Genomic DNA, 574,975 nt, shown 5'->3' with positions numbered 1-574,975 from the left:
GAGGTATATGTGCCCAGTATATGTAGCCAGGGGGTATATATGCCCAGTCCATGTAGCCAGGGGGTATATATGCCCAGTATATTTAGCCAGGGGTATATATGCCCAGTATATGTAGCCAGGGGGTATATATGCCCAGTCCATGTAGCCAGGGGGTATATATGCCCAGTATATGTAGCCAGGGGTATATATGCCCAGTATATGTAGCCAGGGGTATATATGCCCAGAGTAGGTAGCCAGGGGTATATATGCCCAGTATATGTAGCCAGGGGGTATATATGCCCAGTCCATGTAGCCAGGGGGTATATATGCCCAGTCCATGTAGCCAGGGGGTATATATGCCCAGTATATGTAGCCAGGGGTATATATGCCCAGTATATGTAGCCAGGGGGTATATATGCCCAGTCCATGTAGCCAGGGGGTATATATGCCCAGTCCATGTAGCCAGGGGGTATATATGCCCAGTATATATAGCCAGGGGGTATATATATGCCCAGTATATGTAGCCAGGGGGTATATATGCCCAGTAGATGTAGCCAGGGGGTATATATGCCCAGTAGATGTAGCCAGGGGGTATATATGCCCAGTAGATGTAGCCAGGGGGTATATATGCCCAGTAGATGTAGCCAGGGATATATATGCCCAGTAGATGTAGCCAGGGGTATATATGCCCAGTAGATGTAGCCAGGGGGTATATATGCCCAGTATATGTAGCCAGGGGGTATATATTCCCAGTATATGTAGCCAGGGGGTATATATGCCCAGTAGATGTAGCCAGGGGTATATATGCCCAGTAGATGTAGCCAGGGGTATATATGCCCAGTAGATGTAGCCAGGGGTATATATGCCCAGTAGATGTAGCCAGGGGGTATATATGCCCAGTAGATGTAGCCAGGGGGTATATATGCCCAGTAGATGTAGCCAGGGGTATATATGCCCAGTAGATGTAGCCAGGGGTATATATGCCCAGTAGATGTAGCCAGGGGTATATATGCCCAGTAGATGTAGCCAGGGGTATATATGCCCAGTAGATGTAGCCAGGGGTATATATGCCCAGTAGATGTAGCCAGGGGTATATATGCCCAGTAGATGTAGCCAGGGGTATATATGCCCAGTAGATGTAGCCAGGGGGTATATATGCCCAGTAGATGTAGCCAGGGGTATATATGCCCAGTAGATGTAGCCAGGGGTATATATGCCCAGTAGATGTAGCCAGGGGTATAAGTGCCCAGTAGATGTAGCCAGGGGTATATGTGCCCAGTAGATGTAGCCAGGGGTATATATGCCCAGTAGATGTAGCCAGGGGTATATATGCCCAGTAGATGTAGCCAGGGGGTATATATGCCCAGTAGATGTAGCCAGGGGTATATATGCCCAGTAGATGTAGCCAGGGGTATATGTGCCCAGTAGATGTAGCCAGGGGTATATGTGCCCAGTAGATGTAGCCAGGGGTATATGTGCCCAGTAGATGTAGCCAGGGGTATATATGCCCAGTAGATGTAGCCAGGGGTATATATGCCCAGTAGATGTAGCCAGGGGGTATATATGCCCAGTAGATGTAGCCGGGGGTATATATGCCCAGAGTAGGTAGCCAGGTGTCCCCCTCCCTGCCTCCCCAGCAGGAGGGGAGCAGCGCAGAGAAGAGGGAGAGCTGCTCTCTCTCCCTCGCTGTCCCCTCCATTAATGTCCGGGTGCTGGCAGCGGCGGCGGGCGGAACTTACCTCCGTCTCGTCGCAGCGCGGATGGATCTGCCGCTACTCTGGTCTAGTCCAGACCAGAGCAGCGGCTGCGGGATCCGAACTTCCGGCCGGCGCTGGAGCGAGACGGAGGTGAGTCCCGCCCGCTGCGCCAGCGCACCCGGACAATAACGGAGGGGACAGCGATGGAGGGAGGGAGAGCCCTAAGGTGAGAGAAGGGGGGGAGATGGCCCCCTTCTCCACCGTCCGCATAGCTCTCCCTCTTCTCTTCTCTGCGCTGCTCCCCTCCGCAGAAAAAAAAAAAAAAAATCAGCTCAGCTGGGCGCCCTTAGGGACCCGGCGCCCGGGGGCACTTGACCTACCCCGACCCCCCCTAGCTCCGCGCCTGGTCCCCAGACACTTGCCTTACCACTGCGGTTCACATGTGTGGCAGCTTGATTGCATGAGTGTGTCAGCCAGTTGCCCGCCCCTTTCTTCCTGGTGCTCTTCTAGGCCATGGCCTTTGTGGCCTTGTCTAAAATCTGGCCATGGCCCCGTCCTCACCTCTAGTTACGCCCCTGCCACACACCTAATCACAACACGTGCCACCTTAGAATTATGACTAGATCGTGATTGGTAAAAAAAAATTTACTCTGATCACACACAGGTAGTGATAAGAAGATTCTAGCAGCAAACGGGTTGGGTAGCGATAGTTAGATTTAAGTGCCAGGCAGATAGTGCTTAGCAGATTCTTGTGACAGTAAGGTAGGTAGTGGGTGACAAGCAGTAATAGATACTGGCATTAGCAGTAGGATTAGCCATACTATGCCAGGGAAAAAACACATATATAAGTAGATAAATACTTGATCTACTTACATAACGTAACACATGTATTGCACTGTCCACGTTTTGATTTCCGTGAATCTTATAAATTAAATTACGAGAATTCTGTTCCTGGTGGGAACCATGTATTTTGCCCACAGATTGTGGCTAAATACTGATGTCATTCCTCCCTGAACTTTTTTTTTTCCTCCCCCAGTCACCTCAGCTTTCCTTGTAAACACAAGTGAGCAGGGGATCAGGTTTCAGATAAGCATCTAGGAAGGGAAATAAAGGAAAGAGAAGGAATGTATTATAGATAAAAAAGAACCCCCAGCATGCAACTGTTTGGCACTGACTATTAAAGGGCCAGTACTCCTTAAGTATGTGATAACTCCAAATCATAACAGCAGAAAAAGTTTTGAATGCAGGATTAGCATCTTTATCACTTAATACACTCAGACCAGTTGCTGTTGAAATTTGATTTTTATGGTGACTCTCCCGCTTTAACAAGTTGTAGATAGTGGGTGACAGACAAGTAGTGGGTGCATGGATGGTCGGAAATGCCGATTTTTGACCCCGATGGAATTCCACATTCTGACTGAAGTGTCTTTCTGATTTCAGCTTGCTATTTTATTTATTTTTTTTGTAAATAAAGTTAGATAATAAAGTCTCTCTATTTTGCGGATGCATCCAATTATGCACAATCCGCAATTCCGATTGCCAACCGTGGTAAACTTCCAAGTTCTCCTATTGGCCTAATAATTCTGAGTGTTGTAATTGGCCTAAAATGTTTGGTACTTTTGATTTTAGTACTCGGAATCAGTGCTGCTCGGATACCCCTTTTCAAAATCCGGATCCGATTCGGATCCGGATACCCCAATATCCGATCTGGGTCGGATATCCGAGTTCAAAATTTTCTGATCCGAATCTGAATCGGATATCCGACCCTAGTATCCGGGATACCCGGGCAAATTCAGATATCCGGATAGAAAAACCGGAAGTGGCCTTTAAAGAGAATCTGTATTGTTAAAATCGCACAAAAGTAAACATACCAGTGCGTTAAGGGACATCTCCTATTACCCTCTGTCACAATTTCGCCGCTCCTCGCCGCATTAAAAGTGGTTAAAAACAGTTTTAAAAAGTTTGTTTATAAACAAACAAAATGGCCACCAAAACAGGAAGTAGGTTGATGTACAGTATGTCCACACATAGAAAATACATCCATACACAAGCAGGCTGTATACAGCCTTCCTTTTGAATCTCAAGAGATCATTTGTGTGTTTCTTTCCCCCTGCAGCTATCTTCCACTGAAGTGTCAGGCTGTTTCTTCCTGCAGAGTGCAGACAGCTGTGCCTGTATGTAATTCCTCAGTATGTGAAAGCCCAGCCAGCTCAGAGGAGGATTTATCCAGCTTGTAAAAGATAATAGAGCAGAGAGAAGCTGCACTAATCTAAATAACACACAGGCAGTGTGCAGAGAGGGGCCTGGAGGGGGAGATGCATCACAGAACCACAACACTGAAGAACTTGGCAGCCTTCCAGACACAGGCTGACAAGTCTGACAAGAGAGAGATAAGTTGATTTATTACAGAGATGGTGATAGTAGAACATGCTGCAGTAAGCCAGAACACATTAGAATAGCTTTTGGAACTTGTAGGATGATAAAAAACAGGATGCAATTTTTGTTACGGAGTCTCTTTAAATTGCTTTAAAAAACGCTTTTTAGGGTATAGGAGGCATGTAGCATCATTTTTTTGTAAAGGGGAACACTAATTGATGATGTGGGGACTTAAAATCCCCCCCCCCCAAAAAAAAATGTCTGTCAATTAACATTAGGCCTAGGTTCCAGACAGCGGTCGTGCAGCCCACATTGTGTCCAAAGTCCAACCGCACACAACTGGGAGATGACAGTTTTCAGCCAAGACACCTCCAAAAAATGACGCAGCAATTGTGTTTTTGGTTAAAGAGACTCTGAAGCGAGAATAAATCTCGCTTCAGAGCTCAAAGTTAGCAGGGGCACGTGTGCCCCTGCTAAACCGCCGCTATCGCGCAGCTAAACAGGGGGCCATTCACCCCCAAACCCCCCACTGCAACACTTGGTTGCAGACTTGGTCGCTCCTGGAGGCAGGGCTAACCGCCGCAGCCCTGCCTCCAGTCGCGCAGTCGCGTCTATCAGCGGCGCATCGCCACCTCTCCCCCGCCCCTCTCAGTGAAGGCAGTCTGAGAGGGGCGGGGGAGAGGCGGAGATACGCGCTGACAGACGCACGTGGGGCAGGGCTGCGGCGGTTAGCCCTGCCCCAACCAGGAAGCGCTCCCCCGCTGCACCGAGGGGATTTGGGGGATCAGGGACCCCCGTTAAGCCGCGGGATAGCGGCGGTTTAGCAGGGGCACACATGCCCCTGCTATCTATGAGGTCTGAAGCGAGATTTATTCTCGCTTCAGACTCTCTTTAAATATAGGTGGTATCAGTGGCCTGTGGCACCCTGGCGGTTGGTGCTGCACAGGCAGCAGGAGCAGGGCAATGCAGCAGCAGAAGGTGTAATGTCTGCCAGGAGCATGCCGGACGTGGCACTTGGCAGGTGTCACGTGGCACTTTGCACCAGCTCTTAGACATACCCCATGCCACACTTTTAACCACACTCCAACCACTTCCTTTGCCGTGCATATATTACATAGAAATCAGAATCAAAATATGTAAATGTATTATTCAAACTACACTGGTCCTTTTTATCATTATATTTCTTATTTTCAAATGTTAAAATGAAAAAAGACTGAAAAACTATGAATTTAAATGATGGGAATAAAGTTTAGAGTCAGCTAAACAGATTTTTCAGTAGAAGAATACCTATATCAACATAGATCTGTACATGAATCCTGAAAGAGGGACAAATGAGGAGGAAAGAGGGACAGAGGGATTGGGTACCCAAAGAGGGACTGTCCCTCCAAAAGAGGGACAGTTGGGAGCTATGAATAACATGATCTGTTACAATGCAGAGATGTGTACATGTCCATGCATTTATATAGGCAGTGCATACACATGCATCCAGAGCTGCTCAAATCCGGATCCGGGAGATACCCGGATAGTTGCTATCTGGATATCTCCCTGTTTCCTGGGCGGGGGTGTCAATCTTACCTGTCTGTCGTCTTTGGCTGTCACTCTGCGCCTTCCACGATGCGCTCCACGTGCGTCACGTGATTACAGACACTTCCTCCTTCAACCCGGAAGGAGGAAGTGTTTGTAATCACGTGACCGCCGCTTGGACCGCATCGTGGGAGGCGCCGAGGGACGGACCGAAGAAGACGTCAGACAGGTAAGATTGACTCCCCCGCACAGGTAACCGGGAGATATCCGGATAGCAATTATCCGGATGTTTCCCGGATCCGGATTTGAGCAGCTCTGCATGCATCAATGCAGCACGCAAACTGTGAACACAGCCTGAGGCACGCAGGCCCACACAACCGCCCACAAGACTGAATGATGTGCCAGTCAGCCGCGCCCCCTCAGCAGAGACGAGCAGTGCTGAGCGAGGGGAGACGCGGCTGACTGGGACATCATTCAGTCATGTGGATGGTCATGTAGGCCCGCCCACATGACATAGAGCAGAGCACTCTGAGCGAGGACGGCCACGGACAGGACTGTAAACCTGCGCAGCCGCACTAGCGGCGGGCGAGTTGCGCAGGCTCTGGAATTTGAAAGCGGCGATTGTCATCGCCGTCAAATAAGTCGACCCTGGGGAGGTTCGGGGCCTGCCATAGAGAATGGATTTAGATAACAGAGCGCCAGACAGTAAAAAGGAAGACACTGAAGGTCTGCTATGAGAAATCCATTGGCAATGAGGTACATAACTTTTTTTTTTTCTTTTCGCATCGAAAGTCCTTTAAAGGGACCCAGAGATGAAGCACCCTCATGTATTGACAGTAAACACCTACCCTGCTCTCCGTTTCTTCCTTCTCTGCTAAATCTGCCTGTTATCAGCTCTGATAAGAATCCCCGACTGAGCATTCAGTCTAGCTTTGCCCCGAATTATTATAGGCGAGTCGGTCTTCTGTGATGTCTTCTCAAGCCCAAGCCCGCCCCCTCCTGGCTCTGCTTTCCTGCTACGAGGATACATAGCAGGTAATCAGAGCCACAAGGGGGCAGACTTGGGCTTGAAAAGACATCACAGAAGACTGACTCAGCTATAACATTCCGGGGCAAAGCTAGAGTGAATCCTCAGTCGGGGATTCTTATCAGAGCTGATGATAACAGGCAGATTTAGCAGAGAATAATAAAGAGCAGAGTAGGCGTTTACTGTCATGTTCCCATTGATATATATGGTAAAATACATGAGGGTGCTCCGTCTCTGGTTCTCTTTAAATTAACATAATTTTCCTAAAGTATCTGTGCAGAGTAACAGCACATGCGTCTCACAGCTCAGCCAGCAGAGGGCAGCACTATACTGTCTACCAGCAGCAGCTAGCATAGGATTTGTTTCCACCAGTGCCAAATTCAGCACAGAATCTGCAGCGTTTTTCCCGCAGGTGAGCGAGGCAAGGAGAAGATGCCTTCTTTTTCAGTGGCTTCGCCGGTGGGAATCTGGATGGCATGCTGCAGATCTCTGCGGCACGCACACGAATCCCTATAGCCATGCATGGCACTGCTTCAGGCTGCATCTTCGCAACATGATGGAAGCTGTGGCCGAATCGGAAACAGAAACCGGCCTTAAAGGGAACCTAAACTGAGAAGGATATAGATTTTTCCTGGTACTTATCCGTTAGCCGGGCGCATCCGGCAGGTGGCGCTAATTACTATTCCCCCTCCAGGCCGACATGGATAGTAGGGAAAGATTTAACTCTGGTGGAGTTTTGTCGCCACCTAGAGGATGCGCCCGGCTAACGGACCTTTTTTCCTTTTAAAATAATACCAGTTGCCTGACTCTCCTGCTGATCCTGTGTCTCTAATACTTTTGGCCACAGCCCCTGAACAGGCATGCAGAGCAGGTGCTCTGACTGAAGTCAGACTGGATTAGCTGCATGCTTGTTTCAGGGTGTGATTCAGCCACTACTGCAGCCAAAGAGATCAGCAGGACTGCCAGGCAACATGTATTGTTTAACAGGAAACATCCATATCCCTCTCAGTTAAGGTTTAAAGGAGCAGTCTAGCTATTAAAAGTCCATATTCATTCCGCTGTAACAGCTGCACTCTCTCTGAAAAATATTAACGTTATCTGTGGCCAGCGCTCTCACTACCTGTGTCCTCCATAACCTGCGTCTTGTAAAAATTTGAACCATTTTACCTGGCTGTATTCATATTTCATTGTTCTTGAATTAGATACTGTTATCTACAGTTTGAATGCATATTTGAAGCTGAATAGCAGGACAAAGTGCTTTGTTTAACCATTTCAGTGATGTTCTGCTAGAATTTTTTTCTGGGATAGTAGCATTCAAGCTGTGAGGAATCTTTTAAAACAAAATAAAAATTAGGGATGGGACGACGAATCCGGCGAATCCACGAATCCCTCAAATATTGGGAAATATTCGAGATTCGTGGATTTGAATCCCGACGCCATTTTTCACTTTCCGAATCCGCCGAATCCCGACGCTGCATCGCCGCTCATCCGCCACTCTCCCCGCTCGCACTCATCCTCCCCCGACCTCCTCCGACCCCCCCGCCCCTCCTCCGCTCACCCCCCATCCACCCCCCCCCCCCGCATAGTTAGCATCAACTCACCTGAGCGGAGCGCAGAGCGGCAGACCTCTCGCTGACTTCCTGGTTCCCCTAGTGACCGGCTCTTACAATGACATCATCAGTAAAAGCCGGTCCGGCCACTAGAGGGAACAGAGAAGTAACGAAGAGCTCTGCCGCTCTACGCTCCACGGAAAGGTGAGTAGCTACTTATGCAGGGCAGAGCGGAGGAGGCACGGGGGACGGAGGGGGCCATGGGGGGGTTGGCGGTGATTGGAGGAGGCACGGGGGAGGGAAGGAGGGCGGGGGGGGGGGGGTTGGCTGGCGGTGAGCGGAGGAGGCATGGGGGGGCTACCTACATGAAGGCCCCTATACTTACCTACAGGCCCCCATACCTACCTACCTACCTAAAGGCCCCTATACCTACCTACCCATCTACCTACCTACAGGCCCCTATACCTACCTACCTACCTACCTACCTAAAGGCCCCTATACCTACCTACCTAAAGGCCCGTATACCTACCTACCCATCTACCTACCTACAGGCCCCTATACCTACCCACCTACCTACCTGCAGGCCGCTATACCTACCTACCCACCTACCTACCTAAAGGCCCCTATACCTACCTACCTACCTAAAGGCCCCTATACCTACCTACCTACATACCTACCTATACTTAAGGCCCTATACCCTGCTACCTATACTGAAGGTCCCTTTACCTACCTACCTAAAGGCCCCTATACCTACCTACCTAAAGGCCCCTTTACCTACCTACCTACCTACCTACCTATACTTAAGGCCCTATACCCTATATACCTATACTGAAGGTCCCTTTACCTACGTACCTACCTATACTAAAGGCACATGTACCTTACTACCTATACTGAAGGCCCCTATACCTAGCTACCTACCTATACTGAAGGCACATATACCCTGCTACCTACACTGAAGGCCCCTATACCTAGTTACCTACCAATACTGAAGGCCCATATGCCCTGCTACCTAAACTGAAGGCCCATATACCCTGCTACCTAAACTGAAGGCCCATATACCGTGCTACCTATACTGAAGGCCCATATACCCTGCTACCTATACTGAAGGCCCATATACCCTGCTACCTATACTTAGGGCTCTATACCTTGCTACCTATACTGAAGGCCCATATGCCCTGCTACCTAAACTGAAGGCCCATATACCCTGCTACCTAAACTGAAGGCCCATATGCCCTGCTACCTAAACTGAAGGCCCATATACCCTGCTACCTATACTGAAGGCCCATATACCCTGCTACCTATACTGAAGGCCCATATACCCTGCTACCTATACTGAAGGCCCATATACCCTGCTACCTATACTGAAGGCCCATACACCCTGCTACCTATACTTAGGGCTCTATACCATGCTACCTATACTGAAGGCCCCTATACCTTGCTACCTATACTGAAAGCTACCCATATTGAAGGCACCCATACCTAGCTAGCTATACTGAAGGCACATTTACCTCGCTACCTATGCCTGGGTACCTATACTGCAACTATACAACGGATTGCACAATTCTTATGTGCAGGATTCGTTAGATTCGGGATTCGAAAGGTTCGAGATATTCGAGAACCTTTTTAGATTCGGATCCGGATTCGGATTCGAAGAAATTGTGGATTCGTCCCATCCCTAATAAAAATGCTGACTTTCAGACCACTTTAAGTTTATTTACTTGAAATAAATGGACTTTTGCAAGACATTATCATTTTTCTTGGTTCACCTTTAGATCTGGGTTATGAAACCAAAAATAAATTTCAAGATGTAAGATACAGCTAACAGATCTGCATGCACAACTAGCTGCTGTGTTTACATATAATAATTCCTAATGTGTTGTGGGACAGTGGACACAGAGGAATACAGTAAGGCCTTGTCACACTACATCCAGTTTTTCATGTTTTTCTGCAATGCAGAAACACTGGGTCTGACTGCATGAGAAAATCGACGGCATCATCCACAGCATTCTAATGTTTTTATTCATGTTTAACCATTTCAGCCCGCGGGGATTTTTCACCTTATGCATCAGAGCAAATTTCACCTCCCATTCATTCGCTAATAACTTTATCATTACTTATCACAATTTATTGATCTATATCTTGTTTTTTCCGCCACTAATTAGGCTTTCTTTGTGTGGTACATTTTGCTAAGAATTATTTTTTAATAAATGCATTTTAACAGGATTAATAAGAAAAAAATGGAAAAAATTCATTATTTTTCAGTTTTCGGCCATTACAGCTTCAAAATAATCCACGCTACCATAATTGAAACCTATGTATTTTATTTGCCCGTTTGTCTCGGTTATGACACCATTTAAATTTTGTCCCTATCACAATGTATGGCGCCAATATTTTATTTGGAAATAAAGGTGCGTTTTTTCCCTTTTGCATCCATCACTATTTACAAGCTTATAATTTAAAAAATGTTCGTAGTATACCCCCTTTAAATGCATATTTAAAAAGTTCAGACCCTTAGGTAACTAACTATGTCTTTTTTTTATTTATTTTTTTATTGTAATTTTTTTTCCATAAAATTTTTTATTTGGGTAATATTTTGGTGTGGGAAATAAACACTTAATTTTTAATGTTATTATATGTGTAAATTGTAATGTAAAAAATATGTAGATGTAGTTTTACTATTTGGCCACAAGATGGCCACCTTGAGTTTTTTTTTCCTCCTTGTGCTTCTCGCTAAGCGGAAGCACAAGGGGGACGCGGAAAATTTTACGTGCAGAAAGACTGAAGTCTCTAGTAAGAGCACTTCGGTTTTTCTGCTGGGGACACGGATCGGTGACAGTTCACTGATCCCAGGGCTACCGGGGGACAGCGCGGGGGCGCGCCCACGATCGCGCGCCGAATCGCGGCACCGCAGCAGAGCAGCCGCCCGGATGTGAGCTTCACGTCCAGGCGGCAGAAATGGTTAAAGTGAACCTAAAGCCGATTAAAAAAAATGAGATTAACTCACCTGGGGCCTCCCTCAGCCCCCTGCAGCCGATCGGTGCCCTCGATGTCCCAGGACCCGCCGGTGAGCACTTCCGGTTTCGCCGTCACCGGCCGACAGGCATGGGAACGCGAGTGATTGTTCGCGTTCCCAGCCTGTATATCGCCCCCTATGCTGCTATTGCGGCCAGGAGGCCGCAATAGCAGCATAGGGGATGATATACAGGCTGGGAACGCGAACAATCACTCGCGTTCCCATGCCTGTCGGCCGGTGACGGCGAGTGACGGCGAGACCGGAAGTGCTCGCCGGCGGGTCCTGGGACATCGGAGCGGAGCTGCGAGGGCACCGATCGGCTGCAGGGGGCTGAGGGAGGCCCCAGGTGAGTTAATCTCATTTTTTTTATCGGCTTTAGGTTCACTTTATAGGACACTTGACGTGAGAGGGATATAGAGGCTGCCATATTTATTTCCTTTCAAACAATACCAGTTGCCTGGCAGTCCTGCTGATCTTTCATGCATCAGTAGTGTCTGAATCACACCTGCAAATGCAGTCAAAGTTAAAGGGTAACTGAAGTCAAAAGGTTATGGCTGCCATATTTATTTAGTTTTAAACCATGCACATTGCCTGGCTGTTCTGCTGATCCTCTGTCTCTGATACTTTTATTTATAGTCCCCGAACAAACATGCAGATCATGTGCTCTGACAACAATCTGTCAAGATGCATGCTTGTTTCAGGTGTGTGATTCAGACACAACTGATGCCCAAAAGATTAGCAGGACTGTCAGGCAACTGGTATTGCTGAAATTGAAATTAATATGGAAGCCTCCATATCCCTCTCACTTCGGTTTTCCTTGATCTGCACTCTCTGTAGTTATTGTTTGCTAAAAGCATATATACGGTAGCATCTTATATTTTCTCCCTCAAGACACAACAGTATAATCTTGTTATAGTGAACTCCGATAAACTAAACATTCGGGTATAGTAAACTGAGGCCTCTTTCACAGTAGGACGCTGCGTTTTGATGTGACGTTAAATTCACAACGCAAATTGCACCACAACCAAAAAAAGTTGCAACGCAACTTAATGTCCCGTCATCGTCGCATACAGTAGAACATACAGGCAATAAAAGTATGCTTCCAAGTCATTACTGAGCATGTGCAAACAGTCCAACGCAGCTAATAACGTGTATAACGCACAGCATGCAGCACTTTCTAATAATCCTACACGTTACACACAAACGCAAAGTGTGCACTGTGATTGTCGCACAGACTTACTAATGCTGTTAGTCTGCGTTGGAACATTTTCTAACGTGCAACTTTAACGCAGGTGTCCAGGTCCCGGCCAAGCACCATTATAAGTCTATGGGAGCAACGCCTGGTATATTAAACCCGGATATAATAGAAATTCTGTTATAGTAAGCCTTTTTTTGGCAGTAGCGGTATTCTGTATTCGGCTATAGTGGAAAGTGGGCGGGCACATGCATCATACATTAGTTGGAGACCCTGCGCTGCGGTCGGGCTGGCAGTCACTATCAGTCACTATCTGCACACTTCTCTGGGCTTCTGTGGATTACCTCAAAAGCACCAGCCAGTGATACCTATGCCTCCTGTGTAAGCTGCTGTCTGATTACTGAGGGGATTGCCTGACATCTGTGACTTGCTTGTGCATGGCTGCAACACTACAGCATCATCCAGGCTGCACAGGCATGTGGACAGAGGAGCACACTATTGGCACTGTATCTGCGTTAGCCAGTGAGACCTATGCTTCCTGTGCAAGCTGCTGCATGATTATTGCATGCAAATCCCTGCATATTAAACCTCCTGAGCGGTATGGACGAGCTCAGCTCGTCCATTACCGCCGGAGGGTGCCGCTCAGGCCCTGCTGGGCCGATTTTTATCAAATAAAAAGCAGCACACGCAGCCGGCACTTTGCCAGCCGCGTGTGCTACCTGATCGCCGCCGATCTAGCGGCGAAAGAGGGTCCCCCCAGCCGCCCGAGCCCTGCGCAGCCGGACCAATCAGTTCCGGCCAGCGCTAAGGGCTGGATCGGAGGCGGCTGACGTCAGGACGTCGGCTGACGTCCATGACGTCACTCCGCTCGTCGCCATGGCGACGAGGCAAGCAAAACAAGAAAGGCCGCTCATTGCAGCCTTCCTTGTTAAATCTGATCGCCTGAGGCGATCGGAATTACGCTTCAGGAGCGCCCTCTAGTGGGCTTTCATGCAGCCAACTTTCATTTGGCTGCATGAAATAGTTTTTTTTTTATTTAAAAAAAAACCTCCCGCAGCCGCCCTGGCGATCTTAATAGAACGCCAGGGAGGTTAAGCACTGTGCATTGTGATCTAGCTATTTGTGCTCGTTTGCTGAAGCATTGAAAAGAAAAAAATTCTCCCAAGTATTGACTGAATTAAAATACCGTAGTATGGAATTCTTTATGTGCTGGAGTATGACAATTTCTGACATAGTAAACTTTTAAATATAGTCAACTACTTTCCCAGTGCCTTGGAGTTTACTGTAAAGGGATTGTACTGTATTAAAATGTTATTAAATGTTCTCAGTCAGTGGCGTCGCTAGGGGGTTTGATCCGGGGCACTGCCCCCAAACCTGTTGCCATGGTGCTCTGGATCCTCCCCTTGGGCCGTTTCAGCCAGTTTGAGCTGCAGGAGGGGGCACGCTGGGTGGAGTCGGCGGGGGGAGCGGGCACGGGTAATTACAAACTCACCTTTCTCTGCGATCCCTCCAGCTTCTTTCTATTTCCTCCCCCTTCGTCCATTGTTGTTTACAGCGCCTCCTGTGATGACGTAACTGCATGTCATCACAGGAGGCGCTGTTACCAATCGATGGACGCCAGGGGAGCAAGTAGCAAGAAGCTGGAGGGATCGCATACTGGGGGCACCTACCTATCTAACCTATACTGGGGGCACCTACCTATCTAACCTATACTGGGGGCACCTACCTATCTAACCTATACTGGGGGCAACTACCTATCTAACCTGTACTGGGGCACCTACCTATCTAACCTATACTTGTGGCAATTATAAGAGCTACCCTACATTGGAGGCAACTGTGCCTGGCTACCTATACTGGGGGAGACTTATACCTGGCTCGGGGGGGGGGGGGGGGGGAGAGGGGAAGATTTTAAACCCTCGCCCTGGGTGCAATTTAGTCTAGAAACTGCCCTGCCCTCCCCCCGCAGTGTGCCAGCTTCCAGTACCTGCTGCCTCTGCACTCAGACCTCAGATCGGAAGCGGCCAGACACAGACGTACGCTACCTGCGAACACGGAGCACGCAAGCCCAGCATAACCGCCAGAGTTCAGCACACAGACCACCTTGCCGAAGACAGAATCCAGGTGAGGGGATTATTTATGTCCATGAACAATTGGCAGCCACGTATGACCACGCCTACTTTCACGTGACATGACCGCGCACATTTTTCGCTATGGCGCGCGCCACACATTCATTCCTCTTGGTGCCCAGGGGTGCCCCAGGTCTCCCAGGAACCTAGCAACGCCCCTGCATGTTTTCATAATATCTCGTTTGAACTATTGTTAATATAGTACTCAACCTCCTGAGCGGTATGCCTGACACTGTGTCGGACTTGCCGCTCAAGAGGTTTTACTGGCCTCAGGAGTCTCTCCCTCTAAAACGAATAGGTTATCCGGCTGTATAAGATCATAGCTAGCACTAGGCTAGTTAGTATATGTGGTCGGCACCCCTCGATTGCCCGCGATCCCCCTGATCAGTCCGCTTATACTTTACCCAGCAACGCTCCAGCGATCACAGCCTCCCGCACAGCTCCGGTCTTCTCTATGGGGAGGATCGGGTCTGCGCATGACGTCATGTACGATCCTCCCCACAAAAAAGACCGGAGCTGTGCTGGGAGGCTGCAACGATCGCTGGATCCTAGCTGGGTGATGTGGGTAATCGGGAAGAGCACCCCTAGTGACAGCCAAACATGCACCCCTGTAATATTTATATCACATGCAGCAGCAGTGGGGGATGGGTCCGATACTTTGATCTGAAGGTTGGTGCTGTGTCTGATTTTATCCGGCAACAGCGCCATCTACTGGCAGACCCTTTTCCCACGTTGCATTATGTGTAACGTTGGATCTTTGGAAGAAAAGGCCAGTGTAAGACATAGTCCATCCAACATAGGATTGGAAAAAGTTTCAACAAGAACAGTTGCAGCCACAATAAATATGCTGTGAACAAGTGGCCTGGTTCACATTAGCGTCCCTGTCCGGATTCGCCTGATCGGATCTGGATCGTATACTGTACAAACGGAACGTACGTTCCGCATAGCAATGCAAAGTCTATGCGGACGTTCACACGCGTATGTTCCGTACAGAACGGAGCCAGATCGGATCCGGACTCCGGACACTTTTCCAACATGCGCTATTTTTCGGGTCCGGATCATCCGGCCGACGCATCCGGACCGGAGCCTGACTGCACCATCCGGAAATAGAAACCAATGGGGAACGGAAAGCACAGAACACACAGGATACAAACACCTGACGTTCTACCCCACATCCTATTCGTATTCTAGCGGCCATTTCGGATGGGGACACATGGGCAGCAGTGGAGCAGCAGTGACACACACGCTGGAGCTGTTTGGCAGTATGTCGGAGGTGGAGGTGAGGCCTAAACAGCGGAGGACCTGATTGTACAGGTGCTCCTTCTGCTGACCCCCAACAATTTTTAAAGTAATTTCACTGTTTTTACCACACGGATCCGGATGGCAGCCTGATACATTCCTGATGCAAACGGACCGGATCCGGAATGGAACCGTACAGTTCCGATCCGGATGAGGTCCTGATCCGATCCGGATCCGGTCCGTTTGCATGCCAAAACGCAAGTGTGAATGGGGCAGGATAAAAGGTTCTAAAAGGCTTAAAAATCCCTCAGGAGGTGGTGGTGGACTCGCCTCCCCGAAGTAGAAAAGATACCGTCAGTTTTATGACAACAGGTTTATTAATATACTCCAAAACAAACAGTGCAACGCGTTTCACGGGTATGTTCCCGCTTCCTCAGGCAATAAATAGATAGGAGTACACAGTATAGCCTCAAGGTCACGAATAGCTTGAGACTATACAGTGTACTCCTATCTGCTTATTGCCTGAGGAAGTGAGAACATACCCGTGAAACGCGTTGCACTGTTTGTTTTGGAGTATATTAATAAACCTGTTGTCATAAAACTGACGGTATCTTGTCTGCTTCGGGGAGGCGAGTCCACCACCACCTCCTGAGGGATGTTAAGCCTTTTAGAACCTTTTATCCTGCTGGCGCCTCTGTTCACTCTTACATTATCAATATCCACCCCTGGTGGAGGGGTGTTGCCCCTTATTTCCTTATCTACAGTGAGCGATTTTTAATCCTGAGTGAGGACAAGTCTAATCTCCTCACCTGCCTGTACAATGGTTACCTAGGAGGTAACCCACGTTTGTGAGTATATACATTATATACTTTTCATTTCCAACCCCTTGTTTTGCTTACTACACTATATTGGGCTCTCGGTATTTCTTTTGTCTTTATCATCACACTATACAGTATTTAATGACTAATAGCACTTCTAGTTTATTAGGAGGCTTCTACTCCACTGCAAATAAGAAAAATACATGCTTTAAAGCGGAGCTGAACTCCAAACTTCCTCTCTGCTCTAAAAGATAAGCAATAGCATAATAACCTTTACAGAAAAACATTTCTTTCTTATAGCTACAAATACAGATATAAATCCTGCAATAAATCTGCAGTGTGTTTACTTCCTGCTTTCACGGAAGCAGACAGGGTTAACTTCCAAATTAGCTGCTCTGCTGGGGAAGCCAGCTGACACAGCTAAGGGATCAAATCACAGTTGTAATTAGACACAGATGAGGGGGACTTAAGGTGCGTACACACATGCGACTATAGTCGTTTGAAACGATCGTTCCCCGATCCTTTCAAATGACGATCGTTTGAAAAAAAGCAGCCAACGACCATTAAGTCTAACGACGGACGAGCTAGATCGTTCAAAACGAATGATCTAGCTTGGCGGATTTTTCCCAACGACGATCGTTTGCAAAAGTAGTACATCGTTGGAAACGGTCGTTCGTACTAGGCTTGACATGCGCATTTCACTATTTCTCCATGAAACTTTTCATTTTTATGCGCAAGCGCAATAGTTGCTTTACGTGATGTAACGTTCCTTCTAACGATCAGATCGTTACACACCTTTTAAAACTAACTTTACTTAGGTCGTTCTTTCATCAATTAAAAGTTCGTTCGTCGTTGACAACGAACGATCGTTGTCGCATGTGTGTACGTAGCTTAACCTCCCTGCCGTTATAAAAAATTGCTGCGCACGGCAGGGAGGGTGTTTTTTGGCATTATTTTTTTTTTTTATAGCATGTAGCTAGCCTAGCGCTAGCTACATGCTTCCCCCCTCCCTGCGGCGTCCCCCCGAATGCGCCGATCGCCGCCGGCGCATTTACCCATCCGGAAATCCCGTTCTGAACGGGATTTCCAGGAGGGCTTCCCCCGTCGCCATGGCGACGGGCGCGATGACGTCACCAACGTCATCGACGTCGTGACGTCAGAGGGAGTCCCGAACCACCCCTCGACGCTGCCTGGCACTGATTGGCCAGGCAGCGCACGGGTCTCGGGGGGGGCACCCTCTGGTGCGGCGGGTTGCGGCGAATCGGCGCGGAGCGGCGGCGATCGTAAGTTACACGCAGCTAGCAAAGTGCTAGCTGCGTGTAACAAAAAAAAAAATTATGCAAATCGGACCAGCAGGGCCTGAGGAATCCTCCGCGGCAGGTTACCCCGAGCTGAGCTCGGGATAACCGGCAGGGAGGTTAAGACAGGCTACACTCTAAATACATACAGGGTGCATTTTCTATATGTTTTCCTTTTGTCCTGTGCAAGAGTTCAGGTCCACTTTAACAATCTCAGTTGAGAAGATAGGTTTTCATTATTTAGGAAAAAGTGGCATGTTTTCTCCAGTTCTTAGCACAGAATTTTTTTCAACAATATTATGTAATGCCCAGACATGTTTCACTGTAGTCTCCTGTCTCTCCTATTGCTGCCAAATAAACACTGCCATTGTTTTAATCCCCGGGTATTTAATAAAGATTCTTTACTTCTCTAAATGATTCATCTTTTGAACCTACGTCTGAAGTCTTAGTCCTTTGGCCGGTGCACACATAGCAGAAACGCTAGCGTAGCGTGAAACGCTGCATTTTATTCAGCAATGTTAGTGTATGGGACGCAGAGGATGCTGCGTTGCACTTGCGATTTACAGTATGCGTTTCGCCAACGCTGGTAGTGTTGCATATTATGCAGGCTGGCAGCCAAAATAATGAAAGTGTATGGTGACGCATATGCATAGCGTTTTACATGCGTTTTACATGCGTTTTTTGTTTTTAAATGTTGATGTATTTCCGCCTCCTCTTTACTTCCTGGTTATTTTGGATAAAGGGCAGGAAAAAAAACGCATTCAATACGTATACAAAACGCAAATGTGTTTTCAATTAGTGGGCCGCAAACCCACCAAAACACACCAAAAACGCAAAGAAACGCAGTAAAATCGCACCTGCGATTCACAAATGCAAAACGCAAAACACAATAAAAACACAATTTAAAAACACCAACGCACCCCCATAAGACACACCTTTTTCATGATATGTCATGTGTGAACCCAGCCTTTGACATCAGGCAGTGATTGTGCTGTATGCGCTTTGATTATTTTTGAAGCACATGCGTTTTAACAAACACAAGAGCACAACATAGCAGTGGTAGTTTCATGCAGCACTTACTCTGTGGGAGCGCATTATTCCCCCTCAGAATCTGCATTCTCACAGTAAAAATACACCTGAGCACATGATAATTGCATGAACCTATCCTCCATATACCCTTTGTGATGGCAGCAGGGGCATGACTATCGCCCCCAGCAATGGGAGCAGGTCTGGTCCGCCCATGATACCAAGTGAGGCGACTTCCTCAGGCGGCAGAAGTCTGGGGACAGCGCAGAAACAGGAATTAGAGAGAGTGCCTGGCCAACCTATACTGGGGGCAATTGTACCTGGCCAACCTATACCAGGGGCAACTGTACTTGGCTAACCTATACTGGGGGCAACTGTACCTAGCTACCAATACTGGGGGCACCTATACCTGGCTACCTACCTGTACTGAGGGTCCTTTTTGGGGGGCTCACCGCAACTATAACATGCGGTGCAAATTGTTGGGTGCTGTGTGATCATTCCAATTTCGGTGAGGGGGGAGGGGCGCATAGTCACAAGTTTGCCCCAGGCAGCAAAAATTCAAGAACCAGCCCTGAATGGGAGCGATCGCAGGGTAGGGTTGCCAGGTCGGCTGATGGAGAAAACCGGACAGGGGGTGGAGTTAGGGGCGGAGTCAGAAGCGTACTTTTATGTAGAGTGGGGCTAAGCAATGGGCTTTTTAAAAAATGTTTTTTACAGTATTTATATCGCACTGACATCTTCTGCAGCACATTACAGAGTACATAGCCATGTCACTAACTGTCCTCACCAGTACATGCACATAAGAGACCACTTTTCACCAGTAAATGCACATAATAAGAGACCGCTTTTCACCAGTAAATGCACATAATAAGAGACAGCTTTTCACCAGTAAATGCACATAAGAGACAGCTTTTCACCACTAAATGCACATAAGAGACATCTTTTCACCACTAAATGCACATAAGAGACATCTTTTCACCACTAAATGCACATAAGAGACATCTTTTCACCACTAAATGCACATAAGAGACATCTTTTCACCAGTAAATGCACATAAGAGACAGCTTTTCACCAGTAAATGCACATAAGAGACAGCTTTTCACCAGTAAATGCACATAATAAGAGACAGCTTTTCACCAGTAACTGCACATAATGACAAACAGCCAGTTGTCCCCAGTATATGTAGCCAGGGATATATGTGCCCAGTATATGTAGCCAGAGGTATATGTCCCCAGTATATGTAGGCAGGGGAATATGTCCCCAGTATATATAGCCAGCGGTATATGGGCTCAGTATATGTAGCCAGGGTGTATATGGGCCCAGTATATGTAGTCAGGGGGTATATATGCCCAGTATATGTAGCCAGGGTGTATATGGGCCCAGTATATGTAGTCAGGGGGTATATATGCCCAGTATATGTAGCCAGGGTGTATATGGGCCCAGTATATGTAGCCAGGGTGTATATGGGCCCAGTATATTTAGCCAGGGTGTATATGGGCCCAGTATATGTAGCCAGGGTGTATATGGGCCCAGTATATGTAGCCAGGGTGTATATGGGCCCAGTATATGTAGCCAGGGTGTATATGGGCCCAGTATATGTAGCCAGGGTGTATATGGGCCCAGTATATGTAGGCAGGTGTGCCCCCCCCAGGAGGGAAGCAGTCAGCGCAGAGAAGAGGGAGAGCGGTGAAGAAGGGGGCCATCTCCCCCCCTTCGCTCACCTTAGGGTCCTCTCCCTCCCTCGCTGTCTCCTCCGATCGGTGTGTGCGGTGGCTGGCAGAGGGGCGGAACTTACCTTCCGTGTCTCCTCCGTCTGGTGACTGGTCTCGTCGCAGGCGCCGCGCGGGATGAGTTGCCACTACTCTGGTCTGATGCAGACCAGAGCAGCGGCTGCGGCACCAGAACTTCCGGCCGGCGCATGGAGCGACACGGAAGGTAAGTCCCGCCCGCTGCCAAGCGCCACCGCCAGTCAGCCGCACACAGATCGGAGGAGACAGCGAGGGACGAAAAGCATCTAAGGTGAGAGAAGGGGGGGAGATGGCCCCCTTCTCCGCCGCTGCCCACCGCTTTCCCTCCACTGCGCTGCTCTCCTCCTGCTACAGGCGGCTGTCAATACTGACAGCCGCCGGAAAAGGCATAAAACCGGACATCTTAATTGTCCGGTTTAGCATGCCTTTTTGCACCGGACACAGCGGCCAAAAACCGGACTGTCCGGTCTAAAACCGGACACCTGGCAACCCTATCGCAGGGGGACCCATGGGGGGAGGAGCCTAGGGGGGCAGTGGCTCTGAGGCTGACCAGGGTCGTTTATTAGGGCCAGAGGGGAAGCGCAGCAGAGGAGGGGGAGCAGCAGGCACACACAGCCGCTGGGAGGGGGGGGGGGGGGGCACAACTCTCCCCCTCCCTCACCTCTGGCCCCCCTTCAGCGCTCCCCCTGCAGAAATTAAAGCAGTGACCAGGCAGGGAACACACCTGACTCACCTCTTCCAGGTTCCAGGTGAGCTCCTGCCTTCTCTGTTGCAGTGCTGCTCACTCTACTTCCTGATAAGCAGAAAGTTTCCATCCAAAGTTTCGCAGGGGGGCCCAGTGACATCTGGTTACTCCCCTGGACAAAAAATATTCCAATTTCTGCGTTCAAATATTGATTCTCTGATTGACCAAATACTTCTGAGTCTTATGATTGGCCTAAAATTTCCACGTTTTGGTAATGTGATATTCCACCGAATTCCGATTTCTGCCTTTCCGATCGGAAACTCAGAGATTGGAATTCTGCAGAATTCAAACCTCATTCCTAGCAGCGAGCTGGGAGTTCTCCAAACAGTGCTCTATTGCTAACGTAGCAATTTCAGCTTGCTGATAGTTTTGAAAAAAGATAATTTTTTGAACAACATTAAGTTACAAAAAGACTTGCGTATCACCCGTCTATATTTAGTCTTTTTTTTTTTAACCGAAAGTGGGATTTCCACATAAACAAGGTATAAATAGCACAATTTTGTTGCTACGTGTAGGCAGTGTGCTGTGTGTGATTCCTGCCGGTGTCATTGTATTATTATTACGATATGTTCCCCGTAGGGCAGCCCCTAGCTGCTGTATACACACTGCTGGTTACTGTTTTATACAACATCTGCAGTGGATTTGCCTATGACTCATTCCCCACAACACACAAAAAAAATCCCTCAGTCTCCTCTCTGCCAAAAAGGGCCCTGCGCTCTCCTTGAGGAAGGCCCAGAAACGGAAACGGCTCAGGGAAAGTATGAGTGCGCCAATGCGTGACGCCCGCAGCCCGGCTTCCCTTGCCCAGACTTAGGCAGTGTTTTTTGGTGTTACTAGGCTGGTTGTCATGGAGACCGGATACAGTGACTCATGGATTGAGGGAAGCCATTTTGTCAACTACCTCTTTTATCAGTCGAATAAGATTTAATGATTAAGCCACAATCAGGAAACGGGCTCTTTGCTGTCTCGATAAAACAATACAGCCTTTGTCGTGCCCACGGCCTAGCAACGCGTGATTGTGTGATGTATCCAACAACACTGGGCCCCGTTTATTGGAGTGCGGACAACCTTTGTCACCCAAGTTAATTGTTTCTAATCATTTCGGACAGCTTTCCACAGTGTGCTCAGGTGTAAGGCGAGATCTACACACTGGTCATTGGCGATCAGATGAGTGGAAAACCATGCTATTGTTGTTTTTATCTCTGGCCTGCTCCTGATGATAGTGCCAGTTAAGTTCTATTGTACTTACCTTAAGCCTCTTCCAGCCCCTGTAGCCTTACTGGTTTCCCAGTTTCCTCCCGGCTCCCCCATTGTGCCCCTTCAAACGTTTGCCTACTGGACCAATCACGTGCTACTTCACAGAGGTGCCTGGCTCTTCTACTGACCACATATGCTATTGCTCCATTGTTATTGCCTGATGAAGCAGGATCAAACCTGCGAAACGTGTTGCTTTGTTCCCCGAAGTATGTAAATAAACTTGTATTTGACAAACACATTGGCAATTTTTGTATCTGATTGGAGGAGGTAAGTCCACCACTGCCTCCTCATGTTTTAAACTTTTTAGATTCTTTTATCTTTTTGGCGCCTCTGTATCCATACTAAACGTACTACTGTGCATGCTTGGCCCAGGCCGTGCGCCTCCCCAATCATGACAGGGAGCGATGTGCAGAAAGTCCCCAACCATGGGAGCGCGATCAAGGAGGTGCAAAGCCACGCATGCGCAGAAGCCTGCAAAGGGCGATCTTGTGGAGGGGTGCAATGGAGTGGACTGTGAGGAAAGCAGGAGACCTTGAGGCCCCTTGCACACTGCGTCAAACGACGTTACTCTTCCCTGACGCAAGGCCCATGCAAGTGTATGGAGACTTGCACACTTCATGCGATGTAATATGGTGCGCCAGAGGTATCCTAAACACTGCAATGCTGATGCAAAGGCTGCAGCGTATTACAACACAGATTATGCAGTAATGCAAGTCAATGGGCGACACAGGCAGTGTGCACGACAGAAGCATGGTGCAACACGCCGCGCATGCGCAGAACGACAGGAATCCCATGCCCAGCAGGGGGCAGTTCACTAGCCAGGGGGCGGGCCTATGCATATGACACCGTAGTGCAGGGTCATATGAAGTAAAACCAGCCATAAGGCTACGGGAGGCTGGAACTTGGAAGATCCCACAAGAAAGGTTCACTTTAAACTAAAAATAACAAAATTTTGCTTTCTTAAAGCAGAAAGTATTTGCGATCATTCAGGTTGGAGTGAGCTTGAGATGTCTCCCAGTGCATCACTGCTGAATATATGCAAATTAGCCATTGTTACCCTTAGAAGATAAACACACCTCCAGAACCGCTGGAATGCAATGATGTGTCAGCTTGTAATTTGTACAGAGCCATAATAATCCAACATGCATACAGACTATTTCGGATTGTTTGGTCCTCATCAGTGCATGGCATGGATTAATTTGGCTCTATGGAGTAGGGCTTGTAACACCGAGAGGAACATTGTTGCTTCTAAGGGCAACAATTGTTAATTTGCATATATTCAGCAGTGATGCACTGGGAGACATCTCAAGCTCACTCCAACCCGAATTATCGCAAATTCTTTCTGTTTTAAGAAAGCAAACTTTTGTTATCCTCAGTATTTTAGTAAGGGGGCTTTTAGGACCATTGTAGCCCCTCACACACTCCAGTGAGTTCTGGTTCACCATGAGCTTGCTGGTTAGTCTGTACCATACTTTAAACTACTTTCATTACTTAGAGCATGATGAAAGAGAATCTCCCATAATGCAGTGCGTCCACTTGGGGGCGGCTCTCCAGTGGGTCTGGTGGAGGGTAATATGGTGACATCATCACATTACGAAGGGCGTGTCTGAGGTCAGGTTTGAGAAACTATGATAAAAAAAATCTTGTAGGTGACAGGAATGCTTGTAGTTCCAGCAGGGCCGAGGCATAGGCTGGAGAGGCTCCAGCCTCAGGGCGCAGTGTAAGAGGGGGCGCAGAATTCATTCAGCTGTCATTCCTAATTGTGTTTGAAGCAGAAAGAAATAAGAAAAGGGAATACATGGCAGTGACTGCAAGCCAGATAACTAGATATTAAGGTGTTGGAGAGGTTGTGGGCCCTGTGGCGCCTCTTAGTCTAATAGCAATCAGTGTGTGACGGCTGGGGGGTGGGATGGATGGAGGGGCGCACTTTGGTGTCTCAGCCTTGGGTGCTGGAGGACCTTGTCCCGGCTCTGAGTTCCAGCACTACACAGGGAAGCAGTCTATGCAAATCCACAGCAAGTGAGACCGGTATTTAAATACTAATGACATTCACATTGCCAAGGTAAATTTGGATTTTTGCCTCGAGCACTGCTTTGAATATGTGTAACACAGCAGCAGCTAGTTTTCACAACCAGGACATTAAAGGGATACTGTAGGAGGGTTGGGGGAAAATGAGTTGAAGTTACCCGGGGCTTCTAATGGTCCCTCGCAGACATCCTGTGTTAGTGCAGCCACTCCCCAATGCTCCGGCCCCGCCTCCGGTTCACTTCTGGAATTTCTGACTTTAAAGTCTGAAAACCACTGCGCCTGCGCAGCCGTGTCCTCGCTCCCGCTGATGTCACCAGGAGCGTACTGCGCAGGCACAGACCATACTGGTGATGTCAGTGGGAGCGAGGACACGGCAATGCAGGCGCAGTGGTTTTCAGACTTGAAAGTCTGAAATTCCAAAAGTGAACTGGAGGCGGGGCCGGAGCATCGGTGAGTGGCTGCGCGGGCACAGGATGTCTGCGGGGGACCATTAAAAGCCCCGGGTAAGTTCAACTCATTTTCCCCCGACCCCCCTACAGTATCCCTTTAAGGCCCCATTCACACTTGCAAAACGGTAGCGCTTTTGCTAGCATTTTGCTCTGGTGATTTTTGGCGATTAACGCGAAAAAAAATCGCGATTAGCGCTTCTATAGCACTAAACGCGATTGCCGGGAAATCGCCTGAAAATGGTGCAGGATACAAATTTGCATTTGCCAATTTGCGTTAATCACCGGCGATTAATGCAAATCGCCCAAGTGAGAACGGTCCATAAGGTATTATGGCACTAGCGCTTTAAAAAGCGCCAGCACTTAAGTGTTTTGTCGAAATCGCCGGCAAAACGCTCGGATGTGAATGGGGCCTCATTGTTCGAAATATCTGGAGTATTTCACAGAATACGCAGGTGCACAATGAGTTTACATCTTATATACTGTATGTCCTTGCATGTCAGATCTGCTTTGATAACACAACATATGTCCTTAATTTTACATTAACAATGCCTGCTACAGATATCCAATTTTGATTTGCCAATCAATGACCAATCTTAAAGGATACCAGAGCTAGACAATTAAAATAATTTGTTCTCCTCCATCCCCCACCTCTATACCAAGATCCTCCACCATAGCTCGGTCCAGGTCGCCGGAGTCTGGCGGTAGTGCGCAGCCACGAGCGGCCAGGTGCGCTCTGCACATGTGCACAACGGCACAATGATGTCATAGTGCCGTCGTGTACATGTGCTTGCGCCTGCGCACTACTACCCGACACCGGCGACCTGGACTGAGCTATGGTGGAGGATCTTGGTATAGAGGAGGGGGACGGAGGAGAACAATTATTTAATTGTTCAGCTCTGGTATCCTTTAAAATTGGTAATTTATTGGAAACGATTGGTCATGCACATTAACGGACGGATTCTTGTTAACCAATTCAATCATATTAATGGAGTCAGATCTGTTAATCGGATCAATCTCATCAATCTGATTGGATCATTTAATGAGAATTTGGGCGTACGTATGTATACGCCGCCGGTGAGCTGGGCACAGGGGGAGCCGATTGACGGCTCACACTGCTACTGCTTAAGTCCCCGGCAGCATAAAATACTATTCCGCCTCCGAGTCACAACTCGGAGGGAGATGCAATTGAATTACCCTTACGCGCCCCGCGCAGTGTAACATTACTGCTATGGTGGCTCCCAGTTTTGACGCTGAGCGCCGTGCCCCGGAACCACCTACTTCGCAATTTGGGCAATAAAGGTCACGACCGATCATTTCCGATTGATTACGGTACCGATTGGAAACAATTGACCGTGAAATTGTATCGTTAACGGCCACCTTAGGGCAATCGAATGGCAGAGTTTGTGGTTGACAGGAAATCTCTGCAAGTGTCATTTAGTAGGATGGTGCCGCCCGCTCAGGAGAACATGCATGGGATGGGATCCCCCCGACGCGTACGTTAAAAAGGGGCGCTGGGAAAAAAGGGCGCCGGGTTTTTAACGATAAGCATTGATAACGTTTAAAAATGTATTGTACTGTATTTCGTTTAAAATTAATGTTTTATAAAGTTATAAATCATTAAATAATGTGCATTAAATCGGCAATTGTAAAAACGTTAATCTTTCGTTTAAATAGTGAAACGTATAATAACGTTTAAAAAAAAAATTACTAAGTAACCCTCCCTGTACCTACCCCTAACCCCTAGACCCCCCTGTTGATGCCTAAACCTAAGACCCCCCCTGTTAGTGCCTAAGTAACCCTCCCTGTACCTACCCCTAACCCCTAGACCCCCCTGTTAGTGCCTAAACCTAAGACCCCCCTGTTGGTGCCTAAACCTAAGACCCCCCTTTTGGTGCCTAAACCTAAGACCCCCTGTTGGTGCCTAAACCTAAGACCCCCCTGTTGGTGCCTAAACCTAAGACCCCCCTGTTGGTGCCTAAACCTAAGACCCCCCTGTTAGTTTTTTCGTTTAAAAATAATGTAAAAAAAAAAAAAAAAAAAAAAAAAAAAGTACTGTTTTTCGTTTAAAAATAATGTTTAAAAAAAATATTGTACTGTTTTTCGTTTAAAAATAAAATTTAAAAATGTATAAATCATTTAATAATGTGTAATCATGAGAAACAGTAATAAAACATTAAGTCTCCGGGCGCCGCTTTTAAAACGTTATTTTTCTCCGGCGCCCTTTTTTCCTATCGGGCGCCCATTAAACGATATTTATTATAGGAGTGAATGGCGGCGCCCGATTTGTCCACTAGCCTCAGGCGCCCGAATTTACTGTTCCCCCCCCCGACCGCCTGTTGCCGAATGATTGCACCTGGTGCCATTGGCGTAAGGATCACCATAGCAACTGCAATGAGGCCCCTAGTGAAGGGTGGCCCAGTGGCAATGGCCGGCAGCGATAATGGGGTCCTTTTAGTGAAAGCCCTGAGGGGCAGAGTAATGCAAGCAGAGAAAAGGAGAGAAGTTATCTACATCCTAGGTTCTCAACGTGTGGTACGCGTACCCAGGGGGAACTTCTGATGATTCCAGGGGGTACTCGGGCTTGATATGCTTAACCAAGAATAACAAACGTAGAGTTTTAGAAAATTATAAATCTTATCTACACAAAGCCAAATTAGTATTTTAGCTAATTAAGGGCTCTTTCACAGTGCGACATTAAAGTCGCACGTTACAACATGTAACGCACAATAACTTACAGCAATGAAAAATCAATGGGCTGTTCTCAGTGCAGACGTTGCATTGGTGTCTAACGCTGCACGTTAAATGAAAGTACTGCATGCTGTGCGTTATACACGTTTTTAGCTGCGTTAGTCTGTTTGCACATGCTCAGTAATGTTTTTTTTTTTTTTTCTTAACGCATGTGCTGTTTTCGTTCTATCACTGTGAGACGAAAACGGCGCACCAAACGCAGTGCTAAATAACGTCCAAGTTATAGTCTTTCAATGCGTTGCATTAGGGGCATTAGTTGCATGCGATGCATGAGGGGCACGTTATGCGACCTTAACGTCGCATCAAACGCAACGTCTTACTGTGTAAGAGGCCTAAAAGCAATAGTAAATGCTTGGAAATTGTGTAGAATCAATTATCATGTATTACGATTAAATATATATTTGTCAAGGAGTACATGTGATAATGTTTTCTATGCTAAGGGGTACTTGATGAGTACCGGGTTTCAAAAGAGGTGCATACCAATAAAATGTTGAGAAACACTGATCTACACTGGGGGCTACATGATACTGGGGGCCCCTCTGGCTACCTATACTGGGGACTATTACTGGAAGACCCTATGACTACTCATACTGGGGAGCTACCTAATACGGGGGCCCCTCTGGCTACCTGTACTGGGGGACTATTACTGGAAGACCCTCTGACTACTCATACTGGGAAGCTACCTAATACGGGGGCCCCTCTGGCTACCTGTACTGGGGGACTATTACTGGAAGACCCTCTGACTAGTCATACTGGGGAGCTACCTAATACTGGGGGCCCCTCTGGCTACCTATACTGGGGGACTATTACTGGAAGACCCTCTGACTAGTCATACTGGGGAGCTACCTAATACTGGGGGCCCCTCTGGCTACCTGTACTGGGGGACTATTACTGGAAGACCCTCTGACTAGTCATACTGGGGAGCTACCTAATACTGGGGGCCCCTCTGGCTACCTGTACTGGGGGACTATTACTGGAAGACCCTCTGACTAGTCATACTGGGGAGCTACCTAATACTGGGGGCCCCTCTGGCTACCTGTACTGGGGGACTATTACTGGAAGACCCTCTGACTAGTCATACTGGGGAGCTACCTAATACTGGGGGCCCCTCTGGCTACCTGTACTGGGGGACTATTACTGGAAGACCCTCTGACTAGTCATACTGGGGAGCTACCTAATACTGGGGGCCCCTCTGGCTACCTGTACTGGGGGACTATTACTGGAAGACCCTCTGACTAGCCATACTGGATAGCTACCTAATACTGGGGGCCCCTCTGGCTACCTGTACTGGGGGACTATTACTGGAAGACCCTCTGACTAGTCATACTGGGGAGCTACCTAATACTGGGGGCCCCTCTGGCTACCTGTACTGGGGGACTATTACTGGAAGACCCTATGACTACTCATCCTGGGGAGCTGCCAAATACTGGGGGTACCTTTGGCAGCCTTTAGTGGGGAGCACTTCTGGCTACCTATACTGGGCGGTACTCATGGCTACCAATACTGGGGGGGTTGCCTTATTCTGGGGGGCACCTCTGGTTACCTAAAGCTGGTGTGTGTAGGAGGGGGGAGGGCACAAAGGTGTCATCTTTTTGTGAAGGGCCCCAATCAATATTTTGCTATGGGGCCCCATGGTTTCAGGATACACCCCTGCCTGGGGCCTCCAGGGGAGCAGCTGATAGGTGACGAGCGCACCGATGTCCTCTTCCCGTGTGAACGCAGCCTTTGAGCGAATCCACATTTTAGCCGCACGTGCGGCCTGTCGTCACTACAGACAGGTGGAGAACCTCAGAACGAACAATCCGTCTACTTTTTTTTCTTCTGCATTTTCCATACATGAAGACACAGATTGCGATCGCAGCACTGAACCGGCCGCACAAGTCGCTGGACTGCGGCCAAACGCAGAGCAGGAAGTTTACGTTTGTGTATATTGTGAGTGTGGAGACACCATAACAGTCACTCTGTGTTCAGAGATAGAGCTGCTGATCTTCCGCACTGACAAAAGCAATATGTGACACTTTCACTGGCAAGTCAGGCTTCATTTTAAGTACTTACTCACGGTTTTTCAAACGCCTGCCACACTCTATATAGATGTTTTCCTGACATTTGCAAGTCAGCCAGCAGTAGTCATGAGATGGTAAAGCCAGGCGTGTAGCCACAATCGCACAATCCACCGTGGAGAACGCCACCATGGCATAGCTCCAAACTGTCCCTCTTTTGTAGGGACAGGCCCTCTTTGGGAAATCTGTTCCCCTGTCCCTCTTTCTCCCTAATTTGTCCCTCTTTCAGGACTGATGTACATATCCATGTGAATATGGATTTTTCTCCTGAAAAATGTGTTTAAGTACGTGCTGCATTTGGTGCAGTATATCTACGTCCCACAGGACTTCAGCTGAAGTATCAGGGACGTAGATATGCGTCTATTGCAGCCGCTCATTGTCGCCTGTTAGAGGGGAGATCAATGAATGGGAACTGCGTTCCCATTCAGTAATCTAAGTTCGAGTGTCAATGATCGTCGACCTCAATGAGATCCCTGGGTCATTGTATCTTCCGGAGTAGCACGTGAATGCATTACTTCCTATTCACGTACTTATAGTATGCGAATAGGAAATAATGTGCGAGGACAGCTTGTGGCCAAATAGTAAAATTACACCTAAATAAATTTGAAAATGAACCAGGATAGAAAGGACCAATGTGAATGAATTATGGAACCACATATTTTTTTCATGAAATCTTTATAGTATGCGTAACTAGGGGTGTGTCGGGGGTGTAATTAAGTGTCCCTTTTCCTGATCTTAAAGTTAGGAGGTATGCCATGACCTGAACATATATACACAGTGAGGGGTTGTTGCGACTAGTGTTTTAACACAGTGAGCGTTGCAGTGTGATTCTTCTTCCCCCCCCCCCCCCCCCCCCCGCATTGCACCACAACACCAAAAGATTAATTCTCATGACCCTGTGGCAGAGACGGGGTGATATGCATGCTTCCCCTCCATCCCCCCCCAGTGCACGCGCTTCGCTGCTAGTTGCCGGCCTTCGCCCATTGACGTACACCTATGCATGGAGTGTCAGATTCACAACAAATAAACAAAATGGGGCTCTAAATGAACAAATAGTAGTCTTTTAATTCTTCATATCAAAGGAGGTCTTCACAGTTGCGGACACACAGGTAAACACAGTTTCCAGAACTCCAAATCACAACCAAAACGACTGCCTGACACGTGTTTCACGATCAAAGATCGCTTCTTCAGAGGCATACAGTATACATGTACATCACATATGGATCCTCGTATATCCCAAAGACCGCAATCTGCAAAAGTATGAAGACCATTGTTTGTTGTGAATCTGGCATTTGATTAGGGGTGGAACTACACTGTTGGGTTTTATCTGAAACGTGTGTTGTATATGTATCGAGTGTGCCTTCCTTAGTTACACACTTTGCTTACATAGCAACGTGGGTAACTTTGTCTGCGGGCGGTCCTGTGAAGTATCGCTACCGTGATACTTCACTCGCGGCCGCTACTCTGTTAATTTACATAGTTCACAAGACCACCCGCAGTTAAAGTTAGGCGCGTTGCTATGTAAGCAAAGTGCGTAACTAAGGGAAGGCACACTCTTTACGTAGCAGCGAGCGCTGCTATGTAAGGCAGGCAAATCGGGTGATCGGTCCGTTCAGACTGCACGCGTTTCCAGCCGCGTTTTGGAAACGCGTGCAGGAGGCCGACACGCGCGACATCAGACAGTGCATAGAGTGCACTGTCTGATGTTCACACTGCATGCGTTCCGGACCAGTGCGGTCCGGGAACGCATGCTGCACGCAGATTTAGCAAAAACACGCGGCTGTCCCATTCACTTTTTCAGTGATGGGATAATTTGGGGGCGCTGTCAATCATGGCCGCTGCAGCGGCCCGACATGCTGACCCCTGCTGTCCCACTTCCTCCTGGCCTGATGCTTCCGTGTACAGCGGCGTCCATGCGTGCCTTCCACGAAGTCTTATCTGTCAGAGTGCTGCCTCGCTCATCTTGAAATGCCCTTTTTGAGTAACTGGCAGTCTTGGTCAGACCCATATGCTGTCCCCCGCACCAGCGGGTTCGATCGCTGTTCCTCCCGGCTTCTGCCACCATATGTTCCTATCAGGCGCCGGTTACCAGTTACTCAAAATGGGCATTTCAAGACGAGCGAGGCAGCACTCTGACAGATGAGACTTCGTGGAAGGCACGCATGGATGCCGCTGTACACGGAAGCATCAGGCCAGGAGGAAGTGGGACAGCAGGAGTCAGCATGTCGGGCCGCTGCAGCGGCCATGATTGACAGCGCCCCCAAATGATTGGCTGGCATCTAAAGAAAGAATATGGAAGTGGAGGCCACGTGAAGACTACCTTTAAAGTGAGTGACACGCTGACGACCGATGTTTATGTGTGGGCCCGCTGGTTCAAATAGTTACATTCTGACCATAAGACGCACACACTTTTTCCCCCCACTTTTGAGGGAGAAAAAGTGCGCCTTATGGTCCGGAAAATTCGGTATGCATGCTGCAATTTTTCATGTTTGGCAGTGTAACTGCCTGACTGTGCCGCCCTTTGCTTCCTGGTGCACTAGGCTATGGTCTTTGTGGTCTTGTCTCAAATCCAGCCCCATGCTTCAACCGCTGGCAATCAACTGCTCGCAACTGCACACTGTGACTGTGCACTGCCCAGCAAGCTTCTCTCAATGCTGGTTCGGGGGGGTGGGGGGGTTGAGGAATGTTATTTGTAAATTGCCTGTTGAGTGCACCAACGCCACCAGCGTTCATCTTACATCTTATGCTGCTCCAATGCGAGTCTATGCCAATGCTGTATGACGTTAGTTAGGGTAGGCTGGAGTCGGGACACTGCGGCTCGGGTCGACGCGTATGTTTCACAAATCTTTACTCACCTGTCACCCCCACATTTGGGTTCTTCGTTGCCGCTGCCTCCACCGCTCAGTCCACTGCGCGGATATACAGAGCCCTGGCAGAAGCATCAGGCTATAATTGTTTTTCAAGAGACCAATGGGAATCTTCCCTCGCCAGGGAGGTTTTTCATTGGTTCACTGATTGGTGGACCCTGAACAAGCATGCAGCAGATCAGGTGTTTCTGACATTATGTCAGAGCTGACAAGATTAGCTGTATGCTTGTTTCTGGTGCGATTCAGACACCACTGTAGCCAAATAGATCAGCAGGGCTGCCAGGCTACTGGTATTGTTTAAAAGGTAATAAATATGGCAACCTCCATATTCTTCTGACTTCAGCAATCCTTTAAAGGAAACCTGAAATATCTTTTTTTTTTTTAAAGAGTTTAATTTACCTGGGGCTTCTGCCAGCCCCCTGCAGCCGCCCTGTGCCCGTCATCACGGGACAATCCTCAAGTCCCCCGCCGCGGCTAAGTTCCTTTCTCGCTGACTTGCAAGTCAACGGCCACTGCGCCTGCGCAGGTTTCCTTTAAAAAGAAACTTTAACCAAGGATTGAACTGCATCCCAATTGATACCCCTTTCCCATAAGAAATTATTATTTAGTATTTATATAGCGCCAACATCTTCCGCAGTGCTGTACAGAGTACATAGTCATATCACTAACTGTCCCTTGGAGGGGCTCACAATCTAATCCCTACCATAGTAATATGTCTATGTACTGTACTGGAGTTCCCGGGGTATACCCATGCAGACAGAACATACAAACTCCATGCAGATAGTGCCCTGGCTGGGATTTGAACTGGGGACCCAGTGCTGCAAGGCGAGGGTGCTAACCACTACCCCACCATGCTTCCCATACATGTTTACCTTTTCTTGAATAGATCTTCAGGGGTCTGTATGGCTGATATTGTGGTGAAACCCCTCCCACAGTGTGATGTCATGACCATGGTCCTGACAGTTTGCTGTCTGTGAACCCTGCTGCATTGTGGGAAATAACCGCTTTTTCCAACTGCCAAGCAATAGTTTTGTGCATAGAACTCTCCAGATCGCCTGGCAGAACTAAATGTCACCACCAGTGATACATTTCAGAATGTAAATCGTGGAGAGGAAAGATTTTACAATGGGCAAACACTGACTAAATAATCTATAAATTAGTATTTTAAACAATAAGCAATTTTATTCATTGTGATTTTCACTACAGTTACAACTGTGACCAAGAATTGAACTTCATCCCAATCAGTAGCTGATACCCCCTTTCCCATGAGAAATCTTTTCCTTTTCACAAACGGATAATCAGGGGGCGCTGTATGGCTGATTTTGTGGTGATAAACCCCTCCCACGGGAGACTGTGAGGACCGTGGTACTCCTGGTAGTTTCCTGTCTGTGAACCTCATTGCATTGTGGGAAATAACAGCTGTTTACAACTGTTTCCAACTGCCAAAAAAACATGCAGCAGCTACTTCCAGTGACATCACCTGCCAGCAGTAAAAACGTCACTATGCGATAGATGTCAGAATGTAAATCAGGGAGAGGAAAGATTTTACAATGAGCAAACACTAACTAATATCATTTATACATAATTATTGTAAAAATGAAGCACTTTTTTTTATTACATTATTTTCACTGGAGTTCCTCTTTAACCCAAATGGCCAGCTGGGTGCCCGATTGCCAACAGGGCCGGCGCTACCATAGAGGCAAAGGAGGCAGCTGCCCCAGGTCCCCAGAGCTTGTAGGGGGCCCCCAGTGGCTACAAGAGGAAAAAAACATTTTTCAAATCGGCCTTATAGTTTTTGAGAAAATCGATTTTAAAGTTTCAAAGGAAAAAAAATACACATTTAAAAACCTGCCGACTTTAATGGTTAATAGCAAATCCACCTTAAATGCTAGAAACCCTATGTTAAAAACCGATATGTTAAGGAGATCATTAGGAATAAGAGGAAAAAACAATTTTTCAAAAAGACCTTATAGTTTTTGAGAAAATCAATTTTAAAGTTTCGAAGGAAAAAAGTATACTTTTAAATGCGGTAAAGGTCACTTTTAGTAGCAAACCTAACGGTAGTGTAATTTTACATGCACCAAACGAAAGCGCAATAAATTTCCTGACGGGGTTTCCAGGGGTCCATACGCAGCCGCAGCGCTTTGGCCAGGGATCGCTATACAGCCGCAATATGGCTGTATGAAGATCTCTGGCATTTTTTCCTATTTTCCCAATTTTTTTTTTATGTTTAGAGTGTGGGAATTTTTTTAAAAAAAAAAATGATGTGGGGTCCCCCCTCCTGAAACTTTTTAACCCCTTGCCCCCCATGCAGGCTGAGATAGCCAGAATGTGGAGCTCCGACCGATTGGGACCTTACACCCTGACTATACCAGCTGCGAAAAAGGTCCCCTAATGCCGATTTTTGTTCCGGGGTATATGTTGGGGGGGGGGGGGGGCAGGTTTACTTTGCCCTGGGGCCCCATTGTTGCTTAAACCGGCCCTGATTGACAATGTTTAACATAGGTGTCTATTAGCCGCCTGCCGATCGTGGTGCCAATGGTGGCACTCGGGGAGGATTCCTATTGGTCTTTAGCAAACCCATGGGAGCCTGATGCTTCTGATGGTGCTCCTGGATATGTATTCTGGCGTACGTTCCATGAATGTGACGGTGACAGGTACTGAGCAGGTAGCTTTGCAAAAACGTAACTGAAAAACTGATGCTTTTAAATGGAGATTGGAAGCATTTTTCCAGGATCACTGTGCGCACATCGACAGGAAAGGGCGGTAATGCGTGACTGGTCTACACAGCAGTCACATGACACAGACGATGATAACCGGTGAGTGCTGCGCTGAGATTTATCGTGTATGTTGTACATGTGTGTGCCATGCGGACACCTCCACTACAAGGGAAGCCCTGTCTGTAACCACAGGCCCAAAATATCTCAGGGCTTCCCTTCCTGGTAACTAAGGAAACACATTACAAATAAACACAGCCTGCTGCTGTGAAACGTAGAACTCAGCCCAGGGGCTCCGCCGTGCTGTCCTGGAGCTCTCAAGTGTCCAATGAGGTCACATTCTTTCCAGAAAAACTAGTACAGCTTGTCATGCTGGTCCTGACACCTCGGCTCATCCCAGCCAACTCTGCCGGGAGCTGCTACTACTGTTTCCACCTTCCAAAGTAAAGGGCCACTCCGCCCAAACGCCATGCCTCAATGCTTGGCCAATACTGGAGAGTAGTATGCCATGCCGCACTGCTTGGCCAATGCAAGAGAGAAACCACCTGACCAGCCCTTATCTCTCGGGGACACTGAGGGGTTAAGCACCACTGGGGAAGGGGGGGGGGGTGTAGGGGGTGTAAGGGTTATACACCACTGGGGGTGGTTAAGGGTTAAGCACCACTGGGAGGGGTTGGAGGGGGTGAAGAGTTAGGCATTGGTTGAGGGACGTTCTTTGTGAGAGTAGGGTTAGGTTATAGTAAAATATTGGTAATGTCTACCGACATTTTACTATCAGAGTTAAGTAAGTAGTGGAACATGGGTAGCGATATTCTTCTAACGCCTTTATTACATGTACGCCCGTTCCCTGCCTCATGAATGTACTCGTGGCCATGTTTCCGAATCCTGCCAAAGCTCTTCAGAAACCGCCGCCTGCATTGACGTGGCCCGCCCCTAGCTTGGCAACCACCAATTAGATCCTGGCTGCCGAGCTGGGGGCGGGCTGCGGCAACTCAGATGGGGGTGGCCAGAGCCTCGGCAGAATTTTGAAAATAACCTACCACAGTCACATCCCTAAGGGGGGGGGGGGGGGGGGGGGCAAAGCGATCTGACTGAATTGTGGACGATTAGGTAATTAACTTAAGTGTACCTGAGATGGGAATAAAAAAAGGAAAAAATTTACCTGGGAGCTTCCTCCAGGCTGATCCCTCCCTCATCCTCCTACTCCCCCGCCCGGTTCGTCTGCAACTGGCCCCGGATAATCCTCCAGTCAAGGCCAGTCAGCGCTGGAGGACTTTCTGGGGCCAGTTGCAACTGAACCAGGAGGCCTGGAGGGGGCTGGAGGAAGCCCCGGGTATGTTTATTTTTTTTCCTGCCCCATCTCAGGTTTACTTTAAAGGGAACCTGAAGTGAAAGGTATATGGAGGCTGCCATATTTATTTCCTTTTCATCCTGAGACCCCCTCAATCCTGCATCAGCAAAGTGTACCTGAGATGAGGTGATTTTAAAAAAATTATATGTATCTGGGGCTTCCTCCAGCCCCCTCCAGGTTGATCGCTCCCCTGCTGTCCTTCCAGCCCGCCTGGAACCGCAAATTTGCCCGCACATTACTCTGGTCTGGGGTGTGCTGCACCTTTGTCGTGCTCGGGAGCGTTCTGCGCCTGGCGGCAAACTTTTGAGCAGGTGCTGAACACTCACGGGTGCGGAAAGGGGGAGGTTGCTCACCGCCAGACTGCGCATACATCGGCTGGCCCTGACTGAAGGACTTTCTGAGGCAAATTGCAGGGGATCCAGGTGGGGTGGGAGGACGGTGAGGGAGCTATCAGTCTGGAAGGGGTTGGAGAAAGCCCCAGGTACCGTATGTTTCCTTTTTTTTAAATCCCCCATCTCAGGTACACCTTTTTACCACTCTTTAAAGGATACCTGAAGTGACATGTGACATGATGAGATAGACATGTGTATGTACAGTGCCTAGCACACAAATAACTATGCTTTGTTCCTTTCTTTCTTTCTCTGTCTGAAGGAGTTAAATATCAGGTATGTAAGTGGCTGACTCAGTCCTGACTCAGACAGGAAGTTACTACAGTGTGACCCTCACTGATAAGAAATTCCCCTTTTTATCTCTTTTTTTGCTCTCAGAAGCCATTGTCTGCTAGGAAAGTGTTTTATAGTTGGAATTTCTTATCAGTGAGGGTCACACTGTAGTCACTTCCTATCTGATGCTACGTACACACATGCGACAACGATCGTTCGTTATGAACGACGAACGAACTTTTAATTGAAGAAAGAACGACCTAAGTAAAGTTAGTTTTAAAAGGTGTGTAACGATCTGATCGTTAAAACGAACGTTACATCACATAAAGCAACTATTGCGCTTGCGCATAAAAATGAAAAAGTTCCATGGAGAAATAGTGCAATGCGCATGTCAAGCCTAGTACGAACGACCGTTTCCAACAATGTGCTACTTTTGCAAACGATCGTCGTTGGGAAAAAAAACGCCAAGCTAGATAGTTCGTTTTGAACGATCTAGCTCGTCCGTCGTTAGACTTAATAGTCGTTAGCTGCTTTTTTTCAAACGATCGTCGTTTGAAATGATCGGGGAACGATCGTTTCAAACTACTATAGTCGCATGTGTGTACGCACCTTTAGTCAGGACTGAGTCAGCCACTTACATACCTGATATTTAACTCTGTCAGACAGAGAAAGAAAAAAAGGAACACAGCATAGTTATTTGTGTGCTAGGCACTGTACATACACATCTATCTCATCATGTCACATGTCACTTTGGGTATCCTTTAATAATCACATTTTTAACTTACATAGTTTAACATATGTGTTGTCATGCGATTTCGTATGTGTTGGATCCACAACACACATGGAATTATGGAAGATTCCTTCCCCTGCGCTGCACATCAGTCGTGTTAAAGCTCGCTGCAACGCATTCACTGTACACCAGCCCATATTCCCCCCGAGCTCATCACATCTGGATAGTGGTGCTTAGCAGACGCTGCCCCTCCCTCCCTTGTTACTGGAAATGCTGCGCTCGTGGCTCTCTGCCTCCTCTTGGACTCAGTTCCACGTCTTGGCAGCCAGTGTGGAAAATGAGGCCGTTAAAAACGTTTGCAGATTTGGGGCAGAAAGCAGATTTGAAAGGAGCCGAAGAGGTGGAGGGGGCGGAGAGAGGCTCACCACAAAAAGGGGGGTGGGCAGGCTGTACCCTAAAACAAAATTGTAGGGGAGGCGAGGGCGGAGGCTGGTGGGATTAGCAGATGCTGACATGGAATATCTTCCAGGAACTTTGACGGCGGAGCTATTTTATGTAGATTCCTTGTTTTCTGAGTGCCAAAACTTTTCCCTTAAATCTGTTTTTTTTTTCCAGTACTAGAACGCCTGTAATGTACAGCACAGCTGTGTATATATGTGTGAAAGAGATCTGATTAAAGTAGAACGCCAGTCAAAACCATTTTAATACATTTTGGAGAGAGCTGTAATATCTATCTGGATTTTATCGCTGTTTGTGCTGCTGTTGCTTACTCCACTTCCCTGCCTCTGTGACAACTGACATGAAGACAGAAGCTGGATACAGGAAGTGATGACAAGTCTCTGCAGCAACAGGAAGTGATGACAAGTTTCTGCAGCAACAGGAAGTGATGACAAGTCTCTGCAGCAAAAGGAAGTGAGGATAAGTCTCTGCAGCAACAGGAAGTGTGGACAAGTCACCGAAGCAACAGGAAGTGTGGACAAGTCACCGAAGCAACAGGAAGTGAGGACACGTCACCACAGCAACATGAGGCGAGGACAAGTCTCCGCAGGAAGTAAGAACAAGTCTTCACAGCAACATAATAGACAGAGGTGCCAAGCTATTATTGGACCCCAAGCTGTGTGATACGCCAGTTGTTTATTGCCTGATGAAGCGGGATTGTGCCGTGAAATGCGTAGCAGTTTTTGTCTAGGAGTATTTGAATAAATTATCACTACCTCAAGTGACAGCATCATGTCTGTTTTTGTGGGGCTGGTCCACCACCGCCACCTGAACGTTTTAAACTTTTTAGCATATTTTATCCTTTTGGCGCCTCTGTATATCAAGTTATCCACCCCAGGTGGAAGGGTGGTACACCCTCTTTTCTCCTATCTACAGAGAGCGACATCTTAGCCCTGAGTGGGGACAGGCCTAATCTCCCCACCTCCTTACCCAGTGGTTGCCTTAGGGGTAACCCAGGTTTGTAAGTATATTACTTATGATTCATTTTTCATTCCTGTTCCAATACATACTACACTATATTGGGCTCTCGGTTTTCTGCTTTACATTCTCCACAGCAACAGGAAGTGAGGACACATCACTGCAGCAGCAGGAAGCGAGGACAAGTCTCTCCAGAAACAGGAAGTGTGGATAAATCTCTGCTGCAACAGGAAGTGAGGACGAGTCTCTGCAGCAGCAGGAACTGAGGACAAGTCTCGGCAGCAACAGGAAGTGAGGATAAGTCTCTGCTGCAACAGGAAGTGAGGACGAGTCTCTACAGAAACAGGAAATGAGAGCAAGTCTCTGCAGCAACAGGAAGTGAGGACAAATGCTATGGTAACACCATAGCTCCCAACTGTCCCTCTTTTGGAGGGACAGTCCCTCTTTGGGAGCCCTGTCCCTCTTTCCTCCTCATTTGTCCCTCTTTCAGGACTTTGTCCCTCTTTCTATGTAAATATATATATTTATCTACAAAAAAATGTGTTTGACTAAACTGTATTCCAATACTTTAAATTGATATATTACTAATTTTAAAATGTTAATATGAAGGAAAATGAATCAGGATAGAAAGGATCCGTATGGTTTGAATTATAAAACAACATTTTTCTTATGAAATCTTTATGGTATGCGTGACTGGGGGTGTGGTGGGCGTGATCAGAGGTGTGGCAGGGGCGTGGCTTAAGTGCCCCTCTTTCTCATCTCAAAAAGGTGGGAGGTATGGTAACACACCTTACGCCGTGCGTTGCTATGGTTAGCCCGGTAACATGTTAGGGTTAACGGCAACGGTTGGTACTCCCCCTGCGCTAGTAACAGCAAAATTGCCACAGACTGACAGATTAATGCTTCCGCCCGGACAGATGAGATGCTACTCTGCCGAAGACACTGCAGGGGCCCCCAGGAAGCAACGGTTAGGTTTATGGGGGGCGACCTGGGGGGGGGGGGTATTGCATGAAAAAGGGGTCCTTAGTGCCGCTTTAGGGAAAGGGGGTGGTCATCTGTTTGGGGGGAGGGGGGGCTCCCAGGTTAATTTTGCCCAGAGGACCCATTGTAGCTAGAACTGGCCTGCCTAAGGTCTGATATAATGAATACCGATTGCTTGCCTGATCTACAGCAAGTTACTTAGTATCCGAGTGCCTTGAGGAAGTTGCGGGGGATGCCACAGTCATCCAGTCTGACCTCCAATCGCTGAAAAAGTAATGAAGTAATGAGCGATGCAGGAGATGTCGCATTCTGGCTGATCCTGTATGTGTATTTAATATAGTTTCCATGGCACTGACTGAAGAGACAAGTGGAAATGTCATTTTTATTTATATTAAACAGCAAAACAAAACAATGGTCCATCAATTATGTGTTATATGACTTTACTAATGGAAGCTGAGATTCCTTCCCTTTCAGACATTATCGCGCAATGTTCTCTACTGAAAAAGCAAAGCTTTTGTTATGCCACATGGACATAGTAAAATACGGTGGAATTAAACTTTTTTACGAGCCGCTTCGCCCTCCCCTCCTCCAGCGAGGGAGGATTCTGGGAGAAGAGGGGGGTAGCGTGTTTTAAATTTGGCCATGCCTGCCTGTGGTTTGAATGAGTCACCCGTCAATGATCACACATATTATTAACTCATTCTTGGACGCACCCTGCAGCAGAAACTCAGCCCCAAACCACGTGAGAAGCCCAAATATAGAGTACATTATGTGTGTTGCACCGTCAGTAATGGCTCATAGTAAAGTGTCACTAACACTATTTTTCCATTAACAGGATTGTGGAAGAGAATGCAGAGGGGGCAGCCAGGAGGGAGATGGGCAGAGCAATGTTCTGCAGGTCTCTAGAGAGGCCAGTAATGGGATAATCTGCAGAATATATACAATATGTATCTGTCAGTAGGGGGAGGGGCAGAGCAATGTTCTGCAGGTCTCTAGAGAGGCCGGTAATGGGATAATCTGCAGAATATATACAATATGTATCTGTCAGGAGGGGAGGGGCAGAGCAATGTTCTGCAGATCTCTAGAGAGGCCAGTAATGGGATAATCTGCAGAATATATACAATATGTATCTGTCAGGAGGTGAGATGGGGCAGAGCAATGTTCTGCAGATCTCTAGAGAGGCCAGTAATGGGATAATCTGCAGAATATATACAATATGTATCTGTCAGGAGGGGGGGGGGGGGGCAGAGCAATGTTCTGCAGATCTCCAGAGAGGCCAGTAATGGGATAATCTGCAGAATATATACAATATGTATCTGTCAGGATGGGGAGGGACAGAGCAATGTTCTGCAGATCTCTAGAGAGGCCAGTAATGGGATAATCTGCAGAATATATACAATATGTATCTGTCAGGAGGGGGAGGGGCAGAGCAATGTTCTGCAGATCTCTAGAGAGGCCAGTAATGGGATAATCTGCAGAATATATACAATATGTATCTGTCAGGAGGGAGATGGGGCAGAGCAATGTTCTGCAAATCTCTAGAGAGGCCAGTAATGGGATAATCTGCAGGATATATACAATATGTATCTGTCAGGAGGGGGAGGGGCAGAGCAATGTTCTGCAGATCTCTAGAGAGGCCAGTAATGGGATAATCTGCAGAATATATACAATATGTATCTGTCAGGATGGGGAGGGACAGAGCAATGTTCTGCAGATCTCTAGGGAGGCCAGTAATGGGATAATCTGCAGAATATATACAATATGTATCTGTCAGGAGGAGATGGGGCAGAGCAATGTTCTGCAGATATCTAGAGAGGCCAGTAATGGGATAATCTGCAGGATATATACAATATGTATCTGTCAGGAGGGGAGGGGCAGAGCAATGTTCTGCAGATCTCTAGAGAGGCCAGTAATGGGATAATCTGCAGAATATATATAATATGTATCTGTCAGGAGGTAGATGGACAGAGCGATGTTCTGCAGATCTCTAGAGAGGCCAGTAATGGGATAATCTGCAGAATATATACAATATGTATCTGTCAGGAGGGGGATGGACAGAGCAATGTTCTGCAGATCTCTAGAGAGGCCAGTAATGGGATAATCTGCAGGATATATACAATATGTATCTGTCAGGAGGGAGATGGGCAGAGCAATGTTCTGCAGATATCTAGAGAGGCCAGTAATGGGATAATCTGCAGAATATATACAATATGTATCTGTCAGGCTGTGGATGGGGCAGAGCAATGTTCTGCAGATCTAGGGTTGCCAGGTCGGCTGATGGAGAAAACCGGACAGGGGGTGGAGTTAGGGGTGGAGTTAGGGGCGGAGTCAGAAGCGCACTTTTATGTAGAGTGGGGCTAAGCAATGGGCTTTTTTTCTTAAAAAAATTTATAGTATTTATATCGCACTGACATCTTCTGCAGCACATTACAGAGTACATAGCCATGTCACTAACTGTCCTCACCAGTAGTACTGGTCCAGTGCACATAAGAGACAGTTTTTCACCAGTAACTGCACATAAGAGACAGCTTTTCACCAGTAAATGCACATTATAAGAGACACCTTTTCGCCAGTAAATGCACATAATAAGAGACAGCTTTTCCCCAGTAAATGCACAAGAGACAGCTTTTCCCCAGTAAATGCACAAGAGACAGCTTTTCACCAGTAAATGCACATAATAAGAGACAGCTTTTCACCAGTAAATGCACATAATAAGAGACAGCTTTTCACCAGTAAATGCACAAAAGAGACAGCTTTTCACCAGTAAATGCACAAAAGAGACAGCTTTTCACCACTAAATGCACATAATGACAAACAGCCAGTGTTCCCAGTATATGTAGCCAGGGATATATGTGCCCAGTATATGTAGCCAGGGGGTATATATGTCCCAGTATATGTAGGCAGGGGTGTAAATGTCCCAGTATACGTAGGCAGGGGTATATATGTCCCAGTATATGTAGCCAGTGGGTATATGTGCCCAGAATAGGTAGCCAGGGGGTATATGTGCCCAGAATAGGTAGCCAGGGGGTATATGTGCCCAGAATAGGTAGCCAGGGGCTATATGTGCCCAGAATAGGTAGCCAGGGGCTATATGTGCCCGGAATAGGTAGCCAGGGGCTATATGTGCCCGGAATAGGTAGCCAGGGGCTATATGTGCCCGGAATAGGTAGCCAGGGGGTATATGTGCCCGGAATAGGTAGCCAGGGGGTATATGTGCCCGGAATAGGTAGCCAGGGGGTATATGTGCCCGGAATAGGTAGCCAGGGGGTATATGTGCCCGGAATAGGTAGCCAGGGGCTATATGTGCCCAGAATAGGTAGCCAGGGGCTATATGTGCCCAGAATAGGTAGCCAGGGGCTATATGTGCCCAGAATAGGTAGCCAGGGGGTATATGTGACCGGAATAGGTAGCCAGGGGCTATATGTGCCCAGAATAGGTTGCCAGGGGCGGGGGGAAGGGGGGCAATCTCCCCCCCCCTTCTTCCCTCACCTTAGGGTGCTGTCTCTCTCCCCCGCTGTCTCCTCCAATATTGATGTGCAGGCTGGCGGGTGGCTGCGGGCGGAACTTACCTCTGTGTCGCAGGCGCCGGAAGTTCGGGTCCCGCAGCCGCTGAGTTTCGACTCAAAAAAGATCCGGATCAAAGATCCGAATCATTCATGAGCCGGACAACACTATTCAGACTGATAGTGTTGTCCGGCTCATGAATGAGATTCTCAACGGCTGCGGGACCCGAACTTCCGGCGCTGGAGCGACACAGAGGTAAGTTCCGCCTGCAGCCACTCGCCAGCCTGCACATCATCCTGGAGGAGACAGTGGGGGAGAGAGAGCACCCTAAGGTGAGGGAAGGGGGGGGGGAAAGATTGCCCCCCTTCTCCACCGCTGCTCCCAGCTCTCTCTCTGCTGCGCTGTTCTCCTCCTGCGCTGCGGGGGGGGGGGGGGCTCTAATACCGGACAACTTAATTGTCCGGTTTAGCATGTTTTTTTACACTGGACACAGCGCACAAAAACCGGACTGTCCGGTGTAAAACCGGACACCTGGCAACCCTATGCAGATCTCTAGAGAGGCCAGTGATGGGATAATCTGCAGGATATATACAATATGTATCTGTCAGGAGGTAGATGGACAGAGCAATGTTCTGCAGATCTCTAGAGAGGCCAGTAATGGGATAATCTGCAGAATATATACAATATGTATCTGTCAGGAGGGGGTGGGCAGAGCAATGTTCTGCAGATCTCTAGAGAGGCCAGTAATGGGATAATCTGCAGAATATTATTATTATTATTATTATTTAGTATTTATATAGCGCTGACATATTACGCAGCGCTGTACAGTGTATATATATATATATATATATATATATATATATATATATATATATCTTGTCACTAACTGTCCCTCAAAGGAGCTCACAATCTAATCCCTACCATTGCCATATGTCTATATTATGTAGTGTAAGTACTGTAGTCTAGGGCCAATTTTAGGGGGAGCCAATTAACTTATCTGTATGTTTTTGGAATGTGGGAGGAAACCGGAGTGCCCGGAGGAAACCCACGCAGACACGGAGAGAACATACAAACTCTTTGCAGATAGTGCCCTGGCTGGGATTCGAACCAGGGACCCAGCGCTGCAAGGTGAGAGAGCTAACCACTACACCACGTGCTGCCCAATACAATATGTATCTGTCAGGAGGGAGACTGGGCAGAGCAATGTTCTGCAGATCTCTAGAGAGGCCAGTGATGGGATAATCTGCAGAATATATACAATATGTATCTGTCAGGAGGGGGGGGGGCAGAGCAATGTTCTGCAGATCTCTAGAGAGGCCAGTAATGGGATAATCTGCAGAATATATACAATATGTATCTGTCAGGATGGGGAGGGACAGAGCAATGTTCTGCAGATCTCTAGAGAGGCCAGTAATGGGATAATCTGCAGAATATATACAATATGTATCTGACAGGAGGGGGATGGGGCAGAGCAATGTTCTGCAGATCTCTAGAGAGGCCAGTAATGGGATAATCTGCAGAATATATACAATATGTATCTGCCAGGAGGGAGATGGGGCAGAGCAATGTTCTGCAGATCTCTAGAAAGGTAAGTAATGGGATAATCTGCAGAATAGTGAATTACATTTAGCCCATGCATACATCGTTACTGCAGATCTGGACTAATTGGCAGACTGGCTGTGCTCTGCAGAGCTGATTAATTCCAGGTGCTGTCAGGTTAGTTAGCGTTGCTTTTCCATGTAGCTTGGCGCACACATAACATAGCATGAAAATCTGCAGGTGCGTTTTGCTGGGGTTTTTGTTTGCGTTTTCTAATGCGTTTTACGTTTCGCAGATGCGATTTTATAGCGCTTGTTTGCCTTTGTGTTTCACAGCTGCAAATTGCAGGTGCGTTTATGCTTTTTATTAGCGATTTGGTACGTTTGCAGTGCGCTAATTGAAACTGCAATTGCGTTTTGTATGGGTTTTTTTCTGCGTTTTATGCAACCAGGAAGTAAAGAGGAAGTGGAAATACATCATTACAATTTACATACCAAAAAAAGCATTAAAAAAAGCATCAAAAACGCAATAAATCACCATAGACTTTCAATATGTGCGTTTTACCTGCGCTTTGGAAAATTATGCAACGAAACCAGCGTTTTAAAAACGCATACTGTAAATCGCAGGTCTCTGCGTTTTTTTTCTGCGTCTCATTGACTGACATTGCTGCATAAACCGCAGCGCTTTTCGCAATGCTAGCGTTTGTGCTATGTATGCACCCGGCCTGTGTGTAGGCAGTAGATGGAGCAGTGTTCTGCACTGCTGGAGGGAGATCTGCAGTAGATTGTGTTTCCCCCATACATGGGATATGATATTCCTGAGGTTTGTAGTACGTCACTAGCTGGGGGATGCCTCTGGGAAGCTGCAGCCACACAGGGAGAGCTTTGTATATACTGAATGCTGGGTGTGTCCCGTCTGTAGCATTTGTTCCTCATAAATGTCATTCAATAACTTTCATTACTGATCTGCTTCTCCAAACATCTCCGAACATCTGCACACACTGCCAGACACAACATGTACAGAAGGAGTGACATCACTGCTCTCCATATACATTATATATTATACAGGAGTGACATCACTGCTCTCCATATACACTATATATTATACCGGAGTGACATCACTGCTCTCCATATACACTATATATTTGTGAAAATCTGCTCAGCTGCCTGTGCAGACAGGCAGCGTTTTTGACCACTGTTCACGTCTGCATTCTGCAGGTCTCTTTAAGAGAGACCTTCTGTCAGTTTTGCAGCTTGTGTTGCTGAGGGATTTGCATACATTAGTCATGCAAATCCGTTACCTGCCTTCTTTTGATGACTGGCACTATAAAAGCATGCTGCTCCCAGAATGCTTTGCTGGACATTTCCCTTCCATGGTCTGTTCCTAATGGACACTGCTGGAGTGTCAGCCATTGCTATCTAGTATAGTTAATTCCTGGGGGTTGCTTTAGGCTCCCCTTCTAGCCCAGTCAGGTTGTATTATCTGTTTTGCCTGTTCCGTCTGTCTTGTGTTTGGATCGCACAAGCCCTAGCGTTAATGGCTGTGGATCCTTCTGATTGAGTCTGGAGTGTAGGTTGGAACAGCGGTTGTTTCTGCCTACCTCATCTGTTCTGTCTGCCGTGTGTTTGGATCGCACTCGCCCTAGCGCTAGTGCTGGGGATCCTTCTGTTCTGTCTCCTGGGATCGCGCTAGCCACTTTTCGCTAGCGCTGGGGATCCTTCTGTTCTGTTACTCTGTCTCCTGGGATCGCGCTAGCTACTTTTCGCTAGCGCTGGGGATCCTTCTGTTCTGTCTTCTGGGATCGCGCTAGCCACTTTTCGCTAGCGCTGGGGATCCTTCTGTCGCTTGTCCCTGTTTTCGTGTGTCTGTCTTGTCTGCTGCGCTTGCTGGAGGCTCGGTGAGGTAACCGTTAAGCAATCGCTCGCGTCCTCTGTTTCATGTTTGTCTGTTAATGGTTAGTTAGGCGTGCTTGTCTCTATTGTGCTTATCACGTGGAGACCGCACATAACCGCGTGCACTGTTGCGAATGAGTGCGGTGTTCACGGTTAGCTAGCGTTTGTTGTTTTCCGTATTTCCTTATTGTATTATTTGCTGTGCCTTTGCTACTCTCGTGCTCCGCCTTGCTGTACCTTGTGTCACGTCTGGCGATCGCACCTCTCGCGATCGCGTTCCTGCTTCTTATCTGCTGTGGTGTGTGCACAGTCGCGGGTTGGTGACTAATTTTATGCACACACACACAATCTGTCTCTGTGCTCACTCTCAATCGCTTCTCTTGCGATTGCGTTTCTTCCCTTTGTACAATTCCTGTCTGGCGTGTGTGGTAGGGCAGAGGAGCTGTTTTTTCTGGAACGGGGGATCCCATTCACACCTGACTAGGTCTGAGCATTCATACTGAACCATGTTAGGGGAAGTTGTGACAACAACATGAGGAATCATATTAATTTTACTCTTGAAACTGCATAGTTTGGGAATTTTCCCCATAGCAAGATCATAGATGGAGGAGGATCTTAAAGTAGTACTGAGAGAAGAAGATCTGTTTTTACATGACAAGGGATCACACAAATCATTGACAAAACTGACACACTCACGCCGATCACAATCACCAGGAACATCTGAGAAACCGGCATCAGATCGCACAGATTTAACCTCTAAACAAACGGGAGAAACTCCATCAGAATTCACGCAGGTGTCCACAGTCGAGGCACACCCATTCATTTCAGGTCGCACAGTGTCCAAACTCACTTGCTTTACCCCAGAAAGACAGGAATAATCATGTGACAATGGTGTCTATTGGAAATAATTGGTTGGTGTGTGTGCAATTCATCCAAAATAGTCTGCCACACATAAATCACCAGATCCACATCACACTCATCACATTCATCAGAATCGATCAAAAGGTACATGGAGTCGAGACAATCATTCAGGTCATCCGCGCTCTTTGCGATATAAAAATCGCAAAAGGCTTTCCAATCGAAATCAAACTCTTCCAACAAGGCCCCAATCTCCCATGAGGCAAATGGCGGTTCAAACAACCCAGTATCTAGGTAATCTCCATATGGGTTGGGGTCAGGAACGAGGACAGACTTTTTAACTGCTTTAATGTAGTGTGCGATCCTACCTATAATAGGATCCACATATGCCTTTGCCTCAGGCAATGACATCTGAAACAAATCGAAGGTTCCCTCTGCCCTGGGAATTTTGGTTGGGCTGGACATTCTGTAACGATTGCGGAATCGTCTCCGTGGTCAGCGCACCAGACGTGCGCTGACGCGGCGGATTTCCTCCACAAGCGTATAATTGAGGACACCCAGGCTAGGTGCTATGCACCTGCAGAGGGAAATTCCTGTCGGCAGGTGGAGCTGTGGAGTGCAGAGGAACAGCTCCTCTGCCCTACCACACACGCCAGACTGGAATTGTACGAAGGGAAGAAACGCAATCACAAGAGAAGCGATTGAGAGTGAGCACAGAGACAGATTGTGTGTGTGCATAAAATTAGTCGCCAACTCGCGACTGTGCACACACCACAGCAGATAAGAAGCAGGAACGCGATCGCGAGAGGTGCGATCGCCAGACGTGACACAAGGTACAGCAAGGCGGAGCACGAGAGTAGCAAAGGCACAGCAAATAATACAATAAGGAAATACGGAAAATAACAAACGCTAGCTAACCGCGAACACCGCACTCATTCGCAACAGTGCACGCGGTTATGCGCGGTCTCCACGTGATAAGCACAATAGAGACAAGCACGCCTAACTAACCATTAACAGACAAACATGAAACAGAGGACGCGAGCGCTTGCTTAACGGTTACCTCACTGAGCCTCCAGCAAGCGCAGCAGACAAGACAGACACACGAAAACAGGGACAAGCGACAGAAGGATCCCCAGCACTAGCGCGATCCCAGAAGACAGAACAGAAGGATCCCCAGCGCTAGCGAAAAGTAGCTAGCGCGATCCCAGGAGACAGAGTAACAGAACAGAAGGATCCCCAGCGCTAGCGAAAAGTGGCTAGCGCGATCCCAGGAGACAGAACAGAAGGATCCCCAGCACTAGCGCTAGGGCGAGTGCGATCCAAACACACGGCAGACAGAACAGATGAGGTAGGCAGAAACAACCGCTGTTCCAACCTACACTCCAGACTCAATCAGAAGGATCCACAGCCATTAACGCTAGGGCTTGTGCGATCCAAACGCAAGACAGACGGAACAGGCAAAACAGATAATACAACCTGACTGGGCTAGAAGGGGAGCCTAAAGCAACCCCCAGGAATTAACTATACTAGATAGCAATGGCTGACACTCCAGCAGTGTCCATCAGGAACAGACCATGGAAGGGAAATGTCCAGCAAAGCATTCTGGGAGCAGAATGCTTTTATAGTGCCAGTCATCAAAAGAAGGCAGGTAACGGATTTGCATGACTAATGTATGCAAATTCCTCAGCAACACAAGCTGCAAAACTGACAGAAGGTCTCTCTTAAAGAGACCTGCAGAATGCAGACGTGAACAGTGGTCAAAAACGCTGCCTGTCTGCACAGGCAGCTGAGCAGATTTTCACAATATTATACAGGAGTGACATCACTGCTACCCATATACACTATATATTATACAGGAGTGACATCACTGCTCTCCATATACACTATATATTATACAGGAGTGACATCACTGCTCTCCATATACACTGTATATTATACAGGAGTGACATCACTGCTCTCCATATACACTATATATTATACAGGAGTGACATCACTGCTCTCCATATACACTATATATTATACAGGAGTGACATCACTGCTCTCCATATACACTGTATATTATACAGGAGTGACATCACTGCTCTCCATATACACTGTATATTATACAGGAGTGACATCACTGCTCTCCATATACACTATATATTATACAGGAGTGACATCACTGCTCTCCAGATACACTATATATTATACAAGAGTGACATCACTGCTCTACTGATATATATTACCGGAGTGACATAATTGCCCTTCAGATATGTTATATTTTACAGCAGTGACATCACAGCACTCTCCAGATATGTTATATTTTACAGGAGTGACATCACTGCTCCCCAGATAGGATATATTTTACAGGAGTGACATCTCTGATCTCCAAATATGATATGCTTGGAAGAACAAAGAGAAATCGGGAGCCCAATATGGTGTAGTATTGTTAAGTTGGTTGTGGTTTAAAGCAAAATATTTAGATATACTCACAAACATGGGTTACCCATAGGCAACCGCTTCAAGTGCAGGTGGGGAGTATTAGAACCTGACCCCACTCAGGTTTTTAAGATGTCGCGCTCTGTAGATAGGAAACGGGGTAGCACCCCTCCACCGAGGGTGGAATCAAGATTTCAGCAAGGCTTGGTGTACAGAGGCGCCAGAGTAGAATACAAATGTTTAAAAACTGTCTAAAAGAGGGGGATGTTCAGGTGGACTTACCTCCCTCAAAAATATAAAACTCAATTGAGTCACAATATATCAATACAATTTTTTTTATTTAACTCCACTTAGTGCAATGCGTTTCGCAGGTGTGGTCCCGCTTCATCAGGCAAACAGGAGTATAACTCAATGGGTCTAAATTTAGACCCATTGGGCTCTATTCACAAAACTTCTCAAACATGACTTATTTCACCTATTTGATAAAAATAACCTTTCAGCACATTTACAAGCAAAACAATCACTCAAAGTAAGCTGTCCCTGATTAACTTCATTTCAATATTACTTTTCTTACCTTAATTATATTATAATTTTGCTCTTTGGAAGCTTAAAAAAGTAACATAGATAAGGTGAAAACAGAGAAAAACAGGTGAAAAAGCTTTGTGAATAGAGCTGTAACGATTGCGGAATTATTTCCGTGGTCAGCGCACAGGACGCGTGCTGACACTATGGAAATCCTCCGCAAGCGTGTAAATTGAGAGAACCCAGCTGTGGTGCTATGCACCTGTAGAGGGAGGTTCCCACCGGCAGATGGTGCTGTGGAGTGCAGACGAACACAGCCTCTGCACTGCCACAGACGCCAGATGGGAATTGTACGAGTTGAAGCAATGCAGGGCAAGATCACCCTTAAAGAGAGAGAGAACACAGAGGCAGAATGTATGTGTGTCCACCAATCTAGTCGCCACCCAGCGACGGTGAACACACAACAATGGAAATGAAGTGGGAACGCAATCGCAAGAGTGGCGATTGCCAACAGTGACACAAGACCGAGCAGGACAGAGCACGAGAGTAGTAAGAAGGCACAACCAGTAACAGCAATAAGAACAACAAGGAAAATAACAAACGCTAACTAAACGCGAACACCGCACTAACAGCAAACGCGTTTAAGCATGATCACCGCGCGTTAGGCGCCCAGTGATAAGCGTGCCACCCTAACTAACCAAAGAAACACAAACACGAAATAGAGAACGCGAACGCTTGCTAAACGGTTACCTCACCAAGCCTACAGCAAGCATTCGTACCAGACAAGACAGACAGATGGGGCTACCAGTAGCAACCACTGCTCTGGCTAGCACCCCTAAGACAGAACACAGAAGGAACCACTGCTGCTACCGCTAGAGCGGATGCAATCCAGACAGATGGATCAGCCAGTAGCAACCGCAGCTCTGGCCTGCACTCCCAGACAGACAGAACGATTCCCTGTCTAACGCCGCTGGCGACAAGACAATCGAGACAGAGAGACAGAACAAGGTAATACAGAATACAACCTGACTGCACTAGAAGGGATGCCTAGTGCAGTCCCCAGGAATTACTCTAAGATAATCTTTAGCAAACAAGCAAGGCTGATTCTCCAGGAGAGTTTAGCAGGAACAAACCTTCATGACCAGCAAAGGATTCTGGGAGAACAAGGCATTTATACTGCAAGCCTTCAAAGGAGCCAGGTAGGCAATTTGCATGACAAGTGTATGCAAATTCCTCAGCAGAGCAACTCTGAAACTTGCAAAGAAAAGACAGGTCTCTTTTCCAGAGACCTGCAGCCCTCAGACTTAAAGAGAACCCGAGGTGGGTTTGAAGAATATTATCTGCATACAGAGGCTGGATCTGCCTATACAGCCCAGCCTCTGTTGCTATCCCAACCCCCCCTAAGGTCCCCCTGCACTCTGCAATCCCTCATAAATCACAGCCACGCTGCTGACAAACAGCTTGTCAGAGCTGGCTGTGTTTATCTCTATAGTGTCAGTCTGCTGCTCTCCCCGCCTCCTGCAGAACTCCAGTCCCCGCCTGCATCCCTTCCCTCCCTGCTGATTGGAGGGAAGGGATGGGGGCAGGGACCGGAGCTATGCAGGAGGCGGGGGAGCAGCTGAGACTGACACTACAGATGTAAACACAGCCTCACAGCACGGCTGTGATTTATGAGGGATTGCAGAGTGCAGAGGGACCTTAGTGGGGTTTGGGATAGCAACAGAGGCTGGGCTGTATAGGCAGATACAGCCTCTGTATGCAGATAACATTCTTTAAACACACCTCGGGTTCTCTTTAAAGAATGGACAAACAGCTGTCTGCCCGTGCAGACAGCTGAGCAGATCATTACAAGAGCCCATTGAGTTATACTCCTGTTTGCCTCCTGTTTGCCTGCTGAAGCAGGACCACACCTACGAAACGCATTACACTAAGTGGAGTTAAATAAAACATTTTTGTATTGATCTATTGTGACTCAATTGAGTTTTATATTTTTGAGGGAGGTAAGTCCACCTGAACATCCCCCTCTTTTAGACAGTTTTTAAACGTTTTTATTCTACCCTGGCGCCTCTGTACACCAAGCCTTGCTGAAATCCAGATTTGATATATTTTACAGGAGTGACATTTCTGATCTCCAGATTAGAGATGTCGCGAACCTCCGATTTTCGGTTCGCGAACCTCTGCGAAAGGTTCGGTTCGCGAAAAAGTTTGCGAACCGCAATAGACTTCAATGGGGATGCGAACTTTGAAAATTTGAAAAAATTCTATTGGCTGTAAAAATGATAGAAAACATGTTTCAAGGGGTCTAATACCTGGAGACCCTCCACCCTCCAACCTATGGTCTCATCTGCCAGGGAATTATACTATTTCAAAAACCAGTTTACATACCATAGCTGGGAATCGAACCCAGGTCTCACTGTGTGGTGGGCAAGCACCCTAACCGCTGTACCACAACAGTACTAACTAAAGCTGGCCTAGCATTTACTATTTATGCTCAATGCAATAGAAACATTAGGTTGCTTAAAGGGAACCTTAACTGAGAGTGATATGGATGTTTCCTGTAAACAATACCAGTTGCCTGGCAGTCCAGCTGATCTCTGTGACTGCAATAGTGGCTGAATCACACCCTGAAGCAAGCATGCAGCTAATCCACTCTGACTTCAGTCAGAGCACCTGATCTTCATGCTTGTTCAGGGGCTGTGGCTAAAAGTATTAGAGACACAGGATCAGCAGGCGATTCAGGCAACTGGTATTATTTTAAAAGGAAAAATCCATATCCTTCACCGTTTAGGTTCCCTTTAAGGATTTGCAGCATAAAAGCCAACTCACATTGGCTGGGATTTGAACCCGGGTCTCACTGTGTGGTGGGCAAGCACCCTAACCGCTGTACCACAACAGTACTAACTGAAGCTGGCCTAGCATTTACCATTTATGCTCAATACAAGAGAAAAAGTAGACAAGACAAATAACATTTATATCACGCTTTTCTCCTGGCGGACTCAAAGCACCAGAGCTGCAGCCACTAGGGCATGCTCTATAGGCAGTAGCAGTGTTAGGAAAACTTGCCTAAGGTCTCCTACTGAATAGGTGCTGGCTTACTGTCTACTTTTTCTCTTGTATTGAGCATAAATGGTAAATGCTAGGCCAGCTTCAGTTAGTACTGTTGTGGTACAGCGGTTAGGGTGCTTGCCCACCACACAGTGAGACCTGGGTTCAATTCCCAGCCAATGTGAGTTGGCTTTTATGCTACAAATCCTTAAAGGGAACCTAATGGTGAACCAGAACTCATTAGAGTGTGTAAGGGGCTACAATGGACCAAAAAGATCCCTTACTAAAATGCTATGGAAAACAAAAATATGCTATCTTAAAACAGAAAGTATTTGCAATAATTCAGGTTGGAGTGACCTCGAGATGTCTCCCACGATGCACCACTGCTGAAATATACAAATTACCCACTGTTGTCCCTGTGAGTTAAGTCCTAGGCCCAGTGCACACCGAGCGGTTTTGGATGCGATCCGCCGGCCGCATCTGCCTGTAAAAACGCTTGGCTAATGTATTTCAATGGGATGGTGCACACCGGCGGTTTGAGGTTTGTAGTGAACCGCAAACGCGCCTCCTGCTGCACGTTTGCGGTTTGCAGAAGCGTTTGTGCCTCAATGTAAAGTATAGGAAAAGCGCAAACCGCTCTGAAAAACGCTACATCAGAGCGGTTTGCCAGGCGTTCTTGTTACAGAAGCTGTTCAGTAACAGCTTTACTGGAACAATATGTCTAATCTGCTACCAGGGGCGTAACTAAGACCCACCGGGCCCCCCTGCAGAAATGTTGTAACATTAAAAAGCTGACACATTATTGCATTCCAGCTGATCTGGAGGTGTAGCTTAAATGGAACCTAAACTGAGAAGGATATGGATTTTTCCTTTTAGGGCTGGAACCCACAGGAGCGCTTTTGGCAGCGTTTTGGCAGCACTGCGATACGCTAGCACTTTGCCAAAACGCTGGGCTAATGTTAATGGATGGGGCAACTTCCACAGGAGCGTTTTCGTTTCCCAGAAGCGCAAACGCAGGACGTGCAGCATTTTGGGAGCGTTAGCGTTTCAATGTAAAGTATTGAAACGCTAGCGGAAACACTCAGCAAAACCTAAACTGAGCGGTTTTGCTAGCGTTTCGCGGTTCAGCACACTGTAACAAAATGAAAAATAATTCACAGGACCAATCAGGATAAAAGCACAAAACGCTACACAACCGCTGAGCAAAAAAACACAATGTTGCAAAACGCGACCGAAAACGCGCATGAATCCGCTTGCAAACCGCTCAGACAAAACGCTGATTTCAGTGGGTTCCAGGCCTTAAACAATACCAGTTGCCTGGCTGCCCTGCTGATCTCTTTGGCTGCAGTAGTGGCTGAATCACACACCTGAAACAAGCATGTAGCTAATCCAGTCTGACTTCAGTTAGAGCACCTGCTATGCATGCTTGTTCAGGGGCTGTGGCTAAATGTATTAGAGTCAGAGGATCAGCAAGACTGCCAGGCAACTGGTATTATAAAAGGAAAAATCCATATCCTTCTCAGTTTAGGTTCCCTTTAAAACCCCCAGAGTTACAGAGTATCTGATTAGCAGGAAGTAGCGTGGGTATACTGGCTATGCAGAGGAGATCAGTGGCAAGTGATCTGCGATTGAGGAGGGAGGGAGAAGTTGGGCCGCCCTTCCCGCAGCTTAGTCTCAGTGTGGCCGTGGTTCCCTTCTCCATCACCTATGGGGGTGGGGGCACCTATACCTAGCTAACATATACTGGTTTCACCTATACCTAGCTACCTATACCGAAAGCACCTATACCTACCTATAATGAAGGCACCTATCCCTAACTACCTATACTGAAAGCACCTATACCTACCTATAATGAAGGCACCTATACCTAACTACCTATACCGAAAGCACCTATACCTACCTATAATGAAGGCACCTATCCCTAACTACCTATACTGAAAGCACCTATACCTACCTATAATGAAGGCACCTATACCTAACTACCTATACCGAAAGCACCTATACCTACCTATAATGAAGGCACCTATCCCTAACTACCTATACTGAAAGCACCTATACCTACCTATAATGAAGGCAGCTATACCTAGCTACCTATACCAAAAGCACCTATACCTACCTATAATGAGGGCACCTATCCCTAACTACCTATACCGAAAGCACCTATACCTAACTATAATGAAGGCACCTATCCCTAACTACCTATACTGAAAGCACCTATACCTACCTATAATGAAGGCACCTATGCCTAACTACCTATACTGAAAGCACCTATACCTACCTATAATGAAGGCACCTATACCTAACTACCTATACTGAAAGCACCTATACCTACCTATAATGAAGGCACCTATACCTAACTACCTATACTGAAAGCACCTATACCTACCTATAATGAAGGCACCTATACCTACCTAGCTACCTATCAGGGCTGCCATAAGAAATTCTGGGGCCCCTCACACATCATCAGGCCTGGGCCCCCCCCCCTCCCTGAGCCCACCCACTGGTTGCTGTGCCCGCCCACTAGCCACCCCACCTCCGTGTCCATGCGCGAAGTGCGCTGCTGTGAAAAATGTGCACAGGTCTGACATTGAAGAAAGCAGAATGCACAGCGTGATGCGGCAAAAAGTGACCATGACATGTTGTGGGTGGAGCCAAATACTAGCAAAATACAGGTAGTCCCTGGTTAACAAATGAGATAGGGACTTGTAGGTCCGTTCTTTTCCTTTATCCGTTCTCTCTTGTCCCCCTCTTTTCTTCCTGTGCCTCTTTTGTCCCCCTCTGTCTCACCTCAGTTTGTGCCTCTTTTGTGTCCCTCTGTGTGACCTCATGTTCCCGTCTCATCTCTTTTCTCCCTGTGCCTCTTTTTTCCCCCCTGTGTTACCTCTTGTCCCTTCTGTCTCAGCTCGTCCCCCTGCCCTAGCCAGGTATAGGTGCCTCCAGTATAGGTATCCAGGCATAGTTGTCCCCAGTATAGGTAGCCAGGTATAGGTTCCCCCAGTATAGGTATCCAGGCATAGTTGTCCCCAGTATAGGTAGCCAGGTATAGGTGCCCCCAGTATAGGTAGCCGGGTATAGGTTCCCCCAGTAAATGTAGCCAGCTATAGGTGGTGCCCCAGTATAGGTAGCCTGGTGCAGATGCCCCCAGTATAGGTAGTCTGGTATAGCTGGTGCTCCAGTATAGGCCAGCAAGATACAGGTGCCCCATTATAGGAATTCAACTATAGGTGGTGCCCAGTATAGGTAGCCTGGTATAGTTGCTCCCAGTATAGTAGCCTGGTATGGGTGGTGCACCAGTATAGGTTAGCCAGGTACAGGTGCCCCCAGTATAGGTAGCAAGCTGTAGGAGCCCCAGTATAAGTAGCCAAGTATAGGTGGTGCCCCAGTATAGGTAGCCAGGTACAGGTGGTGCCCTCAGTAAAGGTAGCCAAGTAAAGGTGGTGCCCCAGTATAGGTAGCCAGGTATAGGTGGTGCCCTAGTATAGGTAGCTAAATATAGGTGATTCCAGCCCCAGTATAGGTAGCCAGGTATAGGGGTTGGCCCAGTATAGGTAGCCTGTAGCCAGATATAGGTGGTGCTCCAGTATAGAAAGTCCACTGTAGCGGGCTCACTCATCTGCTCCCCATGTTACATAGTTACATAGTTACATAGTTATTTTGGTTGAAAAAAGACATACGTCCATCGAGTTCAACCAGTATAAAGTACAACACCAGCCTGCTCCCTCACATATCCCTGTTGATCCAGAGGAAGGCGAAAAAACCCTTACAAGGCATGGTCCAATTAGCCCCAAAAGGGAAAAATTCCTTCCCGACTCCAGATGGCAATCAGATAAAATCCCTGGATCAACATCCTTAGGCATTACCTAGTAATTGTAGCCATGGATGTCTTTCAACGCAAGGAAAGCATCTAAGCCCCCTTTAAATGCAGGTATAGAGTTTGCCATAACGACTTCCTGTGGCAATGCATTCCACATCTTAATCACTCTTACTGTAAAGAACCCTTTCCTAAATAAATGGCTAAAACATTTTTCCTCCATGCGCAGATCATGTCCTCTAGTCCTTTGAGAAGGCCTAGGGACAAAAAGCTCATCCGCCAAGGTATTATATTGCCCTCTGATGTATTTATACATGTTAATTAGATCCCCTCTAAGGCGTCTTTTCTCTAGACTAAATAAACCCAGTTTATCTAACCTTTCTCGATAAGTGAGACCTTCCATCCCACGCATCAATTTTGTTGCTCGTCTCTGCACCTGCTCTAAAACTGCAATATCTTTTTTGTAATGTGGTGCCCAGAACTGAATTCCATATTCCAGATGTGGCCTTACTAGAGAGTTAAACAGGGGCAATATTATGCTAGCATCTCGAGTTTTTATTTCCCTTTTAATGCATCCCAAAATTTTGTTAGCTTTAGCTGCAGCTGCTTGGCATTGAGTACGATTATTTAACTTGTTGTCAATGAGTACTCCTAAGTCCTTCTCCAAGTTTGATGTCCCCAACTGTATCCCATTTATTTTGTATGGTGCTAGACCATTAGTACGTCCAAAATGCATGACCTTACATTTGTCAACATTGAATTTCATCTGCCATGTATGTGCCCATATAGCCATCCTATCCAGATCCTGTTGCAATATGACACTATCTTCCTGAGAGTTAATGATTCTGCACAATTTTGTATCATCTGCAAAAATAGCAACATTGCTCACTACTGCATCTACTAGGTCATTAATAAATAAATTGAAGAGCACTGGACCCAGAACAGACCCCTGTGGGACCCCACTGCTAACAGTCTCCCATTTTGAGTATGATCCATTGACCACAACTCTTTGTTTTCTGTCCATTAGCCAGTTCCCTATCCATGAACACAGACTCTTCCCCAGTCCTTGCATCCTCAACTTTTGCACCAGACTTTTGTGGGGAACAGTGTCGAAGGCCTTTGCAAAGTCCAAGTATATCACATCTACAGCATTCCCAATATCCATATTAGCATTCACTACCTCATAAAAGCTGAGCATGTTAGTCAAACAGGACCTGTCTTTAGTAAACCCATGTTGATGCTGAGAAATAAGATTATTTTCTACTATGAAGTCATGTATAGTATCTCTTAGTAACCCCTCAAATAGTTTGCATACAACTGATGTTAAACTTACAGGTCTATAATTTCCTGGATCAGATTTTTTGCCCTTCTTAAATAATGGGAAAACGTGGGCTGTACGCCAATCCACTGGGACTCTGCCAGTTGCAAGAGAGTCACAAAAGATAAGATAAAGGGGTTTATCTATAACTGAACTTAATTCCCTTAGGACCCGAGGATGCATGCCATCCGGGCCAGGTGCCTTGTCTATTTTTAATTTATTTAGTCTTGCCTTCACTTCTTCCTGCGTTAAGTATTTAATATTACAGTTAGAAGATTGAGACTCTTCCGCCTCTGTAGTTTGCAACAGTGCTGTTTCTTTTGTGAAGACAGAAGCAAAGAAAGCATTTAATAACTCTGCCTTACCTTGGTCATCCACCATTGAGTTCCCATCCTCATCCTTTAGGAGTCCTATACAGTCAACCTTTCTTTTTTTAGAGTTAATGTACTTGTAAAACTTTTTTGGGTTAGATTTGATATCCTTAGCGATTTGTTTTTCAGCTTCAATCTTTGCCTGCCTAATTTCTTTTTTACAATTTTTATTGCACTCCTTATAATTGCTTAGTGCAGCCTCTGTCCCCTCCTGTTTTAAGACCTTATAGGCATTCTTTTTCCTCTTCATTTTATCTTTAACCTTTCTATTCATCCATAGAGGCCTTTTTTTATTCCTAGACATTTTGTTTCCATATGGGATATACATACTACAGTATTGATTGAGTATAAGTTTAAAAGCTTGCCATTTCCCTTCAGTGTCTTCCCCTTGTAGTACATTATCCCAGTTCACCAAACTTAGTGCCTGCCTAATTTGAGTGAACTTTGCTTTTCTAAAGTTCATAGTTTTAGTGGTCCCGCTGCCCCGTGGCCTATCAGTCACCAGCTCAAACGTTATCATGTTGTGATCACTATTTCCCAAATGTTCTTGAACCTGCACATTTGATACATTATCTGGTCTATTAGAAATGATCAGATCCAGTAACGCATTCCCCCTAGTTGGTTCAGTTACCATTTGAGTCAAGTAATTGTCCTGTAGTGCTGCCAGAAATCTGCTGCTTTTACCAGAATGGGTAGCCTCAATACTCCAGTCAATGTCTGGAAAGTTGAAGTCGCCCATAATTATGACCTCATTTTTACCTGCAGCTTTTTCAATCTGCTGTAGTAATCGCAGTTCTGCAGCTTCATTAATAAGAGGTGGCCTGTAGCATACCCCAATAAGCAATTGGCAACTTTTATTTCCACCATGAATATTTACCCAAACGGACTCCACATCTTCGCAATCTTCCTCCATCTCATCGTTGAGGACAGCTGTAAGAGGATTCTTAACAAAGAGACAAACCCCTCCACCTTTTTTCCCTGTTCTATCCCTCCTAAACACATTGTATCCTTTTAAATTAGCTATCCAGTCATGGCTTTCATCCATCCATGTCTCGGTTATTCCCACAATGTCATAGCCTTTGTCATTCAGAATGAACTCTAGTTCGTCTATTTTATTTGCAAGGCTCCGAGCATTGGTTACCATGCACTTTATATTTTTACCACCACATTTACCAATTTTGTTTACATGAAATTGGCTACTTGAATTTTTACCAACCTCCTTAATCTTTACACTGTCCCCACCCCCCTCTCCACCCTCCATAATGATAGGTTCCCACTGTCTTTTTACCTCATCTTGTCTATGTATTGAGACTTTATCCTCCCGCCTCCCCCCAGATCCTAGTTTAAAATCTCCTCCAACCGTTTAGCCATCTTCTCCCCCAATGCAGCTGCACCCTCCCCATTAAGGTGCAGCCCATCCCTGCTGTAGAACCTGTAGCCGACTGCAAAGTCTGCCCAGTTCTCCAGGAACCCAAACCCTTCCTTCCTACACCAATTTCTCAGCCACTTATTTAACTCCCTAAGCACCCTCTGTCTCTCAGATGTAGCACGTGGCACTGGCAGTATTTCAGAAAACACCACCTTGGAGGTCCTTGCTTTAAGTTTATGTTCAAGCGCTGATGTCACTCTTCTCTCAGTGCTGGAACGCGGTGTGCTGGCTAGTGAGCCACAGGCCCACAGCCAGCACATGGGGCCCTTCCAGCTCTTTGGGGGGGGGGGGGGACCTGGACTCAGAAGTCCTGGGCCCCTCACTGCAGTGCCAGTTGTCCTCCCCGATGGCTGCCCTGTACTGAAGGCATGTATACCTGGCTACCTATTCTGAAGGCACCTATACCTAGCTACCTATACTGAAGGCATCTATACCTAGCTACTTATAATGAAGGCAACTATACCTACCTACCTATACTGAAGGCACCTATACCTAGCTACCTATACTAATGGCACCTATACCTAGCTACCTATACTGAAGGCATCTATACCTAACTACCTATACTAATGGCACCTATACCTAGCTACCTATACTGAAGGCATCTATACCTAACTACCTATAATGTAGGCAACTATACCTACCTACCTATACTAAAGGCACCTATACCTAGCTACCTATACTGAAGGCATCTATACCTTGCTACCTATACTGAAGGCATCTATACCTAGCTACCTATAATGAAGGCATCTATACCTAGCTACCTATAATGAAGGCATCTATACCTAGCTACCTATACTGAAGGAACCTATACCTAGCTACCTATAATGAATGCACCTATACCTAGCTACCTATACTGAAGGCACCTATACTTAGCTACCTATACTAAAGGCACTTATACCTACCTACCTATACTGAAGGCCCCTATACCTACCTACCTATACTGAAGGCATCTATACCTACCTATACTGAAGGCAACTATACCTAGCTACCTATACTGAAGGCATCTATACCTAGCTACCTATAATGAAGGCACCTATACCTAGCTACCTATACTGAAGGCACCTATACCTAGCTACCTATACTGAAGGCACCTATACCTAGCTACCTATACTGAAGGCACCTATACCTACCTACCTATACTGAAGGCACCTCTACCTACCTACCTACCTATACCGAAGGCACCTGTACCTAGCTACCTATAATGAAGGCACCTATACCTAGCTACCTATAAGACACCTATACATAGCTACCTATAAGGAAGGCACCTATACCTAGCTACCTATACTGAAGGCACCTATACCTAGCTACCTATAAGGAAGGCACCTATACCTAGCTACCTATACTGAAGGCACCTACACCTAGCTACCTATACAGTCTTCGGCAGGATACTAGATGAACAATAAGTCCCAGCAGCCAGTCTAAAGATTCCACAATCCACGTTTTTATCCAGTACAGCAGATGAACTATAAGTCTCAGTGGAGTTACAGTCCCAAAGAGACTGTATGCTTTTAATAAATGTTAAGTTTAATTATATGTTGTTTATTTGCTTTTCTGAGCTCTCTTAAGACACCCTCACTACTTCTTGTTTTTCAAGTTACAGTCCTCAGCAGGATATTGGATGCACAACAAGTCCCAGCAATCCCGGTAGCAAGCTTCCTGGCCTACACACAGGCCCAGATTTATATTACAGGAGCATATAGGCAGGGTTACTCTCACTGTGATTCAAATGAGGCTTAACTGGCGTAGGTATGCGGTGGGGATACAAGAGGTTATTTACTTATAATTCCCTGTCCACCCTGCGTTCCACACCGCTTGCATGCGTCCTATTGGTCGCGTTGCAAGCCTCACCACGGCGCACTTCCTCCTTCCGGCTTGAAGGAGGAAGTGCACCGGTGTTAGGCTTGCAACGCGACCAATAGGACACATGCAAGCTGTTTGGAACGCAGGGCGGACAGGGAATTATGGGTAAATAACCCCTTATATCCCTGCTGCACACCTGCACCAATTAAGCCTCATTTGAATCACGGGTAATCACTCCTGATTACTTGTGAGAGCAACCCTGAGGCTGGAGCCTCTTTCGTCTCTGCCGCGGCCCGCCCCCTTCTACACTGTGCTCTGAGGCTGGAGCCTCTTTCGTCTCTGCCGCGGCCCGCCCCCTTCTACACTGTGCCCCGAGGCTGGAGCCTCTCTCGCCTCTGCCTTGACCCGCCCCCTACTACAATGCGCCCTGAGGCTGGAGCCTCTCTCGCCTCTGCCTCGGCCCACCCCCTCTTACACTGCACCCTGAGGCTGAAGCCTCTCTCGCCTCTGCCTCGGCCCGCCCCCTCCTACACTGCGCCCTAAGGCTGGAGCCTCTCTCGCCTCTACCTCGGCCCGCCCCCTCCTACACTGTGCCCTGAGGCTGGAGCCTCTCTCGCCTCTGCCTCGGCCTGTCCCCTCCTACACTGTGCCCTGAGGCTGGAGCCTCTCTCGCCTCTGCCTCGGCCTGTCCCCTCCTACACTGTGCCCTGAGGCTGGAGCCTCTCTCGCCTCTGCCTCGGCCTGTCCCCTCCTACACTGTGCCCTGAGGCTGGAGCCTCTCTCGCCTCTACCTCGGCCCGCCCCCTCCTACACTGTGCCCTGAGGCTGGAGCCTCTCTCGCCTCTGCCTCGGCCTGTCCCCTCCTACACTGTGCCCCAGGGCCGGGCCGAGGCATAGGCTGGAGAGGCTCCAGCCTCAGGGCGCCGTGTAGAGGGGGCGCAGAATTCATTCAGCTGTCATTCCTAATTGTGTTTGAAGCAGAAAAAAATAAGAAAAGGGGATACATGGCAGTGACTGCAAGCCAGATAACTAGATATTCAGCTGTTGGGGAGGTTGTGGGCCCTGTGGCGCCTCTTAGTCTAATTGCAATCAGTGTTTGATGGCTGGGGTGGCAGGGATGGAGGGGCACACTTTGGTGTCTCAGCCTTGGGTGCTAGAGGACCTTGTCCCGGCTCTGCTGTGCCCTGAGGCTGGAGCCTCTCTCGCCTCTGCCTTGGCCCCCTACCTCCTACACTGTGCCCTAAGGCTGGAGCCTCTCTCGCCTCTGCCTCAGCCCTGCTTCCAGGATCACCTAAGCAGTGGGCAGACAGCGCAAAAAATCATGATAAAAAGCTGGAGTTTGTGCAAGTGATGGTAAATGGCGGCAAACGACGGTAATAGCGCTGTCCATTAACCTCCTTGCCGGTTATCCCGAGCTCAGCTCGGGGTAACCTGCGCAGGAGAATATCTCAGGCCCCGCTGGGCCGATTTGCATAATTTTTTTTTGTTACAAGCAGCTAGCACTTTGCTAGCTGCTTGTAACTTCTGATCGCCGCCGCTCGCCGCTGATCCATCGCAATCCGCCGCGCCGAGTCGCTCCCCCCCGCCCCAGAGCCCTGCGCTGCCTGGCCAATCAGTGCCAGGCAGCGTTGAGGGGCGGATCGGGATTCCCTCTGACGTCCATGACGTCGGTGACGTCATCCCGCCCCGTCGCCATGGCGACCGGGGAAGCCCTGCAGGAAATCCCGTTCTCAACGGGATTCCCTGCATACTCTGATCGCCGAAGGCGATCGGAGTGGGTGGGGGGATGCCGCCGCTTAGCGGCTATCGTGTAGCGAGCCCTGGGCTCGCTACATGATTTAAAAAAAAAAAAAAAAAAAAAATGTGCGGCGCTGCCTCCTTGCCGGATTTTTTAGACCGGCAAGGAGGTTAATATGAATAGACAGCACTTAAGCGATGTACACCGTATGGACTGTATGAACTGCCCCTAAGACAAGGGCCCATATGCAATTCACTTTTTCTCCTGAGTTTTCTCCTAAGAGATAATTTTTCATCTTTTATTTAAAATAATTTTTTAGCACTTTGCATTGGAAAAAGTACCAAAAAGTATGGGGAACAGAACTATCAGAATTATTCTGAGCATCTGTTTGCTTGCTGGTGGTTTAGAAGGCATTTTATTAACAAGTTTGAAAATATCACCGAGGAGAAAACTAAAGAGAAAAAGTTACTTGCATTTGGGCCAAGGACTCTAAACACACAAGTTTATCTGCCAAAGACTGATTAAATTAGCCGGAAGTTTTGGCCTCAATTCACTAAGATCATGCTGGAGATAATAAGGCAAGAGAAAACTTACCTCCACACAGTGAGAGAGTTATCTTATCTCTTCATTCCTTAACCACCCTGGCGTTCTATTGAGATCGCCAGGGCGGCTGCGGGAGGGTTTTTTTTTAATACAAAAAAAACTATTTCATGCAGCCAACTGAAAGTTGGCTGCATGAAAGCCCACTAGAGGGCGCTCCGGAGGCGTTCTTCCGATCGCCTCCGGCGCCCAGAATAAACAAGGAAGGCCGCAATGAGCGGCCTTCCTTGTTTTGCTTAGATCGTCGCCATAGCGACGAGCGGAGTGACGTCATGGACGTCAGCCGACGTCCTGACGTCAGCCGCCTCCGATCCAGCCCTTAGCGCTGGCCGGAACTTTTTGTTCCGGCTACGCTGGGCTCAGGTGGCTGGGGGGACCCTCTTTCGCCGCTGCTCGCGGCGGATCGCCGCAGAGCGGCGGCGATCAGGCAGCACACGCGGCTGGCAAAGTGCCGGCTGCGTGTGCTGCTCTTTATTTGAAGCAAATCGGCCCAGCAGGGCCTGAGCGGCAGCCTCCGGCGGTGATGGACGAGCTGAGCTCATCCATACCGCCAGGCTGGTTACCTCCTCTGTAGTTAATTTACCTCCTCTGTAGTTAATTTACCTCCTCTGTAGTTAATTTACCTCCTCTGTAGTTATTTTCACACACCGTTAATAAACAGCCTGTCTTTAACTCTCGAGTTATTTTAAGGATTGAAGAGTTAACTTAAAGACAGAAGAGTTAACTTTAGGTTTGCCTGAGGTAAAATGTTTCCAGAATACTACATGCCTTATCACCATGGTGATAACTCTAGAAGAGTTATTAAAGACAGGAGATAAGCTTAGTGAATTGAGGCCAATGTCTCAGAGTGGTTGAGGCCTGGAACCCACTAGAGCTCTTTCAGTGTTTAGGAAGCGCTTTAAATCGCTAGCGATTTCTCCAAACGCTCTGCCAATGTAAATAAATGTGACAAATTCCACAGTAGCGATTGCGATTAGCAAATTTGCAATCGCAGGACATGCAGCATTTTGGGAGCATTTGCGATTCAATGTAAAGTACTGAAGCGCTGGCAAATCGCTCATGAATCGCTACACATAGCAAATACTGCAAACTGTAAAATAAATTAAAAGGACCAATCAGAATTAAAATCGTTAATCGCAAATCGCTATCACAATCACTGGCAAAAAGCTTACACTTTTTAAAATCGCTACCAAAATCGCCAGAAAACGCTCATGAAATCGCTTACAAAACTCTAATTACAAATGCTAAAGATTTGCAATTTGTAGTGGGTTCCAGGCCTGAGTCAGAGTCCTGACCTTAGTCCTATAGAAATGTTGTGAATTGGGTAGGGTTTTTTTTTTTTACCATTTATAAAGAAGTATCATGCATGGAATCTAAGGGCCTGTTTCCACTTGAGCCGCACGCGACTGCGAGATGCGCGGCGGCACTTCCAGGTCTGCGGCTACGCAGACAAATCCTATCAGCGCTGGGATTCCCAGCCTCCCGCACTATTTCGTGTGGCAATGTCGGCCAAATCGCTTGCACCAGCAATTTGGCAGACATTGCCATCTGAAATAGTGCGATTCGGCTGGCGGCGCCATTGTACCCTATGGTAGAGTTTACCCGTGCGATTTGGCTGCGGGGAAACTCTGATCCAGGATCCGGCGCGCAAACCGCGCCAGTGGAAACGGGCCCAAACTGGCCAGTTTTAAGATGTTTGAACAAGAGATCACATTTCAGGTAATATCTGTAAAGAATTACCCAGAATTTCCGAGGGATCACAAACTTGCCAGCAGAGCTGCTTGTTACACTTTGCTACTTACCGCTGTCCAGATATATTATTTCTGTATTGAAGCAGACAAACAATTGCTGAGCTGAGCAGAAAGGTGACTTCCGGGTTTGGCTCCGTCTAGACGCCCTCGAGCCCAGAAATAGAGGCAGAGATCCGGTTACAGCGAGCACTGTCCGGACATGTCCACTCTGAACCGCACATGTCATGGCTGTCCTCTATCAATGGGGACTGACATAGGCCAAAGCACAAGTACTGAGAATCACACAGGACATACAGGACAAGAGAAGTGTTACTGTGCAGCCTCCATACATACAGAATAAGAGCAGATACTGAGAATTACACCCAGCATACAGGACATGAGAAGTGTTACTGTGCAGTGTCCATACATACAGAATAAGAGCAGATACTGAGAATTACACCCAGCATACAGGACAAGAGAAGTGTTACTGTGCAGTGTTCATACATACAGAATAAGAGCAGATACTGAGAATTACACCCAGCATACAGGACATGAGAAGTGTTACTGTGCAGTGTCCATACATACAGAATAAGAGCAGATACTGAGAATTACACCCAGCATACAGGACAAGAGAAGTGTTACTGTGCAGTGTTCATACATACAGAATAAGAGCAGATACTGAGAATTACACCCAGCATACAGGACATGAGAAGTGTTACTGTGCAGCCTCCATACGTACAGAATAAGAGCAGATACTGAGAATTACACCCATCATACAAGACAAGAGAAGTGTTACTGTGCAGTGTCCATACATACAGAATAAGAGCAGATACTGAGAATTACACCCAGCATACAGGACAAGAGAAGTGTTACTGTGCAGTGTCCATACATACAGAATAAGAGCAGATACTGAGAATTACACCCAGCATACAGGACATGAGAAGTGTTACTGTGCAGTGTCCATACATACAGAATAAGAGCAGATACTGAGAATTACACCCAGCATACAGGACAAGAGAAGTGTTACTGTGCAGTGTTCATACATACAGAATAAGAGCAGATACTGAGAATTACACCCAGCATACAGGACAAGAGAAGTGTTACTGTGCAGTGTTCATACATACAGAATAAGAGCAGATACTGAGAATTACACCCAGCATACAGGACATGAGAAGTGTTACTGTGCAGCCTCCATACGTACAGAATAAGAGCAGATACTGAGAATTACACCCATCATACAAGACAAGAGAAGTGTTACTGTGCAGTGTCCATACATACAGAATAAGAGCAGATACTGAGAATTACACCCAGCATACAGAACATGAGAAGTGTTACTGTGCAGTGTCCATAAATACAGAATAAGAGCAGATACTGAGAATTACACCCAGCATACAGGACATGAGAAGTGTTACTGTGCAGTGTCCATACATACAGAATAAGAGCAGATACTGAGAATTACACCCAGTATACAGGACAAGAGACGTGTTACTGTGCAGTGTCCAAACATACAGAATAAGAGCAGATACTGAGAATTACACCCAGCATACAGGACAAGAGAAGTGTTACTATGCAGCCTCCATACATACAGAATAAGAGGAGATACTGAGAATTACACCCAGCATACAGGACAAGAGAAGTGTTACTATGCAGCCTCCATACATACAGAATAAGAGGAGATACTGAGAATTACACCCGGCATACAGGGCAAGAGAAGTGTTACTGTGCAGTGCCCATACATACAGAATAAGAGCACATATTGAGAATTACACCCAGCATACAGGACAAGAGAAGTGTTACTGTGCAGTGTCCATACATACAGAGTAAGAGCAGATACAGATAATTACACCCGGCATACAGGGCAAGAGAAGTGCTACTGTGCAGCGTCCATACATACAGAATAAGAGCAGAAACCTGAAGGCTGTATTCACAGTGGGACGTTATTGTCCTGCTCTATAAGGTAATTATAACGCAGGATAACGCACTGTAATGTTAAGTCTATGCGACATTCACAGTGTGACATTAATGTCGCGTTGTAAATGTTGCGTTATGGTAACTCGCTGCTTGCAGTGCGTCACCTCTAAACACAGACATTAAACAGATACAGAGAGGCATACTTTTCATTGCCTGTATGCTCCACTGTATCTACTGTATGCCATGGGAACGCATTGTTAATGTGTTACCATCTTTTGTTTGCGTTGCATTGTAATGCTGTGTTGTGACTTTAACGTTGCATTACAGTGCAACGTCCCACTGTGAATATGCCCAAAATGTATCAATCGAAAACAAACGAAAAAAAAAAACTTAACATTTTTTTGGTGGTAGCAGGCAAGCCACATAAAAGTGGTGCCACATATTATCCATGAGTTGTGTTGCATACAGTGAAGCATACAGTCAAGGAAAAGTGTGCTTCACCACACTGTTAACGCACGCTGGCAGTATGCGGTAAACGCCCTTCAAGCAGGGCGTTTGGGATACTGCACTCATACTTCACAGAAACAGTTGCACTATGAACATCACATTGTTTTTGCATTGCAATTCAACGTTCTGCGTTACAATATGGCTGTTCGGGTGCTTCGCAAGTCTCTGCTTAGAATGTGGCCTTTAGGCTGCTTACACACCAAGACGTTACAGGCGCACGTTAGTGCGCCTGTAACGCTCCCTCAACGCACAGCAATGTAACACAAGTGGGCTGTTCACACTGCCCACGTTGCGTTACATGTAACGCTGCACGTTGTCCGGAAGGTGCAGCATGCTACGGCGTTAGAGCGGCTATAGCCGCGTTAGACTGTTTGCACATGCGCAGTGGGGGGCGGAGAGGAGGCGGGGAAAGCCAGCTACAGTAGCCGCGCACATGGCTACTTAATATTCACTGCACTGGCGGCAGCTGATTGGCCGGCGGGACCACGTGATGCGGAGTGTCTCGCTCCGCATCACGTGGTCCCGCCGGCCAATCAGCGCCACTCTGGGAGACCTTATAGGGATAGAGCCGCCTAACGCGGCTCACTCTACCGTCCTCTCCCGCACCACCATGCGTTGTGTTAGGTGCACGTTATGCGACCTTAACGTGGCACGTAACGCAACGTCTTGGTGTGCAAGTAGCCTAAAACTTGTCTGTGTTTCTGGCTAAAGGCTCATACACACATCAGACTATAGTCTTTGGAAAATGAAAGATCACAGACCAATCTTACCACCCTTCATGTAGTATGAGAGCCATACTCTACACAGTCTTTTCTATGGAGCTGAACTCCCCATCAGAAAAAAAATCTTTGCAAGATGCTGCACACACAGATGCTGTACAGACACAAAAGATCAGTATCTGCAAAAGATCTGTTCCTGCCAAAAATCCATTCCTGCAAATTGCAATGATAGTCTATGAGATCTGCAGATCATCATACACACATGATTTAACTGACATTCATCTGCAGATCAGATCCACCAGGATGGATTTTCAGATCTGCAGATGATTGCTTAATCGGCAGATGAATGTCAGTTAAATCGTGTGTATGATGATCTGCAGATCTCTTAAGCTACGTACAGACATGCGATAACGATCGTTCGTAAGCAACGACGAACGATCAATTAAGGAGAGAAATGAAAAGGTCGTTAGTAAAGAGGTGTTGAAAGTGGGAAACGATCAGATCGTTTCCGAACGAACGATGCGGAAGTGACGAAGGTATGATACAGCGCATCTAGTATGCTAAACGTTATTCAGATCAATGAACCCGGAACGAACGTCATTGTTAATGGCCAGTAGGAAAGAGGAAGTTGCGTACATATATATATATATATATATATATATATATATATATATATATATATATATATATATATACACACACAGGGAGAGAGAGATATAGATAGATATATCTCTATCTATGTCAACATATATCTATATATCTCTATACATCTATCTACATCTATATATATATATATATATATATATATATCTATATACATCTCTCTGTCTCTCTCTCTCTGTCTGCGCATGTACGGTACTTAACGAACGATCGTTTTTGTAACGATCAGCATACACACGTACTTTTGCTAACGATCGTCGTTACAAAAAATCCGCCAGGACGGATTTCCAGTTTGCAACGACTTCAGTCGCTGATCGTTACCCTTAACGATCGTTAGCGGTTATTTTGTAACGATCGTCGTTATAAACGATCGTTAGTCGTTCGTTACCAACGACTTTAGTCGCATGTCTGTATGCCCCTATAGACTATCATTGCAATTTGCAGGAATGGATTTTTGGCAGGAACTGATCTTTTGCAGATACTGATCTGTTGCATGTGTACAGCATCTTTGTGTGCAGCATCTTGCAAAGATTTTTTTCTGATGTGGAGTTCAGCTTCATAGAAAAGACTGTTTAGAGGATGGCTCTCATAGTACATGGAAGGGGGTAAGATTGGTCTGTGATCTTTCATTTTCCAAAGACTATAGTCTGATGTGTGTATGCACCTTAGGGATGATCAATGAGGGCTCGTTTCCACTAGTGCGGCGTGCGTCTCGTAGACGCACGCCGGCACTGAGCGGGTGGGCGGGATCGCAGGCGATTCCCATCAGCCGTGCCATGCACGGCTATGGGAATCGCAGCCTCCGCCGCGAATTCTGTGGGGGTTTCCGGCCGAATCGCTACTGCAAGCGATTCGGCCGGCGGCGCCGTTGTCCCCTATGGCAGAGTTTCCCCGCGCGATTTGCCTGCGGGGAAACTCTGCGGATTCGCGGCCGTTTCCGCGAGAGTGGAAACGGGCCCTGAGATGCAAATATTTACAAGCTCATGCAGGATCATATAAATGTGTATGCAAATTTATGTAGCTTGAAAATGGACCAATGAATTTAAACCTTGGTGAGACTTGATTGGTCTATTTTCAAGCTACATAAATGTGCATACACATTTACATTAACCCTGCATGAACTGGGAAATATTTGCCTGTCATTGATCATCCCTTTTTCTGGCTGGTTAGCTTTGGCCATGATTTGTACTCTTTTCTCACCTTTGCCTCTCCCTCTCTCCGGGGAATACAATCCATAGTTATGTTCTGCTGCGGAGATTTGTCTGTGTTGGAAGTGCTGATGAGTGCTGCATTTTGTGCTGCGGTGATTATAGACACCACACTCTGGTATATTCAGCGTAACGACTATTGTTTTTCAATTTGTTTGGGTCAAAAACACGAATAATAAACTGTAGCTGAACAAAACATGCCAATAAGCTAATTGCTTTCACCTAAAACTGACTGTAAAGCAATCCTGGAGTCTTGGAAGAAAAATAAAGAAAGGGATAGATATTTACCTTGGCAATGGGAAGCGTCTGGATAGTCCAGACCAGGGGTCCCCAAACCCAAGGGCCGGGACAACATACTTCAGACTGCTGGGGGGCCGGAACATACATGAAATGATGTTGAAAAACATTACATTGAATCTAGGTATTGATTTCCCCAATCATGCCCGGAGGAGAACTCCCAGCAGCAGTTATTCAGTCCTGCGACGCCCGAAGAATGTGTTTGTGCACCAGATAGTGAAGCATACCCAGGTGACAACCTTCCGTCCAGTTGGATAGCAGTGTCACCTGATGCAGAATTGGATTGGAAGCCAGCGAATGACTGCTCACTGGCCTCTACAATATGTGGATGGGAGGTTCCAGCACTGCTATTCTATATGCGGGCCGCAATATATAAAGGTGCAGTGGGCCGCATCTATAAGTTATACATTTTGTGTTTGGGGGCCAGTGAAAAAGCCTCGGCGGGCGTCATTCAGCCCATGGGCCGTAGTTTGAGGATCACTGGTTCAGACGTTCGTTCCTGTGCCTTGGGTCTCTTAGGGCCCTTTCACACGGGCAGCTGACGAGCGGTGAATTCACTGCCTGTCAGCTCAACTGTAAGGCCTAGTGCACACCGGAGCGTTTCCGCTGCGGTTTGCGATCTGCTTGCGGGTGCGGATTCGCTAGGGTAATGTATTTCAATGGGCTGGTGCACACCAGAGCGGGAGGCATTTTGCAGAAACGCATACTCCCAGGCTGCTGCAGATTTGGATTGCGGATGCGTTTCTGCCTCAATGTTAAGTATAGGAAAACCGCAAACCGCTCTGAAAAACGGCACTTCAGAGCGGTTTGCCAGGCGGTTTTTGTTACAGAAGCTGTTCAGTAACAGCTTTACTGTAACAATACATGAAATCTACTATACCAAAACCGCTACACAAAACCGCAAAACGCTAGCTGAAACGCTGCAGAAAAATAAGAAAAAGCGTTTCAAAATCTGCTAGCATTTTGCGGATCTGCTAGCGGTTTTTGGTGTGCACTAGGCCTTAGTCATGATCTGTGCCTACTGCATGGATTATGCAGCAAAGCAAGTCTATGGCAATGCATGGTGATGTGGTAAGTGGGCACACTCACAGGAAAGACACTCGTTCATTAGACTGTGACTATGGCAGGGTTAGACTGTGAGCTCCTCTGAGGACAGTCAGTGACATGACTATGTACTCTGTAATGTGCTGCAGAAGATGTCACTGCTATATAAATACATAATAATAGTATGGTAGGACATTAGACTATGACTATGGTAGGATTAGATTGTGAGCTTCTCTAAGGACAGTTAGTGACATGACTATGTACTCTGTAAAGTACTGCAGAAGATGTCAGTGCTATATACATACATAATAATAACATGGTAGGACATTAGACTATGACTATGGTAGGATTAGATTGTGAGCTCCTCTGAGGACAGTCAGTGACATGACTATGTGCTCCGTAATGTGCTGCAGAAGATGTCAGTGCTATATACATACATAATAATAACATGGTAGGACATTAGACTATGACTATGGTAGGATTAGATTGTGAGCTCCTCTGGGGACAGTCAGTGACATGACTATGTGCTCTGTAATGTGCTGCAGAAGATGTCAGTGCTATATAAATACATAATAATACTATGGCAGGACATTACACTATGGGCCTGATTCACAAAGCGGTGCTAACAGTTAGCACGCTGCTGAAAAGCCCTTTATCACGCCTAAACTCAGTTTAGGCATGATAAGTTTAGGTGTGATAAGTTTAGGCATGATAAGTTTAGGTGTGATAAGTTTAGGCGTGATAAGTTTAAGCACCAACTGGGTTAGCACCGCAGTGCACAGCTGATCAAAAGTTTTGCGCTAGCAAAGTCTGGTGCACTTCGCATAGAGTTTAATAGCGCTGCTTTGCGTGCGGGACTTTGCACGCGATCTAAACTTATCTAAACTTAGCATGCCTAAACTTATCATGCCTAAACTTATCACACCTAAACTTATCACGCCTAAACTGACTTTTCACCAGCGTGGTGCAATGGTTATCACGCCTAAAGTCTCTAACTGGGTTAGCACCGCTTTGTGAATCGAGTCCAATGACTATTTTAGGATTAGATTTTGAGCTCCTCTGAGGACAGTCAGTGGCATGACTATGTACAGTACTCTGCAAAGTGCTGCAGGAGACGTCAGTGCTATATACATACTTAATAATATGGTAGGACATTAAACTATGGTAGGGATTAGATTGTGAGCTCCTCTAAGGACGGTCAGTGACATGACTATGTACCCTCTAAAGTGCTGCAGAAGATGTTTGTGCTGTTACTGTATAAATACATAATAATAATATGGAAGAACAACTATGACTATGGTAGGGAGTAGATTGTGAGCTCCTCTGAGAATAGTCAATGAAATGACTAGGTACGCTGTAAAGTGCTGCAGAAGATGTCAGTGCTATATAAATACATAATAATATGGTAGGGCATTAGACCATGGGTTTTGGTATAAGTAAAGCTTATTGCTTTTTCTCTGCTGTAATTACTGGAATTATCCACTTGGTGATAGAAGCAGTTCTAGCCCAATTTCTACCTCTTGTTGGGTTCACCTTTTGCTATGTTTTGATGCCATTCCTCCTGGCCTCTAGGGGGCAGCATAGGTCTCAGGGACGTTTTTACTTGAGGCACGCCCAAGCTGCACAGTAAGTTGGTACTTCCTGTTACATTGCAGGCTGGTAAGTAGTCATGGAGGGGAGATGCTTCTGCCACTTTGTATCAGCTTGTGTTTTCTGCAGTGGGGGGAATGAGGGAAAGCCATGTATATAATGTGACATAGGCCTGTCCAGTCACTGACCTGCCTCAGTCTCTTCCAGACATACAGCAGCATGTGGGAAGGGCCAGGCAGTCTACTAGTACATATTTATTGCTTTGTTATGTAATGGTGTGTGGTATGCAGTTCTAACGTTTGTCCTTCATTATGCATTATTTTGTATTTATATGTGTTTTTGGAATGTGTGAGGAAACAAATATGCCCAAAGGAAACCCACACAGACACAGGGAGAACATTGACCCCTTTTTACACTTGGCCACTTTATTTGAGTTGCATTACCCTTTCTGCACGCAGGGTAGCAACAGCAAAGGAAGCTTATAGGCCAGTGATGGCTAACCTTGGCACTCCAGCTGTGACAAAACTACAAATCCCATCATGCAACTGCCTCCCCGAGCTATGCTTAGAGCTGTCAGAGTATTGCATTGCCTCATGGGACTTGTAGTTCTACCACAGCTGGAGTGCCAAGGTTAGCCATCACTGTTATAGGCCTTGTATGCTAACTGCGTCTCGCTGGAAGTGTGCGTTTCAGCACCGATTCGCTGCAAAGTCAACCGCACGTTACCATTGGACTTTAGCATCGGTTGAATTCACGTAAGTCAATGGCCGACGCAGAAACTATGTTGGGGATGCTGCGCCCTTGTGTGCAACGATGCAAATACGATAGCGGAACTGGGAATCCCAGTGGCGTACTTCCTGTCTAGTGGGGGTATCTCACTTGGCGAGGGGTGGCACTATGCAAATGACCCTGTTAACACACTGCTGCAGGGTCACATGAATCTATTTTTTTTGCAATGTGAGGGGGCGGAGCTTTGCACCGCAACTCTGGCCAAGACGGCTACAAACTCCATGCAGATAATGCACTTGCTAAGGTTTAATCTGGGGATCCAGTGCTGCCAGGCCAGAGTGGGAGCCACTATGCCACCATGCTGCTCATGTTATCTGCTTGTATTTTTTTGCAGCACTGTGTATTTTACACCACTGAAGAGGTTAGCACTACTGTATAGTTAATTCAGTGTTCTCCCCAGGCTCTTTTAGCCGGGTGCTCCACCCGGCTAATTTTGTTGAGCACCCGGCTGTCATTGGCTCACCTCCTCCTATTCTGTAAGTTGAGTTGCTTCAGCCCTGCATTCCCCCCTCTGATGCCACCCGGCTACCTTTTCATGCCACCCAGCTGCAAAAAATTTCTACGGAGAACACTTTAATTATAAGTAATTCCTGGAGTTTTGGCAGCTCTATAGTTTCCTCTGGAAGCAGGTGATGAAGTTTAGTAAGATGGGCCTCAGTGCCTATTATGCAGCACAGGCCTAGATTCAGATTATTTCATTGGCATGAAATCTCTCCGGAATCGGACGCGTTCGCCACCTCGCCGCTGTCTTCTTAGTGTATAAATGTGCCCCCTGTGTGTGCGTTTATACATTACCTGTCCCATGTCACAGTGCCCAACCGTCCTCCGAATCCGCCGCTCTTCCATTAGTGCTATACACGCTGCATGCTATGATGTCTCGCATGCATCGCGTGCTATGCGCCGGCGGCGTGTATACCGCTAATGGAAGGGCAGCAGATTTAGAAGACGGATGCCACTGCGATACAGGACAGGTAATGTTGAAACGCACACACAGGGGGCGTATTTATACACTAGGGAACAGCGCTAAGGATTTTGATGCTCGTGCCGATAATGCTCGCCGCTACGCACATGGTTGACCACAACAGACCGACATCTTGCAGTACGTCCTATAGATACATGCCAATTTAGGGCCACATGCAACCAATTTTGGCCCGACACTGGTCGCAACGTCGACTGTGCATACACTTTGCAGCACTGATTTTTATCCGATTCAATAATTATTGAATCTGATGGTCGACCAGCTGCTAATTCGAGAGATGTATGGACAACTTTAGTGATTAAGTGACTATTTGATTAATGACGGTAATCTTATGTGCCTGAATTATATTAGCTCCATGCAAAGACTTGGTTCAGCCCCTACTAATTCTGCTTCTTGAGGAGCAAAAAAACGCCAAACTGTCAAAAAATATTTACTGTACATCCTCTCAGGGCTTGTGTGTGTGTGTGTGTGTGTAGGTAGGTAGGTAGGTAGGTAGGTAGGTAGGTGTGTGTGTGTGTGTGTGTGTGTGTGTGTGTGTGTGTGTGTGTGTGTGTGTGTGTGTGTGTGTGTACAGGTTTCCTACAAAGATCCAATCCTTAATGCCTGGTACACACCTTGCAATTTCACATCAGATTGACGGTCGAATCAATAATTTCTGGCAGGTCCGATCAGATTTCCGATCGTTTTTCTGATTGGTTTTGTACAAAAGTGATTGAAAAATCAAACAAAAAAAGATCGCAAATCAGATCCGACCTGCTCGGAAATTATCCATTTGACGGGAAATTACATTGTGTGTACCAGGCATTTGAGCGACTGTTGTAATATGTGTGTATGGACTTTTATTCTGGGGAGTAAAAGTATACTTTATAACCTGAAGTAAGAGGTATACGGAGGCTGCCATATTTGTTTTCTTTTTAACAATACCAGTTGCCTGGCTGCCCTGCTGATCTCTTTGGCTGCAGTAGTGGCTGAATCACACGCCTGAAACAAGCATGCAGCTAATCCAGTCTGACTTCGGTCAAAAACATCTGATCTGCAGGCTTGTTCCGGGTCTTTGGCTAAATGTATCACAGGCTCAGCAGGACAGCCAGGCAATGTACATTGTTTAAAAGGAAAGAAATATGGCAGCCTTCATATCTCTCATTTCCGGTGTGATTTGAATTTGCGAAGAAGTAAATAAAGCTGCATATTTTGAATCATTTCAGAGCAGTGGGAAGGTCCGTAGCAGTAAATAGACGTTGTAAAAAGAAACATGCCTGCCAGATCTTTGTGAGGTATGTTGAAATGCCTGGAATTTTTATAATGCCTGTGTGTGAACGCTGTGACCATAACAGAAGGGCCCGTTCACTCACAGGCAAGATAAAAATACCCGATATTTTACCTTGTTAATAGATCGGCATTTCAGAACGCCTCACGCAGATCTCACAGACATTTTGAGGCATTTTTTTTTCCTTTTGCTCTTAGGCCTCTTTCACAGTGGGACGTTGCGTTTGATGCGACGTTAAAGTCGCACAACGTGCCCCTAACGCAGCGCATTTAGGTTATGAAATTGTTATTTTGCACTGCGTTGTGTCTCTTGGTGCGCCGTTTTCGCTGCATACTGATAGAACGAAAACGGCGCATGCGTTTTACATTTAAAAAAAAAAAAAGAAAAAAACTTACTGAGCATGTGCAACACACATAACGCAGCAAATGTATTGCTAAACGCACAGCATGCAGCACCTTCTAAATATTGCTACACGTTACACACAATGCAACGTGTGCACTGTGAATGTCGCACAGACTTTGTATTGCTGTGCGTTTCTCTGCGTTATAATTTTTTATAACGTGCAACTTTAACGTCCCGCTGTGAAAGAGGCCTTATGGGGTTCCTTACCTGGGCTGTGGAGTCGGAGGTTTCATAAACTGAGGAGTCGGATGATTTTTGTAGCGGCTCAACGGTCCTGCACCTTAGGACCCATTCATATTGGAGATCGCCAAAAGCTAGCAAAATCTCTAGCGTTTTGTGATTTTTGAGCAATCGTGATTTACTTTTATGAACATTGCCATCGCGATCGCTGAAACAGCGCTGTATGCACCACGTTTTCAGTAAGGTTTTGTTCACATTATAAATCGCCTGCGCTGTCGCAAGTGCTGAATGATTTATTGAGATTTTTTAAAAGAGCTTTTCCCTTGGCTTTTTCTCAGTGATTTTATTTTTCTCTTTCACCCAGAAATAAATAAATACAATGGACTCAATTCACTAAGATCATGCTGGAGATAATAAGGCAAGAGAAAACTTACCTCCACACAGTAAGAGAGTTATCTTATCTCTTCATTCCTTACGTTACCTCCTCTGTAGTTAATTTACCTCCTCTGTAGTTAATTTACCTCCTCTGTAGTTAATTTACCTCCTCTGTAGTTAATTTACCTCCTCTGTAGTTAATTTACCTCCTCTGTAGTTAATTTACCTCCTCTGTAGTTAATTTACCTCCTCTGTAGTTAATTTACCTCCTCTGTAGTTAATTTACCTCCTCTGTAGTTAATTTACCTCCTCTGTAGTTAATTTACCTCCTCTGTAGTTATTTTCACACACAGTTAATGAACAGCCTTTAAAGAGACACTGAAGCGAAAAAAAAATTGATATTATGATTTGTATGTGTAGTACAGCTAAGAAATAAAACATTAAGATCAGATACATAAGTCTAATTGTTTCTAGTACAGGAAGAGTTAAGAAACTTCAGTTGTTATCTCTATGCAAAAAAGCCATTGAGCTCCACGACTTTGAAAGTCCTGGAGAGGGCTATCTTCTGACTTTTATTATCTCAACTGTTAGTGAAGAATTCTCTTTTTCTCTGCCAGAGGAGAGGTCAGCTCTGAAAGAATCATTTTGAATGCTGAGTGTTGTGTAATGTGCACATAATATAGAATAATGCAATGTTAGAAAAAACACTATATACCTGAAAATAAAAATATGAGAATATTTTCTTTGCTGCTAATCTTCTAGTAATTATTCATAGTACACAACCAATTCATTATATCATATTTTTTTTTCGCTTTAGTGTCTCTTTAACTCTGGAGTTATTTTAAGGATTAAAGAGTTAACTTAAAGACAGAAGAGTTAACTTTAGGTTTGCCTGAGGTAAAATGTTTCCTGAATACTACATGCCTTATCACCGTGGTAACAACTCTAGAAGAGTTATTAAAGACAGGAGATAAGCTTAGTGAATTGAGGCCAATGTATTTATGCATAGAAGCACTTGGGAAATGGCTATACTAAGCGCTTTTTCAAGCTCTTTGCGATTTCCCTACATCTGCCATTGAGCCAAAGCGCTCAGAAAAAGGTACACGTAGTGTGTTTGCGATTTTATTAAAATCGAAACGCACGCATGTGAACACTGTCATAGGGAATCTTTGCACAAGCGGTTTTGGGGTGATTTCTAAAATCGCCAGAGCTTAAAAAAAACCCACAAACGCTCATATTGCTGCAGGGAGATCACTGCCATATACTTTAAATTACACTGCCGATTTTACCAAACGCTAGCGATCGGTGGTAAACGCCCACAAATCGCCCCAGTGTGAATGGACCCTTACTGCTGTGAAATGCTGCCAAATGTCTCACCGTGCAGCATGTTGTTATTGCCTCATTTGTGAACAGGTGTATAATGGATCATTTTTAATACTAAAGTGCAAATAGTTTGTGTGACCCTGCTATATGTGGTATATATATATATATATATATATATTTTTTAATTTTTTAAAAATTTTTTAGCAAGCTGTGCATGGCATCAGCAGCAGTGCAGCCATGCACATTGCAGTAGTGCAGTGATCATCAACTGCTATAGTAGCTGCTATGGGTCCCATAGCCAAGGGGGGCTTGGCCGGCAATAAAGGGGGGTCCTCTGCGAGCCTCATGGTGACCTGCGGAGGGGCCCATGAGGTGCAGAGTAAAGATCCATCCCCACAATGCAATTTTTTTGTATTCCAAGCATGCCTAGTAACCGTCACAACAGCCTGTCAAGAGTGACCTCTGAGGGGACCTGTCCTAAGGAAATAATAATGTAATATCCAACATGGTGCTCAGACATGCAGGATTTCACCCATTAGATAATGTCACCTTTGCTCTGTCTGCCTGGATCACCGATGATTGGTCCGCTGGCACAGCTCCGCCCACTGTCCTGAAGTTATGTATTGGTAGTGTTGCATTTTGACTGCATGCATCATTGGTGATTGCAACATCAGCTTTCTATCTGTAATATTCGGGGTGGAGTGGCCCTTTAACTCTGGCTGCTTTTGGGAAGTAGCGGGTGTGGCAGGCATTTCCTGTGAATAATTTGGGCTTTCGCCATTTGCATGAATTAATAATCAGGTGACAGTTTCCCTAGTTACGGAGTTGTTATTGTATATACATTTATCTGCTCTGACGAGGAACAATCCTCGATATGACAGAAGGGGGACGGCAGAACCTTCGCTGAGGGGGAGAGCGAGACTCTGTGGTTAGGTCTGGGGAATCTTGTGACATTTATAGTTGTAATTCACAGAAATGATGAATGAGAAGCCAGGAATAAGCATGCTGAGTAGGAATCGTGTTTATTTAGCACTGACATCTTCTGCAGCACTTTACAGAGCACATAGTCATGTCACTGACTGTCCTCAGAGGAGCTCACACTCTAATCCCACCATAGTCATAGTCTGATGCCCTACCATCTCATTATGTATTTATATAGCACTGACATCCCCTGCAGCACTGTACAGAGTACATAGTCATGTCACTGACTCCTCAGAGGAGCTCACAATCTAATCCTGTCAGTCTAATGTCCTACCATATTATTATGTATTTACATAGCACTAACTTCTTCTGCAGCACTTTACAGAGTACATAGTCATGTCACTGACTGTCCTCAGAGGAACTCGGTCTATTCCCTACTATAGTCATAGTCTAATGTCCCACCATATTATTATGTTTTTATATAGTGCTGACATCTTCTGCAGCACTTTACAGAGTACATAGTCATGTCACCGACTGTCCTCAGAGGAGCTCACAATCTAATCCTACTATAGTCCTAGTCTAATATTATGTATTTATATAGCACTAACTTCTTCTGCAGCACTTTACAGAGTACATAGTCATGCTACTGACTGTCCTCAGAGGAGCTCCCCCTCTAATCCCTACCATGGTCATAGTCTAATGTCCTACCATATTATTATCATTATTATTATTATGTATTTATATAGTGCTGACATCTTCTGAGTACATAGTCATGTCAATTACTGTCCTCAGAGGAGCTTACAATCTAATCCCTATGACTAATGCCCTCCCATATTATTACTATGTAGTTATATAGCAATGACATCTTCTTTATCAATACGTTTCCTTTGCTGGCTTTGTGGGAACGATCTTGCGCGCAGCCTGTGAGCTGCCTGTGGATAGCTGTATACATGTTGCCAGCAATATCTGTGCAGTAGGAATACTTCATTATCCTGTACAGAAGGCACAGTGGACATTACGTCTTCATGCAGTGGGTAGATTTCGGTGTCTCTGATAAACATGTAGTGTCAGTTCCGGTGTCCTGCGATGCTGTGTGGGCGAAATTTTTTTTGTGACAAACTATCAATCCCGTGATTTTGCAACCTGTGGGTATGTTCTCATGATTAATTTACATGATCATTTTTTGCGATGTGCGGCAGTGGCAACCATCATGACCGCATTGCGGATGATTGCTCCGATCAGTGTATACCCTCCACAAAGTATTGCAATTGAGTTGCACCCGTCATGTGCCGTTGTGTGCTCCCATGGTAGGAGGATCGGGTAACAATTGCTTGTTGCGTCACTTTCTGTTCCCCTATCCATCTTCTGCTGGTCTACTGCTCTGCTCTACTTACCCGGGGCTTCCTCCAGCCCCTTGCAGCTGACATGTCCCTCCCACAAGCTCATCCGCCGGTCGGGGTCCCCACCAGTGCAGAGGCTGACCTGCTCTAGTGCGCCTATGAGAGCGCCGCTGTCAGTCAAGTCCACGTCAGGGGTGTACTGCTCAGGACATGTCAGCTGCAAGGGGCTGGAGGGAGCTGGGTAAGTAGGACTGGGGGGCGGGTTTGCCTGATGAATCCTTTAACTGCCTAAAGACCACCTCACGCCAATTGGCGTGAACGCGGCGGCTCCCCCATGACCGCGTAATGCCAATTGGCGTTAAGTCCTGGGGGCGGAGTTTGCAGGTGATCCCCGCTTGAATGACGGAACTCCATCAGTCTGCCGCTAACAGACTATCTATTTACATTGTACAGTGCTGCGATCTACAGCAGCGCTGTACTGGGAACAGCCATGACGCTCGGCTGTCCCCTGGATAGGTTTAGAAAGCGATCGGCTCTCATACACTGAAGTCTATGAGTGCCGATCGATGTGATTGGTTGCTGGGGGGGGGAGGGGGATATAAAAATAAATGTATGAATTTAATCAAAATTACATTAATAAAAAAACAAAACAAAGCAGCGATCAGAGCCCACCAACAGATACTCTGTTGGTGGGCAGAAAAGGGGGCGGTGTTCTCCCCAGGCTCTTTTAGCCGGGTGCTCCACCCGGCTAGATTTGGTGACCACCCGGCTGTCATCGGCTCACCTTCTCACCTCCTCCTATGCTGTAAGCAGAGTTGCCCTGCATTTTCATCTCGCCCCACCCGGCTGCTATTTCATGCCACCCAGCTGGAAAAAAATTCTGGGGAGAACACTGGGGGGGGGGGGGGGGGGGGGTCATTAGTGTGCTTAGTTGGATGGCTCTGCAGCTAGCATTTAAAGCTGCAGAGCACTAAACTGTAAAAAATAGCCTGGTCACTAGGGGGGTGTAAGCCTGTGGTCCTCAAGTGGTTAAAGAGGAGCTGTTGTAAGAGTAACATAATTAATAAAATTGCTTATTTTTACAATATTCATTTATAGATGATTTAGTCAGTGTTTGCCCATTGTAAGATCTTTCTCCCTGATTTACATTCTCAAATGTATCACTAGTGGTGACATCTTTAGGTCTGCCAGGTGATCTGTACGGAATGTTCGTTACTGAGAGTTCTATGCACAGAGGGACATGCTGCTTATTTGGCAGTTGGAAAAAGCCGTTACTTCCCACAATGCAACAAGGTTTACAGACAGGAAACTATCAGGACCGTGGTCATGACATCACACTGTGGGAGGGGTTTCACCACAATATCAGCCACACAGACCCCCGTGATGATCTATTAGAGAAAATGTAAAGATTTCTCTTGTAAAAGGGGGTATCGGCTACTGATTGGGATGGAGTTCAATCTTTAGTTACAGTTCCTCTTTAAACTACTGACACGCAGGGGAGTTGCTACGATCCAAAGAGATCTGGGGCACTTATGGGCACTGCAGCCGGGAAGTGGGTGTGGCCATGCACCAGGATGTGGGTGTGGTCATGGGTGGAGCCAAATTGACATGATCTTAAAGGGAAGGTTCAGGGAGGGGATTAAAATAATATAAAAATAAATTTCCACTTACCTGGGGCTTCCTCCAGCCCGTGGCAGGCAGGAGGTGCCCTCGCCGCCGCTCCGCAGGCTCCCGGTGGTCTCCGGTGCCTGACCCGACCTGGCCAGGCCGGCTGCCAGGTCGGGCTCTTCTGCGCTCCATTTCCTGGGACTTCTGCGTCCCACGCCGGCGCGCTGACGTCATCGGACGTCCGCCGGGCTGTACTGCGCATGCGCAGAACTACTGCGCATGCGCAGTACAGCCCCGGCGGACGTCCGATGACGTCAGCGCGCCGGCGTGGGACGCAGAAGTCCCAGGAAATGGAGCGCAGAAGAGCCCGACCTGGCAGCCGGCCTGGCCAGGTCGGTTCGGGCACCGGAGACCACCGGGAGCCTGCGGAGTGGCGGCGAGGGCACCTCCTGCCTGCCACGGGCTGGAGGAAGCCCCAGGTAAGTGGAAATGTATTTTTATTTTTTTAATCCCCTCCCTGAACCTTCCCTTTAACAGTAAGTAGGCCTGCCTAGCAAAATGTTGAGTGAAGCTCCCTCTCCAGTAATAATAATTTTAAAAAATGCAGCATATCAGATAAATAGGCAGTTCCACCTAAACATAACTAGGCAGTTACCTGGTTTCTGTGCTGGCTGGTCTGACTTTTTGCTGGGCGGGCTGGCTGGCATGCTGCCAACCCCCCTACAGCAGGGGTCTCAAACTCGCGGGCCATTTGCGGCCCTCGATACAATATTTTGTGGCCCTCGCCGGCAAAAGCTTCCTTATAGTTCGCTTCAGTGCTCCCAAGTAATCCGCCGCATCCCCACTGCTAAACGAGGGCTGCAGAGCCCCCAAATCGCCCGGGGGGCAATCCGCTGGCATTTCCTGGAAGGGGCAGAGCTTTCAGCTTCAGCTCTGCCCCTCCTGACGTCAATCGCCGCACGGATCGCCGCCCCTCTCTGTGAAGATAGAGTGAGAGGGGCGGGCAGAGGCGGCGATGCGCCGCGATTGGGAAATTCCTTATGCGGCCCAGACTCATCCTGACTTTGCCTCCTGCGGCCCCCAGGTAAATTGAGTTTGAGACCCCTGCCCTACAGCATTCCCTGACCTTCTAGTGGGCCCCCTCCCATGCGCCTACCATTCTGGCGCCACAACTCCCAGCATGCCCCATAGAAGAACCACAGCTCCCTGTATGCCCCCATAAAGGCATCACACTGCCCAGCATGGCACCACAGCACCCAGCATATCACCGATTGATGCACCACAGCTCCCAGCATGCCCGCCATTGAGGCACCACAGCTGACTGCCTGGGGGACATCCGGGGCACCCCAGAATAGATCCAGGGCACGGGCCACTGATCTCTGGGGCTAGCAACGCCCCTGCTGACACAAATGTGTACTATTGATAGTTGGCTCACAGCCATCATCCCCTCACCCCACCCCATAGCACAGAACAGTCTTCTTGGTGGTCGCGGAGTGGCCTGTCTGTGTAGCATACCATAAATAGCATATCCTAGCGTACGCTGAAGTCATATTAATGTAATTATTTATCTTTCTTCTCTAAGCAAAGCGGCCACTAAGCCTTTTATCCCTACTCATTGCCTCCAAAACAAATCACCATACTCGGGCGGTGCTAATTTTGTTCCAGTTACACTGCTGTATCCTTGCATTGATTGTTTAGAATAGTATCACTTTTTTGTGCCATTCCTGTTGTGTCTTCAGTCAGTTTTATGTTCTATTGTCATCAATTCACACTGTGGGTGCTTTTTCAGTGTTTTACGTTCCAATTCTGATTGTCTGCGGATTGCAAATCGCTAGGTAATGGAAAACTAGTAGAGATTCGGATGCATTATATGAAAAACTTCAGCTGGCAGTTTTTTTTTTCTTTTCCTTGCACGCAATTCAAGGACATTGATTTCAATAGGCTGCGTTTCTGCTGGCAGGGGCAGTTCTGCGGAATGTTTGATGGCACAGGGGTCAGAGGTGGCACAGATAGGAACACTGGAGACACAGGGGTCAAAGGGGACACGGAGCACAAAAAAGGTACAGGGGGCATGGGTGGAACAGAGGAGGGCATAGTGGTAGCACAGAAGGAATGAGACACTGGGGGGGGGGGGGGCACAGAGGCAGAGGGGACAGTGGTGGCCCAGAGAGGAACACAGTTAAGGCACAGGTTGCACATAGGGGGACACTGCAGGAACTAATAGAAGATGTTAAATGGCTCAAAGAAAAGACATAGTGTAGGCACAGAGGGTTAGACATGGCACAGAGAACACTGCAAGCGATTGGGGGGGGGGGGGGGGGACACGGAGCGCAGAGAGGGTACAGGAAGCATGGGTGGAACAGAGGAGGGCATAGTGGTAGCACAGAAGGAGACACTGCTGGGGGGGGGGGCATGGAGGCACATGGGACAGTGGTGGACCAGAGAGGGACACAGGACACAGAGGTCAGAGGGGAGCACAGAGCACAGGGGGCATAGATGACACAGAGGAGGACATAGAGGCACAGAGGGTCAGGCATGGCACAGAGGAGAACACTGCAAGCGATGGGGGGTTAGTGCACAGAGGACAGTGGTGGCCCAGAGAGGAACACACTTAGGGCACAGGGGTCAGAGGGGGGCACAGGGGGCATAGATGATACAGAGGAGGACATAGTGCAGGCACAGAGGGTCAGACATGGCACAGAGAACACTACAAGCGATTGGGGAGGGGGGGGGGGGGAAGTGCACAGAGTACACAGGGGACAGCGGTGGCCCAGAGAGGAACACAGTTGAGGCACAGGGGTCAGAGGTGGCACAGAGTGGGACACTGCAGGCATGGGAGCCCTGGAGTGAGAGATGGCACAGAGGGCGGACGCAGGTGACAGGTGGCACAGACGGGTACGCTGTTAAAGCAGTGCAGGAGATTTGGGCGCAGCCGGCGCCACCATAGGCCATAATAGGAATTACGGCTATAGCAGCGCACAGGGAGTAATTTGGGCGCCGTCAAAAGACTGAGCTCAAATTACTTTTAAAACACTGTCATTCGTCCGCCAGCAATAGCTGGAAGCTAAATTACAGCATTCTCCACTATCCACGTAATAAACGCAGCATTGACTTGTGCAGGAGCAGGTTGAGCTGTATATCGGCTTTATCCTGCGCTCAAATCTCCTGGCAGCAGATTCATAGGCATGCGACACTGGAGGCTCAGGATGGCGCAGAGCAGGCTCAGGACATGGAGGTAGCACAGTGCTTTGACCACCTGTAGTTAGTTAATTCTACGCCATTTTAAGCAAATCTGAAGCGAAAATTAACTTCTGATATAACAATTGTATGAGTAGTAGGGATAATAAATGGAACATTAGTAGCAAAGATGAGTCTCATATTTTTTATTTTCAATTACATAGCTTTATTTATAACATTGCATCAGTTGCAGTTTAGCATTCGCACTCTGTATTTTAAGCTATTAAACACAGCAGAGATAACGACCTTTTGGACTTTCCTGCACTAAAACCTTATAACAAGCTTTCTCTCAGTTTCTTGGCTGTTTAAAGGGAAAACGAGATTAACTCACCTGGGGCTTCCCTCAGCCCCCAGCAGCCGATCGGTGCCCTCGCAGCCCTGCTCTGACGCTCCAGGACCCGCCGGCGAACACTTCCGGTTTGGCCGTCATCGGCCGACAGGCATGGGAACGCGAGTGATTCTCCGCGTTCCCAGCAATAATATCGCCCCCTATGCTGCTATTGCGGCCAGCTGGCCGCAATAGCAACATAGGGGGCGATATACAGGCTGGGAACGAGAAGAATCACTCGCGTTCCCATGCCTGCACCGATCGGCTGCTGGGGGCTGAGGGAAGCCCCAGGTGAGTAAATCACATTTTTTATCGTTGACTTAAGTTTCCCTTTAAGCTCCTCAGAAAACAGGACTGAGTTGTATCAAGTTGGTGGAATAGCTCAGAGAAGCTCTCTTGCATAGATAACGCAGGTTTTTTTTTTTTTTTTTTTTTTTTTTTTTTCCCCCACTCTTCCTGTACTAGAAAACAATATAAGACTATTTTCTTTGCTACTAATGTTCTGTTTCTTAAGTGTACTACACATACGATTCATTATCGCATAAGTTTATTTACGTTTTAGATTCCTTTTAATACCTTTAAAGCGGACCCAAACTAAACATTTTTTTTAATTCAAAATATTTAGTTGCAGCACTCTGACACATACAAAGATAAATAAACACTACTTCAAGCCTATGAGCATTTCAGTGCATGCTTTTCACCCTTCTCTTTTAATAACTAGGGTTATACAGGTGGCAGCCAATAGCAATTCCTCCATTGCCAGACACCACCTACTCCACCAGTTTGCCGGATTCTGTCCCGGCAATATGAAAGAAAGGGAGGGGTTCCTCCAATGTAAAATATTTTATATTTGTCATCATGCAGCCGAAAAAAGGCTGCTATTTATTATTATAATTTACAAAATAGATTTTATTTCTGAAATCTTGTATTTTTAATTTGGGTCCACTTTAATAATTATCCATGGACTCTCCACAAGCAGATTGAAGTAAATTGTGGAATGATGGATGGAGAAATGGCTGTCATATGGACATGTTGGCTTCAGCGCAGTCACACCTGTAACAAGCATGCAGCTAGTGGAGTGACGACACCATTCTGCATTCTTTATCTGGGTTAGAAGCACAGGATGAATACTACAGTCCCAGTGGTGAAGTGGATAGCACGTCCAAGGTTCAAATCTGGGCAAGTTGCATGGAGTTTGTATGTTCTCATGTGCGTGGGTTTCCTCCAGACACTCCGTTTTCTTCCTACATTCAAGAAACACACTGATAAATTACAAAGGTTGTATCAGAATTGGCTTTGCACCATGATAAGGACTATGATGGGGTTTAGATTGTGAGCTCCTCTGAGGACAGTCAGTGACATGACTATGTACTCTGTAAAGTGCTGCAGAAGATGTCAGTACATTATTATTTTTATTTTATGTATTTTTATATAGCACTGACATCTTCTGCAGCACTTTACAGAGTACATAGCCACGTCACTGACTGTCCTCAGAGAAGCTCACAATCTAATCCTACCATAGTCATAGTCTGATGTCCTACCATATTATTATTATGTATTTATATAGCACTGACATCTTCTGCAGCACATTACACAGTACATAGTCATGTCACTGACTGTCCTCAGAGAAGCTCACAGTCTTATCCTTGCCATAGTCCTAGTCTAATGTCCCTACCATATTATCTATATATATAATAGACTAAGTGCCTCAACCTTCAAACAAGAAGAAGAAGTACTTTGCATGAGAAAATTTATGCGTGCTCAAACACCAAGTTTAAGGCCTCTTTTCCACGGACTGTTGAGCTGTGTGCTCAGCAAGCAGTTACCAGGCAGCAGTGAGCAGATACCAGGCAGCAGCAAGCAGTTACCAGGCAGCAGCAAGCAGTTACCAGGCAGCAGTGAGCAGTTACCAGGCAGCAGCGAGCAGATACCAGGCAGCAGCGAGCAGATACCAGGCAGCAGCGAGCAGATACCAGGCAGCAGCGAGCAGTTACCAGGCAGCAGCGAGCAGTTACCAGGCAGCAGCGAGCAGTTACCAGGCAGCAGCGAGCAGTTACCAGGCAGCAGCGAGCAGTTACCAGGCAGCAGCGAGCAGTTACCAGGCAGCAGCGAGCAGTTACCAGGCAGCAGCGAGCAGTTACCAGGCAGCAGCGAGCAGTTACCAGGCAGCAGCGAGCAGTTACCAGGCAGCAGCGAGCAGTTACCAGGCAGCAGCGAGCAGTTACCAGGCAGCAGCGAGCAGTTACCAGGCAGCAGCGAGCAGTTACCAGGCAGCAGCGAGCAGTTACCAGGCAGCAGCGAGCAGTTACCAGGCAGCAGCGAGCAGTTACCAGGCAGCAGCGAGCAGTTACCAGGCAGCAGCGAGCAGTTACCAGGCAGCAGCGAGCAGTTACCAGGCAGCAGCGAGCAGTTACCAGGCAGCAGCGAGCAGTTACCAGGCAGCAGCGAGCAGTTACCAGGCAGCAGCGAGCAGTTACCAGGCAGCAGCGAGCAGTTACCAGGCAGCAGCGAGCAGTTACCAGGCAGCAGCGAGCAGTTACCAGGCAGCAGCGAGCAGTTACCAGGCAGCAGCGAGCAGTTACCAGGCAGCAGCGAGCAGTTACCAGGCAGCAGCGAGCAGTTACCAGGCAGCAGCGAGCAGTTACCAGGCAGCAGCGAGCAGTTACCAGGCAGCAGCGAGCAGTTACCAGGCAGCAGCGAGCAGTTACCAGGCAGCAGCGAGCAGTTACCAGGCAGCAGCGAGCAGTTACCAGGCAGCAGCGAGCAGTTACCAGGCAGCAGCGAGCAGTTACCAGGCAGCAGCGAGCAGTTACCAGGCAGCAGCGAGCAGTTACCAGGCAGCAGCGAGCAGTTACCAGGCAGCAGCGAGCAGTTACCAGGCAGCAGCGAGCAGTTACCAGGCAGCAGCGAGCAGTTACCAGGCAGCAGCGAGCAGTTACCAGGCAGCAGCGAGCAGTTGTGAGAGTTTGAGAGCCATTTCACTGCCTATTCACAGTCCAAAAGAGGCCTTACCCTAGCAAGTCTGACATTGCAAATCTGGCCTAATTGGCTATTCATGAGGCAATGCTCATGCAAATGCATGCACAAACCAATACCACAAAGCAGTCACCCTGCTACATTCTACATTAGCACTATCCGGCTTAGTGCACACCAGAGCGGTTCGGCAGCGTTTTGCGATCCACTTGCGGCTGCGGATACGCTTGGGTAATGTATTTCAATGGGCTGGTGCACACCAGAGCGGTTTGCGTTTTGCTGAAACGCATACTCCCGGGGTGAGGCATTTTTTGGATTGCGGAGGCGTTTCTGCCTCCAATGTAAAGTATATTAAAAACGCAAACCGCTCTGAAAAACGGCAGTTCAGAGCGGTTTTGCAGGCGTTTTTGTTACAGAAGCTGTTCAGTAACAGCTTTACTGTAACAATATATGAAATCTACTACACCAAAAACGCTTTACAAAACCGCAAAATGCTAGGTGAAATGCTACAGAGAAATAAGAAAAAGCGTTTCAAAATCTGCTAGCATTTTGCGGATCTGCTAGCAGTTTTTGGTGTGCTCCAGGCCTCCAGGAGCGCCATGGGGAGGATTCCCAATGCCCCCTTTTTATACAACTGGGAGGACCGCAGGGTCCCAGGCTCTCTCACTGCCTGGAAACCACAGCGGCACCCCGGAGGGGGAGGCTGGGTGGCGTGGACGAACCCCCCCCCCAAGCGTGGCCAGCGCCGGGGAGAGCCGCCCGCACCCACCTCCCAATATTAAAAACAGGCACTTACCTTAACGTCCATTGCGTTCTGCTACATGCGCATTAATTTGGGGGCACCACATGAGAAAGGAGAGAAGCATGGGTCACACCGAGCTTTAGAGCTCAGGGCTGGCTCACATACAGCACTCCAGAGGGGGGGGGGGGGGGGAAGGACAGGCGCACTCACTCCAGGGTTCACACCATCGGAGCAAGCCATCCACCACCTGCCTCCAAAGGATACAAACTGCACGAAATGCTTTCCATGAGAAAATGAATGCGCATGTAGCAGAACCCAATGGACGTTTAGGTAAGTGGCTGTTTTTAATATTAGGAGGTGGGTGCGGACGGCTCTTCCCAGCGCTGGCCACGCTTGGGGGGGGTGTTTCTGCGCCACCCAGCCTCCCACTCCGGGGTGCCGCTGTGGTTCCCAGGCAGCGAGAGAGCACTTTGCGGTATTGGTTTTTTGACCCTGCATAGTTTGGCATGCGAAAGCAAATGCATATTTGCATGAGAATTGCCTCATGAATAGCCAATTAGGCCAGATTTGGAAAGCCAGACTTGCTAGGGTTAAACTTGGTGTTTGAGCACGCATACATTTTCTCATGGAAAGCCTACTTCTTCTTGCTTCAAGGTTGAGGCACGTACTCTATTAGATAGATAGATGCGGCGTATGCTACGACGCAGGTTGGCTAGTTATTATGTATTTATATAGCCCTGACATCTTCTGCAGCACATTACAGAGTACATAGTCATGTCACTGACTGTCCTCAGAGAAGCTCACAGTCTAATCCCTGCCATAGTCCTAGTCTAATGTCCCTACCATATTAATATTTATTTATATTGCAGATACATTAGACTGAGTATGGTTGGATTAGATTGTGAGCTCCTCTGAGGACAGTCAGTGACATGACTATGTACTCTGTAATGCGCTGCAGAAGATGTCAGTGCTATATAAATACATAATAATAATAGGGTAGGACATTACACTATGACTATGGTAGGATTAGAGTGTGAGCTCCTCTGAGGACAGTCAGTGACATTGCTATGTACTCTGTAATGTGCTGCAGAAGATGTTAGTGCTATATAAATACATAATAATAATATGGTAGGACATTAGACTATGATTATGGTAGGATTAGATTGTGAGCTCCTCTGAGGACAGTCAGTGACATGACTATGTGCTCTGTAAAGTGCAGCAGAAGATGTCAGTGTTATATAAATACATAATAATAATATGGTAGGACATTAGACTATGACTATGGTAGGATTAGATTGTGAGCTCCTCTGTGAACAGTCAGAATTATGGAATGTGCTGCGATATAGATTGATGATTATAATAATAGGAAGGGAGCTGTAAAATGAACTCTAGCAATGGCAGCCCTCCTATTCCCCGCACTTTAGGATTTTAGTCTGGATCTGGCCTCAGCTGCTGCGGAGCTTCTTGGGCAGCAGTTGTGTGCCTAGCGTCTGTGGGATGAGCTGCAGCAGCTGGCGGACGCAGACTTGTGGGGAAGTGGTTTGAACAATGCAGAGGAGCTGGGCTGGGAGAGATCAGGGCTTCTCCCCGTCCTCCTCTGGCCCCTCCCAGGGAATGTGATAATCACACGCAGCCTCTGACAGCCAGAGAGGCAGGAGAGCTCAGCTCTGTTCACATCGTCTCTCTCTTCTCCGCAGAACCGCCCCAGCCATGGAGTCCTCCAGCCAGAGGAGAAACAACCGCGGCCACTCGTCCACGCCGCTCTCCCCAGCCCGCATCACCCGGCTGCAGGAGAAGGAGGACTTACAGGAGCTCAACGACCGCCTGGCCACCTACATCGACAAGGTGCGCTCGCTGGAGTCGGAGAACGCCGGTCTGCGACTGCGAATCACCGAATCCGAGGAGGTGGTGAACCGAGAGGTTTCCGGCATCAAGGGCGCCTACGAGACGGAGCTGGCCGATGCCCGCAAGACCCTGGACTCCGTGGCCAAGGAGAGGGCCCGTCTGCAGCTGGAGTTGGGCAAGATCCGGGAGGAACACAACGAGCTGAAAGCAAGGTAAGGACCCATGCCAGCTTTGGCGCTCACCATATGCCAATCCACGAGGCACCGGCACATCCCGTACATATTTCCCTGGCACCATTCACACTTTGTGTCTAGTATTCCACCGCAACCTTCATATCCTGAAATTGAAAGTATTTTTTACTAGAAATGCTACTTTCGGTTTCTGCAGGGAAAGCCCACGACCTTTTCATTCATTAAAAATTCCTTTCTCGGTTGACTAATAACACACCTCTCCTTCCTTTCACCCCGCCTGGCTAATTATACCAGGGGACGGTTAACCAGCCTGAGAAGATTTAGCACATTGGGGGTTTCACCAACTTTATTACTGAAACTTTAAAAATGAACTCCGCGGAATGTCCTCCACAGATATCTCCGCTGGGTCCGAGCTGCCAAATCTTACCGGCGAGTTCTCAGACGGACGTAGCATTTACTGCTTTATAGATCGACTGTCGGGCTTAATTTGTTGGTGCAAAACAGTCAGCAAAGCGGCTTTATAAATGGGGTTTTTTTTAACGACGAACGGCCGGCCAAGTTTGACGTCCCCCCTTTTAAAAATAGACCCTGATAAAATCTGGGGTGGAATGTTCTTTTCGGCATTGAGCAGCCATGTGAGCGCCTTCATTCTCTACGCAGTTGTCTAAAGATTTAAAGAACACTTTGGGAAACCTATCGTTCCAAAACGTTCTGGTCAAGTCGGGTCTTCTGTTTGTACGTTGCTTCGTTTTGAAGGAAAGTCTGCGATTTTGAACTTGCTTTTGGCTGAAGCCTGCAGACATTTCTGTAGACGGGGCTCGCCGCGACGCGTCGTTGTGATGAAGAAAAAAAAATGGTCGGGCAGCAGCTGAGGATAATTTTTGTTTCTCCACGCCTGCGCCACGTTTGTTTGCACTGAGTGACGCACGTCTCCTTTGCCGGGTGCCCAGTAAATATATCTTCTGAGCTTGAACTACAAGCCATTGCCAAGCTGGCACGGCATGCTGGGATCTGTAGTTCCATTCCGGCGCTGACTGGTACAGGCATCGCTGAACGAGTCACCACTAAAGCATGTTGCAGTGTGAATGTGTCATCACATGACCACCCTACCCTTGCCCCCCCCTCCCCTGCACACAGCTACAATTTTGGTACCCCCCTCGCCACCCTCCTCCCTGTCGTCTGTGTTGCACTTGGCATGCTGGGTACATTTTTTCCTGCTTATGTGAAGATCCTTATAACGCAGCTTCTCGTAAGTCAGTTATCCTGCGCCAGGCTGGTTTGTTGACCACCGAATCATTCACCGGACCATTACACCAAAATGCTGCCGCTACAGACGCGTACGGGCAGCTGTTTGTGTAGCAGCTGTCTTATGATTTATCTCCGGTCTGTGCCCGCCTGTCCTGGCACCAGAGCTGCCGAGAGGCAGCTTTTGCCAAGCCGGAGAGGAAATGGTGCCATCTTGTGTTATGCTCTGTCATTTCACCGCTCTGGCGTGTCTGGGCAGCCTGATGCCAACTCGGCGGGGCTGATAAGGGCACACCCAGCAGTATGTGTGACTGCGATAGGACCAGAAGGTCTCTCAAGGTGCTGTAGAAAAGCCAAGCTATTAAAAGCCCCATTAATAAATGTTATGTAAAGGAGTACAGCTAAACCCTGTTTGTAAAATGATTAGGTGACATCACTTCCTTCATTTAGAAAGCCTACGGCCCCCTGCTGTCTGGGGGGGGGAAGAGGTAAAAGGGTGGCGCTCCCTAACTACTAGATAAACGTGCAACATTTACATATCAGCTTCTGTCTGTCTGCACAACTCCTCTGCAGCAGAAGAATAACTTGCTTCTGCTCTGTATCCATTATGGACAGACACATAGTTTGTAAGGGTATCAGGGATTGGAACTTTGCTTAGTTTGTCTCCCATTAATAACTCTAGTAAAACCTTTTTTGTTTTAGTAAAGGTTGAATCACTTTTGGATTTTTAACGCTGTTTTTGTCTCTACTGGGGGTATACTTCCTCTGTCTTGGCCTCTTTCGGATCACCTGGGTGTCATACGGAACCTGTGTGGTCCCAAGGGCAGGAAATGGGGACAGCCGTAAAACAATTCTCCATGCGCACGCGCTGCTTTTTTCATGCATATTTATGCACTTCCTGTTAAGCAGGAAATGAAGAAAACTTTCTACTGGGGGTACAGACAGCCATAAAAGCTGAAGAGCTTTTAACCAATTTCTATGGTATACAAATCTATAAAATATTTTTTCCTTTCCTGGTGCTGTGGACCAGGTTTTGCAGATAACCTCTTTATGGGTATTCATTTTTTTTTCCGTCTGGGTTTTTATTTGCAATGATTTCCGTATATGGTCGTGCAGAGAGGTCAGCAGCTTTGGGCTGCTCCTTCCCAGCTCTGCTGAGCCTGTGCTTCTAATTTTCCTGAGCGTTCCACCACATTCCTGGCAAATCCTCCCATCCTGCCTTACCAGGCTCCCTGGCTACCCCGCAATTACCTAAATACGGAGTATGGGGGGGCCGGGAGCTCAGCTTAAACAAAGACACACGTGCTGTGTGCCCTGCAGGCGTCTCTGCGCGCTGTTTTGTCTGGATCCTGTTCACAAGCGGGGCTTAGTGGAGCATTTAGCCTGGCCACGGTTTGCAGCGAGCGGGAGTTTGTAGCGAACCTTTCATCTGCTATATTGTTTTTATAAGCAGTTGGCGTACCTAAGGACCACTAAATTGGTCATAGAACAAGTTCTGTCCCACAATTTTTTTTACCTGGACCTAAGGTGACACAGGCCACACCCCCCCCCCCCCCTCCCCCAGTTTTTTTACCTGGACCTAAGGTGACACAGGCCACACCTTGCCCCACCAGGATGGATCTTTGGATCGGCAGATAATTGTCTGATCTGCAGATGAATGTCCATTAAACAAGGTGTGTATGAGATCTGCAGATATCATAGACTATGAATGCATTTTGCAGGAACGGATCTTTTGCAGATACTGATCTGTTGCATGTGTACAGCATCTTTGTCTGCAGCAATTTGCAAAGATTTCTGTCTGATGGGGAGTTCAGCTCCATAGAATAGACTGTGTAGGTATGGCTCTCATACTACATGGAAGGAGGTAAAATTAGTCTGTGATCTTTCATTTTCCAAAGACTTTTATCTGATGTGTGTACCCACCTTTTAAAGGGGCTGGAGGAAGCCCCAGGTATGCATAAAACTTTTTTTTCTGGCTCATTTCAGGTTTACTTTAAAGGACGCGGGAACTCCAGTGAAAATAATTTAATGAAAAAAGTGCTTCATTTTTACTATAATTATGTATAAAAGATTTAGTCAGGGTTTTCCCATTGTAAAATCTTTCCTCTCGCTGATTTACATTCTGACATTTACCACATGGTGACATTTTTACTGCTGGCAGGTGATGTCAGTGGAAGAAGATGCTGCTTGCTTTTTTGGCAGTTGGATCCAGCTGTAAACAGATGATATTTCCCACAATGCAGTGAGGTTCACATACCGGAAACTGTCAGTCCTGACATCACACTGTGGGAGGGGATTTACCACAATATCAGCCATACAGTGCTCCCTGATGATCTGTTTGAGAAAAAGGTAAAGATTTCTGGTGGGAAAGGGGGTATCAGCTACTGATTGGGATGATCTTCAATTCCTGGTCACTGTTTCTCTTTAACAAATAAACCAGGACTGTCTACCATCGGTGAAAGTCCTGCAGACAGAAGCTCATCTGGCGAGCATCAGCTGCGCCATCCAATGCCCATCTACTCCCCCTGAGCGGTGATGAGCGCTGTAATAGACTTGCAGGCAAACATAGAATGAATGAGTGCAGATGGCCGCGCCGCATAAACTAATAGGAATCTTCATGTACTGCACAGCAGGTGCTTGTCAAGTGTTTGTGCAGCAATCACAGTACACTGTTATCAGCAAGTGAGCTTCAGTGATTGGACAACACCAAGGCAGCGCAGCACATCCGCTAGTGTCATCCTGGCTATAAAGAGACCCTGTCACAGTTAATGGTTAACCAAGCAAAGGCGGCTGCAGAGGTAATGGCTGGATGGGCAGGTGTGAGAGTCCTTCCTGGCATGATTCATACGTAAACAGGCTCATTCCAGTCGCCCAGTGTGACAGATTTATGTGGAAAAGGATTCACATGAAATGGGGCCCTAGCCAAGGTAGTAGATTTTGCCCACTGCCGATGGTCACCTGGCTTTTTGGTTAGCACCTACCGCCCCCTAGACTCTCTCTCCGTGCCCTAGGCAACTGCCTAGGCTTGCCTTGTAAATGATCTGGCTCTGAATGTATGCCATGGAGTTGGAGTGTTTAGCAGGAGCAGAGTGGAGCAGGGCAGCAGTACTGGGACAGGAAGTGGCTGGGAAGACATATGAAGGTGGAGTTGGAGTGAATAGTGGGAGCAGAGTAGAGCAGGGAAGCAGTACTGGGGCAGGAAGTGGCTGGGAATACCTATAAAGGTGGAGTTGGAGTTTTTAGCAGGAGCAGAGTGGAGCAGGGCAGCAGTACTGGGACAGGAAGTGGCTGGGAGGACATATGAAGGTGGAGTTGGGGTGATTAGCAGGAGCAGAGTGTAGCAGGGCAACAGTACTGGGGCAGGAAGTGGCTGGGAGGACATATGAAGGTGGAGTTGGAGTTTTTAGCAGGAGCAGAGTGGAGCAGGGCAGCAGTAGCAGAGCAAGGAGTGGTTGGGAATACCTATAAAGGTAGAGTTGGAGTTTTTAGCAGGAGCAGAGTGTAGCAGGGCAGCAGTACTGGGACAGGAAGTGGCTGGGAGGACATATGAAGGTGGAGTTGGGGTGATTAGCAGGAGCAGAGTGTAGCAGGGAAGCAGTACTGGGGCAGGAAGTGGCTGGGAATACCTATAAAGGTAGAGTTGGAGTTTTTAGCAGGAGCAGAGTGTAGCAGGGCAGCAGTACTGGGACAGGAAGTGGCTGGGAGGACATATGAAGGTGGAGTTGGAGTTTTTAGCAGGAGCAGAGTGTAGCAGGGCAGCAGTACTGGGGCAGGAAGTGGCTGGGAGGACATATGAAGGTGGAGTTGGGGTGATTAGCAGGAGCAGAGTGTAGCAGGGCAACAGTACTGGGGCAGGAAGTGGCTGGGAGGACATATGAAGGTGGAGTTGGAGTTTTTAGCAGGAGCAGAGTGTAGCAGGGCAGCAGTACTGGGGCAGGAAGTGGCTGGGAGGACCTATAAAGGTAGAGTTGGAGTTTTTAGCAGGAGCAGAGTGTAGCAGGGCAGCAGTACTGGGGCAGGAAGTGGCTGGGAGGACATATGAAGGTGGAGTTGGAGTTTTTAGCAGGAGCAGAGTGTAGCAGGGAAGCAGTAGCAGAGCAAGGAGTGTCTGGGAATACATATGAAGGTGGAGTTGGAGTGTTTAGCAGGAGCAGAGTGGAGCAGGGAAGCAGTAGCAGAGCAAGGAGTGGTTGGGAATACCTATGAAGGTGGAGTTGGAGTGTTTAGCAGGAGCAGAGTGGAGCAGGGAAGCAGTACTGGGACAGGAAGTGGCTGGGAGGACATATGAAGGTGGAGTTGGAGTGTTTAGCAGGAGCAGAGTGGAGCAGGGAAGCAGTAGCAGAGCAAGGAGTGTCTGGGAATACCTATGAAGGTGGAGTTGGAGTGTTTAGCAGGAGCAGAGTGGAGCAGGGAAGCAGTAGCAGAGCAAGGAGTGTCTGGGAATACCTATGAAGGTGGAGTTGGAGTGTTTAGCAGGAGCAGAGTGGAGCAGGGAAGCAGTAGCAGAGCAGGGAGTGGTTGGGAATACCTATAGAGGTAGAGTTGGAGTGTTTAGCAGGAGCAGAGTGGAGCAGAAGAGGAAATGACTGGGGTAGAGAAGTGAAATCGCTGTGTAGCCATCAGCATGTAAATAATAGAAAGTGCTTCAGTGCCCTGTCCAGTTTTACAAGGCAGACTGGCAGGGCAATGTAATTGCTTCATCAGGAAAGAGCAGATTTTGAAAAAATAACTTTCACAATCTCTCGTCTTCACGGTTGCACGTTAAGAGCATTATTAAAGAACATAGGGATGCTGCTTTAGAAGTCTGGGAGGGTCACTTAAAGCGAAGATGAATCAGAATGGAATGGAGTGTAACGTCATTGTCATTGATCTAGAATGAGGCAATGATGAGCTCTGCCTGTCTGAGCAGCATTACTACAAGATTCACTGAGAGACTGTCCGTCAGTGAGCGGTTACTAGGAAACACTGCGTGTTATGCAACATGCGACAGCTCCTGTTTGTGGGCCCGATGTGTCAGTAATGCAATGTGCCGGTCCCTGGCCCTTCAGTAGGGGGCGGGGCTAAAACCTGGGGACACTATCAGTCAGTGAGCGGTTACTAGGGAAACATTGCATGTTATGCAACATGTGACCATTCCTGTTTGTGGGCCTGATGTGTCAGTAATGCAATGTGCCGGTCCCTGACCCTTCAGCAGAGGGCGGGGCTAAAACCTGGCGACAGTATCAGTCGGTGAGTGGTTACTAGGAAACACTGCGTGTTATGGAATATGTGACAGCTCCTGTTTGTGGGCCTGATGTGTCAGTAATGCAGTGTGCCGGTCCCTGGCCCTTCAGCAGAGGGCGGGGCTAAAACATGGCGACACTATCAGTCAGTGAGCAGTTACTAGGGAAACACTGCATGTTATGCCACATGTGACAGCTCCTGTTTGTGGGCCCGATGTGTCAGTAATGCAGTGTGCTGGTCCCTGTTCCTTCAGCAGGGGGCGGGGCTATAACCTGGAGACACTATCAGTCAGTGAGCAGTTACTAGGGAAACACTGCATGTTATGCCACATGTGACAGCTCCTGTTTGTGGGCCCGATGTGTCAGTAATGCAGTGTGCTGGTCCCTGTTCCTTCAGCAGGGGGCGGGGCTATAACCTGGAGACACTATCAGTCAGTGAGCAGTTACTAGGGAAACACTGCACTGTGCTTTTTCAGGCTCTGATACAGAATATCACAGCAGTCACTAAGGTGATAAGCCGTTATCAGGTCCCATTCACACTAGGGCGATTAGTGGGCGTTTACCGCCAATTGCCGGTGATCGCTAGCGTTTTCAAAAGCGCTAGTGTAATTAAAAGTATACGGCAGCGATCTCACTGCCGTGATTGCCATCGATTTGCGATAAATGCAAAAGCGGTGCATGCAGCGTCGTTTTTTGCGACTTTAGAGCGATTGCAATTGCAATGTTAAAAAAAGCAAATCGCAATCGCTCAAAAATTGTGAAAATTTCCAAAAAAAGATATGCGTTAATTGCAAAAAAATCCCCATCGCAAAACTATTGATTTTGCTACCGTTTTGCGATCACCAGTATGAAAGGGACCTTAGTACCAGCAGGAGAATGTTAAGCAGTACATCAGAGCCCATCAATGGGTGGTCTGTTTCAGTTTAAAGGACACCTGAAGTGAGAGGGATATGCAGGCTGCCATATTTATTTACTTTTAAACAATACCAGTTCCCGGGCAGCCCTGCTGATCACTTTGGCTGCAGTAGTGTCTGAATTACACCAGAAACAAGCATGCAGCTAATCTTGTCAGACTTGGGTCAGAGCACCCAATCTACATGCTTGTTCAGCATCTATGACTAAAGATTGCCATAAATCTAGCAATTTAGGGGGCTGATCGACCAGACGATTTGATATTCTGTTGAATCAGAAGAAAATTGGTGCTGCAGCATGTCTACTCGATCGATAATTTGATCAATTTCGGGCCGAAATCAGAGGAATGTATCAATCTAGCATTCTTGAAAATCTTGGTTGCACACGGTTGATCGGGTGTGCAGTGGTAATGGCGTTCGATATCGCGGTGACTGCCGTACTCAACAGACCTCCTGCCGTTGTCCCTACCAGTGCCCCTGCTGTGTAAATTCTCACCAGTGCTGCTGGCATAACTCATGGCTCACTCTGCTGTCACCAGGGCTGTAGAGTCGGAGCTGGAGTCACATTCTTGGAGTCTAAGCAATTTTCGGTACCCGGAGTCTGAGTTGAAGTTGGTGGTTTCATAAACTGAGGAGTCGGAGTTGGAGTCTGATGATTTTTGTACCGACTCCACAGCCCTGGCTGTCACCCCCATTTCTAAGTGCCTGTACCCTGTGGCACCAGGTGCGTGTGTGACTTGTGCCACGTGGTACACTTCAGTTGTAATGTAGATACAAGTTATGATGTATGTCTGGTCCATAAACTGGACCTGAACTCAGAACTTCCTCTCTGCTCTAAAAGATAAGCAACCGCATAATAACCTTTAAAGAAAAACATGTCTTTGTTACAGCTTATACCAATACTGCAACAAATCTGCAGTGTGTCTACTTGCTGCTTGCATGGAAGCAGACCTAGGGTTAACTGTCCTGTGCAAGAGTTCAGGTCCACTTTAATCCCTCACTTTAAAAGTGCTGAGCAAGAAACACTTTCATTTTGACTAGATCGCCGGCAGCCATGCTGATGAATGCGTAGGCAGTTTGCGCCCAGGAAAAACTACTTTTATGAATTTAATAACACGTCTTCGGTAAAAGGTGATGTTTAATTTGAAGCATATTGTGAATTTACAAGCCAGCAAAGTGTTTTTATAAAACGCATTTTGCCGTGTAAAAAGTCCAAAATTAAAATATCGCAGTCAGGAGTTTGGTAAACGCAGCTTGTGTGACTCGGCGAGCAGGCTAGTCACGTGGCGTCGCAGCGCTGCACGTTTCCTCCACGTGGTTTCTTACAAGTCACCTTTCTAGAAATTACAGGTTACAAATGGATTGTGCCCCAGTTATGCAGCCAGAGAACAAATAATTAAAAATTACATTTTTCATACGATTTCCTTATAGTATACAGGGAGTGCAGAATTATTAGGCAAATGAGTATTTTGACCACATCATCCTCTTTATGCATGTTGTCTTACTCCAAGCTGTATAGGCTTGAAAGCCTACTACCAATTAAGCATATTAGGTGATGTGCATCTCTGTAATGAGAAGGGGTGAGGTCTAATGACATCAACACCTATATCAGGTGTGCATAATTATTAGGCAACTTCCTTTCCTTTGGCAAAATGGGTCAAAAGAAGGACTTGACAGGCTCAGAAAAGTCAAAAATATTGAGATATCTTGCAGAGGGATGCAGCACTCTTAAAATTGCAAAGCTTCTGAATCGAACAATCAAGTGTTTCATTCAAAATAGTCAACAGGGTCGCAAGTAGCGTGTGGAAAAACCAAGGCGCAAAATAACTGCCCATGAACTGAGAAAAGTCAAGCGTGCAGCTGCCAAGATGCCACTTGCCACCAGTTTGGCCATATTTCAGAGCTGCAACATCACTGGAGTGCCCAAAAGCACAAGGTGTGCAATACTCAGAGACATGGCCAAGGTAAGAAAGGCTGAAAGACGACCACCACTGAACAAGACACACAAGCTGAAACGTCAAGACTGGGCCAAGAAATATCTCAAGACTGATTTTTCTAAGGTTTTATGGACTGATGAAATGAGGGTGAGTCTTGATGGGCCCGTGGCTGGATTGGTAAAGGGCAGAGAGCTCCAGTCCGACTCAGACGCCAGCAAGGTGGAGGTGGAGTACTGGTTTGGGCTGATATCATCAAAGATGAGCTTGTGGGGCCTTTTCGGGTTGAGGATGGAGTCAAGCTCAACTCCCAGTCCTACTGCCAGTTTCTGGAAGACACCTTCTTCAAGCAGTGGTACAGGAAGAAGTCTGCATCCTTCAAGAAAAACATGATTTTCATGCAGGACAATGCTCCATCACACTCATCCAAGTACTGCACAGCGTGGCTGGCAAGAAAGGGTATAAAAGAAGAAAAACGAATGACATGGCCTCCTTGTTCACCTGATCTGAACCCCATTGAGAACCTGTGGTCCATCATAAAATGTGAGATTTACAAGGAGGGAAAACCGTACACCTCTCTGAACAGTGTCTGGGAGGCTGTGGTTGCTGCTGCACGCAATGTTGATGGTGAACAGATCAAAACACTGACAGAATCCATGGATGGCAGGCTTTTGAGTGTCCTTGCAAAGAAAGGTGGCTATATTGGTCACTGATTTGTTTTTGTTTTGTTTTTGAGTGTCACAAATGTATATTTGTGAATGTTAAGATGTTCTATTGGTTTCACTGATAAAAATAAATATTTGAAATGGGTATATATTTGTTTTTTGTTAAGTTGCCTAATAATTATGCACAGTAATAGTCACCTGCACACACAGATATCCCCCTAAAATAGCTAAAACTAAAAACAAACTAAAAACTACTTTCAAAAATATTCAGCTTTGATATTAATAAGTTTTTTGGGTTCATTGAGAACATGGTGGTTGTTCAATAATAAAATTATTCCTCAAAAATACAACTTGCCTAATAATTCTGCGCTCCCTGTATGGCACAGTTCCCCAATCCTGTCCTCAAGGACCACCAACAGTACTTGCTTTGCAGAAAACCACACACAATCACAGGTGGGGTAATTAGTGTCTCAGCAGAGCTGATTAACTACCTGTGTGGGTTTCTACAAAACATGCACTGTTGGTGGGCCTTGAGGACAGGGTTGGGGAACACTGCGTAGAATATAGTTAATTATACCCACTTTTAGGGTACTTTTCCTGGTTACAGTATCAGAAACACTTCCTAAGCCTAGGCTGATTAGCTATGCAGAATCCCCCTCTTGAGAATTCTGGGATGCTAGGTGTATGTTCTATTTTCTTTAGAACTCTCAGTAACCAAACCTTCCACAGAGCTGCACCTGCCAGGACCAAGGATGTCAACATCAGTGATCCATTTCAGAATGTAAATCGGGGAGAGGAAATATTTTTTTACAATGGGCAACCACTAAGTAATTTATAATTGAATATTGTAAAAAGAAAAATAAGTAATTGTATTAAATATTTTCACTATAGTTCCTCTTTAATTTTTTTTTTTTTATCACAAAAACACCAAACCTGGAACGGCAACTACATTATATCCATTCTGGAAAATAAGGAAAATGGTATATGTATTTTCCTTTGAGGAGGGGATTTCCATGACTTGTTCATCTAAACTTAGAACTACTACTTCTTAGTATTGTCTGATGAGTTTATAATGGTTGTGAGGTCATGTTCCATGAAGTTGTGCCGACTCTGTCCAGCATCTCAAGCCCCCTCTTCTCCGACCCGCTTTATAAGTGATTTATAATAAATTACCTTAAGGCTGCTTACACACCAAGACGTTACAGGCGCACGTTAGTGCGCCTGTAACGCTCCCCCAACGCACAGCAATGTAACACAAGTGGGCTGTTCACACAGCCCACGTTGCGTTACATGTAACGCTGCACGCTCTCCGCAAAGTGCAGCATGCTACGGCGTTGGAGCGGCTATAGCCGCGTTAGACTGTTTGCACATGCTCAGTGGGGGGCGGAGAGGAGGCGGGGAGATGCAGCTACAGTAGCCGCGCACATGGCTACTTAATATTCACTGCACTGGCGGGCGCTGATTGGCCGGCGGGACCACGTGATGCGGAGTGTCTCGCTCCGCATCACGTGGTCACGCTGGCCAATCAGCGCCACTCTGGGAGACATTATAGGAATCGAGCCGCCTAACGCGGCTCACTCTACCGTCGGCTCTTGCAGCGCCATACGTTGTGTTAGGTGCACGTTATGCGACCTTAACGTGCCACCTAACGCAACGTCTTGGTGTGCAAGAAGCCTAAAGGGAAGGTCCAAGCAAAATAAAAAAATGAGTTTCACTTACCTGGGGCTTCTACCAGCCCCATGCAGCCATCCTGTGCCCTCGTAGTCACTCACTGCTGCTCCAGTCCCCCGCTGGCAGCTTGCCGACCCCGGAGGTCGGCGGGCCACATTGCGTACATTTTTACGCATTCCCGCTAGCGCAGGAACATTAACGCATACATTTTTACGCATTACTGGTTCAATGCGTAAAAATGTACGCATTGAACCAGTAATGCGTAAAAATGTATGTGCTAATGTTCCTGCACTAGCAGGAATGCGTAAAAATGTACGCATTGCGTCCTGCCGACCTCCGAGGTCGGCAAGCTGCCAGCGGGGGACTGGAGCAGCAGTGAGTGACTACGAGGGCACAGGATGGCTGCATGGGGCTGGTAGAAGCCCCAGGTAAGTGAAACTCATTTTTTTTATTTTGCTTGAACCTTCCCTTTAACACTCTAGCTTTAATTATCACCTGTGCCATTAGCAATACACTAATTGCAAATGATTTTGTGGATTTTTTTCAAACTTTTTATTGTATTTTTTTGCTTCATGAATGAAGTTATTTTAGTAGTGAGGAATAGTTATGGCTAGGCTGTTTTTCATTTTTGCCTTGTTCATTAACTTTTTGCTACATGGTACTTTTTATCATGTTTTATCAAGTGCTGATTTGTGCACTTGGTCGCCCTAGGAATTATTATTTAGGCTCCATTCACACTGGAGCGTTTTGCCGCGATTTCGGCAAAACGCTCAAACGCTAGCGCTTTTCAAAAGCGCTAGCGTAATGAAACCCTATGGGCCCCGTTCTTACTTGAGCGATTTGCGCTACTCGCCACAAATCGCCCAAAAACGGGCAAAAACAAGAAACGCAAACTCGTCGCCTGCACCATTTTCAGGCAATTTCCCGGCGATCGCGTTTCAGTGCTATAGAAGCGCTACACACGAGCGTGCCAAAATCGCCGCAGTGTTCAGTGATCCGCGTGAAATCCCGGAAAAATCACTCCTGCCAGTAAAAATCGCCGGTGTTTTGCATTTTGTAAGTGTGAATGGAGCCTCATGGTTGTTTTTGCTTCGCCCTCCTGGTAGTCAGGTCACTTCCCTTTTAGTCTGACTGACCCCTGCATTCTGGTGGTAAATTCTCCAAATAAGCCACATTCTTCTGTGAAACGTCATCAGGTCACTACACTTCATCAGAAAGATTTATTTTCTTCTTGTGGCAGATTCCTTGCCAACGCCCAACTTTACTATTACCAGTGTTTTATTTGTCTCCATGACAACAATGCTTTTTCTTGCACAATTGTACTCTGCACCCTAATCAGAGCTGCCTATACCGCGCCCAGGTGCATCCTGGGATTTTTAAATACTTGCACACCTTATCTGTGTGGCACACCCCAATTCCTAGGCGTGAAGGCAATGTGTCACAAGGATTTAAGTATCTGTCACTTGGGACTTATTCAAATGATTACAGGGCTTCTGCTGGGCGGTTGTTGCATTGTCAATGTCAAACTATCTTTTGAAATGTGTTAGTTACACCTTTTGACCACTGGGGGTGCTGTTGATCATTTAAAGGAACGCTCCGCCTTTTACCCGGAAGGCAAGATGGGATAAAAATGCATTCCATATGCTCATAAATTTTATACGACTGTATATATTATTTCAAAATTACCCCCCAGGACTTTAATGTTTGCATTAATAACATCTGTGCCTGGTTACTTCTCAGACTGTGGTGTCCTGTGGGCGGGGCTAAATGTAAAAAAAAATCTGCAGACTTGCTATTATGAGACTGCTGAGAGCTGCGCTGTATTTAACCACTTGTGGCTGCTGCACAGGAGTCTACCAAGACCATTGGGAATACAGTAGAATCCCTTTATAGTATCCTCCATAGGACTGGGACTAATAGTTTACTATTTGAAAAGTTTACTGTATCAGAAATGGTCATAAGCACATAAAGTATGATCTAGTACTGAATTTGAATTCCGTCAATAATTTAGCAAGCACAGACACCGTCTAAACTAGAAAACAAAGCACAGTGCGCAATATGCAGGAATTTGTATGCAATAATCACACAACCGCTTGCACAGAAAGTATAGGCCTCACCAGTTAATGCACGTACAGTACTGATAGTGTGTAGTGTGCACCTCTGTCCACATTCTGTGCAGCTTGGATGATGCTGTAGCATTGCAGCCATGCACAAGCAAGTCACAGGTATTAGGCAATTCCCTCTGTAATCAGGCAGCAGCTTGCACGGGAAGCATAGGTCTGACCAGCTAATGCAGGTACAGTACTGATAGTGTGCACCTCTGTCCATATTCTGTGCAGCCTGGATGATGCTGTAGCATTGCAGCCATGCACAAGCAAGTCACAGGTATTAGGCAATTCCCTCTGTAATCAGGCAGCAGCTTGCACGGGAAGCATAGGTCTGACCAGCTAATGCAGGTACAGTACTGATAGTGTGCACCTCTGTCCACATTCTGTGCAGCTTGGATGATGCTGTAGCATTGCAGCCATGCACAAGCAAGTCACAGGTATTAGGCAATTCCCTCTGTAATCAGGCAGCAGCTTGCACGGGAAGCATAGGTCTGACCAGCTAATGCAGGTACAGTACTGATAGTGTGCACCTCTGTCCATATTCTGTGCAGCCTGGATGATGCTGTAGCATTGCAGCCATGCACAAGCAAGTCACAGGTATTAGGCAATTCCCTCTGTAATCAGGCAGCAGCTTGCACGGGAAGCATAGGTCTGACCAGCTAATGTAGGTACAGTACTGATAGTGTGCTCCTCTGTCCATATTTCCGTGCTGCCTGGATGATACTGTAGCGTTGCAAGCAAGTCACAGATGACAGGCAATGCCCTCAGTAGCCAGGCCGCAGCTTACACAGGCAGCATAGGTCTCACTATGCGGCCTGTGTAAGCTAGTGAGCAGGGCACAGGTAGCTCATGAGTCTCTGACTGACGTATGACTCATGCTCCAGCCCACTTTCCACTATAGCCGGATACAGAATACCGCAGGGGCCAAAAACCAGGTTCACCATGACTGAAGTTCTACTATACTAGGCGTTACTCCGATATACTTATAATGGAGATTGGCCGGGACCTGGACATTTAGTTTACTATACCCGAATGTTTACTATACCAGAGTTTACTATAACGAGATGATACTGTATTTGAAAAAGAGGCTGGCAGGGGACGTTTGCTGTAGATGGTTGAAGTCGGTGAGAAATTGAGTTTGTTTGTTCTCCAGGCTTGTAGATCCACATAAGTCCATGTGACTGTATGCCCAATGTCAGATGTCTGTATCTGCTGCTGACATTCCTGGTTTTGTCCTCCCGGCAGCTGCATGGAAACCGCCTCTCCCACAACCTCCAATAAAAGTTCCTTTGTCCAAACATGGCTGAGAGATTGTTAGAGAAAGGGCTGCTGTCCCTGGCGACTTGCCCTCATTTACTGCACCCATTATACCTGGTCATGCCAAGGAACAAAACGCCATGACTGTGGTGGGGCAAGGATGGCATTGTGGGAAATGAGTCAGATAGAGAAAGGAGCAGAGTCCTCCAGCAGCACAGAGTATATCAGGAGGGGAGGGTTAGATAGAGGAAGGAGCAGAGACCTCCAGCAGCACAGAGTGTATCAGGAGAGGAGAGTTAGTGGGAGGAGCAGAGTACTCCAGCAGCACAGGGTATATCAGGAGAGGAGAGTTAGAGGAAGGGGCAGAGTGCTCCAGCAGCACAGAGTATATCAGGAGAGGAGCGTTAGATAGTGGAAGGGGCAGAGTGCTCCAGCAGCACAGAGGATATCAGGAGAGGAGAGTTAGTGGGAGGAGCAGAGTACTCCAGCAGCACAGAGTATATCAGTAGAGGAGAGTTAGATAGTGGAAGGGGCAGAGTGCTCCAGCAGCACAGAGTATATCAGGAGAGGAGCGTTAGATAGTGGAAGGAGCAGAGTCCTCCAGCAGCACAGAGGATATCAGGAGAGGAGAGTTAGTGGGAGGAGCAGAGTACTCCAGCAGCACAGGGTATATCAGGAGAGGAGAGTTAGAGGAAGGGGCAGAGTGCTCCAGCAGCACAGAGTATATCAGGAGAGGAGCGTTAGATAGTGGAAGGGGCAGAGTGCTCCAGCAGCACAGAGTATATCAGGAGAGGAGCGTTAGATAGTGGAAGGAGCAGAGTCCTCCAGCAGCACAGAGTATATCAGGAGAGGAGAGTTAGAGGAAGGAGCAGAGTCCTCCAGCAGCACAGAGTATATCAGGAGGGGAGGGTTAGATAGAGGGAGGAGCAGAGTCCTCCAGCAGCACAGAGTGTATCAGGAGAGGAGAGTTAGATAGAGGGAGGAGCAGAGTCCTCCAGCAGCACAGAGTATATCAGGAGAGGAGAGTTAGATAGAGGAAGGAGCAGAGTCCTCCAGCAGCACAGAGTATATCAGGAGAGTGAAGCTTGCTGTTGGAGAATGTGGCTCCTTCCACGTTCTTTGGGTGTTGCATTAGAGAAATGACATTCCTTTACAGTGATCATTCTGTTTCTCCACCTCTGTACCAGATTCACTTTTTTGTTCATTTTTCGCATTCTTTGCATATCACAAGTGTCTGTACAGTGCTGAGTAAACACTGCACAGCTCAAGGCCCTTCCCTCCCCCATCTGTACGTATGAGTGGTCCTCTGACCTGCCAATCACGGCACACTGATCCCGCCCTGCGATGTATGGAGGCCGGCGTCTGGGGAAATGGCGGTACCCGGAACATCTGGAGAAAGCTGTATAGCATCCTGGGAATGCCGATCGGAGAAAAACTAAAAATAAAGCTCTAAAAATAACTCGTGTGTTCAGTCAACGGAGACGGGAATAAAGTTTTGTGGTCTTCAAATGTTTTTCAATGTGAGGGAAATTGCTTTTAGTATTTTGCGTGTGTCCCTCATCAGCTAAATAAAATACCACCAATTAACTTTGTCTGCACACCTTCCCTTTGCAGTGGAATAGAAGCTGTTATTCCTACCATGTCCCCGACACTCTCACAAACTATGTGCTTTCCTACTGTTTTCACCCATCACCCACTTCATGCGTTATCATCACTACAGTTCTTTAACCACTTCACCCCAAAGCGTTTTTTACCCTAACGGACAAGAGCGATTTTCACCTTTCTGTGCTCATCCCTTTCATTTGCCAATAGCTTAAAGGGATACTTAAGCAAAAAAAAAAAAAAAAATTTACTCACCTGGGGCTTCCCTCAGCCCCCTGCAGCTGTCCGGTGCCCTCGCAGCCCCGCTCCGATCCTTCTGTCCCCACCGGCGGCCACTTCTGGGTTCGGCGACAGGCTGGGAACGCGAGTGATTCTTCGCGTTCCCAGCTACAATATATCGCCCCCTATGCTGCTATTGCCTTCTTGCTGCAATAGCAGCATAGGGGGTGATATATTGTGGCTGGGAACGCAAAGAATCACTCGCGTTCCTAGCCTGTCGACGGCTGTCGCCGAACCCTGGAGTGGCCGCCGGCGGGGACAGAAGGATCGAAGCGGGGCTGCGAGGGCACCGGACAGCTGCAGGGGGCTGAGGGAAGCCCCAGGTGAGTAAAAATCTTTTTTTTTTTTTTCCACTTAAGTATCCCTTTAATGACTACTTATCACAATGAAATGATATATATATCTTTGTTTTTTTTTGTTTTTTTCACCACTAATTGGGCTTTTTGGGGTTGATATTTGTTTTCAGTAATTACTTTATTTTCTATGCATTTTAAAGAGAAAAACAAGGGGAAAAAAATGAAAAAATACATTTTTTCCCCTATTGTTTTAATATAAACACTGCTACTGTGCATAAAACCCACACATTTTATCTGCCTATTTGTCCTGGTTATCACAAGATTTTAATAATATCCCAAGTACAAAGTATGGTGACAATATAGTATTTGGAAATAAAGGTGTATTTTTTTCTATGGTGTTTTTTTTTTCCCCCCTTTCTAATCTCTCGTGCACAGGAATTCACGTGCACGCGCGGGAGCACGCATGTGCATGTGCACAGCGGCAGCAGCACTGTTTGACTTATAAAAAACGTCCTGGAGCCGTTAAGAGGCTCTAGCAGGACATTTATAAGTCAGCTTGTCATTAAGTGGTTAAAGGACTCACAAGGCCACACAAAAAAAAAATAGTTTTACTTACCTGGGGCTTCTTCCAGCCCCTATAAGTCATTTGGGTCCCTCCGTACAGTTCTGGTCCTCTCCAGAGTCCTGTTGGCAGCCTGTAAGGATCAGTGCCTTCGTACTACTGCGCAGGATCTAAAAGAGGATCCCAGCAAGCAGAGGTAGAGGCGAGGAGGATATGGGGATCCTCCCTCTTCATAGGTAAGTATGTTTTTTTTTTTCTGTAAAACTTCACCTCTGGTTCTCTTTAAGCACCACCCTGAAGCACTCTAGGGATCCAGCTCCGATCTCTGATTGTGAGTGCCTACGAACTTTAAACCTGGTACACACTTTCAATTATGATTGGCCAATCACTGACCAGTTTTTCCACCTCCGTGTAGACAAGACACAGAACTCAAAATGCTTGAGCTACAGCTACAGCCACTAGGGTGCGCTCCTATAGGTAGTAGCAGTGTTATGGAGTCTTGCCCACGGTCTCCTTACTGAATAGGTGTTGGCTTACGGAAGAAGACTCAAGATTTAAACCCAGGTCTCCTGTGTCAGAGGCAGAGCCCTTAACGGGGCCCTAAGCAGTACCTACAATCAAAAATTTCACTTACCTGGGGCTTCCTCCAGCCCACCGTAGGCCGCGAGGTTCCCGGCGTCGTCCTGGCTCCTCTCAGTTTTCTGCTGGTGGCTCCGTTACTGGCGAAACCCGGCTGACTCTTCCTGGATCATGATGCTACGCATCATCACGCCGGCAGCTACACTTCATTACGGCGGCCGGCGTGACAGTCCTGCGCATGCGCTGTTTAGAGTTAGAAAACCGCGCATGCGCAGGACTGTCACGCCGGCCGGCGTGATGACGCCGAGCGTCTGGATCCAGGAAGAGTCGGCCTGACACCCAAGGCGGCTGTCGCCGGTAATTGAGCCGCCAGCGGGACACGGAGAGGAACCAGGAGGACGCCGGGGACCTCGTGGCCTACGGTGGGCTGGAGGATGCCCCAGGTAAGTGAAATTTTTGATTGTAGGTACTACTTGGGGTCCCTTTAACCATTACACTATCCAGCCACTGCTATGTAGTATGGGGCCAACATATTGTGAAAATTATGGGCAGAATAAGGGCCCTTTTACACCAGCTGCATTCAGTTTCATTTTTGAAAAGGTGATTTTTTTTTTTTTTTTATTTTTTTTTAAAACGCAGGTACAGTACAAGTTACAATTGGAATCAACGCATTTGTAATTTTCTAAAAAGGCAATTCTAGTTCTGCATTTTTCCTGCGTTTTTGGTTGAGGCCAACATAGTGAAAATCGCAAACCGCAAAATGCTTTTGCGTTTTGCTATTTTTGGCGTGAAAGAGCCCTGTGTATGTAAGCTACATGGATGCGGTAAAATTGGTTGGGCATTGGCCAATGAAAATTGATGGTGTACTGGTCTTTAGACTCACAATTGAACTTGGCAATAATTGGTTTTAGTACTGTTTAAGTTAGCTAACCCCAGGGCCGGCCCGCTCATGAGGCGGGGTGAAACTTTTGCCTCAGGCGGCAAACTTCTAGGGGCGGCACCCGCTCGTCCATGGGTGCGGGGGGCCGGCCGCCGAGCCGGAGGGGTAGCGGGCAGGACGGGGGTATTGGGCCTAGCGGTGGGGAGGGGGGTCGGACCCCCCTTCCCTCATCTGCGCTCCCCTCCAGCTGTAAATAGTTAGGAAGCAGCCAATAGTAAGAGGCACGGGCGGGGAGGACTCACCTTTTCCGCGTTCCAGCGTGCGCTCCACTGACGTCACTTCCTGCAAAGCCGTCCACTTACAATACAGTGGGCGGCGTTGCAGGAAGTGCCTCTTACTATCAACTGCTTCCTAACTATTTACAGCTGGAGGGGAGCGCAGATGGGGGGACCCAGCGAGGGAGGGGGGGGGGGTCCGACACCCCCCCCTCCACTGCTAGGCCCAATACCCCTGTCCTGCCCACTACCCCTCCGGCTCGGCAACCCCCCATGAGGGGGGGGGGGGGCGTAAATTTTTTCTAAATTTGCCTCAGGCAGCAAAAAGTCTAGGGCCGGCCCTGGCTAACCCTCTGCTGTATAAAGCCCTCCAGGATACAAGTCTTGCCCGGATCATGACAGTGCGTTATTCTCAGTAATGAGGATCTAAGGTTTGTTTGTGGATCCACGTTGTGCAGACGCAGCACCTGCCACCTCCGCAGACGGACTTTACCCTCCTACGCTCGCCTTATGGCCACGCCCAAATCACTGTTTGTTTTCAAATTTCCGTCCAGAGGTTGGATACCTCTGGCTCCGCGCCAGCAGATCATCCCGCCAACCGTTGGAAGATGAAGAAAAAACACTGATAATGTCCGATTTCCTAAACTAGGAATACTTTCACTTTTGGTTACAGTCATTGTCAGCCGAGACAGTTAGGAATCTCTCCATGATGAATGATTTCCTTCTGTACATCTCCTGCGCGTTGACTCCTTGCCTGTGTGTTTTTTTTTGTTTTGTTTTTTTTTAAATCTGACCGGTTACTTGCGCCAAAAAATAAATAAAATCAATGTTCTGCTGATGTTGGATCATAGGGTTCTGTAGACACAGATAGGCAACCAGTATAACAAGTTAGAACACTTTACTGAAGAAAAACATGCAGAGATGAAATCGTACACAACCATCAGGACAATGCAGCTTACTTAGAGCAGAGAGAATGCAGAGCGAGTACAGGAAATAACAATACCGTAGAGATCAACATCATGTTTTACACATAGGGACATCTTGTAGTTGTTTTACTATACTGCAGTTCAAAGTAACTGTATGTACAGTATGTTAAAGTGACACTGAAGTAGGAAAAAATATGATGCAATGAATTGGTTGTGTAGTATGGATAAATAATAGAACATTTGTAGCAAATAAATTAGTCTTATTTTTATTTTCAGTTATTTTTTTTAATTTTTTTTTTATAACATTGCATAATTCTGTAATATTTGCAGTTTACATATTACACTCAGCATTCTAAATGATTTCACAGAGCAGGCTTATGAACTTTTGAACTTTCCTCTGCAGAAAAAATACAAAATACAGTGACAGACAGTTGAGATAAGCTTCAGAAGACAGAGCTCTCTGAGACTTTGAAAGTCGTGGAGCTCAATGGCTCTTTTGCATAGATAACTGGAGTTTCTTAACTCTTCCTGTACTGGAAACCATAATAGACTTATGTCTCTGCTCCTAATGTTTTATTTCTTAGCTGTACTACCCGTACAAATCATTATATCATCAGTTTATTTTCACTTCAGATTTCCCTTAAACCTCGAACACTGATCATATCGGCCATAGTTGTGAGATCACAGATAAATGTGAATGATTTCCTGAACCGAGAACATTTATTGTAAAAATGTAAATGCAAAAAGTGACCGATAGTGCGAAGCAATGGGCCTGATTTATTTTCCCCCCTAGCATTTCCAGAGATCTCTGGCTATCTTTTGGGAGGAACTCCTAAGTGATCCAACCAATGTCAACTGTATTATGTCTGCTGTTACAGTATACTTGAAATTATTATTTTTTTGAACGAAAGGTATTTGCCACTTGCGCCTGGTTCACTCCAGATAGTGACAGGGACACTGACTTTATTAAATCATCTAATGTTATATTCCTTCCATGCTTTCGTGGAAACTGAAGTGAGAAGAATACGGAGGCTGCCATATTTATTTCCTTTTAAACAATACCAGTTGCCCGGCAGCCCTGCTGATCTATTTAGCTGCAGTGGTGTCTGAATCACACCAGAAACAAGCATGCAGCTAATCTCGTCAGATCTGACAATAATGTCAAAAACACCTGATCTGCTGCATGCTTTTTCAGGGGCTGTGGCTAAAAGTATTAGAGGCAGAGGATCAGCAGGAGAACCAGGCAACTGGTATTGCTTAAAAGGAAATAAAAATGGCAGCCTTCATATCACTCTTGCTACAGTTGTCCTTTAACACCCACCTGAAGTGAGTGGATTATGGGGGCTGCCATATTTATTTCCTTTTACACAATGCACATTGCCTGGCTGCACTGCTGATCCTCAATCTCTTAATACTTTTAGCCATAGACCCCCAGAACAAGCATGCAGATCAGGTGCTCTGACTGGTATGTGACTACATTTGCTGCATGCTTGATTCTGGTGTGATTCAGACACTACTGCAGCCAAAGAGATCAACAGGACTGCCAGGCAACTGGTATTGTTTAAAAGGAAATACCGGTATATATGGCAGCCTCCATATCCCTCTTATTTCAGGTTTCCTTATCAGTCTGGCCTCTGCACTATTTATTTTAGATTAGTTTAGACTAGTGTGTGTATGAGGCTTTAAAGGTGCGTACACAAGCACTACCGCCGACAACGACTGGTCTGCCGGCCCCTCCCGCTGGGCAGACGTTCAGCCGACAGTAGCGTGTGTACACGCTGTCGGCGGGCTGATAAGGCTGTTTCTGAACGATCTGCTCGGCGGATCATTCAGAAACAGCCTTCTCAGTCTGCCTGACAGACGCACTACTGTCTGCTGGAACGCTTGCCCAGCTGGAGGGGCCGGCGGACCCGTCGTTGCCGGCGGTAGTGCATGTGTACGCACCTTAAAGTTTAAGCTACAGTATGGTAGGAACGTTACATGACGTCTATGGTAGGGGGATTAGATTGTGAGCTCCTTTGGGGACAATCAGTAACAGGACTATGTACTCTGAAGTGCTGTAGAAGATGTCAGCGCTATATAAATACATAATAATAGTATGGTAGGACAGTAGACTATGACTGTGGTAGGATAGATTGTGAGCTCCTCTGAGGACAGTCAGTGACATGACTATGTACTCTGTAATGTGCTGCAGAAGATAACACTACTATATAAATACATAATAATGTGGTAGGGCATTAGATTATGGCTATGGTAGGATTAGAGTGTGAGCTCCTGAGGACAGTCAGTGACATGACTATGTACTCAGTATAGTGCTGCAGAAGAGGTCACTGCTATATAAATACATAATAATGCGCTCCTCTGTATATTTCACCACAGATTCACTTCCCCCTTTCTGTGGCTGATTCCCCTTGAGGTTGTGCAGAAGCAGCAGATTGTATCAATATAGGAAGGAGAGGCAAATAATGACTTCCTGAATTGTTGGCTGGGGAGGAATCCTGTGATCCAGAATGGCCACAGGGGAGGGGGGGCTTCATACTACATGACCTCTAAAGTGAACCTGTCACTTGGCGTAACTAGAACTTCTAACTGTGACCGTTATTACGCTTTCTTGTTACTTATTCTCTATCTTATTGTCTCCTCTTTTCTTAGAGCCATCCAGTTCAGGTGGATGGTTGGCAGCGGAGGGGTCACCACTTGTCAACAGCTCTCGCGGTGTTCAGAATCGGTGGTTGGTTCCATGCGTGTGTATCTGATTGGCTGACAGACTATGTGCTTTGCACCCATTGGCTGCCCAGTAAACGCCTGTCTGTCAGCCTCTTACACAAAGCACTGTCATTGGCTGACATCAACACCACCACTTAGCTGCATTTAGCGGTGGGCTCACCAGGCCCTAAGGACTTAAATTTGTGATTCAAATAAGGCTTAATCGCCTCAGGTGTGCGGCTGGGAGAGAGGGGGTTACTTACCCATAAGTCCATAGTCTTCTCTGCGTTCCAAACGTCTTGCACGCCCAAAGGAGGAAGTGCGCGGTAGTGAGTCTTGCAATGCGTCCTATAGGCTGCATGCAACACGTTTGGTACGCAGAGAAAATGATGGACTTATGGCTAATTAACCCCCTCTCTCCCAGCCGCACACCTGAGGCAATTAAGCCTAATTTGAATCACAAATTTGAGTCCTTAGGGTAGGGGCGTAACTAGAAATCTATCGTCCCCCCTGCAAATCTTTGGATGGGGCCCCCACTGATTAGGGACTGTCTACAAATCTTTGTCTGCCAAACTTTGTATGATTCATTATCAGTGGCTGAGCAGATGCAGTAATTAGAACAATTGTGCAGAGGGCAGAAAGTTTTATCTCTTCCTGCCCTTAGTTTTCAGTCTCTCAGGACGGGGCCCCCTGTGGCTTCTGGGCCTCCCTGCGACTGCATCCCTTGCAGGGTCTATTGTTACGCCCTTGCCTTAGGGACTGGTAAGCCCACCGCTAGCTGCATTGTTTGCCAGGTGGCCACACAGTTCACCTGGTCGTCCCGTTATTTGCTTTCTGTCCCTTATTATGCTTTCTACTAAGGCCCCTTTTACACTTACCACATCGCAGTACTCTCCCCCACCCCAGCTGGTCACGGTGGCCATCATAGTCAATGGGCCATGCCACACTTCCTGCGGTGTGATAGAAATGCTCCAGCTGACACAGTGCGTTACTGCTCATTGTGCGCTGTAATGCCGGGGGCCTGAAAGCAATGCAAATCTCTGGTAATACACACATTTACATTGTGGTGCAGTGACCATGCGAAGTCCAGACCGACTGAGGGTGTTTTCAAGTGACTGGGGGTGTGCGCACATGACCCTGAGGGTGTGCGCACATGACGCTGAGGGTGTGCGCACATGAGGGTGCGCGCAGGTGACACTGAGGGTGAGCGCAGGTGACGCTGAGGGTGTGCGCACATGAGGGTGAGCGCAGGTGACGCTGAGGGTGAGCGCAGGTGACGCTGAGGGTGAGCGCAGGTGACGCTGAGGGTGAGCGCAGGTGACGCTGAGGGTGAGCGCAGGTGACGCTGAGGGTGAGCGCAGGTGACGCTGAGGGTGAGCGCAGGTGAGGGTGAGCGCAGGTGACGCTGAGGGTGAGCGCAGGTGACGCTGAGGGTGAGCGCAGGTGACGCTGAGGGTGAGCGCAGGTGACGCTGAGGGTGAGCGCAGGTGACGCTGAGGGTGAGCGCAGGTGACGCTGAGGGTGAGCGCAGGTGACGGTGAGCGCAGGTGACGCTGAGGGTGAGCGCAGGTGAGGGTGAGCGCAGGTGACGCTGAGGGTGAGCACATATGACTGTGCTGCGAGACTTTATGGGGGGAACGTTGCCTCTGCATTCCCCATCTGCCGCATGTAACAAAGTTTGTGGAAACTGCACCAGTGTAAAAGGAACCTGAAAGCACACCTGAAGTGACAGGGATATGGAGGCTGCCATATTTATCTTTTTAAACAAGCATGCAAATGAGATGGTTGACTGAAGTGTGACTGCATTTGCTGCATTGCTTGTTTCAGGTGTGTGAGGGCTACCAGACAACCGGATTTGTTTTCAAAAGTAAACCAATATGGCAGCCTCCATACCCCTCTCATTTCAGGTGTCCTTTTAACCATTCCTTTTATTTATTCCTTCTCTTTACCTTCCCGTTTTCCCTCTGCCTCTCCAATCCGGTGTGGTGGGGTCTCCATTCCAGACTTTGCTGTGACTAGTCCTTGGCTTCATCTCTATTGGGTGGCCCTGAGCTCCTCCTTGCCCTGAAGCGAGATAACTCTCATCTTACCCCTTTGTTTGTGGCACCTTACAGAGTTTCCCACAAAGCCTAGGGGTACGGAGGATATCATGTCTGAAACACCTTTAACCATTACCTGCCACAAAAGCCTCTCTCTGATCTTCTGCATGGCCGCTCTACTCCAGAGGGGAATCTTTTTAAACCTGTCCTTTATCCTCGGCTGAGATGGTTATTTTAGAAGCCCTCTGCTGAAAATCTTGCATGTGTACAGCTTACCCACCATATCATTTAACGGACTGAGAAATAAGAGGCGAACAAGCGCATTGTTTTCTTTTGTACCATGCGCCACAGGAGAACGCTCTTGTGTTTCTTAGCCCAGAGTTCCTCCTCCCGTATCCATAGAACCAGGGCCAGGCTGAGGCAGAGACTGGGGAGGCCCCAGCCAATAGGCACAGAACCTAGTGGGCGCGCCTCACCCGGCCATATGCAGAGAATGCGAGCAGACTCGGAGCGTACCATGCATCTGTCAGTGTCATCAGTATCGTCACCATGTTGCACAGTTTAGCATCTCCACACTGATGTCCTCTAGTGGCATCTCTCATTACTTGCGCCACTGGAGCAGTCAGTGAGGAGACGCTAAACTGCGTGACATGGTGGGATGAGGGCACATGGCTTGGAGTACATGGCTACCTATAGTGGAGGGCAACCTACCTAATACTGGGGGCCCATCTGGCTACCTACTGGGTAGGCAACCTACCTAATACTGGGGGGTCCACCTGGCTACCTAAACTGGGGTGCAACCTAACTAATACTTGAGGCACATCTGGCTACCTATATTGGGGGACAACCTACCTAATACTGGGGGCACTTCTGGCTAAATATACTGGGGGCAACCTACCTAATACTGGGGGCGGATCTGGCTGCATAAACTTGGGAGGCAACCTACCTAATACTGGGGGCAGATCTGGCTACCTAAACTTGGGAGGCATCCTACTTAATACTGGGGGTACATGTACATCTGGCTACCTATACTGGGGCAGGTACAGTTCGAAGGGGGCATACGTTTGAATCTCGCCTCTAGTGCTGGAGTCCCGCCCCTGCATATGCTGCAGCCAAGCATTGGGTCTCTCCATTACAGAAGGTTAGGACAACCGAGCTTTAGCGTGAGTAGGAGATTCTAGCCTTGGCCACAGACTAAGTCAAGCATGCAGACTCAGCTCTGGAGGTCGGTTACATGTTTCCTCATACAAACATGAGTTTAGCTCAGACCTCAATCTCCATGTCTCGCTCTCCATCCTAACAAGGAACAGCTTGTACTACTCACGGAGCGTCTTAATTTCTCTTCCTCTTTATTTCATCCTTTAAAAACTTTCTGAAGTTTCCCCAGCCCTGCAGTCTTTAGGGATGCGATAGAAGTTTCCACTGCGGTTGTTATTTTTTGAATATTTTTTTTTTGTCCTTGTTCTTGCTGCCAGCCGTGACTCACCCTGTAGAAATCAGTTTGTCTCTCTTTTTTTCTTGCGTTTAAGAAACCATCTCTGGATTTTAGCTCTGTGGTTTGCACACAAGGAGTGTAATCCCCGGCTTTGTAGGCAGTGTAAAGATTCTTTGTTCAGTGAGCAGAATCGGGAAGAAGGGTCTATATTTTGTTTGAAGGTTTTATTGGGCCAGAATGACAATAGCAACAGAACAAGTTGTCCCTCTGGAGGCAGCTGCTGCCTCTCCTCCTCCTCCGCAGTCTTTGCAGTTGGCGTGGGCAGCGACAGCCGCTGCGCTGGAACAAGGAACCTGTTAGGGATTTTAGGAGAGGAGACGCCTCAGCTGTTGTAGGCTGTACAATTGGCGTAGTCGGCAGGGATGGTGGGTTGGATGAAACAAATCAGACTGTAGTTGCTACTGAATACTGACATTTGGGGTTCCAGAACAATGACACATTGACGTGAGTCCAAGAACAATGTCATCCCGAGACTTGATGATTCCAGAATAATGAAGCCCTTTTATTAGGGGCAAACAGCAAATTCGGCTTTAGTTTTTGGCTAAAAATATTTTTTTTCCACCAATTTATAAATGTGTCGATAAGATACACACAATATTTAAATAAAGCCTGTAACTAAAAAAAAAACCCTCTGGGGGACACTTACCTTGGGAGGGGGAGGCTTCAAGATCCTAAGGAGGCTCTCCCATCCTCCGGTGTCCCGGCAGTCCAGCGTTGCGACCCCCCCGAAGAGCGGCGAGGTAAATACCTACCGCGGTCCAGTGCAGGCGCAGTAGCAGCTCTTTGTTTTGGGCTAAGGCAGAAGTAGCTGAGCCCGAATGTATCCGCTCTAATGCGCAGGCGTGAGTCCTTTGCGCCTGCGCTGTAGAGCGGAACAATCGTGTTTCGGCTACTTCCGCCTTAACCCGAGCAAAGAGCCGCTACTGCGCCTGCACTGGACCGCAGTAGGTAAATATTGGAAGGCACACCCTTGATGGGATTTGTTGAGAGGGTTTTGGGGGAGCCAGCACATAATTCCCCCAAGCTTCAGAGGACAGGGAAGCCTCATTGGGACTCTGAAGCTTCCCCCTCCTGAGGTAAGTATCCCCCAGAAGGTTTTTTTTAATACAGGGTCTTTTTAACAGACAAAAAATAGAATGGATAAGGTGCGAGCACTACTTTAAAGAAGAAAAAAATGAAAAAATAGGGTCCTGTGCACAGATCCCCACTTCATATAAATGGGGCCCGCGGACACATAGGGGTCCCAGAATGGCTTACTCCTGTTGGGTGGAGGTCCAGAAGAATGACACCTGAGTATTATACAACCGTGAAGCACTGACACGTGGGGTTCCTACAATGACACTAATACCTGGGGATTACCTCGGGGGGGATGGATGGTCTCAGAACAATGCACTGACTCTTGGGGATCTCAGAACAACAGCATGCTGTTGATTGGAAGATGCTGAGCAATGACATTCATGTTGACAATTGGAAGTTCAAGAATAACACATTGGTACTTTGGGAGGCCCCATAATCATGACCTACTAACCCTTAGGGGTCCCAGAACTATGAAACCTTGACACTTGGCCCTCTCCAACAACAGATACTTGCCTAAAAGCGGGATCCTGAGGCTTCCTCCTCCTTTGGTAAGTATTGTTCCTTTGGTTCACCTCGGGTACACTTTAGGGGTCTGAAATAACGATGTTACTATTGGAGTGGATACAAGCTGTGGATTCGATATTTGCCATAAGTGAAAGAATTATAACTTGGGGTTTTGGCAGGTGGGTGTGCCCTCTCTCTTCTATATCACCCCCCTTCCCCGACCGCAGGGTGTGTGTCGCAGAACAATGAGTTAGGAAATAGAAGCTGTTGATGGTTTACTGGTGGACACTTTGTATCCTGATCTTATCCCAGTCACACAGCCACTTTCCTTCCTGAGTCCGGCCGTCTCGATTACTGAGTCATCCAACCGCCATCGCTGCGCGGCGAGGAACAGCTGGACGCCTGAGCGCGAGTTAAAATAAAGCGTTGCTGCTTGTGAACGACTTGTAATAAATGGGTAGCTATAAAATCTGCCTGCCTAAAACAGTGTTCAGCTTCACACGAGCGAGAAGTCACTCCTATGATGCCGTTATTTTGGTCGGTAACCGAGCTGGCGAATGAGAGGCTAACATTTCCGGCTTGTATGCAGATTTAATGCAATTTGAATGCAGCCTGGAATCTGGCCTATTTAAATCGTCAGGAAAGTATATTTGATTGGCCGAGATCCAGTGCAGCAAGGTATAGGGGATAGAGAGAACACCGCTAAGTCATGGGTAACTGGAACAGCTAGGACCGCACTGCTATAGTCCTGTTGTAAACTAGCTGTTCAGGATTTATGCCCTGCTTTTCAGGGACGTAAAGGAATGATTTGCATATTTACCCGCTATCCTGAAGCAATGAATTGTGGGAGTAACTTCTTGCGCATGTGACACTGTTTACTTGCTAATAACTTCTGTTTTAAAGTGAACCTGAACTCTTGCACAGGACAGAAGGGAAACAGAGAGAAATGCACCCTGTATGTATTTAGAGAGTTTAGCCTGGCTAATTTCCCCTCGTCTGTGAGTAATCACAAGTGTAATTTGAGCCCTCAGCTGTGTAAGCTGGCTGCCCAGGCAGAGTGTTAATTGGTAAACACAGGATGTTAACCCTATGTCTGCTTCCATGAAAGCAGGAAGTAGACAAACTGCAGGTTTATTGCAGGATTTGATTCAGCAGTAACAAAGAAATGTTTTTCATTAAAGGTTATTATGCTGTTGCTTATCTCTTAGAGCAGAGAGGATTTTCTAAGTTCAGGTCCGCTTTAACAAAGCATTTTGTACATAGTCAACGTGTACTTGCTGCATAATTTGATACTTTAGATCTAGATTGCGCTCTCAGTAATGGTGTATAATCTATTAGTAATTCTGCACCTTGAAGGCTTCCAATCATTACCGTCAGTCTGTAGGTATGCACCACGGTACACCAGCACTGCTCTGGGATTTATTTTCTTCTTTTTGTTTTTTTTTTGTTTTTTACATATCTGTTATCTACAGATCAGGTCTGTTTTCTGCTCTCTGTAATCTGTCCCTGTCCTGTCTGGCCAGATAGCTGATCATCAGACCTAGTGAACAGATCACAGATATGCGGTAATCCTGTCACACTAAAACCCTGTACACACACACACACACACACACACACACACACACACACACACACACACACACACACACACACACACACACACACACACACACACACACACACACACACACACACACACACACACACACACACACACACACACACACACACACACACACACACACACACACACACACACACACACACACACACACACACACACACACACACACACACACACACACACACACACACACACACACCCCCCCTCAGGCGACATGGCTGGGCTAAGGCTGTACATAGTGGCAAGTTTACAGGCTAGCATTGTGTTCTATTACTGTTCTGGTGGGGGGGGCTGGTGTGCAGAAGGACAAGGGAGTTGTATAGGTGGGATGGGGCATGGCGTAAGTGAATAGAACAATGTTCTCGGCCGTCAGGCGGATTGCTGTGTGCGAGGGGGTTCAGGGGCTGCTGTATACACACTGGCTGCTTTACAGAGATGCCCATAATCGTCTACCTCGGCCGAGTTTCATCTAGTGCAGTGATAGGCAAACTTTGCTCTCCAGCTACAAGTCCCACAATGCATTGCAGGAATCTGACAGCCATAGTCATAATTCATAAAGGCAAATGCATTGTGTGACTTGTAGTTCCTTAACAGCTGTGTGTGTGTGTGTGTGTGTGTGTGTGTGTGTGTACGTACAGGGGGTGTTAAGTGTGTGTATGTGTGTATATGTGTGTGTACAGGGGGTCATGGTAATGTTTACAGGGGTATCAGACAGACCCCTCAGCAAGGCAGGTCTCCAAGGACGTCTATGTACAGATTGCTGTTACTGGGAACGTTTTTGTTGGCAATAGGCAGCCAGAGTTTACCAGAAATCACAGGTGGTAACATCTGTCATGGTTTTGACTTCATTACTGAGCAGGGATCAGTTTGGAGTGATTTGGTGTATTTATGTCTGTTTATGTTAGAGGTACACTAATCCTAAAACATAGAAAGAGGAAGCTGAGGTGGCGACCTCCAGACTTTGTGTTGCCGTCTCCTAGGCAACGGTGTGGTATTTTTCCAGCACAAGCGCCATGAGGAACCTGAGGGATTCTGGGAAAAAATGCAGCAGATGACTGTGGCTCACCCCAGTGGTTTTTTAGACTGAGCATTCGTGATTTCTCTGTTCTCTTCTATGGTGTCCTAGCCCCGCATCAGCTGCTTTTCAGCTAACCCTTCTGATCTGGGTTCAAATCTTGGCTCTTCCAGTTCAGTAAGCCAGCAGCTATTCAGCAAGGTGTCCTTGGGCAAGACACCCCAACACTGCTTCTGCCTATAGAGCATGTCCTAGTGGCTGCAGCTCATGCGCTTTGAGTCCGCCAGGAGAAAAGTGCAGTATAAATGTTAACTTGTCTCATTTGGCTACCGGCCACAAGTTACTTGTGTGTGTTTACATGTTCTTGCCTGGCTGGCGCTGAGTTTCATGTTTAGAGGTGTCTAAATCAGCTACTTGAGTTCCATTCATACAATGCCACTCTTCAAGAGCCTTTTTGGGTGCAGATAAAATACAATTTTTTTTAAAGGACACCTGAAGTGAGAGGGATATGGAGGCTGACCTATTAATTTCCTTTTAAACAATGCACATAGCCAGGCCTTTAGCGGTAGACGATCAATAAGCCCGCAGATCGGCTGTTTCACTGGATTTGCTGCATGCTTGGTTCAGGTGTGTGATTCAGATACTGCTGAAGCATGAAAGATCAGCAGGGCTGCCAGGCAACCGGTATTGTGTATTAGGAAATAAATATGGCAGCCTCCATATCCCTCTCACTTCAGGCCAGTTTTACATTTGTTTTTGGTGGTGTGTGGCAGGAGCACAATCGTATGACCCTGCAGCAGAGTACTCAGACGTGTTCCCGTTCCACCGTGCATGCGCGCCACAACGCACCACGCTCCATCCTCTATACTTACGGTGTCGCCAATAGACTTCCGTTACCCCGAGCACCGTGCGTTAAAGGATCACTATCGCCCAAAAAATAGGCAGTTAGGTCCTGTACACACTGCTGCGCTTGCGCTTCGCTTTTAAAATCCCATGCACTTTTTAATCGCAAGGTCTTTTGAAAAATCATAAATTGTGAAGACCTGTACACACTGGTGCGATGCGGTTTTTCTATTTTCATGAAGGCTTTGCGATTTAAAAATCACATGCGATTTTAAAAGCGCAGCGCAAGCGCAGCACTGTGTACAGGCCCTTAAATTCTGACAGAACCGTCAGGTTTCGGGCCAGTCCATCTCCTCATGGGTAATTCTCAGGGTTTTCTTTGTTTTCAACAGCGTTTCCTGAACAGCAGTTTAACTGCCAAAGTAGTAAGATACCAGCCAGCCTCCCTACTCACTTGCAGACTATTTTGTCTGTTATGCTGGGAATACACGGTACGTTTCTGTACCGTGTATCGAGCCGCATGATAGATTCCAGCGTGTCCCCGCGTGCACTTCTTATCATCTTTTCGTTTTATTCTATTGTTCTGCCCGCGGTATCGAGCGCGGAATCGATCCGGCGGGGTATCGGACGCGTCGGATATTATCAATCGAGCCATTCCCAACATAAGACTTTGCAACTGCTGTTGAAAACAAAAAAAAAATCCCCCATGAGGAGATTGACTGGCCAAAAACCCGTCTGTTCTGTCAGATTTTAACTGCCTACTTTTTTGGTGATGGTGGTCTTTTTTGAGGCACCTTGCGGTAAAATAGGGTAACGCAACGTAGGTTTAAGGTGCATGTGTAAAAGGGGCCTTAGGGCTGCTCCACACATGTCGGGTTCCAGATCGGAGCCATGTCAAACTGATCCGGTTTTCTGAAAACAGCCCAATTCTGCCTAGCAACAGGGAGAATTTTCATTGGTTCAACATGAACCAATGAGAATTCTCTCTGTTGCTGAGGAATCCCATTGATCTGTTGCAGCCTATGGAGAGCCATGCTTCTGTCGGCCTCCGGGCTCTTCAGAACGGACTGAGCGGCGGTGATGGACGGCAAGACACGTGAATGTGACGTCACGGTGGGATGTGGCTGAAACGGGCAACGCGGATGCGGCGTCTAGCCTAGTGAGAGGGGTCAGTGTCCATTCTCATAGGCTTGTATTGGACAAGTGTCCAGTCTGGTAAAATGTGCCAAGTCTGGACTCTCCGCAACGTTTTTGTTACGTGCAACACAAATCCGTGTGCGATCCATGTTTCTGCAGAGCTTTTAAAAACGTATTCCACAAATACGCTTTTAAAACAAGTGTGATCCGGCCCTTACTGTTAATTATGAATGGGGGAATATCAGTAATGGCACTTGGCTTAGATAGTACAATAGACTAGACAGTTTTATTGGGGACCTGACGCAGGGTGGCGGCCGCAAAGTGGCTTCCTCGTTCCTCGATCACGTTATATGGCTTTATCTCGCAAGGAGAGAGATTTGCAGGGAACAAGCACTCGCTGGAGCTCACATTCCCTGCTGTAAACCCAGCAGGCTGCTGCGATCAGCCTGCCAGCCTCAATCAGAGCTGGCAGGCTGCTAATTAAATGCGGATTGATGAAAAACGTGTACATCGTTGGGATCTAGCTCGGGGCTGTACAGAGGACAGCCTGATCACTTAACAGTCCCTCACAATCTAATTCCTATCATAGGCGTATGCCTTTGTAAGTAATGTATAGTGTATGCATAGTAGTCTACGGCTAATTTAGAAGGGGGAGGGGGGAATAAATGGAATATAGTTTTGTAAAAAAAAAAAATATCTTTTTTAATTTCATATAAAAAAAAAAAAAAAAAAAAATCAAGCGGAGCAGCAATCAGATACCTCCAAAAGCAAGCTCTATTAGTGGGAAGAAAAGGAGGTAAAATTATTTGGGTGCTAAGTTGTATGACCGAGCAATAAAGGGTTAAAGTTGCAAAATGCTGAATTGGAAGAAAATGGCCTGGTCACTAGGGGGGTGTAAACGTCCGGTTCTCAAGAGGTTAAAAACTTTACAGGGAAATGACAGGTAAATAATCACTTCAATGCTGGTAAACCTCCCCTGTGCAGATTCAGGTAATTATGCATCCATATATAGCTGACTGGTTCTCTATTAATGGTCTAGCAACACCCTGGTATGATTTATTCTATACGGTAACTGAGTCACATTTTACAGTGAGTCATCTGCACACGTCAGCATTACCGAACCGTAGAATGATAATGAGCAGAAGAGTTCCTCTTTTTCAGCCTTGAATTAAAGCGCACCTGAACTCAGAACTTCCCCTCTGCTCTAAAAGATAAGCAACAGCATAATGACCTTTAAGGAAAAACATTTCATTGTTACAGCTGATACAAATCCTGCAATAAATCTGCAGTGTGTCTACTTCCTACTTTTATGGAAGCAGACATATGGTTAACATCCTGTGCTTTCAAATGAGCTTATCTGCCGTGGCAGTCAGCTGTCACGAGAGAAATAAAGTTACAACTTGTGATTAGTCACAGATGAGGGGGAATTAGACCGGCTAAACTCTCTAAATACATACAGGGTGCATTTCTCTGTTTTCCTTCTGTCCTGTGCAAGAGTTCAGGTCCACTTTCAGCTACAGGTGTAGGTACTCTTTCATTGAAGGCATTTCCCTGTTAGATGTATGTTCTTATAAGAGTCAGGGCACTGGTGCTTGGTGACAGGTCCTCTTAGCAGATAATTCCTTGTGGCGGGGTGTTCTGAGAATACAGCAGTGAGATGGAGGGGTGGGGACTGTCGTAGGATGCTCTCTGACAGCTCAGCCTATCTGTGGCGCTGCAGGCGGATGTGGCAGCCCAGCTCGGCAGCGTTTGTGGGAAAGACCCTCTCAGAGAGCCAGAGATATGGCTGATCTCTCTCCAGGGAGGCGCATCCTCCTCACTGTGATGAGGGAATTATTTCCTCCGCTGTCACATAGGAGCTGCCCTGTGCAGCTTAGTGGTGGTTTTTTCAAAACCTTTTGTCCACTAGGTGTCTCGTGAGCTCCTGGGGGTGGGAGGGGCTACTGGTAAGAGTGAAAGGGCAACTGAAGTGAGGGCTATGGAGACTGACACATGTATTTCCTTTTAAACAATACCAGTTGCCTGGCAGTCCTGCTGATTTCTGCAGTATTGTCTGAATCATACACCTGGAACAAGCATTTGGCAAATCCAGTCAGATTTCCGTCTGGGGAGCACCTGATCTTAACTTGTTTAGGGTCAATGGATAAAAGTATTAGAGGAGTGGAAGAGGAACAGCAGGATAGCCAAGCAATCTGCATTCATTAAAAGTTCAGCCATAGAGCCTGGACAAGCATGCAGCAGATCAGGTGTTTCAGACTGGAGTCTGACTGCTTGTTTCAGGTGTGTGATTCAGACACTACTGATGCCCAAGAGTTCAGCAGGACAGCCAGGCAACTGGTATTGTAGATACCTCTCAGTTCAGGTGTCCTTTAAGAACTACCGGGTAATAATGAGGAGGGGAATAACCCTAAGGATGAATGCAGGAACCTCTCTATGTGGAGCCATCGTTATTCCTTTTCTTTTAGAGTCACTTCAGGTATAGGGTAAAGCCAGGGACTGGTGACATGTTGCCGCGGCTGGTGGCAGTGTTAATAAAGCGTGTCCGTCACGCCCGGGCCATTGACTCTTCCCTCTGTCTGTACTCCAGACACCAGCCTGCTCTCTGCAGGATGTGGAATTCACTCAGGAGCCGGAGAGGTATTGAGAAAAAGGGAGTGCCCCTGTTATGTCAACACGCCCTAGGCCTCGTCCTGCCACAGCCAAAGCATGAATAACACTTCACAGACTAGGTTGTGCCATCTCCTCACTAATTGGCCAGGACGGATTTGTGTAACGCTGCCCCCTCCTGGCGGGAGTGTTCACTGTAAGCAGACAACTGAGGTGACATTTGACATGAGACGCATATGTACAGTGCCTAGCACACAAATATCTAGGCTGTGTTCCTTTTTTTTTACTTTCACTGCCTGAAAGAGTTAAACATCAGGTATGCAAGTGACAGTTTCTATCCGGGTCAGACTGGGTAATGGCCCGTACTCACGGGCTGCAAAAGTGGCCTGTCGCCAGCACAGGTGAGCGTGTGGGCGACAGGCCGGCGACAGCTCCTCGCCAGGTCCCTCCGCGTACACACGCGGAAGAGGGACCAGCGGCGCGACGGAAGCTGTCGCCGACGTTCCTCCTCCCCCCGCCGGAAGCTCCGCATACCTCAATGGAGGTTGCTGTCGCTAGTCCGCGTACTCACGCGGACTAGCGACAGTTGCGGCGGAGTTGTGACCACGCTAATCGCCTGGCGACATCAGCGACGGGCGACAGTTCGGGGTGCGCGCCCGTGCGACGGCGCATACTCACGGGCGACCTGTCGCCGCAACATGCGCGCGCCGCGTGTTGCGGCGACAATTGTAGCCCTTGAGTATGGGCCATTAGACTATAGTCGTTACCCTCACGAATAAGTAATTACAGCCATAAAACACTTTCCTGTCAGTAAATGGCTTCTGAGAGCAGGAAAGAGGTAAAAAGGGTCAATAATCCATAGGTTTGAGCTCTGGCATACTTCAACGGAGGTGTCATTGAGCTGAGATCATGAAGCAGTAAAAACTTAAATACTAGATTTAAATATAAAATAATACTGTGGGATATCTTTAAAAAAAAAAAAAAAAAAAAAAGTGTCATTTTTAGGAGAAGGAGGATAGACACAATTTGTTTTTCTCGTTCGTTTATTTTCAGCTTGGATGTCCTTTAAAGTGGACTTGAACTCTTGCACAGGATAAGAGGAAAACGGAGAGAAATCCATCCTGTATGTATTTAGAGAGTTAACACTGTCTAACTCCCCACCATCTGTGACTAATCACAACTGTAATTTGATCTCTCAGCTGTGTTAGCAAGCTGCCTCAGCAGAGCAGCTAATTTGTAAACACGGGATGTTAACCCTATGTCTGCTTCCATGAATCAGGAAGTAGACACACTGCAGATTTATTGCACGATTTGTATCAGCTGTAACAAAGAAATGGTTTCACAGTGGGACGTTACAGGCGCATGTTAGAGCAGCCTGTAACGCAGCCCAACTCACAGTAATGAAAAATCAATGGGGCTGTTCACAGTGCCCACGTTGCGTTACATTGTAACCCAGCACATCCGTTGAGAGTGCTGCATGCTGTGCATTATGTGCGGCTAAGCCGCGTTAGACTGTTTGCACATGCTCAGTAGTGTTGGGGAGGAGTGGAGAGCGGCCAGGCACATGGCTAATTAATATTCACTGCACGGTGTGACGTGCAGTGTTTACTTCCTGGAGCGGCCGCTCTGTGCGGCGATTGGCTGGGCGGGACCACGTGATGCCGCATGCGTCCAAGAGTACGCATCACGGCATCACGGACGCCAGAGTGAGCTGCACAACGCGGCTCACTCCGAAGTCCACATCGAAGAGCACCAGGTGTTGCGTTAGGGGCACGTTATGTGCCCTATAACGTCCCCTAAAACGCAATGTCCTGGTGTGTAACTAGCATAAAGGTTATTATGCTGTTGCTTATTTTTTAGAGCAGAGAGGAAATTCTGAGTTCATGTCCCCTTTAAGACACCAGTCATGTACATGAGGCCTCTGCAGCAGATATATGCCCTGCAGTTTTCCAGTAACTGAAACGTTTCCCAGAGTCGTTACCAATCCGCTCGCTCAGCTGTTTGTTCTAGAAATATACATTTGCAACTTGTAATAGCAGTGCAATCAGCATGGCAGATCAGCAGACAGGGGCGTAACTAGGCCCCACCGGGCCCCCCCTGCAGATTTTCAGAGCGGGCCCCCCCTCCCCCTTCCGGAAGTGACGTCAGCCGCTAGAGGGAGAAGTCTCCGATGGAACGCACGGAAGCAGGTATGTATCTGCCCGCCGCTGCCCACCACAGCCCCACACACTTACGAGCTGGAGGGGAGCGCAGAGGGGAGAGCCCCGAGGTGAGGGAGAGGGGGGAACTACCCCTCTCCCCGCCGACTGTGGGCAAGGCTTTCCCCTCATGCTGCCACCCCTCCAGCACCCACAAAACGGCCCCGAGCGGGCCCCAGGGGGTTCTCCCCCGCGGGCGCAGAGGCTGCAGGGCCTATTCCTACGCCCCTGTCAGCAGAACTGGAAGAGCAGCATTGGCGTGCGCTGCACAATGCTGGGGGGAACTGTAGTGAAAATTACATAATGAATAAAATTGCTTATTGTTTACAATATTCATTTATAGATTATTTAGTCAGTGTTTGCCCATTGTAAAATCTTTCCTCTCCCTGATTTACATTCTGAAATGTATCACTGGTGGTGACATCATTAGCTCTGCCAGGTGGTTTGTGCGTAATGTTCGTTACTGAGAGTTCTATGCACCGAGGGAGATACTTACTGCTTGCTTGGCAGTTGGATAAGCTGTTATTTCCCACAAGGCAAAGACAGGCAGGAAACTGTCAGGACCATGGTCATGACATCACATTGTGGGAGGGGTTTCACCACAATATCATCCATACAGACCCCCCTAATGATCTATTAGAGAAAAGGTAAAGATTTCTTGTGGGAAAGGGGGTATCAGCTACTGATTGGGATGAGTTTCAATCCTGGGTTACAGTTTCTCTGAGTTTTGTCGCTGTTGGTGTTTCCATTACAGTGTCGTCCCCTCAATTCCTGCTGTTAGTTGTCTCTGTATGGCTGAACACACACCATACAATCTTGGTTGTTCAATCTTACCACTTTCATGTAGTATAAGAGCTTATCCAATCAATCATTCAAGGAATTTTCAATCTGTTGGCCCTTATACTACATAGATTTGGTAAATCTGTACAACCAAGATTGTATGGTGTGTGTTGAGCTTATCTAGGACGGAAAGTGACAGGAAGTCTTGTTGTTCGGGACACAGAAATCGCACACACTAAAAGTGCCCATTAGCGATACAATATTTTACTTAGATGCATCATGTGATCAGATTGGCAGGATTGTAAATAATTGGAAGGTAAGTATTGGTTGTTCCCATAAACAAGTCAATCAGGGCACTTTCTCTCTCTTCAGATACAATTGTAAAATCGTACACATACACGGGTAGATGAGGCGGCGATGTGGCTCATCAATCGAGCCGCTGATGCGGCTCGATTGATAAGATCCGACAGGTTGGATCTTGCTACCGCCGATTCCCTGCTTGTTCCCCGCGAGGGGATAATGGCAGGGAATCGAGCGGAAGATAAGTGGCGCCGGTGGGGAATCGAATCCGGGTACGCGTGGGGATGCGGAAGAGGCGATCCAGCGGCTAATCGAGCCCGCGGATCGCCTCCACATCTCCCCGTTTAGACGGGGCTTAACATTCCGATCGACCACAGAATCAATTTTCTTCACATACTGTGTTTTTGTTTTTGTTTTTTTCTTTTTTTTTTGCAGTTTGAAAAAAATCTGATCAAATGATTGGATCTGAAGAAAATATTGTACCATTAAGGGGCATCTTAAGGCCTCGTTCATAGTAGCAAAAGCAGATGGTCAAGCGTTTTGTACACAAGATATCCCATTCTATGAATGGTTCAGCGACTGCGTTTTTCCGGAAGCGCGCATTGCACTGCTGCACGGCCCATGGTGTGAACGTCAAACACCGCAGTCTATGCACTCGATTTTCTTGCATATGGCACATCATATGCGTTGCTGAAATGCTCACAGCAATGCGTATAGCGTGAACGAGGCCTAAAAGCGGCATTACCCTTTAAATATGGACATCCTGCTTTTAGCAGCTCAGGAAATATCCTGGCTGGAGCCCTCACAGGACGGGTGTTTATTTCTGGGCTTCTGTTTGTGCGTATGAGAGGAAATAGCAGGCCTGAGAAGTAGTAGGCCCGAACCCACCCTCTCCTGTTACCGTAGTAACACCAACACAAATCTCCCTCCTCACAAGTGTTTCCATATTGGTCACAGGCTGCAGTGATGAGTCATGGGATACTGGGATAAATCCGTATACTCCGCCGCCCAGCGACGCCATTAACCCTCCAGAAGTCGTCATGGCTCGGAGAGGACTGTGGAATATTCATGAGAGTTAATAGGGCGATTTCACTGTTTTTTCTATTAAGAATGGAAATATTTTCCACATACCGTACATTGGAAAGTCCCCATTTCACGTTGGTAGTAAAACGAAAATTCCCCAAATATTTTGTGCTTTTCTCCTTTTGTCTGGCCATAAGACACCAAATCTTCAGATCGTACGGTCTACAATCTCTCAAGTGAGCAATATTTATTTTATACCATTTTTTTAGTCATAGGCACGTCACCCCCAGTGTGTATGCCATAAGCTGTCACACCGTGTTTATAGTGATAGTAAACTAGCTGCAGTTTGTGCTGATCACTGAATTGAAGCTATGCTTATAGTTTCTACAGGGTTAAAGGAGAACTGTAGTGAGAAGAATACGGAGGCTGCCATATTTCTTTCGTTTTAAGCAATACCAGTTGCCTGGCAGCTCTGCTGGTCTATTTGGTTGCAGTAGTGTCTGAATCACACCAGACACAAGCATGCAGCTAATCTTGTCATATCTGTCAAAATTTTCAGAAACGCCTGATCTCCTGCATGCTTGTTCAGGGCCTATGGCTGAAAGTATTAGAGGCAGAGGGATTAGCAGGATAGCCAGGCAACTGGTATTGCTTAAATGGAGACAAATATGGCAGCCTCCATATACCTCTCACTACAGTCTTCCTTTAAACTGACATCTGTTTTCTGGTCATCTGCTAAACTTTCTGGAAGCTTGAAAGGTGAGATTTAACCACTGATGCTTCCATAAAGACAGGGCCGGCGCTACCATGAAGCAGATTGAATCGCGTGATTCTGGGCAGCAGACTGTAGAGGGCAGCATCAGCTCTACACTCAGCTGATCTTTTTCAATCTCGCCCTCTGCTGTATATTCCAGCCACCATACTGTCCCTTACACCTTCTACACACCTATTGACAGTATACCCTAACCCCCTATACCCTTCCCTTATTCCCACAACATAACCCCCCCCCCCCCCCCCCATGTTAATGCTTTGATTTGCTTTGGCAATGCTAAATGTATTTGGTCCTGCCAAAAAAGTTTTTGGGGATTTGGATAAGCACTGGATTTAAGGGGGCCACTATCGATTCAATTTCTAGCGAAAAATCGTTTGAGCAATCAGAAATTCTAATCGGAAGTGAAATATTGTAATACATCGTTCACTACACCATCAATGAAGCAATCTTTGCTTCCTATCTATCACAACCAACAGGAAAATCCAAATTTTGCTTCTACGAAAATTCATTCGGACGACATTTTTTTCACTCATTCACAATCGATTGTGTGCACCAACAAAGATTATTTACAACCAATCCGATCCAAATTTCTTATCGCTCAAACGATTTTTCGCTAGAAATTGGACCGTTAGTGGCCACCTTAAGATCCAGTTTATTTCTGTGCATGTATGACTGAGGAAAGCATTGTGTGTGTGTGTGTGTGTGTGTGTGTGTGTCTGTGTGTGCGTGTGTGCTGCCCCAGCCAGCCACCTTTAGCTGTTGGCACCCAGCCTCCCCCTACACATGTTCAGCCAGCCAAACACTTATCAGCACCCATTCACTCACCCATCAACATCCAGGCAGAAGCAGGTAAAAAAAAAAAAGGGCTCCGCCATAGAGCTTAATGTAAAAAATATATATAATCCGTGTTTTCCTGGAGGGGGGAGTGCATCCTTCCAAGTTTGCTTCGGGCAGCACAAAGTCTAGCACCTGCCTTGTATAAAGAGGACCTGTCAGTCAGTTGCCCTCTAGTGACAGCAATAAAAAAAAAATGTAATAATACAGTCTAGGAATGGGGAAAAACGGGAAATGTGAATGGATTTCTCACTCGAATGGGGAAAAAAAGCTTTCAGTTTTTCAGGGCAACTGATCGTTTTTTATCGAATTGCTGTACAATTGTATAATTATATTGTATTATGTGTGGCCACTTTTAGGAAGGATTTCTAAACTCCCATTGTCTCTCTGCAACAGAAAAGTGAGAGAAAACCCTTTATCCTGGGGACACAGACAGTAGTAAAAACCTAATAGAAGGTCCAACTGTTACTTGTCTGGTCAAAGTAAAAGGAGAAGTTTAGGTGAAGATTTTTTTTTTTTTTTTAATTAATAAAAAAAAAATAATGCACAGACTGATAGACCCTCATCTCCTATTCTGCAGCTTCTATCTGCTTTCTAACGTTCCCCCCACCTCTACCACTATCCAAACCATTCCTTCATACTGCAGATTGATGCCAGCTATGACAGGATATCTGTCAGCAGGGGGGCGTGGTTTTCACTCACAGTGCCATCCCTGCTATGTGCCCATGTGATTAAAGGGGCGTGTTTTAGATTGCCTGTGTGTAAGCAGTGCGCTGGAGGTCACCGAACAAGGATGAAAAAAAAGTGTATTTCACAAAACTTTTTTCATAATTCATTAAAAATAATGTTCTATGAAATGTATCTTTTGAGCTGTGCTTGAACTGCGGGGTTTAGAACAGAAGTATCTTCGTCCGGAGTTTGTTGTATGTTCGCAGCTATATTATGAACAGGCAGCGTATCTGGGTAATATAGAGCCTATGGAAAACACTGAAACTGCGTTTCCCCCCCCCCCCTCCCTTCCCCGGTCAGAGCCCCCCTCCCCTCAAAAACACTTTCTTGTGTACATGTTATGGTTGCCTTCATTTTTCATCTCGGTATAATGCTGAAGTTACTCTTTTGGAAAGATTCTTCTGCCCTCTTTTCTAACACTAAGCCAAGTGCGCCCTACAAGCATAAGTTAAGTAGCCATGTGTCCCCCCGATAACAGCAATAATCTGATCTGAGGTTTGAGTGACACGAAGGTACAGGGGCAGGCATGGCAGCGCAGCACAGGAGCAGGCATTGCACCCTTGGTGCTGCATCGCCCATGCCATGAGCCATGCCTGCACCCCTCTAGATACGCCTCTGTCTCTACAATCTCCTACATGAATGTTTCATGCCAGATCTGGCTCATTTCCTCGTCATTCTGCAGATCAGTAATCTAATTACACAAGGCCTAATTAGATCAGCTCCAGTCTGCGTTGTCTCCACGGCAGAGATATGTGGGCGGCTCCGCAGAACCGTCGGCTGCCTAATGTTTATTCTGTTCAGAATCTGAATTCAGGGCAGGGCGCGATTTCTCATACAGGCGAGTCTCTCCATTGATGCTGCCGTTCAGAGTCTGGCTGAGAGTAAAACTGGCAAATCTCCGCGGCAGAAGACGGGCGATAAGTCACGCACGAGACGTGGCATTTGTAGGGCGTCCCAACCCTTCCTGGCCGAATGTGCGACATCCAGCCGTGTGCCCGTAGGTACGCGCCGTGCAGAACTCCGCAGGGGATTTGTGCACAGTGTATTTGGTGAATTACAATCCCTCATAAGCTCACTCCAACCTGAATAATTACCAATACCTTCTGTTCTAAGAAGGCAAAGTGTTTTTGTTTTGCAGAGCATTTTAGTAAGGAGGCCTTTTGGTCCTTTGCAGAGTTTTGGCTCACCATGAGCTTGCTGGGTACCCTGGAACGCAGCATAATTCTGCATAATAAAAAGCCTCAGTGGGAGGCGGCACTGCACAGCAATATATAGCTATAGGAAGTGTTTCTATTGCTGAAGCCAGGATATTTAGCTTAAAAGTGGGTATCCTGAACAATTTACTGCAGTCTACTCCTGTATACAGTGTTACAGGGCCTCTTTGAAGGGAACCTTAACTGAGAGCGATATGGATGTTTTCTTTTAAACAATACCAGTTGCCTGGCACTTCTGCTGATCTCTTTGGCTGTAGCAGTGGCTGAATCGCACACCTGAAACAAGCCGGCAGCTAATCCAGTCTGACCTCAGTCAGAGCACCTGATCTGCATGCTTGTTCAGGGGCTGTGGCTAAAAGTATTAGGGACACAGGATCAGCAGGAGAGTCAGGCAACTGGTATTATTTTAAAAGGGAAAATCCACATCCTTCTCAATTTAGGTGCCCTTTAACCTCCCTGGCGTTCTAGTAAAATCGCCAGGGAGGCTGCGGGAGGGTTTTTTTTTAATAAAAAAAAAACTATTCCATGCAGCCAACTGAAAGTTGGCTGCATGAAAGCCCACTAGAGGGCGCTCCGGAGGCGATCTTCTGATCGCCTTCGGCGGCCAGAAGTAACATGGAAGGCCGCAATGAGCGGCCTTCCGTGTTTCGCTTACCTCGTCGCCATGGCGACGAGCGGAGTGACGTCATGGACGTCAGCCGACGTCCTGACGTCAGCCGCCTCCGATCCAGCCCTTAGCGCTGGCCGGAACTTTTTGTTCCGGCTACGCTGGGCTCAGGCGGCTGGGGGGACCCTCTTTCGCCGCTGCATGTGGCGGATCGCCGCGCTGCAGCGGCGATCAGGCAGCACACGCGGCTGGCAAAGTGCCGGCTGCGTGTGCTGCTTTTTATTTGTGCCAAATCGGCCCAGCAGGGCCTGAGCGGCAGGCTCCGGCGGTACTGGACGAGCTGAGCTCGTCCAGACCGCCCAGCAGGTTAAATCCACTTCAGTTTATGATCAATTAAGATGTTGTTTTTGTCTAATCGATCATCTTATTGGTCAAAGAAATTGTACAATGTATGGCTACCAGCATAACAACTTGTCCAGCTTGTCTATCCGTTAAGCAGTGCAGCCATTCTACCTTATCTCACAAGGATTAACGACGCAGGTAGTGGCTCCATCTAGTGTAGGAGGAAGCCCTGCAGTCTGGCTGTTACTGCCTGAAGGGGGCTCTTCTCCATTTCACTTCCTGCGCCAGAATGATTCCAGCCATGATTCACTGCCCCCCCCCCCCACACCCACACACACCCCCAGCCTTTTCCTGTTATGGAGCAAGTCACGGCCCGCTTTCCAGGCCTAACAGGCCCAGCGCCCTGGGGCGACATGTGTCACCAACCTCTCCGACTTTCACCTGAGATCTGGGCGTTTCCCCTCCTCCTGTAAACAGATGAGGGAGGGCGGGGGATTGGCTGGGCTGGTTGGACCGCAGTCCTTAGATTTATGAGGTGGAAATCTCATCTACAGAAACAATGGCCGAAGACTGGGGCTGGAATGTGCCTCTCTATCTGCATTATTGTGCCTTCAAACCAAACCTCAAAATATAAATAGATACCGCCTCATATAGTAATCAAAGGAAGTTTAAACAGTAGAGGGCGCTCTACTGTTTAAACTTCCTGCCGGGCAGGAAGAAGTGAATCATGCTGGAGCCGGAGACCAGAGCGGAGAAGACAGCGGAGAGAGACCCGGGAGTCGCGCCGGCGGAGCAGGTAATGTATGCGGGGGAGCGGCGGCAGCAACACCACCACAACAGATTGTGATCGGTTTCAGGCTGAAATCGGTTCACAATCTGTTTGCAGTAAAGGCAGCCATACGATCCCTCTCTGATCAGATTCGATCAGAGAGGGATGTATCTGTTGGTCGAATCTGATGGCAAATCGACCAGTGTATGGCCACCTTTAATGTCAGATTTCTACTACTTACTGTGATTGACAGCAACATAGAAGAAAAGTCATTTATGGCTCATTTTACTCTGTGAGAAATGTACTTATTTGTATGTAAGATTATCGTGACACTTCCTCTTTAAAGAGAACCTTCAGCCTAAACAAACATACTGTCATTAAGTTACATTAGATATGTTAATTAAAATAGGTAATATAATCTCTTACCCACTCTGTTTTAAAAGAACAGGCAAATGTTTGTGATTTCATGGGGGCAGCCATCTTTTTACTTGAAAGGAGGTGACAAGGGAGCATGAGACAGTTCCAACTGACCTGTGTCCTGATCACCCCTCCCAGCTGCACGTGCTAGGCAATGAGAACAACAATATCAGAAATCCCATCATGCACAGTATCAGGGGAAAAATGCCCGGGCAGTTTTCTTTGATTGGGCGGAGCTTAGCTTCTATGCAGCTAAAAATTAGGCTTAGGTAAGAAAAACAAAGTTCTGATGTTGTGTTAAAGAAACACCAAGCCTTTTCAGTGCTGCTGAGTAGATTTTTAGTCTGGAGGTTCACTTTAAGGACAAATCCCAATGCTAAAACCACGTTAAAACAGGAGCAGTTGCCAGCCACACACAGAGAACGAGATAATGTTTAGTCACAAGTATCAATATATCAACAGCCTCTCAAGGCTATTGATATATTGAAGTGAAAGGGATATGGAGGCTGCCGTATTTTTTTCCTTTTAAAGTGCTACTGAAGCCATCATAAAAAAGTTAGATACCCCCTATGGAGCAGGAAGTCTGCGCGTCCCATAGATCCTTCCCTGGGTTCTCTGTGTCCTTATTCCAGCACTGTCATCCTCGTTGCAGTTTATATAACCAACTGGTTGAGTTTATCTTTGGATATCCTTAGAAGGATTTAAAGAGAACCAGAGATGAAGCACCCTCTTGTATTTTACCTTATAAATCAGTGGGAACATGACAGTAAACACCGAATCTGCTCTTTGTTTCATTGTTCTCTGTTTAATCTGACTGTTACCACCTCTGATAAGAATCCCCGACTAAGCACTCAGTCTAGCTTTGCTACGGAAAGATTGTAGCTGAGTCTGTCTTCTCTGGTGTCTTTTCAAGCCCAAGCCTGCCCCCTTGTGGCTCTGCTATAATGACTCAGCAATAATCATTCCCAGCAAAGCCAGACTGAATGCTCAGTCCGGGATTCTTATCACAGCTGATAACAGACACTATTAGCAGTGAGGATGAAACAAAGAGCATGGTAAGTGTTTTCTCTAATGTTCTTACTGATATATATGGTAAAATACGCAAGGGTGCTTCGTCTCTGGTTCCCTTTAAGGCTTGTACTCGCCTTGTCCCCGTGATTCTTACAACAATCGGCAATATTTTTTTCGAGTGATGCGCAATGGTTTCCACAATCTCGAGATGTGGGTACGAGTGCGCGATTATGCAGACAACCCTTTGCGACGCGTGATAACTGCTGTCATGGCGGATCAGACCTTTAAGATCCCCGATGACTCCCGCGCAACTCAGAACTTCCTCTCTGCTCTAAAAGATAAGCAACAGCATGATAACCTTTAAAGAAAAATAATTTATTTGTTGTAGCTGATGCAGATCCTGCAATAAATCTGCAGTGTATCTACTTCCTGCTTTCATGGAAGCAGACGTAGGGTTGGCATACTGTATTTACAAATTAGCTGCTCTGCCGAGATTGCCGGCTGAGCTGAGAGATCAAATTCCAACTTGTGATTAGTCACAGAGGATGCAGAATTAGACAGGCTAAACTCTCTAAATATATACAGGGTGCATTTCTATATGTTTTCCTTCTGTCCTGTGCAAGAGTTCAGCTCCACTTTAAGAGGGGCATTTCAGGACGAGGTAGAGGAGCTAGCAATCAGTCAGTGGACATATTGAGAGCCTCATGCAGAACGATGACGTTGGCGTACTCGGGAGGCGTTCTTCTCCTCGCCAGTAATCTTCTGTATAAAAACAGCGCTGGGCTCGCCTCGATGGCGTGGAAATCCAGGCTGAAGGGGAACAGATCTGTTTTTGCGCTGGAACCGCGCCACGCAACGCATTACTGGAAACGCGGCTCTTCTGTCAATATTTATGCTAAAAATACCAGGAATGCACTTTCTATGCCTTGTCCCGGGACCCCCCTCGAGCTGGATCCTCTGCCGTCCCCAGAGCCGGGTTATCTTACAGGAAAATATCGATTTCTGCAGTGTTACTTCTTCAGAGGCCAATGTGACACGAGTGACTTTGCAGTAATTTGTCATTTGCCGCGTCATGCCGACGGCGTCTTTCGTTTACTTCAGTGTCTCTCGTTTCCTGAGGCAGAGGAGAAAGCATTTGTTTTAGTATATTTATTTTGTGTAATTTATTATTGATTTATAAAGCGCCAACATATTCCGTGGCGCTGTACAAAGTAAGAAACCAACATGGGGTACATAATAATACAGACAATGGTGTACAACACCAATATACAAGATACAGAATTGGTAATTACAGTGACAAAGTAATATGAATAAAATGTGTAACAAGTTCCAAGACACAAAAGGTTGAGAGAACCCTGCCCTTGTGAGCTTACAATCGAAAGGAAAAGAGGGGAAACAAGGTGGGGAAGTATACAATAATCATACCTAGAGGCAGTGTGTTTTTAGGATATCTATAGTAGGAGTACAACTTGGCCAGAGGTGAAAGGGTAAATTGCCTAATGTAGAACGTATGCTTGGCGAGGTGGGAGAGGGACAGATGTGTTTAGGCAAGGGATTCCAGAGTAGGGGTGAAGCATGTGAGAAATCTTGAATATGTGAATGCGAGGAGGTGATTCTAGAGAAGTACAAAAGAAAGTCCCAAAAAAGTGACCTGAAAAAAAAAAACTTACCGTATATACTCGAGTATAAACCGACCTGAGTATAAGCCGATCCCCCAACTTTTACCTTAAAAAAACTGTAAAAAATGTTTGACCTGAGTATAAGCCAGGGATGGAAAAAGCCACAACACCACTTACAGCCATGGCAGGCCACAACCATATATTAGAAAAGCATCAGAAATTCAGCTGATTGCAATAATAAGCCAGAACATCGGCCTACAACGGAGATGGATATGCAAAGAACTCCTGTTGCAAAGCTTGGCATAAAGATAAAGCAAGGAATGCAGAGCCACATAGTCATGTATCTAAAACTTGATATGCAAGGATTCTCACCACTCAATAGACATTGCCCCTTTATTCCTTCCAAGGCTACAACTCAAGATGAGGTTAGCTGGGACCTCCTGTGTGTGGTGTCCCTCAGATGATTCACCACTGTGCATATAGTAGGGGCACTAGGGGTTACTCAGAGTAGTGACTCATGTATAAGCCGAGACCCCACACTTTTGGGCCACTTTTTTCAGCCCAAAAATTAGGCTTATACTTGAGTATATACAGTACCTATGAAAAAGGAAGGCTCTGGACCCCATAGCTCCTCCCCAGTCCTCTCTCTGTGCCCTCGGTTCACCGCTGTCGCCCATTCAAAATTGTCACCGTAGGGACTCCTCGGAAGACGTAGGAAAAGCTTGAGTCTCCACCTGTTTCCAAAGATCGGGTCATCCGTAATGCGTATGTGCAGACTCTCATGTGTGCAGTATGGATCTGCCCCTCTTTGTAAGTTCTCAGGGACATGGGTACTTCAGAGGCCTTTATGATGACTCCTGAAGGCATATTCAGTCTAGCTGGTCGTCTCATTTTGCCAGGGGGACAATGCTGGGACGGGGGCACTGAGAGAGTAATCCAAAATAAATCAGAAATCAAAGAAATATGTTATTTTGTTATGGAGTGCCCTCTAGTGGTGTAACTGTTATTTTCTAAGCAGAAGTGTAATGTAAAGTTGGCTGTACTCTATCTAGCACAGGGGTGCCAATTGCATAAATCGTGATCTACCAGTAGATTGCAAAGGAGTTATGGGTAGGTCCCACACAACCCCCCCGAGTGATGTACACATCGTACTCTGTATCTTTGAGCCATACATTTAGAAGCATTAGGTGCTACTGCTGCTGATTACAATTTTCCGTACACTGAGCATGATTTTGTGACTCTATTTGTTCATGCACTGTTCTATTTGACTTACTGAGGAGGGCTCTATGATATGTATCTGACTGGCAGCTTGTGGTAATCACTGATGGACTGCCGCTGTGCATGTGCTGCAGGTGTGGCTTGTGGTAATCACTGATGGGCTGCTGCTGTGCATGTGCTGCAGTTGTGGCTTGTGGTAATTACTGATGGGCTGCCACTGTGCATGTGCTGCAGTTGTGGCTTGTGGTAATAACTGATGGACTGCTGCTGTGCATGTTCTGCAGGTGTGGCTTGTGGTAATCACTGATGGGCTGCTGCTGTGCATGTGCTGCAGTTGTGGCTTGTGGTAATCACTGATGGGCTGCTGCTGTGCATGTGCTGCAGGTGTGGCTTGTGGTAATCACTGATGGGCTGCTGCTGTGCATGTGCTGCAGTTGTGGCTTGTGGTAATCACTGATGGGCTGCTGCTGTGCATGTGCTGCAGGTGTGGCTTGTGGTAATCACTGATGAGCTACTGCTGTGCATGTGCTGCAGTTGTGGCTTGTGGTAATCACTGATGGGCTGCCGCTGTGCATGTGTTGCAGGTGTGGCTTGTGGTAATCACTGATGGGCTGCTGCTGTGCATGTGCTGCAGTTGTGGCTTGTGGTAATCACTGATGGACTGCTGCTGTGCATGTGCTGCAGGTGTGGCTTGTGGTAATCACTGATGGGCTGCTGCTGTGTATGTGCTGCAGTTGTGGCTTGTGGTAATCACTGATGAGCTGCCACTGTGCATGTGCTGCATTTGTGGCTTGTGGTGATCACTGATGGGCTGCCGCTGTGCATGTGCTGCAGGTGTGGCTTGTGGTAATCACTGATGGACTGCCGCTGTGCATGTACTGCGGTTGTGGCTTGTAGTAATCACTGATGGGCTGCCACTGTGTGCTGCAGGTGTGGCTTGTGGTAATCACTGATGGGCTGCCACTGTGCATGTGCTGCAGGTGTGGCTTGTGGTAATTACTGATGGACTGTCGCTGTACATGTGCTACAGTTGTGGCTTGTGGTAATCACTGATGGACTGCCGCTGTGCATGTGCTGCAGTTGTGGCTTGTGGTAATCACTGATGGGCTGCTGCTGTGCATGTGCTGCAGTTGTGGCTTGTGGTAATCACTGATGGACTGCCGCTGTGCATGTGCTGCAGTTGTGGCTTGTGGTAATCACTGATGGGCTGCCACTGTGCATGTGCTGCAGGTGTGGCTTGTGGTAATCACTGATGGGCTGCCACTGTGCATGTGCTGCAGGTGTGGCTTGTGGTAATTACTGATGGACTGCTGCTGTGCATGTGCTGCAGTTGTGGCTTGTGGTAATCACTGATGGACTGCCGCTGTGCATGTGCTGCAGTTGTGGCTTGTGGTAATCACTGATGGGCTGCCACTGTGCATGTGCTGCAGGTGTGGCTTGTGGTAATCACTGATGGGCTGCCACTGTGCATGTGCTGCAGTTGTGGCTTGTAGTAGTCACTGATGGACTGCCTCTTTGCATGAGCTGCAGTTGTGGCTTGCATCTGTAAATAGATTCTTCCTCGTAGATCATTTCTAATTTTGTAATTTTTAAAGTAGCTCAAGTTGAAAAAGTGTAGTCTAGCAGATGGCTGCCCGATGTACCCAAAAGATAGATCCCTGTCTGATCGGATGGTACTCTGTAAAGTGCTGCAGAAGATGTCAGCACTATATAAATACGAAATAATAATAATATCTGTCTATAAGCGCCTTGATTAGCTGATGTGAAATGAATCCCTTGTGACACCAGCTACTTCCTGCTCCCCAGGCTTGTCTATGCTACAGAATGCAATATTGCCAGACAATTCAGTCTGTGCCCTGTACCCTGAACTGAGGGGGATGATGCAATCTAGGCATCAGTAGCGGCCACACCCACAGAGTTTGTTGCTGAGCCTCTTGCGCAAGTACTTCTGATCATGTGTTCAAAACATCAGGAAAAAATGATATCCACTGAATCTTCATTCATTTCACAGACGCTAAGCTGTTAGATGGTGATTTTAAATCTGTGTTTTGAGCTTTCAGGTTTTTTGTTTTTTTTTAATACTATAGATCTTCTATCTCCTTGTCGGCGTATTTATGCTTCACCGCTGTTTTGTGCGCCGTGCTTCATTCATTACGGCCAATCTTCGGGATGATATTTATCCCTTGGGGAGGGACGCGGTTGATATAAGCAGAGCCAGGCGCTCAGTCTCTGTATCACAGAGGTGATTGGACTATCAGCGGGCCGGATTGGGAGTGTTGCGGCACCTCCAGAAGCGGAATTGGCGTGAGGAGGGAGATTGTCAGGCCCCGGTATTGATCGCACCGCGGCTCCTGATCATTTATCCTCCCGCTTCCTGCCGCCATGTCTTCCAGTAATTGCATCTGGCGGAGGCAGGGGGATCGATAGAGAATGATTACACGGGACCCCGGGGGTGCAGGGAAGGTGAGATCAGGACAGGTGGGCCGGGCGCCTGGATTCCGCCTGCAGCAAATGATGCCTGCGGTTCACAGATGAGGGACTGTCAGAAAATCCCCGCAGGGAATCTATAATGTGCTTTACTGGAATGCTTACTGAGAAGCCATATTATTCATGTCTGCATGCTGGCTGCCATGACCGCTTCATATATGAATATGTAGCTCCTCCATCTGGAGTCTTACAGAGGGGTTTTTTTACGATTTAAAGTGGACCTGAACTCTTGCACAGGACAGAAGGAAAACAGAAGGAAAACACAGAGAAATGCACTCTGTATGTATGTATGTGTGTGTGTATCCATACACAAGTCCTGCCCAAGCTACATCTCTGACCTGGTCAGCAGATATACACCTGGCCGCCCACTTCGCTCCTCCAACAACCTCCTCTTAACCACCCCACGCATCTCGCACTCCCATGCACGACTGCAGGACTTCACTAGAGCTGCCCCCATCCTGTGGAACTCTCTCCCACTGCCCATCAGGCTCGCTCCCACCTTCAACACCTTCAAAAAAGCACTCAAAACTCACTTCTTCAAGGAGGCCTACATCAACTCAACACTGCCCTAATCCTTTCTGTCAATAACTTCTTGCTGCACCCCCTCCTTTTGTGTCACAAACCCCTCCCTCTAGATTGTAAGCCTTTGGCAGGGCCCTCTCCCCTTGTGTATCATACTTGACTGTGTGCACTTTACCCAGAATTTGGAACTTGTTACCACTACCACTCGAGTTTATGATCTGGCATTGTACTACTGTCTGCATTGTGTTGTGTATCTTATTGCTATTACCTTTATTGTTGTATCTATTGTCTATTACCTGTATTGTTCTGTCACCCCTGTTATCATTGTCTGTAACCTTATTTATTGTACAGCGCTGCGTAATATGTTGGCACTATATAAATCTAATAAATAATAATAATATGTACAGGGTGGGCCATTTAAATGGATGCACCTTAATAAAATGGGAATGGTTGGTGATATTAACTTCCTGTTTGTGGCACATTAGTATATGTGAGGGGGGGAACTTTTCAAGATGGGTGGTGACCATGGCGGCCATTTTGAAGTCGGCCATTTTGAATCCAACTTTTGTTTTTTTAATAGGAAGAGGGTCATGTGACACATCAAACTTATTAGGAAGTTCACAAGAAAAACAATGGTGTGCTTGTTTTTTTTGGTTGGATTCAAAATGGCCGCCATGGTCACCACCCATCTTGAAAAGTTTCCCCCCTCACATATACTAATGTGCCACAAACAGGAAGTTGATATCACCAACCATTCCCATTTTATCAAGGTGTATCCACATAAATGGCCCACCCTGTAGAGTTTAGCCTGTCTAATGCCTCCTCATCTGTGACTAATCACCACTGTAATTTGATCTCTCAGCTGAGTCAGCTCAGGAATCTTCTATGCCTTGGCAGAGCAGCTAATTTGTAAACCTCAGGATGTTAACCCTTTGTCTGCTCCCCGAAAGCAGGAAGTAGACACACTGCAGACTTATTGCAGGATTTCTATCAGCTGTAACAAAGAAACGTTTTTCTTTAAAGATTATTATGTTGTTGTGTATCTTTTAGACCAGGGAGGAGGTACTGAGTTCAGGTCCGCTTTAAAGAGGCCCTGTAGTGACATATAGTAGAATGCAGTAAACTGTTCAGGTTACCCACTTTTGCAGTGAGTTTTAGCATCAGAAACACTTCCATTATATATTGCTGCATATTGGTATGTAGCCCCACCCTCCCAGTGATGCTTAGCCTAGGCTGTTTAGCTATGTGGAATTCTGCTCCCAGAGCATTCTGGGCAATCAGGTGTTGTTTCTGCACACTTCGGAACACAAAGCAAACATATATTCCGCAGTGATGCACTTGCCAGCAGTAAATGTTGTGGCTAAAGGCCCATACACACGTCGGACTTTTGCGAACGACGGGTCGTTTGAACGTCCCGTCGTTCAGTCGTCCGCACGCCAAATCGGGCGTGTGTACAGACTGTCGTTCGGGTGATAAGACTGGTCTTGAGCGATCCGCCGGCCAAGAATGTATATCAGAATGTGGAAAGATTTTACAATAGGCAAACGCTGACTAAATTATTTAAAAATAAATAACAAATGTTATTCATTACATTATTTGCACTGCAGTTCCTCAATTAGACACATAACCACAGGTTTTTGGACTAAAGTAGAAGAGAGGCTCCCAAAAATATTTAATAACACAAAGTTCTAGGCGATGTACTGGTGGCCCTCAGCCACATCATTGTAGCGTGTTTTTACAGACTTGGTGACCTGAGCTTACCCAGAATCCTCTCTGTTTTGCAGGAACAAGAAGAAAGAGGCTGACTTGCTGGCCGCGCAGGGCCGCCTGAAGGACTTGGAGGCCCTTTTGAATTCAAAAGATGCAGCGCTATCCACAGCGCTGAGCGAGAAGCGGAACATAGAGGCGGAGCTACGGGACCTGAAAGCGCAAATCGCCAAGGTGAGTTATATCAGTCTGTGTAGAGGAGTAACGAAGTACAAGGCACAGCAACGGGGGGAACGAGGATAAAAGCAGATCCAGGTCTTCCTCTCGCCAAATAGGGCTGCTGTATTAGTATTATATATTTATAAAGTGCCAGCATATTCTGTGGCGCTGTACAGGGTAAGAAACAAACATGGGGTACACAATAATACAGACAATGGTATTCACCAATATACAAGATACAGAGCTGGTACAAATACAGAATCAGTTCAAAGTACAGAATTACTATGAATAAATGTGTATCAAATTCCAAAACACCAAAGGGTGAGAGAGCCCTGCCCTTGCAAGCTTACAATCAAGAAAGCCAAATAATGCATCATGGGAAGAATAGAAAAAAACAGCGCTTACTGATCATTTGTTGCTTGGGGATACCACATGACAGGTTGGTGTGGGACAGCTGTACAGAAGCTAGAACTTTGTATGAGACGATCATGAATGTTCAATTCTACCGATACTGGTGTCACGTGCTACAGCGCTTGTGGTGACGATACCGGAGGAGGATTTGCGTCAGATCATGGGGGGTCCTATGTATGTTCCCTGATGGCCGTCACCTGGGCGTAGGAGAAACTGCTCTCCCCATGCCAAGCAAAGTAGGGGAATGTAGCAAACATATTCCCCTACTGACTATCTAGCCCAGGGGTAGGGAACCTATGGCTCGGGAGCCAGATGTGGCTCTTTTGATGGCTGCACTGGCTCACAGACAAATCAGGGGTTGATTCCCTAAGCTACACTGCTTAAGCAGCGCAAGTAACATTTTCAGAGTAGGCACGCTGCTGCTGTAGCATGCACTACTAACTTACTCGCGCTCCCCCCAAAATGTATGTCTGCTCCAATTGTCCCACTCTGGATCCTGTCAGGTCCAGTGACTTTGAAGGACGAGATCCCCACACTTGGCCCAATAGGCTGTCACTTGACAGGCAGCCTATTGGGCACAGTGCGGGATCTCGTCCTACAAAGTGAACCGACCCCCAAGTCAGCCAGCTAATTGTACAAGCTGTTAGTCAGTATTTCTCCTGTCTGGCTCTCAGGGAAATTGCTGATGTTGCTGAAACCCAAGAGAAGCTGAAGACGTGTCTGACACTTCCACTGCACAGAGGATCAACTGTATACACATCACCATGGCAACAGGGACGTGAGCCCTCTTCTGCGCATGCACACTGTCCTAGTTTGAAATATACTGTATGGCTCTCAGGGAAACACATTTTAAAATATGTGGCGTTTATGGCTCTCAGCCAAAAAGGTTCCTGACCCCTGGTCTAACCTGTCCTTTTTGTGGTGTAATTTGGGGGCCGGCTATTGCCGGTACCGGAATTGCCGAGATTTCAGGAAAAATCCCCCTGCGCCGCTATAGCTGTAATAATGTTACGGTCTATGGCAGTAGTCCAGTCATGCGCTACGCGGTACTGTGTAGGCGCCAAAAAGACTTGGTACATAGAGTACACTTGGGGGCTGACCCGGTCGGCGCCAGCGCTAGCACGATTTCCAATAGATTTCATGCTGATCAGATTCAATCAGAGGGATCTGTTTGATGGTCAATCTGGTGGCAGATTGACAGGTGTATGGCCGCCTTTACTGTGAGGGACTACTCTACATTGGTGGCATAATCTTCTTACCTCTGAATATACAAACGCTAGGTACATACGATGCAATTTTCTGACAGATCTACTGTTGGATCGTTTTCTTCAAACATGTCCGATCTGATCTCCGATTGATTTTCTGATTTGTTTTTTCATTCACTTCTATGGAAAATCGATTGTAAATTGATCAGAAATCACATCGGACATGTTGGAAATAATCGATCCGACAGTAAATCGGTCAGAAAATTGCATTGTGTGTACCGAGAATTATCTACTTGTATAGATCTCTTTCCCATATTTCATATGTAAATTTGCTAGTGAGCTATATTCATAGGCAATAATAGACAAGATTAAATCTTATCTCCTTTTGTAAAAGGACATTTGAGGTGAAAAAAAAAAAAGTTAAGATAAACAATTGTATCTATCCTCCTCCTAAAAAAAACTTTTTAGTTATCCCACAGTTTTATTTTATATTTAAATCTAGTTTTTAAATTTTTACTGTTTCATGGACTCTTCTCAATGACACATTCATTGACGTATGCCAGAGCTAAAATCTATGAACGATTGCCCCGTTCTATCTCTTTTCTGCTCCTAGAAGCCATTTTCTGCCAGGAAAGTGTTTTATGACTGCATGACTGCAATTCCTTTTCATTGAGGGTTAAGCTATACTCCGACCCAGACAGAAACTGTCACTTGCATACCTGATATTTAAAGTGAACCTCCGGACTAAAAATCGACTCAGCAGCACTGAAAAGGCTTGGTGTTTCTTTAACAGTTTCACAGCATCAGAACTTTGTTTCTCTTATACAAGCCTCACTTTTAGCTGCACAGAAGAAAACTGCCCGGGCTTTTTTCCCCTGATGCTGTGCAAAGCATGATGGGATTTCTGATTTGGTTGTTCTCATTCTATTTTTTACATTTAGAATTTGACATTTAAAGCTTAGCGTGTGCAGCTGGGAGGGGTGATCAGGACACAGGACAGTTGGAACTGTGTCTCCTGCTCCTTGTCACCTCCTTTCAACCAAAAAGATGGCTGCCCCCATGACAAAGATGGCAGCCCCCATGAATCACAAACATTTGCCTGTTCTTTTAAAACAGGGTGGGTAAGAGATTATATTACCTATCTATTCTAATTAATATAACTAATGTAACTTGATGACAGTATGTTTGTTTAGGCTGAAGTTCCCCTTTAACTCTTTCATTCAGAGAAAGTACAAAAAATGAACACAGCCTAGTTATTAGTGTGCTAGGCACTGTTCATAGACATGTCTATCTCATCATGTCACATGTCACCTCGGGTGTCCTTTAATAAATCCACACTTTTTCTTGGCTTGTGCAGATGCTGCTTGGCATTGTGCTCAGTTCATTGTTGGTTGTTGTTCGAAATCTTTCCCCGTTGAATCACTTGACTGTTATCCAGCGTCTTAACGGGATTTATCACACGCATTACTTTTCTATCTTCTCTCTAGTTGGAAGCGAGCCTCGCCGACGCCAAGAAGCAGCTTCAGGATGAGATGCTCCGCCGGGTCGACGCTGAGAATCGGAACCAGACTCTACGGGAGGAGCTGGAGTTCCAGAAGAACATCTACAGCGAGGTCGGTGAAAAGCTTAGAACGTGATGTAGATGTAAAACATCGTATCCGGGAGGAAGGAAGCTCACGTCTTTATTTCTGTATTTCAGGAGCTGCGTGAGACCAAGCGGCGCCACGAAACGCGTCTGGTGGAGATCGACAGCGGCCACCAGAGAGATTTCGAGAGCAAACTGTCGGACGCCCTGAGGGATCTGCGGGAGCAGCACGAGGGGCAGATCTCTCTCTACAAGGAGGAACTCGAGAAGACGTACAACGCCAAGGTAAAATGGAGGTTTAAGAGTAACCCGAGGTGAGTGATGGATGGAGGCAGCCATATTTATTCCCTTTTAAACAATACCAGTTGCCTGGCTGTCCTGCTGATCTCTTTGGCTGGTGTAGTGTCTGAATCACACACCCGAAACAAGCATGCAGCTAATCCAGTCAGACTTCAGTCAGAAACATCTGATCTGCATGCTTGTTCAGGGTCTATGGCTAAAAGAACAGAAAGGACAGCCAGGCAATCTGCGTTGTTCAAAAGGAAATGCATATGGCAGCACCTATATCTTCCTCACCTCGGGTTTCCTTTATAAAGTCACTTCACTCAATCTTGTTGTGTCCGTATTTGGGAGAGGCTGGAAAACAACTTTGGGAAAAATACTTCTTAAAGAGAACCCGAGGCGGCATTTTTAAATCTTAATCGGACACAGAGAATCACGTGCCTCTCTGTCCTTGTGCTGCTGCCATCAGCCCCTCCCCCCTAGCTCTGCTGTCCCCCCAACAAAATACCGCCAGGCTAGCGACAATCAGCTTGTCGCTGGCCTGATGTTTACCTGCGACTAGTCACTCCACTACAGACTCTCCCCGCCTCCGCTAGCTTCCTCCAATCGGAAGCTAAGCCGCGACCCAGGCTTAGCTTCCGATTAGAGGAAGCTCACGGAGGCGGGGGGAGCCTTTAATGGAAGGACAAGACGCAGGTAAATAGTAGGCTAGATTGTCGCTAGCCTGGTGGTGTTTTGTTGGCAGACAGCAGAGCCGGGGGGGGGGGGGGAGGATCCTTTATGCTTCTACCAAAACAGGTTGTATTTGTTGTTGTCTCTGTCCCTGTTCTCACCTCCCAACTTTTTGAGCCAGGAAAAAAAGGACATTAAGACCCTCCCCAGCCACACCCCAGTTATGGATGCAACACACCCCCCTCCTTCTCTTATACAGTTCCCTGGTGTTAAGTGCATCCCCCTTCCTCCCCTATACCGTTCCCTGGAGTCTAGGGGCTCCCTCTCCCTTCCCTATACAGTTCCCTTGTATCTATTTGTTCCTTCTCCCTCCCCTATACAGTTCCTTGGTTCCACCTCCTTTCCCTATACAGTTCCTTGGTTCCACCTCCTTTCCCTATACAGTTCCTTGGTTCCACCTCCTTTCCCTATACAGTTCTTTGGTGTGTAGTGGTTCCCCCCCTCGTTCCCCAATATGATTTCCTTGGTGTCTATAAGTTCCCCTCTACCTACTCCATAGGACTTCCCTGGTGTCTAGTGGTCTCCCCTAACTCCCCTATACATTTCTTATGTGCCAAGTGGTTCTACCCCCTCCCCATATTACTTCCTTGGTGTCTAGTGGATCCCCTTTTCTTATTCTATAAAACTTCCCTGTTGGTCCAGCTGTTGGTCTAGTTCCACCTCAATATGGCTTCCCTGGTGGTCTAGTGGTTCCTCCCTCCCTCCCTCATATTGCTTTTTTTGGTGGTGGCTAGCAGCCCCCCCCCCCTTCCCCATATGGCTTCTCTGGTGTTTATTAGACAGGTGAGTATATGTGCAGCAGTAGCAGTGTTATTTTCACCTCCAGCTGCTCCAATGATATGCATCCATCCTCGAACCATAAGGAGATAGATTTCCTGGGCAGTAGAGCGGGAGGAAAGCATGGAGAGAAGGACACACCTCATTAGAGCGGCGCTCAGAGGAGATGAGTAAAACTATCATAGCGCCTTTACTCTGCTGCATATACGGGAAGGCAGAGGGGGAGGCACAGGATGGGGCACATGCCAGGACACAAGACCACACCTCCCAACCAGGGACAGTCTCGGACAAATTGGGATGGTTGAGAGAAATGCCTGATAGAAAGATATACCACTTCCTGTCAGGACAGGAAGTGAGGAAAGTCACTCTCCAGATCCATACATATTGTTTGTCATCAGTTACTAATATTGTTTTCCATGTGTTGTTTTAGTTGGAGAACGCCATGCAGTCCGCACAGAGGAACAGCACAATGATGGGTGAAGCCCACGAGGAGATCCAGCAAAGCCGTATCCGCATAGACAGCCTCAGCGCCCAGCTCAGCCAACTGCAGAAACAGGTGAGAATATCCTGAGCCACACAGGAGGTGCTACACAGATGGTGACATCTTTATTGCTGCCAGGTGCATCACTGCAGAATGTACATTTGTTGTGTTCAGAAGTGAGCAGAAACACCACCTAGTCTCCCAGAATGCTCTGAGAGGAGATTTCCACATATATAAACAGTCTAGGCTAAACATCACTGGGAGGGTGGTGCTGCGTACCAATATAAAGAAATATACTTTTGTATATAGAAAGTGTTTGTTTCTGATGCTGAAACCGGAATAATTTAAGTTAACAGAAGATGAAAATATACGAAGGAGATAAACAATTGGATCTGTCGTCCTACGCCTAAATTTTATTTATTTTTAAAAAAATTTTTTTTAGGTATCCCATGGTTTTATTTTACGGAAAAAAAAATATACAAAACAGATTTAATGGTTTATAGACTCTGCTCAGTTGCAGTGTCTCAAGAGTCCAAGAGTGACAACACATGACCTTTTTATATTTCCTTTGCAGTTAAAAGCCCGGTTATCTGCTTAGGAAAGTGAGTTATAGCTGTAATTTGCTATCAGTGAGCTGGACTGGGTCCCAACTGAAGGAAAATTGTCAGTTCCATTGTTGAATATTAACTCTTTCAGGCAGATAAAATAAAAAAGAAAAGGAGCACAGCATATGTTTCTGTATGCTTGCCACTGTGTATACACGTCTTTCTCTTCATGTCAGATATCATCTCGGGTACACTTTAAGGTAGTGGGTATACTGAATATTATACTACATTGTACTATGTCACTACAGGGCCTCTTTAAATGTATTCCTTACTTACGTGATGTTTCTCCTTTGAACTTTCAGCTGGCGGCTAAAGAGTCTAAGCTGCGGGACCTGGAGGACGCACTAAGCCGCGAACGCGACTCCAGCCGCCGGGCCCTGGCAGAGAAGGACCGGGAGATGGCAGAAATGAGGGCACGCATGCAGCAGCAGCTGGACGAGTACCAGGAGCTGCTGGACATTAAGCTGGCTCTGGATATGGAGATCCATGCCTACCGCAAGCTGCTGGAGGGCGAGGAGGAGAGGTAGGTGAACGAAGCCTCCTGGTGGTGGGAGAAGGGATTACTTCAAGAGCTCTTATAGACAATAGTGGATTTTATAGAAAACTATGTACAAAATACATTGTTCTGATTTTCTACCTTTTGCACAGGCTCCGCCTCTCACCCAGCCCCTCTGGGCAGAAAAGGGCAGCCAGGACAGCTCACTCTGGGGGGGCTACCGTCTCCTCTTCATCCAAGAAGCGTAAACTGGAGACCCTGGACTCCCGGAGCACCAGCTACTCCCAGCATGCCCGGACCAGCGGGAAGGTGTCTGTGGAGGAAGTGGACCAAGAGGGGAAATATGTCCGGCTGAAGAATAAGTCCAGTGAGGTGAGAGAAGAGGGGTGACGGTTATTTAGTTCTTAGCAGCGTGGAGGAGTTTAGAGACACTGAAGCAGAAAAAAAAACTCATGATATAATGAATTGGTTGTGTAATAAGGATAATTAATAGAACATTAGTAGTAAAGAAAATAGCGCCATATTTTTATTTTCATATATATAGCTTTTTTTTTTTATAACATTGCATCATTCTCTAATAGTTGCCGTTTCCACACTACTCAATCATTCTAAATGATTTCACAGAGCAGGCTAGTGACCCTTTGAAATTTTCTTTGCAGAAAGCCACAAACAAAGAAGAAACAATGAGATACAGTTGAGATAAGTGCTTCAAAAATAGTGCTGTCCACGACTTTACAAAGTCGCATAGCTCACAGAAGCTCTTTTGCATTGATAACAACTGAAGTTTAACTCTTCCTGTACTGGAAACAATCTGAGACTCATATCTGTGCTAATAATGTTTTATTTCTTAGCTGTACTAAATGTACAAATCATTATATCATAGGTTTATTTTCACCTCAGATTCCCTTTAATATGTCGGTTTTTATTTCTATTTGTACCTCTGAAATGAGAATATCTCTCCAAGGCTTACCTAGACAGCAATGTAATTAATTCTTATGCAGTCTATCCACAACAATCGTAAATAAAAATTGGGGCTGGAGTTTGTTTTGTAGCTTGTCTGAGTCTGCAGGCCCAATTCTCTTGCTATTTGGCGTAGTCGGCAGGACAAAAGTCCAGTGGTTTAAGCTTCCTATTCATGCGCGCTGCCTTCAGCTCATTATATGATCATAGTATCTTTACTATAACCTTAATTCAATTTACTTTTCTCACGAGATGTTTTTGACATCTTATCAATAAAATATATTTTCTGCTCCTAGCAAGGACAAAAATGACATAAAATTAGTTGTCTAAAATTAACTCTTTGACTTACTAGGTTCCCCAGGGGGAACAACTTCGGAGAAAAGTTATTTGAATCAAGGTCGATGTCTTTCTGCAATGCTGTCACTGAGTGGCAATTGGGTCATCAAAATTATATAAAAAAAAAAGTAAATTAATAATTGAACTTAATTTAGTTTGCTGCTCAGGATTTAGGCTAAGAAGCGATTTCTCCAGGATTCATTATTTTCTTTCCATTGCATGGATTATTTTTCATTATTTATAAACCGCTAACCTGTTGGGCAGCACTGTACATTCAGATATCAGTAGTTATAAATTACTTGAGAGAGGCAATCTCATTTGCAACTGAAGGAGACGTGTATCTGCCAAAAAGACTAAAACCTTGTACACATGTACCATGTATGTTGGCCTGCAGGGATCAGTTCTGGTCTAGTCAGGTGACATTGCAGGACTGACGTTATACAGCTGTGTCGGCTAGCGACGTGGTCTGTTGCTATGGGGGGGAGCTAACGCACATATGCAAGTGATGTGGGCGGGGTTAGTGAGGAGAAGAACGCTCTCGGCTCGGCCAGTGCGCAGCCAAGTCGATCCGCCAGGCTGATTGCTGGCAAAGATGTGGGGGGCATCGGGGGCTGCTGTACATGCGCTAGACTCTAGAGTTTCCCCTAGCGTGTGTACGCAGCTTAAAGAGGAACTCCAGTGAAAAATATGTAATTTAAAAAAGTGCTAAATTTTTACAATAATTATGTATAAAATGATTTAGTCAGTGTTTGCCCATTGTAAAATCTTTCCTCTCCCTGATTTACATTCTGACATTTATCACATGGTGACATTTTTACTGCTGGCAGGTGATGTCACTGGAAGGAGATGCTGCTTGCTTTTTTGGCAGTTGGAAACAGCTGTTATTTCCAACAATGCAACAAGGCTCCCACAGTGTGATGTCAGAACCATGGTCCTGACATCACACTATGGGAGGGGTTTCACCACAATATCAGCCATACAGAGGTCCCTGATGATCCGCTTGTGAAAAGGAATAGATTTCTCATGGGAAAGGGGGTATCAGCTACTGATTGGGATGAAGTTCAATTCTTGGTTACGGTTTCTCTTTAAGAGCCTAGAGATCCCAACAACTAAGATGTAAATTGGTACTTATAACAGAGCGACCTCAACCAAATGACATGTCCAGGCAAAATTAAACAAGAAGTCGTTTAAAGGGATACTGTAGGGGGGTCAGGGGAAAATTAGTTGAACTTACCCGGGGCTTCTAACGTTCCCCCGCAGACATCCTGTCCCCGCGCAGCCACTCACCGATGTTCCGGCCCCGCCTCCGGTTCACTTCTGGAATTTCAGACTTTAAAGTCTGTAAACCACTGCGCCTGCGTTGCCGTGTCCTCGCTCCCGCTGATGTCATCAAGAGCGCACAGCGCAGGCCCAGTATGGTCTGTGTCTGCGCAGTACACTCCTGGTGACATCAGCGGGAGCGAGGACACGGGCGTGCAGGCGCAGTGGTTTTCTGACTTTAAAGTCAGAAATTCCAGAAGTGAACTGGAGGCGGGGCCGGAGCATCGGTGAGTGGCTGCGCCAACACAGGATGTCTGCGGGGGACCATTAGAAGCCCCGGGTAAGTTCAGCTCATTTTCCCCCGACCCCCCTACAGTATCCCTTTAAACGGCATTGAACACACACACACCAATATTCCGACCAATTATGACATTGGGATACTACGCATGGAGGCGGAAGTGACGTTTCACACGACCTATGCACACATGCCCTGGAACATTGTCAGAATACGATACCCATGCAATAATCGTCAGTCGGATTGGCCTGAATATATGAGATTGGTGGTTTATCACTCTCGTTTTACATCTCCGGATCTCTTAAGAGGTCTCCCAGGTCATCCTTGCTGTTGCTCGCTGGGACCTGCATTAACATTCGAGACGCGCTCTTCTGGCACAGGCGCACTTGCGCAGTAGCACAAAGCTCATACGACTTACTGTGCAGGCACGGTCGTACTCACACAGGGGCAATACAGTTTGTGCTGAAATTAGCATGGCCCCGATGTTCCTTCCTCCCTTGTCGGTAATCTTCGGGGGAAGGAGGGGTCTCTGCACTTGGCAAAGGGACTGGAGGACAGCGAGGAAGCCTCTATAGCAGTGGTCCTCAAACGAAGGCCCGCGGGCCAAATGCGGCCCCATGAGGCTTTTTTACCGCCCCCCCCCCCCACACACACAAAATGTCTTACTTATAGATGCGGTCAGCTACATCTTTAAATATTGGTGGTCAACAAATGGCAATCATTGCACCACCCATCCACATGGAAGCCAGAAAGCAGAAATACGCTGCTTTCCAATCCCATTCTACATCAGGTGACACTGCTGTCTAATTGGACTGCAGGTTGTCACCTGGGTATGCTTCACTGTTTGGCCCGCAAAGACATCATTTTATGTATACTCCGGCCCCCCAGCAGTCTGAAGTATGTTGACCCGGCCCAAAACGTTTGGGGACCTCTGCTCTATAGGATCCAGGGGCTTCCCTCGCTCCCCTCGGGTACACTTTAAGGATAACTGAAGTGAGAATATGGAGGCTGACATATTTTTCCTTTTAAACAATACCAGTTGCCTGGCAGTCCTGCTGATCTATTTGGCTGCAGTAGTGTCTGAATCACACCAGAAACAAGCATGCAGCTAATATTGTCAGATCTGACAATAATGTCAGAAACCTCTGATCTGTTGCATGCTTGTTCAGGGGCTATTGCTAAAAGTATTAGAGGCAGAGGAACAGTAGGACAGCCAGGCAACTGGTATTGCTTAAAGGAAATAAATATGGCAGCCTCCAGATACCTCTCACTTCAGCTGTCCTTTAAGGGTAACATAACATGGAAGAAGTAGACGATTGGCTACCTCTCAGACATTATATAGAGATGGCAAACAGGCAATTAGAAGTCACAGCTGAGACTTAAAGGAGTTATCAGGCAAACTAGCCCAAACGGGCTTTACTCACCTGGAGCTTTCTCCAGCCCCTTGCAGCCGACTGTCCCACGCTGACCGCTCTGCTCCCGCCGCTGTCCCGGTCTCGCCGCTCGTTATTCAGGCCGACCTCGGGGGTCAGCCTTACTGGGGCTGCGCAAACTACTGTGCCTGCGCAGTTCGCCGTGGCCGTGTTTGACAGCGGCGCTTTACGCAGCCGCAGTAAGGACGACCCCGAGGCCTGAATAACGAGCGGCGAGACTGGAACAGCGGCGGGGAGCGGAGCGGTGAGCGTGGGACTGTTGGCTGCAAGGGGCTGGAGAAAGCCCCAGGTGAGTAAAGCCCATTTGGGCTAGTTTGCCTTATTACTCCTTTAAAGAGACTCTGAAGCGAGAATAAATCTCGCTTCAGAGCTCAAAGTTAGCAGGGGCACATGTGCCCCTGCTAAACCGCCGATATCGCGCCGCTAAATGGGGGTCCCTTCACCCCCAAACCCCCCACTGCAACACTTGGTCGCAGACTTGGTCGCTCCTGAAGGCAGGGCTAACTGCTGCAGCCCTGCCTCCAGTCGCGTCTATCAGACGCGCATCGCCGCCTCTCCCCCGCCCCTCTCAGTGAAGGAAGACTGAGAGGGGCAGGGGAGAGGTGGAGATACGCGCTGACAGACGCGCATGGGGCAGGGCTGCGGCAGTTAGCCCTGCCCCAACCAGGAAGCGCTCTCCCGCTGCACCGAGGGGATTTGGGGGATCAGGGACCCCCGTTAAGCCGCGGGATAGCGGCGGTTTAGCAGGGGCACACATGCCCCTGCTATTTATGAGGTCTGAAGCGAGATTTATTCTCGCTTCAGACTCTCTTTAAGGTGCCCATACATGGTACAATTTTATATATTTTTTTCGAATACATCATTTAGTTTGATTATTACGTTAGATCGAATATAAAGATTTTTCCAACATCTCTGATCAAACTTTTATAGAGAACCGGGGGATAATTGTTGTTGTTCTTGATTGAAAAAAAAAAAAAAAATTCTTTTCAGCTTTCATTCGATTTGATAGTTTTGGTTCAAAAAACTGGAAAATCTAACGTTTTTATTGTACCGTGTATGGGTACGATAACAGAGACCGGTCAGAAGAAGATGGGGTAGACCAGGGATTTTCCAGTAACTGGTGTTGGTGACCAAAGGAAGGAAAATGTAAAACCAATAACTAACGCAAAATGTAAATTATTAATAGACTGCCAATCTGTTGTCTTACAGGATCAGTCACTCGGGAACTGGCAGATCAAACGCCAGATCGGGGAGGATAAGCCGATTATTTACCGTTTCCCCCCCAGAGTCATGCTGAAGGCTGGACAAACAGTGACGGTGAGTGCCTTTTCCACAGCATATCCTATTTGCTGGCTTTTTGGAGTGTATAGCTGGGCATGGAGCGCCCCCTACTGTACAGTACAATGAAATGGAAATGTTACAAAGGACACTACATTTCAGTAATTCTTCACATTTTACATCTCGTAACGATGGTGGGCGGAGCCATGCAGATCTGTTCCACAACGGCCTCTCATATAGAGATACAGTCGCTACAAAATTATTCAGATGAGGATTTCTAAGGGCTCTTGTAGGGCTTTTTTCCACTGAGAGCAATTTGCTTGAAATCGCAGAACGCTAGCAGTTTTTAAAATCGCTAGGGTTGTTACTTTAACATAGGAATCGTGAAAAGTATTTTCCACTGTAGCAATATGATTTTCTGTCAATCGCAATCGCTTTTTGGAGTGATTTTTACCTGAGATTGTGCTTCAATGTTAAATGCAAAATCACAATCGCATGACAAAATTGATGAGCAATCGCTTGCGTTTTTGATTATTTTGCGATTGCTAGTGGAAAAAGGGCTCTTACACTGCATGCGATTCCAATTTTGATGCAATTTTACCTGCAACTCTGATTCCTATTTTTGATGCGATTTAAAAAAAAAAAAAAAGCCCTGTGTGCTGCGTTTTTCTTTTTTGTATTGCGAACATCCAGTGAAAAACGGAATTTGCGAATCTGAAATCAAGATTGCGATTTGAAGTGTAAAAGAAGCTTCAATCTGTTTAAAAAAATGTGATGGTTTACTGTACAGTTTGCATCTGTGGCTTTTTATGTACACACTCACACTCTCTCTCTCTCTCTCTCTCTCTCTCTCTCTCTCTCTCTCTCTCTCTCTCTCTCTCTCTCTCTGTCTCTCTCTCTCTCTCGTGCAGTGTCTCCCTGTAGGAGCGTTGACATCCCCCCCCCCCCCCTCACCTCGGGCTCTCCTCTCAGCGCTCCCCCTCCTGGAATCATTGGTGGCAGCAGCGGCAGGCTGAATACATTACCACCTCCTCGCTGGAGGTCTTCCGTTCTCTAAGAGCTTCATGCAACTTCCTGTGTAAACAGGAAGTTGCTCTTAGAGAACGGAAGACCTCCGGCGAGGAGGAGGTAATGTATTCAGCCTGCCGCTGCTGCTGCTGCCACCAATGATTGCAGGAGGGGGAGCGCTGAGAGGAGAGCCCGAGGTGAGGTGGGGGATAATCTCCCCACCGGTCTGCGGCCACGTTCTCCTCTTATGCTGCGACCCCTCCTGCCCCACAAAAGTCCCTGAGCGGGCCTGGGGGGGGGGGGGGTGGGGGGGATGAGGGGGCCCGGGGATTTCTAGGTACGCCCCTGATAAAGGATATATTTTAAATCTGCTAGTATAAAACCCTCCACCTGCCAGGTTAAGGGGGAGAGGAAATCCCTGGGTGGGCGGGAACGATTTATTCTGTGCTAAGGCTAGATCAGCGCCTGTATCTTCTTCCACATGTTTGCCTCAAGCGGCAAAAAGTCTAACGTCCAGGCAGGCGGGCGGGCTTTGGCACCGTTTGGTCGATTCCTAATTCCTGAGCTCTGTCTCTTGGCCAGTCTGCCCATACATTGCTAGACCTATGGGCACCTTAACTCCTGAAGTAGATCAGCAGGTAACTCTCCTATCTGAAGTCTGTGATCTTCTTGCCTACATTTTTTGACTGCAAGCCTATCTCACTAACCTTCCGTTCCTCCTCAGGTCTGGGCAGCAGGAGCTGGTGGCACTCATAGTCCCCCCACTGATTTTGTCATGAAGTCACCTAATTCCTGGGGAACTGGAGACAGTATCCGAACTGCACTACTTACCTCCAGCAATGAGGTGAGTACTGGGGCGCTTGTCTGTGTTATTCTGGGGCAACTAGACTATAAATCTCAGCCAACACTTAATACTGGGAGGGGGCTGGATAGTGTAATGGTTAAGGGCTCTGCCTCTGACACAGGAGACCAGGGTTCAAATCTCGGCTCTGCCTGTTCAGTAAGCCAGCACCTATTCAGTAGGAGACCTTAGGCAAGTCTCCCTAACACTGCTACTGCCTACTGAGCGTGCCCCTAGTGGCTGCAGCTCTGGCGCTTTGAGTCCGCCAGGAGAAAAGCGCGATATAAATGTTATTTGTCTTGTCTTGTATAGAAAGAAATGACACGGGCAAATGTTATAACGTTGTTATGGGTGGGGGTGTAGATGGAGGTTGTAGATGTGGGACAAGTTAGGAGTGATAGAGCGAGGATATTAAAGAGAAACTCCGACCAAGAATTGAACTTTATCCCAATCAGTAGCTGATACCCACTTTTACATGAAAAATATAATGATTTTCACAAACAGACCATCAGGGGGCGCTGTATGACTGATTTTGTGCTGAAACCCCTCCCACAAGAGGCTCTGGTACCGTACGGTACTCTGGGCAAACTGCCACAATGTAACAATGACACACACAGGAAATGGCTGTTTATAGCTGTCTGTTAAAGCCAGAACAGCTACCTAATCTGCCCACAGTAACAATGTCACCATGTAATACATGTCAGAATGTGAATCTGGGAGAGGAAAGATTTTACAATGAGCAAACTCTGACTAAATCATGTATACATAATTATTGTAAAAATTAAGCACCTTTTTATATTAAATTATTTTCACTGGAGTTCCTCTTTAACAGGGACAGTAGAAGAGTCAGTGAAGAGTGTGATAACATTATAGGGGTTATAGTAGTAAAATGAGGAATAGAGGGTAGTGTAGAAGGTTAGGTATTTGATTGAAGGATAGAAGGGTTGAAGGTCAGTGGTAAGACTAGAGGTTTGAGGGGGGGGGGGGCACTAGGGAGTTAAGCACTGTAACAAGCATCAGGTTTTAAGCCCAATCTACACGATACGATTCTTTGTGCGGTTCGATTACGATTCTATTTACGATCCGATTAAATCCGACATGTCCGATCGGGATTCGATTCAATTCGATTTGCCATTGCATAACAATGGCAAAACTAATTGAATCGAATTGAATCCCGATCGGACATGTCTGATTAAATCGGATCGTAAATAGAATCGTATTCGAATCGCACAAAGAATCGTATCGTGTAGATGGGGCTTTAGAGAAGGTCAAAGCTTAGTGTTAGTGCTTCATATTTAAAGAGGAGCGCTGAATATAACTTGTTGAATGAAATAGCTTATTTTGTTTTTAAAGGGACACTGTAGGGGGGGTCGGGGGAAAATGAGTTGAACTTACCCGGGGCTTCTAATGGTCCCCCGCAGACATCCTGTGTTGGCGCAGCCACTCACCAATGCTCTGGCCCCGCCTCCAGGTCACCGCTGGAATTTCAGACTTTAAAGTCGGAAAACCACTGTGCCTGCGTTGCCGTGTCCTCACTCCCGCTGATGTCATCAGGAACGTACTGCGCAGGCACAGACCATACTGGGCTTGTGCTATACACTCCTGGTGACATCAGCGGGAGCGAGGACACGGCAACGCAGGCGCAGTGGTTTTCTGACTTTAAAGTCTGAAATTACAGAAGTGAACTGGAGGCGGGGCCGGAGCATCGGTGAGTGGCTGCACGGGTACAGGATGTCTGCGGGGGACCATTAGAAGCCCCGGTTAAGTTCAACTCATTTTCCCCCGACCCCCCCCCCCCCCCTACAGTATCCCTTTAACTCACAGCTCGGTAATGCTGACAACTTTACTGCTAGCAAGGTGCATCACTGCTGGGATGGTTTTTTTTTACCCTCCAGCTATGTAGTGAACAGCATTGTCAGTTGATCTCCCAGAATGCTCTGGGGAGAAGGCTGTGTGGCGCGGTTACATACCAGTATACTGTACATCTACACAGTCCAATCTCTGTTATCCAGAAATCTCAAGCAACCAGAAGAAAAATAGCGGCCTTGTAGGATTCTCAAAGCTATTTTCCAGTACATTTTGCTTTTATTACTGTCTTTGAACATGAACGCAGAGTTTGTGGTGAGGGTATGAAGCAAGAGGTTATAGTATTGCATAGTTCCCAACTGTCCCTCTTTTGGAGGGACGTTCCCTCTTTCTGCCTCATTTGTCCCTTTTTCAGGACTGATATACAGATCCATCTAAATATATGCATTTTTGTACTGAAAATGTGTTTACTTCACTCCAATCTTTATTCCCATCCTTTAAATCAATATATTTCTTAATATGTTCATATGAAGGAAAATGAACCAGGATAGAGAGGACCAGTGTGGTTTGAATTATAAAACACTTTTTTTAAAAAATGAAATCTTTATGGTATGCGAGACTAGGGGTGTGGCAGGGGGCGTAATTAGGGGTGTGGCAGAGGCGTGTCTTATGTGCCCCCTTTTTCTTATCTCAGAAAGTTGGGAGGTATAGTATTTTATCGAGGCCTATTTTTAATAGCAACTCAGGAGCTACTAGAAACTACATTTATCCATCCTTTACCAATTCCTGTAGGTGTTGGATAACTGGGATTCAGCTGTATATAGATATAGGATGTGGTTTTGGTGATGAAACCTTAACATTAAAATAGGCATTCTGATTTTTTTTTTTTAATGTTCTGCTATGATTTGTTACAGGGTACTCTTTCCAATCCACTGTCAGTTCACCACCATCAGGAGTTGGGGGGGGGGGGGGGGGGGGGAGAAACTGTCTATGTCCAACAAGGAGCAATATGGCTGCTGCTGGTCCCGCAGCCATCGCATCTAATCAAACACGGCGTCAGGCCCATGTGATCAAAGTGTCAGACTACAGTGTTGCAAGAAGTCTGACGCTTTGACCTGTCCCCGCCCCTCCAACCCCCGAGTCCCCCCGGCGCCAGGCATGTGTATCATACTGGCGCATATAGATTGTGCGGTGGAGCGCAAACCGGCGCCCCCCCCCCCCCCCCCCTGCTGATGGACAGGTCACCGTAGAGACCCCACCGGCTCTCCCCGGAACAGACCACCGAGACCACTCAAATCCCTCCCACAGAGAACAAAAAGTGCTGGAGGAGGGGACGTGGGTGATCTCATTTATGGATTGGAAAGGGTTAAAGGATACCTGAGGTGACAATTGACATGATGAGATGGACATGTGTATGTACGAAATGCCAACTATAAAACACTTTCCTAGCAGAAAATGGCTTCTGAGAGCAAGAAAGAGGGTAAAAAGGGGAATTTCTTATCAGTGAGGGTCACACTGTAGTCACTTCCTGTCTGAGTCAGGACTGAGTCAGCCACTTGCATACCTGATATTTAACTCTTTCAGACAGAGAAAGAAAAAAAGGAACACAGCCTAGTTATTTGTGTGCTAGGCACTGTACATACACATGTCTATCTTATCATGTCACTTGTCACCTCGTAGACCTTTAGCCCAAACCAGGTGAAAAAAACCTTTTAATTGGTGCGGCTATAGAACAGTATGTCAGATGCAAATTTCAAATTCTAGTTGCATTTAACCCCAATTTTACCTTTTAGGAAGTTGCAATGCGAAAACTTGTGCGTTCTACGGTGAACGATGAGGATGATGATGATGACGACGAGGATGAAGATGGACACCACCACCACCATCATCATCACCATCAAGTAAGTCCAGAGAAGCGGGTTATTCTCAGCCAAGCGGTAAGCGTAAGAGGACTGAATTGCGTAACATCTTACACAAAAACTTCCTCTATTGCCATTGAGTCAGCCTTACACGAAATAACGCATTTCATAGATTAAAGTGAACCAGAGACGAAGCACCCTCATGTATTTTACCATATAGATCAGTGGGAACATCAGAGAAAACACCTACCCAGCTCTCTGTTTTATCCTTCACTGCTTAGCCTGCTCTGTTGGCAGCCCTGGTGAAATCCCTGAGCATTCAGTCTGGCTTTGCTCAGGAATCATTATAGCTGAGTCTGCCTTCTCTGATGTCTTCAAGCCCAAGCCTGCCCCCTTGTGGCTCTGCTATAATGACTCCGCTATAATGATTCCTGAGCAAAGCCAGACTGAATGCTTAGTCGGGAATTTTATCAGGGCTGCAACAGAGCAGACTGAGTAGTGTAGGATGAAACAGAGAGCAGGGTAGGTGTTTTCTCTAATGATCCCACTGATCTATATGATAAAAATACATGAGGGTGCTTCGTCTCTGGTTCACTTTAAACTTTAGATGCGATTTAGACCTTTATACATGTTCATTTACTAATCTCAGTACAGGTAGTCCCCGGCTAATGAATGAGATGGGGACAAAACACTGCATCATCTCTATCCCCTGTACCCCTTCTGTACCCAATGTGTGTCCAGTGACCCCCTATGTGCCACCTCTGTTCCCCTGTACCATCCGCACCCCGTGCTGTTCCAAGACACACCCCCCCCCCCCCCGTACCCTCCGCAAAATGTTATCTTACCAGTTTAAAGGACCTACTAAAAATGTAGGCAGTTAAAATCTGACAGCACGGATGGGTTTTGGGCCAGTCCATCTCCTCATGGGGGATTCTCAGGGTTTTCTTTATTTTCAACGGCATTTCCTTAACCTATTTTGGTTCCTGGACGTAGAAACTACCGCGCGCTATGGTGCCCGATCACTGATTCCTCTCCCCCGCTGAAAAAGCGACAGCTTCTCTCGGAAGCTGCGCCTTTTCTGGCCATTCCCTCCCCGATGCGCCACTCTAAGCGTGTGTTACGCTTAGAGTGACGTCATGTAAACAAACTCATGTCACCCAAAAAGTAATACTACAACTGAAAATAAAAATAAATTAAAATGAACACACATTTACATTATAAATCTATTGTTTACCTCCACCCTCCTAAAACTACCCAAATAAAATGTTTACTATAAAAAAAAACAAAACCATTACAATAAAAAAAAACAAACATGTAAATATTTACCTAAGGGTCTAAACTTTTTAAATATCAATGTAAAGATGAAATATTTCTATATTTTTTTTATTTTAAACTTGTTAACCTCCTTGCCGGTTATCCCGAGCTCAGCTCGGGGTAACCTGCGCAGGAGGATATCTCAGGCCCCGCTGGGCCGATTTGCATAATTTTTTTTTTGTTACAAGCAGATAGCACTTTGCTAGCTGCTTGTAACTTCCGATCGCCGCCGCTCGCCGCCGATCCGCCGCAATCCGCCGCGCCGAGTCGCTCCCCCCCGCCCCAGAGCCCTGCGCTGCCTGGCCAATCAGTGCCAGGCAGCGTTGAGGGGCGGATCGGGATTCCCTATGACGTCCCGACGTCCATGACGTCGGTGACGTCATCCCGCCCCGTCGCCATGGCGACCGGGGAAGCCCTGCAGGAAATCCCGTTCTCAACGGGATTCCCTGCATACTCTGATCGCCGAAGGCGATCGGAGTGGGTGGGGGGATGCCGCCGCTTAGCGGCTATCATGTAGCGAGCCCTTGGCTCGCTACATGATTTAAAAAAAAAAAAAATTAAAAAAATGTGCGGCGCTGCCTCCTTGCCGGATTTTTTAGACCGGCAAGGTTGTTAATAGTGATAGATGCAAAATGGAAAAAATGCACCTTTATTTCCAAATAAAATATTGTCTCCATACATTGTGATAGGGACATAATTTTAACGGTGTAATAACCGGGACATATGGGCAAATACAATACGTGAGTTTTAATTATGGAGGCATGTATTATTTTAAAACTATAATGGCTGAAAACTGAGAAATAATGAATTTTTCCATTTTTTTCTTATTCTTCCTGTTAAAATGCGTTTACAGTAAAGTGGCTCTTAGCAAAATGTACCCCCCAAAGAAAGCCTAATTGGTGGCGGAAAAAACAAGATATAGATCAGTTCATTGTGATAAGTAGTGATAAAGTTATAGGCTAATGAATGGGAGGTGAACATTTCTCACGTGAAAACCACGGAACCTGAATGGGTTAAAGGGGAACGTCAGCTTGACAAACATACTGTCATTAAGTTACATTAGTTATGTTAATTAAAATGGGTAATATAATCTCTTACCCACCCTGTTTTAAAAGAACAGGGAAATGTTTGTGTTTTCATGGGGGCTGCCATCTTTGTCATGAGGGCAGCCATCTTTTTGGTTGAAAGGAGGTGATAAAGCATGAGACACAGTTCCAACTGTCCTGTGTCCTGATCACCCCTCCCAGCTGCGCGCACTAGGCTTTAAAGTGGAATATAACCCTGCATTTCAACTTTGCTCTAAAACATTATTTACAGCATATTATATGCAACCAGCATTTTTTTTTTTACTAGACCAGCATTGGAAGGGTTACACACAGAGCTTTAAAGTTCCTGGAGAGAACTGCTGCCGCATCCGAATCCTACATAGATACATTTAAGCAAAACAAAATGTAACAACTGTGGAATGTGACTCACTCTCTCTGACTGTGCAGGAGCTGGAGGACAGCCAAAGAGTGTGTAACATTCCTCACTTGCTAAATTTTGTTTACTTAAATGTATCTATCTAAACTTCGGCAGTTCTCTGCACGAACTTTAAAACTCTGTGTGTAACCCTTCCAATGCTGGTCTAGTAAAAAAAAATGCTGGTTGCATATAATATGCTGTAAATAATGTTTTAGAGCAAAGTTAAAATGCAGGGTTATATTCCGCTTTAAATTTCAGATGCAAAATTAAAATAAAAAAGTGCGCCAAAACAGCACAAGGAGAGCAACAACATCAGAAATCCCATCATGCTTTGCACAGCATCAGGGGAAAATTGCTCGGGCAGTTTTCTTCTGTGTAGCTAAAAATAAGGTTTGGGTAAAAAAAACCAAAGTTCTGATGCTGTGAAAAGCCTTTTCAGTGCTGCTAAGTAGATTTTTAGTCTGGAGGTTCACTTTAACAGCAGTTAAAGTCAAGTCTGACAAAATAGTGTGCAAGTGAGTAGGGAGGCTGGCTGGTATCTTACTATTTTGGCAGCTAAACTGCTGTTCAGGAAATGCTATTGAAAACAAAAACATCCCTGAGAATCCCCCTGTCGGTTCTGTCAGATTTTAACTGCCTACTTTTTTCGCTATAGTGGTCCTTTTTTAAAAAAAAAGATATTTTTTTGACATTTTTAAAATCAAGTTTGTCAAAAACTACAAGGTTACATAGTTGCATAGTTATTTGGGTTGAAATAGACATACGCCCATCGAGTTCATCCAGAAAATAACACCAGCCTGCTCCCTCACATATCCCTGTTGATCCAGAGGAAGGCAAGAAAAAACCCTTACAAAGCATGGTCTAATTAGCCCCAAAAGGGGAAAAAAATCCCGACTAGATAGCAATCAGATAAAATCCATGGATCAACACCACTGGTCATTACCTAGTGATTAGTGGCTGTCTTTCAACGCAAGGAAAGCATCTAGGCCCCCCTTAAACGCAGATTTAGAATTTGCCATAACTACTTCCTGTGGCAATGCATTCCACATTTTAATCACTCTTACTGTAAAGAATCCTTTCCTAAATGGTTAAAACTGTTTTTCCTCCATGCGCAGATCATGTCCTCTAGTCCTTTGTAAAAGCCTAGGGACAAAAAGCTCATCTGCCAAGGTTTTATATTGCTCTCTAATGTATTTTAGAAACTCCTTTCTTTGAATCTTTGGGTACCTTTTTTTGTTTGTTTTTGTTTCCACAGAATCAAATTTCACTTTTTTTGGGGGGGGAGAGGGGGTGCAGCCATTATATTGGCTCAGGTGTTCGTAAGTTCAAGACTACCTGTGTATGGAGGAGAGGAAAATAATTGTTGCTTAGGTTTTGTGGTCCGACTACTGAGACTTTTAGAAGAAAACTTTTGAGAACACCCAGGTCTCTTCTTCAGGGATTCTGAAAAGTTTCAATCTAAAAATGTATTTAGTGACTATGAACCACAACAATAATGTCTTTGCTCTCTTGCACTGTATATGGCTAAAAGGATGCCACTAATATTGGTATGTAGCTCCTCCCACTGCACTGTACTAAACTTTTTTTCCTTTCTAACCCCTGCAGGATGGTCAGAATTCTTCCGGAGATCCCAGCGAGTACAATCTGCGCTCTCGCCTCATCACTTGCAAGCTCTGTGGGCAGGAAAAATCCCTGAATGAATCTGGCCTTGGTGGTACTCCCGGAGCTGCTTCCTCCTCCTCCAGCTCCTATACTACCGTAACCCGCACTTACCGCAGCAGCGGAGGGGCAGGCAGCAGCGGCCTGGGAGAGAGCTTGACACCACGCTCCTATATCATGGGGGACAACCAACGTGCTAAGGTGAGGCCCAATCCACTGCTCACATACAGCCACTGACCACTCTACTTATAAGCCACAGCCCCCAACTACTGTCCTTATAAGCCACAGCCCACAACTACTGTCCTTATAAGCCACAGCCCACAACTACTCTACTTATAAGCCACAACCGCCAACTGCTCTCCTTATAAGCCACAGCTGCCCACCACTTTCTTTATAAGCCACAGCTGCCCACTACTCTCCTTATAGGCCACAGCTGCCCACCACTCTCCTTATAGGCCACAGCTGCCCACCACTCTCCTTATAGGCCACAGCTGCCCACCACTCTCCTTATAGGCCACAGCTGCCCACTACTCTCCTTATAAGCCACAACCGCCAACCACTCTTCTTATAAGCCACAGCCACCCACCACTCTCCTTATAAGCCACAGCTGCCCACCACTTTCTTTATAAGCCACAGCTGCCCACCACTTTCTTTATAAGCCACAGCTGCCCACCACTTTCTTTATAAGCCACAGCTGCCCACCACTCTCCTTATAGGCCACAGCTGCCCACCACTCTCCTTATAGGCCACAGCTGCCCACCACTCTCCTTATAGGCCACAGCTGCCCACCACTCTCCTTATAGGCCACAGCTGCCCACCACTCTCCTTATAGGCCACAGCTGCCCACTACTCTCCTTATAAGCCACAGCTGCCCACCACTCTCCTTATAGGCCACAGCTGCCCACCACTCTCCTTATAGGCCACAGCTGCCCACCACTCTCCTTATAGGCCACAGCTGCCCACTACTCTCCTTATAGGCCACAGCTGCCCACTACTCTCCTTATAAGCCACAACCGCCAAACACTCTTCTTATAAGCCACAGCCACCCACCACTCTCCTTATAAGCCACAGCTGCCCACCACTTTCTTTATAAGCCACAACCGCCAACTACTCTCCTTATAAGCCACAGCCGCCCACCACTTTCTTTATAAGCCACAACCGCCAACTACTCTCCTTATAAGCCACAGCCACCAACCGCTTTCCTTATAAGCCACAACCGCCAACCACTGCCTTTATAGGCCACAGCCGCTGACCACTCTCCTTATAAACCACAGCCGCTCACCACTCTCCTTATAAGCCACAGCTGCCTACCACTCTCCTTATAAGCCACAGCTGCCCACCACTTTCTTTATAAGCCACAACCGCCAACCGCTCTCCTTATAGGCCACAACCGCCAACCATTCGCCTTATAGGCCACAGCCGCCCACCAATCTCCTTATAAGCCACAGCCGCCCACCACTTTCTTTATAAGCCACAGCCGCCCACCACTCTCCTTATAGGCCACAACCGCCAACCATTCTCCTTATAGGCCACAACCGCCAACCATTCTCCTTATAGGCCACAACCGCCAACCATTCTCCTTATAGGCCACAGCCGCCCACCAATCTCCTTATAGGCCACAGCCGCCCACCACTCTCCTTATAAGCCACAGCCACTCACTACTCTCCTTGTAAGCCACAACTGTCAACCACTGCCTTTATAGGCCACAGCCGCCGACCACTGCCTTTATAGGCCACAGCCGCCGACCACTGCCTTTATAGGCCACAACCGCCGACCACTGCCTTTATAGGCCACAACCGCCGACCACTGCCTTTATAGGCCACAACCGCCGACCACTGCCTTTATAGGCCACAGCCGCCGACCACTGCCTTTATAGGCCACAGCCGCCGACCACTGCCTTTATAGGCCACAGCCGCCGACCACTGCCTATTGGACACAACCGTCAACCGCTCTCCTTATAAGCCACAGCTGGCAACCAGTCTGCTTTATAATTCCGCAGCTAGTGGATTGCAGCGCATTGGGAAATTTCTCCCTTTGTGGTAGTTACTGTCATTTCATACTTTCTGTTGTAGGAATTGTTTTGTCCATAGATTGTCAGCCCCCTTCAGTATGAAAAATAATTAGCACGAGCGTTTAGATTATTATGAAAAATAAATTTTACAAATAAAAATTTGACGTGTGTTTGAAGCCCCCACCTGGCAAGCTATTTAAGTAATTGTCATATTGTAACTATTGCCATACCCTAATGTTGGTTGATAAACTATAATATTACTCTTATATGGCCTTACTTATCCACAAATTTGATAGACTTTTTATTTATAAAGAGGAACTGCAATGAAAATGAACTTAATAACATTTCTTTTATAATATTAATTTGTAAATTATTTAGTCAGTGCCCATTCTTTTCTGAAATGCATCAGTTTGCATAAAATGTGCATTAACTTACAATTATTTGCATTTCATTGACCATCTCGGTCAGCCGCCACGTCAACAGATAAACAATTACAAATAAATCGCCGCTTAGCTTCGGCACCAGAGAGCCGTTTAGTGACTTGGGGAAGTGAAACACTTTTCTTACCAAATCCTTCTACTGCTTAACTACCTAACGGCCGCATCACGCGATGGGTGTGAATGCTGCGACAGCCCCAGGACTGTCAAACGCCAATTGGCGTGAAGTCCTGGGGCGGGGTTTTGCAGGAGAGCACGCGTGCTAATTCGTGCGCATCTCCACTTGAATGATGGAGCTCCACTCCGCCATCAGTCTCCCTGCGGCGATTGCCGCTAGGAGACTGTTAGACGGCGCCGTCTATTTACTCTGTACAGCGCTGCGATCTACGGCAGCGCTGTACTGGGGACAGCCATGTGACCCGCTGTCCCCCTGGGAGGCAGGAGAGCGATCGGCTCTCAGGCTGATGCCTATGACAGCCGATCGCGTTGATTGGCTATCAGAGGGGGGGGCTGGTGACAAAAATAAAAAAATAGCTATATTAAAAAAAAAAACAATTAAATATTTATAAAAAAAATAAACATTCCGGAAGCATATGAGCCCACCACCAGAGAGCTGTGTTGGTGGGCAGAAAAGGGGGCGGGGGATCGATTGTGTGCTGAGTTGTACATCCCTGCAGCGAAGCCTTACAGCTGCAGTGGCCTAAATTGAAAAAAATAGCCTGGTCACTAGGGGTGGGGGAGGGGGGGGGTATTTGGGGTGTAAGCCTACTATCCACAAGTGGTTAAACTACAGTCACTGGAGCATCAAAATACATAAGCATTTGAAATATTTTATATGTTTCCAGTAAGAGAAAAAATACTACTATTACATTTTGACAAATTATATTATATGTAGAGATGCATTTTATTTATTTATTTATTGTCGTCTTGTTTTCCAGGTGGCCCCCCAAAACTGTGCCATCATGTAACCTCATCCTCTCCAGCAACACTACCAAGTGCCCAAGCTATATACATAGAATAAATAGCTATATTTTTTCCTGTGGGTTTGTTTTTTTTTTTTTTTAAACTTTTTTTTTTACATCAGGTATTTTATAGAGAAGGAAAAGAAAAAAAAAAAAAGAACGCTTATTTTGTTTTGTTGTTTTTTTTTTTTATTAACCTGTATTCTAAAAGCAGCTGATGTTTATGATTATTTTGAATGAAACCAAAGGTATAAATCTATATCAGGTCTATAGGTAGTTCTGGCCCCTAGGGTTGGGGCACCCCAGCCAGCTTAAAGGGATACTGTAGGGGGGTCGGGGGAAAATTAGTTGAATTTACCCGGGGCTTCTAATGGTCCCCCGCAGACGTCCTGTGCCTGCGCAGCCACTCACCGATGCTCCGGCCCCGCCTCTGGTTCACTTCTGGAATTTCTGACTTTAAAGTCTGAAAACCACTGCGCCTGCGTTGCCGTGTCCTCACTCCCGCTGATGTCACCAGGAGCGTACTGCGCAGGCCCAGTATGGTCTGTGTCTGCGCAGTACGTTCCTGGTGACATCAGTGGGAACAAGGACACAGCAATGCAGGCACAGTGGTTTTCAGACTTTAAAGTCGGAAATTCCAGAAGTGAACCGGAGGCGGAGCCAGAACATTGGTGAGTGGCTGCGCGGGCACAGGATGTCTGCGGGGGACCGTTAGAAGCCCTGGGTAAGTTCAACTCATTTTCCCCCGACCTCCCTACAGTATCCCTTTAAGCTCCTCCTCCTCCTGCTAGTTGCAGCTCATTGGGCCCGGAAGAGAGAGCCGTTGGGGCTGCCTTTTGTTTACTGCCTTCCCCTCAACCTTTAGGTAGTTTAATGTAAAGTGCATTATACCAAATGTTTCTATGCAATTGTGTTGGTAATGTAAGGAAATTGGATTTCAAAACATTTTTCTACCAAACAAAATGGCAGCGCCTCCAAATATTACACTCAATAGTATAGCCAACGTGTGATCTGATGACTAGGATCTGTATATCTGTAGAACACTACTGTGTTACTTGAAATGGCGCTAAACGTTAAAGGGAGCTTAGTTGAATAATACTCTCGTGTGTCGCCATTGTATTTCTAAAGGTTACGATGAAACTTTTTGGTGTTCATGTCGTGACTGTTGCATATTTGTTATCACGGGCTCATCCACATTTAAAATAAATGTTAAAAAGATGATTGCACTCTACCAAAAATCGGGTACAGAAATAAATATTTTTTTGATAACGTTACTCAAGTGTTGAAAAAAAAATAGTGGGGCGTTTTGAGCGTATTTTTTATTATAACACTAGTTTCTTATAAAGGGGCCCTAACTTGGTGCAGAGGGGCCACTGCCTTTGGATTCATTGGCTATACTACAAAAAAGAGGATCATGACTGTATAATGACCCCCGCCGCCAAGCTGCTTGCGCCTAAACGCTTATAACTTCATATTTTTTTATTGTGGCTTATAATTCATATAATATAGATTGCAAAGCTGTCTTTCTCTGTGTATCTATATATATATATATATATATTGTATGTACCAAAGTCTGGCACAAAGATTCACTGTTTTTGGAAAACAGGGCTTGTTCTATTGTAAACATTTTGGAGATGAGAGGAAAAAAGTATTGTAAAACGCCAAGAACTGCAAAAAAACTCTGTTTTGCAGAGAAATGCTCTCAAGTGTTTGTGTTCTAAAAAAAATTCTATTTTTTTTTCACCTGGAGCATAAAGATGTTAAAGGGACACTTAAGTCAAACAAAAAAATAATGAGTTTTACTTACCTGAGGCTTCCAATAGCCCCCTGCAGCTGTCCGGTGCCCTCGCCGTCTCTCTCCGATCCTCCTGGCCCCGCCAGCAGCCACTTCCTGTTTCGGTGACAGGAGCTGACAGGCTGGGGACGCGAGTGATTCTTCGCGTTCCTGGCCACAATAGCGCCATCTATGCTGCTATAGCATATATCATATACCATATAGCAGCATAGAGGGTGCTAATGTGTCTGGGAACGTGAAGAATCACTCGCATCCCCAGCCTGTCAGCTCCTGTCACCGAAACAGGAAGTGGCTGCCGGCGGGGCCAGGAGGATTGGAGGGAGACGGCGAGGGCACCGGACAGCTGCAGGGGGCTATTGGAAGCCCCAGGTGACTAAAACTCATTATTTTTTTGTTTGACTTAAGTGTCCCTTTAAAGCATTAGTATTTTATCATATCAAAGGTCTCCCAAAAATCCAAAAAGCCTCCTAAAGAAAAAAAAAAAAAAAATTCCAAAAAGTCTCCCCAAAAATCTGGAGATTTGGCTCAGTTTGCTAAGGCTTCTTTTCTGCTTCTGAAAGTTAAAACCAAGCTTGATTGAAATTCAAGTTATAAAGCACACGTCCCAAAGCATAGTATCATTGATATACAAAATATTACTTATCTATATATAAAAATATATATATATTTACAATTTAATCTTGGATGCATCTGTATAAGAGGTTGTTGTAGAATTTTTTTATTTTCCTTAATCAGAGGAGCGAACCAAAGGGTTTTGAAGAGGGTTAGGTATTGTCAGAAAAGGTGAGCAGCAAAGATGTTTGGGAAAGGAGCCTGGCCCATTTTGTCGGTTGTATTATTAAAAAAAAAAAAAATCACGATGTTTGTCATCCACTGCACAAAAAAAAACATTTTTTTGGGGCAGCATACAAAAATAATCTTTGTACCAAACGCTGGTAACATTTTACAATCTGAAAACTTAATTGTGCTCTTAATAGTGTAACGTGATTATGCTTGCAGGAAGTTATGTCGAAGTGCCTTAGAATGCGTAGAAATTTGAACGTCTTATTTTGTGGGCTCCCGAAATGTTTAGCCTATTAGTTTGCTTGTGGCGTAGGATACACACTCTGTGCCTTATTCCTTTTCAGGGCCATAGCCGGTTCAATCTCCAGTGGTGCCACGGGGCAAAGGCAACCTGGGCCCCACCCTCAGCAAATTCACCCCCAGGGCCCCTGAGCCATGTTGTCCGGAGCCCTTGTTTTATTTGTGGTAGCACCGTAACTCACCTGTCCCAGCACACTGTTTCATCTGTGCTTTCTGTCTTCCTCCCGCTGCTTGCCTCTTCTCAGTGACCTGACCTGGTGCATGTTTTGCATAGTGACGGGTCGTGGAGAAGAGACAGCAAGTGGGGAGATGAAGACAGTGAGCACGGAAGGAGCAGCGCACTGGGACAGGTGAGTAGCAATCCTGCCAAAAATGGTGCAGGGGCCCCAAGGCAAAGGTAACCTGCCCCCTCCAGCAAAATCTACCCCTAGGGCCCTTGAGCCACGCTCTCTGGAGCCCTCGCACGATTTGTGGCAGCACTGTAACTCACCTCTCCGGATGCGCTGCTTCATCCATTTTCTCGGTCTTCATCCTGCTACCTGCCTCTTCTCAGTGACCTGGCGCATGTTAAGCATTATGACATGCAATGGGTCATGGAGAAGAGACAGCAAGCGGGGAGATGATGGGGAGCACGGAGGGAGCAGCGTGCTGGGACAGGTGAGTAGCAAACCTGACAAAAATGGAGCAGAGGCCCCGGGGAGTACAAGTCTGAGGGGGGGGGGGGGGGGGGGGGAATTGGGGTGGCTGTGGAGCAATTGCCCTCTATGCCTTAATGGTAGCACCAGCCTCAGGACACGGCATCCTAACAGAGTGATAAGCTGGGTGCTCAGAGATATGTTTTGAAATATGTAATGGTCGCCTTTAATGTCATAGACTTCAAGTGCCTTATATGTGTGTCTCATACTCGGGAGACCCGCCTGCTCCGGTCCCGCCCACCCTTACCGCAATGATTGTATATTTTTGTCTTTGCTTTGCTTTCTCTATATAATTTGTAATAGTGACAAGCACATTTCTGCGCAATAAGCTTCTGAATAAAGACCAATGAACCCAACTTGTTGTTTGCCTCGTCTTTGCATTGCTAGGAAAATCACCGAAGGAATATGCATTTTTTTTTTCTTGAAAGGGAAGGTCCAAGGGGAAAAAAAAGAAATCCACTTACCTCGGGTTTCCTCCAGCCCCTGGCAACCACCCTGTGCCCTTGCCGCAGCTCCGTTGGCTCCCGGTCCCCTCCTGTGCAGAGGCCGACCTCGCCAGGTCGGCATCTTCCTACATCTTGTGTTCCACTGCACGGCTCATTGAGTCGCACTGACGTCATCCGGGCTGATCTGTGCAGGCACAGAACTACTGCTCCTGCGCAGTACAGTCCGGATGACGTCAGCGCGACTCTTAGAGCCGCTTGCGCAGTCGGCATCTTGTGCAAGAGCGGACCCCGGACCACCAGCCTGAAGCGGATCTGCGGCGTGGGCACAGGACGGCTGGCAGGGGCTGGAGGAAGCCCCAGGTAAGTGGATTTTTTTTTTTATGTCCTCGGATGTATTTTCTAATATGGTGCTTATGGTCAGTGCTAAAAAATATTTTTTTCTCTTGTATCTGATTGGCCAGTGGTGGCTCCAGCTCAAAACTTTTGGAGGGCATGATGGCTGGCTGGTGGGGTCAATTTGGGTGATCAAAATCAATGTTTGTATGGCGAGCTTTAGATATTTTTTCCCTAACTCTGGTGATAAAATTAAGGCTAACTAGTTAGCAATGATAATAACCAAATGCTAAATAGTAACCAGAGGCTTTTAAGCAGAGCAGATGGTCCAAATGATGGTGCTACTATTGAAGAAAAGTTACCTACAGATGTACTTGGCTAGTTGGCTGGAATGCTTTAATCCTTAGTTGCTCGCAAGCTGCTCCTGTGTGGACAGTTCTCAGACAAATCCTTCCAGCCTTTGTCTCATGACTCTGGCCTGCCCTGGGCGCTACATGCAGCATTTTTACCGGGAGGTAACTACATCATGTGTCAACTGTTGACACACTTGTTGTTATGAATGCTCCCATTCGGCAACTAAATGGTGTGTTTAAAGGACCACTGTCATGAAAATTATACAATTTTAAATACTTGTAAACACATACAAATGCAAAGTCTGTTTATTTCAGAGTAAAATGTGACATATATTACTTTACTCCTATGTTGTTGTAACTAATCGTGGTACTAAGGTCATATTTTAAACGTTGTAATAACCGGGGCAAATGGGCAAATAAATGTGTAGGTTTTATCCACAGTAGCACATTTGTATTTTAAAACTATAATGGCCAGAAACTGAGAAGAAATTCATTTTTTCAATTTTGTTTCTTCTTATTCCTGTTAAAATGCATTTCGAATAAAATAATTCTTGGCAAAATTTACTGCCCAAAGAAAGCCTAACTGGTGGCGAAAAAAAAACAAAACAAGATATAGATCATTTTGTTGTGATAAAGTTATAAAATTGGCGAATGAAAGGGAGGAGCGCTGAAACGTGAAAATTGCTCTGGTCCATAAGGGGAAATAACTACTTACTGGTGGAGTGGTTCAACAGAAAGTCTATTCTATGGCGATGCAAAAGTTTTGTAAACAGTTGATGTTGCAGAAGCGTATTTTAACCTCTTGACGACCAGCTAACGCTGATTGGCGTAAACTGGTCGTCTGCGGGTTTCTATGGAAACGGCCGCTCGTTCGAGCTGCCTTTCCATGTCCGTTCACGGAGGGTGTCTCCGTGAACAGCCGGAGAGCCGCCGATCGCGGCTTTCCGGCAAAATGTAAACACGCGGGGAAGAAATCCCCGCTGTTTACATCATACGGCGCTGCTGCACAGCAGCGCCGTAAGGCAGATCGGCGATCCCCGGCCTCTGATTGGCCGGGGATCGCCGGCATATGATAGGCTGAAGCCTATCCTACAATGCGCAGGACGGATATCCGTCCTGCGCCGCTCAGAGGGGAAGGGAGAGGGAGGGAGAGAGCGCCGAAAATGCTGCGGAGGGGGGCTTTGAAGAGCCCCCCCGCAAAGCGCAGCAAGCCGGTGGTGATCAGACCCCCCCCAGCAGGACATCCCCCTAGTGGGAAAAAAAGGGGGTAGGTCTGATCGCCCTGGCATAATGCTGATCTGTGCTGCGGGCTGGAGAGCTCACGCAGCACAGATCAGACAGAAATCCCCTGGTCGTCAAGTGGTTAACATACCTGAAGCAGGAAGTGATCGCAAGCATGCGTCACTTCCTGCTTGGCTGGTGGCCAGACAGGGAACACCGTGTACAAACGCGGTGTTCCCTGAAGGCCTGGTTTTGGTGATGTTGTGCGGCGTGCGCAACGCACTGCATTGCTAATGTCAGTTTATAGTGTGAAACCAGCCTCAGGAATAACGAACACACAGCACAGAATGACACGGGAGGTTGCAACCCCTAAAACAGGCAGTAGGAACATTTTGCAGAAACTGACTAATGGATTATAGAAAACTAAAAGCAGAGTACACACATTCTATGGTAGACGGTTGTTAGGGTGACCATGTGTTCCTTCCTCATTTATCGATGTGTGAGATAAACAGCATTCCAGGGCAACTGTACACAGGTTAGAGTCTTAATCCTTGTACACGCATCCAATTTTGATTGGCTAATGCTCGGTCAATTTTACCACTTCCATGTAGTATGTAGCCTACACCCCTATGCCTTCCCTCCAGTCTCCGGTCAGAGATGGACCATTTGCCTAATCGGGCTGTTATTGACCTGCGTCTGGCTACCTTGTGAAGAAGAACCTAGATATGTATTTGATAACTTTGGCTGCCTGCATGTACATATATCAACCTCACCAATGTCTCAAAACCCCAACTGTTATCAACCCCACCAATGTCTCAAAACCCCAACTGTTATCAACCCCACCAATGTCTCAAAACCCCAACTGTTATCAACCCCACCAATGTCTCAAAACCCCAACCGTTATCAACCCCACCAATGTCTCAAAACCCCAACCGTTATCAACCCCACCAATGTCTCAAAACACCAACCGTTTTCTCACCCTGCTAGCCACCCAAAAAATGGTGAATCCTCTTCAAAATTGGCATGCTAACATTCAAATCCCTACACGACCTAAGCCCTGCATACCCTGAAGGATTTGTTGCAACTGTGTCACACCTCCCACAACCTCAGATCAAAGGGATCCAATAACTTGACCACCTTAAAGCAGGCCATACACTGGCTCGATTCACGGCCGTTTCGACAGCAGATCCGATCCTGGGATCGGATCTGCTGCCAATCGCTTGCGCTAAACGCACCCGCCGATCCGATTCCCTCCCGAAATCGGATCGGACCGTCGATCGCGCCGTGCGGGAAATTACCCTCGATCGCCCGGCGGTAGGAGCGCGTCGCTTGCGGCGTACGATTCGGGCCCGATCCGAGCATGTATACATTACCTGAAGCTGGCTCCTGGGTCCTCTTCTCCTCGCTGCACCGCATTTCCGCATGTCCCAGTGTACGCTTATACTTCCTGTGTCACTCCGGTGACCAGGAAGTTGAAATAGAGGGCGCTCTATTTGAACTTCCTGGTCACGGAGTAACACAGGAAGCGCCGGGATGGAGCAAGAACAGCGGTGCGGTGCAGTGCGGAGAAGACGCCCGGGAGCCAGCCTCAGGTAATGTATACGGGGGGGGGACAGGCGGCAGGAGCAGCTGAACAGATTGTGATCGGTTTCAGGCTGAAATCGATTCACAATCTGTTTGCAGTAAAGGCAGCCATACGATCCCTATCTGATCAGATTCGATCAGATAGGGATCTGTCAGCTGGTCGATCTAATGGCACATCGACCAGTGTATGGCCACCTTAAGAGTCCAGCTTAAAATCTTTGGAGCCAGAGCCTTCTATCATGCAGCATCTACTCTTGCCACACCCAATCAAGACAGCTGAAACAGTGGAGGAGTTAAACCAGTTCCTGGGTTTGGTATAGTATATCTATGCCCCCGAGAATTCATCTTAGTTTTAGGGGCTTAGATATACGTACTCTGCCATGATTGCCGCAGCGTGCACACAAGCGTTCTCATCGCCACCCTTACTACACTGTTCGGTGAATGGGAACAGGTGTTCCCAAAGCTGGTCAAAGTGCCTGATCACCAGGATCAGTAAGATGCCGGTGGTCATTAACAAAGTGAAAGTAAAAACCACACACACACTACTTAAAAATTGGGCAGTCATTGGCCAATAAAAATTGGATGTGTACCTGATAACTCACTGCTAGACCCACTGCAATCTGGATTTCGGCCTGCCCACTCAACCGAAACTGCTCTCACCAAAGTGGTCAATGACCTTGCTTTAGCTAAAGCTGAAGGTAAATACTCCATTCTCCTCCTCCTTGACCTTTCAGCAGCGTATGACACAGTAGATCATCCCCTACTCCTCCAGTCCATGGGCATTCACGAACTTGCCCTGTCCTGGCTTTCATCCTACCTCTTCAACCGCTCCTTCACGACCACCTTCAATGAGTCCTCCTCCACCCCCAACCACCTCTCGGTGGGAGTCCCCCAAGGTTCAGTCCTTGGACCCCTACTGTTCACCCTATACACATCCTCCATTGGCAAGGTTATCTCCTCCATGGGTTTTAACTATCATCTGTATGCAGATGACACCCAGATCTACCTCCACACCCCTGACATATCCACCACTACCATGGACAAGGTCTCCTCCTGTCTGTCAGCCATCTCCTCCTGGATGTCCGCTAGGTTCCTGAAACTAAACCTAGACAAACCGGAATTTATGAGCTTCCCACCCCGGACATCCATAAACCTGATGTGCATGTCACTGTTAACCACACTACTATTCGCCCTACCTCTCAAGCCCATTGTCTGGGTGCCACCCTGGACTCTGCACTCTCCTTCACCCTCCACATCCAAAACCTCACAAAGTCCTGCAACTTCCACCTTCGTAACATCTGTAAGATTCTCCCTTTCCTGACCTCTGCTACCACCACACTCCTCATCCTTACCCTCATAATTTCCCACCTTTACTACTGCAATGCCCTGCTGCCTGGTCTCCCTATGACCAGAACAGCCCCACTGCAATCCATCATGAATGCGGCAGCCAGAATTATCCACTGCTCCCATTGCTCCACCACGGCGGATCCCCTCCTTGAATCCCTCCACTGGCTTCCTATCCAGTCCAGAATCAGATTCAAGATACTGTGTTTGACCTACAAATCTGTCCACAAAACCTGTCCAACCTACATTTCCGATCTTACTCAGAGGTACACACCGAGCCGCTCACTCCGCTCCTCCAATGAACTTCGCCTAACCGCCCCCCGCATCACCCAGTCCCATGCACGCCTCCAGGACTTCTCAAGAGCTGCTCCAACACTATGGAACACCCTACCTCCACCCATTAGGGCAGCCCCCTCCTTCAACATCTTCAAGAAAGCCCTCAAAACTCACCTTTTCACTCTGGCCTACTACCCCTCACAAGTGCTCTAAACCCACAGCTGAACGCTGGTCCCCTACCTTCCGTGTCCTTACCTCTCCCTCTAGATTGTAAGCCTTTGGGCAGGGTCCTCCTTTTGTGTCCTACCTGATCATGCACCTCCATTACTGTGAACCCATGCTATGCATCTGAGTGAACCTAACTTGCTTAATCTCCATGCTCCCCTCCAGTGACTGACTAAGCATTACCTTGTACTCCTACTGTGCTGCATGATTTGGCCTTTCTTGTATTCAGGTATTGTCATTTTGCTGTATGTCACCCCTAAATATTGTATGTATCCCTATTTATTGTCCAGCGCTGCGTAATATGTTGGCGCTTTATAAATACAATAAATAAATAAATACTTACTGTGCGATGTTCACAGTACACAAGAATAAAGTGGATGGACATCTAGTGGTCAAATAGTAAAAATACACCTACATACATTGAATTAAAGGACAACTGAAGTGAGATGGATATGGTGACTGCCATATTTATTTCCTTTCAAACAATGCAGATTGCCTGGCTATCCTACTAATCCTCTGCCTCTAATACTTTTAGCTTTAGACCCTGAACAAGCATGCAGCATATTAGGTGTTTCTAAGGCCCCGTTCACACTTGCGGTTCGAGTCCGCGGGGGTCCGGGGGGCGCAAAGAGACAAGACAAATAACATTTATATTGCGCTTTTCTCCTTGCGGACTCAAAGCGCCAGAGCAGAGCAGCAGCCACTAGGGCGCGCTCTATTGGCAGTAGCAGTGTAAGGGAGACTTGCCAAAGGTCTCCTACTGAATTAGTGCTGGCTTACTGAACAGGCAGAGCCGAGATTCGAACCCTGGTCTCCTGTGTTAGAGGCAGAGCCCTTAACCATTACACCATCAGCCAACTGCTGATGGTGTACGGGTCTCTGCGGTGGCCACAAGTTGCCACCAGTTGCGGATCCGGAATGTATCAGTTCCGGCTACAATAAAGTAGCCGGAACTAGATACATTGCAGTACCAGAAAGGCACCGCAAGCATGGGGGATACCGGCGTGTAGTCCGAGCCCCCCAAGTGGCATAGGACCGGTACTGGAAGCATCCGGTCGTATTGCCAGTGTGATGAGACACATCCGTTTCTCATTGCACAGCATGGCTGCATGTTCGGGTCAGGATCCGGCCCGAGTGCGTGGGCCGGATGACCGGACCCGAAAAATAGCGCATGTTGGAAAAGAGTCCGGATCCGATCCGACTCCGTTCTGTACGGAACGTACGCATGTGAACGTCCGCATAGACTTTGCATTGCTATGCGGAACGTACGTTCCATTTGTACAGTATACGGTCCGGATCCAATCAGGCGGATCCGGACAGCGAACGCTAATGTGAACCAGGCTTTAGGGACTCAACTTTTTAATATGTATGTAATGAGGGTTTATTACTGTTATTCTATCAAATAAGGGTTTGCAATTAGTGATATAGTGTAAATGAACAACAAAACAGAAAAATAATACACCTGTATTTCCAAATAAAATATTGTCGCCATACATTGTACTAGGGACATAATTTAAATGTTGTAATAGCTGTGACAAATGGGTAAATAAAATGTGTAGGTTTTATTCACAGTAGCACATTTTATTTTAAAACTATAAAGGCTGAAACCTGCGACATGATTTTTTTCCCTTTGTTCTTATTGATCTCATTAAAATGCACATAGATTAAAATAATTATTTGCAAAAAGTACCATCCAAAGAAAGCCTAATTGTTGGGGGAAAAAAAAACCCCAACAAGATATGGATCATTTAGGTGTGATAGGTAGATATAAAGTTATTAGCGAATGAAAGAGAGGAGCGCTGAAAGGTGAAAATTGCTCTGGTCCGTAATGGGAAAAGCCACCCGTTCAGCCATTTATTCACGCAACATTTTCCTCTTTAACGCATCGCACACTGAAACGATGTTCTGAACTGAGACAATCTCCTACGGGAGAAAAGCGCTTTACAAATGTTTTGTTGGAATCATAAATTAGCCATAGCAGGAAGACAAAGCATGAAGCCGCTCTGATGAAATAATTCCCGTGTAACTGATCTCTGTCACATGTTTATATATAAATGCGAGCTGTGCTGAGACGTTTGGCCTGGCTGTACTGTAACGCAGACTGTTTCTGGGTCACATCTTTGGCGGGGGCTTGCAGGGCCTCTTGTGCTTGAGGGGACAGGCCACCCTTTGTCTACGGGATCCAAGTGTCGGCCTTTTCTTTCTGGCTGCCATTCGAGCGTCACTAATGGGGTTATGGCAGAGCGAACTAGAGAGAGAGAGAGAGAGAGAGATTGCTGCCTCCTAAATCTGCTGTAATCTCCTTTCCTGGAGCTGAGAGTGACCCCGGCGCCGGCTCAAGGCAGCAGCTGAGAGGAGTGCGCGGAGATGCCAGGAGTGCGCGGGACGGCGCGGTGCTGCACGGTAAGCGACAAACATACGGATATGGCTTATGGCAGGTTGTGTACCCTTTACCACCACCCCTGGGGCGACCGGTGAGACCCTCGCCTCGCAACGCTGTCTGTGTTTACTACATCAGCCAAACGCTACATGACACATTTAGGGGTGTGTGCAATAAACTGTGTTAAAGGGTAACTTAAAGCAAACCTGAAGTGAAAATAAATGTATGATATAATGAATTGTATGTGTAGTACAGCTAAGAAATAGAACATTAGTGGCACTAAAAGAAAAGTCTCATATTGTTTTCCAGTACAGGGAGAGTTAAGAAACTTCAGTTATCTATGCAAAAGAGCTTCTCTGAGCTAGTCCACCAACCTGGTGGAATACAGTCCTGTTTTCTGAATCACTTAAACCGCCAAGAAACAGTGAGAGGCAGCATGAGGTAAGGTTTTACTGCAGGAAAGTTCAAAGGATCATTATTTTTGCATTGTTTGTAGCTTAAAAGACAGTGTGTAGTTTTAAAATGGCAACTGTGACAGTATGATGCAATGTTATTTAAAAAATAAATAAATAAATAATGGAAATTAAGGTTTGTTTTTTTCACTTCAGGTTTGCTCTAATTAAAACAAATGTGCCCATTTTAACCACTTGAGGACCGTGGTGTTAAACCCCTCTAAAGACCAGGCCATTTCTCTTCAATTGGGCCACTGCAGCTTTAAGGGCTTGCTGCAGGGCCGCACAACTCAGCACACAAGTGATTCCCCTCACCCCTCTGTTGGTGGGGTCTGATCGCTCCCCAACTGTTTATCCTCCTGCTAGCCCCATAGAAGGCCATTCACGCCAATTGGCGTGTAGCGGTCCTGGGGCTGCCGCCGAGTTCACGCCAATTGGCGTGGAGCGGTCGCCAGGTAGTGAACTTACCTCTGGCGTCTTCTAACCCTCTGTAGTCTTCTGGTCCCTCCCTGTCGATTCCCACCTTCAGTGGCTGTGCTCCTCTGAAAGCTGGCTGACTGCAGCAGTCCCCGGCTAATGTGCATGTGCCGCCTCCTCAGTCACGCTCCCATAGGCGAGAGTGAATGGCGCGTGCGCAGTTACAATTTGCACAGGTGCAGAACGTGAACGAGGAGGCGCGTGGCCCGAGGCTGCGCATGCAGATTTTAGAGGGGTACAAATGCTGAAGGGTCAGAGAATGACGGAGAGGGACCCAGAAGGACTACAGGTGACTAGAAGAAGCCCCAGAGGCGCTTGGCCCAGCTACAGACCTGCACTGTACCTACTTTTACCTATTGCCTGATGAAGCGGGGTCAACCCAGCAAAACGCGTTGCATTTTCCCCTGGAGTATGTAAATACATTTGTTCTGCTAAACTTTGTTGGCATATCTTGTGTCTGTTTGGTGGAGGTAAGTCCATCACTGCCTCATCAAGATTTTAACTTTTTAGACATTGTTATTCTTCTGGCGCCTCTGTATCCCTGTTACATTGTTCTAAGTTAAACTGGGAACATTTTTGTTTTACTTTAAATTTCCCTTAAAGGGAACCTGAAGCGAGAAGTATATGAAGGCTGCCATATTTATTTCCTTTTAAGCAATACCAGTTGCCTGGCAGGCCTTATGGTCTATTTGTCTGCAGTAGTGTCTGAAACACACTTATTACGTATTACTCCTGAAGAAGTGAATGTAATATGGTCCGATGTTTCACGAAACGCTTCAATAAAATTATTTACCCCGGCTGTACATAATTAAGTGTTAAATTTACAGATATATTTGTCCCAAAGGGGATTTCCATGATACTTATATAGTGGTGGACATAATATAAGGGACAATTTCCAATTTCATGGCACCCTTACTGGGAACTATGCATAATGTTTGTAAACTGTTTAATCATGACTTTGCTGTAATGGCTATGCGGATATTGTGTATTTGTATTTAGGTGAAAAATGTTTTAAAGATTTATAATAAATTGATGTTTTAATTGGTTATTGAATGATTTGAATCAATATTTTCCTATTGAGGTTGATGACAAGGTCTTGGTTTGTTTACAGTTCATCCCCTTTAAACACTTAAGCCTATCTGGACGAACATTCTTGTCCAGATAGGCTGCGCGCACTCCCGCGGGCCGCGTGCGCTCCCGCCGCCGGCCATTAGCCCAGCGATCAATGAATGGGATTATAGATCCCATTCATTGATCGAAGCCCCTTGCGGTTTTTCTGAGTTACAAAAAGTTTCCCGTCGTCCTAATGCTTCCTGGAAGCATACAATCACGCTTCCAGGACTTTTTGACTGTGGCCATCTTGTGTCCAAATAGAAAAACTACACCCACATCTATTTTTTATTAAACAAATACATTATTTTACATTTAAAATTAGCGGTTTACCTCCCACACCACAAATTACCCAAATACATTTTTTTATTTAAAAAAAAAAAAAAACAATTACAATTAACCTCCCCGGCGTTCTATTGAGATCGCCAGGGAGGCTGCGGGAGGGTTTTTTTTAATTAAAAAAAAACTATTTCATGCAGCCAACTGAAAGTTGGCTGCATGAAAGCCCACTAGAGGGCGCTCCGGAGGCGTTCTTCCGATCGCCTCCGGCGCCCAGAATAAACAAGGAAGGCCGCAATGAGCAGCCTTCCTTGTTTGGCTTTCCTCGTCGCCATGGCGACGAGCGGAGTGACGTCATGGACGTCAGCCGACGTCCTGACGTCAGCCGCCTCCACTGATTGGTCCGGCTGCGCAGGGCTCGGGCGGCTGGGGGGACCCTCTTTCGCCGCTGCTCGCGGCGGATCGCCGCAGAGCGGCGGCGATCAGGCAGCACACGCAGCTGGCAAAGTGCCGGCTGCGTGTGCTGCTTTTTATTTGAGGAAAATCGGCCCAGCAGGGCCTGAGCGGCAGCCTCCGGCAGTGATGGACGAGCTGAGCTCGTCCATACCGTTCAGGAGGTTAAAAAAACAAAACAAAAAACAACAAATCGTTACCTAAGGGTCTGAAATTTTTAAATATGCATGTCAAAGGAGTATATTAGTATAATTTTTTAAATTATAGGTTTGTAAATAGTGATGGATGCAAATTGAAAAAAAATGCACCTTTATTTCCAAATAAAATATCGACGCCATACATTGTGATAGGGACATAATTTAAATGGCGTAATAAGCGGGACAAATGGGCAAATAAAGTACATGGGTTTTAATTACGGTAGCATGTATTAATTTCAAACTATAATGGCCAAAAACAGAAAAAAAAATTTTTCTTCTATTTCTTTCTTAACCACTTCCCAACTGAGGGGTTTTACCCCCTGACCACCAGAGCAATTTTCACCTTTCAGCGCTCCTTCCATTCATTCGTCTATAATTTTATCATTACTTATCGCAATGAAATGAACTATATCTTGTTTTTTTCGCCACCAATTAGGCTTTCTTTAGGTGGGATATTATGCCAAGAATTATTTTATTCTAAATGTGTTTTAATGGGAAAATAGGAAAAAATGTGGGAAAAAATTTATTATTTTTCAGTTTTCGGCCTTTATAGTTTTTAAATAAAGCATGCTACTGTAATTAAAACCCATTAAATGTATATGCCTATTTATCCCGGTTATAAAACCGTTTAAATTATGTCCCTATCACAATGTTTGCCGCCAATATTTTAGTTGGAAATAAAGGTGCATTTTTTTCAGTTTTGCGTCCATCCCTAATTACAAGCCCATAGTTTATAAAGTAACAGTGTTATACCCTCTTGACATAAATATTTAAAAAGTTCAGTCCCTAAGGTAACTATTTATGTATTTTTTTACATTGTAAATTTTTTTTTTTTTTTTTAATTACAAAAAAAAAAATTGGGGAGTGTGGGAGGTAAGGAGTTAATTTTTTGTGTAAAACAAGTTTATTTGTGTGTAAAAAATGGTTAGGGTATAGTTTTACTATTTGGCCACAAGATGGCAACATTACCAATTTGTTTCATGCGACCTGCAAGCGTCCTTCCGGACGCTTGCAGGAAGTAGAAGGAGGCTGGGACTTTGTTATTTTTTCACAATGATCGCACTGCTCAGCCGAGCGGCAGCAGATCATTGCGGGGCCTAGATCAACGAACGGGAATGGATTTTCCCGTTCGTTGATCTCTGGGCGAGCGGGCGGCGGCGTGTTTACTAGCGGCGGGCGGCGTGTTTACGAGCGGGAGCGCGGACAGCGGCGGGAGTGCGCAGAGTACTTATTTCTCCGTCCCTGGGGGTGAAAGGATGGAAAAAGGGGCGGAGAAATCCGTACGCGCGGGGGTAAAGTGGTTAATATTCCTGTTAAAATGGTTTTGGAATAAATTAATTCTTAGCTAAATGTATCACCCAAAGAAAGCCTAATTGGCGGCAGAAAAAAAACAAGATATAGATCAATTCATTGTGATGAGTAGTGATAAAGTTATTGGAAAATGAATGGGAGGTGAAAGTTGCTCAGATGCAAAAAAATAAACAACCCTGTGGGCTTAAGTGGTTAAGCCCATAAATAAGACTTACATCTTAAAAGGGGACATATAAGAGGATCATTTCCACATATTTTAGTGTGTCAAATTGACAAGACCTAATGGTCAAGGTTTTTTGGGGCATTTTGTTTCATACAGTTAATCTTGTCAGATCTGACATTAATGCCAGAAACACCTGTTCTGCTGCATGCTTGTTCAGGGTCTATGGCTAATAGTGTGGCAGGACAGCCAGGCAACTGGTATTGCTTAAAAGGAAATAAATATGGCGCTGCGTAATATGTTGGCGCTTTATGAATACAATAAATAAATAAATATTCTTCTTGCTTCAGGTTCCCTTTAAGCAGAATTACAACAACAAATAACATTTGTAAAGCGCTTTTCTCCAACAGGACTCAAAGCACATAAGCGTGGTTTAGAGCAGTAATTGGTTGATTGGTAAATTGCGGTACAGAGGAAGAACTCTATAAGTCCGCATATGCCAGGCTAAACAGGTGGCTTTTCAGTCTAGATTTGACTAACTCCAGGGAAGGGGCCGTCCTTATTGGGTGTGGTAGAGAGTTCCAAAGGGTAGGGGCAGCATGACCGAAAGCTCTGGCTCCAAAGGTTTTGAGGTGCACTCTGGGAGTGACCAAGTTTATGAATCCTGCTGATCTGAGGTTGTGAAAGGTGTGGTGCAGCCTGCGATCAGCCCCGGTAACTTGCTCAGTGATGTTAGTCCAGGTCTACTGCGTATCATGCACAGTAGACCCAGACTGAACGCAACTGAGCAAGTTACCGGGGCTGATCGCGGCAGACCGAGGGAGGACGGTGAGGGACTAACACGTGTTTATGGGGCGAGAGGACGCCGCGGGTAAGTATCGATTCCTTAGTTTAGCTGATCTCGGGTTTTCTTTAAAGTGTACCCGAGGCAACGTGTGACATGATGAGATAAATGTGTGTATGTACAGTACAAAACAATAATTACCAGGCATAGCCAGCCTTTGACCACTCCGGTCGCTCAGGGCGCCGGCTTTCAAGGGGGCACCTATAGCTGGCTACCTATGCCAAGGGCACCTACACCTGACTTCCTATACTGGTGACACCTATAGCTGGCTACCTATACTGAGGGCACCTACATCTGACTTCCTATACTGGGGGGGCACCTATAGTTGGCTACCTATACTGAGGGAGGGCACCTACTCCTGGCTACCTATACTGAGGGCACCAACTCCTGGCTACCTAAATTGGAAGCACTTACGCCTGGATACCTATGGGGGGGGACCTACAACTGACTTCTTATACTGGGGGCGCCTATGCTTGGCTACCTACACATGAGATCCTATACTGGCCTGGGGGCAGATATACCTGGCTACCTACCTATACTGAGTCTTAGGGCGTTTTTTTGGGGGGGAGGAGCGCACTGCGACTATAACCTGTGGTGCAAATTGCTGTTGCTGCGCTATAATTCCAAATTTGGGGGGGGGGGGGGGCTAATTGTCCCACCGATTGTTTTTATTAATATTCCTGAAAGATTCTAGCCTTCATTCCTTCATTTTTTCGTTTATTCAGGATAATGCACTCTTTCTATCCATTTCATGGTTATTGACCCCCTTGCGGTTCCAATTCTGTCGGCAAGGGGGATGCGCAGCACTGGTTTTTTTTCTGTAATTCATGTAGCTAGCCTAGCGCTAGCTACATGATAGCCGCTGACAAGCGGCATCCTCCTACCTACTTCGATTGCCGCCGGCGATCTTTGCAAGCAGGAAATCCCGTTCAGAACGGGATTTCCTGCTCGGCTTCCCCCTCGCCATGGCGACAGGGCGGGATGACGTCACCGACGTCATGGACGTCGGGACGTCAGAGGGAATCCCGTTCCACCCCTCAGCGCTGCCTGGCACTGATTGGCCAGGCTGCACAAGGGGTCTGGAGAGGGGGGGGGGGGGCAGCACAACGCGGCGGGTAGCGGCGAATCGGCGGCAATCGGGATATGCACGCAGCTAGCAAACTGCTAGCTGCGTGCAATAAAAAAAATTGTGAAAATCGGCCCACCGGGGCCTGAGAAATCCTCCTGCACAGGTTACCCCGAGCTGATAACCGGCAAGGAGGTTAATAGTATTTTTGCTATTATACATATGTGATGTATAACGGAAATCTGAGCATTTGGCGTGATGTGTCACGACTTCACAAAGGTTGGGAACCACTGTCCTAGGAGATATCTCAGGAGAAAATTGCATATGGGCTTGTGTGTGTGCACGCAAAGAGGATGAAGGTGGGGGGGGGGGTGCACAAAAATCAGGTTTCGCTCAGGGCACTGTGAAACCTAAGGCCGGCCCTGTAACCAGGCTGTTTTACTTTCTTTATTTTGCTTGCTGAAAGAGCTAGGGCTCGTTTCCATATGCGCGCTTTAAGCCGTGATTCTGGAAACGTGATCGCATAGACTGTGCTGTCTGATGTTTCCAAACATGCGCTGCAATTCCTACTGAATTGCAGCGCATGGTTGCACGCATTTTGGCACGTTTGGGCCGCTACCCCACTCATAATAAATGAATGGGATAGCAAGCTCTGCCTCTGGGAGAATCATGTGCAAACCTGAAGCACCCGAAATTGGTCGCATCCTCAATCGGGCACATTCTTGGCGATACCCATTTTAATCCGATTTGAAATGTTGAATTGAATTGTTGAATCGGATGGTTGATCGCCCTGCGAAGTCTAGAGATGTATGGCCACCTTTAAGCTGCTAAAACCAATGAGAACTGCTTAAAGTGAACCAGAGACGAAGCACCCTCATGTATTTTACCATATATATCAGTGGGAACATTAGAGAAAACACCTACCCTGCTCTCTGTTTCATTCTTCACTGCTCAGCCTGCTTGTTAGCAGCCCTGATAAAATTCCCGACTGAGCATTCAGTCTGACTTTGCTCAGGAATCATTATAGCTGTGTCTGTGTTCTCTGATGTCTTTTCAAGCCCAAGTCTGCCCCCTTCTGGCTCTGCTATAATGACTCAGCTATAATGATTCCTGAACAAAGGAATCTGGTTAGCTATGATTAAGGTCCTGTGAGACCGAAACATGTCAGCTTTTTGTGAAATGATGCATTTTCAATAAAGTTTCGGATCAGCTTGAACTAGTGCGGACCATCTCTTCTGCGGTACATATCTGTTGGATTCAGTCTCCGGGTGCCAACACTGTTCTTTACGGGGGTGAGCAGTTCTTCTACCATTTATGATTCCTGAGCAAAGCCAGACTGAATGCTCAGTCAGGGATTTATCAGGGCTGATAACCAGCAGGCTGAGTAGTGAAGGATGAAGCAGAGAGCAGGGTAGGCATTTTCTCGAATGTTCCCACTGATATATATGGTAAAATACATGAGGGTGCTTTGTCTCTGGTTAACTTTAAGTATTTGTGTCTATAGCCCTCCCACAATGTGGGGTCTGACCTTAGGTCAATCCCGGGATGGAGGTGGAGCTGGCAGGTGTAGAGGTCTAACCATTGAGAAATAAAAGGCTGATTGGATGCCCGATGGTCTAATCAGACCAGCAATCCTGGAAGTTTATCTTGCTATTCTTTCTCATCTGTGTGTGACAGCAGGATGTGGTGGTCACTTTAAGGGACAACTGATGTGTCCTCGTTTCTGAAATTGTAAGAATCCCAAGGAATTTAGAGAATGAAAGTTTAGACGATTTCCTAATAAAATCCCCTCTCCCCCCCTCTCCTCTGTGGGAGGAAAATTTCTCACGAAGATTTCAGGCCGTCATAAGAGAAACAAAGCTTTTTATTATCCAAGAGAATCAGTGAAGCACAATTGTATTCATTTTCCATTTCACTTTCTCAGAATTCAGCCAGTGTTTCTCCCTCTGCATTTATGACATCACTGGTGTTTGGGAGTGACATCACCGAGGGAATCAAATATGCATTATTTACCCCTAACTACCCAAAACTGACATTCCAGTATTTGTTGGATTCTCTAAAATTAAACGACTAATCATCTAGCAATGATGGGCAGATTCGACCAAGAGACAGATCTCTCTATCTGACTGAATCTAATTAGAGAGAGATCTGTTGGCTGCCCATAAACCGCAGGCCTATTCCCAATTGATTTCAGCACAAAGTCTTACATCCGCTGTCCCTCCAAATGTTATGTGAGCCCCCCCACCTGTCAGCTGCCGTCAAGTGTCTGCTGTACCTCTGCCAGGGCTGTGGGGTTCGGAATCAAAGCAATTTTGGGTACCTGGAGTCGGAGGTTTCATAATCATAAACTGAGGAGTCTGACTTGGATGATTTTTATATCGACTCCACAGCCCTGAGTGACATACTGACAGCACATGTGCCTACTGGCGTTACAGAACGTGGGGGCGGGGCTCACGTGTGACATCACACATGTGCTCTATGTGACGGTAGTCATGTGGGACGCAAATGCGGAAGTATGGCAGACACTCTGCGACAGCAACCAGGTAGAGCATTTTAATGCATGTGTACATATAACAGTTTTAGGGACAGCGGCCAGGGGTTTAGTCACATTCACAGTCTGCTCAGGACTCTGCATAGGGAAGGAGGGAGGGAGGCACTAGGGTCGGGTGTGGAATGAGCCACTTTTCCATCATCAGGCGCCTGTAGGCCTGTGCCTTCAGTGCCTTATGGGAAATCCGGCCCTGAGGGTATGGGCACCTTTAGAAAGTAGATGGACTGATGGCTACAGGAGAGATATATATGGCGGTGGGTGGAGTTCTTCCTTAACATGTATACAATAGTTGCTCAATGTTCATCAGGGATGAACATGTGTAAATCAAATGTTGCATAAATTAAAACATTGTAATTTATATAGTTTTCTGAGATTTTCATGTTATTTCAAGATGAGGAACATAAATCAGGCTGTGCAGTCCTCATGGACCATTTTATCATTTCACAAAGGCAGGAATCAAATGTAGATAAATTAGCTTGCCTGGAGATTTTTCTCATTCTCACACCATCCTGAATCAGAATGGCTGCAGCTTATCCTGCCGGCTTTCATACTTTTGTCTACTGGAGACCAATCTGTGAACAAAAATTATTTCACATTTTACATTTCCAAATTCCCATCACTGGTTTTTAACCACCCTGGCGTTCTATTAAATGCGCCAGGGTGGCTGCTGCGCAGTATTTGATTTTTTTTTTTTTAAATCACGTAGCTAGCCTAGCGCTAGCTACATGATGCCCCCCTCCCTGCGGTGTCCCTCCCACCCCTCCGATCACCGCCGGCGCGTATGCCCATAAGGAAATCGCGTTCTGAACGGGATTTCCTTTAGGACTTCCCCTGTCGCCATGGTGACGAACGGAATGACGTCATCGACGTCGTGGCATCACAGGGAGTCTCGATCCACCCCTCAGCGCTGCCTGGCACTGATTGGCCAGGCTGCGCACGGGGTCTTGGGGGGAAGCCTGTAACGCGGCGGGTATTGGCGCATCGGCGGCGATCGTCACCAACACGCAGCTAGCAAAGTGCTAGCTGCATGTTTTAAAAAATTTTTAAGAAAATCGGCCCAGCAGGGCCTGAGCAGTGCCCTCTGGCGGTTATGGACGAGCTGAGGAGGTTAAAGAGGCCCTGTAGTGACATATAGTGGAATGCAGTAATTTATTCAGGACGTCAACTTTTACAGTAATGTTCCTGGTTTCAGCATCATATATTGCTATGTAGGCCCGCCCTCCCACTGAGGCTTAGCCTAGGCTGTTTAGTTATATAGAATTCTCCTCCTAGAGCACTCTGGGAGAGCAGGGCCCATATGCAATTAGCTTTTTCTCCAGAGTTTTCTCTTAAGTGATAATTTTCACATCCTCCTTAAAATAACTTTTCTGCATTTCACAATTGAAAAAGAACCTAAAAGATGATGAAAAAATACTATCAAAATAATTTTGAGTATTTTCTTGCTTGCTGGTGTGTATCGTAGTCTAGTGACGATTGTGGGAAAGCCAATTAACTTATCTGTATGTTTTTGGGATGTGGGAGGAAACTGAAGTGCCCGGAGGAAACCCACACAGACAAGGGGAGAGCATACAACCTCTGTGCAGATAGAGCCCTGGCTGAGATTTGAACCAGGACCCAGCACTGCGATATCATACGCTGTTACCGCCACGCACCAAATCAACCCCGTCGGACAGAGATTTTACAACTTTGGATGGTCGGACTGCAATATTGGTACTTTTATGGCCAGATTTAGTATGTCGTCGGCTATCTCTAATTGCATAGAAACACTACCTTTCATTTTCTGCCAACTGCTGTAGGCCAGTGATGGCAAACCTATGGCACGCGTAGCCTCATCTGCAGGCATGCCATCGCTGCTGCGCTCTGTCCCGGGAAATTTAACTGGCAGTGGCATTCACATCCCGCAGCCCCGCTCCAGCCTGCAGGGCTACGGGAAGATAGCGTCCGGAGCCCTGTACTGGAGACTGTGTCTCCAGTACAGGGCTTCGGGCGCCATCTTCCCGTAGCCCTGCTATTGCATTCAGCGCGGGAGACTGCAGGAGGATCGTCCGGGGAGCTGCGCGCCAGAGGCCGGCCGGGAGAGGAGAATTCTGTCAGGTGAGTAAATTCTTTTTTTAATTTTTTTTTTTTGCAGGTGAAAAGCTGCCCACATTGCGTTTATTGTCCGGTGAATAGCTGCACTGATTGCGTTTATTTTCTGCTGAAAAGCTGCACTCATTGCGTTTATTTTCTGGTGAAAAGCTGCACTCATTGCGTTTATTTTCTGGTGAAAAGCTGCACTCATTGCGTTTATTTTCTGGTGAAATGCTGCCATCATTGCGTTTATTTTCTGCTGAAAAGCTGCACTCATTGCGTTTATTTTCTGGTGAAAAGCTGCACTCATTGCGTTTATTTTCTGCTGAAATGCTGCACTCATTGCATTTATTTTCTGGTGAAAAGCTGCACTCATTGCATTTATTTTCTTCTGAAAAGCTGCACTCATTGCGTTTATTTTCTGGTGAAAAGCTGCCCTCATTGCGTTTATTTTCTGCTGAAATGCTGCCCTCATTGCATTTATTTTCTGGTGAAAAGCTGCCCTCATTGCGTTTATTTTCTGGTGAAAAGCTGCACTCATTGCGTTTATTTTCTACTGAAAAGCTGCACTCATTGCGTTTATTTTCTGGTGAAAAGCTGCTCTCATTGCGTTTATTTTCTGGTGAAATGCTGCCCTCATTGCGTTTATTTTCTGCTGAAAAGCTGCACTCATTGCGTTTATTTTCTGGTGAAAAGCTGCCCTCATTGCGTTTATTTTCTGGTGAAAAGCTGCACTTACTGCGTTTATTTTGTGGTGAAAAGCTGCCCTCATTGCGCTTATTTTCTGCTGAAATGCTGCACTCATTGTGTTTATTTTCTGGTAAAAAGCTGCCCTCATTGCGTTTATTTTCTGGTGAAAAGCTGCACTCACTGCGTTTTTTTTCTGGTGAAAAGCTGCAATCACTGTGTTTATTTTCTGGTGAAATGCTGCCCTCATTGCGTTTATTTTCTGGTGAAATGCTGCCCTCATTGCGTTTATTTTCTGGTGAAAAGCTGCACTAATTGCGTTTATTTTCTGGTGAAATGCTGCACTCATTGCATTTATTTTCTGGTGAAAAGCTGCCCTCATTGCATTTTCTGGTGAAGTGCTGCCAAATTGCGTTATTTTCTGCTGAAATGTTGCCCACATTGCATCTATTTTCTGGTGAAATGCTGCCCACATTGCGTTTATTTTGTGGTGTCTGGGGTAACTTTTGCTGCATTTATTATTTAATGGTCATAGTTGGCTGTGTTTGCTGCTTTGGGGTTACGGTATACTAATAAATAGCATCACACAGTTTCTGCACACCCATGATGCGAATCCTTGTTTCACCACATCACGGTGGAAACACTGCTTTCTTATGCCTCGCTGTTACTTCATTACGTTAGCTCCACCCATACAATGTCATGGCCACGCCCATTTTTCGTTGCGACACCCCCACCCAGCGTTGAACCCAGAAAAATCTGATCACTGTAGGTTTGAGGGCCTGGTGTTTGTCATCTCTTCAGAAGGGGGGGGGGGGGGTTCATTTTGTTCAAATTGGCGTGTTGGCACTTTACGAGAGACAAGAGACTTTTGAGTTAAAGTTTGGGCACTCGGTCTCGAAAAGGTTTGCCACCACTGCTGTAGGCATTTCCTGGGTCACATCAGGAAGGTAATGTTGGCTAATAACGAGTAAGGCCTTTTTTCAACGGGCAGTTGAACTGTGTGCTCAGCAAGCAGTTGCCAGGCAGCAGTGAGCAGTTACCAGGCAGCAGTAAGCATTTGAGAGGCATTTCATTGCCTATCAACTGCCCATGGAAGGCCTTGTTCACATCAGAGGCGTTTTTGTAAAATTTTAAGCGTGCGCATATCAGAGCGGTTCGTTTGTGATCCTCTTAGAAAAGTGGTGCTTGGGCCATTTTTAAGGCGATTTGCCTCAATGGAAGGTATAGGAAAAACGCAAAACGCTCACAAAATCACTTTGGCAAGCGATTGCGTGAGCGTTTATAAAAAAATTACATTGTATTTATTTTTTATGGATCAAAAGACGGAAGCGCTCTGCAAAAGCGCTTACAAAAACGCCCACAAAAGAGCAAACGCGCAGAAAATCGCGGAAAAAAAAGCCCACTGCAGACAGATACGTGAGTCAAACACAATGTGAACAAGGCCGAAAAGAGGCCTAAAAAAATTCTATTTTTTTACTCACCTCGCTTCTTTCAGCCCCTTGCACCCGTCTCAGTTCCTGGCCGCAGCTCCAGTGGTCTTCTGTATCCCCGCTGACCGCCTGCAATGATGGCGACCTGACAACGATGTCTGCTCTTCTGCGCCTATGCGGGCGCAGTACGCTTCAGATTATGTAGACGCGTTGGTCGCCATCATTGCAGGTGGCCAGTGGGGACACCGAGGACCACTAGAGCTGCTGCTCGGGCCTGGAAGAAGTCCCAGGTGAGTTAAAAACAGTTTTGTTTGCATCGGAAGACAACTGTAGCATGAGAGATATGGAGGCTGCCATGTTTATTTCCTTTTAATCAATACCAGTTGCCTGGCTATCCTGCTGATCCTCTGCCTCTAATACTTTAGCCTTTTAGCCATAGCCCCTGAGCAAGCATGCAGCAGATCAGGTGTTTCTGACATTGTCAGAGCTGACAAGATTAGCTGCATGCCAGGCAACTGGTATTGTTTAATTGGAAATAAGTATGGCAGCCTCTATATTCTTCTCACTTCAGTTGTCCTTTAAGTAAACACACAATGTCTGACTGCACAGTCACACTCACACAATCACACTTTGGTACTGGCAATTGAGCCCATGAATGCTAATCCGTTACGCCAGCCACCTCTGTCCCCTTTCCCATAATCCCCTGCCATGGAGGCAGTACTGGGTAGTTATATCATTGTCTTGTGGGATAATGCAATTGCTGAACCATCCAGCATGCCTCTGCCTGCTTACATCATCTCTCATGAGTCTCTGCTGCAGATTTTAAAGCCCTTATCCTAATGACTCACAAAAGGTCCAAGAACTTCTGAAAGTGATGGTTTGTGTTTTTGTGGGTTGAGAAAAAAAAATGCAGTTACTAATTTTGTCCACGAGGTGGTGCTAAGGTGCAGTATATCTTTTGGCTACCTGTACATACAAAAGTTTCAATAGTCTGGACTTTCTCCTGCTGCAGTTGTGTCCGCTTTTCAGCAACATCAATGCTACAGATGCTGAAAAGTAGACACAACTGTGCACAACTCAGTTATTATTTCCAACGTGTCCGATCTTTCGTTTTTAATCATTTTTCGATCGTTTTTTCCATTCTATGAAAATTGATCGAAAAACACGATCGAAAAAAAAAATATGCCAGAGAATTGTATGGTGTGTACCTATCATAAGACGCATAGGCCTAGGACCCTCTCCCATATAGTGCATGGTAAAGCTAGCCATACACTCGGAATCTGATCAGACGGATTGATTGCTACTACACACAGTATACCGATTTTCAATAGCTTTCTGCAGGAAATCTATTTCGATGCGCTGGTAGATTGCCGATCCTGCTCCTCCCCCCATCCATGAAGACTTTCTGTCCTGTCTGATAGTCGCGATTGATTTTTAGTCAAAATCCATTAAAATTTCAATATATTGGGCATGTCGGGGCATTGGTTTCTGGCAAATTCGATCACAGTGATCTGCCAGGAATCTACTGGGAAAATCAGTGAATGAGTGCCTAGTTTAAAGCTAATGGGATCCCATATTTAAATAAAAAAAAAAAAGTCAGATACTCACCTAAGGAGAGGGAAGGCTGTGGGTCCTAATGAGCATTCCCTCTCCTCTCCTGGTGCCCCCGGTGCAGCGCTGGCTCCCCCGTTTGCATCCCCCGCCGCGGGGACTTCGAGCCAAGTCCTCCCGAAGACAGGCGGCTCCATACTGCGCACGCGAGAGTGCGTCATAGAGGGCGCTCGAGCGTGCGCAGTGTAGAGCGACCCGTCTTCGGGAGCACTCGGGCTCCCGAAGCCTCCCTTCGGCCGGGAAACAGCGGTATTTGACCGAAGCGGTTGAATAGCGCTACCGGGGAGCCAGCGGAACAGCGGGGACCGGGAGAGGAGAGGGGATGCTCTATGCGGCCATTAGCGCAAATCTCCCAAGTAAGAACAGGACCATAGGGTTTAATTACACTAGCGCTTTTCAAAAGCGCTAGCGTTTGAGCGTTTTGCCAAAATCGACGGCAAAACTCTCAAGTGTGAATGGGCCCTCAAAGGCGCTGCCTGTACCATTTTCTGAGCGCTTTAGTTCAATGGAAGGTGCAGGGAAATGGCAAAGCGCTTGAAAAAGCAATTTGTATAGCAATTTCCCCAGCGCTTCAGGAAGTTAAAAAATGAATCGCTCTGGAAAAGCGCTTAGAAAAGTGTTTATAAAAGCTCTTTTCTTAGTGCAAAGCGCAGGCAAAAGCGCTGACAAAACTCTCAATAAATGGCTCAGCGCTTGCGGCAGTGCTGGTGATTTATAATGTGAACATAGCCTAAGTGTGAATGTGCCCTTGTGCAGCATTGCCGCTTCTTATAATTCTCATTATAAATAGCTACATTAACCTGTGATAATAATGTTATGCAGATTGTAAGCCTTTGGCAGGCCGGGCCCTCTCCCCTTGTGTATCATACTTGATTGTACACTTTTAGGGCCTGTTAATACTAAGGCCCAGTGCACACCGAGTGGTTTTAGCAGCAATCCGCCAACCGCATCCGCCTGTGAAAACGCTTGGCTAATGTATCTGAATAGGATGGTGCACAACAGCGGTTTGAGGTTTTTAGCAAACCGGAAACGTGGGTCCTGCAGCATTTTTGCGGTTTGCAGAAGCGTTTCAGCCTCAATGTAAAGTATAGGAAAAGCTCAAACCGCTCTGGAAAATACTAGATCAGAGCAGTTTTCCAGGTGTTTTCGTTACAGAAGCTGTTCAGTAACAGCTCTACTGTAACAATATATGAAATCTGCTACACAAAAACGCTCCCAAAAACTCTAGGCATGTTTAGAAAACGTCAACCATGCCTAGAATCGCTCTCAAATCTGCTCCAAAAACCTCTAGCGGTTTGAGGATCTGCTAATGTTTTTGGTGTGCACTGGGCATAAGAGCAATTTCACTCTTTTTTTTAGCGCTGGCGATTTAAAAATTTGCCTTAAATGCGCTAGGGCAATGTTGCTCTATGTGAGTGTTCTCACATGAGCGATGAGCTTCCTATCCAACCGCAAACGCGGCTCCTGCACCATTCTCTGAGCGTTTGCGATTCCATAGAAAGTATAGGGAAATCGCAAAGTGCTTGAAAACGCGCCTTGAATTTCGAGTTCCCGTGCGCTTTCATGAATAAATACATTGTATTTATTCATTTCCAGGTCAAAAAGTTCACTTCCTGACGACAGGAAGTGGAAAAAAAATTGCTCCACAAAAGCGGTTAGAAAAGTGCTTTTCTAAGCGAAAATCTCTCAGAGTGTTTATAAAAGGGCTTAAAAAAAACCCTATAAATCGCTCAGCGCTTGCAATTTATAATGTGAATAAGGCCTTACCCAGAATATGTGAACTTGTGTTATTAGCTTTACCACTCCAGTGCATGATCTGGCATTGTATTACTATCTGTATTGTGTTGTGTATCTTATCATGGCTTAACTCCTGTATTGTTGTATCTATTGTCTTACCTATATTGTGCTGGGTACTTATCCGTTAGCCGGGCGCACCTGGCAGGTGGCGCTAATTACTATTCCCCCTCCACACCGCCATTGATAGTAGGGAAAGATGTAACTCTGGTGGAGTTTTGTCGCCACCTAGAGGATGCGCCCGGCTAACGGATAAGTACCTTGTGCTGTTAGTCACCCCTGTTACCATTGTCTGTAATCCTATGTATTGTACAGCACTGCGTAATATGTTGGCGCCAGAGCCGGGACAAGGTCCTCCAGCACCCAAGGCTGAGACACCAAAATGCGCCCCCCCATCCCTCCCACCCCAGCTGTCACACACTGATTGCTATTAGACTAAGAGGGCCACAGGGCCCACAACCTCCCCAACACCTTAATATCTAGTTATCTGGCTTGCAGTCACTGCTATGTATCCCCTTTTCTTATTTCTTTCTGCTTAAAACACAATTAGGAATGATAGCTGAATGAATTCTGCGCCCCCTCCTACACTGCGCCCTGAGGCTGGAGCCTCTCCAGCCTATGCCTCGGCCCGGCCCTGGTTGGCGCTATATAAATCCAATAAATAATAATAACAATATGCAGGGATCAATTCTATTCCGCCACTTTCTGCATAATTATTTTGAACAACAGAATTTTTATTATCAGGCGTTGGAGCATTAGCATTTATTTATTTTCAAAAAATGAGGCATATCTAAATAATAACTGATTAAGAAAACGTGCTAATTCCTGACAGCGTCTAGGTGTGAAGCGCAACAACAGGATAGAGGAAAAATAGGAAATGATGTAATATTGTGGCTCTAAATGTCTGTATTGCTGCAGAATCATAAAAAAAGAGAACAAAAAATCAAGCAACATAGGAACACACTAGGCATAAAAAGCTAGCGTTGCGGAAAACGCACATAATGCAAGTCAATGGGCCGCATGGAAAAACGCATATGTTTGTGTTTTGCAATCTGCGTTTTTTAAAATGCAGGACTTGCTGCACATTTTCCAAAATGCATCTAAAACGCGCATAATGAATGTCAATGGTGGCCCAGGGGTATTGCTTTTTAGTGCGTTTTTTTTTAAAACAGTTTTATGATGTCCACTTCCTGTTGACTTACTAGTGATTAGCATAAAACGCATATCAAAAACGCATATGCGATTTATATATGCAAACCGCAAACGCACACAAAATGCAAGAAAAATGCATGTGCGGAACAAAAAGAGCAAACGCACTGAAAACACATATGCAGCGAAACGCTAACTTTCCCGCACTTGCTTGTGTGTTCCCAGCCGCAGGCTAAGTTCACAGGGGGAGCTGCAGCAAAGCAGGTTGTTTCAGAGCACATCGGCGAAACTAGGTGCCGCTATAGCAACAATCATATACTTTGTGGGGTGCGTAAGAGTAACGCCACTGAGGATTTGAGCTGCAGCAGGGTGAGACGTCATTCGAAACGTAAAGATAGTGGAAAAGGGCCCTTACCGAACTGCCCTTAGGCCTTGTTCACATTAGTGGCATTTTTGTAAAATTTTAAGCGTGGGCGATTCTCAAAATCGCTCTGAAAGCGCTTGTGCAATGATTCTCAATGACAGAGTTCATCTCAAAGCGGTTCGTTTGCGATCCGCTTTGAAAAGCGGTGCTTGGGCCATTTTTGATGCGATTTGCCTCAATAGAAAGGTACAGGAAAAACGCAAAACGCTCACAATCGCTTTGGCAAGCGATTATGTGAGCGTTTTACAAAGCTCCCAACTGTCCCTTTTTCGGAGGGACAGTCCCTTTTTGGGAGCCCTGCCTCTTTGTCCCTCTTTCCTCCTCATTTGTCCCTCTTTCAGGACTTTGTCCCCCTTTCTGTGTAAATATATACCATTTCTATACTAAAAATGTGTGTGTTTAACTCTAAACTTTATTCCCATCCTTTAAATTAATAAATTACTAATTTTAAAATGTTACTATGAAGGAAAATGAACCAAGATAGAAAGGACCAGTATGGTTTGAATTATAAAACAACATATGTTTCTTATGAAATCTTTATGGTATGCGTGGCTAGAGGCGTGGTGAGGGTGTGGCCAGGGGCGTGGCAGGGGCATGGCTTAAAGAGACTCTGTAACAAATTTTTCAGCCTTAGTTCTTCTATCCTATAAGTTCCTATGCCTGTTCTAATCTGCTCTGGCTTACTGCAGTCTTTCCTAACTGCACTGTCTCTGTAATAAATCAATGTATCTTTCCTCTGTCCTGTTTGTCGGGCTAAGGCTTGATTGTGTGGAATGTGCAGGGCTGCTTGTGATTGGTAGAAGCGATACACATCCTCTGCAGGCCCCCTGCACACTCTGAATGACTCACACACTATGCTTAGCTGAGCCTATTAGAAGCTGGTTAGTTTGTAAACACTGCCTAAAACTGTTAATTACAAGCCAGGATTGCAGCAGAGAGTGGCAGAAACAGCACAGAGGGGCACAGGAGAAAATAATGAATAGAATGGTATGCTTTTTATTGTAAGAATATTAGAGTACAGATTCTCTTTAAGTGTCCCTTTTTCTCATTTCAAAAATTTGGGAGGTATGCGTTTTTTAAAAAAAAACATTTTATTTATGGTTTCCGGATTTTTTTCTGGATCAAAAGACGGAAGCGTTCTGCAAAAGCGCTTACAAAAATGAGACAACGTGCAGAAAATCTTGGGGAAAAAAAGCCCATTGCGGACAGACACGCGAGCTGAACTCAATGTGAACAAGGCCTTAGGGCCTCTTTTCCACGGGCAGTTGATAGGCAGTGAAACGCCTCTCAATCTCTCACAACTGCTTGCTGCTGCCTGGCAACTGCTTGCTGCTGCCTGGTAACTGCTTGCTGCTGCCTGGTAACTGCTTGCTGCTGCCTGGTAACTGCTTGCTGCTGCCTGGTAACTGCTTGCTGCTGCCTGGTAACTGCTTGCTGCTGCCTGGTAACTGCTTGCTGCTGCCTGGTAACTGCTCGCTGCTGCCTGGTAACTGCTCGCTGCTGCCTGGTAACTGCTCGCTGCTGCCTGGTAACTGCTCGCTGCTGCCTGGTAACTGGTTGCTGAGCACACAGTTCAACTGCCCATGGAAATGGGCCCTTACACCTTACGCCTCTTTTCCATGGACAGTGTGTGTGCTCAGCAGTCAGTTAGGCCTTGTTGTTCACATTGCGTTCGGCTCACGTGTCCGTCTGCATTGGGCAGTTGTTGAGGTGTCTTTTTTTTCGGATTCCTGGCGCTTGGGTGGGCGATTTGTTTTTGTGCTTAGCGGTTTTCTAAGCGTTTTTCCAAGCACTTTTGTACTTTGCTCCCTGACGCAAGTCAGGAAGTGAACTCTTTGACCCAGAAAAGAATAAATACAATGTATTTATTCTTAAAAATGCAAATGCAATCGCTACATTTTGTGAGCGTTTTGTGTTTCTCCTATACTTTCCAAGGAGGCGGAATCGCCTCAAAAATGGTCCACGCGCCGCTTTACTGAACGGACAACGCACGACCCGCGCTGAATCAACCTTCTCTTAAACATTAATTGTCCACACGGTCAGGGGGCGTTTTTAAAAACCGCACGCAGGCGAAAAAAAGCCAAAAACTCTTGCAGTGTGAAAAAACCCTTACCAGGCAGCAGCAAGCAGTTGCCAGGCAGCAGCAAGCAGTTGCCAGGCACCAGCAAGCAGTTGAGAAAGTTTGACAGGCATTTCACTGCCTATCAGCTGTCCCTGGAAAAGAAGCCTGAGTGAACTGAGGTCATTGAGATGCTCATTTTCCTACATGAGCCAATCAAAAACTGTAACAGCAACTAAATTTCAATGGCCCAATTCCTGGATGCATGAAATTTGCATACAAGTCAAAATAATTAGCATGTCATTAATCATCCCCAGAGCTGAGACGTGGTGTGATCTGGGCTAATCTTGCAGGGCGGCTCTGATTTCTTTCCTTCTACGCTGTAGATCTGTCGGGAACCTTCCTCAGCGTTATAAGGAGCATTATACCTATTATGTATTTATATAACGTTGTGCTATTTTCTGCAGCTCTTTACAAAGTACACTGAATAATTCATGTCCTTAACTGCTAGCGATGCTCAATACGATTACCAAAAAGTTCCGGCTTGCATGGAAATATAACGCAAACTGTAAGCGCCCTGGGACTGGACCAGACGGAATTGGCAGGAAATGCATCTGATTGGCCCATGTGAACTATCGTTTCTAGTATTTGGTTTAAAGCTTCTCTGAGCTGCTAGAGCAGGGGTAGGGAACCTAGGGCTCAGGAGCCAGATGTGGCTCTTTTGATGGCTGCATCTGGCTCACAACAAATCAGTAGGGGTTGATTCAATAAGCTACACTGCTCACGCAGCGCAGCTTAGTGTGGCAGCGCAAGTAAAGTTTTCAAAGTGAGGCACTCCGCTGTAGCATGTACTAATAACTTACTTGTGCTACCCCCAAAACGAACGGCTGCTCCAATTGTCCCACTCTGGACCCTGTCAGGCACAGTGACTTTGTAGGACAAGATCCCCATACTTTGGCCCAGGGCCGGTTCAAGTAAGAATTGTACCCTAGGGCAAAATTAGCCTGGGGGCCCCCCAACAGCCCCCCCCCCCGACCAAAAAGCATCATTAGAGGCCCTTTGTTGCAGCCAAATTTCCCTCCTGGGCCCCTGAGCTGGATGCTGACCCTCCCCCAATCACCTCCCAACTTAGCAGACTCAGAGTACCTGGGGAGCAACAGTTAAGATGGGGGAGGGACACCTTGGGGGCCCCTACTGACTCTGGGGCCCTGGGGCAATTGCCCATTTTTTCCTATGGTAGCTTTAGCCCTGCTTTGGCCCAATAGGCTGCCTGTCAAGTGACATGCATTCTATTGGGCCAATCAAAGTGCGGGGATCTCGCCCTACAAAGTGAATTAACCCCCAGGTCACCTAGCTAATTGTACAAGCTGTTAGGCCTAGTGCACAACGGAGCGTTTCCGCTGCGGTTTGCGATCTGCTTGCGGGTGCGGATCCGCTAGGGTAATGTATTTCAATGGGCTGGTGCACACCAGAGAGGGAGGCATTTTGCAGAAACGCATACTCCCGGGCTGCTGCAGATTTTGGATTGCGGATGTGTTTCTGCCTCCAATGTAAAGTATAGGAAAACCGCAAACCGCTCTGAAAAACGGCACTTCAGAGTGGTTTGCCAGGCGTTTTTTGTTACAGTAGCTGTTCAGTAACAGCTTTACTGTAACAATACATGAAATCTACTACACCAAAAACGCTTCCCAAAACCGCAAAATGCTAGCTGAAACGCTACAGAAAAAGAAGAAAAAGCGTTTCAAAATCTGCTAGCATTTTGCGGATCTAGCGGGTTTTGGTGTGCACCAGGCCTGAGTCTGTATTTCTCCTGTCTGGCTCTCAGGGAAATTGCTGATGTTGCTGAAACCCAAAAGAAGCTGAAGACGTGTCTGACACTGCCGCTGCCCGGCGGATCAACTGTATACACATCACCATGGCAACAAGGACGGGAGCCCTCTGCTGCGCATGCGCACTGTGCCAGTCTGAAACATATTGTATGGCTCTCACGGAATTACATTTTAAAATATGTGGCATTTATGGCTCTCTCATCCAAAAAGGTTCCTGGCCCCTGCCCTAGAGGGTAAAGCCTGGAACACACTTTCAATTATGATGGGCCACTCATTTACCAATTTTACCACCTCCATGCAGTAGGAGGGCCGACAGATATTAATTACTAGGAGCAGATTGTACATGGAGACAATGAAATCTGTCACTGATTGGGCAATCAAGATTGAGGCCTTGTTCACATTGTGTTCCGATTCGCTTTGGAGCGTTTTTTTGTTTTTTGTTTTTTTTGCGATTCCCGGCAATCTCTGTGCATTGGGCGTTTTTGTAAGGGCTTTTTTGCGCATTTTGCGATTTCTAAGTGTCCTAGGCCTTATTTTTAAAGGGAAAAGGACCTAAAAATCCCTAAGAAAACACTTCACATTTAAATTGACAGGGAAAAAAACCACCCACGAAATCGCTGGCAAAACCCCTTTTTCTAGCGCTTTGCGCTTTTCCTATAACCCCCATTATCGCAAAACCGCCTTAAAATGGTCCATGCAGCGCTTTTCAGATCAGAACGCCCCAATCTGAACTAGCGCATAGGAAAGCCTGGTGTAAGCGCTTTCAGGGCGATTTTGAAAAATCGCCAGCGCTTAAAAAAATGAAAAAGTGCCTCTAGTGAAGGCTCGTTCACAAACACTTTTCATTTTTTATAGGCCTCTTTTCCACGGGCAGTTGAGCTGCGTGCTCAGCAAGCAGTTGCCAGACAGCAGTGAGCAGTTACCAGGCAGCCACAAGCAGTTGCCAGGCAGCAGTGAGCAGTTGTTGAGGCGTTTCACTGCCTATCAACAGTCCGTGGAAAAGAGGCCTAAAATCGCTTTAAAAGCGCTTGAGCAATGTTAGGCTTAGTGCACACCAAAAACCGCTAGCAGATCTGCAAAACGCTAGAGGGTTTTGGGCCTAGTGCACACCGGAGCGTTTCCGCTGCGGTTTGCGATCTGCTTGCGGGTGCGGATCTGCTAGGGTAATGCATTTCAATGGGGTGGTGCACACCAGAGCGGGAGGCGTTTTGCAGAAACGCATACTCCCGGGCTGCAGCAGATTTTGGATTGCGGATGCGTTTCTGCCTCAATGTTAAGTATAGGAAAAACGCAAACCGCTCTGAAAAACGGCACTTCAGAGCGGTTTGCCAGGCGTTTTTTGTTACAGTAGCTGTTCAGTAACAGCTTTACTGTAACAATACATGAAATCTACTACACCAAAAACGCTACACAAAACCGCAAAACGCTAGCTGAAACGCTGCAGAAAAATAAGAAAAAGCGTTTCAAAATCTGCTAGCATTTTGCGGATCTGCTAGCGGTTTTTGGTGTGCACCAGGCCAGAGAGTCTAGGCATGTATAGAGACGTTTTCTACACATGCCTAGCGTTTTGTTGAGCATTTTTGTGTAGCAGATTACAAATATTGTTACAGTAAAGCTGTTACTGAACAGCTTCTGTAACAAAAACGCCCAGAGAACCGCTCTGATCTAGCGTTTTTCAGAGCGGTTTTCCACTTTTCTATACTATAACATTGAGGCAGAAATGCCTCAGAAATCTTAAAAATGCTGCAGCCCGGGAGTTTGCATTTGAGAAAAAAAACGAACCTCTCTGGTGTGCACCAGCCCATTCACTTTCATTAGCCAAACGGTTTTCCCCCTGCAAGCGTTTTAAAAAACGCTCCAGAACCGCTCTGGTGTGCACCGGCCCAACTCAGGGCTGATGCACATCGAGAGCACTTCTGAGCACTTTTGAAAACACTAGTGCTTTAAAAGGCGCTTGGCTAAAGTATTTGAATGGGACGGATCACACCAGAGATATGCAATTTTTTTTTCCCAAATGCAAAAGCGGGTCCTGCAGCATTTCTGAAGATTTCTGAGGCGATTCAGCCTCAATGTTCAGTATAGGAAAAGTGGAAAATCGCTCTGAAAAGCGCTAGATCAGACCGATTTTTTTTCCATGCGGTTTTGTGTCAAAACCAATACACTAGCAGCGGAACTGTATAAAAAAATGCTACACAAAAACGCTCCAAAAATCGCTAGGTATAGATAAAAATAAATAAATCGCTAGAGTAGGCACATGCCTACAATCGCCTTTCAAAATTACTTCAAAAAGCGCTAGCACTTTTTGGTGTGCACTGGCCCTCAATGTGAGTATTCTCACATGAGCGATGAGCTTTCTTTCCAATCACAAGCTTGGGTCCTGCTCCATTTCCTGAGCGTTTGCGCTTCAATACAAAGTATAGGGAAATCACGATTGAAAAAGCGATTTGAAAAGCGATTTGGTGAGCGCTTTAAAAAAAAAATACATTGTAACTCTTCAGTACCAGGTCAAAGAGTTCACTTCCTGATTGATAAAAAAAAAAAAAAAAGCACTTAGAAAATCGCTTTATTAAATCGGAAATCACCCTTAGGGCCCTTTTCCAGTACAGCGTTTGCAATGGCTGAATCGCAAAATCGCAAACCGCTAGTGATTTTCAAATCGCTACGGTTTGCTTTTTAACATAGGAATCGCGGTAGCGGAGTGATTATTGCCGCGCTTTTGCTATGCAGTGCATAGCATAGCAAAATCGTGATCGCAAACGTCAGGAAAAATTGCTGGGAAATTTTTAACTTTTGCTGAATCACAATCGCTAGCGTTTAGCGCGAACGCTAGCAATTGCTAGTGGAAAAGGGCCCTAAGGGCCCTTTTACACTTAATCAGGTGGTACGCGTTAGTGTGCGTTGGTACGCGTTTTTACCATAGCAGTGCATTGTGAAAAAGATTTCAGTTAAAACGCGTTAAGTGTGAAAGGTGCCATAGGAACACATGAGCAGGCCTGGAACCCACTACAAATCGCTATCGCTAATCGCTAGCGTTTTGTATGAGCATTTTGTAAGCGATTTCATGAGCGTTTTCTGGCAATGTCGGTAGCTATTTTAAAAAGTGTAAGCATTTTGCCAGCGATGGTGTAGCAATTAGCGATTAGCGTTTTTAATTGTGATTGGTCCTTTCAATTAATTTTTTTTTTTTTTTTTACAGTGTGCAGTAATTTAAATACGCTAGCAAAATTGCTCTGTGTAGGTTTGATGAGCGATTATGCCAGCGTTTATATACTTTACATTGCAGAAACGCTAACCGCTAACGCTAAAAATGCTGCATGTCCTGCGTTTGCGATTTGGTAACCGCAATCGCTCCAGTGGAATTTGGCCCGTTCATTAACATTATCTGAGAGTTCCGGGAAATCGCTGGCGGTTTGAATCGCTCTCTAAATGCTCAGAAAATCGCTCTAGTGGGTTCCAGCCCTAAAAGTGCTGGGAAAAGCGCTTACAAAAGCACTCAGCGCTTGTGATTGCGCTGGCGATTTATAATGTGAACTAGGCCTGAAAGTGTGTACCAGGCTTCAGAAGATGGAAGTTCATCAGGGATGGTCAATAAAATACAAATAATCCCAATATGATGTAGGATTATGCAAATTCTGCTACACACTTTCAATTATGATTGGCCAATCGCTGAGCAATTTACCCCCTCTAGGTTTAGCTACATAATCTGCTCATAGTATTCAATATCTGTTGACCCTCACACTACCTATAGGTGGTAAACTTACCACCTCCATGTAGTATAAGTGTGTGTACAGAGTATGTGTACAGAGTGTGTACAGAGCAGTGTGTGTACAGAGTATGGTCCAGCAGCGTGTGTACAGAGCATGGAGCAGCAGCGTGTGTACAGAGCATGGAGCAGCAGCGTGTGTGTACAAAGCATGGAGCAGCAGCGTGTGTACAGAGCATGGAGCAGCAGCATGTGTACAGAGCATGGAGCAGCAGCGTGTGTACAGAGCATGGAGCAGCAGGGTGTGTACAGAGCATGGAGCAGCAGCGTGTGTACAGAGCATGGAGCAGCAGCGTGTGTACAGAGTGTGTACAGAGCAGTGTGTGTACAGAGTATGGTCCAGCAGCGTGTGTACAGAGCATGGAGCAGCAGCGTGTGTACAGAGCATGGAGCAGCAGCGTGTGTACAGAGCATGGAGCAGCAGCGTGTGTACAGAGCATGGAGCAGCAGGGTGTGTACAGAGCATGGAGCAGCAGCGTGTGTACAGAGCATGGAGCAGCAGTGTGTGTACAGAGCATGGAGCAGCAGTGTGTGTACAGAGCATGGAGCAGCAGTGTGTGTACAGATCATGGAGCAGCAGTGTGTGTACAGAGCATGGAGCAGTAGTGTGTGTACAGAGCATGGAGCAGCAGCGTGTGTACAGAGCATGGAGCAGCAGCGTGTGTACAGAGTATGGTCCAGCAGCGTGTGTACAGAGCATGGAGCAGCAGCGTGTATACAGAGCATGGAGCAGCAGCGTGTGTACAGAGCATGGAGCAGCAGCGTGTGTACAGAGCATGGAGCAGCAGCGTGTGTACAGAACATGGAGCAGCAGCGTGTGTACAGAGCATGGAGCAGCAGCGTCTGTACAGAGCATGGAGCAGCAGCGTGTGTACAGAGCATGGAGCAGCAACGTGTTTACAGAGCATGGAGCAGCAGTGTGTGTACAGAGCATGGAGCAGCAGTGTGTGTACAGAGCATGGAGCAGTAGTGTGTGTACAGAGCATGGAGGAGCAGCGTGTATACAGAGCATGGAGCAGCAGCGTGTGTACAGAGCATGGAGCAGCAGCGTGTGTACAGAGCATGGAGCAGCAGCGTGTGTACAGAGCATGGAGCAGCAGCGTGTGTACAGAGCATGGAGCAGCAGCGTGTGTACAGAGCATGGAGCAGCAGCGTGTGTACAGAGCATGGAGCAGCAGTGTGTATACAGAGAATGGAGCAGCAGCGTGTGTACAGAGCATGGAGCAGCAGTGTGTGTACAGAGCATGGAGCAGCAGCGTGTGTACAGAGCATGGAGCAGCAGTGTGTGTACAGAGCATGGAGCAGCAGCGTGTGTACAGATCATGGAGCAGCAGTGTGTGTACAGAGCATGGAGCAGTAGTGTGTGTACAGAGCATGGAGCAGCAGTGTGTGTACAGAGCATGGAGCAGCAGTGTGTGTACAGAGCATGGAGCAGCAGTGTGTGTACAGAGCATGGAGTAGCAGTGTGTGTACAGAGCATGGAGCAGCAGTGTGTGTACAGAGCATGGAGCAGCACTGTGTGTACAGAGTATGGTCCAGCAGCGTGTGTACAGAGCATGGAGCAGCAGTGTGTGTACAGAGTATGGTCCAGCAGCGTGTGTACAGAGCATGGAGCAGCAGCGTGTGTACAGAGCATGGAGCAGCAGCGTGTGTACAGAGCATGGAGCAGCACCGTGTGTACAGAGCATGGAGCAGCAGCATGTGTACAGAACATGGAGCAGCAGTGTGTGTACAGAGCATGGAGCAGCAGCGTCTGTACAGAGCATGGAGCAGCAGCGTGTGTACAGAGCATGGAGCAGCAACGTGTTTACAGAGCATGGAGCAGCAGTGTGTGTGCAGAGCATGGAGCAGCAGCGTGTGTGCAGAGCATGGAGCAGCAGCGTGTGTGCAGAGCATGGAGCAGCAGTGTGTGTACAGAACATGGAGCAGCAGCGTGTGTACAGAGCATGGAGCAGCAGTATGTATACAGAGCATGGAGCAGCAGTTTGTGTACAGAGCATGGAGCAGCAGAGTGTGTACAGAGCATGGAGCAGCAGCGTGTGTACAGAGCATGGAGCAGCAGCGTGTGTACAGAGCATGGAGCAGCAGTGTGTGTACAGAGCATGGAGCAGCAGCGTGTGTACAGAGCATGGAGCAGCAGCGTGTGTACAGAACATGGAGGAGCAGCGTGTGTACAGAGCATGGAGCAGCAGCGTGTGTGCAGAGCATGGAGCAGCAGCGTGTGTACAGAGCATGGAGCAGCAGCGTGTGTGCAGAGCATGGAGCAGCAGCATGTGTGCAGAGCATGGAGCAGCAGCGTGTGTACAGAACATGGAGCAGCAGCATGTGTACAGAGCATGGAGCAGCAGTGTGTGTACAGAGCATGGAGCAGCATCGTGTGTACAGAGCATGGAGCAGCATCGTGTGTACAGAGCATGGAGCAGCAGCGTGTGTACAGAGCATGGAGCAGCAGCGTGTGTGCAGAGCATGGAGCAGCAGCATGTGTGCAGAGCATGGAGCAGCAGTGTGTGTACAGAACATGGAGCAGCAGTGTGTGTACAGAGCATGGAGCAGCATCGTGTGTGCAGAGCATGGAGCAGCAGCGTGTGTACAGAGCATGGAGCAGCAGCGTGTGTACAGAGCATGGAGCAGCAGCGTGTGTGCAGAGCATGGAGCAGCAGCATGTGTACAGAGCATGGAGCAGCAGCGTGTGTACAGAGCATGGAGCAGCATCGTGTGTACAGAGCATGGAGCAGCAGTGTGTGTACAGAGCATGGAGCAGCAGCGTGTGTACAGAGCATGGAGCAGCAGCGTGTGTACAGAGCATGGAGCAGCAACGTGTTTACAGAGCATGGAGCAGCAACGTGTTTACAGAGCATGGAGCAGCAGTGTGTGTGCAGAGCATGGAGCAGCAGCGTGTGTGCAGAGCATGGAGCAGCAGCGTGTGTGCAGAGCATGGAGCAGCAGCGTGTGTACAGAACATGGAGCAGCAGCGTATGTACAGAGCATGGAGCAGCAGTGTGTATACAGAGCATGGAGCAGCAGTTTGTGTACAGAGCATGGAGCAGCAGTGTACGTACAGAGCATGGAGCAGCAGCGTATGTACAGAGCATGGAGCAGCAGTGTGTGTACAGAGCATGGAGCAGCAGTGTGTGTACAGAGCATGGAGCAGCAGTGTGTGTACAGAACATGGAGGAGCAGCGTGTGTACAGAGCATGGAGCAGCAGCGTGTGTGCAGAGCATGGAGCAGCAGCATGTGTGCAGAGCATGGAGCAGCAGTGTGTGTACAGAACATGGAGCAGCAGCGTGTGTACAGAGCATGGAGCAGCAGTGAGTGTACAGAGCATGGAGCAGCATCGTGTGTACAGAGCATGGAGCAGCAGTGTGTGTACAGAGCATGGAGCAGCAGGGTGTGTACAGAGCATGGAGCAGCTCTGGGGAACGTAACAGAGTCAGGTATGAGCACAGCCCTGTGCCCTGCTGTGTGAATGCATCACTTTCCCCTTCATTACCAATGTCGGCTGTCCTCATTTTCTGTGTCCAAACTGCTCCTGATCTATCCCGTTGTCCATTGGGAACACATCGGACATTTAGGAAATAACTGTCAGATCCTGTCAGTCGGATGGGAAATTGCATTGTCTTTACCCAGCATGATGTCCTACCATATTATTGTACTGTATTGTGCGTGGCTGGGGGAGACCTTTCAGGAATCCCCCCTCCCCCCTCTTGAAAATCCCGGGTTTCCCCCTGACTGTGATTGGAGAGCTGCTCTCTATGAGGTTTCCTGCAGGGTCTCCGAAAGTAGACTAGCGCCCCTGTTTCTTGCAAAATAGTGGTCGCAACCAATTGTACGGAGTTCTCTGTGAGCAGGAAGTGGGAGTTTGTCAATGGGGATTCCCATTGCGTCCCCTAAGAAGACCACCGGCAGGAAATAGAGGAAAATAGTGGCGGAATAGTGTTCTTCATGCCCTGAACTCTTGCCTGAAGTTGACCTCTTGCAGGCCACTGTGCTGCTCGTAACCCACGTGCAGCAGAAATGTATCAACGAGGGGTTAATGCTTCCGAGCGATCAAACCTCCCCTGCGTTGCCGTGGTGTTAACTCCCCGCAGCCCAGGAGAGGCCCTACAGCGATTGCCGGCAGCCGGCAGCCTCATTTGCAGCAGGTGTTTGTTAGCTGCACACACTGAGCTGTGCAAAGTCAGCCCTCCGACTGCCCCAAACTTCAGACTTGGTGCACACTTAGCAGAAACGCAAGCGTTGCGGAAATCGCTGCGTATTTGACGCCAATGAAAGTCTATGGGCCGCATGAAAAAATGCATATGCGTTTTGTATGCGTCCGTTTTTTTAAAACCGCTGGTTTTGTTGCATGTTATTCAAAAACGCATCAAAATCGCACATAGTGAAAGTCAATAGGCACGCAATGTATTGCGTTTTGTATGCGTTTTCCAGGCGCTTTTATATGCGGTTTTTTTTAAATTGTTTTGTATATGCGAACCACAAACGCACTAAAGAAAATGCATATGCGGAACAAAAAACACAAACGCACTAAAAACGCACACAGAAAAAAAAATGCACTCGACCTAAAACTCAACCTTACACACACAGCCATGTGTGCCCCCAGCCTGACCCTCAAAGCAGATTTCCCTAAAAGTCGGGGTAAAAAAATCTCACAATTTTATGTTACCGGGTGTTTCCATAGTCATAAAATATTAACAAGTTTGCTATGCTGGGTGTAATGTAGCTCCACCTGTGATATCTGTGACTTTGCCACTGTATCACCTTTTATTGACAAAACTGAGATACTGGAGGTGTGTACTGGAGACGCGTGCACAGACCGCAAGCAACACGGGTGCCTAACACACTGCACAATCCGAAGGTTCGTGGATTTTTATCTTCTTTTATAAGAATAAAATGTAATTTATTTTCTAACCTCTCTAGAGATCTGCAGAACATTGCTCTGCCCCATCCCATTCCTGACAGATACATATTGTGTATATTCTGCAGATTATCCCATTACTGGCCTCTCAAGAGATCTGCAGAACATTGCTCTGCATTATCTCCCTCCTGACAGATACATATTGTATATATTCTGCAGATTATCCCATTACTGGCCTCTCTAGAGATCTGCAGAACATTGCTCTGCCCCTCCCCATCCTGACAGATACATATTGTATATATTCTGCAGATTATCCCATTACTGGCCTCTCTAGAGATCTGCAGAACATTGCTCTGCCCATCTACCTCCTGACAGATACATATTGTATATATTCTGCAGATTATCCCATTACTGGCCTCTCTAGAAATCTGCAGAACATTGCTCTGCCCCATCTCCCTGCCGACAGATACATATTGTATATATTCTGCAGATTATCCCATTACTGGCCTCTCTAGAGATCTGCAGAACATTGCTCTGCCCCTCCCCATCCTGACAGATACATATTGTATATATACTGCAGATTATCCCATTACTGGCCTCTCTAGAGATCTGCAGAACATTGCTCTGTCCCCTCTACCTCCTGACAGATACATATTGTATATATTCTGCAGATTATCCCATTACTGGCCTCTCTAGAGATCTGCAGAACATTGCTCTGTCCATCCCCCTCCTGACAGATACATATTGTATATATTCTGCAGATTATCCCATTACTGGCCTCTCTAGAGATCTGCAGAACATTGCTCTGCCCCTCCCCATCCTGACAGATACATATTGTATATATACTGCAGATTATCCCATTACTGGCCTCTCTAGAGATCTGCAGAACATTGCTCTGCCTTATCTCCCTCCTGACAGATACATATTGTATGTATTCTGCAGATTATCCCATTACTGGCCTCTCTAGAGATCTGCAGAACATTGCTCTGTCCCTCCCCTCCTGACAGATACATATTGTATATATTCTGCAGATTATCCCATTACTGGCCTCTCTAGAGATCTGCAGAACATTGCTCTGCCCCTCCCCTCCTGACAGATACATATTGTATATATTCTGCAGATTATTGCATTACCGGCCTCTCTAGAGATCTGCAGAACATTGCTCTGCCCCTCCCCCTCCTGACAGATACAGATATTCTGCAGATTATTCCATTACTGGCCTCTCTAGAGATCTGCAGAACATTGCTCTGCCCCTCCTGACAGATACATATATATTATCCCATTACTGGCCTCTCTAGAGATCTGCAGAACATTGCTCTGCCCATCTACCTCCTGACAGATACATATTGTATATATTCTGCAGATTATCCCATTACTGGCCTCTCTAGAGATCTGCAGAACATTGCTCTGCCCCATCCCCTTCCTGACAGATACATATTGTATATATTCTGCAGATTATCCCATTACTGGCCTCTCTAGAGATCTGCAGAACATTGCTCTGCCCCTCCTGACAGATACATATTGTATATATTCTGCAGATTATCCCATTACTGGCCTCTCTAGAGATCTGCAGAACATTGCTCTGTCCATCTACCTCCTGACAGATACATATTGTATATATTCTGCAGATTATCCCATTACTGGCCTCTCTAGAGATCTGCAGAACATTGCTCTGCCCCTCCCCCTCCTGACAGGTACATATTGTATATATTCTGCAGATTATCCCATTACTGACCTCTCTAGAGATCTGCAGAACATTGCTCTGCCCCTCCCCATCCTGACAAATACATATTGTATATATTCTGCAGATTATCCCATTACTGGCCTCTCTAGTGATCTGCAGAACATTGCTCTGTCCATCTACCTCCTGACAGATACATATTGTATATATTCTGCAGATTATCCCATTACTGGCCTCTCTAGAGATCTGCAGAACATTGCTCTGCCCATCTACCTCCTGACTGATACATATTGTATATATTCTGCAGATTATCCCGTTACTGGCCTCTCTAGAGATCTGCAGAACATTGCTCTGCCCCATCCCCCTCCTGACAGATACATATTGTATATATTCTGCAGATTATCCCATTACTGGCCTCTCTAGAGATCTGCAGAACATTGCTCTGCCCCTCCTGACAGATACATATTGTATATATTCTGCAGATTATCCCATTACTGGCCTCTCTAGAGATCTGCAGAACATTGCTCTGCCCCTCCTGACAGATACATATTGTATATATTCTGCAGATTATCCCATTACTGGCCTCTCTAGTGATCTGCAGAACATTGCTCTGTCCATCTACCTCCTGACAGATACATATTGTATATATTCTGCAGATTATCCCATTACTGGCCTCTCTAGAGATCTGCAGAACATTGCTCTGCCCATCTACCTCCTGACTGATACATATTGTATATATTCTGCAGATTATCCCGTTACTGGCCTCTCTAGAGATCTGCAGAACATTGCTCTGCCCCATCCCCCTCCTGACAGATACATATTGTATATATTCTGCAGATTATCCCATTACTGGCCTCTCTAGAGATCTGCAGAACATTGCTCTGCCCCTCCTGACAGATACATATTGTATATATTCTGCAGATTATCCCATTACTGGCCTCTCTAGAGATCTGCAGAACATTGCTCTGTCCATCTACCTCCTGACAGATACATATTGTATATATTCTGCAGATTATCCCATTACTGGCCTCTCTAGAGATCTGCAGAACATTGCTCTGCCCCTCCCCCTCCTGACAGGTACATATTGTATATATTCTGCAGATTATCCCATTACTGACCTCTCTAGAGATCTGCAGAACATTGCTCTGCCCCTCCCCATCCTGACAAATACATATTGTATATATTCTGCAGATTATCCCATTACTGGCCTCTCTAGTGATCTGCAGAACATTGCTCTGCCCCTCCCCATCCTGACAGATACATATTGTATATATACTGCAGATTATTGCATTACCGGCCTCTCTAGATATCTGCAGAACATTGCTCTGTCCCTCCCCCTCCTGACAGATACAGATATTCTGCAGATTATTCCATTACTGGCCTCTCTAGAGATCTGCAGAACATTGCTCTGCCCCCATCCCCTCCTGACAGATACATATTGTATATATTCTGCAGATTATCCCATTACTGGCCTCTCTAGAGATCTGCAGAACATTGCTCTGCCCATCTACCTCCTGACTGATACATATTGTATATATTCTGCAGATTATCCCGTTACTGGCCTCTCTAGAGATCTGCAGAACATTGCTCTGTCCCATCCCCTCCTGACAGATACATATTGTATATATTCTGCAGATTATCCCATTACTGGCCTCTCTAGAGATCTGCAGAACATTGCTCTGCCCATCTACCTCCTGACTGATACATATTGTATATATTCTGCAGATTATCCCGTTACTGGCCTCTCTAGAGATCTGCAGAACATTGCTCTGCCCCATCCCCCTCCTGACAGATACATATTGTATATATTCTGCAGATTATCCCATTACTGGCCTCTCTAGAGATCTGCAGAACATTGCTCTGCCCCTCCTGACAGATACATATTGTATATATTCTGCAGATTATCCCATTACTGGCCTCTCTAGAGATCTGCAGAACATTGCTCTGCCCCATCCCTCTCCTGACAGATACATATTGTATATATTCTGCAGATTATCCCATTACTGGCCTCTCTAGTGATCTGCAGAACATTGCTCTGTCCATCTACCTCCTGACAGATACATATTGTATATATTCTGCAGATTATCCCATTACTGGCCTCTCTAGAGACCTGCAGAGCGTTGCTCTGTCCATCTACCCATCTGTCTTTCCTTATGTACAGAGTGAGAAGCTCCGCCCCCTGGTAGTATGACATCATGGCTGTTTGGAGGGATGCTATAGTTTGCAGGCAGGGAGGGGATGCTGTGGTCGGCGTATGGCAGCGTGTCAGTGTATAGACAGCAGAGGCTGGAGATGGGGTGTTAGAAGGCTCACACATGTGAGCGCGTTGTACATGTGTGTGTATCAGAGGGGCGGGAGCAGCGACAGCTATCGCCCGTAGTACAGAACGCGCAGCCGCTCTCACAATAGGTGGGAACTCCGTTCTTTCGCCGTGGAAGCCCCCCCCCCCCCCCCCTCCTCCCCTCCCTTATAAAGCCAGGGAAACGCTTTCATGAGAACATCTGGAGGCCTTCCTCCTCCTCCGGACTCTCACCCACCCTCAGGGATTAAATGGTGTGAGGTCGCCATGGCAACCCTAGGATGTGGAAACCTCCGATTTTTAACGTAGACTCCACCGGCTGACAATAGCAGGTTAGGCGCACACCCATCTCCGGCGTGAGCGAGGCAAGCTGTTCGGACCCCCCTCTGCCCTACGGCAAGCAGGACCGACACCCAACGCTGACAGGTAAGTGCCGCCACACCTGGTCCCCGCTGCTGGGGGGGCGCGTCTGTTCACACGTGTCTCTATGTGTGACATTAGATGCAATGTGTATGGCTGCATCAAAATGCATTTCAGGGAGAGATCCCATTTATTCTGCTGCGACCAGATCGCTAATATCCAGCGTCAAACTGAGCGGCATCCCTCATAGCGGCGATTGGGGGACCACCAGCATCAAACGCCTTCATCAAGAGCACAGGTGTGATGGGCGCTACTGGGGCGATCCGCCAGCTTATCACCTGTAGCTGCACGATTGTGTGTGTGTGGAATGTCGGTAACGGAAGAATACCTGACATATGTGTGTATGTATATATATATATATATATATGTGTATATAAAAAGAAATAAATATTATTGAGATATGCAGTATATATATATTTTTCCCCCTTCTATATACTGCTAATGGTGCCTACTAATGATACAATCTCATGGATGATCGATCATCTGATGTGATCGTTATGATCCATTGGAAACGATCGGTCATGCCCACTAACAGCCAAAAACCTGCTATCCAATTTAATCATATTGATGGGATAGATATGCAAAGTGTTTCGTTATTAAATGTATGGTGTATAGATATTAGTGTTTTTCAACATTTATTACAGCATGCATCCCTTCATAGCAGATGGTGTTTGCTGAATATCCCCCAAATAACATAGAATAACATCAGCTCAAGAATGCCTTGAGACAGAGAAATATAGATTATGTATAGATTGATTATTATTTTAGGGAACCTGAAGTGAGAGGGATTTGGAGGAGGCTGTCATATTTATTTCATTTTAAAGGGAACCTAAGCTGAGAAGGATATGGAGTTTTCCTTTTAAAATAATACCAGTTGCCTGACTCTCCTGCTGATCCTGTGTCTCTAATACTTTTAGCCAGAGCCCCTTAACAAGCATGCAGATCAGGTGCTCTGACTGAAGTCAGACTGGATTAGCTGCATGCTTGTTTCAGGTGTGTGATTCAGCCACTACTGCAGCCAAAGAGAGCAGCAGGGCTGCCAGGCAACTGGTATTGTTTAAAAGGAAACATCCATATCCCTCCCTCAGTTAAGGTTCCCTTTAAACAATACCAGTTGCCTGGCTGTTCTGCTGATCCTCTGCCTCTAAATCCTGGTTCACATTTTCAATTTTGATTGACCAATCACTGACCAATGTAACCCCCTCTATGTAGTATGAGGGTTTGCCTACACAATCTGCTCATAGTATTCATTATCTGTTGAGCCTCCTACTACATGGAGGTGGTAAAATTGGGCAATGGTTGGCCAATTCGTAATTTAAAGTGTGTACCAGGCTTTAAGCTTGGTACACACATCCAATTTTGATTGGCCTATCACTAACCGATTTCACCGCCTCCATTTAGTAGGAGGGGCATCAGAATGTGAAAATACTATGAAGAGATTGTGTAGGGAAGCTCTCATTCTACATAGAGGTGGTAAAATTGGCCAATCAAAATTGGATGAGTGTACCAGGCTTAATATGGTACTTTTAGCCATGGACCCTGAACAAGCATGCAGATCAGGTGCTCTGACTGAAGTCTGACTTGATTAGCTGCATGCTTGTTACAGGTGTGTGATTCAGTCACTACACACACTTTATGGGATACAGGGAAGCATACTTTTCATTGCCTGTATGCTTTACTGTACCTACTGTACGAGATGGTAACACGGCGTTAACGTGCGTTACCACTTTTTTTGTTTTTTGTTACGCTGCATTGTAATGCTGCGTTGTGACTTTAATGTCGCATTACAACGCAATGTCCCACTGTGAATGTAGCCTAAAATCAAATAAATATGGCAGCCTCCATATACCTCTTGCTTCAGGTTCCTTTTAGGAGCACTGTGGCAGCACGGTGGCATAGTGGTTAGCGCTCTCGCCTTGCAGCGCTGGGTCCCCGGTTTCGAATCCCAGCCAGGTCAACATCTGCAAGGAGTTTGTATGTTCTCCCCGTGTCTGTGTGGGTTTCCTCCGGGTACTCTGGTTTCCTCCCACATCCCAAAAACATACAGATAAGTTTATTGGCTTCCTCGTAAAATTGGCCCTAGACTATAATACATGCACCACACGATACATACATAGACATATGACTGTTATGCTACGTACACACATGCGACAACGATCGTTCGTTGAGAACGACGAACGAACTTTTAATTGATGAAAGAACGACCTAAGTAAAGTTAGTTTTAAATTGTGTGTAACGATCTGATCGTTAGAACGAATGTTACATCACGTAAAGCAACTATTGCGCTTGCGCATCAAAATGAGAAGTTTCATGGAGAAATAGTGAAATGCACATGTCAAGCCTAGTACGAACGACCGTTTCCAACGATGTACTACTTTTGCAAACGATCGTCGTTGGTAAAAATCCGCCAAGCTAGATCGTTAGTTTTTAACGATCTAGCTCGTCCGTCGTTAGACTTAATGATCGTTGGTTGCTTTTTTTTAAACGATCGTCGTTTGAAACGATTGGGGAACGATCGTTTTAAACTACTATAGTCGCATGTGTGTACGTAACGCACCTTTAGGGATTAGAGTGTGAGCTCCTCTGAGGGGCAGTTAGTGACAAGACAATATACTCTGTACAGTGCTGCATAATATGTCGGCGCTATATAAATACTTAAATAAATAAGAGTCTTAAATATTTGTGTAGGAATAATTTCCAAAGATGTTATTTTTTAATTTACTGAAGATACTTATTCAGAATCCTTTTTTTTTTTTCCGGGTACCTGTAGGGAAGAAACAGTGCCCAAGGCAGATACTCCAGAAACTCTGGATAATCCTCCCCCACCTCCATTGATCCAGCGCTGGCACCCTGCCAACCTATTCCTGAAAGTTAGAAAATAATTATTATTTTACAATACTGTATTTACAATTGATTTGAATCGAGAAAAACAACAATTTCGATCAATTTTTTTCAAGCAAAAAAAAAAAATCACACTTTTTTCAATCAATCGAAAACACGATTGTTTAAATCAAACAGCAAATTTGTAACCTGCGGCTACCATTAGACTGGAGACCCGTTAGCATTGGATGCCGGTGTCTCTACCTCATTCTCATCCCTGGGTTCGATGGTGGCATTCACACTGACGGTCAATGTCGACGTTTGATTGGTCAATATTACCACCTCCATGTAGTATGAGGGTGAACAGATTGCACAGATAAGCCCCCATACTACACGGAAGTGGGGAAACGGCCAATTAAATTGAATGTGTGTGTAGGGCTTTAGTGTGTGGTGGAGGGTGAAAAGTTAAACCCCTTAGTGGTTTCCTCTGATTCTTGCACCACTTTAGTGGTGAGATTTCAGATCCACGGGTTCTAATAATCTAGTCATACCCAGAGTCCACCTGGAAACTTTTGGTCCCAGAGCCTTCTGTCATGCTGCTCCTACGTTTTGGAACTCCTTACCTCAGCAGATCAGGACAGCTCCATCCCTGGTCATGTGTAAATCCAGACTGAAAACCCACCTGTTCAGTTTGGCATTTGCAGAAATATATTTTTTGTTGTGTGAATACTTCATCTTACTACCAATTACTGAATGTGAGAGAGCCTAAGCGCTTTGAGTCCGATGGGAAAAAAGCGCTATAGAAATGTTATTGTATTGTATTGTATCTCTGCAGTCCAGAGATACCAGCTCTGCACAGCTGCTGGGTCTCCTTCTCTTGTAGACTTTTTGTGTGTTCCATGTATGTGCATGGCTGCTGTATACATCAGCACTGTATACATACAGAAAGTAAATGATGTATAGATAGTCCAGGGGCCTTTGTAAGGCTTTTGTTCACATCTAAAAATCGCAATCGCTGTGGCCAGCGATTTTGTGAGGTTTTTTTCTAGCTTTTAAGGCTCATAAACACGGTACGGCCGTCGCCGCAACCACGTGGCACGCGCGTGTTGCGGCGACGGTTCGCCCGTGTGTATGACGCGCGCGCCCCGAACCGTCGCCCGTCGGAGCTGTCCAGAGCCGGATTAAGGCTACATGGGGCCCTAAGCAAAGTAACTGATTTGCCCCCCCCCCATCATGTCGTAATAGAATCAGAAGATGCAGCTGCACAGCAACATGCCGCACACATCGGGGCAGCCGAGCTACTGGTTGCTATGGGCAACAGCCCACTTTCCTCTGTGGGTGCACAATGCAGGGAATAGCAGCAGCAAAATGCAGAGTGAGAGATGAATGGCTGGGACATTTGCACTCAGGGGATGGTGCACCCCTGTGAAGAGGGTGCCAGATATCACAGCAGCAGCACTTCCCCCTGCATCTCCAGCCAGGCAATAGCAGAAAGCTCTGGACACCGCCAACCCAGAAGCCGTTCCCCAGACAGAATTACATAACCACCCCAACCAAACAACCAATTTCCTCCCAAACTAGACAGCCACCATGCAGCCTCCATCCCAGTGAATACGATAGTCCAGCAGAGAAGGCAGCCGCAGCGGGGGAGAATGACAGAACCAGATGACTCACACTCACTTATTGCGATCCAAGCAATAGAGGTCCGTCATCCGGAGCCCATCTGTATCCTCTAGAGTGCTGCCGCTTTGTTACTACTACTATTACTACTTTCTACTTCCTGTTTGATCTGAGAATCAGGAAGTTCAGAGCGAGCGGCTGCACTGTAGAAGAGACAGATGGGTTTCAGATGACGGGATCTCTATCGCTTGGATCATGGATAGGTGAGTGAGCGTTTGCCATCTGCTGCTAACATTCTTGCTGCAGCTGTGGTTCTCTGTGGGAAGGGAGGAGTGGGCAGCGGCAGAGTGCACAGTAGCAGGAGGGTGACCTAGGAGGAGAGCCTGGCTCTGAAGACAATCAGCAGCGCACGGCATCATTTGACAAGACAAGACAAATAACATTTATATTGCGCTTTTCTCCTGGCGGACTTGTGAGCCAGAGCTGCAGCCACTAGGGCGCACCCTATAGGCAGTAGCAGTGTTAGAGAGACTTGCCTAAGGTCTTCTACTGAATAGGTGCTGGCTTACTAAACAGGCAGAGCCGAGATTCGAACCCTGGTCTCCTGTGTCAGACGCAGAGTCCTTAAAGGGACTCCGAGCAGTGCCTGTGGGTATGCCTTTAAGCATACCCACAACTAATTAATTACATCCTCACACCTACCAGCATGATGTTTGTAATTATATCCCCCTGGGTTCCTTATATTTCATTGCATTGTGCTGAATCGAGCTGCCGACTTTGGAGAAAAGTCGTCCTGTGGCTGCGATTTCAATCGCGAATATAGCGAAAACTAAAAGGCATAGGGCGGCCGTTTATGTATCGTTGGAAAGAGGAGAAAGAGAGCTTTAAAATGATATGCAACTTTCCATAGTTACTGCACAGCTCAGAGTCCCTTTAACCATTATACCATCCAGCCACCGCTGACAGGATGGCGAGGGCTGGTTTATGTGCTGATGGGGCCCCTTTGACTCTGAATGGGGCCCCAAGCGACTGCTTTTGTTGCCTGGTCTGTAATCCGGCCCTGGAGCTGTCGCCAGGCGATTGACATGTTCATTCGCCGGCTACAGCTGTCGCCGCAACCTCGCCGGAACTGTCGCTAGTCCCGCATGTGTATGCGGGCTAGCGAGAGCAACCCACACACAGCACACGGAGCTTCCGGCGGGGGGGAGGAACCTCGGCGACAGCTTCCGCCGCATCGCTAATCCCTCTGCTGCCGTGTGGATGCAGAGGGACTTGGCAACGAGCTGTCGCCGAGCTGTCGCGCACACGCTCCCGTGTGCTAGCGACAGCTACAATTGTCCCCCCGTGTGTACTTAGCTTAACCGCCTCCCGGCGCTTACCTGCGTGCTACGATTTTTTTGTAAAGCGCCTTTGCAGAGCGATTTGTTTGTTCACTTCCTGACGTGAGTCAGGAAGTGAACTCTTTGACCCAGAAAATAATAAATACAATGTATTTATTCTTAAAAGCGATGGGGAAATCGCTGTACAAAGCACTTTTTCAAGCGTTTTGTGATTTCCCTATATCTTCCATTGAGGAAAATTGCCCCAAAAATGGTACAGGCAGCGCTTTGGTGAGCGGATCGGAATCGAACCGCTCAGATCTGAACACTCTCATAGGGAATCATTGCACAATCGGTTTTAGGGTGATTTTGAAAATCACCAGAGCTGAAAAAAAGGCGAAAACGCCCTTAGTGTGAACTAGCCCTAAAGGTCCACTGAGCAGAAAAGGATTAAGAAAAAATGGTGTCCTTGGCAAGATAGCAGTTATTGCCCACCGCTGATGATCACCTGTTTTTTTTTTCAGTAAGATTTGGTGAGGGCTAGCATCTACCAGGCCCCTATAATCTCTCCAGGCCCTAGGCAACTGCCTAGGTTTGCCTTGTGCATGATCCGGCTCTGCCACTGAGATCCAGGTTTTCATGTCTCCTTTTGGCATATCTCGTAGTATCCACACAGCCAACTCGGGCCTGCAAGCAATGGCTTATATTACAAGTGGTTTGTATGTTCTGCCCGTGTCTGCGTGGGTTTCCTCCGGGCACTCCGGTTTCCTCCCACATCCCAAAAACATACAGATAAGTTTATTGGCTTCCCCCTAAATTGTCCCTAGACTACAATACATACACTACACAATATAGACATATGACTATGTTAGGGATTAGATTGTGAGCTCCTCTGAGGGACAGCTAAGTGACAAGACTATATTCTCTGTACAGCGCTGTGGAAGATGTCGGCGCTATATAAATACTAAATAATAATAATAACTCTGTTGTGGACAGGGAGGGGTTAAGTGGTCCACTTCCTGTTCCCGGGGTGAAGTCATTCTTTTTGAGGGATAGCGAATGGACTTCAGTACTTCGAGTCCGCCGCTAATTGACTGAGGGTAATGGAGTGCAGAAGCGTTTCCAGTGACTGGGGATCAGCCTCGCTCCCGCTGTGACGGGTCAATAATGCGTTTCATGCACTGTCCTGCGGATAAAAGGCCGACACCCTCACACCTCGGAGCCTGAGCACAGCAGGTGCAACGGGAACTACGGAGAGGTGGATTCTGGTCAATGACAGGAAGAGGAAACCCCCGCACTAATATTTTTTTTTTTTTTTTTTTGTACAGAGATTAAATAAAACCTGTAAGGGGAATATAAGGAACAGAATCCCCTTTACAGTGGACCTAAATTCAGAATTTCCTATCTGCTCTAAAATATACGCAACAGTTCTGTTACAGCTGATACAAATCCTGCAATAAATCTGCAGTGGGTTTACTTCCTGCTTTCATTAAAGCAGACCTATTTTCCTGTGTTTACAAATTAGCTGCTCTGCCATGACAGAGGAGATTATTGAGCTGACACAGCAGAGAGATCCCAACAGGACTCTCTGTTGGTGGGAAGCTGTGTTGTGCGGCCTTGCAGCGAAGCCTTAAAGCTGCAGTGGCCCTTTTTGTGAAAAATGGCCTGGTCTTTAGGGGGTTTATCACTGCGGTCCTCAAGTGGTTAACCTCCTGAGTGTTACGCCGCTCAGGAGGTTTTGCTAGCCTGAGTCCCCAGGGTTAATTTATTACATCCAATGGCTGCAAAAGGTTTAGCTAGCACTAGGCTAGCTAGTACAGGTGTCCGGCACCCTCCGATCCCCCCCATTTATAAATTACCCAGCCTGGTTCCAGCGATGGCCGCAGCCTCCCAGCACAGCTCCGCTCTCCCTATGGGGAGGATCATACATGACGTCATGTGCAGTCCCGATCCTCTCCACAGAGATGACCGGAGCTGTGCGGAAGGCTGCGCCGATCGCTGGAGCCAGGCTGGGTAATGTATAAGCGGCTGCATCGGGGCAACCGGAGGGTGCTAGCCTAGTGCTAGCTAAACCATTTGCAGCCATTTAATCTAATCAATTAATCATGGGGGACTCCTGAGGCTAGCAGTGTTCAGGAGGTAAAGCTCAATAAATCTAATGCACTAGTAGAGGCACGTTTATTTCTGTTTTTAAACTCTCTAAATACATACATAATGTGCAAAGTGCAGGTCAACTTTAAACAAATGCTAGACGCCCCGCGGGTTTCCCGCTCCTCTTCCTCTGATACCTGCACTGAGTCACTGACCCAGAATCAGTATGCAGATCAGGTGTTCCGTCTCCCATGCATGCAAGCTTACGCTAGATGTGTGACTCACACTACTTAGCAGAGATGAGCTGCATCATGCCGAGCAATCAGCATTAAATCAAAATACGAGGATAGCGGGCTTCTGCTGCCCTCTAACTACTGCATAGCTCCCAACGATGAACGATCCCTTTTTCAGAGGGGCAGTCCCTCTTTGGGAACCAAATCCCTCTGTCCCTTTTTCTCCCTTATTTGTCCCTCTCTCAGTATTGATGTACAGATCTGTGTAAATATATATATTTTTCTACTGAAAATGTGTTTAACTGACTCTAAACTTTATTCGCATCAATTAAATTGATACATTTCTTATTTGCTAATGTTAAAACAAAGAAAAACCACATCAGTGTGGTTCAAATGACAAAATGACATAATTCGGTTCTTTGCGCAATGCATGGTAAGGGGGTGTGGTTAGAGGACAGGGGCGTGTCTTAGTGTCTCTTTCTTATGTCAAAAAGTTGGGAGGTATGCTACTGGGTTTCTTGAGGTGGCCATACACCTCTCAATGACTAAAGTGACTGAATAGTGTACTGGTTAACCACCCTGGCGTTCTATTAAGATCGCCAGGGCAGCTGCATGAGGGTTTTTTTTTAAATAAAAAAAAAACTATTTCATGCAGCCAACTGAAAGTTGGCTGCATGAAAGCCCACTAGATGGCGCTCCGGAGGCGTTCTTCTGATCGCCTCCGGCGCCCAGAATAAACAAGGAAGGCCGCGATGAGCGGCCTTCCTTGTTTTGCTTAGATCGTCGCCATAGCGACGAGCGGAGTGACGTCATGGACGTCAGCCGACGTCCTGACGTCTGCCGCCTCCGATCCAGCCCTTAGCGCTGGCCGGAACTATTTGTTCCGGCTGCGCAGGGCTCAGGCGGCTGGGGGGACCCTCTTTCGCCGCTGCTCGCGGCGGATCGCCGCAGAGCGGCGGCGATCGGGCAGCACACGCGGCTGGCAAAGTGCCGGCTGCGTGTGCTGCTCTTTATTTGATCAAAATCGGCCCAGCAGGGCCTGAGCGGCACCCTCTGGCGGTAATGGACGAGCTGAGCTCGTCCATACCGCTAAGGTGGTTAAGGGCTCTATCTCTGACACAGGAGACCAGGGTTCAATCTCAGCTATTCAGTAAGAAGACCTTGGGCAAGGCTCCATAATACTGCTACTGCCTATAGAGTGCGCCCATGTGACTGCAGCTCTGTTGCTTTGAGTCCTCTGGGAGAAAAGCACAATATAATTTTACTTGTCTTGTCAATCTACCACCAAGTTGAACATCAAATAGATTCCTCCCTAATCAAAACTGATCTATTGCCTGCCCACAGACTGCAGACAGAATTTTCAGTAGATATCCTAGGGTTGCCTGCTACCCCCCCCCCCCTTCCCACACACACACACACACACACACAAGGTCCTCCAGCACCCAAGGCTGAGACACCAAATTAGTGTAAGAGGCGCCCCAGGGCCCCAACCCCCAGTCTCTAGTTATCTGGCTTGCACTCACTGCCATGTATCCCCTTTTCTTATTTCTCTCTGCTTCAAACACAATATGGGAATAATAGCTGAGTGAGTTGGAGCCCCTCTCGCCTCGGCCTCGGCCCTTTTTTTTTGTTACAGAGTTTCTTCAAACAAATAATGTAGGTAGAAAAAAACAAAGTCTTGTAAAAGTAATACCTTTTAAAGGCTAACTGATAACGTTAAATAACGCAAACTTTCTGGGATCTAGTCCCCTTCTTCAGGCATATTTCCAGATGTAAGCTGTAGTAAAACACTGATGCAGCGAAATAGCAAACATGAAGATGGCAGTTGTGTTGGTTGCTGTTTAGCAGTTAGATGTCAGGTGATCAGCAGGCTGGAGCCAGTGAGCTCATGCAAGCAAACATGAAATCTAGCAGGGTTCTGAAGATAGTGAAGCCAAGTCAATGATATCCAAGTCACTATCTTCAGAAACCTGCTATTTCGCTGCATCAGTGTTTTACTACAGCTTACATCTGGAAATATGCCTGAAGAAGGGGACTAGATCCCAGAAAGCTTGCGTTATTTAACGTTATCAGTTAGCCTTTAAAAGGTATTACTTTTACAAGACTTTGTTTTTTCTACCTACATATATTGTTTGGCTAACACGGTACAGAAACATTTTTACTGCTTTCAAACAAATAAGAAAGGTGATATCAGGAATGCACGCAGAAAATCTACAAATTGACCATTTTTAGGACTCTTTAACCATTTATGCCACCCGGACGTGATCCTCACGTCCAGGTGGCTGCTGCATTGATGATGCGCGCTCCCGCGGGCGATCACGGGCGTGCTCCTCCGTGACGCCCCCGGTAGCCCAGCGATCAATTAACGGGAACATGTTTCCCGTTCATGGATCCATGTCCCCCCACAGTAAAACCGACGGCCGCGGTCTTTCTGAAAAAAAAACCGTTTCCAGTCCTCTTCTCGCTTCCTGGAAGCGAGAAGCACCAGAAAAAAAAAAAAAAAGTACTCAATGTGCCCATCTTGTGGCCAAATAGTAAAACTACATCTACATACATTTTTCAATACATTAAACACATTTTATTACATTTAAAATGAACTGTTTATTTGCCACACCAAAAATTACCCCCCAAATTTTTTAATGGGGAAAAACAAAATTACAATTAAAAAAAAATTAAAAAACAACCAGAAATAGTTACCTAAGGGTCTGAACTTTTTAAATATGCAAGTGAAGAAGGTATATTACGAACATTTTTTTTTTTTATTATAAGCTTGTAAATAGGTGATGGATGCAAAACTGAAAAAATGTATCTTTATTTCCAAATAAAATATTGGCGCCATACATTGTGATAGGGACAAAATTGAAATGGTGTAATAACCGAGACAAATGGGCAAATAAAATACATAGGTTTTAATTATGGTAGCATGTTTATTTTAACGCTATAATGGCCGAAAACTGAGAAATATTGATTTTTTTTCAATTTTTTTCTTAATATTCCTGTGAAAATGCATTTAGAAAAAAATAATTCTTAGTAAAATGTACCACCCAAAGAAAGCCTAATTAGTTATGGAAAAAACAAGATCAATTAATTGTGATAATTAGTGATAAAGTTATTAGCGAATGAATGGGAGATGAAAATTGCTCTGATTCATAAGGTGAAAAATACCTGCGGGCTGAAATGGTTAATGTTGATGGTAAGCCGGCACGTTAAGACCGTGTGCCGGTTTCTGTGTAATGCAATGGAACGGGAGCGTTTGACCGCACATGTATGTAAACGTTTAATAGTCTATTCTGTACAGCGTGCAGCAGCTTATATACTGTAAGTCTATAAATACAATCCAATTTTATGCAGTTCCTTTGATCTTGTCAGTCTTGTGTGCAACTTCTTAAGCTGTGCTTCCACATTACGATTTTCCCGATGACTGGGGATTTTGAGCTAAGAGTGGTCGTTTCTGTGATCTTGCAACGTGGGAACAAACGCACGATCACGCAAGCGTCGCTTAACGTCGTGCAATGATAATGCCCATCACAGCTGAACGGATCTTTTAGATACCCGAAGACTCTGCGCAAAGTACCGCGATCGCTTGATTTCCCATTCGAGTCCATCGTGTAATGTCGCAAGCAGGAAGATGTGTCTCTTAATGACCGTCGTCAAGAGGACGTCGCTGGACCCGTCGGTCAGTGAAGACGTAGCTATACTCTGTCCAATACTCAAAAAAAAAACATATAGTGAAGTCCTGTAAAGAATCACAAATCTAATAGCGTCCTGTGCTCCCCTTTCGTGGATGACCTAATTACAGACCAGCTTTCAGCGTTTAACTGTCTTCAGCATACCAGCAATGTGGATGCATGTTTCACTTCTCCCAATAACGTACACTGCATACCCCCATGTGGTAAAACCGTGCCGTTGCATCAGCACCCTTACAGAGATTGCACTCACCAAATGTTAATGCTGTCTATCTCTAGTACAGCAGTAATAGCATAGCATCAACCGGGTCTTTCCCGTTCCTCCTCCAATTATAATCAAAATGCGCATATCAAAATCTGCCAGATCCACGTGTAAGCGGCGTTGTACCAGCTCTGTCTGAAGCTCCATCCAACCAGTTTCGTCACACAGTCCCTCATCAGGAGCCATGTAAGTGTTTGACAAGTAGTGTGGTCACTGACTGATAAAAGAAAACACTTCAAGTCGCATCTAGCGGTCCGTAGCCACCCACTCAGACATAGCTGCATGATATAGAAGGATACCTCACCGCCCTTGCTGGACAGCGCCTGGCAGAGAAACAGGACCGACTGACAGGCTGTAAATGTACCGCTATCAGCCAGCGCAAGAGCCCATATGATTTTAAGTCTGATGATTGTCTCACATTCATCATAACCTCTTACTAATCTTAATGTAAAGGGCAACATATTATTTTAGTGCTTGCTTAAAGGACACCTGAGGCCAAAAAGAACTAATGAAATAAACGATTGTTTCTATCTTCCTTCTCTTAAAAATGACTCTTTAAGATATGCCACTGTTTTATTTTATGTTTAAATTTACTTTTTAAGTTTTTTAACTGTTTTATTGTTTTTGCTCAATGACACGTTCATTGAAGTATGCAAGAGCTAAAATCTATGTACTATTGACCATTTGTATCTCTTTCCTGCTCTCAGAAGCCATTTTCTGCTAGGAAAGTGTTTTATAGTTGGAATTTCTTATCAGTGAGGGTCACACTGTAGTTACTTCCTGTCTGAGTCAGGACTCAGTCAGCCACTTCCATACCTCATATGTAACTCATTCGGGCAGAGAAATAAAACAAAAAAAAGGAACACAGCCTAGTTATATGTGTGCTAGGCACTGTACATAGCCATGTCCATCTCATCATGTCACATGTCACCTCGGGTATACTTTAAAGAGTAACTGTTAGGCATTAAATGCAAAATAAAGTTTCTATTGCAGGGTGTTACACAACAAAAGAAGGGTGCTAACAAGGCAATTCAAACATTTAAAATCAATCTTACTTTTTTCCTGATAGGTTTTTCCTCCTCATTGGAAAAAAAAAAAAAAAAAAAAAGAGGTTTTTCCTCCTCATGCCCCCAGGCTTTAAGAGGGTGCGCACGGCCGCAGAAGAGAAGTGATAGGCAAGCTGAATCAGCCTGATTGGCTGAAGCCTCTGTCACTCACCTCGCTGTGATTGGCCGCCTTGTCCTCCCCTTCACTGCGGTGGATCTAGCAGGTTAGAGCGCAGGGTGGGGGGCCAGAGGCTATCTCCTGTCTCTATCCTCTGCCCCCCTCCTCCAGTAGTATGTCATCTCGGTCTCTGCCCACCTGCTGCATGTGCCGCCACTACATTCCCCCTCTTCCCCGCACTGATCAATGGGGAAGGATAAAGGTAGCGCACACAGACTCACCTAACAATGGTTCCAGGCGATGCAGTTCCCCTCTATACTCTCTGCACTGCCGCCGGCGGTAGTGCAGAGAATAGATGAGAACAGCAGCGCTTGGATCCATTATTAGGTGAGTCGGTGCCTGGTCCATTTATCCTCCCCGCTGTGCTCAGAATAAGTGCGGGGAGGAGGGGGGGGGGATGAAGAATCTACCCTAGGAACCAAGATGGCCACTGCCAGGAGGGGGATATTTCATTAAGACAATTAAAAAATTTATGAAATCTAATAGGTGGACAGTGCAATACATCGGTTATGTAAGTAGAGAAAGTATTTATCTACGTACATGTGTATTTTTTTTACGGGGGCATATTATGGCTAACAGTTGTTCTTTAAGTAAAGTAAAGAGTGGTCACTTACCTGCGCAGCTGTCAGGCAGCAAATTAGATTCTCTCTGTGGGGTTCCTTCCATTCCGCTCAGCTGAATTCTGGAAAAACAATACTGCTAAATAACCGGACAAACTGTCCTCCCTGGTAAATAACACCTCACAGTGAAGTGGAGATACTGATGAATAAAGATGTGTGGTTAAAGTGAACCTGAACTGAGTAAAATTATTTAAAATAAACACATGATGTACCTGCAAATGAATATTACATACTTACCTCGCCGTCAGTTGCTCTCAGAAGCTCACCATTTTCTTCTTACAACGATTCCGTCCAGTTCTGACCAGATTCTGTCAAAACTGAAACTTATCAGTTGCTGTCAGTTATATATCAGTAGTTGTCAGTTATAACTGAAAGGAAAACTGACGTGCAAGGTAATGTTCATGTTTTCCTATGGCTCAAGTGGGCGATATTACAGTTTAACAGTGTTCTGACCAGGAAGCTGTTATGGGATAATGGCCATTTTCTAAATGGAGGAGGGAGGATTCCATTAATCACAATGGACAAACAGGACGCGGGAGAGGAGAGATTCCGAAAAATTTGTATAGCGCTTTTCTCCAGTCGGACTCAAAGCGTTTAAGAGCTGCAGCCAATGGGATGCACTCAAGAGGCCACCCTGCAGTGTTAGGGAGTCTTGCCGTGGACTCCTTACTGGATAGGTACTGACCCTAGCCAGGATTCGATTGATGAGTAGACTACACCAGAGGCAAGTATGACGTGTGTATGTTCATTTTGACTTTTAATTTTCAGTCCAGGTTTGCTTTAGATAGCTCTGTTTTAATCTAAACGTCAAGTTTACCTCAGCTGTGGTCAGGTCCCCCCCTCTGTGGGGTTTACAATTCAACTTTATAGCACCAGAGACGATATAGGTTGTATATAAAAAAGTAATAGCGATACTGGAATTTACCTAAATACCTTAATGGAGAGAACAGTAGCCATGTTATTCTGTGAGGTGGTTTACACGGCCTATGGCCTAGTTTGCGTCAGCAACAGTAGCGTTTGTGTTTTATGAGGTAAATGGCTAACCATCAGAGGAGGAAGTGTCTAATGGTCTAATGGTGACCACAAACCCCTTTGTTAAAGAGGCACTCTAGTGGCATATAGCAAAATGCAGTAAATTATTCAGGATACCCACTTTTATGGTAATTATCCTGGTTTCAACATCAGAAACACTTCCTATAGCTATATATTGCTGTATTTTGGTATATAGCCCCGTCCTCCCAGTGATGTTTAGCTTATGGCTGTTTCGCTATGCGGAATTTTCCTCTCAGCGCATTCTGGGAGAATCGGTATATTTTCTACTGGCTTCAGAAGTCTCAGTAATCAAACATTCCGCAGAGATGCACCTGACAGCAGTAAAGATATCGCCACCTGTGAAATTCCGAAATGTAAATCAGGGAGAAAAGATTTTACAGCAGTGCTGTACAGAGTAGGCCTCAATTCACTAAGCAGTTTAGACTAGTCTACTGATGGTTTTTAGTCTACTGATGGTTTGGTCAGTTGCATCAATGGGGAATTCGCTATTACCAAATGTTTTAGACCTGTTTTTAGACCTGGTCTAAGCCATTTGGTAATTAGGTAGGTAAAGCAGGGGAAATGATCAAAAGATGCAATTCACAAACAAGTAGCTATGACTGACATCCTTCTCCTTTGATGAGCTCTCCTCTGCATACAATTAAACCTCCTTCATAATTAATTCAAAAGGTTCCATCCTCACATCTAAAATACCTCACATAATTACTTTAACTACAGAAATCAGCTGGTCTAATCTCTGTCAGAAAAAGTGGGCGTGGTTACTCCTTGTTTGCCTTTGTGAATTGTGTAATTACTGAATGTTAGACCAGGTCTAAAGCTGGTAATACACAAGTTGATCCCGCGGCTCGATTAGCCGCCGGATCGACTCCCGCCACGTCCCCGCGTGTCCCCGCCGCCATCCGGATCGATTCCCTCTTGTCCCCGCGGGCGCTTCCTTATCTTCCGCTCGATTCCCCGCTATTGTCCGCCTGCGGAGATCGAGCGGGAATCGATCCGGCGGGTCATCGGACCTGTCGGAAATTATCAATTGAGCCATCAGCGGCTCGATTGATAAGGGCGCATTGACCCATGTATGCCTAGCATCAAACATTACACCGAACCATCAGTATACTTTAAAAACATCTGTGGACTAGTCTAAACTGCTCAGTGATTTGAGGCCATTTCTTTTTGCCACCAAGTAACACCAAAGCATGTGAACGATGATACGCTTGGTGTTACAAATGCATAATATTGCATATGAAAAACGCTTGTGGCCAGCTGCCAGGAGGCTGATCTATCTGCAGGGCCTGTTTTAGCTACAGTGGGGCCCCAGCTCCTCAACAAAATTAACCGGGCCCCCTTCCTGGGAGACCTCCCCTCCCCCACCGACAGAACGTAAACTTAGAGGTTCTGTTGGGGGTTTTTTAAAATAAAAATGGACACTTACCTGGGGCTTCTACTGGCCCCCTGAAGCTGTACTGTCCCGCGCTGTCCTCCAACGATCCGCCGTTCTCCGCCGCCGATCCCGGTCTGATCGGCATCTAAGACCCACTGTGGCTGCGCAGCCATGGCCGCGTGCGTCATCGGGAGCTTACTGCGCAGGCGCAGTACAAGAAAACTTCGTACTGCGCCTATACAGTAAGCTCCCGATGACGCTTGCGGGAGCGCGCATTATTTGTCTTGTTAGACAAATATATTACCGGGACCGGCGGCGGGGAAACAAGGATTGGAGGAGGACGGCGTGGGACATTACAGCTTCAGGGGGCTGGTAGAAGCCACAGGTAAGTGTCCATTTTTTTAAACCCCCCAAGAGAACCCCTTTAACCTGTGACTATTTTAAAGCAAAAAAGGATACTTGCCTTGGGAGTGGGAAGCCTCCGGATCCTAAAGAGGCTGCCCCCGTCCTCCTACATCAGCCCGTTCCAGTGCTGGCACCCCCGAAACGTGGCCTCCCTGCGTACTAGCACTGCCCCGTTCAGGTTACGGTGGAAATAGCTGAGCCCGGTCCGTGCTACTGCGCAGGTGGATCGTGCCTGCCACTGCGCAGTAACGCGGACCGAATCCGGCTTTTTCCGAAGAAGAAAGTTGAGTGGGTGCTAGTGCTCCTGCGCAAGATGTCAACTAGCTCTTTTTCAGGGGTGTCATGGCTGGAATGGCCAGTGATGACACCCTTGGCTTCCCCTTTCTGAGGTAAATGCCCCCTAGAGACACTTTTTCACTTCAGGAACACTTTATTGCTCCCCGGGGCCCTGCAAAGTCCTTGGCAGAGTAGCGTCAAACCCATCCCGTCAAGTGCCGGCCCTATCTGGCAAGCATGAAGTTCAGCTGCCTGTGGGAAAGGGGCCCAAGTTTGCTTGCCACTGCATAACTAGAGTGGAGCAGGGGGCCTAAATTTGGGGGAGGGGAGGGGGCAACTACTAACCTTCCCTTCCTCTGATACAGGGGATTATACTGCAGATCAGGTGTTTTTGTGGCTTATGAGTGTGAATATCATAATAGCCACACTTATTTTATGACACTTGTGAAAAGGGGCCCCATCAAAGCCTCGCTGGGGGGTTCCAAAGAATTGTAGTTACGCCACTGAATGCTTGCCCTGGCAAATGTATGCAGTATTGTCTATATAGTACTCCGCCCCATATTTCTGAACACTCACTTTAGGCTCTATTCATAAAAAATTTGTGCCGTAAAAACTCATGGAGGGAAAATACCGCAGCGGTATTTTAGACTTCTGGGTGGGCATTCATAAAAATGTTGGCAGCTGCGATGCAAGTGCGGAGATCTCCCGCTGAAGGCTGGCGGTAAGCTGTCGGAAGGCATGCGGAAACACTTCAGCCGGCAGAGTCCCTCCGTGCTCTGCTCTCTCTGGGAGGTCTGTCCCATTCACTTGTATGTAATCCGCAGGCTTCGAGGAAGCGGTATTTCCTGTCCACATACCGCTTCCTCTAATCTTTATGAATGGCCATTTTGTTACCTTTTTCGGTACTTATCCGTTAGCCGGGCGCATCCGGCAGGTGGCGCTGTTGATGTTAATTCCATTCATAATTACTTCATGTCAACCTGTGAATGTAAACCCCCGGATGCGCCCGGCTTAAACAGATCAAGCCGCCGGCTTGCTTCGTGAGTGTCTCGCTCTCCTCCCCCTCTTGCCCTCTCTCGTATGAGCCTTGGGGAGGGGACATGCGTGTCCCCCCAGAGTCGTTCGTCGCGGCATTGCGACGAACGACTCTGGGGGGACACGCATGTCCCCTCCCCAGTGTTCTATAGGAGAGAGGGCAAGAGGGGGAGAAGAGCGAGACACGAAGCAAGCCGGCGGCTTGATCTGTTTAAGCCGGGCGCATCCGGCGGTTTACATTCACAGGTTGACGTGAAGTAATTATGATTGGAATTAACATCAACAGCGCCACCTGCCGCATGCGCCCGGCTAACGGATAAGTACCCATTTTTCTAGATAAATCTAGAAAAACACTGCAGAAGGTGGAAATTTCTCGTTTTGCTGGGGGATTGTAGATTTTCAAGCGGGAACAGCTTTTATGAATGCCCACTTTGCTAAATGGTCGGGAAAGTCCGCTGTTTTGAGCGGAAAACTTGCGGTAACAGTTTATGAATAGAGCCCTTTGAGTTATTACTACCTCTGGGCTTACCCGGAAGTCTGCACAAACCAGGAAGCAAAATATCTGGCATGTCAGTGCACTGCACTGCCCGCAGGTCTACTGCAGCAGCCATGTTTCCTCTATATGTGTCTGAGGTACTCTCCCAGCTTCGCCGCTCTCAGCCACCAGGGGGCGCCCTGACACACCTGTCTGCGCACAGTGCAGTGTGGAGATCCGTTACAGGAAGTCCCAGCTCTGTGAGGTAACATGGTAAATGTGTATACTGTCTATATGAATATGTACAGTATATAACCTCCCCCCAATAGCCTGGCTGGTGGACCAGTAGAGATGGCAGGACAGATGTTCGGGGGGTTTAGACAAAAATAATCCTAATAATATCTAACCACCCTCCCCCCATGGCCTATACAAACAACCACGACCCCCATAGCAATTGCTCTGACAGAAACCTCAGGACATCCATGATCAAATCTGGATTAACCCCCAGATCTGGGTTAAATGTGCTTTGGGGGATTAATTAGAGCAGCTATTGTTCCTTCAGGTCCAGTCCTTTCAGATATTTCCAGCATTGCATAGCTCCCAACTGTCCCTCTTTTGGAGGGACAGTCCCTCTTTCCTCATTTGTCCCTCTTTCTATGTAAATATATATATGATTCTTCTAAAAAATGCGTTTGACTTTAAACTTTATTCCCATCCTTTAAATTGATATATTACTAATTTTAAAATGATAATATGAAGGAAAATGAACCGGGATAGAAAGGACCAGTATGGTTTGAATTATAAAACAACATATTTTTCTAAGGAAATCTTTATAGTATGCGTGACTAGGGGTGTGGCAGGGGCGTGGCTTAAGTGTCCCTCTTTCTCATCTCGAAAAGTTGGCAGGTATGGCATTGGTTGGTTAACTTTATTAATGTGGCCATACTCCCTGTACATCTAGCGATTTCGTGGCCAATCGACCATCTGTCTCGATATTTCGCGGATGAAAATCAATGGCGCAACGAGCATGCTGTTTAAACTGATTTTGGGTTGCAATCAGTCAAATGTATCGATCGAGCAAAGTGGAAAATCTCGAGCCCATGTTGGTTTATCGGGTGCCCTGCGGTAACTGTGCGATATCAGGACAAGCAACAGAACCCCTGGACGATGTGTCGCCCATGCCTGTGCATTCAAATCTCTCACCTGTCTGACCGCCGTGAATCCAGCAGCTCCTTCTTTCTCATATCCCCGTCCCACGTTGCTGCCACGTACAGCACTGGTGCACATGTGACGTCAAACTTGCGCCATGTGCTGTGCGTGGCAGTCACACAGGACACAAATGCTGAGGAAGGAGCGGTTGAACACTCATGGCAGCAGGAAGGGGGGGAGGCACATTAACATTTGAGGCGGATGTGGGGCCATGAGGTCGATTCCTGAGTGATTTCATGCTGAAGTCGATTGGGAATCAGCCAGCGGTGTGTGGGCAGCCAACATCTATCTCCGATCAGATTCTATCGGCGAGAGATCTGTCCCGCAGTTAATCTGCCCATTTCAGAGCACCTTTTCGTGTTCTGTCCAATGTGAATCCTTTCTGCCCCCAGCTTTCCATATGATCGTGAAATCCAACATTCCGATAGGCAAAATCCTGAATTCCAATCGCCCGTAGAATCATTTCACATTGATGTTCTCTATGCACTGTGTGGTTTTCTGTACAATTTGGATTGTAAAAATCTGATCGCATTTGAAGAAAATATTGTACTGTTAACCCTCTGGGCGATACAATTATATCGCCCAGGAGGTGGCGCAGCACTATTTTTTTAAATTTTTTTATTTTTTAAATCATGTAGCGAGCCCAGGGCTCGCTACATGATAGCCGCAGCGCAGCGGCATCCCCCCACCCACTCCGATCGCCTTCGGCGATCAGAGTAAGCAGGAAATCCCGTTCAGAACGGGATTTCCTGCTGGGCTTCCCCGGTCGCCATGGCGACGGGGCGGGATGACGTCACCGTGACGTCAGAGGGAGTCCCGATCCACCCCTCAGCGCTTCCTGGCACTGATTGGCCAGGCTGCGCAAGGGGTAGGGGGGGGGGCTGCGCGGCACGGCAAGCGGCGGCGGATCGGCGGCGAGCGGCGGCGAACGGAAGTTACACGCAGCTAGCAAAGTGCTAGCTGCGTGTAACAAAAAAAAATTATGCAAATCGGCCCACCAGGGCCTGAGAAATCCTCCTGCGCGATATACCCCGAGCTCAGCTCGGGATTATCGCTCAGGTGGTTAATGGGGACCTTTACCCGATAATTTCTTACAGGTCCGATCTGAGTTTAGTGTTTCTGATCAATTTTGTACAGAAGTGATCGGAAAATCGATCGGAAATCAGATATCGGACCAGACGGAAATGATCGATTTTGACCCGTTGAACTCATGGGAAAATTGCATAGTATGTACTACGCATATCATGCTTCTATATCTCTCCCTACTTTCATCTTTCCCTCTTGTTGATCTCTCACCCAGTTTAAGCCCCCGTACACATGCTCCTCCAATGCAGACAAAAATCGAGCGATCCCCGACGGTTAGCGATGAAAGACGTTTGAATCCAGCAAAGGCACAGTAATAGTCTGCCGATCAGATCGCTAACGGAAGTGCAACAATGAGGACGCGTAAGTAATTCTAAGGGAGTGATTATTGATTGTTTGATACAAACAGTGATTATTGTCTGAACCGATCCTCCAGGATGGATAGGTCTACATGGAAGATAATCACTGTCTATTACCATTGTTGGGACACTTTTTTTTTTTTTCCTGGTGGACTCGTTGTCCCTCATTCAAATGCAGTCCTGCGTTTACAGAGCTTACATACTGTATATACCTGAGTATAAGTCTGGGAATTTAGGTCTAACTCACTAAATAAAAGTATGGGGGGTCGACTTATACACGAGTCATGGGCAACACTGAGCACACTGAGTAATGTGTATACTATTAGTGACATGCCCATTTGCAGAAAGTGACACTTTCTTGATTAATGCCAAGAAAGCACAGGTGTGAAAGTCCTGGCCACAACAATTAACAAGGAAAGGCAGGGGGAAAAATACTAGGCTGCAGGAAGGGGAGTGAGTAATTGCTGCACTTATGGGACAGGAGGGGGTCAATGGCTGCAATACTGTATGCAGTGCAGCCATTAACCCCTCCTGGGCCCCAAGTAGGGTTACCGCTGTATGACGGTATACCACGGATTGGTTGTGCATGGTAATCATACCATGCACAATCTCGTGTAACTGTTTTTTGTGGGAGCGGGGCGACATAGTGGCGGGCGCACGAACATCGACAGGGATAAGTAAATACTCGACAGGTCCTGCACGCTGTACTGCCTTCATTCTTCTTCCTATTCTTGCGTCACATTTCCCTGAAACAGCGCCCCTCTGGGCGCTATTACAAGGAGATGATGCAAGAACAGGAAGTAGAATGAAGCCGGTACAGCGTGCAGGACCCGGCAAGTGAGTATTTACTTATCCCCACTGCTGCGTATAAAATTCCAACATTTAAGGGTCAATGATTGGGGTCGACTTATACACAAGGTCGACTTATATTTGAGTATATATGGTATTGCACCTCCATCTGTCTATCTCTGTCCTTTTCTCTCCCACTTTCTACCCTCTTGCTCCTACGCACCTAAACTGTTTTCTCGTTTCCTCCTCCTCTCTTTCTTGCACTGTCTCTCCTCCCTATCTATCGGAAAAAAACACAATATTTTTGTTTCAATTCTCACTTCTGATTAATGTTACCTAGTTTCTAAATTAATCTCTATTTCTTGTGATTTAGTCTTTCCGGTTTCACAAGTGTTTTTACAACTTTGTTGGTGGCTAGAGGAGCGTGACACAACTTCTGCTTCTATAGAAACCACAAATTGTTATTTTAGTTGAATATTTTTGCACCTCTCGAGTTGACCTTATAAGGTGTGAGTAGGGCCAGCCATGTCTGCCTCTTGCAGACACGCACAGTGGACAGAAGAGGAATGACTCCAATGTTTGTGCATGTAAAAGTTTTTAGAAGTTTGTCTGAGTAGAAGATACAGTTTGGAGTATTGCTTGTTGTGTTTGGATGGTTCTGCCCAAAACGGATTCTCCAATCGTGTGTGGAACCACCTGCTGGCATGCTATAAATCCTGTTTAGATAAAAGTGCAACATCTCCAGGCCCTAGTTTCGTGCTCCTCCTCGGGGTGTGCACCCCTCATGCCCTAATGGGTGTAACAGGTGTCCAAACCTGGGAACTTGGATGTGGGGAGATCTAATCACCCTTGAAAGGGAACCTTAAAAGAATAATCAGGCATTTTTACAAAAATCTGCTTTACTCACCTGGGGCTTTCTCCAGCCCCTTGCAGCTGACTGTCCCACGCTGTCACCTCAGCTCTCCGCCGATGCCACACTGTCACCGCATGGTGCAGAGGACGACCGTGAGGTCACCCTTACTGCGTCAAGTGCCACTGTCAATCACGGCCTCGTCCGCGGCTTACTGCGCAGGCGCAGAACTGTAAAAATGTTGGTAAAAATTCCTGGTGATTCCTTTAATTCTAAAAAAAACAAAACCTTGGGCATCTACCAGCCCCTTGCAGCCATCCTGTGCCCTCGCAGTTACTTACGGTTCCTCCGGTCCCCCGCCGCCAGCTAGTTTAGTTTTTGCCGACTTGGAGGCGGCAGGCCGCCATGCATACCGTTGCACGCATTCCCGCTGGTGCAGGAAGCTATCGCGGACATTAAAGAGACTCCGTAACAAAAATTGCATCCTGTTTTTTATCATCCTACAAGTTCCAAAAGCTATTCTAATGTGTTCTGGCTTACTGCAGCACTTTGTACTATCACTGTCTCTGTAATAAATCAATGTATCTTTCCCCTGTCAGACTTGTCGGCCTGTGTCTGAAAGGCTGCCAAGTTCTTCAGTGTTGTGGTTCTGCTATGAACTCCCCCTTCCAGGCCCCTCTATGCACACTGCCTGTGTGTTATTTAGATTAGAGCAGCTTCTCTCTTCTCTCTTATCTTTTAAAAGCTGGATAAATCGTCCTCTGAGCTGGCTGGGCTTTCACATACTGAAGAATTACAGACAAGGGCAAAGCTATTTGCAGGAAGAAACGAGCAGCCTGAAACTTCAGTGCATGAGAGATGCAGGGGGAAAGAAACACACAAATGATCTCTTGAGATTCAAAAGGAAGGGTGTATACAGCCTGCTTGTGTATGGATGTATTTTCTATGTGTGGACATTTTGTACATCAACCTACTTCCTGTTTTGGTGGCCATTTTGTTTGTTTATAAACAAACTTTTTAAAACTGTTTTTAACCACTTTTAATGCGGTGGGGAGCGGCGAAATTGTGACAGAGGGTAATAGGAGATGACCCCTAACGCACTGGTATGTTTACTTTTGTGCGATTTTTAACAATACAGATTCTCTTTAACACGTACATTTTTACGCGTTACAGGTGCAATGCATAAAAATTTAAATGTATATGCAAATGTATATGTCTGCGATAGCTTCCTGCACCAGCGGGAATGCGTGCAACGGTATGCATGGCGGCCTGCCAGCTCCAAGTTGGCAAAAACGAAACTAGCTGGCGGCGGGGGACCGGAGGAGCCGTGAGTGACTGCGAGGGCACAGGATGGCTGCAGGGGGCTGTGCTACTCCTTTTTAATTTTTTTTTAGAGTTAAGGTTCCCTTGAAAGACAGAAGAAAGTTCATTAGCTGGTTTAGAAGTGCACATAAATGTTGAAAAGGAAAAGTGGAAACGCTCAAACCTCCTTGGACTTCCAGGTCAGCCAAGCCCAAGGAAACCTGTAAGGGCCCTTTTCCACTTGCAATCGCTAGCGTTCACGCTGAACGCTAGCGATTGCTGAATCGCAATTACCGCCGATTCCCCGACGTTCGCGGCCGCGATTTTGCTATGCTATGCACTCCATAGCAAAATCGCGGCAAAAGTCGCTCCGCGGCGCGATCGCGATCAAGTAAACGAATCGCGGTAGTGGAAATTACCTACCGCGATTCCTATGTTAAAAAGCAAACCGTAGCGATTGTAAAATCGCTAGCGGTTTGCGTTTTTGCGATTCAGCCAGCGCAAACGCGCTGGTGGAAAAGGGCCCTTAGAGTCGGGTCTGTAGAACTAAGATGAGTGCTTAAAGAGACACTGAAGCAGAAAAAAATATATGATATAATGAATTGGTTGTGTACTATGAATAATTTCTAGAAGATTAGCAGCAAAGAAAATATTCTCATATTTTTATTTTCAGGCATATAGTGTTTTTTCTAACATTGCATCATTCTATAATATGTGCAGATTACACAACACTCAGCATTCAAAATGATTCTTTCAGAGCAGTCTGTGAACTAATGACCTCTCCTCTGGCAGAGAAAAAGTAAATAGTTCAATAACAGTTGAGATAATAAAAGTCAGAAAACAGCCCTCTCCACGACTTTGAAAGTCGTAGAGCTTAATGGCTTTTTTGCATAGAGATAACTGGAGTTTCTTAACTCTTCCTGTACTGGAAACAATTAGACTGATGTATCTGATCTTAATGTTTTATTTCTTATCTGTACTACACATACAAATCATAATATCATAATTTTTTTTCCGCTTCAGTGTCTCTTTAAAGGGAACCCAAGGTAAGAGAGAGATGTGGAGGCTGACATGTTTATTTCCTTTTAAATAATGAACATTGCCTGGCTGTCCTGCTGATCCTCTGCCTCTAGTATTTTAAGCCAAAGCGCAAATGTGGCAAAACTGTGTAAATCGCAATCCCAAATCGTTCTGCTATTACTAGTGTGGATGGACCCTTACCATTTCAGGGACTTCTGCCAGAAGTGAAACCTAGTAAAAGTTAAGGTTTTTATACAATTCCCATAAACTGTAATGAAGATTATTTTTTTCCCAATAAAGGCTCTTAGGCTGTGGCTAATCCTCTAGAGCAGGGGCCTCGGACTCCAATACAAAGTGGGCAGAAACTGAGCTCTGGGACCAAATCATGGGCTGACCTCCATGCCTAGTGTCCACCTCTCTCCCTTATAAAGTTCCCTGGTGTCTAATAGCCCTCCTTCTATCCCCTATACAATTCCCTGATGTTTAGTGGACCTCCCTCCCCTATACAGTTCCCTGGTGTCTAGGGTTTCTCCCTCCCCTATACAGTTCCCTGGTGTCTAGTGGCTCTCCTCCCTCCCCTATACAGTTCCCTGGTGTCTAGTGGCTCTTCTCCCTCCCCTATACAGTTCCCTGGTGTCTAGTGGTCCTCCCTCCCCTATCCAGTTGCCTGGTGTCTAGTGGTCCTCCCTCCCCTATACAGTTACCTGGTGTCTAGTGGTCCTCCCTCCCCTATACAGTTACCTGGTGTCTAGTGGTCCTCCCTCCCCTATACAGTTACCTGGTGTCTAGTGGTCCTCCCTCCCCTATACAGTTACCTGGTGTCTAGTGGTCCTCCCTCCCCTATACAGTTACCTGGTGTCTAGTGGTCCTCCCTCCCCTATACATTTACCTGGTGTCTAGTGGTCCTCCCTCCCCTATACAGTTACCTGGTGTCTAGTGGTCCTCCCTCCCTCATCTATACAATTCCCTGATGTTTAGCGTACCTCCCTCCCCTATACAGTTCCCTGGTGTCTAGTGGTCCTCCCTCCCTCATCTATACAATTCCCTGATGTTTAGCGTACCCCCCTCCCCTATACAGTTCCCTGGTGTCTAGTGGTCCCCTTCCTTCACCTATACAGTTCCCTGGTGTCTAGTGCTTTCCCCCCTGCCTCTCCCTTATGGCTTTCCTGGTGTTCTAGGGCTTACCCTCCAATAGAGCTTCTCTGGTGGTCTAGAGTAGGCCAAACATAATGCAAAGTGGGGAAACCACTTGAGGGCCAAATCTGATGGCTCCGATGGCCAAATTTGGCCCACGGGCCAGAGTTTGACATGTTCGCTTTAGAGCACAGAGGAAGTTATACGTGTTTAGTTCCACTTTAAGCCACAATGGTTTGGATTGTGAACTGGGGACTTTTTATGAGCCCGGTAAGACTTCCTGTTCCTCTCCATCCCCCACCAAACCCTAAACTATCTGGACTGAGTGGACTTGAACCTGGTAACGTTCTCTACTATAGACTTTGCTGCTGGCCCTTCTTAACAGAGATTTGACAATATTCTGCCTTTTGCAAAGTCACAGAAACTTGCGAAAAACTATTTAGATGCGTTGGATAAGCTAGCATAGCGGGGGAACCTTTTTTGCGATGGCATCACACTTCCTCTCGGATGTCTGCCGTTATCAGGACTGCGTCATCGTCTGGTGGAACCACAGAAGATAAAGCTGTAAAAATCATAAAATGTTTGCGTGTCGGTTTTGGTTTATGCACTGAATTTTTTTAAGTAGGATTTGCTATATGGTGGGGAAATTTGGATATCGCTTTTATGGCCTGTGGATAAGGGGAAAGTTTTGTGACAGCTGCATAAAGTTTATTGAAGTTAAATGTTGCAATACTTGATATAAAACTTGTGCAATACTTTTTTTATAGACCAGATATTTTATTGTGTTTAAAGTTCAAGGCTAAAGCGAAAACAAGTTATTTTCATTTCGGATAGTGGTGGAAAAAGGTTTGAGCGGTTATTGTATCTATTCTCTATACCCTATAGGAAATGTTTTACTTCGAAATTAAAATCCATGTTCAGAAAGTGAGCGACAGAAATACAAATAAGGGCTGGTGTACACCACAGGCTTAATTCACTGAGCTGTGCTGCTACAGCAGCGCGGCGTAATGAGTGCAGAGAGCGTTATAATGGCCTGTGCACGCTATGCAGCTATAACGTGCGCAGTGAAATTACGGTGGGCTCAGATAGTGTAAAGGGCGCTTTGTTACTCTTAACGAGCGCTCCACTGAACCCGCTCGGTGCTCGGCTGTGTTCGGTGCCTGTCCAGTGGCTTCAAAGTACGAGATTCCTGCACTTTGATTGGCCCTGTAGGCTGCCAGTCACTTGACTGGCTCGTGGAAAATCGCTCTAAAAATGCTAATTCTAGAACTATTTTCTGAGCGTTTTTTTTTCCGCAAAAGTTGTTCACTTCCGGCTCAAACTGTACAAAAAATAAAAAATCTCTACACCAAAACGCTCCAAAAATCGCTAGACATAACTAGAAAATCGCTAGGCACATGCCTGGAATTGCTTAAAAAAATTGCTTCTAAAAATGCTTAGCGTTTGGGACTAGCCCTTAGATGGACTTTCTAAGGAAGTATTTGGGCAGTTTGTAGAAGGGGCATTTATAGACTGGCACAGGAAGCCTCAGTGGGGAGCAAGTTGGGGGCGGGAACATGGCACAGGAAGCTGCAGTGGGAAGCATGTTGGGGGCGGGGACATGGAACTGGAAGCTGCAGTAGGAAGCATGTTGGGGCAGGGACATGGCACAGGAAGCTACAGTGGGAAGCATGTTGAGGGCGGGGACATGGAACTGGACGCTGCAGTAGGAAGCATGTTGGGGCAGGGACATGGCACAGGAAGCTGCAGTGGGAAACAGGTTGGGGGCGGGGACATGGCACAGGAAGCTGCAGTGGGAAGCAGGTTGGGGGTGGTGACATGGCACAGGAAGCTGCAGTGGGGAGCAGGTTGGGGGCGGGGACATGGCACAGGAAGCTGCAGTGGGAAGCAGGTTGGGGGTGGTGACATGGCACAGGAAGCTGCAGTGGGGAGCAGGTTGGGAACAGGGACATGGCACAGGAAGCTGCAGTGGGGAGACACATGGTGGTGAGGCTGTGCCATTAGTTCATTCTGTTGTCACCTCGCATGCTGTGCTTGGAGTTTGGGAGTCACAAGATTGAGCAGTCATACTGAGAAATACTGTGGCAGGTGCAGGAATAGTATGTCTGAGATCTGCGCTGTCAGTTTATGGCTGTGTACAGCTATGCAGTGCTGTGTCCACATCCCCAGGGTGACCACTCTAGTGCTCTGTATGAATGTCAGCTCTCGCCTCTGATCTCTGGGCCTTGATGTAGACACTTGTCAAGGAATCCGGCGAGGAGAGGTGTCTGACAATAGGATGAAATTAGGGAGCGGACGCCGCATCCTGTCCACAAGCTGCCCAGAGGGATTCCTGCTCAAGACCAGTTTTATTTTCCTTTTCCTGTTAAAATCCTGGTGCTTTGAACTTACCCCTGCTTCCCCTCTCTCCCCATCCTCAAATAATATTGATTTCAGCTTGTGAAATGTTCTAATGCGGCCCTTTTACTCATGGGAGGCTAGTGAGTGAGGTTGTGTTTCCTCCAGATACAATACACCATTGCACCAGGGCCCCCCGCATCTACCACACTCACTAAGGCCCAGTGCACACCAAAAACCGCTAGCAGATCCGCAAAATGCTAGCAGATTTTGAAACCCTTTTTCTTCTTTTTCTGTAGCGTTTCAGCTAGCATTTTGCGGCTTTGTGAAGCGTTTTTGGTGTAGTAGATTTCATGTATTGTTACAGTAAAGCTGTTACTGGACAGCTACTGTAACACAAAACGCCTGCAAAACCGCTCTGAAGTGCCGTTTTTCAGAGCGGTTTGCGTTTTTCCTATACTTAACATTGGAGGCAGAAACGCATCCGCAATCCAAAATCTGCAGCAGCCCGGGAGTATGCGTTTCTGCAAAACGCCTCCCGCTCTGGTGTGCACCAGCCCATTGAAATACATTACCCTAGCGGATTCGCACCCGCAAGCAGATCGCAAACCGCAGCAGAACCGCTCTGGTGTGCACTAGGCCTAACAGTGCACCGGGCCTTGCCTTAGTTGTTTTCCTATTCGTACCTGGGGTAACCATACCAAATCATGCAGTAAACTAAATCCAGGCGACAAGACATCTATGATGGGTGGCAAATGTTTATGTCTTTCTGCAGTTTCCATATAATTTCTACTATGCTGCAGTGTATGGCTGTTCACCACCAATGAATGTAATTAACCTCGTAATAATTGTGAGTTGATTCAACATTATGCAAATTCTTGATGCAAATGTATGCTGCTTGGAAATAGACCATTCGGTTTCCAGCTTGGTAGGTCCATTTGTGAGCTGCTTTTTCATACACAATTTGCCTAATTCTGCATCTCATTGACTATCCCTAGCCTTCAAGGACACCTGAAGTGAGAGGGATATGGAGGCTGCCATATTTATTTCCTGCTAAACCAGGCATGGGCAAACTTGGCCCTCCAGCTGTTAAGGAAAACTACAAGTCCCACAATGCATTGCAGGAGTCTTACAGCCACAGTCATGATTCATAAAGGCAATTGCATTGTGGGACTTGTAGTTCCTTAACAGCTGGAGGGCCAAGTTTGCCCATGCCTGGGCTAAACAATATCAGTTTCCTGGCAGTCCGGCTGATCTGAAACAAATTACCCAAGAGAAACTTGGCCTGTGGGTCTAGTCAAGTTGACATACTAGAATATGTAGAAGTGATCGCCTTATGTGTCCAGTTTTAAGATGTAAGTCTTATTTGTGGGTAATTGGGGACCTTAAGGGCCCATTCACACTTGCTGATGGCAAAATGCTAGCGATTTTGCTAGCGTTTTGTTCTGGCGTTTTTTGGCGATTAACGCCAAAAAAAAAATCACCATTCACACCTGCCTTTTTTTAATTTTTTTTAGCAATCGCGTTTTGAACTTCAATAGCACTAAAATGCGATAGCTGGGAAATGGTGCAGGCTACACGTTTGCGAATCGCCCAAGTAAGAACAGCCCCATAGGGTTTCATTGCACTAGCGCTTGTTAAAGGGAAGGTTCAAGCAAAATAAAAAAATGAGTTTCACTTACCTGGGGCTTCTACCAGCCCCATGCAGCCATCCTGTGCCCTCGTAGTCGCTCACTGCTGCTCCAGTCCCCCACTGGCAGCTTGCCGACCTCGGAGGTCGGCGGGACGCATTGCGTACATTTTTACGCATTTCCGCTAGTGCAGAAACATTAACACATACGTTTTTACGCATTACTGGTTCAATGCGTACATTTTTACGCATTGAACCAGTAATGTGTAAAAATGTATGTGTTAATTTTCCTGCATGGGGCTGGTAGAAGCCCCAGGTAAGTGAAACTCATTTTTTTATTTTGCTTGAACCTTCCCTTTAAAAAGCGCTAACGTTTGAGCGTTTTGCCAAAATCGCGGCAAAACGCTCGTGTGAATGGGCCCTAAAGAGGATGATCTATAGACAAAACCTTGTCCTCAACCTCAATAGGTAATCCTTCAGTAACCAATTAAAACATCAATTTATTAATCTTTAAAAAAATATTCTCATATATACAAATGCACAATATCCGCATAGCCATTACAGCAAAGTCATGATTAAAGAGTTTACAAACATTATGCAGAGTTCCCAGTAAGGGTACCATGAAATTGGAAACTGTCCCTTTTATATCATGTCCACCATTATATAAGCATCATGGAAATCCTCTTTGGGACAAATCAAATATATGCATATATTTGACACTCAGTTTATGTACAACAGAGGTAAACAATCAATTTTCTCGTTCTGTCCTGCTGATCTCTTTGGCTTCAGTACTGTCTGAATAACACCAGAAACCAGCAAGTGGCTAATTCAACACCTGATCTGCATTCAGGGTCTATGGCTAAAAGTATTAAGGCCTGTATCCACAACGTGATTTTTCTAACGGGCGAATTTGAGCAATGTACGTTCATTTCCACGGTCTCGCGACGTGGAAACGCTCACCTGGGTCCCCCCTTCCTCGCTCCCCCTCCAGCTAGTTGCATTAACAGTATCATTAAAGTATTTAAATGTAAGCAAAGTGGCGAGCGGGGAACTTGCTTCCTTGTGTTCCACCGTTCGCCGACACTTCCTGCAATGCCACCCAAAGAACTACAGAGGGCTGGAGAGGGAGCGGGAAAGGGGGAACCCAGGTGAGGGAGGGGGGCGAACCTCCTTGCCCCCGCTACCCCCCCCCTTCCTGCTACCCCCTCCAGAATGGCGCAAAGCCCCCCCCCCCCCCCCCCAGCAAAAAAGCCATTTCTCACAAAACAGAGAGAAAAACAATTGTTTACAAAAATGGATCCAATTTGCAGCGGACAAGTGTGAACCCACTGTAAGTTTGGCAAGGAATATCACAGGGTAGGGGTAGCATGACAGAAAGCTCTGTCTCCAAAGGATTTTAGTTGAACTCTGTGGGTGGTAAAGTTATTATTAAGATACATTTGATCAGAGGTTTTGGGCAGTGTGACGCAATTGCTACAAATACTTCAGGTATTAGTTGTACGTTTTATCTATCCATGAAAGTTGCCTAGGAGTGCTTTACAATTTAGTAGACTAAACCACTCTGTACATATGAGCAAGAAGAAGTGCAGTAACCTTCACACTTCCTCACTTTGGTTTTCACACCTCCTCCCCACTTAATGATCGAAGTACAGAGAAGTTGCACCAACCGCAAACGAGAAGCGGTAAGCAGCGATTTCCTGCCTGTAACCTTCTATAGGTGGAAGGGGACAGAAAGAGAGAACCTCTGTAGATACATGCATGGGTGTCAGAAATGTCACAGTGATATAAACTTTTCTATAGGAGACCTTTCTCACAAGACGTGCAATATTCAGAGGAACTGTAGTGAAAATAACATAATGAATGAAATTGCTTATCTATTTTTTTTTTTTACAATATTGATTTTTACTTTAGTCAAAAAACGGCTAAAATTATTAGCCATAGTTTTAAAACCTTTCCTCTCCCCGATTTAACTTAACCTCGTGTATAAGTCGACTCCAGTATGTGGCCCTCTTAAAGTGAACCAGAGGCGAAGCACTCTCATGTATTTTACTATATATATCAGTGGGAACATTAGAGAAAACACCTACCCTGCTCTCTGTTTCATCCTTCACTATTCAGCCTGCTTGTTATCAGCCCTGATAAAACCCCAGACTGAGAATTCAGTCTGGCTTTGCTCAGGAATCATTATAGTCTGTGTTCTCTGTCTTTTCAAGCCCAAACCCCTGTCCCTTTCTGGCTCTGCTATAATGACTCAGCTATAATGATTTCTGAGCAAAGCCAGACTGAATGCTCAGTCGGGGATTTTATCAGGGCTGCTAACAAGCAGACTGAGCAGTGAAAGATGAAACAGAGAGCAGGGTAGGTGTTTTCTCTAATGTTCCCACTGATATACTGTATATCAGTGGGAACATTAGAAAAAACACCTACCCTGCTCTCTGTTTCATCTTTCACTGCTCAGTCTGCTTGTTAGCAGTAAAATACATGAGGGTGCTTTGTCTCTGGTTTACTTTAAGCTGGAATTTTGTATTGACTCAAGTATAAGCCTACCCAGCAAAGTTAATGTCTGCATTTGAGGACCAGGAAGAATTGACAGCTGCACAGGGGGACCAGGTTGGGTTACTGATTTCCATGCATACAGCCAATAACTCCTCCAGACCGCCACGTGCAGCAATTATCCCCCCCCCTCATTCCTGCAGCTGGGTATTCCCCCCCCCCCCCTTCCCCTTAATTGTGGACTGGACTTTCAGGCCTGTGTTGTCTCGGCATTTCTTTTGTTTAGAAAGTGTCACTTACCACTGAGTAAAATACACATTACTCAGTGTTGCTCGTGACTCGTGTATAAGTCGACCCCTATACTTTTATTTAGTGAGTCAGACCTAAATTTCTAGACTTATAGTCTAGTGTATACAGTATATCATGAAATTTATCACACGGGACGACATTTTTAGTGCTATCAGGTGATCTCTGCGGAATGTTTGTATACTAAGTAGTTCCAAAGCCAGTACAATATATACCTGGTTTCCCAGAATGCTCTGGGAGGTGAATTCCGCATAGCTAATCAGCCTAGGCTAAGCATCACTGGGAAGGCGGGGCTACATACCAATATATAGCCTATATAGATACAGGGCTGTGGAGTCGGAGTTGGGGCAATTTTGGGCACCCGGAGTTGGAGTCGGAGTCGTTGATTTCAGAAACTGAGGAGTCGGATGATATTTGTACAAAATCCACAGCCCTGTTAAGTATTAGGCCCCGTTCACACTGCACGCGTTTCCAGCCAGGTGGCCGACACGCACGACATCAGACATTGCATAGAGTGCAATGTCTGATGTTCACACTGCATGCGTTCCGGACCTGTGCGGTCCGGGAGCGCATGCTGCATGCAGATTTTGTAAAAATGCGTGGCTGTCCCATTCACTTTTCAGTGATGGGATCAGCCACGCAACGCACACAAACGCGGATGGCGTGCGTTCGCATGCGTTGCGTTCCGCATGCGTGGCCATCCGCGTTTGTGATGTGAACGGGGCCATAGACTAAGGAGTCGGAGTTGGTTTCATAAACTGAGGAGTCGGAGTTGGGAGATTTTTGTACCGACTCCACAGCCCTGTATAGATATAGGAAGTGTTTCTGATACTGAATCCAGGAAAATTACCGTAAAAGTTGGTATCCTGAATAATTTACTGCATTCTACTATATGTCACTACAGGGCCTCTTTAAAGAGAAACTCCGACCAAGAATTGATCTTTATCCCAATCAGTAGCTGATACCCCCTTTTACATGAATTCTATTCCTTTTCACACACAAACCATCAGGGGGCGCTGTATGACTGATATTGTGGTGAAACCCCTCCCACAAGAAACTCTGAGGACCGTGGTACTCCTGGCAGTTTCCTGTCTGTGAACCTTGTTGCATTGTGGGAAATAGCTGTGTACAGCTGTTTCCAACTGCCAAAAAAGCATGCAGCAGCTACATCACCTGCCAACAGTAAAAATGTCACCATGTAATAAATGTCAGAATGTAAATCAGGGATTTAACAGATTTTACAATGGGCAAACACTGACTAAATCATTTATACATAATTATTGTAAAAATGAAGCACTTTTTTTAATTACATTATTTTCACTGGAGTTCCTCTTTAAGTTTTAAAAAGGGAATTATCAGAGTCCTAAAGCATCAAACACACGATTACTTTCACCGGCATAGATCGGGATGTGATCCCGTGGGTGAAAGCTAGGGCCCGAGTTCTGTCCAGACACACCACTAGCCTGCAGGGAAGTGATACGTTCTGTTGCTATGGAGGAGGGAAGAGGATGTGGGCAGGTTGAGTTGGAGGGCAACCGTCTACTTTAGGGCACCCAGCAGGAAACCTCATAGGAAAGATATTCCAGTCACAACACCCTCCTACAGCACGAAGCATTGTGATTGGCCGAATAGTGTGGGCGTAGATTACTACAACCTCAGGGGCAAACCCAGGATTTTCAAGGGTGGATTCCTGAAAGATCTCCCTCAGCCACGCACAATACAGTGGCTGGATGGTATAATGGTTAAGGGCTCTGCCTCTGACACAGGAGACCTGGGTTCAAATCTCGGCTCTTCCTGTTCAGTAGGCCAGTAATTCAGTAAGGAGCTCTTTGGGCAAGACTCTCTAACACTGCTACTGCCTACTGAGTGCACTCTAGTGGCTGTCTCGCAAGCGCTTTGAGTCCGACAGGAGAAAAGCGTTATACAAAAAAAAGGTATTATTATAATATGGTAGGACATCATGCTGGGTACACACAATGCAATTTTCCGACCGACCATGAATGTCATCGATCAGGAGCAGTTTGGATACAGATAATGAGGTCAGCCGACATTGCTAAAGTAGGGGAACGTGAAGCATTCACACAGCAGGGCACAGGGCTGTGCTCATACCTGACTCAAAGTTCCCCAGAGCTGCTCCATGCTCTGTACACACGCTGCTGCTCCATGCTCTGTACACACGCTGCTGCTCCATGCTCTGTACACACGCTGCTGCTCCATGCTCTGTACACACACTGCTGCTCCATGTTCTGTACACACGCTGCTGCTCCATGCTCTGTACACAAGCTGCTGCTCCATGCTCTGTACACACGCTGCTGCTCAATGCTCTGTACACACGCTGCTGCTCCATGCTATGTACACACGCTGCTGCTCCATGCTCTGTACACACGCTGCTGCTCCATGCTCTGTACACACGCTGCTGCTCCATGCTCTGTACACACGCTGCTGCTCCATGCTCTGTACACACGCTGCTGCCCCATGCTCTGTACACACGCTGCTGCTCCATGCTCTGTACACACACTGCTGCTCCATGCTCTGTACACATGCTGCTGCTCCATGCTCTGTACACATGCTGCTGCTCCATGCTCTGTACACACACTGCTGCTCCATGCTCTGTACACACACGCTGCTGCTCCATGCTCTGTACACACGCTGCTGCTCCATGCTCTGTACACACGCTGCTGCTCCATGCTCTGTACACACGCTGCTGCTCCATGCTCTGTACACACGCTGCTGCTCCATGCTCTGTACACACGCTGCTGCTCCATGCTCTGTACACACGCTGCTGCTCCATGCTCTGTACACACGCTGCTGCTCCATGCTCTGTACACACCCTGCTGCTCCATCCAAAGTCAACTGTAGCAGGGAAAGAAAGGGGGCAGTGCTGTGAGCTGCAGGATACCTGTAGATATTCTGGTGTCTCAACTTGTGCCTGTCCCCAGACACTGCACCGCCCTTGGTCTGAGGGGGGATTCTGGGCAGCTGTAATACCCCCCCCCCCCCCCCCCGCGTTTGCCAATTAACCTATCTGAAACCTAAAAGATTCAAGAAGGTGCTGTCCACCCAATTGGGTTAGCAAAATTTCCTTATGAGGATTCAAGCTGGGTCTCCTAAAAAACACCAGCACCAGTTGGAGAACAATGTTCTTCGCCAAACAATCTACCTGGCAGATCGCTTGCTTACGCATTGAGGGGTCGGGGCTGCTATACCCACACTAGACTCTGCCACCTTGGCTAGGAACCATCTAGCATGCGTACTCTGCCTCCTACTGCACTTGTAATTGGTTCAATGCCAGTAAACATACCACTGGTCTCCTATTTCCCACTTGCCCGATATTTTACGTGATTTCAAGAAGTGCCCTGCAGCAGTCGGTCTCTGTGTCGGCAGAAGTGATGGAAGACCTGCAGGTTGATCACGGCACTTTCAGTGCATTTGAGGATTTTTATTTTTATTGGGTTCCTCACAGATTAAGGGCCTTTTACCACTAGCCTGCGATTTGCTTCTGATCGCAAATCGCAAGGTACATTAAACTAATGGAAACTGCAGCAGCAATTTCCATTAGTGCAATCCGATTGCGATGCGATTTTGGTCAAAGCGCAATCGTCGTCCTGCCGCGTTTTGTATGCGATGAGCTGGACTATAATGAGTATAGTAGCTCAATCGCAATCGCATGGTGGAAATTGAAACGCAATCGCGATCACATTTCATAGTGGAAAAGAGCCCTAAACACCTCGCGCTCCGTCCATAAGAGAAGAATGAGAAGCGCGCCATCCTTCTTATGGGAAACGATTCCGCTGCGCGCGCCTGACTTCCTGTTCATTAATGGCATTTGATGGATGCACTCAGGCCTGATAACGCTGCTGTTTAGCAGGAAAATGACTCGCTCTCCGCTAATTAGGGAGATATGATCAGGGCGGAGGAAGTCCGATCTCCTCCTTGTGGAATTCTACACAATCCTGCGCTCTATATAAGCTTTCACTGGAGGGTTTAACCTAAAGGGTTACCCCACCAAGAAGGGATAGTGCTTTGGTGGAGGCTATCATTATCGATATAATAGTATATCTACCTTTGCAGGAATATGGTGATAAGATGTCTGCATTGGTAAGCTTCCACCTTTCCTCACTTGCCACACATACACACTATGACGGGCTCTGCTGTCCCTGCAGAACACTTACTTTATATAGTCAGTTCCTTACTTACGAACAGGTTCTGTTCCCTGAGGCTGTTCCATTGTCTATTGTGTTTTAGTCCAGCGTGTATTGAACCTATGAACGTGTGGTTAAAGTAAACTTGAGATGGTGCAGGAGGGAAAATGTATACATCCCTGGGGCTTCCTCCATGCATGCTGATCGCTCCGTAGCTGTTGTCCGCCTCCTGTATCTTCTGCAATCGGCTCCGGTAAGTCCGCCGGTCCAAGCCCTACTGCGTATGCGGAGCCTTGCCGCAGGTGTGCCCCCATCGTGTTTCCGTCGCATTTCAAAACGATAATTCTCAATAACAAAAAACTGGAAGGGCTTGGTGTCCCTTATCTATTGGGCACCCAATTTTTTGCTTTTGGCGCCCAATAGCTGATATTTGCATTAGGGTCTATGGGGCACCCAAATAGACCATTAGACCCGCAGGCACCCAGATTTCCTGCTACTGGTTTTTTGGCTGCTTTCAGTGGGCTTTAGACCAGTATTTCTTGAAGTGAACCTGAGATGAAAGCCATATCAGGTACCATACTTATCTGGGGCTTCCTTAAGACCCCTTGAGGCCGCTCGTCCCTCGCTGTCTTCCCGGGTGGCTCCTGTCACTTGCTATACAGTCCGAAAGCCTGGACGAGTCGGGCTTTGTTGTACATATGCAGCCTGGCCAGGCACACTCCCCTGTTGCATTTCCGTCTCTGGGAGCATTCTGCGCCTGTGCAGTAGTACTGCACAAGCGCAGAAGTCTCCTTGCAGATGTTGACCTAGCTGGGATTGAAACAGGGGACCCGGCGCTGTAAGGATAGAGTCCTAACCACTACGCCACCGTGCTGCCCACGGCTTGACTAGTGGGAGCTGGATTTAGCAATAGCTGATCCAGAACTTTGCACAAGTCAGATTGGGAAGTGAAAGATTATTTGTATCCAAATCTGGTGACCCCCGTGCAAATATCTGTTTCAGCCTCTGTCAATTCCTGCAGTTGTAGATTGAAAAAATCGGGGAGTAGAAGCTCACATCGTATCTGTATGTAGGACAAGAAACACCCTAAGGGCCTGTTTCCACTACACGCAGATTGGATTCAGAAAAACGGACTCCAATGAATGCCTATGGGAAAATCTGAATCAGAAAAATCGCCTTTAGTGGAAACAGGCCCATAGGCATTCATTGGAGTCAGTTGTGTATTGAAAATCTGCGTGTATTGAAAACAGGCCCTAAGTGGGGCTTGGAATAGACTAATGATCCGGGATAGGGAGAGATTGCACCATGAAAACCCCCAAGAGAGATATGACTCCCTCCCCCGATATCTGAAATGTCATTTTTCAGTGGACTGACCAATATTATGGGAACGCTCAATTCCCATTGTGCCAATTTAATCCAGATGTTGTTTGTTTGTTCTGCCTCTGCTGAGCCCATCGGGGGAGGGTGACACCATCTCCTGGCTGTGTGATAGGTGGGATGGGAATTTGGGTGGGGAGGTCTCATACTGGGGTCCCCGAGGGAGGGAAGGAGTCCTCGTGGGATTCCATCTCTCAGCGGCCGCACATAACTGACATGCCAGTTCTGGGTGGAGCAGGCATGTCATTCTCTTAGGCATTGAGCAGTTTCTCTCATATGCGGGAAGTCTTTACCATCCCCCTCACAGGAAGTCCTCGGTCCCCCTTGCTATTAGATGGGGCTATCAGCTTATCCTGTCGGTTCGTGTTCACACTCTTCCTGTGCTGTTCACTACAATAGAATGCTTTTTCGCACTCCCCGAGTCCCTGCTATCTACTTGTCTTATCTTCATTCATTACTGACCTCACTGATGGAGGATAATTGCATTCTAGTCATTCAGGCTTAAAGCGGTCCTGAACTCGGAACTTCCTCTCTGCTCTAAAAGATGAGCAACATCATAAAAAACTTTAAAGAAAAAACATTTCGTTGTTACAGCTGATACAAATCCTGCAAAAAAAAAATCCTGCTTTCATGGAAGCAGACAGAGGGTTAACATCAGCTGAGACAGCTGAGAGACCATATTATTGTGATTAGTCACAGATGAGGAGAAATTAGACAAGCTGCTGCTGAACCCTCTAGATACATTTCTCTCTGTTTTCCTTCTGTCCTGTGCAAGAGTTCAGGTCCACTTTAAAGAGGAACTGTAGTGAAAATAACATATTATGTATTTTTAATATTTATTTGTAAATTATTTAGTTTGTGTTTGCCCATTGGAAAAAAACTTTCCTCACCCTGCTTTACATTTTGAAATTTGTTACTGGCGACGACATCTTTAGCCCTGTCAGGTGCAGCTCTGCAAAAGGTTTATTTACTGATAGTTCCAAAGCCAGTACAAAATATACCTGGTTTCCCAGAATGCTGTGGGGGGAGAATGCTGCATAGCTAAATAGCCTAGGCTGTGAAATCGCAATCGCTCAGAAAATCGCTCCTAGTGGGTTTCTGGCCTTAGAAAATATTAGGTCTACAGACACAGTTACTTATACATTTGTTTACTTCAGGTTTAGTTCAGATTTGGGGACAAGATATTTTGAGCATTTTAGTTTCCTCCCTGGGGGCTAGTGTTATATTGACCACCCCTCCTGTGAGGTTTTATTAAACCCCCTCCTGTGAGATTATCCAGGCCAGTAATTGGCACAGAGAGGATCCTGGGCACAGGCCACTGTTGGAACACAGACAGGCTCTCTTTTCTTAGAGTAATGGCACATTCCCAGCGGGAGACAATGGTGTCCTTTCCTCTTCCGAGAGCCCCACTTGTACTACAAGCCTCCACATCCGACCCGCGGCTGCTCGCATCTGGCATCTGCCAAACACGGCCACACACGTCAATCTTCTGTCGGATTTTTATTTTCTATTATCTGTTTGGTAAAATTGTCGTCATTGCCAGCGGTGTGATTTTGCCATCTCATACACAGAATTATTCTTTGGACTTTGGCGGTGGCGTCTGATAAAGGGTACAGATGATGAAAATAATTCTCACTTGAATGCATACTGAATACAAATTAGATGGGGGAGCAAAGTTGTTGCCAGGGTAGCACAGGTGGGGACAGGTGGATGAGAGAGCATAGAGGTTGCCAGGGTAGCACAGGTGAAGTCAGGTGTGGTGGGGGAGCAAAGTGGTTGCCCTAGTAGCACAGGTTGGTGGGAGAGCAGAGTTTTTGCTGGGTAACGCAGGCGTTGACAGGAAATGGAGTGGGGGTGAAAAGTGGTTGCTGGGTAGTACAGATAAGAGAGGGGGGGGGGTGTACTCTGTGTGGGGAGTACAGCATTTCTTGTGCTGACGGTGGGGCAGGTTGAGGAGTCTGCAGACACTGGACAGCACAGTGGGGCAGGTTGAGGAGTCTGCAGACACTGGACAGCACGGTGGGGCAGGTTGAGGAGTCTGCAGACACTGGACAGCACGGTGGGGCAGGTTGAGGAGTCTGCAGACACTGGACAGCACGGTGGGGCAGGTTGAGGAGTCTGCAGACACTGGACAGCACGGTGGGACAGGTTGAGGAGTCTGCAGACACTGGACAGCACGGTGGGGCAGGTTGAGGAGTCTGCAGACACTGGACAGCACGATGGGGCAGGTTGAGGAGTCTGCAGACACTGGACAGCACGGTGGGGCAGGTTGAGGAGTCTGCAGACACTGGACAGCACAGTGGGGCAGGTTGAGGAGTCTGCAGACACTGGACAGCACGATGGGGCAGGTTGAGGAATCTGCAGACACTGGACAGCACGGTGGGGCAGGTTGAGGAGTCTGCAGACACTGGACAGCACGGTGGGGCAGGTTGAGGAGTCTGCAGACACTGGACAGCACGGTGGGGCAGGTTGAGGAGTCTGCAGACACTGGACAGCACGATGGGGCAGGTTGAGGAGTCTGCAGACACTGGACAGCACGGTGGGGCAGGTTGAGGAGTCTGCAGACACTGGACTGCACGGTGGGGCAGGTTGAGGAGTCTGCAGACACTGGACTGCACGGTGGGGCAGGTTGAGGAGTCTGCAGACACTGGACTGCACGGTGGGGCAGGTTGAGGAGTCTGCAGACACTGGACAGCACGGTGGGGCAGGTTGAGGAGTCTGCAGACACTGGACAGCACGGTGGGGCAGGTTGAGGAGTCTGCAGACACTGGACAGCACGGTGGGGCAGATTGAGCAGTCTGCAGACACTGGATAGCACGGTGGGGCAGGTTGAGGAGTCTGCAGACACTGGACAGCACGGTGGGGCAGGTTGAGGAGTCTGCAGACACTGGACAGCACGGTGGGGCAGGTTGAGGAGTCTGCAGACACTGGACAGCACGGTGGGGCAGGTTGAGGAGTCTGCAGACACTGGACAGCACGGTGGGGCAGGTTGAGGAGTCTGCAGACACTGGACAGCACGGTGGGGCAGGTTGAGGAGTCTGCAGACACTGGACAGCACGGTGGGGCAGGTTGAGGAGTCTGCAGACACTGGACAGCACGGTGGGGCAGGTTGAGGAGTCTGCAGACACTGGACTGCACGGTGGGGCAGGTTGAGCAGTCTGCAGACACTGGACTGCACGGTGGGGCAGGTTGAGCAGTCTGCAGACACTGGACAGCACGGTGGGGCAGGTTGAGCAGTCTGCAGACACTGGACTGCACGGTGGGGCAGGTTGAGCAGTCTGCAGACACTGGACAGCACGGTGGGGCAGGTTGAGGAGTCTGCAGACACTGGACAGCACGGTGGGGCAGGTTGAGGAGTCTGCAGACACTGGACAGCACGGTGGGGCAGGTTGAGGAGTCTGCAGACACTGGACTGCACGGTGGGGCAGGTTGAGCAGTCTGCAGACACTGGACTGCACGGTGGGGCAGGTTGAGCAGTCTGCAGACACTGGACAGCACGGTGGGGCAGGTTGAGCAGTCTGCAGACACTGGACTGCACGGTGGGGCAGGTTGAGCAGTCTGCAGACACTGGACAGCACGGTGGGGCAGGTTGAGGAGTCTGCAGACACTGGACAGCACGGTGGGGCAGGTTGAGGAGTCTGCAGACACTGGACAGCACGGTGGGGCAGGTTGAGGAGTCTGCAGACACTGGACAGCACGGTGGGGCAGGTTGAGGAGTCTGCAGACACTGGACAGCACGGTGGGGCAGGTTGAGCAGTCTGCAGACACTGGACTGCACGGTGGGGCAGGTTGAGGAGTCTGCAGACACTGGACAGCACGGTGGGGCAGGTTGAGGAGTCTGCAGACACTGGACAGCACGGTGGGGCAGGTTGAGGAGTCTGCAGACACTGGACAGCACGGTGGGGCAGGTTGAGGAGTCTGCAGACACTGGACAGCACGGCGGGGCAGGTTGAGGAGTCTGCAGACACTGGATAGCACGGTGGGGCAGGTTGAGGAGTCTGCAGACACTGGATAGCACGGCGGGGCAGGTTGAGGAGTCTGCAGACACTGGACAGCACGGTGGGGCAGGTTGAGCAGTCTGCAGACACTGGACAGCACGATGGGACAGGATGAGGAGTCTGCAGACACTGGACAGCACGGTGGGGCAGGTTGAGGAGTCTGCAGACACTGGACAGCACGGTGGGGCAGGTTGAGGAGTCTGCAGACACTGGACAGCACGGTGGGGCAGGTTGAGCAGTCTGCAGACACTGGACTGCACGGTGGGGCAGGTTGAGGAGTCTGCAGACACTGGACAGCACGGTGGGGCAGGTTGAGGAGTCTGCAGACACTGGACAGCACGGTGGGGCAGGTTGAGGAGTCTGCAGACACTGGACAGCACGGTGGGGCAGGTTGAGGAGTCTGCAGACACTGGATAGCACGGCGGGGCAGGTTGAGGAGTCTGCAGACACTGGATAGCACGGTGGGGCAGGTTGAGGAGTCTGCAGACACTGGATAGCACGGCGGGGCAGGTTGAGGAGTCTGCAGACACTGGACAGCACGGTGGGGCAGGTTGAGCAGTCTGCAGACACTGGACAGCACGGTGGGGCAGGTTGAGATGTTGAAGTTTCTAAATGAGATCTGTTTGGCATTCTGTACTCCACATCTGATGTAAATGGCTGTTCCCCAGAGGAAGTGAAAGAGGAAGTCTGGCCTAAACAGCTGTTTAGGTGTCCACTAATGACACCATTTTTTTTTTTTGTTGTTTTGTCCAATCTTACTATGTTCTATGAGGGACTGCCTAAAGCATCAATTCAAAGTGTATTCCCACAGTTTACCCTTCTAGATCGCACAATCAAGATTGTATCATTAGTGGCCACCTTCAAGGTGCTCATTAACGGTATAATCCCGTAGCCAATTTAATGTTTTGTGCCCATTAACAGCCAAATTCTTGCTAGCCGATTACACCAAATTAATGGAATCGATCCATTAGTTAGCAGGACTTTAGGCAATAATGGGCATGACAGATGGTTCCTGATCAAGATCAGAACCGATTGATCGTCCTCGGGGTTGTTGCATTAATGGCCACCTTTAGGGCTGGAACCCACAGGAGCGCTTTTGGCAGCGTTTTGGCAGCACTGCGATACGCTAGCAGTTTGCCAAAACGCTGGGCTAATGTTAATGGATGGGGCAACTTATTTATTTATTTAATTTATTTATTTGTTGTATTTATAAAGCGCCAACATATTACGCAGCGCTGGACATTAATTTAGGTTACAGACAATATTTAGGGGTGACATACAGCAATATGACAATACAGGAATACAAGAAAACCAGATCACACAGCACAGTATGAGTACAAGGTAATGCTTAGTCAGTCACTGGATGGGAGCATGGAGTTAGGCAAGTTAGGTTCACTCAAATGCATAGCATGGGTGCACAGTAATAGAGGTGCATGATCAGGTAGGACACAATAGGAGTGAGGACCCTGCCCAAAGGCTTACAATCTAGAGGGAGAGGTATGGACACGAGAGGTAGGGGACCAGAGTTCGGCTGTGGGTTTAGAGCAATTGTGAGGGGTGGTAGGCCAGAGTGAAAAGGTGAGTTTTGAGGGCCTTCTTGAAGGTGTTGAAGGAGGGGGCTGCCCTAATGGGTGGAGGTAGGGAGTTCCATAGTGTCGGAGCGGCTCTTGAGAAATCTTGGAGGCGTGCATGGGACTGGGTGATGCGGGGGACGGTCAGGCGAAGTTCATTGGAGGAGCGGAGTGAGCGGCTTGGTGTGTATCTCTGAGTAAGATCAGAAATGTAGGTTGGACAGGTTTTGTGGATGGATTTGTAGGTCAGACACAATATCTTGAATCTGATTCAGGACTGGATAGGAAGCCAGTGGAGGGATTCACGGAGGGGAGCCGCCCTGGTGGAGCGATGGGAGGAGTGGATAATTCTGGCAGCCGCATTCATGATGGACTGCAGTGGGGCTATTCCACAGGAGCGTTTGCGTTTCCCAGAAACGCAAACGCAGGACCTGCAGCATTTTGGGAGCGTTAGCGCTTCAATGTAAAGTATTGAAACGCTAGCAGAAACGCTCAGCAAAACCTAAACTGAGCGGTTTTGCTAGCGTTTTGCGGTTAAGCACACTGTAACAAAATGAAAAATAATTCACAGGACCAATCAGGATAAAAACGCAAAACGCTAGGCACCCGCTGGGGAAAAAAATACAATGTTGCAAAACACGACCAAAAACGCGCTTGAATCCGCTTGCAAACCGCTCAGACAAAACGCTAGCGGTTGCATTTTGCGTTTGCGGTTTTCAGTGGGTTCCAGGCCTAAGTGAGGTGGAAGTGATTACTCCAAAATGATGTGTGGAGTTTCTTGGAAGTGAGGATTTCTCCGCCTTGTGGAAGGAAGCTGTCACTGCAGTCTTCTAGCTAAGGCGTAGGGGTGAGAAGGGAGCTGTTTGCTCATTGTTCCATAACTCTGCACAAAGCAGGAAGTAAAATATATTGATGTTTTTACTTCCTGCTTTGTGCAGAGTTATGAACCAATGAGAGTGGTTTCCAGTGAGTTTCCTGAGGCCCAAATTACACTTTTAAGCCCATCCATTTTAACCTCCATGTGAGCATGGCGATAAACGCTTGCGTTTTGAGCCCTCACACTTACCACTGTTCAAGTCAATGTCCGCACGCTGCCTTCAGACCGGGTTATGAACAAAAAATGTTAAAAGCACTAAACATCAACACTTGCTAGCTGAATATACATACCACACATTTTCTGGTCCGTATATTAAACCACTAAGAAAGTTCACATATGTGTCTCTTGAAAAAGGCATAGATGCTCTGTATTCGCTTCTCAAGATGTTCGTAAAAAAGTTTGTGTAAACTGTGGCAGCTGCCGAGTGAAAGGCATAGATGTTTACTGGCATTGGTGACACAATAACGTTTATAGTGATGATCTAGGTTTTGTATGAATGCTTTGATAGTACAGTTAACTCTTCCAGGGCCTGAGCCCACTATAATGCAGTTGTGCGCAGTTGTGTCCGCTTTTCAGAAACACATCAGTGTTACAGATGCTGAAAAGCGGACACAACTGCGCTCAACTACGTTAGTGGGCTCAGGCCCTGAAAGGGATTTTTACAGGCTTGTCACATGTTTATGGTTAGGGCACCTCATTTGCTGATCTGCCGGGTCTCCCTCTAAAGGTGTCCATTAACGATACGATTCTTTGGACGATCAAACAAAACGGACGTTCTGGCCCACTAACAGGATAGCTACTATCCAATTCGATCAGATTAATGGAATGGATCTGAAAAAACGGATCATTGCAATTAATATTATGACCGAATCGGAGAATCGGTTGCCGGAAGAATCTTATTGTTAAAGGGACTCTGAAGTGAAAATAAAGTTCTAATGATTTGTATGTGTAGTACAGCTAAGAAATAGAACATTAGTAGTAAATATATGAGTCTCATATTGTTACCAGTACAGGAAGAGTTAAGAAGCTTCAGTTGTTATCTATGCAAAAGAGCTTCTCTGAGCTCTCCTACCAAGCTTGGTCGGCTATGCTGCTGTTTTCTGAAGCACTTATCTCAAGCTGTCTCTCACTGTTTGTTTGTTTAAGGCAGGGGTCCCCAAATGTTTTGGGTCGAGGGCGGGGTCAACATACTTCAGACTGCTGGGGGGCCGGAGTGTAAATGATGTAGAAGTTTTTGCGGGCCAGACAGTGAAGCATACCCAGGTGACAACCTGCACTCCAATTGGACAACAGTGTCACCTCATGTGGAATTTGATTGGAAACCAACGAATTACTGCTTTCTGGCTTCAATGTGGGAGGGTGGTGTCAGCACTGCTATTCTATATGAGGACCACCAATATTTAAAGATGTAGCTGACCACATCTATAAGTAATACATTTTGTGTGTGGAGGGACCGGTAAAAAAGTCTCAAGGGGCCACCTTCGGCCCGCGGGCCTTAGTTTGAGGACCACTGGTTTAAGGTGTTACTGCAGAGCTAATGACCCTTTAACTTTCCTGCTCTGTTTCACAGCTTAAAATACAGAGTATAGGGGTTGATTGATTAAGCTGCGCTGCTAAAGCACGCTGTGAGCGGTGGTGCAGTGTAGCGTGCGCTGCTAACTTAACTCGCACCCCTTCTAAATAACGGCTGCTCCACTGAAGCAGCCCTGAGCCCCGGCGGATCCAGTGGTTTTAATTGACGCAATCCCCGCACTACTTTGATTGGCCCAGTGGGCTTCGTGTCAAGTGCTTTAGCAGCGCAGCTTAATGAATCAATCCCATAGTTTGTAAACTGCAAATATTAGAGAATGACGCAATGTTATTTAAAAAAAAAAACAAACAAAAAAAAACTATATAACTGAAAATAAAAATGAGACCCTTTTCTTTGCGTCTAATGTTCAATCAATTATCCATAGTACACATACAATTCATTATATAATACGTTTTTTTGTTTTTTTTCCACTTCAGTGTCTCTTTAAAGAAGACCTTAGTGCTAAAAATATGGCAAAAATGACACCTACTGTGTGTGTGGGGAGTGGCGCAGAGGCTTACTGCACTTCCCTTGCCCCGACGTCAGTCTCTGTTTTGCTGCAAAGCGGCCTGTTCCAAAGTCCTGGTCGGCAGGGTCGGTGCCCTCTGACACACTAGGCTGTGCATGCACAGAATGTCCGCTTGGGTGCCTTGTGACCGCGCTCCCCACCGACCTCAAGTCCAGTGTTCGAGCACGCTGGGTACGTCTTCACATGGGAGTGCATGTGTACTCCTGTGGACATACTGCGCATGCCCTGATCTCGCCAACCAGGACTTCAGAACGGCGGCTTCGCAGGAAAACTGATTCTGACGCCGGGGCAAGGGGGGTGCGGTAAGCCTCTGCACTACTCCCCACACACACAGTAGGCGTCATTTTTGCCATATTTTTAGCACTAAGATATCCTTTAAAGGGAATGAGAGATGATCTAAAGAAAAGCTTTTATACATACCTGGGGCTTCCTCCAGCCCCATCTGCTCGGATCGCTCCCATGCCGCCATCCACCGCTGCCTACAACTACGAGAACCGTCTCCCCGCTCTGCCGTCAGCTGGAGCCAGTCTAGCGTAGGAGAAGTGCGCTGTTTGCATATCTCTGCAGCATCCGCTGGAGAGATACGTAGAGGGCGCACGTCTCCTGAGTAGGCTGGCTCTGATGATGTCAGTGACGGGAGCCTGTTCTCCTAGATGCGGGCAGCAGTGGATGGCGGCATGGGAGCGATCCGAGCAAATGGGGCTGGAGGAAGCCCCAGGTATGTATAAAAGCTTTTCTTTAGATCATCTCTAGTTCCCTTTAATAGCAGACTGTAGATCAAGCAGGTCTGCGCCATGAAATTTGAATGCAAGGAGAAATGATTTGCATTTCATTGATCGGGATGAGGCATTAAAACTATGGCTAATCCCAGATTAATTAGCCCTCAGAGGAATATGGCCCATTTGCTGAATTGCGTCATGTGAAGGCAGCACCATGCACAGCTGGAATTACCATGTAGAGGGGCGGAGGCACGGGACCCTCCCCTGATTCGGATGATACTCCCGGGTTAGGCGGGAACATGGAGGCTGTGAAACTTCAATTATGTCCCCAGGGGGTTCACCAACTGCTGAGAGGAAACCACTGATGAGAAAAGCACAGCCAGAGAGTCAATAAATAGAAAGAATTCCTGAAACTCTGAGCTATTCTGGTGCACAGAATCACCTGAGGCCAAAAACTTCTCCAGGGTCAGAAGGCCGTTATTAAAGGGAGTGTACAAAACCTTTTTATTACTCTTATGGTGGGTAAAGATTAGGGGCGTAACTGGGGGGAGCAGCACCTGCAGGGGAGTCCAGAGTTGTGGGGGGGGGGCCAAATGGATGCAGTCGATTCGCTTATCTTCTGCTCGTTTTTCTTACTTTTTTCCATTCACTTCTATCAGAAATCGAGCGGCCAAAGAATCGAAAGGGAGATCGGACATGTCGGAAATTATCTATCGAACCATCTAATCAGCTAAAAAGCTAACTGTGTATTCCCAGCATTAGGGCTTGTTTACATTGGGGGCGATTTAGTTTTTTTTTAAGCGCTAGCGATTTTAAAAATTGCCTTAAATGCGCTTGTGTAATGTGCGCTTATGTCAAAAATATGACAACCAGCGACTGATCCCAGCTCAAAATCGATCATCTCTTTCTTGATCGGAAGCAGATTGGACATGCTGGGAGTTATCGATTGTAATACAGTCTATCTTTCCGTGTGTATGTCCTTTCGATTCATTTTCAATTATTATGTATTTGGAAAGATGATCAGAAATCTGACCCGAATATCAAAAAATAAAAAATTGCTACTTATGTACCTTAGCTTTCTTCTATACAAGATCGATTTTAGATCTAACTTTATCAATTTGATCAGTCAATCAAAAGGGAAAATTGCATGGTGTGTTCCAGGCTTTTTGTATAACCGATTGCTATTAGCTGCATCCCTTGTATAAACGTACAGCATGCCACAAGAGGACAGCCATATTGTCAAATATAAATACAGGCTCCACTTCTTCGGGCTCTTTTCTACCATCACAAATGCGACCACCACAATTTGCCCCTATTTAAAGTGTAGAACACCTATTCAATTTTGCTTGGCCAATTTAAAGAGGATCTGTATTAAGAAAAATGTCCCCTGGGGGTACTTACCTCAGGAGGGGGAAGCCTAACGAGGCGAAGTGCAGCGATGTAAATATTTACCTTCCGCGATCCTGCGCAGGCGCACTAGTGGCTCTCCTTTCAGGTTAAGGCGGACATAGCTGAACCCAATCGATCCGCTAGTGCGCCTGCGCTGGATCCCGGTAGGTAAATAAATCAGCGCTTGTCGGGGGAGGATTGCCGGAGACTTGGGGGGAGCCAGCGCTGCACTGCCTGCAGCTACAGGGATGGGGGAAGCCTCATTGGGACCCTAAGGCTTCCCCCTCCTGAGGTAAGTACCACCCAGGGGACTTTTTTTTTAATACAGGGTCTCTTTAAAGAGAGACTTTTTAACTAAGGATTGAACTTCATTCCAATCAGTAGCTGAAATCCTCTTTCCCACCAGAAATCTTTACCTTTTCCTCACATAGATCATCAGAGGGGGTCTGTGTGGCTGATATTGTGGGTAACCCCTCCTACAATGTGATGTCACAACCATGGTCCTGACAGTTTCCTGTCATAACAGCTTTTTTCCAACTGCCAAGCAAGCAGCATCTCCCTCTGTGCATAGAACTCTCAGTAACGAACATTTCACACAGATCTGGCAGAGCTAAAGATGTCACCACCAGTGATACATTTCGTAATGTGAATCAGGGAGAGGTTAATTAGAATAGATAGGTAATATAATCTCTCACCCACCCTGTTTTAAAAGAACAGGCAATTGTTTGTGATTTCATGGGGGCTGCCATCTTTGTCATGGGGGCTGCCATTTTTGTCATGGGGGCTGCCATCTTTTTGGATGAAAGGAGGTGACAAGGAGCAGGAGACACAGTTCCAACTGCCCTGCGTCCTGATCACCCCTCCCAGCTGCACACGCCAGGCTTCAAATCCAAAATTAACGGGAAAAAATTTCACCAAAACAGCAGAACGAGAACAACAACATCAGAAATCCCATCATGCTTTGCACAGCATCAGGGTAAAAATGCCCGGGCAGTTTTCTTCTGTGCAGCTAAAATTGAGGCTTGGATAAGAGAAACAAAGTTCTGATGCTGTGAAACTTAAGAAACACCAGGCCTTTTCAGTGCTGCCGAGTAGATTTTTAGTCTGGGGGTTCAGTTTAACACACAAGTCTGTGCGTTTATAGCATGATTTTTCATGCGATTAGTCGATCATGTTGTGTTTGCAACTTTCCATTGGCCGGGGGGGGGGGGGGGGGGGGGGGGGGGGGTTCGAGGTTTTTTGCGCTCCCAACGAATGCAGGAATAATACCGCATGCTCCACTTATGCGTGGAGATTGAATCACCGCAATAGGAGCGTGGCACTGAGATCACAGTAACACAATAACTTGGCATCTGATCCGATTTTATGATTGAAACGCAGTGCAGTTGCATTGAAAATTTTGCGTATCAAAAAAGAATATTACAACGTTCTCCCAGAAACCTTTCAAACCCCCCCCCCCCCCCCTCTCCAAGCTGCATAATATTTGCATGAAATTTGAATGCAAGGAGAAATCATTTGCATCTCATTGATCGACCCTACCTCGCACAACCTGATTTTGAACATTTCCTCTAAGTTTCGCCTTGCTGCTTCCCTTAAATCCGCCACCGCTTCCGCCCACTAAATGCATAAACAACCTTTCTCTATCATGATATCTCCATTAAAATCAGTCAACTGAAGTGCTATTTCTATAACTGTCATCCGATTCTCTCTACTTATCGAATTGAACATCTGAACAGTTAAAGATGTCTACAGGTGTATTGCTAACACTGTCGACACTTTCTGAGTAATGGAGCTCGGTCTGTCCTCATCCTCTTGTCGTCATTACACAACAGTCACTGGAATGACACAACCCCAACGTCCTTCCTTATTTTCCTTCTTTTTTTGTAAATGCATTTAGAAATCTGCGGTCAATATACCATTATTTACGTATTGTGGTCTTGTGGTATGATGTGATTGTTGAGGTAACTTGATTATTTTATATTTATATAGCAATGGCATATTCTGAGGCACATTACAGAGTACATAGTCATGTCACTGCCTGTCCTCTGCGGAGCTCACAATCTAATCCCTACCATAGTCATAGTGTAATGTCCTACCATATTATTATTATGTATTTATATAGCACTGACACCTTCTGCAGCACTTTACAGAGTACATACTCATGTCACTGACTGCCATCAGAGGGGCTCACAATCTAATCCTACCATAGTCATAGTCTAATGTCCTACCATATTATTGTTATGTATTTATATAGCACTGACACCTTCTGCAGCACTTTACAGAGTACATACTCATGTCACCGACTGTCCTCAGAGGAGCTCACAATCTAATCCTACCATAGTCATAGTCTAATGTCCTACCATATTATTATTATGTATTTATATAGCACTGACATCTTCTGCAGCACATTACAGAGTACATAGTCATGTCACTGCCTGTCCACAGAGGAGCTCACAATCTAATCCTACCATAGTCATAGTCTAATGTCCTACCATATTATTGTTATGTATTTATATAGCACTGACACCTTCTGCAGCACTTTACAGAGTACATAGACATGTCACTGACTGCCCTCAGAGGGGCTCACAATCTAATCCTACCATAGTCATAGTCTAATGTCCTACCATATCATTATGTATTTATATAGCACTGACATCTTCTGCAGCACTTTACAGAGTACATAGTCATGTCACTGACTGCCATCAGAGGGGCTCACACTCTAATCTTACCATAGTCATAGTCTAATGTCCTACCATATTATTATTATGCATTTATATAGCACTGACATCTTCTGCAGCACATTACAGAGTACATAGTCATGTCACTGCCTGTCCACAGAGGAGCTCACAATCTAATCCCTACCATACCATGTCTAATGCCACTTTTCAGGGAGGAGCCAATTAACTTACCAGTATATTTTTAGGATGTGGGAGGAAACCCAGGTCAACAGGGGGAGAACATACAAACTCTGTGCAGGTAGCGTAAATTATGGGCTTGTAATTGGGGATGGACGCAAAGCTGAAAAAATGCATCTTTATTTCCAAATAAAATATTGGCCCCATACATTGTACTAGGAACATTTTTCTTAATGTTGCAATAACCGGGACAAATGGGCAAATAAAATGTGTGGGTTTTAACTACGGTAGCATGTATTATTTTAAAACTATTAATGGCCAAAAACTGAGAAATAATGAATTTTTCCATTTTTTTTTTCTCCTTTATCCTGTTAAAACACATCCTACCTAATAATTAACAAGTGTCCCTGCATTCTGTCCCTGTGTCAGTGCTTTTGCGCTACTGTGCATATCCTGCACTGACAGCTATTGGGACAGGACGCAGAATCGCAGAATCGGCCTGTGGGCCGGTCCAGCCGGGCGGTCATGTGTGCGCGGTCAGGTGCGTGCGCACGGCGGTGACAGACAGAGACCTAAATCCTGTTTTTAAACCGGCTTAAGTCACTAGTTTAGAATAAAATAATACTTAGCAAAAAGTACCCCCAAAGAAAGCCAAATTGGTGGCGAAATAAAGAAGATATAGATTGTTTTGTTGTGATAAGTAGTAATAACGTTATAGGCGAATGAATGGAAGGAGCGCTGACAGGTGAAAATTGTGGGTTTTTTTTTTTAAGAGGGAAAACCCTTGGAGGTGAAGTGGTTAAATATCCAATGCAGCCCTGACAAGCTCTCATTCTCCTTCAGATTGTAAGTGACATTATTGCGACAGGTGTGCCGTTTGTATCGGGGGCATGTTTTCAAGTCGCGACATGTGTAACCCGGGTACTACCTTCATTAGATTTTCTTTTTTTTTGCTTTTACTGATTCTCCTCTTCCTTTGTTGGCTTCAGTTTTAGCATCCCATGCTGGCAGCTGTGTTTTAGTGTGTTACGTAATGAGTGTTGTTGGTCCAGTCACCTGCTGCTAACTTTACCAGGCGACCGGATCAGCCGAGTGAGGAGACTTGACCCGCTGACCTGTTAGTTTACTGCTGCTCAGTGCTGTGCAATACTATGTAGCAGTTGTTTGACCCCCCCCCCCCCCCCCCCCCTCCCCTTTGGCAACATTTACCATTGATCCTGAGCAAAGCAGAAGTTTGCAGAAGGTGTTTGCGAGTATTCAGGTTGGAGTGCGCTATGATCTTGACCACGCTTCCAACTCGGTAAGGTCTCTGAAAGCCAATGGGAAAGCCATCAACGAAACGATTACCAGCAGATCTGATGAAAGTGATTAAAATCTGCTGGAGAAATTGGCACTTGTATGCCTGCATTTAGTAATATGGCCGGTCGCGAGGATTTTGGTAGGAAATGAGCGATTAAAGGACAACTGAAGTGAGGGGGATATGGAGGCTGCCATATTTATTTCCTTTTGTACAATATCAGTTGCCTGGCTGGCCTGCTGATCCTCTGCCTCTAATACTTTGAACCATAGACCCTGAACAAGCATGCAGAAGATCAGCTGTTTCTGGTATTATTGTCTGACAAGATTAGCTGCATGCTTGTTTCTTGTGTGATTCAGACACTACTGCAGCCAAACAGACCAGCAGGGTCTGCCAGGCAACCGGTATTGTTTAACCTCCTGGGCGATAATCCCGAGCTGAGCTCGGGGTAAGCCGCCACAGAGGATTTCTCAGGCCCTAGTGGGCCGATTTACATTTTTTTTTGTTACACGCAGATCGCCGCCGCTCTGCGTTGATTCGCCACTACCCGTCGCGTTACAGGCCCCCCCCCGAGACCCCGTGCACAGCCTGGCCAATCACTGCCAGTGCTAAGGGGTGGATCGGGACTCCCTCCGACGCCATGACGTCATCCCGATCGTCGCCAGGGCGACGGGGGAAGCCAAACATGAAATCCCGTTCTGAACGGGATTGCCTGTTTGCTCTGATCGCCGGAGGCGATCGGAAGGGGTGGGGGGATGCCACTGCACAGTGGCTATCATGTAGCTAGCGCTAGGCTAGCTACATTATTAAAAAATAAAAAGTGCTGCGGCGCCCACTGGCGATATTATTATATTGCCCAGGAGGTTAAAGGGAATCTAAGCTAACTGAAAAAAGTTTCTTACTTGGGGCCTCTACCAGCCCCACTGCAGCCGTCCTGTGCCTGCGCCGGTACTAAATGAACCTCCGGTCCCCCGCTGTGGCCGTTTCGTTTTTTGCCGATCACTGTGTCTGCGCGGCGATGGCCGCCCGCGTCCTTGGGAGCGTCCTGCGCAGGTGCTGTACAAGAAAATCTCTGTGCTGCCTGCACAGGACGCTCTTGGTGACGGAAACACGAACGACTCGACGGGAGCCTGCTGATTTGAAAACGAAACTTAGCCATGACGGGGGGACCAGAGGATGGTTGAGTGACAGCGCAAGCACAGGACGGCTGCAGGGGGCTGGTAGAAGCCCCAGGTAAGTTGAATTGTTTGTTTTTGTTTTTTTACAGTAGGTTCCCGTTAACAGTAAATGAATATGGCAGCCTCCATAGTCTTCTCACTTTAGTTCTCCTTTATCATAGCGAAGGAGAGTCTGTGTGATGCACAGATACTCCTGTCTATATTTAGAGGTATTTAAATGCAGCCATGAAATCCATAATGAATTTTATAACCGGTTCTTCCATCTCCGTACATCTGACCTCCTGAACTTGTCACCAGTGATGAGCACCTTCTCCCCGTCCGCGCGGGCACAATTACCTGAGGCATGCACAGTGTTTGATGAGCTGGCCCTGTGCTATGCTTACATTACCCTCATTTTACTGGATTAGTCAGCAGTCGCCCTCGTGGCCTGGAGGCGGGCTTTGCCATCTGTTTATCGTATTATATTAACCCTTTCCTGCAGAGAACAGCCAGTCGGGACATGCTAGCAGAGAACCAGAGTGCTGGATTGTCGCGGGCGAGCACATTATTCTCCTCCTTACACCTCCCACATGAAGCGGCTTCGCTGTGGGCCGGTAACCCTCCCCCCCCCCTCCATAGCGTCAGAATGTGTTGCTAGCTTGTGTGGAACTCGGTGTGAGTCCTGATCCCCACGGGCAACAATAATTGGATGTGTGTATGTACTCTAAAGCTGTGTACGCACTAGACGAAACGCGGCCGACGACAAACGCTTCTACCGAGAATCCCTGACCCTCCTTGGCTCTTTGTTCAGCGATCAGCCTGGGGGAGAGCGCAGATCATCAACTCATTTGGCTCCCATGTGATGTCACACCTGCGCTACTCCGTTGGTCACTCCCCCAATCCCCCCCAGCATAGCAATACGATAGTACAGCTTCAGCCCTGCAATGGCCGATGACAACTGTATGTGTGTACAAGGCTTAAAGCGGATCCGAGATGAAAAACTAACTATAACAAGTAACTTGTCTATATATCGTATGTACAGTTTTTAGATAGTTTAAACAGCAAATCTAGCTGCAAACAGCTTCAATAGAATATGGTTATTTCTTCCTGTGATACAATGACAGCAGCCATGTTGTTTGTAAACATTACATACAGGCAAGCTTATCTGCAACTAATCCCCCCTCCTCCCCTCTGAAATCTCTGGCTAGTAACACCTTCTCCTCCTCCTGCCCAGACTGAGCTCCCATGAGCCCTTGCTACTGCCAAGGCTCTCTGAAAAACTGTGGGCGGGGCTTATTTAGTTTATAGGGAATTAGAGTATTAAAACAAAAAGTATTTGGCTTGAGGAATGCCCTATAAACAATAGGAAAGGAGCACCATTATGCAATGAGTAAAAGTTCATCTCGGATCCACTTTAAAGCAAACCTGTAACTTTGCAAAATCCCTAAATAACCCCCAACACCTAATGTCTAATTCCCCCCCCCCCCCCCCATTGCTGCCTAACCCCAACCCCTTGGTAAGTGCCTAAAAAGAACCCCCCCTCGTACCTAATGCTTAACCCAAATCACCGGTTCGGTACCCCGATTACCAACAATCATACCTGCTGATCGCGGTGCCTAATTGACCTGATCCGGGTGCCACACCTGCTGTAGAGGGAGAGTAAAGGTCCATACCCACCACTGGCCGTCAATCGATCGTGTCATCAGACATCGCATAATATTGGTTAATGAAAATTAGTTACACGATGTTTAAAGCCGGTGGACTACCCATGACGATCATTCGTTTTGAACGACCATCATGTCGGATCAGACCGCAAACAATCGTTCAGATTTTCACTTAAGTCGGTGAACTTAAGCGAAAATTTTGCGCAGTCGATTAATCTATGGTTCATGTCCCAAAGTGTTTTTTCACAATATTGACAGATCGGAAAACAATCGTTCCTCGGTTGAGTTCCCCGATCCATCTGTCCATGGGTACTCCGCTTTACTGCATCCGGGCTGTAAAGTGTCACATTTGTGTTTATGGTCCTGGAGGAAAGGGCATTGCTCCCAGGTGTGTGTCTGGCTGTGGCCGGGAGGTTCCGGCGTGTCTCTGGCTGGGAGGAGGACGTGCTGTGACGTGACGCTCATATTAGCCCAGGCGGTTGTAACAGGCGGGCCCTCCCTTTGTTTGATGCCGATAGTTTACCTGAGGGCGAGGCATTCCTGCAGCTGATTGGTTTCACCCTCTGGAATCGGCTGGATCCTTTCCTGTGTGTCAGAGGTGTGTGGATTATGAGTCAGAGGTACGTCCTGGACAGGACCCCCCTCAGCATGGATGTGAGTCACAGCTGAACCTGTCAGATACAGGTAAGGACGCAAGACGGGATGCTTCCCTTTACGTGTACGTCAGCGGGAACATAGGATATTATACTGGAGAGGATTCTGGGCTGCCTCTGCCTATCCAGGTAATAAATAGGATATTACACTGGAGAGGATTCTGGGCTGCCTCTGCCCATCCAGGTGATAAATAGGATATTACACTGGAGAGGATTCTGGGCTGCCTCTGCCCATCCAGGTGATAAATAGGATATTACACTGGAGAGGATTCTGGGCTGCCTCTGCCCATCCAGGTGATAAATCCGGATATTACACTGGAGAGGATCCTGTGCTGCCTCTGCTCATCCAGGTGATAAATAGGATATTACACTGGAGAGGAGTCTGGGTTGCCTCTGCCTATCCAGGTGATAAACAGGATATTACACTGGAGAGGATTCTGGGCTGCCTCTGCCCATCCAGGTGATAAATAGGATATTACACTGGAGAGGATTCTGGGCTGCCTCTGACCATCCAGGTGATACACAGGATATTACACTGGAGAGGATTCTGGGCTGCCTCTGCCCATCCAGGTGATAAACAGGATATTACACTGGAGAGGAGTCTGGGTTGCCTCTGCCTATCCAGGTGATAAACAGGATATTACACTGGAGAGGATTCTGGGCTGCCTCTGCCCATCCAGGTGATAAATAGGATATTACACTGGAGAGGATTCTGGGCTGCCTCTGACCATCCAGGTGATACACAGGATATTACACTGGAGAGGATTCTGGGCTGCCTCTGCCCATCCAGGTGATAAATAGGATATTACACTGGAGAGGATTCTGGGCTGCCTCTGACCATCCAGGTGATACACAGGATATTACACTGGAGAGGATTCTGGGCTGCCTCTGCCCATCCAGGTGATAAATAGGATATTACACTGGAGAGGATTCTGGGCTGCCTCTGACCATCCAGGTTATTTTGTGCTGTCTGTGCTGCTTATGGACTGCTTTACCCGTGAGGCTCACCTGTGTCTTTCCTGCTGTCTGTCACCCTGCACCTTAAAGGGGTTCTGTGGAGTGCTGGAAAAGAAAAACGTGACACTTACCTGGGGGTCTATCCGCCCCCTGTAGCTGTCATGTCCAGCGCCGTTCTCCTCCGATCACACGTTCCCTGCAGCCGGCACCGGTCAATTATTCGTCTAACAAGACGAATAGTGCGCACTCCCACTCGCGTCTCCTGGAACTTACTGCGCAGGCACAATACGAGGTTTTCTTGTACAGCGCTTGCGCTGTAAGCTTCCGGAGACGCAAGCGGGAGCAAGCAGGCGCACAGTCGTGTTAGGCGCGCAATTAGCCGGGTGATCGGAGGAGGATGGCGTGGGACATGACCGCTACAGGGGGCTGATAGACGCCCCAGGTAAGTGTCAGTTTTTCTTTTTTCCAGCACTCCACAGAACCCCTTTTAAAGGACAACGGTAGTGAGAGGTATACGGAGGCTGCCATATTTATTTACTTTTAAACAATACCAGTTGCCTGGCAGTCCTGCTGATCTATTTGGCTGCAGTAGTGTCTGAATCACACCAGAAACAAGCATGCAGCTAATCCTGTCAGATCTAACAATAACGCCAGAAACACCTGATCTGCTGCATGCTTGTTCAGGGGCTATGGCTAATAGTATTAGAGGCAGAGGATCAGCAGGACAGCCAGGAAACTGGTATTGCTTTAAAGCAAACAAATACGCCAGCTTTCTTATACCTCTCACTTCAGTTGTCCTTTAAAGTGGGCCTGAACTCAGAACTTCCTCTCTGCCGTAAAATATATGCAACAGCATAATAGCCTTTAAAGAAAAACATTTATTTGTTACAGCTGATACAAATTCGGCAATAAATCTGCAGCGTGTCTTCTTCCTGCTTTCATGGAAGCAGACATGGGGTTAACATCCTGTGTTTTCAATTAGCCGCTCTGCCGAGGAGATTCCTGAGCTGACACAGCTGAGAGATCAAATTACAGTTGTGATTAGTCACATATGAGGGCGAATTAGACAGGCTAAACTCTCTAAATACATACCGGGTGCATTTCTCTGTTTTTCTTGTGTAACATGCAAGAGGCACTGCAAGGGGGCCTTACACCCAACGTTATGGGGGGGGGGGGGGTCATGCATTGAGGGCTCAGGACTTGACTGCAGACAAAAGCGTTGTCGCTCACGCAACATAACCTAGGCAAGTAGTTTAAATGATGCTGTTCACACACACCAATATTTCACACCATATGTCGTATGAATACGGCACTCGCAAGCGGAAGTGACATTTCAAATGACATAGGCGCGTATGCTCTGGAACAATGTTTTTAACAACGTTGTACACACTGTTCGATATCTACCTAATAGTCATCAGTATTGATCCACCAGTTGGATCAGCCAAAATACGCGGTATCGTCCACTCCTTATTTAATGTCATTTGGCTACTTTTTTAAGTACCTGTTGTCATCCGATATGGCAATATATGCTGTTGGTTTGGACGTTTCAAACAACTCTCAGGCCTCTTTCACAGTGCGACGTTAAAGTCACACGTTAGAAAATGTTATAACGCAGACTAATGCACAGTAATACTAAGTCTGTGCGACATTCACAGTGCACATGTTACGTTTGTGTGTAACGGGAGGCGTTATTAGAAAGTGCTGCATGTTGTGCGTTTAGCAATGAATCTGCTGCGTTAGTTGTGTTGCACATGCTCAGTAATGTTTTTTTCTTTTTATATGTAATGCATGCGCCGTTTTCGTTCAATGAATGTGCGACGAAAGCGGCGCACCAAATGCAGAGCTAAAGAATGCACTAAGTTATAGTGCACAATGCGTTGTGTTAGGGGCATGTTGTTCGACCTTAACGTCGCATCAAACGCAACGTCCTGATGGAAAAGTAGCCTTATCCAACGTGTGTCCCTTCTATATAGCGCAGGCTTGGGCAAACTTGGCCCTCCAGCTGTTAAGTACCTACAAGTCCCACAATGCATTGCAGGAGTCTCACAGCCACAGTCATGACTCATAAAGGCAAATGCATTGTGGGACTTATAGTTCCTTAACAGCTGGAGGGCCAAGTTTGCCCATGCCTGATATAGCGTCAAGGGGAATGCGGAGACACAGTCGTCAAAAGTACACCATGGGTGATCCCAGGCTATAGTCAGGGATAGATCGATCGCACTTAAGCCTGGTACACACATACAGTTTTGATAGGCCAATTTTACCACCTCCATGTAGTATGAGGGGCCACAGATTTGAGTATAATACAGTATAAACCGATTGGGAAGGTAAGCTCTCCTAATACATGGAAGTGGTAAAACTGGCCAATCAGAATTGGTGATGTGCTCGTATCCTTGATATCAGACATGTTGCATAGTGTAGCCACCCAGTGGAGGAATGTTTAGATTATGCAGTAAAGATGGTTATTAAGATGCTAATTATTTCAAGGTGATGCAAATTGTATGCACATTTATGTACAGTATCTTGGCATTGGGACAGTCAAAGGTAGTAGAGGATGACTGAAATGCAATTAAAAAATAATTATCAGTGTTTGCATCAACTTGATACGTTTCGCATCTCCCTGATCATCATGTCAATTCTCCCGTCAAAAATTAAAGGACACCTGAAGTGAGAAGTATATGGAGGCTGCCATAGTTATTTCCTTATAAGCAATACCAGTTGCCTGGCTGTCCTGCTGATCCTCTGCCTCTAATGCTTTCAGCCATAGACCCCGAACAAGCATACAGCAGATCAGGTGTTTCTGACATTATTGTCAGATTTCACAAGATTAGCTGCATGCTTGTTTCTGGTGTGTGATACAGACACTACTGCAGCCAAATAGATCAGCAGGGCTGCCAGGCAACTGGTATTGTTTAAAAGGAAATAAATATGGCAGCCTCCATATACTTCTCACCTCAGGTTCCCTTTAATCATGGAGGAGTGATTCATGTACTTTAGTGAAGTATATAATAATCACTTCCAGTTGTAAATCAGTTGCCCTGCTAGATTTGTACTGTTTGATGCACTACATAACTCGCATTTGCCATTATGAAATTAGCAATTCCAGCAGGAGGAATGAGAGTAATCCAGATGTTGGTGTATTTTTATGGTACTGTCTCTTTAAGGCTAGGCATAGCTGCAGGGGTTGAGCTGTTGGAACTTGCAGAGTGAGCTTGTGAATTGCCAATGCTGTGTCTTCCTCATTCCTCAAAGTCACAGAGAGTGACAACAACTCTACTACGACAGCAACAACACCGGGACTCCCAGCTCTGGAATAGCAGGACCGGACTGTGGAGGGGCACCACTGGGTGGCTGGAAAGTTGGTGAGTGACCCACTGAATACGCCCTAAAAAACTTGTATGGATTCCCATAATCGTTTTGATATCTTCAAGTGTCAGCGTCTCTTTACTGTGGAATTCTTGTGTCAGTGTTAGTTGCTCTGGGATCGCGAGCATCGGTGTGTCGAACTTGTCAGTGTGTTTTTCTGGATTTGGAACCCCGAAGAGTCAGTGTGTTGTTCTTCTGGAACCCCCAAGTGTCAGTGTGTTGTTCTTCTGGAACCCCCAAGTGTCAGCGTGTCGTTGTTCTGGAACCCCCATGTGGCAGTGTGTCGTTCTTCTGGAACCCCCAAGTGTCAGTGTTGGTCTTATGGGATCCCAGAGTGTAAGTATGTTGTTGTTTTTGGACCCCCAAGTATCAGCCTGTCATTCTGGAATCCCCAACTGTCAGGGTCTGTATGGAGACCCCCAGGCATTAGGTTGTGTTTGTTCTAGAACCCCTAAGTGTCATTGTATCATTGTTTGGGCACCTCGTGTGTTGCCATGTTATTGTTCTGAGACTTGCATTTGTCAGGTTGTAATTGTTTGGGTCCATCAGGTCTCAGCTTGTCGTGGTTTGCAGACCCTGAGTGCCAGCATATGAGTGTTTGGAGATGTCACAAGTGTGCAGTTATCCTGGGACCCTCAGTCGTTGGGGTGTGATGTTTTGGTGACACCCAAGTATCAGTATGTTGTCCTGCGATCTCTAGTTTGCAGGTTTTTCTAGGAGACCGAATTGCTTACAGTATTACGGTAGGTGTGTCATTGCTCCAGGACTGCCAAACGCCTGAGTGTCATTGTGCGGGGTACCACAAGTGTCAGTGCTTGGGGACACCCAACTGTCACCATCAGTGTTCTGGAACTTCCGAGTGCCAGAGTGACAGCGTGTGGAGACCCTCAAACAAGTTTAATATTTGTTCTGTCTACAATGCAGTGAATGTCCTGAGGGAGCTTGTGTGTGTACAGAGGCAATGTCACCCTGGTTGGCTCTGTGTACATTAGGCATGCTTTATAAAGTGTACAGGGAACACATGGGCAGGACACGCACATTAGGAAGCCATGCCAGACTCTTGTTGTGTTGCATTGCGGTTCGTCCTTCATGTTTGCCAGTTCTCAGACAACGGCTGCTTTGTGTACGGCTCCTTTCATATCTTGTTGTTCTAACCAAATTACAGTAATTTCAGTTTTACAGCAACTCCTCTAGACATGCAGAACATTGTTCTGTCCCATCTCCCTCCTGTCAGATACATATTGTATATATTCTGCAGACTATCCCATTACTAGCCTCTTAAAAGAACCTGAGGTGTAAGACCTATGGAAGCTGCCATATTTCTTTCCTTTTAACCAATGCCAGTTGCCTGGCAATGCAGCTGATCTTTCTGGTCAGTAGGGTCTACATCACAAACCTGAAACAAGCATGCAGCTAATCTCGTCAGATTTGTCATAGACCTCTAATTTGCATGCTTGTTCAGGCTCTATATGGCTTAAAGTATTAGGCCACATACACACATCAGACCATAGTCTTTTAAAAATGAAAGATCACAGACCAATTTTACCCCCTTCCATGTACAATGAGAGCCATACCTACACAGTCTATTCTATGGAGCTGAACTCCCCATCAGATAAAAATCTTTGCAAGATGCTGCACACACAGATGCTGTACAGACACAAGAGATCAGTATCTGAAAAAGATCTGTTCCTGCCAAAGATCCATTCCTGCAAAATGCATTCATAGTCTATATCTGCAGATCCTCATACACACCTTGTTTAACTGACATCCATCTGCAGATCAGACAGTCATCTGCAGATTTGAAAATCCATCCTGGTGGATCTGATCTGCAGATGAATGTCTGTTAAACAAGGTGTGTATGAGGATCTGCAGATATCATAGACTATGAATGCATTTTGCAGGAAGGGATCCTTTGCAGGAACTGATCTTTCGCAGGAACAGATCTTTTGAATGTGTACAGCATCTGTGTGTGCAGCATCTTGCAAAGATTTCTGTCTGATGGGGAGTTCAGCTCCATAGAATAGACTGTGTAGGTATGGCTCTCATACTACATGGAAGGGTGGTAACATTGGTCTGTGATCTTTCATTTTCCAAAAGACTATGGTCTGATGTGTGTATGAGCCCTTAGAGGCAGAGGATCAGCAGAACAACCAGTGTGCATTATTTAAAAGGAAACAAACATGTCGGCCTCCATATCCCTCTCACCTCGGATTCCCTTTAAAGAACTGCAAAACATTGCTTTGTTTCGACCCTACTAGACTGAATAATCTCTCTGATGTTGGACATTTTCTGGAATTTGGAGCATCGGGTAATGTTGGGTAATGTATAGTCCTATTGTCCTCTGTGCTGCAGTCTTGGATTTGTGTGTCGGAGTTGGAATTATGCCCGCTATCTGGATTATAGGAAGAACACGTGATCTTGCTGGAGAAGATATAAAGGACCTCGGTCGCTAAAAACGTAAAATATATGTAAACCCACACAAATAAGAAGTACCGTACGTTTCTTCCAGAGTAAAATGAGCTATACATTATTTTTCTCCTATGTTGCTGTCACTTATGGTAGGTAGTAGAAATCTGACAGAACCGACAGGTTTTGGACTGGCCCATTTCCTCATGGGGGGTTCTCAGGGTTTGTTTTCTTTCTATTCAAAAAGCATTTAGTGAATGGCGGTTACTCCGTCCAACTGCCAAAAAAGTTTACAGGGAGGCTTGGCCAGCATCTTTATATAAATCTTTTCCAGGGAGTGTCTTTATAAAGAATAAAGGCCATGCTGAGAATCCCCCCATGAAGAGATGGCCTAGCCCAAAACCTGTCGGTTCTGTCAGATTTCTACTACTTACTGTAAGTGACAGCAACATAGGAGAAAGGTAATTTATGGCTCATTTTACTCTGGAGGAACCATACTTCTTATTTGTATGTGTTGACATGTATTTTAAATTTTAAGATTTTTGCGACAGTAATCCCTTAAACTTGGGTTCCCCGGCTCAGTGGGTTGGCGGGCCGTGTGGGCCGCACCACCTGCAGTGACACTTGAGCCCGAACACGTTGTATCCAGTGCAGGAGATTTGGGCGCAGCCGGCACCACCATAGACCGTAATAGGAATTACAGCTATAGCGACGCACTGTGAGTAACTTCGGCGCCGTCAGAAGACAGAGCTGAAGTTACTTTTAAAACACTGTAATTCGTCCGCCAGCAATAGCTGGAAGCCGAATTACTTCATTCCCCACTATCCACATGGACCTGGAGGGGGAATAGTAACGCCGCGGGGACTTGTGCAGCAGCAGGATAAGATGTATATTGGCTGTATCCTGCACCCAAGTCTCCCAGCGGCGATTTCATGCGTACTCCTTGAGGCTGCCCCATTAGCGGCACAGGATGGGGGACTTGTCTACACAGTGCGTTCTCATATTTCAGAAAGGGTTGTTGATTCTTGGAATGCCCCTTGTTGTAACTTGCAGGAAACTGGCACTTCCTGGCTTTACAAATGTCACACTTGCTTTTAGCGAGAGTCAGAAGGCGCTGTGTGTGTCTCCGCTTAGTCAGTGCACCCCCCTCCCCTCCCCGCCATCAAACAGGATTAATAATTTACACCGCTGTGTCAGTCTGTGATCACCGGAACAATGCAATCGTGCCATGGAAACACCTTCCACGCCTTTATGCCTTTATCGATAATTGAACGCTGAATGGAGTCACTGACGCCGTGTTGCCAACTGTCCTTGCGCCCGTTGATTTAAATATCCCTCTGTTATGGGCGGCGTGGCATTGTAGTGGTCAGCACTCTCGCCTCACAGTTCTGGAGTCTTTGGTTCGAATCTTGGCCAGGTTGGCTAGATGTTTTCTTTGTCTTTATAACTGTGGGTATTGTGGCAGATACTAAACATCTTGTACACATACAATAAATCCAATAGATACCTGGCTACCTTTTAACAAGAAATATCAATAACCTAGCACATAATGGTAGTCCTATCTCTTTCAGAGGTTTACATTCACCAATTCAAGTTTTTTTTTTTTTTTTTTTTTTTTTTTTTTTTTTAGTGGTCCTGAACTCTTGCACAGGACAGAAGGAAAACAGAGAAATCCACTCAGTATGGGCTGGTGCACACCGAGCGGCTTTTTGGGCGTTTTCAGATCCGCTTGCGGCTGCGGATCTGCTTGGTCAATGTATCTCAATGGGGTGGTGCACACCAGAGCGGCAGGCGTTTTGCAGAAACGAAAAATGCCTGGGTGAGGCATTTTTTGGATTTCGAATGCGTTTCTGCCTCAATGTTAAGTATAGGAAAAACGCAAACCGCTCTGAAAAACGGCACTTCAGAGCGGTTTTGCAGGCGTTTTTGTTACAGAAGCTGTTCAGTAACAGCTTTACTGTAACAATATATGAAATCTACTATACTGAAAACCGCAGCAGCAATTAGCAAAACGCCTCATAAAAATAAAAAAAGCGTTTAAAAATCTGCTAGCATTTTGCGGATCTGCTAGCGGGTTTTGGTGTGCACCGGGCCTATGTGTTTAGATGGTTTAGCCTGTCTAATTCCCCCTCATCTGTGACTAATCTCAAATGGAATTTGATCTCTCTGCTGTGTCAGCTTAGGAAGTTCTGATGCCTCGGCAGAGCAGCTAATTTGTAAACACAGGATGTTAACCCTATGCCTGCTTCCATGAAAGCAGGAAGTAGACACACTAGATTTAGTGCAGGATTTGTGTCAGTTGTAACAAAATGTTTTTCTTTAAAGGTTATTATACTGTTGCTTATCTTATAAAACAGAGAGGTGGTTCTGAGTTCAGGTCTGCTTTAAGGGCTGGTGCACACCAGAGCGGTTCTGGAGCATTTTTAAAAACGCTAGCGGCTTGAAAACTGCTTGGGTAATGTATGTCAATGGGCTGGTGCACACCAGAGCGGTTCGTTTTTTCCACAAAATCGAGGGCTGCAGCATTAGGGCCGGTGCACACCAGAGCGGTTCTGAAGCATTTTTTAAAACGCTTGCAGGGGGAAAACCGTTTGGCTAATGAAAGTGAATGGGATGGTGCACACCAGAGAGGTTCCTTTTTCCCCCAAATGCAAACTGCTGTCCTGCAGCATTTTTTAGATTTCTGAGGCGTTTCTGCCTCAGTGTTAAAGTATAGGAAAGTGGAAAACCGCTCTGGAAAACGCTAGATCAGATCAGAGCAGTTCTCCAGGCGTTTTTGTTACAGAAGCTGTTCAGTAACAGCTTCACTGTAACAATATTTGTAATCTGCTACACAAAAACGCTCCAAAAAACGCTGGGCATGTTTAGAAAACCTCTCACAAGCCTAGAATCACTCTGAAAATCTGCTTCAAAAACCTCTAGCGTTTTGCGGACCTGCTGCACTGGCCCTCAGAGTGCTTTCTATACATCTATCTTCTGTGCAATGAAGGAAAAGGAGAGTTGAATTGAAATGGGGCTTTTACATGTGAGTGAGACTTTGCCAAAGGCATTGCAACCCAGTATAATGTTGGTAAATGGTGATGATATTTGCATGTTAATCTGTGAATCTGGCTGTGTAACGGTACCCACATACTCTGTTTCATAATTTTAATTGATTAGACATTGAATTCAATATAAACATCTGATTATTGATTGGACATGCCTGCTGTTTGCCTAATTGATGCTGGCAGGGTGGAACATGATTTGTATTACATTCGGTAGTACAAAGCTGGCAGCTAGGACGGTGCAAAGCGGTACATACTGATTATTTCTCTTTTCTATTTCTAATTATATGCCTACTGCTAGCAGTTCCCTATGTACGGGCATTGCACATTATTACTTCTCTATGGTGGATGTAATTCTCATTATCTGCTCTTATTCTGTATGTATGGACGCTGCACAGTAGCACTTCTCTTGTCCTGTATGCCGGGTGTAATTCTCAGTATCTGCTCTTATTCTGTATGTATGGAGGCTGCACAGTAGCACTTCTCTTGCCCTATATGCTGGATGTAATTCTCATTATCTGCTCTTATTCTGTATGTATAGACGCTGCTCAGTAACACTTCTCTTGTCCTGTATGCTGAGTGTAATTCTCATTATCTGCTCTTATTCTGTATGTATGGAGGCTGCACAGTAGCACTTCTCTTGCCCTATATGCTGGATGTAATTCTCATTATCTGCTCTTATTCTGTATGTATAGACGCTGCACAGTAACACTTTTCTTGTCCTGTATGATGGGTGTAATTATCAGTATCTGCTCTTATTCTGTATGTATGGAGGCTGCACAGTAGCACTTCTCTTGCCCTATATGCTGGATGTAATTCTCATTATCTGCTCTTATTCTGTATGTATGGGCAATGCACAGTAACACTTCTCTTGTCCTGTATGCTGAGTATTATTCTCAGTATCTGCTCTTATCCTGTATGTATGGAGGCTGCACAGTAACACTTCTCTTGTCTTGTATGCTGGGTGTAATTCTCAGTATCTGCTCTTATTCTGTATGTATGGACACTGCACAGTAACGCTTCTCTTGTCCTGTATGATGGGTGTAATTATCAGTATCTGCTCTTATTCTGTATGTATGGAGGCTGCACAGTAACATTTCTCTTGTCATGTATGCTTAGTATAACTCTCAGTATATGCTCTTATTCTGTATGTATGGACACTGCACAGTAACACTTCTCTTGTCCTGTATGCTGGGTGTAATTCTCAGTATCTGCTCTTATTCTGTATGTATGGACACTGCACAGTAGCACTTCTCTTGTCCTGTATGCTGGGTGTAATTCTCAGTATCTGCTCTTATTCTGTATGTATGGACACTGCACAGTAGCACTTCTCTTGTCCTGTATGCTTGAGGTAAGTTAGTATATGTGAAATGTTTTGTGTGAAGCCCCTGCTATGGCAGAAGATCCCAGACAACTGCCTGTTTTGTCTCAATAGAACACCTGTGCTGTGGGGAGGAAGGGGTGCAGGATTGTAGTGGGTGGAAGACTTGCATGGTGGAGGTCATGTGACATAGAGCTCCTCCGCCTTCCCACACCTGTGCAATTTCCAATATTTGAAAGGCAAATGTTTACACTGGCTACTGGGTGATGTAAGAAGTGTGCGCAAATGGGGACCAAATATGCTGAGTGTCCTTGTGATGAATCTCGCAAGCTCTTTATGCATGGCCACTGCACAGTAACACTTCTCTTGTCCTGTATACTGGGTGTAATTCTCAGTATCTGCTCTTGTTCTGTATGTATGGACACTGCACAGTAACACTTCTCTTGTCCTGTATGCTGGGTGTAATTCTCAGTATCTGCTCTTGTTCTGTATGTATGGAGGCTGCACAGTAACACTTCTCTTGTCCTGTATGCTGGGTGGAATTCTCAGTATCTGCTCTTATTCTGTATGTATGGACGCTGCACAGTAACACTTCTCTTGTCCTGTATGCTGAGTATTATTCTCAGTATCTGCTCTTATTCTGTATGTATGTACAATGCACAGTAACACTTCTCTTGTCCTGTATGCTGAGTATTATTCTCAGTATCTGCTCTTATTCTGTATGTATGGGCAATGCACAGTAACACTTCTCTTGTCCTGTATGCTGGGTGTAATTCTCAGTATCTGCTCTTATTCTGTATGTATGGACACTGCACAGTAACACTTCTCTTGCCCTGTATGCTGGGTGTAATTCTCAGTATCTCCTCTTGTTCTGTATGTATGGACACTGCACAGTAACACTTCTCTTGTCCTGTATGCTGGGTGAGTCTCAGTATCTGCTCTTATTCTGTATGTATAGAGGCTGCACAGTAACACTTCTCTTGTGTTGGGTGGGATTCTCAGTATCTGCTCTTATTCAGTATGTATGGAGGCTGCACAGTAACACTTCTCATGTCCTGTATGCTGGGTGTAATTTTCACTATCTGCTCTTACGGTATTCTGTGTGTATGGAGGCTGCACAGTAACACTTCTCTTGTAGTATACTCTGATAATGGTGCACAGCCGGACGGCTGGATAATGTACAGAGATCAGGGCTCTGGAGAGGGGTTTCTGGCGTCGGCAGTTCCTCTTGCTCTTGTTTATCTGCAGTTATGTGTCCATGGGGATGCTGTGCTGGTTAATATATGATTCTGCTGCGTCTCGTTTCCACGCCGATGCCTCATACGCTGCTGTAAGGGCGCCATATATTTAGTAAACAATGAGGCGGGAGTAATTGCTGGGAGTGTAGGCTGTGTCATTAGAGGGAAGCCTCTTCAGTCAGCGCACATAAGCAGTTATTATTGTGTTTATCTGGAAGTTGTGACTCTCACATGGTTATCATGCTTGTCGTATTTTCATGGATCTATTTTATGTGCAGATGCTCAGATTCTCCATTGGCTCCACCTAGCCGGGCTGCGCTTGCGCGATGAAGTACGACTCGGCCAGGGTTTCGGCCATATTGGGGGTGACAGGAGCCACCCTCGCAGGATGAGCGGCCTTAAGGGGGCTTAAAGTGGAACTGAAAGGTCTAAAAAAAATAAGTTTCACTTACCTGGAGCTTCTACCAGCCCCCTGCAGCCGTCCTGTGCCCGCGCTGTGACATACCGATCCTTCTTTATGCAGGAGAAGCCGACTTCTAAGTGGACCTCCACTGCACCCTGGCCATGCATATCCTCGTATGCGTTCCCGTGGCCAGAAGCGTCCTGCGCAGGTGCAGTACACGAAAATCCCTACTGTGCCTGCGCAGTATGCTTTTGGCACAGGAAGCATGAATGAGGATGCGCACTGCCAGGGCCGCGCAGGCGCAGTGGACGCCCAGTGCGCAAAGTGAAAGTGGGCCACGTCATGGGAACGGAAGATCAGTATGTCACGGCGTGGGCACAGTGGGCTGGCAGAAGCCCCAGGTAAGTGAAACACTTTTTTTTTTTTTTTTTTTTTTTTTACCTTTCAGTTCCGCTTTAAAGAGAACCAGAGGTGGGTTTCTGACATCAATATTAGGACACAGAGGCACATTCTGCATACAGTGCCCAGCATCTGTGTCCTTACAAGGTGCCCCTAGTCTCCCCCTGTGCTCTGCTGTCCCCCAATATAAAAACCGACAGGCTAGTGACACACAGATTGTCGCTAGTCGGCTGTTTACCTTCTGGCTGCCACTAAGCGCCGCTCCCCCGCCTCCTCTACAGCACTATAGCTCCCTTCCCTCCCCGCCTCTGTAAGCCGATTGGAGGAATCTTATGGAAGCGGGGAGGGAAGGGACACAGGCGGGGAGCCGCGCTATACAGGAGGCGGGGGAGTGGCAGCCAGAAGGTAAACAGCCGACTAGCGACAATCTGCGTGTCGCTAGCCTGGCTCTTTTTATAATAGGGGACAGCAGAGCACAGGGGGAGACTGGGGGCACACTGTGAGGCCACAGAGATTGGGCATTTGTATGCAGAATGTGCCTCTGTGTCCTAATATTAATGTCAGAAACCCACCTCAGGTTCTCTTTAAGGAAGCCCCAGGTAAGTATGATACCTGAGACTCTTCTCATCACAGGTACGCTTTCAGTTCTGTCTCCCTTCTGTGATATAAAGAGGACCCGTACATCCTCCTCCGTCCCTCTGCCAGGGGATTCGACCTCTGCATGGCTTTCTCTCTCTGGACCCGTGGAGAATTTGGAGCTTTCACTATATAATGTGATGACGTCTGTGAAATAACAGCCCCCCATTGTTCTGGAATCTTCCGTCCACCGCAGCTTCAAATTAGCCGCCTCACTCCTCCCACGTGTTTCCTACGCTGATGTCCCTAATGTCGCCGCTATTTTCCACTTTTATTGTTTCGAAAGTTCTGAGATTTTTTGCAGGATTTGACATTAAAGATGTCCAAAACCTGTCGCTTCTGTCAGATTTGTACTACCTACTGTAAGTGACAGCAACATAGGCGAAGAGTAACGTATGGCTCATTTTACTCTGGGAAAAAAACTTACTTCTTCTTTGTCTGTTTGCACATATTTTAAATTTTACAATTTTTAGCCATAGTGCCCCTTTAGGACGGCAGTTTTCAGCTTGTGGTCTGTGATCACTGTGATTGGCTCACTGTGATCACCTGGTAAGAAGCCAATGAAAGTGCCCCCCCACACACAGTAACCTGCAGTTAACTGTTTCCAGGCTCCAGTAGTGTATAGTGAACAGATAAGGGTCTGTTATAAAAAATTAAAAACTCTCCATGCTAGCCCAAGTCTATGTAGGAGTTAAGTAAATCAAAGGTGTTATCTATTTGCCTTGAACACCTGACAATTCTTGCAAGAACCCTTGTAATTAACATATCTGGATGACACTTAAGGTAGCCATACACTGGTCGATTTGCCATCAGATTCGACCAACAGATAGATCCCTCTTTGATCGAATCTGATCACAGAGGGATTGTATGGCTGCCTGTACTGAAAACAGATTGTGAATAGATTTCAGCCTGAAACCGATCACAATCTGTTGTGGTGGTGGTGGTGCTGCCGCCGCTCCCCCCACCCGCATGCCCGCATACATTACCTGCTCCGCCGGCGCGACTCCAGTCCCCAGGTCTCCGCTGTCTTCTCCGCTCTGGTCTCCAGGTCCAGCATGCTTTACTTCTTCCTGCCCGGCAGGAAGTTTAAACAGTAGAGCGCCCTCTACTGTTTAAACTTCCTGCCGGGCAGGAGGAATTGAAGCATGCCGGAGACCAGCGCAGACACGGAGCAGCGGTGACCGGGGGTAGTCGCGCCGGCAGGGCAGGTAATGTATTGCCGCTATATTGCGTCAGTCGTCGGGCACTCAAACGCCGCTAGCGACGCGCTCCCTACCCGCGGGCGATCGACGGTAATTTTCCACACGGATCGATCGACGGGATCGGACGAAATGGATCGAAATTTGGCGTGTAGCGCAAACGATTGGCAGCAGATTCGATCCCAGTGATCGAATCTGCTGTCGAAACGGCGGCAAATCGGGCCAGTGTATGGCCAGCTTTATATTTGCAAAAAAAAAAACACTTCCTTCTGATTGTATGTTCTAACATTGTCAGTCAACAGAAAGAGAGTCTGAAGAAGGCTTACAAGCTGAAAGATTACGGTTTTTCTTTTAAATTAGCCAATGAACTAGAGCTCTTACTTTACAGACAGGAAGTTTTGAATCAGGATAATAATTTGCATGAAACTTGCATGCAAGCTGCAATAATTTTGCACCTCTCTTACCGTCTTCAGTTGTGAGCTACGTTTTGGCAAATGGCGGTACGTCGGCCATCTTGTCATGCAGGAATGTGTATAATCGCTTCATTCAAGCTGTTTCACTTTAAAACTAGAGTACCTGAAGCTGTGGATGGTTGCATTGTTTACCTGTCGCTGGACTGTCTGACAGCTTCCACCTGTCCTTGTATAGGAAGTGCACCTCTGTAGCGTGCCGGCCTAAAACAACACAATATTCCGAGGAATTACTCTAGAATTTCACTGACAACGCACCATTCTTACTCAATTCCCACACAAACAGGCCAGGAGCTGAGTCACCCCGCTGCAGACTTCTGTGACTTTATCTACAAAGCTGTGAAAAAGTTAGTCTGTCACTTCTGACAGTTTTGGTTGAATGCCAGCATTGTCATGTACTCTATGGACGTTATCACTGAAAAAGGCCTTTATGAAAATTCATTGGCTGTTATAGCTTCCTGTTTTGGTGCTGCTGTGTGTTTAGGGAAATCTTTCTTCTAAACTAGTGTAAAACCTGATACCCACCATAGTCATAGTCTAATGTCCTACTGTAGAATTATTATTATTATGTATTTATATAGCACTGACATCCTCAAATGATAAATGATAGGCCATCTGACAGTAAAAGAGGGAGTGTAACATTCATGTAGACAGATCCGTCTTGGCAGATCGGTTCAGTCAATAATCACTGTTAATCTTTTGGCCCCACACCATGGCAAATGATCTATCCATTCAAAATACTTACATGTCGCAAATTTCACACTTCTTGGTCTTCAGTGTCCAGAAGTGATCTGATCAAGAGACCGTTGTTCCATTGCTAAATTCAAATCTGCGCTGACATCGTTCACACACCACAAACTGTCAGATCGCTCGTTTTCAGACACGTGTGTACAGAACTCAGCCAATCAAAATCAGAATCTCCTGCATGTGATTGGCTCCTCTACCAGTTGCATGCAGTTTGCAAAAGTTTTAGCAACCAAGTAGCAAAATCTCTAAGCAGGAGACAATGCTATTGCTGGATTTTTGTTCTTTGATGGTGTGTGGTGTTAGGGTTAAATGACAGCAGATGATTGATGTGTATAAACTGCTGGTTGTGTAATCATTTTAAGCTGTCTGATGTTTTTTTTTGTTTTTTTTGGGGGGGGGGGGGGGGGGGGGGAATTTTATGCTAAAGGCATCTCTGTTCCCCATCTTAAAAAGTTGAGAATGATGATGGTCAGGAGCCCCTGCAACAGCCACTTCCTTCAGCACAGACTTGCAGAGCAGCTAGCTGCAGTCTTCTGACAGACCTATGTCACTGCCCCGCCCCTTTGCAGTCTGGCCAATAGGATTTTGAACAAAGTTGCTACAGCCTCGTCTGCTGTTATCCCTTCAGCATAGTCATTTCTGGTCATGTGGCAAACCTTTTAAAACGAGACAACCGCAAAGGCATCGCCTGACAGGAAATAGATAAGATGTGAACCCTGTCTGCTGGCTGAGATATTAGATGGTACATTGAGATCTGTGCCTCTACCTCTTCAGCACCCTCCAAGCTCTGATATGCAAAGTGTGCAGAGCCATTCACATCTATCTCAGCTGTCCAAGCAGCTTGCAATCTAATTCCCTCATTTCGGGCGGCTGGTTTATTAAAGCACAGAAAATTGTAGAGAGGTGAAGATGAGGACCAGAATGACCAACCCTTGTTTTTATTAACCAGCTTAACACACGATTGGTTGTTTAGGACAGTTGCACCACTTGAAGTGAACCTAAAGTGAGAAGGATATGGATTTTTCCTTTTAAAATAATACTCCTGCAGATCCTGTGTCTCTAATACTTTTAGCCACAGCCCCTGAACAAGCATGCAGATCAGGTGCTCTGACTGAAGTCAGACTGGATTAGCTGCATGCTTGATTCAGGTGTGTGATTCAGCCACTACTGCAGCCAAAGAGATCAGCACGACTGCCAGGCAACTGGTATTGTTTAAAAGGAAACATCCATATCCCTCTCAGGTTTGGTGCACTTTAAGCTTTACATTTTGTTACATCTGTCTTGATAAATCCGCCCCAACTATTGTTGGTAGTATTAGGTTGATGCTTCTTTGAGCTGCTGGTGGAATTGGCAGGAACCTTATAACTTAAAGTGGGATTATATTCCCAAAAGTAGCATTTCATTAACCTCCTTGCCGGTTATCCCGAGCTCAGCTCGGGGTAACCTGCGTAGGAGGATTTCTCAGGCCCAGCTGGGCCTTTTTTGTCAATTTTTTTTTTTACTGCACGCAGCTAGCACTTTGCTAGCTGCGTGCAGTTTCCGTTCGCCGCCGATTCGCCGCTACCCGCCGCGCCGCCCCCCCCCTCCAGATCCCTTGCGCAGCCTGGCTAATCAGTGCCAGGCAGCGCTGAGGGGTGGATCGGGATTCCCTATGACGTCCCGACGTCGGTGACGTCATCCCCGCCCGGTCGCCATGGCGACTGGGGAAGCCCAGCAGGAAATCCCGAACGGGATTTCCTGCTTACTCTGATCGCCAAAGGCGATCAGAGTGGATAGGGGGATGCCGCAGATTTAAAATAAAAAATTAAAAAAAAAGTGCTGCGCTGCCCCCCTTTGCCGCCAGCATTGTAACGGCAAGGGGGTTAACTACTTACTTACATAAAAGAACATTTGAATGTATTCCCTGTGTGTAAAATTGTTTGTTTTTTACTGCAGAGAGCAGGAGAAGCTTGCTTATCTCTAGTCATCAGCAAAGGCAAGAATCTCCCTGTGCCTGTGTCTTCACTCTGCCCCCCCCCCCCCTCTCCTTTTCTGCTGAAGTGCCTCAGCTGTTGCCAGAGCGATCTGTATTCAGCAGAGGGAGGGGCCAGAGTGAAGACACAGGCACAGGGAAATTCTTGCCTTTGCCGGTGATCAGAGATAAGCAAGCCTGAACTGCTCTCTGCAGTGAAAAATAAATAATTGTTTTTATGCACAGGAAAGGCTTGGGAATGCTTTCAAATGTTTTTATGTAACTTAGAGTAGCTACTGATGATTTAGCACACAATGAAATGTCTTTATTCGACACATAGTTGCTGAGAAGTCCAGTGCTCTGTATTCCTTTGCTTGTTTCTCCAGATCTGAGGGCTGGTGCACACCAAAAGAGCTTTTCACACGCTAGAGATTTTAAAAGCTCTTGCTAATGCAATGCTATGGGGGATTTTTACAAAATCACATCACTCCAGTGCACACACACACACATAGGATAACATTAGCAGGAGCTTTTAAAACCACAAAGCGCTCAGAAAAGCTCTTCTGGTGTGTCTAGTTGTTGGCAGCAGCTGTGAATGGACTGCAGGAAAACAAGCAGTTGAGTGTGCTGTGAAGTTCTGTCCTGATGCAAATTCGTAGAGACCATCAGCAGAGCATATATAGGTGATTGATATTATTGCAGCAGTGTTTCACAAGTAGATTATGTTGATACCATTAAGACTGCGTGCATCTATTAACGAGAAACTCCGACCAAGAATTTAACTTTCTCCCAATCAGTAGCTGATACGCCCTTTTACATGAGAAATCTATTCCTTTTCACAAACAGACCATCAGGGGGCGCTGTATTGTGGTGAAACCCCTCCCACAAGAAACTGAGGACCGTGGTACTCCTGGCAGTTTCCTGTCTGTGAACCTTGTTGCCTTTTGAGGAATAGCTGTGTACAGCTGTTTCCAACTGCCAAAAAATCATGCAGCAGCTACATCACCTGCCCACAGTAAAAATGTCACCATGTAAATCAGGGATTTAAAAGATTTTACAATGGGCAAACACTGACTAAATCATTTATACATAATTATTGTAAAAATGAAGCACTTTTTTATTACATTATTTTCACTGGAGTTCCTCTTTAAAGTCACACAGCGCCGCAGTACTAATACATGGTGACGTTGGAAAAGAGGAATTTATCCGGCTGTGGCAGCAGTGGTATTGTTCAGTCTGGGATTTTATCAGGGCTGGTAACAAGCAGGCTGAGCAGTGCAGAATGAAACAGAGAGCAGGGTAGGTGTTTTCTCTAATGTTCCCACTGATATATATGGTAACATACATGAGGGTGCTTCGTCTCTGGTTCACTTTAAAGGTTATCATGCTGTGGCTAATATTTTAGAGCAGAGAGGAAATTCTGCGTTTAGTCCCACTTTATTCAGGAGCCTCCATGACTGGTCCTCTCCAGGAGTTCTGCTGTTTACAATTAGGCCATGTCATTTTTGCAGAGTAGAAGTTTTTCGAGGAAACGTATGTCTTTGCAGACTGTATTGCGACACAGTGACAGAAATGACAGGCGGACACTTCAAAGGCATGATTGTGAATCTATAAGCTCTAACCACATGCCAGACCAGACTGGGCGGTACAGATCGGTTACACACACGGGCAGACTTTCAGTTCACTGACAGCTGCCAAGCGCCCCGGGGTGCGAGGTGCCCAGAGCTCAGGGAGTCGCAGGATTCATTTAATTACCACTGTAACCGATTATTGGTCGCTGTGACTGCAATTAAGTTCCTGTAACAAAAACTAGTTGGGGATTGATAACTACCCCGTCTACAAAAATATTTTGGAGAGATTTTCTGCCAGAGGCGCCCGGGTAAAATGCGCTCCGCCATAGGCACCTATATTAATTGCTGTGATTAGAGGCTTTTACTGGCAATTTGGGGTAATCGTGGAAATTAATATAGGCGCCTATGACATTGTAGGGATAGTTTAAGGTTTAGGCATCGGAGGGAGGTTTTAGAGTTAGGCATTGGAGGGGGTGGTTAGGGTTAGGCATTGGGGGAGGGTGGTTAGGGTTAGGCATTGGGGGAGGGTGGTTAGGGTTAGGCATCGGAGCAGGGGCGTGGTTATGGTTAGGCATCGGAGGAGGGGTGTGGATAGGGTTGGGCATCAGAACGAGGTTTTAGAGTTAGGCATTGGAGGGGGTGGTTAGGGTTAGGCATTCAAAGAGGGGGGTGGTTAGTTTTAAGCATTGGAGGGGAGTGGTTAGGCATAGAAGGAGGAGGGTGGTTAAGGGTTGGGCATCAGGAGTTTTTAGTGTTGGGTATTGTAGGGGCGTTCTTAGGGTTAGGTTTCAAAATAATTGGGCTGGTTAGGCATCAGAGAAGCGGGGTGGTTAGGATGGGGCATCAGAGTCAGGTTTTAGTGTTAGGCATTGTAGGGGGACTTTTAGGGTTAGGTATCAGGAGGGCGGGTGGTTAGGGTCAGGCATCAGGAGAAGGGTGGTTAGGGTTATACATCAGAGGAGGGGGTGTGGTTAGGGTTGGGCATCAGAACGAGGTTTTAGAGTTAGGCATTGGAGGGGGTGGTTAGGGTTGGGCATCGGAGGAGGGAGGTGGTTAGTTAGGTATTGGGGTAGGGGGTGGTTAGAGTTAAGCATCGGAGGAGGGGCGTGGTTAGGGTTAGGCATCAGAACGAGGTTTTAGAGTTAGGCATTGGAGGGGGTGGTTAGAGTTAGGCATCGGAGGAGGGGGGGGGGTGAGGGTTAGGCATCAGAGGAGGGGGTGTGGTTAGGGTTAGACATCAGAGGAGGAGGGGTGGTTAGGGTTAGGCATCAGGAGGGGGAGGTGTTTAGGCATCGTGAGGGAGGGCCCTGTGTGGGAATAAGGTCAGGTTAAGCTATAGTAAAATATTATTAAAGCAGTAGGATCCGGCATACTATGCCAGGGAAAAAAACACATAAGTAGATAAATACTTGATCTACTTACATAACACATGCATTGTACTGTCCACGTTTTTATTTCAGTGATTGTTATATAGTAAATGACGAGAATTCTGTTCCTGGTGGGGGCCATGGCTTTTGCCCACAGTTAAAGTGAACCTAAAGGCAACCAAAAAAAATGAGATTAACTCACCTGGGGCTTCCCTCAGCCCCCTGCAGACGATCGGTGCCCTCGCAGCTCCGGTCCGATGCTTCTGGACTCGCCGGCGACGACTTCCGGTTTCGCCGTCACCGGCCGACAGGCATGGGAACGCGAGTGATTCTTCGCGTTCCTAGCCTGTATATCGCCCCCTATGCTGCTATTGCGGCCTCCTGGCTGGCGACGGCCAAACCGGAAGTGTTCGCCAGCGGGGTCCTGGGCCATCGGAGCGGAGCTGCGAGGGCACCGATCGTCTGCAGGGGGCGGAGGGAAGCCCCAGGTGAGTTAATCTCATTTTTTTTTTTGACTTTAGGTTTTCTTTAAGGCTAATTTGTGATGTCATTTCTGCCCTTTACTTTTTTTCTTGTCTCCTCCAATCGCTGAGTCGCCTCAGCCTTGCTTGTAAACACAAGTGAGTAGGGGATTAGGTTTCAGATAAGAAGCTGGCAGGGAAATAAAGGGAAGAGGAGGAATAGATTATAGATATAAAGAACTCCCAGCATGCAATTCTTTGGCACGACTACTAGTATGTGATAACTCCAAATCATAACAGCAGAAAAAGTTTTGAATGCAGGATTAGCATCTTTATCACTTAATACACTCAGACCAGTTGCTGTTGAAATTTTATTTTTATGGTGATAATACCCTTTTTAAAAATGTCTGATATTTTTGGAATAACCCACTGCTCCATAGGAGAATATAAACACCAATATTCTACTTGCTGTTATTCCTGGTGCCCAAATTCTCACAGAGCCCATTTGAAATGTACACCTTCACATCTGTAGTGGAAACATTAGATCACAACTCTACTGAGATCTGACGTAATATGGAGTTGGGGCAAGCATGAACGTGGTACATGATCTGTATCGGGTAGATTCCCGTCTGTCACCACACCTGGTATACATGTTTGCCTGCCTCCAGCAAGCCATTCACACTCTGACTGTCGCTCTGTCAAAACGGAATGAGAACTGCACAGCAGTTCTGAGAATCTGGGCACTGCGGGGGCAGGAAGCAGCGCGGTTTTGTAGCACATTCAGCTGCACCACTGCTCTGCCAATTTTGGTTAGTTTTAGCAGAAGTTTCACCAGAATCAAAGCCTGAAATGTGGTGCATCGCTTGCAGCTCCCTGATGCTTTGTATCGTGATCAGGAGTGTAACTAGAAGGAGGCGGGGGGGGCACCTGGGCCAACTTTCTTGTAGTTTCCCTTCCATGTTCAGCCCCCCCTCCTATTCCTTGTGCAGCCCCCTCTTCCATGTCTAACATTCATGTACAGCAGCCTCCTTCAGCTCTATACAGGTCCCTTGAGCAGCAACTCCCTATCTCGATGTGTTGCTCCTTATTTGTAGCCTTTGTATTCCATGTGCAGCCTCTTCTTCCATATATGGCAATCTCTCTTCCATGTCCTGCTGCCGCCCAAGAATCAGGCCTTGATGGCCTTTCCAGAAAGCCTGCCTTGAGTGTTAGGGGTGTAAAGAGCATGATAGCCGCACTTTTATAACCCTTGTGATATGGGCCCCAAGGCTGTGAAGGGCACCATGGGGAGGGAAGGGGAGTGAACATTGCTGGGGGGGGGGGGGGGGGGCGTGAACTGTAGTTACCTCACTGATCGTGAAGCAGGTATGTTGAGTTGGTGTAAATGTATGCAGCATGGAAATGGACCAATCAAACGCAGCAATTCACATAGAATTTCCACCGGCTCAGAAGCTATAGCATCTCACTGGCCACCCCTACAAAATGAATTGCTGCTGCAGACTATAGATTGCAGTATAGACAGACAAGGCCTTGAGAATCCCCCATAAGAAGTTGGTACAAATATGTCAGATCTATCCCATTTCTACTCCTTAAAGGACACATTCCAAGAAAAAACAAGATCTATTTACCTCGCTAGGTTGGCATCTTCTGAGCCTGCTGCACATGTGGCCTGGGGCCCGGCCACGGGAGCGTGACCACGTGCGGTGCAGGGCGCGAGCTCGCACAGGCGCAGAAGGTGCCGACCTGGCGATGTCTGCTTCTGCAAAGAAGGGGGCCCGGGACACCGGAGCTGTAGCAAGGGACAGATCGGCTGCCAGGGGCTCGAGGAAGCCACAGGCAAGTAAATCTTGGGTGTTTTGGTTTTTTTTCGTTGCATAATTAAGCGATCATCTTCATTGGGAAATCCAACAGTGTGGTTGATTTAGTCGTATCGACTAGTAACCCACACACTGCAAGCGAGTTCCTATGCCATGCTCCTTCACTAACTGATCTGAACGATGTTGTGCCTCCATACTCTGAAATAAAAAATCGATCCCATGTCAATTAAAATCATTTGAATAGTAACCAATTCCTTTACAATCGGCCGATATGTCCTATCCTGCCCGGTCGAGTAAATCTGTTGATTCGGCCAGATATCTGCCAATTTCCATCGATAGAGCAGAATGGAACATAATCCGTTCTACTCATCCGATTAAAATGATCAAATCAAATGGTCGATCGAAGAGGAAAATCGACTAAGGTATGGGCACCTTTACGGCAAGTGACATCAACAAAGGAAAAAAGTAATTACAATGCATGTTACTCTGGGAGAAATATACGTTTTATATGTACGTATTTTTAAATGTTAGTTTTTTGCGAAAGTGGTCCTTAAACTCATCGCTCACTTCCTAGCACAACCCCACTTCTCTATAGAGGGCAGTGCTCAGAATGCGAGGACACTGGCATCTCAGAGATCACTATGCTGGTCAGGGCCAGTTCTAGACTTTCAGTTGCCTGAAGCAAACTTTGGAGGATGGGCCGCCCAACAAAGCCCCCTCTCCCCCCCTCCCCCCTCCACTCCCGAAACGAGAAGATCACCAAGGCCAGCCAGGGGAGAAGCTTTGGTTGCTCCTCTTGCTAACTGGTGCCAATGGTCTCGCAGGCGGGACCACAGCACCGTCATTGGCTGTAACCTATGGTTTCACGGTAGCATGCCCTATGATGTCCTAGCGAAGGACGGCAGGTGCCACTGGTCGAATGTGTGCCAGAATGCGGGCGGGGAGAGGAGGCAGGCACTAGGAGGCAGGCACTTTTGGGTGCTGGAGAGAAATGCCAGGCTGAGTTATGAGTTGGGGAAGGTAGTGCTGTGCATGCTGGGAATGTTTTACATGAGGAGAGATGATCTAAGCTAGCCATTCAAATTCCTCTGTACAAAGTGGTTTGCATCTTGTCATCACCCACAATCCCTTGCTGCTCTGCGTGCAGAGTGATAGCCACACTACTAGCTTGCCTTGCACTGATGTTTGTGGTTTGCTGTTCTCGTTCTCACAGGCTTACAACATGTCTGCAATTTTAAAGGGAAGATTTTTTTACAGGAAGAATATTTTCACATCTGTGGCTTAAAGGGACGATTGTCTCGAAAGATCCACACTGAAGCGGCCAACAACAATGGCTGCATATAATAAGTCTATTATTTTCCGCAGCCAGTCCTAGCTTCCAGCCATCTCTAATATACTGTGTGGTTGTTTATATTGTAAAGGGTGCGGCCTCATTCTTCTCTCTCCACTGCACCTGCCGAACGTGCTGCAGTCAGAACAGTTCTCACCCATCCAGACAACGGCTCCACAAGACCTCTAAAGGTTCCCTGTGCTATCGGACACCAGAACATGGCCGGCAGAGCCCAGAAGCAGGGCCGGCCTTAGGTTCCACAGCGCCCCGATCAGTGGGACAGTTAGTCCCAACATTTAGAAAGATCGCACAGACAATTTGCACCACACGTTTTAGCCGCAGTGTGCCCCCCCCCCCCCCCCCCTCAGACTCAGTATAGGTAGGTAGCCAGGTATAGGTGCCCCCAGTAAGGATCTCGTGTAGGTGCCCTCAATATAGGTTGCCAAGCATAGGTGCCCCCAGTATAGGCAGTCAGGTGTAGGTGCCCTCAGTATAGGTAACCAGTTATAGGCGCCCCCTTGGAAGCCGGCGCCCTGAGCCCTCCTGTGATCGCAGGAGCTGCTCCCCTCTAGTTACACCCTGGCCTGTAAGATATGAGGTGGGGCAACCAGAGATAGGAAGAATAGCTTTTCTAGCATGCCCCACAGATGCTCGATCAGATTTAGATTCTTGGGAATTTGGAGGACAGAGAAAATGTGAGTCTTAAAGAGGAACTCCAGTGAAAATAATGTAATAAAAAAGTGCTTTATTTTTACAATAATTATGTATAAATGATTTAGTCAGTGTTTGCCCATTGTAAAATCTTTTAAATTCCTGATTTACATTCTGACATTTATTACATGGTGACATTTTTACTGCTGGCAGGTGATGTAGCTGCTGCTTGCTTTTTTGGCAGTTGGAAACAGCTGTAAACAGCTATTTCCCACAATGCAGCAAGGTTCACAGACAGGAAACTGCCAGGAGTACATACTCAGAATTTCTTTGTGGGAGGGGTTTCACCACAATATCAGCCATACATTGCCCCCTGATGGTCTGTTTGTGAAAAGGAATTGATTTCTCATGTAAAAGGGGGTATCAGCTACTGATTGGGATAAAGTTCAATTCTTGATCGGAGTTTCTCTTTAAGAACAGAGCATCTTCTGGCATTGCTCCGTGGTGTCCAGTTCTGGTGCTCACATACCCATTGTGGGCGCTCTTAAAGTAAATCTGTAACTTTATAGGGAGAGAAATGCAGATGCTCACCTTGGGATACCTACTGCAAGAAGCCACTTCCAGAGGCTTCATACGTCCTCCTCCCGACCACCGCTGGACAGCGGGTCTCCCGGGAAGCTCACAACTGTGCTCCCGTCCGTGAACTTATGTGGCTGCACAGTATGCCAAGTTCTCTCAAACATGTATTGGGGCTGCTGCACACACTAGATTCTCACCCGAGGCAGTCTTTAAAGAGACTCTGAGCACCTTCCATGGGTGTGCCTTTAAGCCAGATGACTTCCAACAAAGTCATGCTATGACCCCTCTGGAGGTACACATCTGTGAGAATTGGCCACCCATAATCCTGTCACGAGTTTTTTCCATGGATCACTTTTTCATAGGTACCAAACACTGCATACCGAGAACATCCCACAAGACGTGCCGCTTTGGAGACACTCTGATCCAGTCGTCACCCCACCACTGTGTGGCCCATGTCACTCAGTCATTCAGATCCTTGCGATTGTCTATTTTTCCTGCTATAAACCTCTCCATTTCAAGAACTGATTGTTTGCTTTCACAGCTTAGGCAGTAAGTAAAGAAACGGACATAGGCCTCAATTCACTAAGCTTATCTCCTGTCTTTAATAACGTTTCTAGAGTTGTTACCATGGTGATGAGGCATGTAGTATTCAGGAAACATTTTACCTCAGGCAAACCTAAAGTTAACTCTTCTGTCTTTAAGTTAACTCTTTAATCCTTAAAATAACTCCAGAGTTAAAGACAGGTTGTTAATTAACTGCGTGTGAAAATAACTACAGAGGAGGTAAATTAACTACAGAGGAGGTAACTTAACGAATGAAGAGATAAGATAACTCTCTCACTGTGTGGAGGCAAGTTTTCTCTTGCCTTATTATCTCCAGCATGATCTTAGTGAATTGAGGCCATAGCTGTGAAATGAGGCCTTCCCACGATGCAGTGCATTTGTATGATGGTTCCTCTCTATTTAAGCTTAGGGGAGGTGATGTGACCTCATCATAGTCTGCTCCACAAGCTTGCAAGGGGCGTGTCTGTGACCAGGCTTTGGTCTGAGGTCTCCAGGCTGACAGAAATACTGTTTGCACAGCAATAAACAGAATATAGTGCCAGAGCTGCTTGCAAAGCTCTAATGGTGATAGGGGTAAGATTGAACTATTTAAAGCCAAGCTGACTGAGTGAAAGGTGAGGTATTGTGCCTTGCGATAACTCTGTGGCCTCTGGCTAGGCTCTGCCCCACCACTACAAATGTACTTTTCCTGTATTACTGATAGTAAAAGCAGAAGTTTATTCAAAAGGAAATCCCAAATCCGGAACACAAACTGATAATGAGGAATTCTACTGAGTTTTTCTTCCGTTTTGATTATTTATAGCATCAAAATAGGACCAGAAAGCGCAAAAATAAGTTTTCTTAAAACAAAGGGAAATAGTCTGCAGAACATTACTTCCTGATAGGTACATATTGTGCAGATTATCCCCAAGGCCGGATTTATGTTTTTTTCACCCCTGGACCCCTTTTCTTGCAGTTCCCCTTCCATGTGCAGCCCCCCCTCCTATTCCTTGTGCAGCCCCCTCTTCCATGTCTAACCTTCATGTACAGCAGCCCCCTTTAGCTCTATACAGGTCCCTTGGTCAGCAGCTCCCTATCTCTGTGTTGCTCCTCATTTGCAACCTTTGTATTCCATTTGGAGCCTTTTCTTCCATATGCAGCAATCCCTCTTCCACTTCCAGCCGCCCCTTGGCCATCTGCCGCCCAATGCCCAGGCCTTGGTTGCCTTTCCAGAAATCCGACCCTGATCATCCCATCACTGGCCTCTCTAGAGATGTGCTGATCTATTTGGCTGCAGTAGTGTCTGAATCACACCAGAAATAAGCATGTGGTATGAATCCAGTCACACTTCAGTCAGAAACACCTGATCTGCTGCATGCTTGTTCAGGGTGTAAGGCTAAATGTATTAGAGGCAGAGGATCAGCAGGACAGCCATGCAACTGGTATTGCTTTAACCACTTAAAGAGAACCAGAGATGAAGCACCCTCATGTATTTTATTACATTTATCAGTGGGAACATGACAGTAAACACCTACCCTGCTTTTAGTTTCATTGTTATCTGCTTAATTAGTCTATTAGCAACTGTGATAAGAATCCACCGACTATTCAGTCGAGGTTTGACCTGGAATCATTATAGCTGAGTCACTCTTCTGTGTAGTCTTTTCAAGCCCAAGCCTTCCCCTCTCCTGGCTTAGATTTCCTGCTTTGCATACTGAGAACTGTGATGATATGGGAGAGGCTGCTGCTCCTGAGAGAGAGAAGCTCTGTGGCTGTAATATGATCCCTGTGTGCTCTGTGTGCACTAGATACTGATAATAACGGCAGTTTCATTTCTATGAGAGAGACTTCCTACAGGCAGCTGTACATCATACCAAAATGAAAGCACATAGATGGAAGGCTGCATTTAGCCTAGATAGCAGCATAGTCTCATATAGCCTAGACAGCACATCCAGAACAACTGATAACCCAGAAGGAGAAGGGATATGAGCCGGCGGCCATATTTGATTTTTCCTGGAGCAATAATGGATAAAAAACACTAAAAAAGGCACACCAGAGCGGCAAAATTATCAGGTAGAGCATTTATTCTTTACAAGCTATCAACTGATATGTTTAATTTGTGTGAAACGTTCATCTCTGGTTTCCTTTAAGGACAACTGAATGTTTGGAAATGTCCAGTGTATTTGTGGAGAGTGCTCCATCAGTTTGTTACTAAATGAGGCACATATGGTATCATTTTTAACCGAGACGAGTTGTAGAATACTTTTTAGTTTGTCTTAAAGCTTGGACACACATCACCTAAAAAAATAGGTACGGACGAACTCAGTCCAACATAAAGTAATTTTCTAAATTCTGATCAAATTTGGGGACGTTTTAGCAAAACTATAAGAGACGTATGTAGTAACATTTTTAACCGTGATAAGTAGTAGAATAGAGTTGAGAAAGTTTTAGGGTTGAGGCCCATGTCCTGTGTATTCTTTTTAGTCGCTAACTGAATAAAAGGCAATTCAATTTTTGCATATGCTGTACCAAAATAAAAGATTTGTAAAATGAAAACAAAGTGACAGAATATGAAAGAAACAACATATATTGTTACCTTTAAAACTTTGCTTTTAAAATATGTATGCCATGAGGGTATATTACTATTATTTTTGCAAATAAGGTTTTATAATCCTCAATAGTGTACAATGAGAAAACGAAAAAGAAAAAACAGAAAAAAGACACCTTTATTTTCAAATACAATATTGTCCCCATACATTGTGCTAGGAACATAATCTAAATGTTGTTATAACCAGGATGAATAAGCAAATAAAATGTGTGGGTTTCACTTATACAGTAGTTAGCACTGTTTATTCAAAAAGCTATAATGGATGTAAATGGAGAAATAGTGTGTTTTTCAGTTTTTTTCCCTTTAAAATGCAAAGAAAATAAGGTAATTACTAAAAAAAATTATCACACGCTAAAAGCCTAATTTGCCCTGAAAAAAACAATATATAAATCATTTAGGTGTGATTAGTAGTAATAAAGTTATTGGCGAATGAATGGGAGCAGTGCCGATATGTGAAAATTCATTTGGTCCTGAAGTGGTTAAAGGAAATAAATATGGCAGCCTCCACATCCCTGTCACTTCAGGTGTCCTTTAACTAGCAACCCAGACTTGTGAGTATCCTACACTTTTAATTGCACTTCAACCTACACTGATCACACTACCGCAGAACAGGCACCTGGAGCTCCTGTGTTTTTTCTTTTACATGATCTATTTGCAGAGCTCCGAAATGTCCCTTTTTTCGGAGGGACAGTCCCTCTTTGGGAATCCTGTCCCTCTGTCTTCCTCATTTGTCCCTTTTTCAGGACTGATGTACAATTCTATGTAAATATATGTACTTTTCTCCTGAAAAATATGTTTAATTGCCTCTAATTCCCACCCTTAGTAGTTGAATATATAAATGTAAATACTGTATATTAAGGAAAATGAACCAGCATAGAAAGGACCAGTGTGGTTTGTGTTATAAATAAAAATGTTCTTAAGAAATATTGCTAGGGGTGTTTTGGGGGCATTATTAGAGGCTGAGGGGGTGATTAGGGGTGTGGCTTAAGTGTCCCTCCTTTCTCATCTCAAAAAAGTTGAGAGGTGTGTATTTGCTATAGAATATTGCTCAGGATTCTGACTCTCCCATGTATGACACTGTCTGTTGTTTGCCTTTGCAGTGCTCGGTGCAGATGGTGATCGGTGAGCAGTAGGTGCCCTCCTGTCACTATGCCGCCATGGGATCTCCACCACTGGCTGGTACTGGCCGTCCTCAGCTTCACGCCCTGCTTGCCCAGCGAGCTCCTGCCCAGGATCACCTTCAAGTATGGTAAGTCTGCCCAGCATCCTCATGCTATTACAGTATACTATTACTACAACACGTTTATAGATGGGTGATGACATAAGAGGAAATTACACCCCCAACAGCCAATCGCATTTATTCTCTAATGCTGTTATTAGAGATGCCATGAGGTGCAAACAATTCAGAGTTGGTGCAAATTTTAGGCTAAATTTATGCAAACTTGTGCAGAAGCTGTTCACTTCCAAGCTGCATAAATTTGCACCAACGCAGAATTATTGGCTTACTGTTGACCGTCCACAGTTGCTATATGTATACAGTATTTCACAGATGAGATGGAAAGGTATACCTGAAATTGTATCCTTTCATACAGATATGCCAAATAAACCCCCAGATCATTCTCTGACCAATAAGAAAGCCTGGTGACACACATGCAATTTTTGGGGGGCTAACGATTGTCCCATTTTACCACTTCCATGTAGTATGGAAACTTACTTACACAACCTACTCATAGTATTCAGGATTTGTTGGCTCTCATACTACATGAATGTAGTAAAATTGGTCAGTAATTGTCCAATCAAAATTGGATGTGTGTATGCACCTTAATTTTACCGATTTCCCCTTTTTCCCTAAAAACATTTGAGGAATTGGTGAATACCAACCCTGCTGTGCATCTACCTTCTAGTCGTGACGCCTGCCCCCCACAAATCTCTTGCTGCTGCCCAACCTGGTGCATGATGGGTATTACTAACAGTTCTGTGATTTGGCATCTGCCGCACACCAAGTTGGATTGATTTAAAGCCCAGGGTCAGTTCCAGCTAACTGGGAAGTGTAGGTGAGCAGGCAGCATGAGGTTGCTGAGCTGGTGAGGATCTATGAATCTGTGCTGTAGGCTTTTTCTTCATTTTTATGACACAAAAAAATATTCCCCCCCCCCCCCCCAAAACAAAATAAATTTTTAATTTGCAGAATAACCGTACAAATATTATCACATTTGGTCATATAAAGTCACACAACCGGTTCCTTGCCATTTTGAAAGATAAACAGTTTAATAGTTGTTTATATGACTGCAATTAGTGAAAATGATCACATCAGATTATTACTATGTGAACATAAACAAAAATAAAATAAAAATAATGTACGGTAACTACACAGCTGTGCCTAGCTGCTAAAATAGCTATCTCCAGGCACTGGGAAGACAACATATCACCCTCTATGCAGAAGCCATACAAATAATGAACACAAATTGTGAATATGAAAAACAATTTGCTCTTTCACAGGGGAACCCCAATACATTTCTTAAAGGATGGGAAGGATGGATAAGGCACGCCCCCAAAAAATGGAGTGGGGACTGTTAGCCGTATCAATACGGATAGATTGTGTTTGTATTGTGGTACACTGCAGCCCGAAACACAGGAACAGGAACTCCAACAGGATATTACAAACATATTATGAAAAATATTGTGCTATGGAAATTAAGTCTCTATTTATTTTTGTTTTATTTTGTTTATTTTTTATTTTTTCAAACTTGTTGAACCACTTGCGTACCAGCAGTCTCTGGCCCCTGAAGGACCAGAGACCGCTGGTTACCAAAAGACGGCTCCTACAGACAAATCGCATGGACCCACTGCCCTCGCCGTTTGCACCATTCACCCATCGCTGCAGGACATGGCAGAGCTCTGTGAGCCGGTCAGGAGCCGATTTCATAGGCTCCTGACCCTGAGATCAATGTCAGCCAATGAGATTGGCTCACAGTGATCATGGGGTCAGGAGCCAATGAAATTGACTCCTGACCGGCTCACAGAGCTCTGCCGTCATAGCGATGGCAGAGGGAGGGTCCTGCGGCGATGGGTGAGCAGTGTAGTGTGATCGGTGATAGTGGCAGGTCCGTGCCAGTGCAGTAATTGAAATCTACATCCTGGCAGGAATAAGCAGCCACAAACAGGGCATAGATTTTAATTGCCGCAGTCCAGAAGCGGTTAAAGCGTGCGTGTAGGGATAAAAAAGTGCCCCGGGGGGGTGGGGGGGGGGGTACTCACCTCTGGATCCTAAAGAGGCTTCCTCCTCCGCAGGCTGTTTCCAGCTGTGAGACCCCGAAAAAAGAGATTCAGTTGGCGCATGCGCACTAACAGACCTGCTTGGCTTTCTTCAGAAAAAGCTGGGCTGGATCAGTCCCGTGCTAGTGCACAGGCAGGCCACCTTCCGGGGGTCCCAAAGCTGGATCCGGTGACGCAGGAGGACAGGGGGAGCCTCATTATGATCCAGAGGCTTCGCCATCCCGAGGGTAAGTATCACAATATGCATTGCAGGCCTCCCAGGTTCACATGATTTTGATCGATACAGAACCAATTTTTGGTTTCAGAGCATGGAGGCCGAGGGGCCCTCTCTAAGGCCCGGTTCACATTAGCTTTTACTAGCGGATCCGGCCGTACGGGTCCGTTGTCTGTTCTGCTGAACGGACAAAAAATGCTGCAGGCCCTAATTTTACGGACCGTTGTGCCCAGCTGACCGGAAACGGAGGGTTTTGCAGCGCAATAGGAACCAATGAAAAACGTCCGTTTACAGCACACTGAGTGTAAAAACGGACCGTTTGACCAGATCCACACAAAAACCGCTAATGTGAACCGGGCCTTAGTTACACTATTAGCACTTTGTTGGTCCTGTGCTGGTAATAATCACTTCTATAGATGCTCTGAATAGTAGTAAATGTTACTGTTCCCCATCCCCTTCTTGCACCTAACTCCTCAGCTATACCACTGAATGCAAGCATGGAATCTGGATGGAATTTTTGGGTGACAGAAGCAGCCAATGGGTGACTTGCTCCTGCAGCCTCTGGTGAAAGCATAGAGATGGGTTTTGAATGGAGGGAGTTGCTTCTCGCTCTCCTCAGAGCTTTTCTCTTTCTATGTAAGGTGTCGGGAGGTGAACTCCTTAGAGAAATATTTGTCAGTCATCAGATTGGCTGTCACAAGCTTCCCGGGTACTGGAGGAATACGGGCAAACCGGTCTGGCAGGATTGTGATCTCCTGAGTCTTGTGATCTGAAGATCTCTGATATCTGTAAGCAGCAAAATTCCAGAGATCTGCTGATAGGGGTGATAGTTTCCACCAGTGACATCACTCCTCTGGGTGGGATGGGCCATGGTTAAACAATTAACATGCAGGGCCCCTTACTTACTTACTGTACCTCTGTGTACCTTGATATGGGCGGGGTTCTAAGGAGCAGTTGCCTACCACCAGTCTTACATTACTCTGATAATATATATATTACAGGTGTGACACCACTGCTCTCCAGATATGTTATATATTACAGGAGTGACATCACTGATCTCCAGATATGTTATATTTTACAGGAGTGACATCACTGATCTCCAGATATGTTATATATTACAGGTGTGACACCACTGCTCTCCAGATATGTTATATATTACAGGAGTGACATCACTGATCTCCAGATATGTTATATTTACAGGAGTGACCTCACCGCTCCCCAGCAGTGGCATAGCTGAGGAGCTTGGGGAAACAGTGCAAGTTTTACATATGGTCCCAAGCACTGTATTGATACGGAGACCCAAAACCTATCAAGGACAGCTGCACTGTCAGTTGTATCTAGAGTAAGGAAACAGTTTGTTAAGCATTACTACTATTCAATGCACATGTTATATATTACCGAAGTGACATTACTGTCTTCCAGATATGTTATATTTTACAGGAGTGACATCACTGCTCTCCAGAAATGTTATATTTTACAGGAGTGACATCACTGCTCTCCAGATATGTTATATTTTACAGGAGTGACATCACTGCTCTCCAGATATGTTATATTTTACAGGAATGACATCACTGCTCTCCAGATATGTTATATTTTACAGGAGTGACATCACTGCTCTCTGGATATAGATATACTTTACAGGAGTGAGGAGGGGCGGAGGTGGAAAACATCCACCAGTGATTCACCTCGCCAGCAGTAAAAATGCCGGCATTAGGGGCCTATTTCCACTGCTGTGGAATCCGCAGCATTTCCCCACAAGCGATTAGAATGGGTAAACGCTGCTTACTCCTTCATTAGCCTTGCCATCCATATCGCCCGCTGCCGTGATGCTGATGGCATGCTGCGTTTTACCACAGCACACACCCAAATGCCTATAGTTCTAGCCAGTTAAAGAGACTATACCAAAAAAATCTCCCTCTAGGAAATACTTACCTCAGGAGGGGGAAGCCTCAGGGTCCCAATGAGGCTTCCCCCTTCCTCTGTAGTGTGGGAGAATCCAGCACTGGCTCCCCCGAAACTTCCTCGACAATGCCTGACAAGTACTGTGCAGGCGCAGCAATATTTACCTACCGCGATCATGCGCAAGCGCAGTAGCGGCTCTTCATCGGGCTAAGGCGGAAATAGCCGAGCACGATTGATCCACTCTACTGTGCAGACACAAAGGACTCGAGCCTTCGCAGCAGAGCGGACACGATCGGACTCGGCTATTTCCGCTTGAACGAAGAGTTGCCTCGCCGCTGCTTGGGGGTCGCAGCGCTGGATTGCCAGGGAGGAGGAGGACGGGGGAAGCCTTGTTAGGATCCAGAGGCTTCCCCCTCCCGTGGTGAATACCCCTAAAGGTTTTTTTCGTTTGGTTACACGTTTTCTTTAAGTGATTCTGATGCGTCCTCACATCACTGCAAGTGGTGACGTGCGTCCTACAAGAGCCACCCTGGCTCAGTGGAAACCAACTTTTCACTGATGTAAATCAGGACAAAGAAAGATTTTGCGATGGGCAAACACTGACTAAATAATCAATTAAATAATGTAAATAATAAGCAGTTGTATCCATTATGTTACATTCAGCCAAGTTCCTCTAACGTTTGACCAGGTGACCCGGCCAGACCAGTGAATGTGTACAAACTGCCCGCTGTGCAGAACTATGACCAGCTCCTCCTCACGGAAGACAGGAAGACGCTGTACGTCGGGGCAAGAGAGGAAATCCTGGAGCTCAGCATTGAAGACCCCGGAAACATCAAGCTCCGCCGACAGGTCAGCTCCTCCCTCCCACACCAGTCCCAGCCAATCCACATCGTATGCAATGTGGAATGCGGCCAATCAGATCTGGCAGGAAGTGCACTGTACTGGCCACATTCCAAGCTATGCAAATTTGCATGTGAGATTGAAAAAATAAGCATCTCCTTTGCTATCTAAAGCAGACAATAAGTCCTTGTGTTTCCTTGCAGGTCTCATGGCCGTCCAAAACAGAACAGATTAACAGTTGTCTGGCAAAGGCCCGAAAAGAGGTAAGACGCAACATTTCTATTTGTGTAATTTTCATCACTTTTTTGGCTCACCCTGCCCAAAGTTGCTGTGGTGTTTATCATACCTCCCAACTTTTGGAGATGAGAAAGAGGGACACTTAAGCCACACCCATGCCACGCCCCTGATCACGCCCCTGTCACACCCCTAGTCACGCATTTTGATAAAAATGTCATGAGAAAAATATGATGTTTTATAATTCAAACCACACTGGTCGTTTCTTTCCTGGTTCATTTTCCTTCATTTTAACATTTTAAAATGAGTAATATATCAATTTAAAGGATGGGGATAAAGGTGAGAGTCAAACACACTTTTTAGTAGAGAAGTATATATATTTACATAGAAAAAGGGGCAAAGTCCTGAAAGAGGGACAAATGAGGAGGAAAGAGGGACAGGGCTCCCAAAGAGGGACTGTCCCTCCGAAAAAGGGACAGTTGTGAGCTACGTGTTTATAAAAGGATGTTGTTTGAGACGTTTGTATGACTTTCCTCCTCTCTCTCTGGGAGTCCCCACAGTTTGCCAGCTTACAGAGGTGACATGTTATCACCCACTTCAGAGACAAGAAAGTTGAACTTTTTCTTTGTTGGCTTTGAGTGGTTGTGGCAATCCCACACTAGAAAGCGCTATTCTGCTATTTCATTACTTCAAATATGTTTTAAACTTCAGAAATCAAATTTCAGCTGTTGTGACACATTCCTTCTTTCACCTAAGGAATATTGCAAAAATTAAGCACCTCATTCCCTCAGAGAATCTTCCAACACCAGTTCACACCTTCATCGCATCATGGCTGGACTACTGCAGTGCCCTCTTTGCAGGCCTAGCTAGTACAGAATGCTGGCTCAAGACTGTTAACAAGCCAACCCTGCCATTGCCACATAACCCCAATCCTCTGCTCACTACACTGGCTACCCATAAAATGAAGACTCCTTTTCAAAATTGGCATGCTAACATTTACATCCCTACATAACCTAGGACCTGGATACCTGAAGGACTTGTTGTAACTGCGTCACACGTCCCACAACATCAGATCAAAAGGATCCAATATCTTGACCACCCCCAGAGTCCAACTAAAAACCTTTGGATCTAGAGCTTCTGGTCATGCTGCCCCCTACCCCTGGTATGCCTTGCAAAACTTAAGACAGCTCCAACCCTGGACATGTTTAATTCAAAACTAAAAATCCACCTGTTTAGTCTGGCATTTAGGATCACATTATGTTTTCCCCCTGTACACATCACTATGTACTGATCTGAGACAAGCTTATGAGCTTTGGGTCCTCGGGGAGAAAAGTGCTTTACAAATGTTTTGTTGTTGTTTTAATGTGGATTGAAAAAATAATGATTTACATTTCCCACAGGCTGAATGTTTTAACTTCATCCGCGTCCTGCAGCTGATCAACAGCACGCACCTGTACGTCTGCGGCACCAACGCCTTCAACCCCCTGTGCACCTACATCGTAAGTAAATCCACGCCTCCTTTATCACTCACACACCAGCATTGCGGGGATCGTTTCTGGCCAATGCCGTCATTGCTGCTCCAAGCCTGCGCCGGTCGGTAGAACAGCAACCCTACAGCCTGGGGGATTCTATTATAAAGGGTCAGTGTGGAGGGCTGTGCAGGATTTGGTGGTTGTTCTATGAGAGATTTTGAGCAGGCTGTCCCAAGAAGCTTGCACTCTATTGTGACATTGGAAGATTAAGTGGGCCAAACTCTATTCCTCGGTTTGCTAAAAATGTGTTAATTTTATTTTTGATTCCATTCTAGAACTTGGACACATTTTCTTTGACCACTAACCAAAACAACGAGACGCTGGTTGTGGATGGGAAGGGACAGTCGCCCTTTGACCCGCGCCACAAACATACGGAGATTGTAGTAGGTGAGTAACATGACAACCCCACCAACAGCAGCTTCTGATGTAATTATAGCATCAGTCCCCTGATACTAATACTGTTCCCTGATGCTAACCACTGATCCTAACCACTCATCCAAATACTGTCCCCTAATCCTAAACGCTGGTCATGAGCCTAACCACTGATCCTAATACTGCCCCCAGATCCTAATACTTAATACTAACCACTGATCCTGAGCCTAACCACCGATCCTAATACTGCCCCCAGATCCTAATACTTAATCCTAACCACTGTTCCTGAGCCTAACCACTGATCCTAATGCTGCCCCCAGATCCTAATACTTAATCCTAACCACTGTTCCTGAGCCTAACCACTGATCCTAATACTGCCCCCAGATCCTAATACTTAATCCTAACCACTGTCCATGATCCTAACCACTGATTCTAATACTGTCCCCTATTTCTAACCACTGTCCCAGATCCTAATACTGTCCTCAGACCGTAACCACTGATTCTAAAACTTCCCCCTAACCACTGTCCCTGATCCTAATACTGCCCCCAGATCCTAACCACTGTCTCTGATCCTAACCAGTGATTGTAATACTGTCCCCTGATCCTAATACCTGGTATATACGATGCCATTCTCCATCAGATTGACAGTGAAATTGATGATTTCCTACAGGTCCGATCTGATTTACGGTCATTTTTCTGATTGATTTTCCAATCCCTTCTATACAAAATCGATCAGAAAAATGATCAGACATCAGATTGGACCTGTCAGAAATGGTCAATTCGACCGTCAATCTGACGGGAAGTTGCATTTTGTGTACCAGGCATAATAGTGTCCCTGATGCTAATCACTGATCCAAATGCTGTCCCCTAATCCTAACTACTGACCCCTCAGCACTGAGCTTGTGGTTTCCCCGCCTTGGAAGGGAACAGCTCGTCGCCGGCTATGTGTCTGCAATAAGTGGGCATAAATTATAGACAGAATTTTCCCTTTCAATGTTTTGTGCCTGCAAACAGAAGGGGGAAGAGCTGGGTAGGTAGAGAGGTGCACAGACAACTGGAAATGGGGAAGAAAGAGGGAGAGGCTGGCAGGCTGGAGCAGGCAGAGGCCCTCAGGTGGTGGGGAGATGCCAGCTGCTTAGCGGGGCACAGTCCTTGGCAGAACAAGAGCAGCAGTGTTGAAAGATTCCTCTTTCACCACAGATGCCAGCAGCAAGAACTGGCCTTACAGCGCACCTGAACTGAGAGGAGGCGGCCATATTTTTTTTTATACAATACCAGTTGCCTGGCAGCCCTGCTGATCTATTTGGCTGCAGCAGTGTCTGAATAACAGTATAGAACATCACTAAGGTGCTTGGTCAGCAGCTAATCAGGTCACAAGCTACCTGAAACACTCCGCCGGTGCCTTGTCTCAGCTGGGTTGCTCAACAGCTTGCATCACATCAAACGTAAAGAATGAGACGGCACACCACTGGCTTGCAATCAAAGTGCTGTGTATTGCGAATAAGTCACACTACAGGTTACGGAGGAACCCCTCCTTCATCAGGTGTTAAACAGCATTGAAGCATACAACCAATATATACACAATCACATATAGAATGGGAACCACACCCGCAGTGGACCCACCCACCAATTCATTAACCCCATACTCCCCAGTTGCTAAATAGAATAATTCCAATGGTCATATGGCACTCCTGATCGGCTACCAATAAATGTAATACAAACTGACCGTAAACTGGCACTTCCAACCGAGGACTGCCACAGAACCACCTGTGAATAAAACATAGGTTAAGAATAATGCATGTACCGACATCTAAATTGTTACAGCATTCGCATGTGCATAAAGATGACATTTAGACCCTACAAAAAGCATCTGAACGGCAAACGCTCATTCATCCCTCTTGGGGCTACCACATCAAGCGTGTGGATCCATCGTGCCTCTTTCTGCTTTAATACCTTCTCCAAATCAGGGGGAGATCGAGAGGTCCTCATTGCTACAGCGGGTTGGTATAAGGGATAGATCAAAAGGTATACCTTTTGTTACCAGCCTGGGGAAAAACACTGAGCTAATAAAGAGAACTGTACGCAGGTTTTGGCCACTTTTGAGTAATGACAGCGTATTGGGAACAGTGTTTAGTGAGGAGCCCATATTCTCTATTAGGAGAGGTAAAACCATTTACGACAAAGTGAGGCACACAGACACTGCACCCTTGAGTAAGGAAAGGAGCATGGGCAGACCAGGTACTTACCCGTGCCTGAATTGTAATGTGTGCAACGCCATTATCAAGGGTAACGTGGTTGGGCATCCCCATACAGGTCGCAATATTGTCATCAAGGGTAGACATTACTGCTCTACGACATGGGTTGTGTATGGACTTAAAGGGATACTGTAGGGGGTCGGAGAAATTGAGCTGAACTTACCCGGGGCTTCTAATGGTCCCCCGCAGGCATCCTGTGTTGGCGCAGCCACTCACCGATGCTCCGGCCCCGCCTCCAGTTCACTTCTGTAATTTCTGACTTTAAAGTCAGAAAACCCCTGCGCCTGCGTTGCCGTGTCCTTGTTCCTGCTGATGTCATCAGGAGTGTATAGCACAAGCCCAGTATGGTCTTTGGTCTGCGCAGTATGCTCCTGGTGACATCAGGGGAAGCGAGGACACGGCAACGCAGGCGCAGGGGTTTTCTGACTTTAAAGTCAGAAATTACAGAAGTGAACCGGAGGCGGGGCTGGAGCATCAGTGAGCGGCTACGCGGGCACAGGATGCCTGCGGGGGACCATTAGAAGCCCCGGGTAAGTTCAACTCATTTTCCCCCGACCCCCCTACAGTATCCCTTTAAGTGTCCATGCGGACTCATGTACGTAGGGGAAACCACCAGAGCAGTCAGGTCCCGCATACAGGAGCACAAAAGGGCAATCAGCAATTATGCGAAAGGCCAACGTGGGAACTACGATACCTCTGTAGCCAGACATTTTTACGCAGAAGGACATAGTGCAGCACAACTAAGGTGGTGTGTTTTGGAGGCTGTGACTCCCTCCACTAGAGGGGGTGATTTGGAGAAGGTATTAAAGCAGAAAGAGGCACGATGGATCCACACGCTTGATGTGGTAGCCCCAAGAGGGATGAATGAGCGTTTGCCGTTCAGATGCTTTTTGTAGGGTCTAAATGTCATCTTTATGCACATGCGAATGCTGTAACAATTTAGATGTCGGTACATGCATTATTCTTAACCTATGTTTTATTCACAGGTGGTTCTGTGGCAGTCCTCGGTTGGAAGTGCCAGTTTACGGTCAGTTTGTATTACATTTATTGGTAGCCGATCAGGAGTGCCATATGACCATTGGAATTATTCTATTTAGCAACTGGGGAGTATGGGGTTAATGAATTGGTGGGTGGGTCCACTGCGGGTGTGGTTCCCATTCTATATGTGATTGTGTATATATTGGTTGTATGCTTCAATGCTGTTTAACACCTGATGAAGGAGGGGTTCCTCCGTAACATGTAGTGTGACTTATTCGCAATACACAGCACTTTGATTGCAAGCCAGTGGTGTGCCGTCTCATTCTTTACGTTTGATGGGTCTGAATAACACCTGAAGCAAGCATGCAGCTAATCTTGTCAGATCTGACAATGTGAGAAACACCTAATCTTTTGCATGCTTGTTCAGGGTCTATGGCTAAACATATTAGAGGCAGAGGATCAGCAGTACAACCAGGCAGCTAGTATTTCTTAAAAGGAAATAAATATGGTAGTCTCCATATACATCTACAGCTATCCTTTAAAGAAAGCCTGAGGTGGGCTCAAAAAATGACAAAAAGTAGGCTACCTGATCTGCGGGGCTGAGCGGATCAGGTAGCGGCAAAAACGGCCACTCCTGTGGGCTGCAATGGCCCACTTTCACTTTCGAGACCTCTGGGTCACAACACTGCTCTGAGACTGTGTGTCTCTGATAGCGTGCAGGGAGGCGGGAGAGCGGCAGGAGACGTGGCCAGGGACAGAGAGCTGCCCAATGGCAGCTCAGGAAACCCTGCAGGAACGCCCCTGGCGGGCGGTTTGAACAGGAAATTCCTCTCCCCTGTGTTTACCTCCAAGTTAGAGACCAATCTTGCCTCTAATCTAAGGGGGCTATAGCGCGGCGTTGGAGGGGGGGGGGGGGGGGCAGAGAGCGGCGGTTGGGGGGACACAGAGCCATGTTATTAGGCAGAGAACATGCTTCTGTGTCCCATCTGCCCCCGAAGATCCACCTGGGGTTCTCCAGTCTTCCGCAGCATCTTCTGCAGCGCATGTGATCTTCAGAGGCTGCCAGCAGGAGGGAGGAGAAGACCAGAGATGTAGCCAGGGACAGAGTGTCTTGTAGCGGCTGGAAGAAGCCCCAGGTAAGTAAAAAATAGTTTTAATTCATTCACCTTATATGTCCTTTATGGACTGCTGTAGCGAGAGGGATATGGAAGCTGCCATATTTATTTCCTTTTAAAGGGATACTTAAAAAAAATGAGTTTTATTCACCTGGGGCTTCTACCAGCCATCCCGTGCCCTCACCATCACTCACGGATCCTCTGCTCCCCCGCCCCCAGCTAGTTTTGTTTCGCCCACAGGCTTGGCCGCACGCAGTCTTCTTCGCGTTCCCAACCACAATAGCGTCCTGCGCAGGCGCAGTGAGCCTGTCGGCTGAAAATGAAACTAGCTGGGGGGGGTTGCAGGAGGGTCCGTGAGTGACTGTGAGGGCACCGGACAGCTGCAGGGGGCTGGTAGAAGCCCCGGGTGAGTGCAACAGAGTTTTTATTTAAGGCTTAAAGTGGAACTGAAGAGTATTTTAAAACAAACTGCTTCACTTACCGAGGGCTTTTGCTAGCCCCCAGAAGCCTTCCTGTCCGGCGACGGTCCTCCACGAGCCTCCTTTCTCCCGCCGCCTCGCCGTTTTCTTGCTCGACTTGTAAGTCAAATGGCCACAACAGCATCCTTTTTACGCACTCCCGTCTGCAATACCGCTATTGCGGACTGAAACGTGAAGGATACGCGTGGCCAGAGCTGGCGGGAGAGGCTGCCAATTCCTCTTTAAGTATCCCTTTAAGCAATAGCAGAGTTGCCTGGCAGTCCTAATGATCTTACTGGTCAGTAGTGTCTGCATCATACACCTGAGACAAGCATGCAGTTAATCTAGTTAGACATCCGTCAGAGACATCTGATCTGCTGCATGCTTGTTCAGGGTCTATGGCTAAAAGAGGCAGAGGATCAGCGGGACAGCCAGGCAATCTGTATTGTTTAAAAGGACATAAATATATTAGCATCCATATGTCTCGCCTCAGGTTCCCTTCAAAAGGGAACCTGAAGTGAGAAGAATACGGAGGCTGCCATATTTATTTACAAAAACCTACTACACTAAAAGTGTACATGCTAATGTGTGCAAAACAAGTGGGTACATGCACTGGTCAATAAACAGGAATAACAAACACACACACTACCAGTATATGCCGTTCAACCACCTGATATTTAATATAGATCAAAACGTTTTTTTAACCCTGATTAATCGTAGTTGGGTCTGTGAAAAAGGTTATGTATATAGCACACCATTATTATGCACAATTTCTCATTAAACGGGGTGTTACCCCACAATGTCTCAAACAGAAGGTCTCAGGGGACCGTACACAGACCAGAATATAACCAGTTAATCATGTCATTCCTGCACGTGGGGGGAGGCGGGCACGGACACCTACAATGCCAAAAGATTAAAGCATCTAATATGCTAATTGCCTTGTCAAACGTGTCCGCATCACCCCCCGCGCTAACATCACAGTGGTCAACAGCAATACAAAATGTGCCCCCCCCAAAGCCCCCCTATGTCCCCCCGCAATCACAACACCATGCCCTGCATACAGACAATCACATAAGGTCACTGAATTGCATGGGTCGTCACCCATAGAAAAAATGGCAAAAAATATGAGAACACAGTCCACAAAGATATAAGTGAACAAATCCCACAGCAGGTCCTGCTTCCAAGATTCAATTGCATGAAACAAAGTTCCACATCAAAAAAATCGTTCTAGAAATATCACTGTATTCTTCCAAGAGTCTTTTCAGACCATATGGGGCTGGTGCACCTAGCCAAATTGCTGTAGTGTAAAATTGTAGGCCTATGCTGACAAGACAGTTCAATATTCCAGCCAAGCCATATATCACAACATCAAGGATTCCATGCATGTAGTGCTTCACCATAGATGGATATACACATAAACTTTGTGGATATAGATGCCGTATGCACTGTTTCTCATAGTTACCACCTCCTCCGTTGATACGAAATGCAGTATTCGCATAGACTGTTTTTCGCCTGCCCAGCTAACCGCAATACCATTGATGTGTATCTGCGGGAGTGTCAAACTCAGGGCCTCCGACTTAGGTTACCCCGACTGAGCGGGAGTCCAGTCATAGAAGGTATACGCCATAGTTCCGGGCACCGTGCTCCGATCCGGCGGGAGGGCAGAGGAGGGCAGAGAGGCACATCTCAGCGCGTGACGCAGCCCTACGTCAACGCGTTTCGCCCCGCCCAGGGACTTCCTCAGCACATTTTGTATTGCTGTTGACCACTGTGATGTTAGCGCGGGGGGTGATGCGGACACGTTTGACAAGGCAATTAGCATATTAGATGCTTTAATCTTTTGGCATTGTAGGTGTCCGTGCCCGCCTCCCCCCACGTGCAGGAATGACATGATTAACTGGTTATATTCTGGTCTGTGTACGGTCCCCTGAGACCTTCTGTTTGAGACATTGTGGGGTAACACCCCGTTTAATGAGAAATTGTGCATAATAATGGTGTGCTATATACATAACCTTTTTCACAGACCCAACTACGATTAATCAGGGTTGAAAAAACTTTTTGATCTATATTAAATATCAGGTGGTTGAACGGCATATACTGGTAGTGTGTTTGTTTGTTATGCCATATTTATTTAATTTCAAACAATACCAGTTGCCTGGCAGCCCCGCTGGTCTTACTCTAAAGCAGGGGTCTCAAACTCAATTTACCTGGGGGGCCGCAGGAGGCAAAGTCAGGATGAGGCTGGGCCACATTAGGAATTTCACAATCGCGGCGCATCGCCGCCTCTGCCCGCCCCTCTCACTCTTCCTTCACAGAGAGGGGCGGGGAGAGGCGGCGATCCGTGCAGCGATTGACGTCAGGAGGGGCAGAGCTGAAGCTGAAAGCTCTGCCCCTTCCAGGAAATGCCGGCGGATTGCCCCCCGGGCGATTTGGGGGCAATCCGCCCTTGTTTAGCGGCGGGGATGAGGCGGATTACTTGGGAGCACTGAAGCGAACTATAAGGAAGCTTTTGCCGGTGAGGGCCACAAAATATTGTATCGAGGGCCGCAAATGGCCCGCGGGCCGCGAGTTTGAGGCCCCTGCTCTAAAGTCTTGCACACACGCTTAACTAAAGTCGGCTGAGGCTGCTGATAACTACCGCCTCAGCCGATAATCAAGCCTGTGTACAGCGACCCCTGACCACCCCTCCGCAAAGCCTTCCGTCTGGTGGATCAACTCGGCCGAGCGACGGCCAACTCCTGTGTGAGCGTTCCCCGCCCACGTATGACATCATACAGGCCAGACCAGCGATGTTGGTGTGCACACACCTTAATACTTTTAGCCATAGTCCCTGAACAGGCATTGCTGATCAGATGTTTCTGACAAAAATCTGACTGAATTTGCTGCATGCTTGTTTCAGGTGTGTGATTCAGCCACTACTGCAGCCAAAAAGATCAGCAGGGCAGCCAGGCAACCGGTATTGTTTAAAGGGAACCAGAGACGAAGCCCCCTGGTGTATTTTACCATATATATCAGTAAGAACATTAGAGAAAACACTTACCATGCTCTCTGTTTCATCCTCACTGCTAAAAGTGTCTGTTATCCCGGACTGAGCAATCAGTCTGGCTTTGCCGGGAATGATTATAGTTGAGTCATTATAGCAGCCACAAGGGGTCAGACTTGGGCTTGAAAAGACACCAGAGAAGACAGACTCAGCTATAATCTTTCCGTAGCAAAGCTAGACTGAGTGCTCAGTCGGGGATTCTTATCAGAGGTGATAACAGGCAAATTAAACAGAGAACAATGAAACAAAGAGCAGATTAGGTGTTTACTGTCATGCTCCCACTGATTTATAAGGTCAAATACAAGAGGGTGCTTCATCTCTGTTTCTCTTTAAGAGGAAATGAATATGGCAGCCTCACTCTCACTTTGGGTGTGCGCAAATGACTGGGCTCACCAGGAATGAAGCACGAGGCACATGTTACCTCAGTGAGTTTCTGGATTCCCAGAGAACCGGTGCAGGAACTGGTAGATCCGGATGCAAGATGTACCTGTGTGCCTGGCATCATTGTGGATTGGTGATGTCATCATCTTCAAGTGATGTCATCATCTTCAAGTGATGTCATCATCTTCAAGTGATGTCATTTCAGCTGGCAGACAGTGACAGAAAATCCAGCGGGAGTTTCTAGAAATATTCCCGGACAGAACGCATGAGTAAAAAATGAATTATTTATTAAAAACATGAAGTAATTGTGTCTCACTTCCTCTCGTTTCCTTTTCTCCCTCCTCTTTCATATCGCTTCTCTCTCTGCCTCCGACCTCCCCCCTCCCTCCCCCCCATCTCTGCAGGTGGCGAGCTGTACAGCGGCACGATGAATAATTTCATGGGGAATGAGCCGATCATCCTGCGGACGCTGGGTAACAGGACCATGCTGAAGACGGATGCCTCCCTGGGATGGCTGCACTGTGAGTTCCCTCTCTCCAGCACAGGAACATTCCGTACACGCAGCATGTTAGGGCCTGTTGGGCCCAGCCCAGGTCAGGCAGCGATGTGCAGCCAGGTTCATGTGAGGTACTCAGCTGGGCTTACAGCAAAGCACAGGGGGTGGGGGTGAGGTACAGACAGACCCGGGGGTGAAATGAGGAAAGGTAGCCACACACTTTAAAATTTCGATTCAACAAAACCAATCCAATTGGTTGGTTGATTGGATTGCAAGCTTGAGGTCGTTGTGAGGTTGCACACGTGTTCACGATTGCAGCAATTTTGTAAAAAAAAGATTGCATATGGTGAAAAAATTTATTGGATTGAAAAACGTCTCACTCAGAAATCGATGGTTGGTCTTTTCGATATGAATATATATTTTTTTAATATTACATTTGAAAAATCCATAGCTTTGTGTATCAATACCTTATCATCATTCTCAGTTTAGCATTACAGTCACCACCACTGAACTCCACGTTGCTATAAATTATCAAACCAAGTACAATACCCCTTTTGGGACCGGGCGGCTCTAGCCCCTTACGGACCAGAGCCGTCCATTCCCTATTCAGCCCTGTGATTGGCTCACAGCAATCACAGGGTCAGGCCTGACCGAAATGCGGAAGCTCTGCTGTCACTGAGACAGCAGAGCGAGCAGGATCAGCGACAGAGCAGCGGCGAGGATGGTGAGAGTGCGTGGCGTCAGCAAATAGTTGAAATCTCCAACTAGTCAGAGCTGCACAGCCACCAACTGTGTCTGTCCAGAATAGGATACAGTTATATCCTACTTAAAAGGGCAGTATGGCGAAAAATTGTAAAATTTAAAATATGTGCAAACATAAACAAATAAGTACGTTTTTTTTTCCAAAGTAAAATGTGCCATAAATGACTTTGCTCCTATGTTGCTGTCACATACAGTAGGTAGTAGAAATCTGACAGAAGTGACAGGTTTTGGACTAGTTCATCTCTTCATGGGGGGATTCTCAGGGATTTATTTATTTTCAAAAGCACTTAGTGAATGGCCGTTTCTCTGTCCAACTGCCAAAAAAACTGTGTAGCGAGCAGGGAGGCTGACCAGCATTGTTTAAATCCTTTTTAGGGAATATCTTTATAAAGAATAAAAGTCTTGCTGAGAATCCCATAATGATGGACTAGTCCAAAACCTGTTGCTTCTGTCCGATTTCTATTACCCACTGTAAGTGACAGCTAAAGTAATTTATGGCTGATTTTACTCTTAAAAATACAGTATGTGCAAACAGACAAATAAGAAGTACATTTTTTCCAATGTGCCATAGTGTCCCTTTAATAAGTCTCGGGTTCCTGTGTCTGTGTACCGCCGTACTGTGCAGGTGCAGGGCCACACAGTTTGCACGTGGGGGGGGGGGGGCTGTTGCAGGTTGCTGGTATTTATGCGGGCACTTGCAGGTTGCAGGAGTGCGCTACAGCAACACCCGTTATCTAATGGGCTAAAAAGACTAGATTTATTATAATTCTGCCTAGCAATCAGTTTTTTTTCTTACATTACATACCATACTATTGCCATCTTTTCTAATATACATACAAACACACTTGAGGAGGAAATTTCCTTGAGATTCCTTGATTGGGGAGGGGGGGGGGGGGGGTAGGTTGGCTTCGGGGAGGAAATCCTCCTTTGCTTTTTCTGTACAACCATTAATTTTCATTGAATTGTAGTAAGATTGAACAGAAATATTATAATGTGTGTGTCCACCTATAGTTGTAGGAAGGCGGAGATGAGGTTTGAATGCACAGGTGGTATAACATCTGAATGCATTCCTTGATAGAGAGATCGATTAGGTCTCGAAACATTACATTGTGTGCACAAACTTTCTGCCAACTCCATAGGTGGCCACACACTATACAATAAAATGATCCAATTTTATGGCCATTCAATAAAAACGATTGGTTGTACTGAAAAATCGAAAGCTTTTTTTTTTCCCCTCTGTACGTTGGAGAATTTCCCACCTTTTTTTTTCGATAAAAGTAGATCAGGAGTGATGGATTTTTCTCACCAATTTTTGGGGTACATTGAATAATGCTGTGGGAGGAGAATTCCATATAGCTAAACAGCCTAGGCTAAGCATCACGGGGGAGGGCGGGGCTGCATACCAATATACAGCTATATATAGGTCAGTGTTCTCCCCAGAACGTTTTTTTCCAGCCGGGTGGCATGAAAAAGTAGCTGGGTGGGACACGATGGGGGAATGTAGGGCCATTGCAGCTCTGCATACAGGATTGGAGGAGAGCCATTGACAGCTGGGTGCTCCCCAAAATTAGTCGGGTGGAGCACCCGGCTAAAAGAGCCTGGGGAGAACACTGTAGGTATAGGAAAGTTTCTGGTGCTGAAACCAGGATGACTCTGATATAGGTCACTGCAGTGCCTCTTTAATGTCTTGATTTCCTCCACCCCTTCTTTGCAGCCGACACGTCCTTTGCGGGGTCCTTCTTCATCCCGGGCTCCAACTCTGACGGGAAGGTCTATTTCTTCTTCGAAGAGACGGCTAAAGAGTTTGACTTCTTCGATAAACTGACGGTGCCGCGTGTGGCCAGAGTCTGCATGGTGAGACTGGGGAGGGGGAAGAATAAGAGTCATTTATTTATGTTGGTGTGGGTGGGAGGGGGAGGATGTTAGTCTACATTGGAGCAAGTATTGAGATGATAAAAAGAATCCTACATTATAAACCTTAACCTTAGTAATCTTTTTTTTCAGTAATTAAAAGCATAAATTAACGTCTTGTGGCTCTTCTAACAAATATATATGTGTCCAGGGATACTTGAGGTCGAAACAAAAAATGTGGGCTCCCATGTTATAAATGGAAATGTGAATAGTGGGATGGAGGCATCGGTGGTGGGGGGAGGGGGTCGCATAGGGTTAGGCATCAGTGGTGATGGGGGGGGGGGGGGAAAGGGTGATTCACTTAGGGCTAGACATTGGTGTGGGGGGTAGGTCAGGCATCAGCGGTGGCAGGGGCATAGCTAAGGGTGGGCAAGGGGGCGCAGCACAGCGAGGGTTCTCAGTGCGACTGCAGCACCCCCACATGTGTGAGAGGCAACTTGCTGGCCACCTGAAGTGCCCCTGCTTCTCTCCCTCCCTCTGCAGTGGAGTGAGTAAATGTTAATAAAACCAGAAGACTCACCGGCTCTGACGTTCCGTAGATGACATCATCTCTCTTCTGTAACCAAGAAGAGGATGCTGGGCACGCTGCAGGGGACAGATGATGGCGTCACTGGAACGTTGGAGCCAGTGACTCTTCTACTGTTGCATCTGGCTATGTAGAGGGGGGCTCATATGGCTATCTAAATGGGGGAAGGAAGGCACATCTGGCATCTATAGTGGGGCACACTGGCTATCTGAAGGGGGAAAGAGGCACTTTTGGCTATCTAAAAGGGGGGGGGGAGGAGTTTGGGGCACATCCAGCTATATAAACAGCATTGTACATTTGGCTCCACCCATGACCATGCCCACATTCTGATGCGTGGTCACACCATTTTTTTGCGGGGGCGGGGCACAAAAACTGTCTTTGTCCGCTACACCTCTGAGCGGTGGGGTGGGGATTCGCTTAGGGCGTGGGGCTTAGTTTCGGTATCGGTGGGGTGCGGGGGGTTGGTTTGGTATCGGTAAAGGAAGGACTCGTGTGAGAATAGGGTTTGGTTTAGTGATGGTAAACTATCAGTAACATTTACCAACTTTTACTATCGGAATAACCACTGTCCAATAGTAGAATATCGGCACTTTTACATATATTCTGCTAGAGACTATTTGCAGGGCCCATATTTCCCCAGTGCCCACTTTGCATGTAGGTCTTGAGCTGATGTTACTAAAGTTAGGGGTATTTGTCAAACCTGCTTGCAGAAACGGTTACATAAGCTTAGTAAGAAAAACAAAAGTTTGCTTTCTTAAAACAGAAAGAATTTGGGATAATTCAGGTTGGAGTGAGCTTGAGATGTCTCCCAGTGCATCACTGCTGAATATATGCAAATTAACCATTGTTGCCCTTAGAAGCTAAACACACCTCCAGATCCGCTGGAATGCAATGTGTCAGCTTGTTAATTTGTAACATTAGCCATAATAATCCAACATGCATAGACTGTTTCGGATTGGTAGATCCTCATCAGTGCATGGCATGGATTAATTTGGCTCTATGGAGTAGGACTTGTAACACTGAGAGGCAGTGGCGTAGCTAAGGAGCTGTGGGCCCCGATGCAAGTTTTACAATGGGGCCCCCAAGCACTCTATACATAACAATTGATATGGCGCACCAAAACCTGCCAAGGACAACTACAGTGTGCAAGAAGGGGATGGGGAACAGGTTGTTCATGATTACCACTATTCAAAGTATCTATAGAAGTGATTATTATGAGCACAGGACCAATAGAGAGCTAATACTCCGATGCGGTCGCAACCTCTGCACCCCCTATTGCTACGCCCCTGCTGAGAGGTACAGACTAACCAGCAAGCTCATGGTGATTACTAAACAAAAATGTACCCTATTTGAAAGGTGGAATAAAATTTAACTTTTAATAAGATTACATTAAAACAATAACATATTTTCCTATTTGCTAGCCAATAGGTAAACTGTGAACGCAGCGGACTGGAGGAAACAAAGTTTTGGGTCACATGACCATCCTCCTAGTTCACGCTAATGAATACTGTGAACCCTACACCAAAAACTCAACATGTTTCATTTCCTAAATTGGAAACTTCGTCAGGAGTGCTAATATCCTAGTGATAGAGTGATAAAGTGCTATACACAACAATTACAATATACAATTCACATATTTACAAAAGTTAGCAAAGTAGCAGAGTAACGGCCCCCTAAGCTCATGGTGACCCAGAACTCATTGGGAGTGTGTAAGGGACTAGTAATGTAGGTAATCCTTCCCTGCAATGGAGGAATGTGATACACCAGCCCCCTCTAGTGGTCACATATGTAAATAATGTGCAGACTAGATCAATAATTATTTACATTAATACAAAGTAGAAATTTGCCTTAAAACAGAAGGTATTTGCGATTATTCATGTTGGCGTGAGCTCTGAGGTGTCCCACAATGCATCACTGCTGAATATGCAAATCATTATTTGTTTTCCCTGAAAGCTAACCACACCTCCAGATCCACCTGAATGCAATGATGTGTCAGCTTGTTAATATTAGAGAGCCAAACTAACCCAATTGCATTGGCTCTGTAATATTAACAAGCTGACATGAGGCACCTGGGTAAGCTCGCCAGTCATTGCTGTGGGTAGTAGAATGTCTTCCCTTTATGATCAGAGCTTTATTTTCAGTTCTTGTAAACCCCTTCTGCTAAAAAGCTTGTTGCTTCCTTTTTTCCCCATCTTTCACATCGTACTTGCAGCGGTTCTGTCAAGAGGAAAGAAAACTGATAATATATAAAGTTTCAGGCATTTGTTCCAACTTAAAGCAGGGTTAGCATGGCATATTATGCAATTACAATTTGGTTTTACTATTCTTTAGCGTTTGTGCAGTTATCCTATTTGCTTTTGTCCCAACGTAATGTCATCTGTGTGTAAAAGTAGCAAGTCTCTTCATGCTCATAGTACAGCAATGCTAGGAGCTTACATTGCACGAATGGTCTATAAGTTCACTTCAGAAAGCTCTTCAGTGAGAAAAACTCTCCCTGCCCCCTGCGTACAATCACTGAATCTCACAGAGTAAAGCCTTCTGCTGTATAGCAATAGAGCAGTGTCACTAATGAGACTTTTCAGCCAACAGGTTTGTGTGGTGTGACCAATCTTCTAGAGCTTAATAGGATAAGTTTTGACTTTATTTCCTCTGTAAGATGTGCTTTATTTATTTAGTTTGCTGGAGGATGCCCTCTGAGCTGTGTCACATGACCTGATTATTCTGTCCTCTGTGTTGTAGAATGATGTGGGAGGGGACAAAGTCCTGCAGAAGAAGTGGACCACCTTCCTGAAGGCCCAGCTGTTTTGCTTCAATGACAACTTCCCCTTTAACGTCCTGCATCATGTGGCCCTGCTGTACCCGGAGGACCCCCAGCAGAGCATCTTCTATGGAGTGTTCAGCTCACAGTGGTGAGTACCCGCTTCATTCAAAACCATCAGAAATTTACTGCAAAACCCGACTTGTATCCGCTGACCTGACCTCTCCTTGTCTACCCGCCTTGTGTAGCCCCAAAAGATGCTCAGTGTGATACTAATATGTCTGACTTGCATGCAAAGTCAACTCCAAGTTGCATAGACTGCATCAAATTTACATGCAAGCTGGTATTATTAGCATCTCCATCACCAGGGGACGCAACAACATGCCTCTGTGTTCCACAGTAAACAGATTATTATGGGATCCCCTGCAGCACTGCTTCCAGTATGGGGGGGGGGGGGGGGGGCACTCCTCCCCCTCCACTCCCCCCCCTCCACTCCCCCCCCCCCCTCCCCCTTGCAGAGGCAGAGTAGAACAGTGGAGCACTGTGTTAAAATATTTACCCCTTCCGTCGAGTCGCAGAGTTGCCTCCCAAGTCATTGTGTTGCTACTTTTCAGCATACCCGTCAAGCCAGCGTACATTTGCCATACAAAGACGTTCACACAAGAGAAGTTAAAGAGGAACTCCAGCCTAAACAAACATACTGTCATTAAGTTACATTAGTTATGTTAAGTAAAATAGATAGGTAATATAATCTTACCCACACTGTTTTAAAAGAACAGGCAAATGTTTGATTTCATGAAGGCAGCCATCTTTTTGGTTGAAAGGAGGCGACAGGGAGCATGAGACACAGTTCCAACTGTCCTGTGTCCTGATCACCCCTCCCAGTTTCTAGGCAATGTGAACAACAACATAGGAAATCCCATCATGCTCTGCACAGCATCAGGGAAAAGAAGCCTGGGCTTTTTTTCTTTGATGGGTGGAGCTTAGATAAAAATGCAGCTAAAAATGATGCTTTGGTAAGAAAAACAAAGTTCTGATGCTGTGAAACTGTTAAAGAAACACCAAGCCTTTTCAGTGCTGCTGAGTAGATTTTTAGTCTGAAGGTTCACTTTAAGGTTAGATAGGGGAGGAGGGTGTTCTTTGTTGCTCACCAGGGGCGGGATCTGTGTGGGAGTAGGGAGAGGTTAGGTCATAGTTAAATATCTGTAAATATTACCAATATTTTACTGTATGAATGAAGTGGTAGAATACCTCTAAATTTACAGATATTGTACTACAGCTATCCTAAAAATAGTGTATGATGGATTGGTGGGTGTTTTAGTCTGTTGGTTTAACTCGTGAAACGAACATCCGCATCTGCTACTTTGTCATGTAGGCTAGATTGTTGGCGCACCTGCAGCCTCGCTCTGTCAGTCATACAGAAATGGACATCCTATACACTAACTGAAGGTTGTCAATATGATGGACCTGGAAGCGCCCGTGGGCGGCGGCTAAGCGTGTTAATGTGTAGGTGGGGCTTAGTGTAGGTGGTGCAGGTATGGGTGGTGGCTTAGAGTAGGTGTGGCTTTTGTACGACTGTAGTAAGCCTTCATGATTCTGTAGCGAATTGAGGCTTTCCTGGTAATGAATAAAGAAGAATAAACATCCACTATTTACATCTGCTTCTTGATTTAATGAGACACTGAAGAGGAAAAAAAAATTATGATATAATGATTTGTATGTGTAGTACAGCTAAGAAATAAAACATTAGGAGCAGAGACATACGTCTAATATTTGTTTCCAGTACAGGAAGAGTTAAGAAACTCCAATTGTTATCTATGCAAATAGCCATTGAGTTCTACAACTTTGAAAGTTGCAGAGAGCTCTGACTTCTGATTAGGTTATCTCAGCTGTATTGTGTTTTTCTTTTGCAAAGAACAGTCCAGGACAGGTCAAAAGTTCACTGCCTGTTCTATAAAAACATTTAGAATACTGATTAATGTGTAAATTGCACATATTAGAGAATGATGCAATGTTATAAAAAAAAAAAAAAGCTGTATAACTGAAAATAAAAATATGAGAATATTTTTCTTGCTACCAATGTTCTAGTAATTATCCGTACTACTCAACCAATTCATTATATCATCATTTTTTTTTTTCGCTTCAGTGTCTCTTTAAGAATCCTTTTTGTTAAATCAGGGACAAGGGCTTTGTTTAAAAGGAAATAAACAGTTCCTTTAGCAGCATACAGACCATGCACAAGTTATATGGTAAGTGGATGTGGACAACAGGCAGCGTGTACTAAGCTCTACACATTACCTGATCAATGCTAGTGCTTACACTGCTGTAATGTGCCGGACGGGGTTATAAGTCAACACACCATCAATATACAGTACAGAAATCCAATGGGGGCATTCCACTTAGATCACAGTACAAAGGAATCGGCTTCTTGTGACAATCAATAATGATTTGTAGGAATGGTTAATGGCAGGCGCTGCTAGCACAGATCACAACACCCACAATCAATCGGAGGCTGATTCATAACAGAGGATTCTACAGAGAGGAAACCTATCGGAGGACCCGAGAGGCGGCCATTTTGTGCAAAGTCCAGTTTCCTAGAATTGTTAATGTCACAGACGCCATTTTGTGACAACAATTGTTGCGTGGGGGAGGGGGAGGTGTCTTACTGTTACTTCATGAGTCTTATGGTGTTGAAAATAGCAGCAGCCAAGTCAAAGAAAAGGCAAATGGTATTTTTATAATCAGTGTTGTCACTGGGATGATCTTTGACTAGAAACTATTGACATGATAGTGGCCATTTTGTTTCCCACAGTAATCACAAGGAGGATGTTAAAGAAAACCTGTATTGAGAAAAACCTCCCCTGGGGGGTACTCGCCTCGGGTGGGGGAAGCCTCCGGATCCTATTGAGGCTTCCCCTGTCCTCCTCGGTCCCCACGGCGGCAGCGATAAAGCTCCCCGACCAGCAGGGATGTAAATATTTGCCTTCCCGGCTCCAGCGCAGGCGCAGTATTGGCTCTCCGCACGGAGATAGGTGGAAATAGCCGATCTCTGTCGGGTCCGCTCTACTGCATAGGCGCAAGTCTCCTTCATCTGCGCAGTAGAGCGGACCCGACAGAGATCGGCTATTTCCGCCTATCTCCGCGCTGAGTGCCTCAACAGCGCCCCCACTGGAGCCAGAGAAGATAAATCAGCGCTTGTCAGGCTTGTCGAGGGAGGTTTGCTGGAGACTTCGGGGGAGCCAGCGCTGGATTGCCTGCAGCTACAGGGGAGGGGGAAGCCTCATTGGGACCCTGAGGCTTCCCCCTCCCAAGGGGAGTACCCCTCCGGGGGAACTTTTTTTTGTTGTTGCAGGTTCTCTTTAAAAGGAACCTAAGGTAAAGTGATACAGAGGCTGACAAATGTATTTCCTTTTCAGCAATACCAGTTGCCTGGCTGTCCTGCTGATCCCCTGCCTCTAATACTTTTAGCCATAGCCCCTGAACAAGCATGCAGCAGATCAGGTGTTTCTGACATTATTGTCATATCTGACAAGATTAGCTGCATGCTTGTGGCTGGTGTTTTTCAGACACTACTGCAGCAAATAGATCATCAGGGCTGCCAGGGCTCTGGAATTGTTTAAAATGAAATAAATATGGCAGCCTCCATATACTTCTCACTTCAGTTGTCCTTTAAGGTGTTAAAAGCTAATTGTGAGAAATTAGTAATGGTCAAGGAAAGAGTTTATGTAGGAAGTAAGGGCCCGTTTCCACTAGTGCGGTGCGAATCACCGGGATTCCACCGCTGACAAAATCGCATGCGGATGCGATTCCGCGTACGTTTTTTGCCGCGATTTCGCATGCGATTTCGCATAGGCAGGGTATATGCGAATTTAACCATGTCACTGCCTGGTTCAATTTGCATTAGTTTTCGTGCGAATTCGCACACGAAATCGCGGCAAAAAACGCATGTGCGTTTTCCCTATTAAATACATAGCCTGCGAATCGCCTACATTCCTCACGCAGGCGAATTCTGCAGGCCCTACCGTGCAGAAAAATCCTTCACAGAAAAACGCACCAAAAAACTGACAAGTGGAAACAGTCTCATCCACTTGTATTGGTTATGCGAATCCGCATGCAGACAACACATGCGGATTCGCTCTAGTGGAAACGGCCCTTAAGGTTTGCTTTGGGCATCTAGGTATCCTAACAATGACTAATCAGCCAACAAAGTAACATAGTAGCATAGTTATTTGGGTTGAAAAAAGACAAACGTCCATCGAGTTCAACCAGAGAACAAGTACAACACTAGCCAGCCTGCTCCCTCACATATCCCTGCTGATCCAGAGGAAGGTGAAAAGCCCCAAAAAGGAAAAAATTCCTTCCCGACTCCAGATGGCAATCAGATAATATCCCTGGATCAACATCATTAGGCATTACCTAGTAATTGTAGCCATGGATGTCTTTCAACGCAAGGAAAGCATCTAAGCCCCCTTTAAATGCAGGTATAGAATTTGCCTTAACTCCTGTGGCAATGCATTCCACATCTTAATCACTCTTACTGTATAGAATCCTTTCCTAAATAAATGGTTAAAACGTTTTTCCTCCATGCGCAGATCATGTCCTCTAGTCCAGGGGTCCCCAACCTTTTTGAGCCCGGGGCCCACTATCCCGACCAAAATTTTCCCCGGGGCCCCCCTGGGGGAGGGGGTTGGGGGGGGGGTTGAGTGGGCGTGGCTAGTGTCGGCGGCAGCAGCCCCCCCCCTTTTTTCCCAGATTCTACAGTATAGCAAGTACAGTTTCCACAGTATAGCAAGTCCAGTTACCCCAGTATAGCAAGTACAGTTACCACAGTATAGCCAGTATAGTTACCCCAGTATAGCAAGTACAGTTACCACAGTATAGCAAGTACAGTTAGCCTAGTATAGCAAGTACAGTTACCACAGTATAGCAAGTACAGTTACCACAGTATAGCAAGTACAGTTACCACACTAAACCAAGTACAGTTAGCCTAGTATAGCAAGTACAGTTACCCCAGTATAGCCAGTAGTTACCCCAGTATAGCAAGTACAGTTAGCCTAGTATAGCAAGTATAGCTACCCCAGTATAGCCAGTAGTTACCCCAGTATAGCAAGTACAGTTAGCCTAGTATAGCACGTATAGCTACCCCAGTATAGCAAGTACAGTTACCACAGTATAGCAAGTACAGTTAGCCTAGTATAGCAAGTATAGTTACCCCAGTATAGCAAGTACAGTTACCACACTATAGCAAGTACAGTTAGCCCAGTATAGCAAGTATAGTTAGCCCAGTATAGCCAGTAGTTACCCCAGTATAGCCAGTAGTTAGCCCAGTATAGCAAGTATAGTTAGCCCAGAATAGCAAGTATAGTTAGCCCAGTATAGCAAGTATAGTTAGCCCAGAATAGCAAGTATAGTTAGCCCAGTATAGCAGGTATAGTTAGCCCAGTATAGCAGGTATAGTTAGCCCAGTATAGCAGGTATAGTTAGCCCAGTATAGCAGGTATAGTTAGCCCAGTATAGCAGGTATAGTTAGCCCAGAATAGCAGGTATAGTTAGCCCAGTATAGCAGGTATAGTTAGCCCAGTATAGCAGGTATAGTTAGCCCAGAATAGCAAGTATAGTTAGCCCAGAATAGCAAGTACAGTTAGCCCAGTATAGCAGGTATAGTTAGCCCAGTATAGCAGGTATAGTTAGCCCAGAATAGCAAGTATAGTTAGCCCAGTATAGCAGGTATAGTTAGCCCAGTATAGCAGGTATAGTTAGCCCAGTATAGCAAGTATAGTTAGCCCAGTATAGCCAGTAGTTACCCCAGTATAGCCAGTAGTTAGCCCAGTATAGCAAGTATAGTTAGCCCAGAATAGCAAGTATAGTTAGCCCAGTATTGCAAGTATAGTTAGCCCAGAATAGCAAGTATAGTTAGCCCAGTATAGCAGGTATAGTTAGCCCAGTATAGCAGGTATAGTTAGCCCAGTATAGCAGGTATAGTTAGCCCAGTATAGCAGGTATAGTTAGCCCAGTATAGCAGGTATAGTTAGCCCAGAATAGCAGGTATAGTTAGCCCAGAATAGCAAGCATAGTTAGCCCAGTATAGCCAGTAGTTACCCCAGTATAGCCAGTAGTTACCCCAGTATAGCCAGTAGTTAGCCCAGTATAGCAAGTATAGTTAGCCCAGTATAGCAGGTATAGTTAGCCCAGAATAGCAAGTATAGTTAGCCCAGTATAGCAGGTATAGTTAGCCCAGTATAGCAGGTATAGTTAGCCCAGAATAGCAAGTATAGTTAGCCCAGTATAGCAGGTATAGTTAGCCCAGAATAGCAAGTATAGTTAGCCCAGTATAGCAGGTATAGTTAGCCCAGTATAGCAGGTATAGTTAGCCCAGTATAGCAGGTATAGTTAGCCCAGTATAGCAGGTATAGTTAGCCCAGTATAGCAGGTATAGTTAGCCCAGAATAGCAGGTATAGTTAGCCCAGTATAGCAGGTATAGTTAGCCCAGTATAGCAGGTATAGTTAGCCCAGTATAGCAGGTATAGTTAGCCCAGTATAGCAGGTATAGTTAGCCCAGAATAGCAGGTATAGTTAGCCCAGAATAGCAGGTATAGTTAGCCCAGTATAGCAGGTATAGTTAGCCCAGAATAGCAAGTATAGTTAGCCCAGTATAGCAGGTATAGTTAGCCCAGTATAGCAGGTATAGTTAGCCCAGTATAGCAGGTATAGTTAGCCCAGTATAGCAGGTATAGTTAGCCCAGAATAGCAGGTATAGTTAGCCCAGTATAGCAGGTATAGTTAGCCCAGAATAGCAGGTATAGTTAGCCCAGTATAGCAGGTATAGTTAGCCCAGAATAGCAAGTATAGTTAGCCCAGTATAGCAGGTATAGTTAGCCCAGTATAGCAGGTATAGTTAGCCCAGTATAGCAGGTATAGTTAGCCCAGTATAGCAGGTATAGTTAGCCCAGTATAGCAGGTATAGTTAGCCCAGAATAGCAGGTATAGTTAGCCCAGTATAGCAGGTATAGTTAGCCCAGAATAGCAAGTATAGTTAGCCCAGTATAGCAGGTATAGTTAGCCCAGTATAGCAGGTATAGTTAGCCCAGTATAGCAGGTATAGTTAGCCCAGTATAGCAGGTATAGTTAGCCCAGTATAGCAGGTATAGTTAGCCCAGTATAGCAGGTATAGTTAGCCCAGAATAGCAGGTATAGTTAGCCCAGAATAGCAGGTATAGTTAGCCCAGTATAGCAGGTATAGTTAGCCCAGTATAGCAGGTATAGTTAGCCCAGTATAGCAGGTATAGTTAGCCCAGAATAGCAGGTATAGTTAGCCCAGTATAGCAGGTATAGTTAGCCCAGAATAGCAAGTATAGTTAGCCCAGTATAGCAGGTATAGTTAGCCCAGAATAGCAAGTATAGTTAGCCCAGTATAGCAGGTATAGTTAGCCCAGTATAGCAGGTATAGTTAGCCCAGTATAGCAGGTATAGTTAGCCCAGTATAGCAGGTATAGTTAGCCCAGTATAGCAAGTATAGTTAGCCCAGAATAGCAAGTATAGTTAGCCCAGTATAGCAAGTATAGTTAGCCCAGAATAGCAAGTATAGTTAGCCCAGTATAGCAGGTATAGTTAGCCCAGTATAGCAGGTATAGTTAGCCCAGTATAGCAGGTATAGTTAGCCCAGTATAGCAGGTATAGTTAGCCCAGAATAGCAGGTATAGTTAGCCCAGTATAGCAAGTATAGTTAGCCCAGTATAGCAGGTATAGTTAGCCCAGAATAGCAAGTATAGTTAGCCCAGTATAGCAGGTATAGTTAGCCCAGTATAGCAGGTATAGTTAGCCCAGTATAGCAGGTATAGTTAGCCCAGAATAGCAAGTATAGTTAGCCCAGAATAGCAGGTATAGTTAGCCCAGAATAGCAAGCATAGTTAGCCCAGAATAGCAAGTATAGTTAGCCCAGAATAGCAAGTATAGTTAGCCCAGTATAGCAGGTATAGTTAGCCCAGTATAGCAGGTATAGTTAGCCCAGAATAGCAAGTATAGTTAGCCCAGTATAGCAGGTATAGTTAGCCCAGTATAGCAGGTATAGTTAGCCCAGTATAGCAGGTATAGTTAGCCCAGTATAGCAGGTATAGTTAGCCCAGAATAGCAGGTATAGTTAGCCCAGTATAGCAAGTATAGTTAGCCCAGTATAGCAGGTATAGTTAGCCCAGAATAGCAAGTATAGTTAGCCCAGTATAGCAGGTATAGTTAGCCCAGTATAGCAGGTATAGTTAGCCCAGTATAGCAGGTATAGTTAGCCCAGAATAGCAAGTATAGTTAGCCCAGAATAGCAGGTATAGTTAGCCCAGAATAGCAAGCATAGTTAGCCCAGAATAGCAAGTATAGTTAGCCCAGAATAGCAAGTATAGTTAGCCCAGTATAGCAGGTATAGTTAGCCCAGTATAGCAGGTATAGTTAGCCCAGTATAGCAGGTATAGTTAGCCCAGTATAGCAGGTATAGTTAGCCCAGAATAGCAGGTATAGTTAGCCCAGAATAGCAGGTATAGTTAGCCCAGTATAGCAGGTATAGTTAGCCCAGAATAGCAGGTATAGTTAGCCCAGTATAGCAGGTATAGTTAGCCCAGAATAGCAGGTATAGTTAGCCCAGTATAGCAGGTATAGTTAGCCCAGTATAGCAGGTATAGTTAGCCCAGAATAGCAAGTATAGTTAGCCCAGAATAGCAAGTATAGTTAGCCCAGAATAGCAAGCATAGTTAGCCCAGAATAGCAAGTATAGTTAGCCCAGAATAGCAAGTATAGTTAGCCCAGAATAGCAAGCATAGTTAGCCCAGAATAGCAAGTATAGTTAGCCCAGTATCGCTGCCCCAGTGTCGCCAGTATAGTTAGCCCAGTGTAGCCTCTCCTCTCTTCCCCCCGCGCGGCCGCCGCTCCTGTTACCTTACGAGCGGGCAGTCGCTTCCTTATGTTCCCCATAGCTCCTCTCCTCTTGCAGCACCTCGTATTACAGCAGCGCTTCCCGCGCGGCTGCTGTAGGAAGGGTAGGAAATAGGGCAGCGGCTTCCTGTAGCGGCGATCGCCGTTACCATGGGAACGCTGCCCCGCCTCCTTCCCTCCTTACAGCAGTCGCACAGCAAGCGCTGCTGTAATACGAGATGCGAGAGGGGCCATGGGGAATATAAGGAAGAAAGCGGCCGCCGCTCATAAGGTATCAGGAACGGCGGCCGCTGGGGGGAGAGGGAGAAAGGCCAGATCCGCCGCGGCCCCCCAGAAATCTGCCAACGGACCCCCAGGGGGCCGCGGCCCCCAGGTTGGGGACCTCTGCTCTAGTCCTTTGAGAAGGCCTAGGGACAAAAAGCTCATCCGCCAAGCTATTATATTGCCCTCTGATGTATTTATACATGTTAATTAGATCCCCTCTAAGGCGTCTGTTCTCTAGACTAAATAAACCCAGTTTATCTAACCTTTCTTGGTAAGTGAGACCTTCCAACCCACGCATCAATTTTGTTGCTCCTTTCTGCACCTGCTCTAAAACTGCAATATCTTTCCTGTAATGTGGTGCCCAGAACTGAATTTCATATTCCAGATGTGGCCTTACTAGAGAGTTAAACAGCAGCAATATTATGCTAGCACAGTGATGGCTAACCTTTGCACTCCAGCTGTGTCAAAACTACAAATCCCATCATGCATCTGCTTCCCCAAGTTATGCTTAGAGCTGTCGGAGTATTGCAATGCTTCATGGGACTTGTAGTTCCACCACAGCTGGAGTGCCAAGGTTAGCCACCACTGTGCCAGCATCTCAAGCAACAAAATGAGCATTGTATATCAGGTGACCTAATCAGTCATGCCCAATTTAGATGTAACCATTTTAAACGTCTGTCTCTGCGAATGGCTAGACTGTGAAACGGTAGACCCACCTCGTTCTTCTGTATGCTTGTCCAGGCTCTGGAGGTATCCTATGGTGTGTCATGCCCCTCTTTCACTTTGCTTTTTACAGGAAAGTGGGCGGCACCAGCAGCTCTGCTGTCTGCTCCTTCCAGCTTTCTGACATTGAGGACGTGTTTGATGGGAACTACAAGGAGCAGAACAAAGAGAGTTCCAAGTGGACGAGATATAATGGACCCGTGTCCAATCCCCGGCCGGGCAGCGTAAGTACAAAAAAGCCAAAACTTCCATCCACTGCAATATTTCTGCGTTGCAATGCTCAAGGGTGCCTCAAGGTGGCAGTATACACTTGCGTAATTTTGTGGTTTAGTCAACTTTGTTTCCTTCTGACCATATGTACTTTTGTCCCTGCCAATCATTGCTTCTTTTAGATCAGGGGTCAGGAACCTTTTTGGCTGAGAGAGCCATAAACACCACATATTTTAAAATGTATTTCTGTGAGAGCCATACAATATGTTTCAAACTGGGACACTGCATGTGCAGCAGAGTGCTCATGTCCCGGTTGCCATGGTGATGTGTACACAGTTGATCCTCCAGACGGCGGAAGAGTCAGACAGGTCTTCAGCTTCTCTTGGGTTTCAGCAACATCAGCATTTTCCCCAAGAGCCAGACAGGAGAAATACCGACTAACAGCTTGTACAATTAGCTAGCTGACTTGGGGGTTGATTCACTTTGTAGGATGAGATCTCCACACACAAGTGACAGGCAGCCTATTGGACCAATCAAAGTGCAGTGATCTCGTCCTACAAAGTCACTAGACCTGACGGGGTCCAGGGTGGTACAATTGGAGAAACTATTCGTTTTGGAGGGAGCGCAAGTAAGTTAGTAGTGAATGCTACAGCAGTAGTGTGCCTACTTTGAAAATGTCACTTGCGCTACCACACTGAGCTGCGCTGCTTGAGCAGCTTAGTGAATCAGATATAGCCATCAAAAGAGCCACATCTGGCTCCCGAGCCATAGGTTCCCTACCCCTGTTTAGATGTTGCATAGGCATAGTCTATCCATCATAGCTTCTGCCATCGTCTTCTTCTTTTGCCTCAGTTTTCCAAGTATCAGGGATTGCTCCAAAGAATCCGGTCTTCTCATTACCTTACCAAAGTGTTTGAGTTTTAATAGTAGTATCAGCCTTTCTAATGAACACTTTAGCCTTTAGCCTTATTTCTGTAAGTATGAGCTGGTTATATTTTCCTGCCAGTCCTGAGAACTCTCAGTAGCTTTCTACACACTCAAAATTCAAAAGCATCAGTTTTTCTACACTGACTTTCCAACTTTCACAGCCATATGTTACTGCTGGGAAGACCATAGCTTTAAATGCTACATGATAAAACCGAAAATTTTTACTCATCTGGGGCTTCCTCCAGCCCCTAGAAGTCTATGAGGTCCCACGCCAAAGTTCCGCTGTTCTTTAGGCCGCTGCTGTCCCGTCTTCTGCATGGGGGCATCTCTCGTGACCACGCTCCTGTGGGCAGAAGTGCACTGCGCTTGAGCAGTTCAAGTCTCTCCTAGCAACGGGAGAAATGACCATCTTACGGAGGGGACAACGGCGGCCTGGAGAACAGTGGAACGTGATGTTAAGCAGTAGACAAGCTTTGGCGCTTTCTTATTTGACATTCATGACTAAGCTCTTTAATTCTTCCTCAGTTTCAGCCATCAGAGTAGTATCATTGGTATATCTCAGATTGTTACTATTCCTGCCAGCTATTTTAATTCCAGCATGTGACTCATCCAAACCAGCTTTCCGCATTACATATTCAGCATACAAGTTAAATCAATAAGGACACACTATGCAACCTTCTCAATTTCAAAATTAAAAAATAAATAAATTAAAAATTAGCCAAGCCAAGTAGTTAGGATGACATTACTGAACAAGTTCAACTATATCATTGAAGAGTAATAAAAAAGAAAAAGTACTCACTTTCTTTACGGTGCTTGTACACATCTATTTGTGGTTAACATGATTTATTTTATTTATTTAAAGTGAACCAGAGACGAAGCACCCTTCATGTATTTTACCATATAGATCAGTAGGAACATTAGAGAAAACACCTACCCTGCTCTCTGTTTCATTCTTCACTGCTCAACCGTGCTTGTTATCAGCCCTGATAAAATCCCCGAGCATTCAGTCTGGCTTTGCTAAGGAATCATTATAGAGTCTGTCTTTGATGTCTTTTCAAGCCCAAGTCTGCCCCCTTCTGGCTCTGCTATAATGACTCAGCTATAATAATTCCTGAGCAAAGCCAGACTGAATGCTCAGGCAGGGATTTTATCAGGGCTGATAACAAGCAGGCTGAGCAGTGAAGAATGAAACAGAGAGCAGGGTAGGTGTTTTCTCTAATGTTCCCACTGATATATATGGGTAAAATACATGAGTGCTTCGTCTCTGGTTCTCTTTAAAGGAATTGTGAGGCCTGTTTTCTAAAAAAAAAAAAAAAAAAAAGTTAGATACCTGTGGGTTAGTGCCTCTGATGACGCGTTAGCACGCGAAACGGCTGTCAGGCCTTACCTAACCCCCACTGCATGCTGCTTTATGTGATGTCCATTGGAACCAAATAAAGGTGTGTTTACAGGCACAGTGCCTCTCTTTCTTCCTCTCCGGAAACATTGTTACTTCACTGTGAGCAGCACGTGTCCTTCAGCACCAGTGGGCTGTGTCTAGTGCCAAGCTCTTTGTCTCTGTTTTGAACAGTTTATATACCTGTGTCAGTTTGTAAGGCACGGAGGACGCCGTCCGCGCCCTCCATGCCGTTCCGCCGGGTCCCCGCCGCTCAATATCCCCCCAAACGTCCCCCGACCGCACGGCCCGGGCTCTCCAGCCTTCACAAAGATGGCCGCCGGAGCTGGCCGCGGCTGCGCAGTCCGCATAGCCGCGAGTGCGGCTACGCAGCTCTAAGGCCGACCCCCGATCCACGCTACAGGAAACAGCCTGTTACGTGGATCTGGGGGTTGGCCTTAGAGCTGCGCAGCCGCACTCGCGGCTATGCGGACTGCGCAGCCGTGGCCAGCTCCGGCGGCCATCTTTGTGAAGGCTGGAGAGCCCGGGCCGTGCGGTCGGGGGACGTTCGGGGGATATTGAGCGGCGGGAACCCAGCAGAACGGAGGTCGCGGACGGGGTTCTCCGTGCCTTAAAAAATGACACCGGTATCTAACTTTTTTTTATTTTATTTTTTTAGAAAACAGGCCTCGTAAGTCCTTTAACCAGTTCGGCCTATCTGGACGAGCTTCCTCGTCCAGATAGGCACTGCTGCTGCCGCCGGCTCGTGCGCACGATTGGGCGCGCCCCTGCGCGCGCTCCCGCTGCCCGCCGCTAGCCCCCCCGATCAGTGAATGGGAATATAATTCCCATTCACCGATCTAACTTCCCCGCAGAAATACCGATGCTTTCTCTCCAGAGAGCGCGGTATTTCTGCCCCCAGGAAACCTCTCCAGCATTTTAGTTCCTGGATGCGAGATCGTTCGCATCCAGGACTTTTTTCACTGTGGCCATCTTGTGGCCAAATAGTAAACTGCACCCACATACATTTTTAATAAAATAAAATAAAATATTATTTTACATTTAAAATTAGCAGTTTCCCTCCCACACCAAAAATTACCCACATATACTTTTTTTATAATAAAAATAAAAAATACAATAAAAAAAAAACAATATAAATAGTTACCCGAGGGTCTGAACTTTTTAAATATGCATGTCAACAGAGTATGTTATTATATTATTTAAAATTATAAGCTTATAAATAGTGATGGACGCAAATTGAAAAAATGCACCTTTATTTCTAAATGAAATATCGGCACCATAAATTGTGATAGGGACATTGTTTAAACGGTGTAATAACCGGGACAGATGGGCAAATTAAATACATGCGTTTTAATTACGGTAGCGTATATTAATTTCAAACTATAATGGCCAAAAACTGAGAAATAATGATTTTTTTCTGTTTTTTTCTTATTCTTCCTGTTTAAATGCATTTACAGTAAAGTGGCTCTTAGCAAAATGTACCCCCCAAAGAAAGCCTAATTGGTGGCGGAAAAAACAAGATATAGATCAATTCATTGTGATAAGTAGCAAAAAAGTTATAGGCGAATAAATGGGAGGTGACCGTTGCTCGGATGCATGAGATTTCCGGCACTGCGGTGCTGAACCGGTTAAGTATTTATATAGCGCTGACATATTACGCAGTGCTGTACAGAGTATATTGTCACTTAACTGTTCCTCAGAGGGGCTCACAATCTAATCCCTGTTGTTATAATTCTTGGTTCTTGATTTTATAGTGTCATCTTATGTGGCCATATTTCATGCAGGTTATGTGTAGAGGCGTTCTTATTGTTTTGTGGGTTTTTTTAATATATTTTTGTATTTATTTTTAGTATGTTTTTTTTTTTTTTTATGATGGCTCTGTCCCCTCCCCACAGTGTTCATCTGGGAAATTTTCGGACACGGACTTGAATTTCATGAAAGACCATTTCCTTATGGATGAGAAGGTGTCCCCAGTTGGCAAGCGCCCCCTGCTGATCAAACACAGTGTCAGCTACACCCGCATTGCTATAGATTCGGTGCAGGCACTCAACAAAGAGAATTACATAGTGATGTTCCTGGGCACAGGTAAGAAACTCTCTGCCTCTAGTGTAACAGCGCCCTCTGCTGGTCACTTGTCAGAAAGCAGTCATCACTTACAGAAGGTAGTAAAGATCTGACATTACAGACAGGGTTTGGGCTAGTCCAGCTCTCCACAGGGGTTTCTCAGCATGGCCTTTATTCTTTATAAAGACATTCCCTGAAAAGGATTTATACAAAGATGCTGGCCAGCCTCCCTGCTCACTGCACACTATTTTGGCATTTGGACAGAGCAACTGCCATTCACTAAGTGCTTTTGAAAATAAAGAAAACGCTGAGAATAGCCCATGAATAGATGGGCTAGTCCTAAACCCGTCAGTAATGTTTGATTTCTACTACCTACTGTAAGTGACAGCAACACAGCACAAAAATAATTTATGCCGCATTTTACTCTGGAAGAAACATACTACTTATTTGTAGGTGTTTACATGTATTTTCCATTTTACAATTTTTGCGATATTGGTCCTTTAAGGTGTGGCAATATGACCTGCAGACCACTGTACCCAAATGTACATGGGCCGTGTTTTCCATGGGGGTAAACTGGGTAGTTTCCCTGAGCCCCAACCAAGTCAGAGATTGCAAATGTCACAATTCTGACATTTAAAGAGGAGCTGTAGTGCAAATAACATAATAAATAAACTTGCAAATTTTTTTTTTTTTTTTTTTTTTTTACTTTTTACAATATTCATGTATTTATTATTTAGGCAGTACTTGCCCATTGTAAAATCTTTCCTCTCTGTGATTTACATTCTGACATTTATCACAGGTGGCGACATCTTTAGTCCTGTCAGGTGTTGCTCTGCGGAATGTTTGTTTCTGAGAATTTTAAAGCCAATAGAAAAAAAATCCCTGGTCTCCCAGAATGCTTTGGGAGGAGAATTCCACATCGCTAAACAGCCTTGGCTAAGCATCACTGGGAGGGCGGGGCTACATAGCAATATACGGTATATACTGTAGGAAGTGTTTCTGATGCTGAAACTATTCTACTATATGTCACTACAATGCCTCTTTTATTTTTCCTGCGGCCCCTTTAAAAAAAAAAAAAAAAAAAAACAGGCCTGGATTTACCTCACTGGAGCGTATAGGCACTGATGTCCTGGCACTCTAGACCAGGGCTTTTCAACCCTGTCCTCAAGTACCACCAACAGTACCTGTTTTATGGAAATCCACAGAGGCAGTTAATCAGCTCTGCTGAGCCACTGATTACCTCACCTGTGCATGTTTGTGGTTTTCTGCAAAACATGTAGTGTTGGTGGGCCTTGAGGACAGGGTTGGGGAACTCTGCTCTAGACTTCACCCACCATGAACCTACAAACTCCCACCAAACTGCACCACAAGTGTGCTGACTGTCCCAGCTGTCCCTTCTCCCTTAGTTCCCATTATAGGTAGCTACAGGTGCCCCTTAGTATTAGGTAGCCAGGAGTAGCCTCATTATTAGGTAGCTAGAGGTGCCCCTTAGCATTAGGTAGCTAGAGGTTCCTCAAGTATTAGGTAGCTAGAGGTGCCCCTGACTGAAGGGAGATCTGGTCAGTGCAATGCTGAGACCAGGGTGAATAACCTCTCATTTATGATCTGCTCAGGACTCTGCATAGGGAAGGAGGTAGGGAAGTCCTCGGGGAAGGGAGTGGGCTGCCTTTCCATCACCAGGCGCCAGTAGGCACGTGCCTACAGTGCCTTATGGTGAATCTGGGTGCGTGCAGGGTAGTGAAAGTTCCCCAGAGTCGGTGCGATCAGGCCACTTGTTGCTCGGCTGCTCCCTGAGATGATTCACTGTAAAGGTAATAAAAAGGAAGGGTCGCTCTGAGACTCCTAATATTTCAATTGAAAGCTCCAATAGGAGAGGTCTCACCTTATTCAACTGTGGCCGGCACAGCGTACACAGCCCAGGTAAGCATCCGTCCCTCTTAGCCTAGCCGGGGACCGGGCTCTCCACTCAGGCGTGGCGGATGTGACGTCACTCCTCACGGACTTCCTCACCACCGTTGCTGGGGAGACCAAGCGGACGCCAGTAAAGCGCACAAGGAACGCGTGGTTTAAGCGTCAATATCTCCGCATAGAGGGGAAAGATTGTGAAAAAATCCGCTATAGATGCGGTAAACGTACTTTTATATGGCAGTTACGTGATGACCACGCCAGAAAATCCGCATAAAAGGGAATGGATTTGGAAAAGCCGCTGTATATGCAGCTGTAATTACGCATACAAACTAAAGGATCAAGGGTATAAAAATCAAAGGGTATAAAATTTATTTAAAAGACAACGCGTTTCACAGAGGTACATCCTCTGCTTTATCAAGTCATTTATCCTGTGCATAATATATCCTGTGAGACTCTTCCTTATCCTGTAGAGTAGACTGTACTATGCTTTTCTGTCAGTTGTCACATAGTTCTGGTGTGGTGCTCCCTCTGCTGGCCGTTGCAGTGCCTCCATTAATACTTTGTGTTCTGATTTTGGCAGAGACTGGTGCGCTGCACAAGGCCGTCCTGGTGAAAGGTGAATCGCACATCATTGAAGAGCTCATTCTGCTGCAGATGCCGGAACCCATTGAGACTCTGCTGATGATCCCAGAAAAGGTGAGGCTCGCATAGCGCCAGGGCCGGCCCTAGACTTTTTGCCGCCTGAGGCAAATTTATAAAAAATTGACGGCCACCGAGCCGGAGGGGTAGCGGGCAGGACGGGGGTATTGGGCCTAGCGGTGGGGAGGGGGGGGTCGGACCCCTCTTCCCTCGCCTGGGTCCCCCGATCTGCGCTTCCCTCCAACTGTAAATAGTTAGGAAGCAGCCGATAGTAAGAGGCACGGGCGGGGAGGACTCACCTCTTCCGCGTTCCAGCGTGCGCTCCACTGACGTCACTTCCTGCAACGCCGCCCACTGTATTGTAAGTGGACGGCGTTGCAGGATATGACGTCTGTGGAGCGCACGCTGGAACGCGGAAAAGGTGAGTCCTCCCCGCCCGTGCCTCTTACTATCGGCTGCTTCCTAACTATTTACAGCTGGAGGGGAGCGCAGATCGGGGGACCCAGGCGAGGGAAGGGGGGTCCGACCCCCCTCTCCACCGTTAGGCCCAATACCCCCGTCCTGCCCGCTACCCCTCCGGCTCGGCGGCCGCCCCCCCGCACCCACGGACGGGCGGGTGCCGCCCCTAGAAGTTTGCCGCCTGCGGCAAAAGTTTCACCCCGCCTCATGAGTGGGCCGGCCCTGCATAGCGCCCTACAGGAGATTATTTACTTCCTACAGTCGTGTAGCACCAGCCTACACAGCGCTTTAGGCTAGGTTCACACTCAGAATCAGATTTTGCAGTGCACTTTTCCCTGGCAATGATGTTTGGCAATTCTTGTTTGGGGGAATGGGAATCGCATTAAGATCGCTCCAGAAATGCTGCATGCAGCGCAGATGCAGTCTATAAAAATCACAAACGCTGCGGTGAGACAGGTCCCATAGGGATGCAATGTTACAGTGCTTTGCTAAGTGGTGAAAAGCTGCTAAAAAGTGCCCTCGTGACACTCAACCCTTACAGCAGGGGCCAGGAACCTTTTTAGCTGAGAAAGCCATAAACGCCACATATTTTAAAATGTAATTCCATGAGAGCCATACAATAGGTTTCAGACCGGCACAGTGCGCATGCGCAGCAGAGGGCTCATGTCCCTCTTGCCATAGGGATGTATATACAGTTGATCCTCTGGGCAGTGGAAGTGTCAGACTTGTCTTCAGCTTTTCTTGGGTTTCAGCAACATCAGCAATTCCCCTGAGAGCCAGACAGGAGAAATACCGACTAACAGCTTGTACAATTAGCTAGCTGACTTGGGGTTGATTTACTTTAAAGGACGAGATCCCCACAGTTTGATCGGCCCAATAGGCTGCCTGTCACTTGACAGGCAGCCTATTGGGCCAAAGTGCCTGGATCTCGTCATACAAAGTCACCGGACCTGACAGGGTCCAGAGTGGGACAATTGGAGCGGCCGTTAGTTTTGGGGGGAGTGTGAGTAAGTTAGTGGTGCATGCCACAGCAGTAGTGTGCCTACTTTGAAAATTGTATTTGCGCTGCTTGAGCAGTGTAGCTTAGTGAATCAACCCGTACTGATTTCTCTGTGAGCCAGATGTAGCTATCGAAAGAGCCTCATCTGGTTACCGAGCCATAGGTTCCCTACCCCTGCTTTACAGAGATCAGTATTTGTGGCCCCAGGAGCTTACAGCCTAATTTCAACTTAAGAACCCAACTACACCCAAAATTCTTTAGTCAGTTTTAAGGTGGCAATTAACGATACAATCCTGCGGACGATCAATAGTTTCCAATCATCCTTGTGATCAATCAGTCGTGCCAACTAATGAGCGAAAACCTGCTGCCAAATCGATCAGCGCAGGATTGATTCCCGATGGGATGGTATCATCATTTATGGCCACCTTTATAGTGGGAGAAGGGTTTGTACTCGTCACTTTAATTTCTGTCTATGTCCCAAATGGGAAGTTTTCCATTTCCTGTGTTTTGTGAGCAGACGGGTAACATGGAGAGTTTCATTATCTCCTCCCTTGCAGAGAATCCTGTATGTGGGCACAGCAGCCGGCATCCTGCAGGTCCCTGTGGTGGACTGTGGCGTCTACAAAACCTGCTTCGACTGCATCCTGGCCCGGGACCCCTATTGTGGCTGGAACCTGCCCCATAAACAGTGTATGACCGTCCATCCATCCTCCAGCCACCCGTGAGTAACCCCTATTGTTTCCGCCCAGTAGTATCCACTAGCCACGTGTGTGAGTTGTCCCATTGTATCTGCCCAGTGCTATCCACCAGCCATGTATGTAAGTGGTTCTATTGTATCTGCCCAGTACTATGAGCCCGCCATGTGTGTGTGACCCCATTGTATCTGGCCAGTGCTATCCACCAGCCAAGTATGTAAGTGGTCCTATTGTATCTGCCCAGTACTATGAACCCGCCATGTGTGTGTGACCCCATTGTATCTGCCCAGTACTATCAGCCAGCCACGTGTGTGAGTGACCCCATTGTATCTGCCCAGTACTATCAGCCAGCCATGTATGTAAGTGTTCCTATTGTATCTGCCCAGTACTATGAGCCCGCCACGTGTGTGACCCCATTGTATCTGCCCAGTACCATCCACCAGCCCCGTGTGTGAGTGACCCCATTGTATCTGGCCAGTGCTATCCACCAGCCATGTATGTAAGTGTTCCTATTGTATCTGCCCAGTACTATGAGCCCGCCACGTGTGTGACCCCATTGTATCTGCCCAGTACTATCCACCAGCCACGTTTGTGTGTGACCCCATTGGACCTGCCGTGTGGCTGGTAACATGTTATGAGCTCCGTGACTGAGATACGTGACTTTCTGATCTTTCAGAGAGTGGCTGCAGGATATCGATACCGGCAACCCGAACACAACCTGCCTGAATTCGGCAAGCTCCAAAGGCAGAACCACCAAACCCAGCCAAGACTCGGACAACCCTCCAATCAGAGGTGAGACAATCTACCAATCACAGTGGAAATGACACGAACAGGCACTTCACGGGTGGCAGACCAAATCGGGCTCAGGCTTCTATGCCACGTTATAAATCATTAATATTATGCATTTTTTTTACAGTTTTTTATATTTAGTTAAAATTAAAAAATGCGATAAAACATCCTTATTTTCTCCTCAAGAGACCTACAGCTGCCTGCTTACAGTTGGTCAGATCCACTTCCCTTCTAGCTACTGGCGCATTCCTCATTTTTTTGCTTATTATTTCAAGTTGATGCAGATGTATTAATTTTATGTAAATGTATGCAGCCTGGAAAATGGCCAATCAAATGCAGCATTTGATAATTTTGACTGGTCCAGTGCCTAGCTGCATAAAATCTGCTTTAAATATGCATTGACCTAAAAATTATTACCATCTCATTGGCCATGTGATGGGGGCGTGAAGGGAGGTGGAGTGAGGAAGGCGTGGCATCAGACAGGAAGGGGTGGAGAGAGAGAGGGCAGGCAGCTTGAGATTGCTGCAGATTTTTTGTTTTGATCTATAATGTAAACTAAAATGTGCTGTGCCCTTAAACGGGAACTGAAGTGAGAGGAATATGGAAGCTGCCATATTTATTTCCTTTTAGCCAATACCAGTTGCCTGGCAGCCCTGCTAATCTATTTGGCTGCAGTAGAGTCTGAATAGCGCCAGAAACATGAAGCTAATCTCGTCAGATCTGACAATAATGTTGGAAACACCTGATCTGCATGCTTGTTCAGGGTCTATGGCTAAAATGATTAGAGGTAGAGGACCAGCAGGGCTGCCAGGCAACTGGTATTGCTTAAAAGGAAATAAACATTGCCACCTCCATAGCCCTCTCCCTTCAGTTGTCCTTTAACCACGACATGCAGAGCAGAGATGGTCAGTGAGACGCAAATAAATCTGACTTGCATGCAAATTGTATGTAGCTCTAGGCCAAACATCATGAACAGGAAGTGCATTTAATTAGCCCAACAACAAGCTACATGTATATAGTTATTTTGGTTGAAAAAAGACATAAGTCTATCGAGTTCAACCAGTACAAAGTACTGAAAATAATTCACATCTTAGTGACTTTCTGCTCACGGCTTAAAGGAAGACTGTAGTGAGATGAATATGGAGGCTGCCATATTGATTTCCTTTTAAGTAATACCAGTTGCCTGGCAGCCCTGCTGATCTATTTGGCTGCAGTAGAGTGAATCACACCAGAAACAAGCATGCAGCTAATCTTGTCAGATCTGACAATAATGTCAGAAACACCTGATCTGCTGCATGCTTGTTCAGGATCTATGGCTAAAAGTATTAGAGGCAGAGGATCAGCAGGGCAGCCAGGCAACTGGTATTGCTTAAAAGGAAATCAATATGGCAGCCTCCGTATACCTCCCACTACAGTTCTCCTTTAAATACACCTGTAGTGAGAGGTATATGAAGGCTGACCTATTTATTTCCTTTTAAAAAAAAATACCACTTCCCTGGCTGTCCTGCTGATCCTCTGCCTCTAATACTCTTAGCCATAGACCCTGAACAAGCATGGAGCAGATCAGGTACTCTAACTGAAGTGTGACTGGATTAGCTGCATGCTTGTTTCAGGTGTATTATTCAGACACTACTGCAGCCAAAGAGATCAGCAGGACTGCCAGGCAACTGGTATTGTTTAACCACTTTTGTGGGTTTACTACAATATATCTACGTTGGGCTGGGCTTCAGCTCCTGCCCAGCCATGTAGATAATCCTCACTGGCTGTGGATGGTAGCCGCTCGCCCCCGTTGCCTCCCATTACAGGGGAGATGAATGAATGGGCTCTCAGTTCCCATTCATTTATCTAAGTCCCCGTGTCATTGATCGCTGGCATAAATGAGATGCCGCAATCAATGTGACTAGCGGAGTAACACGTCCTCGCATTACTTCCTGTTAGCGTACTTGTATGCTAATAGGAAATAATGTGCAAGGACATCTTGTGGCCAAATAGTAAAATGACACCTACATTCATTTATTTTAATAAAAAAGACCCATATTTGCATTTAAAATTAAGTCCTTCCCTTCCACCCTTTCCCATAGTATCCTAAATAAAATATGCATATAAATAAATAAAAAATACATAAATAGTTACCTTAGGGACTAAATTTTTTTTTAATATGTATGTCAAAAGAAGAAATTAATGTTAATTATGAAATTATGGACTTGTAATAAGTGATGGACACAAAATTGAAAAAGTGCATCATTATTTCGAAATTAAAACGTTTAAAATATTTCCCCAGTACAATGTATAGCAACAATATTTTATAACTGGGACAAATGGGCAAATAAAACGTGTTGGTTTTAATTACGGTAGCATGTATTATTTTCAAAAAATATAATGGCCAAAAAAAAAAAAAAAATCATTTTTTTCCCTTATTTTTTTTTCTCGTTAAAGAGAATCTGTATTGTTAAAATCGCACAAAAGTAAACATACCAGTGCGTTAGGGGACATCTCCTATTACCCTCTGTCACAATTTCGCCGCTCCTCGCCGCATTAAAAGTGGTTAAAAACAGTTTTAAAAAGTTTGTTTATAAACAAACAAAATGGCCACCAAAACAGGAAGTAGGTTGATGTACAGTATGTCAACACATAGAAAATACATTCATACACAAGCAGGCTGTATACACCCTTCCTTTTGAATCTCAAGAGATCATTTGTGTGTTTCTTTCCCCCTGCAGCTATCTTCCACTGAAGTGTCAGGCTGTTTCTTCCTGCAGAGTTCAGACAGCTCTGCCTTTATGTAATTCCTCAGTATGTGAAAGCCCAGCCAGCTCAGAGGAGGATTTATCCAGCTTGTAAAAGATAAGAGAGAATAGAGAAGCTGCCCTAATCTAAATTATACACAGGCAGTGTGCAGAGAGGGGCCTAGAGGGGGGAGATGCATCACAGAACCACAACACTGAAGAACTTGGCAGCCTTTCAGACACAGGCTGACAAGAGAGAGATAAGTTGATTTATTACAGAGATGGTGATAGTAGAACGTGCTGCAGTAAGCCAGAACACATTAGAATAGCTTTTGGAACTTGTAGGATGATAAAAAACAGGATGCAATTTTTGTTACGGAGTCTCTTTAAATAGAATCTGTACTGTTAAAATCGCACAAAAGTAAACATACCAGTGCGTTAGGGGACATCTCCTATTACCCTCTGTCACAATTTCGCCGCTTCTCGCCGCATTAAAAGTGGTTAAAAACAGTTTTAAAAAGTTTGTTTATAAACAAACAAAATGGCCACCAAAACAGGAAGTAGGTTGATATACAGTATGTCCACACATAGAAAATACATCCATACACAAGCAGGCTGTATACAGCCTTCCTTTTGAATCTCAAGAGATCATTTGTGTGTTTCTTTCCCCCTGCAGCTATCTTCCACTGAAGTGTCAGGCTGTTTCTTCCTGCAGAGTGCAGACAGCTTTGCCCTTGTCTGTAATTCCTCAGTATGTGAAAGCCCAGCCAGCTCAGAGGAGGATTTATCCAGCTTGTAAAAGATAAGAGAGAAGAGAGAAGCTGCCCTAATCTAAATAATACACAGGCAGTGGGCAGAGAGGGGCCTGGAGGGGGAGATGCATCACAGAACCACAACACTGAAGAATTTGGCAGCCTTCCAGACACAGGCTGACAAGTCTGACAAGAGAGAGATAAGTTGATTTATTACAGAGATGGTGATAGTATAAAGTGCTGCAGTAAGCCAGAACACATTAGAATAGCTTTTGGAACTTGTAGGATGATAAAAAACAGGATGCAATTTTTGTTACGGAGTCTCTTTAAAATGCATCCAGAATTAAATAATTCTTAACAAAATGTGCCAACCAAAGAAAGCATAATTGGTGGCGAAAAAAAACAAGATATGGATCATTTCATTGTGATAAGTAGTGATAAAGTTATAGGCTAATGAGTGGGAGGAGGACTGATAGGAGAAAATTGCTCTGGTACAGAAGGGGAAACCTGGGGTTCTTCTGCACTGGGTGAGAGAAAATGGACGCCTCCACATGGGGGGGGGGGGGGGGGGGTGTAGATTGCTTCCAGGCCAAAAAACCCACACACTCTTAGGAGAAGGTTTGACAGGCTTTTACATTGTTAGTTCGCTTTAATAGCCATTTTTTTTTCTTCCCCCTCCAGCTGAAAATTACACGGCATCATACAACACCATGCTGAGATTGCTCTGCCCACAGATGTCCTCGCTTGCCACTTACACCTGGAAACATTTCGGCTACTCCTCAGAGAAGCAGACCTTCACCTCGCAGGACACCCTGGTGGTCATCGTCGGCGGGAGCACGCTGGGCCTCTACGAATGCTGGGCCGATGAGAATGGCTTCAAGTACAAGGTGGCTCAGTACTGGGTTAAGGACCCCAACGGAGTAAGCGTCAGCCACAGAAAACACGACGGTGACGAGATGTCCTTCAGCAGTGATGAGCCCGATTACTACAAGCCCTTTGTAGCCGTCACGGTGCTCCTGGTGCTGGCGCTATGCGCTTGCGTCTGCCTCTTCCTCTACAGCAGTCTTGATCGCATCAACGCAAACAGAAAAATCCAAGGCTGCAGCACCCCAGAAACTGAAAAACTCTCTGCCTCCAAACAGCCGGAAAAGACCTCACTCAACGGCTTCTACAAGCATGCCAGAAACATGGCCAAACCCTGCTGCGTGCCGATCGGCGGGGCTGATGGCAAAATGGACTTGGACAACAACAGCGTTAACTTGACAGCCAATGGAGGAGCAGCATCTGAGGACTGTTCTGATGTCTAACCAGTGCTGAAAACTTTTGTTTTGGACAGCTATCGCTGGTGTTGGCTTTGGGCTATTGTCCTCCCACGAGAGAGGACCCTGAAAGAGTTGGCCAACCATTGCATTTCACAAAGACTCAGAATCCCACCTTCTTTTGGGAACTTTTATGGCTACTTGGGTTTTGTGAAGTGCGGCTGAGGTTCTTTAACCAAGGAATGGACTTCTGATGCCCTGCAAGGACTTATAGAAAGCCTTGACTGGCAATTCCAAGTGGCCAAAAGCAATTCACCTTTGCAGAGCCACTGTGACCTCTCGTAAAATGTGAAGACCACTGTATATAAAAAGGACTTTATGATGGGACTCAGTTGTAGCCTTCACTGCCGAACATTCAACATTGATGAGTGTGCAAAATACCAGCAACGGGGTCCCCCCTTCCTCTGCACTGCAGGGACTGGGCTATTGGAGGGTATGTTGACCCCCAGAATTGATATCCAAGCTCTGTGAAGGCCTTAACTCTTGGTCCATGTATCATTCCAGCATTGCCCTTTTACCTCTGCCTTTACACTGAGTTTCACTGTCCCTTCTGGACTCACTAGAAAACGCAGCCTATGGAGAGCCTCTGCTTTGCTGAAACCGCTGGTGAGATGATCACACAGCCGAGTATCCGAGAGAGACGAGAAGGATGTGAGCCATTCATCCTACAAGTGTCCCCTCCTAAGTGAAATATCAGTTCTGAATGGATTTAGCCTTTAAAGAGACACTGAAGCGAAAACAAAATATGATATAATGAATTGGTTGTGTAGTATGGATAATTACTGGGGCATTAGTAGCAAAGAGAAGAGTCTCATATTTTTTATTTTCAGTTATATAGTTTTTTTTAATAACATTGCATCATTCTCTCATATTTGCCGTTTAAAATCATTTAGAATGCTGAGTATAGTGAGTAAAGAGCAGGCCAAAGAACATTTGAATTGTCCTCTGCAGAGGAAAAAAAACAATACAGTACCAGACACTTAATAAGCTTCAGAAGACAGAGCTCTCTGCGACTTTGAAAGTCGTGGAGCTCAATGGCTCTTTTGCATAGATAACAACTGGAGTTTCTTAACTCTTTCTGTACTGGAAACAATATTAGACTTATGTCTACTCCGAATGTTTTATTTCTTAGCTGTACTACACATACAAATCATTATATCCTATTTTTTTTTTTGCTTCAGTGTCTCTTTAAAGTCCACCATTCATGTGAGAAGCATGGACACTGCCATTACTGGCCTCCCTTAAAAGGAAAAAAAACCCCGAACTGCTAGGCTTTCACGCTGACCATCTAGATATAACAGCTTCCAAGTCCTTCACCTGAAACATGCGGATCAGGAAATCAGAACAACTGATCAGACTTGTTCCAGGTGAAGGATCTACAAACTTATTAAAAAAACTATGCTCAACTGGAAGGTTAAAAGAGTCCAATCTTTATTCATAAATTATTATAAAAAAAGACATGTAGGCTCACGCGTATCGGAGCTACAATCGCTACTTAGTCATTGTCCAGGTATGACTAAGGAAGGATTGTAGGTCCGATAACCCTGTGCTTACAGGTCTCTGTACATAACTGTTTCGGAATAAAGATTGGACTCTTAACCTTCTAGTTGAGCTAACTCTTTTGTAAGTATCTGTTTCTGGCCTGGCTGAACCCTTATCCTGCTTGTGGATGGTACAGCAGAGTGGTGAGCGGCGTTTTCCTTCTCACTTTCTAGATCCTTCAAACAGGACGATAAAACGTGACAAGCAAAGTCGTTTTGTTGTTTTTTGTTGTTGTTTTTTTTTTTATGAGGTCATCGATGGCTCTATGTGTTTTAAAAGAGCACGGGGAAAAATAGTTTAGCTGTGGATAGTAAAGAAAGGTGTCAACTTCTTTGGGGTTTCAACCATTGTCTGTATCCCCAGCTGGGAATACCTCCCTCACTGTTCCTGGGACCTCTTTGGCCTTACTACGGCCTGTGTTAGTCTTTGAGATGGAAACCAAACAAAAAAAGACAACTAGGAAGAGGCAGGGATGCGCAGCGAGGAAGAGGCAGGGATGCGCAGTGAGGCGCTACTAATTCAGAGTTTATGCAAATTGTATGTAGCTGTTGCACCCGATTGGTCCATTCACAAACTGCATGGCAACTTACAGGAAGACATTTCCAGGGATGAGCTTCCGAGGAAACAAGAATGGATTTCCTCCAGGTAATTTGTGCACCTGATGGGGGGGGGGGGTGAGGGAGGGTTAACTTACCCAGCGGTCGTCTGCTTTAATGCGTCCCACGCCACATTTTATTACTAGCACAAGTGGCTTCCACTCAAGTGAGGCAGAACTGAAAGGAAGTGAGCAAAATTCTCCCAGGCGGGGATACAGACGTTCACAAGGATCCAGCCAAATTTTCAAAACTATAACTAAAATATGTTTTTTTTTTTAATCCCTGGAGTTAGGCCATAGATGGAGAGCTGCACGGTCCTGCCACGTCAAAGAGCACACCAAGATCACTAACTGCCAGCCACGTGGCCTGTCCCTGAACAGGCAGCCAAGATCTACGCATCCGTAACCTGTGAGACCAAAGCGACTGCATGGAGTGTGTGTCTGTGGAAAAGCCAATCACTGTCTGTACCCCTCTGTACAGTGCGCCGTGTGTATCTGTGTATACTTTCTACGCTGCCGTGTGTGATATCTGTCGTGTGTGGACTACTGGGGGGAAGGGGGCGGGGTCAGGTTTGTCTCCTGTTGTTGCAATACCGTATCAGTATTAAAGGAGGCGATGTGTGCATGACGTTACTGCCAATATATATATTTTTTTTTTAATTTATAAGTGATTAAAAAAATGTTCCGTCTGTGAAGTTTGTGGCATTATTGGAGTGTTGTTTTGTTTTTGAGAAATCATAAGGTGTTTTGTTCCTTTCAGCCCTCGAGTCAGTGATAAATCTGAAGACTATGGCCTCAATTCACTAAGCTTATCTCCTGGCTTTAACCACTTGCCGACCAGTGGCTTTCTGGCTGATCTGTGCTGCGTAGGCTCTCCAGCCCGCAGCACAGATCAGGTTTTAGCCAGGGTGATCAGACTTACCCCCTTTTTTCCCCACTAGGGGGATGTCCTGCTGGGGGGGTCTGATCGCCGCCGGCTCTCTGCGCTTTGCGGGGGGGGCTCTTCAAAGCCCCCCTCCGCAGCGTTTTCGGCGCTCCCTGGCTTCCCGTCCCTCCCTCTCCCTCCATGGCCTGCGCAGGACGGTTATCCGTCCTGCGCATTGAAGGATAGGCCAATCAGAGGCCGGGGATCGCCGATCTGACTTACGGCGCTGCTGCGCAGCAGCGCCGTATGATGTAAACAGCGGGGATTTCTTCCCCGCGTGTTTACATTTTGCCGGAGAGCCGCGATCGGCGGCTCTCCGGCTGTTCACGGAGACAGCCTCCGTGAATGGACATGGAAAGGCCGCTCGAACGAGTGGCCGTTTCCATGGAAACTTGCAGACGACCAGTTTACGCCAATCGGCGTTAGCTGGTCGTCAAGAGGTTAATAACTCTTCTGAGCTGTTTTACAGTTATCACTATGGGGATAACTGTAGAAAGAGCTCAGAAGAGTTATTAAAGACAGGAGATAAGCTTAGTGAATTGAGGCCATTGTCTATTTACCCTCCTTCCCTGGCGATAACCCCGAGTCAGGCTTGGGGTGTAAAAAAGAAGCCAAGAGCGGTAATCCTGAGCCTGACTCGGGGCAGCCTCTGGGAGACCTGTGCAGAGCGGGTATTTCAACTCGCCTTCCCCGGGATCCAGATGCTGCCAAGAATTCTTCCGGTCCTCAGAGGCTCTTGATGCCTTTGGTGAGAGAGCTGTTTGTCGTCATGACAACAGACGGCAATCTCGCTACAGGGTTACAGCGCCACCAGGAGGCCTGCAGTGTGTGCATTCTTAAGGTGCGTGCCCTCATTTTATGCGTGCTAGTGTAGTACCGCTACCACGATAATTGACTAACACGACTGCTACTACATCAATTGACGTAATAGCAGCCGTGCTAGTCAAGAATCGCGGTACCGGTACTGCGTAATTTAGAACGAGTGCGCGCACCTTAAGAGCACAATTTTGGTAGCTATGTGAGGTAAATCTTTTTTTGTAATGAGGTATTTTCCTTTTTTTTTGTTTTTTTTATAGCAGCAATTCTGAAAGATTTTTCTCCATTTCCAAACATGAGGTAAAACATGCGGTAAATGCATAAAGTGAGGTCAAACATGAGGTATTTCAGCGGTAAGCATGCAGTAAATAAGTAATAGTAGTCTTTAGTTGTCTTTCATAAGTCAGGATAGTCTTTGGAAGATTTTTTTTTTTTTTTCTTGGATGAAGGTGTATTTGATTATGTAGCAACCTATGAAAGGTATATTTATAGGCATCCCTTATAAAAAAAATCCAGTAAATATTTGTAGTTTTATTTCTACAATTGTTTTCTATTACACAGTCTGAATAGGAACGACACTGAGGCTGTATTCACAGTGGGACGTTGCGTTTATTATTGCGACGTCAAAGTCGCAACGTGTCTGCGTTAAGAGGCAAAGCCCTGTAAGCAGTGAGTTACCACAACACACCTTTTTTTTTTTAAACGCGACTTTAACGTCGCACAGTGAACAGCCCATAGGATTAGCATTGTACTGCGGTAAGCTGCGTTATAAGACTTTTTAACGTGCGACCATAACGTCCCACTGTGAATGCGACCTAAAACCCCAAATAGGAACTCCACTAAATACTGCAAAATGCATACAAATTGACTTTACCTCCAGGTACAGGCAGGTCTTAAAATGATCGGTAAATTATGTGCTGACATGCTCCTTAACCTCCTGAGCATTACGCCGCTCAGGAGGTTTTGTTACTTTTTGCAAAATTAATAAAATTATTGTTCCAAATCAGTGTAAACCATTTAAAAAAGAGAGAAGACCGAGAGCCCAATATAGTGTAGTATGTATTAGTAGGGGATGAGAAGTAATATGAAATGCAAGTAATATACTCACAAACCAGGGTTGCCTCCAAGGCAACCACTGTTCAGGCAGGTGGGGAGAACAAGCCTGTCCCCACTCAGGAATAAAACGTCGCTCTCTGTGGATAGAGGGAAATTGTAGGGTAGATCACCCTTCCACCAAGGGTGGACTTCTGAATGCGCAAAGGTGTACAGAGGCGCCGGAAGGATAAAAGTAACTAAAAAGTTTAAAATTGTTTTGGTTGCGGTGGTGGACCAGCCAACCATAAACAGACAAAGGCTGTCGATTTTCAAAACTGGGAGTAATTGAATAAACTGTATATATGTTTTGAAAATCGACAGCCTTTGCCCGACACCTTTGCTAGCTAGCCTAGTGCTAGCTAAATGGTTTACACTGATTTGGAACAATAATTTGCTTATGGGGGACTCCTGGGGCCACAGAGCAGTACGCCTGACACAGTGTCGGGCATACCGCTAAGGAGGTTAATTTCCATGAGAATAGCTATTTTCTGTAAATTATCTCATTAATTACCTCATAATTTACCTCATGAGGTAAAACATGACTAAAATCTACCAGAATTGCTAAATGTCATTACCTCATGAGGTAAATTACCACACATGAGGTAATTTGTATGATAACCCTACCAGAATTTAGGCCATTGTATTAGTCAGGAGGAAATGCACCAGCAAAGCAAGGCAATATTCATGGGAGAAACCAGATTACTAGAGCTTTATTAGCTCCTGTGGTTAGTAAGGACAGTCACTGAGATGCAGTAAGGGCTGTTGCAGACGGGCCTCTGAACCAGCAGTCTGGCGTCTAGTTTAGATGCTTTTCTGCTAGCGAGCAAAAGAGCGTTTGGCGACCTTCAGCAAGGGGACACGGAAGTGCCGCCAGGAGATGCCGGTAAATTACGGGATCCCGTGCAGATTTTGCACGGATGATAAACGATGGTGCCGATGTCTAAACAGCGCTGCCCGTTCAATTGAATTAACAATGCTCGAGCGCCATGCCTGCCGGTTTAACCCCCGTGTGAACCGGCCCGAATTCTGAGCTGATACAGATTTGAAAATGAACAAATCAAAATGCAGCAGCAGCTGCTGAATTTCATTGGTCCATTTCCAAGCTGCATAAAATCAGCATAGTATTTATTATTAGCATTGTATCTCATTGACTGTACCTCATGGCTGCAGTGTAACGGCCGCTTTGTGTAACGGCTTACCGCACTGCAATGTGCTTACTATGCTATGTACTGCGGTAGCATTGCTGTATAACCGGTTGTAGTATGGTAACGCACTTAAACGCGCACATTAACAGTATGAGTGAAGCATACTTTTCATTGACGGTATGCTTCACTGTACCTGACCCAACACGCGAATAATGTGTAATGCCGCTATCCCGATCCATTGCGTTCTTGCTGTCACAGGGAATCCAACCAGGGGAGTACCTACAGGGGAGAGCAGCCCCTGTAGTTGCAGGGGGCCCGAGTGGTAAGGGGACCCCACCTACTACTTCACTCCCTCTGATAAAGGGGTCCACCCTTCAGATCAGGTGTTTTTGTGGCTACACTTGTTTTGGGTGTGAAAATTACGACTTCCAAACTTGTTTTAGAACCCTTTCAAGATGGGCCCCCAGGCTTAGAGGGTCACAAGGGGTTGGCAAGGAAAAGGGGGTGAATAATGGGGGGCCTTTATGCTTTGTAGTTATGCCTCTGACCGCAACGCAACTTCCCACTGTAAATCTAGCCTGAGTCTATGGCACTTTTTCAGTCAAAGGTTTTGAAAAGTTATTTTGTAATGTAGATAAAAACATTCCCTCCTTAGAGAAAAGTCAGGAAAGAAGTTAATTGAATAAGTACTAATAGTCTTTAAAAAAAAAAAAAAAGCAACATCGACCTTTTGAGGACCAGAAGTTTATACCCTCAAGTGACCAGGCGATTTTTGTACAATTCTGCACTGCACAACTTTAACTATTTATTGCTTGGCCGTACAACTTACCGAACAAATGAATTTTACCCCTTTTCTTCTCACAAACAGGGATGCTGAACTCCGGATTCGGATAAAATCCGAATAGTTGTTGTTCGGATTTCATCCGGTTAAATCAAATCACCTGTGCGTGCGTCACGTGACTCCAAACACTTCCTCTTCCAACCCGGAAGGAGGAAGTGTTTGTAGCCACGTGACGCACTGGACTGCATCATGTGAGGCACCGAGAGACGGACCTAAGAAGACGTCATGATGGGTGAGATTAACCTCCAAACAGGTGATTTGATTTAACTGGATGAGATCAAAACAACTATTCTGATTTCATCCAAATCCGGAATTGAGCATCCCTGCTCACAAATAGGGTTTTCTTTTGGTGGTCTCTGATTGCTGCTGTGTTTATTTTTTTTTTTTTTAAATAAAAATAAACCTTATTTAACAAAAAAAATGTATTTCCCTACCTAAAATTCCCCTAGACTACATTACATACATACACCACATAATACATACATAGACATATGTCTATGGCATGGATTAGATTGTGAGCCCTTGCGTGGAACAGTTAAGGGACAAGGCTGTCCCCTGTACAGTGCAGCAGGAGAGCATAGCGCTATATACATAATTTTCTCTCTGTGAATCTAAAAATCAGCCTGCCAGCTCACGGATTCCCGCTTTGCTTACTGACGGGTGCTCGCGAGCTCCAGTCTAATCTCGCTCCTTGCGAGATCACCCCATATGAAGTGAGCGATGAACAAGGAAGCCACTCTGCAGCTGCCATCCTGCGTTAGGTGATCGCAGAGTGGTTAAACATATTTTGTTGTACTGTATGCACGTTGGAATTGGGACACATGCAAGTTGGAGCTATTGGCCTGTTCATTTCTAGCTCAAGCGCAAGAGGCAAAACTCCATAGAAGGGATGCTAAGGGCTAGTTCACAGTGCATACGTTGCGTTATAGAGTTATTCTGAATGTCATCTCACTGCCCATACAATGCTATGGGCCTGTTCACATCTCTGCGTTATACAAATCACATTTATTCCTACTCGCTGCATGCACGTTTTGTATTAAAGTCTATGTCCAGGCTCCATTGCAATTCACACTCCTAGGGTGTGCGTTATGCAACTGACCACTGTGAAATAACTCTGAGCTCTCTAGCTGTTTACATTTGCATACAGAATTTGCATAATTATGCATCAACGCATAATTATTTGCATCTCATAGACCATTCTTAGTAATTAGATCTTCCTCAAACTGGCTAGCTGTTAGCAGTGGGGTTCCACAAGGCTCAGTACTGGGACCAGCCCCTTCATGTAATTATGAATGTCCTAGTTGTGTCCCACAAGGCTGCTTTCAGATCTGGCACATTTGATCTTTAAGCGACAATTGAGCACATTGTTCCCCTGCTATTCCCCACCTGTCAGAAGGTACGCAGTTGTGCGCCACTCTGCCACCTCTCCTCCCCACCCCATACCAGCAGTACATGTAGCTTGACTGAACTTGTGCCCAGAACTATTGTCCTAGCAGGAATCGAGTCCGAAATGTCTACATGTTTGCCTGAAGAAGGGGGATGCTTTACTAAACCGAAATGCATTGCATAATAAACGTTAAACTATATACATGGCCACATCGTGCTTTCATTACAAACGTCTCCTCCAAAAGCTAAGGCCACCCCTACCTCCACTGAGCCTCAAAGCGTCCACATTGTGCAGGAGCCACATGTGGCACAGGGAGAAACTAACTGCTGACCTCTCTGGAACAACCGATACCTGCCTGACCGCTGCGCACCTACAGCATGCAGGAGCCATAAATGGCCTGCAGAAGGAGCCCAGCCAGCCTGAAGGAGGAGGAATTCTTGCCTGTGAGCCCTGTCCCCGACATGTGGGGGACATCACATGCTCCCGTGCGGGTCTCCCAGCACATCATACAGGTGAGATCATTTTACAGCCAGCCGGCCCTCTCATAATACTTGAACCCTGAGTGCCCTCTCTGTTCTCTTGTCTAGCAATCTCTACAGGTGACAGTTATAGTGCATGTGTACACACCTTAAAGTAAACCTGTAATGTCAAAAATGGGGGGGGGGGGGTACTTGAGGGGGAGAAGCCTCTGGATCCTAACGTGGCTTTTTCTGTTGCGGTGCTTGAAGCCCCCGAACACCAGGGAGGTCAATATTTACCTACTGCAATCCAGCGCAGGCTCAGTAGCAGCTGTAAATATGAAATATGTAAATATTATCGCGCCTGCACAGTGCTTGTCGGGGGAGTTTTCGAGGGACCCAGCTCTGAATCCAGAAGGCTACACCTCCTGAGGTAAGTACCCCATAGGGGCTAATTTTTTTCTTACAGGTGTACTTTCAAGGACATCAGAGGTAAAAATAAGCTGATAAGATAAACAATTGCATCTATCCTCATCTATGAGGTTTTTTTTTTTAGATATCCCACAGCTTTATTTTACATCTAATTTTCTTATTTTTAACCGTTTCATTGTCTCTGCTCAATGACACATTCATTGATGTATGCCAGAGCTAAAATCTATGAACTATTGACCCTCTGTATGTCTTTCCTGCTCTCAGAAGCCATTTACTGCCAGGAAAGTGTTTTATGGCTGTAATTCCTTATCAGTGAGGGCTACTGGACAAACACACTCGCATACCTGAATGTTTAACTCTTGTATGTAGAAAAGGAAAGAAAGGAACACAGTCTAGTTATTTGTATGCTTGCCACTTACATACACGTGTCTCTCATTATGTCACCTCTGGTGTCCTTTAACCACTTCAGTCCACTGGTGTTTTCGGAAGCAATTTTCCCGTCAGCGCTGCTTCCATACATTCCCAATAACCAGGGATGAGCTCCGGATAAAATGCGTATGGCTTTCATTTGGATTTCATCCAGATAATTAGTGCAGCTGAGTGAGCGGGGGTTACCTTACCCAGGAGCTGTCTTCTTTAATGCGTCCAACGTCGTGGTCACGTGACTACTACACTTCCTCCTTCCGGGCGTGGTAGTCATGTGACCGTGAGGTGCGCTGTGGGACGCATTAAAGAAGACAGCTCCTGGGTAAGGTAACCCCCGCTCGCTCAGCTGCGCTAATTATCTGAAAGAAATCCAAATGAAACCATTCGCATTTTATCCGGAGCTCATCTCTGCCAATAACTTTATCACTACTTGTCACACCTAAATGATCTATATCTTATTTTTTTCACTACAAATTAGCCTTTTTAGGGGGTGATATTTGATTTCAGATATTACTTTATTTTCTATGCATTTTATAGAAGGAGAAAAAAATAAAAAAAAATTCTCCAATTTCATTCCCGGGGCAGCAGCCGGGGTCAGGAACCTTTTTGGCTGAGCGAGTCATAAACGCCACATATTTTAAAATGTAATTCTGTGAAAGCCATACAGTATGTTTCAAACTGGGACTGTAGGGCTCACGTCCCTGTTGCCATGGTGATGTGTACACAGTTGATCCTCCGGGTAGCGGAAGTGTCAGACACGTCTTCAGCTTCTCTTGGGTTTCAGCAACATCAGCAATTTCCCCAAGAGCCAAATAGGAGAAATACTGACTAACAACTTGCACAATTAGCTAGGATGAGATCCCCGCTCTTTGGCCCAATAGGCTGCCTGTCAAGTGACAGGCAGCCTATTGGGCCAATCAAAGTGCAGGAATCTTGTCTTACAAAGTCACTGTCCAGAGTGGGACAACTGGAGCAGCCGTTAGTTGTTAAGCGTAGCTTACTGAATCAACCCCTACTAATCTGTCTGTGAGCCAGATGTAGCCATCAAAATAGCCATATCTGGGTGCCGAGCCAAAGGTTCTCTACCCCTGTTTTAAATTAAATAATGCTACTACACAGTAGATAAAACCCACACAATTTATTTGCCCATTTGTCCTGGCTATCACAACAGTTAAATTATGTTCCTAGTACAATTTGAAAATATGGAATGCCCTGACGCCTTAAAAAACAACAGAGACGTCAGGAGCCCAAATAGCACAATATGTAAGGATCAGATGATCTAATATAGTGATTGAAAAATGGTGGGTTGCATGAGGGGCAACTGACCACTTACAGCAGGTGGAGATTTTTTTAACCCGACCCAGGATGTAAAAACAAGGAACACCGAGAGCCCCAATAGTGTAATATGTACTGGTAAATGGTTACTAGATAGGTAAATAGTAATACTCACAAACCAGGGTTACCATTAGGCAACCACTGTAAAAGCAGGTGGGGAGATTTTCCTGACCCCACTCAGGAATAAAAAGTCGCTCTCTGTAGATGAGAAAAAGGGGGTTCAACCCTCCACCCAGGGCACCTCTGAGGTGCCTGGCTCTTCTACTGACCACATATGCTATTGCTCCGATGTTATTGCCTGATGAAGCGGGATCAAATCTGCGAAACTCGTTGCATATATTCATAAATACATTATATTGACTGTCTTTACTACAGTCGTTGTGTGTCTACTTGGAGTAGGTAAGTCCACCACTACCTCCTCTATTTACCAAGAATTTGGTTTTTAAGCTCATTTAGCTTCCTTTTATCCTTTTGGCGCCTCTGTTCTCTGACCCAGGATGTGGTCGTTCTCTTGAAGAAAAACCGCTTGCCTGCACACTGGTGGAACCAATGTGAGGCTAGGAAAGTCCCCCTCCAAGCTGGAAGGTTCGGGGGTGTATACAGCACAATAGGGAAAGAGGCACCCAGAGATGTATAAAATTTGGTTAAAAGCACTAACATTGAAAAGGGAAGGTGACTTACCTCAATAACAACAGTCACATAGGTCAATAACAGTTATTAGCACAGGCTAATAAATTTTATTGACTTATATTACTGTCATTATTTAGTTAAGCCACCTCCCCTTTTCGATTTTAGTGCTTTTAACCCAATTTTATTCATCCCTGGGCGCTTCTTTCCCTATTGTGCTTCCTAGTACAATGTATGGCAACAATATATTATTTTGAAATTAAGCTGTATTTTCTCTCGTTTCTAACCTACCAATAATTTACAAGCCTTTATTTGCTTAAATCACAGTAATATACCCTCATTACATACATTACATGTTAAAGAAATATCAGATCCTAAGATAACTATGTTTTTTTTGTTTAACTGTCATGTTATTATTCAGTAGAAAAAACACCGTCTGGCGCTGGAATTGGAGTTCCCTTAACAATAAGCTGCGTAATCCATGGAGGGAATCCCTAGACCCTCAAAATTATAAATATCAGATTATATATCACACTGGCACGCGCTAATTTCCTATAACAATTTATTAAAATATATAAAAAAATTTACTTCACTCTCCACACACTCTCAATATACATACATACTTCAGAGAGGCCTCTCCGCTCACCCTGCCTACCTACTCCCACTAGTAAAAAGGGTTTCAAAATCTCTTTAGGGGATTTATATTCGATGGGCTGTTATGTTATTCCTTTACTTAATATCGTTCTGCTGTGTATGAGGATTTTCAATATTGTCAGTCTCTTGAATTCAAGGGATAATTTCCTATATACAGTTCATTCAGAACAGCGGTATTGGTAAACTCACGTGCTCCTTATGTTGGATATACCGCTCTATTCAAGTCCTCTTAGGGTCCTGGCCGGTTTTCCCGTTCCTGTCTGGGTCTCACCAGGCTCAGTGTCCTCAGATTCGTCTCCTATGCCCGCCACTTGCCGGACTGGCGTCTTCGTGCGGCATACGTCACTTCCGCATACAGATTACGGAAGTGCGCCCGCCGTATTCTCAGTCTCTTGGCTTCTCGCGTGCACTGCTCTTCGGTGACGTCACCTCTGTAGGCTATTGGAGTTTCACTGGCGGTTGTTGCGCGCTAACAGTCCGCTCCTTCCAACACCTATGCAGCTTCGTATGGGCAGTTACAATACTTGGAGACTAAGGAGACCGACATCAGGTGATTGTGTAACCACACCCCAAGGAAATTAAGGATGGATAAGTTCTGAGGTCAAAGGAACTATAAAAATGGCCAGTTGAAAGTGCCCCATAATTTTAAACCCTCCTGAAGAAGGCCGACGATTTAGCGGCTGAAACGCGTAGAGGTATCAACAGAAGTATTGTTGATACAGCCTCCGTAGAAGCGCTGTTTAGCGCGAAACGGCCATCAGGCATCCTGTGCCCAGCACCCACCATCCTCCACGCCTCTTCTCACCAGGGTATGGGTTTTTTCTTGCTATACTTTTTGCAAGATGCTGCACGTTTGCACCTCATCTTTGCTACAATAAATTGAACACTTGCAGCAGTGCCAGCTTTCCTGCTATCTTTGTCTGCTTGCCATTTGATGTTGTTGCTTGAGCACGCTGAAGAGGTTTAAAGAAGAGGTGTATGTGTAGTCCTCCTGTGCAAACTGCCTGTTGCCGCAGCTGATGTGTGCATGCCATTTTACTGTAGTGCCAACCATCTGCTTTTCTATGAATCTACTAAAAATGATGATACTACCTAAGATTCTGTTTTTGATGCAGTGTGTGCCGTTGACCCTTCCCAGTGCGTGGTTCACTGAATGTTATAGGATGTTCCAGAGTTTTATCTGGGCAAGATCTAGAAGGAGAATATCCTTTAACTGCTCCCCGGCGCGTCACGCCAATGGGCGTGGCCGCGGCAGCCGCCCCAGGACCGCCTAACGCCGATCTGCGTAAAGTCCTGGGACTTCAGTTTGCAGGAGATCACGCGCAGGCTGCGCGCGCATCTCCTGCTTGGTAGGCAGAGCTCCGCCTTCAGTCTCGCAATCACCGCTCAGAAACAGTTTCGCCGTCTAAATACCGTGTACATCGCTGCGATCTGCAGCAGTGCTGTACTGGGGACAGCCGTTTGACACGACTGTCCCCTCCTAAATATCGGCGGTGATCAGTTGTCATAGGCTGAAGTCTATGACAACTGATCACAGGGATTGGCTGGCGGGGGTAGGAAGGGAGGGGGAATATATAAATAATTTAAAAAAAACAGGAAAATGTATTAGAAAATAAACACAAACATTTATAAACAAATAAACAAACATCCGGAGGGCGATCTGACCTCACCAACAGAGAGCTCTGTAGGTGGGGAGAAAAGGGGGGGGGGGGGATCACTTGTGTGCGGTCCTGCAGCTTGGCCTTAAAGCTGTAGTGACCAATTTAAAAAAAAAATGGCCTGGTCTTTAGAAGGGGTAAAGCCTGTGGTCCTGAAGAGGTTAACATTATCTGCAGGAGTAAAAAAGCATGAGGACTTGCCACCCCAGACTTACAAACAGGGTCAGCGCTAGGGCTGCTCAAATCCGATCCGGTAGATACCCGGATAGTTGCTATCCGTATATCTCCCAGTAAACCTGTGCGGGGTGGGCGGAGGGGTCAATCTTACCTGTCTGACGTCTTCTTCTTCCGTCCCTCGGCGCCTCCCATGATGCGCTCCACGCACGTCACGTGATTACAAACATTTCCTCCTTCAACCCGGAAGGAGGAAGTGTTCGTAATCACATGACCGCCGCTTGGACCACATCGTGGGAGGCGCCGAGGGACGGACCGAAGAAGACGTCAGACAGGCAAGATTGACCCCTCCGCCCACCCCGCACAGGTTTACTGGGAGATATACGGATAGCAACTATCCGGGTATCTCCCGGATCGGATTTGAGCAGCCCTAATCGGTGCTACCATAGAGGCAAAGGGGGCAATTGCCCCAGAGCCTGTAGGGCCCCCAAGGTGTCTCCCCCCAACTTAACTGTTGCTCTCCGGTGCCTCTGCAGAGTCTTTGGCAGAGTAGAGTCTCCCCTGTGCTGGAGAGGGCACTCCTCTTTGTCTGTGGCTATGTGCGCTCCTGTCTTCATTCACCTCTGGCTGCATCTTCTCTGTGACTTGCAGCATATTACGTAATAACATGCGCCAGGTCATGGAGGAGAGGCCCCCCTTCAAGGATGAAATCGGGGAGTACATGGAACCACAGACTAATGGCAGCAAGCTTAGGGGCCCTGGAGGGAGATTTGGCTGCAACAAAGGGCCCATAATTCGTTTTTAGTCAGGTGGGGGTGTCTGTTGGGGGGCCTCCGTGTTACTGTTGCCCAGGGGCCCCATTGTTACTAGAACCGACCCTGCTTACAAAGATACTGTAACTGTATTCACCTGGCCAGGGTTTTAGAATGGAGGATTAATGAGAAAAGGAAGTCCTGGGTCAGATTGGAAACTTCACAATTCAATGTCGAACACCTGCTCTCCTAGATCCCAGCGAATGTAGCAGAGGCTCTGGCCTCAGTAGGTCACCCGTTGATCAAACGCTCTATATGCATACTTCAATTAATACAAGAATGGCATGGGAGGGGGAGGGGTGTTCTGTTCTGTTCTGACCTCAGTGGTGTAACGATCGGTGTAACACAGAGAGGGTCTGATTACCGGTGAACTGCAGTCTTACCAGGAATACAGAAAATACCCGATTATTGGTGATCTGCAGTATCACCGATAATCAGATATATCTACTAACCTCTGGACACCAGGGAGAACAAGTGAGTGTTTATGCAACAGTATACTTTGAGCACTTCTCCAGAAGTATGTTCCTTCCTATGGCCTAGACTCTCCAGGAGGGAGGAGCTAGACTGAGGGTAGAAAGGACAGAGCATGAGTGACACCCAAGAGGGAGGGTGTCACTAACAGGTCTGGGAACTGCCTCTAACAGTAAGGCCAGTTCTCGAGGTCAGCAAGCCAGGTCGTTAACACACAGACAGATAAAGTACAGAATCAGGATGTAAATACAGAGTCCAGGAACAAGCAGAGTTTGGCAACAGGATATCAGGAATAGCAAGGTACAAGACCAGAGTTCAGAGGGATCGTCAGACAAGCGAAAGGTCATAACAAATAATACAATGCAATGTTCCTAATGCTAAGGTGTGAACGCCTTGATGTCAACACTTTGGAAACTATGATAGAACACAGATACAAACAAGGTCTGAGTGCTACCACGTTGTGATCGCAACGGCAGACAACCAGAGAATGCCCAGCACCCAGTATATATAGTAAGGTGCTCTCCGGCACCTCCCCTAAGTGCTGGACCAATGGCAAGTGGTGAAATTGTCAGCTGACCAGCATGGTCAGCTGACCCTTTTCTGGCTGTCATATAAGCTCTGCCTCTCAGCGCGCGTGCGCGTCCTTCTGAGTCTGTGTGGACTAGCAGTCCCAGCCACACCAGACATGTCTTGCAATGTAATCCCTGATTCAAGCGCGGGGACCGCCGCCCCGCTCTCTAAGGGAGCGGCGGTTTCCCCGCGTCCGGCTGCACCGTCAGTTGCTCTGCTATCCGTGCAATCTGCCGCCTCCAACGCGGAATCCGCCGCTCTGTCCATGCGGCGCTTTCTCCGCGTTGTGCCGCCATGTTGGACGCGGAAACAGCCGCCTCACTCTGAGCCCTTGCGGCGGCTTTTCCGCGTTTTCTCACAGTACCCCCCCCCCCCCCGGAGGAGTGGACTCTGGACAGCTCCTACCAGGCTTATCAGGATGCAACGCATGGAACTCCCTTCTCAATTTGTCAGCATGCATGCGACACTCAGATACCCATGATCTCTCCTCGACACCATACCCTTTCCAATGAACCAGATATTGTACTGAGTTCTGAACTATGCGAGAGTTTAAAATCTTCTCTACTTCGTACTCAGGTTGGTCATCTATCATCACCGGAGGAGAAGGAGTGGGACCCACATGAACTGCTGGCTTAAGCAGGGGCACGTGAAAAGATCTCACGCCGCGCATACTGGCAGGGAGGTCAATGGCATAAGTGACATCGTTGATCTTTCTAGTCACTGGGAATGGACCCACATACCTGGGCCCCAACTTAGCTGAGGGCTGTTTCAAGGTCAAGTGACGTGTGGACACCCAGCCTGACCTTTTTGACTTTGAAACGCCTTCTCCAAATTATTTTTCACAATCCACCATGTATCTTTAAATGACCTTTGTCAGGCCTCCAGAGCTGGAAACGGAGTGGAGGCGACTGGCAATGGGGAGAATTTAGGCAATTTCCCGGTCACTACCTGAAATGGACAAAATCCTGAAGAGGAACTTTTTAAATTATTGTGCGCAAATTCTGCAAAGGGTAAAAACTTAACCCAATCATTTTGCGCTTCTGCAACGTAACACCTTAAAAACTGTTCCAATGATTGGTTGACTCTTTCAGTCTGACCATTGGTCTGTGGGTGGTAGCCCAACGAAAATTACAGTTCCATGCCCACTTGGTGACAGAATGCCCTCCAAAATCTGGAAACAAATTGGACTCCCCTATCTGACACGATGTTTTCCGGAATGCCATGCAGTCGGAAAATGTGGATGATGAACAAATCGGCCAATTCCTGGGCCGAGGGGAGTCCCTTCAAGGGCACAAAATGGGCCATTTTACTAAAATGGTCGACTACCACCCAAATGACCGACATGCCCTCAGACTTGGGGAGCTCACCCAAAAAATCCATGGACAAGTGGGTCCATGGCTCACTCGAGGTGGGCAAGGGCTGCAATTTTCCCACAGATGCCAGTCGGGAGGGCTTACTCCTCGCACATACCGCACACTCTCTAACAAACTCTTTGCAATCGGCTGCTAGAGACGGCCACCAAGCGCATCTGGCTACCAGGTCCTGTGTTCTGGAGGCCCCAGGGTGTCCCGCATTCCTGTGTGAATGGAACATCTGCAAAATCTGAAGGCGAAATGGCAGTGGGATTAACATAACCCCTTTGGGCTTCCCTTCCGGGATGTCCTGCTGAAAAGGACCTAAAGTCTCTGTCCAATCTTCCCAAGTCTCAGTTGTAGCTAGTACCAGTTTCTGGGGGACAATGGTCTCTGGGGGGGGGCTGTGCTGTCTCTGGCTCAAAGCATCTAGACAGGGCATCTGCCTTAATGTTTTTGCTCCCTGGGGTGTACGTAATTATAAATCTGAATCTCGAGAAGAACAATGACCATCGAGCCTGACGGGGGCTTAATCTTTTGGCTCCCTCGATGTATTCTAAATTTTTGTGGTCAGTGTAAACTGTAATCGTATGTTCTGCTCCTTCCAACCAATGACGCCATTCTTCAAAGGCCAGTTTGATGGCCAGGAGCTCCCTGTTGCCTATATAGTAGTTTCTCTCTGCCGGAGAGAACCTACGAGAGAAGTAGGCACATGGGTGTAATCTGCCCTGCAACCCTGACCGCTGAGACAGCACAGCCCCTACCCCAACCTCTGAGGCGTCCACCTCAACAATAAAGGGATAGGAAGTATCAACTTGTCTCAGGATAGGTGCAGAGCAAAACAAATCTTTCAAAGTGGAGAATGCATGCAAAGCCTCTGGAGGCCAGTGGGTAGTATCTGCCCCTTTCTTAGTGAGACAGGTGAGGGGCGCAATAACAGTGGAGTACCCCTTTATGAACCTTCTATAGTAATTGGCAAAGCCTAAAAATCTCTGAAGAGATTTTAACCCCACTGGTTGAGGCCATTCCAACACAGCAGAAACTTTGGCAGGATCCATGGACAGGCCCGAAGTGGAAATAATGTACCCTAAAAAGGTGACAGATGTTACTTCGAAAATGCATTTCTCCAATTTGGCGTAAAGCATGTTTTGTCTCAGTTTATCCAATACAAACTTGACATGTGTCCTGTGCTCGGAGAGGTTGTTAGAAAAGATAAGTATATCATCCAGGTATACCAACACAAACTTGCCCAATACCCACCTGAATACCTCATTGATCAATTCCTGAAAGACGGCCGGGGCGTTACACAGCCCGAAGGGCATCACCAGGTACTCGTAATGCCCATCGGGCGTGTTAAAGGCCGTCTTCCATTCATCGCCCTTTCTGATTCGCACCAGGTTGTATGCACCCCGTAAATCCAATTTTGAAAAGATCTTAGCGTCGGTTATCTGTGTAAACAAGTCATCTATCAATGGCAATGGGTAGCGATTCTTTACTGTAATTTTATTCAGGCCTCGGTAATCAATACAAGGCCGCAGGCCTCCGTCTTTTTTCTTAAAGGGAAGGTTCAAGCAAAAAAAAAAAAATGAGTTTTACTTACCTGGGGCTTCTACCAGCCCCATGTAGCCATCCTGTGCCCTCGTAGTCACTCACTGCTGCTCCAGTCCCCTGCTGGCAGCTTTCTGACCTCGGAGGTCAGGGCCACATTGCATACATTTTTACGCATTCCAGCTAGTGCAGGAACAAAAACTTACGCGTTGCACCACTAACGCGTAAAAATGTATGCGTTAATGTTCCTGCACGAGCGGGAATGTGTAAAAATGTACGCAATTCGGCCCTGACCTCCGAGATCAGAAAGCTCCCAGCGGGGGACTGGAGCAGCAGTGAGTGACTACGAGGGCACAGGATGGCTGCATGGGGCTGGTAGAAGCCCCAGGTAAGTGAAACTCATTTTTTTTTTTTTGCTTGGACCTTCCCTTTAACGAAAAAGAAACCTGCGCCAGCAGGCGACCGGGAAGGGCGAATGAACCCCTTGGCTAAATTTTCACGAATGTATTCCTGCATGGCCACTTTCTCTGGCCCAGACAAATTGTAAAGATGACCCCTAGGGGGCATACAACCAGATCGGAGATCGATGGGGCAATCAAATGGGCAATGTGGAGGTAACTTATCTGCAGCCTTGGGACAGAACACATCAGAATACTCGGAGTATTGTACTGGTACCCCCTCCAACTGGATCCTGGTCTGGCCCAATGTCACTCTCCCTAAACACTGCTGAAAACAGCGATCTGACCAACTAGTTAGCTGACCGGTAGCCCAATTAATCTGTGGAGAGTGCAAGTGTAGCCATGGCATGCCGAGGATGACTGTGGAGGTGGTCATGTGTAACACAAAAAACTGTCGTTTCTCTGTATGTAACACTCCTATAGTAACTTCCACCTCTGGTGTCTGGGACAGCGGATGACCACTTTGCAGGGGGGAATCATCTACTGCCGTAACCTGAATGGGTGGTTTTACTGGGGTGAACGGAATACCCAATCTCTTTGCAAATTCAAAATCCATAAAATTAGCTGCAGAGCCAGAATCAACAAAAGCCTCAGAAATATCAGTTTTATCTTCCCATGTGACTGTACAGGGAAGGAGTAATCGTCTATCTTCTAGGGGTAAAAGCTGTGTGCCTAGGGTGCTACCCCCTATAACTCCTAGGCAGTAGCGTTTCCCGGCTTGTTAGGGCAATTGCGTACTCTATGACTCCCTTCTGCGCAGTAAAGACACAGCCGTTCAGACATCCTGCGTCTTCGCTCCACTTGGGATAGTTTTGACCGACCAATTTGCATTGGTTCGGGTGGAGGCGAGACAGGAGGAGTTGGAGTTACTGGCGGCGCAGCGTAGGACACCATTCTTACATGACTACTACCCCGGGTCTGTTTCTGATAACGCAGTCTGCGGTCGACTTGAATGGCCGATGAAATGGCCTCATCGACTGTCTTAGGTTCAGGCAGACTTAGCATGAGATCTGAAACCTCATCTGATAGCCCTGATAAGAAACAATCTAATAGGGCATAGGTGTCCCACCTGGCTGAAACTGACCACCTCCTAAATTCGGCTGCGTAATCTTCGACCGGACCCTTGCCTTGACGCAATAGCTTGAGCTTCCGCTCAGAGGTCGCGGCAAGGTCTGGGTCGTCGTAAATTACTGCCATGGCTTTAAAAAATTCATCCACAGAAGAGAGGGCTACATCTCCGGTGGGCAAACTGTACGCCCACGTCTGAGAATCGCCTGATAACAAAGTCTTAATAAATGTGACCCTTTGGGCCACAGTTCCTGAGGATCGGGGTTTCAACTCAAAGTAAGATAACACTCTACTTCTAAAATTTCGGAAGTCTGATCTGTGACCAGAAAATTTCTCAGGTACAGGCAAACGCATGTCAGAGCTGGGAGGGGATCGCACATATTTACTGCTGTCTGGAGGGTTTGTAAAGAACCAGACAAAGCTTCAATCATAGTTTTGTGGCTACCCAGCACTTGATTGATGTTGTCCACCGAAGTGGCAAGTGCGCCCAGATGGTCAGTGCGTGCGTCCATTATTATTTTTTGGTCTGCCGTTCTGTAACGATCGGTGTAACACAGAGAGGGTCTGATTACCGGTGAACTGCAGTCTCACCAGGAATACAGAATATACCCGATTATTGGTGATCTGCGGTATCACCGATAATCAGATATATCTACTAACCTCTGGACACCAGGGAGAACAAGTGAGTGTTTATGCAACAGTATACTTTGAGCACTTCTCCAGAAGTATGTTCCTTCCTATGGCCTAGACTCTCCAGGAGGGAGGAGCTAGGCTGAGGGTAGAAAGGACAGAGCGTGAGTGACACCCAAGAGGGAGGGTGTCACTAACAGGTCTGGGAACTGCCTCTAACAGTAAGGCCAGTTCTCGAGGTCAGCAAGCCAGGTCGTTAACACACAGATAGATAAAGTACAGAATCAGGATGCAAATACAGAGTCCAGGAACGAGCAGAGTTTGGCAACAGGATATCAGGAATAGCAAGGTACAAGACCAGAGTTCAGAGGGATCGTCAGACAGGCGGAAGGTCATAACAAATAATACAATGCAATGTTCCTAATGCTAAGGTGTGAACGCCTTGATGTCAACACCTTTGGAAACTATGCTAGAACACAGATACAAACAAAGTCTGAGTGCTACCACGTTGTGATCGCAACGGCAGACAACCACAGAATGCCCAGCACCCAGTATATATAGTAAGGTGCTCTCCGGCGCCTCCCCTAAGTGCTGGACCAATGTCAAGTGGTGAAATTGTCAGCTGACCAGCCTGGTCAGCTGACCCTTTTCTGGCTGTCATATAAGCTCTGCCTCTCAGCGCACGCATCCTTCTGAATCTGTGTGGACTAGCAGTCCCAGCCACACCAGACATGTCTTGCAATGTAATCCCTGATTCAAGCGCGGGGACCGCCGCCCCGCTCTCTAAGGGAGCGGCGGTTTCCCCGCGTCCGGCTGCACTGTCAGTTGCTCTGCTATCCGTGCAATCTGCCGCCTCCAACGCGGAATCTGCTGCTCTGTCCATGTGGCATGCGGCGGTTTCTCCGCGTTGTGCCGCCATGTTGGACGCGGAAACAGCCGCCTCACTCTGAGCCCTTGCGGCGGCTTTTCCGCGTTTCCTCACAAGTGGTTTATAATCCAGACTTCCCACCAGCACAGTCAGTCTTGGTTTAGGAAAAATAAACTTGACCCGGACATAAGTATTATACATCTGCTGGGAAATAGAGATCTAGTGTAACGATTTGTGTCAGCAAGAAACAGAATTATGATTATTAGGTGATCTGCAGAATCACCTATAATGCTGGTATATCAGAAGCTGATGTGACAACAAATACAAATGGTGTTTGGTGAAACAGTAATACTGATCAGTAGCTATACCTCACCAGAGGAGCTGGTGGGTACTATCAGTACAGCGCCTCTCACCAGAGTCAAGGGCCCTCTGGTGAGAGTAGAGTGGTCAGACTAATCTGGTTGGCAACAGACAGACAGATGCAGTACAAAATCGGAAGGCAGAGTCAGGAAGATATAAACAGCAGAGTTGGCAGCAAGATCAGATGAGCAAAGGTACAGAATCACTGAGCAGGAGAGTAGTCAGAACGAGCCAGAGTCATGCACAAATAATAACACAGTAAGGTAAATATTTAAGGCTATCAAACAATTCCTATCTTGTGTAAAATCCCCAGTTTCCTCCCGGATCAAAGCACACCGGAACTATCTAAGGGTCTGAGCGCTAACACCAAGTATTCGCAACAGCAGACAAGTTGCGAGTGATACAGCTAGGCTTATGAAGCAGAGGAAACCCTTCTGGCACGCCCCCTCCTATCAACCAATGAGGAGCGGCGAGTGTCTCCTCTGACGTCAGCCGACTGGCCGGTCAGCTGACGCGCCTCCTTCCCGCATAAAGGTCCTGTCTGTTCGCGCGCGTGCGACAGGGCAACCCTATGTGCAACTGACAGTTCCGTCCTCGGCGTGCTAGACGCCTGAGGTCCGGATACGCTGCTAAACAGGGAGCTGGAGGCAGCTGCGGTGGTAGCGCTGTTCACCGCGGCTGCCTCTCCAGCGTTTCTTACAGTACCCCCCCTTGAGGCGTGGACTCCGGACACGACCTGCATGGCTTTTCAGGATGCAACTCATTAAACTTTTACCTAAGTTCTTCAGCATGCATGCGATGAGCCGGCACCCAAGATCTTTCCTCAGGCCCATAGCCCTTCCAATGAACAAGGTACTGTACCGATTTACGCACCCGCCGAGAGTCTAAAATTCGCTCAATCTCATACTCAGGTTCCCCATCAATTTTCTCGGGGGGGGGGGGGGGGGAGAGGAATCCACATGCACAGCTGGTTTCAACAAAGACACATGGAATGACTTAACACCTCTCATACTGGGTGGTAGTGAAATGACATAAGTGCAGGGCCGGATTTCTGGCAAGGCCACATAGGCCATGGCCTAGGGCACCAGAAATTTAGGGGCGGCTCAGTGAGGGGCAGTAACGCTGTTTTATGCAGCCATCCCTATCTACAAGGAAAGCTTTAACCTTTGAACTCTCTGTCCTGTACTTGTGTCATCCCTGCAAGTCCTGTAAGCTCTATCCTGCAGGTACACATCAGCCTAACTCACATGAAGACACAATAGGTCCATCATTAATGAAATGGCAAACATAACATAAGAGTTCTTAAGGAAAACATAACTTATAATCTATACACATATTACTGAAATAGCTATTGTCTGTAACATCCAATGATAGAAAGTAAGTAGATTTCTCATTGGGGCACACAGAGACAACAACCATACAGATGGTATACTGTATTTGGCCTTGGGCGGTAAAAAGTACAAATCCGGCCCTGCATAAGTGACATTATTAATCTTTTTGGACACCGGATATGGGCCTATAAATCTGGGACCCAATTTTGCTGATGGCTGTTTCAACGCCAAATGTCAAGTTGAAACCCAGACCATGTCTCCAGGTACAAAGTCCCACTCTACAGATCGCTTTCTATCAGCCTGCTTCTTTTCGGTCTGGAAGGCCTTTTCCAGATTTCTTTTGACCATGGTCCAAATCTCCTTAAAAGCTCCCTGCCACTCTTCCAAAGCAGGGAAAGGAGAAGACACCACTGGCAATGGAGAGAACTTGGGTGATCTCCCTGTGACCACCTGAAAGGGAGAAAAACCTGAAGAGGAACTTTTCAGGTTGTTATGCGCAAATTCTGCAGATGGCAAGAATTTTGCCCATTCTAACTGCGCGTCAGCCACATAGCATCTAAGGAACTGTTCTAAAGACTGATTCACCCTCTCAGTTTGCCCATTGGTCTGTGGGTGGTAGCCGGAGGAAAATGACAGGTTCATTCCAACAAGATGATAAAAGGCTCTCCAGAATTTGGACACAAACTGGACTCCCCTATCTGACACCACATTTTCTGGTATACCATGTAAACGGAAAATGTGTTGAATGAAGAGATCCGCCAGTTCCTGGGCAGAGGGGAGTCCGTCCAGTGGAATAAAATGAGCCATTTTGCTGAACCTGTCGACTACCACCCATATGACTGTTTTCCCCTCGGATCTGGGGAGTTCGCCCACAAAGTCCATGGACAAATGGGTCCATGGTTCCACAGGTACTGGCAAAGACTGAAGGGTACCCACAGGAGCCTGTCTGGATGGCTTATTCCTGGCACAAACTGAACAGTTTCTGACAAATTCCCTACAATCAAGGACCAGTGATGGCCACCACACACACCTAGACAGTAAATCCTGCGTTCCAGCCACCCTGGGGTGTCCTGCATTTTTATATGCATGAAACAACTGTAAAATCTGCAACCGGAAGTGAAGTGGCACAAATAGAACTCCATCAGGTTTCCCCTCGGGAACATCCTGTTGATAGGACCCCAAAGTAAGTGACCAGTCCTCCCAGGTCTCGGTGGCTGCCACGACAACTCTTTCAGTCAAAATGTTCTCGGGAGTTGGTGGTGGCACTGTCTCGGGCTCAAAACATCTAGACAGGGCATCTGCCTTGATATTTTTACTCCCTGGCTTATACGTGATGATAAACCTAAATCTCGAAAAGAATAAAGACCAGCGGGCCTGTCGAGGACTAAGCCTCTTGGCCCCTTCAATATATTCCAAGTTTTTGTGGTCAGTATAGACTGTAATCATATGTTCTGCCCCCTCGAACCAATGACGCCATTCCTCAAATGCGAGTTTAATGGCTAACAGCTCTCGGTAACCAATATCTTAATTTCTCTCTGTGGGAGAGAATTTACGTGAGAAGAAAGCACATGGATGCAATCTGCCCTGGAAACCCGAGTGTTGAGACAGTACGGCCCCGACCCCCATCTCTGATGCATCCACCTCGACTATAAAAGGACAGGTGACATCAACATGTCGCAAAATAGGGGCGGAGCAAAACAAGCTTTTCAGAGATGAAAAAGCAGAGTGTGCTTCTGGTGACCAATTATAAGTGTCAGCTTCTTTTTTAGTGAGGTTAGTAAGAGGTGACACTACAGAAGAAAATCCCTTGATACATTTTCTGTAATAATTGGCGAAGCCAAGAAATCTTTGGAGTGCCTTCAGCCCCATGGGCTGTGGCCACTCCAAAATGGCAGCAACTTTCTTGGGGTCCATGGAGAGTCCTGGGGCTGAAAGGATATACCTCAAGAAAGGAACCTTTGACACCTCAAAAAGACATTTCTCAATCTTTGCATATAAAGAATTCTGTCTCAGTTTTTTCCGGACGAACTTCACATGCTCCCTGTGTTTAGCTAGGCTGGGCGAGAAAATCAGTATATCGTCCAGATATACCAAGACAAATCATACCAAGACCTCTCTGAAAATCTCATTGACAAACTCTTGGAAAACGGCAGGGGCGTTACACAACCCGAAGGGCATAACCAGGTACTCGTAGTGCCCGTCAGGTGTGTTAAATTCCGTCTTCCATTCGTCACCCTTTCTTATGCGTACCAGGTTGTATGCCCCTCTTAAATTGAGTTTAGAGAAGACACATGCATCAGTAACCTGGGAGAACAAGTCGTCAATTAACAGGAGTGGGTAACGATTTTTTATGGTAATTTTATTCAGTTCTCGATAATCTATGCAGGAGCGAAGCCCACTGTCTTTTTTCTGAACAAAAAAGAACCCTGCTCCGGCCGGAGACTTAGAAGGACGGATAAAACCTTTGGCAAGGTTTTCTTTAATGTAATCCTGCATAGCGAGTTTTTCAGGAGCAGACAGGTTATACAAATGACCTCTAGGGGGCATACAACCAGGCTTTAACTCAATGGGGCAGTCAAAACTTCTGTGTGGGGGAAGTTTGTCCGCCGATTTAGGACAAAAGACATCAGCAAATTCTGTGTATTGTGCAGGTAACCCTTCTACTTGAATTTTGGTGTTGCAAATAGCAACTTTCTCCATACATTGATGATGGCAGAAGGAGGACCAGCTAAGCAACTGGCCGGAACTCCAATCTATCTGAGGAGAATGCTTTTGCAGCCACGGCATCCCAAGGATCACAGTAGAAGTGGCCGTTTTAAGTACAAAAAATTCGGAGTCTGAGACAGAGGATGACTCCCTTGAAGTGGAGAATAATCCACTGCAGTGAGGACAATCTGTCTGTCTAAGGGGAGCAGGGGAATCCCCAATTTCTTAACAAAATCATAATCTATAAAATTGGCGGCTGAACCCGAGTGTAACGATTGGTGTCAGCGAAAGGCAGAATTCTGATTATTAGGTGATCTGCAGTATCACCAATAATACAGATATATATACCCAGGGCCGGCCCTAGACTTTTTGCCGCCTGAGGCAAATTTTAAAAAAATTGCCACCGCCGCCGCCCCCTCCCTCCCTCTCCCTCCCTTCTGGGGGCCGCCGAGCTGGAGGGGTAGCTGGCAGGACGGGGGTATTGGGCCAGCGGCAGGGAGAGGGGTCGGACCCCCCCCCCTCGCCTGGGTCCCCCGTCCTCCGCTCCCCTCCAGCCTTAAATAGAAGCAGCCATATGTGTGTAAGAGGCACGGGCGGGGAGGACACTTACCTCTTCCCAGCGTGCGCTCCACTGACGTCACTTCCTGCAGCGTTGCAGGAAGTGACGTAAGTGGAGCGCACGCTGGAACGAGGAAGAGGTGAGTCCTCCCCGCCCGTGCCTCTTACACATAGCGGCTGCTTCTATTTAAGGCTGGAGAGGAGCGGAGGACGGGGGACCCAGGCGAGGGAGGGGGGGGGTCCGACCCCCCTCCCTGCCGCTGGCCCAATACCCCCGTCCTGCCAGCTACCCCTCCAGCTCGGCGGCCGGCTCCCCGCACCCACGGACGGGCGGGTGCCGCCCCTGGAAATTTGCCGCCTGAGGCAAAAGTTTCACCCCGCCTCATGAGCGGGCCGGCCCTGTATATACCTGATTATAAGGTGATCTGCAGAATCACCTATAATGCTGGTATATTAGAAGCTGCTGTGACAACAAATACAAAAGATGTAACAGATGTAATGTGCTTGGTGCAACAGTAATGCTGATAAGTTGCAGGACCTCACCAGAGGAGCTGGTGGGTACTATCTGTAATGAACTTCACCAGTGCCAAGGCTCACTGGTGAGTATAAAGCAGAACCTCACCAGAGGAGCTGGTGGGAACTAACAGCAAAGAACCTCACCAGTGACAAGGGCTCACTGGTGAGTAGAGAGGTCAGACAGATCGGTTTGGCAACAGACAGGAAGGTACAGTACAAAATCGGCAGGCAAAAGGATAGAGATATATCAAGCAGAGTTAGCAACAGAATCAGATGGGTAAAGGTACTAAATCGTAAGGCGAGAGCAAAGTCAGAAGAGAGCCAGAGTCATACACAGGATATCTAGCAATATATAACAATAACAGTAATAAATCCTAGTCTGTGTGAAATCCCCGGTTTCCTCCCGGATCAAAGCACACCGGATTTATCTAAGGTCTAAGTGCTAACACGTAGCATTCGCAACAGCAGACAAATTGCAAGTGACTCCGAGCTTAGCATTACATCCACAATGGGGTCAGATAACCCAGATAAGAAACAGTCTAACAAGGCGAATTGTCCCCACCTAGCTGATACAGCCCACTGTCTAAACTCTGTAGCATAGGTCTCAGCGGTGTTCTGTCCCTGCCTGAGATTTTTACGTTTTCTCTCAACAGTGACTGCGATATCTGGATCATCATATATGATAGCCATAGATTTGAAAAAAATTGTAAACTGAAGATAATGCCTCATGACCAGTAGGAAGACCGTAAGCCCATGTCTGTGAATCCCCTGATAACAGTGTTTTAATGAAGGTGATCCTCTGACTCTCAGTCCCTGATGAAATAGGTCTCATCTCAAAGTAAGAAAGACAGCGGTTTCTGAAATTCTGGAAATCAGTTGTGTGCCCTGAAAATGTTCCCGGCATAGGCATTCTAGGCTCTACAACTGGAGGGGACTGCACTGGTACAATTGCAGTCTGGAGGGTGCAGGCCACCCCAGACAGCTGGGTGATCTGAGTCTGTCGGGTATTGACCACTACGGTTAAATCATTTACCGCTACGGTCAAGGCCTCAACCTGTTTACCCAGTGCGTCCATAGACATTTTGGTCTGCTGTTCTGTAACGATTTGTGTCAGCAAGAAACAGAATTCTGATTATTAGGTGATCTGCAGTATCACCTATAATGCAGATATATACCTGATTATAAGGTGATCTGCAGAATCACCTATAATGCTGGTATATCAGACAACTGATGTGACAGCAAATACAAATGGTGTTTGGTGCAATAGTAATACTGATCAGTAGTTATACCTCACCAGAGGAGCTGGTGGGTACTATCAGTACAGCGCCTCTCACCAGAGACAAGGGCCCTCTGGTGAGAGTAGAGTGGTCAGACAGATCGGGTTTGGCAACAGACAGACAGATGCAGTACAAAATCGGAAGGCAGAGTCAGGAAGATATAAACAGGCAGAGTTGGCAGCAAGATCAGATGAGCAAAGGTACAGAATCACTGAGCAAGAGAGTGGTCAGAACGAGCCAGAGTCATGCACAAATAATAACACAGTAAGGTAAATCTTTAAGGCTATCAAACAATTCGCATAAAGATCCTGTCTGTGCGCGCGCGTGCGACAGGGCAACCCTATGTGCAACTGACAGTTCCGTCCTCGGCGTGCTAGACGCCCGAGGACCGGATACACTGCTAGACATGGAGCTGGAGGCAGCCGCGGTGGTAGCGCTGTTCACCGCAGCTGCCTCTCCAGCGTTTGTTACATCTAGATATAGAAAGTGTATTAAAGGCTTCAGGGAATCCCAGAAATTATGCAGTTATACAAATGCAAAGTTATCTGAACAATATAGAAAGTAAAGGAGAGGGGTTAAGGGTAATGCTCAATAAATATGAAAAACTGATAATACTCCGCCAAAGACCCAATAAAGTCCTCTCATGCTTGTATAGTTTATTGGAAGAATTTGGTAAGGGAGGAAAGCTAAAAAGTTCTGAAAAATGGGAAGTAGAACATAGCTTATCGATTGACAATGCCAGCCCCGTTTCTATGGGCGTGCGATACGTGCAATCGCCAGGGGCGCATGATTGTGCGGTCAGGTGAGCGGGCGTAGCAGCCGGGGTAGCGGACATAATCGTTATAACTCACCTTCTTCAGCCGTTCCTCCGCAGCTTCAATGTCTTTCCTCTCCCGGCATCCGTCGCATGGTAACAGCGCCCCCTGTGATGACGTACCGCATGTCATCACAGGGAGCGCTGTTACTAATGAGATACATGCTGGGAAAGGAAGGACATTGAAGCTGCGCGGGTTCGGCGGAAGCAGGTGAGTTATAACTATTATGTCCGCTCCCCCGCCTGCCACAGAACTGCAGGAACCTGCCTATCTAGCCTAAACTGCGGGAACCTGCCTATCTAGCCTAAACTGCGGGAACCTGCCTATCTAGCCTAAACTGCGGGAACCTACCTAAGTAACCTAAATTGCGGGAACCTACCTATCTAGCCTAAACTGCGGGAACCTGCCTATCTAGCCTAAACTGCGGGAACCTACCTATCTAGCCTAAACTGCGGGAACCTACCTAACTTACCTAAACTGCGGTAACCTACCTCTCTAGCCTAAACTGCGGGAACCTACCTCTCTAGCCTAAACTGCGGGAACCTACCCAACTAACCTAAACTGCGAGAACCTACCTATCTAGCCTAAACTGCAGGAACCTACCTATCTAGCCTAAATTGTGGGAACCTACCTAACTAGCCTAAACTGCGGGAACCTACCTATCTAGCCTAAGCTGCGGAAACCTACCTAACTAACCTAAACTGCGGGAACCTAAGCCTTGAACATCCCACGGAGCACTGTTCAAGCGATCATTCAGAAATGGAAGGAGTATGGCACAACTGTAAACCTACCAAGACAAGGCCATCCACCTAAACTCACAGGCCGAACAAGGAGAGCGCTGATCAGAAATGCAGTCAAGAGGCCCATGGTGACTCTGGACGAGCTGCAGAGATCTACAGCTCAGGTAGGAGACTCTGTCCAACTATTAGTCATGCACTGTACAAAGTTGGCCTTTATGGAAGAGTGGCAAGAAGAAAGGCATTGTTAACAGAAAAGCATAAGAAGTCCTGTTTGCAGTTTGCCACAAGCCATGTGGGGGACACAGCAACCATGTGGAAGAAGGTGCTCTGGTCAGATGAGACCAAAATGGAACTTTTTGGCCAAAATGCAAAACGCTATGTGTGGCAGAAAACTAACACTGCACATCACTCTGAACACACCATCCCCACTGTCAAATATGGTGGTGGCAGCATTATGCTCGGAGGGGGGGGGGGGGGGGGGGTGCATCCCTTCAGCAGGGACAGGGAAGCTGGTCAGAGTTGATGGGAAGATGGATGGAGCCAAATACAGGGCAAACTTGGAAGAAAACTTCTTGGAGACTGCAAAAGACTTGAGAGTGGGGCGGAGGTTCACCTTCCAGCAGGACAACGACCCTAAACATAAAGCCAGGGCAACAATGGAATGGTTTAAAACAAAACAGAGGGGCGTGGCCTGGAGGCAGAGCTGAATGGTTGTGTGAGCCTGCAGCTCCTGCCTAACAAGCACTGATATAAGCGTCCAAAGCAGCCTGGAAGCCCGTTTTTTCGGCGAAATAGGAGGGGAACAGTCACAGAACGCAATGGAGTGGAGAAGACCCACTTATCACAAGAAGCAAGCTTCTCCCATGCCTAGAAGACTGCCTGACTTCCATGACACAGAGGCCCAAGATGGCCGCCGCAGGTCCTGGCAGGGAGACACAGAGGTCAGTAATTCCAGAACACCTCCTCCACTTTCCCAGAGGAACCGCTATGACCCACTAGCTACCCCCTACCACAGAAGGGAGAAAGCGGACTGGTCTGAGGGTAGTGACGACGAGGAGTACCGAAAACGTAGTCCCCTGAAACCGTCGCGGCTGTACGCGTCCGAAAATACGCATAGCGCCCCTTCTCCAAGCCAACATGCGTCCAAAAAAATACGCATAAACGCGTCCGAAAATACGCATGAAGAAGGCAATGCACGCGTAAATGCGGCCAAAAATACGCATTCACAGCAGGAACAACCCATACACCATACCCAACAGCCATCCACAGAAGAGGACCCTTCAGATCCACTACTCTATGTTCCAGAATCAGACCAACCAGTCACTGAAGGATTTTTTAAGCAATTCATGTACTCCTTTAAGAACTTCATACAAAATAACTCAGATGAAATGAGAGCTGACATGAAGTCGCTAGCAAACAACATGGCCCATTTTGCCCACGAAACAAACACCAGAATCACTAGACTGGAGAATAGGATCGTACAAATGACTGATGCTCACAATGAACTGCTTGATTCACATAAAGCATTAACTGCAGAAGTACAGTGGATGAAGGGGAAAATCACTGATAGTGAGGATCGTAATAGACGCAATAACGTCAAACTCAGAGGGGTACCAGAAACAGTATCCAATGATGATCTCAAGGGCTACGTTCAAGATGTCCTCAAAGCTACTATCCCTAACATCAAGGAAAGTGAACTGGTCATAGACAGAGTACACCGCCTACCAAAGCCTGGATTTATACCACAACACCTACCAAGAGACGTAATTACTCGTATCCACTTCTATCATGTAAAGGAGAAACTCTTGTCATTTACTAGAGGTGGGAAGAAGTTACCAGGCCCACACAAAGATATATCCCTGTTTCAAGACCTTTCACAGATGACTCTTCAGGCTAGGAAGATTCTATCGCCTATCACAACCACTTTGAGACACAAGAGCATCCCCTACTCATGGGGCTTTCCTACAAAACTAGTAATTAATGATCAAGGAGTCTCACATGTCATCAAATCTCTTGATGAAGGGAAGGAACTACTGAAAAAATGGAATATCCCAATGTTCATCCCTAGAGATCCTAGAAAGGACAAACCCTTCAAAACCTCCACCAAAGCCTCACACGAGTCAATGGACTTAACTGCCCCTCCGGAAGAGGAAACAACTACAGGACAAGCTTCGGCAACTGAAAAATAAGAACAATGTGCTTACCACAAACTTTGAATCCCCACAATAGACGATTCCTTAGGAGCCTATAGTCTACCTAGGAGAACCGTCATCCTTTCTCCCATGCTGAGGGAGCTTGGCCTACCAGGCCTTGGAAGTTGGAACTCTTTACTTCTACTTCTCTACCTGCTTCCTGTATTTCCCTTTCCTTTTAAGGTCCAATGGTTAATACATATTACTACCTTTGTTACTACCTTTGTTAACCCTACTATTTCCTACACCAAGCAGAAGATGAACTGGACTGACATTATGGTTGATACCATAACAACCCTATTCTTCTTATGTAGGTATACTCTTTGTTCTGCTTATTCTGATAGTTTAAATGTTTGTCTAACCTTAGACGAATTAGCATATATAGACTTAATTTTATGTTTATACCCTTATTATAGTTTTTGTTACTGTTATTGTTCTTTAACACACTGGTGCTACACCCTTTTGTCCCAACTGGCTCCACAACATACACCATTAACTATATTATCTATCTGTGATAAAGTAATAATCTACAAACATACTAGGTACACTGATACATTCTGGACATCTTTACAACAACTATTAGAGTTCTATACAAGCACCCTAAATACTAAAAATGACACAAAATGTTAAAATCTTATCCATCAACGTGAGGGGATTAAACTCGTTTAGGAAACGATACCTTCTACAGAAATTAATAAAAGATGAATTAGCTGATATTATATGTGTCCAGGAATCCCATTTAGACAACCAAGCAGCTAAAAAACTTAAACTACATCAATTCACAAAGATCTTCCACTCAAATTTACCAAACAAGAAAAAAAGAGGGACGTTTATTGCCATCAAGGATTCTCTAGGCTTTGTAGTAAAAGATCAGTTTTGTAGCAAGGATGGCAGGATGGTAATTCTCTCAGGCCTAATAAACTCACAAACATACACCTTTGTAAGCCTCTATGCCCCAAACACTAGTGATGGGCGAACACCTGGATGTTCGGGTTCGGGAAAGTTCGCCGAACATGGCCGAGATGTTCGGCATGTTCGGGCCGAACCCCGAACTTCCCGAACATCCCTATTTTGGGGGCCCTATGGGGTCGCAGGCATAAGGGGGGAGCATGCCCCGATCGCGGGGGGGGTCGGAAATTCCCCCCACCCCCTCCGCTAGCGCTCCCCCCTCTGCCCGCTTCCCCATTCAAAAGTTTCAAGAAGTACCTGTATAGCGGATGGCCTGGCAGTGGGCGGCACTGTGGAGTGAGGAGGAGGAGGAGTCCGGAGAGTGACGAGTTGAGGGAGGCCGGGCAGCGGGCGTGAGGTCAGCGAAAGGGCGGAACTTCCGCCCTTTCTCTGACCTCACGCCCGCTGCCCGGCCTCCCTCAACTCGTCACTCTCCGGACTCCTCCTCCTCCTCACTCCACAGTGCCGCCCACTGCCAGGCCATCCGCTATACAGGTACTTCTTGAAACTTTTGAATGGGGAAGCGGGCAGAGGGGGGAGCGCTAGCGGAGGGGGTGGGGGGAATTTCCGACCCCCCCCGCGATCGGGGCATGCTCCCCCCTTATGCCTGCGACCCCATAGGGGGGCCGTATTGCGGCCTGTTCGGCCGAACAGGGCCCTGTTCGCCCGAACAGGGGCCCTGTTCGGCCCTGTTCGGGGGCATACAGAAGTTCGGGGCGAACCCGAACTTAAAAGGCCGAACACCATGAGGTGTTCGGCCGAACTCGAACATCACCCGAACAGGGTGATGTTCTGCAGAACCCGAACAGTGGCGAACACTGTTCGCCCAACACTACCAAACACCCACCAGGTCAACTTTTTAAACAAAAAACTAAAAAAAATCTTCAGCATAACAAAAGGCAATCTCTTTATATTAGGAGACCTAAACGCTATAACAGACCCCGATATGGATTGTACATCAAATCGTAGAAGACTGCCATCCTTGATCCAAAACTCACTGCTTAAATCAGAATTATTTGACTCCTGGAGATGCTACCACCCTGGAGAAAAAGATTATACATTTTACTCACCTATACATAAATCTTACACCAGGATAGACCATTGTTTAACCAATATATTTTCCCTTCCACTTATATCCAAAATAGACATAGGCCCAAGAATATGGTCAGACCATTCCCCTTTGATAATAAAATTTCACCTAGAAACACCCCATCCTACCCGTCCAGATTGGAAGATGAACAAATATATACTACATTCTGAACACACCTTTCCCAAACTCAAAAAAGATTTAGAAGAATTTTTCTACTTTAACAATACAGAGGAAGTCTCCAGAACAACAATCTGGTCAGCCCATAAGGCTTTTATGAGGGGAGCCTTTATTAAATATTCTGCAATACACAAAAAGAAAATAAATGAAAAGACTGACACATTGTTAAAGGATATCAAGTCTCTTGAACATGACATCTTCAATAATAAAAAAATAGAGCTGATACCTAAATTAGAAAGTATTAGACAAGACCTGGCTGATATCTACTATCAGAAATATGACAAATGGCAAACGATCCTCAGAGAGCACTGGTATCATGACAGAAATAAGGCGGGTAAGGCAATGGCTCAGAAAATAAAGGGTAAGAGAATTTATCAGAGAATTGTTAAGCTCAAGCACCCTAAATCTAAGACCGATGTATACCACCCAAATGACATTGTAGAAGGATTAGCTTCATACTATGAAGATTTATATAATATAGAAAAAAATCCAAATTCTCATGTACCATCAGAAACTGAAATAGAAAAATATTTGAAATCTGTGAACTTACCAACCATCTCTGAGTTCGAAAGCCATTATTTGAATGTACCATTTAGAATACAAGAGGTTGAATCTGCCATCATGTCTCTTAAAAAAGATAAATCACCTGGTCCGGATGGTTTTGTAAACGACTACTTTAAAAAATTCATTCATATCATTTCTAAACCACTACTAGATACGTTCAACGAAGCCGCCAAAATAGGCTCTTTCCCCAAAGAATTCCTATCTGCTACAATCACCACGATACCAAAAGAAGGGAAAGACCAATCAGACCCTACGAATTACCGCCCAATATCCCTTCTTAACACAGACATCAAAATATATGCAAAAATAATTGCTAACCGACTATCACCACTCCTAACACAATTGATCCATCCGGACCAGGTAGGCTTTATCAAAGGCAGATCCACCAGCGACAGTACCAGGAAAGCCATGGCACTGATACATGGGATGAAACTCTGTCGAACGCCTACACTCCTCGTCTCCTTAGACGCGGAAAAGGCGTTCGACAGAGTTAACTGGCTATATATGTCTAAGGTTCTGGAAAAATTCGGCCTACCAGGTTTCTTAATTCAAGCAACAATGGCTCTATACTCTTGCCCTTCTGCAAAGGTCTCATCTTCCGGCTCAGTCTCCTCTACATTTAATATAAGAAACGGAACACGTCAAGGCTGCCCCCTCTCCCCACTCATTTTCATTTTAGCTATTGAACCGTTAGCCCAAAAGATCAGACAAAACAATATGATACATGGAATCAAAAAAGATAAGTTCAGTACCAAAATGGGACTATATGCTGATGACGTCATCCTGTACTTACAGAAACCTCTAATATCCCTACCAAACTTAGAGAAAGAATTAGAACAGTTTTCTCTGGTCTCATACTACAAAATAAACCAAACCAAAACAATGATCTTACCCTGCAATGTTCCCAAATCTACTATAGAAATCCTTAAGCAGTCCTGCCACTATACATGGTCCACTAAATCCATTAAGTACCTGGGTATTCAGCTTACTACAACAACAGCCCAACTATATAAAGAAAATTATGATCCATGGCTCTCTAAATTAAAACAATCCCTAGATAATCTATCTAAGCTTGAATTTTCATGGCTAGGCCGTTCATCAGCTTTCAAAATGATGTTATTACCCCAATTGCTATACTTGTTTAGAAATGTACCCATTAGAGTCCCCCAAAAATTTTTTAACACTCTCCAAAGACTACTAAATAAATTCATCCTAATGAACAGACACTCCCGCTTCTCTAATAAAATATTGACTAACCATACTTCTAATCTTGGCCTCGGGGTCCCTGACATAGAGAAATATTATAAAGCTACAATACTAGAGCAATCAAGATCTCTCTGGGATAACTCCCCCACCAAACAATGGATCGAGATTGAAGAAGAACAGCTACATTTTCCAAATCTCAAATCTGTCATACACTCACGACTCGTTTGGAAAGTAGTACAAAATATTAAAAACCCGATCACAGCCAACACTTTAAAAATTTGGAGAGAAATAATTACCCAATGCAGGAAAGATAATTTAGCAATTAATATCCCAACACCCATAGAAACACTGCATGCAGTAATTAGAAACATAGACCTGTCCCATTGGATATCTCTAGGACTTAAATATTATGAAGACTTAATAACAGACTCAAAACCTAGACCCTTTGAAGAGCTAAACTTTAAATATAATATTCCCGCTTCAGACAAAGCAATATATGATAAAATCCATACATTCATACTCAGACATTCTTATACCCCCATAACATATACACCCAAAATCAAAAGACTCCTTAATCCTGATGGAACTAAACTAAAAGGAACCTCAATCTTCTACCTAACACAACTAGAACTAAAAGAAGAAACCCCCAAATGGCAGCTGGAAAAGTGGCAGGACATCTTACAAACGGAAATTTCTCAGGAAGATTGGGAAATTGCATAAAAATCATCCCATTGTGTTGCTCACCACGAAGGTCTGATTAAAAACCTTTGGAACTGGTATATGACACCAGAGAAAATTTCGAAATTTGATAGTTCCTCTTCCCCCTTATGTTGGAGAGGATGTAATCAGACTGGTTCACAGCATCATATCTTCTACAGTTGTCCTAAACTACAAAATCTCTGGAATGAAGTAGAACAATTCCTAAAACAACTCCCTATGTCTCTAGAACACCTACCCCCCGAAATGGTCATGTTCCACATTGGTACTATATTAATACCTCCACAAGAAAGATTAATATTGAACCATATACTTATAGCTATAAGGTACTTCATAGTCCTCAACTGGAAATCCCACAATGTTCCCAATATGAACGAAATATTGAGAACAGTGGAATCAAATCTTTTAGCCGAAAAGTCCTGGGCAATAGGAAATGGTAGCCTGAACGCCTTCATGAAAAAAGCCCATATATGGCCCACAGTTTATAAACCCTCTAAACTAATGAATTTCTGAATCTATCTGAACACATATACACACTCTTCACCACCCCCCCCCACCCTCACACACACATATCTACTCTAACATACCCAGTAAGTACAGTTTGTGCCTAGTAATACGATTATGAAAAGGTTAATACCATGAGGTGTACACCTTGTACACCCTCCTTCTCTCATACCTCATTTCACTTTGGAGCTATTTGGGACTATAGCCACAACATTGATTGTGGCTAACTTGTATATAGTTTTAGGAAATAGCGGCATATTTGCTATCCAAAAGACTGATTATCCTTTTCTTAAGAGAGAAACATACACTACTATATCATTGTACAGTTTTAAGGTTTAAGGTTTAAGATCTAATAGATACTACACTAGAAATATAAGTCAAGATAACTACCACATATACATTTCTAACTGAAATTTAGCAGTCAAGCTTCATATCTTCTTAGATAACTGCCCTTTAGAAATCTCAACAGAGAGACTAGAATCCCCCAATTTATGGAAAAGCTCACCCCATGTTCTCGACACACAGAAGAAAGAATACTATAGAAAGAGTCCACTGAGCCTATAACAGTAAATAATGAGAGTCCCTTTGAATTCTTCACTAAACACTCTTCCATACAACAAACCCAGACCAAATTAGACACACAGCAACTCTGCTGTAATATAATTCCACCATTTTGGAACTACTCCCCAGGATACCTGCGGGTAGGTATTAACCTCCCATTTCCTGGGTTGAGTGGTACCAAAACAACACACATATTTAGATATTACAGTATCAAAATAATACAAGGTCAACAATAAAGCTATACCAACAACCAAATTATCAAATAAACACATGTCTAGGCCTAAAGAAATCACAACATGTATTGTAATATAATTCCATCTTATTGGAATTGCTCCCCAGGATCTTTGTGGGAAGGTCTTAACCTTCCATTTCCTGGGATGAGTGATACCACCTATACCACTTATATTAAGAAATTACAATACCAGCTGCTTCTTCAAGGCCAACAATATATATAAAATCTACTACAAAATTTACTATGTAAATATAACCACAATATGATAGAGTAAACTAAGGAAATTAACCCAGACTCACTCATTATAGCAAAAGAAACCATCAATACTATTCTTCCCTTCAAAACTCAATGAATAATACACCTACTACCATATCATACTGGCTGAATTGTGCCCACTCAACGTTCCATCAGAATCAAGAATAATTAATAAAGTTCTCTACGTCTCCAATTATTATCCACAATATTCTTCCATTCTGTTATTGATTGTTTGCCACCATTGATCGACCGTCTGCATAATATAAATGACTGTTTGTTATACTTGAACACATACTCTGTGAAACATCCAACTTTATGATATATGTTATACAATGTAAATTGATACACTGTCACTGCTTATGTCAAATTTAAAACTTTGACTGTTAAAAAATGTTTAAAATGTTTTTCTCAATAAAAATTATTGAAACCGGTTTAAAACAAAACATATCCATGTGTTAGAATGGCCCAGTCAAAGTCCAGATCTAAATCCAATCGAGAATCTGTGGCAAGATCTGAAAACTGCTGTTCACAAACGCTGTCCATCTAATCTGACTGAGCTGGAGCTGTTTTGCAAAGAAGAATGGGAAAGGATTTCAGTCTCTAGATGTGCAAAGCTGGTAGAGACATACCCTAAAAGACTGGCAGCTGTAATTGCAGCAAAAGGTGGTTCTACAAAGTATTGACTCAGGGGGCTGAATAATTACGCACACCCCACTTTGCAGTTATTTATTTGTAAAAAATGTTTGGAATCATGTATGATTTTCGTTCCACTTCTCACGTGTACACCACTTTGTATTGGTCTTTCACGTGGAATTCCAATAAAATTGATGCATAGTTTGTGGCAGTAATGTGACAAAATGTGGAAAACTTCAAGGGGGCCGAATACTTTTGCAACCCACTGTATCTAGCCTAAACTGCGGGAACCTACCTAACTAACCTAAACTGCGGTAACCTACCTATCTAGCCTAAACTGCGGGAACCTACCTATCTAGCCTAAGCTGCGGTAACCTACCTAACTAACCTAAACTGTGGGAACCTACCTATCTAGCCTAAACTGCGGGAACCTACCTAACTAACCTAAACTGCGGGATCCTGGCTATCTTGCCTAAACTGCGGGAACCTACTGTAAGAAACGAGGCAGTTGCGGCGAACAGCACCGCCGCCACAGCTGCCTCAATGCGGCCATCCGTCCGTTCAGCGTCTAGGACGCCGAGGACGGAACGTTCTCCCGTGCAGGGGGTTGCCATAGTGCGCGAGCGCGTGCACAGACGGGATCTTTATGCGGGGAGGAAGCCCGTCAGCTGACCTGCTGGTCGGCTGACGTCAAAGGAGACCCACGGCGCCCAGGATTGGCTGATGAGAGGGGGGCGTGGCAGTGAGGTCTCCTTTGCTTCATAAGCCTCCGGCCTGCATTGCTACTTTGTCTGTTGTCGTGAATACTTGCGTGTGAGCGCGCAGACCTTAGGCTAGTTCCCTGGTGTTGATGCTACGGATTTCACACCAAGACTAGGAGATTGTTATCTGTTTAGTGTTATTTGTTTAGGCTAGTTCCCTGGTGTTGATGCTACGGATTTCACACCAAGACTAGGATATTGCTTACTGTTTGAACTCCTGTGTATGACTTTTAGCTATTTCCTCTGACTTTGATCCTGCCTTCTGATCCTGTACTTTCGCCTATCTGCCTACCTGTTGCTGAACTTCTGCCTGATTACCGTTTACTCTCTTGTCTCACGATTCTGTACCGATACTTACCTCTCTGTTGCCGAACCTTGCCTGTCTGACCCTTCTACTCGCCAGTGGGCCTTCGCCACTGGTGAGGTGTTATCTGCGCCAGCTCCTCTGGTTCAGAAGCTCTGCTAGGCTATAGTTTATCCTTAATTACCTGCTCCTCAGGTACCTGTCATTTTAGTATTACTGTGTTTTGTAGGCTGCGTCACAGCCTGACTCACCCGCACCTCGGGTGGTCATTTATCTGCAGTATAGTCTGAATCGCCCGCCCCTCGGGAGATTCAGCCTCTCCAGCTTGCTGGAGGTGATACGTTAGTACACACTCTGTGTACTTGTTTTTCCTCACCAGCCCCTCTGGTGAGGCCTCATTAAGTTTTGAAGTACGGTTGCACCCAAACACTTACACTTTATTAGGTGTCCAGAGGTTAGCCATACTTGTATTATTGGTGATTCTGCAGATCACTAATAATCAGGTATATATCTGTATTGTTGGTGATACTGCAGATCATCAATAATCAGATACTCTCTGTGTGCTGACACCGACCGTTACACCTACCTATCTAGCCTGAGCTGCGGAAACCTACCTAACTAACCTAAACTGCGGGAACCTACCTACCTAAGCTAAACTGCGGGAACCTACTTAACTAACCTAAACTGCGGGATCCTGCCTATCTAACCTATTCTGCGGGAACCTACCTACCTAACCTATACTGTGGGAACCAGGGGCGTAACTAGAAATCACTGGGCCCCCCTGCGAATATTTGGATGCCCCCCCCCACCATAGGTGCCAAATAATCGTAATGGGGCAGCGTTTCACTGTAAATTAATTGTAAAGTGGGCAGCATTTTACCAGACAATCGTAATGTGGGCCAGAAAATCGTAATGTGGGCAGAGTTCACCAGAAAATCGTAATGTGGGCCTTTAGAAAATCATAATGTGGGCAGAGTTCACCAGAAAATCGTAATGTGGGCACCAGTCACCAGAAAATTGTAACGTGGACAGCATTCACCAGACAATCGTAATGTGGGCAGCGTTCACCAGAAAATCATAATGTGGGCAGAGTTCACCAGAAAATCATAATGTGGGCAGAGTTCACCAGAAAATCGTAATGTGGGCACCAGTCACCAGAAAATCGTAACGTGAGCAGCAGTCACCAGAAAATTGTAACGTGGACAGCATTCACCAGACAATCGTAATGTGGGCAGCGTTCACCAGAATATCGTAATGTGGGACAGAAAATCGTAATGTGGGCAGAGTTCACCAGAAAATCGCAATGTGGGCAGCAGTCACCAGAAAATCGCCATGTGGGCAGCAGTCACCAGAAAATCGCCATGTGGGCATCAGTCACCAGAAAATCCTAATGTGGGCAGCAGTCACCAGAATATCGTAATGTGGGCAGCAGTCACCAGAAAATCCTAATGTGGGCAGCAGTCAGTCACCAGAATATCATAATGTGGGCAGCACACACCAGAAAATCCTAATGTGGGCAGCAGTCACCAGAAAATCCTTATGTGGGCAGCAGTCACCAGAAAATCGCAATGTGGGCAGCAGTCACCAGAAAATCGCAATGTGGGCAACAGTCACCAGAAAATCGCAATGTGGGCAGCAGTCACCTGAAAATCCTAATGTGGGCAGCAGACACCAGAAAATCATAATATGGGCAGCAGACACCTGAAAATCGTAATGTGGGCAGCAGACACCTGAAAATCGTAATGTGGGCAGCAGACACCTGAAAATCGTAATGTGGGCAGCAGGCACCTGAAAATCGTAATGTGGGCAGCAGACACCTGAAAATCGCAATGTGGGCAGCAGACACCTGAAAATCGCAATGTGGGCAGCAGACACCTGAAAATCGTAATGTGGGCAGCAGACACCAGAAAATCGCAATGTGGGCAGCAGTGACCAGAAAATCGTAATGTGGGCAGCAGACACCAGAAAATCCTAATGTGGGCAGCAGTCACCAGAAAATCGCAATGTGGGCAGCAGTGACCAGAAAATCCCCCTGCAGAATTTCACTAGCTGGAGGGGGGCGCAGAGGGGAGAGCCCCGAGGTGAGGGAGAGGGGGGAACTTCCTCTCTCCCCGCCGACTGTGGGCAAGGCTTTCCCCTCATGCTGCCACCCCTTCAGCCCCCAAAAAACGTCCCGAGCGGGCCCCAGGGGGGGGGGGGCGGGCCCCCCCGCGGGCGCAGGCGCTGCAGGGCCTATTGTTACGCCCCTGGTGGGAACCTACCTATGTAACCTATACAGCGGAAACCTACCTATCTAAACTAAACTGCGGGAAACTACCTATGTAACCTATACTGGAGGGAACCTACCTATGTAACCTATACTGCAGGCACCTACCTATCTAACCTATACTGGGGGCAGCTACCTATCTAACCTATACTGCAGGCACCTACCTATGTAACCTAAATTGTGGGAACCTACCTATCTAACCTATACTGCACTCCCCTACATATCTAACCTATACTGCAGGCACCTACCTATCTAAACTTTACTATACTAAAATAATAACGTGCATATGGAATTGACGTTTCCTAACAAACATAGGAATGAGCTTTCAAGGCGGCTTCCGGAGAGACAGAACGACTGTAGTTGAATCAATATCGCTATAGATTTCTGTACACATTGGCAAAATACAGACGACTTCTCCACTTCGTTTCCAAAATTAATTCGACTGGTAGAACGATACGACTTGTCCTTATCTGTTATGTAACTGGCGTTATCTATGTTTCTCTCTCAATCGCCTGCATGTCTACACGTGAAGACTATCGCTCGTTTTTTGAAAGTTGACTGGTTTTCGCTTGATGTAAAAGACGGCTGTTGAACGTGTGTATGGGGCTTTGGTTTTAGTATAGGTTAGAAAAACAAGTTTTGCTTAGTATAGTCTTTTGCAGAAAAGTGGACTCTCAGCTTCTTACGCAACGAGCACACGATTGCTATCAGGGGTTCAAGGCTTTACACGCTGAGCTCAGGACCCTCTGATGACAGATGACAAACAACTTTCTACCTGGACTACGTGCTCTAATTGCTGATTGGACGCTATATGCTTAGCAACAAATGTGATTGGTTTGAAGCTTTGTTCAAAAGATATAAATCGCCACTGTTATCAGATGCAATATGGTATTTACACCATATGCTAGTGACATTTATTTTACGTCACTTCGTTGTAATGCCCTTGCTTGAGCAATAAAATCAGGTATACTTTTTGCCTTCAAAACAACTGCTTCATTGTTGATTTCTTGTTCTACGACGCCTTGTAAGGGTTTTTCGCCTTCTTCTGGATCAGCAGTGATATGTGAGGGAGCAGGCTGGTGTTGTACTTTATTCTCTGGTTCAACTCGAGGGACGTATGTTTTTTTTCATCCCAAATAACTGTGTAACTATGTAATTCAACCTACATTGATCATACTACAGCAGAACAGGCACCGGATGTTCCTGTGTTTTTTTCTTTTTCTTTTGCATGATCTATGCTTGCATAGCTCCCAAATGTCTCTTTTTCCCAAATGTCCCTCTTTCTTCCTCATTTGTCCCTCTTTCAGGGCTGATGTACAGATTTATGTAAATATATGTAATTTTATAGTGAAAAATATGTGTAATTGACTCTAATTTCCATCCTTTACATTGATATATTTCTTATATTCAATTGCTATTAATGAAAATGAACCAGCATAGAAATGACCAGTGTGGTTTGAGTTATAAATAAAAAGGTTCTTAAGAAATATTGATGGTGTTTCGGGGGTGATTAGGGGTGTGGCAGGGGCGTGGCTTAAGTGTCCCCCCTTTCTCATCTGAAAAAGTTGGGTGGTGTGTATTTGCTATAGAGTATTGCTCAGGATTCTGACTCTCCCATGTATGACACTGTCTGTTGTTTGCCTTTGCAGTGCTCGGTGCAGACGGTGATCGGTGAGCAGTAGGTGCCCTCCTGTCGCTATGCCACCATGGGATCTCCACCACTGGCTGGTACTGGCCATCCTCAGCTTCACGCCCTGCTTGCCCAGCGAGCTCCTGCCCAGGATCACCTTCAAGTATGGTAAGTCTGCCCAGCATCCTCATGCTATTACAGTATACTATTACTAGAACACGTTTATAGGTGGGTGATGACATAAGAGGAAATAACACCCCCAACAGCCAATCAAATTAATTATCTAAATCTGTTATTAGAGATGGCCAATGAGGTGAAAATAATTCATAGTTGGTGCAAATGTTATGCTAAATTTATGCAAACTTATGTAGAAGCTGCTTACCGTAATTATTGGCTTACCGCTGACCATCCACAGTTGTATATGTACTGTATACGGTATTTCACAGATGAGATGGAAAGGTATACCTGAAATTGTATCCTTTTATACAGCTATGCCAAATGAACCCCCAAATTGTTCTCTGACCAATAAGAATAAAGTTTGATGTACACACATGCAATTTTTGTTTGGCTAACAATTTTCCATATTACCACTTCCATCTAGTATGAAAGCTTACTTACACAAATCTGCTGATAGTATTTGGGATTTGTTGGCTGTCATACTACACGGAGGTGGTAAAATTGGTCAGTACTTGTCAAATTAAAATTGGATGTGTGTATGCATCTTAATTTTACAGATTACCCCCCTTTTCCCTGAAGAGATCTGAGGAATCCTGACTTGTCTATCGGTGAATACCAACCCTGCTGTGCATTTACCTTCTAGTCGTAACGCCTGCCCCCCACAAATCCCTTACTGCTGCCCATCCTGGTGCATGATGGGTATTAATAACATTTTCATGATTTGGCAACTGCTGCACACCAAATTGATTTAAAGCCCAGGGTCAGTTCAGGCTAACTGGGAAGTGTAGGTGAGCAGGCAGCATGAGGTTGCTGAGCTGGTGAGGATCTATGAATCTGCTGTAGGCTTTTTCTTCATTTTTATGACACCAAAACGTTAACTTTATTTTATTTTTATAACCGTACAATTATTATAACATTTGGTCATATAAAGAGACACAATCGGTTCCTTGCCATTTTGAAAAACACTTTAATAGTTGTTTATATAACTGCAATAAGTGAAAATTATCACATCAGATTATTAACTACCTGCGGACCGCCGTAGTATGAATCTACGTCGGGTGGGTGGCGCTGCGGTTCTGACTGGACGTAAACTCTACGTCCCATTCACCGTGCGCCCCCGCCACTCTGCCCCCGCCGCAATGTGCTGCCCTGCCGCCTCTAGGACGGCAGAGCACTGTGAGCCGGGCAGGAGCCGTTTTCATTGGCTCCTGGCCCTGTCATTCTTGTAAGCAGTTCCCATTGGCTTACATTGAGTGACAGGGTCAGGAGCCAATGAAAGCGGCTCCTGACCGGCGCACAGCGCTCTGCCATCATACCGACGGCAGAGAGAGCAGCCTGCGGCGGGGACAGAGCGGTGTGACCGTCGGGAGCGGCGGATTTTAGCGGCGATTCGTCGGGAAGCGGTGGTTTACTGGACCAGCACCCTCTGGTCCTTAAAGTGGTTAATGCTTGAACATAAACTAAATAAAAATAATGTAAGTACACAGCTGTTCCTAGCTGCTAAAATAGCTATCTCCAGGCACTGGAAAGATAAAATATCACCCTCTATGCAGAAGCCATACAAATAATGAATACAAATTGTGAATATGAAAAACATTTTGCTCTTTCACACGGGAAACACAATACATTTCTTAAGGCTACTTACACACCAGGACGTTGCGTTTAGGGGACGTTATAGGGCACATAACGTGCCCTTAACGCAACGTCCTTAGCAGGACGCTAACAAGAGTCGCGTTACAAGCAGCTCTTGGTGCGCCTGCTCTGTCGGAGGCACCGCGGAGACCACGTGAGCGGAGCTCTTCACATCACGTGGTCCCGCCAGCCAATCCGCGGCCGCTCCAGAATGTAAACACTGCAAGTGCAGTGAATATTAAGTAGCCATGTGCCTGGCTACATAGCGGGCCTCTCCCCGCCTCCTCTCCGCCCATAAAATGAAAAAAAAAAACCCTACTGAGCATGTGCAAACAGTCTAACGCGGCTTAGCCGCGTGTAAAGTACTGCATGCAGTACGTTATGTAGACGTGCTGCGTTACACTGTAACGCAACGTGGGCACTGTGAACAGCCCATTGATTTTTCATTGCTGTGCGGTGGGCTGCGTTACAGGCTGCTCTAACGTGCGCCTGTAACGTCCCACTGTGAAAGCAGCCTGAAGGATGGGAAGGATGGATAAGATATGCCCAAAAATGGAGTGGGGACTGTTAGCCGGATTAATACGGATAGATTGTTGACTTGTATTGTGGTACACTACAGCTCGAAACACAGGAACAGGAACTTCAACAGAATATTACAAACATTGTCTTCCATATCGCACGATGCTGATGGCGTGCTGAGTTACTACAACACACCCAAATGCCTATAGCCATGCATGGCATGGTTAAAGGACACCTAATGTGAGAGGGATATGGACGCTGCCATATTTATTGCCCTTTAAATACCAATTCACTGGCTGTCCTGCTGATCCTCTGCCTCTAATACTTTCAGCCATAACCCCTGAACAACCATGCAGCAGATCAGGTGTTTCTGACATTGTCAGAGGTGACAAGATAAGCTGCATGCTTGTTTGTGGTGTAATTCAGACACTACTGCAGCCAAATAGACCAGCAGGGCTGCCAGGCAACTGGTAGTGTTTAACAGGAAATAAATATGGCAGCCTCCATATACCTCTTGTTTCAGGTTCCCTTAAGTGAGTCGGATGCGTCCTCTCATCACTGCAAGTGTCAGCATATGTCCCGCAAGAGGCACCCCGGTTCAGTGGAAACCAACTTTCACTGATACATTTTAGGAATGTAAATCACGACAAGGAAAGATTTTGCGATGGGCAAACACTGACTAAATAATCGATTAAATATTGTAAATAAAACAAGTTTGCCTTCTTAACAGAAGGAATTTGCGATAATTCAGGTTAGAGTGGGCATGTGAAGTCTCCCATGATGCATCACTGCTGAATATGCAAATCATCTCTTGTTGTCACTTTAAGCTAGCCACACCCCCAGAACCTCTGGAATGCAATGATGTGTCAGCTTGTTCTTTGTACAGAGCCACAATAATCCAACATGCATACAGACTGTTTCAGATTGGTTGATCCTCATCAGTGCATGGCATGGATTACTGAGGCTCTATGAATTACTCAGCAAGCTCATGGTGGACCAGAACTCCTAGGAGTGTGAAAGGGGCTACAATGGACCTAAAAGCCCTCTTGATAAAATGTTACACAAAATAGATGTTTGCCTTCTTAAACCAGAAGGAATTTGCAATAATTCAGGTTGGAGTGAGCATGTAATGTCTCCCACGAGGCATCACTGCTGAATATGCAAATTATCCTGTAAGCTAGCCACACCTCCAGAACCGCTTGAATGCAATTGTAAATAATAAGCAGTTGCATCCATTATGTTACATTCAGCCAAGTTCCTCAAACGTTTGCCCAGGTGACCCGGCCAGACCAGTGAATGTGTACAAACTGCCCGCTGTGCAGAATTATGACCAGTTCCTCCTCACGGAAGACAAGAAGACGCTGTACGTCGGGGCAAGAGAGGAAATCCTGGAGCTCAGCATTGAAGACCGCGGAAATATCAAGCTCCGCCGACAGGTCAGCTCCTCCCTCCCACACCAGTCCCAGCCAATCCACATCGTATGCAGCGTGGAATGCGGCCAATCAGATCTGGCTGGAAGTGCACTGTACTGGCCACATTCCAAGCTATGTAAAACTTGCATGCAAGATTGAAAAAAAAGAGCATCTCCTTGACTATCTAAAGCAGACAATAAGTCCTTGTGTTTCCTTGCAGGTCTCCTGGCCGTCCCATGAGGATCAGTTTTATAGTTGTGTGTTGAAGGGTCGAAAAGAGGTAAGACGCAAAATTTCCGTTTTGACAATTGTCATTTTTTTTTGGAGCATTCTATGCAAAGGTGCTGTTTTGTTTATAAAAGGAGGTTGTTTGAGAAAGTCCCTATGACTTTCCTAGTCTCTTTCTGGGAGTCCCCATAGTTTTTCAGCTTACAGAGTTGTCATGTCACCACCCACTTCAGAGAGAAGTTACACTTTTTCCTTTAAGTGACCTCGGCAATCCTGCACTAGGCATCACCATTATGTTTGAAATTTCAGAAATCAAATTTCAGCTGTTGTGAAACATTCCTTCTTTCACCTAAGTAATATTGCAAAAATTAAAGGGAACCAGAGATGAACGCTTCACACAAAATAAACTTATCGGTCGATAGCTTGTAAAGAATAAATGCTCTACCTGATAATTTCACCACTCAGGTGTGCCTTTTTGAGTGTTTTTTATCCATTATTGCTCCAGGAAATATCCAATATGGCCGCCGGCTCATATCCCTTCTGCTTCCAGGTTATAAGCTGTTCTGGATGTGCTGTCTAGCCTCTGTGAGACTATAGACAAGCAGGCTGCTGCAGGCTTTCATCTGTGTGCTTTCAACTTTATTATTCTGGTATGCTGTGTGGCTGCCTGTAGGAAGTGTCTCTCATAGAAATGAAACTGCATACAGTAGATAATGACTGGCTGCACAATGCACACAGATACACTTGTCTGTTTCAGAGCTTCTTTCTCAGCAGCAGCGGCTCCTCCCATGTCAACAGCTCTGAGTAGGAAATCTGAGCCAGGAGGGGGCAGGCTTGGGCTTGAAAAGACTCCACAGAAGAGTGACTCAGCTATAATGATTCCAGGTCAAACCTAGACTGAATCAGTCGGTGGATTGTTATCACAGCTGATAACAGATAGATTAGACTGAGAATAAAGCTAAAAGCAGGGTAGGTGTTTACTGTCATGTTCCCACTGATAAATGTAATAAAATACATGAGGGTGCTTCGTCTCTGGTTCTCTTTAAGCATCTCATTCCCTCATAGGATCTTCCAACCTTAGTTTACGCCTTCTTCACATCACGGCTGGACGATTGCAATGCCCTCTATGCAGGCCTTCCAAATAAAGACCTACACCGCTTGCAGCTAGTAACGAATTCTGCTGCAAGACTGTTAACAAGCCAACCCCGCTGTTACCACATAACACCAATCCTCTGCTCACTACACTGGCTACCCATAAAATGGAGAATCTTAGGTCCTGGATACCTGAAGGATTTTTTGCAACATACTTTGACCACCCTGGAGTCCAACTAAAAACATTTGGAGCCAGAGCTGTCATGCTGCCCCTATCCTGTGGAATGCCTTGCCAAACTTAATCAAGACAGCTCCACGTTTAATTTAAAACTGAAAAGGCACCTGTTTAGTCTGGCGTTTATGATCACATTACGTTTTCCCCCTGTACACATCACTATGTACTGATCTGAGACAAGCTTATGCACTTTCCGTCCTCAGGGAGAAAAGTGCTTTACAAATGTTTAGTTGCCGTTTTAATGCAGATTGAACAAAATAATTATTTACATTTCTCACAGGCTGAATGTTTTAACTTCATCCGCGTCCTGCAGCTGATCAACAGCACACACCTGTATGTCTGCGGCACCAACTCCTTCAACCCCCTGTGCACCTACATCGTAAGTAAATCCACGCCTCCTTTATCAATCACACACCAGCATTGCGGGGATCATTTCTGGCCAATGCCACCATTGCTACTCCAAGCCGGTTACTGTCGGTAGAACAGCAACCCTACAGCCTAGGAGATTGTTTTATGAAGGGTCAGGGTGGAGGGCTGTGCAGGATTTGGTGGGTTGTTCTATGAGAGATTTTGAGCAGGCTGTCCCAAGAAGCTTGCACTCTATTGTGACATTGGAAGATAAAGTGGGCCAAACTCTGTTCCTCGGTTTGTTAAAAATGGGTTAATTTTATTTTTAATTCCATTCTAGAACTTGGACACTTTTTCTTTGGCCACTGACCAAGACAACGAGATATTGGTTGTGAATGGCAGGGGACAGTCGCCCTTTGACCCGCGCCGCAGACATACGGAGATTTTAGTAGGTGAGTAACATGGCAACCCCACCAACAGCAGCTTCTGATGTAATTATAGTATGTCATACTCACCGTCCTGGTCTTCCGCGGGGCTCACGGGTGCGCTCTCTAGTGCGCACGCGCGGGGGTTCTCTGGGCCTTGTAGTCCCTCTCCCGACCCGGCGTTTGGCGCTACGCGCATGCGCAAAGTACTGCGCGCGTCTGCCCAAAGCACACGCATGCGCAAAGTGTAGCGCGCACTCTTTGCGTGCGCAGGGCGCTAATTTCGCCGCCAATGCACACTATAAAAGCAGCCCTGCCCCTAACTGCAGTGCTGCTCGTTCTGACAGCTTGGCTAGCCTGTTGGTGAACTGTTGTCCCTGCCTTGCTATTAATCTGATCTCCTGTTGTGACTTTGGCCTGTGACCCCGACTACTGCTGATCTCCGCCTGCCCTGACCTCTGGCTCTGTCTTCTGGATTACCGCTGTCTGCTGCCTGCCCTGATCCCTGGCTTGTGACCCCGACCTCCGTTGTCTGCCGCCTGCCCTGACCTTTGGCTTGTGACCCCGACCTACGTTGAGCTCTGTTTACCCTGGACCTCCGGCTCTCGTCTGACCACGCTTTCTCCACAACTAGTGTCTCTGATCTCCCGACCACTTGCTGAGGTAATCCCAGTAGTGACCTGGTAGGGCAGTAGGCAGCTAAGTTCCGCATCCCCCTCCTGGGGGTGTGGTCCTGCACTCCCCTCAAGGGTGTGTGGGTGAAGACCCGTGGTCACCTGGACTCCACTACGGGGTAACACCTCTTCCTTCGTGGGAAGGTCAACAGGGACTGAAGAGAAGTTCTAGTCAGTCCTAACATAGTATCAGTCCTCTGATACTAATACTGTTCCCTGATGCTAACCACTGATCCTAACCACTGATCTTAATACTGTCCCCTAATCCTAACCACTGATTCTGAGCCTAACTACTGATCCTAATACTGCCCCCAGATCCTAATACTGTCCACTAATCACAACCACTGTCCCTGCTCCTAACCACTCATCCTAATACTGTCCCCTAATCCTAACCACTGATGCTAATACTAGAGATGGCCTGAATGGTTCGCATGTAAACTTGTCCGCACAAACAATGTGGGTTCACGTTCGTGTCGAATCGCGAACTTTATGCGAGTTCGACCTGCCCCCTATACTACATCATTGGGCAAAACTTTGACCCTCTACATCACAGTCAGCAGACACATGGCAGCCAATCAGGCTACACTCCCTCCTGGAGTCCCCCCCCCCTTTTATTTGGGCAGCAGCGTCGGCCATGTTCTCACTCTGTGTGCTGCAGTATTAGTGAGAGAAGGGAGAGACATTGGAGAGATAGGGAAAGCTATAGTTAGGAGGTCTGTTAGCTTGCTCCTTGCTGATAATTGTTGATGAATAGCACCCCAAAAACAGCTCTTTTGAGAGCTAATGTTCTTGCGATGTGGGTTTTTTTGTGTGTGTGTGTGGCCCACTGACACTGCATATACAGCCCTGTCTGTCGCAGCTTGCCCTTGCTAACTGCTATACTGTGCAAGGCCCAGCACATTCAGTGCCTAGTGTGAATGCTGCACATTGTATTATAATACCAGTCACTGCATACCTTTCACTGCATCTGTGTGACCGCATGCTGTTTTATATACCAGCAGTCAGTGCATCCATTTTCACTGCACCTGTGTGACTGATGATTGTTATACCAGCAGTCAGTGCATACCTTTCACTGCACCTGTGTGCAGGGTTGGACTGGGCCACAGTAGTACAATTTTTTCCCTCGTGGGCCCCACCTCCAGGTCTCTGGTGCCCCCCCCCCCCTCCTTGTCTGACAGAGCTCCAATTGCTGCCTGCAGCACAAAAATTCTCTTCTCAGTGCCTAAATCACTCATGCTGAGAGCAGTGGCGTAGCTAAGGAGCTGTGGGCCTCGCCCTCGATGCAAATTTTACAATGGGGCCCCCCAAGCACTCTATACTAGTGTTGCTCGGATACCTCATTATCCTATTCGAGTTTGGTCGAATTCGGATAGTAAACTATCCGAATTCACTCGAAGTTCAATATCCAATGTAATCGAATATCCGATTCGACCTCGGATATCCGATGTCACTATCCAAGTCTGTATTCGAGTACAATATTCGAGCTGGCCTTAAATAGCTTGTAAAACTTGTTTGGAGGTCAATGATGCATGAAACCACCTTTTTTTATGAGGAAAAACATCAAGTGATTAGGTGGTGATGTAGTAGTTATAAAAAAAGGTATCAAAAATAGTTAAATAACTTCATTAAAAGTGTTTGCATGAGAAGGTGTGTCCAAAATGGTTTTCAGTTGGAAGTCTTCATTTACGTCGTCTTCATCTTCTTCTTCTTCTATATCTTCTTCTTCTATATCTTCTTCTTCTTCTATATCTTCTTCTTCCTCTTCTTCTTCTATATATTCTTCTTCTTCTTCTATATCTTCTTCTTCTATATCTTGTTCGTCTATATCTTCTTCTTCAATATCTTCTTCTTCATCTTCTTCTTCATCTTCTTCATCTTCTTCTATATCTTCTTCTATATCTTCTTCTTCTATATCTTCTTCTTCTATATCTTCTTCATCTTCTTCATCTTCTATATCTTCTTCTTCTTCTATATCTTCTTCTTCTTCCTCTATATCTTCTTCTTCTTCTATATCTTCTTCTTCTTCTTCTTCTTCATCTTCTTCTTCTTCATCTTCTTCTTCATCTTCTTCTTCATCTTCTTCTTCTTCATCTTCTTCTTCTATATCTTCTTCTTCTATATCTTCGTCATCTTCTTCATCTTCTATATCTTCTTCTATATCTACTTATTCTTCTTCTATATCTTCTTCATCTTCTATATCTTCTTCTTCTATATCTTCTTCTTCTTCTTCTTCATCTTCTTCTTCCTCTTCTTCTCTATCATTATATTATGTGTCTTTGTTTTCCTTTCTTTTGTAATTTTTTTTTACTTCATTTCCGGAAATATTTTATTTTAATAACACCATAGTTATATTTGTGTTGATGGCATAATAGGTAGGTAGTGGCACATTGCAAGCCACAGCGCCTTTTTCTGTGTACCCTGGCGGTGGTAAAACACAGACATCAGCAGGAGGAGGAAGTAGTTGCAGGCTTGCAGCTATTTGTAGTGTGCACTGTGTGGTAATAGTCGGTCGTTACTCGGTAGGAGAGTAGGTGGGCCGGTGGCAGCAGAAAATAGTTCTTCTTCTGTTCTCCCTGGCAGTGGTAGCAGCACACAGACAGCAGAAGCTCAATGCAGCTACAGGAGGAGGAGTAATGTGTGTCAGGCAGTGTGATGTGAATGACATAATAGGCCCTGCCCTGGTTCCTAGCGGTGGTTCCAGGGCCGTAAATGAACATCATGAGGTTCCAGACAGCGGTCGTGAAGCCCACATTGTGTCCAATACACAATTGGGACATCACAGTTTTCAACCCGGACACCTCTAAATTATTAACAATTTTTTTTTTTTCAAATTATTGCAGCCATTGTTGAGCGTAATAGCTGGTGGCGCATGGGCAGCAGCACCTTGTAATGTGTTCCCTGGCAGTGGAAACATACAGACAGCAGGAGGAAATATAACAGCAGGCAGCGTGAGGAGGATAAGTGTGTGGCAGACTGGCATTTGGCAGCAGGCAGGAGGGCAGGCAGCGAGACATAGTAGGCCCTGGTTCCTAGCGGTGGTTCCAGGGCCGTAAATACACAGCATGAGGTTCCAGACAGCGGTCGTGAAGCCCACATTGTGTCCAATACACAATTGGGACATCACAGTTTTCAACCCGGACACCTCTAAATTAATTACAATTTTTTTTTTTTTCAAATTAATGCAGCTATTGTTGAGCGTAATAGCTGGTGGCGCATGGGCAGCAGCACCTTGTAATGTGTTCCCTGGCAGTGGAGACACAGACAGCAGGATGAAATACAACAGCAGCAGCAGCAGGTGTATGTGTGTGTGCCAGTCGTCACTTCATGTCCCCCTCTCGCCGACAACAGGGGCCATGAATTCGCCTTCCACCCAAGCCTGGTTCATTTTGAGAAACGTCAGTCTGTCCACAGACTTGTGAGACAGACGAGATCGCTTCTCAGTGATGACTCCACCGGCTGCACTGAAGCAACGCTCTGACAGTACGCTGGAAGGGGGGCAGGAGAGCACTTCCAGGGCGTACTGCGCAAGCTCGCTCCAGATCGGCAGGTGCTTGACCCAATACTCCATGGGATCAACAGGGGCCACGCTGTCAAGCCCGCTGAAGGACCCCATGTAGTCAGCCACCATGCGGGTCAAGCGCTGCCTGTGACTGGAGAAGGATGCTGCTGCAGGCACCTCCTCTCTAGTCCTTGGCAGCTCTACACTCATGTAGAGCTCTTGGGTCAGAGACAGCAGGTCTGTGGTGCGCGGGCGCTTGCTGGTGGTGGATGCAGGCACCTGCTGCTGCCTCTGTGCTGGCTGGACAGTGGGGGTGGATGTCTGAGGGAAGGCTTCCTCCAAGCGCTCAACAAGGGACAGCTGCAAATCCCTCATTTGTTGCGCACGGTCTCCTCCTGCAGGCAGGAACTGGCTGAGCTTCCCCTTCAGACGTGGGTCCAGCATCATGCAAATCCAGATGTCCTCCCTCTGCTTCATCTGGATCACCCTTGGGTCCTTGCGCAGGCACCTCAGCATGTGCGCTGCCATTGGGAAGAGTCTGGCCACGTCTGTTGGCACATCATCGGCATCCCCAGAGCCGAGAGTGCTGTCCTCCTCTTCCTCTGCCCCCTCCACCTCATCCTCTCTCCACCCCCGCACCAGTCCAGCTGCGCTCTGCTGCTCCCCCTCATCAGCAGCAAGGTCAGGGACCTCCACCAACTCAGAGCCCTCCTCCTCAGAGGTGGCCTGTGAAGCTGCCTGCAGCTCCTGCTGGTCCAAGGCTGCCGCTCCCTCTTCCACCAGTGCATACAGGGCCCTGTCCAGCACACACACACACCATGGGCACCCACTCGCACACCATTGCATGGTCCCTGCTCACCATGTTGGTGGCCTGCAGGAAGGGTGCCAGGACTGAGCACACCTGCTGCATGTGCCCCCAGTCCTCCGTGGAGATGATGGACGGGAGGTTGGTGGCGGCACGCCCAGTTGCAGTGAGGGAGGCAACTGTTGCTCGTGCAACGTACTGGCTGACAGCCTGCCTCTGTTCAACCAGACGCTCCAACATCGCCAGGGTGGAGTTCCAGCGAGTTGGAACATCGAGCATGAGCCGGTGCTGTGGCAGGTGCAGCTCCTTCTGCACCTCTTCCAGGCTCGCTACGGCTGCAGGCGAGTGCCGGAAGTGACGCACAACCTTTCTTGCCGCCTCAAGGAGTCGGTCCATCCCCTGGTAGGTCCGCAGGAACTTTTGGACTACCAGGTTTAGGACGTGCGCCAGGCAGGGGATGTGGGTCAGGTCTCCCCTGCTGACTCCAGCAACCAGGTTTGCCCCATTGTCGGACACCACCTCTCCGACTCTGAGGCCTCTGGGGGTCATCCAATTCCTCTCCTGCTCTCGGAGTTTGGCCAGGACGTGGTTCGCCGTCAGTTTGGTCTTCCCCAGGCTGACCAATTCCAGCAGCGCTTGGCAGTGGCGGGGCTTCACGCTGCTGCTGAGGCGGGGGGTTTGGGCTGGTGTGCCGGAGGATGGAAGCTGATCAGAGGAACCTGCTGCTGTTCCGCTGACCCTGCATGGTGGCACCACCCACTGCGTTGTTGCTGCTGCTGCTCTGACAGTGCCGGACGATGCTGCTCCCCCCTCCTCACCCCCTTCCACCAAGCTGACCCAATGCGCGGTGAAGGACAGATAGCGGCCTGTCCCAAACCGGCAGCTCCACGAGTCCATGGTGACGTGGACCCGTTGACCCACCGCGTGCTCCAGCCCTCTCCCGACATTGGCCATCACAGAGCGGTGAAGTGCAGGGATGGCCGTGCGTGCAAAATAATGTCGGCTGGGGATTGGCCAATCGGGGGCTGCACACATCAGGAGCGCACGCATGTCGCTCCCCTCCTGCACAAGGGAATAAGGCAGGAGTTGGGAGCACATGGCCCGTGCCAGCAAGCCGTTCAGCTGATGCACGCGACGGCTGCTGGGAGGCAGAACCCTGACCACCCCCTGGAAGGTGTCGCTGAGCAGAGTCTGGCGACGCTTTTTGCTGGCACGGGAATCACTGGAGGGAGTAGAGGAGGCCACTGAGGACTGGCTGCCAGAACAGGCCTCAGTGTCGGCGGCAGGAGTTGCAGAGGGAGGAGGAGCAGTGCGTTGCTGACGCACTCCTGCTGGTGCTGCTGGAGGAGGTGGAGGAGGGCGGGTGGCTGCTGCCGACGGCTTGGCAGTGGTGGCGGGTCTGCCACTGCCAGTGCCAGATTCCTTCAACTTCATGAACTCCTCATGCTCATGAAAGTGTTTCCCTGCAAGGTGGTTGACCAGAGAGGTGGTGCCAAACGCAGAGGGTTCCTTCCCTCTGCTGAGCTGTCTGCGGCACTGGTTGCAGGTGGCATACTTGCACTCCAAATATGGAAGGGTGAAAAATTTCCATATTGGGGAGGTGAAGTTGCCCCTTCGGCTGGAAGGTGCTGCTGCCGCTGCTGGTCTCCCTGTGGTGGTTGGGGGGGGGGGGGGGGGGGGTTTCTTGGTGCGGCAGGTGGTGGCACTGGCAGAACTCGTCTCCTGATCAGCACGCTGTGTGGCCTGCATACCACGCCCACTTGTGATTCTGCCCATGCCTGCGATGCTGATCCTTCTAGCAAGGCCCGCAGATGCATCCTCCTCCTCCTCCTCAGAGCTGATGACATCCCCACTCCCAGGACCTGGCAACCAGTCTTTGTCCTTCACAGTGTCATCATCATCCTCCCCCTCCGCAAACATGTCCTGCTGGGATCCCACAAACTTCCCTTCTGCATGCATGGGCGGATGGACAGTCACCACTGTCTGACTGTCCAAAGCATCATCCCCCAAAGTGCCCATCAGCATTTCTTCCTCCTCAAAATCTGCCGCAACAGCACTCAATACCCTCGCTGTGTTTGGGGTAAAGAAGGTGCTGAGTGACAGGGTGCTGGTGTCGCCCGCTGGGGCTGGAGAACTGCACTCCTCCTCCTGCTCACCAGGCAGTGCTGGTCGGCTACTGCTGCTCTTGCGAACAGGAGTGGTGGCGGAGGTGGAGGACTCGGTTCCAGAGCTAATGGTGGCTTGCTCATCCACCATCAGCTCCACCACAGCGTCAGCGTCCTTCTCCTCAATAGGACGGCTACGACCTGGCGGTGGGAGGAACATCTGGGCCACACGCTGCTGCTGCTGCTGTGTCTCTGCAGCATGACTCCCAGCTGTTGGGCGGCCAAGGCGTCCACGGCCAGTGGCTAATGGCGGAATAGCCACTGGTGCAGACGCAGAACTGCGCATGGTGGTGGTGGCGCGGCTGCCACGCCCACGACCTCCTCTCTTGCCGATGCCCTTGCTGCCCCTGCCCAAACCGCGGCTGCCAGTTCCAGACATTGTATATTTTTAATATTATACAAATGAAAAAAAAAACTTATGTATGTAAAGGCGGGTGGGACAAGTGGGGTAATTTAATGGGGTGGGACTGGTGGTGGTGGTTGTGTGAGGTGACGGACAAGTGTACTGTACTCTACAGCAGAGATCGGTGTAGCGCTAACGAGAGAGTGCGCACTGCGCACACAAAGACCCTAGCTGACACTGAGTGACTGTGTCAGACTACAGTACAATTCAGCTAATACACAATAGAAGTATAAATATAATAAATTATATTTATATTTATATTTATAACACAATAGAAGTAGTATATATAAACAATAGGATGACGGGTGTAGCACTAACTGGAGGGTGCTGACAGCGCAGATGTGCACTGCGCACGCACACAAAGACCCTAGCTGACGCTGAGTGACGGTGTCAGACTACAGTACAATTCAGCTAATAGTACACAATAGAAGTAGTATATATAAACAATAGGAGGACGGGTGTAGCACTAACTGGAGGGTGCTGACATTGCAGATGGGCACTGCGCATGCACACAAAGACCCTAGCTGACACTGAGGGACGGTGTCAGACTACAGTACAATTCAGCTAATACACAATAGAAGTAGTATATATAAACAATAGGAGGACGGGTGTAGCACTAACTGGAGGGTGCTGACAGCGCAGATGTGCACTGCGCACGCACACAGAGACCCTAGCTGACGCTGAGTGACGGTGTCAGACTACAGTACAATTCAGCTAATAGTACACAATAGAAGTAGTATATATAAACAATAGGAGGACGGGTGTAGCACTAACTGGAGGGTGCTGACAGCGCAGATGGGCACTGCGCACGCACACAAAGACCCTAGCTGACACTGAGTGACGGTGTCAGACTACAGTACAATTCAGCTAATACACAATAGAAGTAGAATATATAAACAATAGGAGGACGGGTGTAGCACTAACTGGAGGGTGCTGACAGCGCAGATGTGCACTGCGCACACACACAAAGACCCTAGCTGACACTGAGTGACGGTGTCAGACTACAGTACAATTCAGCTAATACACAATAGAAGTAGTATATATAAACAATAGGAGGACGGGTGTAGCACTAACTGGAGGGTGCTGACAGCGCAGATGTGCACTGCGCACGCACACAAAGACCCTAGCTGACACTGAGTGACGGTGTCAGACTACAGTACAATTCAGCTAATAGTACACAATAGAAGTAGTATATATAAACAATAGGAGGACGGGTGTAGCACTAACTGGAGGGTGCTGACAGCGCAGATGTGCACTGCGCACGCAAGCAATGGAAATGCACTTGCACACAGACAAAAAGCACTGGAGCAGTTCTCTCAGTACAGTCAGTCAGTAAGTCACAAGCAGGACGAGTGAGGCAAGATGGCGCCCGCTATTTATAGAGGGGGGCTTGGCCAGTCTCCCCCTCTGTGATTGGCTGCAGTCAGAGGGCTGGGAGCCCTCCGATTCGCTTGTGAGGACTCGAGGTGACGTCTGGCGTGACGCTATCCGAGCTCGTGACGCTATCCGAGCTCGGATAGCTAGGATATCTCCGGATATCTGATTGCTATCCGGGTGCGCTCGAATAGCACAGCTCGGATAGCTAATACTGTTCGAGTTCGGTATTCGAGCTCGAATAGTGAAAAAAGAGCTAGGATATCCGAGTAACTCGGATATCCTAGCTCTGATGAGCACCACTGCTCTATACATAACAATTGATACGACGCACCAAAACCTGCCAATGGCAACTACAGTGTCAGAGGTGCAAGAAGGGGATGGGAAATAGCTTGTTAAAGGACTTCCGAGGCCAAATTCTGCCCCCAAAACCTAAAAAAAGTTAACTACCTGCATGAGTTTGTATGGCACGGAGGACGCCGTCCGCGCCCTCCGTGCCGTTCCGCCTGGTCCCCTCTGCGCAATAGCCCCCCGAAAGGCTGCGACCCCGGCGGCTGGCCACGGCTGCGCAGTCCGCATAGCCGCTACTGCGGCTGCGCAGCTCTAGGGCCAACCCTCCGATCACGCTGCCTTTTACGTGGATCGGGGGGTTGGCCCTGGAGCTGCGCAGCCGCAGTAGCGGCTATGCGGACTGCGCAGCCGTGGCCAGCTCTGGCGGCCATCTTTCTGCAGGCTGCAGATCCCGACCCGGACCGTGGGGTCGCAGCCTTTCGGGGGGCTATTGCGCAGAGGGGACCAGGCGGAACGGCACGGAGGGCGCGGACGGCGTCCTCCGTGCCATACAAACTCATGCAGGTAGTTAACTTTTTTTAGGTTTTGGGGGCAGAATTTGGCCTCGGAAGTCCTTTAATGATTACCACTATTCAAAATATCTATAGAAGTGATTATTATGAGCACAGGACCAATAGAGAGGTAATACTGTAGTTGAGGGAGGGCCCCTTTGGCCCAAGGGCCCCGATGCGATTGCAACCTCTGCGGTCGCAACCTCTGCAAAGTAGGACATTACTTTATATTGAAGGAGGGGACTCTATGCAAAGTTTTGCTGGTCAGCAGTGTCTCTGAATTACAATCCTGCTAAGATCATGTACATTTGGCCCTGTTCATAATACATCATGACCACGCCCACCTTCCGGTGCATGGTCACGCCCTTTTTTTCACTGCAATCATGGGATGTGTGGGCCCCAGGTTGAAATTTCTTTGGTGGGCCCCCAGTGTCCCAGTCCGACCCTGCCTGTGTGACTGCACATTGTTATACCAGCAGTCACTGCATACCTTTTACTACACCTGTGTGACTGCACATTTTTATACTAACAGTCACTGCAACATTTTCACTGCACCTGTGTGACTGCACATTGTTATACCAGCAGTCACTGCAACCTTTTCACTGCACCTGTGTGACTGCTCTTTGTTATACCAGCAGTCACTGCATAACTTTCACTGCACCTGTGTGACTGCACATTGTTATACCAGCAGTCACTGCAACCTTTTCACTGCACCTGTGTGACTGCACATAGTTATACCAGCAGTCACTGCAACCTTTTCACTGCACCTGTGTGACTGCACATAGTTATACCAGCAGTCACTGCAACCTTTTCACTGCACCTGTGTGACTGCACATTGTCATACCAGCAGTCACTGCATACCTTTCACTGCATCTGTGTGACTGCATGCTGTTTTATATACCAGTCAGTGTATACCTTTCACTGCACCTGTGTGACCGCACATTGTTATACCAGCAGTCACTGCATACCTTTCACTGCACCTGTGTGACTGCACATTGTTATACCAGCAGACATTGCATACCTTTCACTGCACCTGTGTGACTGCACATTGTTATACCAGCAGTCACTGCAACCTTTTCACTGCTCCTGTGTGACTGCACATTGTTATATCAGCAGTCACTGCAACCTTTTCACTGCACCTGTGTGACTGCACATTGTTATACCAGCAGTCACTGCATACCTTTCACTGCCCTTGAGTGTATAACTGTAATGATCCGCTCAGCTGCCTGCGCAAGCAGACAGCCTTTTGACCATTGTTCAGGTCTGCATTCTGCAGGACTCTGGAAAAGAGATCGTTTGTCAGTTTTGCAGCTTGCTGCTGACGAATTTGCATACATTTGTCATGCAGATTGCCTAATTATCTGCTTTGAAGGCTGGCAGTATAAAAGCCTTTCTGGCCCACAATGCTTTGCTGCTCATAGAGGTTTGTTCCTGCTGGACTCACCTGGAGTGTCAGCCACTGCTATCTTAGTATAGTTAGTTCTTGGGGAGTGCTCCTTGCATTCCTAGTTAGTGCAGTCAGTTTGTGTATAATTTGTACTGCCTATTCTGTCCTGTCTTGTCTGTCGCGATTGCGCTGTCGCCAGCGGCGTTTGTTAGCGAATCGCTCTGTCTTGTTTGGATCGCACTAGCCTCTAGCGGTAGCGGCTGTGGATCCTTCTGATCTGAGTTCCTGGAGATTAAGCTGGAGCAGCGGTTGCTACCGGCTACCTCATCGTTCTGTCTTGTTTGGATCGCACTAGCCTCTAGCGGTAGCGGCTGTGGATTCTTCTGATCTGAGTTCCTGGAGTGTAAGCTGGAGCAGCGGTTGCTACTGGCTACCTCATTTGTCTGTCTTGTCTGTTTGTGCTCATTTGTGTTACTTGTGGTTAGTTAGGCGTGCTTGTCTCTGTTGTGCTTATCACGCGGAGACCGCTCTTAAACGCGTTCGCTGTTGCGAATGAGTGCGGTGTTCGCGTTTAGTTAGCGTTTGTTATTTTCTTTATCATTCTCATTGTATTATTTGCTGTGCCTTTGCTCCTCTCGTGCTCTGTCCTGCTCAGTCTGGTGTCACTATTTGGCAATCGCCATTCTTGCGATTGCGTTCCCACTTTGTTTCCGCCGTTGTGTGTTCACCGTCGCTGGGTGGCGACTAGTTTGGTGGACACACATTGATTCTGTCTCTTTGCTCTCTCTCTTGGGGGCTATCTTGCCTTGCGTTGCTGCTTTTCCTACAATTTCCATCTGGCATTTGTGGCAGCGCAGAGGGTTTATTCCTCTCCACTCCATAGCTCCACCTGCCGGTGGGAATTCCCCTCTACTGGTGCTTGCACCAAAAGCTGGGTTCTAGTATCTTGACACGCTTGTGGAGGACCTCCTCAGTGTCAGCGCACATCTTTGTGCGCTGAATACAGAGATATCCCACAATCGTTACAATAACAATGTGCAGTCACACAGGTGCAGTGAAAGGTATGCAGTGACTGCACATTGTATTATAATACTAGTCACTGCATACCTTTCACTGCGTCTGTGTGACTGCACATTGTATTATACCAGCAGTCAGTGTGTACCTTTCACTGCATCTGTGTGACTGCACATTGTATTAGTCAAGTCAGTGCATACCTTTTACTTCATCCCCCCCAATATGGACAAAACAACAGGCAGAGCCAGAGGCAGGCCACCGGGCAGGTCTGTTTGAGGTCGTGCTGTTGTGATTTCGTGCGGCCCTCGACCAAAGTACAGTGTTCAGAAGAAGGCACGTGCCATCAACCCCCAATATTGTCAGGACGTAGTTGACTATTAAACACAGAACACCTAATCTTCCTCAGCTTCCGCATGGAAGCGTGACATATCTTCCTCCTCCTGCTCTGATTCTGGAACCCCACTTAAATCTCAGTCGGCAGCCATCGCCAAAGTGCCATCATCCCAGGGCTCAGCGGTGTGGACATTTTTTGTGTGTCTGTCTCAGGTGAGAGCAATGTCATCTGTACTCTCTGCCTCCGAAAATTGAGCCATGGAAAGACCAAGACCTGCGTAGGGACAACTGCTTTACGAAGGCACATGATGAAAAAGCACAAACTGCAATGGGATGACCACCTGAGGAAAAGCAGCACACAAAAGCAAAGCCACACACCGCAGTGGAAGATACCAGGCTGCAATTATTTCTCAAAAAAGGCGATACCCAAACTGTACCGTGATGTTGAAAGGCAAGGGGTGTCATCTCTGGCACACAGAGTTGGGTCAAGGGTCCATCTGACCACGGATGCCTGGTCTGCAAAGCACGGTCAGGCCTGCCTGAAGACTAAGTCATTCCCTACACACAGCATCTCTGCCTGCATGCCGTGTGACTGCTGCCTCAAGACTAAGTCAGTCCCCACACAGCATCTCTGCCTGCAGGCCGCTTGACTGCCTTCTCCGCCACCACCAACAGGGTCCAGGACTACAGGTGGATTCCTGAATTTTTAAGGCCGCTGCTAGCAGCGGCCGCTATAATAATCTTTCTGGTGCGTGTACATGCCTGCTTAATTTTTCTGGCTGCACTGCGGCTGCAACAACAAAACAAAAGGCATGTACATGTGTCAATTCCCCTTCGTGATAGTTACCTTGCCGCGGTGAAGGGGCTTGCGTATCACAATAAAGCAATTACCGGCAATATGAGTGTGTTGAGGGGCCACACCTGACCCAAGATAATAAGGCCGTTGCTTCATTGTGGACAAACCAAATTCGATCAGCTGGACACTCAGTCACTGTTGTTCTTCTGTCATTCAGCTACCTCAGCCCGACCATATGGGCTTGAAAACCGCCATCACCTGCACTCTCGCCATGGTGTGCACCAGTCCAGCACGGCCGTCACTACACAAACAGCTGTTTGCGGTGCGTTACACAGTGAGTTTGGTCTGTCAGTGTGAAGCAGTACACTAATTACACTACCTGATTGATGTATATGTTACGTCCAGAACCCGAAGTTTGGCCACTTCTAGTTCTGGCCGGCCACTTCGGGTTCTGGCCGGCCAATGTGCGAAGTGGCCGCTGCGCTGCGGCCAATGTGAGAAATGGATTGATTCCTGTGACATTAAGGTATCTTCTGGCCGCAGCGCAACGGCCAAATGTATAACAACTTAGTTAATTTAATGCAATTAAGTCGGCGGCAATGTAACAATTCAAGCCGCCGGCTTTTGGTCTGCCTCTCTCTCCATCCCCCCCCCCCCGCCTCTCTCTCCTCCCCCCCCTCACTCTCTCCTTCTCCACCCCCCCCCCCCCCGCGTCTCTCTCCTCCTTCTCTTATGGGCAGCCGGCGGGGACATGCGTGTCCACGAGAGTCGTTCGTCGCACCAGGAAAGCAGAGCGGGGAGGCTGCAGACATTGCATCTGCCAGCACCCGCTCTACAAGAACGGCAGGATTCCCTGCCGTGACGAACGACTCCGGGGGGACACGCGTGTCCCCGCCGGCTGCCCATAGGAGAGCGAGAGAGGCGGGGGGAGGAGAGAGGCAGAGAAAAAGCCGGCGGCTTGAATTGTTACATTGCCGCCGGCTTAATTGCATTAAATTAACTAAGTTGTTATACGTTTGGCCATTGCGCTGCGGCCAGAAGATACATTAATGTCACAGGAATCAATCCATTTCTCACATTGGCCGCAGCGCAGCGGCCACTTCGCACATTGGCCGGCCAGAACCCGAAGTTGCCGGCCAGAACTAGAAGTGGCCAAACTTCGGGTTCTGGCTGTAACATATACACACACTAGATGTTTTAAAGCACTTTATGCCTCCAATTTAGCAATGCAATGTGATTTCTGCCCTTAAAACCCTGCTGTGCATCAAATCTGTAATTTTCTCCCGGGACTCTTGGCGTGTATTCCACTCCGCCATGCCCTCCTACAGGTGTTAGACCCCTTGAAACATCTTTTCCATCACTTTTGTGGCCAGAATTAGTGTTTGTAGTTTTGAAAGTTTGCTTGCCCATTGAAGTCTATTGCGGTTCGCGATGTTTGCCGGTTCGCAAACTTTTTCGCAAGTTCGCGTTCGAGGTCCGTGAACCCAGGCCCGGCCCTAGACTTTTTGCCGCCTGAGGCAATTTTCAAAGAAATCGCTGCCCCCTGCCCCCCCCCCCCAAGCCGTGGGTGTGGGGGGCCGCCCGAGCTGGAGGGGATAGCGGGCAGGAAGGGGGTATTGGGCCTAGCGGCGGGGAGGGGGGCAGGACCCCCCCTCCCTCGCCTGGGTCCCCCGTCCTCCGCTCCCCTCCAGCTTTAAAAAGTTCCGTGCTGGCTGCAGCTATGTGTAAGAGGCAACGGGCGGGGATCACTCACCTCTTCCTCGTTCCAGGCCAGCCTGCGCTCCACTGACGTCACTTCCTGCTACGCCGCAGGAAGTGACGTCAGTGGAGCGCACGCTGGAACGAGGAAGAGGTGAGTGATCTCCGCCCGTGCCTCTTACACATAGCTGCAGCCAGCACGGAACTTTTTAAAGCTGGAGGGGAGTGGAGGACGGGAGACCCAGGCGAGGGAGGGGGGGTCCTGCCCCCCTCCTCGCCGCTAGGCCCAATACCCCCTTCCTGCCCGCTATCCCCTCCAGCTCGGGCGGCCCCCCACACCCACGGACGGGCGGGTGCCGCCCCCCCAGAAGTGCGCCTGAGGCAAAAGTTTCACCCCGCCTCATGGGCGGGCCGGCCCTGCCTGACACTAACCATTCATCCTAATGCTGTCCCCTTAACCTAACCACTGATCCTAATACTGTCTCCTGATATTAATCCCTGATCCCAATATTGTCGTCTGGTACTAACTACTCATCATAATATTGTCCCCAAATCCTAACCACTGCTCCTAATCCTGTCCCCAGATCCTAACCACTGATCCCTAATCCAAACCACTGACCCCTAATCCTGTCCCATGACTCTATCCACTGATCCTAATACTGTTCCCCAGGGCCGGGCCGAGGCAGAGGCGAGAAAGGCTCTAGCCTCAGGGCGCAGTGTAGGAGGGGCGCACAACTCACTCAGCTATCATTCCCCTATTGTGATTGAAGCAGAGAGAAACAAGAAAAGGGGATGCATGGCAGTGACTACAAGCCAGATAACTAGAGGGCGCCTCTTAGTCTAATAGCAATCAGTGTGTGACGCTGGGGAGGGAGGGATGGAGGGGTGCACTCTGGTGTCTCAGCCTTGGGTGCTGGAGGACCTTGTCCCGGCTCTGCTGTTCCCGGATACTAACCACTGATCCTGAGTCTAATCACTGATCCTAATACTGTCCCAAGATCTTAACCACTGATCCCAATCACCGGTCCCTAATCTTAACTACAGATGATAATCCTGTCCCCAGATCCTAACGCGCTCCTGTTGCCGGGCACTCTCTGCGCATGAGCGTGACGTCTTTCATGATGTCACACACATGCGCAGAAAGTGCCCGGCAACAGGAGCGCGATCTAGGACGCGCTCCGCCGGGCAGCGCAGGCGTACTACTCCGGGTCATAGCGACCCAGAAGTAGTAGAAGGCCCAGTGAGGCAGAGATGTTCGCCGGTGAACGGTTCGGGAACCGTTCGCGACATCTCTGCACAGCACTGGAAGGGTTAAACTCAGAACAGCTTCACAGGACACCTGGCAGCAGGAGGGAGGAGCACTTAAAAAATCATGTCTAGCCTGCACTGCTGCACTGTGTAGAACTGCTATTAAACACTTCTTGATCTGCAGCAGTTTAGGGATGGATTTGTACTTTTCTTAACTGTAGGGCAGCTCTAGAAATCCACACTAAACTGCCACTTTTAAGTAGGATTTAAGAATTTTCTTATTATCATGCAGAACAGTTCCCCGCTGGTTAGAACTGTAGATCAGTAATGCTTTGATAAATCTGGCCCTCTGTCTCTATGCTTGCAAAGAGTGAAGAGGCGGCACACAACTGGCTTTACTAATTAAAGCGTATAATGAAAGAGGAGCAACACTACAGGATCCATCTGAAAATGGCTCCTGCGAATAATGGCGCACGGTATTGCCGCTAATCCGTTTGCCGCTTATCGCTATTTAGCGTTAAAGCCTTATTGTTATTTAGCGTTAAAGCCTTATCGTTATTTAGCGTTAACACACAGAACCCTCTCTGTACCTATCCCTAACCCCCCCCCCCCCCTGGTGGTGCCTAACCCTAACTACCCCCTGGTGGTGCCTAACCCTAAGACCCCCATGGTGGTACCTAACCCTAACCCCCCCCCCCCTGGTGGTGCCTAACCCTAAGACCCCCCTGGTGGTGCCTAACCCTAACCACCCCCCTGGTGGTGCCTAACCCTAAGACCCCCCTGGTGGTGCCTAACCCTAACCACCCCCCTGGTGGTGCCTAACCCTAACCACCCCCCTGGTGGTGCCTAACCCTAACCACCCCCCTGGTGGTGCCTAACCCTAACCACCCCCCTGGTGGTACCTAACCCTAACCACCCCCCTGGTGGTACCTAACCACCCCCCTGGTGGTACCTAACCCTAACCACCCCCCTGGTGGTGCCTAACCTAACCACAGCCCCCCCGGTGGTGCCTAACCCTAACCCCCCCTGGTGGTGCCTAACCCTAACCACCCCCCCTGGTGGTGCCTAACCCTAACCACCCCCCTGGTGGTGCCTAACCCTAACCACCCCCCTGGTGGTGCCTAACCCTAACCACCCCCCTGGTGGTACCTAACCCTAACCACCCCCCTGGTGGTACCTAACCCTAACCACCCCCTGGTGGTACCTAACCCTAACCACCCCCCTGGTGGTACCTAACCCTAACCACCCCCCTGGTGGTACCTAACCCTAACCACCCCCCTGGTGGTGCCTAACCCTAAATCTCCCCTGGTGGTGCCTAACCTAACCACCCCCCTGGTGGTGCCTAACCCTAACCACCCCCCTGGTGGTGCCTAACCCTAAATCTCCCCTGGTGGTGCCTAACCTAACCACCCCCCCCCCCGGTGGTGCCTAACCCTAAGACCTCCATGGTGGTGCCTAACCTAACCACTCCCCCCTGTTGGTGCCTAACCTAACCACCCCATCCCTGGGGGTCCCTAACCCTAAATCTCCCCTGGAGGTGCCTAACCCTAACCTTGACAGTGTTACATTAAATCCATTCACCGTTTTGCAGTTAAATAACTTCTGCAGTTTGGCTTATGTAGGTTAGCTATTGATAAATAACGTTACTGTGCGCAATAACGTCTGCTGTTTGGCATATGAATGGCACTATTCGTAATAGTATTCCTGTGAGCAGGGCCGGATTTCTACTCTTTACCGCCCAAGGCCGCTGTCACCAGCCGCCCACCTCCAGTATAGATAGCCAGAAGACCCCTCCCCCCTTCCCTTTAGTACAGGTAGCTTGATGACCCCTCCCCCCTTTCCCTCCAGTATAGGTAGCCAGATGACTCTCTTAATCCCTCCTTTTCCCACCCACTTTCAGTATAGGTAACCAGCTCGCCTTCATCCTGCAGCAGCCATCAGTGTCACTCATTTCTCTGCTCATCTCCAGTGCAGAAGCTTCCTCTTCCTTTCCGTCTCCAATGCTGCCCAAGTCCATAGCTGCCGGCCACAATGCCAACGTGCACAGAGAGCAAGGTGGCTGCAACACAGGCGGCTAGGAGCAGAGTATCGTGGTCAGGCGCTCATGTGATCTCCCTGCACTGCAGCATTTGCAAGCTTGCAAATGCTGTTTAAGTTCAGCCTGCTGCTTTGGTGCCCTTGCTCCTGTGGTGCCCTAGGCCTTGGTCTAGGTGGCCTTGGCCTAAATCCGGCCCTGCCTGTGAGGGTTCCAGGGCCGCGGTATTTTTCACGTTTCCTCTGTCTCTACGCTTGACTAAAGTCGGCTGAGGCTGCCGATAACAACCGGTCAAGTGTGTGTACAGGAGCCCCCGACCGCCGCTCTGCAAGTGATCTGTCCGGGGGATCAACTTGGCCGAGTGACAGCCAACTCCTTGTGTACCCTCCCCCGCCTGCCATATGACATCATACAGATTGGCCCAGCAATGTCGCCCAAGCAGATCAGTCAGAGGTGTGCACGCACCTTAATACTTTTAGCCATAGACCCTGAACATGCTCATCTGATGTTTCTGGCAAAAATCTGACTGGATTAGCTGCATGCTTGTTTCAGGTGTGTGATTCAGACATTATTGCAGCCAACGAGATCAGCAGAACTGCCAGGCAACTGGTATTGTTTTTTTTGTTTTCAAAGGTTTTATTGAAATTTTAAGGTTTTAAACAATTCAAACAGTGCATAACATATCAGCACAGAGGGAACAAAAGGAATATCTTGAACAGGTATGCTCATCATGTAAACATTACATAACAGGGGGGAAGGGAGTAATGATCAGTAGTACAACTACTAGATAGTCATTTGTATCATTAAAATATAAACACTACTATCAGGAAACTTCAAAGAGCCCTCAGAGGACATAGTCCAGCTATCTAGGGCTTGCAACTGGTATTGTTTAAGAGGAAATGCATATGGCCGCCTCCATATCTCTCTCACTTCAGGGGTGCTTTAAGGGAATGCAAATGACGTGTCACCAGAGAGTTTCGGGATCCCAGAGAACTGGTAGACTGTGCTGCTCATCCAATATTCAGATATCCGAACCAGGGGTGCTCGGATACCCCTTTTCAAAATCCGAATTGATTCGGATCCTGATACCCAGAAATCCGGATCCGAATCGGATATCCAAATCCGAACTTTATGGTATCCAAACAGAATCAGATATCCAAACCTAGTGTCCGGGATGTCCGCCCGGTTTCGGATATCCGGATAGAAAACCGGAAGTGGCCTTTAAATTGCTTTTAAAACGTTTTTTTTAAGGTAAATGAGGCATGTAGTATCATGTTTTTTTTAAAGGAAAACACTAATTGATTATGTGGGGACTTAAAATCCCCCCCCCCCCCCCAAAAAAAAAAATGGCTGTAAATTAACATTAGGCCTAGGTTCCAGACAGCAGTGGTAACGCCCACATTGTGTCCAAAATCCAACCGCACAACTGGGACATGACTGTTTTCAGCCCAGACACCTCCAAACAATTACGCAGCAACTGTGTTTTGGGTTAAAAATAGGTGGTATCAGCACAGACAGCAGCAGTGGCCTGTGGCACCCTGGCGGTGGGAGCAGCAAAGGCAGCAGGAGCAGGGCAATGCAGCAGCAGCAGGTGTGTAACATCTGCCAGGAGCATGCCGGACGTGGCACTTGGCAGTGGCACATAGCATTGGTGGTACCAAGGCTGTAAAAAAATTGTGAACCAGGCGGCTTAGTTAGTAATAGTTAATCAGGAGGAGCCAGGAGGTTGTGGTGGTGGTGGTAAAGGGTGGTAAGGCAGGCATAGTGATTCCCAGTCACTTCATGTCCACCTCTTGCCAACAATAGGGAAAGACTCGCCCAATAGGGTCTGGCTGCAGTTTTTCCTTGCACGGGAAGCGATGGAGAGAGCAGAGGAGGCCACCGAGGACTGGCTGCCTGAACAGGCCTCAGTGTCGGCAGGAGTGGCAGAGGGGGTTCTGGTGCTCCAGCTTGCTTCAGCCACATGATGTGGGGTACTTGTACTTTATTAAAATCGGGGTTGGACTTTAAAGCAAATCAGCACGGACTGACAGTCACACAGCAGAGGAGAAGACACTAGTGCACACTAACTGTCACACTGGCACTGCTCAGCAGCACAGCAGTTCTGTAGTAACCTAGCACAGTAGTACTACTCTAACAAATAACTAGCACTGACTGCAGTACTACTAAGTACACAACACAATAACACAGTAATCCTATTCCCTAACCTATACTGTAGCTAAGGCTAATAGCAGGCCAGCAGCTGGCCTGATCTGTGCACAGCACACACACAGACACATAGCAGCTGCTGCAGCAAGCCTGCAGCACACACTCTGACTGTCACTGGATAAAATCGAGCTAGCTACCTAATAAACAATAGAACAATAGTGTAGTGATGATAGTGAAGGTGTTAAATCAATGGGAACTGATTTTTTTTTCTATAGGGGACCACTTACCTAATTGTCCTCTAAAGTTCTGTCCCCATACTGCAGGCTAGCCCCCAAAATTACTGTTTTAATTTTTTGACCAGTTCGGTTGAATACTTTAGCAGGAGAGAGGAGGCAGAGCTTATTTTCCCTGCTCTGTCACTCCTCTGTCCTCCCCTTTCTCCGCCCTCTCAGTCGTGCTCCCGCTGATACGCGGCTCCCCTGCTCTCAATTCAAGAGCGAGCAGCGCTGCGGGCAGGTCTTCATGCGTGGCTCTCTGCTTACACACGGCGCACAGTGACAACACATATATATACAGTGGCTTGCAAAAGTATTCGGCCCCCTTGAAGTTTTCCACATTTTGTCACATTACTGCCACAAACATGAATCACTTTTATTGGAATTTCACATGAAAGACCAATACAAAGTGGTGTACATGTGAGAAGTGGAACGAAAATCATACATCATTCCAAACATTTTTTACAAATAAATAACTGCAAAGTGGTGTGTGCGTAATTATTCGGCCCCCTTTGGTCTGAGTGCAGTCAGTTGCCCATAGACATTGCCTGATGAGTGCTAATGATTAAATAGAGTGCACCTGTGTGTAATCTAATGTCAGTACAAATACAGCTGCTCTGTGAGGGCCTCAGAGGTTGTCTAAGAGAATATTGGGAGCAACAACACCATGAAGTCCAAAGAACACACAAGACAGGTCAGGGATCAAATTATTGAGAAATTTAAAGCAGGCTTAGGCTACAAAAATAAGCCAAAGAAGAATGGGCAAGGATTTCAGTCTCTAGATGTGCAAAGCTGGTAGAGACATACCCTAAAAGACTGGCAGCTGTAATTGCAGCAAAAGGTGGTTCTAAAAAGTATTGACTCAGGGGGCTGAATAATTGCGCACACCCCACTTTGCAGTTATTGATTTGTAAAAAATGTTTGGAATGATGTATGATTTTCGTTCCACTTCTCACGTGTACACCACTTTGTATTGGTCTTTTATGTGGAATTCCAATAAAATTGATTCATGTTTGTGGCAGTAATGTGACAAAATGTGGAAAACTTCAAGGGGGCCGAATACTTTTGCAAGCCACTGTATAATACATACTATTGAAAATTTCATGAAATACATTACTACAATAGAATAAACAATTGGCCAAGTGAAGGTGTTTTTATAACATAACTTCACAGGTTTTGTGCAGCTAGCAGCTCTTTTGACTGTACACAGTCACGAATGCAGCCAGTCACCACATAATGCATGCGCGCGCGCACACTTCTGCTCACGGCCGCGCACCCGAACATCTCATTCTCTCGCGCTGTTTTATCGGCGCTTGAGAGAGAGATATTTGGAAGGAAGAGGCTGCCGACCTGGAAGATAAAGCAAAGGTCGGCAGCCATTTTAGATTTATCAAGAACGGATTTATGGCAATATTTACCGATCTAGGGGCGGAGGAGCGACAAAATTAACAGAAGGTAAAAGTATTTTTAATTTAACAGCCACCCATGTTATTTTATTGCTTTATTGCTTTAGGTTTATCACTGTATACAGCACTTGTTAGGCCAGCAGCACTGGAGCAGGTCTCTCAGTGAGCAGTGACAAGCAAGGACGAGATTTCTCATCATGGCACCCCTCCTTATTATACAGTGGGGGCTGGGCAGGGTTCTCTTCTGTGATTGGGTGCTAGGGCTTAGGCTGGGAGCCCTCTGATTGGCTCAATAAGGTCAGGAGGGGCTGGTCAGGGTTCCCTTTTGTGATTGGTTGCTAGGGCTTAGGCTGGGAGCCCTCTGATTGGCTCAATGACGTCATCTCCTTAGTTTCAGTATTCGGATTCGTATATATCAGAGATATCCGCGCGGAATCGGATATCCGGGTTGCGGATAAATATCCGCATAGTGCTATGCGGATTTGCCCCAACTATCCGGAATCCGAATTGGATAGTGGAAAAAGTTCGGATTATCCGGGTAATCCGGATGAGCACCACTGATCCGACCTACCCAGATAATCCGAACTTTTTCCACTGTCCGAATCGTATTCCGGATACCTGCGCAAAATCCGAATAGCGCTATTCGCGTTAATGCGGATATCTATCCGGAATCCGGTCGGATACTAATGTCAGATATCCGAATCCAGGTACTGTAACCATGGAGATGACGTCCATTACGTCCCTGAGCCAATCAGCGGGCTCCCAGCCTAAGCCCTAGCAACCAATCACAGAGGGGAGGCGCCAACAGTATAAGATTAGATTAAATGAGCTTAAAAACCAACTTAAATGGCAAAATTGAAGGAGGAAGTGGTGGTCTTACCTCCCTCAAGCAGACTGCGATTCAGACAGTCAAACACATTTATTAGGAACTCCAAAAAGAAATGCAACGCGTTTCGCAGGTTCAACCCCGTGTTTGACTGTCTGAATCACAGTCGTTGTCGTGTCTTCTTGAGGGAGGTAAGACCACCACTTCCTCCTTCAATTTGGCCATTTAAGTTGGTTTTTAAGCTCATTTAATCTAATCTTATACTGTTGGCGCCTCTGTTTATTGTATACAATTTTGAGTCCACCCTTGGTGGAGGGTTGCTACCCTTTCTTCCTGTCTACAGAGAGCGACTTCTTAATCCTGAGTGGGGTCAGGACAATCTCCCCACCTGCCTTTACAGTGGTTGCCTGCTGGTGACCCTGACTTGTGAGTATCTAGCAATACAAACTTATTGCCAACTTGTCCAGTATGAATTACACTATTGGGGCTCTTGGTGTTCCCTGTTTTAATCACAGAGGGGATCCCTGGCCAGCCCCTCCTGTATATAAGGAGGGGGGGGTCATGCTGAGAAAATCATTCTTGCTTGTGACTGCACACTGAGAGACATGCTCCAGTGCTGTTTGGCTAAGCAAGTGCATCATCACACTGTTGAACCCAGCGTTTTTGAGTGGAAACACCTTCACTAAACTATTGTTATATTGTTTTATAGTTAGCTAGCTTGTTTAATTTGTCAGTGTCAGTCAGTCAGACTTTCAGCTGCAGCAGCTGCCTGCCTGTTAGTAGTTAGGTCCTGTGTCTGTGTGTGTGCTGTGCACAGGCCAGGCCTTCTGCTGCTGGCCTGCTATTAGCCTTAGCTAGCTACAGTATAGGTAGGATTACTGTGTTATTGTGTAGTTACTGCAGTGCTAGTTAGTTTTTAGAGAGAGTAGTACTATGTAGCTACTACAGATTACTGCAGTGCTAGTGTGCTGCTGAGCAGTGTCAGTGTGTCTTCTTCTACTCTGCTGTCTGTCACTCCGTGCTGATTTTATTCAAAGTCCAAGCCCGATATTAATAAAGCACAAGTACACCACATCATCTGTGACATCACATATCTTGTACTATGTCTGCCACTGGCAGCCGGGGGAGGGTCAGCACTGGCCGTCCAGCTGTTAGGGGAAGTCACACTGCAGAGACGCAGCAGCGTGTAGCGGCCATTTTCAAGCAGGGTCATCGGCACAAATTTGAGGAGAAAGACGCAGAGCCTGTGATGCAGCTGATGGTGGATGACAAGCAGGCCACCACCAGCTCTAGAAAAGACATTCTGGGCGCAATGGGCTTTGTGGAAGAGTCTGAGATGGTGACCATGGTTGTTGGGGGGGGAGTCCATCCATGATGTGTCAGCAGAAGAGGAGTTTGCGGCGGGGTCATCATCCCAGCAGTTGTTCGAGGAGGGGGGAGTATGATGTTGATGACGAGATGAAGGACCAGGACTACCATCCACAGGAGGGGGATGTCAGCTCTGACTCTGAGGATGCGTCAGTGGGTCTGGCACGGAGGATCAGCATCGCTGACATTTGCAGGAGCAGCAGTGGGCATGGAATGTGTGACCCACAGCCTGCTGCTTCATCTGCCACTACTACCACCAGCCGCACCACTCAACCCCAGGCCCAAACCACCACAGGGAGAAAATCAGCAGCAGCGCCAGCATCCCATTCTGGGCGTGAGGGAAAATTGCAGTCTCCAATCTGGCAGTTTTTTCAACTGCCCTCACTGGAAAGCCAGTTTGTGACGTCTAATCTGTGCCAGGTGAAGCTGAGCAGAGGGTCTAACCCAGGCATGGGCAAACTTGGCCCTCCAGCTGTTGAGGAACTACAAGTCCCACAAAGCATTGCAGGAGTCTGACAGCCACAGTCATGACTCATAAAGGCAAATGCATTGTGGGATTTGTAGTTCCTCAACAGCTGGAGGGCCAAGTTTGCCCATGCCTGGTCTAATCCCTCCATTTATGGCACCTCCAGCTTCATCAACCATCTGGCCAAAAAGCACAAACATGAGCACGAGGCATTCAAGAGGCTGAAGGAAGCTGGCAATGGCCCTTGCAGTAACCCCCTTTGCCACTCCTGCCGACACTGAGGTCTGTTCAGGCAGCCAGTCCTCCTCAGTGGTCTCCTCTGCTCCCTGCGCTCCCTGCTCGGCTTCACCGTGCAAGCCAAAAACACCACCAGACCCTGCTGAGCGAGTCCTTTGTGGTCAGGGCTCAGCCTCCCGGCAGCCGTCGCATCTGCCAGCTGAACGGCTTGCTTACACAGGCCATGTCCTCCCAGCTCCTCCCGTACTCGTTTGTGCAGGAGGGGAGCCAGATGCGTGCGCTCCTGCAGTACGCAGCAGCGGATTGGCCAATCCCCAGCCGGCACTACTTCACACGCACCGCCATCCCAGCACTGCACCAGTTTGTAAAGGCCAATGTGGAACGTGGGCTGGAACATGCGGTGGGTGAGCGGGTCATGTGACAATGGACTCATGGAGCAGCCGGTTCGGGACAAGCCGCTATCTGTCCTTCACCGCACACTGGGTCAGTTTGGTGGAAGTGGGTGAGGAGGGGACAGCAGCATCGGGCACAGCAGCAATCCAGTGGGTGGTGCCACCCCACAGCAGGGTCAGTGGAAGTGTAGCAGGTTCCAGCTCTGATCCGGTTTCAGCTCTGATCCGGTTCCATCCTCTGGCAAACCCACCACCAAACACCCCCGCCTCAGCAGCAGCGTGAAGGCCCACCACTGCCAAGTGCTGCTGGAGATGGTCAGTCTGGGGAAGAACAGACTGACGGCAGACCACGTCCTGGTCAAACTCCATGAGCAGGAAAGGAGTTGGCTGACCCCAAGAGGCCTGAAAGTCGGAGAGGTGGTCTCCGAAATGGGGCCAACCTGGTTGCCGCCATCCACCAGGGAACCTCACCCACATCCCTTGCCTGGCCCACGTCCTGAACCTGGTGGTGCAGAAATTCCTGCGCACCTACCAGGGGATGGACACGCTTTTGGGAGCGGCAAGGCGAACCGTGGGTCATTTTCACCGCTCGGGTGGTGCCACAGCGTCCCTGGAAACCGTGCAGCTGGAGATGAACCTCCCACGGGACCGGCTCATCATAGACGTTCCAACATGCTGGAATTCCACCCTGGCAGTGTTGGAACGTCTGGTTGAACAGAAGTGGGCTGTCAACCGTTACCTAAGCCACTGCGGATGCCACCTTGTCCGGGACCGGCACCACCCACCTCCCGGACATCATCCTCAGTGCTGAGTGGGGAAAAATGCAGCTGGTGTGCTTGGTGCTGGCACCCTGCCTAGAGGCCACCAACATGGTCAGCCGGGACCGTGCGTCGCTGTGTGAGTGGGTGACCATTGAGTGCATGCTGGACAAGGCCCTCTATGCTCTGCTGGAAGTGGGAGAAGCAGCCTTGATTCAGCAGGAGCAGCAGCCACCTGCACAGTCCACCTCTGTGCGGCAGGAGGAGGAGGTTGAGGAGGACTTGCAGTTTGAGGAGTTGGAGGTCCCTGACCATGAAGATGAGGGGGCACAGCGGAGTGCAGCTGCAGTGGTGCGGGGGTGGAGAAAGCAGGAGGCTCAGTTCCTGCCTGTAGGGGGAGACCCTGTGCGCCGAATGAGGGACTTGCAGCGGATTCTGGTTCAACGCTTGGAGGAAGCCTTCCCCCAGCCTCCCACCCCCCCTGCTGTCACAGTCCAGCCAGCACAGCAGCAGGTGCCCTACAAACCTGCTGTCTCTGACAAAGGTGCTCTAAGCCACGCCAGTACCACTGCCTACAGAGGAGGTGCCTGCAGCAGCACCCGGCTCTCAAAGCCAGAACCAGCATTTGACCCGGATGGTGGCAGACTACATAGGGTCCTACAGCGGGCTTGACACTGACACCCCTGTGGACCCCTTGGATTACTGGGTCAAGCACCTGGATATCTGGAGCGAGCTGGCGCAGTACGCCCTGGAAGTGCTGTCCTGCCCGCCTTCCAGCGTGCTGTCAGAAAGGTGCTTCAGTGCAGCCGGTGGCGTGGTCACCGAGAAGCGCTCTTGTTTGTCCACCCAGTCTGTGGACAGACTGACGTTTCTGAAAATGAACCAGGCTTGGGTGGTTGGTGAGTTCCTGGCCCCTGTTGTTGGCAAGAGGGGGAAATGAAGTGGCCGAGTGGGAATCAATACGCCTGCCTTACCACCACAACCTCCTGGCTCCGTCTTCAGTAATAAGCCTGAATCAACATTTTTTTACAGCCGTGGTACCAACACTAGGTGCCATGGTGATTATCTTAACACAATTGCTGTGTCATTTTTTTGGAGGTGTCTGGGCTGATAACTGTGCTGTTCCAGTTGTGGGGAGGCCCCAACTGCGGCAGTACAACCGCTTCCTGGAACCTCTCATTTTTAATGTTTTACCTGTGCCGTGGTACCAACACTAGGTGCCATGGTGATTATCTTAACACAGTTGCTGTGTAATTTTTTGGAGGTGTCTGGGCTGATAACTGTGATGTCCCAGTTGTGCGGTTGGACTTTGGACGCAATGTGGGTTGCACGACCGCTGTCTGGAACCTAGTCCTGATGTTAATTTACAGCCATTTTCTTTGGGGGGGGGGGGGGATTTTAAGTCCCCACATAATCAATTAGTGTTTCCCTTTAAAAAAAACCATGATGCTACATGCCTCATTTACCCTAAAAAACGTTTTAGAAGCAATTTAAAGGCCTCTTCCGGTTTTCTATTCGGATAGCCGAATCCGGGCAGATATCTCCGATACTGGGTTCGGATATTTGATTCTATTCGGATATCAAAAAGTTTGAATTTGGATATCCGATTCGGATCCGGATTTCTGTGTATCCGGATCCGAATTCAATTCGGATTTTGAAAAGGGGTATCCGAGCAGCACTGCTGGTAGATCCGGACGCAGGGCACCGTACCCGTGTCCCTCGCATATCATTGTGGACTGATGATGTCATTATCTTCAAGTGATGTCATCAGCTTCAAATGATGTCATCCTCTTCAAGTGATGTCATTTTAGCTGGCAGACCGTGACAGAAAATTTAGCGGGAGTTTCAAGAAATAGAAATATTCCCGGACAGAATAAATAAGTAAAATATGAATGATTTACTAAAAACATGAAGTAATTGTTTCTCAATTCCTCTTGTTTCCTTTTCTCTCTCTTCTTTCACATCGCTATGGTTCCCCCTCCCTCCTCTCCCCCCATCTCTGCAGGTGACGAGCTGTACAGCGGCACGATTAATAATTTCATGGGGACCGAGCCGATCATCCAGCGAACGCTGGGTAGCAGGCCCATGGTGAGGACGGATGCCTCCCTGAGATGGCTGGATGGTGAGTTCCCTCTCTTCAGCACAGGAACATTCTGTACAAGCAGCATGTTAGGGCCTGTTGGGGGGTCAGAGCGACTGAAATGCAGATGCTCTGCTGTCACTGAGACAGCAGAACGAGCGGGTGCAGCATTGGAACAGCGGTGAAGACGGTGTGAGTGCACGGCTGCAGCAAGTAGTTGGAATATACGTCCTGTGAGAGCCAAACTGCCACCGTCAGGACGTAGATTCCAACTGTATCGGCCCAGAATAGTATACACAGGGGTCCCCAACCACCGATCCGCAGCCCACTGCTAATCCGTGGGATGTTTGCAGTTGGGCCTCGGGACTGTCCTCTTGCCCCCCCCCCCCCACGGCTGCCGGTGCTGTTACCTCAGCCAGCGGCCGCTTCCTCTATATTCCCCTCTCATGCTATGTAACTGATTCACAGCAGCGCGCCCCGTGGCTGCTGTGATGAGGCAGGAAGCAGGAGAGAGCGGTTCCCATAGTAACGGCTATACACATCACCGCTACAGGAAGCTGCGCTCTCTCCTGCTTCCTGCCTCATCACAGCAGCCACAAGGCGCGCTGCTGTGAATCAGTTACACGGCATGAGAGGGGAATATAGAGGAAGCGGCCGCTGGCTAAGGTAACAGCAGCGGCAGCCGCGGTGGGAGTGGGGTGGGGACGGCTATACTGGGGCACTACCTACCCATACTAGGGCGCTATACTGGGGCACTGTACTACCTATACTGGGCACTATACTAGCTATACTGGGCACAATACTAGCTATACTGGGGCACTACCTGCCCATACTGGGCACTATACTAGCTATACTTGGCACTATACTAGCTATACTGGGCACTATACTAGCTATACTTGGCACTATACTAGCTATACTGGGCACTATACTACCTATACTGGGGCACTACCTACCCATACTGGGCACTATACTAGCTATACTGGGGCACTATACTAGCTATACTGGGCACTATACTAGCTATATTGGGGCACTATCTAGCTATACTGGGCACTATACTAGCTATACTGGGGCACTACCTGCCCATACTGGGCACTATACTAGCTATACTGGGCACTATACTAGCTATACTGGGCACTATACTAGCTATATTGGGGCACTATCTAGCTATACTGGGCACTATACTAGCTATACTGGGGCACTACCTACCCATACTGGGCACTATACTAGCTATACTGGGCACTATACTAGCTATACTGGGCACTATACTGGGGCACTACCTACCCATACTGGGCACTATACTAGGCACTATACTAGCTATACTGGGGCACTACCTACCCATACTGGGCACTATATTAGCCATACTGGGGCAACTATGCTAGCTATGCCGCCGCACCCCAGCCCTCCCCCGCGCCCCCCCCCGTAACCCGCTGTGCACGACACTGTCCACTAGGACGCACCGCCGCCCCCGCAAACTCCCAATACCAATGCGCCCCCCCCCCCCCCCCGTGGTCCCCGGAGAAAAATTTGGTGAGGAAGTGGTCCCCGAGCCGGAAAAGGTTGGGGACCCCTAGATACAGTAACCAGGGCTGGTTCTCTCATGAAGCAAGGTGAAACAATTGCATCAGGCGCAGAGATTACAGGGGCAGCATCCTCACAAGTTTGCCTCAGGCAGCAAAAAGTCTAGAACCGGCGCTGACAGGAACATTAATCGTTATTTGGGTTGAAAAAAGACATACGTCCACTGAGTTCAACCAGAGAACAAAGTACAACACCAGCCTGCTCCCCCACATATCCCTGTTGATCCAGAGGAAGGTGAAAAAACCCTTACAAGGCATGGTCCAATTAGCCCCAAAAGGGAAAAATTCCTTCCCGACTCCAGATGGCAATCAGATAAAATCCCTGGATCAACATCATTAGGCATTACCTAGTAATTGTAGCCATGGATGTCTTTCAACGCAAGGAAAGCATCTAAGCCCCCTTTAAATGCAGATATAGCATTTGCTACTTCCTGTGGCAATGCATTCCACATCCTATTTAATAAAGTCTCAGGTTTCCACGTCCGTGTGTGTACCTCCAAACTGCGCAGGCACAGGGCTGCGTGTATTTGTGTGTGTGTGTATTTGTGTGTGTGTGTGTGTGTATTTGTGTGTGCGTGTATTTGTGTGTGTGTGTATTTGTGTGTGTGTGTACTTGTGTGTGTGTGTGTGTATTTGTGTGTGCGTGTATTTGTGTGTGTGTGTGTATTTGTGTGTATTTGTGTGTGTGTGTGTGTGTATTTGTGTGTGTGTGTATTTGTGTGTGTGTGTATTTGTGTGTGCGTGTATTTGTGTGTGCGTGTATTTGTGTGTGTGTGTATTTGTGTGTGCGTGTATTTGTGTGTGTGTGTATTTGTGTGTGCGTGTGTGTGTGTGTGTATTTGTGTGTGCGTGTGTATTTGTGTGTGCGTGTATTTGTGTGTGCGTGTATTTGTGTGTAAATACGTGTGTGTGTGTGTGTGTGTGCGTATTTGTGTGTGTGTGCGTGTATTTGTGTGTGCGTGTATTTGTGTGTGTGTGTGTATTTGTGTGTGTGTGTGTATTTGTGTGTGTGTGTGTATTTGTGTGTGTGTGTATATTTGTGTGTGTGTGTATATTTGTGTGTGTGTGTGTATTTGTGTGTGCGTGTATTTGTGTGTGCGTGTATTTGTGTGTGCGTGTATTTGTGTGTGCGTGTATTTGTGTGTGTGTGTATTTGTGTGTGTGTGTGTGTTTGTGTGTGTGTGTATTTGTGTGTTTGCGTGTGTGTGTATTTGTGTGTGTGTTTGTGTGTGTGTGTGTGTTTGTGTGTGTGTGTGTATTTGTGTGTGTGTGTGTATTTGTGTGTGTGTGTATATTTGTGTGTGTGTGTGTATTTGTGTGTGCGTGTATTTGTGTGTGCGTGTATTTGTGTGTGCGTGTATTTGTGTGTGCGTGTATTTGTGTGTGCATGTATTTGTGTGTGCGTGTATTTGTGTGTGCGTGTATTTGTGTGTGCGTGTATTTGTGTGTGCGTGTATTTGTGTGTGCGTGTATTTGTGTGTGCGTGTATTTGTGTGTGTGTGTATTTGTGTGTGTGTGTGTATTTGTGTGTGTGTGTGTATTTGTGTGTGCGTGTGTATTTGTGTGTGCGTGTATTTGTGTGTGCGTGTATTTGTGTGTAAATACGTGTGTGTGTGTGTGCGTGTGTGTGTATTTGTGTGTGTGCGCGTGTATTTGTGTGTGCGTGTATTTGTGTGTGCGTGTATTTGTGTGTGTGTGTATTTGTGTGTGTGTGTGTATTTGTGTGTGTGTGTGTATTTGTGTGTGTGTGTATATTTGTGTGTGCGTGTATTTGTGTGTGCGTGTATTTGTGTGTGCGTGTATTTGTGTGTGCGTGTATTTGTGTGTGCGTGTATTTGTGTCTGCGTGTATTTGTGTGTGTGTATTTGTGTGTGTGTGTGTGTGTGTATTTGTGTGTGTGTGTATTTGTGTGTGTGTGTTTGTGTGTGTGTGTGTGTATTTGTGTGTGTGTGTATTTATTTGTGTGTGTGTGTATGTGTACAGTGTGTGTGTGTGTGTGTGTATTTGTGTGTGTGTGTGTGTGTGTATGTGTACAGTGTGTGTGTGTGTGTGTGTGTTAGTGTGTGTGTGTGTGTGTGTACAGTGTGTGTGTGTGTATTTGTGTGTGTGTGTGTATGTATGTGTACAGTGTGTGTGTGTGTGTGTATTTGTGTGTGTGTGTGTATGTGTGTGTGTTAGTGTGTGTTAGTGTGTGTGTGTTAGTGTGTGTGTGTGTATGTGTACAGTGTGTGTGTGTGTGTGTATGTGTACAGTGTGTGTGTGTGTGTGTGTGTGTGTGTGTATATGTATGTGTGTGTGTGTGTGTGTGTGTGTGTGTGTGTGTGTGTGTGTGTGTGTGTGTGTGTGTGTGTGTGTGTGTGTGTGTGTGTGTGTGTGTGGCGTTGGGGGAGAGGGTGTCTGGTGAAGGTTTCTGGTGGTTGTTCGGGCGCGCAATTTGCGTTTTGCAGGAGCCACAGCAGCGTCCGTTATCTAACGGGCTAAAAAGACTAGTATTATCATCATTTTACCTAACAATCATTTTTTCACATTACATACTATACTATTTCCATCGTTTTTAACCCCCTTAGCGTTATGATTCTTTCTGGATTTTAGGGTCTAAAAGCAGTACAATTTTTTTGCACCTTTTCAGACCCCAAAACCTGGAAAAAAATCATGCTGCCAGGGAGATCTGCACAACCCCAGTAATCACTGACCTCCCTGGCTCCAGCGCTGCAGTTATGCCTCCATCCTCTGGGTGGCGCTGCAACTCTAACGTGAGATTGCCGGCTGTCGTCATGACGACAGCCGGAGATATCACCAGGAGGAAGCAGAGCCCCGGAGGAGAGGAAGAAGAATGGCGGCCAACGTCGGCAGAGCCGGGACAAGGTCCTCCAGCACCCAAGGCTGAGACACCAAAGTGCGCCCCTCCATCCCTCCCACCCCAGCCGTCCCACACTGATTGCTATTAGACAGAGATGCACCAGGGCCCTCAACACCTTAATCTCTAGTTATCTGGCTTGCAGTCACTGCGATATATCCCCTTTTCTTATTTCTCTCTGATTCAAACACAATAGGGGAATGATAGCTGAGTGAGTTGTGCGACCCCTCCTACAATGCCCCCTGAGGCTGAAGCCTCTCTCGCCTCTGCCTCGGCCCGGCCCTGGACGTCGGGATCCCTGGGAGGTATGTAGAAACGCTCCTGCTGCACACATTGCTCTGCATAGAGCCTCCGGCGGCTACCCCGAGCAGAGGTCCGGATTACCGATCTGAGCTGCGGTTTTCCGCCCCGACCCTAGCTCGGGGTTACCGCCAAGGAGGTTAATATACACACAAACACCACACTCTTTCATAATTCCATCCTTTTTGTTGTTTATACAAATAAAGTTTTGGTTTGTAGTCAGTTTCCAACATGTCCAATAAAAACAAAAAAGAAAATTGGATGAGATTTCTCAATTGGGGGAAAATCTTTTGGTTTTTCTGTACAACCAATAATTTTCATTGAATTGTGGTAAAAATGAACAGAAATATTATAATGGTATAACATTTGGATACATTCATTGATAAAGCGATTGCTTGGGTCTCGAAATGTTAGATAACCTTGTTTGCACAAACTCTTTTTGCCAACCTCATTGGTGGCCACACATGATACAATAAAATGATCCAATTTTACAGCAACTCAATAAAAAAACGATTGGTTGAACTGAAAAATCAAAAGCGTTTTTTTCCCCTGTTGGTTGGAGAATTTTCCACTTTTTTCGATAAAAGTAGATCAGGAGTGGTGGATTTTTTCTGACCACTTGTAAGGAAACGCGGAAAGGCCGCCGTCTCTCGAGGTGAGGCAGCTGTTTCCGCGTCCAGCATGGCGTCACAACGCGGAAAAAACGCCGCATGCCGCATAGGCAGTGCGGCGGAATCCGCATTGGTAACGGCGGAATCTGCATTGGTAACGGCGGAATCCGCATCAGAGGCGGCCCCCGCACTAGATACATTGCATGACAGTACTGGTGTGGCTGGGACTGATAGTCCACCAAGATTCAGACTTACACGCGCGCGAGCACAGAGGCAGAGTTTAAATAGCAGTTAGAAGGGAGTAGGCTGACCAGCTAGGTCAGCTGACAAATTCCACTGCTCTCATTGGACCAGCAATTAGGGAGGTCCTGGAAAGGTCCTAGAGTATATATACTGCTGGTTGTTCACTTGCTCTTGGTCTGGCGTGCGATCACATATGTGGGAGCACCCAGATCCGTAGTCAGATCCGCAAGTGTGCCGGGACCAGCTGGAGCTGTAATCCTACACTTAGCTAGATTCTGTTGATAGCTAAAGTACTAGTTTGATTGTGATTATCTGTTATGACTTTTGCCTGCCTTGACTACCCTTCTGAACTCTGATCTTGTACCTCGATATTTCTGATACTCTGTTGCCGAACCCCGGCTCGTTCCTTGACTCTGCTTCTGCCTCCTGATTTTGTACCCCGATATATCTGATACCCCGTTGCTGAACCCTGCCTGTACTTTGACTCCGCCTTTGCCTCCTGATCTTGTACTTTATCTGTCCGTGTGTGTACGACCTGGCTTATCCGACCTCGAGAACCGACCTTACTGTTAGAGGCGGTTCCTCACTCTGTTAGTAATCCTTCCTCCTGAAGGTTACTTCCAGTCTGTCCTTCCTACTGTCAGTCTGACTCCTCCCGTCTTGGAGAGCTCAGGTCTGCGGAAGGAATCTGTGCAGTACTCCTTGCTGCACTGAGGCCTAGTCCTCTAAGTGTTACTGTTACACCTAACACTACACTCTACTCAGGTGAACAGAGGTTAGCTAGTATATCGGATTATCAGTGATACTGCAGATCACGTATAATCTGGTATACATCTGTATTTCCAGTGATTCTGCAGATCACTGGTAATCAGATCCTCTCTGTGCTTCACCAATCGTTACAGAACGTCAGACCAAAAAATGCAAATGGACGCACACACTGACCGTCTGGGCGCACTTGCCACTTCGGTGGAAAACATCAACCAAGTGCTGGGTAGCCACAAGACTATGATTGATGTCCTATCAGGCTCTGTGCGAACCCTCCAGACGTCAGTTGATTCAGTGCGATCCCCTCCTAGTGCTGACATACGTATGCCTGTACCAGAGAAATTTTCCGACCACAAGTCTGACTTCCGAAATTTTAAGAGTAGAGTGCTGTCATACTTTGAGTTGCGACCCCGATCCTCGGGGACTGAGACCCAACGGGTCATTTTCATTAAAACACTGCTAACTGGTGACTCCCAGTCCTGGGCATACAACCTGTCCCCCACAGATACAGCTCTGACCTCGGTAGAGGAATTTTTTAAGGCCATGGCAGTGATACACGATGATCCTGACCTGGCGGCAACATCTGAGCGGAAGCTCAAACTGTTGCGACAAGGCAGAGGCTCAGTCGAGGACTATGCGGCAGAGTTTCGTAGGTGGTCAGTTACCGCCAGATTTGACACCTACGCTCTGATGGATTACTTTCTGTCTGGGTTGTCGGAGGAGGTTTCTGATCTTATGTTAACCGTACCCGAGCCCAAGACAGTCGATGAGGCCATATCATCGGCCATTCGAGTTGATCGTAGGCTACGCCATCAGAGGCAGACTAGGGGCAGTCACCGTGTCAGGGTGACATCTTACGTAGCACCATCTCCGCCTGTCTCACCCTCTCCGGCCTTACCTCCGCCTGAACCGATGCAGATCGGTCGGTCTAAGCTGACCCAGGTGGAGAGGAGACGGAGAATGACGGAACAGTTATGCTTGTACTGTGGTGAAGGGGGGCATAGGGTACGAGACTGTCCCATTAAGCCTGATAAGATTATGCCAGGAAACGCTACCGCCTAGGAGTTGTAAGGGGTGACACCCTAGGCGCCCAACTCACACCCCTTAAAGAAAGACGTTTTCTCCTTCCTTGTACGATTACGTGGGGGGACAGAATTGAAGCCACGGAGGCCTTTGTTGATTCGGGCTCCGCGGCTAACTTTATGAGTTCAGAGTTCGCAGAAAAGCTGGGCATTCCGCTCACCCCAGTAAAACCACCTATCCAGGTTACGGCTGTGGACGACTCCCCGCTGCAAAGGGATCGTCCGTTGTCTCAGACACCAGAGGTGGAAGTCACTATTGGGGTTCTGCATAATGAAAGTCTAAGTTTTTTTGTATTACACATGACCACCTCCACAATTGTCTTGGGAATGCCCTGGCTGCAGCTCCATTCGCCACAAATTAATTGGGCTACAGGACAATTAACTAGTTGGTCAGACTTCTGCTCCCAACAGTGTCTAGGGAAGGTGACTTTAGGTCAGACCAAGTTGCATTCCCGAGCAATACTCCGAGTTCTCGGATGTATTTTGTCCCAAAGCTGCTGACAAGTTACCTCCTCATCGCCCTTTCGATTGCCCCATCGATCTCCGTGCCGGTTGTATGCCCCCTAGGGGTCACCTGTATAATTTGTCCGGACCAGAGAAAATAGCGATGCAGGAGTACATTCGTGACAATTTAGCCAAAGGGTTCATTCGCCCCTCCCGGTCGCCTGCAGGGGCCGGTTTCTTTTTTGTTAAGAAAAAAGATGGAGGGCTTCGACCATGCATTGACTCCCGTGGCCTGAATAAAATCACGGTGAAGAATCGTTATCCGTTACCATTGATAGACGATTTATTTACACAAGTCACGAATGCTAAGATCTTTTCAAAATTAGATCTGAGGGGTGCATACAACCTGGTCCGCATTAGAAAGGGCGATGAATGGAAGACGGCCTTCAACACTCCCGACGGGCATTACGAGTACTTAGTGATGCCCTTCCGGTTGTGCAATGCGCCAGCCGTCTTCCAAGAATTAATCAACGAGGTATTCCGGGAGGTGTTGGGCAGATTTGTGCTAGTATACCTTGACGATATACTAATCTATTCCAACAACCTCTCCGAGCACAGGGTCCATGTTAAATTCGTGTTGAACAAATTGAGGCAAAATATGCTGTATGCCAAGGTGGAGAAATGTATTTTCGAGGTGACCACTGTCACATTTTTAGGGTATGTGATCTCCACCTCAGGCCTGTCAATGGATCCTGCCAAGGTCACAGCTGTTCTGGAATGGCCACAGCCAGTAGGGTTGAAGCCCCTGCAAAGATTTTTAGGATTTGCAAATTACTATAGGAGGTTCATAAAGGGATACTCCACGATGATTGCCCCTCTTACCAGTCTCACCAGAAAGGGGGCAGATACCAACCACTGGTCTCCTGAGGCTGTGACAGCCTTCTCTCACTTGAAAAAATTGTTCTGCTCTGCACCCATATTGAGACACGTAGACACTTCGTACCCATTCATTGTGGAGGTTGACGCCTCAGAAGTTGGAGTAGGGGCTGTGCTGTCTCAACGCTCTGGGCTGCAGGGGAGGTTGCACCCGTGTGCCTATTTCTCTCGGAGGTTTTCACCGGCAGAGAAAAACTACTACATAGGCAACCGGGAACTTCTGGCCATCAAATTGGCATTTGAAGAATGGCGCCACTGGTTAGAAGGGGCAGAACACACGATCACGGTATATACTGATCACAAGAATCTGGAATACATCGAGGGGGCTAAGAGACTAAGTCCCCGACAGGCCCGTTGGTCGTTATTTTTTACGAGGTTCAGATTTATTATCACATACACTCCAGGCAGCAAAAACATCAAGGCAGATGCCCTGTCCAGATGTTTCGAATTAGAGACAGCACAGCCCCCTGCTCCTGAGTCCATCATCCCGCAGAGGCTGGTGTTAGCAACCACAGAGACCTGGGAGGATTGGACAAAGGTTTTGGGTCCCTTTCAGCAGGATGTCCCTGAGGGAAAACCGGAGGGGGTCTTGTTTATCCCACTGCCTTTTCGTCTACAGATCTTACAAATGTTTCACGCCCATAAGAGTGCTGGTCACCCTGGTGCTGCCAGAACGCAGGATCTGATTGCCAGATGTGCTTGGTGGCCTTCTATGGCAACAGACTGCAAGGAATATGTCAGGGAGTGTGCGGTATGTGCCAAAAGTAAACCCTCCCGGCAGGCACCTGTCGGTACCTTACAGCCTTTGCCCGCCCCGAGTGAACCATGGGCCCATCTGTCCATGGATTTTGTGGGCGAGCTCCCCAGGTCTGAAGGCATGTCGGTCATTTGGGTGGTAGTCGACCGCTTCAGCAAAATGGCCCACTTCGTGCCTTTGAAGGGACTCCCCTCGGCCCAAGAATTGGCTGACCTATTCATCGTCCACATTTTCCGGCTGCATGGCATTCCGGAAGACATTGTGTCCGATCGGGGAGTCCAATTTATCTCTAAATTCTGGCGGGCATTTTGCCACCAAATGGGCATGAAGCTGTCTTTCTCGTCAGGCTACCACCCACAGACCAATGGGCAGACTGAACGAATTAATCAATCTTTAGAACAATTCTTAAGATGTTACGTCGCAGAGGCACAGAATGACTGGGTGAAGTTTCTTGCTTTTGCAGAGTTCGCGCAGAATAATTTGAAGAGTTCTTCTTCTGGTTTTTCCCCGTTCCAGATTGTGACAGGGAGGTCGCCCAAGTTCTCCCCTTTGCCAGTTGCCTCTTCTCCGTTCCCAGCGCTGGAGGATTGGCAGAGGTCACTCAGGAACAATTGGGGAATTGTTAGAGATAATTTGGAGAAAGCGTTCCAAAGTCAAAAGGGTCAAGCGGACAGGAGACGTTCCATGGAATGGAGGTTTCAGCCAGGGGATTTAGTCTAGGTGTCCACTCGTCACTTGACCCTGAAGCAGCCTTCTGCCAAATTGGGCCCCAGGTTTGTGGGTCCATTTTCTGTGACCAAAAAGATCAACAACGTCACTTATGTCATTGATCTTCCATCTAGCATGCGGGGCGTAAGATCTTTTCATGTGTCCCTCCTTAAACCAGCAGTCCAGGTGGGTCCCACTCCTCCTCCTCCTGTGTTGGTAGATGCCCAACCCGAATATGAAGTGGAAAAAAATTTAGATTCACGCACGGTACAAAACTCGGTACAGTACCTCGTACATTGGAAAGGGTATGGCATCGAGGAGAGGCAATGGGTACCTGGGAACCGTATGCATGCGGATGAGTTGGTGAGGGAGTTTCATGCCTTACACCCCGAGAAACCTGGTTGGAGTTGTCCGGAGTCCACTCTCGAGGCCGCCGTCTCTCGAGGTGAGGCGGCTGTTTCCGCGTCCAGCATGGCGTCACAACGCGGAAAAAACGCCGCATGCCGCATAGGCAGTGCGGCGGAATCCGCATTGGTAACGGCGGAATCCGCATCAGAGGCGGCCCCCGCACTAGATACATTGCATGACAGTGCTGGTGTGGCTGGGACTGATAGTCCACCAAGATTCAGACTTACACGCACGCGAGCACAGAGGCAGAGTTTAAATAGCAGTTAGAAGGGAGTAGGCTGACCAGCTGGGTCAGCTGACAAATTCCACTGCTCCCATTGGACCAGCAATTAGGGAGGTCCTGGAAAGGTCCTAGAGTATATATACTGCTGGTTGTTCACTTGCTCTTTGTCTGGCGTGCGATCACATATGTGGGAGCACCCAGATCCGTAGTCAGATCCGCAAGTGTGACGGGACCAGCTGGAGCTGTAATCCTACACTTAGCTAGATTCTGTTGATAGCTAAAGTACTAGTTTGATTGTGATTATCTGTTATGACTTTTGCCTGCCTTGACTACCCTTCTGAACTCTGATCTTGTACCTCGATATTTCTGATACTCTGTTGCCGAACCCCAGCTCGTTCCTTGACTCTGCTTCCGCCCAGGGGCGCCGCGAGGCATAAAGCGAACCAAGCGGTCGCTTGGGGCCTCAAGATCTTAGGGGCCTCGGCGGCTCCGTGACGTCGGCGTGACGTCACTTTTTCCCCGCAGCCCCGCGGGGCTGGCACTGGCAGAGCAGTACAGGGCTTCGGGTGGCCATCTTCCCGTAGCCCTGCATAAATCAGCGCGGGAGATTGGAGGAGGGAGCCAGGGAGGGAGCTCCGTGGGAACTGCGCGCCTGAGGAGCCGGCCGGGAGAGGAGACGGGGAGAGAAGACTTCTGCCAGTGCCAGCCTGCCAGGTGAGTAAATTCTTTTTGCAGCCCTAATTGCGATTGATTTCTGCTGAACTGAGCCCTAATTGCGTTTGATATCTGCTGAAAATGTGGCCCTAATTGCGATTGATTTCTGCTGAACTGTGCCCTAATTGCGTTTGATATCTGCTGAACTGTGCCCTAATTGCGTTTGATATCTGCTGAAAATGTGGCCCTAATTGTGATTGATTTCTGCTGAACTGTGACCTAATTGCGTTTGATATCTGCTGAAAATGTGGCCCTAATTGCGATTGATTTCTGCTGAACTGTGCCCTAATTGCGTTTGATATCTGCTGAAAATGTGGCCCTAATTGCGATTGATTTCTGCTGAACTGTGACCTAATTGCGTTTGATATCTGCTGAAAATGTGGCCCTAATTGCGATTGATTTCTGCTGAACTGTGCCCTAATTGCGTTTGATATCTGCTGAAAATGTGGCCCTAATTGCGATTGATTTCTGCTGAACTGTGCCCTAATTGCATTTGATATCTGCTGAAAATGTGGCCCTAATTGCGTTTGATTTCTGCTGAACTGTGCCCTAATTGCGATTGATTTCTGCTGAACTGTGCCCTAATTGCGTTTGATATCTGCTGAAAATGTGGCCCTAATTGCGTTTGATTTCTGCTGAACTGTGCCCTAATTGCGTTTGATATCTGCTGAAAATGTGGCCCTAATTGCGTTTGATTTCTGCTGAACTGTGCCCTAATTGCGTTTGATTTCTGCTGAACTGTGCCCTAATTGCGTTTGATATCTGCTGAAAATGTGGCCCTAATTGCGTTTGATTTCTGCTGAACTGTGCCCTAATTACGTTTGATTTCTGCTGAAAATGTGGCCCTAATTGCGTTTGATTTCTGCTGAACTGTGCCCTAATTACGTTTGATTTCTGCTGAAAATGTGCCCTAATTGTGTTTCATTTCGGCTGAAAATGTGCCCTAATTGCGTTTGATTTCTGCTGAAAATGTGCCCTAATTGCGTTTGATTTCTGCTGAAATGTGGCCCAAATTGCGTTTTTATTTTCTGGTGTCTGGGGTAACTGTTGCTGCATTTATTATTTAATGGTCATAGTTGGCTATATTTGCTGTGCTACGGTTAAGCTTCGCCCATACAATGTCATGGCCACGCCCATCTTTTGGCGCGCGCCTCAATCACCCCCACATCCATTTTTCCCCGCAAACAGCCCCGCCCCAATCCGCCCTCCTGCTCCACCCACATGTCATGGTCACGCCCATTTATGCGGGATAACCACACCCATTTTTCGCCACGGCGCGCTTAGCGCGCCGCAGGATAGGGCCTCTTGCTACAGTCCGCTTGGGGCCACAAAAACCTTAGCTGCACCCCTGCTTCCGCCTCCTGATTTTGTACCCCGATATATCTGATACCCCGTTGCTGAACCCTGCCTGTACTTTGACCCTGCCTTTGCCTCCTGATCTTGTACTTTATCTGTCCGTGTGTGTACGACCTGGCTTATCCGACCTCGAGAACCGACCTTACTGTTAGAGGCGGTTCCTCACTCTGTTAGTAATCCTTCCTCCTGAAGGTTACTTCCAGTCTGTCCTTCCTACTGTTAGTCTGACTCCTCCCGTCTTGGAGAGCTCAGGTCTGCGGAAGGAATCTGTGCAGTACTCCTTGCTGCACTGAGGCCTAGTCCTCTAAGTGTTACTGTTACACCCAGTGGCGTAGCTAAGGAGCTATGGGCCCTGATGCAAGTTTTACATTGGGGCCCCCCAAGCACTCTATACATAACAATTGATACGGCGCACCAAAACCTGCCAAGGACAACCACAGTGTCAGAGGTGCAAGACGGGGATGGGGGACAGTTTGTTAATGATTACTATTATTCAAAGCATCTATAGAAGTGATTATTACCAGCACAGGACCAATAGAGAGCTAATATTGTGCTTGAGGGAGGGCCTCTTGGGGCCCCTCTGGCCCAAGGGCCCCGATGCGGTCGCTACCTCTGCACCCCCTATTGCTGCGCCCCTGGTTACACCTAACACTACACTCTACTCAGGTGAACAGAGGTTAGCTAGTATATCGGATTATCAGTGATACTGCAGATCACGTATAATCTGGTATACATCTGTATTCCCAGTGATTCTGCAGATCACTGGTAATCAGATCCTCTCTGTGCTTCACCGATCGTTACACCACTTTTTTTGGTTGTGGGAGGAGAATTCCATATAGGTAATCAGCCTAGACTGCACATCAGTGGGAGGGCGGGGCTTAATATGCAACAATATATAGTTAACCTTGCATGTTTTGTACTGTAGCGTAAAGAGGAATGGTCGCGAAAATCTTAAAATTTAAAACACATACAAATAAGAAGTCCATTTCTTCCAGAGTAAAATGAGCCATAAATTACTTTTCTCCTATGTTGCTGTCACTCACAGTAGGTAGCAGAAATCTGACATTACCGACAGGTTTTGGGCTAGTCCATCTCTCCATAGGGGATTCTCAGCATGGCCTTTATGCTTTATAAAGACACTAGCCAACCCGCGTCGTAGCATACGCCGCATCTATCTAATAGAGTACGTGCCTCAACCTTGAAGCAAGAAGAAGTAGGCTTTCCATGAGAAAATGTAAGCGTGCTCAAACACCAAGTTTAACTCTAGCAAGTCTGGCTTTGCAAATCCGGCCTAATTGGCTATTCATGAGGCAATGCTCATGCAAATATGCATTTGCTTTCGCATGCCAAACTATGCAGGGTCCAAAAACCAATACCGCAAAGCGATCGCCCTGCGGGAATTAGTTCATGCTACATTAGCACTATCCAGGAGCGCCACGGGGAGGCTTCCCAATGCCCCCATACAACCGGGGGGGGGGGGGGGGAGACCGCGGGGTCCCAGACTCTCTCACTGCCTGGGAACCACAGCGGCACCCCGGAGGGGGAGGCTGGGTGGCGCAGCTGCCCCCCCCCCCCCCCCCCCCGTGTGGTCAGCGCCGGGGAGAGCCATCCGCACCCACCTCCCAATATTAAAACCAGGCACTTACCTTAACGTCCATTGCGTTCTGCAACATGCACATTAACTTGGGGGCACCACATGAGAAAGGAGTGAAGCATGGGTTACCCCGAGCTTTAGAGCTCAGGGCTGGCTCACATACAGCACTCCAGGGGGGGGGGGGGGGGAGGAGGACAGGCGCAGACCACTCACTCCAGGGCTCACACCACCAGAGCAAGCCATCCACCACCTGCCTCCAAAGGATACAACTGCAAAAAATGCTTTCCATGAGAAAATGTAGGCGTGCTCAAACACCAAGTTTAACCCCAGCAAGTCTGGCTTTCCAAATCTGGCCTAATTGGCTATTCATGAGGCAATGCTCATGCAAATATGCATTTGCTTTGACATGCCAAACTATGCAGGGTCAAAAAAACAATACCGCAAAGTGCTCTCTCGCTGCCTGGGAACCACAGCGGCACCCCGGAGTGGGAGGCTGGGTGGCGCAGCCGCCCCCCCCCCCCCAAGCGTGGCCAGCGCTGGGGAGAGCCGTCCACACCCACCTCCTAATATCAAAAACAGCCACTTACCTTAACGTCCATTGCGTTCTGCTAAATGCGCATTAATTTTCTCATGGAAAGCATTTTGTGCAGTTTGTATCCTTTGGAGGCAGGTGGTGGATGGCTTGCTCCGGTGGTGTGAACCCTGGAGTGAGTGCGCCTGTCCTCCCCCCCCCCCCCCCCCCCTCCCTCTGGAGTGCTGTGATGTGAGCCAGCCCTGAGCTCTAAAGCTTGGGGTGACCCATGCTTCTCTCCTTTCTCATGTGGTGCCCCCAAGTTAATGCGCATGTAGCAGAACGCAATGGACGTTAAGTGCCTGTTTTTAATATTGGGAGGTGGGTGCGGACGGCTCTCCCCGGCGCTGGCCACACTTGGGGGGGTTGTCCGTGCCACCCAGCCTCCCCCTCCGGGGTGCCGCTGTGGTTTCCAGGCAGTGAGAGAGCCTGGGACCCTGCGGTCCCCCCAGTTGTATAAAAAGGGGGCATTGGGAATCCTCCCCGTGGCGCTCCTGGAGGCCTGGTGCACACCAAAAAACGCTAGCAGATCCGCAAAATGCTAGCAGATTTTGAAACGCTTTTTCTTATTTTTCTGTAGCATTTCACCTAGCATCTTGCGGTTTTGTAAAGCGTTTTTGGTGCAGTAGATTTCATATATTGTTACAGTAAAGCTGTTACTGAACAGCTTCTGTAACAAAAATGTCTGCAAAACCGCTCTGAACTGCCGTTTTTCAGAGCGGTTTGCGTTTTTCCTATACTTTACTTTGGAGGCAGAAACGCCTCCGCAATCCAAAAAATGCCTCACCCCGGGAGTATGCGTTTCAGCAAAACGCCTCCCGCTCTGGTGTGCACCAGCCCATTGAAATACATTACCCAAGCGTATCCGCAGCCGCAAGCGGATCGCAAAACGCTGCCAAACCGCTCTGGTGTGCACTAAGCCGGATAGTGCTAATGTAGCATGTAGCAGGGTGACTGCTTTGTGGTATTGGTTTGTGCATGCATTTGCATGAGCATTGCCTCATGAATAGCCAATTAGGCCAGATTTGCAAAGTCAGACTTGCTAGGGTAAGGCCTCTTTTCCATGGACTGTTGATAGGCAGTGAAATGCCTCTCAAACTCTCACAACTGCTTGCTGCTGCCTGGTAACTGCTTACTGCTGCCTGGTAACTGCTTGCTGCTGCCTGGTAACTGCTCGCTGCTGCCTGGTAACTGCTCGCTGAGCACACAGCTCAACTGTCCGTGGAAAAGAGGCCTTAAACTTGGTGTTTGAGCATGCATAAATTTTCTCATGCAAAGTACTTCTTCTTCTTGTTTGAAGGTTGAGGCACTTAGTCTATTATATATATAGATAGATAGATTCCCTGAAAAAGATTTATATAAAGATGCTGGCCAGCATCCCTGATCACCACACACTTTTTGGGCAGTTGAACGGAGCAACTGCCATTCACTAAGTGCTTTTAAAAATAAAGAAAACCATAAGAGCCCCCCATGAGATGATGGGCTAGTCCAAAATCTGTCGGTAATGTCAGATTTCTACTACTTACTGTAAGTGACAGCAACATAGGAGAAAAGTAATTTATGGCTCATTTTACTCAGGAAGAAATGGACTTCTTATTTTTATGTGTTTACAAGTATTTTAAATTTTATGATTTTCACAACAGAGGTCCTTTAAATAAACTACTTCTACATTGGAGTTCCAGAATCCACCTTCTTCTTTTCACAATGTATAGATATAGGAAGTGCTTCTGGTGCTGAAACTAGGAATACTCTACTATATGTCACTACAGTACCTCTTTAGTGTCTTATTATTATTTATATATAATGTCTTCATCTCCTCTGTTCTTTCTTTGCAGCCGACACGTCCTTTGCGGGTTCCTTCTTTATTCCGGGCTCCAACTCTGACGGGAAGGTCTATTTCTTCTTCAAAGAGACGGCCAGAGAGTTTGACTTCTTCCACAGAGTGACGGTGCCGCGTGTGGCCAGAGTCTGCATGGTGAGGCTGGGGAGGGGGAAGAATAAGAGTCATTTACTGTAATGGGGTACTTAATGCTGGTCTCGGGGAGGGATGTGAGTCTACATTCGAGCAAGTGTTAAGATAATAAAAATGAATCCTACATTATAAACCTTACAGTGAACCATAATTGATTAAAAAAAAAGTTACACTTACCTTGGGCTTCTACCGGCCCCCTGCAGACGTCCTGTGCCCACGCCGGGACATACCGATCCTTCGGTCCCCCGCCGCGAGCCAGTTTTGTTTCTGGCAACTGGCCAGACGGTGACCACTGTGCCTGCAAGGCCCTGGCCGTTGCCACACTGCGCATGTGCCGGGCACTTCCGGCAATGGGAGCGTGATCGAGGATGCACACGGTCAGGGCTGAGCAGGCGCGGTGGTCACCGTCTGGCCAGTCACCAGAAGCTAAACTGGCTTGCAGCTGGGGACCGGAGGATTGGTATGTCCCAGGGCAGGCACAGGACTAGTGATGCTCTCACAAGTAAATTTGAGTGTCTAAGCACTCGAATTCGTGATTTAATTGAGCATTAATTACTGCAGGTGTGTGACGGGAACATAAAGGGGTTATGTACCCATAAATCCGCATCCTCCCTGCACTCCAAATGGCTTGCTGCGTCCTATTGAACGCATTGCAAGTCTCGCCAACCCGCACTTCCTCCTTCAAGCCGGAAGAGGGACGGTAGAAGCCCCAGTTAAGTGAAACACTTTTTTTTTAATCAGTTAAGGTTCAATTTAACTTAAGTCATTTTTTATCTTTGTGGCTCTCCTAACGAATACATATGTGTCGACTTGAGGTCGAAAACAGGGAGTCGGAGGCATGGTAAAAAACGCCCATGTTTGTAACAAAATTTGTATACCTACGTGGGGGCATGGTGGGGGTTTGCTTAGGGTTAGACATCAGTGTGGGGGGTATGTTCGGCATCAGTGGTGGGGTGGTGGTTTGATTAGGATTAGACATTGGTGTGGGGGGTAGGTTAGGCATCAGTGTTGGGGTGGAGGTTTGATTAAGGTTAGACATCGGTGTGGGGGGTAGGTTAGGCATCAGTGTTGGGGTGGAGGTTTGATTAGGGTTAGACATCGGTGTGGGGCGGGGGTTTGATTAGGGTTAGACATCGGTGTGGGTTGGGGGTTTGATTAGGGTTAGACATCGGTGTGGGGCGTAGGTTAGGCATCAGTGGTGGGGTGGGGGTTTGCTTAGGGTTACACATCGGTGTGGGGTGTAAGTTAGGCATCAGTGGTGGGGTGGGGGGGGTTTGCTTAGGGTTAGACATCGGTGGGGGGGGTAGGTTAGGCATCAGTGGTGGGGTTGCTTAGGGTTAGACATCAATGTGGGGGGTAGGTTAGGCATCAGTGGTGGGGTTGCTTAGGGTTAGACATCGGTGTGGGGGTCGGTTAGGCATCAGTGATGGGTGGGAGTTTGCTTAGGGTCAGACATCAATGTGGGGCGTAGGTTAGGCATCAGTGATGGGGTGGGAGTTTGCTTAGGGTTAGACATCAATGTGGGGCGTAGGTTAGGCATCAGTGGTGGGTTGGGGGTTTGCTTAGGATTAGACATTGGTGTGGGGGGGGGGGGGGAGGAGTAGGTTAGGCATCAGTGGTGGGTTGGGGGTTTGCATAGGGTTAGACATTGGTGTGGGGGGTAGGTTAGGCATCAGTGGGGTGTGGGGGGTTGGTTAAGTATCAGTGGGGTGTGGGGGGTTGGTTAGGTATCAGTGGGGTGTGGGGGGTTGGTTAGGTATCAGTGGGGTGTGGGGGGTTGGTTAGGAATCAGTGGGGTGTGGGGGGTTGGTTAGGTATCAGTGGGGTGTGGGGGGTTGGTTAGGTATCAGTGGGGTGTGGGGGGTTGGTTAGGTATCTGTGGAGGAAAGACTCATTTGAGAATAGGGTTCAGTTTAGCGATAGTGAAATATCAGTAAAATGCATCAATTTTTTACTACTGGAATAACCACTGCCCATGCCCAATAGTAGAATATCAGTACTTTTACATATATTCTGCTAGGGGCTATTTTCAGCTCCCATATTTCCCCAGCGCCCACTTTGCGTGTACACCTTGAGCTGATGTTACTGACTATAGTGGTATTATAGGGGGATGTTACTGAACATAGTAGTCATATGTCTACATATATATTGTGTAGTGTGTGTATCATAGTCTAGGGCCAATTTAGGGGGAAGCCAATTAACTTATCTGTATGTTTTTGGATGTGGGAGGAAACTGGAGTTCCCGGAGGAACCCCACACAGAGACAAATTCCTTGCAGATGTTGACCTGGCTGGGATTCGAACCGGGGACCCAGCGTTGCAAAGCGAGAGTGCTAACCACTATGCCACCGTGCTGCCCGATTATTACAAAGTAGACGTTTTCCCACAATGCATCACTGCTGAATATGCAGGTCACCTCTTTGTTGTCCCTGAAGGCTAAACACAATTCCAGAAACGCCGGAATGCAATGATTTGCCAGCTTGTTAATATTAGAGAGCCAAACTAACCCATCTCATTGGCTCTGCAATATTAACAAGTTGACATGAGTAAGTCCATAATAAGCTGGGGCCCTAGGGGTAAGTTTGCCAGTCATTGCTGTGGGTAGTAGAATGCCTTCCCTTTAGGATCAGAGCTTTGTTTTCAGTTCTTGTTAACTCCTGAAACTTCTGCTAAGATGTTGTGGCTTCCATTTCCCCATCTTTCACATCCTACTTTCAGCGGTTCTATCAGGAGCAAGCAAATGGAAAGAAACTAATAATAGACACACCTAAATTAGTTTCAGGAGTTTATTCCAACTTACAGTATATTATGGCATAATATACAATGAAAATGTGGGTTTCTTATTCTTTATCGCTAGTACGGTTATCCTATTTGCTTTTGTCCCAAAGTAATGTCATCTGTGTGTAAAAGTAGTAAGTCTCCCCAAGCTCATAGTACAGCAATTGGGGAGCTCCCATTGCATGGATGGTTTACAGTATATCAAGTTCATTTCAGAAAGCTCTTCAGTGAGGAAAACTCTCCCTGCCCCCTGCGTACAGTCACTGAATCTCACAGAGTAAAGCCTTCTGCTGTGTAGCAATAGAGCAATGTCATTAATGAGCCTTTACAGCCAACAGGTTTGTATGATGTGACCAATCTTTTAGAGCAGAGGATATGTTTTGACTATTTCCTCTGTAAGATGTGCTTTATTTATTTAGTTTGCTGGAGGATGCCCTCTGAGCTGTGTCATATGACCTGATTATTCTGTCCTCTGTGTTGTTGCAGAATGACGTGGGATGGAACAGAATAGTCGTTCTGCAGAAGAAATGGACCACCTTCCTGAAGGCCCAGCTGTTCTGCTCTAATGACAACTTCCCGTTTAACGTCCTGCATCATGTGGCCCAGCTGTACCCGGAGGACCCAAAGCAGAGCGTCTTCTATGGAGTGTTCAGCTCACAGTGGTGAGCACCCGCTTCATTCAAAACCATTGGAAATTTACTGTAAAGCCCGACTTTTATCCGCTGACCTGACCTCTCCTCGTCTATCCCGCCTTGTGTAGCCACAGAAGATGCTCAGTGAGATGCTCCTCATTCTTGCTCCCATGCAAACAAAAATGCAAATTGTATGCATCTTGGATAGAGGCAGTTCCTCACTATTTTGGTTGACCCAATTCCAAGTTGCATAGACTTTGCATTAAAGGGACGCTGAGCAGAGGCACTGGGTATGCATTTAAGCATACCCACATATAATAGGTAATGTCGATACACTCACCATGCCCTGTGTTAAACTCTCCGCCTACCGGTTTGCCCATTCTAAATTACATTGCAGTGCAACCCTACCGAAAGTCCCGCTTTGACCTCGGAACAGGAAGCCTGCGGTCCTCTCTGTGCATGCGCAGGTTTCCTCCTCCTTTGTTTTCCTCCCCTCTGCCACGCGTCATATTGGAGAGGGGAACAGAGGAGGAGGAAGCCTGCGCATGCGCAGAGAGGACCTGCAGGCTTCCTGTTCCGAGGTCACAGCATGACTTTCGGCAGAGTCGCCGCTGCAATGTAATTTAGAACGGGCAAGCCGGGAGGCAGAGGGTTTAATACAGGACATGGTGAGTATCGTCATTACCAATTATACGTGGGAATGCTTAAATGCATACCCAGTGCCTCTGCTCAGCATCCCTTTAAATTTACAGTACATGCAAGCTGGTATTATTAGCATCTCTGTCGCCAGGGTGTGTAACCACTTCCCTCTGTGTTCCCCAGTAAACAGATTATTATGGTGACCCCTGCAGCACTGCTTCCAGTCTGGGGGCCATGGCAGGGGGGGGTGGATGGGAAGCACTCCTCCTCCCTTCCCCCTTGCAGAAGCAGAGTAGCACAGTGGAGCACTGTGTAAAAATATTTACCTCTTCTGTCGAGTCATCTCCCGAGAACTTATCAGCATACCCATCAAGTTAGCATACATTCTGCATACAAAGAAGTGCACACAAGAGGGGTTAAGGTCAGATGCCCGTGGGGGAGGGGTTTATTAGTTACCCACGGGGGGGGGGGGGGGGGGGGGTATTAGTTGCCCATCATGGGAGGGTTCTGTGTGAGAGCAGGGAGAGGTTAGGTCATAGTAGAATACTGGTAAATATTACCAATATTGTACTATATGAATGAAGGGGTAAAATACTGCTAAATTTACTCCCTAGCCCACTGCCCCCCCCCAACAAAGTTAAATATGCATCATCAGTCCGCCCCCCACCCCCCAGCAAAGCTGCTCACACACCTAGCATCCTGCACCCTCCAGCAGACTGGAGGTAAAATAGAGCAACCTGCAGCATCAGACTGCCTGACTCACCGCCAGTCAGGCACATCTGTACAGCCACAGCCACTCAAGCGTGCCACCTCACAAGCATGGACATACTGACGTGACGTCCATGCCTGTGCCACGTCGGGGGGGGGGGGGGGGAGCGCTACTGCGGCCGGGTGCGTGTGATGCAGCTTAAGGAGGGAACCAGGGTGCATCATCAGGAACCAGGTCAAGTATGGTCCCAGCCTCTCTTCCCTGCCTGTTTCCTTCTCATCTGCACCAATGCCGCAGCACAGACCAGACACGCAGGCAAGAGCATCCGATGGCCGCGGTCAAGCATAGTTAACCTGGGATGGCAAATTGGGAGATGCTTGGCTTGGGGGCCACCAGGGACTTTAGGGGCCTCGGGGCAATTGCTCCCTTTGCCTTACTGCTAGCGCCTGCCCTGAGCCCGCACGATTCTATTGCAAATCAAGGGTTTCCTAGTAATGAAGTAAGGAGAATAAAAATCCACCAAGCTTTGGGTTCTAAAGAAAATTCAGAACTGCTCTTGATTTAAGATTAAGAATCCTTTTGGTTAAATCGGGAACAAGGGCTTTGTTTCAAAGGAAATAAACATAAATATCCGCGCTTGAATCCCACCTCTGTTTCAGTAGAATACAGACCATGCACAAGTTATATAGTAAGTGGATGTGGACAACAGGCGGCGTGTACAAAGCTCTATACATTACCGATCAATGCTGGTGCTTACAGTGCTGTAATGTGCCGGACGGGGGTATAAGTCAACACACCATCAATATACAGTACAGAAATCCAATGGGGGCATTCCACTTAGATCACAGTACAAAGGAATCGGCTTGTGACAATCAATAATGATTTGTAGGAATGGTTAACGTTGCGCGCTACTAGCACAGATCACAACACCCACAATCAATCGGAGGCTGATTCATGGCAGAGGGTTCTACAGAGAGGAAACCTATCGGAGGACCTGAGAGGCGGCCATTTTGTGCAAAGGCCAGTTTCCTAGAATCGTTAATGTCACAGATGCCATTTCGTAACGCTGGCAACAACTGTTGTGTGGTGGGTGTGTGTGGGGGGTGGGTCTTAGCAATCTTCATGAGCCTAAGGCTCCCTGCACACTGCAAATCCGTTTTCCGATTCCGATTCCGATTCCGTTTCCGATTCCGATTCCGTTTCCGATTTTCCTTGAATACATTCAACAGAAAAACGGATCAAAAAACGCAGCATGCAGTTAAGATTAAAAATCTGAATCGGAATCGGATGTAAAAACAGATTAAAAATCTGAATCTGAATCTGATTTGCTTGCAGTGTGCAAGAGGCCTTATAGTGTTAAAAAAAGCAGCAGCCAAGTCAAAGAAAAGGCAAATGGTATTTTTATAAATCTGTGTTGTCACTGAAATGAACATTTACTAGAAACTATTGACGTAATAGTGGCCATTTTGTTTCCCACAGTAATCATGAGAAGGATGGTAAAAGGAACCTAAGGTAAAAGGGATACGAAGGCTGACATATTTATGTCATTTTAAGCAATGCACATTGCCGTATGCAACTTTTTTCCAATCAGATTTCCAAACATATTATCAAATGGATATCAAACAAGATTGAATCGAAAGAACGCATACACAGAACGATAGCCAGTAGGCTGATTTCCCTCCTTTATGGGGTGCCAGAAATGACTAATCAGCCTACAAAACGAGCATTATATAACCAGTGCCCAAATCAATAACGCCAAATTTAGATGTACCAATTTTAAAGTCTGCCTCTGCGAATGGCTTGACTGTGAATAAACGGTAGACCCACCTTGTTCCTTTGTACGCTTGTCCAGGCTCTGGAGGTATCTTATGCTGTGCTCTCCTCTCACTTTGCTCCCTTTTTACAGGAAAGTGGGCGGCACCAGCAGCTCTGCTGTCTGCTCCTTCCAGCTTTCCGACATCGAGGACGTGTTTGATGGGCACTACAAGGTGCAGAACAAAGAGTGTTCCACGTGGACGAGATATAACGGACCTGTGCCCAAACCCCGGCCGGGCAGCGTAAGTACAAAAAAGCCAAAGCTTTCATCAACGGCAATATTTCTGGGCTGCAATGCTCAAGGCTGCCTCAAGGTGGCAGTATACACTTGTGTACTTTCACGGTTTATTCAACTTTGACTCCTCCTGACCAATAGACCAGCTTTGGCACTTTCTTGTTTGACGTTCATGACTAAGCTCTTTAATTCTTCCTCAGTTTCAGCCATCAGAGTGGTATCATTGGCATATCTCAGATTGTTACTATTCCTGCCAGCTATTTTAATTCCAACATGTGACTCATCCAAACCAGCTTTCCGCATTACATATTCAACATACAAGTTAAATAAATAAGGAGACGCTATACAACCTTGTTGCCAATTTCACAATGTAAAAAAATAAATAAAAAAAAATTAAACACATCAAGTAGTTACGATGACCATTACATTACTGAACAAGTTCAACTATACAGGTAGTCCCCAGTTAACGAACGAGATAGGGACTGGAGGTTCGTTCTTAACCTGAATCTGTTCTTAAGTCGGAACACTGTGCCATCTCTGTCCCCTGTACCTCCTCTGTGCCTCCAGTGTCCCCCTCTGTGTCACATCTACCTTCTGTACCTGCTTATACAAGTTTAAAAGCCATTTCTTCTCAGAATTTTTTAAAATCGATTTTCTCTAAAAGTACGAGTCCAATTTGAAAAAAAAACATTTTTTTTACTTGTTCCCATAGAAACACAGAATCCATGTCGTTCGTATCAGTGGGTCGTTCATAAGTCGGGCGTTTGGTGGCTGGATAGTGTAATGGTTAAGGGCTCTGCCTCTGACACAGGAGACCAGGGTTCGAATCTCGGCTCTGCCTGTTCAGTAAGCCAGCACCTATTCAGTAGGAGACCTTGGGAAAGTCTCCCTAACTCTGCTACCGCCTATAGAGCGCGTCCTAGTGGCTGCAGCTCTGGCGCTTTGAGTCCGCCAGGAGAAAAGCGCGATATAAATGTTCTGTGTTTGTTTGTTTGTTTGTAAGTCGGGGACTACCTGTATCAATAAATACTTTAAGGAAGTACAATTTTTCCCTACGGTGCTTGTACACATCTATTTGTGGTCGATAGAATAAGCGCATTATTATAATTATTGTTGATTTTATAGTGTCATCTTATGGGGCCATATTTCATGCAAGTAGTCATGGGCGTAACAATAGGGGATGCAGCCCATGCGCCCGCAGGGGGCCCGCTCGTGGCCGTTTTGGGGGGCTAGAGGGGTCGCACCACGAGGGGAAAGCTATGGCCACACTCGGCGGGAGGGGGGAAGGTCCCCCCCCCTCTCTTACCTCGGGCTTTCCCCTCTGTGCTCCCCTCCAGCTTCTAGCTATACAAGTGCAGCGAGCGGAGCGGCGTGCAGCGGCAGGCAAACATACCTTCTGTGCGTCCGGACGCTTCTCGCTCTAGTGACTGACGCGACTTCCTGTATAAAACAGGAAGTCGCATCAGTCACTAGAGCGAGAAGCGTCCGGACGCACGGAAGGTATGTTTGCCTGCCGCTGCACGCCGCTCCGCTCGCTGCACTTGTATAGCTAGAAGCTGGAGGGGAGCACAGAGGGGAAAGCCCGAGGTAAGAGAGGGGGGGGGGACCTTCCCCCCTCCCGCCGAGTGTGGCCATAGCTTTCGCCTCATGGTGTGACCCCTCCAGCCCCCCAAAACAGCCTGGGGGGAGGGGGGCCCGCTCACATTTTCTGCAGGGGGGCCCGGGGTTTTTTAGTTATGCCCCTGCAAGTAGTGTGTGTAGAGGTGTTCTTGTTGGTTTTTTAATGATGTTTTTATATTTATTATTATTTTCATTATGTTTTTGTTAATGATCGCTCTCTCCCCTTCCCCACAGTGTTCATCTGGGCAATTCTCAGACAGAGCCTGGGATTTCATAAAAGACAATTTCCTTATGGATGAGAAGGTGTCCCCAGTTGGCAAGCGCCCCCTGCTGATCAAACATGGCGTCAGTTACACCCGCATTGCTATAGATTCGGTGCAGGCACTCAACAAAGAGAGTTACATAGTGATGTTCCTGGGCACAGGTAAGAAACTCTCTGCCTCTTGTGTAACAGCGCCCCCTGCTGGCAGCTTGTCAGAAAGCAGTCATCACTGTGACATAAGGTGTGGCAATATGACCTGCAGACCACTGTAACCGAAGCCTGGAATTTTTAACCTTACATGGGCTTTGTTTCCATTGGGGGAAACTGGGTAAGGGATTGCAAATGTCACAATTCTAACATTTACCCAGTTCAGGGCCATAAGCTAAGGGCCCTTTTCCACTGCACAGCTAAATCGCAAATCGCTAGTGATTTTTAAATCGCTAGGGCTGCTTTTTAGAGGGATAATGCAAAGCAAATGAAAAATCTCAATCGCATAACAAAATTAATGAAAAATCGCAATTGCTGGCGTTTTTGATTTGTGATTGTGATTGCGATTGATCGTAAAAATCACAGAAAAATCGCTGCGATTTTGTGATTGCATATGTGAAAATCGCAGCGATTTTTCAGCGATTTTTACCGCAATTTTAATGAAAGTGAATGAGAGCGATTTTAAAAACCACTAATCAATCGCAAAATGCTCAGAAAAGCGCTTCTAGTGTGAATGGGCCCTCACACCCCTCTAATGACCAAGCTATTTATTTTTCGGACTATAAGACACACCTTTTCTCCCCCAGAAGTGAAAAGTCCCTGCGTCTTATAGTCCAAATGCATTAATTGCTGCCCAGCACCAGTACCTGCCTGTTCCCTGTCCCGAGGTTCTGCCAGTCCCCTGTCCCTGGGTATGTCTTTTTTCCATCCTACAACATTGCAGGGGATTCCTTGACGGCACTCAGCATTGGGGGGAACTCGGAGAACGCTTGGCATCAGATGTTGCTGCCATGCGTCCGGGTTACTGATGCCCGCATGTATTCTGCCTACTGTATCTTATGGCAATGCTGGCATCCCCGCAGGCTGTGATGGTGCACATAAGGACGGCTCAGTGAGGAGATGAATAGCGGTAGAACAGCCGTAGAACAGCCGCTGGGAGGTCCGCGCTCGCTGCGGAGAGACAATGTAGCAGCGAGCGTGGACCTCCCAGCGGCTGTTTCATCTCCTCACTGAACCGTCCTTATGCGCACCATCACAGCCCGTGGGGACGCCAGCATTGCCATAAGATACAGTAGGCAGAATACACGCGGGCATCAGTAACCTGGACGCATGGCAGCAACATCTGATGCCACATGTTCTCCGAGTTCCGATCTCCCCGCGATGCTGAGTGCATCATCTGGCAGCGGCTATGACATGTTTCGGCTTGTGAGTGGAGCCCCATGAGAGGATCAGCTACAGAAGGGAGATGAAAGAGAGGAGCGCGCCGGCTAGATCAGGTGAGTTTCCCTGCAGGTGTAGTGTAATGTAGCTGGGGGGAGGGGCAGCAAAGGTTGGTGTAATGTAGTGAATTGTGTAGTGAAGTGTAATGTAGCTGGGGGGAGGGGCAGCACGGGTTAGTGTAGGTGGGTAGAGTAGCTTAGAGACATCTTGGGGCAAAAAGGTCTACAAGACGCCCCTGACACATAGACGCATCTAGGTTTAGTATATTTTTTTCCCCTAAGATTTGCCCTTTAAACCTAGGTGTGTCTTATAGTCCAGAGCGTCTTATAGTCCGAAAAATACGGTATGTGCTCTGCAGTTTAAAAGCTCGCTGCAGAGCCATACTACTGAGCACACAAATTAACACCCACAACACAATTAACACAAATTTATCACAGATGGTGACATCTTTAGTCCTGTCAATTGCAGCTCTGCGGAATGTTTGTTTCTGAGAATTCCAAAGTCAATAAAAAAAAAAACAACTGGTCTCCCAGAATGCTTTGAGAGCAGCATTCCGCATAGCTAATCAGCCTTAGCTAAGCATCACTGGGAGGGTGTGGCTACATTCAGTATACAGCAATATACAGTATACCTATACCGTAGGAAGTGTTTCTGATGCTGAAACCAGGATAATTAATGTAAAGGTGGGTATCCTGCATAATTTACTGTAGAGATGTCACTACAGTGCCTCTTTAATTTCCCCTGCTGCTCCATTTAATCAAAACCGTAAAATGATACCAAAGCTCAACACACCGTTGAGAAACGGGGGGAGCAGGCATGTATGGTGAGCTGTCCTGATGCTCACCGCTCCCCCGTCACACGCATGCGCAGATGGCCCCCGGCCAGGGGCTCCATACTGATGTACGCGTGCTGGCAGAGGTTGCATGCTATAGCTCGCATGCAGCCCCGCCAGAAAACCGCAATGCTCCCGACTAGGGGCGGCTCCAGGAAATATTTTTAGGGGGTGCTATGCAGGTGCTGGATTTTTTCTAGGGGTGGCTGTGAACACTGTGCTGAAAAGGGGGCATGGTCAAACAAGGGTGTGGTCAAAATGGGCGTGTCTATGCACTGGAAAGTGGGCGTGTATAGGTAATAAATTTCCCCAGTATAGGTAGTATAGTTCCCCAATATAAGTTGTATAGCTGCCCCAGTATAGGTAGTATAGTTACCCCAGTATACTGCTGCCCCAGTGTAGATAGTATAGCTGCCCCAGTATTAGTATAGATGCCCCAGTATGGGTAGTATAGATGCCCCAGTATGGGTAGTATAGATGCCCCAGTGTAGGTAGTATAGCTGCCCCAGTGTAGGTAGTATAGCTGCCCCAGTGTAGGTAGTATAGCTGCCCCAGTGTAGGTAGTATAGCTGCCCCAGTATAGGTAGTATAGATGCCCCAGTGTAGGTAGTATAGCTGCCCCAGTATGGGTAGTATAGCTGCCCCAGTATGGGTAGTATAGATGCCCCAGTGTAGGTAGTATAGCTGCCCCAGTGTAGGTAGTATAGCTGCCCCAGTGTAGGTAGTATAGCTGCCCCAGTGTAGGTATTATAGCTGCCCCAGTATAGGTAATATAGCTGCCCCAGTATAGGTAATATAGCTGCCCCAGTATGGGTAGTATAGATGCCCCAGTATAAGTAGTATAGCTGCCCCAAGCACCCCCCTCCGTTCCTGCAGCCGCTGCTTGTGTATACTGAGCTGGCGGCCGCTACCTCTATTCCCGTTACCGCCTCCTCCTCTCCTGCGTCACTCACAGGCGTCTTCTCTGCTTCTCCCTGCCTCCTCTCCCTCTGTAGTTAGCTAGCTACAAGAAATTGGCCGCCGATGTCCGCATTTGTGGTCATCGGCGTACATTTTCTTGTAGCACTGCTCTAATTATAGACGAAGCAGGGAGAGAGAGCGGGGCGGCGAGCGGCGACACAGGGGTACTAAGGGGGTGCTTTGACTATATTTGGGCACCCCCTGGTGCCGCCCATGCTCCTGGCCCGGCAGAAGACAGGGCCACGGGGCAATTGATGCTAAACGAGTGTGCAGAAAGGAGAACGGGGGGAGCAGTGAGCATCAGGACAGCTCACCATAGATGTCTGCTCCCCTCGTTTTTCAACTGGGTTTGGGCTCTGGTATCCTTTAAGGGCACTTGACCAGGGCTGCCAATTGTCTGTACATTTTCATACAGTACAGTGGCATAAGGAAGATGGGGGCCTATGAGGAAGGCAGGCAGAGCCGGGTCCTCCAACTCCCAACTCTGAGACACCAAAGTGCGCCCCCCATCCCTCCCACCCCAGCCATTACACACTGTTATTACACTAAGAGGCGCCCCAGGGCCCCCAACCCCTCAGTCTCTAGTTATGTGGCTTGCAGTCACTGCCACGTATCCCCTTTTCTTATTTCTCTCTGCTTCAAACACAATAGGGGAATGAGTGAGTTGTGCGCCTCTCCTACACTGCGCCCTGAGGGTGGAGCCTCTCTTGCCTCTGCCTCCGCCCGACCCTGAAGGCCGGTACAAAACTGGGGATATTCCAATATGAAAAAAAATAAATCAGCAGCACCCCCTCCACCCCATGTGTTCAGAATTTTGTGGCCTTTTCTTTGGAATATTGCCAAAGTTGGCATTATTGATCCGGGCCTCACTTTACAGCAGGGGTGATCTAGCCTCCAATATAGCTTCCCTGGTGGTCTAGAGTGGGCCAAACATAATGCAAAGTGGGGAAACCACTACAGGGCCAAATTTAATGGCACTGAGGGTCAGATTTGGCCCACGGGCCGGAGTTTGATTTGTATGCTTTACAGTATTTTAAGCTTATGTGTGCTAACCCTTTAGTATAGTAGCAGCTGAATAGTATACCGTATATACTTGCATACAAGCCGAATTTTTGACCCCCAAAAAGTGGGCCAAAAGTTGGGGGGTCGGCTTGTATGCGAGCCATGTAAACCCCCCCCTGCCATTCCCCCCACGGCTGCCTCTGCTATTACCTTAGCCGGCACCGCTTCCTCTATTCCCCTCTCCTGCTCGAGAGAGCGGTTCCCATAGTAACGGCGATACACATCGCCGCTACAGGAAGCCGCGCTCTCTCCTGCTTCCTGCCTTATCTTCACAGCAGCCACGGGGCATGCTGCTGTGAATTAGTTACGAGCAGAAGAGGGGAGTAGAGGAAGCGGCGCCAGCTAAGGTAATAGCAGCGGCGAGGGGGGGGGGGAATACCTACCCATACTGGGGCGCTATACTGGGCACTACCTACCTATACTGGGCACTATACTAGCTATACTGGGGCACTACCTACCCATACTGGGCACTATACTAGCTATACTGGGCACTATACTACCTATACTGGGCACTATACTAGCTATACTGGGCACTATGCTAGCTATACTTGGCACTATACTAGCTATACTGGGGCATAATATGTCATTGTATTAAAAATACATTACAAATAAAATGATCCAATCAGATCATTTCCGTCTGCACCAATCCAGCATTTCCTACCCCCGGCTTATATGGGGGGTCAATCATTTTTTCCTGTTTTTTCAGGTAAAAGTTGGGGGTCGGCTTATATGTGGGTTGGCTTATATGCGAATATATACGGTACTTGTTAAGGGCTCTGCCTTTGACATGGGAGACCAGGGTTTGAATCCTGGCTAGGGCCAGTACTTATTCAGTAAGGAGTCCTTGGGAAAGACTTCCTAACACAGCAAAAGATCCACGGGGGAACTGCACACCTACCATGGAGGTGCAAGATTGGTATTTTCAACTTGTAGAATCCAGATAATCCGCACACTCAATGTGAACCAAGTTCAAAGTTTTAATCAGAAAATCGTGACACACGCCATTCCATAGACCAACGATTTGTTTCGGGGTCACGCAGGGTCCCCTTTGTCAAGGCAACAAAACACAGAATGGTGACACAGCAGGGTTGCCCTTTGAGCACACTCTTAATGGCTGCAGCTCTTGAGCGCTTTGAGTCCCAACTGGAGAAAAGCGCTCTACAAATATTAGGATTATCCGGATTATAATATATACTGTGAGACTCACAAGCTCTAGACTGGATCTTGCTTTTCTTGTTGCTCGGATATCCCTGATCACGAATTCGACTAAATTCGACCACGGCGGAATCAAAATCCGGATAAGCCGTGATTTTGATCCGGTTTTGAATCGGACTTCTGGATTCGAATGGGATTTCACCCATGATTGCCTGTAAAAATTTGCTTTTAACATTAATGATAAAGCCCCCGTACATGCTACAATCAAAAAGACCTTATAGATTTTGAGAAAATCGAATTTAAAGTTTCCAATGAAAAAGTATTGGTGATTAAATCCTGCCAAACCCACTGAATTCAGCAGTTAATAGCTAAGCCCCCTTACATGATATAAACAACAAATTTGCAGGATATGTTAAAGTGATTGTCCAAGCAAAAAAAAAAAAAAGATCCACTTACCTGGGGCTTCCTGCAGCCTGTGGCAGCCGTCCTGTGCCCTCGCCGCAGCTCCGAAGGCTCTTGGTCTTCTCTGCTGGTGCAGCTGACCTCGCCAGGTCGGGTTCCGGGTCGGCTTCTTCTGTGCTCCACATGGTCCAGCCGACGTAATCAGGATGGTACAGTGCAGGCGCATGTATGACGTCCGGATGACGTCGGCCGGACAATGAGGAGCGCAGAAAGAAGACCGGGAGCCTCCGGAGCTGCGGCGAGGGCACAGGACGGCTGCCACGGGCTGGAGGAAGCCCCAGGTAAGTGGATCTTTTTTTTTTTAATTGCTTGGACAATCACTTTAAGTAGAACAGTGGGTACAAAGGGAATTTTTTTTCCCCCCAAAAGACCTTATAGTTTTTGAGATAATCGATTTTAAAGGTTCAACGGAAATTTCAAAGGAAAAAAAAGTATACATGTAAATGCTGTAAATACATTAACTGTCATTACCGCATTTAAATGTATACTATTTTCCTTTGAACCTTTAAAATTGATTATCTCAAAAACTACAAGGTCTTTTTTAACAAAAAAAATACTCCCTTGTTCCCACTGTTCTACAAGAACAAGCGACACCCATGCTAACCTAGAAATAAAAAAACACATATAGAAGTCGATAAATACTACTACTACTTACATAACACATGTATTGTGCTATCCACGTAATGATTCCTGTAAATTTTATAAAGGAAAAGCAGAAAATTCTATTCTAGGCAGTGGCCATCTTGCCAAGCTAATGCTAACATCATATCCTCCCCTCCCTTCTCTTGCTCATTGTGTATTCATTAGCTGCCCTCCTCCCAGAGTCTTCAGACACTCCCACTGAGGTGTATACTAACAACTGCACTATTTTTTTTATTTACACATCCAATCGCTGAGTCACCGCAGCCTTGCTTGTAAACACAAGTAATCAGAGGGTGTTTCTGATAAGCAGCTAGGCAGGGAAATAAATGGAAGAGGAGGAATATATTATAGATAAAAATAACTCCCAGCATTCAACTCTTTGGCACTGTTTGGCAGTGGCACTAGGGCCAGTGCTCCTAAAGTATGTGATAACTACAACCCATAACAGCAGAAAAAGTTTTGCAAGTTTTGAATGCAGGATTAGCATCTTTATCACTTAATACACTCAGACCCGTTGCTGTTGAAATTTGATTTTTATGGTGACAATACCGCTTTAACATATCCTGGGAAATCCTGGCAAATTTGGTCATTATAGCATGCGAGGGAGCTTTGCTATTAACCGCTAAAATTGGCCGGTGTACTTTTTATAATCACGGATATTTTTTCCGCGATCACGGCTATGGCTGAATCCGTCATTGAATTCCGTGATCGATCCTCGTTAACTGATTCGGATCACAGTGCCGGATAGTAAATGCTTGTGATGCACAGGTGTTCCGTGATCATGAGGTCGTGATGAGCATACTGGCAAGTTGTCACATAGTTCTGATGTGTGGTGCTCCCTCTGCTGGCCGTATAGGGCACCGCAGAGCCTCCATTAATACTCTGTGTTCTGGTTTTGGCAGAGACTGGTGCGCTGCACAAGGCCGTCCTGGTGAAAGGGGAATCGCACATCATTGAAGAGCTGATTCTGCTGCAGACGCCGGAACCCATCGAGACTCTCCTGCTGGTCCCAGAGAAGGTGAGGCTCACACAGCGCCGTACAGAAGAGTATTTACTTCCTGCAGTCGTGTAGCACCAGTCTACACAGCCCTTTAGGCTAGGTTCACACAGGATTTTGCGGTTCAATTTTTCCTGGCAATTATGTTTTGCGATTCCTGTTTGGAGGAAATGAGAATCGCATTACGAAGGCTCCTGTGCTGCATGCAGCGCAATTGAGATCTATACAAATCACGAACGCTGCGGTGACAATGGTTCTATAAGGATACAATGTTACATTGTTTTGCTAATTGCCGGTGACCAGCAAAGTGGTGAAACGCTGCTAAACAGTGCCCCAGTCTGAATCGGCCCTTACAGTGTTTGTGGGCCCAGGAGGTTACAGTCTAATTTCATCTTTAAACCCGAAATTCTTTTATTAGAATTATTTAGTATTTATATAGCGCTGACATCTTCTGCAGCGCTGTACAGGGTATATTGTCTTGTCACTTAAAGGACAACTGTAGTGAGAGGCATATTGGAGGCTGCCATATTGATTTCCTTTGAAGCAATACCAGTTGCCTGGCTGCCCTGCTGCTCTATTTGGCCGCAGATGTGTCTCTGAATCACACCAGAAACAAGCATGCAGCAAATCTTGTCAGATCTAGCAAAAAATGTCTGAAACACCTGAGCTGCTGCATGCTTGTTCAGGGGCTGTGGCTAAAAGTATTAGAGGCAGAGGATCAGCAGGGCCGCAAGGCAACTGGTATTGCTTAAAAGAAAATAAATATGGCAGCCTACATATACCTTTCACCAGGGCCGGAGCTACCATAGGAAAAAATGGGCAATTGCCCCAGAGCCTGTAAGGGCCCCCAAGGTGTCCCTTCCCCATCTTAACTGCTGCTCCCCAGGGACTCTGCAGAGTCTGTTAAGTTGGGAGGTGATTGGGGGAGGGTCAGCAGCCAGCTCTTGGGCCCAGAAGGGAAATTTGGTTGCAACAAAGGGCCTCTAATGGCGCTTTTTGGTCGGGGGGTATCTGTTGGGGGGCCCCCAGGCTAATTTTGCCCTAGGGCCAAATTGTTACTTGAACCGACCCTGCCTCTCACTACAGGTGTCCTTTAACTGTCCCTCAGAGGAGCTCACAATCTAATCCCTACCATAGTCCTATGTCTATGTATGTATCCTATAGTGTATGTATTGTAGTCTAGAGCTAATTTAAGGGGACGCCAATTAACTTTTCTGTATGTTTTTGGGATGTGGGAGGAACCCGGAGTGCCCAGAGGAAACCCACGTAGGCACCGGGAGAAACATACAAACTCAGTGCAGTTAGTGCCCTGGTTGGGATATGAACCAGCATTGCAAGGCGAGAGTGCTAACCACTACACCATTGTGCTGTCCTAAGAGTAGATTTGATGAATAGAGGCGCCAAAATAGGATAAAATAAGTTAAAAACGTATAAAAGGAGGGGGTGGGTGGATCCAGCTTTTCCAGGGATTGTCCAGCCAGGTCAGTGGAGAAAGTGGACCCTGCTTTCTCCCAGCTCTGCAGGGGGTGTCCTGAGCCTGTGAGACTCGCTGTGTACCGTCTCTGGTTCCATCCTCCAACTTCTAGAACTTGTTCTCCTATCTCAGAATTGCCTGATGAAGCGGGATGTGTGCCTGTGAAACGCGTTGCATTGTTTTTGGAGACTAATAAATATCTTTTACATTGCATACGGCTTGAATTCAGCCTGGTCATTTTATGTGAGGGTAGTGGATCCACCCACCCCCTCCTTTTATACGTTTTTAACTTATTTTATCCTATTTTGGCGCCTCTATTCATCAAATCTACTCATATCTTGTCCACCCCAGGTGGAGGGGTATATCCCCAATTTTCTTTCTATAGAGAGCGACTTTTTAGACCTGAGTGGGGTCAGGTTATAATTCTCCCCACCTGCCTTCATAGTGGTCGCCTGCGTGGTGACCCACACTTGTGAGTATATTCTCATTAAATTTTTTTCCCCATACTTGGTTAAACATACTACACCAGATTTGGCTCTCGGTTCTTTTTTTCCTGTCTTTCATTGTGCTGTCCTAGTCAGTTTAAAGGGGAACTGAAGTAAGAGGTATACGGAGGCTGACAAATTTATTTCCTTTTAAGCAATACCAGTTGCCTGGCAGCCCTGCTGGTCTATTTCTCTGCAGTAGTATCTGAATAACACCAGAAACAAGCATGCAGCTAGTCTTGTCAGTTCTGACTTTAACCACCCTGGCGTTCTGATTAAATCGCCAGGGTGGCTGCGGGAGGGTTTTTTTCAAATAAAAAAAAAACTATTTCATGCAGCCAACTGAAAGTTGGCTGCATGAAAGCCCACTAGAGGGCGCTCCGGAGGCGATCTTCCGATCGCCTCCGGCGCCCAGAATAAACAAGGAAGGCCGCAATGAGCGGCCTTCCTTGTTTTGCTTATATCGTCGCCATAGCGACGAGCGGAGTGACGTCATCGACGTCAGCCGACGTCCTGACGTCAGCCGCCTCCGATCCAGCCCTTAGCGCTGGCCGGAACTTTTTGTTCCGGCTGCGCAGGGCTCAGGCGGCTAGGGGGGCCCTCTTTCGCCGCTGCTCGCGGCGAATCGCCGCAGAGCGGCGGCGATCAGGCAGCACACGCGGCTGGCAAAGTGCCGGCTGCGTGTGCTGCTTTTTATTTGATTAAAATCGGCCCAGCAGGGCCTGAGCGGCGACCTCCGGCGGTGTTGGACGAGCTCAGCTCGTCCAGACCGCTCAGGTGGTTAAAGTCAGAAACACCTGATCTGCTGCATGCTTGTTCAGGGGCTATGGTTAATAGTATTAGAGGCAGAGGATCAGCAGGGCTACCAGGCAACTGGTATTGTTTAAAAGGAAATAAACATGACAGCCTCCATATACCTCTCTCTTCAGTTTCCCATTAAGGGCCCGTTTCTACTTGCACTGTTTCCGCGTCGAATCCGCAGTTTCCCCGCAGGCGAATCATGCAGGGAAACTCTGCCATAGGGTGCAATGGCAATGCCAGCTGAATCGCTACCGCTAGCGATTCGGCCGGCATTTCCATCCGAATCGGTGAGAGAGGCTGCAGATCCCATAGCCGTGCATGGCACGGCTGATGGGATTCGTCTGCGTACCCGCAGACCCGGAGCCGCCGCGGCGCGTCTCGCAGACACGTGCGGCTCAAGTGGAAACGAGCCCTTAAGGTAGCTATTAAGGATACAAAATCACAGGCGATCGATCGCTTCCAATCATTCTTATGATCAATCAGAAACGATCAGTCCTGTCCACTAATGAGTGAAGGCTAAATTGATCAGATTTGGATCGATCCCCATGGGATTGTATAATTTATGGCCACCTTTATAGTGGGAAAAGGGTTTGTACCATTGTTACTTTGTTTCTTTCTGTGTCCCATATGGTAAGATTTCCATTTCCTGTGTTTTGTGAGCAGACAGAGGGTGAGTTAAACATCCTCAGCCGGGTCACAGCCTGCAATAAAAATCTAACAATGGTCAAACCCATCCTCACCAATGAGGATCTATTTGTTTTTTTACATTGCAGTGAGAGCATCATTGAACCTCCTTTGCTGAGGACCTGGACAGCAATAAGAACCTGGTGGATGGCACAGCCTTGCTCTAAATAAATGCACACAAAAAAGTTTTGAGTTGGGATTTGACAATGTTGTACATTCAGTAGCAAAAACAAAACAAAACAGCATTTTATCATATGTCATGCTTTCCACACAGAAAGAAATAGACATTATTTTCGTTGGATCCTGAAATTTTATTGCAGGATTTGCTGTAATAGTGTCTGCTCTCTTCCTGTCTCGTTCTGATTCCAGGTACTGTATTCAAGGCGAATTACACCAATGCATGAATCTGCTCTTAGAGTAGGTTCACACTAAAAAACGTATCCGTGGCTCCGTTTTAGGGCCTGGACCTAAACCCAGAGCCAAGGATACTAATGTTAAAAATAGCAGTAGTCTTGACTCACTTTCAAAACGGATCCGTGTGCATCCGGGGGATCCGTTCTGAAAAACTGAACGGACGTTCCGGATTTGCAGAATTTTCACGGACCACGGAGGGCTAGTGAAAACCAATGCAAATACGGACCTCCCTCTACACAGGCATCTTTGGACACAGAAACAGATCCGTTTTCTGTGTCCCAGCCCTGTCTGTGGGTGGGGAGGGGGCCGCTATGCTGGAGGGGGTAGCAGGCAGGAAGGGGGGCAGCAGGCACAGCGGTGGGGATGGGGGTCGGCCCCCCCTCTCCTGGGTCCCCCCTTCCCCTCCAGCTAGTTTCTTTTAAAAATCATTATTAGCACAATGTATAAGCAAGCGGCGAGTGGGGAACTTACTGACTTCCTTGCGTTTCACCGCTTGCCGCGTCACTTCCTGCAATGCCGCCCAATGAAGTACAGAGGGCGGCATTGCAGGAAGTGACGGCGAGCGGTGGAACGCAAGGAAGTAAGTTCTCCGCTCGCCGCTTGCTTATACATTGATTTTTAAATTATTTTTAACCCTCCTGGCGGCCTATTAAATTCCGCCAGGGGGCAGCGCAGCAGTCTTTTAAAATTTTTTTTTTTTTTTAAATCATGTAGCGAGCCCAGGGCTCGCTACATGATAGCCGCTATGCAGCGGAATCCCCCCGCTCGCTTCGATCAGGAAATCCCATTCAAAGAACGGGATTTCCTGGAGGGCTTCCCCTGTCGCCATGGCGACGGGGCGGGATGACATCACCGACGTCATCAACGTCGTGACGTCATTGGGAGTCCTGATCCACCCCTCAGCGCTGCCTGGCACTGATTGGCCAGGCAGCGCACGGGGTCTGGGGGGGGGGGGGGGGGGGTGGCGCGGCGATCGAGCGCCGGGCAGCGGTGTGCTCACGCAGCTAGCAAAATTATGCAAATCGGCCCAGCAGGGCCTGAGAAAACCTCCTGCGTGGCTTTTAACCAGGAAGGTTAAAAGAAACTAGCTGGAGGGGAAGGGGGGACCCAGGTGAAGGAGAAGGGGCGACTCCCCTTCCCGCTGCCCCGCCCCCTTCCTGGCTGCTACACTCTCCAACATAGCGGCCCCCCCCACCAACAGACAGGGCTGGGGATACGTTTCCACAGACTGAAAACGTATCCCCCCACAGATGCGTTGAATGGTAGTTATCAATAACAAATATGGCAGGTAGTGCGCCGTATCAATTGTTATTTCTAGAGTGCTTGGGGGGAGGCCCAATGTAAAACTTTCATCAGGGCCCACAGTTCCTTAGCCACGCCACTGGACGTAAGTACAAGACTAAAGGAGCCCATACACTGGTCGATTTCAGACGTTGATCGACGGACGATTCGACTGCGCTGATCGAATCGGTTAGAAATCGATGTAGCAGGAAGCATGAACGATCGGTCAATCGATCTATTTTCCCGCCGATTTCGATCGATTTGCTCGATCAGTCCGGATGGAAAGTCTAGGTCGATCGGCTGCTGGCAGCAGATCGATGGCCCATAGAGTTGCATTGGATCGAATGGTACAATAATGAATTTCGATCGATTTTCAATAGATTTCATTCTGAAAGCTATTGGAAATCTGTTCCTCGTGTGTGGCACACATCAGACAGATTCCTGTCAGATTCGACCTCACAGGCATCTGACAGGAATCTATCTGATGGTCGAATCTGGTGCAAATCTATAAGTGTATGGCCACGTACACATGCTAGATGGGTGACGCCTAATAGGGATCGGGACCCAATCCCTCTGGTGATATCGCCGGGCTGAGAGTGTACAGATGTATAGTTAGTCTGCAGGCTAACATGTTCTGTGTAAGGTGGAGGCGGAGCAGTGCAGATGTGATGTCACGCAGGGGGCGGGGTAAGTGGGGAGAACAAAGATACCGGCCGTTGCTGAGCCAATTCTATTGGCCTGTCATTACACCCTGTTACTTGTTCAGCCAGTGAAGTGTGGCGTAACATGGAGAGTTTCACTATCTTCTCCCTTGCAGAGAATCCTGTATGTGGGCACAGCAGCCGGCATCCTGCAGGTCCCTGTGGTGGACTGCAGCGTCTACAAAACCTGCTTCGACTGCATCCTGGCCCGGGACCCCTATTGTGGCTGGAACCTGCCCCATAAACAGTGTATGATGGTCCATCCGTTCTCCAGCCACTCGTGAGTAACCCATCTGCCCAGCAGAAACCGCCACATGTGATTATCCCTATTGTATCCGCCCAGTACTATCAGCCAGCAGCATGTGTGGTCCCATTGTAACCGCCCAGTACTATCAGCCAGCCACGTGTGAGTGCTACCATTGTATCCACCTAGTACTACCCAGCCAGCCACGTGTGAGTGCTACCATTGTATCCGCCCAGTACTATCAGCCAGCCACGTGTGAGTGTTACCATTGTATCTGCCCAGTACTATTAGCCAGCCACGTGTGAGTGTTACCATTGTATCCGCCCAGTACTATCAGCCAGCCACGTGTGAGTGCTACCATTGTATCTGCCAAGTACAATCAGCCAGCCATGTGTGAGTGTTACCATTGTATCTGCCCAGTACTATCAGCCAGCCACGTGTGAGTGCTACCATTGTATCTGCCAAGTACAATCAGCCAGCCATGTGTGAGTGTTACCATTGTATCTGCCAAGTACTATCAGCCAGCCCCGTGTGAGTGCTATCATTGTGTCCGCCCAGTACTATCAGCCAGCCACATGTGTGGTCCCATTGTATCCGCCCACTACTATCAGCCAGCCACGTGTGAGTGCTACCATTGTATCCGCCCACTACTATCAGCCAGCCACGTGTGGGTGCTACCATTGTCTCCGCCCAGTACTATCAGCCAGCCACGTGTGAGTACTACCACTGTATCTGCCCAGTACTATTAGCCAGCCACGTGTGAGTGCTATCATTGTATCTGCCCAGTACTACCAGCCAGCCACGTGTGAGTGCTACCATTGTATCCACCCAGTATTATCAGCCAGCCACGTGTGAGTGCTACCATTGTATCTGCTTAGTACTATCAGCCAGCCACATGTGAGTGACCCAATGTATCTGTTCAGTGCTATCCACTAACCACGTGCATGTGACTACATTGCATCTTCCCAGTAATTTCCACCAACCATGTGTGTATGACCCCATCATACCTACCTGGTGCTACCAGCCACATGCATGTGACCCCATCATTGTATCTGCCCAGTAATATCCACCAGCCATGCGTAAGTGACCCCACTGTGTCTGCCCAGTAATATCCACCAGCCATGCGTAAGTGACCCCACTGTGTCTGCCCAGTAATATCCACCAGCCATGCGTAAGTGACCCCACTGTGTCTGCCCAGTAATATCCACCAGCCACGTGTGTGTGATGCCATTATACCTGCCCAGTGCCATCCATCGAGAATGTGTGATTGTATCTGTCGTTGGGGACCGATCCACGCTGAGCCTTCGAGTCGCCATTGACCTATCCGCACTGAGCGTACGACTTGCCATCTGGCTGGTAACATGTTATGAGCTGTGTGACTGAAATACGTGACTGTCTGATCTTTCAGAGATTGGCTGCAGGATATCGAGACCGGCAACCCGAACACAACCTGCCTGAACACGGCAAACCTGGACAACTCTCCAATGAGAGGTGAGACATCCCACCAATCACAGGGGAAATGACACGAACAGGCACTTCTCATGGGTGACAGACCAAGTCCCAGTTAAAACCCAATTAATGCATCCTTATTTCCTCCCCAGGGGCCTGCAGCTTCCTGCTCGCTTACAGTTGGTCAGATCCACTTCCCTTCTAGTTACTTCTAGGTCAATGAGATGCTTATTATTTCAAGTTGATGCAGATTCAATGTATTGATTTTATGTAAATGTATGCATCCTGGAAAGTGGGCCAATCAAATGCAACCTTTGGTCATTTTGACTGGTCCAGTGCCAAGCTGCATGAAATTTGCTTTAAAGTGGACCTGAACTCAGAACATCCTCTCTGCTCTTAAAGATACACAACAGCATAATAACCTTTAACCCTTTCGGGACCGTCTGCCTAACCCCCCTTAAAGAGAACCCGAGGTGGGTTTGAAGAATATTATCTGCATACAGAGGCTGGATCTGCCTATACAGCCCAGCCTCTGTTGCTATCTCAAACCCCCCTAAGGTCCCCCTGCACTCTGCAATCCCTCATAAATCACAGCCATGCTGCTGACAAACAGCTTGTCAGAGCTGGCTGTGTTTATCTCTATAGTGTCAGTCTGCTGCTCTCCCCGCCTCCTGCAGAACTCCAGTCCCCGCCTGCATCCCTTCCCTCCCTGCTGATTGGAGGGAAGGGACGGGGGCAGGAACCAAAGCTATGCAGGAGGCGGGGGAGCAGCTGAGACTGACACTACAGATGTAAATACAGCCTCACAGCATGGCTGTGATTTATGAGGGATTGCAGAGTGCAGGGGGACCTTAGTGGGGTTTGGAATAGCAACAGAGGCTGGGCTGTATAGGCAGATCCAGCCTCTGTATGCAGATAACATTCTTTAAACACACCTCGGGTTCTCTTTAAGGACCAGGCATTTTACATGCGGGGTAGGGGCGTTTTGGGGGGGTCAGGCAGCTGGATCCCAAGTGCGGCTTGCTGGGCATGGTGTCCCCCCTGTAGCCAGATGTCCCCCCTTTCGCCAGCAGCCTGCCTCCCAGGCTCCAGCGATGAGCCGCAGTGGACCCCTCCGCTCCGGCCGGCATCTCCGCTCGTACCGACGCTAAGTTCCGGGTCGCGGCTTTATGACATCATCAAGCCGGGACACGGCACTTACGTCAGAGCATGCAGGGATGCCAGTCAGAGCGGAGGGTAATGCCGGTCGCCGGGGGGGGGGAACGGCAGGAAGGTTAGTGGATCCTCTTCTTTCCCCCCTACCGCCGCAGCTCTGTAAGTGATCACTATGTTCCGCTGGTGATTGTAGTGATCACGTGATCAGCAGCCATACGCGATGGCTTCTGATCACTGAGGGGAGATGCCAGCTGTCATATGACAGCTTAATCTCCCCTCTCGGGTGCGCACGATCGTAGCTGGACGTTTCATTATCACGGACGTTGAATCTACGTCCAGTCTGAGCGGCAGCACCACCTGCTGGATGTAGATTCAAACTACGTCAGTCCCCAAAAGGTTAAACAAAAAAAAACATACACTGGCCATACACTGGTCGACGATTAATCGAGCGATCAATATTTTTTTCCCCACAATGCATCATTCGATCGCTTGTGGATCGATTGTATTGCCCAACAAAACCACCGAATTCTGTTCGTTCTATCGATCGATATCAATCGAATTCAATCGATTTTGTGTTGTAAACAACAGATTCGTAATCGATCAATACTGGGGGTGGTATTTCTGAGGCAAGTGATGTCACAAGTGACATCCCCTTTCATAGTTCTATTGTTTCTTCCATGTGGCTTTTTTCCCAGTCTGATTCTGGTATGCAGAGAGCAATGGGGTTCCAACATGATGCTCAGCGATTGGGATGTTGAAACCTTGTTTGGGGCAATGTACCTTACTGAATCTCTGCATCGGCAAGCCAGTAGAAAGAGGAAAAGGAGAGTTTGGAGCAAGAACTGGCTTTTGCAGCGTGAACGATACTCTAATGTGAGTTTGTTAAATCAGTTGCGAGGCAATAATCCTGAAGACTACCGGATTATCTTCATATGTCTCAGACAAATTTTGAGTACCTCCTTGAGAAAGTGCGACCGCTGATCGAAAAGCAGGATACACGGCTGCGTAAAGCCATCACGCCAGAGGAGCATCTCACCGCCACCCTGAGGTTATCTTTCCACCGGACGGAGCTATGAGGATCTCACATTTTCTGTGGCGATATCTGCACAGGTGCAGGGCAGAATAATCCCTGAGACATGTCGAGCTATCATCGATGCTCTGCTTCGTGATTACATGCGGGTAAGCTGTAGTAGGTGATACATTTATAGAACATTTTGTGTTTACCATAACCATTTTGTCTAAACTGAGCATGGACTTTTCATATGGGTTCAGAGGTTGGAGGGGGAAGGGTTTGTAGTAAGCAATGTCGGCTGCATTGTCAACCTTTGTAATCTGCTCTTGTCGGTTACATAGTTATTTGGGTTGAAAAAAAGACATACGTCCATCAAGTTCAACCAGAGAACAAAGTACAACACCAGCCTGCTCCCTCACATATCCCTGTTGATCCAGAGGTTAACTGCTATACGACCACGTCACGCCGATGGGCGTGATTGCAGGACCACATAACGCCAATTGGGGTCAAGTCCTGGAGCGGGGTATGTTGCGTATACAAAGTTCCTGTCATGCCAGGGTTTTTTGGATTGTTTATCATATTGCCAAATTTCATACCAATGCACCTATACCTGTGAGAGAGGTCAGTATGCAAGTATGATCCATTAACATTGTGGATGTCTTTTTTCCCAACCAGATGCCGAAGACCCCTGAGTGCAGTTGGTGCACAGTTTCAGTATATGTGGCAGTTTCCTAATTGCGGCCGCGCCCTCGATGGTAAACCTGTACGGATCGAGGCCCCACACCGGTCCAGGTCGTTTTATTACAACTATAAAGGCTTCTTTAGCATTGTGTTAATGGCACTTGTGAACGCTCGGTGTGAATTTTTATTGGTGGATGTTGGGAATATCTGACGGCGGAGTGTTGGATCGTATAGACTTTGGTCAGAAGCTAAAGCGAAACCTGCTGCAATTACCGACAAATGAACAAACGGTGGCTGGCTTGGACTTTTCATTTGTGGCTGATGAGGCATTTGGATTAGGAGAGCCCTTGGTGAAGCCATTTCCTGTGAGGTCCTTGACGGTTGAGCGTAAAATCTTCAACTGTCGCCTGTCACGTGCAAGGAGGCTTGTTGAAAATATCTTTGGGATAATGGCCGAACGGTTTCGCATCTTCCACACCTCGATGAAGTTGGAGCCAGAGAAAGTAGAAGTGATCGTGTTTGCTTGTTGTATTTTACATAGTTTTTTTTACGGAGCCACAATGTAGCAGGGTACATGCCCCCCCTCTCAGTGGACACTAAGGACTTGAGTACTGGTGTGATTACACCCGTTGCCTGGCGTTCCGAGCCTACAGCCCTGACAGACAAACAACCTGCACCTCCTGTGCATTCCACCGACCTGTCGCAGGAGAATCGTGAAAAATATGTGGACCAATGGCGATGGTGCAGCGTCATGACAGAATGCTCGGATTATTTGAAGTTCCACATGTTTGTACCAGTGTTATTTTGTTTTCTTTAATAGATTTTAACCCTTTGGGCACCAGCAGTCTAACCCCCCCCCTTAAGGACCAGGGCATTATACCTTCGAGGGGGGGGGGGCACATTTGGGGGATCAGGCAGCTGGTAGTTGTGGTGTCCCCAGTGTAGGCAAGTGTCCCCAGTGTGGCCAGCAGCCTTTACTCACCTCCCAAGTTCCAGCGATGAGCAGCTCTAGCCCCCTCCGCTCTGGCCGGCATCCTCGCTCGCACTGACTCTAAGTTCCGGGTCGGGTCCGCGTGATAAACCGGAGCTCTGCACGCGATCATGTGCGCGTTTCACGTGAAGCACGCGGAGTAACCTTTTGCGTGCACAAAGGTTTGCGTACGGCAGATCGCGCGATAACTGCTGTGATAGCAGTTATCAAACTTTAAGGTGGCCACTAAAGGTCCAATTTCTAGCGAAAAATCGTTCGAGCGATCAGAAATTCTGATCGGACGAAAAATCGTTCACTACTCCATCAATGAACCAATCTTTGCTTCCTATCAATCACAACCATCAAGAAAATTCTAATTTTGGTTTGACAAAAATCCAATCGGACGACTACTTTTATAATCGTTTGCAATCGATTGTGCCCATCAACTGAGATTATTTACAACCAATCCGATCAGAATTTCGGATCGCTCTAACTATTTTTCGCTAGAAATTGGACCATTAGTGGCCAGCTTTAGAGAATCGAGCCCCTAGTGTGAACCCACTCTTACTGTTGTGTGTCCATGGGAAGAAATGAAGAGATGAGCCGCGGAGGCGACAACACCACCATAGCTGTCCATACACCAATGTTAAACACCCTCCTCTCCACAATCTCTCCCCCCTGTACATCTCCTCACTAGTCTCCAGATACCAACCCAACCTCAATCTCAGATCTGCACACGAGCTTCTTCTATCCTCTTCTACAATTACCTCCTCACATTCACGTGTACAAGACTTCTCACGTGCCTCACCCCTCCTCTGGAATGCCCTTCCACAGCACATCCGCCACTCTCCCACCTTTGAAATCTTTAAACGCTCCCTCAAAACCCACCTTTTCCGACAAGCATATTCTCTAGCTTAGGCCATGCACCCACTAAATAACCTAATTGCGCACTGCCTGTACACATACTGTATACATCCCCACCTCTTGTTTCCACCCCATTCCTTTAGATTGTAAGCTCGCAAGGGCAGGGCTCTCACCCTTTTGTGTCATGGACTGTTATTAATTTAATTGCTTGCACTCTGTTAGACATTTATACAGTTTAGTCATCATGTTAAGTTTGCTATTGTAATCAGCAGTGCTGTATCTTGTATCAGTGTTCATATTTGATGTATGTCATTGTCTGTATCATTATGTATCCCTTGTTTGTTTTCTTACATTGTACAGCGCCACGGAATATGTTGGCGCTTTATAAATAAATAATAATAATAATAATAATAATAAAATGCCTATTATATACATGTATTGATGGGAGACAGCTGGGCAGACTAATGTAAACTTGTATAAACAAGTTTTGACATGCCGGTCTCCATTTTCAGATATCACGGACCTCACGCTGCAAACGGCCCTAGAAAGTGACTGGCCCGAGACCAGCAACCAGTCAGAAACCTCAACAGACACTTACGGTAAGTGCTTTTATACACAATACATGGCACAGGTTTACCTCGTGGCCACCCAGGAGCATTTCTCCCAATGCAAGGGGTGGACTTTAACCCTTAAGGACCAGGCGATTTTGAATGGGGGGGGTGTCAGGCAGCCGGATCCCCACTGTGGCTAGCAAGGCATGGTGTCCCTTTGGTAGTTAGGTTTCCCCCCTGTAGCCAGGAGCCTTTACTCACCTCCCAGGCTCCAGCAATGAGCAGCTCTAGCCCCTCCGCTCTGGTCAGCACCCCCACTCGTACTGCCGCTCAGTCCCGGGTCGTGGCTTGATGATGTCAGCACTTACGTCAGAGCGCCGATCACCGGGGGAACGTCAGGAAGGTGAGTGGATCCTCTTCTTTCCCCATACCGCCGCCGCTCTTATGGTGATCACTACAATCTGCCGGCGATCGTAGTGATCACGTGATCAGGAGCCAAGCGCGATGGCTCCTGATCACTGAGGGGAGATGTCATATGACAGCTTCATTTCCCCTCTCGGGGGTGCATGATCATGTCGGGAGCGGAATTGGCAGGCAAATCCTACGCCGCATCAGGCTTAGACTGCCACAAGTGCGGCGTAGGATTTAACTACGGCGGTCCCCAAAGGGTTAATATAGTCAAGCTGCACTATACAGCATAAATACCTGTCGATGCGAATCCTCAATATAGTTTGGTGCCCAGCAGCATTGCTCACCTCCCAAGGTCCATCGACGAGCCTCTCTACTCCAGATATGCTGTGGCCGGCATCCCTGGGTGCACTGCACAAAGTTCCAGGCCGAAATAAGAGGCAGAGCTACCAGGGATGGCAGGTAGAAGGGGGGGAGGGAGGAGGGTTTGTTAGATTGCCGCCATACGCAGAGATAGGACACTGGGAAGGTGAGTACTGCTCCTCTTATTCCCCCCCCCCCCCCCCACTTATTTACTTTGATCCGTACAATCGGGGGGGCCATGGCAGTAATCTCGTACTCAGCAGTCAATCGCCATGGCTACTCACCGGTGAGGGGACACTTTTGCTGTTACCTGCCACCTTATTCCTGCTCTCGGGTGCAGATAACCACGTGGGGAGCAGAAAACAGTGGTATTCAAAGGCCAAGCTGAACGAATCGGAGATGGACCCTAGAGCCGGCCTTTGGGGGTGGCAAGTGGGGCAATCGCCCCAGGCCCCGCGCCTGAAGAGGCCCCGCACTCTCTGCAGCGGTGGGGAGAGTGGGCAAAGTAGTTAAAAACTGACGTTTCTTCCTCCGATGCTTACAGCAGGGGTGTAGCAATGGGGGGTGCAGCGGTAGCGACCGCATCGGGGCCCTTGGGCCAGAGGGGCCCCAAAGGGCCCTCCCTAAACTACAGTATTAGCTCTCTATTGGTCCTGTGCTGGTAATAATCACTTCTATAGATGCTATGGATAGCAGTAATCATTAACAAGCTGTTCCCCATCAACTTCATGCACCCCTGACACTGTAGTTGCCATTGGCAGGTTTTGGTTCGCCATATCAATTGTTATGTATAGAGTGCTTGGGGGGCCCCATTGTAAAACTTGCACCAGGGCCCACAGCTCCTTAGCTACGCCACTGGCTTACAGCTTCCATCTCTTTCCTGTCCCGGTGTGGTGGTGTCTGAAAAGGCTACCTCGTCAGATTTAGCTACCAGTAGCTAAATCAGACAGCATAGTGAGTCAGGAAAAGCGACCCTGTCTCCTCTGCTCGCACTGAATCAGGAAGAAGTGCAGAGGAGACAGGGTGGACATCCAGCTCTAGTGTCTGCTTAGCGTCTACTGGAACCCGAAGCACGGAAAGGTAAATGTGTACCTTAATCTTCCACTGCGCACATAACTCTGCCTTATTAGGGGAAGCACACTGACAAGAGGGGGGTGTCGATGTGAGGAAGGTTAGAGGTCCGCCCCCCCAATGCCACCGTACAGCAGCTGTTTTGTTTACAAGTGGAATAGTAACTTTTCTGCGTAACAGTGTATTGGTAACAGCGCCCCCTGTGGGGACATGCGGTCACGTCATCCCAGGGGGCGCTGTTACCAATACACAGATGCCGGGACAGGAAATAGATGGAAGCTGTGAGCATCGGAGGAAGAAACATGAGTTTTTAACAACTATGCCCGTTCTACCAACCGCTGCAGCCACCTTCCCATCTAACCTGTACTGCAGGCTGGCACCTATCTAATCTATACTGCAGGCACCTACCTAATCTATACTGCGGGGCACCTACCTATCTAATCTATACTGCAGGCACCTATCTAATCTGTACTGCGGGCACCTATCTAATCTGTACTGCGGGCACCTTTCTAATCTGTACTGCGGGCACCTTTCTAATCTGTACTGTGGGCACCTATCTAATCTGTATTGCGGGCACCTATCTAATCTGTACTGCAGGCACCTATCTATCTAATCTATACTGCAGGGCACCTATCTAATGTATACTGCAGGGCACCTATCTAATGTATACTGCAGGCACCTATCTAACCTATACTGGGGGCACCTACTTATTTAAACTATACAGAGTGTGTGATTCCACAGTGTGTGCGTGTGTTTCCACAGTGTGCGTGTGTCCACAGCATATGTCTCTAAGCCCCGCATATGACACTCACCCCAGGCCCCGCGTACTCTAAGGCCACCTCTGATGTACCCCTTGCCCATGCAATGAGCTGTACGACAAACCGTTCTGTGTTTCTTTTTGGCAGAGTACACCGAAGACGATCTACTGGAGTTAGACAAGAAGCAGTCTTTGCAGAAAAGCATTAAGACATTTGCCACAAAATTGCAAGAGGATGTCTCAGGAATCAGAGATGCTTCGTTGAATCTGACAGCTTCTGTCATTGAAAATTTTAAGAATTTTTTTAAAGTACCTTAAACCTAAATAATGTTTTTTTACATTGTCATAACAGTTCAATGTTTGTTGTTTTTATTTGTCAAAGTAGGAGTGCCCAGGGATATTTGTGGCACGTTTGTGTGCACCGGCCCATTTTGATTGGGCCAGGTGCCGATTTTCCTTCACATTAACATGTAAAAATAAGAAAGATATCAATTTAAAGGATATAAATAACATTTAGACTATATTTAAGAATTTTTTTTTTCAGTAGAAAATTACATATACCGTATTTATATTGATCTGTTCATGAGTCCCGAAAAAGCGACAAATAAGGAGGAAAGAGGGACAGGGCTCCCAAAGAGGGACTGTCCCTCCAAAAGAGGGACAGTTGGGAGCTATGCATACACGCCTCTCTACCGTGTCAATCAAGGCTTTGTCTACACCCAGTTCAATCAATCGGTTACTTTCCGATCGAAATGTAAAACGTAGTACTTGATTCCCAGCCAACCGATTCAATTTTTTGTGTGCCGCGCCGAAGAATGGGCGTGGCCCTGACATTGTATGGACGGAGTGTAACTGTAACCCCAAAGCAGCAAATAAAGCCAACTATGACCATTAAATAATAAATGCAGCAACAGTTTCTCCAGACACCAGAGAAAACACGCAACGTGGGCAACATTTCAGCAGAAAATAAACGCAATTCGGGCAACATTTCAGCAGAAAACAAATGCAATTTGGGCAACATTTCAGCAGAAAGCAAATGCAATGTGGGCAACATTTCAGCAGAAAATAACGCAATGTGGGCAACATTTCAGCAGAAAATAACGCAATGTGGGCAGCATTTCACCTGCACAAAAAAAAAAAAATTAGCAAAAAATCTGGATAAATCCAGATATCTGGATTCGAACCGGTCGGAAATCCGAGTCGATCCAGATATCCGAACCCATTATCCTGAAATCCGGAACTGGGCTTTAAATTGATTCCAAAACGTCTTTTATAGTAAATGATGCATGAAGCATCATGTTTTTTATTAAAGAAAAACAGCAATTGTTTATGTGGGGAGGTATTCTACAAAGAGAAAAAAAGAAATGGCTGTAAATTAAAGAGACTCCGTAACAAAAATTGCATCCTGTTTTTTATCATCCTACATGTTCCAAAAGCTATTCTAATGTGTTCTGGCTAACTGCAGCACTTTCTACTATGACAGTCTCTGTAATAAATCAATGTATCTTTCCCCTGTCAGACTTGTCAGCCTGTGTCTGGAAGGCTGCCAAGTTCTTCAGTGTTGTGGTTCTGCTATGAACTCACCCTTTCTGGCCCCTCTATGCACACTGCCTGTGTGTTATTTAGATAAGAGAGAAGAGAGAAGCTGCTCTAATCAGCTGGATAAATCGTCCTCTGAGCTGGCTGGGCTTTCACATACTGAGGAATTACAAACAAGGGCAAAGCTGTTTGCAGGAAGAAAAGAGCAGCCTGAAACTTCAGTGCATGGGGGAAAGAAACAGACAAATGATCTCTTGAGATTCAAAAGGAATGCTGTATACAGCCTGCTTATGTATGGATGTATTTTCTATGTGTGGACATACTGTACATCAACCTACTTCCTGTTTTGGTGGCCATTTTGTTTGTTTACAAACAAACTTTTTAAAACTGTTTTTAACCACTTTTAATGCGGCGAGGAGCGGCGAAATTGTGACAGAGGGTAATAGGAGATGTCCCCTAACGCACTGGTATGTTTACTTTTGAGCGATTTTAACAATACAGATTCTCTTTAACATTCGGAGGTTCCAGACAGCGGTCGTGCAGCCCACATTGTGTCCAATGCACAGCTGGGACATCACAGTTTTCAGCCCAGACATCTCAAAAAATGTAAACAGTTTTTTTTCCCCCCAACAAAATACAGCTATTGTAGTGGCGTAATAGCTGGTGGCAGATTTGTTCTGTGTGGACCCTGGCGGTGGGTAGAGATCTCTGATGTAGAGCTAGTAGTGGCCTGCTCATCCACCATCACAGGCTCGGCGTCTTTCTCCTCCAATATGCGGCGCTGACCCTGCTGAAAAATGGCCGCTAGACGCTGCTGCACCTCTGCAGTATGACTCCCCCTAACAGCTGGGCGCCCAGTGCGTCCACGGCCAGTGACTAGCGGCGGGATGGACACTGACGCGGCAGAACTGCCGACGGTGGCAGCAATACTGCCCCTCCCCCAGCTGCCAGTGCCAGCAGACATCGTACAACTTTATATGTGTCCAAATGAAGTGGGGTACTTGTACTTTATTCAAATCAGTAGTACTAGTATATAGTAGCAGTAGTAGAGCTTCAACTAACGGAGTGACAGCAGAGTAGTACACACTGACACACTGTCTGTCTATCTGTTACACTGTAACAGCACTGCAATTAAGGTAAGCTAACGCAATACAAATTAACTATATATAACTGGTAGTAGTAGACTAGTTGTAGTAGTACTAGTAGAACTTCAACTGACGGAGTGACAGGAGCACCCACTAACTGTCTATTTGTCACTGACTAACAGCAGCACTGCAGTAACTATCTGTAGTAAATGAAGCTAACACATTAGTAGTACTCTCTCTAACAACTAACTACACACAATATAAGACTAGTAGTAGTGCAGTAATCTAATCCCTAATAACCTACAAGCTATACTGTAGCTAAGGCTGGCAGCAGGCCTAGCCTGTGCACACAGCAGGCCCTAACCTAGCCTAGCAGCTGCAGCACTGAGTCTGACTGTCACACTGACTAAAATCAAACCACAAGCTAGCTGACTAAAAAAAACAATAAAATACTGGTGTAGTACAGGTGTTTAGGAGAAAAAACCCACTAGGTTTAACATAGTAATACAGCCAACAGCACTGGAGAGGCCTCTCAGTGAGCAAGGACGAGATTCTCATCATGGCGCCTTATATACTGGAGGGGCCTGCCAAGGTTCCCCTCTGTGATTGGTTGCTAGGGCTTCAGCTGGGAGCCCTCCGATTGGCTCAATGATGTCATGGACGTCATCTTCGTGGTTACGCTATCCGGACCCGGGTACCCGAACTAGGTATCTGGACTGATTTCCGGATACCTAATAGGTATCTGAGTTAGCTCGGATAGTGCATTCCGGATTTATCCAGCTATCTGGAATCCGTATCCGAGTTCGGATACCAGAAAAACTTTCTAGGTAGTTCAGGTATCTGGAATCTGGATGAGCATCCCTGTTATCTACATGGAGCAAACACATTCAAGTGTGCACTAGCCAACTCGATAACATCAGTTCTCAGTTTACCTGTGCAGAAATCGAGGGGGGGGGGGGGGGTTGGGGGGAGCCCAGTGATTTCTAGTTACGCCCCTGACCTCCAGCATCTGGCACAGGCGGGAATTGCCTGATGGCGATACCTGTTCTTGCTGGTTGCTTGAACTGGCGTTAAAGGGAGGGTCCAAGCTAGAAAAACAAACAAACTCCACTTACCTGGGGCTTCCTCCAGCTCCTGGCAGTTGATCTGTGCCCTCGCAGCAGCGCCTGCGTCTCCCGGTGTCCAGCGCTGAAGAAGGCGACCTCGGCAGGGTACCTGACGTCATCGGGTCTCTACTGCGCCTGCACAGTAGAGACCCGATGACGTCACGTACACCACGTGACCAGCGCCTTGGAGCGCACAGAAGCCGACCTGGCGAGGTCGGCTTCTTCAGCGCAGGACACCGGGGGGGAGAGGAGCTGCTGCGAGTAGGGTTGCCAGGTCGGCTGATGGAGAAAACCGGACAGGGGGTGGAGTTAGGGGCGGAGTCAGAAGCGCACTTTTATGTAGAGTGGGGCTAAGCAATGGGCTTTTTAAAAAATGTTTTTTACAGTATTTATATTGCACTGACATCTTCTGCAGCACATTACAGAGTACATAGCCATGTCACTAACTGTCCTCACCAGTACATGCACATAAGAGACCACTTTTCACCAGTAAATGCACATAATAAAAGACCGCTTTTCACCAGTAAATGCACATAATAAGAGACAGAGCAGAAAACTATTACAAAACTGGAAAACTATGCAAATAATGCAATGCATTTATGGCGTTTTTGCACAGTGAAGTGGTCGATTTCTTGCGGGAAGTTTTAAAATTTATTTTTTTTTCCCACCAAAAATTTTTATTGAGAACAATAAAGTGGACATACATAGGCATAAAGTTAAAATATAAATCTGCGCATACATGTATGTACACATTTTGAGCAAATATAACAAATATAACAGTATAACAGTATAAATTGCGTTGTACAATAGTATGAATTCAAGTGTAAAGTATAGTAAGCAGCGGGCTCAGGCGAGATTGAATGAGATTGAAAGTCACGCCTGGACTATACGGAGGGGAGATAGAGCGGAGCCAATGCACACAAGGAGCGGAAATACAACCAGAGAATTATGGGTCACTCACTCACCATATCTCCAGACTCCTGACCTTACCTTGCTTCCTTCGCAGATGCAGAATCGCATTGCAAATGACGTGAGTGACGCACGTCATGCGTGCGTTGGCAACGCAGCGTTGGCGTTGCCGTAGCAACGTCGGGAAGCGCGGGCTCGGGGGCGGTACTTAAGCTGGCGTAACTTACGCCGCGTAAGCTGGCTGGCTGTGCCTTTGACTGACAGCCAGGCAGCGAATCAGCGGTCGCGCAGCGCTGGCGGACGGGTGGCGGCAAGTGGCAAAAGGCATAAAACCGGACATCTTAATTGTCCGGTTTAACATGCCTTTTTGGACAGGACACAGCGGCCAAAAATCGGACTGTCCGGTCTAAAACCGGACACCTGGCAACCCTAGCTGCGAGGGCACAGATCGACTGCCAGGAGCTTTTTTTTTTTTTAGCTTGGACCCTCCCTTTAAAAGCACTACACCCTATTTTATCACTTCTACACATTCTCCCCGGGTAATGCTGAACTTGTCCAGCCGGTTACACTCCGTATGGAAAAGTCACAAACACATTGTTCAGAGCAAAGGACCAATCTGTACTCTGATGTGTCGCAGATGAATGTACCTCCATACAAATGTATATATTTGCAGCTAATCATCTGTTCCATCGTGGATATAACAGCGCCGGGCAGCTTATTTTAACACAGTGACTGCGTTGTAATGCATCATATAAATTAAATCATTACCCTTCGTTAATAAAACAGCATAATGACAGCATGCCCCTATTAATACAATACTGGACGCTGGACTATTATTTAATGTCACAATTCCTCCGTGCAGCCAGCGCTGAGTCACATCCCTCATTGTCACCGAGCAATAACTGCATGCAGCCCCTTCCCCAGTGACCAGGCCATTTTTAACAAATTAGGCCACTGCAGCTTCAAGGGCTCGCTGCAGGGCCATACAGCTGATTTCTCTCTTTTTTGACCACCAACAGAACTTTTTTTTTTTTTTTTTTTTTTTTTTTTTTTTTTACTTATTTGTTTCCCACCCTCCTTCCCTTTCCCTGCCAGCCAATGACAGTGATTGGCTGTCATAGGCAACAGCCTGTGAGAGCCGATCGCTCCTGTGCCTCCAGAGGGGACACGGCTGTCCCCAGTACAGCGCTGCCGTAGATCGCAGCACTGTACAGTGTAAATAGATGTTTCACAGTCTCCTAGAGGCGATCGCCTCGGCGCGCGCAATCTCCTGCAAAACCCCGCCCCAGGACTTCGCAGTTATGGCAGTTGGGCGCAGCACTGCCATCTCTCCTCCCCACCCCATACCAGCAGTACATGTTGCTTGACTGAGCTTGTGCCCAGTACTGTTGTCCTAGCAGGAATTGAGTCCCAATCTCTACATGCTGGCTTGAGGATGGGGGTTTCATTCACTATCCCAAGACACATGGCATAATCAAAATTAAACTATATACATGGTGACACTGTACTTTATTACACATATTCCCCACAAGCTAAGGCCACCCATACCCATAATTTTTCGCAATAGTGGTCCTTTGGGCATTGGTGGGAGGGATGGTTAGCGTTGGGCATCTGTGGGAGGGTCGGTTAGCTTTAAGCATAGGTGGGAGGGACGTTTAGCGTTAGGCATCGGTGGAAGAGACAATTAACGTCAGGCACTGGTGGGAGGGACGGTTAGTGTTAGCACCGGTGGGAGGAACCGTTAGGGTTAGGCATCGGTGGAAGGGACGGTAACGTTAGGCATCGGTAGGAGGGACGGTTAGCATTGGGCATAGGTGGGAGGGACGGTTAGCGTTGGGCATCGGTGGGAGGGATGGCTAGCATTAGGCATCAGTGGGAGGGTTGGTTAGCGTCAGGCATCAGTGGGAGGGTCGGTTAGCTTTAGACATTATGGGAGGGACGGTTATCGTCAGGCATCAGTGGGAGGGTCGGTTAGCATTAGGCATCGGCGGGGGGGACGGTTATCGCCAGGCATCAGTGGGAGGGTCGGTTATCGTCAGGCATCAGTGGGAGGGTCGGTTAGCATTAGGCATCGGTGGGGGGCGGTTATTGTCGGTTAGCGTTAGGCATCGGTGGGAGGGACAGCTAGCATTAGACATCATTGGGAGGGTCGGTTAGCGTTAGGCATCGGTGGGAGGGACAGCTAGCATTAGACATCATTGGGAGGGTCGGTTAGCGTCAGGCATCAGTGGGAGGGTCGGTTAGCGTTAGGCATCGGTGGGAGGGACAGTTAGCGTCAGGCATCAGTGGGAGGGTCGGTTAGCATCAGGCATCGGTGGGAGGGTCGGTAAGCGTCAGGCATCGGTGGGAGGGACAGCAAGCATTAGGCATCAGTGGGAAGGTCGGTTAGCGTTAGGCATCGGTGGGAGGGACGGTTAGCGTTAGGCATCGTTGGGAGGGACGGTTAGCGTTAGGCATCATTGGGAGGGACGGTTAGCGTTAGGCATCAGTGGGAGGGACGGTTAGCGTTGGGCATCAGTGGGAGGGACGGTTAGCGTCAGGCATCAGGGGAGGGACGGTTAGCATTAGGCATCAGGGGAGGGACGGTTAGCATCAGTGGGAGGGTCGGTTCGTTTTAGGCATCGGTGGGAGGGACGGTTAGCGTTAGGCATCAGTGGGAGGGACAGTTAGTGGCAGGCATCGGTGGGAGGGACAGTTAGCGTTGGGCAGTGGTGTGAGGGACGGTTAGCGTGGGGCATCGGTGGGAAGGATGGCTAGCGTCAGGCATCTGTGGGAGGGACGGTTAGCGTTAGCACCGGTGGGAGCGACAGCATCAGGCATTCGTGGGAGGGACAGTTAGCGTTGGGCATCGGTGGGAGGGACTGTTAGCGTTGGGCATCAGTGGGAGGGACAGTTAGCGTCAGGCATCAGTGGGAGGGACAGTTAGCGTTGGGCATCGGTGGGAGGGACGGTTAGCGTTGGGCATCGGTGGGAGGGACAGTTAGCGTTGGGCTTCGGTGAAAGGGACAGTTAGCGTTGGACATCGATGGGAGGGACAGTTAGCGTTGTGCATCGGTGGGAAGGACGGTTATCGTTGGGCATCGGTGGGAAGGACGGTTAGCGTTGGGCATCGGTGGGAAGGATGGCTAGCGTCAGGCATCAATGGGAGGGAATGTTAGCGTTGGGCACCTGTGGGAGGGACGGTTAGCGTTAGCACCGGTGGGAGCGACAGTTAGCATCAGGCATTTGTGGGAGGGACAGTTAGCGGTGGGCATCGGTGGGAGGGACTGTTAGCGTTGGGCATCAGTGGGAGGGACGGTTAGCATCAGGCATTGGTGGGAGGGACAGTTAATGTCAAGCATCGGTGCCAGGGTCAGTTAGCGTCAGGCATCGGTGGGAGGGACAGTTAGCGTTGGGCATCGGTGGGAGGGATGGTTAGCATTGGGCATCGGTGGGAAGGATGGCTAGCGTCGGGCATCGGTGGGAGGGACTGTTAGCGTTGGGCATCTGTGGGAGGGACGGTTAGCGTTAGCACCGGTGGGAGCGACAGTTAGCATCAGGCATTCGTGGGAGGGACAGTTAGCGTTGGGCATCGGTGGGAGGGACTGTTAGCGTTGGGCATCAGTGGGAGGGACGGTTAGCATCAGGCATTGGTGGGAGGGACAGTTAATGTCAAGCATCGGTGCCAGGGTCAGTTAGCGTCAGGCGTCGGTGGGAGGGACAGTTAGCGTTGGGCATCGGTGGGAGGGACTGTTAGCGTTGGACATCGGTGGGAGGGACAGTTAGCGTTGGGCATCGGTGGGAGGGACGGTTAGCATTGGGCATCGGTGGGAAGGATGGCTAGCGTCAGGCATCGGTGGGAGGGACTGTTAGCGTTGGGCATCTGTGGGAGGGACGGTTAGCGTTAGCACCGGTGGGAGCGACAGTTAGCATCAGGCATTCGTGGGAGGGACAGTTAGCGTTGGGCAACGGTGGGAGGGACTGTTAGCGTTGGGCATCAGTGGGAGGGACAATTAGCGTCAGGCATCGGTCGGAGGGACAGTTAGCGTTGGGCATCGGTGGGAGGGACTGTTAGCGTTGGGCATCAGTGGGAGGGACGGTTAGCATCAGGCATTGGTGGGAGGAACAGTTAATGTCAAGCATCGGTGCCAGGGTCAGTTAGCGTCAGGCATCGGTGGGAGAGACGGTTAACGTTGGACATCAGTGGGAGGGACTATTAGCGTCAGGCATTGGTGGGAGGGACAGTTAGAGTTGGGTACCGGTGGGAGGGATGGTTAGTGACAGGCATTGGTGGGAGGGACAGTTAGCGTTGGGTACCGGTGGGCGGGATGGTTAGTGACAGGCATTGGTGGGAGGGACAGTTAGCGTTGGGTACCGGTGGGAAGGGTCGGTTAGGGCTATGTACTGTATCACTGTATGCGATGCATCACACATGTATGGGTCATGAAACACATAAACCCAGAGTGAAAGTATCCCAACCACAACAACATAAGAGTACCAATTCTTTTCTATACTTTATAGAGAAAAAGACACATATAAAGCTTGTAAACAAGCAAGAGGCGCCAGCAGGATAAAAACAATCACTAAAACTTTTAAAATATGCTGGGAGGAAGTGGTGGACTTACCTCCAAAAGCAGACTAGACAACTGTCTGATATAAACATATAGATACTTGCTTTTTATCCTGCTGGCGCCTCTGTTTATTTACAAGTCTATAGCGTCCACCCTTGGTGGAAGGGGGACCCACCCCTACCTTTCTTCCTATCTACAGAGAGCGACATCTTAACCCTGAGGGAGGATAGGTCTAATCTCCTCACCTGCATTTACAGTGGTTGCCTCAGCGGTAACCCTTGTTTGTGAGTATAACTTTCTCACATTACATTGTACCATATTACCTTCTGCATACTACACTATATTGGGCTCTCGATGTCTCCTTCTTATCTCACATATAAAGCTTGGTACACACACCCAATTTTGATTGGCCAAATTTACACCCTCCATGTAGTATAAGAGCTTACCTACTCAATCTGCTTATAGTATTTAAAATCTGCTGTCCCTCGTACTACATGGAGGTGGTAAAATTAGTTGGTCATTGGCCAATTAACATTGGATGTGTGTACAAGGCTTTAGACTACTACTTTTTACGGCGGGACATAAGGAAAATTCTCCCTGGTGTGGACACAGACAGCAACAAAAACCCAAATACTGGTTTTAAAGCTTTTCTGAACTATTCAGAACCACCTCTCCCTGGAAAAGTGCTCTCATTCAGGGGTGTAACTTGCACAGCCCCGGCCTCCAAGTAAAATTCAGGAGGTGCCCTCCCCCCCCCCCCCCTCCTGAACACCACAAGCCTCCCGAACACCTCATCTCCTTCCAGGTTCTCTTCATTATTCCATGTTGTCGTGACGTGCAGCCTATTTGCTTGTGGCTCTCCTTACACTGCATGTCATGTGATAGAAAGTCACAAGCTAATAGGCTCCACGGCGTGGCTACATGGAGTAGTGAAGAGGACCTGTCCCACTGGAATTAGGTAAAGTATATGCTCAGCTGAGGCTGCTGCTCTTCACAGCCTTAGGGGTGCAGGTGGAAGAAGGGGAGTTTTGGAGGTGGGAGCGAGAGCGCACAAGGAGGCGGAGCTGCCACTGCCGGGCCTCTTAAGGGGCCCATACACTGGTTGATTTCAGCCATCGATCGATCAGAAATCGATTCTATCAAATTCCCCAATTCGATCGATTCATGGCCGATTTCGATCGATTTGATCTGACAGGATGGAAAATCTAGGTGGATCTGCTGCTAGTAACAGATCTATGGCCCATAGAGTTGCATTGGATCTAATGGTCCAATAATGCATTTAGATAGATTTCCAATAGATTTCATTCTGAAAGCTATTGGAAATCTGTTCCTAGTGTGTGGCACACATCAGATAGATTCCTGTCAGATTCAACTTGACAGGCATCTGCCAGAAATCTATCTGATGGTCGAGTCTGCTGCAAATCTATAAGCGTATGGCCACTTTAGCCTCCAGGCCCCCCTGTGACAGTAGGCCCAGCAGGGGCTATTGTTACTCCAGTGCTCTCATTGTTAGATTTGTGCCGTTTCCAGAAATGCTGTTGGCAGTTTTTGAACCACAATAGTACACATACATGACCAGGAGAGGGCAGCTTTGCCCATATTATGATGCTGAAACTGGAAGCTAAACGATGTCAATTCCTGTCCCACCTGATCTCTGTGCTCCAGATTCATTACAGTTTCCTCCTGAATTTTCTCACTAGAGAGGGTTTTTTTTATTATTATTATCTTCTTATCCATAGTATGTTTTCAGCAGCTAGCAAGTGAAAAAGTATTAAAAAGCAATAAGGAAAAAATAATATGTAAAGTTAAAGGATACCTGTAAGATTGAAATGATAAAAAAAAAAAATTTAACTTAGGAGGGAGAAGCTTCTGGTTCTCTAAGAGCTTAGCTCCCAACTGTCCTTCTATAGGAGCCCTGTCCATCTTTCTTCCTCATTTGTCCCTCTTTCAGGACTTTGTCCCTCTTTCTATGTAAATATATATATTTCTCTACTAAAAAATGTGTTTGAATGACTTAATTCCCATCCTTTAACCACTTGAGGACTGTAGGCTTACACCCCCCCTAGTGACCAGGCTGTATTTTACAATTCAGGCCACTGCAGCTTTAAGGCCTTGCTGTAGGGCCATACAACTCAGCACACAAGTGACCCCCCCCCTTTTCTGCCCACTAACAGAGCTCTCTGTTGGTGGGCTCTGATCGCTTCTGTTTACTATTTCAATTTATTTAAATTTTTTTTTTTAAATAACTTTGGGCATTTTTTTAAATTTTATTCCCTGCCCTCCATCGACCCCCCCACCCATCCCCCCCACCCCCCGCCAGCCAATCAAAGCGATCGGCTCTCATAGACATCAGCCTATAAGAGCCAATCGCTCTCTGTGCCTACCAGGGGGACAGCCAAGTGTCACGGCTGTCCGTAGACTTTTTGCCGCCTGAGGCAAATTTTGAAAAAAATTGCCGGGGCCGCCGAGCTGGAGGGGTAGCTGGCAGGACGGGGGTATTGGGCCTAGCGGCGGGGAGGGGGGTTGGACCCCCCCCTCCCTCGCCTGGGTCCCCCGATCTGCGCTCCCCTCCAGCCTTAATTAGAAGCAGCCGCTATTTGTAAGAGGCACGGGCGGGGAGGACTCACCTCTTCCCAGCGTGCACTCCACTGACGTCACTTCCTGCAGCGTTGCAGGAAGTGACGTCAGTGGAGCGCACGCTGGAACGAGGAAGAGGTGAGTCCTCCCCGCCCGTGCCTCTTACAAATAGCGGCTGCTTCTATTTAAGGCTGGAGGGGAGCGCAGATCGGGGGACCCAGGCGAGGGAGGGGGGGTCCGACCCCACTCCCCGCCGCTAGGCCCAATACCCCCGTCCTGCCAGCTACCCCTCCAGCTCGGCGGCCGGCTCCCCGCACCCACGGACGGGCGGGTGCCGCCCCTGGAAATTTGCCGCCTGAGGCAAAAGTTTCACCCCGCCTCATGAGCGGGCCGGGCCTGGCTGTCCCCAGTACATCACTACCTTAGATCGCAGCGCTGTACAGTGTAAATAGACGCCGCTTTTCCGCCTAGTGGCGATTGCCGCTGGGAGATTGGTGACAGAACAGAGCTTCATCATTACAGCGGAGATGCAATCTCCTGCAAAACCCCGCCCCAGGACTTCACGCCAATTGTCGTTCAGAGGTCCTGGGGCTGCCGGTCGGCAAGCAGTTAAATTGATATATTTCTAAATTTTCAAATGTTAATATGAAGGAAAATGAAAAAGGATAGAAGGACCAGTGTGGTTTGATTTATAGAAAACATTTTTCTTATGAAATCTTTATGGTATGCGTGACTAGGGGTGTGATGAGGGCGTGATCAGGGGTGTGGCAGGGGCGTGGCTTAAGTGTCCCTCTTTCTCATCTCAAAAAGTCTTTCCGCGCACAGCGTGGCAGGGCACGGGGAGGCAGCCGCCTCCACTCAGGCTGATCCTCAAGTGTGCCGGGACCAGCTGGAGCTGTAATCCTACACTTAGCTAGTTTCTGTTGATAGCTAAAGTACTAGTTTGTTTGTGATTATCTGTTATGACCTTTTGCCTGCCTGATTATCCTCCTGAATTCTGATCTTGTACCTCGATATTTCTGATACTCTGTTGCCGAACCCCGGCTCGTCCTTAGACTCTGCTTCTGCCTCCTGATCTTGTACCTCGATATATCTGATACCCTGTTGCCGAACCCTGCCTGTACCTTAGACTCCGCCTCTGCCTACTGTATCTGTACTTTATCTGTCCGTGTATTTACGACCTGGCTTGTCCGACCTCGAGAACCGACCTCACTGTTGGAGGCAGTTCCCCGTCCTGTTAGTGACACTTCCTCCAGAGTGCCACTTTCAGACAAACCTTCCTACCCTCAGCCTGACTCCTCCCGCCTTGGAGAGTTCAGGTCTTCGGAAGGAATCCGTGCAGTACTCCTTACTGCGCTGAGGCCTAGTCCTCTAAGTGTTACTGTTACACCAAACACTACACTCTACTCAGGTGAACAGAGGTTAGCTGGTATATCGGATTATCGGTGATACTGCAGATCACTTATAATCTGGTATACATCTGTATTCCCAGTGATTCTGCAGATCACCGGTAATCAGATCCTCTCTGTGCTTCACCGGTCGTTACAGAACGCCAGACCAAAAAACAGATGGACGCACGCGCTGACCCTCTGACTGTGCTTGCCACTTCGGTGGATAGCATCCATCAAGCACTGGGCCAGCACAAAGCCTTAATTGATGCCCTATCAGGCTCTGTGCGAACCCTTCAGACGTCAGTTGATTCGGTGCGATGCCCTCCTAGTGATGACATACGTATGTCCGTACCTGATAAATTTTCCGGCCACAAGTCTGACTTTCGGAATTTTAAGAGTAGAGTGTTATCATATTTCGAGTTGAGACCCCGATCCTCGGGAACTGAGACCCGACGGGTCATATTTATTAAGACCTTGCTAACTGGTGACTCCCAGACCTGGGCGTACAATTTGCCTGCCGGTGACTTAGCCCTTACCTCGGTAGAGGAATTCTTTAAAGCCATGGCGGTAATTTACGACGACCCTGACCTTGCTGCGACCTCTGAGCGGAAGCTTAAGCTTTTACGGCAAGGCAGGGGTTCAGTCGAAGATTACGCGGCCGAATTTCGTAGGTGGTCAGTTACGGCCAGGTTTGACACCTATGCCCTCTTAGATTACTTCCTGTCTGGGTTGTCGGATGAGGTCTCCGACCTAATGTTAAGCCAACCCGAGCCTAAGACAGTCGATGAGGCCATCTCGTCGGCCATTCGAATCGACCGTAGGCTACGCCATCAGAGACAGACTAGGGGCAGTCATCGTGTCAGGTTGACTTCCTACGCAGCGCCTCTCGCTGCACCCCTAGTAACTCCATCTCCTGCTGTCTCATCATCTCCGGTCTTGCCTCCACCTGAACCGATGCAGATCGGTCGGTCTAAGCTGACCCAAGTGGAGAGAAGACGGAAAATGTCTGAGCAACTATGTTTATACTGTGGTGAAGGGGGGCATAGGGTATGAGACTGTCCCGTTAAGCCGGATAAAAATAAGCCGGGAAACGTTACCGCCTAGGAGTTGTAAGGGGTGACACCCTGGGCGCCCAACTCACACCCCTAAAAGAAAGACGTTTGCTCCTCCCTTGTACGATTACGTGGGGGGACAAAACTGAAGCCACGGAGGCCTTTCTTGATTCAGGCTCCGCGGCTAATTTTATGAGTTCAGAGTTTGCAGAGAAGTTGGGCATTCCGCTCACCCCAGTAAAACCACCTATCCAGGTTACTGCCGTGGACGACTCCCCGCTACAAAGGGACCGTCCACTGTCTCAGACACCAGAGGTGGAAGTCATTATTGGGGTTCTGCATAAGGAGAATTTAAGTTTTTTTGTATTACATATGACTACCTCCACAATTGTCCTAGGTATGCCCTGGCTGCAGCTCCATTCGCCACAGATTAATTGGGCTACAGGACAATTAACCAATTGGTCAGACTTTTGTTCCCAGCAGTAATTAGGGGAAGGGCGATAGGGAAGAGGGGGGAGGACCACGATCCTATTGTTCCCTGATTTGCTGGTAATTTAAACCTGACCCACACTCTTGTACTTATAACAAACCAAACCGTGACAGAGGGTCATGCAAAAATGGAAAAAGGTTGTTTTATTGTACATAGGCAAAGCTTAAAAGGTTGTGCAACAGGTCACAGTATTAAAAACAACAGCGCTGTTGTACAGTACCACCACACTTCATAGCCAACAAACATCCATTTCCCACAGACATCCGTATACTTAAGGATCAACTTGGCCTACACCACCACTCTAAGAGTCCCCATTAGATGCCACTCTCGGAAATTCCAAAACTGCAGATAAAGAAGAAACTTCATGCAAAAGCAAGAGCAAAGGTGATTAGCACAAAGCTCATGCAAGCGTTGCTCACAGTCCGCATTAGCATTAGACATCCAAGCGAAGCACTTAGGTGATTAAAGAATTGGCGATGGGGGGCCCCCAATACATAAGTACAGAGTCTTCACTGCCTTACTCACAACTTCCCGGAAGATCGTGACATCAGGACTGGTCTTCCTTCCGAGCCAGGCTCATCACGCGCTCTGGGGTTGGTTCTTTATCCACACTGCGTCCCCTTCCAGTGTGCGGGACCTGCAGGGGTGAACTCCCTTCTCGCGCTGCGTCCTAGATGCTCCACGACCATGCGTCTCTTCTCCCGGGGAGAGGACGCCTTGACGAGACTGCGGTCTCCGGTGTTCTTAGTCAGGCAGCATAGCTGGGATTAGATGGCGTCACGTCGGCTGCGTGTGCTGATTCGCCAACTAGTTTCGAACGTCACATCCGTTCTTCATCAGGGCGTGGCTTGTACACGGTGGGCCAGGCATTCATAGCACACCCCGGCTCCACCTACTGTGAGCTGATTGGCCCGACGGGCCGTGATTCCTCAGCAAAGAATCCCATTCAACATTTCAAAACTCAGATGACAATACTTGCGTTTATACAGTTAGTTCCATGTTATCCCGGGCATAACTTAGACTAGACTCAGTCCATATTACTTCAGGTAAGAAGACAGAGGGGATGAACTGTGTGCCGAGGGTGGTGGAGACCAGAATCTATTTTTCTATTACGTAAGGACTCATATTATTCCCCGCTCCCAGAGAGACATCCTCTCAGCACACAACACAGTCAAAATTTTCAAGACTCCCGTATAGTTGAACAAGCTCACTCACTAGTATCCAACTTGAAACAATTGTTCCCAGCAGTGTCTAGGGAAAGTGACATTAGGTCAGACCAAGATTCATGTGGAGGGTGTTCCCGAGTCATATTCTGAATTTTCAGATGTATTTTGTCCCAAGGCTGCTGATCAGTTACCTCCTCATCGCCCTTTCGACTGCCCCATTGATCTCCGTGCTGGTTGTATGCCCCCTAGGGGTCACCTGTATAACTTGTCTGGACCAGAGAAGATGGCTATGCAGGAGTACATTCGTGACAACCTGGCCAAGGGGTTCATTCGGCCCTCCCGGTCGCCTGCTGGGGCCGGTTTCTTTTTTGTTAAGAAAAATGACGGAGGTCTTCGACCTTGCATCGATTACCGGGGCCTGAATAAAATCACGGTGAAAAATCGCTATCCGTTACCATTGATAGACGACTTATTCACGCCGGTCACAAACGCGAAGATCTTCTCTAAATTGGATCTGAGGGGTGCATACAACCTGATCCGCATTAGAAAGGGTGATGAATGGAAGACGGCCTTCAACACACCCGACGGGCATTACGAGTACTTAGTGATGCCCTTCGGGTTGTGCAATGCGCCAGCCGTCTTCCAGGAATTAATCAATGAGGTATTCAGGGAGGTATTGGGTAGATTTGTGCTGGTATACCTTGATGATATACTAATCTATTCCAACAACCTCTCCGAGCACAGGGTCCATGTTAAATTTGTGTTGAACAAATTAAGACAAAATATGCTTTATGCTAAAGTGGAAAAGTGTATTTTCGAGGTGACCACTGTCACGTTCCTAGGGTATGTAATCTCTACCTCAGGCCTGTCAATGGATCCTGCCAAGGTCACAGCGGTGTTGGAATGGCCGCAGCCAGTGGGGTTGAAGGCCCTGCAGAGATTTTTGGGTTTTGCGAACTACTATAGGAGGTTCATTAAGGGGTACTCCACGATAGTTGCCCCCCTTACCAGTCTCACGAAAAAAGGGGCAGATACCAACCACTGGTCCCCTGAGGCCGTGGCAGCCTTTTCCCACTTGAAAAAATTATTTTGCTCAGCGCCTATTTTGAGGCATGTAGACACGTCCTTTCCCTTTATTGTGGAGGTTGATGCCTCGGAGGTTGGGGTGGGGGCGGTGCTGTCTCAACGGTCAGGGATGCAGGGCAGATTACATCCGTGCGCCTACTTTTCCCGTAGGTTTTCACCCGCAGAAAAAAATTATGATATAGGCAACCGGGAACTTCTGGCCATTAAATTGGCGTTTGAAGAATGGCGCCATTGGTTAGAAGGGGCAGAACACACGATCACAGTTTACACTGACCACAAGAACTTGGAATACATCGAGGGGGCTAAGAGACTAAGTCCCCGTCAGGCCCGTTGGTCTTTATTTTTTACGAGGTTCAGATTTATAATCACGTACACTCCAGGCAGCAAAAACATCAAGGCAGATGCCCTCTCCAGATGTTTCGAACCAGAGACAGCACAGCCCCCCGCTCCTGAGTCCATCATCCCGCAGAGACTAGTGTTAGCAGCCACAGAGACCTGGGAGGATTGGACAGAGGTTTTGGGTCCCTTTCAGCAAGATGTTCCTGAGGGAAAACCTGAGGGGGTCATGTTTATCCCACTGCTATTTCGTTTACAGGTTCTACAGATGTTTTACGCCCATAAGAATGCTGGTCATCCTGGAGCTGCCAGAACGCAGGATCTGGTTGCCAGGTGTGCTTGGTGGCCTTCTATGGCAACAGACTGCAAGGAGTATGTCAGGGAGTGTGCGGTATGTGCCAAGAGTAAACCCTCCCGGCTGGCACCTGTAGGAAGGTTACAGCCTTTGCCCACCCCGAGTGAGCCATGGACCCACCTGTCCATGGATTTTGTGGGGGAATTGCCCAGGTCTGAAGGCATGTCGGTCATTTGGGTGGTAGTCGACCGTTTTAGCAAAATGGCCCATTTTGTGCCCCTGAAAGGACTCCCCTCGGCTCAGGAACTGGCCGAGTTGTTCATCATTCACGTTTTCCGGCTGCATGGCATTCCGGAAAACATTGTGTCAGATAGGGGAGTCCAATTTGTGTCTGGATTCTGGAGGGCATTTTGCCACCAAATGGGCATGAAACTGTTTTTCTCGTCAGGCTACCACCCACAGACAAATGGGCAGACTGAACGGATTAATCAGTCTTTGGAGTAATTCCTAAGATGTTACGTTGCAGAGGCACAGAGTGACTGGGTAAAATTTGAAGAGCTCTTCTTCTGGTTTCTCTCCATTCCAGATTGTGACAGGGAGGTCACCCAAATTCTCCCCTTTTCCAGTCGTCTCTTCTCCATTTCCAGCACTGGAGGATTGGCAGAGGTCACTTAGGGACAATTGGGGAATTGTTAAGGGAAACTTGCAGAAGGCGTTCCAGATTCAGAAGGGTCAAGCGGACAAGAGACGGTCCGTGGAATGGAAGTTCCAGCCAGGGGATTTAGTCTGGGTGTCCACACGTCACTTGACCTTGAAGCAGCCATCTGCCAAACTGGGCCCCAGGTTTGTGGGTCCATTTTCCGTGACTAAAAGGATCAACAACGTCACTTACGCCATTGATCTTCCTGCCAGCATGCGGGGCGTAAGGTCGTTTCACGTGTCCCTACTTAAACCTGCGGTTCCTGTGGGTCCTACTCCTCCTCCTCCTGTGATGGTGGAGGACCAACCTGAGTACGAGGTGGAGAAAATATTGGACTCGCGCATTGTACAGAACTCGGTACAATATTTAGTACATTGGAAAGGGTACGGCATTGAGGAGAGACATGCATGCTGATGAGTTAAAGAGGGAGTTTCATGCCTTACATCCAAAAAAACCTGGAAGGAGCTGTCCGGAGTCCACTCCTCGGGGGGGGGGGGGTACTGTGAAGATGCGCAGAAGAACCGCTGCCATGAGTCAGGCGGAGGCGGCTCTTTCCGCGCACAGCGTGGCAGGGCACGGGGAGGCAGCCGCCTCCACTCAGGCTGAGGCGGCTGTCCCCGTGCAAGGCATGGCGGAGCGTCGGACGCGGCGGTTAGCACGCAGGTCCCCCGTGCAGAGGCACCGCAGAGCGGTGCTGGTGTGGCTGGGACACATAGTCCCTCCAGGTTTAGAGTGACGCGCGCGCGCGCACTCAGGCAGGGAAAATATAGCAGCCAGAAGTGAGTCAGCTGACCAAGCTGGTCAGCTGACTCTGGCTCCACTCCTCATTGGTCCAGCACTTAGGGAGGTGCTGGAGCGATGCTTGTGTATATATACTGCTAGCTGGTCATTTCTCTGGTGTCTGGCGTTGCGATCACTTATGTGGGAGCACTCAGACCCTTAGTCAGATCCTCAAGTGTGCCGGGACCAGCTGGAGCTGTAATCCTACACTTAGCTAGTTTCTGTTGATAGCTAAAGTACTAGTTTGATTGTGATTATCTGTTATGACCTTTTGCCTGCCTGATTATCCTCCTGAATTCTGATCTCGTACCTCGATATTTCTGATACTCTGTTGCCGAACCCCGGCTCGCCCTTAGACTCTGCTTCTGCCTCCTGATCTTGTACCTCGATATATCTGATACCCTGTTGCCGAACCCTGCCTGTACCTTAGACTCCGCCTCTGCCTACTGTATCTGTACTTTATCTGTCCGTGTGTTTACGACCTGGCTTGTCCGACCTCGAGAACCGACCTCACTGTTGGAGGCGGTTCCCCGTCCTGTTAGTGACACTTCCTCCAGAGTGCCAAACCTTCCTACCCTCAGCCTGACTCCTCCCGCCTTGGAGAGTTCAGGTCTTCGGAAGGAATCCGTGCAGTACTCCTTACTGCGCTGAGGCCTAGTCCTCTAAGTGTTACTGTTACACAAAACACTACACTCTACTCAGGTGAACAGAGGTTAGCTGGTATATCGGATTATCGGTGATACTGCAGATCACTTATAATCTGGTATACATCTGTATTCCCAGTGATTCTGCAGATCACCGGTAATCAGATCCTCTCTGTGCTTCACCGGTCGTTACATTAACATTTTAAAATTAATAATATATCAATTTAAAGGATGGGAATAAAGTTTAGAGTAAAACAAACACATTTTTTAGTATATATATATATTTACATAGAAAGAGGGACAAAGTCCTGAAAGAGGGACAAATGAGGAGGACAGAGGGACAGGGCTCCCAGAGAGGGACTGTCCCTCTAAAAGAAGGACAGTTGGGAGCTATGTTGGAGGTTTGCTAAGAGGCTTGACCCCTCCTCCTCCAGCTGCCCAATCCAGCGCAGTCATCCCAAAGTGAATCAAAACAACAACAAGAGCACACTAGCATCTCTCCCTTCGGCAATCGGGCTTGCCTATAAAACCGCTATTGTGCCCGAGTGAGGCTCCCAACTAGGGGCGGTTCTTCTATGACGCAACACGAATCACATGCTTCACGGAGGCAACAATTAAAGGGCTCCAAGAGGTGGCGCGCCTCACCAAATGCCCCTCTCCTCGCACTCCCCGTCACTCCCTCCCTAGATGCGTGGTGTCGCTTCACTCACCTGCTCTCAGCGTTCCAGTGATGGGATCTCCATCCGCCCATCCAGTGTCCTTGTATCCATGGCTACAGCGATGCCTCATGTGACCTGTTCCGTTCTGCCGGGTCACATGAGGCACTGCTGTAGTCAGAGAGGAAGCAGGACTTCCCGTGTGGCTGGTGATCCCATCGCTAATCTGCTGAGAAAGGAGTGATGTGGCACCGGTGCAGCAGATACCTGGCATGCCTGGGATCAGATGCTGCGGGCCAGCAGGGAGGAGATGCTATGGGAGGAGGTGCAGGAGATACCTGGCATGCCTGGGATCAGATGCTGCGGGCCAGCAGGGAGGAGATGCTATGGGAGGAGGTGCAGCACATACCCGGCATCCTGGGGATCAGATGCTGCGGGCCAGCAGGGAGGAGATGCTATGGGAGGAGGTGCAGCACAAACCCGGCATCCTGGGGATCAGATGCTGCAGGCCAGCAGGGAGGAGATGTTATGGGAGGAGGTGCAGCACATACCCGGCATCCTGGGGATCAGATGCTGCGGGCCAGCAGGGAGGAGATGCTATGGGAGGAGGTGCAGCACATACCTGGCATCCTGGGGATCAGATGCTGCGGGCCAGCAGGGGGGAGATGCTATGGGAGGAGGTGCAGCACATACCCGGCATCCTGGGGATCACATGCTGCAGGCCAGCAGGGAGGAGATGCTATGGGAGGAGGTGCAGCACATACCCGGCATCCTGGGGCTCAGATGCTGCAGGCCAGCAGGGAAAGAGATGTTGTCTTGGAGGAAGCAGAGGGAGGTAAGCGTAGTGTCTGCAATGTACAGCCGATCTGCCTCTCCTCCCTGATCCGGACACACGGACACACACACACACACACACACACACACACACACACCTTATTTATCACCTATTCGATAAAAATAACCTTTCAGCACATTTACAAGCAAAATATTTATTCAAAGTAAGTTGTTCCTGATTATTTTTGCTCTTTGCGAGTGTAGAAAAGTAACATACATAAGGTGAAAACAGAAGGAATCAGTGCCATGATCAATGTTCAGTGTGTGGCTTCAGGCTTCAAAAAGTCTATATGCGGCCTGCTCCGGAGCAGCGGCTGGATCCCCTCTGCTGAGGAGGACGGGGGAAGCCCTCCTGTGGCAAGTAAGTGTACCTTTTCCCCTTCAGGTACGCTTTAAGCAGTTGGATGTAGGTTGGAACTGGGACGGTAAAAATGGCCAGGGATTGAATATGATTGGCCCAATTCCAAGCCGTGTACAATTTGCGTTAACCCTTGTTTTGTAAAACAGGCTTATACAATCCATGTTTGAATTGTGCTCATTAAAGGTCTTATTTATTTTAAATATTTATATAGCACCAACATATTACGCAGCGCTGTACCGAGTATATTGTCTCGTCACTGACTGTTCCTCAGAGAGGCTCACAATCTAATCCCTACCATAGTCATATTTCTATGTATGTATCATAGTCTAAGGCCAATTTGGGGGGAAGCCAATTAACATATCTGTATGTTTTGGGGTTGTGGGAGGAAACTGGGGTGCCCAGAGGAAACCCACGCAGACACGGGGAGAATATACAAAGTCCTTGCAGATGTTGACCTGGCTGGGATTCAAACTGGGGAGACCCAGCACTGTAAGGCGAGAGCGCAAACCACTACACCACCGTGCCGTCCAAGGTCTTGCCCAAATCTACATGTACCAACGTGGCATTGGGGTGCAAATACATTTAGGTTGTTTGAGAATTATGCTAATTTACTTTGAAAATCTATTGTAAAATGGACTAATCTAATCTTGCAGCGAAAGCATTCGATTGATTGGCGGGAACAGGTACTTCAAGTATATAGGCTCTAGTCTACAGCGTGTAGCGGCAATGAAGAGAGGCGTGAGGACCTGTCCTGCCTCTGCAGGTAAAGTTTCGAGATCCCCAGCTGCTTCGAGATCCCCTGAGGGTTATGTTATGGAGCCTCTGAGGAGATCCTGAAGACAAAACCAGTCGGGCAGATAAGAGGCGGGCACAGACACGTCAGGTTTCGCCTTGTTTTGCATTGCTGTACTGGATATTTGACCCATGCTGCACAAGGTCCAGTGTGTCAGTTGTTCCAACACACTTCTCTGTTAGCAACAATAAAAAAAAAAAAAAAAAAAAAAAAAAAAGGACTTACATTGGGAAGTTTTATATTTTATATGCTGATCTTGCAAAGCACATTTTGAAGCGAGAGCGCAGACCGGGTTGGCAGTGGCTGCGTTTGATTGGTCCGTGTCCAAGCTGCATAATTTTTCATAAAATGTGCACCAGCTTACAATTATTAGCATCTTATTAATCATCCCTATTGGCCGTACAGTCGGGGTTGGACACCAGTAGTGAGCAGACCTTATTAATTCTTCATAATCTGGCGACTCGTTTCTCGTGTTGGCCGTGCTGTTTCTAGAAAGCTCCAGGAAACTCAATATTGCAAAGTAACCTAATGTGCTTTGAACTTGGATGGATCTGCGAGTTTACACTAAGATTTATGTCATAAGCGGACTCGTCTTTTTGTGCTGATTGTAGCAATGTGCCGCGGTGTGAAATGGAGGATTCGCCAGACTGAGGCGTTACAGATCCGTAAACGATCGAAGGTTTGTAGAGGGACAGAATCGAAGCAGGTCGCTTTGGCGCAGAGTAGCTCCTAATATCGGCGTGGCTAGCTGTAGTTTGGTGCCCGCCAGATCCCGAATGTCTTTTCCCCCCCGCCGTCCCGAGCTGCTATGATTTGGAGGGGAAATAGTGGTATTTTATGCTGCCGGAGGTTTTAGCGGCAGTAGGGTGAGACGTCATTGGACCGGCGGCGTACCAACACGTAGGCGGACAGAATGCCCCCTGAAATAGCCATGTACAATGCTGACAGCCCAAAACGGAAGATATTTTCAAGTGTCCATCTTCACACGAGCGAGAAGCGACTTTACTAATGCCAATGGATGGTGAGCAAACGCACAAATAATAGTGGATACGTTTAAAAAATTCAGGAGAGCCTAGATTGCCACTGCGGGTGCTGCGTATGACCACAACCACACTACTGCTAACTGGTTCAGTCGAGTATGGCCAAGCTAAAGGACACATGAAGTGAGAGGGATATGGAGGCAGACATACACTCACCTAAAGGATTATTAGGAACACCTGTTCAATTTCTCATTAATACAATTTTCTAATCAACCAATCACATGGCAGTTGCTTCAATGCATTTAGGGGTGTGGTCCTGGTCAAGACAATCTCCTGAACTCCAAACTGAATATCAGAATGGGAAAGAAAGGTGATTTAAGCCATTTTGAGCATGGCATGGTTGTTGGTGCCAGAGGGGCCGGTCTGAATATTTCACAATCTGCTCAGTTACTGGGATTTTCACGCACAACCATTTCTAGGGTTTACAAAGAATGGTGTGAAAAGGGGAAAACATCCAGTATGTGGCAGTCCTGTGGGCAAAAATGCCTTGTTGATGCTAGTGGTCAGAGGAGAATGGGCTGACTGATTCAAGCTGATAGAAGAGCAACGTTGACTGAAATAACCACTCGTTACAACTGAGGTATGCAGCAAAGCATTTGTGAAGCCACTACATGCACAACCTTGAGGCCGATGGGCTACAACAGCAGAATACTCCACCGGATACCACTCATCTCCACTACAAATAGTAAAAAGAGGCTACAATTTGCACAAGCTCACCAACATTGGACAGTTGAAGACTGGAAAAATGTTGCCTGGTCTGATGAGTCTCGATAGAGTCAGATTTTGGCATAAACAGAATGAAAACATGGATCCATCATGCCTTGTTACCACTGTGCAGGCTGGTGGTTGTGTAATGGTGTGGAGGATGTTTTCTTGGCACACTTTAGGCCCCTTAGTGCCAATTGGGAATCGTTTAAATGCCACGGGCTACCTGAGCATTGTTTCTGACCATGTCCATCCCTTCATGACCACCATGTACCCATCCTCTGATGCACCATGTCACAAAGCTCAAATCATTTCAAATTGGTTTCTTGAACATGACGATGAGTTCACTGTACTAAAATGGCCCCCACAGTCATCACAGATCTCAACCCAATAGAGCATCTTTGGGATGTGATGGAACGGGAACTTCGTGCCCTGGATGTGCATCCCACAAATCTCCATAAACTGCAAGATGCTATCCTATCAATATGGGCCAACATATCTAAAGAATGCTTTCAGCACCTTGTTGAATCAATGCCACGTAGAATTAAGGCAGTTCTGAAGGTGAAAGGGGGTCAAACACCGTATTAGTATGGTGTTCCTAATAATCCTTTAGATGAGAGTATTTATTTCCTTTTAAGCAATACCAGTTGCCTGGCAGCCCTGCTGATCTATTTGGCTGCAGTAGTGTCTGGATCACACCAGAAACACGCATGCAGCTAATCTTGTCAGATAGGACAATAATGTCAGAAACACCTGATCTGCTGCATGCTTGTTCAGGGTCTATGGCTAAAAGTATTAGAGGCAGAGAATCAGCAGGGCTGCCAGGCAACTGGTATTGCTTAAAAGGAAATAAGTAGGGCAGCCTGCATATCCCTCCGTCTCGCTTCAGTTGTCCTTTAAAGAGAACCTGAGACGAAGCACCCTCATGTATTTTACCATATACTGTATATCAGTGGGAACATTAGAGAAAACACCTACCCTGCTCTCCGCTTCATCCTTCACTGCTCAGCCTGCTTGTGATCAGCCCTGATAAAATCCCAGACTGAGCATTCAAACTGGCTTTGCTCAGGAATCATTATAGCTGAGTCTGTCTTCTCTGATGTCTTTTCAAGCCCAAGCCTGCCCCCTTGTGGCTCTGCTTTCCTGCTATGTATACTGGCAGCATTACAGAGAGCTTGTTAGGAGATGGGAGGAGCTGCTGGTGCCGAGGAAAATATAATTTTTTTATATATTTATATTTGTTAGTCCTGAGAGGTTTTTAGAAATGATGATTTAATTTTGCACACAGCCCTCTAAATAATATGCTCTTCTGATGAACTGTGTTTTGCATGGAGTTTAAAAAAAACAACACAAAAAACACAAGAAACGGCATACCAGAGCAGCGAAAATACCAGGTATAGCATTTATTTTGTAAAATCTATCGGGGGAAATGTTTATTTTGTGCCAAAGCGTTCATCTCTGGTTTCCTTTAACCACTTCCGGATTCTCGGAGCGTATATACACGCCCCTGAATCCTGAAGTGTATACCATGGAAACGGCCGCTCGTATGAGCGGCCGTTCCATGTCAGTTCACGGAGGGTGTCTCCGTGAACACCCTGCGAGCCGATCGGCGGCTCGCAGGGTAAATGTAAACACACGGGGAAGACCTTCCCCGGTGTTTACATGTATACGGCGCTGCTGCGCAGCAGCACCGTAGAGGAGATCGGCGATCCCCGGCCTCTGATTGGCCGGGGATCGCCGGCATCTGATAGGCTAAAGCCTATCCCATCAGGCACAGGACGGAAATCCGTCCTGCGCCGCTCACAGGGGGAGGGAGAGGGAGGGAAGGAGGCCAGGAAGCGCTGCGGAGGGGAGCTTTGAAGAGCCCCCCCCCCCGCAAGCGCAAGCAGCCGGCGGCGATCAGACCCCCCCAGCAGGACATCCCCCTAGTGGGGAAAAAAGGGGGGAAGTCTGATCGCCGTGGCTGCTAGCTGATCTGTGCTGTGGGCTGGAGAGCCCACGCAGCACAGATCAGCACAAAATTTCATGGTGTGGAAGTGGTTAAAAATCATTATGAAGTAACAAGTAATTAAAACACGCCTCTGTCAGGATTTAAAAATTGAACAAAAGAAAAGTACCCACTAAAAACAGCACCAAACCACTCAAATAATATTCAAAAATTGTACAAACTTTATTGGTATACAGTAAACAAACTTAATAAACAATTCAAAATCACCCAAAGGTGATTGCAGCGGTGTACATGAAATTAATCAGCAAACCTCAGAGTAGTGCCATAATAAAAGACCTCAATATCTTATTGTATTTAGCCAAAAAAAGAAGTCCATAATATAAAAACCGCCTATTACAGATATTGCACAGCAACCAAATAAAGTGCCATAGGAGAGACCAAAACAAAAGGTCTCTCATTGGTAAACAAGACCAATTATAAATTAACCACTTCACCACTGAGGGGTTTTACCCCTTGAGCACCAGAGCAATTTTCACCTTTCAGCGCTCCTTCCATTCATTTGTCTATAACTTTATTATTACTTATCACAATATAATGAACTATATCTTGTTATTTCCGCCACCAATTAGGCTTTCTTTAGGTGGGACATTATGCCAAGAATTATTTTATTCTAAATGTGTTTTAATGGGAAAATAGGAAAAAATGTGGGAAAAAAAATTATTTTTCAGTTTTCGGCCTTTATAGTTTTTAAATAATGCATGCTACTGTAATTAAAACCCATGAAATGTATTTGCCCTTTTGTCCCGGTTATAAAACCGTTTAAATTATGTCCCTATCACAATGTTTGGCGCCAATATTTTATTTGGAAATAAAGGTGCATTTTTTCAGTTTTGCCTCCATCCCTAATTACAAGCCCGTAGTTTATAAAGTAACAGTGTTGTACCCTCCTGACCTAAATATTTAAAAAGTTCAGTCCCTAAGGTAACTATTTATGTATTTTTTTTTTTTATTGTAATTTTTTTTTTTTTTAATTACAAAAAAAAAAAATATTTGGGAGTGTAGGAGGTAATGAGTTAATTTTTAGTGTAAAAGTAATGTATTTGTATATGAAAAATGCTTTAGGGTGTAGTTTTACTATTTGGCCACAAGATGGCCACAGTAACTTTTTGTTTATGTGACCTGCAAGCGTACAGGAAGTACGCTTGCAGGAGGCTGGGAAATTTTTTTTTTTTACTCACAATGATTGCTGCTTCTCGTAGAAGCAGCTGATCATTGCGGGGGGGCAGAGATCAACGAACGGGAAAGGTTTTTCCCGTTAATTGATCTCCGGGCGAGCAGGCGGCGGCGTGCACGAGGGCGCGCGGAAGAGCGAGCAGGAGCGCGAACAGCGGCGGGAGCGGCCTCAGGTACGGATTTCTCCATCCCTTGGTGGTAACAGGGTGGAAAAAGGGACGGAGAAATCCGTACCGCTGGGGGTAAAGTAGTTAATATTGCAAGGTTGTGTACTCAATAATATTAAGTGACAGAACACCCTATAAGACATAGATATAAATTTTGCACAACATCCCAAATAAGGGTATAATATAAGAAGAGAAAGACCACTGGTCTCTAATAATAAATTAGTGCCACCAAAAACGTACGTTCAAGTAAAGGCGAGTAAAAAAAGGAGGAAAAAAGGACTCAAAACGTACATGGCAGAGGTTTAGAAGAAGAAGTGAGCACTGCCGCTCGCCTTAATGCATCTCGCGGGCTCCACCCGCTTCAAGAAGAGGTCATTTTTGAATATTATTTGAGTGGTTTGGTGCTGCTTTTAGTGGGTACTTTTCTTTTGTTCAGTTGTTTCATATCCTTACAACCCAATTAGCACATTCCTCTCTGTACAATCAATTATTAATCCTCTGATGGTGCTTGTCCACAGTTGTTATTTCAAGTATTTAAAAATTGTCAATAATCCCAGTAGCACAACTGCATGCAGTTTGGATTTGGGCCATTCCAGGAAATGCATTTGATTTGCTAAATACCAGGATGCATACAATTTTCAATATATTTGCATACAAGCTGGAATTATTTGCATTTCATCGACCATACAGATGAACAAATTCATGCAGTAAAACCGAACTGCAAACCTTTCCATCGAGGAGCCAATTTATGGGGTGATTCGGTCTACACAACCATTTGCAGATTAATCTATGTGCATTATATAGATTTTATGTTTAAAGTGACACTGAGGCGAGAAAAAAAAAACCATATGATACAATGAATTGTATGTGTAGTACGGAAAAGGAATAGAACATTAGTAGCAAAGAAAAGAGTCTCATTTTTATTTTAAGTTTTATATTTTTTTTATAACCATGCATCATTCTGTCATTTTTGCAATTTACAAACTACACTGTTTTTTAACCACTTTTGCCTCTTGGACGTACTAGCTACGTCCAGGAGGCCATGTGCGCTCCCGCGGCCGATCGCGCGCTTTGCTTTTTCTGACTCCTACGTCCCCCTAAGTCGCTCTAAGCGTACATGTGACGTCATGTAAACAAATGGCTGCCATCTTGTGGCCAAAAAGTAAAACTACAACTAAATGTAAAAAAAAAATAAAAAGCAACACATATTTACAAAAAAAAATTACTGTTTGCATCCCACCCTCCCAAAAATACCCAAATAAAATGTTTAATAAAAAAAAAAAATTACAAAAAAAAATAAATATATAAATATTTACCTAAGGGTCAAACTTTTTAAATATCTATGTAAAGATGAAATATTTCTATTTTTTTTTTTAAATTATAATCTTGTAAATAGTGATGGATGCAAAACGGAAGAAAATGCACTTTTATTTCCAAACAAAACATTGTCGCCATACATTGTGATAGGGACATAATTAAAATGGTGTAATAACCGGGACAAATGGGCAAATACAATACGTGAGTTTTATTTATGGAGGCATGTATTATTTTACAACTATAATGGACGAAAACTGACAAATAATGATTTTTTTCTGTTTTTTTCTTATTCTTCGTGTTAAAATGCATTTACAGTAAAGTGGCTCTTAGCAAAATGTACCACCCAAAGAAAGCCTAATTGGTGGCGGAAAAAACAAGATATAGATCAGTTCATTTTGATAAGTAGTAATAAAGTTATAGGCTAATGAATGGGAGATGAACATTGGCCAGATTCATAAAGTGAAAACGACTGAAGGCTGAAGTGGTTAAACTATGAAACAGAGCAGAGTTAATGACCCTTTGAACTTCCCCGCAGTAAAATCTTATGTTAATTTGTCTTTGACTGTTTTTTTAATGTATAAGTGCTCCAAAAAACAGGACTGTACCTGACCCAAATTGGGTGGAATAGCTCAGAGAAGCTCTTTTGCGTAGATAACAACTGAAGTTTCTTAAAGGGAACCTAAACTAAGAGGGATGTGGATGTTTTCTTTTAAACAATACTAGTTGCTTGGCACTCCTGATGATCTCTTTGGCTGCAGTAGTGGCTGAATCACACACCTGAAACAAGCATGCAGCTAATCCAGTCTGATCTCAGTCAGAGCACCTGATCTGCATGCTAGTTGAGGGGCTGTGGCTAAAAGTATTAGAGACGCAGGATCAGCAGGAGAGTCAGGCAACTGGTATTATTTTAAAATGAAAAATCCATGTCCTTCTCAGTTTAGGTTCCCTTTAACGCTTCAGGTTCCCATAGAGTAGTCGATTTCAGCCATCGATCGATGGCCAATTCGACCGCTCTGATCGAATCGGCTAGAAATCGATTGCGCAGGAAGCATGATCGGTCGGCCAATCGATCAATTCCCGGCCGATTTTGATCGATTTGCTCGATCGGTCCGGCTAGAAAATCTAGGTCGATCGGCTGCTGGCAGCTGGTTGATGGCCCATTGGATGGAATGGTCCAATAATGCATTTCGATCGATTTTCAATAGATTTCATTCTGAAATCTATTGGAAATCTGTTCCTAGTGTGTGGCACACATCAGATAGATTCCTGCCAGATTCGACCTCACAGGCATCTGACAGGAATCTATCTCATGGTCGAATCTGCTGCAACAGACACCTTAAGTTTATTTTCACTACATGAACATGAATCCTGTTGTGCTGTTTTCTTGTTCTTTATCCCCATAGCAGTTTTATTCAGGTGTAATAAGCTGGATTCCTGTTAAGCAATTTCCTTGTGCATTATCCATAATCCTATCTATTGCTGACGTACATGGTCCCTGCAAACCACGACATTTCATCATAACATAAACTGCGAATAGAGCGCAAAGACAGCAGCAGAGATTGCTCTCCACAAACTGCTCAGTGCAAAGTAAAAGAGCCTTACACCGCAAACTCCCAGGTATACGGCAATGGCAGGGATCGCCTGATGCCGTATACATGTGCTTGTCGTTTGCTTAAGCAACGGGCCACCCCCTCCCCCCTCTCTTCCCCCAAAATTACTTACCAAGCCTCCAAGCAACATCTAGCAGCCTTCCTGCAGCACCTACCGTAGCGGGCTTCTAGCGGCTTTCTGGCTTCCTGCATGCACGGAAGCTGGAGTGTCAGCTGACTTGCATTGGGTCAGGTGACACACCAACATGCTTGAAACGGAAGCGCTAAGAGCCCGCTAGCCGCTGCAAGAAGGCTGCTACATGCAGTTTGACAGAGGTGCCTGGCTCTTCTACTGACCACATATGCTATTGCTCCGTTGTTATTGCCTGATGAAGCGGGATCAAACCTGCGAAACGCGTTGCATATTTGGAGTTCATAAATAAAATATATTGACTGTCTTTACTGCAGTCGTTGTGTGTCTACTTGGAGGAGGTAAGTCCACCACTACCTCCTCTATTTACCAAGAATTTGGTTTTTAAGCTCATTTCGCTTCCTTTTATCCTTTTGGCGCCTCTGTTCTCCTGCATAACATGCAGCTGGATGTTTGGTAAGTATTTTCCAAGCCTGCAAACCAGCTCAAAACAAAGTCCCTGTTATCCCTCCTGCATGCCGGTTAGTTGAGACTTCCGGTTGCCTGCGTTCCCAATAACGGAGACTTTGCTGTACACAGTTTCCCGTTCGATTCCCACATAATACCCTGACAGCCGGATTTCCATGTGGACCAACAGTCAATTGAAAATATCAATTGGACAGGACAAAAAATTTAGGCTGATCAAGGCCGGGGCAGGAGCGTCAGTAGATAGACAGCCACTGAAGTACAGAGGGCGGTATTGCAGGAAGTGATGCGGTGAGCGGTGGAACGCAAGGAAGTGAGTGAGTTCCCCGCTCCGCGCTGGATTGATTTTAACAAAAAAAACTAGCTGGAGGGGGAGTGGGGGACCCAGGTGAGGTGAGGGGGGGTCAAACCACTCGCCACCGTTGTGCCCACTGCCCCCCTTCCTCGCTGCTTCCCCCTCCAGCCCTCCTGGGGACACCTATGCTTTGAGGGGAGGAGCAGGCAGTAGGCAATCCGGATCTCCCTCCGTTTCTGTGTCTGTGTAGAGGGAGATCTGTTTTTGCATTGCCTGCCACTACCCCTCTGTGTATCCGGGCTCCGTGAAGTCCCATCCGGGCTCTGTGAAGTCACGTCAAATCCAGACCCTCCGTTCAGTTTTTTAAACGGATCCCCCGGATCGCCCACGGATCCGTTTTTGAAGTGGGTGAAGATGGCCACTATTTTTAACATTGGTATCCGTGGCTCAGGTTTTGGTCCGGGCCCAAAAACAGAGCCACGGATACGTTTTTACAACAAGTGTGAACCGGCCCGAATACCAAGCCAGACTTGGGGTAGCCACCACAAGGTCTATGCAGAGTATAGCACTCAGCTGGCGTCTCAACTCTCCTTCCCCGGGATCCAAATGCTGGCAGCCATTCTTCTTCCTGTTCTCAGCGGCTCTGCTTCCCCCTGGTGAGATCTGCTTCCCCCTCGTTACCACAGTCAGCAATCTCACTACAGGGTTACACCGCCACCCGGAGTACGGAAGGAGAACTGCAGCTGAATCCCAGGGAGGTAAGTAAATGCAGGGGCCGGTGCGAACCTCTCTGCTGTATGATTATTTCTGCATTTTAGGGTCTGAAATCATGCTAAAAATGCACAGCTTTTAGGCCTCTTTCACAGTGCGACATTAAAGTCGCACGTTAGAAAATGTTTCAACGCAGACTAACACACAGCAATACTAAGTCTGTGCGGCATTCACAGTGCACACGTTGCGTTTGTGTGTAACGTGTAGCGCTATTAGAAAGTGCTGCATGCTGTGCGTTATACACGTTATTAGCTGCGTTGGACTGTTTGCACATGCTCAGTAATGGCTTGGAAGCATACTTTTCATTGCCTGCATGCGATGATAACGGGGCATTAAGTTGCGTTGCGACTTTTTTGGGGCGTTGCGTTGTAATTTGCGTTACGACCTTAACGTCGCACTGAAATGCAACGTCCTACTGTGAAAGAGGCCGCTTAGACCCTAAAATCTGGAGGGAGGTTAGTTGGTGGTGCAGCACGTCTCTGCCAGGATTTCTGTCTCTCTAAAAGCCTTGGCTCTTGCAGTTTGGTGCTGGCTGAACACTTCAGCCTGGTGATTGGCTGAAAATCTTCAGCCTACTGTCCACTTCTTTAATAATACACTGTTTTATAGGCTGCAATGCAGTCACGATCTCTGGCACTACTCATCGCTTTGTACCTTCCAGCATGTTCCAAGACAAATTCAGCAATCATGAGCTCCCCCCCCCCCCCCCCCATCAAGACAAATTCAGCAATCATGAGGCCCCCAACATGACCAACTCAGCAATCATGAGGCCCCCAACAAGACAAATTCAGCAATCATGAGGCCCCCAACAATACAAATTCAGCAATCATGAGGCCCCCAACAAGACAAATTCAGCGATCTTGAGGCCCCCAACAAATCATGAGGCCCCCAACAAGACAAATTCAGTAACCATGAGGCCCCCAACAAGACAAATTCAGCAGTCATGAGGTACATAAATAGACAGCATTTCACATAAATAGGCAGAATGCCCCCTTAATTTGGTAGACACCTCTCACCTGGCAGCAGTTCCCCAAAATACACTCAATCCGACAGCAGTGGTACCCCAAAAATAGGTAGCCCCAGGTCCATAGGTGTCCCCAGAATAGGTGGCCAGCAGTATAGATGTCCCCAGAATGGGTGGCCAGCAGTATAGATGTCCCCAGAATAGGTGGCCAGCGGTATAGATGTCCCCAGAACAGGTAGCCAGGGGTAGAGATGTCCACAGAACAGTTAGCCAGGGGTATATGTGCCCAGTATAGGTAGCCAGGGGTATATGTGCCCAGTATATATAGCCAGGTGTATATGTGCCCAGTATATGTAGCCAGGGGTATATGTGCCCAGTATTTGTAGTCAGGGTTATATGTGCCCAGTATTTGTAGCCAGGGGTATATGTGCCCAGTATATATAGCCAGGGGTATATATGCCCAGTATATGTAGCCAGGGGTATATATGGCCAGTATATGTAGCCAGGGGTATATATGCCCAGTATATGTAGCCAGGGGTATATGTGCCCAGTATATGTAGCCAGGGGTATATGTGCCCAGTATATGTAGGCAGGGGTATATGTCCCAGTATATGTAGGCAGAGGTATATGTCCCAGTATATGTAGGCAGGGGTATATGTCCCAGTATATGTAGGCAGGTGTATATGTCCCATTATATGCAGGCAGGGGTATATGTCCCAGTATATGTAGGCAGGGGTATATGTCCCAGTATATGTAGGCAGGTGTATATGTGCCCAGCATATGTAGTCATTGGGTATATGTGGCCAGTATATGTAGGCAGGTGTATATGTCCCAGTATATGTAGGTATGTAGGCAGGGGTATATGTCCCTAGAGTAGGTAGCCAGGTGTCCCCCCAGAAGGAGGGGAGCAGCGCAGTGGAGGGAGAGCTATGGGGACAGTGGGGAAGGGCGGACGTCTCTCCCCCCCTTTCCTCACCTTAGGGGGCTCTCCCTCCCTCGCTGTCCCCTCCACAACTAATGTCTGGGTGGCTGGCAGCGGCGGGCGGAACTTACCTGCGTCTCGTTGCAGCGAGGGATGGATTTGCCGCTACTCTGGTCTGGTCCAGACCAGAGCAGCGGCTGCAGGACCCGAACTTCCGCCGCTGGAGCGAGACGGAGGTAAGTCCCGCCCGCCCGCTGTGCCAGCCACCCGGACATTAGTTGTGGAGGGGAGAGTGAGGGAGGGAGAGCACTAAGGTGAGGGAAGGGGGGGTAGATGGCCCCCCTTCTCCACCGCTGCTCACAGCTCTCCCTCTTCTCTGCGCTGCTCCCCTCCCAAAACAAAAAAACCCTGCAGCTCAGCTGGGCGCCCTTGGGGACCTAGCGCCCGGGGGCATGTGTCCTACCCCGACCCCCCCTAGCTACGCCCCTGCTTGGGCCCCGCTGTGAAACTTTGGATGGGGCCCCCTCCCCACACTTTCTGCACAGGTAAACTGAGAACCAATGTTATTCAGTTGGCTACTCCACACTTGCATGTGTTTTCCCCAGATAAAAACAGACAGCAGTGAAGCACTGCAGGCATTTTCTCTATCAATTACATTAGCTTCAGTGATAAAACTTGCATGTTTTCACACATACAGACACACGTGGAGTGCAGAAAACGCATAGAGAAATCCGACAGATGTGTGTACTCCCAGCCTCAGCTTATTACACTCACTCTGTCCATCTCTGATGGAGCAGAACTGGCTCTGCAGAGCCCTCCAGCATCACTACAGTACACAGCACTTGGGGAGGGGTAGAGAGATTGGGGGCTGGGGTCTGTACATGAGAGCCTGCTGGACATTAAATATGGACCGTCTACAAATCTGTGTCTACAAAACGTTGTATGATTTGTTATCAGTCGCTGAGCAGATGCAGTCATTAGAACAATTGTGCATAGAACAGAAAGCTTTTTTTCTCTGTGCCCTTTTGCTGGGAATACACCATGAGATTTTTCAGCAGATTTACTGTCCGATCGATTTTCCGATCGTTTTTCTAATCGATTTCCACTCACTTCTATGAGAAATCCATCAGAAAAACAATTGAAAATAAGATCGGAGCTGTCGGAAATGATCTATCTGTCAAAAAATCTCATGGTGTATTCCCAGCATTAGTTGTCAGTCTCTCAGGACAGGGAAATAAATTTCTTCCCCCCCCCCCCCCGCGCAGGACCCCCTGCAGCTTCTGGGACCCCCTGCGGCTGCATCCCTTGCAGGGTCTATTGAAATGTCCCTGGTTCAAGATACATGATCATGTGATAATGGGCTGGTTGGGTAGGCCCAGGCATACATGTACAAGGCTGACAAATGAAAGGAGCACAAAGGCTTACAATCTAAGGGCTTACAGAAAAGAATAAAAATTACTAAAATTCAGAATATTTCACAAAATTAAACAAGAAAACATTATCCTGCTGGAAGTAGCCATCGGAGGATGGCTACATGGTGGTCATGAAGGGATGGACATGGTCAGAAACACAATGCTCAGGTAGCCCGTGGCATTTAAATGATGCCCAATTGGCACTAAGGGGCCTAAAGTGTGCCAAGAAAACATCCCCCACACCATTACACCACCATCACCAGCCTGCACAGTGGTAACAAGGCATGATGGATCCATGTTCTCATTCTGTTTACGCCAAATTCTGACTCTCTCTCGAGAGTCATCAGACCAGGCAACATTTTTCCAGTCTTCAATTGTCCAATTTTGGTGAGCTTGTGCAAATTGTATCCTCTTTTTCCTATTTATAGTGGAGATGAGTGGTACCCGGTGGAGTCTTCTGCTGTTGTAGCCCATCCGCCTCAAGGTCAGGGCCGGCCCGCCCATGAGGCGGGGTGAAACTTTTGCCTCAGGCGGCACCCGCCCGTCCGTGTGTGTGGGGGGCTGCCCGAGCTGGAGGGGATAGCGGGCAGGAAGGGGGTATTGGGCCTAGCGGCGGGGAGGGGGGTCGGACCCCCCCTCCCTCGCCTGGGTCCCCCGTCCTCCGCTCCCCTCCAGCTTTAAAAGTGAGGTCGCTGGCTGCAGCTATATTGTAAGAGGCAACGGGTGGGGAGGACTCACCTCTTCCTCGTTCCAGCCCGAGCCTGCGCTCCACTGACGTCACTTCCTGCGCACTTCCTTCGGCGATTTTTGTTCAATTTTGCCTCAGGCGGCAAAAAGTCTAGGGCCGGGCCTGCTCAAGGTTGTGCGTGTTGTGGCTTCACAAATGCTTTGCTGCATATCTCGGTTGTAACGAGTGGTTATTTCAGTCAACGTTGCTCTTCTATCAGCTTGAATCAGTCGGCCCATTCTCCTCTGACCTCTAGCATCAACAAGGCATTTTTGCACAAAGGATTTCCGAATACTGGATGTTTTTTACCTTTTCACACCATTTTTTGTAAACCCTAGAAATGGTTATGCGTGAAAATCCCAGTAACTGAGCAGATTGTGGAATACTCAGACCGGACCGTCTGGCACCAACAACCATGCCACGCTCAAAATTGCTTAAATCACCTTTCTTTCCCATTCTGACATTCTGTTTGGAGTTCAGGAGATTGTCTTGACCAGGCCCAACCCCCGAAATGCATTTAAGATCCTGCCATGTGATTGGTTGATTAGATAATTGCATTCTTGGTTGATTAGATAATTGCATTCATGAGAAATTGAACAGGAGTTCCTAATAATCCTAGGTGAGTGTGTGTATATATATATATATAAATACAATACAGACCAAAAGTTTGGACACACCTTCTCATTCAAAGAGTTCTCGTTATTTTTATGACTATGAACATTGTAGATTCACACTGAAGGCATCCAAACTATGAATTAACACATGTGGAAGTATAGTACATAACCAAAAAGTGTGAAACAACTGAAAATATGTCATATTCTAGGTTCTTCAAAGTAGCCACCTTTTGCTTTGATTACTGCTTTGCACACTCTTGGCATTCTCTTGATGAGCTTCAAGAGGTAGTCATCTGAAATGGTCTTCCAACAGTCTTGAAGGAGTTCCCAGAGATGCTTAGCACTTGTTGGCCCCTTTTGCCTTCACTCTGCGGTCCAGCTCACCCCAAACCATCTCAATTGGGTTCAGGACTGGTGACGGTGGAGGCCAGGTCATCTGGCGCAGCACCCCATCACTTTCCTTCCTAGTCAAATAGCCCTTACACAGCCTGGAGGTGTGTTTGGGGTCATTGTCCTGTTGAAAAATAAATGATGGTCCAACTAAACGCAAACCGGTTGGAATAGCATGCCGCTGCCCGCTGCAAGATGCTGTGGTAGCCATGCTGGTTCAGGATGTCTTCAATTTTGAACAAATCCCCCCCACACCATCACACCTCCATGCTTCACGGTGGGAACCAGGCATGTGGAGTCCATCCGTTCCCCTTTTCTGCGTCGCATAAAGACACGGTGGTTGGAACCAAAGATCTCAAATTTGGACTCATCAGACCAAAGCACAGATTTCCACTGGTCTAATGTCCATTCTTTGTGTTCTTTAGCCCAAACAAGTCTCTTCTGTTTGTTGCCTGTCCTTAGCAGTGGTTTCCTAGCAGTTATTCTACCATGAAGTCTCACACAGTCTCCTCTTAACCGTTGTTCTAGAGATGTGTCTGCTGCTAGAACTCTGTGTGGCATTGACCTGGTCTCTAATCTGAGCTGCTGTTAACCTGCGATTTCTGAGGCTGGTGACTCGGATGATCAAAGCAAAAGGTGGCTACTTTGAAGAACCTAGAATATGACATATTTTCAGTTGTTTCACAATTTTTGGTTATGTACTATACTTCCACACGTGTTAATTCATAGTTTGGATGCCTTCAGTGTGAATCTACAATGTTCATAGTCATGAAAATAAAGAAAACACTTTGAATGAGAAGGTGTGTCCAAACTTTTGGTCTGTACTGTATATATATGAGTATATCTCCTTAGGAATATTGATGACGTTATAGTTGCATGCAGTTTGGAGCAGACAGGTGTGGCCTGGCCAAAAAGGAGGTGTGGTCAGGTTGGTGAGGGGTGTGTTAGTAGTAAAGGCAAGCAGTTATAATGCTCCAGATAGCAGTGATGGTGACAGTAAACAGATTTTTAGTGACACGATGACACCTTATATCACCAGTAAACACAAAAAGCACACACGACCTAAGATGTGCGACGTATCTCACCTCAGATTCACACCATTCCCTGGCACCTTCCGAATGATAATTTATAGTAATACACTGCAGCAGGTCTCCAACTAACCCACTATCACCTCCAGACATCCAGATCCCTTCCTTACTATATCCCTCCTGATCCACGTCCGCTGACAAGTATTAATAGCACTGTGTGTGTACACATCAGGAGAGTATATCAGGAGAAGAGAGTTAGAGGAAGGAGCAGAGTCCTCCAGCAGCACAGAGTATATCAGGAGAGGAGAGTTAGAGGGAGGAGCAGAGTCCTCCAGCAGTACAGAGTATATCAGGAGAGGAGAGTTAGATAGAGGAAGGAGCAGAGTCCTCCAGCAGCACAGAGTATATCAGGAGAGGAGAGTTAGATAGAGGGAGGAACAGAGTCCTCCAGCAGCACAGAGTATATCAGGAGAGGAGCGTTAGATAGAGGAAGGAGCAGAGTCCTCCAGCAGCACAGAGTATATCAGGAGAGGAGAGTTAGAGGAAGGAGCAGAGTCCTCCAGCAGCACAGAGTATATCAGGAGAGGAGAGTTAGTGGGAGGAGCAGAGTCCTCCAGCAGCACAGAGTATATCAGGAGAGGAGAGCTAGAGGAAGGAGCAGAGTCCTCCAGCAGCACAGAGTATATCAGGAGAGGAGAGTTAGAGGGAGGAGCAGAGTCCTCCAGCAGCACAGAGTATATCAGGAGGGGAGAGTTAGAGGGAGGAGCAGAGTACTCCAGCAGCACAGAGTATATCAGGAGAGGAGAGTTAGAGGGAGGAGCAGAGTACTCCAGCAGCACAGAGTATATCAGGAGAGGAGAGTTAGAGGGAGGAGCAGAGTCCTCCAGCAGCACAGAGTATATCAGGAGGGGAGAGTTAGAGGGAGGAGCAGAGTACTCCAGCAGCACAGAGTATATCAGGAGAGGAGAGTTAGAGGGAGGAGCAGAGTCCTCCAGCAGCACAGAGTATATCAGGAGAGGAGAGTTAGAGGGAGGAGCAGAGTACTCCAGCAGCACAGAGTATATCAGGAGAGGAGAGTTAGTGGGTGGAGCAGAGTCCTCCAGCAGCACAGAGTATATCAGGAGAGGAGAGTTAGTGGGTGGAGCAGAGTCCTCCAGCAGCACAGAGTATATCAGGAGAGGAAAGTTAGATAGAGGGAGGAGCAGAGTCCTCCAGCAGCACAGAGTATATCTGGAGAGGAGAGTTAGATAGTGGGAGGAGCAGAGTCCTCCAGCAGCACAGAGTATATCAGGAGAGGAGAGTTAGATAGAGGAAAGAGCAGAGTCCTCCAGCAGCACAGAGTATATCAGGAGAGGAGAGTTAGAGGAAAGAGCAGAGTCCTCCAGCAGCACAGAGTATATCAGGAGAGGAGAGTTAGATAGAGGGAGGAGCAGAGTCCTCCAGCAGCACAGAGTATATCAGGAGAGGAGAGTTAGTGGGAGGAGCAGAGTCCTCCAGCAGCACAGAGTATATCAGGAGAGGAGAGCTAGAGGAAGGAGCAGAGTCCTCCAGCAGCACAGAGTATATCAGGAGAGGAGAGTTAGATAGAGGGAGGAGCAGAGTCCTCCAGCAGCACAGAGTATATCAGGAGAGGAGAGTTAGTGGGAGGAGCAGAGTCCTCCAGCAGCACAGAGTATATCAGGAGAGGAGAGCTAGAGGAAGGAGCAGAGTCCTCCAGCAGCACAGAGTATATCAGGATAGGAGAGTTAGATAGAGGGAGGAGCAGAGTCCTCCAGCAGCACAGAGTATATCAGGAGAGGAGAGTTAGATAGAAGAAGGAGCAGAGTCCTCCAGTAGCACAGAGTATATCAGGAGAGGAGAGTTAGGTAGAGGAAGGAGCAGAGTCCTCCAGCAGCACAGAGTATATCAGGAGAGGAGAGTTAGTGGGAGGAGCAGAGTCCTCCAGCAGCACAGAGTATATCAGGAGAGGAGAGTTAGATAGAGGAAGGAGCAGAGTCCTCCAGCAGCACAGAGTATATCAGGAGAGGAGAGTTAGAGGAAAGAGCAGAGTCCTCCAGCAGCACAGAGTATATCAGGAGAGGAGAGTTAGATAGAGGGAGGAGCAGAGTCCTCCAGCAGCACAGAGTATATCAGGAGAGTTGGAGGGAGGAGCAGAGTCCTCCAGCAGCACAGAGTATATCAGGAGAGGAGAGTTAGATAGAGGGAGGAGCAGAGTCCTCCAGCAGCACAGAGTATATCAGGAGAGTTAGAGGGAGGAGCAGAGTCCTCCAGCAGCACAGAGTATATCAGGAGAGGAGAGTTAGAGGAAGGAGCAGAGTCCTCCAGCAGCACAGAGCATATCAGGAGAGGAGAGTTAGATAGAGGAAGGAGCAGAGTCCTCCAGCAGCACAGAGTATATCAGGAGAGGAGAGTTAGATAGAGGAATGAGCAGAGTCCTCCAGCAGCACAGAGTATATCAGGAGAGTTAGAGGGAGGAGCAGAGTCCTCCAGCAGCACAGAGTATATCAGGAGAGGAGGGTTAGAGGAAGGAGCAGAGACCTCCAGTAGCACAGAGCATATCAGGAGAGGAGAGTTAGAGAAAGGAGCAGAGTCCTCCAGCAGCACAGAGTATATCAGGAGAGGAGGGTTAGATAGTGGGAGGAGCAGAGTCCTCCAGCAGCACAGAGTATATCAGGAGGGGAGAGTTAGATAGAGGAAGGAGCAGAGACCTCCAGTAGCACAGAGCATATCAGGAGAGGAGAGTTAGAGAAAGGAGCAGAGTCCTCCAGCAGCACAGAGAATATCAGGAGAGGGGAGTTAGATAGAGGGAGGAGCAGAGTCCTCCAGCAGCACAGAGTACATCAGGAGAGGAGAGTTACAGGGAGGAGCAGAGTCCTCCAGCAGCACACAGTATATCAGGAGGGGAGAGTTAGAGGGAGGAGCAGAGTCCTCCAGCAGCACAGAGTATATCAGGAGAGGAGGGTTAGAGGAAGGAGCAGAGTCCTCCAGCAGCACAGAGTATATCAGGAGGGGAGGGTTAGAGGGAAGAGCAGAGTCCTCCAGCAGCACAGAGTATATCAGGAGAGGAGGGTTAGATAGAGGGAGGAGCAGAGTCCTCCAGCAGCACAGAGTATATCAGGAGAGGAGGGTTAGATAGAGGGAGAAGTAGAGTCCTCCAGCAGCACAGAGTATATCAGGAGAGGAGAGTTAGTGGGAGGAGCAGAGTCCTCCAGCAGCACATCAGGAGAGGAGAGTTACAGGGAGGAGCAGAGTCCTCCAGCAGCACAGAGTATATCAGGAGAGGAGAGTTAGATAGTGAGAGAAGCAGAGTCCTCCAGCAGCACAGAGTATATCAGGAGAGGAGAGTTAGATAGTGAGAGAAGCAGAGTCCTATAGCAGCACAGAGTATATCAGGAAAGGAGAGTTAGAGGGAAGAGCAGAGTCCTCCAGCAGCACAGAGTATATCAGGAGAGGAGAGTTAGATAGTGAGAGAAGCAGAGTCATCCAGCAGCACAGAGTATATCAGGAGAGGAGAGTTAGATAGTGAGAGAAGCAGAGTCCTCCAGCAGCACAGAGTATATCAGGAGAGGGGAGTTAGATAGTGAGAGGAGCAGAGTCATCCAGCAGCACAGAGTATATCAGGAGGGGAGAGTTAGATAGTGAGAGGAGCGGAGTCATCCAGCAGCACAGAGTATATCAGGAGGGGAGAGTTAGATAGTGGGAGGAGCAGAGTCCTCCAGCAGCACAGAGTATATCAGGAGAAGGAATAGATTTGGTGGAATATATATACTTTAGGCCACAGCCATCTCCAGTCACTCATGTCTCTGTGTATTAGCACGGCCCCTCCTGTGGGTCACATTTGATCTTACAGTGTATGGTCACATGACGTCATTGCTGAAGATTGATGAATATTTCACTCTGATCTATGTGAGAAATCCGCAGCGTCCAATTATAATAACAGATGTGGCATCTTCTCCTGTAAACCAACAACGCTACACCGTGTACACAAAGCCTGCCACACTGCGGAATGGATGATCCCCCTCCTGGCTGCGTAATAATGTAATAGACTTAGCAGATAAACCCTTTATCATTCAGAGAGCTGGAATAATGCTGATGGTGATCTCAGGAAATCCCTCGGCAGAGGTGATGTATGTCTTCCCTGATACCGGCCACCACTAGGGGGCAGCACAGCACTCGCCAGAAGCAGTCTCACTATGCGACAGCTGCAGTGATTGGCTGAGGGAGGAGAGAAGGGCCATTTCAAGATTTTTTGCTGCCTGAGGCAAACTTGTGAGGATGCCCCCCCCCCCCCCCCCCTCCCCAATTTGGAATGATCGCACAGCACCTGGCAATTTACTCTGCTTCATCTAATGTTCTCACTTGACATGCTGCAGCTCAACACAATAGCACACTGGCTGGCTGCGAATCTGTGAAAAACGAACTGTTCACCCTCAGCCACTCCATTCCTCCTCACTCAGGACAGCAGTGCCACCTCCTCCCTTCTGCTGTGCAAATCAAATGTAAAGCTGCTGCTCTCCTGTCTCCCCGCACCTCACTCACTGTCAGACTCCTCACAAAGCACAACAAGCTGCTTTTCCCCAATGATGACCTCTTCACCTCGCTCTCCTCCTACTGTGACTGCATGCTGTTAGTGTAAACACAGTACAAAAATGCTGCCACTGTCATCTCTGTGACCTGATGCAAATGTTTCATCTTGCCTCATGAGAGAACCTGCCCTGAAGGAGGGGGCGGGGTTGGGAACGCAGGATGCAGAGGCCTACCTACCATAAATGTTAGTCAAAAGAAACCCAATAACAGTACCATTTTTTCATCAGATGCAATCTTTTGACTGGATTTAAACAATCATAACTAATCTGAAGGCAATTATCGATTGTTCCAATTTACGGAATGATTTAAAGGAGTAATCAGGGGCAAGCTGGAGGTTGGCCTGTACTGCGCCTGCGCGAGCGGCACTCTCAAACACCGCCACATGGACCGGAGCGTACTGCGCAGCTCCAGCACTAGGTCCCGCAACTTCGGCCAGCCGTGGCCAGTCTGGCGCAGAGGAAGTGCGCTCTTTACGTATCTTTCCAGCAGCCGTCGGAGAGATACGTAGAGGGCGCACTTCTCTTGCATTAGACTGGCTGCAACTGGAGGAAATTATGAGAGCCGTTAACGGCACAGAAGAAGGATGAGGACGACGGCGTGGGAGCGATCCGTGTGGATGGGGCTGGAGGAAGCCCGAGGTATGTATAAATCTTTTTACTTTATCTCGGCTCTGGTACACTTTAAATATGTAAATACTTCTAAGATGCATTGTATAGGGGTAGTAACTATGCTAACAGCAGTAATGGACATTTGACTGTGGTGAGGTGACAGAGTGTAAGCTCCTCTGGCGCAAAGACTGATGGGATGGATCAGTGATCTCTGTACAGCGCTGTGGTATATGTCAGCGCTATATAAATGTATAATAATAGTGTGACTGTGGTGAGGACAATAGAGTGTAAGCTCCTCTGGTGCAGAGACTGATGGGAATGGATCAGTGATCTCTGTACAGCGCTGTGGAATATGTCAGACCTATATAAATGTATAATAATAATAATAGCGTGTGACTGTGGTGAGGGCATTAGAGTGTAAGCTCCTCTGGCGCAAAGACTGATGGGAATGGATCAGTGATCTCTGTACAGCGCTGTGGTATATGTCAGCGCTATATAAATGTATAATAATAATAGCGTGTGACTGTGATGAGGACATTAGAGTGTAAGCTCCTCTGGCGCAAAGACTGATGGGAATGGATCAGTGATCTCTGTACAGTGCTGTGGTATATGTCAGCGCTATATAAATGTATAATAATAGTGTGTGACTGTGGTGAGGACATTAGAGTGTAAGCTCCTCTGGCGCAAAGACTGATGGGAATGGATCAGTGATCTCTGTACAGTGCTGCGGAATATGTCAGAGCTATATAAATGTATAATGTGTGACTGTGGTGAGGACATTAGAGTGTAAGCTCCTCTGGTGCAGAGACTGATGGGAATGGAGCAGTGATCTCTGTACAGCGCTGTGGAATATGTCAGAGCTATATAAATGTATAATAATAATAGTGTGTGACTGTGGTGAGGACATTAGAGTGTAAGCTCCTCTGGTGCATAGAAGTAAATGTTCAATATTTGCGTAACGTTTTTTGATCAGGAGAATACGGATTGTGTCTCATGTTTGGTAAACATGTAATAGTGTATGCCCAGCTATAGACAGAGGATTGCTATCGTCTAGGATGTCATTTAGGTACACAGAAGCCTGTATTTTCCCTTGTATGGAGTTGGGGGGGAGGGGGGTGTAAGAATTGGTGCTATTCCCCAGTGTCGCGTCTGCTCGGTGAGAGCACGAGTGTCAGTTAGATGAAGTTTTCCTGGCAGTAGCGCTAATGAGGCTCGGGGCTTCTAGGAGTGTTATTTGCTGTGGTTTACCTTGTGGGATCTACGCTCACTCACCACAGTAATAATCATCAAATGAGGATATAATGGAGGAAAAATACACAGCGTCAATGCATCAGGTCACACTAATAGGCAGTGATCAGTCCTAGATTAGAGGATGATGGGATTAAATAGCACAGCACGGCGATACTAGCCTGGACTGCAGAGATCTGTACTTATCACTAATGCAATATCTGCACAGTAACACTTCCCTTGTCCTGTATGCTGGGTGTGATTCTCAGTATCTGCTCTTATTCTGTATGTATGGAGGCTGCACAGTAACACTTCTCTTGTCCTGTATGCCGGGTGTGATTCTCAGTATCTGCTCTTATTCTGTATGTACAGACACTGCACAGTAACACTTCTCTTGTCCTGTATGTTGGGTGTAATTCTCAGTATCTGCTCTTATTCTGTATGTATGGACACTGCACAGTAACACTTCTCTTGTCCTGTATGCCGGGTGTAATTTTCAGTATCTGCTCTTATTCTGTATGTATGGACACTGCACAGTAACACTTCTCTTGTCCTGTATGCTGGGTGTAATTCTCAGTATCTGCTCTTATTCTGGATGTATGGACACTGCACAGTAGCACTTCTCTTGTCCTGTATGCTGGGTGTAATTCTCAGTATCTGCTCTTATTCTGGATGTATGGACGCTCCACAGTAACACTTCTATTGTCCTGTATGCTGGGTGTAATTCTCAGTATCTGCTCTTATTCTGTATGTATGGACACTGCACAGTAACACTTCTCTTGTCCTGTATGCTGGGTGTAATTCTCAGTATCTGTTCTTATTCTGTATGTATGGAGGATGCACAGTAACACTTCTATTGTCCTGTATGCTGGGTGTAATTCTCAGTATCTGCTCTTATTCTGTATGTATGGACACTGCACAGTAACACTTCTCTTGTCCTGTATGCCGGGTGTGATTCTCAGTATCTGCTCTTATTCTGTATGTATGGACACTGCACAGTAACATTTCTCTTGTCCTGTATGCTGGGTGTAATTCTCAGCATCTGCTCTTATTCTGTATGTATGACACTGCACGGTAGCACTTCTCTTGCCCTGTATGCTGATATAATGCTCAGTATCTGCTCTTATTCTGTATGTATAGGCACTGCACAGTAACACTTCTCTTGTCCTGTATGCTGGGTGTAATTCTCAGTATTTGCTCTTATCCTGTATATATGACATTGCACAGTAGCACTTCTCTTGCCCTGTATGCTGGTGTAATGCTCCGTATCTGCTCTAATTCTGTATGTATAGGCACTGCACAGTAACACTTCTCTTGCCCTGTATGCTGGGTGTAATTCCCAGTATCTGCTCTTATTCTGTATGTATGGAGGCTGCACAGTAACACTTCTCTGGTCCTGTATGCTGGGTGTAATTCTCAGTATCTGCTCTTATTCTGTATGTATGGACACTGCACAGTAACACTTCTCTTGTCCTATATGCTGGGTGTAATTCTCAGTATCTGCTCTTATTCTGTATGTATGGACACTACACAGTAACACTTCTCTTGTCCTGTATGCTGGGTGTAATTCTCAGTATCTGCTCTTATTCTGTATGTATGGAGGCTGCACAGTAACACTTCTCTGGTCCTGTATGCTGGGTGTAATTCTCAGTATCTGCTCTTATTCTATATGTATGGACACTGCACAGTAACACTTCTCTTGTACTGTATGCTGGGTGTAATTCTCAGTATCTGCTCTTATTCTGTATGTATGGACAATGCGCAGTAACACTTCTCTTGTCCTGTGTGCTGGGAGTAAAGCAGAAAACCGAGAGCCCAAAATAGTGTAATATGTACTGGATGATGAGAAAATGAAATAATGAAAGGTAAGTATTATACTTACAAACGTGGGTTACCGCAAAGGCAACCACTGTATAGGCAGGCGGGGAGATTAGACCTGTCCCCACTCAGGATTAAGACATCGCTCTCTGTAGACAGAAGGAAATGAGGGTATTCACCCTTCCACCAAGGGTGGATGATATAATCTGTAAGGATGTACAGAGGCGCCAAAAGGGAACAAAGAGACTAAAATCGTTAAAACGTTCAGTAGGCGGTGGTGGACCAGCTACTTGAAACAGACACGATGCTTGTCGATTCTGGAAACAATAATTTATTCGCATATACTCCTATACATAACTGGCAACGCGTTTCACGGGCACAATCCCGCTTCATCAGGCAATATACAAGCGGAGCAATACACTAAAAATGACAGAGATAAAAACAAAAAGAAAAAACGCAATCAGACTGCTGTGTATGGTGGTGCTAAAAGAGAAAGATTAAGAAATGCCATATTTGTGAGTCATATGTAGGGAATATCATGAAAAAGGTAAAAACAGCTCAGAGATAAAAGTAATTATATTAATAAGGTAATAAAATTGTATTCCTAATAGACTGATTAGTAAAATACACTGAACAAAATAAAAAATATTATAAAAAAAGAACTAAAAACATACAAACATGCAAATAAGAGACTTCATTAACAATTGTGATAAAAAAGAGGCGACTATAAAAGAGAAAAATTGATTGTAGGGTATGTGTGATTAGAAAAATTTTTCCAGTAGTGCCAGCACACACCTTATACTTTAAAGAGAATCTGTATTGTTAAAATCGCACAAAAGTAAACATACCAGTGCGTTAGGGGACATCTCCTATTACCCTATGACACAATTTCGCCGCTCCTCGCCGCATTAAAAGTGGTTAAAAACAGTTTTAAAAAGTTTGTTTATAAACAAACAAAATGGCCACCAAAACAGGAAGTAGGTTGATGTACAGTATGTCCACACATAGAAAATACATCCATACACAAGCAGGCTCTATACAGCCTTCCTTTTTAATCTCAAGAGATCATTTGTGTGTTTCTTTCCCCCTGCAGCTGTCTTCCACTGAAGTGTCAGGCTGTTTCTTCCTGCAGAGTGCAGACAGCTCTGCCTGTAATGTAATTCATCAGTATGTGAAAACCCAGCCAGCTCAGAGGAGGCTTTATCCAGCTTGTAAAAGATAATTGAAGCAGAGAGAACCTGCTATAATCTAAATAACACACAGGCAGTGTGCAGAGAGGGGCCTGGAGGGAGGAGATGCATCACAGAACCACAACACTGAAGAACTTGGCAGCCTTCCAGACACAGGCCGACAAGTCTGACAAGAGAGAGATAAGTTGATTTATTACAGAGATGGTGATAGTAGAACGTGCTGCAGTAAGCCAAAACACATTAGAATAGATTTTGGAACTTGTAGGATGGAAGAAAACCGGATGAAATTTTTGTTACGGAGTCTCTTTAAGTGAGCCTTACATCTCATACACCTTATAGGGTAAATGAGTCCAGTTAACCATACTTAGAGTTTACTATATAGACCCCACACTGCGTTTTGTCTACCAATTTGCTATTTCCGACATATACTTGAAGGTGCAGATCTGACACAGTTGCTCCTTCCATGTTTTCAGACGTTTCAATGTTGCTTAATATTTATCAAACACCACTGTTACGTATTATCTGAGAGCACCACCATACACAGCAGTCTGATTGCATTTTTTCTTTTTGTTTTTATCTCTGTCATTTTTAGTGTATTGCTCCGCTTGTATATTGCCTGATGAAGCGGGATTGTGCCCGTGAAACGGGTTGCCAGTTATGTATAAGAGTATATGCAAATAAATTATAGTTACCAGAATCGACAAGCATCGTGTCTGTTACAAGTAGCTGGTCCACCACCGCCTACTGAACGTTTTAACGATTTTAGTCTCTTTTACCCTATTGGCGCCTCTGTACATCCTTACAGATGTATGCTGGAAGTGATTATCAATAGCTGCTCTTATTCTGTATGTATGGACACTGCACAGTAACACTTCTCATGTCCTGTATGCTGGGTGTAATTCTCAGTATCTGGTTCCTGGCTGTGCAGTGTAGCTAGGGTTTATGAGCAGAGTACAACTGCAAGTCAGCAGGGCCGGTTCTCTCATGAAGCAAGGTGAAACATTTGCATCAGGCGCAAAGATTACAGGGGCAGCATGTTTGTACTGTGTGTTTACACTTACATGCAGTCAGAGTAGGAGGAGAAGTGAGAGGAGAGCGAGGTGAAGTGGTCATCATTGGGGAAAAGCAGCTTGTTGTGCTGTGTGAGGAGTCTGACAGTGAGTGAGGAGGGGGGAGGCAGGAGAGCAGCAGTGTTTCATTTGACTTGCACAGCAGAAGGGAGGAGGTGGCACTGCTGTCCTGACTGAGGAGGAGTGGACTGGCTGAGGGTGAGCAGTTGGTTTGTCACAGACTCACAGCCAGCCAGTGTGCTATTGTGTTGAGCTGCAGCATGTCATGTGAGAACATTAAATGAAGCGGAGGAAATTGCCTGGTGCTGTGCGATTTCAAATTGGGGAGGGGGGGGGGGGGGGGGGGAAAGAGTATCCTCACAAGTTTCCCTCAGGCAGCAAAACGTCTAGAACCGGCCCTGCAAGTCAGCTTTGTAATTAGCTCTATTGGCGGGATTCCAGTTAAATTCCATGGGGTCAGATGAGGTCAACAGGCAATTTCCTCACCCTGGCAGGCTCTGCCCCCTGGTGGAGCAGCAGGTGAGTATATCCCCACTGATGGGTCGGGAAATTTGGTTGCTGTGTTAAACCAGCTGACATCTGTTCAAGAGGCACGACCTTGACAGGGGATCATCCCCACAATCCGCCTCCAGCTGCGGCCGTGTCCTTCGGAAAGGCGGAGCAGGAATCCGCTTCGGTTGCGGAGCAGGCTGCAAGGGGCGGTTGAGGTGCATCGATCTCCCTTCCGCTGTGGCCGTGAAGGGGTTAACCTCCGCTGCCAGCAATCCCCAAGCTGCCCGGCTGGCCAATTCTCCGCCGTAATTCGATTCCGGCTGCTCTGCCATCTCCACTTGACCTGAAGCCATGGAGGCAACGAGGAGGAGGTAATTAGATTGAAAGCTCCTGGGACAAGATCTTCGTATGCGCTCCGACAGCCTCCACACAGCCTCTTCCCCGTATCCCGCCTCATCAGCCACACCAGTCCCATGAAATATTAAGGGAGGACCCCGGGGCGATAGAACAGAAATCCGATTTCCAGCCGTTGTAATGCCCCATTAGTTATTTAAACTTTGTTTTATTCTGCCTCAACCGGTCGTGATGAATGAGCCCCTTTGAAGAATAATTTCACAACGAAAAAAAAGGAGTCGCATTTTTCAAAGACCAAAGTGAATAATGACCTTTTTCACTCCGCGTTTAAAGCGAGTCGCTGTAATCTCCACGCTCGTTTCCAGCGTATCGGGACTACTGTAGAAATAATCCGGCAGAGATGTCACCCGATTATATCATGATTACCATATATCAGTGGCTGGCTGTGTAATGGTTAAGGGCTCTGCCTCTAACACAGGAAACCTGGGTTTAAATCTCAGCTTCATCCTGTTCAGTAAGGCCTCGTTCACATCTGCTGTGCTGAAAAACGTGTGAAAGCGCGTGGTAAAAAACACATGCGATTGCGCGCACTTTAGTGCGCATTTCTGTGCGTTGCGCTGCGCTTCTTTAAAGCACGTTTTGCTTGTTGTACCAGCAGCAGTTGTCAATAAAACTTTGTTTTTGTATGTAAATGTATTTTTTTCTCCAATTAGGGGTAAAAAACGCATGCGCTTCCATGCGCTTGTACGCGCTTCTATGCGCTAAAAACGCACCGATTCACTTGCATTGATGTGCGCTTTCCAGCTCAATGCACAGAAATGCATGCAACACTACATTTCTGTAACGCTGCTCAGCGCATCGCATAGATGTGAACCAGCTACATTTAGTTACATGGGAAAGTAAATACCTTGCTGATCGCACAGGGCGGTGCGCTGTAAAAAGCGCACAGAAACGGCCCTGATGTGAACGAGGCCTAAGGGTTAGGCACCACCAGGGGAGTCTTAGGGTTAGGCACCACAATGGGTGGGGAGTCTTAGAGTTAGGTACCCCTGAGGGTTAGAGTTAGGCATTGGTAGTAGGAGGGTCCTGTGTGAGAGTAGGGTTAATTTTGGGATCAGTGAATAATGGCGCACAGCGCCTATGCATAAAAATGGCGCCGCATTAAAAAGATACGTTTATCGCTATTTATCGTTAGTACTGCTTAATAATGGCGCACAGGGAAAAAAGAAGAAAAACGGCACACACTAACGTTATTTATCAATAGCGCCCTACATAAGCCAAACTGCAGACGTTATTTAACTGCAAAACGGTGAATGGATTTAATGTAACACTGTCAAGGTTAAGCACCACTGGGGGGGTCTTAGGGTTAGGCACCACCAGGGGGGTCTTAGGGTTAGGCACCACCAAGGGGGTGGTTAGGGATAGGTACAGGGAGGGTTCTGCGTGAGAGTAGGGTTAGGTATAGTTACAGTACAATATACACCACCAGGGGGGTGGTTAGGGTTAGGCACCACCAGGGGGGTGGTTAGGGTTAGGCACCACCAGGGGGGTGGTTAGGGTTAGGCACCACCGGGGGGGTTTAGGGGTTAGGGATAGGTACAGAAAGGGTTCTGTGTGTTAACGCTAAATAACGATAAGGCTTTAATGTTAAATAGCGATAAGCGGCAATCGGATTAGCGGCAACACCATGCGCCATTATTCGTAGGCGCCATTTTCAGATGGATGCTTAATTTTAGCCATAGTAAAATATCGGTTAACATTGCCGCTATATTTCTCCAACAGTAGAATATTGCTAATTTTATATTAGGCTGGACAAGACAAATAACATTTATATTGCGCTTTTCTCCTGGCGCAGACCCAAAGCACCAGAGCTGCTCTAGGGCACGCTCAGTAGGCAGTAGCAATGTTAGGTAGTCTTGCCCAAGGTCTCCTTACTGACTAGGTGCTGGCTTACTGAACAGGAAAAGGCGAGATTTGAACCCAGATCTTCTGTATCAGCGGCAAAGCGCTTAACCTGTACACTAGCCAGCCATGACTAGCATTGATTCCGTCACCTTCCGCTCTGCCCAGTTGATTTGGAAAACGTCCTACGGGACCTAAACTTGCGTTCTGCTCACCGGAACCCATTCTGTTGTTAGCAGATCCTATTGCTTTGCATAGGATCTGTTCCCATCCGTTCGGATCCCTTCCATTTCGCTTTTTATTGCCAGTGTTAACCTCCTATTTTTAAAGGGAACCTGGACTCGGAACGTCCTCTCTGCACTAAAAAACATGCAAATGCATAATAACCTTTAAAGAAAAGCATTTCTTTGTTACAGCTGATACAAATCCTGCAATAAATCTGCAGTGTGTCTACTTCCTGCTTTCATGGAAGCAAAGAGTTAATATCCTGTGTTTATGAATTAGCAGCTCTGCCTTGGCAGAGGGGATTCCTGAGCTGACACAGCTGAGAGATCAAATTACAACTTGTGATTAGCCACAGATGAGGGGGGGGATTAGACAGGCTAAACTCTCTAAATACATACAGGTGCATTCCTCTATGTTTTCCTTCTGTCCTATGCAAGAGTACAGGTCCACTTTAAAGAAAAGAATGCCGCTAGTGTATAACACGATATGAAGGCGATCTAAGCCTGCACACGTGCAGATCAAATTTAGGTCCAATTCAGGAATCCGTGGCGGCGGATTGAGGAGGGGTGACAAGCTGTGCGCCGTTTCCGGAAACCCTGCGTTACGTCGGAACGAGAGACGGTTCTCCCTTGTTAAATATACATCGAGAATTTAAAGTTACATTGCTGTGCTGACTTCACACGTTCACGCCGTCTCCCCGTGTCATCGCACCTCCGCTTCTCACACGTCCCGTACGCCGGTGATACGTAGGCGCGCTGTCACAGCATCGCAGCAAGGGGGGGGGGGGGATGGAGAGGAAACAACCAGGGGTGTAAGAGGGGCTCAGCAATGAAGGGGTGGGCTTACATTACAAGAGACACAGAACATTTATATTGCGCTTTTCTCCTGACGGCAGGGCTGGTTCTGGCTGCAATGGGGCAAAAGTAACTTCAGGGACCCCCTAACACTCTCCCCCAGGGCCCCTGAGTCGGCTGCCAGGCCCGATCCAATCCCCCAGTGCCTTATCATAGTTAACATGCCTTATCAGAGTTACCGTGCCTTATCAGAGTAGCATAGCGAGCGCTACGAACTTATGCCTGCTAATTGGCAGTGATGAGAGTTTCACTCTTTTCACACTTTGATTGGCCCATTGGGCTGCCTGTCACTTGACAGTAAACTTGACAAGCAGCCTATTGGGCCAATCAAAGTGCAGGGATAATGCCCTTTATTGGACCCGCAGGGGCTCAGGGCAGGACGAGTGGAGCGCTCGTCATTGCCAATTAGCAGGCATAAGTTCATAGCGCTTGCTATGCTACTCTGATAAGGCACACTAACTCCGATAAGGCATGCTAACTCCGATAAGGCATGCTAACTATGATAAGGCATGCTAACTATGATAAGGCATGCTAACTCTGATAAGGCATGCTAACTATGATAAGGCATGCTATTTGTTATAGTGTATCAACCACAATATCATTAAGTGTCCATCATATGTCCCCTAAAAAGCATTTTGGGGGTTCCCGTTATTCACTTCCTTCTTTCCCTATGCATGGGTCACTTCCTTCGATCCCCACTGTCATGGGTCACCATAGCTGGAGGAGGTGGCACCTTGGGGGCCCCTAGAGGCTCTGGGGCCCTTGAGTAATTGCCCACTATGCCTCTACGGAAACGGCGGCCCTGCCTGGTAGCCACTAGGGTGTGCTCTATAGGCAGTAGCAGTGTTAAGGAATCTTGCCCAAGGTCTCCTTACTGAATAGGTGCTGTATTACTGAGCATGAAGAGCCTCCAATGTCAGAGGCGGTGACCTTAACCACTATACTTTCAATTACAGGGGAATCCGCAAGAAAACAGAGATTTTTTTTTGTTCGTCTTATAAAAAAATAAGATTGACTGTGCTTTATTGAGAATGACCAGCGAGGCATCGAGAATGGGAAAGCTTCATAGAGTCCTTCCAAACAGTGATAACTCACTTACAAGTGGAGCGTTCTTGCAGTCTCCCTGCTGAATTCTCTAATAATCATGGTTGCATGCAGATTTTATCATTATATATTATTAGTATTATTATGTATTTATATATCACTGACATCTTCTGCAGCACTCTACAGAGAACATAGTCATGTCACTGACTGTCCTCAGAGGAGCTCACAACCTAATCCCTATCATAGTCATAATGTCCTACCATATTATTATTATGTATTTATATATCACTGACATCTTCTGCAGCACTTTGCAGAGTACATAGTCATGTCACTGACTGTCCTCAGAGGAGCTCACAATCTAATCTTATCTTATCCAATGTCCTGCCATATTATTATTTTTAGTATTTATATAACACTGACATCTTCCTCAGCACTGTATGGAGTATATTGTCTTGCCACATAACTGCCCCTCAGAGAGGCTCACAATCTAATCCCTATCACAGTCATATGGCTATGTACGCATTGTGTAGTGCAGTGATGGCTAACCTTGGCACTCCAGCTGTGGTGGAACTACAAGTCCCATGAGGCATTGCAATCCTCTGACAGCTCTAAGCATAACTCGGGGAGGCAGAGTTATGATGGGATTTGTAGTTTTGTCACAGCTGGAGTGCCAAGGTTAGCCATCACTGGTGTAGTGTATGGCCAATTAACTGGGAAGTAACCTATTTTTATGTTTTTGGGATGTGGAAGGAAACTGGAGTGCCCGGAGGAAACCCACACAGACATGGGGAGAACATAGAAACTCCGTGCAGATAGTGCACAGGGTTCTCTAAATCTCCCTCACATACATTCCATTTTTTCTTTCCTGGACTGAACGATTTTAGGAAAAAAATTAGCTATTTTGATTAGATTCACGATTTCCTCTCCAGCAGGACTATTTATGGGCATAGACAAACCAGGTAGATGACAGCTATTTGAGGGGGCACCAAGGAGCTATTCCTACGAGTGTGCTTTCTGGAATTCCTATGCACAACTGCTATTAAAGAATACCCGAGGTGACATGATGTGATAGACATGTGTATATACAGTTCCTAGCACACTAATAACTATGCTGTGTTCCTTTTTTTTCTTTGTCTGCCTGAAAGAGTTAAATTTCAGGTATATAAGTGGCTGACTCAGTCCTGACTCAGACAGGAAGTGACTACAGTGTGACCCTCACTGATAAGAAATTCCCCTTTTTCTCTTTCCTGTTCTCAGAAGCCATTTTCTGCTAGGAAAGTGTTTTATAGTTGGAATTTCTTATCAATGAGGGTCACAGTGTAGTCACTTCCTGTCTGAGTCAGGACTGAGTCAGCCACTTACATACCTGATATTTAACTCTTTCAGGCAGAGAAAGAAAAAAAGGAACACAGCATAGGTATTTATGTGCTAGGCACTGTACATACACATGTCTATCTCATCATGTCACATGTCACCTCGGGTATCCTTTAAGACAGAGATGCATGGTAATTTAAACAGTTTAAGAGGAACTCCAGTGAACATAAGGTAATAAAAAAAGTGCTTCATTTTTTCAATAATTATGTATAAATGATTTAGTCAGCATTTGCCCATTGTAAAATCTTTCCTCTCCCTGATTTACATTCTGACATTTATCACATGGTGACATTTTTACTGCTGGCAGGTGATGTCAGTGGAAGATGATGTTGCTTGCTTTTTTTGACAGTTGGAAACAGCTGTAAACGGCTGTTATTTCCCACAATGCAATGAGGTTCACAGACAGGAAACTGTCAGGCAGAGCCGGGACAAGGTCCTCCAGCACCCAAGGCTGAGACACCAAAGTATGCCCCTCCATCCCTGCCACCCCAGCTGTCACACACTGATTGCTATTAGACTAAGAGGTGCCCCAGGGCCCCCAACACCTTAATCTCTAGTTATCTGGCTCGCAGTCACTGCTATGTATCCCCTTTTCTTATTTCTTTCTGCTTCATACACAATTAGGAATGACAGCTGAATGAATTGTGCGCCCCCTCCTACACTGCGCCCTGAGGCTGGAGCCTCTCCAGCCTATGCCTCGGCCCGGCCCTGCTGTCAGAACCATGCCTGATATTGCAGTGAAAGTTTCGCCAAAAAATCAGGCATACAGCGTCCCCTGATGATCTGTTTGTGAAAAGGAAAAGATTTCTCATGGGAAAAGGGGTATCAGCTACTGATTGGGATGAAGTTCAATTCTTGGTCACGCTTTCTCTTTAAATGGGCACTACAGATCAACACAGCACAGCTTGCCTGAATAGCATAACAATGAATGGCAGGTACTGTTCATGAGATAAGCAAGCTGGAATTGTTTTGGTTTGGTCTGCATTGATTGGTGCAATTCTTCTGGGTTTCCAATAGTCTAACCTGTAGAAACCCAGGTTTCACATAAACAGAATTTTTTTTGTATATTGTGGCTTCACACCTCTCTTAAAGTGGACCTGAACTCTTGCACAGGACAGAAGAAAAACAGAGACAAATGCACCGATGTTCTGCACTGTGGGGTGTTGCAGCCCCCCCCCTGCAGGCAGCAGCTGTGTGGAGTCACGGCCTCTCCGCAGGGTTAATTGCCGGAAAGCCATAATACACACTGACTAATATACCCACCCTGCGACTGCTCCCTCCGTCACGGCGTGTCAAGGATCCGCAGTATCCATAGCGACGGTCCCTCCACTAACAACACACAGGTCAAGCGCTCTCATCGCACACACAAGGAAGCCGCCTCTTTAGTCATCAGGGATTAGCGCTGAGACACGAGCATGAGGCACCAGGAACCTCATCGTCAAGGTCGCTTGTGGGCGGTCTAGGCAGATGAACGTTGCCAGGGCCCCAAAGCCCACCCAGCTATGGGGGACAGGCCAGAGACACTGGGGATACTTCAAGAGTCTGTACGTGCCTATGGGAACGAGACAGGCATCAAGTGCCATTACACAGAGACTGATTATTTTCTTTTAGTTAATACCAGTTGCCCGGTAGTCCTGCTGATCCTCTGCCTCTAATACTTTTAGCCATAGACCCTGAACAAGCATGCAGCAGATCGGGTGCTCTGACTGAAATTTGACCTGAACTCTTGCACAGGACAGAATAAAAAAAACACAGAGAAATGCAACCTGTATGTATTTAGAGAGTTTAGCCAGTCTAATCTCCCCTCATCTGACACTAATCTCCACTGTAATTTGATCTCTAAGCCTGCCTCGACAGAGCAGCTAATTTGTAAACACAGGATGAAATACCTATGTCTTCTTCCATAAAAGCAGGAAGTAGACACACTGCAGATTTATTGCAGGATTTGTATCTGCTGTAACAAACACATTTTTTTTCTGTAAAGGTTATTATGCTGCTGCTTATGTCTTATAGCAGAGAGGGAGTTCTGAGCACAGGTCTGCTTTAAAGTGGGACCTGACCTCTTGCACAGGACAGAAGGCAAACAGAGAAATGCACCCTGTATGTATTTAGAGAGTTGAGCCTGTTTAATAACCCCTCATTTGTGACTAATCTCAAGTTGTAATTTGGTTACTCCTACTGGGTCACATGACTGCCACGGCAGAGATGGCAGATAAGGCCATTTGAAAGCACGGGATGTTAATATGTCTGCTTCCATGAATCAGGAAGTAGAAACTGCTTTATTTTAGGATTTGAATCCGCTGTAACAAAGAAATGTTTTTTGGTTAAAGGTTACTAGGAATCAGTTGAAAAGGGCGCCTGAGCCATCTGTATTAAAAGGGCGCCTCCATAGACTTCAATGTTATTTCTGCAAATATGGGCTGCAAGGTAGTGAAAAGGGCGCCTGAGTTTTTTTCGGCTACAAGGTTTTCGATTCGGCTACAAAAGGGCGCCCCTTTGTAGCCCATATTTTTGATTCGGCTACAAGGTTTTTGATTCTGCTACAAAAGGGCACCCTTTTATAGATGATAGTTTTGAATCAGGGGTGCAGGGGGGGGGTGTTTAGGATTAGGCATCACAAGTGGGGGGAGGGGGCCAAGGGTAAGACACCACCAGGGGGGGCTAGGCATCACCAGGGGAGGGTTCTGTGTGAGAATAGGGAGAAGTTAGGTCATAGTGATCACCAGGGAAAGGGGGGGGGGGGGTGTCTTAGTGTTAGGCACCACCTGGGGGGGTCTTAGGGTCAGGCACCACCAGGGGGGGGGGTTAGGGTTAGGCACCACCAGGGGATGGTTAGGCACCACCAGGGGAGGGTTCTGTATGAGAGTAGGGAGAAGTTAGGTCATAGTAGTCACCAGGGGGATCTTAGGGTCAGGCACCGCCAGGGGGGTGTATTAGGGTTAGGCACCATCGGGGGGGGGGGGGGGGTTCTGTGTGAGAGTAGGGAGAAGTTAAGTCATAGTAATCACTTTTCTTGGCCTATAACAGCATCCTTTTTATAAACTAAAACTAGCTTTTCGGCTTCACCAGGCGCCCTTTGGCATATGGGCTACACCATGCGCCCTGTGTAGCCATATTATGGGCTACACTGGGTGCCCTTTGTAGCCAAATCTGGCTTTTCTTGTCTATGTCAGGCGCCCTTTTTTCCAGGCGCCCTTTTCAAATGTACGCAGCTTACTATGCTGTTGCGAATGTTTTAGAGCAGAGAGGACATTCTGAGTTCAGGTACACTTTAAATGGGGCCCAAAGCAAAAAAGCAGGTTTGGCACCCCCTGCTGGCCACCTGGCTTCTTTGGTATGGCCAGAAGGGATGAGCTTCCAATTCCTCCGAATTTCCAATTTCTGAGTCTCCGATCGGAAATCGGAATGCAGGAATCGGAATTCCACAGAATACCGCATTACTGAGACTTTCAAAATTTTAGCTGTCATAGATCATCAGGGACCTCTGTATGGCTGATATTGTGGTGAAACCCCTCCCACAGTGTGATGTCATGACCACGGTCCTGACAGTTTGCTGTCATAGATCATCAGGGGGCTCTGTATGGCTGATATTGTGGTGAAACTCCTCCAACAGTGTGATGTCATGACCATGGTCTTGACAGTTTGCTGTCATAGATCATCAGGGACCTCTGTATGGCTGATATTGTGGTGAAACCCCTCCCACAGTGTGATGTCAGGACCATGGATAGGAAGTACAGATTGGTTCATTGATGGTGAAATAATCCATGTACAGTATTATGACATTTTATTTCTGATCACATTAACCATTTTAGCCTTTTGGACATGACTGTCACGTCCAAAAGGCTGCTGCTGCGGTGCTGCATGCGTGCCCCCGCGCCGCCCCCCGTTAGCCCGGAGATCAATGTATGGGAACATTGTTCCCATTCATTGATCTAAGTCCACGGTAGAAAATCTGATGGCTTCTTTTCAGAGTCTGCGGTCTTTCTGAAAAAATAAAAAAACCATGTCCTCCTTGTAGTTCCTGTGAGCGAGCGTGCTCGCTTACAGGATAGACAAACAAAAAAATCTCACTGTGGCCATCTTGTGGCCAAATAGTAAAATTGCATGCACATACATTTTTATTACAAAAAGACACAATAAATGATATTTAAAATTAACTGTTTACCTCACACAGCCAAAAAATACCCAAATAAAATTTTTAAATTAAAAAAAAAAAATGTACAATTTACAAAAAAAAAAAAAACATAAGTAGTTACCAAAGGGTCTGAACTTTTTTTGAATACGCCTGTGAAGAGAGTATACAACTAATATTATTTTTAATTTATAAGCTTGTAAATAGTGATGGACGCAAAACTGAAAAAAATGCACCTTTATTTCCAAATAAACTATTGCCACCATACATTGTGATAGGGACATAATTTAAATAGTGTAATAATCGGGACAAATGGGCAAATAAAATAGGTAGCTTTTAATTATGGTAGCATGTATTATTTTAAAGCTATAGTGGCCGAAAACTGAGAAATAATGAATTTTTTCCATTTTGTTCTTAATATTCTTGTTAAAAATAATACTTATCAAAATGTACCACCCAAAGAAAGCCTAATTGGTGATGGAAAAAACTAGATATAGATCAATTCATTGTGATAAGTAGTGATAAAGTTATTGGCAATTGAATGGTAGGTGAAAATTGCTCGGATGCATAAGGTGAAAAACGACTGAAGGCTGAAGTGATTAATCTGATCGCTTGGACGATTCTTTACTGAAAATACTGTTAGTGACCAGTGGGCACCCTTATGTAAATGCTGGACAAATACTTACATGTAATTGTATGTGATAAATATGTTCAATAAGATGATCATATAAGGAGCTAAACCATATTCTGAAGAATGCTGATAACTTGCAGCAATCCTTCCAGTCGAATGATATTACAAAATAGGAGAGTCTGAAAAACTTTAACTGGATCAAACTAAAGGTGGGTACACACGTCAGATAAAAGTCTTTGGAAAATGAAAGATCACAGACCAATCTTACTCCCTTCCATGTAGTATGAGAGCCATACCTACACAGTCTATTCTATGGAGCTGAACTCCCCATCAGATAAAAATCTTTGCAAGATGCTGCACACAAAGATGCTGTGCACACGCAACAGATCAGTATCTGCAAAAGATCTGTTCCTGCAAAATGCATTCATAGTCTATGAGATCTGCAGATCCCATACACAACTTGTTTAATGGACATTCATCTGCAGATCAGACAATTATCTGCCAATCTGAAGATCCAACCTGGTGGATCTGATCTACAGATAATTGTCCGTTAAACAAGGTGTGTATGAGATCTGCAGATATCATAGACTATGAATGCGTTTTGCAGGAATGGATCTTTTGCAGGAACAGATCTTTTGCAGATACTGATCTGTTGCATGTGCACAGCATCCGTGTGTGCAGCATCTTGCAAAGATTTCTGTCTGATGTGGAGTTCAGCTCCATAGAATAGACTGTGTAGAGTATGGCTCTCATACTACATGAAAGGGGGTAAAATTGGTCTGTGATCTTTTATTTTCCAAAGACTTTTATCTGACGTGTGTACCCACCTTAAATTAGATCCTCTTTCATATAAAATGAAACTAAGTTAATAAATTAAAATGTCACAGTTTGAAAAAGTTAAAATAAGGGCGGAGATAAAGGTTAGATTTAGGCAAGGGAATGAAATTAGGGATAGGTTTAATTCTGTACAGCTCAAAAAAAAAAAGTGCTGGCCCCCTTCCCCCTTAAAGGACACCTGAAGTGAGGTGATATGGAGGCAGCCATATTTATTTCCTTTTAAAGTGGACCTGAACTCTTGCACAGAATAGATGGGAAAGCTAAAGAAACCCACCCTGTATGTATTCAGAGAGTTGAGCCTGTCTAATTCTACCTCATCTGTGACTAATCACCACTGTAATTTGATCTCTCCCTGTATCAGCTGGCTGCCTCAGCAGAGCAGCTAATTTGTAAACATGGGATGTTAACCCTATGTCTGCTTCCATGAAAGCAGGAAGTAGACACACTGTAGATTTATTGCAGGATTTATATCAGCTGTAACAAAGAAAAGTTTTTCTTTAAAGGTTATTCTGTGGTTGCTTATCTTTTAGAGCAGAGGGTAAGTTCTGAGTTCAGGTACCAGTTGCCTGGTGGTCCTGTTGATCTCTTTTGCTGCATGCTTGTTCAGGGTCTTTGACTAAAGAGGATCAGCAGGACAGCCAGGCAATGTGTATTGTTAAAAAAAGGAAATGAATATGGCAGCCTCCATATCTTTCTTACTACAGGTGTACTTTAACTAGTTATGAGTGTTGTACCATAATGCAAAATGGACGTTTTAGAACACCATGTTTCCGCACTTTGTAGTGAAAAACAGACATTTTAAAATGATCATTTTGCATTACATGAGGATCGAAGAACACTTGCGGGTGTCGCGCACGTTCATGTGAATGTGTGTGCATGCGCGCCATCATTACTCTGCCAATGGGCTGGCATTTACTAGTTTTTAAAGGATACCCAAAGTGACACGTGACATGATGAGATAGACATGGGTATGTACAGTGCCTAGCACATAAATAGCTATGCTGTGTTCCTTTTTTTCTTTCTCTGCCTGAAAGAGTTAAATATCAGGTATGTAAGTGGCTGACTCAGTCCTGACAGACAGGAAGTGACTGCAGTGTGACCCTCACTGATAAGAAATTCCAACTATAAAACACTTTTCTAGCAGAAAATAGCTTCTGAGAGCAAGAAAGAGATAAAAAGGGACATTTCTTATCAGTGAGGGTCACACTGTAGTCACTTCCTGTCTGAGTCAGGACTGAGTCAGCCACTTACATACCTGATATTTAACTCTTTCAGGCAGAGAAAGAAAAAAAAGAACACAGCATAGTTATTTGTGTGCTAGGCAGTGTACATACACATGTCTATCTCAGCATGTCATACGTCACTTCGGGTATCCTTTAAAAAAAAAGGAGTCCAAAAACACAGCATCAAACCATATAAAATTAAATTCAGCAGGAGAACCTACCAAATCTCAAAAGTACTACAGGTGTGCAGATCTGGGAACCAAGGAGAGCAGAGATCTCCCCACTACAAGAACGCAATCAGTACAAGAAACCATTACATGACTAACGCTTTCCCCTAACATCGAATGATCAGTTCCAGGAGGCGTTTTGGTCTTAACACAGCTCCAGACAGTCCTCAGAAACAGCTGCTCATGTCAGTCAACATGTCTGACACACTACCACAGGACCTCTGTCAATCCCGTGACCAAAGGAGCTTGCGATCTACACACCAACCTGCCCCGAGCTTCCCATTATGCTAAACGGTTATTGACGGAACTGTCAGCCACGGCGTTTAATTTTTATTGGCCTCGAGGAAGATTGAGGACCCTCGATATTCCGACAGATCGCTAACGAGCCACGTAGAAGCGGACAAAAGATTTACGCACTGCCTCCTTCACCGCCATATGTCGCCCCCTCCTGAGGGTCCATCACTCACAGGACCTATAAAATAAAGCTTTTCCCAGAAGCTGATGTTGAATGTCATCATCAAGAAGGAATGGGAGGGGGACCCCTTAGAGATGAAGATTCTCCTTGGGACAGGAGACCTGCAGCTTTGGCTATTGCCAGCAGTGGTGCACCCTGGGCCACCTGTGCACCTCTGTAGCTGTGGAGAGGTTAAAGTGACAGTGTTCTGGGCTGTCTTAGCATGTCTCAGCTGCCATGAAAGCCAATGAGAGCAGGCTGCCAGTGGTGGGTTTGGCTTGCTAACGGAGAGGAGAGGCAGCTAGTTACAGAAAGCTGAAGCAAAGCAATCCCAGCACACGGCTGCTAGACGCTGCCACCTTCCCTGGAAAAATGACATACAGGAGCTGGCAATCCACGCCAAAGACCTGAGGGACCATCCAGCCCCCCCTCCTCCCTGCCAGCCTGGGCAAAGGCAAGAAAGACCTCAGCCACCGATGTCTCTCTCTCCCTTGCCCCCCTCGTAGCTCGATCTACAACAGGAGCCAGAATTGGGGGGCCGAAGGCAATCCATCACATTCAGACCATGGACTCATCCGGTCATTTTCATGATTCCGGGGTTGGAGACATGGAAGAAGAACCCAAGTGCCAGTGCCCGTCGTCTGGCGACCCTGCCGGCCAGTTGCAGGGCCAGACGTTTCAGCACAGCCTGTTGCATTCCTCCCCGACGGCGTTCAGGGCGCCTCCTTGCGCCAACACCGCCGCTCTCCACCCTTCTTCCAGGCAGGGCAGCCAGCACAATTTAAGTGACCACTTGGTTGGCCACTCTCCAAGTTCAGCGTCTACAAGTGGGGCTGGCGGTGGGGGATGCAAGCACAGACAAGCCAGCCCTCTGGTCCACAGGAGGGACAGCAACCCGTTCACCGAAATAGCCATGAGCTCTTGTAAATACACTGGAGGGGTGATGAAGCCCCTCAGCCGACTAAGTGCCTCCAGAAGGAACCTGATCGACAACGAGCCTGAGAGCCAGCCACTCCAGATCTTCAACTCCAGCAACCCGCCCGAGATCGTCATCTCTTCCAAATCCGAGCACCACTCCAACCAGACTTTGCACCACCACCCCAATGCCACCCAGAACCACCAACACTCAGGCAATAACACAACCACGACCACCTACCCCAAAGCCAACAAGCGGAAACACCAGAACATCGGGTACAAGCTCGGACACCGGCGGGCTCTTTTCGAGAAACGGAAGAGGCTGAGCGACTACGCTCTCATTTTCGGAATGTTTGGGATAGTGGTCATGGTCATTGAGACCGAATTGTCTTGGGGATTGTACGAAAAGGTAGGGTGGACCTCACTTCCATGGGAGAAATATAATCTAAAATTGGGTTTTCTTATCTTGTCATGGGGGAAAATGGCTTCTTTATTTCCTTCTCTGTCTCTCTCTCTCTCAATCTTTTTCTCTATTTTTTATATGCTTAGTATTCCTAACCCCTCATGTGAGAAAAAATGAGACCAGAAAATTTAGCGTTGGATCTGCTCGGCTGCCACTTGCATCCGAGCAACTCCTTCGTTGCCATCAAGAGTTAAACGTTCGTGTGAGGCACGCTCAATGTGTTGACTGCTGGCTTCCTATCCTGAGGAAATTTTTTCTCGCAGTAATTGCCCAGAAGTACAACAATCTCGACACCCGTTAATAGGCTAGGAAGCGCAGCGGCAGCCTGCTATTCCCAACCCAACGCCCCAACAGAAATCCTAGAATGGTTGAGGTTTAGGTGGCACTCAGAGGTCTGGTGGCTTTCGGGAACGCTTGGGAGGAAAAATATGGCTACAGGTGTCAACGAAACAGGGAACGGCGCGAGCTAAGGTGCAAGTCTCAGCGAGCATCGTCAAGGAGGACGCTGGGTTGTCATGTCTGGCACAGGCAAGCGTGCATCTTGCAGCTGTGTCGAGGGAAAGGGGGGGGGGGGGGGCAAAGTCGATTAACTGGTGTATCACCACTTGTCTGAGAAGCAAGGGGGCTTCTGTACAGAAGCCGTTGGGGAGCAGCAGGAATGTACAATGAGATCTTCCTTCTTATTCTGCAGTCACCGCGAGCGCCTCGCAAAGAGGCTGGCTTGTGAAGCCCTTCCTTTGTACGTTCCCAGCCTCGAGCACCATCTGCATTCAAATATTCATCGCTGGCTGAGGGGATGAGGGGGAAACTCGATGTCCATTACTGAGCAGGCAGGAAAAGGGCTAAATCAGATTACGGCTTAGACTTGGTCAATCAGGCAATTTGCAGCCAGCGGCGGGCCCCAGTCTGCTAAGCGCTGCTGCTTCCTGCAGGCCTGGATAACCCTCTCGAGAATGCTGTGAAGAGAATCCTCCGGGTGTTTGATTCTCCTCCAGGGTGTCTGAGACGTTTAACGCAAAACGTTATCTCTGTGCGTTTAATGTCTCAGCTAAAAATACACCTGTGGATAAATGTGTATGGGGGCAGCCATATTCGTTAATTACATATGCAGGCTGAGCTTCTCGCCTTGCAGCGCCGTACGGCGATTGCGCTCTGCTCTCCGTCTCTTATTCTACGGATCTCAGATGCTGAGTAAAATCGCCAGACTCTTTTGTGCGATTAATCAATCCCGACAGCTGCTTGGCACAGAGGCTGGCTGTAAAGTTTAGTATCGGTGCGCAGCGGTGGTGCTGCGCTCTTCTTCAGACTCAATGCAAGACTAACGACTTCAGACTCAATGCAAATTTACCAGCCCAACCGAAATCAACAGGTTCTCTTTTCTCTTGGTCTCTCTGGGGCTGCTCGATCACATCAGGGCTGCTGAGGATAAAAAAATCACTGATAAACTAGGGAGCGAACTAGAAAGGTTTTTGTAAAATATATAATCAGGAAAATATGAAACCTGAAAAAAGATTTGAAAAAGTTTTTCAAAACAAACAACCTCTGGTAAAAGTTTCCCCCTCAGAACAGGAAATCTGGCTTGGCTGAACACATACGGAAGGGTCTCCTATGATCTGCAATGAGGAGGGGGTTGCAGTAAAATACAATCAACCAACAGCGCCAGAAAGCAAAACAAACGTTTATACGTAGTGAGCAAATATGGCTGCTCCCGTTACACATAAACCATTACAAACTATACCTACAAAACAAAATTTTAGTGATAATTTATAGGAAGCAAATCAAATATGGAAAATAGACATAACTTGTGAAACATTTAAGTTTCACTTTAAAGGACCACTATTGCGAAAAAGTGTAAAATTTAAAACACATGTAAACACTTACAAATAAGAATATGTTTCTCCCAGAGTAAAATGAGCCACAAATTACTTTTCTCCTATGTTGCTGTCACTTACAGTAAGTAGTAGAAATCTGAGGTTTTGGACCAGCTCATCTCCTCATGGGGGATTCTTTATAAAGCCACTCCTTGAAAAAGATTTATACAAATATGCTAGCCAGTCTCCCTGTTTGCTGTACACTTTTTTTCTGCAGCTGGATGGAGAAACGGCCATTCACTAAGTGCTTTTAAAAATAAAGAAAACCCTAAGAAACCCCCATGAGGAGATGGGCTAGTCCAAAACTCATCGGTTCTGTCAGATTTCTACTACCTACCGCAACATAGGAGAAAAGTAATTTATGGCTCATTTTACTCTGGGAGAAGTGTACTTCTTATTTGTATGTGTTAAAGAGACACTGAAGAGAAAAAAATATATATGATATAATGAATTGGTTGTGTACTATGAATAATTACTAGAAGATTAGCAGCAAAGAAAATATTCTCATATTTCTTTTTTCAGGTATATAGTGTTTTTTCTAACATTGCATCATTCTATAATATGTGCAGATTACACAACACTCAGCATTCAAAATGATTCTTTCAGAGCAGTCTGTGAACTAATGACCTCTCCTCTGCCAGAGAAAAAGTAAACAGTTGAGATAATAAAAGTCAGAAAACAGCCCTCTCCATGACTTTTGAAAGTCGGAGAGCTTAATGGCTTGTTTGCATAGAGATAACAACTGGAGTTTCTTACCTCTTCCTGTACTGGAAACAATTAGACTGATGTATCTGATCTTAATGTTTTATTTCTTAGCTGTGCTACACATACAAATCATAATATCATCATTTTTTTTCCGCTTTAGTGTCTCTTTAACATATACTTTAAATTTTACAATTTTCACGATAGTGGTGCTTTAAGTGTGACCTCAGCAATAATATTACTTTTACGATGTGTGTCGTTCCTTGTTTATTATTAAGGGCTCTTTCACTGGGCACGATCGATCTGAAAATTGGATCTTGCCTGTTTTGCCGATCGAAGCAGCGCCACAATTAACATGTAAATCGCAGTGTTGCTTTTCCATGAGTGCGAATCCTTTCTCCAAGAAACACAACCGCTCAGTTTTCATGCGGTTACACTTGTACTCAAAGGTTGATAGCGACGTAATCGTGGGTAGTGGAAAAAGACAGAGAGGCAATCTCATCACAGTGTGACTGCATAGGAGGTCACGTTTGCTAGTGCCCTAAACTATACCTGAAATGAGAGGGATATGGAGGCTGCCATATTTATTTCCTTTTAAACAATACCAGTTGCCTGGCTAACCTGCTGATCTCTTTGGCATCAGCAGTGTCTGGATCACACACCTGAAGCAAGCATGCAGCCAATCTAGTCCCACTTCAGTCAGAGCACCTGATCTGCTGCATGCTTGTTCAGGGGCTGTGGCTAAACATATTAGAGGCAGAAGATCAGCAGGACAGCCAGGTAACTGGTATTGTTTAAAAGGAAATAAATATGGCAGCCTCCATATTGCTCTCACTTCAGGTGTGCTTTACGATTAAATCTAGACAGAGGGGCGATCTGATATTTGAGAGTGGTCTTCATCCTATGACGTCATCACTACTGTATATATGGATAAGGGGGTCATTAGCGACACTTGTCACATTTGAAGATCTGAGTCAGTGGCGTAGCTAGATATCCTGGGGACACATAGCTAAACTTTCATGGGCTGTCAGATGTAGGCACTTTTGAGCAATGCTAACTGCCTCTACCCTATGGAGCAGATCTGAGCTCTGAACTTCCTCTCTGCTCTAAAAGATAAGCAACCGCATTATAACCTTTAAAGGTAACCAGAGACTATGCACCCTCATTGTATTTTACCATATATATCAATGGGAACATTAGATAAAACACCTACCCTGCTCTCTGTTTCATTCTGCACTGCACAGCTTGCTTCTAATCAGCCCTGATTAAATCCCCGACTGAGCATTCAGTCTGGCTTTGTTCAGGAATATTTATAGCTCAGTCTGTGTTCTCTCATGTCTTTTCAAGTCCAAGCCTGCCCCCTGCTGGCTCTGCTCAGGAATCATTATAGCTGAGTCATAGCAAAGCCAGGCTGAATGCTCAGTCGGGGATTTTATCAGGTCTGGTAAGAAATAAGCTGTGCAGTGGAGAATGAAACAGAAAGCAGGGTAGGTGTTTTCTCTTATGTTCCCACTGATCTATATAGTAAAATACATGAGGGTGCTTCGTCTCTGGTTCACAACTTGACCACTGAGGGGTTTTCACCCCTTTAGGATTAGAGCAATTTTCACCTCTCAGTGCACCACCAATTAGGCTTTCTTTGGGAGGTACAGTATGCTAAGAATTATTTTATTGTAAACAAATTTTAATTGTAATAATAAGAAAAAAATGGAAAAAAATCATTATTTCTCAGTTTTCGGCCATTATAGTGTTAAAATAAAACGTTCTACTGTGGGTAAAACCCACACATTTTTATTAGCCCATTTGGCCCCGGTTATTGCAACGTTTAAAATATTTCAGTAGTACAATGTATGGCGCCAATATTTTATTTGGAAATAAAGGTACATTTTTTCATTTTTGCGTCCATCACTAATTACAAGTTTGTAAATTTAAAAATAACAGTAATATACACTCTTAACATAAATATTAAAACAAATTCAGTCCCTAAGGTAACTATGCTTTTTTTTTTTTTTTTTTTATGTAAAAGTTTTTTTTTTGTTTTTCTTTACAAAAAAAAAAAACTTTGGGTACTTTGGGAAACTGTGGGAGGGAAATAGTTAATTTTAAATGTCAGTGTTATTAAAGAGACACTAACAAGAAAAACGTCCCCTGGGGGGTACTCACCTCGAGAGGGGGAAGCCTCCAGATCCTAATGAGGCTTCCCCCGTCCTCCTCTGTCCCACGGGGGTCTCGCTGCAGCCCTCCGAACAGCGGCCCGACAGCCTGTTCAATATTTACCCTTCCTGGCTCCAGCGGGGGCGCTGTTGCGGCTCTTCTGACGGAGATAGGCAGAAATAGCCGATCTCTGTCGGGTCCGCTCTACTGCGCAGGGACAGGAGACTTGCGCCTGCGCAGTAGAACGGCCAGACGGAGATCGGCTATTTCTGCCTATATCCGTGGGAAGAGCGGATACTGCGCCTCTGCGCTGAAGTCAAAAGGTAAATATTTACATCGCCGCCGCTCCGGGAGGATTTTCGCCACCACCGTGGGACCGGGGAGGACGGGGGAAGCCTCAATAGCATTCGGAGGCTTCCCCCACCCGAGGTGAGTACCCCCCAGGGGAGTTTTTTTCGTTACAGATTTTCTTTAAATAAAAATGCATTTTCATATAATTTTACTATTTGGCCACACGATGTCCCTATGCATTATTTTCGATTTGCGTGCGTAAGTACGTGAATCAGAAGTAATGCGTGGCACAGTAAGTCCAGAAGGATACAATGAAGCAGGCATCTCCCTGCTAACGGGAAGCAACGGGAGCACGTGCGGACGCGTGCTGAAGACGTGTTTTCAAGGCCCGGGGACTTCCAGTGAAGTTTTCCTGGACCATGATTATGCTGCTGCTGATGCAGTAAGTAGTTAAAGAATACAATTTTTTAGTTACAGATGATATGCACCTCTATTACTGTGAACCCATCCTATGCATCTAAGTGAACCTAACTTGCCTAATCTCCATGCTCAATCCAGTGACTGACTAAGAATTACATGGTACTCATACTGTGCTGTGTGATCTGGTTTGCATGTATTCCTGTATTGTCATATTGCTGTATGTCACCCCTAAATATTGTCTGTAACCTAAACTAATGTCCAACGCTGCGTAATATGTTGGCGCTTTATAAATACAATAAATAAAATAATAATATAAACCTTGAAATACATCTGCAGTGTGTTTCATGGAAGCAGACATAGGGTTAACATCCTGTATTTACAAGTTAGCTGCTCTGCCGAGGCAGCCATCTGACACAGCTGAGAGATCAAATAACTTGTTATTAGTCACAGATGAGGGGGAATTAAGGTGGCCAATAACGATCCAATTTTTAGCAAAAAATCTTTCGAGCGATCAGATAATTGAGATAGAAAGAAAAATCGTTCATTACATCAACAAACCAATCTTAGCTTCCTATCCATCACAACCAACAAGAAAATCCAAATTTTGGTTTGCCAAAAATCCAATCGGACGACAATTTTATAATCGTTCGTAATCGATTTTTGCCCATCAACAGAAATTATTTACAACCAATCCGATCAGAATTTCTGATCGCTTGAACAATTTTTCGCTAGAAATTGGACTGTTAGTGGCCACACAACCGAGGTGACATGTGACATGATGAGATAGACATGTGTATGTATAGTGCCTAGCACACAAATAACTGTGCTGTGTTCCTTTTTTTCTTTCTCTGCCTGAAAGAGTTAAACATGAGTTCTATCCAGTTTCTATCCAGGTCAGGACCGGGTCGGAAAGGGTCAGACTATAGCATAACCCTCACTGATAAGTAATTACAGCCATAAAACACTTTCCTGTCAGTGAATGGCTTCTGAGAGCAGAAAAGACAAAAAGGGTCAATAATTCACAGATTTGTGTTCTAGCATACTTCAGTGAAGGTGTCATTGATCAGAAATGATGAAGCAGTAAAAACTAGACTGCTACGAGGATAAATAGCAGGAAAGCAGAGCCACAAGGGGGCAGACTTGGGCTTGAAAAGACATCACAGAAGACTGACTCAGCTATAATCATTCGGGGCAAAGCTAGACTGAATGCTCAGTCTGGGATTCTTATCAGGGCTGATAACAGGCAGATTTAGCAGAGAAGAATGAAACAGAGAGTTGGGTAGGTGTTTGCTGTCATGTTCCCAGTGATATATATGGTAAAATACATGAGGGTGCTTTGTCTCTGGTTCTCTTTAAAGAGAAACCATAACCAAGAATTGAACTTCATCCCAATCAGTAGCTGATACCCCCTTTCCCATTAGAAATATTTTCCTTTTCTCAAATGGATCATCAGGGGGCTCTGTATGGCTGATATTGTGGTGAAACCCCTCCCACAGTGTGATGTCAGAACCATGGTGGGAGCCGTGTTACATTGTGGGAAGTAACAGCTGCTTACAACTGCCAAAAAAGCAAGCAGCATCTCCTTCCATTGACATCACCAGCCAGCAGTAAAAATGTCACCATGTGATAAATGTCAGAATGTAAATCAGGGAGAGGAAACATTTCACAATGGGCAAACACTGACTAAATCATTTATCCATAATTAAAATGAACCACTTTATTACATTATTTTAACTGGAGTTCCTCTTTAAGCCATTTACCCACGTCGCGATTTTGCAAGTGATTTTTCCAGCAACTGGCGATTGTTTGCGCAATTTTGCACCGTGGGTATGTGTGCAATCAAGCTGCCGTTTTGCAATGTGTAGCGATTACGACCGGCAAGGCAGATGGGATCTTTGAGATCTCCGGCAACTCCTGCTCAAAGTTCCACAATCATTGGAACGCTCGTTTGTATCCATTGTATGCTGTTGTGTGTTCCCGCTGGTAGGAAGATGGATCGGGGAAAGCTCATTCATCAGGTTGCGTTGCTGAGGCTTCCCCAATCTTCTAGTGAGTACAGGCTTTAACCACTTAACCACCAGCTAACGCCGATAGGCGGCGCCTGGTCGTTTGTGGTTTTGCATGGAAATGGGCGCTCGTTCGAGCGGCCTTTCCATGCCAGTTCACGGAGGGTGTCTCCGTGAACAATGTGCGAGCCGCCGATCGCGGCTCGCACGCATAATGTAAACACGCGGGGAAGAAATCCCCGCTGTTTCCATCAATACGGCGCTGCTGCGGAGCTGCCGTGACAGAGATCGGCGATCACCGTCGGGGATCACCGTCGGGGATCACCGTCATTTGATAGGCTGAAGCCTATCCTATCCGGAGCAGGACGGATATCCGTCCTGCGCACATCAGAGGGAGAGGGAGGGAGAGGAAGGGAGGACGGAAAACCCTGCGGAGGGGCGCTTTGAAGAGCCCCCCCGCTCAGCCACACGGAGCGGCAGCGATCAGACCCCCCCAGCAGGTCATCCCCCTAGTGGGGAAAAAAGGTGGGTAGTCTGATCGCCTTGCCTTGCACACGATCTGCGCTGCGAGCTGGAGAGCCCACGCAGCGCAGATCACACAGAACAGCCCCGGTCCTTAAGTGGCATGGTCCCACAGACGGGGACAGTAACTGCAACAGACAGGCTCACCTATAGTTCTGTGCACAATATCAATAGAAAAATAGAATGATACAGAGGTAGGACTTTTTTACTGTGGCTTTTCTTTTTGCCAGCCTATAATGGCTCTACCTGATTATACATGATAAGGAGGCTGCTATTCCTGACTTCATTCTAAAAATTGTTATTTTCCAGGCTTTTAGCATTCTTTAACCTCTTGAGGAACAGAGGCGCATACTCTAGTGACCAGGCGATTTTTTTTTTTACAATTCAGCACTGTGCCACTTTAATGATTTATTGCTCGGTCATAGAACTTACCACCCAAATGAATTTTAGCGTCTTCGATTGCTGCTGCTATGTTTTTGTTTTTTTTTGTGTTTTAATTAATAAAAGACTACCTTTTTGTTAAAAAAAACAAAACAAAACATTACTTTTACCCCTCCCCCCGACCCAAATTGGTCTTAAGGTGCGTTACGTACACACATGCGACTATAGTCGTTTGAAACGATCGTTCCCCGATCGTTTCAAACGACGATCGTTTAAAAAAAAGCAACCAACGATCATTAAGTCTAACGACGGACGAGCTAGATCGTTAAAAACGAACGATCTAGCTTGGTGGATTTTTTCCAAAGACGATCGTTTGCAAAAGTAGTACATCGTTGGAAACGGTCGTTCGTACTAGGCTTGACATGTGCATTTCACTATTTCTCCATGGAACTTCTCATTTTTATGCGCAAGCGCAATAGTTGCTTTACGTGATGTAACATTCGTTCTAACGATCAGATCGTTACACACATTTAAAAACTAACTTTACTTAGGTCGTTCTTTCATCAATTAAAAGTTCGTTTGTCGTTCACAACGAACGATCGTTGTCGCATGTGTGTACGTAGCATTAGATTGCGATCTATACACTACAGTACCCTCTCATAGGCATTAACCTATGAGAGGGATTAGATTGTGAGCCAATCCAGTGGCGTAGCAATAGGGGTTGCAGAGGTTGCGACCGCATCGGGGCCCTTGGGCCAGAGGGGCCCGTATTGGTCCTGTGTTCATAATAATCACTTCTATAGATACTTTGAATAGTGGTAATCATTAACAAACTGTTCCCCATCCCCTTCTTGCACCTCTGACACTGTGGTTGCCATTGGCAGGTTTTGGTGCGCCGTATCAATTGCTATGTATAGAGTGCTTGGGGGGGCTCATTTTAAAACTTGCATCGGGGCCCAGAGCTCCTTAGCTACGCCACTGAGCCAATCAGAGGGACAGTTAAAGAGACACTGAAGCGGAAAAAAAAACTATGATATTATGATTTGTATGTGTAGTACAGCTAAGAAATAAAACATTAAGATCAGATACATCAGTCTAATTGTTTCCAGTACAGGAAGAGTTAAGAAACTCCAGTTGTTATCTTTATACAAAAAAGCCATTATCTCTACGACTTTCAAAAGTCGTGGAGAGGGCCGTTATCTGACTTTTATTATCTCAACTGTTAGTTAACTATTTACTTTTCCTCTGCCAGAGGAGAGGTCATACTTCACAGACTGCTCTGAAAGAATCATTTTGAATGCTGAGTGTTGTGTAATCTGCACATATTAGAGAATGATGCAATGTTAGAAAAAACACGATATACCTGAAAATAAAAATGAGAATATTTTCTTTGCTGCTAATCTTCTAGTAATTATTCATAGTACACAGCCAATTCATTATAGCATATATTTTTTTTTCGCTTCAGTGTCTCTTTAAGTGACAGGGTTGTCCCCTGTATGGCACTGCGCTAGATCGCAGCGCTGTACAAATATAATTTGCTTTTTGGGGGGGGGGGGGGGCAGGATTAGCGTTCCCTGCTAATCCCGCCCACCCCACTTTCATGCCAATCGGCATTAGGCAGTCCCCAGGCAGCCACGCCTCCCACTGCCCATCGGCGTGAGGCGGTCAGAAGATGGTTAAAGGATACAAGAGCCAAAATAACCTCGAGAAAGAAAGGAGAAGGAGGGAAGCAGTAGGCAACAGGACAGGTCACAGTATATGCCTGCTCCCCCCGTTTCTGTATAATGTTTCAGCTCTGGTCTGCTTTAACGTTTTTATCCTTAGTCACTGACTTGTTCTAAATGTGTGACTTTAAAGCTAGGCATGCACAGGTCCATTACAGCCCGATACTCTGATCAATCCAACCCTCATTCACATTCGATCGGACAGCGATCGATTCCTACACCACACAACAAACTCCATTTTATTACATTTTCAGCTTAAAGGGCACCTAAACTGAGAGGGATGTTGTGGCTGCCATAATCATTTCCATTTAAACAATGCCAGTTGCCTGGCAGTCTTGTTGATCTTTCGTGCATCAGTAGTGTCTGAATAACAAACCTGAAATAAGCATGCAGCTAATCCAGCCAGAACTTAGTCAAACATCAGATCTGCATGCTTGTTCAGAACGTATAGCTACAAGTATAAGAGGCAGAGGATTCACAGCACTGCTAGGCAACGGGTATTGTTTAAAAGGAAACAAATATGGCAGCCTCCACATCTCTCTCACTTCAGATGTCCTTAAAGGGACTGAGAGGGATATGGATGTTTCCTTTCAAACAATACCAGTTGCTTGTCAGTCCTGCTGATCTCTTTGGCTGCAGTAGTGGCTGAATCACACACCTGGGACAAGCATGCAGCTAATCCAGTCTGACTTCAGTCAGAGCACTTGATCTGCATGCTTGTTAAGGGGCTGTGACTGAAAGCATTAGAGACACAGGATCAGCAGGAGAGTCAGGCAACTGGTAGTATTTTAAATGGAAAAAGCCATATCCTTTCTCAGTTTAGGTTCCCTTTAAAGCTTTGTACACACTTCAAGTTTCAGTTGATGATCATTCGCATGCGTGCACAAGAAAGGGGCACGAGGAAAAACAGGTGCAGGGTTTTATAAACAAATATATATAATGTTAATATGTATCAATATTCATCAAGTTTAACCCATTCGCGTTCCGTCGTTTTCACGTGAGAAATGTTCACCTCCCATTCATTAGCCTATAACTTTTTCACTACTTATCACAATGCACTGATCTATATCTTGTTTTTTCCGCCACCAATTAGGCTTTCTTTGGGTGGCACATTTTGCTAAGAGCCACTTTACTGTAAATGCATTTTAACAGGAAGAATAAGAAAAAAATGGAAAAATTCATTATTTCTCAGTTTTCAGCCATTATAGCTTTAAAATAATACATGCCTCCATAATTAAAACTCACATATTGTATTTGCCCATATGTCCCGGTTATTACACCGTTAAAATTATGTCCCTATCACAATGTATGGCGACAATATTTTATTTGGAAATAAAGGTGCATTTTTTCCATTTTGCATCTATCACTATTTACAAGTTTAAAATAAAAAAAATATAGAAATATTTCATCTTTACATTGATATTTAAAAAGTTTAGACCCTTAGGTAAATATTTACATGTTTTTTTTTTTTTATTGTAATTTTTTTTTTTTATAGTAAACATTTTATTTGGGTAGTTTTGGGAGGGTGGGAGGTAAACAATAGATTTATAATGTAAATGTCTGTTAATTTTTTTTTTTTTTTCTTACAGTTGTAGTATTACTTTTTGGCCACAAGATGGCGGCCATGAGTTTGTTTACATGACGTCACTCTAAGCACACGCTTATGGTGGCCACTAATGATCCAATCTTTTTCAACCAATCTTACCATTTCTATCTAGTAAGGGAACTGCCTATAGTATCCAATTAATATATTCCATCAGTTTACTCTTCTACTACATAGATTTGGTAAGATTGGATGAAAAAGATTGGATCATTAGTGGCCACCATTAGAGTGACGCATCGGGAAGGGAACAGCCAGAAAAAGCACAGCTTCCGAGAGAAGCTGTCGCTTTTTCAGCGGGGTAGAGGAATCAGTGATCGGGCACCATAGCCCGATACATTGATTCCGTGGCTACCGAATCCGCGGCCGGGAGTGCGCATGCACGTGCGCGATCGGCCGCGGGAGCGCGCATGGTTCATGGACGTAGAAACTACGTCCAGGAACCAAAATAGGTTAAAGTGTGGATGGTTAATATTATAGTAATAATATTGCCGAATGAACAGAACCTCCCCCTTCCCTGACGCGTAACCGCCCCCCCCCCCCCCACACACACACACACATAAACACCTTTCCTGACGCCTAAGCCCCCCCAGCACAAATGCCCTTACAAATGATACAATATTTCATACCGTAAAATTTGTACACACAGACAATATAATATTTAAAAAACTATAATGTTGTTAGTTTCAAAACGATAACATTTCAAAAATTATAATGTTCTTACGTTGAAAACTGTATTTATCGGGCACTCAAATTTCTGCTTTGGGCGCTGTATTAACGATATTTGCATAAGCGCCTACGGGGCGCCAAATCGTTCATTAGTCGAGAGGGCATAAATTTCCTCTTTCCCATTCGCGCAACCATTCCGGGAAACAATTTTAGAATGAACGCTGTACAGATGTGGTGCTCAGCTACCTGCCAACCTATACAGATGCTGGATCTTCACCTGAAACGATCATGAACAATTGTTTCAGCCAAGAATAATCTATAGCATCACATACATAACAAATGGTATGATTTGTGTTATAGCCATATAGAAAGGGGTCTTTATGATGAAGCTGTGCATTGCCCTGCCGCAGGGGGAAACAACAACAAAACCAAATAAATGGACATCAGTAAGGACTACGGTACAATAAACGGTCTCTATAGTAATTGGTAAAGGACAGGACAAGGATTTACATCCTCAGCATTGATCCGTCTCCCTCAGTGGAGTGTGCAGAGATTGCCGGCTCCCCAGAAGGCAGGACTTGCTGAATGTTACACAGATGCTGGAGGTGGGGGAACGCCTCCCCTGGACGGCTGGTGGTGATTACGGGGGAACTGTATGAATTATCACTCAGCAGGAATACCATCTGCAACTGATAGCTTTTAAACTCATGTGGTCAATCAATACTAATCAACTGAGGCCTTGAATGTTTACAAATGGGGCGTTCTCACAATATTGGAAACATGGTTCCTGTAGGTGCCGTTAGAATGAATAAGGAACACCAAAGCCAGCTCATTCATGAGACATTGAGGGCAGATGCCTAGGGCCTGACTGCCGTCTCTTATGCCCCTCCTCTGTGTGTGCATGTGTGCGCACGCATCAGATTTTCCATAAGGCACTGTAGGCATCTGCCTACAGGCGCCTTATGTGGGAGAGCCGGCTTTTCTCTTCAGATCACTAACCTCAGGAGCTTACAGGCTAATCCCTGCCTCGTATCACTGACCTCAGACACTTACAACCAAATCCTCATCTCTTGTCACTAATGATGATGACACAGTGATTAGAGAATAATGCCTAGTACACACTATACAATTTTCTGTTATGCTGTAAATACACGAGTCGACCCGGTGGCTCGATTAGCCGCTGGATTGACTCCCGCCGCGTCCCCCTGCGTCCCCGCGTGCGCCCGGATCGATTCCGGCGGGGTATCGGACATGGTGGGTTATCGGAAATTATCAATCGAGCCATCAGCGGCTCGATTGATAAGGAGGAAATGACTCGTGTATTCCCAGCATTAGATTTTTCTGTTAGATTATTTTCTGTAGAGACTGGTCATTACAGGCCCGGATTTACATCACAGGAGCCTATAGGCACAGATGTCCTGGCACCCTAGACTTCACCCTCCGTGAATCTACAAACACCCGCCAAACTGCTTTGCAAGTGTGCAGGCTGTCCCAGCTGTGACTTCCCCCTTACTTCCCTTGTCCGTAATAGGTAGCTACAAGTGCCCCCTAGTATTAGGTAGCTAGAGGTGAACCTGACTGAAGGGAGAATTGGTCAGTGGAAGGCCCGGGTGAGTAACCTCTCATTTACACTCCGCTCAGGACTCTGCATAGGTAAGTTGAGAGGGAGGCACTTGGGGAGTGGTGTGAGCTGCCTTACCATCATTAGGAGCCTGTAGGCACGTGCCTACATTGCCTTATGGTAAATCCGGCTCTGGGTCATTATCTCTGGTGCATTGTCTTCTGGTTATCTCCTGCTGAGTAGAACAATGCCTAATTGCTCGGCAGATAAATGGTTAGATAGATAATTTCCAACATGTTGGAAATTATCTATCTGGCAGGTAAATCAGAAAAATCTAACAGAAAATCTGTATGGTGCGTACCTAGCATAATGCTGGGAATACACGTACCGTTTCTGCCGTGCGTTTCTGCTGTCGATCGTTTTTGCAGCACGATTCTGCAGTCGATTCTCTTCTCTTCCGCTTGTTTTTCTTATCTTTTTCCATTCACTTCTATCAGTAATCGAGCAGCGAAAGAATCGAAGGGAGATCGGACATGTCGGAAATTATCTATGGAACCATCTAATCACCTAAAAAATGAACCGTGTATTCTCAGCATAAGATTCCAAGGACAGTTAATAGTGACATAGGGCTGGAATTAGAGTTCAGATCATTTTTACTTGGGGGTGTGGCCTGTGTTCAGGGGCGGAGTTTAGGGCGGCTGAATGCCTCTGCTTCTGAGTTGTAAATCCAGCCCTGGCGCACGCACGCACACACACAAACACACACACACACACACACACACACACTTGTCAACATCAACTGAAAGTGTAGCATATATGAAGTACTCGTAAATATTGATTGGCAACCACCACACAGGAAGAAGGGATGTAGAAGCATTAGTACCGGGCGGATCTGTGAGGTTTTCCTGGCACTAGCGACAGCACTCCAAAAATAGACATATTAGGTATAACAAAACTTAAGATAGTGACAAGACAATATACTCTGTACAGCGCTGTGTAATATGTCGGCACTATATACTTAAATAAATAAAATATCAACCTCTCAAAAGAGGTGTGGCCATGGATATTCATCAGGAATCATCAGCCCCCCGTACTTACCTGGGGCTTCCTCCAGCCTCTTATTATTATTTTTTTTTTATTATTATTATTTAGTATTTATATAGCGCCGACATATTACGCAGCGCTGTACAATGTATATATATATCTTGTCACTAACTGTCCCTCAAAGGAGCTCACAATCTAATCCCTACCATTGCCATATGTCTATATTATGTAGTGTAAGTACTGTAGTCTAGGGCCAATTTTTTAGGGGGAGCCAATTAACTTATCCGTATGTTTTTGGAATGTGGAAGGAAACCGGAGTGCCCGGAGGAAACCCACGCAGACACGGAGAGAACATACAAACTCTTTGCAGATAGTGCCCTGGCTGGGATTCGAACCAGGGACCCAGCGCTGCAAGGCGAGAGCGCTAGCCACTACGCCACCGTGCTGCCCAACTGACTTGTCTGCAGCTCCACGCTCATCCGCCGGGGTCGCCGCCGGTGCAGACGCCAACCTCTAGGTCGCCCTCTACTGCACCTGAATGAAGCGTTGCTGTCAATCAAGCCCACGTTGTCCACGGTGTACTGCGCAGTACACTGCAGACAACGTGGACTTGATTGACAGCGGCGCTCGCGCAGACGCCGTAGAGAAGGTCGGCCTCTTCACCGGCGGGGATACCGCGCTGGCGACTGAACGCAGAGCTGCTGCGTGGGACATATCAGCTGCAAGAGGCTGACGGAAGCCCCAGGTAGGTGTGTGTGTGGGGGGGCGGTGGTTTTTGCCTGATGACTCCTTTAACCACTTCAGCCTTCAGTCGTTTTCACTTTATGCATCCGAGCAATGTTCACCTCCCATTAATTAGCCTATAACTTTATCACTACTTATCACAATGAACTGATCTATATCTTGTTTTTTTCCGCCACCAATTAGGCTTTCTTTGGGGGGTACATTTTGCTAAGAGCCACTTTACTGTAAATGCATTTTAACAGGAAGAATAAGAAAAAAACTGAAAAAATGCATTATTTCTCAGTTTTCAGTCATTACAGTTTTAAAATAATACATGCCTCCATAATTAAAACTCACGTATTGTATTTGCCCATATGTCCCGTTTATTACACCGTTAAATTATGTCCCTATAACGATGTATGGCGACAATATTTTAATTGGAAATAAAGGTGCATTTTTTCCGTTTTGCATCTATCAATATTTACAAGTTTAGAATAAAAAAAAAATATAGAAATATTTCATCTTTACATTGATATTTAAAAAGTTTAGACCCTTAGGTAAATATTTACATGTTTTTTTTTTTTTATTGTAATGGGTTTTTTTTTTTTATATTAAACATTTTATTTGGGTAGTTTTGGGAGGGTGGGAGGTAAACAATGTGTTTATAATGTAAATGTATGTTAATTTTTATTTTTTTTAAATTTCAGATGTAGTATTACTTTTTGGCCACAAGATGGCGGCCATGAGCTCGTTTACATGGCGTCACTCTAAGCATAGCATACGCTTAGAGGGACGCACAGGAGACGCAACAGCCAGAAAAAGCGGAGCTTCTGAGAGAAGCTGTCGCTTTTTCTGCGGGGGAGAGGAATCAGTGATCGGGCAAAACAGCCCGATACACTGATTCGTGGGCTAACGATCCGCGGCCGGGAGCGCGTGTGCACACGCGCGTTTGGCCGCGGACGCACACATGGCCTCCTGGACGTAGCTAGTACGTCCAGGAGGCCAAAGTAATTAAACAATACCAGTTGCCTGGCAGTCCTGCTGATCTCTTTGGCTGCAGTAGTGTCTGAATCACACCCCTGAAACAAGCACGCAGCTAACCCAGTCACACTTCAGTCAGAGCACCTGATCTGCATGCTTGTTCAGGATCTGTGGCTAAAAGTATTAGAGGCAGAGGATCAGCAGGACAGCCAGGCAACTGGTATTGCTTAAAAGGAAATAAATATGGCAGCCTCCATATCCCTCTCACCTCAGATGTATTTTAACCTGGTTTCTGTAGGGATTGCAAAGCCTCAAATTCTTCAGTAAACACACAAATATAATCTGACCTGCATAATTTTGGAAGCTCTGCCGCCGACCACCACACACGTCACAATATCTTCTTACAATCCAATTTTCTTAGGATGGGTTCATCTGTCAGACGACGGCTGCTCAATCCAAGCATTTTATCTCTTGATAATAGCGGATCCGCCATGCTCTTTTTCCATCGATTGAACAGATCTTCCAACTCAGAGCACAGACACTGAAAGATTGAATAGAAATCGTTGTTTGAATCGTCTCTTTGTCTCTGCATTTTTTCATAGCTCTGAAAGGATGCATCTGCCTCTAAAGCAAGCGTATGGCTCAGAAAACAGCCTGTGCTAGAAACGCAATTCAACATGAAACAAGCTCTAGTTGGATGCAAACCAAGATTCAGTCTAAATAAAAAAAGTGATTTAACAGATTCAAATGAATGGTTTTGTGGGTTCAACAATTAGATTGTGCCTTGTGTGGATACATTTTCAAATGTCTACTCACAAAATATTAGAACCACACTGTCGCCGGAAACAGCTAAAATCTTAAAGAAAACACCTGAACTGAGAAGTATATGGAGGCTGCCATATGTATTTCCTTTTAAACAATACCAGTGTTCTCCCCAGAATTTTTTTTCCAGCTGGGTGGCATGAAAAAGTAGGCGGGTGGGGCAAAATGAGAGAATGTAGGGCTGGTGCTTCTGTGCACAACTCTGCTTACAGAATAGGAGGTGAGCTGATGACAGCCGGGTGCTCACCAAAACTAGCCGGGTGCACCACCCAGCTAAAAGAGCCTGGGGAGAACACTGAATACCAGTTGCCTGGCAGTCCTGCTGATCTCTCTGGCTGCAGTGGTGTCCAAATCCCACACCTGAAACAAGCATGTAGCTAATCCAGTCAGACATCAGTCAGAAACATCTGATTTACATACTTGTTCAGGGGCTATAAGGCTAATGCTGCGTACACACTTGCGATAACGATCGTTCGCTAGGAACGATAATTGAAAGACGAACGATACGGCAACGATAGGAATGCAACGATGGGATACAGCGATCATCATACACATTTTAACGATCGTTCTCGCAGAAAAGAACGATCATAAGGAAATGTTGCGTACATATTTCTATAAAATTAAAAAAAAACCACTAACATGGAGTTACAATAGATACAAATATATGATTGTTAACTTGAAAACAAAGTTTAATTGAAATAAGCAATGCAACAATCTTTACCTCCGCGCTACAAAGGAAGTACGGAAGCTGGGCAGAATTCCACGCAGGCGCATTGGCCCTTGTAACGATCGTTGTCGGCCGATGTCTGTACACACTATAGTTTTGTAACGATTGTCGGTAGATACGATCCGTCAGGTTGGATATTTCCATCTTCCCGATGTCGTTCTTTTGTCATTCGTGTTAATGATCGTTGGGTAAAGTTTTTTTCCCGATTGTCGGCGGAACGATCGTTAATTAGCTGTTTCAAACGACCGTAGTCGCCCGTGTGTACGCAGCATAAAAGCATTAGAGGCAGATCAGATTCAGCAGGACAACCAGGGAATTTGCATGATTTCAAATATAGGAAAAAAAAATATGGCAGGCTCCATATCTCTTTCACTTCAGGTATTCTTTACAGGACAACGGACGTGAGAATAATATGGAGGTTGCCATATTTTTTTTCCTTTTAAACAATACCAGTTGCCTGGCAGCCCTGCTGGTCTATTTGGCTGCAGTAGTGTCTGAAGTACACCAGAAACAAGCATGCAGCTAATCTTGTCAGATCTGACAATAATGTCAGAAACACCTGATATGCTGCATGCTTGTTCAGGGGCTCTAGCTAAAAGTATAAGAAGCAGAAGATCAGCAGAGCTGCCAGGCAACTGGTATTGCTTAAAGAGACACTGAAGCGAAAAAAAAATGATGATATTATGATTTGTAGGTGTAGCACAGCTAAGAAATAAAACATTAAGATCAGATACATCAGTGTAATTGTTTCCAGTACAGGAAGAGTTGAGAAACTCCAGTTGTTATCTCTATGCAAACAAGCCATTAAGCTCTCCGACTAAGTTAGTCGTGGAGAGGGCTGTTATCTGACTTTTATTATCTCAACTGTTCCTGGACTATTTACTTTTCCTCTGCTAGAGGGGATGTCATTACTTCACAGACTGCTCTGAAAGAATCATTTTGAATGCTGAGTGTTGTGTAATCTGCACATATTATAGATGCAATGTTAGAAAAAACACTATATACCTGAAAATAAAAGTATGAGAATATTTTCTTTGCTGCTAATCTTCTAGTAATTATTCATAGTACACAACCAATTCACTATATCATATTTTTTTTTTCGCTTCAGTGTCTCTTTAAAAGGAATTAAAGATGGCTTCCTCCACATACCTCTCGCTACAGTTGTCCTTTAAGCCCCCTGCACAGTGCAATATCACTGAAGCTGGCCATACTCTACACAATCTTGATAGAGCAATCTTGTCCATTCTTACAACATTTATGTAATACAAGTTACTACCTATTGTTTCAGAGTATAGGCAATCACTTTTCCCTTCCACTACAGAAGCTTGGTAAAACTGGATAAGGTTGTATGGTTGGGCTTGCATTGTGCCCTTACACCTTACTAGCAATTGTACCATTTTTATTGAATTTTGCTTTATCGGTGTTCATTGGCTCCTGGCCCTGTGATTGGCTCACAGTCATCATAGGGTCAGGAGCCAAAGAAATCAGCTCCTGAACGCCTCATGGAGCTCTGCTGTCAAGTGGGCTTCAGCGACGGGTGAACGGCGAGCGAAAGGTCTGTGTGGCATTAGCCCCGTTTTCTGTACCAGCAGTCTCTGGTCCTTAAAGAGGAACTGTAACAACAAAACGGCCCCTGGGGGGTACTCACCTCGGGTGGGGGAAGCCTCAGGATCCTAATGAGGCTTCCCACGCCGTCCTGCGTCCCTCGGGGGTCTCGCTGTAGCCCTCCGTACAGCTGTGACGCAATATTTACCTTCCTGGCTCCTGCGCAGGCGCTCTGATGCCTCTCGGCGCCGAAGTAGGCGGAAATACCCGATCACCGTCGGGTCTGCTCTACTGCGCAGGCGCAAGTTTCCGGCGCCTGCGCAGTAGAGCGGACCCGACGGAGATCGGGTATTTCCGTCTATTTCCGTGCAGAAAGTCGCCACAGCGCCCCCGCTGGAGCCAGCAAAGGTAAATATTGAACTGACAGTCGGCACAGTCGCCGGCTGTTCGGAGGGCTGCGGCGAGACCCCCGTGGGACAGAGGACGGCGTGGGAAGCCTCATTAGGATCCGGAGGCTTCCCCCACCCGAGGTGAGTACCCCCCAGGGGATCTTTTTAATGTTACAGAGTCTCTTTAAAGGATACCCGAGGTGACATGTGACATGATGAGATAGACATGTATATGTACAGTGCCTAGAACACAAATACCTATGCTTTGTTCCTTTTTTCTTTCTCTGCCTGAAAGAGTTAAATATCAGGTATGTAAGTGGCTGACTCAGTCTTGACTCAAGAAGGAAGTGACTACAGTGTGACCCTCACTGATAAGAGATTCCAACTGTAAAGGTGGCCATACACTGGCTCGATTCCCGGCCGTTTCGACAGCAGATTCGATCCTGGGATCGAATCTGCTGCCAATCGTTCGCGGTAAACGCAGCCGCCGATCTGATTCCCTCCCGGAATCGGATCGGTCCGTCGATCGCGCCGTGCGGGAAATTACCCTCGATCGCCCGCCGGTAAAGTGCGCGACGCTAGCGGCGGCCGATCCGATCAGGTATACATTACCTGAGGCTGGCTCCCGGGCGTCTTCTCCGTGCTGCACGGCTCTGTTCCGGCTCCATCCATCCCGGCGCTTCCTGTGTCACTGCAGTGACCAGGAAGTTCTAATAGAGGGCGCTCTATTTGAACTTCCTGGTCACGGAGTAACACAGGAAGCGCCGTAATGGATCCGGAACAGAGCCGTGCAATGCGGAGAAGACGCCCGGGAGCCAGCCTCAGGTAATGTATACGGGGGGGGGGGGGGGGACAGGCGGCAGGAGCAGCTCAGCAGATGGTGAATCGGTTTCAGGCTGAAATCGATTCACAATCTGTTTGCAGTAAAGGCAGCCATACGATCCCTCTCTGATCAGATTCGATCAGATAGGGATCTGTCAGCTGGTCGATCTAATGGCACATCGACCAGTGTATGGCTACCTTAAAACACTTTCTGAGAGCAGGAAAGAGATAAAAAAGGGTCAATAGTTCATAGATTTTAGCTCTGGCATACTTCAATGAATGGGTCATTGAGCAAAAACAATAAAACAGTTAAAACTTAAAAAGTAGATTACAACCTCTTTCACAGTGGGACGTTAAATTTGCATGTTATAAAAATGTATAACGCAGAGAAACGCACAGCAATAAAAAGTCTGTGTGACATTCACAGTGCACAAGTTGCGTTGTGTGTAACGTGTAGCAATATTTAGAAAGTGCTGCATGCTGTGCGTTTAGCAATACATTTGCAGTTCAAAATAACATCCAATTTCATTACCTACATGCGCTGCAGCATTAGGGGCACGTTGTGCGACCTTAACGTCGCATCAAATGCAACGTCCCACTGTGAAAGTAGCCTTAAACATAAAATAAAACTGTGGAATATCTTAGATAGATACAATCCTTTATTTCATTAGTTTATTTTCGCCTGTCCTTTAAGGGGCCAGAGACTGCAGGTACCCAAGTGGTTAAACTACTTACAACAGTTAATACAACACTATAACAACAAACATAATGCTGGGCATACACGGCTCGACACAGGCTTATCAGTTGAGCCGCTGATGGCTCGATTGATAATATCCGACATGTCCGATCACCGCGGGGATCGATTCCGCGCTCGATACCCGCGGGCGGACAATAGCGGCGAATCGAGCGGAAGATAAGAAGCGCCAGCGGGGACGAGCGGGAATCGATCCGGGTGCACACGCGGACGAGCGGGGACGCGGCGGGAGATCGACCCGTGTATGCCCAGCATTAGAAATACAGAAGTAAGGTATATTTTGTATGGATATAGACAATTTTGTTTGTATGTATGAAAGATTGTAACTTGAGTCATTTGTAAGTCGGGGACTGCCTGTATTGTATTAGCAGATTGTGTGGTGTATGGCCAACCTAATAATATTTGTTGTCCAATCTCTGCACCATACAAACTCACATTGATTATTTCTGGAGTAGATTCTAGGAGACCTCAAATATTTGTTGTGTTTATATTTGGAGTTAAAGGAACCGGAAGTGAGAAGAATATGGAGGCCGTCATATTTATTTCCTGTTAAACAATACCAGTTGCCTGGCTGTCTTGCTGATCTATTTGGCTGCAGTAGTGTCTCAATCACACCAGAAACAAGCATGCAGCTAATCTTGTCAGATCTGACAATAATGTCAGAAACACCTGATCTGCTGCATGCTTGTTCAGGGTCTATGGGTAAAAGTATTAGAGGCAGAGGGTCAGCAGTATAGCCAGGCAACTGGTATTGTCTAAAATGAAATAAATATGTCAACCATTGATTGCGGTAGCCATGTTGTGGCATGGATATCTGCCACATTCAAATAATATAATCGAATCAGCTGCATATCGATGCTGAAAACCGATTAACTTACGAGCACCAACATATGTTTGTACCCAAATGTGGCAAAACTAAATAATCCAGCAGGGAATCTATTGAAAATTGTGCTTGAAGCAGTGCAGTCAATCTACGAACACTCCTGCCCTGCCCCCAATCACCCGAGATTTCCAGTCTTGTCTAATCGATACTTTCGATTGATTTTTCGTCAAAATTGACCAGCAGTCAATCAATCAGACATTTTAGGGGGGAATCGATTGATTGACTGAACAGATTGATTTGAGGGGAATCGATTGGTTGATTGAACTGACTGATTGACTTGATTTGACTGCATCTGCAGGGAATCAAATGGGAAAATGTATAAGTGTATGGGCACCTTTGGTGTGTTACTTTCCTATATAATTGGCCATCTTTATACACGTCCAATAATGTTACTCCAATTCAATGGAGTAGAAGCATGCTGTATGGAGCAGACTGGATGTGGCATGTGCATTTTTTATATACGTTCTATAATCATATATTATATATAAATACATTATACAATTAATAATATGGTAGGACAGTAGACTATGACTATGGAAATGATTAGAGTGTGAGCTCCTCTGAGGACAGTCAGTGACATGACTATGTACTCTGTAATGTGCTGCAGCAGATGTCAGTGCTATATAAATACATAATAATAATATGGTAGGACATTAGACTATGACTATGGTATGATTAGATTGTGAGCTCCTCCGAGGACAATCAGTGACATGACTATGTACTCTGTAAGGTGCTGCAGAAGATGTCAGTGCTATATAATTACACAATAATAATATGAAAGGACATTAGACTATGACTATGGTAGGATTAGAGTGTGAGCTCCTCTGAGGACAGTCAGTGACATGACTATGTACTCTGTAAAGTGCTGCAGAAGATGTCAGTGCTATATAAATACACAATAATAATATGGTAGGTAGGACATTAGACTATGGTAGAATTAGATTGTGAGCTCCTCTGAGGACAGTCAGTGACATGACTATGTACTCTGTAAAGTGCTGCAGAAGATGTCAGTGCTATATAATTACACAATAATAATAGGGCAGGACATTACACTATGACTATGGTAGGATTACAGTGTGAGCTCCTCTGAGGACAGTCAGTGACATGACTATGTACTCTGTAGAGTGCTGCAGAAGATGTCAGTGCTATATAAACACATAATAATAATAATTATAGAACACTGTACAGAGGAGCAAGCCTCACTGCTTCCACACACACATTTGCCATCTTAACACCTTTGTTTTAATTACTAACTAAATATAATTAGGTCCCACTTGCTGGCCTCAGGCTCTGGGGGATTTTCGGATGCGTCTGTGACGAGAGCTTCCTCCTCGGGGCACCCCTTGTTTATGAATTGATTTATCTGCAGCCAATTGCTCGGGCTGCAGGGAGGAGGCATGATATGAGGTCCTGGGCACAGGAACCAGCTGCTGACAGTGACTGGCGCAGAGGGTGGCACGGGGTGGGGGCTGTCAGCTGTTCAGATCTTCCACCGGCGTCTAATTTGAGCCATCTGCAGCTGCCAGTCTCCAGCGTGAGATGCAGACAGCAGAGCAGATCGGGGAGCCCCGGGGGCTGGAGACATCCTGCTTCCTGAGAGGAGAGGCAGCTAACCCAGACTGTGACAGCGGTAATCACTTTTCCATGCCATCCCTGCACAAACATATTAATAAGCAGCCAAGGACACTCCTGGGCAGCAGCACTGGCGGCCTGACAGCAGCACACAGGCCATGGCAAGGGTATTACTTTATTAAGGTGGCCATAGATCAGGTGACTTGGTGGCCATAGCGCCCAACTGTCCCTCTTTCGGAGGGACAGTCTCTCTTTGGGAGCCCTGTCCCTCTATCCTCCTCATTTGTCCCTCTTTCAGGACTTTGTCCCTCTTTCGATGTAAATAATATATTTCTCTACTAAAAAATGTGTTTGATTGACTCTAAACTTTATTCCCATCCTTTCAATTGATACATGACTAATTTTAAAATGTGAATATGAAGGAAAATGAACCAGGATAGAAAGGACCAGTTTGGTTTGAATTATAAAAACAACATCGTTTTCTTTTGAAATCTTTATGGTATGTGTGACTAGAGGCGTGGCGGGGGTGTGATTAGGGGTGTGGCATAAGCGTCCCTCTTTCTCATCTCAAAAAGTTGTGAGGTATGTTGGTGGCCGATCGACCATTTGATTCGATTATTATAATCGGATGAAAATCGTCACCACTAAGTGCATGGCCGACCGACAATGCGACTAATTTGGGGCCAAAATTGGTCGCATTAAGTGGCATAGCTAAGGAGCTCTAGGCCCCAGTGCAAATTTTATATGGGGCCTCCAAGCACTCTATACATAACAGTGTTCTCCTCGGGCTCTTTTAGCCGTGTGCTCCACCCGGCTAGTTTTGATGAGCACCCAGCTCACCTCCTCCTCTGCTGTAAGTAGTATTTTGCACAGAAGCACTGGCTCTGCATTCTCTCATCTCGCCCCACCCGTTTACTTTTTCATGCCACGCGGCTGGAAAAAATTTCTGAGGAGAACACTGCCTAACAACCCACTACACCACCGTACTGCTCTATTATTATGGATTTATAATGCGCCAACATATTCCATGGCGCTGTACAAAGGAACATACACAGGTTACATAATAATACAGACAATGAGGGACACCAATATTAGTAATGACCCTAATCCGCTAACTACGATTACGCAAAATTTCACACACATTTAATTACCATGTGTAAATTCAATTGATTTCATGTAGGAATTCTTAATTTTGTGTAATTTTCACAAAATGTTGTGCCAACTTTAGCGGTTAATAGCAAACCCATGCATACTATTGTCACCAAAGTTGCTACATGTTAAGAAAATCGATTTTTTAAAAATGCAAAGGAAAATGTTTTTTAAAGTGAATCTTAACCATGCGGGGACAGGAGGAGCTGTGAGGGCACAGGGTGGCTGCAGTGTGCTTGGGGAAGCCCCGGGTAAGTGAAACTTTTTTCTTTCGTAGGGTTAAGGTTCACTTTTAAACTCAGTTAAAAAAAAAAAAAAAAACATTTTCCTTTGCATTTTTAACCACTTGCCGACCGCACACTCATAACGTGCGTCGGCAAAGTGGCAGCTGCAGGACCAGCGACGCAGTACTGCGTCGCCAGCTGCAGCCTAATTAATCAGGAAGCAGCCGCTCGTACGAGCGGCTGCTTCCTGTCAAATCACGGCGGGGGGCTCCGTGAATAGCCTGCGGGCCGCCGATGGCGGCTCGCAGGCTAGATGTAAACACAAGCGGAAATAATCCGCTTTGTTTACATTTGTACGGCGCTGCTGCGCAGCAGCGCCGTAAGGCAGATCGCCGATCCCCGGCCAATCAGCGGCCGGGGATCGCCGCCATGTGACAGGGGACGTCCTGTCACTGGCTGCACAGGACGGATAGCCGTCCTGTGCAGCTCCGATCACCGGGGGAGGCAGCAGGTAGGAGAGGGAGGGGGGAATTTCGCCGCGGAGGGGGGCTTTGAGGTGCCCCCCCCCGCCACCCACAGCAGGCAGGAGAGATCAGACCCCCCCAGCACATCATCCCCATAGGGGGGAAAAAAGGGGGGCAATCTGATCTCCCTGCCTGCACCCTGATCTGTGCTGGGGGCTGCAGAGCCCACCCAGCACAGATCAATCAAACCAGCGCTGGTCCTTAAGGGGGGGTAAAGGGTGGGTCTTCAAGTGGTTAAAATGGATTTTCTCAAAAACTACAAGGTCTTTTTGAAAAATTCTTTTTTTGATTTGCACTCTTTAACATACTTAGCAATTTTGGTGGCAATAGCATGTAGCTTAGCTATTAACTGCTAAAACAACACAAAATTATGTGGAAATTATGCAATATTATGAATGATTACAATTACAATTAATTTCGATTTTTCCCAACTTTTTGCATTACGATTTTGCATGGTAGTTGCGAATTCCAATGCAAAATGACGTCTATGTGAAATTTGTGCTCATCACTAACCAATATACAAAATAAAGTATTGGAGTATTGGTACAAAATAGAGAATTGGTAATAACGGTCACAAAAGTAACATGAATAAAATGTGTAACAAATTCAAGGCACAAAAGGGTGAGAGAGCTTACAAGCTAAAAGAATAGGGGGGACACAAGAGGTGGGGTAGTATCCAACATTCATACCTAGAGGTGTGTTTTTAGGTTATCTAGTATGGATCACAACCTGGCCAGAGGTCAAAGGGGGAATGTCCTAAGGTAGAGTGTATGGTTGTCGGAAAAAGTGAACTTTGAGGGAGGGTTTAAAGCAGGGGTCTCAAACTTGCGGCCCGCGGGCCATTTGCGGCCCTCGATACAATATTTTGTGGCCCGCGCCGGCAAAAGCTTCCTTATAGTTCGCTTCAGTGCTCCCAAGTAATCCGTAGCATCCCCGCCGCTAAACGAGGGCTGCAGAGCCCCCAAATCGCCCGGGGGGCAACCCACCGGCATTTCCTGGAAGGGGCAGAGCTTTCAGCTTCAGCTCTGCCCCTCCTGACGTCAATCGTGGCGCATCGCCGCCTCTGCCCACCCCTCTCACTCTTCCTTCACAGAGAGGGGCAGGGAGAGGCGGTGATTCGTGCGGCGATTGACGTCAGGAGGGGCCGAGCTGAAGCTGAAAGCTCTGCCCCTTCCAGGAAATGCCGGTGGATTGCCCCACGGGCGATTTGGGGGCTCTGCAGCCCTCGTTTTGCGTCAGGTACACGGCGGATTACTTGTAATGGGAGCACAGAAGCGAACTATAAGGTAAAATAGGCAAAATAGTTCGCTTCAGTGTGAATTTGATATTGAATTTTTTGGCGCGTGATGCGGGAGATGCTGGTTGACTTTTTTTGTGAAATCCTTTATGCGGCCCAGCCTCATCCTGACTTTGCCTCCTGCGGCCCCCAGGTAAATTGAGTTTGAGACCCCTGGTTTAAAGGTATCAAAGGTTGGAGAGTGACGGATATGTTTTGGAAGAGGATTCCAGAAGATTAGTTCTATTTTACTCATATGAAGCTTTTAAAAGCTGAGAGGTACAGTTGTCCATCATCTGCATATAAGCTGTTTTGAAACCCAAATGAGTTGATTAAGTTACCAAGGCCGTGCATCTAGATGGAAAAGAGGTGGGGGCCAAGAACAGAGCCTTGAGGTTCCCCCACAGACAAACGATGTGGAGAAGAGATCTGATCCAAGTAAGAGACTGTGAAATTTTTTTAGGTGAAAGACCAAAAGATTTTACGCAGCGCTTTACAGTGTACATAGTCTGGTCACTGACTGTCCTCAGAGGAAAAAAACAAACGGATCAGGGACAAAAATATACAGTCTACTGCAGGGCCGAGGCAGAGGCGAGAGAGGCTCCAGCCTCAGGGCGCAGTGCAGGAGGGGGCGCACAACTCACTCAGCTATCATTTCCTTATTGTGTTTGAAGCAGACAGAAATAAGAAAAGGGGGATACATGGCAGTGACTGCAAGCCAGATAACTAGAGATTAAAGGGAACCAGAGACGAAGTACCCTCATGTATTTTACCATATATATCAATGTGAACATGACAGTAAACACCTAGCCTGCTCTCTGCTTCATTCTTCTCTGCTAAATCTGCCTGTTATCAGCCCTGATAAGAATAAGAACTAACTACCAGTTTTATACATACCTGGGGCTTCCTCCAGCCCCATCAGCCTGGATCGCTCCCATGCCGCGGTCCTCCGTTGCCTCTGTCCGCCGGTACCGGGTCCAGTCATTTCGGCCAGTCGACGCAAGTGCAGTGCGCTCCCTCCATGCTGCGCAGGCGCATGCGTACAAAGCCGGAGGGAGTCCATGCACATGCGGAAGACTGGTAGCGTCCGGCGGAAGTGACGGGACCCGTATCGGCGGAGGAAGCGATCCAGGCTTATGGGGCTGGAGGAAGCCCCAGGTATGTACAAAATCTTTTCTTATTTTTTTAGTAGCTTTGTCTCTGGTTCCCTTTAAGAACAACTGAAGTGAGAGGAATATGGAGGCTGCAAAGCCTGCCATATTTATGTCCTTTCAAAGGATACCCGAAGTGACATGTGACATGATGAGATAGACATGTGTATGTACAGTGCCTAGCACACAAATAACTATGCTGTGTTCCTTTTTTTCTTTCTCTGCCTGAAAAGGTTAAATATCAGGTATGTAAGTGGCTGACTCAGTCCTGACTCAGACAGGAAGTGACTACAGTGTGACCCTCACTGATAAGAAATTCCTCTCTTTATCTCTTTCTTGCTCTCAGGGCCCTTTTCCACTACAGCGTTTGCGACTGCTTAATCGCAAAACCGCAAACCGCTAGTGATTTTAAAATCGCTACGGTTTGCTTTTTAACATAGAAATCGCGGTAATTTCCACTACCGCGATTCGTTTTTTACTTGATCGCGATCGCGCCGCGGAGCGACTTTTGCCGCGATTTTGCTATGCAGTGCATAGCATAGCAAAATCGCGGCCGCGAACGTCGGGGAATCGCCGGTAATTGCGATTCAGCAATCGCTAGCGTTCAGCGTGAACGCTAGCGACTGCAAGTGGAAAAGGGCCCTCAGAAGCCATTTTCTGCTAGCAAAGTGTTTTATAGTTGGAATTTCTTATCAGTGAGGGTCACACTGTAGTCACTTCCTGTCTGAGTCAGGACTGAGTCAGCCGCTTACATACCTGATATTTAACTATTTCAGGCAGAGAAAGAAAAAAAAGGAACACAGTGTAGTTATTTGTGTGCTAGGCACTGTACATACACATGTCTATCTCCATGTCACATGTCACTTCGAGTATCCTTTAACTACTTCAGCCCTCAGTCGTTTTCACTTTATGCATGCGAGCAATGTTCACCTCCCATTCATTAGCCTATAACTTTATCACTACTTATCACAATGAACTGATCTATATCTTGTTTTTTTCCGCCACCAATTCGGCTTTCTTTGGGTGGTACATTTTGCTAAGAGTTACCTTACTGTAAATTTATTTTAACAGTAAGAATAAGAAAAAACTGAAAAAAATCATTTCTTCTCAGTTTTCAGCCATTATAGTTTTAAAATACATGCCTCCATAATTAAAACCCATGTATTGTATTTGCCCATTTGTCCCGGTTATTACACCGTTTAAATTATGTCCCTATCTCAATGTATGGCGACAACATTTTATTTGGAAATAAAAGTGCATTTTTTTCCGTTTTGCATCCATCACTATTTACAAGCTTATAATAGTAAAAAAAAATATTTCATCTTTACATAGATATTTAAAAAGTTTAGACCCTTAGGTAAATATTTGTGTTTTTTTTATTGTAATTTTTTAATTTTTTATTATTAAACATTTTATTTGGGTATTTTTGGGAGGGTAGGATGAAATAGTAATTTTTTTTTTAATGTAAATATATGTTTCTTTTCTTTTTTAATGTAGATGTAGTTTTAACTTTTGGCCACAAGATGGCAACCTTAGGTTTGTTTACATGACTCCACTGTAAGCGAAACATGCTCGCTTAGAGGGAAGTAGGAGGCAGAAAAAGCGAGGCTTCCGAGAAAAGCTGTCGCTTTTTCTGCGGGGGAGAGGAATCAGTGATCGGGCACCATGGCCCAATTCATTGATTCCTGGTCTAACGATCCATGGCCGGGAGCGTGCGTGCACACGCGCGCGATTGGACGCGGGAGTACACATGGCCTCTTG

General features: G+C 46.8%; 4 protein-coding genes and 1 long non-coding RNA gene across 11 annotated transcripts in view; 4 read left to right on the top strand and 1 right to left on the bottom strand.

The window, feature by feature from the left end:
* Positions 1 to 93,246: 93,246 nt before the first annotated feature.
* Positions 93,247 to 173,442, top strand: LMNA (lamin A/C). Its single transcript, XM_068252294.1, has 12 exons — positions 93,247 to 93,659; positions 147,724 to 147,880; positions 150,969 to 151,094; positions 151,181 to 151,351; positions 153,288 to 153,413; positions 154,246 to 154,466; positions 154,592 to 154,811; positions 159,933 to 160,040; positions 161,734 to 161,853; positions 165,450 to 165,557; positions 169,899 to 170,153; positions 173,339 to 173,442. The coding sequence occupies exons 1-12, from the start codon at positions 93,313 to 93,315 to the stop codon at positions 173,366 to 173,368; spliced, it is 1,989 nt and encodes a 662-aa protein (XP_068108395.1). The 5' UTR covers positions 93,247 to 93,312; the 3' UTR covers positions 173,369 to 173,442.
* Positions 173,443 to 184,976: 11,534 nt separating this feature from the next.
* SEMA4A (semaphorin 4A) lies at positions 184,977 to 356,607 on the top strand. 6 transcript variants are annotated; one of them, XM_068252287.1, is made up of 16 exons: positions 238,736 to 238,828; positions 241,073 to 241,218; positions 307,035 to 307,183; positions 312,015 to 312,175; positions 312,370 to 312,429; positions 313,801 to 313,899; positions 314,208 to 314,319; positions 322,939 to 323,055; positions 325,507 to 325,646; positions 328,969 to 329,138; positions 338,965 to 339,115; positions 343,320 to 343,509; positions 345,977 to 346,092; positions 348,052 to 348,215; positions 348,866 to 348,981; positions 353,138 to 356,607. In XM_068252287.1, exons 3-16 carry the CDS (start codon positions 307,084 to 307,086, stop codon positions 353,761 to 353,763), a joined length of 2,322 nt encoding a protein of 773 aa, XP_068108388.1. In that variant the 5' UTR covers positions 238,736 to 238,828; positions 241,073 to 241,218; positions 307,035 to 307,083; the 3' UTR covers positions 353,764 to 356,607. The 6 variants fall into 6 exon arrangements, with proteins under 6 accessions (XP_068108391.1, XP_068108390.1, XP_068108388.1 ...); XM_068252290.1 differs by lacking the exons at positions 238,736 to 238,828; positions 241,073 to 241,218 and adding an exon at positions 184,977 to 185,120; XM_068252289.1 differs by lacking the exons at positions 238,736 to 238,828; positions 241,073 to 241,218 and adding an exon at positions 219,569 to 220,075.
* On the bottom strand, positions 222,764 to 229,976 carry LOC137531524 (uncharacterized). The gene is made up of 2 exons (XR_011023658.1): positions 229,846 to 229,976; positions 222,764 to 222,933 (listed from the first exon to the last, which is right to left on the bottom strand). It is a non-coding gene; the product is annotated as an uncharacterized lncRNA (long non-coding RNA).
* A 45,218-nt stretch (positions 356,608 to 401,825) lies between the features above and the next one.
* Positions 401,826 to 481,398, top strand: LOC137533405 (semaphorin-4A-like). The gene is made up of 14 exons (XM_068254806.1): positions 401,826 to 401,858; positions 401,966 to 402,025; positions 403,581 to 403,679; positions 403,989 to 404,100; positions 432,228 to 432,344; positions 449,284 to 449,423; positions 452,684 to 452,859; positions 456,084 to 456,234; positions 458,082 to 458,271; positions 465,553 to 465,668; positions 471,604 to 471,767; positions 473,140 to 473,222; positions 478,375 to 478,461; positions 481,161 to 481,398. Exons 1-14 carry the CDS (start codon positions 401,826 to 401,828, stop codon positions 481,328 to 481,330), a joined length of 1,698 nt encoding a protein of 565 aa, XP_068110907.1. The 3' UTR covers positions 481,331 to 481,398.
* Positions 481,399 to 543,617: 62,219 nt separating this feature from the next.
* Positions 543,618 to 574,975, top strand: part of KCNN3 (potassium calcium-activated channel subfamily N member 3) — a 196,268-nt gene continuing 164,910 nt past the window's right edge. Inside the window, exon 1 of one of the 2 annotated variants that reach the window (XM_068252282.1) lies at positions 543,618 to 544,673. In XM_068252282.1, the coding sequence (XP_068108383.1) occupies positions 543,915 to 544,673 (759 nt within the window). In that variant the 5' untranslated portion in view covers positions 543,618 to 543,914. Of the gene's footprint in view, positions 544,674 to 568,870; positions 568,949 to 574,975 lie in introns of those variants that run through there. The other variant, XM_068252283.1, reaches the window with a different exon arrangement.

The sequence above is a fragment of the Hyperolius riggenbachi genome, chromosome 9 (assembly GCF_040937935.1).
Source record: "Hyperolius riggenbachi isolate aHypRig1 chromosome 9, aHypRig1.pri, whole genome shotgun sequence".
Classification (NCBI taxonomy): domain Eukaryota; kingdom Metazoa; phylum Chordata; class Amphibia; order Anura; family Hyperoliidae; genus Hyperolius; species Hyperolius riggenbachi.
This window is presented reverse-complemented; position numbering and strand designations above follow the sequence as displayed.

What these genes read in the sequence shown, in the direction of transcription:
- LMNA (XM_068252294.1), top strand. Translation starts at nt 93,313, where the DNA reads ATGGAGTCCTCCAGCCAGAGGAGAAACAACCGCGGCCACTCGTCCACG. An exon ending in AGAAGACGTACAACGCCAAG is followed by an intron (nt 151,352 to 153,287) that starts GTAAAATGGAGG and finishes GTGTTGTTTTAG; the next exon opens with TTGGAGAACGCCATGCAGTC. An exon ending in ACCATCATCATCACCATCAA is followed by an intron (nt 165,558 to 169,898) that starts GTAAGTCCAGAG and finishes TAACCCCTGCAG; the next exon opens with GATGGTCAGAATTCTTCCGG.
- LOC137533405 (XM_068254806.1), top strand. Translation starts at nt 401,826, where the DNA reads ATGCGGCCAATCAGATCTGGCTGGAAGTGCACT. An exon ending in GGAGTGTTCAGCTCACAGTG is followed by an intron (nt 452,860 to 456,083) that starts GTGAGCACCCGC and finishes CCCTTTTTACAG; the next exon opens with GAAAGTGGGCGGCACCAGCA. An exon ending in TCCTGCTGGTCCCAGAGAAG is followed by an intron (nt 465,669 to 471,603) that starts GTGAGGCTCACA and finishes TCTCCCTTGCAG; the next exon opens with AGAATCCTGTATGTGGGCAC.
- SEMA4A (XM_068252290.1), top strand. Translation starts at nt 307,084, where the DNA reads ATGCCGCCATGGGATCTCCACCACTGGCTGGTACTGGCCGTCCTCAGC. An exon ending in TGGCAAAGGCCCGAAAAGAG is followed by an intron (nt 312,430 to 313,800) that starts GTAAGACGCAAC and finishes CATTTCCCACAG; the next exon opens with GCTGAATGTTTTAACTTCAT. An exon ending in ACCCCCTGTGCACCTACATC is followed by an intron (nt 313,900 to 314,207) that starts GTAAGTAAATCC and finishes ATTCCATTCTAG; the next exon opens with AACTTGGACACATTTTCTTT.